The sequence below is a fragment of the Meriones unguiculatus genome, chromosome 9 (assembly GCF_030254825.1).
Source record: "Meriones unguiculatus strain TT.TT164.6M chromosome 9, Bangor_MerUng_6.1, whole genome shotgun sequence".
Classification (NCBI taxonomy): domain Eukaryota; kingdom Metazoa; phylum Chordata; class Mammalia; order Rodentia; family Muridae; genus Meriones; species Meriones unguiculatus.
This window is the reverse complement of record NC_083357.1, coordinates 41,441,552-42,018,267: the sequence shown is the minus strand read 5'-3', so window position 1 is coordinate 42,018,267 and position 576,716 is coordinate 41,441,552. Positions and strand designations below refer to the sequence as shown.

The 576,716-nt window shown below is 44.2% G+C and overlaps 4 protein-coding genes across 14 annotated transcripts; 3 read left to right on the top strand and 1 right to left on the bottom strand.

Annotated features, from left to right (window-relative positions):
• The first annotated feature begins 175,814 nt into the window (after positions 1–175,814).
• Spata13 (spermatogenesis associated 13) lies at positions 175,815–308,715 on the top strand. Of its 5 annotated transcripts, XM_021650133.2 has the most exons (14): positions 175,896–175,976; positions 181,530–181,566; positions 232,480–234,183; positions 249,672–250,034; positions 252,612–252,756; positions 290,627–290,763; positions 292,641–292,820; positions 293,735–293,920; positions 296,110–296,289; positions 297,702–297,934; positions 299,309–299,438; positions 301,456–301,828; positions 304,197–304,271; positions 305,164–308,715. In XM_021650133.2, exons 3-14 carry the CDS (start codon positions 232,621–232,623, stop codon positions 305,337–305,339), a joined length of 3,741 nt encoding a protein of 1,246 aa, XP_021505808.2. In that variant the 5' UTR covers positions 175,896–175,976; positions 181,530–181,566; positions 232,480–232,620; the 3' UTR covers positions 305,340–308,715. The 5 variants fall into 5 exon arrangements, with proteins under 5 accessions (XP_021505807.2, XP_021505808.2, XP_060247068.1 ...); XM_021650132.2 differs by lacking the exon at positions 181,530–181,566 and having other exon boundaries at positions 175,815–175,976; XM_060391085.1 differs by lacking the exons at positions 175,896–175,976; positions 181,530–181,566; positions 249,672–250,034 and having other exon boundaries at positions 232,486–234,183.
• A 4,235-nt stretch (positions 308,716–312,950) lies between these two features.
• LOC110556382 (complement C1q and tumor necrosis factor-related protein 9) lies at positions 312,951–326,633 on the top strand. Of its 2 annotated transcripts, XM_021650140.2 has the most exons (4): positions 312,951–313,263; positions 317,433–317,619; positions 322,134–322,196; positions 325,664–326,633. In XM_021650140.2, exons 2-4 carry the CDS (start codon positions 317,454–317,456, stop codon positions 326,431–326,433), a joined length of 999 nt encoding a protein of 332 aa, XP_021505815.1. In that variant the 5' UTR covers positions 312,951–313,263; positions 317,433–317,453; the 3' UTR covers positions 326,434–326,633. The 2 variants fall into 2 exon arrangements, with proteins under 2 accessions (XP_021505815.1, XP_060247067.1); XM_060391084.1 differs by lacking the exon at positions 312,951–313,263 and having other exon boundaries at positions 316,097–317,619.
• A 3,339-nt stretch (positions 326,634–329,972) lies between these two features.
• Mipep (mitochondrial intermediate peptidase) lies at positions 329,973–458,806 on the top strand. Of its 3 annotated transcripts, XM_021650135.2 has the most exons (19): positions 329,974–330,280; positions 332,584–332,757; positions 335,081–335,169; positions 338,278–338,364; positions 340,458–340,521; positions 347,870–348,052; positions 348,547–348,703; positions 355,083–355,131; positions 357,168–357,228; positions 358,886–358,938; positions 367,733–367,886; positions 369,292–369,369; positions 371,134–371,338; positions 372,754–372,863; positions 392,047–392,121; positions 395,092–395,211; positions 424,014–424,135; positions 427,012–427,085; positions 458,568–458,806. In XM_021650135.2, the coding sequence occupies exons 1-19, from the start codon at positions 330,098–330,100 to the stop codon at positions 458,663–458,665; spliced, it is 2,136 nt and encodes a 711-aa protein (XP_021505810.1). In that variant the 5' UTR covers positions 329,974–330,097; the 3' UTR covers positions 458,666–458,806. The 3 variants fall into 3 exon arrangements, with proteins under 3 accessions (XP_060247066.1, XP_021505810.1, XP_021505812.1); XM_060391083.1 differs by lacking the exon at positions 427,012–427,085 and having other exon boundaries at positions 329,973–330,280; XM_021650137.2 differs by lacking the exon at positions 332,584–332,757.
• Positions 458,807–486,604: 27,798 nt separating this feature from the next.
• Tnfrsf19 (TNF receptor superfamily member 19) lies at positions 486,605–572,766 on the bottom strand. Of its 4 annotated transcripts, none has more exons than XM_021650141.2 (10): positions 572,321–572,764; positions 556,840–556,932; positions 555,028–555,138; positions 528,907–529,085; positions 520,109–520,194; positions 496,954–497,118; positions 495,829–495,954; positions 494,307–494,409; positions 492,965–493,361; positions 486,605–489,197 (listed from the first exon to the last, which is right to left on the bottom strand). In XM_021650141.2, the coding sequence occupies exons 2-10, from the start codon at positions 556,915–556,917 to the stop codon at positions 489,189–489,191; spliced, it is 1,254 nt and encodes a 417-aa protein (XP_021505816.1). In that variant the 5' UTR covers positions 556,918–556,932; positions 572,321–572,764; the 3' UTR covers positions 486,605–489,188. The 4 variants fall into 4 exon arrangements, with proteins under 4 accessions (XP_021505816.1, XP_060247063.1, XP_060247065.1 ...); XM_060391080.1 differs by lacking the exon at positions 486,605–489,197 and adding an exon at positions 489,204–491,981 and having other exon boundaries at positions 572,321–572,766; XM_060391082.1 differs by lacking the exons at positions 486,605–489,197; positions 572,321–572,764 and adding exons at positions 489,204–491,981; positions 572,110–572,314.
• Positions 572,767–576,716: the final 3,950 nt, after the last annotated feature.

Here is a 576,716-nt window from a genome sequence, read left to right as displayed (position 1 = left end):
TGGATTTTTTTGTTTTGTTTTATTTTGTTTGTTTTTACCTCCTGGGCTGGCAACTGAGCTAGTGATCCTTTTGGCTTTTTTCCATCCAGACCTGAGCTGAGAAGGAAGGTTAGCTGGTTACTGTCTCTGCCTCTCTGAGCTAGCACATTTTCACCCCAGCATCTGGCTCCTGAGTCTTTATTGGTAAATTATAACAAATGTGATTTCCTTCATTTAAACAACATTTCCAGGTGCATCTTTTCCTCTCAGACAGACATTTTTTAACTTAGAGAGAATTACCTTTACGTGTGCTTTTACTTTAGAGATGCCAAGTGGTGGCTCTTTCTTCAGAAGTTCAGGAAATGACCCTAATTTGTGTTTGAGGACTTTGTTAAGTCCAACACTTTGCTGGAATTGCTTGTCTGTTTTCATAGGAGGACATGCTGAATGTGGAGAAGTGTATCCTGTATCACATTTCTTCTTCCCCTTCTGTTCCTGAGATGTTTTTTGTAGATGATCAGGTAGAAGCTTTGTTTTCCTGGCTTGAGATGTTTTTTTTTTTTTTTTGTCTTGGAGGACTGGTTTTGAAAGCAACTTCATCCTTACAAGTTGTTGGGGGCAGGGTAGACACAGACCAGATAGAAATGAATTCATAGCACAATTATCTTCTTCATGTATGTTTAGCCACTCACAACCCACTGGCCTGTCATTAAGAACAGGGCTGCATAGTTCAGTGGTGCAGCCCTTTCCTCAGAGGTTCCTAGTATCAGAAAATAATTTTAAAAACAAGGGAAAATAATTTATCATGACCTAGATGAGAAGAAAACCATCAGATAATAAATTTAGCTTTGTCAATGTTATTTGGAATAAACATTTCACTATGTGCTAAATTTAAGAAGTATTTTTTTTACAGAGTCTCACTCTTCAGACTTGGCTATCCTCAAACTCAGAAATCTGTCTGCTTTTGCCTCCCAAGGATGGGATTAAAACTATGGTCCCCTACACACAAGTAAATTAGATGATCTTTTTGATATATCAAAAGAAGTCAAACGTAGTGGTACATGCCTTTAATCCAAGCACTGGGAGGCAGAGGTAGACAGATCTCTGTGAGTTTGAGGACATCCTGGTTTCCACTGTGACATCATGTTTGAGGACAGCCAGAACTACATATACTCTGTCTCAAAATTGGGAGAAGATCTTCACCAACCTTATATCCAACAAAGGGCTAATATCTAAAATATGTAAAGAACTCAACAAATTAAACACCTGCAAAACAAATAATCTAATTTTAAAATGGAGTACTGAGCTAAACAGAGAATTATCAACAGAGGAATCTCAGATGCCGAGAAGCATGTATGAAATAGTGTCCTTAGTAATCAGGGTAATAGAAATCAAAACAACACTGAGATTCCATCTTATACCCATCAGAATGGTTGAGATCAAACACTCAAGTGACAGCACATGCTGGTGAGGATGTGGAGAAAGAGGAACACTCCTTCATTTATATTAGGGGTGATAACTTGTACACCATTTTGAAAAATCAATATGGCACTTTCTCAGAAAATAGGAAATGGTTCTACCTCAAGACCCAGCTATACCACTCCTGGGCCTATACCCAAAAAGATGCTTCACCATACAACATGCACATTTGCTCAGCTATGTCATAGCAGCTTTATGCGTAATAGCCAGAAACTAGAAAGAACCTAGATGGCCTTCAACTGAAGAATGGATACAGAAACATGATACATTCACACAATGGAATATTTTTTAACTATTAAAACCAAGGACATCATGAAATTTGACGGCAAAATGGGTAGGAGAAGGAGTGCGGAGAAAATGAGGGTGGAGAACAGACCTGGGGAGAACGGAGGGAGGTCAGAGGGCTTGCTGAGAGAAAAGAAACTATGATTGAGAGTATCTCTGTGACAAGCTGGAGAACTAAGAGAGGGTATGCTACCGGGAGGATATAGGGGTAACTCTGAAACTCCTGGTAGCAGGGGTCATGGAGACTGAAGAGGCTATCTTCTGACTAGAAAGAACTCCTAGTGGAGGTAGGGGAACACCAAGCCAACCATCTGTACCCAAAATTTACCCTGCCTACAAGGTGTGCCGGGACAAAAATAAAGCATAGGTGGAGAAAATGTCCAACCAATGTCTGGCCCAACCTGAGACCCGCCCCATGGCTGAGAGCCAACCCCTGACAGTATTAACAATGCTCTGCTATGCTTGCAGAGAGGAGCCTAGCATAGCTGTCCTCTGAGAGGCTTCACCCAGCAACGAATCAAAATAGATGCTGAAACTCACAGCCAAATATTAGGCAGAGTGCAGGCAGTATTGTGGAAAAGGAGGGAGGGTAGATAGAAAGACACAGGGGGGAGAGGAGCACCATAAAAAAGACCAACAGAGCCAACTAACTGGGGTCCATGGCCGGGCTTGGGAGGGAACTTTCAGAGACAGAAGCACCAGCCAATATTAAATTGCTCACAATTCCAACCAGTTAATAATACAGTTCAACTTAGGTCATGCCTTTATCACATAAACAAGAGCATGAAAACTAAACAGTGTCTAGAAAGGTGGTTCAGTGCTTAAGAAATTAACTAGTTTTTTAATATTTTGAATGGGAGATTAAGAGATGGCTCAGTGGTTAAGAGCACTTGCTACTCTTCCATAAGACCCAAGTTTGGTTCCAAGCACCCAAATGGTCAGGCTCACAGACATCTGTGACTCCAAGAGATACAACACTTATTTCTGGCTTCCACAGGCACCAGGTACACACACTATAAAATGCTGAAATTTCCATGTCTTCAATGTTAGCCTAATACTTCCCTAGATTTAGTGAAGCTCTCTCTCTCTCTCTCTCTCTCTCTCTCTCTCTCTCTCTCTCTCTGTGTGTGTGTGTGTGTGTGTGTGTGTGTGTGTTTGTGTGTGTCTAGGCTTATGTAGCCTTGGCTGTCTTGAATTAACTTTGTAGACCAGGCTGGCATTGAACTCACAGAGATCCCCTTCTTTTTCCTTCTAAGTGCTGGGATTACAGCCACACCCAGCTTAGAAAAGCTATATGCTAGTAAAGTAAGGGTTTCCAAGGAAGATATGCCCATGCTCTTCTGTGAATCTTAAGGAACCATGAGATTTCAAGATAATAACTGGTACTTTGGAACTTACTTATTTACATTTGAGTATTACCAAAATCACATTTGTTAATATAAAGATCATAATGTATATAGCGAAGTAAATAAAGCTCTTTCCATGAACTGTGAACATTAATGTTCAGATCCCAGGACCCACTGAAAAGCCAGGCAGGAATGGTGGCCCATCTATAACCCCCATCCTGTGGAGTTAAGGAGACCCAGAGCAAGCTGGTTAGTCAAACCAACCAAATCCAGTAAGCTCCATGTTCAATGAGAGCTGCTGCATTAAAAATTGAAGTGGCCCAGAATAGAGGAAGGCACCCAAGATCAGCCATGAGCTTCTACACCCATGTGCACACATGTGTACATACATCACACACACACATGTGAGCACACATACATATACACCACACACAAACACATGAAAAAGAAAATAAATCACTCATATATAGATTTAACCAAATAATCCCTGCTTGCTGTTTGTTTGTTTGTTTGTTTGTTTGTTTGTTTGTTTTGAGACACAGTCTCTCTATGTAGTGCTGGCTGTTCTAGAACTCACTATGTACACAAGGCTGGCTTAGAACCCAGCGAGATCTGCCTGCTGAGTGCTGAGATTAGAGATGCACACCATCACACCTGGGTCTGGCCTTTTTTTTTTTTCATTGTTTTTATTTATTTTTTATGTGTATGAATGATTTGCCTACATGTAATTCTATGCTCCATGTGCATGCCAGGTACCCACAGAAGTGTAAGGAAGTCTTGGGATCCCCAACAACTGGAGTTACTCATGGTTGTGAGACACCTGTGTGTGCTAGAAAAGATCCTGGTCCTCAGCAAGAGCAGCCAGTTCTTCTAACCATTGAACCATCTCTCCATCTCAGTCTACCACTACATCCAAAGTATTTCAATAGTCATTTGGAATTTATGAAAGTAAAAAAAAAAAAATTAGTCATAGCTCTACAAAATGTTTCTTTTCCAAACCAACTCTCCATAAGAACTAATGCTAGGAAGGCAAACGTGGACTTTAGAGAACACAAATACCGAATTCACAGCAAGAATATTAATCTCACAAATGAGCCTATTACCTTAGTATCAACATTACTATCATCTTCTGTTGTTCGACTGGGGCCATCAGAACCAGATTTACAGGAAAACCTTCGGAGTAAAGACACAATAATGAGTGAGTTGGATATTTTAACAAAATCTGGGGAACGGTCAGTAATTTGTATATTATACAATATTTCATGATTTGCATAATTGGAAATTGACATTTGTACATTTTTAATTAGCACTTTCTGTCTTCAGTTATCACAAATATATAACACATGATTAAATGAAGACTCAAGCATAAATCCATGTAAAAGAACAAAAGCCAATATTGGCAAAGCCTGAAATAATTTACATGTACAAACTGCCTGCCCTGAAGACTAAACTGAAATACTCTTTAATGACTATATAATGACTATTTGCTACCTGAACAGAAGCAAAGCCATAGTGGGCTGGAGTAGTAGCCCCACAGTTAAAAGAACTTGCTGCTCTTCCAGGGAATCCAATTTTAGTTCCCAGCACCCAGTTTCCAGCACCCACATCACATAGCTCACAACCACCTAAAACCCAGCTCCAGAGAATTCGATGCTTCTGGCTTCAGGTATCTGTAGACACCTGCACCCATGTGTATATACCCAAATACAGTCACAAACACATTATACAAAATTAAAAATTATAAAAATAGATTTTAAAAATTATTAAAACAAGACAGAAGAAACACTGTTCCCACTCTCTATCTCTCAGTAAAGACTATGCAGTTCATGGAATTTCCATTGTCCATGTCTAATCAAACTCTCAGTAATTAAGATGGAAGTAGGTGATACCACAAGCCTACCTTCTATAAAGATCCTTGCAAAGTACTCAAGTTATTTTAAGATTGTCTAACAAAAAGCTCAGAGTTCTTTTAGTTCTCTAACTATACTACGAAAAAGAATAAGCAGCAATATTTTTTGAGTGCCTGGTTTGGTATGCCTTCAGAATTCCTTCAATATACTTTATTTTGATTTTTAATATTATCTTTGTCAATCTTGTAAATTACAATACTTTTTAAGAATTTTCTAAAACCGAGATTGCTACCAAAATGTTACTCCTCTTCAAATTCCATCTATCACCTTTGCTTCATTCCTATCCTTTACTATGACGCTAACTTGCTTATTCCACTCTTTATTAATACTCTGTGTGTGTGTGTGTGTGTGTGTGTATGCACCTGTGGAAGTCAGAGGACAACTTGGAGGAGCTTGGTTCTCTTCTTCCTCTGTATGAGATCCAGGGATCAAATTCAAGTTGTCAGCCTTGACAGCAAAAACCTTTATCCACAGATGACATGCTAATTCCAGTCTTAGCTTTAGTAGGCTTCACTGCACAGACTTACCCACTATATTATTAAAATATTCACCTACATGTGGATAAATAAAAAGATTACTGGCCTTAAAATTTAGAACTGAGTCCAAGTTTCATTTCTGCCTCTGAGTGCATTTTCACGTTACTTTACTTTGCATTTCAGATTCTCCAAGAGAACAACCATTTGGGAAGAATGTGAAACATGAGTTAATGTACTACAAAGTATCTGGCCTGGTTTCTACAACTCCTTAAAATTCTGAACTTCTAAGCCATGTATGATGATGCATGTCTTTAATCCCCATACTCTGGAAGCAGAGGCAGGTGGATCTCTGAATTTGAGGCTACTGTGGTCTACAAAGCAAGTTCCAAGAAAATCAGAGCTATATAAAGAAAGCCTGTCTGGAAAAAATCTTGAACTTCTAGATGCTTGAAATCTGTCTACAAAAGAAACAGAATAGTTAACAGTCAGAAATCAAGGTGGAGGAGAAGGAAGAACAAGAACAAGAAGAAGAGGAACAATAAAAAGAAGGAGAAAATTGAAAACTAGCCAGGCATGGTATCACAAGCCTTTAATAATGCCAATACTCTGAAGGCACAATGATCTCTGTGAGTTCACAGCCAACCTAGTCTACATAACAAGGTCCAAATAGCCAGGACTACATACAGAGACCTGGTCTAATAGGTTAAAAAAAAAAAAAGGATCTGGGCGGAGCCAAGATGGTGACTAGCACACAATTTCTGAGCAGTGAAATACCTAAACTTCTGAGTTGGTGAATGGAAGGACCTCTAACCCAGGAAAACAATGGTGAGGCTTTCTAAACAACAGGGAACATCGCAGGAGGTGAAAACTTTGGTCTCAGGCCACCTGGGGACTTGTTTGGGGAAGGACAGAAATGATCCTTTGATCTTGCAGCACTCCCCTCCCCCAGACCTCCCTCCTCCTCGTTACAGCTGGCTGGTCTTTCTCAGTGCAGAACTAACTGCCTGGGGTATACAGCCGCTGAGGCGGAGCTCTAAGCCCTTTAGCGGCAGGCAAAGGCCAGCAGTACGTGTCCTGGAGTCCCAGATTCGTGCGGTGGCTGCACCATCCTCCCAGGTCCCAAGTCTCCTAGACACCATACTAGCTCCACAGGATCGCCATCACTGATGGTATGGCCCTCCCAATCCCACAGTGACAGAGAATATGCTATATACTCACCAAAACCAGGCAGAAACATCATACAACCTAGACACACCAGGCACTGGGCCTCCCAATCTTGGAGAACACAGTGAAGAGGCCCCAGGACTTCCCAGAAAGTATCACCCTGCACAAAACTAAAGTCAAAATGGATCAAGGATCTCAACATAAAACCAAATACTCTAAATCAGTTGGGAAAAAAAGTGGGGAACAGCCTATAACTCATTGGCACAGGAGACAACTTCCTGAACAAAACACCAACAGCACAGGCTCTAAGAGCAACAATCAATAAATGGGACCTCATGAAACTGAAAAGATTCTGTAAAGCAAAGGACACTGTCATCAAAACAAAACGACAGCCTACAGATTGGGAAAGAATCTTCACCAACCCTTTATCTGACAGAGGGCTAATATCCAGTATATATAAAGAACTAAAGAAGCAGAAAAGCAACAAACCAAGTAATCCCATTAAAAATTGGGGAACGGAGCTAAACAGAGAATTCTCGAAAGAGGAACATCGAATGGCAGAGAAACACTTAAAGAAATGTTCAACCTCATTAGCCATTTGGGAAATGCAAATCAAAATGACCCTGAGATTTTACCTTATACCCATCAGAATGGCCAAGATGAAACACTCAAGTGATAACACATACTCGAGAGGTTGTGGAGAAAGGGGAACCCTCCTCCATTGCTGGTGGGAATGTAAACTGGTACAACCACTTGGGAAGTCAATCTGGTGCTTTCTCAGACAATTAGGAGTAGTGCTACCTCAAGACCCAGCTATACCACTTCTAGGTATATACCCAAAATTTGCTCAAGTACACAACAAGGACATTTGTTCAACCATGTTTGTAGCAGCTTTATTTGTAATAGCCAGAACTTGGAAACAACCCAGATGTCCATCAATGGAGGAATGGATACAGAAAATGTGGTATTTTTACACAATGGAATACTACTAAGCAATCAAAAAGGAGGAAATCATGAAATTTGCAGGCAAGTGGTGCGATCTAGAAAAGATCATTCTGAGTGAAGTATTTCAGAAGGAGAAAGACAAACATGGTATATACTCGCTTATATAGACCTACAAGATATGATAAACATAATGAAATCTGCACACCTAAAGAAGATAATCAAGAAAGTGGACAGGGGCGAAGATGATCAATCCTCATTTAGAAAGACAAATGGGATGTGCATTTAAGGTATGACAGGAATCTACCACAAAAGGCATTTGAAAGACTCTACCTAGCAGTGTTTCAAAGCAAACACTAAGACTCATAACCAAATCCTCGGCAGAGTGCAGGGAATCTTATGAAAAAAGGGGAGTTAGTATGATATGGAAAGGATAGGAGCTCTACAAGGACCAAATATATCCGGCACAGGGTTTTTTCTGAGACTGACACTCATCCAAGGACCATCTATGAATATAACCTAGAACTTCTGCTTGGATGTGGCCCGTGGTAGCTCAGTAACCAAATAGTTTTCCAAAGCAAGGGGAACAAGGACTATTTCTAACAGGATCTCAAGGTCAGGCTCCTTGACCCCCCCCAGGGGAGGAGCAGTCCTGTTAGGTCACAGAGGAGGACTCTACAGCCAGCCCTGAAGATACCTGATAAAACAGGGTCAAATGGAAGGGGAGGAGGTCCTTCCCTATCAGTGGACTTGGAAAGGGGTAGGGAGGAGACCATGGAGGGAGTATGGGGTTGGGGAGGAAATGAGAGAGCGGGATACAGTGGGGACACAGAGTTAACAAAATGTAACTAAAAAGAAAAATTAAATTAAAAAAAATAAGAATGGCATATAGTCTTTGAAAAAAAAATTAAGGCAACTGACTTCCAAGTAAAAATTGGAATCAATAAAGAAAACACAAGCAGAGAAAGCCCTGGAGCTAAAGAACAACTCAGAGAAAAGATCAGGAACCACAAAGTGAAGCATCACCAATAGAATTAAAGAGATGGAAGAGAGAATCTCAGGTGCTGAAGATACACTTGCAGAAATTGATTCTTCTCTCAAAGAAAAAGTAAAATCTGAAAAGTTATGAACACAGAACATCCAAGAAATCAAGGACACCATGAAAAGACAAAATCTAAGAATAATAGGAATAGATAAAAAAGAACATTCCAGGCTCCAAGGTCCAGAAAATATTTTCAAGAAAATCATAGAAAATTTTCCCAGCTTAAAGAAAGAGATGTCCATAAACATACAAGAGGCCTACAGATTAACAAATAGAGTAGACCAAAAAAGAAACTCCTCACATTATATCATAGTCAAAACACTAAATCTACAGAACAAAGGAAAAAATATTAAAGGCAGTAAGGGAAAAAGGCCAAGAAGCATATAAAAGTAGAACTATCAGAATCATACCAGACTTCTCAGCAGAAACTCTGAAAGCCAGAAGAGCCTAGGAAGATGTCATGCAGACTTTAAGGGACCACAGATGCCAACCCAGACTACTATACCCAACAAAGCTTTCAATCAACATATAGAGAGAAAACAAAATATTCCATGACAATATCTTAAAACTTAAACAAAACTTAAACATTATCTACACAGCAACCCAGACCTACAGAAAATACTAGAAGGAAAACTCCAATCCAATGAAAACAACTACACCCAAGAAAACATAGGATACAAATAAATTCACAACAAAAAAAAAATTAAGAAAACAAACAATGAAACACAGTAACACCACCAAATCCACAAAAAAAGAAATTAACATTCATTGGTCACTATTATCTATCAACATCAACTGACTCAACTCTCCAATAAAAAGACACAGATTAAGAGAATGGATGCAGAAACAGGATTCAACATTCTGCTGCATCCAAGAAACACACCTCGGCAACAAAGATGAACACTACCTCAGAGTAAAGGGATGAAAAAATGCTTTTCAAGCAAATGGACCAAGAAAACAAGCTGGGGTAGCTATCCTAATATCTAATAAAATAGACTTTAAACCAAAATTAATCAAAAAAGATGAAGAGGGGTACTTCATTCTCATCAAAGAAAAAATCCACCAGGAAGACATCACAATTCTGTACATCTATGCCCCAAATACAAGAACATCTGCATTTGTAAATGAAACACTATTAACGCTTAAATTGCACACTGATTGCAACACCTTAATAGTGGGAGACTTCAACACTCCACTCTCACCAAGGCATAGACCATCTAGACAAAAGCTAAATAGGGAAATAAAGACACAGAGGTCCTAAATCAAATGAACCTAATAAAGGTTTACAGAACTTTTCCCCCAAATTCAAAAGGGAAAAAAGAGCTGGACCTTTGAGAAAATAAACAATATAGACAAACCCTTAGGCAAACTAACTAAAAGGCAAAGAGAAACTATCCAAATCAGCAAAATCAGAAATGAAAAGGGGGACATATCTACAGACACTGAGGAAATCCAAATAATCATTAGGACTTACTTCAAAAGTCTGTATGCCACAAAATTTGAAAATCTAAATAAAATGGACAATTTTCTTGATCAATTTGACTTACCAAAGCAGAATCAGGACCAGGTAAATCAATTAAATAGTCCTATATTCCACAAGGAAATAGAAGCAGTCATCAAAAGTCTCCCATCCACAAAAAGCCCAGAACGAGATGGTTTCATTGCAGAATTCTACTAGACCTTCCAAGAAGAGCTAACTCCAGTTCTCTTCAGACTATTCCACAAAATAGAAACAGAAGGAACACTACCAAACTCATTCTATGAAGCCACAGTCACCTTGGTACCTAAACCTCACAAAGACCCAACGAAGAAAGAGAATTTCAGGCCAATCTCCCTTATGAACATTGATGCAAAAATACTCAACAAAATACTTGCAAACCAAATACAAGAACACATCAAAGATATCATCAACTCTGACCAAATAGACTTCATCCCAGGTATGCAAGGATGGTTCAAATATGGAAATCCATCAATGTGATCCACCATATTAACAAAATGAAAAAAAAAAACACACATGATAATCTCTTTAGATGCTGAAAAAGCATTTGACAAAATCCAACATCCAAGCATGTTTAAAGTATTGGAGAGATCAGGGATACAAGGCACATATCAAAACATAGTAAAGGCAATATATAGCAAGCCTATAGCCAACATCAAATTAAATGAAGAGAAACTTAAAGCAATTCCACTGAAATAAGGAACAAGGCAAGGCTGCCCATTCTCTCCATATCTCTTCAACATAGTTCCAGAAGTCCTTGCTAGAGCAATAAGACAGGTGAAGGAGATCAAGGGAATACAAATTGGAAAGGAAGAAGTCAAATTATCACATTTTGCAGATGATATGATAGTATACCTGAGTGACGCCAAAAATTCTACCAGATAACTCCTACAGCTGATAAACACCTTCAGCAAAGTGGCTGGATACAAAATTGACTCCAAAAAAATCAGTAGCCCTCCTGTATACAAAAGACAAAAGGGCTGAGAAAGAAATTAGGGAAACAACACCCTTCACAATAGCCACACATGACATAAAGTACCTTGTTGTAACCCTAAACAAGCAAGTCAAAGACTTATATGAAAAAAATTTCAAGTCTCTGAAGAAAGAATTAGAAGATATCAGAAGAGGGAAAGATCTCCCATGCTCATGGCTTGGCAGGATTAACATAGGAAAAATGGCCATCTTACCAAAAGCAATCTACAGATTCAACGCAATACCCATCAAATTACCAACACAGTTATTTACAGAACTCGAAAGGAAAATTCTCAACTTCATATGGAATAACAAGAAACCCAGAATTGTTAAAACAATCCTCTACAATAGAAGAACTTCTGGAGGTATCTCCATCCCTGATCTTAAGCTATACAATAGAGCAAATGTAATAAACACTGCATGGTATTGGCTTGGAAACGAAATGGGGGAGCAATGGAACTGAATAGAAGACCCATAAATAAACCCTCAAACTTATGGACACCTGATCTTTGACAAAGATGCCAAAACCATACAATGGAAAACAAGATAGCATTTTCAACAAATGGTGCTGATCTAACTGGATGTCTACATGTAGAAAAATAGAAATAGATCCATACTTATCACATGACACAAAACTAAAGTCCAAGTGGATCAAATACCTCAACATAAAACCGGACACATTAAATCGGTTAGAAGAAAAAGTGGGGAAGACCCTTGAACTCATTGGTACAGGAGAAAACTTCCTGAACAGAACACCACAGCACAGGCTCTAAGAGCAACAATCAATAAATGGGACCTCATGAAACTGAAAAGATTCTGTAAAGCAAAGGACACTGTCATCAAAACAAAACGATTGCCTATAGATTGGGAAAGAATCTTCACCAACCCTTTATCTGAGAGAGGGCTAATATCCAATATATATAAAGAACTAAAGAAGCTGAAATGCAGCAAACCAAGTAATCCAATTAAAAACTGGGGAATGGAGCTAAAGAGAGAATTCTCTGTAGAGTAATATCCAATGGCAGAGAAACACTTAAAGAAATGTTCAACCTCATTAGCCATTAGGGAAATGCAAATCAAAATGACCCTGAGATTTCATGTTACACCCATCAGAATAGCCAAGATCAAAAACTCAAGGGACAACACATGCTGGAGAGGCTGTGGAGAAAGGGGAACCCTCCTTCACTGCTGGTGGGAATGTAAACTTGTACAACCACTCTGGAAAGAAATCTGGCACTTTGTCAGACAACTAGGAATAGCGCTTCCTCAAGACCCAGCCATACCACGCCTAGGTATATATCCAAAATAGGTTTAAGTATACAATAAGGATATTTGCTCAACCATGTTAGTAGCAGCTTTGTTTGTAATAGCCAGAAGCTGGAAACAACCCAGATGCCCCTCAACTGAAGAATGGATGCAGAAACTGTGGTACATCTACACAATGGAATATTACTCAGCAATGAAAAATATGGAAATGATGAAATTTGCAGGTAAATGGTGGGAACTGGAAAGGATCATCCTGAGTGAGCTGTCCCAGAAGCAGAAATACACACACACTATATACTCACTCATATAGACGTATAATATAGGATAAACCTACTAAAATCTGTACATCTAAAGAAACTAATCAAGAGGAAGGATCCTGACTAAAATGCTCAATCCCCGTCCTGAAAGGCAAAGAGGATGGACATCAGAAGAAGAAAAGAGGAAGAAAGTTAGGAACCTGCCACAGAGGGCCTCTGAAAGGCTCTGCCCTGCAGACTATCAAAGTATATGCTGAGACTTAGGGCCAACTGTTGGGCAGTGTTCATGGAATCTTATGAAAGAAGTGAGAAATAGTAAGAGCTGTAGAGGACAGGAACTCCACAAGGAGAGTAACAGAACCAGAAACTTTGAACACAGGGGTCTTTCCAGAGACTCATACTCCAACCAAGTGCTATACATGGAGATAACTTAGGCTACATCCCTGCATAGATGTAGCCCATGGCAGTTCAGTGTCCAGGTGTTTTAAATAGTAATGGGAAGAGGGACTGCCTCTGACATAAACTGATTTGATCACCTCCCCCTGAGGTGGGAACAGCCTTACCAGGCCACAAGCGATGACAGTGCAGCTATGCTTGATGATATCTGATAGACTAATATCAGAAGGAAGGAGAGGGGGACCTCCCCTATCAGTGGATTTGGGGAGGGGCATGCGTGAAGAAGGGGGAGGGAAGGTGGGATTGGGAGGGGAGGAGGGAGAGGTTTATGGGGGGATACAAAGTAAATAAAGTGTAATTAATAAAAGTTAAAAAAAAAGAAACGAGGTCAGAACAACAGACTCTGAGCGAAATCCAAATAATCATTAGGTCTTACTACAAAAGCCTATATGCCACAAAATTTGAAAATATAAATTAAATGGACAATTTTCTTGATAGATTCCATTTACCAAATTTAAATCAATATCATGTAAAAAGATTGAATAGTCCTATATCCCCCAAGGAAATAGAAGCAGTCATCAGAAGTCTCCCTTCAAAAAAAAAAAAAAAAGCCCAAAGCCCAGGGTAAGATAGTTTCATCAGAAAATTCTACCATACCTACAAAGAGCTAACTCCAATTCCTTTCAAACTATTCCACAAAATAGAAACAGAAGGAACATTACCAGACTCATTCTATGAAGCCAGTCACCTTGATACCTAAACCAAAGACCCAACGAAAAAAGAGAACTGCAGAACTATCTCTCTTATGAACATTGATGCAAAAATACTCAATAAAATATTTGTGAACTGAATCCAAGAACATATAAAAGACACCATCCATCATGACCAAATAGGCTTCATCCCAGGCATGCAGGGTTGGTTCAATACACAGAAATCCATCAATGTAATCCACCATATAAACAAAATGAAGGAGAAAATCCACATGATCATCTCCTTAGATGCCAAAAAACCATTTGACAAAATCCAACATCCATAAAATGTTTAAAGCCTTGGAGAGTTCAGGAACACAAGACACATACCTAAACATATTAAAGACAATATACATCAAGACTATAGCCAACATCAAACTAAACACACAGAAATTTAAAGCAATCCCACTGAAATCAGGGACAAGGCAAGGCTGCCCACTCTCTCCATATCTCTTCACCATAGTACTTGAAGACCTAGCTAGAGCAGTAAGACAACTAAAGGAGATAAAGGGGATACAAATTGGAAAGGAAGAAGTCAAAGTATCACTATTTGCAGATGATATGATAGTATACGTGAGCAACCCCAAAAATTCTACCAGGGAACTCCTACAGTTGACAAACACCTTCAGCAAAATGGCTGGATTCAACATTAACTCAAAAGAAACAAAAGCCCTCCCGTATACCCAACAGAAAAGGGCCGAGAAAGAAATTAGGGAAAAAAAAACAGCCACTAATAACATAAAGTACTTTGGTGTGACTCTAACCAAGAAAGTGAAAGACTTGTTTAAAACAAAATTGAAGTCTCTAAAGAAAGAAATTCATGAAGATATCAAAAGATTGAAAGATCTCCCGTGCTCATGGATTGGTAGGATTAACATATGGAAATTGGTCTTCCTGCCAAAAGAAATCTACAGATTCATGTAATTACCATCAAAATTCCAACACAATTCTTTACAGACCTTGAAAGAAAATTTCTCAATTACATATGGAATAACAAGAAACCCAGAATTGCCAAAACGATCCCATACAACAACAGACCAGCTGGCAGTATCTCCATCCCTGATCTCCTGCTGTGCTACAGAGCAATAGTAATAAAAAATGCAAGGTACTGGCATAGACACAGAATGGTGGATCAATAGAATCGAACAGAAGACACAGAAGTAAACCCACACACCTACGGATACTTGATTTTTGAAAAAGATGCCAAACCCTACAATGGAAAAAAAAGGCAGCATCTTCAACAAATGGTGTTGGTCTAACTAGATGTCTATATGTAGAAAAATGAAAATAGATTCATACTTATCACCCTGAAGAAAACTGAAGTCCAAGTATATCAAACACCTCAACATAAAACCAGACACACTAAATTGCTTAGAGGAAAAAGTGGGGAAGACCCTAGAACTCATTGGCACAGGAGACAACTTCCTGAACAGAACACCAACAGCACAGGCTCTAAGATCAACAAGTAATAAATGGGACCTCATGAAACTGAAAACTTCTGTAAAGCCAAGGACATTGTCATCAGAACAAAAGGACAGCCTATAGACTGGGAAAGGATCTTCATTAACACAATATCTGACAGAAGTCTAATATCCAGAATATATAAAGAACTAAAGAAGTTAAAAGGCAACAAATCAAGTAATCCAATTAAAAAATGAAGGACAGAGCTGAACAAAGAATTTGCTGTAGAGGAATATATAATGGAAGTGAAACACTTAAAGAAATGTTCAGCGTCCTTAGTCATCAGGGAATCCAAATCAAAACAATGCTGAGATTTCACCTAACACACATTACAATGGCTAAGATCAAAAACTCAAATGACAGTGCATGCTGAAGAGGATGGCACCCTCCTCCATTGCTGGTGGGAATGTAAACTTGTACAACCACCTTGGGAATAAATATGGTACTTTCTCGGACAATTAGGAATAGCACTTCCTCAAGATCTAGCTAAACCACTCCTAGGCATATATTCAAAATATGTTTAAGTATACAACAGGGATATTTGTTCAACCATGTTCATAGCAGCTTTATTAATTATAGCCAGAACCTGGAAACAACAAAAATTCCCCTCAACAGAGAAATGGATACAGAAATGGTGGTACATTTACACAATGGAATACTACTCAGCAATTACAAACAAGGAAATTATTAAATGTGCAGGCAAATGGTGGGAACTAGAAAAGATCATCCTGAATGAGGTACCCCAGAAGAAGACGGACACACATGGTATATACTCACTTATAAGAGAAACAAATAAGAATTCAAGAAGTCTACAGAACACCCAATAAATTAGACCAGAGAAGAAAATCCTCCCACCATATAATAATCAAAACAGTAACTATACAGAACAAAGAAAAGATACTAAAAGCTGCAAGGGAAAAAGGCCAAGTAACATAAAATGCCAAACCCATTAGAATCACACCTGACTTCTCAACAGAGACTATGAAAGACAGAAGGGCCTGAACATGCAGACCCTAAGAGAACACAGATGTCAGCCCAGGCTACTATACCCAGCAAAACTCTCAGTCCTCATAGACGGAGAAAAACAAGATATTCAATAACAAAAATAAATTTCAACAATACCTACACACAAATCCAACATTACAGAAGACATTAAAAGTGAAAATACAACCCAAGAAAACTAGCTACTTTCAAGAAAACACAGGAAATAATTAACCTCATTAAAGTAAAACAAAAAGCAACCAAACACACAATCTTATGACCACAGGCAACATAAAAAAAAAAAAAAAAAAAGGATCTAACAGCCACTGGGCATTAATCTCTCTCAACATCAATGGACTCAATTCTCAAATAAAAAGACACCGACTAACAGAATGGATACATAAACAAAACCCAGCAATCTGTTGCATACAAAAAACTCACCTAAGTCACAAACATAGATATTACCTGAGGGTAAAGGGTTGGAAGACGGCTTTCCAAGCAAATGGAGCCAATAAGCAAACAGGAGTAGACATTCTAATAGCTGATAAAATAGACTTTCAACCAAAATTAATCAAAAGAGATGGGGAAGGACACTTCATACTCATCAAGGGAAAACTCCAACAAGAAGACATCACAATCCTGAACATCTATGCCCCAAATACAAGGGCATCCACATTTGTAAAAGAGACATTGATAACATTTGAACCACAGATAGATCCCCACACATTAATAGTAGGAGACTTCATCACCCCACTCTCAACAAAGGACAGGTCAACAAAACAGAAATTAAACAAAGAAACAATGTCTCTAACAGAGGTCATGAATCAAATGTACCGGACAGACATTTACAGAACCTTATTCCCAAACACAAAAGAATTTACCTTCTTCTCAGCACCGCATGGAACCTTCTCCAAAATAGACCATATAATTGGTCACAAAGTGAGCCTCAACAGATACAAGAAGATTGAAATAATCCCCTGTATGCTGTCTGATCACCATGGAATAAAGCTGGACCTCAACAAAAACAGAAATAGCAAAAAGCCTACACACACACATGGAAACTGAACAACTTGCTTCTAAATTACAGCTGGGTCAGGGAAGAAATAAAGAAAGAAATTAAAGTCTTCCTAGAACTCAATGATAATGAAGACACAACATACCCAAACTTGTGGGACACAATGAAAGCAGTGCTAAGAGGAAAGTTCATAGCACTAAGTGCCTTCAAGAAGAAATTCCAGACAGCACATTCAAGCAACTTAATGACTCACCTAAAAACCTTAGAAATAGAAGAAGCAGACACACGAAAAAGGAGTAGACGGCTGGAAATAATCAAACTCAGGGCTGAAATCAACCAATTAGAAACAAATAAAACAATTCAAAGAATCAATAAAACCAAAAGTTGGTTCTTTGAGAAAATCAACAAGATTGACAAACCATTAGCCAAACTAACTAAAAGGCAGAAAGACACGATCCAAATCAACAAAATCAGAAATGAAAAGGGGGACATAACTACAGACACTGAGGAAATCCAAATAATCATTAGGACTTACTTCAAAAGTCTATATGCCACAAAATACGAAAACCTAAATGAAATGGACAATTTTCTTGATCAATTTGACTTACCAAAGCTGAATTAGGACCAGGTAAATCAATTAAATAGTCCTATATTCCCCAAGGAAATAGAAGCAGTAATCGAAAGTCTCCCATCCAAAAAAAGCCCAGGACCAGATGGTTTCAGTGCAGAATTCTACCAGACTTTCAAAGAAGAGCTAAATCCAGTTTTCTTCAAAGTATTCCACAAAATAGAAACAGAAGGAACACTACCAAACTCATTCTATGAAGCCACAGTCACGTTGGTACCTACACCACACAAAGACCCAACAAAGAAAGAGAATTTCCGGCCAATCTCCCTTATGAACATTGATGCAAAAATGCTCAACAAAATACTTGCAAAGCGAATACAAGAATACATCAAAGATATCATCCACTATGACCAAGTAGGCTTCATCCCAGGTATGCAGGGGTGGTTCAATATACGAAAATCCATCAATGTGATCCACCATATTAGCAAACTGAAAGAAAAAAAACCACAGGATTTGACAAAATGCAACATCAATTCATGTTTAAAGTATTGGAGAGATCAGGGATACAAGGCACATATCTAAACATAGTAAATGTGATATACAGCAAGCCTATAGCCAACATCAAACTCAATGGAGAGAAACTTAAAGCAATCCCACTGAAATCAGGGACAAGACAAGGCTGCCCATTCTCTCCATATCTGTTCAACATAGTTCTGGAAGTCCTGGCTAGAGCAATAAGACAATTGAAGGAGATCAAGGGGATACAAATTGGAAAGGAAGAAGTCAAATTATCACTCTTTGCAGGTCATATGATAGTATACCTGAGTGATGCCAAAAATTCTACCAGATAACTCCTACAGCTGATAAACACCTTCAGCAAAGTGGCTGGATACAAAATTGACTCCAAAAGAATCAGTAGACCTTCTGTATACAAAAGACAAAAGGGAGTAGAAAGAAATTAGGGAAACAACACCCTTCACAATAACCACAAATGACATAAAGTACCTTGGTGTAACCCTAACCAAGCAAGTCAAAGACTTATATGAAAAAAATTTCAAGTCTCTGAAGAAAGAATTAGAAGGAGATATCAGAAGAGGGAAAGATCTCCCATGCTCATGGCTTGGCAGAATTAACATGGTATAAATGGCCATCTTACCAAAAGCAATCTCCAGATTCAATGCCATTCCCAGCAAATTACCAACACAATTCTTTACAGTCCTGGAAAGAAAAATTTTCAACTTCATAAGGAATAACAAGAAACCCAGAATTGTTAAAACAATCCTCTACAGTAAAAGATCTTCCAGAGGTATCTCCATTGCTGATCTTAAGCTATACAATAGAGCAAATGTAGTAAAAACTGCATGGTATTGGCTTAGAAACAGAATGGGGGATTAACGGAACTAATAGAAGACCCATAAATAAACCCACAAACTTATGGACACCTGATCTTTGACAAAGATGCGAAAACTATACAATGGAAAAAAAAAGATAGAATATTCAACAAATGGTGCTGGTCCAATTGGATGACTACATGTAGAAAAATGAAAATAGATCCATATTTATCACCCTGCAAAAACTAAAGTCCTCATGGATCAAAGAACTCAACATAAAACCAGACACATTAAATTGGTTAGAAAAAAGTGGGGAAGACCCTTGAACTCATTGGCACAGGAGACAACTTCCTGAACAGAACACCAACAGCACGGGCTCTAAGAGCAACAATCAATAAATAGGACTTCATGAAGCTGAAAAGCTTCTGTAAATCAAAGGATACTGTCATCAAAACAAAACGACTGCCTACAGATTGGAAAAGAATCTTCACCAACCCTGTATCTGATAAAGGACCAATATCCAGTATATATAAAGAACTAAAGAAGCTGAAAAGCAGCAAACCAAGTAATCCAATTACAAAATGGGGAACAGAGCTAAACAGAGAATTCTCTGTAGAGGAATATCGAATGGCAGAGAAACACTTAAAGAAATGCTCAATGTCTTAGGCATTAGAGAAATGAAAATCAAAACAACCCTGAGATTTCACGTTACACCCATCAGAATGGCCAAGATGAAAAACTCAAGTGACAACACATGCTGGAGAGGTTGTGGAGAAAGGGGAACCCTTCTCCACTGCTAGTGGGAATGTAAACTTGTACAACCACTCTGGAAAGCAATCTGATGCTTCCTCAGACAACTAGGAATAGCGCTTCCTCAAGGACCAGCTATACCACTCCTAGGCATATATCCAAAAGAGGCTCAAGTACACAATAAGGATATTTGCTCAACCATGTTTGCAGCAGCTTTATTTGTAATAGCCAGAAGCTGGAAACAGCCCAGATGCCCCTCAACTGAAGAATGGATGCAGAAATTGTGGTACATCTACACAATGGAGTATTACTCAGCAATGAAAAATAAGGAAATTATGAAATATGTAGGTAAATGGTGGGAACTGGGAAGGATCATCCTGAGTGACCTGTCCCAGAAGCAGAAGGACACATGGTATATTCTCACTCATATAGACATAACATAGTATACACCTACTAAAAACTGTACATCTAAAGAAACTAAGCAAGAGAGAGGACCCTGACTAAAATGCTCAATCCCCATCCTGAAAGTCAAAGAGGCTGGACATCAGAAGATGAAGAAAACAGGAAACAACCTAAGAACCTGCCACAGAGGGCCTCTGAAAGGCTCTGCCCTGCAGACTATCAAAGCAGATTCTGAGACTTATGGCCAACTCTTGGGCAGAGTGCATGGAATCTTATGTAAGAAGTGGGAAATAATAAGAGCTGGAGAGGACGGGAACCACACGAGGAGAGCAACAGAACCAGAAAACTTGAACACAGGGAACTTCCCAGAGACTCATGTTCCAACCAAGGACTATTCATGGAGATAACCTAGAACCCCTGCACAGATGTAGCACATGATAGTTCAGTGTCCAAGTGGGTTACATAGTAATGGGAAGAGGAGCTGCCTCTGACATAATCTGATTGGCCTGCTCTTTGATTACCTCCCCCTGAGGGGGAAGCAGACTTACCATGCCACAGAAGATGACAATGCAGCCACTCCTGGGGTGATCTGATAGACTAAGATCAGAAGAAAGGAAAAGAGGACCTCCCCTATCAGTGGACTTGGGGAGGGGCATGCATCAGAAAGGGGTCGGCCGGGGAGAAGGGAGGGGCTTATGGGGGAATACAAAATAAAGTGTAACTAACAGTAAAAAAATTTTAAAAATTAAAATAAAATAAAAAATAAAAAGTGTAAAGCCACAGAATAAAAAAAGAGAAAGAAATGTAGGAATAACTTTTTATTTGTTCCTCAACATACACAGGTGTGTACAAACACACACACACACACACACACACACACACACACACGAGCATGGAAGGAGAAGTTTGTTCTTTTTTGGGGGCGTATTTTCTTATTTTTTGTTTTTTATATTAATATTTTTTATTTTTAAATATTTCATACATTCACTTGTATCCCAGCTGTAGCCCACTCCCTCTTTCCTTCCCAACCTCCCCTCCCTCCCTCATCTCCTCCCTGGCCCCTTCCGAGTCCACTGAGAGGGGGTGTCCTCCTCTCCTTCTGTCTGGCCCTAGCTTATGAGTTATCTTCAGGATGGTTGCAATGCCCTTATCTGTGGCCTGGCAAGGCTACTCCTCCCTCAGGGGGAAGGGGAAACTCATGAGTTCATGTCAGAAACAATTCCTGTCCCCCTTACTAAGGAACCCACTTGGATACTGAGCTACCATGGGCTAAGTCTGAGCAGGGGTTGTAGGTTATATCCATGCATGGTTCTTGATTGGATAAACAGTCTCATAGAAGACCCCTGTGCTCAGATATATTTGAACCTTGTGGGGATCCCTGTCCCCTCTAGGATATAATAATTCCTCCTTCCTTCATATGATTCCCTACACTCTGCCAAAGGCTTGGTTATGGGTCTCAGCATCTGCTTTGATACACTGCTAGGTAGGGTCTTTCAGGTGCCTTCTGTGGTAGGCTACTGTCCTGTTACTTGTTTTCTCCTATTTCCAATGTTCATCCCCTTTCTCTTTCTAGATGAGGATTGATCATCTTACCCCTGGACCTCTTTCTTGTTTATCTTCTTTAGGTGTACATATTTAATATGTTTATGCTATCTTATAGGTCTATATAAGTGAGTATATACCATGTGTGTCTTTCTGCTTTGGGGATACCTCACTCAGGATGATTTTTTCTAGTTCCTACCATTTGCCTGCAAAATTCATGATTTCCTTGTTTTTAATTGCTGAGTAGTATTCCATTGTGTAAAAGTACCACAATTTCTGTATCCATTCCTCCGTTGATGGGCATCTGGATGGAAAAGTTTGTTCTTGCAAATGTTTTGTATGGATGGCTGCAGTAACTGTGGCTTTTGTATTTGTGTGCTCATGAAGTTATTCCTGTCTTATTCATCAGCTGGTGTCACTAGGGTACATAGTACAACCCTATCTCTGTCATGACACTTTGGAGGCATTTTATTGAGTGTGATGCTATCTATAAAGAGGATGGGTCCACAAATCATGAACTCAATACCTGCTTCTAAGCATCCATAAAAAGCTACCATAAAAATCTAAAATGTTATGCTCAGGATGCGAGGCTAAGCACTGCACTCAGGGTCAGCCGCTTTCGACCCAGAGAAGAGCAAGTCTGATTGCATGCGCGTTGATGCCCCAGGTCCCACCTCTGAGAAAAAGGTATCAGACGGGTCTGATGGTCTTTGGGTGGATGACACCTAAATGAACATCGGTACAAAGTCCCAATTTATTTCTAATATCAGAGATCAGACCTCTACTGTTGCCTGATGCGTCTAAAACAAAAAGGGGGAACTGTAGAGAGCTGCGGAATGCTGCACCTTAAATATGGAGCTGGTTCCCGCCTTCCACCTTCCCGATGGTAAGTGCTCTCTGTCACAAACAACTCCACATTTGGCTAAGGCTGAGGATCTGGCTTGCTTCCATGTATGTGGACCTATCTGCATTGCTCACGTGGCACACTGGGGTTGGCTACCCAGAGTCTATTTAAGCTGTGGGCTGGCTTTCCCCAGGGTCAGATGATTGTTCAAGGTTCCTGAATAAACTGCATTGAAAAAAAAAATCAAAAACCACAAAAAATAAAATATATATCCTTTGGAAGAATAAAAAAAAAAAAAAAAGAATGAACCAATGAACCATACCTGCCCCGGGGAAACACTGTGTTTATATTTGCACCCTTCTCTATCAAAAGTTCTGCAATCAGATCATCAGATCTTTGTTTTGCTGAAGAGCAAGTGAAAGTGGTGTGAAACCATCCTGAGAAGTAAACACAATTAAAAGAACATTAAACGAGGTATCTCTCAACTGAATGAAAAAATCTTTTGAATGTTATGAACATAAATTACACAGAGAGATGAACAGGTTCCTCCCCCTTGGCTCCCAGCTGCTCTTCCCCAGAGGCTGCTCCACCCCTATGAAACTCCAGTTCTCTCCAAAACTCCTCTACTCAGTGGTGCCAATAATCTTCACTTCACATGAGGGTGGGACAGGTGGGGAGAAGAGGCAGGGGCTGGGACTGGGCTGCAAAGTGATTAAATAAATAAAATTATACATATATGATGAACTTCAATTTAAACAACAAAAAGAGTCTTCACTTCAATATGTGGTTTTTCTCAACTAAAACAAGAGAATCTTGCTTCTAACCTATTGGAAGCCAGACCAGCTCCCTGAAAATCAGAATGTGCTGTGACTGGATCTTAGCATAACCATCATCAGAGAGACATCATCCAGCAATTGATAAAAAGCAGATACAGAATCACACAGCAGAATATAAGGTGGAGTTCAGGGAGTCCTAGGAGGACTAGGAAGGATTGGAGGATCTAGAGGGATCAGGGACACCACAAGAACATGCCCCACAGAATCACCTGGCTGACTGGGCTCCCAGAGAACAGGGTGCCTGTGTGGGTCTGACCTGGGTCCTCTGCATACATGTTATGGCTGTGTAGCTCGGTGTTCTTGTGGGACTCCTAAAAGAGGGGACAGGGCTGTCTCTGACTCTTTTGCCTCCTTTTGGGACCCTTCACCTCCCACTAGGTTGCCTCATCCAGCCTTGATATTGGACTATATGACTGGTCTTATTGTAGCTTGTTATGTTGATGTCCCCAGAAAGCCTGCTTTTTTCTGGGGGAAGAGATAGGAACAGACAAGGGGGAAAGGGGACATGGTGTAGGGAGACTGGGGAGAGGGGAAAGAAACAGCAATCAGGATGTAGTGTGTGTTTTATAAATAAATTAAATTATATAAATACAAAATAAATAAATAAAACGAAGAGCTTCTTGAGGACACCAATGTTATCTTTCCCTTCCATTGCCCCACCCCTAGGACATGATAGCAATAGCAAAGGTTTTATGTTTGCTGGGTAAAGGAGCTAAACAGTACTCTCCAGAACAAAGTCACTCAATCTGTATTTCACAGAATGTTTATTTTTCTAGAAGCGCCACAGAGACTGAAACATCCCATTATTACAGAACTATGATTACAGGTCCAGTATGAAAAAGACCCCTTGACTTACACCCATACTTGACAGCACTTTTGTGGGGAACATTCACATTTGAGGATGGGCTTCAGAGATGTGGTGCTCACAGTTTTCCAGTATGTTCGCACCAGGCTGGGGTGAAGGTCATCCTCTTTAGGGTGGCAGGAACAAGATACCATTGTCAGGTACTCCTGCTCCAAATGGGCCCCTCAGGAAATTGCTCTGAATTAAAGTTTAATTGTCATTGCTTATTGCTGTAAGAGGCAAGATCTGTATCTTTGCAGTTAAAAACCTCAGTAGATAATTTTATTCTTTTTTTTTTAAAGATTTGTTTGTTTATTATGTATACAGTGGTTTGCCTGCAGGACAGAAGAGGGTACCAGATCCTGCTATAGGTGGTTATGAGCCACTATGTAGTTGCTGGGGATTGAACTCAGGACCTCTGAAAGAGCAGTCAGGGTGTTTAATATCTGAGCCATCTCCCCAGCCCCCAAACTTTATTCTTATGTATAGTAATGATCCAATAACAACATGAAAGACTACATTTTAGTAACTAAATTTCTTTTTTTTTATTCTAGACAAAATATAAGCCAGCAATAAATATATAACAGTTAATTAATAAAAACTCTAATACTGACCTCTGACCTCTGAGTGGTCAGGTTAGCTGCAAAAGAGCAACAGGGAACATAACTTAGAAGATAGTAGGGTCCCCAGTTAACCTTTGGGGTTTTCTTTTATGGGGGTCACTAAAGGGCTATAATAAGAGTGGTCATCTGTTTTGATTAGTGAGCAAAGTCATCTCTAGACTAGTTTGTAACTCAATTTTTTTAATCAAACTAAGAGTTCTGTCTCCCCAACTAAAGAGCATTTTTATCTGCTCATATAAACTTGGGAAAATTAAACAATGTTTTCTTTGTATTTCCCTTCCGTATCAGGTTTCCAAATTTGCCTTCTAATTACTACTCCATTCTCATTCTCCCTATTTCAGCCTCACCCCTGAGAGACAAACCATGTTGGTGGAATTTGTTGACAGTAACACAATCTCTATTTATTATAAAAGCTTCTTTTTAGTCATAAAACCCAACTTTAAGAAACTTGTTGTTTTCTTCTGTGGTTTTATATTAATTCCAAAAAAAAGAGAGGCTTTGATTAAAAAAAAAGATATGCAAAATATCTGTACCTTTTAACAAATTCAATGTTCCTAAAAGTATTTGCTATGCATTCATAGAAGAAATCTATAGCTTTTTAACAAATTCAATGTTCCTAAAAGTATTTGCTATGCATTCATAGAAGAAATCTATAGCCTCTAAAAAATTTTGAAAGTGCCAATACTTTTAATCCATTATGAGTCGATTGAGTCCATGCGATTACCGAGTTCTGCATGAGAAGTTCTTCGTTAGATCATGAACAAGAAAAGAACATCCTCCAGTTCCAGTCTAATACCAAAGGGTTTAATCAAGACTTACTTGAAACTTCCTCTGCTCAGTCAGGGCACGGGTATGGGTGGAGGGTAGTGTGTGAGCACCTTGGTGACGCCTGAGGTGGGAGGAGAAACTCTGAACCCGAGTTTATATCAACCACAGTGTCTTCCCCACCCTATCCCATCTCACTGATTTCTTCAGACACAAATCTTCCCCAGTTCTTTCCCGCTGCATAGGAGACCCTGGAGGATCCTGAAGACATGAGCAGTAACCACACCTTCTTATGAATATTCAACAGTAAGGCAGGGCGGGAAACGTGGAAGAAAAACCCTGGGGGAAACTCTCATGAGTCCAGGCAGCGGGCAACCGCTGTACCCTGGGCTGGTTCCCAGAAGACTGGACACTTGACCCAGGTCTGCATGAGCCTCGGGTAGCCGCAGCAGACCCTCTGTGTAGCCCATCTGAACTCCGGCCACAAGTTACAGCTACAAAGATGCAAGAGCTGCTCGGATGAAACGCTTAGGGACCAAGTGGTCAGGCGGGTCCGCCGTGTGGCGCAGAGGAGGACGCGCGCTCGGGAAGAAGTTTGTGCCATCTTCTGCTGGTGGCTTTACCGACTCCCGGCTCTGCGCGCGATGGTTCCCTGCTAACGTGGAGAAATGCCGAGAAAGGTAAGCGTGCTCCCTGCCGGCTGCCGGCTGCCCCGCCGCGTGTGGAAATCCTGGGTCACGTTTTATTTTCTGAAAGGAGGAGGACAGTAGTGCTATTTGGCGGCTCCACAGTCCCTGCCGTGGAGATTTGAAAAGTTTCGTCGGGCACAGCAGGTGCGAGGCGCCAAGGCGGAACAGCACAGCACAAAGCTTGCCGCCAGGCAGGTTGCCATGGCAACGGGAGCGGGGCGTGGAGCCGCGGCGTGCCTGCGTTGCTGGGAGACCCAGGGCATTTGGCCCCTCTGGCCGCTGTGGGCCTCAGGACGAGCCCCCCTGTGAGGCTCTTTGGCAAGTGTGTCTGTATTCACTCACATTGTTTGTATGTGGCGCCTCGTCCTGTGGTTAGGACATTAGGCTTCTAGGCTATCACCTGCTGAGCCATTACCTTAGCTCTGCTTTTGAAATAAGCTTGGATTGTGATCTGGTGAATATACGAAAAAGTTAGGTAGCCCTTTCTAAAGTGTAAGAAGTTCGGGGGGCGGGGCTGGATAGATGCTCAGAAGTTAAGAACTGCTCCTACAGAGGGCTACAGTTCATTTCCTTGCACCCACATGAGTACACAGTCATGTGACTCACAACCACCTGTACCACCAGCTCCCTAGCGCCCTCCTCTGGGCTCCTCCAGAACCTGCACTCATGGGCGCACAGACACGCACAGTCTAATAATCTACGCTTCAAAAGAACGGTTTGTTCGCAATTAAACGCTGATGTTTCCTGAAGTCTGATTCCTTCTCCATAAAGTCAGAGAAGTAGGGTTCTTTCAGATTAAGGACTCTGAAAAATTGTTCACATTCAGGCTTTCAAAATCAGAAGCAAGTTGGCAATCATCTCAGATCTGTCGTGAGAAGACAGTGAGGTGAGGGGACATAGATGCCTTTCAAGAGCACACGGGTGAGCTCATTCGAGCCATTCTCACACAAAGGAGATTGTAGAATATCAGAAACCCAAGTCCAGGGCCAGACTTTATGTGTTTACTGCAAATCCGATCATAGGAAGGACTTCTTAGTCTCACTCAGGGTCAGTGGGCAGCTGGCCTTTCGTGCTACTGTGACTCTCATTCAGAATGTTTTGGGTTTGGGACCATTCCAGGTTTCAGATGTTTGGATTAGGAATGCTTGTTCTAGTTTACCCTCTACTGCTGTGATAAACAGCTTGAGCAAAGCAACCTGGGGAGGAAAGGGTTTCACCCTACAGCTTACAGTCACCATTGAGGACAGTCACCGCAGGAGCTCAAGGCAGGAACTGAAGCAGAGGCCCTGACGTGCTGCTTACTGGCTTTTTTGCAAGCAGAGCCACCTTCCCAGGAATGCCACTGCCTACAGTGGACTGGACCCTTCCACATCAGTCAAGACCTGCCTAAGGCCAATCTTATTGCAGCATTTTTTCAATTGAGGTTCTATGCTTTACAATAACTCCAGCTGTGTCAAGGTGATAAAAAATTAAACAGCACATATGTGAGCATGCACACAGACACACATAAAAATAATGAAAATAAAAAATAAAAGAGAGATTTTGCCTTCTTGTTTTCAAGGTTGTCCATTCCTTAAGTATTACTTAAAAATAACAAATAACAGCTTCTATCATGACAATATTTTTGTCTTCCTGAATTTCACAAAGTCTTTTCAAAAGAGAATCACAGGCATCAGATAGCTTGCTGTATTTGAAAAATCAGAATCCTGCTGTTGCATTACAGTGTTTCAGACGTAGAGCATGGGAGAGGTTTCGTTTTATTTCACTAAGAATGTTTTCACGTGTGCAGTGCCAGATTGTTTTTGGCTTATTAGCCTATTGACTTTGTAGCCATACCACACAAAGCAAAGATGGAGTTTAAACTGTTCGAACCACCGCAGCCTGATTGGTGGCTATAGCTGTACTTTCTTACTACCTTCTCCAGAGCCTGGTGAGTTGACTACATTTTTGCCTTCTTTTTCCTTCTTATCCTCATGCTTAAAGACATCTTTTATTGTTCTTAATTTGCTTTTTCAGAGTTTAATCGTACTTGCCAAACATGCTGCTACACTCTCAGCCGTTTTTAAGTATTTCCCCTACTGTATTTGACTGCCTCTTCTGCCTGATTTTTTTAATCAATGCACTATTCACATTGTCAGTTTTTCAAATGTTCTTTGAAGCTATCTTAAGTGCACAGTGCTAGGCTTGTGAGATGTGGCATTAGTGGTGACGGCAGAGTAAAAAGTTCAATTAGGAAAATTCAGTTTGTGGACAGGGAAAGGAAAATGAATGGACAATCTTTTTCTGAATGCTATTTAAAGTCATAGAGTTTCTGCTTATTTTTATTAATTATCATCTTTTATTATTTCATATCATAAAATACTAGGTTAAAAAATCTAGTTTCTGTGACTATGATACAAAATATTTAATAATTTGTTATCTTGGAATCGTTTGAGACAGGATCTTATATAGCCCAAGCTGGTCTCAAATCTGCCTATAGCATAGGTTAACCTTGAACTTGTGATCCTCCTGCCTCTACTTCCTGAGTGATGGGATTATAAGTGTACCCAGGGCTGTGTGGGCTAGGCAAATACTTAATTGCATCTACAGAAATCATACAAGAATTTATATTGCCATATAAATATGTCTGAAAAAACAAGCTCAGAAATACCGAGTGAGCAGCCAAGGTTGTCCAGAGAGGGAGAGGCACATTAACAATGCACTGTGACAACCCCTGGAAACCAGATGTGCTCCTGAGGTTTAGGAGACAGGCCTGCCTCTCACCACACCTGAATGGGAAGGATGCAAGTGTCCTCACCTTTCCAAGGCTCCATCTCTGTCTGGGAAGATGGGGAGAGAAGCTCCTTAGAAAGAGGAGAGAGAAAGGGGCAGAGCAAAAGAGAAGTTTGGGAGGAGCTCAAAGAAGTAAAAGAGAAAGGGAGCAGGATGGAGGAAGGGAAGTCAATAAAGGACCCAAGGATCACAACCTGGGAACAAGGAGAATGGGAAGCGGGTAAAACAGTGAGTGGAATCTATGCCTATTGGTCAGCTTTGGCCACTAAAGCGAACAACCACAGGCCAGGACCCTGCACATCCACAGGTGCTGCCTGAACTCCCAACTCTGGGGGCTGGAAGCTGAGAGGACTACTCCTCAGGTGGTCTCTTCTGTGTCCTCTCTCATTGGCTGCCTTCACTACCATGTCCTCACATGACGGTCCTTTAGCTTGTGCTAGCTGTACCCTAGAAGGACACCAGTTCTATTGCATTTGAGCCTACCCTAATGACCTCCTTTTACCTCAGCGACCTCTTCAGTGGGCCTTCTCCAAACACAGCCACATTCTGAAGCACCGAGGACTAAAGCTCCATCCCAAGGACTTTAAGGACAAGGAAGTTGATATTGGCCCATCAGCAGGAAGACTAAACCAGCCACCTTGCTTATCATTCCTTCCCATTAGTGTTCTCTCTGGTGCACATAGTTTAGCAACTTGTGGTCATCTTTGTATACCAGTATATTCCACAGGCTGTCTTTTTTAAAGAAAAGACACCCAAGAGACAGAGATTCTGCATTCCAGGTTTGCTGCTTTGCTTTCCATTCTCAGCTCTGCAGGATGGCTTCCAGCCTTGGAAAGCTTTGACAAGGGCAGATGAAGCTGAAAGATCCCTTGGTTTCCAGTTAGGCATGACCCATCTGCCTACCTTTTGTGAGCAGCGGAGTGATGTCATTGGCTGCTCGGCATGGCATGTCTGATAAGACTGGCATTAAGTCAACGGCAGTGCCATGGGGACTGGAAAGAACAGAAGTGACAGGAGACAGAGCCATGAATCAGGACCACCTCTACCTACCAGATCCCACACTTCTTTCTGATGAAATCTATCAGCATCCTGCTTCAGAGTGCTGGGAAGGTGGCCAGGGAACCTTGAGGGGTTCGAATAACTGAACAAGGCTGTAATTGAGATGTGTTCTGAAGACTTCAAATTGTTGAAATATGGTCATAAAATAATAGGAGCCAAGAACAGCCTGCAAGTCTTGGGCCAGATTTTTGCTCTTGGCTGGGTCACACAGAACTTTCTTTGTAAAAGGAGGAACTGATACTAGACATCAAGATAGCCAATGAAGGTTCCAGAAATTTCCACAACAAGGGTTTCACTATTCAATCACCAGAGTCAAAGTACTTGTGTTTTCCTCCCTAGCATCCTTCGGTTCTCTGTGTTCCACCTTCCCTGAAGGTGGAATGTTGCCTATCCTGCATTTTTTAGAAGTTTTTGTAGGTAGCTCCTTGGCCCTTCTTTACAAGTTGCATGGAAACTCTGTCCACAGGTTTGGAAATATTTCTTTGACAGAATTCATCCTTCACCTCTTGATTTGTGGAGTTGTAACATATATATGGCCTTTTCCTGAGTCATCCCTTTTTGAGCACCATCCTACTTCCTTTTGAGTGTGATCCCCTAAACCAATGGTTCTCAACTTTCCTAATGCTGCAACCCCTTCATACATTTTCTCATGGTGTGGCTGACCCTCAACCATAAAGTTATTTTATTGTTACTTCACAACTGTAACTTTGCTACTTTTATGAATCATAATATAAATATCTGTGTTTTCTTAGGTGACCCCTGTGAAAGGGTCATTTGACAGCCCCCCCCCCAAGGGACCGTAACCCATAGCTTGAGAATCACTGCCCTAAACTATCCTGGACTGTCTCTAGAGAAAAATTCTACTCTGTGAACTTGGTGAGACCTTGTCAAAGAGCACTTTCCAAATGTGCTCTTTGGATGCAGTCCAGAAGCCTGGATGGGTGGCTTTAGAAGCACTCACTTATGTGGACAGCTATTGTTATATAGCCAAAGGAGAATGCCTGTTTCTCAATGCAGCACATACTTCATTAGTATGGGGACCAGTGCCATGAACTGGAGTTGGAGGAGTCAGGTTGGACAGGTGAGATAAGTCCTGAGGGACAGAACAAGCCAGCTCTCTTGCTCTGGGACAGAAGTTTGCCTAGTTGGTCACTGCATGTAACAAGTGACAATTTCAGGAGGTTGATAGGGGACTCTGTTGCTTCTTGTAGCACCTTATTACTCTGATGATGGCAATGGAGAACCAAATGTGGGGGGATAAAAGCAGCTGTTCCTGGTGTGGCTGGTGTTCTCAGATTTGGGCAGAACGAGCTACCCTTCCCTGCCCTGTGCTTCTGAATAAGACAGTGCTATGGCTTGGAGGTTTCCAAGCACGTCAGTCACTCAGTATGCACTGTGTTGACAGGGCATGACACACAAGGCCATCGACTTTCTCTTCCACTGGTTTACAGTGTGGCTCATAGTAAAGGGACATGAGCACACAGAAGAACAATGACAGGCTGTGTGTCTTAGTTACGTACAATGACTCACGAGCTCATACCTCCCATTTTTAAAATGATGTTTTGCTATATAGTCTATGCTGGCCCTGAACTCATAATCCTCCTGCCTCAGCTTCTTGAATGTTAGGTTCCTAGATGTGCACCCTCATATCTGGATCTGGAGTTTCTTCCAGAATGTCTGGTTTTTGGAATTTTTTTCTTACCCAATACCCAATATTTGTGTGTGTGTGTTTGTGTGTGTGTTGGTTATCAAAATATATTACATATACACACATACATATACAATCAAATGCAGGGTATCAAACCCACTGTTGCTGAGCTACAGTCTCAGCACTTTCTTTTCAGCCTGGATTCTACTCCAAACGAGAGAAGTCCTACCTGAGGGTGAAACTGAGGAAGCTGTGCTCACTCAGACCTTCAAGCTTCTGTGTCCCCACAGTATCAGAACCTTCTGACCTGTAATAGATGTGCAAGCACGTCATCAGTTTTATTTCACTGAGTACCCTTGGTCTCACTTGGAGCCATGGCTATGGTCACAAACTGTCACTCCATTATTCCAGGCACTTCAACTTAGAATGATAAAATCCTGCCCAGGCAACCGAGAGAAGAAGAGGGAAGGGCCTCTGATCAGTATGTAAAGTGAATAATAAAATTTGAAAAAAATTTTAAAAATCTGCCTAAGCTGTGAGGTTTACGAGGTTTTGTGTATCTGTTTAATTTTGTTTCTTTTACTTAGTACAGTGGTTCTCAATCTTCCTAATGCTGCAGCCCCTTAATACAGTTCCTCATGTTGTGGTGACCCCCAACCATAAACTTATTTTCATTGCTATTTCATAACTATAATTTTGCTACTGTTATGAATCATAATGTAAATATCTGTGGTGTTCTATGGTCTGAAGTGCATCCTGTAAAATGGTCGTTTGACCCCCCAAAGAGATTGCAAACTATGTGTTGATAACTGCTGTTTTAGCATATTATATTTTCATACTCATGTGCTAGGCATCTGGGTGGGCCTGGCCTAGGGACCTGCTCATCGCATATTTTGTTTTTTCTTTCTTTGACAGGGTCTCTCATAGGCTAGACTAGATTCAAACTCTCTGTATAGCCTAGAATAACCTCGAATGTCTGCTCTTTCTTCCCCTACCTCTAGAGTGCTCAGAATCTGGGCATGCTAGGCTAAACGTTTCTGTGGCACTGGGGATCAAACCCTGGGCTTTGTACATGTCAGGCAAGCACTCTACCAATGAACTATGGCCCTTCCCCAACACCTCCTTTTTCTAAGGAAAATATGTGGTAAATTCTTAACAAGAGAGATACTTTTATGTTGAACAAATTCTTTGAAGTGTAGAAATTAAGAAAAAATGGGGACTTTATCAGATGATAATACAAACGTAGATGAGAGTAGAGTGTTCCTGAGGGCATCAGCAGCCAGGGGCAAATTCTGCCTTCACTGATGACTCGGTGAGCCAACTCCTGAGAGACAAGAATGTGTTGTCTGTAAAAGGACAGATTTGGTTAGCTTCTAGGGTCCCCATGCTCTACAACTCATCTCCAAAAACTGCCCAATATGAGTTAATTTCCCTAATTAGGAAACTTCGACAGTTGGGAAGGTCTCCACTTCATCTATTTGGTCCACACCGTTCTCAAATAGTCTCCCAGGAGAGGGAGACTGGGGTGAGAGATCTCAGCTTTGAGAGAGCTTTGGGGCCATACAGTAAACACATGGCCACAAGAAGGTCACACAGTCCCCGCAGGCTGTTGACATTGCTGTATTCCATCTCAAGTAGATTTCCAGTATGTCTCCCAGCCACCAGGCTCCTTTGATTGGAGATCAAGAGGCATCTGCTACACAGTAAACTACAAGGTATATGGGTTATAATCACCTGTCACTTTCCCTGCTGATGAAATCCCAAAGCACTGCAGATCCAGACTCATGCTTATATTGTAAATGAATGAAGGACTCAACGTAATGAAGCACTGAATTTACTAATGAAACAGAACATCCACACGTAATCAAAGTGGACCTTTGTCTTATAGGATGTCTATTCTTGGAAATTATTTGTGAGAATTCCTTTGTGTGTTGTTTGAGAAAATATTGTCATGTCTAGCCTTTAGGGTATGTCTGTCTCCTAAAGAGCCCTGGAAGATGATAACAGTTTTAGTGGGGTGGAAGATAGCTGAAATCATCTATCATGCAAAAACCAACAGCTCCCCCAATTGAGGGACTGTATTCTTTGGAGAGAGTTTAAGAACTCTTGAAGTTAAATACTGTAATCATGCCTGTTTGTTCTTGGAACATGCCCCAAAGGGTCATTCTTCAACAGTATTCTCATATCATGAAGCCAACCCAGACAGTTGGCTATTGCATTCACATTTTTATTTTCTCTATCTAAAATACGTAATTTTCCAGAAATAATTTGGTTGTGCAAGTATACGTTGACTAGTAAGAGGTAAAAGCCCTGCACTTGGAAAGTTTGGTATCTGTTGTTATCTTTAAGTAGCAGTTTAGGGAAACTGATCATGTTCACATTTACTGGGCATTCACCAACACTATCCACCTTCAGAACCGGACTAGCAAAGCCTCACCTCTGCAGCAGCCAGCACTAACTCCCGACAACAACGTGGATCTTCTGTCACCACAGACAGTTGGGACGACACAAGGGGCCTCAGGGATGTTCGCATACTCATGTCTGTCTCTTTGAATCTGGATTATCTCTCTTACCACAATGTCATTAAACTTCACCCATGTTGCAGTGTCTGTCTGAATCTCATTTCCTCTTTACAGCCAAATAACACACCATTCGGGGTATGTCCACTCTTCATTTATCCATGGACATGTGAGCTGTTGCCATCAACATGTGAGTTCTTCACACCACTTTCATTCCTGTGTGTGTGTGTGTGTGTGTGTGTGTGTGTGTGTGTGTGTGAAAAGAGAGAGATAATGTGTCAGAGGACACCTCTGGCATAGGTCTCCACACCATTTTCATTATATCTGTGTGTGTGTGTGTGTCTGTGTGTGTGTGTGTGTGTGTGTGTGTGTGTGTGTGTGTGTGTGTGAAAAGAGAGAGATAATGTGTCAGAGGACACCCCTGGCATGGGTCTCCACACCATTTTCATTATATATCTGTCTGTGTGTGTGTGTGTGTGTGTGTGTGTGTGTGTGTGTGTGTGTGTAAGTCAGAGGACAGCCCCAGGCATGGGCCGTCCATCTTGTTTGAGAAAGATTCCCTCTTGTACATCAGCGGCTGACCTGTGAGCTTCTGGGAGCTTCCCTGACTCTGACTCTCATCTAAATATGGGAGCTTGGGATGTTTAGTTCACACTCAGGCCCTCATGCTCACACGACAAGTCTCAGCTACCTCCACAGCCCCTTCTCCAATTCATTGTAAAGGCAGTGTAGAATGCTCTTCTGTAGCTCTAACACATTATATAAACTAGTCCTTGCTGACAGGATTTCAGCTTTTTACATGTTTCAGTACATAGTTAGGGAGTTAATATGTAAAAAGGACATTTGTAGATAGGTTTCTTGACCTTAAGTTACTGGGGTGAAGGTGTTTGGGGGTATTAACCTTGGAGACGCTATTAAACTGCCCTCAGTTTGCATCGAATTGCGCTCTTGCCCCTCCCCAGCAGCGTGTTCACACACCACCCAGGCTCACTTGATGGTGGGAAATGATGTCTTAATGTAGCCTGAACTCTAGCTCTCCTGAGTGATGCTGTGTATTTCCGGGCTGCTGTATTTTACTTACTGCGCCCAACTATCTGATCCCTTTCTTTGTTCATTTCTCAAGCTGTTGAGGCTTCTGTCCCACCCCCACCCCCGCTCTTGTTTATACTGGCTGTTGTTGAAAATTGTGCTTTTGTTTGGCATCTTTTGTACTGCCTATGGGAGTCTTTCAGAGCTGGGCACTGAAACAGGAGCTTTGTCTGGGAATAGTAAAACCTGCTTTTCATGACCATTGAGCAAATCCTGGCTCCGTGACAGAACATTTCACCCAGAGGTGGACCTGGTCCGTAGGAGGCTCTGCTGAAGGATGCTTCTTAGAAAGAGGATCATCTCGGTGAGAGCATTGCTCACCATGCATTGTAATATCATTTCAGATTTCTTCCACTTATCTTTTACAAGTTCAGTGTCTGAACCTAAGGTAATAAATAACAGTATAAAAGGGGAAACAGCACAACAGCTTGCCATTACATTTCCTTTTGCTAAAACCAGATAGCTACTTCCTGCACAGCTAAGCTCAGCATGCTCCTCTGAACTCATTTCTTTGACAGGCAAAGTAGCTCTTCAGTTCCTGATTTTGTTGTTTAGATTTTCCAAGGTACACACCCAGGCTCTTCTGTGTACACCATATTACTGCAGGTGCTTTGGGTGTATCTCCCCAAAATTCTTAGATTGGAATCTAGCCCCAAGATGATGGTATTAGGCTATGGGGCTCTGGGAGTTGGCTAGATCCTGCAAGCGATACACCAATGAGTGACACCAATCCTCTTATTTAAAAAAAAAATGCACCAGAGAACTTCTCCTTCATCATGAGGTCATCTGTGAACCTGGAAGAGGCCTCACCAGACACTAAATCTGCTGGTGCCTTGATGGTGGTCTTACAGCTCCCAGAGCCACCAATTCTGTATTTTTCTGTAGTGGCTGACCACCAGCCAGGTTCTGCTTATTACAGCATTCTTGTGTGTCACAGTCCTATGCCCTGTTACACCCACTCTCTCGCTACTCGTATGGATTACATCCCCAAAACAGCCCCTTTCCCTATCCAGAACTCATCCATGTTCAGCCATTCTCTGAACTGTCACCAAAATTCATTTACAAATGCAAATCAGTTCTCTGTATCTTTGTTAAACCCTCTGATGTCCTCTCACATTGCACTCAGTAGGTATGGCTCTGAGACCAGATCCCACCTACTGCCTCACTGGGTTCTCCTTCCAGTCCTCACAACCATCTCTCGATTAAGCCTTGGGCTTAATCGATTAAATCTTGCCTTAGCTAGACTGCCCTTACCTGTTCCTCTCTCCCAACTCTATCTCCAGCCACTCCTACTCAGTCTCTCTCTAGCAATTTTCCCAGCAGCCAGGTTAGTGGCATCTCCTATTGCCCTTCATGACCCTTAGCATTTGTGAGTCCCCAGTATTAAAACTACCAGCTTCCTTGTAAAGATACTTCCCCAAAAGCCAAGGGGCAGGGCCACACCTACCTTAGTTTCATGATCGCCTTGGCCTCTGCCCCCTGCTCATAAACAGCTGTTAATGACTGACTGTTGAAAGATTGCTGGAAGACGGAGGGAAATGTCTCCTAGCATAGGAGGTTGCGCTGTGTGAGTGGGCAGTAAGACGATTACACACTCAGCATCATGAGTTAAGACTCTCAGCACATCATATTCTGGCACCTGAAAAAAAGAAGACAGAGTTGACTTCTTAGTTCTTTTTTTTGTGTTATTGTGTGTTTTTTAGTCAGACGTCTCATGAGAAAGCCACTGAAGGTAAAGCATGTTGGTGGAGAGAACCAGGCAGAGGTCTTGGCAAACTTTGAGATAGGGAGGAACTTAGGAAAGTTGCTTGGGGCAGGGGTTATGTCTGGGTTGGAGAAGATGGGATTGGTTTCCATCCTGTCGATCCATAAAGAATAAAGAGTTATTTGAGTCCTGATTCTAGAGTCTGGGATGTCCAAGATCACGGTACTGTGATGGGCAGTCCATGGTAAGACTAGAGCAGGGAATAGAAGGGGAAGGAGAGAGAAGGAGAGAGCTTACGTTGTTAACAAAGCCTCCTGTGATGCCCCATGAACCCATGAGCCCTCAAAAGACCTGATCTCATCGTGGGGCAGAGCTCTCAATGCCACCCAAGTTTCAGAGGAGACAATGATAATACAAACAATACCACATTCAGTTGCAGTAGACAGACTTTAGGCTTACGTCCCTGGAGGACAGCTTGCTTCTGGGTCTTTCCTCCTTGGAAACTTGCCAGTAGTCAGCTCCTAAGAAACTTTTACTGCTCTGGGCTTTCCACCTAATGAGACTCAGCCTCCCACAGCTTGCTGCCATTGTGGCATTCCTTCCTGGCCTCCTTCCTAAAGTTGATGTGCCTGAGCGTCACAGCAATGTAACAAGAAACAAGAGTGTTGGTGAGGATGGGGTAGAAGGCATCCTCAGCATTTTATGTGCTGTCTGTGTGACCAAAAATAGTGTTCTTTGAGGAAAAAACAAAACAAAACATGTTAAAAAGGCGAATAAACTTCTCAGTCCATAATACCATGGTACTGGGACAGTGAACTTGTTAGAAAGACCAATTAAAAGGACTTTGTGAGGGGCTGGAGGGATGGTTCAGAGGTTAAGAGCACTGCTTACTCTTCCAGAGGTCCTGAATTCAATTCTGGGCAACCACATGGTGGCTCACAACCATCTATAATGAGATCTGGTGCCCTCTTCTGGCATTCAGGTGTACAGGCAGGCAGAACATTGTATACATAACATACTAAATAAATCTTAAAAAAAACAAGAAAGAAAGAAAGAAAAAGAAAACCACACTTAATAATTATAATAATAATAATAATAATAATAAAAGACTTTGTGAACAGGAAGTATGAGGGGTTGCTGTGTGTGTGTGTGTGTGTGTGTGTGTAGTGAAAAGTCTCCCTTGAATAGCAGTAATGAATGAGACTCATTATTCTTTAGTAAAGTGAAACACATGTGTACCTCTACCCAAGCAGCAGAGGGCACCGTAAGGAAAGCCACAAGTTCACGGTGACAGCTGATGCTAAAGTCACTGCATATTTACTATAAGCCACAGCTCTACTAAAAATTGTGCATGGGTTATTTAATTTAACCATTATAATCAGAACCATTAGGCCCATCTGCAGTGAGGTACCTAAAGACTATCACATACCCACAGCCCTCAGATCTGGGTCCTAATCAAAGGTGGGAAGCTGGGGTTCCACATAAGTCAGTTGATCTCTCCCCGGTGTCTGTGTGAGGTCTGGGAGGGACTCTTCGCCCTGCACTTGGCAGTGGTATTTTGCATTTAAATCTGTGTGCTTGAGAGCAGAACCCAGCATAAAAGGACTTAGTCAGCCCTGAGGACTGACTGGAGAATGAACTCCTGTTAGATCACAGCCCAGCAGAGGTGACATGGTTGGTGACAGGAGCTAGTGGTACAGATGGCTCTGCTCCATGAAGTCTAAAAGGAGATAGACTGATGAAGGCTTTGCACCTTCCATGTGTGATTTCCAGGGTCTTTCAGGGCTGTGCTTCCCACCCATGGGCCAGGGAATATTACCTGCAAGTGTGGTTCAAGTACACCAGGGAGGCCTGGGGAAAGTGGAATTCAAGGGTCACATTTTAGAAACACAGGTGGTCCCTGACTTACCACTAGTTCAGCCTGTGGTAGTTTGCCTTTACAAGGCCGTGAGCCTCTGAGCACTGCAACTTCAGTAGTTACCCTGCTTTGAGTTTGAGTCTGGATCTTTTCTTGGACTAACATGACATGGTCAGAGCCTCTGTTGTGGTCCTGTGCATCAGCAGCTGCAGCTGCTTTAGCCAACCTGCAAGATGAGAGAGACTGCAGACTCTCCGCAAAACTCCATGGAGTGCTGTGTTGCAGTCACTTGGGGCTCAGATGTTTAATAAATTTTGTGAAATAGCTAAAGCTGTCTTATGCAATAGGCCTTTTGATGTTTTGGTCCAACTAAGGACAGTGCTCTGAACATGTTTTAGTTAACCAAGCTAAGCCGGGGTGTTTAGTAAGTTAGATGTACTCAATGTGGTTTTGACTTCTAACATTTCTACTAATGGGGAAAATATATCAAAGAAGAACATCTCCGTGGCCTTCTCTGGGAAGCCCACACCAGCTCCAGGATGTGTAATGCAGCCTCTTATTCCCTCTCCTCTCCTTATTCTCTGTTAAGATCTTTTCTTAATAGTCTAGGACCCAGAAAACAACAACAAAAAGACCATCTTTCAGGGTTGCCTATGACTCTATTGCTATTGAAATAATCCACAAAAGATACAGGTCAATTAAGAGTATAAGATTCCTCTAATTTTGGGCTGGCAACCAAGAGCAGGCTAATGCTTCAGAAAGTCTCTGGGTGCCAAAGCTCAGTGATACATTTTGAAAGGTAAAAACCACAATTACATCAATATTAGAGGAGTATCAGAGTAACTCTACAACATTAGTTTAGGTAGTTATTTAGTTATTTAGGTAGCTATTTCAGCTACAATATAACAATTAATTTTGATTTATACCTTTTTCAGTTATTTTAGTTTATATTTACTTTGTTTAAATTTTTATTTTGGTTACTACATCTAGATCATGGTCTTGGAAATCTCAAATGTGTTACCAAGGCAGATGGAGTCAGGACAAGACTTTGGTCACTTCACTATGGCCCCTCTTGGGGCTTTGAGAGAGCTTTTGGGGACAGGGGAGCTCTGTTGTTTGAGACTCCAGAGCATCATAGCAAACACATATTCTACTGGCTGATCTTGGCCAGGCCACACTTGGCTACAGATCTCATCTGACTTAGAAGACCATTGTCTTTGGGGGATTCATGTAGGCTTAGATTTTTTAACAAACCTACTTTATTTAGGGTTCTTAAACACTTCTATCTCCCTTCCGACCTTCTGACCAGAGGCAGGAGAGAAAGAAGGTTATTAGGGAAAAGGGGATTGTAGACATTTTCCTTGGGGCAAGTCTACTCTTCATTGTCTGGATACCAGCAGATCAGTCCAAAGACGAACACCAAACAGCAACAGGAATCAGCACAATTCAGCAGAAACTGCAAGACTCCACTGAATCAGAATGAGTCAGAAAAGGCCCTAAGACTCAATCAGACTGCTCTGAGAAGTTCTCTAGAATGTTTCTCTCTGCGAAGCGAAGTGTTGAAGAATGAAGACCAGCAAAGCAATGTCAAGCCAAAGAGCCTTCTCTCACTGTCTGTGGGCTTCTATATAGCTCCTCTCTTCAAAGTCCACCCACAGATTCAGCTGGCCAAAGTCACACCTGTCACACAAGACAGCTTCCAGCAAAACATCACATGACACAACTGAGTCTTCAAAGAAACCAGAAACTTCCACTTCAGCCATGTACATACATAGTGATCTCAACAGGGTCCAGCAAGCAGCTTGTAGCTGCTATCACCTAGGGTAGAAGGCTGCCTGAGTGTTTCTTCCAACGCCATGACTCAAGAAAGAGACGAAGAAAGACAACAATGCAGACGACACATAAATCAGATCACCCTACATAGAGACAGCTTAACAAACCAAAGAGGGACAGATAGTTCATCAGAACGGCAGACTGGAAAACCTTGATGATGAAATAGACTGTTGCTGAAGGACAGATGACCAGGACTGAGATTACAGAGGATCATTACATCAGTGGCTGAATGGATCTTCATAAGGACATTCAGACCATTACATTTGTGGGTTTGATAATTGTTTCTATTTAAACTATGTACAATTTTTAGCTTACACAGAAAGGGGAAGTTGCAGGGAAATTTTAATTCGGAACATGACTGCTCTGGCTAGAGATCATATCCAAAGATATTTTAGGTCTATGTGATCCAGCTGGAATACAAACATGCCTTTAATCCAGGAGACAGAGGTAAGCAGATCTGAGTTCAAGGCCAGCCTGGTATAGAGTTTTAGGTAAATAAAAGCTTAGATTCAGGTATGGAGGTACATACCTTTAATCCCAAACAATGAAGATAAAGTTAGTTTGTAGAAAGAAGCACACATGTTTAAAAGTGATATTTAATTGGATGGCAGAAATGGTGAGATGAATCAGAGAAAGATTTGAAAGACTAGGATATGCCCAGCTTTCACAAGAAGAGAGAGGAAGGGGAAGCTACTTAAAGGGCAATGCAGAGAGAGAGAGAGGAGGCAGTTTTACCTAGAGAGTTTTACAGAGAGAGGTTGAGAGAACATGCTAGTCACAGGTAAAGACAGAATGAGCCAGAGAATGAGAAGGTGCCAGAAGATTAGAAAAGATTGCTAGAGTTAGTTTGCAGGTAAACAAAGCAATTCAGAGGCCAATGAAAAGCCAGATTGAATAAGTCAGCTGGGAGAGGATTTTGGGTCAGAACAGCTGAATTGAACCAGTCAGTTTTGAGTTCAGAAAGAACAAGAAAGTTTGAGCTTATTAAGCAGCAAGTCTCAGAGGCTGAAAATGTTCTAGGCCTAGGTTAGACTGTATGGAGGCTAGAAGCTTCAAAGGACTAGGCCTAGTTTAGCAGATAGAGGCAGTAAGCCTCCAAGACAACAACTGAAGCAGGTGAGTAAAAGTTCCTTTTACAGCACAGCCTTTTACAGCCAGCCTTTTACAGCACAGTTCCTTTTACAGTGACAGGTGTGCTTCACGCCTTTGGAGCTTTCGTTATCTGTAAGAAGCAAATAGCATGCAACAGCCCTTCTCAGTCATGAAGAGACTGCCATGCTGTGGGAGTCAGCGCATCCTGGTAGACTGAGCATGTTCTTATTACTCTTGCAGACTAGGGGTAAAGGAGATATCTTTCCAGGACTCTAAATTCTAACTTGAAAAAGGTTTCAAGTGGAAAAACTGTTCCTATGGCAACCAATGTCTATGGCGGGGGAGAGTCATAGTATTGGGTGCTAAGAGTTTGAACTGAATCTTGAAATGGTCCAAATGGAAGGGCAAATCGTAAAGAGACCCACTGTAAACAGTGGATTTTGTAGATCCTGTCTGAATCCTAAGAACACACTGAGAGTAGGAGCTAGGGATGACATCACCTTCCTGAAGCAAAGCCACAGTTCCATTATGACAAAGACAAAAACTGAAAGCCGAGACTCCAGGCATCTTTTGGCTCTGACCTCCATGATGCCCTGCACTGATTCTCCTCTGTAGTTAGGAGCCTAGCCTCAGCCATTGCAGATGGAAATGGTGGCATTTGCTATTCTTCAATGAATAAGGATAAAATTAATATTTTTTCTCTTATTCTTTTTCTCCTCCTCCTTCTTTACTACCTTGCAAAATCAGTGTCTGAGTACAAAAGAATAAATTACACTAATTATTAGAAATAGAATAGTAAGATTTTAATAGTCAGTGGCAATAGCTTTTCTCCTTCTACAGCTCCTTGGAGATCTTGAGAAAATACTTTGTAGCAAAGACTTAGATTTTAGGCTAAAAGGTACATTAAGAGTCACAGCAAATTACTGCTACAAACATTTGTTTTAATCCTTTTAAATTAAGTGAGTTTGTTTAAGTCAGTGTTCCTATGGAGGTGATTCTGTCTCTGAGAAGACATTTGTAAGTTTATGGGCTTGTCATGATTATATGTTAGAGGATGTTACTGGTACTTGAAAGTAGAAGCAGGGGTTACTACTAAACATCCCATAATGCACCAAACAGCCCTTAAGTAAAGAATTATGTTGTGTAAAATAACAATAAGGACAATGGTATCCTGTTAAATGTCAAGTCAGGTCTGGGGAAAAAATGGCCAACCCTAAAAACCTGAGTTCAAATCCCAGAAACCCAAGGAGTTTTTGTTTATTTGTTTAATTAAAAAAAAATGAAGAGGTGGCTTTGCAATTGGAATGCTCTTGTAGAGGGCCTGAGTTCGGTTCCCAAAAACCACAAGAGGTGGCTCACAACCATTTTTAATTAAGTTCCTATTACAGTGATTAAAAACAAACCTAGCTGCTGGGCAGCGGTGATGCACACGTTTAGTTCCAGTGCTCAGGAGGCAAAGATAGACTGAGCTATGAGTTTAAGGCTAGCCTCGTCTACAGAACAAATTCCTGGACAGCCAGAGCTATACCGAGAAAGCCTGTCTTGAAAACAAATAAACTAACAAGCAAACAAGAAAAAAAAAAAAACAAAAAACAAAACAAAACCCACCATGAGCAAAAGCAACCTAGAGAGTGTGGTAGTTAAATAAGTGTGGCCCTCATAGGCTCATATATTTGAAAACTTGGTTCCCTGTTGCTAGAAATGTTTGGGAAGGTTTGAGAAGTGGAGCCATGTTGGAGAAGGCGTGTCACTGGGAGCAGGCGTCATTCCCAGTTAATTCTCTCTCTCTCTCTCTCTCTCTCTCTCTCTCTCTCTCTCTCTCTCTCTCTCTCTCTCTCTTCTCTCTCTCTCTCTCTCTTTCTTTCTCTCTCCCTCCCACTCTGCCTCATGCTTATGGATTAATATGTAAGCTCTCAGCTACAGCTTCACCACTGTAGAGGCCTGCTTGCTGTCATGTTCCCACCATGATGGTCATAAACTCATCCTTTGAAACTGTAAACCCCAATAAGTTGCCTTGGTTATGGTATCTTATCATACTGCAGTAGAACGGTAACTGACAGGGAGAGGAAAGGGTTTATTTCACCTTCCAGCTTGCGATCCATCAGCCATGGAAGTCAGGAAGGAAGCTGAAGGCAGAAACTGAAGTAGAGGTCTAGACTGCTTCGCCTAGGAACATCTTCTCAAGGGTGGGGTTATCCGCTGTGGGGTGGGCCCCCCTTTAGCAATCATTATACGATACTCCATAGACTTGTCTTATGAAGGTATTTCCTCAATTCTAGCTTGCTCTTCATAGATAACCCTAGCTTATGTCAAGCTGGCATAAAACTACCACAACTGACTCCGTGACGGCCTAACACACAAACACCACTATCCAGCTAGAACCTTTCCTTTTTGTCCCCAAGACCTCACATTAACATCCTCCTTCATTGCACATGTCTATCTGGCCCTCCTCTCTTCCTCTTTGCTGTATTAAAGGCTCTTTTAACATGCAGGGCTCACTTAGATGATCTCATAGATGGGTACTGTCACCCCCACTTTATAGGTGGAAAATTGTGTCACAGAGCACCTTGCTGCTCTTAAGAATATTCGTGCACAGAAACCCCACAGTCATGTGTTTCCAGCCACTCTGTAAGAACCAGTCATGATCCCTCCACCAAAATCAGGCTTTGACAATGATGGGGATTTTTCCCTGCTAAACAATCATCAAAACTAAATAAACATTTTGAGAGCAGAAATGGTGCCTATTTTTAATTTACCTTTGCTTTTCTTTGTTGATACAATAGCTATCCATAGTCAAAGTGCAGTATGAAATTTTAATGTATGTTTCTGAGCTGGAGATATGGCTTAGAGGTTAAGAGCACTGACCTTCTCCCAAAGGTCCTGAGTCCAATCCCAGCAACCACATGGTGGCTCACAAACATCTATAATGAGATCTGGTGCCCTCTTCTGGCATGCAGGCCAAAAACTGTATAAATAATAAAAAATTAAAAAATTTATGTTTCTACCCAAAAAATGAACATCTTAGCCAAGAGAATGACCTTACCCATCAGTACTAAAAAGAGAGTGTGCTGATGCCCTGTGTCCTTCCCTTGGCAAACATTGACTTCTTTCCCAACACCATACATCAGTGTATTTTCTAGGAGAATACAGAAGGAGAATCACACAAGATGAACTCTGCTCTCTTTCCTTTTTGTCTGACTTCTTATTCTTTGAGATATATTCATGCTGTGCCTTGTCTCACTCATTCAAGCCTCTTTGTTGCTTAGTAGTTTTCCATCACTTACCTCGTGCACATAGCTCTCATTTTCCTTGTCTGCTACCTCCTTACAGAATGGTTGGACATGTCCCATTTTTTAAGAGGCTGCTAAACTAATTTTCAGAGACTTTAATGTCACCTCACTTTCTACTAACAGTGACTGTCCCAGTGATCTTACATTCTTTGTGTTTGTGTGTGTTTCTTGATTTGCTGTATCCTGTAATTTGTAATTTTTATTAAATTTCATACATGACTACTGACTGCACATCACTCACAACCTTCTCTCTTTCCTGTCTAACTTCTCCCATGTCCTACTTCTCCTTTCCAAACTAAAAAAATCAAGACTGTTAACTCTTAACCTATGATTGTTATTTTATTATATTTATGTTATTATGATATAATGATAATATAATAAAATAACAATAATGGTTATGTTTGCTATTAATTAAATAATTATAAGCATTAAATAATTATATAATAACTAATTAAATATTCATAATAACATAAGTAATGTGTCAGTTGATGTCATTGTTTGGGTATTGCTGAGATTTTGTGTGACCATTTTCTCTGCCAAGCCTAGTAGCAGGTGTCCTAGCTAGTTTTATGTCAACACAAGCTAGAATCATCCAACAGAAGGAAACCTCATTTGAGAAAATGCATCCATAAGATCTAGCTATAAGGCATTGTTTAAGTTAGTGACTGATGGGGGAGGACCCAGCTCATATTAGATGGTGCCATGCCTGGGCTGGTGGTCCTGGGCTCTATATAAGAAAACAGGTTGAGCAAGCCATGAGGAACGCCAGTAAGCAGCACCCTTCCGTGGCCTCTGCATCAGCTCCTGCCTCCAGGTTCCTGCCTTGTTTGAGTTCCTGTCCTGACTTCCTTAATAATCAACTGTGATGTGGAAGTATAAGCCAAATAAACCCTTTCCTCCCCAACTTGCTTTTCGGTCATGGTGTTTCATTACAGCGGCAGTAAGCCTGACTAAGACAGAGGGTCTCCTGATCCTCTGACTCTTAAAATCCTTCCACCTCTTTTTTGTGATTTTTTTTTCCCTGAGCGTTAGGTGCTAGAGTTATGTTGCAGGTATACGTTGGTTGGGGTTGGGCACCCCTTGGCTATTTATTCTCTCTGCCTTTTGACCAGCTCTGGGTCTCTGTAAACATCATCTTTTGTTGCAAAAAGATGCTTTTTTGATGAAGAGTGAGGGCCACACTTAGGTATCAGTATAGGGACTTATCCACAGAGATTATATTAGTTCATGAAAACAGCAGTGGTAGGTTCTCTGGGATCTACAATCTTAATCACATTTGGTATCAATAGATCTTTTAAAAAACAGTCATTTGCACCTCTTTGATGGCCAGTGGGGTTGAGCGTTCTTTGTGTACTCATTTTTATATCTGTCTATCTGTCTGTCTGTCTGTATGTATAATTTCCTTTAATAAAATGTCTCTCCGAATATTTTGTCTGTTTTTTATCTAATTGTTTTCATGTTGTTATAACAGAGTCACTTTTAAGCCATTGTTTCATACATTTGAATTGGTTTTAGGTTTGTTTTTTGAAGTGAGAGCGTAAATCAAATACATGTTTATTTCTTTGTTAGTTGGTTTGAGACAGGGTCTCATTGGTTAGATCGGTTGGTCTTGAACTCATTGAAATCTGCTTGTATCTGCCTCCTGAGGGCTAAGAATAAATGCATAGCCTAGCTTTCTGTCATTAGCTTAATATTTTTTTATTAGAAACACAAAAAGATACTTCACACTCCCTGAAATGCATAAGATCTACTATAGAGCTGTTCTCCACAGAGCAGACATAACTCAGTTGGGAGGAGGCCTATGGGGAGCATTTAATGGCTTTTGTAGGGAAATTTTGTAGCTTGGGAAAATGCAAAATGTCTACACAACTTGAGGTGTTGACAGATGAGGCCCTTGTACTGCTGTTTGGGATACCCTCATCCCTCCATTTAGCTAATGAGACTATAAGGATGGGAAGTGGCAAAAGGCATCCCCTGTAGACTCAGGGGTCTCTCTGAAGGAAGACCGTCCCCATGTCTTCTCTGGCTCTAGAGAATGTGGAGCACTGTAGGCTTAGATTGTTCACAAAACCTACTTTACTTAGGGTTCTTAAACACCTCTACCTCCCTTCCAACCCCTCCCCCACCTTAGATAGGAGATTAGTAGGGAAAAGGACTGTAGACCTCTTCTATCTACTTCCTGCTGATTAGAGTTGATGGGTCTTTAGGAGATTACCAAACTCAGTTGTCAGGATACCAGCAGTCCAGTCCAAAACCAACACCAAGCAGCAACACGAATCAGCAGGACAAGTCAGCAAAAGCCACATGACTTGGTTGGATTGCCCTAGAAGCTCTCTGGACTGTTTCTCTCTGCAAAGTCAAGCGTCGAAGCATGAAGATCAGCACAGCAATGTCGATCCAAAAAGTGAAGGCTCACTGTGCACGGGGCTCTCTAGATCTCCTCTTCTCAAAGTCCACCCACGGATGTTCTCAGCTGACCAAAGTCGTACCCCTTGCACTAGAGAGCTCACAGCCAGCCTCTAGTAAAACATCACATGACAAAGCTGAGTCTTCAAAGAAACAAGAAACTTCTACTTCAGAGCACGCTGGACCATACTTCAGGTCCTGTTTTGGTGCTGATGGAAATGCGATGTCCTTTGGTGTGTTGTGAGCTATCCACCAAAGAAGACCACTCAGACATGGGTTCAAGCCAATAGAAAGTCTTCATTAACTGGCCCACAACTACACTAGGTGTTTGGGACCCAAGTACAGTCCTATGCCTTTCTCAGAGTGAACTTTTAAGCACAAAGACCACATCCTAAGTTGACAGACCTCAATTAGCAAGAACAGTGAGCCAGAAGCAGAACTGCAGAAGCTAAAAAGCACGGCTAGTACATCTAGGGACTTTCCCAGAACTATGGACTTTGATGGATTATGTCTTTGTTCTGGTCTTGGCAGGTGTTGCTGCCTAAGTACTGGGTTCCAAGTCCTGAATAATATGTCCGTAATGGCTGTGCCATTAGCTTTGCTAAGGTCTGGAGGCCTACTGAGGTATGGGGACCTATTACAATTGCTGTTCAGCTGTTCTGTATGCCTTATTGCACTAGCACCCTGCTTATCTCCCAATAAATACCTAGGCTACAGACAGTGATGCACTGACACCCACACTAGGAGTGAGACTCCGTGTTAGTCAACTTTGTCTTTCTCATGATTTATACCTGTCAGATTGTTCTGTGTAGAACATTCTCTCCCACAATTGTTTATACATACAACTGTGTGATAGTGATGGTGGTGGTGTGTGTGAGTACATGTGCGTGCATGCTTGTGTCCATGTCTGTAGTGTGTGTGTGTGTGTGTGTGTATGTGTACCATATCAAGGGAAGGCTATATTAACTTATCTTGATGTCTCAGTGATGGAAACCTTGAAGGCAGCTTCTTTGAAGCCAGAAACAGCTTTATTTCTGGGCCTCAAGATATTCAAGTTTGTAAAGGAAGATGGCTGGATAAATAAGACTTTTAAGAAGATTGACTATTCAAATAGTAAGTGGAGTGCACACAAGGAAGGTGCTGTGATCAGCTTTGAAACCTGGCCTAAGTACCCTGCAAGGATCGTATTTTGTTCTTGGGAAGGATGAAGAGCCTCTGATGACAACAGCAAGCATCTGAGAAAACCCAGGATTTAAGAAAGCTGGAGCGAGGTTGGCTTCTTCCTTAGCGCCAGCTCCTCACACATTCCGTGGGCAGCTTCCAACACGGGGCTAATTGCAAGCGACGCACGCCCAGCGGATTTTATGAGGCAGCTCATTAGTGGTGCGGCTGTACAAAGTCGGGTGTCTTTTGGTGAATGCAAAGTATTTGCTCTTACATTATACATCAACCATTGTTCATTGCAGGTTGAACACCTGAGATGGTTGGTTTTTTGTTTGTTTGTGTTTTAATCAACTTGACACAAGTTAGAGTCACTGGGAAAGACAATATCAACTGAAACATTCCTTCCTCGGATTGGCCTAAAGGCATGTCTGTGGGTGGGTTTGTTGTTGCTGTTTTCGATTAATGACTGATGTGGGAGGGTCCAGCCCACTGTGGGCAGTAGCATTTCAGGGCACAGTAGTCATGGTTATATAAAAAAGCAAGCTAAAAGAGCCATGACAGAAGCCAGCAAGAGATACTCCTCCACAGCCCCTTCTTCAGTTCCTGCCTTGAGCTCCTGCAGTGACTGTCCTCAATGGTGACTGTAAACTGTAGGGTGAAACAAACCCTTTCCTCCCCAGGTTGCTTTGCTCAAGCTGTTTATCACAGCAGTAGAGGGTAAACTAGAACAAGCATTCCTAATCCAAACATCTGAAACCTGGAATGGTCCCAAACCCAAAACATTCTGAATGAGAGTCACAGTAGCACGAAAGGCCAGCTGCCCACTGACCCTGAGTGAGACTAAGAAGTCCTTCCTATGATCGGATTTGCAGTAAACACATAAAGTCTGGCCCTGGACTTGGGTTTCTGATAGTCTACAATCTCCTCTGTGTGAGAATGGCTCGAATGAGCTCACCCGTGTGCTCTTGAAAGGCATCTATGTCCCCTCACCTCATTGTCTTCTCACAACAGATCTGAGATGATTGCCAACTTCTTCTGATTTTGAAAGCTTGAATGTGAACAATTTTTCAGAGTCCTTAATCTGAAAGAACCCTCCTTCTCTGACTTTACAGGGAAGGAAACAGACAGCAGGAAATAGCATCCGGGTTTTTATCAAAAACTACCTTTTTTCTTTGGGAACCTGATATAAGACTCACATTTCGAAATTATCTTAATTCTCATAATGCTTGATATATGTATAAATTGATTCGCAGATGGATGTAATCATGTTTACAAAAGATACACATAGGCTTGGAGGCAAGAATGAGGGATCTGCAATGCACTGGAGAATCGTCTTGTATCTTTATCATAGACTAACATACCAAAGACATACCATAGACTTAGCGTTCAGTTGGCGCCTGCCTGGATGTCTACAGAGCAAGAGCTCATATTTAAGTATAAGACATGGAATGTGTTTGCAGATATCAAACAAACACAGTAGCTGTGTGTGAAGGCACACACCTGCTATTCTAGTATATGGAAGGTAGAAGCAGAAGGATCAGGAGTTCCAGGTCATCCTCTGCTCCATTGTGAGTTTGAGGCCAGCCTGGGCTACATGAGCTTCTCCATCCAAATAAAAAGAAAATAATTTTGAGGGTGTTTAGGGGAATATACATTAGGGTGACAGTTGTGACCACGTGACTATCTGACAAAGGAATGAATTCATGCATTTCAGCCACTTGAGATTGGGGATGGGGTGTGGGAGAGGCAAGGAAAAGACATTTTGCTCACAAGACTTCAGAAAATCAGAATGAGAACAGCTGAAAAGTATCTTTTTAATGGCTAGCAGGCCACTCAAAACAGAGAGGGTCATTTCCCAGGCAATGCACATTCTTTCCAGTTTGCAAGCTAGCTTTAAAAATTTGGATCTGGGGCTGAGCAAGTGGCAGTTGGGACATTTTTGACAATGGAGGAGTGGATTCCTGCTCTCACACATAACAGCATAGCTGACATTTTTCCTTCCTTAGGACTTCCACCCTCAGGACCTTTACAGCCGACCTTCTGACAGACACTGTGCTGACTCTTACACATTTATCACCTGTTTGGCTATATGATGACTGGCTGGAAGTCACTTCCCTGAGAATCCCCGGAAAGGAGCTGTCGGGCTGGAAGCGACCAGCGGTGCCACTGACGTTTCTTCAGCTTCCAGTGTGAACTCCAGAGAACAGCCGCAGTTTTGTGAGTAGCCGTGATTCTATTGTCAGGTGACAGATTGGAATGTGCCTGTCACTTCTCAGCCTGTGCTAAGATCTACAGTAGAACTGCTTCCCATCAGTGTAATCAGGGGCATGTGGAAGTGCACGGGGGCTGGAGAGGGGGCCGGGTATGGAAGGCAAGTCTAACTGGCAGTGCTCATTAGGAGTTATTTTCTTGAAAAAAAACTTTTTCAGACTTGGCATAGTGGTGTATGCTTGTGGTCCCAGCTACTGTGAAGGCTGAGGCAGGGGATTCACTGGAGTCTAGGAGTTTAAGACTAGCCATGCCAACAGAGCAAAACCAGATTCCCTGTCCCCCTTGCCCCAAAGAAAGAACTTTTTCCTAGTCCTAGGACACATGGATGTTGTTACACTTGAATTCTTGTAGGAACATGGAATCACTAATTCACACGCAGATAAATAAGCATACAGGACCTTCACAGACCCTTTGGCATCTGAGACCATTGCAAAGACGATAGAGAATGTGAGAGAGGGAAGCTGCACACGCTCGTGTTTTAAATGCTTGTTTCCAAGCTAGTGGCACTATTCTGAGACGCTGTAAAGACTTAAAAAGATAGAGGAAATAGGTGACAAGGGATGGGCCCTTCGGGGTTACAGTCTGACCCCTGGTTCCTGGGTACTTTCTGCTACCTATTCCACCATAGCATGGCTTCTGCCTTATATTTCTGCTGCCATAAACTCACCATGGCTTCCCCCATGATGACAGGCGAAACCTTTCGATAACAGGAGCCAAAATAGATCTTTCCCTCCTTAGGCTGCTTCTGTTAGATGTTTTCCTCACAACACAAGTAACTAATCTGTATTCCCAGCATGCTCCCATTTTGTGTACTGCATATGAGGGGAGATAAGGAAGGCGGGATGAGCTCAGTCGATTGTAAGAGCTGGCAGGGAGCGACATGGAGCAGAAAGGCCAAGCAGCAGCAGACCAGGTGGCTCTGTCGCCCACACCAGATGACACTGAGCAAAATACACTATGCAGAATCAACTTTAGCTTACTGTCCAGCCTGTAAGGCAAAGGCAAAGAACAGGCTGTGCTGCCCACTCACATGCCTGTTGTCAGTACCTGTCTGGGTGATAGTTAACCAGTGGAGATGTGGAGGTCTCTGCAGTGGTTAGCATCTGGGGCCCTGGGTGGTGACGAACTGTTGGGATCAGAGACCTGCCCAGTAGTGCCGCACTGTGTGACTCCAGGCAAAGACTCTAGAGCTGAAGGGTTTTAAATATTTTAATGTAGGAAGAAAGGAATGCTGGGACACAGCTCAGTAGCCCTGGCCTACTGAGCACATTCATGGTTTTGCTCCTGTCACACATAAACACAAACACTTAGGAGGTGGGGGTGGCTCAAACACTGAAGAATGAGCAGGAACATCTTTTTTTTTTTTTTTTCATTTTTAAAATACTATTTTAATACAGTTTTTTTAATTAATTACACTTTATTCACTTTGTATCCTCCCATAAGCCCCACCCTCCTCCCCTCCTGATCCCACCCTCCCATCCCCTTCTTCACACATGCCCCTCCCCAAGTCCACTGATAGGGGAGGTCCTCCTCTCCTTCCTTCTGATCTTAGTCTATCAGATCTCATCAGGAGTGGCTGCAATGTCATCTTCTGTGGCCTGGTAAGGCTGTTCCTCCCTCAGGGGGAGATCTATCAAAGAGCAGGCCAATCAGATTATGTCAGAGGCAGTCCCTCTTCCCATTACTATGTAACCCACTTGGACACTAAACTGCCATGGGCTACATCTGTGCAAGGGTTCTAGGTTATCTCCATGCCTGGTACTTGGTTGGAGTATGAGTCTCTGGGAAGACCCCTGTGTTCAAATTTCTGGTTCCATTGCTCTCCTTGTGGAGTTCCTGTACTCTCCAGATCTTACTATTTCCCACTTCTTACATAAGATTCCATGCACTCTGCCCAACAGTTGGTCATAAGTCTCAGCATCTGCTTTGATAGTCTGCAGAGAGAGCCTTTCAGAGGCCCTCCATGGTGGGTTTCTAACTTGTTTCCTGTTTTCTTCTTCTTCTGATGTCCTTCCTCTTTGCCTTTCGGGATGGGGATTGAGCATTTTAGTCAGGGTCCTCTCTCTTGATTAGTAAACTTGTACAACCACTCTGGAAATCAATCTGGCACTTTCTCAGACAACTAGGAATAGTGCTTCCTCAAGATCCAGCCATACCACTCCTAGGCATATATCCAAAAGAGGCTCAAGTACACAATAAGGACATTTGCTTAACTATGTTTGTAGCAGCTTTATTTGTAATAGCTAGAAGCTGGAAACAGCCCAGATGCCCCTCAACTGAAGAATGGATACAGAAATTGTGGTACATCTACACAATGGAGTACTATTCAGCAATGAAAAATAAGGAAATCATGAAATTTGCAGGTAAATGGTGGGACCTGGAAAGGATCATCCTGACTGAGCTGTCCCAAAAGCAGAAAGACACACATGGTATATACTCACTCATACAGACATGTAATATGGGAGCAGGAACATCTTATGTGGCAGCAAAGAGGGCTCCCTGCAGGCCTAAGCAGCAGAGCCGGGGGAAAGACCTGGGAGCAGCAGAAACAAGCCACTGCCTGATCCTGTGGCTTGTCGCCATGGGTTGTCCTCTGTCCAGATTAGTATAAGGAGAGCAGATTCTGGCTCAGAGCTCACCCTCCTAACCTCATCTTCACTAATTACCTCTTCGGCATCCCTGAATGAAGTCACCCCCTCAGTTATTGGGGTTTGCTACTGTTGTGTAGCAGATACAGCTTAACCTGCAGCAGCTGAGGAGGCCTCACAGACCCATCCCCTAGAAGGCCATCTGCAGGACAGAAAAAAGAGGAATCTTTGCCTTATCAGCCAGGGGTGTCCATTACCTCTCCATTGCAGTGAGAAATCATCAGTGACTTGGAAGATTTCTTTTGGATTGTGATCCACGGTCACTCTGCCCTATCTCTTTGGGCCTCTGGTTAAGGGAAACATCATGGTATGAGCAAGTGGTACAGAAAGGTCTTTCACCTTCTAGCAGCCAGGAAGGTGAGGGTGAGTGTGAGGAAGAGAGGGGACACACATACAGAGGGTTGGGGAGTGGCAGAGACATACAGAAGGACAGAGACACAGAAAGAAACAGAGCAAGAGAAACAGAGAGAGACACACACATACACACATGATACACTATGCAGAAGGGGAACAGACAGACTAGAGCTTATAATAGTCACTGTAGCCAGGCTTTAGCTACTTTGTGGGTTCTTTTTCTTTTTTTTTTTTTTTTCTACCACATCCCACCCTTTCAACTCCCAACACTAGGCAGGAGAGAAAAAAAAGATAGGGGGAAAGGAGGCAACGTTATCGCTAGACTACTTCCTGCTGATTAGGGGCATCAAGTTCCCTGAAGCGAGTTTGATCTTCACCATCAGGACACCTAATTTCTTCTTCTTGGTTCTTCTTTGTGCATTGATTACTTAACAAACTGCAACAGACAGCAGCCAACCAACAATCCACCCCGCTTTGGGGCCCAGCATTTACACACCCTCTGAAAAGTCCCCAGAATTTCAAATGCCACACAACTGCAGAAACTATTTGCAGCCGGCAAAATCATGACCCTGCTAGAGCAACGAGGCAAATCGTAGCCAGCTGCTGTGCGCCATCTGAAGCTGCCCCACATCGCCCACCTAGAATTAAAATGAAAATTTATTCTCATAATATTTTATGGGCTTTTTTTCAAATAAAGAAAAATTCTCACTACAACCCATTTCAAGGGAATTCTTAACTTTTCACTGTCCCCACCTCTTGAAGAGTCCATCACCTGCCCACAGTGCCACAAGCTCATAACCAAGTTTTCAATTCACGGGCTTTGGGGATCCAAACCATGGTGCCTGAAGAGATCTCTCAGAGGTTAAGGACAGTAGCCGCATTTCCAGAGGAGCCAGGTTTGATTTCTAGCACCCGTGGCAGCTAGCGATTGTCTGTAACCCTGGGTCCAGGAGCTCTGATAGTCTCTTCTGGCCTCTGGCACTGGGCACACACCTGGTGCACAGACATACCACCAGGCTGAACACCCAAACACATAAAAATAACCAAGTTAATGATGATGATGATGATCCATACTGTGGCTAGCCACGATGTGGTGGGGCAAGCCACGATCCCCCAGGTTTACAGAACACATCCATGCTTGATCCAGTCCTTGGCAAGCAGAGGTGGGTGGATCACTGTGACCTTGAAGTGAGCAAGTTCCAGGCCAGCAATGCTACAGTGACATAGTGAGACTCTGTGGAAAGAAAGACAGAGAGAGAGAGAGAAAGAAAAAAGACAGATAGGTAGGTAGATAGATAGATAGATAGATAGATAGATAGATAGATAGATAGATAAATAGATAGATAGATTTTTATCCTGATCCCAACCTTAACAGGTCATAACTCAAACACACATTATTTGAGTTTCATATAACTTCCCTTTCCAGTTAAACAGTCTCTAGAACCTCTGTTGCTCTAACTGAGGTTTCATCCTGGGCTCTGGATGTTCACGGCTATAGCCAAGTTTTCTTCTGTAGATGAAGGCATTTCATTAGACAGATGTAAATGACAAATTCTGCAAGACAGACCCTGGGAGAAAATCTATCCATCCATCCATCCATTCACCCACTCATCCATCTAACCGCCCACCCACTCATCCAATCACCCACCCAACCGTCTATCTACCCTTCTATCCATCTACCTACCCAACCATCTACCCACTCACCCATCTATCCACCTACCTACTCATCCATCCACCCACCCATCTACACATCCATCCACCCATCCACCCATCCATCCATCCACCCACCTACCCATCCATCCACCCACCCATCTACACATCCATCCACCCACCCACCCATCTTCATATCCATCTACCCACACACCCATCCATCTATCCATCCACCCGCCCATCCATCTTGGTAAGGTGCAAGCTTCTTCTAAAATAGACATATTTTGAGCTGGAATATATATTTCAGGAATGTTTTCTTCAGCATAGACATCAATGCCAAAAGCAATTTAGGGATAACTCTGCTACTGAGCTAGTTTCCCTTCTTGAAGACTTGATTGGCAGGCACTTTATGAAAGCACAGGGATGAGCATGCCACCCTGGCCAGGCTGTGAGGATGGGTTCTAAGCTCATCAGCAAGCCATACAGTGACTGTATCCTCTTAGCTTCATTCTTGTCGTTCCTTGCAGGCCAGGTCTCTTCTCTGGTTGCAGTGAGTTCATTCTCAGTGGTTTTCCCCAGCTTCCCCTTAAATGAGCAGACTCCCAGCCCATCTTTCCCACCTGTACTCTGTAGTTTTACCCTTCTGTCCCTCAGGCTCATCCAGGCTCCAGTCCCAGCATCATTCCCTGGTACCACCTCCTCTTTGAAGACAGTCCCAGCACCCTCCCCACTGTGAGTCTCATCTCTAAAACATCTCTCCAGTCCCCATCATGACAAACTTAAATAACTAAAACCAAAATGACGGACTAGCCAATTAACTCCAGGAAACCTCCTGTCTCATCTCCCTGGCTCTGGCATTACAAGTTGCCATATCTGGCATTTGCAGCTTTTACATGCTGTCCCAGGGATCTGAACAGGCCTCATGGTTATACAGCAAGTATTTTACCAACTGCCATCTCCCCAGTCCCTTGCTGGCACATTTTACCAAATAATTTAATCTCTGTATTTGTGGGGGGAAAACATTATGGCATTTAGGTACAAAATTTTGTATATAATGTGCACTGGTAATGGGTAAGTTATCTGTTTACCAAACTGCTCGATGGATGGACATTCAGATGAAAAGAGATGATGACAAAGTACAAAAATTTGATGGTTTGCTTTAAAGCACTTATATAATTTAGGATGGAAAAGATTTCAGTACCTTTGTCCAGGTGGATTTCGGTATCATTAGACCTTGGACAATTCAGAAGAGTTACTATGTTTCTAAAGAAGGTGCCTCTATGTTACATATTTATTTCGTTTGAAATGTATTACATTTGTGGGTACATATTTGTGCTTCTGTGTATTTGTGTGTGTGTGTATGTGTGTGTGTGCGCGTGTGCGCGCACTACAGCATGGGTATGGAGAGCAGAGGACAACTTGGGGGAGTTAATTCTCTCCTTCCATCATATGGCCCCCAGGATTTGAACTCAGGTTGCCAGGCTTCATGGTAAGCTGCTTACTTTCTGAGCCATCTTGATGGCCCCTGAGGGAACATCCATGTTTTCATGCAGACTCTAAGAACTGCAAATGGAACCAGTTACAACTTGTTCATGCTCTCTGTGATTTGTTTGTTTGTTTGTGTGCTTGCTTTCTTTTTTGGAAATTCATTTCTAAGAGCCGTAGCTGTATGTTTAATCTGTTGTTGCTTTTGTTTTTGAGTCAGGGTCTCAATTTATAGCCTTGGCTGGCCTGGAACTCCCTAAGTAGACCAGGCTGGGCTCTAAATCATAGCGATCTATCTGTCTCTGCTTGAATGAGGGGATGAAAGGCATAAGCCACCACACCTATCTCCATTATAAAATAGCGGCAAATGTCATAAGGAGCATGGTTATTAACTTTTCTTTAAAGGAAAATCACAAAATGTAGTCTCTCTTGTTTTCTCCGATACACACTTCCTAATTAAAATGCGTATCATTAAAGAAGGTACTTTAATCTGAAGTCAGATTTTATTTAAAAAAAAAAAAAAAACTGTACTGGAAAAGCCTTGTAGAGTGGGACTGAAATGTTCTGTTGTTTGGAGAGGGTTTCTAAAATTCTCAGCAGATTCAAGGTTCCTTACAGCAAAGGAAACCAGAGGGTGGAAGCTCCCTGTGTGGTAGGCAGAGCAACTCCCTGTGTGGTAGGCAGAGCAACTCCCTGTGACAGTCACCTCCATGCTGGGGGAGGGGAGAGCTGGAGGGGTGGGCCTGGTGGAAGCAGGCCCACCACTTTCCTCTTCAGTGCTTCTCTGAAGTTTTCTGGCCAGGTGGAGACAAAGTTCAGACACGTCTTTCTTCGCTGTGAGATGTGTGGATTCCAGCTTGCTTTGTGGGAAGCCCACATGAGGGTACTGAGGCTCACCAACAGCCAGCCCTGACCTGCTCAGACGGCTAATCCCTCTCAACATGAAACCCACCTACCTCGGAGTGTTTGGCTCTCTGTCTATAATGCTAGGACTTTTAACTCATTCATCACTGACACCGTTCATTTAAAATCTACCAGTGCTGTGCATTGCCAGGGGGTTCCTGAATCTGCTCTGTCCCATGTGCTGGGAAGGTATAGGACACTTTAACCTAATAAAACATTTCATAATTCTTAAGTAATATGTTAGTATTTATAAGCACATTTAAAATGGGGAGCTCGGGTGGTGGCACATGCCTTTAATCCCAGCACTCAGGAGGCAGAAGAAAGTGGATCTCTGTGAGTTTGAGGACAGCCTGATCTGCAGAGTGAGTCCAGGACAGCCAGGGCTCTGTTACATAGAGAAACCCTGTCTTGAAAAACAAAACAAAACAAGGTATGAGATGGAAAGTGTTAATCCAAGTGTTAATCTAAATATTGAAACAACTTATATTTATTCTCAGCATGAAAATAACATCTTTATCTTAAATAAAACTCCCCACCAGTGGTAACTGATCTAAAATATCAAAACTGAAGTTGCTTAAAAACCACTTCAAATCAGGAGCAGTGGCACATGCCTGTAATCTCAGCACTCAGGAGGCAGAAGCAGCACACATCTGTGAGTTCAAGGTCAGCCTGCTCTACAAAGCAAGTCCAGGACAGCCAAGGCTACACAGAGAAACTCTGTGTGGGGGTGGGGGAAAGAACCACTTCAAAATAAAAATAATGAATGAATGAATGAATGAATGAATGAATGAATGAATGAATGAATGAATGAATGAATAATAAATACTCGATGAAAAGTAAAAAAAAAAGAGAGAGAGAGAACCACTTCAAACTTAAGTTCTGAAAATAAATTCAAAGTTTGGCTTCTCAGCTCTCCAAACCCGCAAACCTAATTTCCCTCAGCAGCCACAAGAGGGAGCTGCCTAACCTTAAACGAAATGCATACGCTTTGAGTACTTAAATCTTGGGGGTAAATTACAACCTGGCCTAGAAAATTTAAGAACTATTGAAATAAACAAAACATACGATGTGTCTAAAGAGAGAAGCAAGGAGATGGAAGAAAGGAGTGGTGGGCAGTGTTCAAGAAGATGCGCATGGCTGTGACCCGTCCCTGGGGAGTCTGCAATCTTGGACCTCCAGGCTTGCAGGACCCTTGGCTGATTTAGAAAACCCCGTTCTGTAAGCGGGAGCAGTGTCATCAGCTGGTCCCGCATCTCCGGGTTGTCCTTCAGGTCCGAGGGCGTTCCTTCCCCCTGTTTACAGCTCACGTCTCCCTGCAGCGGAGCTACAGTCTGGGGGTCACTATTGCCTCCAGCCCACGGGCAGGACTGTGTTCACACCGCTGTGCTCAGAGTCCACATGGAGCTGTTTCCTAACAAGCCACGCACAGGTTAGCCAGGACTGGGTGCTTTGGTCTAGAGCTTCACGTGTCTAGGAGGAGCGGAGAGAGTAATTTTTGGTTGGGGCGGGAGCTGCCGTTTTATTCACAGGGTGACGAGTGAGAGGAAATGTTTTCCTCACGCCTTTTTATAGCAGCACAGAACTAGAAGCTCCTTGGTTGGAAGTCAGGCGGACATATAGTCCGCGTTTAGCAAGGCCAGGGTCCCGTCAGCAGCACCACAAAACCGCAAAAACTAAAGCATTAGAAACTTAGAGCCTGTGAAATCCAGGAGCAGAAAAACTGCAAAATAACGGCCTCACTGTTTGACACCACCAAACGGAATGAAACTGCTTAGAATATAGACTCACTAAAATCTAATTTAAAAAAAAAAAGGCCAAAAGCAGTGAAAATAACAAAGGAAGGAAGGAAGGAAGGAAGGAAGGAAGGAAGGAAGGAAGGAAGGAAGGAAGGAAGGAAGCCAAGCAGAGAGGTGTGTAGCAGCCTGCTTCTCTGAATTGCTGTTGTGTTGAGGACACCAGAGCTGGCCACAGCCTTCCCACGTCACAGAAACTTCCTTTCCACTAAGGAGTATGCTTGGGGGGAATATAAATGTCAACAGTCATGTGCCAAAAGTACATTCATGACCAAAGTGTTCACTTCTTGGCTAAACCAGCAGCTCCAGCTGTGACCAAGGAACAGTGGGCAGAATGACAGGCACTGCTAACGGCCACAAGGGTACGTGAGTCTTTGAGGCTCTCGACACAACGTGATGTAAAAAACACAAGCACTGATAGGGGAGGTTCTCCTCCGCTTCCATCTGACCCTAGCTTATCAGGTATCTTCAGGACTGGCTGCAATGTCCTCCTCTGTGGTCTAGCAAAGCTGCTCCTCCCTTGGGGGGGGGGCAGGGGAGGAGGCAGGGAGGTCAAAGAGCCAGCCACTGAGTTCATGTCAGAGAGAGTCCCTGTTCCCCTTACTAGGGTACCCACTTGGATACTGAGCTGCCATGCGCTCCATCCAGCAGGGGTTCTAGGCTATCTCCATGAATGGTCCTTGATTGGAGAATCAGTCTCAGAAAAGACCTCTGTGCCCAGATATTTTTGGTCCTTATAAAATTTAATTTAAAAAAAAAAAGAATGAAAAACAGCAGCACCACACACACACACACACACACACACACACACACACAGTAGATTGGGTCCCACACCAAAGAAAGAGGACAAAAGAATGGGAAAATGATTCAGCAACGGGATCTTAGTGACTAGGAGCCATTGCCCAGGGACCCCTGGCTGTTTTGGAAAGGGGGGGGGAGGAGCCTCTGTTTGGCAAGGACTAGATCTAATCATTCCAGCATTATTTATTGTAACCAGGAGGGTTTATAAGTTCTTTTTAATTCCTTTGCAAAAAAACCAAAAAACAAAACAGTAATCCCATTATACAGCTTACATGCTTTTCTAAAAATAAAAATAGCTACATTTTCCAGAGCCAAAGGTATTGCATAAGAGGGACACTGTTTTGGAATTCCAAAGATCATTTCATTATTGGCTGTAATGGAAGGCAGCTGAGTCTCCTATCTGCTCTACGCTTAATTGGAATCCGTCGAAATATGTTGTCGTGGGTGAAGCTGATGAAGAAAATCTGGCCTCACCCAGTTATGGAAGTAGAAAAGGAGGAACAATTAAGTAGTTTCTTAGATAATGATAGCTTCGTTTGAGACCCTGCATACGTCGAGTCTCTAAGTTCTTTGACGGGGCATGAGAGAGCTGATTCAGCAGCTTAGAACACTGGCTGCTCTTGTAGAGGAACTGAGTTGGGTTCCCAGACCCAAATGGTGGCTCACAACTGCTTCTAACTCTGTCCCCCATCTGACCGGCGCCCTCTTCTGGTTTCCTCGGGCACCCGGAGGCACATGCACACACATAGACATAAATGCATGTGCATGTTTTTAAAAAGTTGATTGCAATGTGAAATTTTATGATACCAGGATGTTAGCTTGGTGGTGATTGTTCATTTTAGGCATGCTCTGAGTCTGCCCTGCTTTAGGCTCACGTGGTGTTCTGCCCAGTTCACAAACCCCAAAAGACCAGGAATAAACAGACTCCGCTGTAAATACATGAGGTTCTTTTTATTGTAAATAAAAAGCTGCAGTTTGGGCCCACACACCCCACCGCCGAAGCGGTGGGAGCCGAGAGCGCCGTGCCCAGGTTAGTTGGATGATTTAAAGATTCTGGTCCATCCCAGCATGCCCAAGGCAGGGGCAATTCCTGCCTGGCAAGCATCTATTGGTCAAAATGCTACATTTTGAATTGATTGGCTATGGGAAGGTTCCCAGGCCATTAATGACCTGGTGTCCCTCCCTAGGGGGATGGGCCAGTTTCCTAGCAACTATCTCTAGTGGGTGGGGAAAGAATGCAGTGAAGTGGCTTTACTCCCCTCAGGGCATTACTGTACTCCTTTACCTACCTACTTCAGGCCTTAACAATAGCTGCTAATTTATCTTTAGGTCTCTCATTGGGAACTCTACACTGAGACACAGGGACCTTCAAAGCCTAGCCACACCCACCCTGCCCTGAGTCTGAATGCTTGGTGTCCAGGAACAGGCAAATCCCACTTCTGTGAAGGTTTCCCTTGCCTCCTTAAGCCTCAGGAGTAGCTTTGCTTTCTCACATCCAGCAATGCGGCTGTCAACAGTTTACTTAGCACTGAGCAATAGATCCTGTCAATTTTAGGTTAAGAAAGTAATTATTTTGGATCATCAAAGAGTCTCTTAAATAAGTTTTTGATTGTTTTTCCCACAGGAAGTGATGTGTGTGTGTGTGTGTGTGTGTGTGTGTGTGTGTGTGCATGTTTCCCAATCTGGAGTTCATGAGTAAGTCTATCAGGATGCATGCACACCCAGAAACTGTAAATAAAATTGTGGCTATCTGCACCGATGGTATTTTTCCTCTGTTATTAATTCTCTCATTCCCTCTCTCAGAGCTAAAAACAATGAGGCCACATTCCTGGCAGCTATATTCATACTGGTCTTAGGAGGACTGTAAAGCAGGTTTGCTAGCTATGACCAGAAAGGCCACCAGACTGATGTTCCAGCTCTCTGTAGTCTAAGAGCCTCTATCCTTCCTCAGTTGTACCAGTGGGCTCTCACTTCCCTCTGCTTTGTGTTCAAGTGGAATTCCAATGATTTGTTTGCTTCAGCAAGAGGAAGTCTGCTTGGAAGAGAAGCTTTCATCTAGTCTGTCCTGTGCAAACACTTGACTAGTATTCCATAAGGGAAGCTGGACAAATGTCGTACAGACGGTACCCAACGTACGATGAGACAGCTCTTCCGTCTGCAGGAGCAGCACCTACTTACCGCTACAGTAGAAACTGCAGTCAGAATTTTGAATCAGGATCTTGCCTGGGTTAGACATGTACAGTCTAATCCCCTCTCATCATGCCAGTCCACATGGCACCAGTAGCTCCAGGCAGCACCATGATCCTGAAAGCACGTGGCTTATAACCTCCAGTGGGCCGTGTGTGCTTCTGATATGTACTGTACAACAGGCCATTCCATATATACTCAGCCTAGTGGCAGTGTCCACCGAGCCCCTGGCAGGAGCTTACCAGCTTCTCACTCCATTCATAATAAGGATGCATGAATTCTGACTTTGGAATCAAGGAGCAAAGCACTGATAAGGTGGGTAAAACCCCAGCTCTGCCTTTCACCTACAACCACAACCCTTTTCTAAGGAGTGAGCACTCAAATTCAGAGACTGTAGCGCCTGTAGGTTGTTCCAGTAATACTAGAAGAAAAATGGGGTGACCTTCATGGTCACTGCCCCAGTTCCCACACACCCTTTACCAGGGACAATAATAAATATTATTGTCTACACCACATGACAAGGAGAAGACACGGCAACTCTACTCTGATCTGTAGTTAGGGGCCATTTCTTCCTCTGTCCCCTGAAGACAATGACTAAAAGGTTAACCGGTTTGTGACGTCACCAGAATTCTCAAAACAGCCTCTTGATAGTTCACCTTAAACTCTAATACTGCACTGGCAGGGACCAGAGCTGACAGCCATCCCCACCCTCACACCATTGCCAGCTATTAGTACCAAACTAATGTTGACAGCTGCCCCAGCCTGTTCCTGGTGGGAATAGATGATGGGGATAGAGACTGAGAGATGTGATTCCTGAGAATGGGAACTGACTCAACTCCAAACCAGAGTCATCAGAAACAGAACAGCCTGAGACTGGCCAACCTGCACATCGTATCTGAAATGTAACCTGGAGCTTGTCTTGCTCAGTTCTTCTTTATCATCCACTTTTATCAAAGAGCCCTTAACATGCACTCACAGTAGGAGGCCTTGGACCCCAAACAATCCCATCTGTCTTTGCTTTGTACCTCCTTCTTTCCTCCCTCAGTATTTCATTAACTATAGAGAGCTATCTCCTCTTTTTGCCTTCTCTAAACTGTCATTTGCTGTCTTGATCTTGCCTAAGATGGAGACTAGGAGGAAATCCTAGAGTTGGCCTGGGTCCTGAGCTCTGTGCTCAAGAACTTAGCATTAGGGCAACCATGAATGTGCAGCTTTCTGAGAAAAGCAGCCTTCTAGTCACCATCATGATCCTCACCAAGAGAAGAAGGAAGAAACAGGGAGGCTGAGGACATGTCTGTCCTCCCAGACAGACTTGAGGTGCTGTCACTAGATGGCAGGTGCCGGTACCTGTAGCTAACAGCCGAGCTGCAGCCTGGCTCTGATCCCGGAGAGGCACCTGAGGAAAGGACACAGTGTTGCTGCTCACCACACATCAGGCTCCAAGCAAGTGCTGTGGTGTGATGCACTTGTGTTCATTGCTGAAAGCTTGATCTCTTGTGTGGCCTGTTGAGTTCTGCGAGGTAGAGTCTACAGTAAGGTCATTGGTGCTGCCATTCTCAGAGAGATGGGCACAGTTCTCATGGCATGGCCCCAGCGGGTTCCCACAGGTGTGAGCTGTTATAAGAGAACAGGCACTCCCATGGTGGCATCCAGCATGATGTCATCCCCATAACTGAGCAGTCTTGGCTTTTGGCCCTCATGACTACAAACAAAATGAACCATTTTTCTTGCTGGGCATGGCTTTAATCCACACAGGAGGCAGAGGCAGGAGGATCTCTGCGCCTGGTCTACATAGTGGGCTCCAGGACAGCCAGAGCTATATAGTGAGACCCTGCCAAGGAAGAAAGAAAAAGAGAAAGAATAAGAAAGAAAGAAAAAAAGGAGAGAGAGAAAGAAAGGAAAAAAGGAAGGAAGAAGGGGAGGAGGGAAAGAAAGAAGAGGAAAAAAGGAGGAAGAAATGCAGAAAGAAAAAAGTCCTCTTTATGAAATGCATAGCTCTTAATATTTTGTTTCAGCAACAACAAAAATGGACTTATAAATAAGAAATTGTACATACCACAAACTTTATTTTCAAGTCAGAAAAGTTGAACTTCTGAGAATGTAGAATGTAAGTTGTTGTAGGCGGCAATTAATATTTACTATTGATATTCTTTTAGTATCGCTGCTGTTAATCCTAAACAGCTGTATAACCAAATCACCACACAGAGACTGGGATTTATTTAATTAACCTAGCTCACAATGCTGGGCAATAGTTACTTCATCCTAAACCTCCAAGTCATCATAGTTTCCCACATTATACTTGCTTTTTGTGAAATCTTAGGTCCGGTTCATTCTCTGTCTTGGTAGATGATTAACACGGAAGGGCCCAGTCTGTTATGGGTAGCACCAAACTTAGGCAGGCGGTCTCGGCTGTATGAGAAAGCTGGCCGACAGTGAACTAGTAAACAGTGTTCCTCTGTGGCTTCTGCTTGAGTTCCTGCTTGAGTTCCTGCCTTGACTTCCTCAGTGATGGACTGTGACTTGCAAGAGTAAACTAAATCAATGAATCTTTCCAAGACCTCTCCTCCAGCCTCGCTCTCCCAGCTCTCTCCTGCCCTTCTCTCCTCCTCTGCCTTCTACACCTTCCTGTCCTCTGGCTCCTCCCTCTCTTCCTGCTTCCTTTCCATTGCTCAACACTGTGGCTAGTTGCTTTATTTTGGCATGTTTACACAAAGTTGAGACAGGTAATGCTTAGAATAAGCATCACAATGCAGTGTCTGGATTGAAACCAGAGAGTGGGGGAGAGAACTCAGCATTTGAATGAACAAGGGTAAAGTGTATACATTCCAAAAGAACATTATACCAACAGTAAGTCCTGAAAGTGGCAGTGGGCTGAGCCAAGACTTAGAAGCAAGTCGGAGTCTGAATCACAGCATATTGAGTAGCAATTAGAGTACTAGATAGAGAAACTGAGCTCACTACCCAGAGGCCAAGTGTAACCCCACCTCTGTGTTCTAAGGCCCAGTGAGAGTTGGAGAAGCAGATAACATCGCTGGCATCTGGCCTGATGAGGGACAGGAAACTAAAACAGAGCCAGGCAAGCACCCAGCTCATAAAGTCCCTTCTTGGTGAGGAAGAAGGTTGGAGGAATTTCAGCTACAGTTTCCACACTGTGGATACAAGCTGTACCAAGTAAGAGAAAGGAGCTTCCCGGCTTTTGAACTTTAAACCCTGCAGGAGTTTACATTGTTTCTGTCTGGATTTGGGTAATTCTTCCTGTCCTGGTAAGTTTTTATTTTTCTCACCTGGGTAAGAATGAACCTAGTTGGGGAACTGCCCAGATCAGACTGGCCCATAGCCATGTCTGTGGGAGACTGTCTTGGTAGATGATTAACACGGAAGGGCCCAGTCTGTTATGGGTAGCACCAAACTTAGGCAGGCGGTCTCGGCTGTATGAGAAAGCTGGCCGACAGTGAACTAGTAAACAGTGTTCCTCTGTGGCTTCTGCTTGAGTTCCTGCTTGAGTTCCTGCCTTGACTTCCTCAGTGATGGACTGTGACTTGCAAGAGTAAACTAAATCAAGCCTCCCCAAGTCTTTTGGTCAGTGTTTTATCACAACAGGAGAAGGGTGCACAAGAACAGCTCTTATGAAATGTTTCCCTATTTTCAAGGTTAGGCTGTAGTTGGCCAATACATGCAACCCTCAGATGAAAATACAGAATAATGAAGACACTGTAGTGTGATCCACCAGGATGCCCTGAGACAGTCCTGTAAGGAAAGATGGTGACTGGACTTTGGTGAATCCTGGGAAGCCACTGTAGACATAACCAAATATACAAAAATATACCCCAACCCTGAGCCTGTGCTCTGTTCTGAAGTGGCTGAAGTCTGTTCACTTAGCCTAATTCAAGCCCCAAACCATACCACAAAATTCCTCAAGTCATACTACAGGTTCTGAAAAGGTTGTTTATTATAATAAAAGCAGCACACTCCCTTTGTACACCCTCATGGCAAGTCAAGATTATATGTGTTACAAGTTACTACCATTGCTCTTTTAGACAGGATTTTTGACCTGAACTTTGGAGATAGAGTCTGTGTGAGTGTGTGTGTGTGTGTGTGTGTGTGTGTGTGTGTGTGTATGTGTGTGTGTGTGCGCACACACGTCTGGTCTGTGGCTCTGTGGCTGGTTGGCTGACCCCAGTTGACTCTCCTTCCCAGTTGACTGATGTAACGTATGGCAACACTGTGTAACATACTATGCCTACATCTAAGGCCAGTGCCTCAGCTTCAGAATCTCACATGCAAACAGCCTTGGTTTAAGAAGTGTGATGTAACACTAAACCAACAAGCCAATGGCAGCTTCATCAAAAAACTGTAGGTCAGGGGGTCAAGGTTGTTGGAAGTGCTGGCAAACTGATTTGTATTAGGAAACATAGTGGCGGTAAGAAAATACTCCATCCTTACTCTTTCTGTTCTCCCTGTCCCCACAGCTCCTATCTTCATGCTTCCAATTTGGGTAGAAGAATGTACATCAGAGCAGAAAAGGAGGGTGAGGGAAGAGCACAAGGCAGGTTAGGGTGTAAGGTTCGTTCTCATTCCATCAAAGAGAAGGTCACATCACAGTGTGCCTCAAAGGGACAGGTTCCCCGGGCCTGTTCCTGGCTGAGAAGAGGGTGGAGAAATCTGTAACCAGGGACTGCCTGACAAGGCCTGTCTGCATCAGGAGTGAAAGGTCAGGCTTGGTGCCCTCCGCTCACAGCCAGAGCCCTTCACAGTCCTGTCAGGAAAAGCTGCTTTACAAAGCCTTTTTCTGAGACTATAGTGGAGATGCCCTTGCTCCTGGAACACAGGGACAGACTCTGTCACATAGGAGGTAGATGACTGACTCTAGGAACAGAGGTCTTTCCCTGGGCACAGTTGCTGAAGTTCACGGCATAGCCTGTGCACGTTAGGGCGAATATCAGCTGTAGAACATGGTATAGACAAGACAGTGCAGCTTCCAGAGGATACCAGCGATCTGCCTCCTCTGTCATTCCTACGTCTCAGCGGGGTGGCGTTTGTCCCAGAGGTTCATGGCTGAGTGCTCTTGGTGTCAACGGAAATTTCCACCTCTGGATTTCACCGACCTGATGAATGAGAGGTGAAGGGGGAGTAATGTAAACTTAAAAAGCATCAACAGGAAGGGCTGTGGTGAAGGGGGTAGTCCCTCTAGCTGCCTTCTAGAGGCGTGTTTGCTGGCGTGTCCATTTTCACAGCAAAGCAGCTTGCCGGATGAAGCTGGAGGCCCCCAGAGAGCTTTGACCAGAGACACACGCGGTTCTGCACAGGTCCCTAACTTGCCATCTCTCTGAATGGGTTAACTGCAGAGACAGAAACCTTTAAATGTACTGTGCATGTAATTTGTATGATTACATGTAGATGTGATTTGAGGAGCTTGATGAAAATTTAAATCCCCTGGACAGCCTGCCTCAAGGTGGCTGAAAATAAGCCTTCTTCACTGTTCAGTTTACCTGGTCTGAGAACCAGGCATAGAGAAACACAGCCTTAAACATATATATATACCATATCATACAATATATCATATATATTATATTATATATATCATATATATCATATATATATATATTCCCAGCCCCAAGAGCATGACCATTTCAAAGACAGGGTCCTCCTTGAACTTGTTCTCAAGTCCTGTACCTCTTATAACTCTAGTTGGGGTAGTGTACATCCTTTCAAAATAGAGAAAGGACAATACACCGCACAACTGAAACTCATAGTGAAAGGTCACATTTCTTGCCAGATTTGAGGACCGTATGCAGAACAGTGAAATACCGTCCAGACCAGGACAGCTGGGAAGACGGTGGTTGACATTTGACTGCCCCTCTACCCTGGGGACACGGAAGCTTGAACTTTTGTTTTTTCTGTTTGGATGGCAGCACAGATAGATTGTCACTGTGCATCTTGCTTTAAGGGGGAGCTGGAGAGCTGGGGCCTGTCCGCTCTCCACGGTAGGAACACAGAGAGGAGGGCTTGCCTGAGCCCCGAGGCTAGGGGGACTTGAGCCACAGCAGCGGCGGGGATTGATCTGCTCTCTGCTCACACTGCCTGGTCCTCTCTTGTAATCCCAAGTTTCTCTTCCCTCCATTACTCCTTTGAATTTTTTTCCTCTTTAAAGTTATTTTCTAAAAATAAAACTCGAAGGCTATTGAGTCTGTGGGCGTCTCCTGTCGGTGTATTTCCGGCTTCACAGCACTCACGGGGCCACCCCCTCAGAGGGCTTTCTTAACATATCCTCTGGGGATCTGCATCTGAAAAAATTGTTTCCTTTTAATAACTGACCTATTTCCTGTTACCAAAGGAGATTTATAACTCTCTTCCAGGAAGCCGAGAGCTGAATTTAACATTCAGCCACGGCCTTTGGATCACCCTCATTACGTTTTCCTCGTTCCATGATGAGGCTCTAAACTGTACATTTCAGCTTTATTCTATTCTGAGCCAAAGCTTTTTGGAAACATGGTTCTTTGGATAAATGTTTTATTAATTAATTTTTAAAGTTAGTATACAAAGTAATGGGTTTTGCTAGGACATTTTGTGGATACATATCACTGTCCTTTGGTCTAAGCACCCCATCCCCACCCCTCTGCCTCTTACTCTCTCATTCTCCTTCCCCTTTCCCAGGACTCCCTGCCCCAAACAAAGCCATAAGATTACTAAATTGAAAGCTGAGTATGGTAATCCCAGCACTCCGGAGGCTGAGGCAGGGAGGTTGTCCTGACTTTAAGGTCACTCTGGGATACAGAATAAAACCTTGTCTCAAATACACAAATACACACACACACACACACACACACACACAATTAAACCATACAAGTTATTGCTGTAGTTATAAGTACCATGCTTCAGAGCAAGTGCTCTTAAGGAAGAAATGTGACCATGATATGACAGGGTAGCAGCACCAGGCTTATGACTCGGAGCAGTGAAATTAAACCAAGGAACACGGAAAGCACACAGTCTGACTTAATGTGAGTGTCGAAGTCTCTCTAAGCAATTCATGTAAAATGTCCTGGAAGATGATCTTCTTTGCACTTCGCAAGGAAAGATTAAAAAGCCGAGCCTCGGAGTTCCTGTGACTTGGAACTCCAGGCTTCGCTCCTACTGGCCAGCGGGAAAGCATGGACCCTGGTCCTGGGGCGGCCTACAAGCTGTTGCGCACACTGCTGACTCTGCCAGACAGACTACAGCCAGCAGGTGCATAGGCAGGTGGGCTCCAGGCTGGGTTCATTTTCTTTTGATAAAAAAAAAAGAAAAAAGATTTTTTTTTTATTGATTTTATGTGTATGGACATTTTGTCTGCCTGTATGTCTGTTTTGCATTTGCATGCCTGGTGTGTACAGAGGCCAGAGAACCTGTTGAATCCCTGGGACTGGAGTTACAGATGGGGTTGGGAGTCGCCATGTCGGCACTGGGAATCAAAGCCAGGTCCTCTGGAAGAGCAGCCAGTGCTCTGAACCACTGAGACATCTCTCTAGCCCTTGAGTTTCATTTTCTTACTCTATAAAATGGGGTCATAGTCCTTCATTCTTCCCTGAGCAGTGCAGAGAAGGAAGATACATGATTTGCCATCAGAGAAACAAGCAAAGCGCCTGAAGTTTCTCCTGAAGTTTGAATGTACCTTGTAAAAAGACCAAGCATAGCAACTTCTGTCTCAAAGTGAATCCTGTGCAGAGCCCTATCTTTGATTTTAAACAATGATAAAAAAAACAAAAAACAAAAAAGCAGCTGTAGGGGAGCACTTATGCAGGCATTCACACCTCCATTTCCCCCACAGAACCCGGTTCCAGAAGCCTCATTCTATTCTTCCCTGCTCCCTACGCAACACTAGAGGGCACCCGTTATCCCAGATCCACTACCTAACACCCTATGTATGGGCTGTGCCTTTAATTCACACCGTTGGAGGCACACGGACAGTACCGTTCTGTGCTTGGCCTCTTTCCCTCTCATTTGCCAGACATGCCATGGCATTGCAGAACAATAGCTTGCTTGTTCTTTTGGCTCTGTAGATGCCCCTCAGCTCCTCGTTCCGAAATTGATGGGATTCGCATTTGCAGAGTGAGGACCTGTAACCATGCCACTGTGAAATGCTTGCGTGTGCCTTCGCCCGTTGAACATGGACTGCTGGCTGGAAGGCATGAATGTCCATCGGCTCCAGTCAGTCCTGACGATTTTCCGAAGCAGGTGCTCCTAGTTATGCTTGGTGGTGTGAGGTGACACTCCTCCTCCTCAGCACCTAGTATGGCCGTCTCTTTCCTTTGGGCAGGAGTCTCCAGAGGAACAGAACCAACAGGATATCCACATACAGTTTGTGCATTTCTGCATCGACATACAGAAAAAGACTCATTTTGAGAGATTGGCTGGTACCGTTGTGAAAGCTGTGAGGTCCAGCGATGCCGTCTGTAAGCTAGAGAACCAGGAGAACTGGTGATGTGCTCAGTCTACACCCAAAGGTCTAAGAACAGGGAAGCCAGCACCCTCGGTACTGTCCATCGTCCACAGGGCCAAGAACTAGAAGTGCCACCCCTAAGGGTAGGCACAGAATGGCCCAGATGCCTGTTGTTGTTTTGTCTTCACCAAAGTCACTCTGCCTGGTGCCCTTGTGTCCTGTGCTGGCCCTTGTTTGATCGGATGGCAGTTACTCACACCAGGGAGAGAGGCCCTCCGTTGCTCAGTCCATTTTCAAACACCAGTCCCTCCTGGAAGCACCCTCACAGACTTACCCAGGAAGAACATTCTACCTGCTCCCCGGGCATCCCTTGGCCTAACAGGTTGATACATAAATTCCCTCTCATACATCATGTGCCTAATTATGCACTTCATTTGCAATTTCCAGGTGACTGACAGACCTGCTGCACTTTCAACATTACATCAGGTCATTTAGATAAATTAAAACACTTTCGTACACCAACAATACAGGCCCAAACATACGGGGTCAACAGCAGAAATGTAAACAAAACTTGACAAAACACAGATCTAATGAATGCTTTAAATGCTCTTATTGCAGAAGTCAAATTAATTAACCTCAAATAATCAGAGACAATAGAATATTAAAGCATTCTTAGCTCCTGCAAAAATACATAGGAAATTTGAGGTAGAAAATAAACGTGGCTAAAAATGTTTATTATCAAAGGCCTATAATTATCACGGTGGTTATTATTAACCCAATATTAAACAATAAAAGACACAGATACCTGATAGATTTTGGATAAGCCTTATTTGCCTGGGGCTGGGCAGATATTAACCCCTTAAATTACCTCGTCACTTCCCAGCTCTACATTTCATGCCATTGGTTTTCATCATTCCTATCTGGGCTACTTCCCATCCGCTTGTCTCCATAAATACTTGCCCATGCTTTCCTTCTGGGCCGATTCTCGCCACGCCATTCTCAGAGTTCACTCCTCCCAACCCACATGGTCCTCTACCTATCCCATGGTAGCGCCCCTTCTTTCTCCCCGACCTGTCTCCCCATCTCTCCAGCGAGCCTTCTCTTCTCCAAGCCTTCGAACTTTGGCACGCCTACTTCTTTTCTGCCCTGCCCCGGTGTGTAGGTATTTTTTCAGCCAATCAGGGATAATTTGGAGGCAGGGATTACAAATGTTATTTTGGGGTGTGTGAGTGTCTGCTCCTAAAATACAGAAAGCAAGCAGACCTCAGAGGGCAAAATAATTAGCAATCAAATATGAAGCACCAGACCATACTGGCACAGAAAACTGCATCACAAAGTTGAAAATACATAACTTTTCCGTGTGTGTGTGTGTGTGTGTGTGTGTTTGTCTTTCAAAGAAAAATTTTATAGCATTTGTAAATAGCTATAGCATTCAGCGAGAAACCTGACAATGAAGGGCATTTCAAATAGTTTAAGAAAGTAGATTTTAGAATCATCAGTCTCTTACCACTCCCCTTTAAAACATGAATCATATAAAGGCCCAAATTTCTATATTTAGAAAACAAGGTATATTCATTAAATGTTCCTGAGCAAAATAGGAAGTTGCAGCTGAAAGTGTGTTATTGAGCAAAGAAGCAAAACCAAGAGATGGGCTAGAAAAATGGCTCAGAGGTTAAGAGTGCCTCCTGCTCTTGAAAAAACCAGAGTTTGGTTCCCAGCACCCACACAGTGGCTCCAGGGCATCCAATGCCCTCTCCTCACCTCTGTGGACAGTCTCACACACACACACACACACACACACACACACAAAGAGACCTCATAGAAGACCTACAGCATGCACAAAAGATGTGTTTAGAAGTAGCTTTAAATTCTGTCTTTTTATGGTAAGGAAATTTTAAATATAAGTTAGAATTCATCTTAGGGAACTAGAAGACAAAAAAAAAAAAAAAACGGAAGAAAAACCCTGAAAGGACTTAAGACAAGGAAAATAACTAAGATCAGAGCTGCCAACAGTGAAGCAGACACAGGGTCTAAGTCCTTGGCTGTGTAAATTTACGATTAAGGCTAGGAAATGTCTCAGTTCTAACCCTGCACATGGTGAGGAGCCTAAAACTCCTGGTTCTCTGGTTGTTAATTTCCTTTGCTGTAAAATCTCAATAGCAGCAGTAATACCAATGACCATGAGGGACCCTGTAAGTGGCCATGATGGACACTAAAAACGAGCATACCGATAGTTCAGATTAGGCGATGCTTCCCACCATATAAGGAGTCTCCCTGGAGCGTCTAATGTATACACGTGTATGCAGTTGCTGGCAGGGCTCTCTCACACACAACCTAGAGACTGTGAAATGTCCCTCAGGTGAAATGGTGTCATGGTGAATAGACCCCGCACACATCCTCTTGTACTTTATATCTTCTCTGGGTAACTTATAATTGTAACACAATGTTAACGCTGTGTTAATGGCTATTAGACTACAGTGGTCAAGGAGTAATGACGGGAGTTGGTGGACATGTTTCAGAACAAACATCATTTTTAAAAATATTTTCAATGTGTGGTTGGTTGAATTCAAAGCTGCAGAATCCATGGCCAGCAAGAACCAATTGTACTGCATATTTGCCAAATTCAGAATATTAGCAACCCAAGTGTGTGCACTGTTACAGAGAGGGTAGAGAACCTATTTGTCACGGAGGCCTTTAACCCCGTGTGTAAATCCTTTGGAGTCCCTTTACAGTGCTGCCAGCACATGGTACCTTCAGGAGCTTATATGAGCCAGCAGGAACAAATCAACTGACCCGTTTGCAGAGATTCCCAGCCTTTCTGCTACTGGTAGAAATTCAAGGATTGCTATAACCCTTGTGTGTTCAAGGAACTGTTTGAAGTAAGCCTGTGAAATGTGACTAAGTAATAGGTGGCCCGAAGTTGTTACAGAAAACAAGTTCTCCAGTTCGGAATACTCTGGTTCTCTGAAATCTGATAACGCTGATGGCTCACTTCCCCAGAGGTGCTGCCTGGCCAGTTTTCCAAAAAGAAAAGAAAAAAACCAAGAAAAGGAAAAATCCCTACTAAAAGAGGTAATGCCAAAATAAGACAAAACAAATAAAAGGAGGCAGCGTACTTGGTGCCTTCTGCTGTGTAGGCTCGGAGGATGGCTCAGACCCAGAAGTGATCACTCAGGGGCCACTGTCCCCGAGTGAGGCCAGCAGCCAGGACAGAAGGAAAGAGCCCAGCTGGTGTCCCGCCAGAACAGCACCAGGGCACAGGGTGGCAGCTGCCAGGGCTCAGCCTTGGGCAAGGAGCCAGAAGAGATGAAGTCATTTTCTGACCCGTGTCCCAGCAAGGAGTTTGAATGCAACAAGGGTATCTGTGAACTTTCTGAATGTCATCTGTGGAGTGTGGGCAACAGCTCCCGGGATGCCACAGGCACCTGCCTTATAGACAGCTGCTGCCATTGGCACAGCAGCCAGTTTGTTAAAACAAGGACAAGCATGGACTATTTTCTTTATCCTAGGAAGCCCACCTTCATCTCCAAAACGGGCTATTTGCTGACATTTGTGCTAAAGCTAATGTAGATTTGTGTTGCCAGAAGGTTTTTTTCCCTTTATAACATTCTTAGCTGAGAATGTGAGCTAAGCCGGCTTCTAGACCCGCCTGGCCATTAATCTCCTCTCCAGCCTTTCCCAGTTGTGTGGAGAGGGCAAGGTTGATGAACACGCAGGGAAGCTTCTGGGAGCCCCCCTGAGACTTCAGACACCTGGCCTCTTTTCTCAACTGGGTGCAGAGTCCACTTGGTCTGCCAAGAAGATGTGAACTGAACAAATTTGTTTCCCATCACATCAGACTGGTGGCACCCACAGCCACCAGGATGGTGTTGCAGCGAGCATGTTCTAAATCCTTTATCCTCACACCTGTCTTGTTCCAGCCACCTTGACTTACCTGCTTCAATAACTGCCCCTCCTGGGGATGCCCCTCCTAAGGATGTTTCCCCTTACCTCCGGTTTGGGGGTTCTGGCTTGACAGCCAGGATGGCACCCCAGGGGAAGGCCCTTGAGTGCATACATACATAATCTGGATTTAGGGATGAGGTCATTCCCCGTGGGAAGTGAGGCTTGGTAGAAGAAAATGGCTTTGTTTACAATTCCTCCTGTCTCCTCACTGGCCCAGGGCAGGACAGTTGTCTAGAGAATGTTCCTCATTGACAGCCAGGAGTGGAGCTCAGGAGATTCCTTAGATGAGGTTATAGGAGAGAATTGGTAGAGGTGGGTTTGGAGAGAGGGCAGGGAAATGTGGGCAGAAATTAAAGATAGCCCCATCAAGAGCTGAAGTGGAAGAAGCTCCTGGGACCTAGAAGAGAAAGTGGGGGTGCTGAGGGGACAGAGGAGACAGAGGTGCACTGGTCTGGGGGTCCACGGGAGCTCCCTGACTTTTTCTCTCTTCTCCTTGGCTCTGGCCCACTGCTCTGACCACCCAGCTTTCCTGTGCTCTTCCTCAGCCCTTCTGCCCTTCATGGGAGGGAGGAGTCGGTTGGGATCTGCTTTTTCTATCCACTTACCCACCATGGGCCTCTGGGGACCCTCAGGGATCTGCTGTTAACGTAGTGGAAAATGGATGAACTAGAGACAAAGCCTGGTTCTGAAGACTAGCAGGGGTTCACACTGCTCTTACAATAGTTACTTCTCAATATTTAAATTCTGAATGACCAACACTTACATCCAAAGTCCTTACTATTGAAACAGAGCGATATGTATGCAAATATGCATTGTTGTATACGTATTTATGCACACTTTCTATCCTTTCAGTCCATCAAAGGAGACACCCTGTTACGGTCATTTGTTTGGACTCCACTAGAGCATCTCTCTCTGCCTCCTCATTTCTCAGTGAACACCAGTCTCTATGGACACTGACCTGAATAAAAAGACAAGGGAATGCAAAGGGGGGTTACTTTAAGAGCAATCTGGGCACAGTAAAATGCACTAACCTTCGGTGTAAAGGCTGTTTGCTAGGCAGCACCTGGATATTCCATACCTTGTCATTGCAACAGATGGTGTCTTTTTCCGGTCAGGGAGGTCCATCCTCCATCCAGCCTCCTCTCTTCCGCTATGGTGCCTTGTCTCCTCACAGCTCTGCACAACTCATTATTTATAAGACACATCCCCTGTTTTCCACAGAAGATTGTTCTACGGCATTTCCTGTAGGGGTTTTGGGACTAAGCACTTTGGCTTTTGTTATTTCCCCTCGCCTTGCATGAGGCTCTAGTTGCTGGTTCTCTTTAGATCTCCTCTCTCCTGCTGCTCCCAGGGTCTGGTCTGTCAGCATTACACCGTGTAAGACCTGTCTGTATCTCCAGAACACTTATGACCTCTGGGACATTGCTCCTTTAGATATAAAGCACCAATAGTTTTGGTAGCAACAATGTTTCTGTTTTCTTCCATACTGTGATCACAAAATTCAGACAAGGTCTTAAAAGAAATTCATTTGCCTGAGGTTTCAAAGCCATAGTGTTGAGGTACACCATTACTTCAGATCAGAACACCTCGTGAATGTAGTCCACTGAGACTGTCTCTCCACTACTGAAACTGTCACTCATCCTTGGGTCCTTAGCCTAGCCTCCCTGCATGTCAATATCTAGAGAGAAGTGGCCTATGGGATTTAAGAGTCAGCATCACCTAGTAGGGGCATGAAATCTGGCAAGCCATTATTTCTTTTTTCCAATACGGGGTTCCTCTGTGTAGCCTTGGCTGTCCTGAACTCACTTTGTAGACCAGGTTGGCCCCTAACTCACAGCGATCCTCCTACCTTCGCCTCTCAGAGTGCTGGAGTGCTGGGATTACTAGTGTTCGCCACTGCGCCTGGCCTGGCAAGGTATTCTCATCCAAGATTGCATCAAGAAAAGAGGGTGATGAGCCAGGTAGGTAGCTCACAGCCTTTTATGCTCGCTCACCTTGCTACAGGTAGGATGCGGAAGCCAGAGCTGGTGTTGTTCTGGAGTGCATTTCTTGCTATGGCCACTAGATGGCGGAGAAGAGAGCGTCTGCAGGGTTGATTGAGCGCCAAGGCGGAGGGTAGGGGATGTGGGGTGGTGCCTGTCTTCCTTGTAGGAGGGAGAGGGTGCGTTGGTTAGCCGCGTTTATACAGAGGCTGTTGGCTCGGCCTGTGATTCAGATTAGAATTTTAAGAAATTAAAAAAAAAAAAAAAGGGAGTTCCTTAATTGTTCTGTTGTCTGTTTGAAACCTGACTGTGAAACCATTTCCAATCTCAGGAATTGATTTTTGTGTGCTCTGGATAGAAATTTGTGAGACAGAGGAAGAACTGTTATCCGCTAGGTTCTTGAGCTACAGGTTTAAAACTGTAACAACAGACAACAGACAGGCTGTAACAGTGATGAACGACTGTAACAGTAAACAAGCCTGTGTCTACCGTGGGATGCAGGCATAGCTTTGCCCTTGCAGGAAAACGAGGTAAATGCTGCCTAAGGATGTTTCCCCCTTGCCTCCGGTTTGTGGTTTGTGGGTTCTGGCTTGACAGCCAGGATGGCACCCCAGGGGAAGGCCCTTGAGTGCATACATACATACTCTGGATTTAGGGATGAGGTCATTCCCCGTGGGAGGCTCAGGTTAGATGGCAATTTCAGTGCATAGTTGGGCTTGTTGCTTTGGATCCATGGTGGTAGCAGTGTGTGGTAGAACAAACATGCTCACCTCATGGCCACACGAGAAAAGGAAAACGAGGAAGAGACTGGGATCTTGCCATCCTGCTGGACATGCCTTTGAAACAGGGTTTCTCTGTGTAGCCTTGGCTGCCCTGGACTCACTTTGTAGACTAGGCGCTGGCCTTGAACTCACAGAGATCCACTGGCCTCTGCTTCCCTGAGAGCTGGGATTGTACCCCACTTCCTAACCAGGTGCTACCACCTTCAGTAGTGCCAAGCTACCAACCAAGCTCTAAAACATGAGCTTCTGGGAGATGTTCCAGATACAAACTATAGCCAGGAGTCACTTTGAGATGCCCAACTGGTAAAGTCGTTTGCCGCAAAAACCTGACATCAGTTTGATTCCTGGACCCACAGTGAAACGAGGTGGCTCCTGACACCGATCCTTGACCTCCATATGCCTTCATGGAATGAATGAATTCGAGCACACACACAGACAATAATACTTTTTTTTTTTTTAATTCCTGATACAAAGAGAAGCAAAGTGTATATTTAAAAAGAAAAATAAAAAACACCATGAAGGAACTTCATTCTGTCCCTATGCCAGAGAAGCTCCATTCTTGTTCTACTGAAGAGCACACACCGGGGACCCTGTGTCTAATCCCACAGGTCCAGACCATCAGCCAGGGAGAAAAACTATTTATGATGGGATCTCAAAGGTCCCCAAATGCACTTTGCAGTCACCTTGAATAGACACATGTCAAGTTTAACAGAACGAGCTCTGTCCAAAAGAGCTTTTAAATTGGAGATTTCCTGGGAATAATTAATTGCTAAGATGCTCTCAGAGGTAGCAATGTGAGACATTAAAATCGCAGCCTGCCAGAAGAGGCCTTCCCAGGTCAGTGGCAGGAGACGTGCAGGCGTGCGAGGATCAGATGCTGACAAGAACACGCCGTGCTCCTGCTAATCCCCCGGATATTATGGCCTCCAACACTTAAAAATTAGCAAATTTAGCTAAGCCCCTTCAGAGGGGAGTTGTTATGACTGTGCATTCACATTCATCAAAATGTTTGTGAAGAAAACAATGCTGGCTAAGAACGGAAGTGCTAGCCCTGTCTTATTTCACGCAGCCTTTGAGGATTAGGTTGTGTAAACGACAGTGTCCATCAGCCCCAAGGCTGCGTGGTGTATGGTAGAACCCGGGTTTCTTCTCATGCTGCAATGTGTGTCTGCTACAAAGCGCCAGCTTGTGACTCCACGCACACATACAGTTCACATATTTTCACTGTTAGGGTTCCCAAGTGGTCTCAGATCCCTCCTGTTTCTTCAGCATTGAACACACTGTGTATTCTACCTTTCTCTATCAGAACAACACTGTGCAGATGACAGGTGTGTTTAGGCCAGCACCTGAATTCAAGTCCCTTTTCTACTTCTGTTATCCAAGGCCAGCAACCTCTCTTACCTTAGTAGGTGGAGGCTAATAGTACTTACCTCACTGGACTGTTAGGGGAGAAAACGTGCTAGCGCCGAGGCCTTGAACTGTGTTAGCACACTGTCAGCAATCATTTGCTCATTTCAGTGTTCTGTGTTGTGTGTGGTGTGTGCCTCTGTGTGCCAGGCATGGTAGCAAGCTTTCTATGATGGTCACAGAAAAGTGCTGGAGTTTCTGGCCCCTCCCAGTCCTCATGGGCTGTTAAGCATTACCAGTGTGATACCTTTGGCCAATTCACTCAACCTCCTCCAACTCTCCTAAAGGGTGAAAGGAACAGACTATCTCTAAATTACCTCCAACCTTAAATGTTCTGGAATGTTCTAATTTTAAGTCAAATGCTTTCTGTTGAGTACCATCCCAGCTGGCATAGTTCTGATACCCAATGCACCAAGCAGAATAAACTGGTATGTTAGACAAATGATCTTTGCAAGGTTGAGCTTTAGTGTGGAAAGCTATTGTTAGATGTTTGATATACGAGGAGCTGTAAAGATATCCCACATTAACATCATCAGGCTGAACAATTTGGAAAGTGTCCTAAGAAGAGATTTTCCTGAGGGAAGAGGCCAGCACGTTTTTCCATGAAAAGCCCCTAAGACACCATGGCTGCTTTGCAGTATGTTGACAGAGCATCTTCAGCATGTCATGGATAGCGAATCAAATAAAAGGAATCAGTTGCTTTTTGGTCAGAAGGAGAGGGAAAGATAAACATAGGGACGATGAAACTAAGTGCCTGGAGTGGCTGTGAGGTAGCATCCACTCGTGTGAGCTTTAGGACGCCTTTTGTGCTAGTTCTAAATAAACTTGGCCTTGGGTTTGTTACTCTATATCCATTGAAGTCAGAAATCTTCTCTACAGACACTACGCACTCTAGTTCTGTCCTTGGTGTCATGTGATTTACTCGTTCTGCTCTTCCTTTGCCTCTGTAAGTTGAGCTCTGGGTCATCTGAACTTTTGTGCCCCGGGCCTGCACATAGGAGAGAATATGCAGACACGTGACAATCTTGCACAATGCGGAGGAGTGGTTTGACGTTTGTAGTAGTTTGGGTTTCTGTTGATAGGATAAAACGCCATGACCAAAATTAACTTGGGGAGGAAAGGGTTTATTTCACTTCCACATCACAGTCCATCGTCAAAGGAAATCAGAGCCAGACCCTGGAGGCAGGAATTGAAGCAGAGGTCACTGAGGAGTATGGCTCCCTGCCTTGCTCTTCAAGGCTTGCTCAGCCTGCTTTCTTGTACAGCCCAGGACACAACCGGTCACAGCTGACATATCAATCATTAATCAAGACAAAGCCCAAAGGCTTGCTATAGGCCAATCCTGTGGAGGCATTTTCTCAATCAAGTTTCTCTCTTCCCAAACATGTCTAGGTTTGTGTCAAGTTGACAAAGACCAACCAGCACCATACTTAAACTTGACTTTGTGATTTCTGTGTTCTAAAGGCTTTGCCTAGAGAGAACAGTGACAGGACAATGACAAAATTGCTGTTTGTTCCTGGCAACCCCAGCTGGGCTGGACAAGTTCTTGAAGTAACAAGGGAGTGGCTCTCTGTATCTACTGCTGAGACTTCCAGCATCCTTGGGATGCTCCGTCATATAGGGGTAGAGGTACTTCTTATCTAGCCATTTTCTTGGTCTTCGGCACCTTGTCATCTCTTTGTAGCTATTGGTCCTTCTGTGGAAATCTTCAATTTTCTATTGCTGTCTACAATGGTGTCTCTTTGCTTTATTTTTCTGCTGTGCTCAAATGCGTCAGTAAATACAGCATTGACTGGGTCACTCTATGTGACCCTGTCCCTGTCAGACTACTGCTTGGAAGCATTCTCCAAACTGATATGTCTGATAATCTAGGGCACAGAAAGTTCTGGTCCAGAGCATGGCAGTTGATTTTTCTTGTTGGAGCATAAACTCTACAACCCTAGTCCCCTGCTATAACTTCAGATGTGACTTGCTGAAGGCTGGCATACCTGCCTTTTTTAAATTAACCCACCATAAGCATGTGTCCATACTCTTTCCCCTCCTCTGATACCAGGACTCTAAACCAGGCCAGCAAGTCATGGGAGTGGGAATGGGGTTCTTAGCCAGAGGATCCCCTTAGAAGATCAGGGAGGATAAACATGGATGGAGAATAAGACTAAGGTCAACAGCAAATACCACCTTCTCTGTGGTTGCTCTGGATCTCGGCACACAGTGTAGCCCCCAGACTCCATTGCTAAATTTTCACTTCATAGACCCTATGTCAAAAAGCTACAGAAATGAAAAGAGAGATGTTCAAAGTCAAAATGAAACTTGGCAAGCTGCTTCCAGCACAGTAATGTTCATCCAGCAGAATGAGCTCCAGCCCACCCCCACCCCCCACTCCACCTCGCTCCCCTCAGAGCTCCCAACTCCCCTGCTATGGCTCCTGGCCCTCCTGCTGTGGCTCACTCTCCTGCGTTGGTTCCCTGTCCAGTGCTCCTTGGGAGGCTCTCTTTCTGATTATTTCTTTGTGCATGATTACAGTGATGCTTGGGTTTACTGATAGCTTCCTTAGGACTGTCAATTTTAAGGCTGTCAATTTTAAGGGAACGCAGGGTGCCAGGATGGGAAATAGGATAGGGCACCTGCTGTTGCCCTGTGGGTATCAAACCAAAACAACGTGGTCACAGAAACTCCTCTCAACTCCAGGACTGTGCCAACTTAATGGCAGGTAGTCTCCAGCCTAACATGGTTCCCTTTTCTCATTTTTATTTTATTTGTTTTGTTTTTTTCGAGACAGGGTATCCCTGTGTATCCATGACTGTCCTAGAACTCCCTCTGTAGCCCAGGTTGGCCTTGAACTCACAGAGATCCTCCTGCCCTTTGACAAACCTTTGTCAAAGAATATACAGTATTAAGTAAATTACATAAGATAGCCAACATTTTAGTTTAAAAGTAGGCTTTGGTTTACATAATTTGACTGTGGAATAATAGTAGTGTTCTGAGCACATTTGAGCAGCCAGGCTCAGCTGGGATTCTCAGCAGGTTAGGTGTGCTAACATGTAATATTTGCACCAACCTATGTATTGGGTTTATCAGGACATGACCCCGTTATAATAGAAGGAGCAACTCTCATTCCTTTGACAGGGTATTTCTGATATCCCTACTTTACAGTTGAGGGAACAGAGGCAAAATAGAAGGGATCTAAGCCCCTTACCATGTGTCCTGTTGTACACAGGATGAAAGAAAGATTTAGACTTACCTCTACTTCTGAGGATTGCATATTAACATGTAATTATTGACATAGAGATTCTAGCAAGGGAAATTGTCAACTTGGAATCTCTTTTGGCTCAAAACTCCTAGCTTGCAAAAATGCCTACACTATTACAAAAGGTAAATTACTTATTGTTGGGTTATTTTTAAGTTTAGTAAAACATGGCACACCAGTGAAGAACAGCTAATTTTGGGAGAAGTGGCTTGTTCTTTTTATGATGTATGTTGCTGAGCACAGTGGCTCACACCTATAAACCTAGCCCTTGGGGCACCGAAGCAGGAGACCATTATAAGTCTGAAGCCAGCCTGAGCACATAGTTACTTACAGGCCAGCCTGAATTAGAGAGTGAGACCTTGTATCAAAAACCTGATGATGATGATGATGATGATGATATATCTTGTATGTTATCACTGGTTAACTTACAGTATAGCACACTTCTTTTTAAACCTTCCCAGACCATCCTTAATCTCACACATTCGCTTAGTTATTGTTCTACTGCTTTGAAGAGACATTACAAAGGCTACTTTTTTTGCTTTGTTCTTTTTTTTTTTTTTAAGACAATGTTTGTGTAGCCCTGGCTTCCCTGGAATTCACTATGTAGACCAGGCTGGCCTGCAACTCATAGAGCTCCACCTGCCGATGCCTCCCCAGTGCTAGGATTAAAGGCACACACCAGCATGGCCTGACTAAATTTTTTTTTCTTATTTGAGATTTGCTTATACTTTCAGAGAGTTAGTTCATAGCCATCACGGTGGGCAGTGTGGTGCTAGAGCAGTAATTGATAACTTATATCCCCATTTGCAAGCAAAAGGCAGAGGCAGAGAAAGGTTGAGACTGGGCCTGAAGTGGACTTTTGAAACCTCAAAGCCCACCCCCAGTGACATACCCTTTCCAACAAGGCCACACCTCCCAATCCTTCTCAAACAGTTCCACCAAGGAGAGATCAAGTACTCAAACATATAAGCCCATTGGGGCCATTCAAACCACTACACAATCTTTAAAGTGTCCCTCAGTCAACGCTATATTTATTTGAACTGTAATGTCTGAGAATGATGTCCAAATAAGGGAAACAGAAAGCACTTTTAAGGCTGTTCTGTGGGAGGCTAGGCACTTTGATCATCACATTTGCCCGTCCTATCAGTTTTGGGCATTGATTAGCAATTTCCCTTTGCAGCTGTGACTGGTAACTCACTCTCCCACAATCATACAGCTAGCCAGTCTCAGCCAGAACCAAGACTGAACTTGGGAATCTTTGACTCAAGGGCTATTTCAAGGGCTAGGGGTGTACTTAGTGTAAAACACACTCAGTGTGCACCAGACCCTGGAGTCAATAGCCAGCACCAGAAAATTAAAAATAAATCTAGAAGAGTTCCAGAGATGTCATGAGCAAGAAAATGTCACCAAGTGAGGGGTGTTGGTGGTGAGCACACTCATTTATGTGGTAATCTTGTGGACTGCTTGATGGTGATCTTCTGATTGGCATGGCTTCTTGTTTGTTTATTTAATCATTCATTTGTTTGTGTTTCTGAGACAGGATCTCAATAGCTAGCCGAGGCTAACCTCAAACCAAGGATCCTCCCACCGGTGCTGTTCAAAGGGCCGGGGTTCTGGGCATGCAGCGCTGTGCCCAAACAGCACAATTACTGCTTCTTGCGTTTTCGGTGGTGAGCCTAGCCTTTATCAGCTGAGCCATCTCTCCAGCCCAGCAATCACCGCCTCTTAATGTGGACGTCGTCGTTCTGTAAGGAGTCTGGAGACTCAGCCCCGGCTAAGAATGCCATGTTCACCGAACGGGAACTCAAAAGGTGAAGGCCTAGAGGCTGGGTGAGGAAAGGTGAACAGCTGGGGTTTGTGTGGGGTAGAGGAAATCGAAGGGCAGGGAATTGGGACTGATTTCTTCTGATGAATCTGGGTGCCAGGAGCCTGGGTACCCAGATGGATGCTGTCATCCAGCCAGCCCGGCTACTCCCGGAGGTCTGGAGCCTTGTCACCTTTCCTTTCAGGGGCTTGCTTTTCTCATTGGCTAAGCTGTGTAACAAAAGAGCCCCTAGTCGGCACGAGCAGTCCACATCCTTTGAAACATTAGGACCCCTCCGCGGCCCACAGCAGGGAACAAGGGACCTGCTTAGTGGCTTTTATGACCATCTGTGCTATTTACCCAACAGAGGTAACTTGAGAGAGGAAGAATTTGTTTTTTCTTTTTCCATCTTCATAGGTGGATGCATGTGTGTGTCACACATGCATGCGTATGTTTGTGTGTGCATGTGTCTGTGTGTGTTTGCACGTATGAGGAACATGTGTATGTGGGTGCATGTGCCTGAACACACACGTGAAGCTTGAGGGTGAGGTCAGGAATCATCCTTGATTGTTCTTCCATCTTGCGCATTGATGTAGATTTCTTCATCATCCCACAGAGTCTGCTCACAGAGATGGCTAGTCTCACTCGCTCTGGGGAGCTCACCTCCTTCTTTGCACGCTGAAGACACCTGAGTAGGCTGATGTGCCTACTCAAGCTTTCTATGTGGCTTCTAAGGCTCTGAACTTTGGTCCTCGTCCTTGCATTCCCCAGCCCAGGAAGAACTGACTTGAGTCTGCAGTTTCACAGTGGGGGAGGGGTGGTACGTTGAGGGTGGGGGTGGGAGTGGCACCACAGACCATTAGTTATCTTGTTTACATCTCAGCAGCTCAACAGGAAGCAGAGAATGCTCAGACAGAATGTGGCAAATTGAAATGCAGCCACCACAGCCCCACCTTGGCTAGCTAGGCTCCATGTCCAAACTGTTTGTCCATGCCTCAGCTGGGGATGGAGCGTTCACACGCGTGAGCCTGCTGGAGATGGTTCACCTTCAAACCCTAACGTACTCACACTCCCAGAGGGTGCAGGTTTGTGTGGGCATGCGTGTGTGGGAGTGCCCTGGCTTCACGCCTGCATCTGTCATCGCCCTTTCCTCACGGTTCCTTTTCAGGATTAAGTAACAGAACAGTCAGAATGTCTAAACTTTGATTGGCTGGGCCAAGAAGTCAGTCTGAAAACTGCTACTGACTGTGAGTGTCTGGACTCGCCATCAGCAGTGCCTGGCCCTCCTGACTACCTCTTGTCCCTGGACCTTGCAGACCTGGATGGAGCCTAGGACCAAGCAAAGGGTGAGGGACACTCTTTCCACCCCTTCCTTGGCAGTCTACACAATCAGTGATTCCTGCCTTAGAAAAACTACTGACCTTGATCCAACATTGACTCTGAGAGACCTGGGAACTTGTGTCTCCCTGGATACCAGTGGACCGAACGCTGCGGAGAGCCTCAGGCTGCCCGAGCGCACCACTTGTAAGTCTGCCAAGGGAAGTCCGACCTTAAAGCTACCCTCAGGAAGACATTGGCCTTGTGCCATGCTCAGGATGAAGGCCAGAGGCCAAGCCAGAGCTTCTGCTCCTTCATGCCTTCCTCCTTCCTCCTGCTTCATGCATGGCAGTCCAGCACCTCAACCCTGATTGACAGGAGGGCTGCCACCCCCGCCCCAAACTGATCCATTTTTGGGTTAAGCCTCTTGAACCATTCTCCTTAACATAGTAGCACAGGGCCACTTCCTTCCCTTCCCTGCCTGATTCTCTCAGCACTTACTCCCCAGCGGGTCTCCTGAGCCCTCTTCATACTGCATTCTCCTTGCCTGACCCCCTGTAGCCCAGGGAAAGTACTCAAAGTGTTCCTGGGAGAAATGAGTGAATCAAATGGCAATTCTCCTTTTAACTAGCACATAAAATCGCAAATATTTATCATGTACAGTCTAATGTTTTTGAAATGACCAGATAAAGCTAATTAACACATACATTTCTTCACATTCGTATTAAGTCACTCTTACTATTTGTTTTGCATGCATGCGTATGTGTGCTCTGTGTTTGCATGTGTAGGTACAACAGTTGGAATGAGAATGCCCCCCATAGGCTCATCTGTTTGAATACTTGATATCCAGTTGGAGGAACTGTTTGGGAAAGATTCAGAGGTGTGGCCTTGTTGGAGGAGGTAGGCTTTGAAGTTTCAAAAGGTCACACCATTCCTAGTTAACTCTCTCTTGTGTATCCAGATGTAAGCTCTCATCTACTGTTCCAGCATCATGCCTGCCTGCTGCCATGTTCCCTACCATGGTGGTCATGGGCTCTGATTCTCTGAAATTGTAAGTCCCAAATAAGCTCTTTCTTCTATAAATTGCCTTGGTCACAGCAAGTAACTAAGCAGTGGGTGTGCACACGTCTATGTGGACATGTGCGTGTGGAGACCTGAAGCTGACATCTTTGTCTTCCGCAGTCACTTTTCACTGTATTTATTAAGGCAAGGCCTTTCACTGAACCTGGGGAGCTCACCAAATTCAGTGTAGCTAACCACCTTGCCCTGGGGTTGTTGGGGTTATAGCTAGTATCACAACTGTCCAGTCTTACTCACTGTAACTGCTCATCTATGACCAGATGAAAGCTCTCCAGCCAATCAGCTTTCTCTTCTGAAGGCTTCCTCTCTCCTGTCCCTCATGCCCCAGCTGTCCGCCCTCCCAGACACATCCAGAGCTCCCTGGAACCCTTTGCAGGAAAAACAGGCATTCCTACAGCTCCACCCAGCATGTCACTCCTTCCCCGCACTGAGCCCTGGCTATCACTCAAATACACTGCTTGTGCAACGCCTGCCTCAGTGCCCAGGCCTCCTCCCATGTCCTCTGTAGGATGAGGGGTCAGCCCTCTTCTTTCTCTTGCATCGCCTTTTAAAACAAAGCAAAACAACAGGGACGATCACCCAGAAAGTGGCTCCTCATCAGATACCACATCTGCTCAGACCTCCAGAACACTGAGTCATCGTTTTCTGGAGGCCGTAAACCACCAATCCATGAGGCTTTGTAGCAGCAGTCCATACACAGTGGGCGCCATCATACCCACTGATGAGAATTAACTCTACTGTTGACATTGTGAGGCTCCAGTGGACCCCAGCACCACAGGACCACTTCACCTTTGGGATATCCTTTCCTGAGCCAATTATGAGAAGGCCAGCCCCTTCCCAATGTCTGAAATTCTGTGGAATGCTCAACCAGCACTTCCCCCTAGACTGTCCTGAAAAGCATCTGCCACATCTAACCAGTTGGGAGGTTCAGTTGATAGCAGGAGAAGCCTGGTTTCAAAGCTGGTTTCAAATGCTACACAGGAATGAAGGTGTTAACCACAGGGAACCCGCAAGAGACAAACAGAAGCTCTCCCTGCTGCGTTCAGGTCTACAGCCCCTCTACACAAAACATGTATTTAAAAACAAAGCCCCAGGTTACTCCAAACTCTCTACCGCTGTGCCCAGCCTTTCTCTGAAGACACTGGCTGTTCAGTTTCATCTGCCGCAGATCCCTCCATCTCTACTGTGGTTTAAACACAGTGAGTAAGTCAGCCCATCAGGGAAGAACAGCTCTAACTGCCTCTTAACCACTTCTGGTGGTATAGATTAAATTTCAACATGCGTTTCAGAGAAGACCAACCACATGTGAGGATCTGTAGAATAGCAGTGACCAGGCACTCACACATTCCCTGCCATGTGGAACTGTGTGCTTCCTGGGACCCACCAACCCAAGGACCATCACTATATCATTGCCTTGACCGTGGGTCAGAACTAGGAGCCAAAACAAGCTTTAGAAGTTATCCAGAGCTGGGTGCAGTGGCACATGTCTGTAATCCCAGCACTCCAGGTGGCAGAGGCAGCCACCTACCTCTCTGTGAGTTCGAGGCCAGCGTGGTCTACAAAGTGAGTCCAGGACAGCCAAGGTTATACAGAGCAACCCTGTCTCAAAAACAAAAAGCAAAAAAAAAAAAAAAACAAAAACAAACAAACAAAATAAGGTATACAGTTCGTGGTATTGGGTTTTATCGGTAGAAACAAACGAAGCTGCCCTTCCCTGTTTCCTTGGCGGATAAACTTCACGGTTTGCTTGCGTAGACTTGTTCCACCCTTATCTACCTGTCCTCTGCTGCCCAGCTCAGTCCCCTAAATTCTGCACCCATCCCTGTGATTCCTTCACAGCTGTGCTCCCAATGTCTCCAGTGGCCTCCTGGCCATATGTAAGATGCCTTTCTTCCTCAGCCTCAGCAGCTGCACGTGCAAAACTCCCAGAACTTCCTCTCCTGGGTCATTCCCTTGCTGGCTCTTCTGATAGTTTTTCTGTGTGCTTATTTGTTTGTGACAGGCTGTAACCCAGACTGACCTGGAATTCAAGGATCACCTTGCCTCTGCCTCTCAGGTTCTGGATGACTAGGTTTTTCCTGGCTCTTCCGATATCCATGGCTGGCTCCTTTTCCTTTACACTCCTTGAATGTTTCTGGAGTTGACTCCTGAGCAAGTACACGCTTCTGTAAACTGATGTACAACCTCTCCTGAGCTTCTGGCCTAGGTCTCCCTTGTGCGCATTTATTTTATGACGTTATGGGTTATGAGGGCTACTGTCTGGGTCTTGTGGTGCTCGTTTTCAAGTGGCACATCATAACTGGACCCTGACACACTGCCTGTGTGATCCGACCACTTCATCTCATCTCACAGCCATCATGTCCTCTCGCACTATCACTCACGGATGTGGCTTCTTTTGAAAGGCAGAGCATGTTCACATTGCTCTTTTTATAGATTATTATATTTTATTAATAGCCATTGTTGTTTGTCTCTTACTGTACTTCCTGAGCTAAACTTAGCCATGGAGGTGCGTATAGAAACAAAAATAGGTTTTGATGTTATCTGTGGCTTCCAAAGTATACTTCTCATGGGTTGTAGTCCTATGCGCTTTTCTCCTTGCTGGTTAAAAATTTCCCAGATTTATGAATCCCAGAACCCCAAGATAAAAATTCAGGAAATTCATTTTAGCATCCTTATTACTGAAGGCCCAGCCAGCTATGGTAGCGCTCTATCTGCAATTTGCCTATATAACGTGTCCACTTAAGCATCAAATATTGGGCAGTAGAACTCATCCTTTCTGTTGCAAGTGACAGCTAATTCAGGCATCTCTTGGTCTGCCCTCCTACTGGGACATGTGTGATGTCCATGGCATGGTTCTTCCAGGCGGGCCCCCACTGTGGCACACATTCTGTCTGCCCGAGGACTCTAAGGAACACAGAAGGGCACGATAGAGAGGGGTCTTAAATGAGGCCCAGGGCTCCTGTACCTATCGAGGCAAGCTGTGGACTGAGTTCCTCCTCCTACACAGATGCTGCACAACCAGAGTTACATGGGAAATCTTGGGGCGAGACGGACCCCAACCAACAAACCTCCCCTGCTCTCCCGGTCCTTATTTGCACTTAACTTTTGAAACATGTCATGGTAAAATATAGCATAAAAGTCACGGCTTTTTCTTGACCATTTGCAAGTGCACAATTCAACAACGTCTTGTGTAATCATGCTGATATCTCCAGGACTCTGGTCTAATACAACTGAAATGCTATGTCACTTAAACAACACTCCCTCTCCTAGGCCTGGCAACCTTAATTCTGCTTTCTCGTGAATCTGATAACTCTGGCTGTCCCACACAAATGGGATCAACCAGCATCTGTCTGTATGTAACTGGCTTACATCATTCAGCGTTACAGACTCAAAGTTCATCCCTGCTAGGAATGTGCTAGGTTTCCTACTTTTTGAAGGTCAAGTCATATTCCATTGTATTCCTTCAACAGCTTATCCACTGATAGTCTCTGGCATTGTTTCTATTGTTTGGCTGTTGTGAATAATGGACCGTGAACATGGCTGTTCTTAGTTAGCCCTTCTAGGTCTAATAATAATGAGTGCCCTGTGTAGTACTGAACACATGACAAGCACCAATGAAACATACTTTAACTCTCTCAAACATCACACCATCCCTGTGAGTTAGGAACTATTACCATGCATATGTCACCAATGTGGAGAGAAAAGACACAGAACACTTCCAGCTGTCGGGGGTAGAACAGGGTTCAAAGCCCCCGTCTGACCCTTGAGCCTACATGTTGTCCTGTGTGCTTTCAGCTAGCCTGCCTGTGATGTGGTTTGACACACTGTCCCTGCTGACAGGAATGGGTATTTTTCCTGTGCTCACACTTCCCTGAGCCAGCATTTGCTTAGGAGGACCATTCCTGACCACGCAGTTATCCTAGAACCTGCTCTAGCCCCAATTCTTCCTTAAATATTCCTTTGCTCCTTATTCATAACAAGTTTGCTAAAACACGAGCCCCAACATGGCACAGACTTTACACTTATTTTACGGTCATGTAACCCCACGACCAGATCTTCATGGAGCAAACAGCAAGGGCTCAGTTGATATTTGTTGGCACAATAAAATAAGAAATAAAGCAAATGTTAATGAAAGGAAAGGAATCTCTCCTGATGCTGTCTGGAGCTTCAGGAGATGTCCTGACCAGAGCATGCAGATAGGTCCAGGCAGGTCCCCTCATACCCCTCCTGTAGATCTGTCCTAGGACTAACTCTGCCCTGATCTGAGGACTGCAGAGGTGTGGCCTACAGTGCCCAGCCATACTGCTGACTTTACACTCAGGTCTGGCCATAGGGGCTTTGATTTCTTAAAGTGATATATAAATATTATGCATATTTCTTGGAAAATACATGTACACATTCTATAGATCCCAAATGAGTGTAAGCCTGTCTCCTCAAATGCTTATTATTTCTTTGTGGCAAAAACATTAAATTTCTGTCTTCGAGCTGTTTTGAAATGCACAGAACAAGCTGGGCATAGTGGCACAGGCCTCTAATCCAGCACTTGGGAGGCAGAGGCAGGTGGATCTCTGTGAGCTGAAGGGCCTACATAGTAACTTCCAGGACAGCCAGAACTACGCCATGAGACCCTAAATAAATAAATATGTAAATACAACAAAATAAAAAACAAAACACCAAAAGCCAGTAGAAAAGAAAAAGAAAATAAGAAATACACAGAATAAAATCTGGGGAGAGTAGCTCACACCCATGATTCCAGCACATGAGAGGCTGAGGCAATGGGGACCATTGTGTCTCAAAAACAACAACAACAAAAAGCATACATTATCATCATTTGTAGAGATGAATAGGAAAACCTGTTGAAGACACTCTTTTCCTCCCTTTTTCATCAAAGCACCGTTCCAAAACATACACCAGCTTAGCTGTTGGTCAGCTGGTAGGTATATTTTTAAAAGTTGATACTTGTATAGCATAGAATGTACTTACCCATAGAAAAGGAATTTTTTGCAACATGGATAGGACAAGAGATCACGATGTGAAGTGACATAAGCTGGAAACAGAGATATGACTATCACGTGATGTCACTCATAAGGGTTGCCCAAAAGTATTTGGTCTCATGATGTGCTCTTACCTCAGGTAATCCCTTTCTGGCTTCTTTTGAGTACAAAACCCTGGCAGCAGCATCTAATTCCTGATGTAGCAAGATGGAGGGAAGTTAGCCCAGGGACAAGGGTTGGGCTTTGAAAGTTAATGGGAACCCAGGCCCTCCTTTTTTCTTTTGCTTCCGGGATACCATGAAGGGAATGATTTCTCTACTACTTGTGCCCGCCATGACACTATACTGCCACTGGTCAAAAGCAACAGGGCCAACCCCCCTGGGACCAAGTGTCTCATCTGTGATATGTTAGACTGAAACAAACTGCAGATTTTCTGAGCTTCAGTTTATGGGATGGAAATCAAGGCAACAGCATTTTAATGCTGGTACAAGGAACTTTACAAATCTTAGCTCAAATAAGTTCCACAGTGAACATACTGCAATAAATGCTGTTATCACTTCATTTTACAAATGAAAACACAGATCTGGATGCTTTGGGAATCTACTAAAAAACCCACTTTTGTGCCTTGTATAGCAAGTTCCCTCCATCTTGCAGGCAAGCTCATTAAGACAAAGGATATTCTAAGGAAGTGGTTCTTGTTCTGTGCATCACAACTTCTTTGTTGTGTCAAATGACAGGGGTAGCAAAATTACACTTATAAGTAGCAACAAAATAATTTTGTGGTTGCCAGTCACCACAACACAGGAACTGTGTTAAAGGGTTGCAGCTTTAGGAAGGTTGAGAACCACTGTTCTAAGAGAAGGGAAAAGATTCCATACTTGAGGGAGGATTGTGAAACTCAGGAAGTAAACAACTCAAAAGCTTCAGGAAGTCCCTGAAACTGACAAGATTCACTATTACCCTTTCTCCTGCCCAAAGTTCTATATACAGTAAGGACTGAGTGAACAACACTCAGCCAAGCTGAGCTGTGTAGAAGACTCAGACCAACTGGTCAGAACCAGAGAACAACCCAGCTGCCTGGAAGACATTCTGTTGAGCTACCTACTGGCTGTGCAGTGTGCTCCAGGTTCCCATGGTAGAGCGAGCTTTGGTAACTCAGCTGTTTTTTGAGTCATTCCTGTTCCAGTAACCCCAGTAAAACTGGTTGGTTCACCAAACTGGACTTTGGTGGTATACTTGCTGTATGACTGCTTACGAATAGACTGGGAAAAATGCTTCTTTTCCTGCTAATTTTTTTATACTGTGTGTCAATCTGTTTTCTAAGACCATGAAAAGATGCCAAAGATAATCAATCAAAAACGAATTGGGTGCCCTCTGGAGAGATGGCTCAGTAATTAAGAGTACTTGCCCTTGCAGAGGACCTGGATTTGATTCCTAGCACCCACGTTGTGGCTCACAACCATCTGTAACTCAAGTTCTTAGGAAGTCCAACCCTCTTTTTTTTTTTTTTTTTTGGTCCTCAGAAGGTACCAGGCATGCATATAGTGCACAGACATACTTACAGGCAAAATATGTAAACATATAAAACAAATGAATCTTTAAAAACATTAAGAAAAAATGAAAGGAAGCAAGGCTGGCCAGGCTCCCAATTTCAGATGTTCAGTCCACAGATGCTAGGCACAATTGCTCAGGGCCCGTGGCAGTGCAATACAGGAGCAGGTGGTAGAGGAGATAGGTTCATTCCATAGCCACATTCTGGAGCCTACATTTTTATGGGGGCCGTTGGGACATTCAATATAAAGTACAGCACTCTGGGTGACCTCAAGTCTACACAGTTAACCTCTGTATATAATGTGTATGTAGCTCCTACACAATTCCTGGCAATTTGGGACCCTTGAAAGTCAGGTGATACCATTTGCTGTAACTATGGGGAGCCAGCTGTCACCTTAGTCAGTGATGTCACTCTCTTCAATCTGTAATCCTGAGGTCAGTTGCCCAGCCAAGTACATGCAGCTTTCCCATCTGCACCTATCATCCTGTGGTGTGGCGAGATTTCAGCTCCAGCTTGATAACTCTGTTGCCCATTGGCCCACCCAGCATCTTTCCTTACTGCTCTGGGTACTTACTGCTGACTCATCTACAAGGTGGATTCAGCTCTGCCAGAGTTTACCATTTGCTTGGTGGACTGTGAGACAGGTTATCCCTCTATGGGCAAGTCTTCTAAGGAAGGCCTGTGGTTCTTGATGACAATTGATGACTATGATCTAATCAGAGAATCAGAGAGGTGTCACTGACTTGAGAACTAGAAGATGAGGTAGAAAAAGGGCAGTGTGTTAGAGAGAGCATTGTAGGCAGTGCAAAGGCCCTGGGGTACGGAGACCATCATGCAGTCATCCACAGAAACTGATGTGTGAAATGACAGTATCCAAATAAACAAGGACCCAGGGCCCTGAAAAAAACTTCATAGTTTTTCTGCAGCTTTGAGAAAGGAGAACATTAGCCAACTTCCTCTTGAAAAGATCATTCTGCCATTCTACTACACAGCAGGAGTCAGAGAGAGGCCAGGGGTGGAGAGAAGGCAGGCTGCTGATCTGGTCTTTTCTATCTGTGAGACTCTGGTTAAGCTGCCTTGGCTGGCCTAGCTGCTGAGGGGCCCATCTGTTACTGGTCCTTACTTCTTAATTTTGTATACTTTAAGAGGTACAATACTACTGAGCAGTGGTGGCACATGCCTTTAATCCCGGTACTCAAGGGACAAAGCCAGGGGATGACTGAGTTTGAGGCCAGCCTGGTGTACAGAGCAGGACAGTCAGGGCTACACAGAGAAACTCTGTCTCAAAAAAACAAAACAAAACAAACAAACAAAAAAACCAAACAAATGGGCTGGAGAGATGGCTCAGCAGTTAAGAGCACTGGCTGCTCTTCCAGAGGTCCTAACTTAAATTCCCAGCAACCACTTGGGAGCTCACAACCATCTATAATGTAATCTAACACCCCCTTCTGGCAAACAGGCATACATGCAGTTATGACACTCATATATAAACAAACAAACCAAAACAAAACAAAAACCAGACTTATAAGCTTTATATGTGTTAGACATTGTAAATGGTATTGAGATTAAGAACATGAGAAGCTGTACATAGGTTCTCTGCAAACAAATGCCATTTTTTCTTATAAGGGACTTCAGCATTTTCTGACATTGGTACTCATGGTAAGACGGGGACTATTCTGGAGCCAATTCCCGTTAGCTACCAAGGGACAAGTATGAAGAGTTGTTTTCTCCTCCCTTCTTCTTCCACTTCTCTCTCCTACATCATAAGAAAGATCAAAAAAAAAAAAAAATCTGGTCTCTTGGGAAATTGCCAGGTATCATCTGAAGTTGCTCTCTCTGGTCTTTAGAGCACTGGCCAGCACATCCCTAGTCAAGTCATTCCATGTGCCTCCCTTCAGTCTCCCGGGACAGTGCGGCTCCAGGACATCTACACACTGTTTACAATCAATCACAGGGACCGGGCCTCTCTCCCTGATGCTCAAGTGATGATCTGTCTGTCAGCTTTTCCTGCTTAAGGACTGATCTGTAGTTTTCAAAATTCCATTATTTCAAAACAGAAATGAGAGACTTCATGTGGAAAATTCAGTTCCTCCAAACTGAAGGAGAACGAAAGGACTGAAATAATCTGGAATCCTTGGACCCTTTATCAAAAACAGGCAAATTAAAATCCTGAACCCTTTTAGCTCCAAAGTTCACCCTCACCATCTATCTCCTTCCACTGACTGAATGTCAAAACATAAGTGCTGGGATAAGACCCTTAAAGGATGTTCCAGTAAGTTTTATTGCTAGAGACAAACAAAGGGACATAGCAACAGCAAGCTAGAAAGTCCCCTGCTGTGGAAGAAAGGACTTTGGGGAGATTACATGGGTGCCAATAGCCTAGAATAAATGACTGAGGACTGAGCCTAGCTATTTGTCATTGTCACAAGCCGAGTTGCTTCAGAAAGAGTAAAATGCTCAAATGGCATGCTCTCACTCCAGAGATACCGACTTGGGCGGGATGGGAAAGTCAGGATCCGGTGGACACGTGTGATGCTGGGCTGGAGCCTGGCCATGGTGGACTCTGGAATCCATCAACCCTTGGTGTGTCACATGTCACTTTAGAAGGCAATTTCCCCTTAAATGTGCAATTAGGTCTGCAATGTGGCCTGTGACCTTGCTGCCACACAGTGTCAATTATCCTGTGTGGTACACCTCTTCCCTCCTCCCTGGAAGCCAGCGAGGGGAACTGAGCCGTCTTCACACGACGGTGCTTACTGTGCCATGCAGGGACTGGTGAGAAAGGTAGCATCATTTCAGCCTTTGCTACTCCCTAAGAATAAACCAACCATCCATGCGTGGTGGTGCACCCCTATGATCCCAGCACTCTGGGAGGCAGGGGCAGGCGGATCACTGAGTTCGAGGCCAGCCTGGTCTAAAAAGTTAGCTCAGAACAGCCAAGGCTGCACAGAGTAAACTTGTCTCAAAACAAACAAAGAAAAAACAGAAAAGACCAACCTTGGAGGCTGGAAGGCAGCTCCGCTCACCCTCCTCTCTCCTCCTTCACAGCCACAGATACCTGCACCTCCACAAAGTCCCCACGCTTCCTTCTCTCAGTCCCAAGCTCTGCCCAGCCAGCGCAGGGAGGAACATACAGTGCGGATAGCAGCATGTTCTGTTTTATTCACTCACTGACATCTACTTCCTGCCTGTTGCATGCTAAGTGCTGTGCTAAGGATCATGGTCTTAAAATGGGTTAAAACATCAGCAAGGACTGGAAGAGAATTCCAGCTTGCCTTTGCCATTGAACTGATAGATAAAATTAGACTTGTTCAAACAACAACAGCAACAAAACCCACAGCCAAGCCGCACAGTAGAAACCACTTTGTTCTTTTTACATAAAGTGAAGGATTAATTGTACAACAATCACAAATAGCCCTATAAGGACTTTACCTCGTTTTAATTTGCAGTCTTTCTCACTTCATCTTCTTACCTAATGGCCTTCTTCCTACCCCGTGATATCGCAGCCCATTTGTCACATGGCTGGCTGTGGACATCTGAACGTTTGTGGGAAAGCGGCTCTTACACATGTGAGTGGATATTTAAGCACACCTCAGGAGTCCTATGCTGCGAGTTGCCTTTTGTTTCTCACTGCTTAACACTTGCAGGCCGCACTTAAGAGGACAAGTGTCACCTGTTGAATCTCTAGTTCAGTGGTTCTCAACCTTCCTGGGGCTGCCACCCTTTAATAACAGTTCTTCATGTTGAAGTGATCCAAAACCATGAAATGGTTTCATTGCTACTTCATAAGTCTAATTTTGTTACCACTATAAATTGTAATGTAGATGTTTGATGTGGAGGGTCATGACCCACAGGTTGAGAACCACTACTCTTCCTATTCTTCTCTCTGCTCCAGCCTCCAGAATCCTCCACTTTCCTTGTCTATCTCCATGGGTTGAGCCTCACATTGCTTTTTGCTTTGCACACAGAAACACAAGACGTTTCTATAAGCCTTCTGGGCCCTGTTTCCCTGGTACTGGTGTGCTCTCAGAGACTCTCCCATTGTGGGTCATAAGTCACAGCTTACCTAGGTCGCTGACAGCTGCTATGTCGCTCTCAAATGACCGCACCACTCTCACTCTGTCCACCATTCTCAGTCCTTTCCTTCATAAGCATCAATTGAACTCTAGACTAACACAGGTCAAGCCCATGGCCACTGGTTGAGCACCTACCGTCTCCTGGCTCTGTGCTCCTAACTCCATATGTAGCATCTTCAGTAATTCCACCTTTGCAAGCAAGGTCCAGCTCACTGTCTCCTCATCAAGGAAGGGGATGGTCCTCACCCAGAGGCACACAGCTGGGCCATGGCAGAGATGTTGTTTGCGCTGCCTCCATCACAGCTCTCAGTAGAAACCAGGGTTATCTGAAAGATAGACATTAGCAACATGCCAGTTGGCATCCTAAAACCCACATATACAGCTGCGATGTGGGTAGGGCAGGTAGGTGGCGCTGGCAGAATACACTCCTGCAGATAGCCTGGACCTTTGGAGAGTTTTACCCACCATGTGGGTGCTTAGAGACCATGGAGACACCTGTATTCAACTACAGTGGACAAGGAACAGGACGGCTGCATTGTTTCCACATCAATAGAGCAAAACGTCTAAGGAGTCTCTTCACGGAAGAGTAGCTGCTCTGGAAAATATTTTTTTTCCTGCTTTTTATGTGCTGGACATTGATCCTAAATGTGCAGTGGTCAGACTCACCCATATCTTCTGTCCTCTCCTGCTTTCTGTTGCTGGAGAGTTTATTTGGCTTATGCTTCCGGGTTACAAACAGTCTGTCACCGAGGGAAGTCAGGGCAGGAACTCAAGGCAGAAACTGAAGCAGAGCACATTGGGAAATGCTATTTTCTGGCTTGTTTTCCATTGCCCACTCAGCTGCCTTTCTTGTACAGCCCAGACCCACTGGTGTAGGGGTGACACTGCCCACGTGGGCTGGGTCCTCCCACAACAATCATTAATCCAGAAAAATGCCCCCAAGAGACTTTCCTACAGGCCAACTTTATGGAACAATTTCTCAACTGATGTTCCCTCTTCCTAGATGACTTTAGCTTGTGTGGAGATGACGAAAACAAACAAACAAAAAACCTAACCAGCACTGTCCCCAAGTTAGAACAAACATCAGAGCTTCCACTTAAAGCTGAAAATGCATTTTCTTGGTGAAAAAACAGTTTTTTATTACTGTCCAAACCACCTTGACCTTCTCCCAGGCCAGAGGTGTTCATGAAAAGCACAATAAACCACAGAAACAGAGCAGGCTCTGAGCATGCCCTTTGATAAGAACAGAGACACAGTCCCTCTTACACGTCAGAATGTAATACCTGCTTAGGGCACAAAAGGCTTTGTGGGAAAAGCTGCTGGGCTCAGGGTGGCCTGTGCTTGCCTCCTCCAGCACTGTTGAGGAAGCTGGGTCCTGAAAGTCACTAGCTATCTGCTGGGGCAAAGGAGGACCCCTGCCCTGGACTACCCTCCCTGAGGCAGCCGTCCATGTTCCTCATACTTCTTGGGCCTTCATTGGCTCCGAGGACCACAATTCAGGTGTGGGGGAGCGGTTTTGTGATATTAATCAGAGCAGATTAAAACTACTTTCGTTTGATCTGCCTTGCAATAGGTACTTTGGAAAGCAAAGCGAGCCGCCTTCTGGGCAGACCGCCTGCACTGGCGGGGAAGCCAGCCCCAGCCCCAGCAGGTACAGCGCCTCTGGGCCACTTCCGAAGGGAATTTAACTGCTTCCCTAGTCGCGCTGTAGCCAGCCCCCGTGTGCAGGTATGCAACTGCTTTTCAGACATTTTCTTCAGGGGGCTGGAACCAGTTGAGTAGTGTCTGCCCACTTGAGTGGTTTGCAAGAGCCATGAGATGAAAAGTCCCTCTGCTGCCTGTCCTGAACACGGGAGGCTTTTCTCCATTATAGTTTAACAAGCATTCCCCTTCTGCTCCCAGAGAAAGAAAGGGGAGCTCCAACGAGCTGTTCGTGACTGGAATGGTAAAAAGCTCCCAAAGCTAGTCCTAATTGTCTTCTGTAACTTAGCAACACATTGGAGGAGGGGGACGACAGGAGGAGGGGGACAATTCAAATTCAATGGTAAGATGTGGGTGGAATGAGGGGAGGGCGGGAGCGGTGCCCCAGGTACAGCACAAGGAGGCGTTTTCCCTGCAGGGAAAATTCTTTTGAGCACCCAGGGAGGAGGAGGAGCGGTGCCAGGAGTGAGGCTTGTGGCAGCTCTGAAACGGGTAGGTGCCCAGGAAGGCACTGGGACCACCCACTGGCCTCTTGCAAGCGTGCAGGCGAGGCTCAGCAGGAGCAAACTGCTCAGGAAAACATTTTCTGAACATGCCCCGTTTGTACTTTCAGGAGCTGATCCAAGTGTATGTTTCATGCTTTTCTTAAAGGAAGAAAGCTACTCCGCGGTTCTTTAGCTGGGGATGAATCTGTGGCCACTGCTCAGTGCCATTGGAGAGGTCTCCCGTGAAGCACCGCAGGGCTCTGGGAGAGTGCCTGTCAGATTTTCAAGTAGCCCAAAGGACTCATCAGGGGCAGGTTTCCCATGATGTCACATGCTGGCCTGAAGTAGGTGACACAGGGAAGCATGGCTCTTATATCGAGCTGCAGCCAGTTACTGTTTAAATCTGAAGCAGCTCACAGGCTCCTGTGTGGGATACTTGGTCACCAGCTGATTGTGGGCACTCTTTGGGGGGCTCTGGGCCTCTGGAGGTGTGGCCTACATGAGGGAAGCAGGTGGCTTCAAAGCTTTTACAAGCTCCCCATTTCTCCCACCCTTTATCTGCTTCCCATTCTCCATACCTCCTCCTTCTTCTGTGCCTCCTCCATCACACGTTTCTCCCTCCATACCCCTTCTATCACACTCTCCTCCCTCCATGCTCCCCCCCATTAACCACTGCCTCCCCCAGGTTGTTCTGCACCAGCACACAGGACCAGCCCACCACAGACTAACACTGATGAAACAGTGAGCCTCTTAGGTGCACCTTCGGCTTAACTGTTTCTCAATGACTGTTTCCAGGTGCTGGTCCTAACCCTGTGTGGGTCCTTTCTCCCTCCAGACACTTCCATTCCAGTTCCTGTACTAACTCCTAACCAGGTACTACCACATCCACCGACCAAGAGGAAAGATGGCTACAGTTTTAATTCTCTTGAAGATTTCTTCATGGTAGACCCTCAGGGGAAGGCTTAGCAATGAAAGTTTTAGGAAGACTATATTCCGGAACAAAATGGGTTGGGGCTTGTGGGTTTGGTGGCCCCAAGGCAGTAGCAGTCATAGAATCAAGAGTGAGGTGATGCTAGAAGGAGAAAGAGCCGCTGGGAATGGGATAAAGCCAGGATAACTGGGGCTAGTCCTTATTGTCTGGGCTGAGATGCTGCAAAGCTGATTGACCTGTAGCCCAAAGTAACTGTCTTTTAAAGTAAAGATAGGGAATTATCTGTAGCTGCTGTCACCGGCTCCTTGCCCTAGCCACAGTGGGATGATGTGGGCATAGCCTCTACCCTACCTGAAGATCACAGTAAAAGCCTAGTGATTTATCAAGCTTCACATACATGGTAGAGGACATGGCTGCCAGGATGTGGAGGGAACAGAGGAGTCTTTCCAGCTGCAGCCTGAGTGTCTGAATGCTATTTCTAGCTTGCTCTGCCAAGTGCATAAGTCAGAGACAACTGTTGTTAGCTCATTGCCTTCCCTCCCTCAAAGGGCACACACACACACACACACACACACACACACACAGTGAATGAGCAGTGCTTTCTCTCTGGTACCCTTTGCCATGGATGGCCATCCAGCATCTTAACAACAGTTAAGCCAGCAACAACTTTGCCAAGATCCTGAAGATTTCTAGGTCCTGAACAAGTGACAGTCTTGTGAGTTTTTGCCACTCTGGCTGATATTTGGGAATAGCTCCCTTCCACTCTGTGATTTACAGGCCAAACAGAGGCATGCCAGACATGAAGATAGGGTCCTGGACCCCCATACTTGTCTGTGCCACAGAAGGAGGTGGCCCCCCAGACTAGTCCGTCCACAACTTGATACATTAGTCCTTGAGCCTGGCATTTCTGGGAGGCTACTGATCCTTTTCTCTGCAGTAAGGCTGTGACATAGCTGAGGAAGATCCTGATGAGGACCAGAGTCTGGCTGTGGGCTTTTGGGTCCTGTTCACCCTGCTTCTGACATGGAGATCATGGATCTGTTGCCTCCAAACTTTGACCTTCCTCCAGCTCCAGCTACCTTGTTCCACCCGGCTTAGCAACTATTTCATAATGTTCTACAGCCAGATTTTAGACTCTGATTTGAAATATACCAAATGCCTACAAGGTTACGACCCCAGGAACCTCACATCACTGAGCTTGTGGTGTTAATTTATGAAAGGATGACCATTGTCATGTGGGCTGAGACAAGGTCTCAGGGGACAAAAAAACTATCCTGTTAATTTCTCACACAAAACTTGACAAAAGCAACATGAAGAAGTACAGGCTTGTTCTGACTCAGTTTGAGGATATCCGTCCATCATGACGGGGAAATCATGACAGCAGGAATGTAGCATAGCTGGTCACCACTGCACCCACAGACAGAGAGCAGGGAGATGACTGCTGCTCAACTAGCTTTCCCCTCTGTGGACAGTCCAGCACCCAGCCCAGGGCCTAGGGCCACGCTCACAGTAGATTTCCTCTCAGGTAAAACTTTCTGGAAACATCCTCACACCCAGAGCTGTGTCTCCCAGGCAACCTTTCAAGTTAATAATCCACATCAGCCATCAATCCCCCAAACAACTTTACAGATCCAGCATGCTAAGGCTCAGAAGGTCCTAGAATTTACTCAGAGTCGGAATTGGGATCAGAGCTAAACTCAACTGACTTGGAGCTCTGAATTCTACTCCAGGCTCCGAGGCGACGCTCCGGTTTTCTTCTTCCTCCTGAAATGATAAGTCTATAGATTACCATCTGTCTGGATAGTCCCTGCTTCTCTCTGAGAGAAACTCAGAGCAGTGAAGCTTGAGCACTGCCCAGCAGGCAGCCGTGGTACTGATTTCGCAAATAACAAATAGGCTTACGTTTCTTGGAGTTGCTGTGTGATAATCGTACGTGGCTGTGGGATACAGAGGGATGTGCGGATGTACGAGATTTACCTCTCTAACTTTCCTGTTTCCCCTTCATACATGGACACCCAAAGCCCTGGACTCTCACTTCCATTGACAAACCGTAAAAGACCAGTGCAGACTGTAGAAGTCCAGTGCCGCTGAGGCTCTAGTCCTCACTGGGCTCTGGATCCTGGCTGTACCATCTCCCTGGGATGTAGCCAGGGGTTGCTGTCTGGGTATTTAACAAACAGAAACCCCACAGATGCTGATAAGGGTAGAACATATCTCTGCATAACTTTCGATGGTGTTACATGATACGTCCCGTGGGCCTTTTTTACAGGTATGGTAGCCCTCCTGCCTCTGTGGGTCAGGGCCATGTCCTCTTGGCCTGCCTGAAGACATTTTCCTGAGGCAGGGGTTGGGGGAGGCACTGCAGCACAAGTGCAGTGTCTCAGGCAGCTGTGGACCTCTCACGCTGTCTGTGTTCCATCTGCCTTCTGGACACTCAGGACTGATTACATCTGACAGCCCTCAGCTCCCAAACCAGCACGCTGTTTTTATAGCAGCAGTTTATTAAATGGGGAGAAGCATACTCACAGAGGCACCAGGCTCCCACATACTATTTAGGTTTATTCTCACAGCAGTTCAGTGTGCATAGAAGCCAGGGTAAATACAGTCAGTCCTGGAGATCCACAAAGCTCACTGGATCTCAGAAATCTACTCACTGGATTCCAGAAATCTACTGATACTCATGGCACTTGTATAAAATGAGTCCTATCTGCAAGACCTACTGACATCTTACCATGTACTTTAAATCTTTTCTGGATGATTTATGAAACCTAGTGCAATATGTAAAGACTCATTATATTGCGTAGAGAATGGTAATGAGAAAAATTCTGCTCCTATCCAGTACAGACATGGTAACTTTTTCTTTTTTTTTAACTTTTATTAATTACACTTTATTCACTTTATATCCCCCCATTAACTCACCCCTCCTCCCCTCCTAATCCTACCTTCCCTCCCTCTTCTTCACGCATGCCCCTCCCCAAGTCCGCTGATAGGGGAGGTCCTCCTCTTTTTCCTTCTGATCCTAGTGTATCAGTTCTCATCAGGAGTGGCTGCATTGTCATCTTCTGTGGCCTAGTAAGGCTGCTCCCCTCTCAGGCAGAGGTGATCAAAGAGCAGGCCAATCAGTTTATGTCAGAGGCAGTCCCTCTTCCCATTACTATGAGACCAGCTTAGACACTGAACTGCCATGGGCTACATCTGTGCAGGGGTTCTAGGTTATCTCATGCAAGGTACTTGGTTGGAGTATGAGTCTCTGGAAAGACTCCTGTGTTCAAATTTTTTTGGTTCTGTTGCTCTCCTTGTGGAGCTCCTGTCCTCTCCAGATCTTAACTATTTCCCACTTCTTTCATAAGATTCCATGCACTCTGCCCAACAGTTGGCCATAAGTCTCAGCATCTGCTTTGATAGTCTGCAGGGCAGAGGGTAACTTTTTCTTTTGACTATAGACAGTCTGTAGTTGGTTGGATTAATGCAGCAGTTCTCAACCCTTTCCAGCATCAAATGGCCCTTTCAGAGGGGTGGCCTAAGTATAGGAAAACACAGATATTTAAGTTACAATTCATAACAGTAGCAAAATTACAATTATGAAGTAGCAATGAAAGTAATTTTATGGTTGGCAGTCACCAGAAGATGAGGAACTGTATTAAAGGGTCACAGCATCAGAAAGGCTGAGAACTGCTGGAAAAGAGGCTGTGGAACAAAGCACAAAGGCCGCTGAGCATTTGTTTGCACCACTGTGGATTCTAAGGGCCAGAGAAGCAAAGGGTTCCTCTGTTGTCGTATATTTAGCTACTGGAAGCATCTAGGCCCAAAGAATGGTCTTCTAAATCTGGTGGGCTTTCTACCCAATAAAGATATAGACCCTGGAGTCTCCAGCAATCACTGAAGTTGGGGCTATAATGTAATGAGCACATGCAAATGTGCCTTTTATTAAATAACCACAGGTTCCAGGAAGAGAATTCTGAATGTAAGGTCAGCACGTGCAATGTTTAAAGCATAAATAAGAGTCACTCTGAATTCAGATTGGCTCCCTTCATCCATTTTGGATACTTATAACAAAATGCCACAGACCTGGGTGACTTATAAGCAGCAGAAATCCATTTTTCACAGTCCTACAGGCTGAAAATCTAAAAATCAAGGAACTGTCATGGTCAGTGTCCTTCCAAGATGGCACATGTGGCTGTGTCCTCCAGAGAGAACAGATTGCATGAAAGGAAAGAAAGAGAACATTCATTTCCCCAAGGCCTTTTACAGGGTTGCTCATCCAAGTGGCCCCCACTTCCTGACTTAATTACCTCCTCAAGTCCCTTCCCTCCATCCAGTGGCAGCACATGAAGTTTGGGAGACGCTCAGCCCACAGCATGGAACAGCCTCTTTAAATCTGGCAACTCCGATGCTTAGGATGTCTGTCCCTGGCATTTGTATCCCTCAGTGGACTTGCTTTTGGTTTCAGTTAAAACTGGGACATGGGGCTGGAGAGACAAGTCAGTGCCTGAGCATGTGTCCTACTCTGGGAGAGGACTCAGTCCACAAGGTTGGGTGCCTCAGCAGTTTCAATCCAGCTTCTGAAGTTGGGAGGGTTCTTTTTTTTTTAATTTTATTTTTATTAATTACAGCTTATTCATTTTGCATTCCAGCTACAGCCTTCTCCCTCATCCCCTCCCAAACTGACCCTCCTTCCCTCCTCCTCTCCCATGCCCCTCCCCCAGTCCAATGACAGGGTAGGTCCTCCTCCCCTTCGATTTGACCCCAGTCCATCAGGTCTCCATCAAGTCCAAGACAGCTTCTCTGTCTTCCTCTGTGGACTGGTAAGGCTGCTCCCCTCTCAGGTGGAGGTGATCAAAGAGCAGGCCATGAGTTCATGTCAGAGAAGGTCCCCGTTCCCACTACGAGGGAACCCCGTGGGCCACTTCTGTGCAGTGGTTCTAGGTTATCTCCATGCATAGTCCTTGTTTGGAGAATCAGTCTCACAAAAGACCTCTGTGCCCAGATTTTTTGGTTCTGTTGCTCTCCTTGTGGAGCTCCTGTTCCCTCCAGGTTCCTCTATCTCCCCATTTCTCCACAAGACTCCCTGAACTCTGCAAAAAGTTTGGCTATGCATCTCAGCATATGTTTTGATACCCTGCTCAGTAGAGTCTTTCAGAGGCTCTCTGTGATAGGTCCCTGTCCTGTTCCCTGTTTTCTCCCTCTTCTGATGTCCAGGTGGGAGGGTTCTTGAAGATCCACGAGTCCCTAGTCCATGATGAAAGCTTGGAAATGCGGGTGTGAAAGCAGGGAAGGGAAGGATCAGCAGGCAGATCAGATCAGCACAAGAGGTAAGGCCAGGAAAGGAGAAGGCAGATGGTCGTCCTTCTCACAGTTACTCTTTATCGGCTGCTACCAGAAGGCCCTGTCCACGATCAGGGTGAGCAAGGGGGGTCTTCCCACATCAGCCAAGGCAATCCGGACAGTTCTTCAGGTGAGGAACCCAACCCAGGTGACTTGGATTTGTGGCAGGTTGACATTAATACCAACCATAATACCAGCCTGCTTCCAAAGAGTTAGAATGTCCAGTCTACCTCGGTTTGATCAGACTATCTTAGACCCAGTCAGATAGTCAACTTAATTGATCATACCTATACATGTTCTGTCCCCACATTTCCTAGATTAAATGTTGAATGCATCTGGGTAGATCACTTGAGCTCCTTATAGTTGGACCATTTTGTTTTGATATTTATTCATATTGCCAATCTGTTTTTTTAACAAAACCACTGACTAGAGAGAATTTGCCACTGTGCTCTCTCTCTCTCTATCTCTCTGTGTGAGTTTTTTTCTATCTCTCTCTTCTTTAGGATTTATTTATTTACTTTGTGTATATGAGTGCTCTATCTGCATGTACATCTGCATGCCAGAAGAGGGCACCAGATCTCATTAGAGATGGTTGTGAGCCACCATGTGGTTGGGGGGGTGGGAACTGAACTCAGAACCTCTGGAAGAACAGACCTCTTAACCTCTGAGCCATCTCTCCAGCCGCCTATCTCATTCTTCTTGAGCATGCAATCCTCCTGCCTCTACCTCTAAGATGCTTCAGTGGTATGCACCACTTTTCTACATACTTTTCACCTTGCTACTTTACCCCCACTGCTGCTGGCTCCTTTGTGTTAACTCCTCTCTTACTTCTTAAAGACAAATAGGTTCTTAGTATTTGCCCTAGTGATTGCTATTGACATCTTAGCAAACTCCAGTTAGACTTAATAACAAGGTAATTTCAGTAGCATACAAAAACTTTGCTCTGTTGTAGCTTCATTCACCTCTCTTCTTTCATTATTGTCACACAGCCTGTATCTTTATATATTTATAGGTGCAAAACATGGGGGTTTGTTTGTTTGTTTGCAGACAGGATCTCTCTGTGTGGCCCTGGCTGTCCTGGAACTCACTTTGTAGACCAAAATGGCTTCGAGATCCATCTGCCTCTGCCTCTGCCTCCCAAGTGCTGTTATTAAAGGTGTACACCAGCACACCTGGCACTAGTTTTATAATTTTTTATACAGTCACTTTAAAAATCAAGTAGCCAGAAAAACTGGTATAAACAGAACTATGAGCCGGGCAGTGGTGACACATGCCTTTAATCCTAACACCCGGGAGGCAGAGGCAGGCAGATCTCTGTGAGTTAGAGGCCAGCCTGGTCTACAGTGTGAGCTCCAAGACAGCCAAGACTACATTGAGAAACCCTGTCTCAAAACCAAACAGAACAAAAACAAACAAAAAACAAAACAAACCCCAAAACATATTCATACTTTTAAATTTCCTTCATATTACTGTTTAATGTCTGGCATTTCACTCTGTGTAACTCCTTTTCTCCTTAGCGGACACAAGGTCTCCCAGTCTGTGCTGAGCAAGGAAGACACACCTTCCTCTGATTCTGAAGACTGGCTCTGCTGACTATGGTGTTCTTGCCTAGTGGATCCACTCCCTGACACTGCTGTAACTTCTGGCTTCTGAGCCTTCTGATAATCTTGCTAGAGATCTCTTGTATGTGACCCGCTACTTCTGCGGTTCACCTGAGATAGGCCTAGATCTCGCAGAGCCTGGTGACGTCAGGTGTGTTCATTAATGTTTCGTAAATGAAATTTCAAAACCTTAGCCATTACTTCTCTGATATTCATTTTTTCCTCTTTGTTCTTCGAGGCTCTGTTTAGTAACTTCCCTTTTGTTCATCAGAATGGAAATTTTTAGCTGATGGAGCCACAGAGTATTTAGAATAGCTTCTATCCCATTATTGACATTTAGTGAGAAATGACCTACTTTTAGTTAGATGTGGATCCTTTACTGATTTGTACATACTTGTAGTGTCTGCCTTAAAGTCCTCTTTAGAAAATTTAATTTAATCTGAATTCCTGCAAGGCCAGTTCCTGTTAGGTACATTATTTCCCTTGTCTGGTCATATTTACTGTTCTGTTTTTGTTTGTTTGTTTGTTTGTTTTTGTTTTTTTAACAGTTTCTGTTGTTAGTGAATGGTGTGTATGTGTGTGTGTGTGTGTGTGTGTGTGTGTGTGTGTGTGTGTATGTGTGTGTGTGTGTGTGTGTGTGTGTGTGTGTGGTTTCACATGCCCTGGACATGTATGGAGGTTAGAAGACAACTTTGTGGATTCAGCTATCTCCTTCCATTTTTACATGGATTCCAGGAAGAGAATCCAAGTAACCAATCTTGTAGGCAAATACCTTTACAGCAGAGCCATCATGCCGAATTTGATTTTCTATTTAGTTAAAAAGCAGAATCTTTTAAATATTAAATAAAAAAATATATTTTTCTTCTGCATCTCTCGGCCCTCTTGTGGCTGGTGTTGTTTGCTTGCTGAGAGCCTTTCCTGGATAATTCTATAAGCGCTGCATTCCTGTCATTTAGCCTCTGCTCTCTTTTTCTATCGCCTGATAACTGAAGAGGGATTTCCTTAAATGCACTGAATGAAGTCTAGCAGCCTTCCTCCGTGTCTCTTTGAAGCATACATCAGTACTCCACATCTCTGCCTCAGATTTTATTCCCTGCTTTCTCAAAGCCTTGAGGTGGTATCTTCTAAGATCTTTCTGTATATGCAGGTCTCTTTATCGGGGTCTTCTAGAGTTTCAGTGCTAGCCTCAGCTTTACAAAGGTCCATAGGAACACCTCATTCCCTATCATTTCCTTTTATGTATTTTGTTTGTTTGTTTTTTGGTCTACCTCTTGTTAATCCTAACCAGTTTTGCTACCTCACATTTCCATGGCAGACGATTGTCACTGACTGTATCTGACTCTTGTACAGCTATTTCCACACAGGTTCCCTGAGGAAGATCAGTAAGATCAAACCCTGAGAATGGAGTTTTCTGAGGGTGGCTTTTCCATTGATGCTGTCCCCTCTCGTGGCTGATGGCTTGTTTTTATACTTTCCATGGATTTTAGATTTCCAAGGTAACCTGGGGCTGGGGCTGAGGGGAAAGGGAGGAAGGAAGGGGTGACCTCTCTAAAACTCACTGTTCCTACTCATATTCAGACTTATTCTTTATAAACACTGCTTGGATTTTTGCAAGTCTTTACTAAATCACAGAGCGCAGTAGGGGGACCAGGAGAGGGGTGTTTTGCCAGTTTTCTTATTGATTTCACAGAGGAGTTTAGCGGGTATGCTAGCCTGCTCTTCTGGAAGTTCATATTTAATCTAATACCTTCAAGGTACCTTTTCTAATCTCTCCCTTGATACAGGCAGGAATCCATCAGCAGTGATGCTTCCGGGCACCCTGTTGCTCCCTGAGGTGCAGCTTTAGGAAGGGGGAGCTTCTGTCTCTGGAATCAGACCATAGCTATAAATACTTAATGTGTATACCCCTCATGCCCCTGTTCTCTGCTTTCCTCTCTTGCATACAGTTATTGGCTGGCCAAGGTGCTGCCTGGTTAATAAAGGAGAGTGATATTCTTTTTGGAAGAAGAGCAAGCAGTGAGAGGGAGTTATTCAAACAATGATGATAATGAAATAACACAGGAAGCAATTAAAAATAAGAGAATTTATGGGGAGAGTAGTAGAAACTAAGATAACTCAATCGCAATGAGTCTATCCGGGGTCTGTTAGAGATGAATGTGTATGCTGGTCGTGCGTGCTGGTTTGAACGTGCAGGTTCACGTATTTGAATGTTCAGTCAAAAGGGAATGGCTCTATTTAAAAGGATTACAAGGTGTGGTCTCATTGGAGGAAATGTGTCACTGTGGGGGACAAGCCAGGACGTGTGTCTCTTTCTTCTCTTGCTGTCTTCAGGTCTGCATGTAGAACCCTCAACTCCTTCTCCAGAACTGTGTCTGCCTATGTGCCATCATATTGATAATATACAAAACCTCTAAAACTGTAAGCAAACCCCAGTTAAATGCTTTCCTTTATAAGAGTTGCCTTGCTTACGCTGTCTCTTCACAGCAATAGAACTGTGGCTAAGACAGAAGTTGTTACCAGGAGTAGGGTATTGCTGTGACAGGCCAGACCATGCTGCTTGTTGGCAGGATATGGACTTTGGGACTTTTGGATTAGAAAAGCTGTTGAACACTTTAAGCAGGGCCTAAGGGGTCATAATAGTAGGAGCAGGGAAGACAGTGGTGCCGAGACCAATGTGGATTATGAGGGCTAAGCTCAAGAGATTTTGGAGGGGAAAAATATTATTAAGTGGCCTAGAGCTCATTCTTGTGATATTTTGGCAAAGAATGTAGCTGCTTTTTGCCCTTGTCTGAAAATGCTGTCTGAGACTAAATTGAAGAGTTTTGGGTTAATGGCTTTGGCAGAGGAGATTTCAAGACAGCCTAGTATTGACTCTGTCATGTGGTTATTAATGGATACTCTTATACGGAGTATAAGAGCAAGCTGAGAAAGAAAAAAAAATACAGTTTGAGGAGAAAAAGCACCATGAAGTATAATAGAATTTAGTCCAGTGCTCAAAGAGATAAAAAATTTAAAGAAAAGCCTGATGCTAAATAGAACAAAGGGAATGGTGACTTCAGGGAAAGAACCCTCCCAGCTAAGCTTCCAAATTGTGAAATGGAATAAAAGGAAAGCTTAAGCAGTGAAGGAAACCATTGCAAACAGACAGCTGATGCAGATTTAACTGAATGAAGAGCCATGTGATAACCCCAGCAAGCAACAGAACTTGGCAAACTTGGCCACATGGTCTGGCTTTAGAGTCAAGAATACAAGAAAGGGGTTGTGGGATATCCCTCATCAGGAAAGCCTCTGAGGCCAGGCATGTGTCAGGGTGTTCCTGCACAGAGGTCCAGAGAAGCCATTGCATGAAGCTGTGAAGGTGAAGCCTGGATTGTGTTGAGAACCCCAAGATGTTAGAGATGCCAGAGTCCTGAGATGCCTGCCAAGCAAGGCTGCTTCTTGTTCTCTCTCATAGAACAAGCCCATGAGAGAGAAGTGTGTTGTAGTCAACAAGGCTGGAAGGAGTTGGAGATCTGAAGAGCATTTGGCATCAGACCTGAAGATGCCAAGTTTGGAGTTTGCCCCCCCTGATTTTTGTTCTTGTTTTGGTCCAGTATTTCCTCACTCTGCTCCTTTTCCTTCCTTTTGGGAAGATAATGTATATTCTGTATTGGAAGTATGTGATCTTTTTTATTTTGATTTTACAGGGAGTTACAGTTAAGACATTGCCTTGAGTCTAAGAAAAGACTTTGAACTTCGGACTTTTAAGCAGTGTTGAGACTGTGATAGACTATGGGGGCTTTTGAAGTTGAACTGAATGCAATGTTGTATCATAATATGGATTCAAGCCTATGGGGGCCAGGGAGTATGATGTGGTTTGAATAAGAATGGGCCCCATAGGTTCATTTATTTGAATGCTTAGTCCATAGGGAGTGGCACCATTTAAAAGGATTAGGATGTGTAACCTTGTTGGAGGTAGTGTGTCACCAGGGGTGGCCTTTGAGGTTTTCAAACCCCCAAGCCAAGACTAGCAAGCAGTACTCTGTTTTCTCCTGCTTCTTGCAGATCTGCATATAGAACTCTCAGCTCCTTCTACAGCACCATGTCTGCTGGCATACTGCCATGTGCATGGTGATAATGCTTTCTCCTGCTTCTTGCAGATCTGCATATAGAACCCTCAGCTCCTTCTACAGCACCATGTCTGCTTGCATACTGCCATGTGCATGGTGATAATGGACTAAACCTAAAAAACTGTAAGCAAGCCCCAGTTAAATGCTTTCCTTTATATGAAAGTTGTCATGGTCATGGTGTCTCTTCGCAATAATAGGTCATGACCTACCACTAGAGTCTTTCTGCTGGCCTCTGATTCTTTAAACATATTCTTCTATTAATATACTATTGTTTTCCTTTCAAATTGCCATATTTTGGCAACTTATGTTTTTAACTTGTTACGTTTAACTTATTATGTTTTAATTTGTGGCCTATAAAAACACAGCACCTTGGATTGAACCCAGGACTTCACACATGCTACATGAAGGCTCTTCCACTGACTGACAACCTCAACCTTTTCTCTATTTTTTTATCTGGAGGCTGTATCTCATTAAGTTTTCTAGGCTGGCCTTAAATCCCTATATAGCCCAGACCAGCCTTGAACTCTCTATATAGCCCAGCCGGGATTAACATTTTTATTTGGAGATTTGCATTCCATAGTCAATATTATGTCAGTTTCCTGAAAAGGCTATCAAAACCCAAGAGACTGTTTGAGTAAGACTGGATTCCTAACACTGCATTGAGTATGTGATGCTTAGCATCTGCAACTTCATGTACAGATGGCCGTGTCTTTACAAACCGACTGAGGAAGAGGGATGATGAAGTTTACTTGCCATAGAACCCTGGTAGAGATCACAGTATAAAGGGCCTCATTTTGTCGGTGAGGCCACATTTTACATAAATTATTATCTAAATCAATAAACACTTCACTTTCCCATCTGTCCCTAATAAAGAGGCCCTCCATTTCACAGGGGTGAAAGGTCAACGGGCATGCATTCCACCTCCATGACTCAGCCTGGTCTCAAGCATGTTTTCTAAGGAGTGATGCAAATGCCTCTGGGCTACCCTAAGCTCTCCATCCCTCCTGTGTTGAAGATGCATCAGGAAACACCATCACTTGCTTGCCAGTAGCCATGGCACAAAGAGCCACTTGATAATCTCAAGAGACCTTGGTGGTACCTGATCCAGGTTTTCTTAAGGTAAAACAATTTCCTGATGTTTAGCCAGGCCTTAGGCAGAAGCCCTCAGTTAAATGGTTCCAGTGAGGACACAGACACAGTTTTCAAAACAGTTGGATACAGTCTAAAAGAGGCTATGAGGAATTGCCTAATAACCCTCTCAGAAATGTGCTCAGTCATGTCTCCACTCAAGGCAGCAGCTGTGGGGCGAGTTCACCCAGATGGGGTAAAAAGTTTCCAGCCAGTGGCTTGGGCAAAACCTACATAGACTTACTTTATCTTTCCCACATTTTACAAAGTACAAATTTTAAACTTTCAATATATTTTCTATGTGTTCGGTTTAACGTTATTTTAAGGAAGACCTAATTTCTTTATGAATTGAGGCAAGGTTCTAACAGTAAAAAATACAAGACAGGGGGTGGAGAGGTAGCTCAGAGGTTAATAGTACTGTCTGCTCTTTCTAGAAGTCCTGAGTTCGATTCCCAGCAACCACAGGTGGCTCACAACCATCTCTAATGAGACCTGATGCCCTCTTCTGGCAAACAAGCATATATGCAAGACAGAATACTGTATACATCATAAATAAATAAATCTTAAAAAAAAATACAAGACAGATCTGAGGAAGGAGCCAAGCTGTAGTCAAAAAGACACTGATGTTCAAGCCTGGGCCTTGAGACTAAAACCTTCTAGAATGTTTGTGGAAAATGAATTTGCCTGGATCTTTTCCTCCTAACCTGAAATGTAGGATTTGGGATACAACTTTTAATCATTTCTCTCCCAGTACTCCAAGCTGTCTACAGCCTGAAAGCCAGCAACTAAGGGTTTCAGGGAACTCCTGTCCTCTCAGATGCCACTTCTTATCCCATCAGCACAACTTTCGAAAATGAAGTTAGCCTCTATCACAGACCAAATAGTAAGTTGTTGCTATAGATTCCACATGCCTGGAGCATTTCCTTTGCAACAGTCTTTAATTCTCTTTCTTCAACAACAACAACAAAATGAAAACAAAAGTTAGTTTTGTAGGCATAAGGTTATTATGTAATTCAAATGCTGATTTCTGTACCACTCCCCCCTCCCCACATCTGGTTCTCTTGTTCTGAGAATCTCCTGTCTCGATGTTGTGTAAACACTGCTGCCCAATTGTCATCTGATATGCCAATAAAGCAGCTTACAGCCAGTTGCTGAGTGCTGGACTTCCTGGGAAAGAGGAGTTAGAGGAGGAAGTAGGTGATTCAGCCACAGGTCGAAGTGACACCAGTAGAGAGAAGCTGGATCAGAGAAAACTACAAAGTCCAAGTATCTCTGGGATGTACTCTGAGAGGAAGCCAAATGAGCCTAGAGGTTTAAGAATAGAGTAATAAATGCTCAGCTCTTGTGCTGTGAAGTTTGTTAAAATAATATAACACAGTCTCAATTATTTGTATGATAGCCGCATTAAGAGAGAAACTGAGAAACACACACAGCTTTATAAAAATAACGTTAACATAGTTTCTCTCTAGCATTGGTGCACTGTTTGGTTTTAATGTAAAACATGACTTCCTATTGTTCTACTCTGTGACCCAGTTGAAGGAGGTTCCAGATCCCTCAGACCCAGAGCTGTAGACAGTTGTGTCTGTTCTTAAACCCAAACTCTCTGAACGAAAAGGGTTGATTGAAACACTATGGATGCAGACTGGAAAGGAAGGCTCACCTTGGGACATTTCGGCTTCTCAGGCTTAGTGAAACTCCCTAATGAATACTGCTCAGACAGAACAGGGAGCAGTTGGGGAACTGGCCAGTGAAACAGCTGAGAACAACTTTTATAAGGAAAGTAAAGTCCAGGTGGGGAAAGACTTCTAGTCTTTCTTGGTCAAATTCCTGTTTTCATATGTTAAATCTTGATGTAATTTTCTCCAGTCTCTATTCCTTTTCAAAAACATCATTAGTCATAGGAATCAGTCAGGGACATATTAAAAATGTACATTGCTGGCCCATCATGGTGGTACATGATTGTAATCCCAGAACTCAGGAGGCCAAGGCAGGAGGATCATGAGTTCAAAGTCATCCTGGGTTGTACAATGACCTTGTCTTAGTTAAAATTTATATTGCTTTGATGAAACACCATGATCAAAAAGCAAGTTGGGGAGGAAAGGATTTATTGGGCTTACATTTCCACAGCATTGTTCATCACTGAAGGAAGTCAGGACAGGAACTCGAGCAGGGCAGGATCATGGAGGCAGGAGCTGACATAGAGGCCATGGAGGGATGCTGCTTACCAACTTGCTCCCCATAGCTTGCTCAGCCTGCTTTCTTATATATAGAATGAAGACCACCAGCCCAGGGATGGCTCTACCCATAATCGGTTGGGTTCCCCTCTATCAATCACTAATTAGGAAAATGCCCTACAACAGGGTTTTATGGAGGCATTTTTCTCAACTGAGGTTTCCTCTTTTCAGATGATACTAGTTTATGTGTTAAGCTGACATAAAACTACCCAGCACAGAAATCCAGGCCAGGCTAGCCTTAGTTCGGAAATATCCACTTCCCCCACCAAAAGGAGTATCCCCAGGCTCCAGCCCCACCAGGCTCCAGCCACAGAGCTTCTGGTCAGCAAGTCAGGAGAATTCCCTAAGAATCTGGTTTTTGTTGTTATTATCTGTTTATTTTTAAGTCAAGGTCTCAACCTGAGATTCCTATCCCAAGTGCTGAACTTACTGTGTGTGCCATATGGAACCAGGGATTTGTTTTTTTTAAATAAGCAACTATGTCAGGGAGGTGGAGGAGAACAAAAATGTTTCTCTCCACATTTATACTCCACTATAGAATGCTATAGCTCTGGTCACTCTAGTGTGGGAGGAGGATTGTCACACACATATATACGAGCACACACACAGAGACATACATGAAATTCTCTTATCTCAAGAATACTCAAGAGTCTTTTATTGCAGTGCAATTCTAACATTGTCATTCTGACTGGCTATAAATCTAGAGCTGTTGCAAAACAGCTTACCCTTTAGCCCTGTTCACCACTCTGATGCTTTAGTCTTTCCTGTGACCAGTCTCCATCCTAACTCCTTCAAGATGCCCCAGTCATATATTCAGAGAGAAGACCCCACAAGAGCCCTGGAGACTCCTACAGTTTTAGGAGCTGTTGCTAGGGAGTGAAGAGCTAAGGAAGAGAGCAATGAATCTTTCCTCCTTTAAACTATTTACATCATACATTTTGTCCTGTTGACAAAGAAAGGTAACTTATACAACCAGATGAGCAAAATGTGACACAGACCACAGATGTCAATCTTATTACTTACTACAACATGGATAAATTTCAAATACATTGTAATTCCTGGGAGAAGTCAGTCACAAAAACTCATGTGCTCTCTGACTCCGCTTGTATTTGGTTCTCAGGCTGGTAAAATTCATAAAGATAAGAATCTGAATGGTGGTTGCTACAGGCAGCTATTGTTTAGTAGCCACTGTAATTGTATGCTGAGGCATTTTGCCTGTGATCTCAGTTTGCAGTTGTGCCAGGAGCATTCTTTAGATTTGGGCGGGTTGTTTAGTCTCACCTTGTAGGTGGTATGACTCCTGTTAGACTCCTTTCCCCCTGTACTTTAGTATTTTCAGTGATATGCTAGCTGGTGATTGCCTCCTCCCCTTGGTCAGTATGGACAGTACTACAGTGGACACAGGTGAAGGTGACTCTGGGAAACTGTGCTTTCGAGTCTCTTGGATCCAGATCAAAACATGAGGTTGTATGATGGTTCTGCTTTATACAGACTATCCGCACTGTCTTCCATGGTGGCTGTGCAAAGGGCAGGCTTGATGTGAATACCTTAATGTGGGTTTGGTCTGCATTTTTCCAGTTTTTAATGGTGAGAGGTTTTGAAGAAATGCCTACCTAATTCTTTAGCCAAATAATTGAGCTGTCTTGCTGTGGGAGGGGAAGTTGGTTGGACTTTATAAGTGCTAGGCTAACCCCACTATGTCTGTGAGTGACAGACACACTATCCTCTTTGTTAGATTGCTGTTCCACATAGTTGGTTGTTTCCTTTGCTGTGGAAAAAGTTCTTCAATTTGATGTATCCCAGTCATCTGTCTTTATTTAGCTGTCTGCGCTTTTGGTATCCTACCTAAAACTTCCATTTCCAAAACCAGTGTCTTGTGTCCTTCCAGGTGTCTAGGCAGCTTCAGGTCTTGCATTTGGTCTTTATCCATCCTGAGCCGTCATTTACACCTTGTAAATTCTGGGATCGCAACTCATTCTTCTGCATGAAGAGATCCAGGTTTCCCGACACCACAGGGTGAAGAGATTGCTTACCTCAAGGCAAAACAGAAAATGCTGGATCACACATTAAAACAATTTCAGATTGTGAGACAGAATCCAAGCAGGAGACTTTTGTAAATTTCACTTTAAAAAATAAATCTGGGGCTGGAGAGATGGCTCAGAGGTTAAGAACACTCACTGTTCTTCCAGAGGTCCTGAGTTCAATTCCCAGCAACCACATGGTGGCTCAAAACCATCTATAGTAAGATCTAGTGTGAATGCAGAACATTGTATAAATAATAATAAATAAATCTTTAAAAAATAAATAAAATAAATAAATAGATAGATAAATTTGGTGGAGCTGAAGATATGACTCTGTGGCAGAACACTTGCCCTGGGTTTGATCAGCATCATGGAAACATGAAAGATATAATAGTGAAGGTGAGAAATCAGCTAGCACAGGGCATTTACTGAGTCCCCCATGGATGTCACAGCACGCAACAGTGGCTCCAGCAGTTTGTGCATTCTTGTTACCTGTATCCAGTCTTCACATACATGTTATTTGAAAATAACACACTTCTATCCCTCTTATGCAGTACAAAGCAGCTGTAGCACCATACATCAGTCAGCTGTGAAGGATTTGTGCATATAATTTTGTCTCTGGAGATAAACTTGTACACACGTGCTACAAGTAGCTGTGCTTAACTCATAAGGTTTGCTTTACTTTATGATTTTTCAATAAGCAAACAAAATTGCTTTCATGCATGTATTTTGCACACAAGAAGGAGTGAGATGAGTTTCACCTGTGAGAAGACAATGCTTGAGCCTGTGCCTGTGTTTGGTATGGGGTATTTTTTTTAACATTATTTATTTGTGTGCACACATCTGGTTGTGGTGTGAGTGCATGCCATGGCCAATGTGCAGAAACCAGAGCGCAGCTTCAGGCATCAGTTTTCTCTTTCCCCACTGTGGGCCCCTGGGATCAAACTCAGGTCACCAAACTTGGTGGCAAGTACCTTTAGCCACTGAGCCATCTCACTGGCCACTGTGCATCTCTTTACAGACAGCTCTGGAGGCGATGTTTTTCCCAGGCATGCTGCTTTTAGGCCACTCCTTCCCCTGGGTTAAGAAAGCAGGAACCAGTGAGTAGAGCTGACTAAGGCGGTTTGCAGTAATTACTTTCTTATTTCTTTTAGCTGTTCTCATTTCAATGCCCTGAAATCTTCACACTACATCTCTCTTGGCTCAGTTTTACATCAGTGTGTCCTCTCCTGTCACTGACATTTTAATTCTTGAACCAAAGAATTTCGTGCAGTCTACCTAAGTCTTTCTCTAAGGAGCTGATTGATATTTGTATGTAGGCAAAGGGTCCATCCAACACCATTTGTTGAGTACCAAACCACTTTAACACAGAATTGCGGGGGTTGGGGCACATGGGAGACTGTCACACAGTTACATGCATGTGGAGGCCACAGCAGGACATCTGGTATCCTCTGTCATATCTGACTTACTCCCACCACAGTCTCTCCATGAACCTGGAGCTTACCACTTCTCAGATCGGCTGGTGGCTAGCAAGATCCTCTTGTTTCCCACTCCACCCCCATTCCTAGTGTTGGGCCATGGTTGGCTTCTCATAGTTCTGAGGATCCAAACTCAGTCCTCATGCTTGCACTGCAAGCTCTCACCCACAGAGCCATCTTCCCATTCTTAACAAAACAATTTTAGTCTAGAGTCCATTTGGTTTTTCTATCTAGTTGAATAGGATCCAAATGTACTTCCACAGAAATTATTTCAGGTGCTGTCTTATTTTGGGTTGCTAATTGCTGTGATGAAACACCATGACCAAAAACAAGTTGGAGAGGAATGGGTTTATTTGGCTTACACTTCCATGTCATGGTCGATCACTGAAGGAAGTCAGGTCAGGAACTCAAACGGGGGAAAAACTTGAAGGCAGAAGCTGACACACAGGCCAAGGAGGAGTGCTGCTTACTGGTTTGCTCCCCATGGCTTGCTCAGCCAGCTTTCTTATAGAACCCAGGACCACCGGCCCAGGGATGATACCACCCACAGAGGGCTGTGTCCTTCCCCATCAATCACTAATTATGAAAATGTCTATAGGCTTGCCTACAGACCTATTTTATGGAAACTGTAATGGCTAGCTTTATGTCAGCTTGACACAAGCTAGACTCACCAGGGAAGAAGGAGCCTTGATTGAGAAAATACGTCTAATAAGATCTGGCTGTAATTCATAATTAGTGATCAATGGAGAAAAGCCCACGGGTGGTGTCATCCTGCACTGGGCTGGTGGGCTTACTTCTGTAAGAAATCAGGCTGAACAGGCCACGAGGAATCAAGCCAGTAAGCCACACCCCTCCTTGGCCTCTGCGTCAGCTTTCGCCTCCAGGTTTTTGCCCTGTTTGAGCTCCTGAGTGACTTCCTTCAGTGATAAACCCTTTCCTTCCCAGCTTGCTTTTGGTCTTGTGTTTTGTTGCGGCAATCTACCCTAACTAAGGCAGGGGTGTTTTCTTAATTGAGGTTCCCTTCTCTCAGATGACTTTAGCGTGTGTCAAATTGACATAAAACCATAAAACCATCCAGCACGTGTACATACTCTTTGTCAACCTATTATTCTACTTAAAGTCTGCAGAGAGTTGTAAGGTGTTAAGGAAGAAAAACATATGCAGCCCGTGGGGCGAGTGACCTGTGGGACCAGGACTACGGTCCTGGAGCAAGAGTGAGGTCAAGATGTGTCCAAACTCTGGAAAATTTCAGCCTGGGACTGGCAGGAGTAAGGACCACTCCCTCCCTCTTCTGGGCCTGCATGATCAGGTGCACATAGCCTTGTGACCCCCACCTCTGCCACCCTTGAGGGAGTCACACAGCCTGGTGGTTGGCTTTGTTGTCTTGTTGCTGTTTTGCTTTACCGTATGTCAGTTATACATTTATAAAGGGACAATTTATAAAGGGACAGAAAAGACAGGCAGATCCAAGCTGGAAAGTTTGGGAGTGGAGGAGTATCCAGAAAGGAAATGGGAGGGTAGATTCTCAAGATGGAGAAGATCCAGGTTCACCCCCTGGCTCTAATGAGTTCTCCGAGGCTGTTGGCTCTCTAAGGTAAGGCTCTCTCTCTTCAGACAAGTCTGGCTCTTGCTTGAGGTTGTTTGAGATGTCAAGGGAACAGAAAACAACTTGCTTGGCCCAGTACCTACTGTGTAGAAGGGCTCAGTAAATGCCTATTATTATTGTTGTTTTTATTAACTATAATGTACCCTTTGTTGTTTCAAATGAAAATTCAAATGAATTTGTAAGCAGCATTCTCAGTGGATGTCTTCCCTGAGGCTCATTCCTAGAAACCAGAGCCTTCTGGGGATCTGTTTGCTGTGAGAAGGCACTGTCCACTTCCCCTCTCCTTCCCCATACACCGGACTGTTGAACTTGGTGTCAACATCCAGATCTGCATACAGCGGGCTTGAGCTTCTGAAACCTCAAAGCCCACACCCAGTGACACACTTCCTCCAGCAAGGCCACACCTCCTAAGCCTTCTCAGGAAGCTCTACTCTCTGATGATTAAGCATTCAAATATATGAGCCTATGAGGGCCATTTTTATTCACACAACACAGACCCTTCCAAGAAAAGAATGAACATGAGGGATTTAACAAAGAGATCAACCTAATGTCACTGCATGTTAATTCATTTAAAGGGACCCTGATTTCCTCTGTTTGCACAGTGAAATCAGTCAGCCACTAGATTATTAAGTAGGTACTGTTTGTGAAAATTCTCAAAGCAGACTTAGGTCCACTTGACCACTGCCCCATAAATATTCATCTGTTTCTCATGCAAGAATATGCACCCTCACAGCAGCGCTGAGGAAGGCAGAGACCATGCTTCCCTAGGTAAAAATAAAAAAATATAAAAAAAGAGGATTCCTTTCCATTTGCTTACTATTACCACACAATAATGACAACTGGGATGTATGAATGCAAATAAAATGCCAGATGAAGGCCCTGACGATGAGCTGAGAATTGGGTGGACTCTTACAAAGCTAAGTAATAGCAAGATCCGTGCACTGCAGATATAGTTAAATAATAAGCAAATGATTTTTTTTTTTTTGCACAGAGTTTCAGAAATCTAGATATGGTACTTTAGCTTGTGAATATTTCAAATAGTTATCAGTCAGCTTGTTGGGGGGATCAGGATCTTCTTTCCCATCCTTCTGCAACCTCAAAGTCACCCCCATCTTCTCCCAGAAGACTCACCTCCCAGCCATGCCCTTTCCTGCTTCTAAACTTTATACCTTTTGTTTCTCTTCTGCAATGTCTTCACCATTTTCTCTGCCAGAACAACCATGGTCCCTATTTCAGGTGTCTTAACTGTTGGCCTCTCTTCTCTAACTCCCTTACCTCAGGCAGAAGGAGACATTGGTCTTCTGAACTCTCTCACACATTCACAGACATTTCGGGGATCTTACTAGGATGCTTACTGGGGAACTCAGCATTGCTTCTGCTTCTGAGCATGAGTGCTGTTAGAGGTCCTATGGAGCTCAGTAAGCCCATGTTCAATGCTGAGAAAAGAGCAGTGTATGAAACTACAGCAGAGAATGTTTTAGAAAGGCAGAAATGAAAAGGAAAGAAGTCTAAAGAACACTATGCTCAGAGCCATGGACTAAATTGTATTTCCTCGAGACTGAAATGCTGAAATTCTCAAACAGAGTCCCTTGAAATGAGGCTGTGTTTGATGCATTGTTTCTTAAAGAGGCAATTAAATTAAACTGCTCCTGGGTAGGTTCTGTCCACTCTAACTAGTGTTTATGAAATGAGATTGACGTACGGTCATAATGTACTCAGAGGGACAGCACTAAAGACACAGGAGAAGATGGCTACCAACAAGCTAAGGACCGCAGTGATGACAAAAGCAGCATTACTGATGCTTTGGTGGTAGAGTTGAGCCTTTCGGACTATGAGAAATAGATTTCTGTTGTTTAGGCTTTGATATTTGACATCACAAATTTATCCTTTAGAAGTAGTTCCCAGCGATACAAATAGAAGAAAGGAAGAAATAAAATTGTCTTTATTAGCAAATGATACGATTTTACACATTAAAGACCCTAAAAAGTCTACCAGGAAACTCTTACAACTGATAGACTTTCAGTAAAGTATCAATATACAAAATTAACACAGAAAAAAACTATGAGTCTTTCTATATACAAATGACAAATGGGCCAGGCGGTGGTGGTGCTCACCTTTAATCCCAGCACTTGGGAGGCAGAGGCAAAAGAATCTGTGAGTTTGAGGCCAGCGTGGTCTCCAGAGCAAGTCCCAGGACAGCCAAGACAGAGAAACCCTGTCTCAAAAAATAAAAACAACAGACAACAAACAAAAGTCTTAGGATAACTCTAACCAAGCAAATGAAAGGTGAAAGACTTGTATAATAAATAAATTCTTCAAGACACTGAAGAAGACACAGAAGATGGAAAGATCTGCCATGCTTGTGGATAAGTAGGATTAGTAAATTGAAAATGGCCATCCCACGAAAGCAATCTACAGATTCAATCCCAGGAAAATTCCAAAATCTAACACAATTCTTCACAGAAATTGAAAGGACAATTTTCAACTTCACATGAAAACACACACACACACACACACACACACACACATACTAGCTAAAACAATCCTGAATAATAAAAGAATTGCTGGAGGTATCACAACTTGCAACCTCAAATTGTACTACAGAGCTATAATAATTTAAACAGCATGGTATTTGCACTATATATATATATATATTGCATACTATATATATTGATATTGCACAATATATATATATATTGATCAATTAAATTGAATTGAAGACCCTTACATAAACAGACACCTAATTTTTTATTTAAATAAAAAACCAGAAATATACCTGGGGGAGGGGGAGAGAAAATGCTTTCAACAAATTGTGCTGGTCAAACTGGATGGCTGCAAATAGAAGAATGCAAATAGATTCATGTTTATCATTCTGTATAAAACTCAACTTCAAATAGCTCAAAGACCTCAGCATATGTCCAGATACCCTAAAACACTAAAGAAATGTTCTACATCTGATTCAACAGGGAAGTGCTAATCAAAACTACTTTAAAATTCCATCTCATATCAGTCAGAATAGTCAAGAGCAATAAAACAAATGACTGCTCAAGCTGAAAAAGATGTGGAGAAAAGGGAACACTTGCCTATTGCTAATTTAGAGCACAAGTTTGTACAGCCTCTATGAAAATCAGTGTGGTAGTTCCTCGGGAAACTGGGGATCAGTCTACCTCAAGATCCAGCTAACCCACTGCTGAGCACTCTGTATCCTACTCCAGAGACATTTTTTTCATCCCTGTTTATATGCTATAATCATAACAGCCAGAACTGGGAACAGATGTGTGTCAATAGATGCATGACTAGTGAAAGTGTGGTAATTTACACAGTAATATATTCAGCTGTTAAAAAACAAAATTATAAAATTTCCAGGTAAATGGATATAGCTAGAAAAAAATCTGAGTGAGGTAACTCCGACCCAAAAAGACAAATACAGTATGTAGTCCATTATATATGGATGTTGGCTTTTAAGCATTTGCTATGCATATAATCAGAGTTAGGTATAGAGTAAGGAACTGAGGGGAGAGAAGGGTCTCTCAAGGAAAGGTAAGTAGACAGATAGTTGTGGGGAGACAGGAGAGAGACTGGAATGGGAGGGAGAGGGATGAGGGATGAGAGAAGGGGGCATGGGGAAGGACAACTAACTGAGGGACATGTGGGGAATCATATAAAAACATATAGTAAGAAATTCTTAAAATTTATCCATATATGAAAGAAATGTAAATGGAATCACCAAATAACAGGAAAGACAATACCCTGATTAACATCTTTTGTCTCCAAAAGAAATTTCAGGACTAGGAATGGCTTACATCTAATTGAGTTGTTGGACAAAAGGGCACAATGAAAGTCCCCAAACAGCCCAAACTATTGCCAAAGATTTTGGTTTTTCTGCACTAACTGATGGTAAGGTTCTATTGCCGAAGATAACACCTACCTACCTCATTGAATACGGAGAAGTCACGCTTTGTGCCCAAATAGAGCCTTCACCCCTACTGACTAGTACTCACGGTACTGGGATGTATTCCACACTTTACCAGAGGGAAAAGGTAACCACCACACCACCCTGAGATCTTCAATGGTAGCCCGCCTGCATGGCACACTGATTTCATAGTGGCACAAATGATACAGGAGTAACCAATCATTATCTGATGGGATTTAAGGTTTACTCCAAGAGATGAAACCCATGCCTGACACTGCTAGAGTGGCCAAGAGACTGGTTAGGCCATGAGCCTAGGGAACACACACACACACACACACACACAGCAAAAAAATGATCCCTTATGACATTTTGTTATAGCATAGATCAGCGTCTCAGTCATCATCGGAGAAGTTCCTATCTGCCATAGCTGGGAACTAATACAGTGACCCGCAACTGGACAATGTGCAGAGAGTAAGAGTCTTTGGAAATTCTTAGTCATGAATGAGATGTTTTTACCAAACCCCTGCCCTCAGGGCTTGGAGAACTCTCTGGAAGAGGAGGCAGAATGACTGTAAGAGCCAGAGAGGATGGGTGGAAACACCCAGGGGAGCAATGCCTTCTAGACACAACAGGACTGCCGCGCACACGCATACACAGAGACAGTGCAACATGCCCAGGTCTATGCCAGATGAAGTCCCAGTGCGGAGGAGCAAGAAGCCATCTCCAACTGACAGTCATTTGCAAAGGAAAAAATTAGTTTTCTCCAACAGTCTCACTGCTTATAAAAACCACACTTAAGGGTAGGCCCGAAGCCCCGCCGTAGTGACCAACACAAAATGAACTCAGTGGTGTTTCCATCTCATTATGCTTTGTTTGGACTTTTAAAAAAAAATCGTATTGGTCTTCTGCTTGTATATCATGGTTTCTAATTTCATGGTTTTTATGGCTTTTGCTCTGTGAGCAGGTGTGTATGTGTGTGTGTGTGTGTGTATGTGTTACTTGTGTGGTTTCCTTTCTTCCTCTCTCTTTTAAATTCTGATTGGTTGTTTTCTTTGTTTTGTTTCGTCTGTTGGTTTTCTAAAGAGAAAAAGAAAAAGCGTGGAGTCAGATGGATGAGGAAATGAGGAAAATCTGGGAGTATGTGAGGGAAGGGTAACCATGATGAGACTCTATTGTATGAAAAAATTATTTTCCATAAAAAATAAAGTCTGACCCAAACAAAAAATATATAAAATAAAAAGATAAGAGAAACAAAGCTCTCACCTCAAAAGGAACGAGGTGCTGTGTTCTAGAGGGTAACCATGATGGGAACACGGGTTTAGGTGGCTCCAAGTTCTATGTTCCAACATGATACCCAGTCCATGAAGCTTTTACAGTAACAGAACAAAGAACTTCCTAATTCAAGACATTTTTCAAATATGCTGGTGGAAACATCCTGATGGTGGGTGTGCTTGCTGCCTAGGCTTCTGCCAACTTGATACAGGCTAGGGCCACCTGGGAAGAGGTACCCTCAATCGGGAAACTGGCTCCACAAGCTTTCCTGTAGTCTGTGGGGCCACTGCCTTGACTAGTGGTTCATGCAGGATTGCCCAGCTCACTGTGGGCAGGTAGTTCTGAGTGCTAAGAAGTGGGGAGTAAGCCATTGAGCACTGTTCCTCCATGGCCTCTGCTTCAGTTGCTGCCTCCAAGTTCTGCTCTGACTTCTCTTCTTAATCAACTGTAAACTGTAAGATCAAAATCCCACCCAAACGCCCACTGCCACCAAATGTAGCCCCTACCTTTCAATTCTCGTCTATTAAAGCCAAGAGTATTTCTCTTTACAGCAGACTTGTTCCTGTATGTGAAACTGTACTCGATTGTAGCAAAGGAGGGAGTCACGGCTGAGTTCTCAGCTCCTGCTCTTCCTCTCACTTCAGCCCAGGGATTGGGCTTTGGAGACTAAACCTTTTGGTTTAGCAGTAGGTTGGCAGGAGGCACGCTACAACAACTCTCACTCTGTGTTCTGAGTCGGAGTCCCAACAATCTGGTGATTGTTTCCTGTGTGGAATCTCCTGGAGCTGGGGCCACCAGGGCTGACTCTCAGACCAGGGCAAACTGAACAGTCAAGTTGAAGGTGAGGACCATGTCCCCTTCATGGAGACCCAACATTGCAATTCTGAAAGTAGAATCAGTTAAAAGAAACATAATAATTGGTCCTCTCGTAGAGAAAGAGACAAGGAAAGGAAAACTCTTTATCTTTAAATCCGCTGGAGTGGGGAACTGGAAGGGTTATAAATCTACTTCCTGTCTGAAAACTGTATTCCTGGGAACCTTCTGATTAAGTCCCACATGAAAGGATGATAAGGAAAAAAAAAAAAAAGAAAGAAAAGAAAAGGAAAGAACTTTATGCTTGCCAAAGTCATGGAGGAATAAATAAAGCTTTTTATAACTCTATCAGGGAAAGGAAATACAGAAATTAAAATAGACATATTAAAAGGGGGAAGGAGGACAATTCATGATAACTACAGAATGGGTAGGTGCTCACCCTCACCAGGAAGACCTGAAAACCACCATGGGCACAGCCAGTGTGGTACCCAGAGAAAGGCATTGTGATCAAAATCTCTACCATATAGTCCCAAGGAACAACAACAAAAAAAAAAAACAGTTGAAAGAATGAAATCAAACACATTAGCTTTTTGTTTAAATAAAATGGCTTCTTCAGGGAGTAGTAGACACAAATTATGTCGTTTCTGAGTGTAGCAAGACATCAAGATGTTCCCTTCCCTGCACTAGGTCACTCTCCCAGTATTTCTATGTTTACACTCTTATTCTGTGTGTCTTGCTATAACAAAACTCCATAGACTGAGTGACATTCCTTTTTCATAACTCTGGTGTCTGAAAGTCCCCTATCAAGTCCCCACCAGGTCTGGTGCCTGAAGAATGCCAGGATCCACTTCCAACGTGGTGCTTAAAAGTTCTTAATCCACAGTGAGGGCTCTGCCCTGGTGTGTTAAGGCCCCTGCCACTGGGAATACCACAAGAGGTGGTTAGGTCTCAGGGCTTGGATTTGGAATTTAACCCCTGCAGTTCTGAGCTGCCTGTTGCCTGGGAACTTCTCCAGTGTGGATGTGTCCTGTTTGTATTTCAGAGTGAGGCCCTGGCTAAGCATTTGGGAGATTTGCGTCTAAGGCTGCTTCCCCTCAATTCTTCCTGGAGTGCCCTCCGCACCTGTGGGCGGGAGGCACTAAAGGATAATGACTCTCCCAGGCAGGCTCCTCTTGTCTTCAGCAGAGCCCTCTCAAGTGCTAGCGGAGCCTGAGGCTGTGGCTTGCCAGGCAGCCTCCAGTTTATACCAAGCCAGCTCTTTTCCTTCTTCTCACCCTTAACTCTGTGGCCCCCAATCCCCGAGCTCCCATGAGGTTTTGCTCAGAAGCGTGTCTCTCATATTCTCCCCAGGGTCCTCTGTGGATGATCTGGGCTGCGACACTCCACACTGTTCTTGGAAGATTTTAAATCTATTACTGATGTACCATCCACTCAGTTCTCTAGGCTGTTGAGGTTTGATTTCTTCTGCTTTACTGTGACAACTTAGAGTCTTAAGGGAGAGAGGGAACAGTGGTAAAGATGGCAATGAAGATGGCAGTAATGTGGTAGCCTCAGTCAGCTTCATACGGCTTCCGTGTCCTGAATCAGTCAAAATTGAACCATACAGAATCCATGAAAACACTTCCAAAAAGGAGCCATAGGATTCATTTCAAAGCTCCTCCACCATCTCCCCACCTCTGACCCCGATTAATAGGTTGTGAAGTTCTGCCCCCTATTGTTCTTCAGACATGGCAGTGTTCTAATCTCTGGGTGGACTGTAGTTCAAGTATATAAAAATCCCCACTTCCTTTGAGCTTGCTTGGATACTCAACTCTCAGAAATAAATCTGTGCTGGAATCTCAGTCTAATCCACAAGCCTCTCTGCCCTTTGCCTGATATTCTCACCAGTGAAATAAATGCTTAGCACAGTTTTTATTTTATTTTCAGTGATGCATAAAAGCACACAAAATATGGCACATGCTGATGGGAAACCAGTACTTAATGTAGTATGTATGGGGTTGATGGGTACCAGGTAGTGCTTCATGTAGTGTGTATGGGGTTGATGGGTACCAGTATGGGGTTGATGGGGTACTAAGTAATGCTTTAAAATGTGCATGGGGTCAGGTCCAAGCTTAGCATCATTAAGGCTTTTAGCGCATGTTGTCCACACTGCTGATTGCCATTCAGGCCTAGGACTGATTTTTCTTCCAACCTCAGATGTTATGCTTTTAAACATGCAAGGCATGCCATCTTGTTTCAACTTTTGGTTGCATTTCTTGTTAGCCATGTGATCCCTGCCACAGAGTGAGTGGGTGGGTGGGGATGGGAGCACCTAATGGCATTTCCTTTACCTTTGCTGATTCCAGGTAAAGGGAATGGAGCTGTGAAGCCGAAGCCTGGAGAATCAGTGCAGCCTGGGCTCCTGGAAAGCCTGCCTCTCCCAGACCTTGGACTCTACAAGGGAAGGTGGTGGAAAAGCCTGGCTTGCAGGTAAATGGCTGTTGTTACTTATTCATCAAAATGTTATGGAATACCTACCATATGGTAGCAGGCCTGATGCTGGATCACGGGAACATTGAAATATAAGACATGTGGAGACCACACACAAGAAGGGAGAGCTTCTGCTCAGGGACCACCAACCTTGGACAAAACAAACAAAGGAAAACTCACCGTAAGACTTTTGGGCTCTTGCTTAGGACTGCTGTGGTATTTGCTGGAATATTAGAGCAGTTGGTGACACTGTTTGGAGAGGCTATGGGAGGTGCAGCCTGACTGGAGGAAGTATGTCATGGGCGAGGGGCGGGGGAGGCAAGAGGGGGACTCTGATGGTTTATGACCACACCCAGTTGGCTCTCTCTGATTTTTGTGTGTGGATGGAAATATGATCTCTCAGACTCCTGCTCCTGTTGCTTGCTACCATGCCTTGCTGCCTTTGTGACTTTCATCCCTCTGGAACCATAAATCAAAACAAAGTTTTCCTTCTACAGTGGCTTTTGGCACCATAATAAAAAGTAATTGTGTTAGTTACTGGTATATGCTTGCCTTGTCTGTGAATATGACATATTATTGAATTTCTCTTTATTAATACAAATAATAAAAGGGGAATAGGGAAAATGTTTTTAATTCTAACAAAATAAACTGTAATGTTTTCCATCTTGTTTTTATGGTAGTATCTTATCTCAGACACTGCCTTCCAACATGGATCTTGCCTGCTGAATCCATCTTCCTGTTGTGACTTTTATTGCTTCTATATTTTTTTTATGCAGTTGACTTTACTATTTTCCCCTTTATTTCCTTCTCTGGCTTCATTTTTGCCCTTTCTCCCTGGTCATAACAGCTGTATAAGATGCATTTTTGGAGTCGTTGGCTAGCATCTGATTTGAGGTGCTTCATCTCCTTGTTTATAGTCCAAACTGACTCTGAAATTCCTAGTTTGCATGGTTTCTGGTATTGAAGTTAGACTAAATCTGTATAATCAGGTGAGAACTCTGTCTCATTCTTTCCATCCTCTGGATAGTCTGAATTGTAGATGCTCCTTGATTCACGTCCTGATAAACCTATCTTACGTCTCATTTAAGCAAAAGGCCTGCCAACTATTAGCTGAGCAGACAGAGATCTGTAACCACTGCTACTCCCCAGCACTGAGTGGGAACAAGCCAAGTCCTGCTGGCTAGGGAGGGAGGGGGAGGGAAGATGCAAATTCAAAACCAGAGTGCCATTTACTGCTGAAGCACACAGCCTCACCCTATCATAGAAAAGGAATCATAGAGTGAGCATCCCAGTCTGGGAACCGTCAGCATTCACAGGAGGGGTGGAAACGAAGGGGCCTTTGGTCTCATCCTTTGTTCTTTTGCAGTAGTGTTTGCACACTTGACTACACTTTCTCTAGACTCTAGAACATCCTCTTTCTTAGTGGCCCTCCAATCTCACTGTTTCTGTGCATCCTTCTTACAGATGTGTGACCTTGTTGGTGAAGCAATGCTGCAAGGGCAGACTGCTCTGTCCCTCTGGCATCACAGCACATTTGGACCTAAACATTTTCTACCTCTAAATCCTCTCTCTGAATTGGCTAGGCCAGTGATGCTGGTGAACCAGTCAGAACAACGATGAGCACCTGTAAAACTGTGCACCCACACCCTTGCAATTCCTGTGTCTAGAAAGGACGCGACTCCATGATTGTCCCCTATTTCTTGCACCAGGTACCAAAAAGAGACAGTTATCATTTGTGGCAGAAGTGAACTAAACATTCTGATCTACTGAACACAAGCAGAATCTCCGTGTCTAATAAGCAGCTTGTACCTGTGTCTAAGCGGGGGCCGCCCCTCTCAGCCCCACTGTCTCCCCAGGTCTCCCCTGCCATCCTGTACCCCCCCCCCGACAGAGGCTGAGGACTCACCTCCCTTAGCAAGCTCCTTGGCAGCCAGCTGTTGCTGTTGTAATATTCAGTTTTTGCTGCTTCTGTTCAGATTCTCTTGTGTCATTTCCACTGTTTGGCTCCCAAGACCTGTGCTCTGTAATTCAGACACACTTGGGCATGCTTTGAGCTTTTGGTTATGGTTTCATAAAATCCCAGCTCGTTTATGCACTTGTCTAGCTCCGAACAAGCAAAACTGATATCTGCTTGGCCCTGGTGAGGATCTTGTAGCTACATCACAAAATGGTGATGACTTAAATCCCAGGATAGTGTATAAGGTAAGAGATCACATGGAGAGACAGGAAGCTGGAGATTTGAGGTGATGCCAAGCTACTTTGAAGCAAAGCATTCCAGAAACTAACCAACCTAAGGGCAGTGGCCTGGTGACCTAGACACCTTTTCTTAGACCTCAGTTCTTAGAAGTATCACCTCCTCAATGCTACCACACTGAACACTAAACTTCCAACCTGTGAATATTGGGGGGGGGGACACACCACATCCAAATTACATTAAAACCTTTGTAGAATTCTGTTGTCTTACAGTTGAGGCTCCCAGTCTTCTCTTAACAGCAGACGCTACTTACTGGCAAGGGTCACAGGCAGGAAAGCCTGGCTTCCTGGAAGCTGGGTTCACAGAAATAGCATACCCCAGGAAGTAGAGCAAATGCTGGCTCTTAGGCAAGTCCTGGCTCTCCTAACCCAGTGTTCTTGAAACACAGCTTAGAAGGATAGTTGGACCATGTCCACTTGAAAACTAAGTACGCTGTTCAGTCTGCTGTCGCGCTGTTCAGTATGGCATTTGCAAAGGAAGTAGCAAGTTTTGCATCGGTTATTTGGTATCTCTTGAATTTGCTGTTGATGAGAGTAACTTCTGACTAGTGACTACTTTCAAATAAAACACAAACGTCAAACACAGAGAATGTGCTGTGTAAATTTGCAAAGTGTTCCCTGTGGTTGTGGGTTTGGTCTTCTGTAGGATTGCTTCCTGATGGAAATGAGTTCTACAAATGCAGAACAGTAATTGAACTTCTCATTTGGGGAGTGGTTCGGCAAGTCCCTGTGTGGTGCTGATGGATGACAAAGAGTTCTGTCAGGTCTTATCATTCAGGCATGCTGCGAGGCAAAGCTTCAGCTCTGCAAAAGCAGTTTGTGAAGACACTGCCAAGTAGCTCTTGGAAGCTGTGAAAGGACGCGGGCGTGGTGGCATGTGCGTTAAGCCCTAGCATTTGGGAGACAGAGGAAGGAGGATCTCCAGTTTGAGATTGGCCTGGGCTCCCTGGGGAGGCCCTGTTTAAGCAGACAACAAAATCCTGTAAAACAGAAAATCAAAAGATCCTGCCATTCAGAGGAGATCCCTGACAACATGGAGAGCCAGACCCCAGGACTGAGTGCGCTGACCATGAAGCCAGATGCTGAACTCAGTCGCTGCTCCAGTTCTCCCTGGGAGCATCCTTGCCTCCCACCAGTGCGCTGACAAATATGTCCTAATTAAATACTTGTCTCTAATTTAGAGCATTTATAGTTGTTAAAAAATATGCAGAAGATAGGCAACTCTTGGGCATACATGCATTACGTTTTGATGTGTGCAGGCGAAGAAGAATGTGGGTTTGTTTGTTTGTTTGTTTTTTGAGACTAAGTCTCAATATATAGTCAGGCTGGCATAAACTCAAAATCCTTCTGCTTTAGCATCCTTGTGCTAGGTACAGACATGTGCCACCAATACCTCTGGAATAAGGAAAAAAAAATTCTATGCACAAAAACTCAATCCGCTAAAGCTTCGAATCATCAAGAAATACAAGTCAGATGTGTTCTGTTTTTTTCACTGGTGGTTCTCAGCTTGTACCAGCATTAGTCTACTAAAGTTAAATCACAGCTTGCCAGGCCCCAGCTGTATGGGGCGAGTCCTAAGAACTGGCATTTTCTTGTTGATATGGGTGTGTCAAGTTCTTGGTCCACTGAGAACTTCTGGGAAGGGGCTGGGACCACATGTGGTATTGGGCACCTGGCACAATGCCGGCACATAGTCTCTCATGCACAAGAATGGATTGTATTATGCACTTACTACAGCTACTCCTCAGGTTAAGAACTTTACAGGGACCACGTCCTCTAAGTCACACAGCACCCAGCACGCAGATGCTGGCCTGTTTCTATTCTACAGTGGGAAGATGGAGCTTCAGCAAGTGTGCAGTAGGCAATGGCATGTACTTTGAGGATTAGATTGAGTAATAGATTAGATACATTGATGGTTACGTACATGCATACATACATACATACATACATACATACGCAGACAGACAATAGACAAACAGGCAGACCTACTCTTGGACAGTAGTTTCTTTTGGTGTTTATTTTTTTAAGTTTTACCATTTTCTTTTTTGAGATAGGGTTTCTTTGTATAGCCTTGGCTGGCCTGGACTCACTTTGTAGACCAGGCTGGCCTTGAACTCACAGAGATCCACTTGCCTCTGCCTCCAAGAAAAAAAAAAAACTTGGGAATATTTTTTTAAAGGAAAACTCTATAAAAATTTAAGAGATGGCTTAAAATTTATATATGTATATATATGTACATATATACTGATATGTGTATATATAGCAATATATATATGAATGTATTTCTGTAAAATGCTGGGGGGTTTTGTTTGTTTGTTTGTTTTCCTAAGTAGCTACAGGACATTAGTCTTGTAGAGCCTCACATCTAGCAATCCCCTTCAGGGATGTTTATCCAGGACTTTAAGGAAGCCCTTGCCCCCAGGCTGAGGTAGCCCCTGTGTAGTGTCAGCCACTGTCACTCCAAAGGATCCGCACAGGCATCCAGTGACTCACTCAGAAAAGCAGTGGACTCTCCAGGTTTCCTCAACTATATTTTCTAAGTTAACTCAGGCTCTGGACCTGTCCTGGACAGGGCCATCCTATCTGCAGTCTTCACTGTAAACAGTTGTTCTGAGAGCTACAGTCTGCCTAAGGCTGAATGAGAGGCCGAAGCCGCCTGTAGTTCCCCTCAAGAGACACCAGCCTGAATGAAGCCAGGATGCTGTGTCCACAGACCATTCTCTGGTGCTTAGACAGTATTCCCACAAGCCTCTTAATCAGAGTTCAAATGCTCAGGTTTTCTTCAAGTAGCGATGGGTATCAGCTATGTCCCACAGACGGCGCAACAAGAAACAGTCACCAAATGGAGGGCTGGTTGATTTGTTTATTTCAGCTGTCTACAAACAGATGGATAGGCTCCAACCCTGCTGTGATGGGTGCTGGGCGTTTGAGCAGTGTGGGCTTCCTGCTTCCCTTGAGGTCTGGGAATTGACTTTCCTCCAGTGCTTGGTTTCCTATTAATGATTGCTGAGGAACTGGAGTGTGGCTGAGGAGATTCTGAAACCCCATTGCCTCTGTGAATGAGCAGTTCTGCCCCAGAGTTGTATAGGGTACTGGCTCCCTGGCGCTGTTTTGCTTGGAAGAAGATTTATGACTCTCATTGTCTTTTCCTCCCATTTGTCCCTAACAGCTTTGTACCAGCAGCAACAGCAGCAGCTTTCCCCACATTTTGTACACCAAGAGTATTTGTGGGCAGATCGCCTGGATTCAAATTCCAGCTCTGCTAGAATTCTAGCTGTGTGACTTTGCGCAAGCGTCTCTGCCGCCCCCAGCTCAGCTTGCTCCTGGAGTCCTGTGGAGATTAAGTGAGATTAAATGTTAAGGGACCAGTCAGATAGCTAGCTCAGCAGACTAAGTACCTTCCCCTGGAGGCTGTCAGCCTGAGTTTGGCCCCTTAAAGGTAGAAGGAGGTAACTCCTACACCAGGGCTCAGGTGCCCCTCCCTCACCGGGTATGCACACATGCACAATAATAATAATGAAAAGTTCAAACAGATATTTTTTTTAAACTGTGGGTTTACTTGATGTTGGGTAAATAATTCGGTCAGTAAAATGCTTTCTGTGCAAGCAAAAGAACCTGAATTCAATTCCCTGTACCCACATCAAAAACAAAACAAAACAAAAAACGGGCAAAGTGGCACATGGTTGTTATCCCAGACTAGAGAAACCTGGGGCACACAGACTACCCAGGCTAGCCCAATCTTCAAGTCCCAGGTTCCCAGAGAGAGACCCTGCCTCAAATGACAAGGTGCAAGGCTTCTGAGATTGGCTCATGCCTGACCTCTAGCCTCCAAGCACTGGAGAGAATACATTTCCAGAGCACCTGCACACACACATGCACTGTGTGTGTGTGTGTGTGTGTGTGTGTGTGTGTGTGTGTGTGTGTGCATGTGTATTTTCGTGAGCACTCTAAACATGTACAGACTTTGTCATTATTCCGAAGAACAGTCTCTTTACTTTGTGCTTTTTACAAGTTAGCTACTTAACTTGTTAGAAAGGATTTGTGTAGGTTCTGTGCAAAAAAATCCACCATTTGACAGCAAGGCTTGCTGAAGGCAAAGGAAGAAGGCACAGCTCCATAAATGCCATTGTAACATGGAAACCAAAGTAGCCTTTGAAAATAGCCTTTGGAACTGGTGAGAGCCAGAGGGCATGTTACCTCAGTGTCCTTGCAGGGTACTAGAAGAAACCAAACAGGTTTGCAGCCTTGTCTTCAGGAAGGTGACTAGAGGCAACATCAGGAGACTGATTGTGGAAGGTTTCCGGGGCTAGAGTTTCTGGGGCAGGAGGAGGCAAGATAACAATGAAGAAGAGGAAGTGGGGCTACCTCAGCCTTGCTGGCTCTTTTTCTTTTTATAATTAAAGAAAAAAGTTACAAAAGCAACATAGGTCCATTGGGAAATACACAGGAATGTTTAAAGTAGAAAATAAGTTTCTAAATGTTCCTCCACTCAGAGGTACTATTGTTAATTCCCTAACACATTTCCTGTTTCAGGCTCTTGAGATAACCTGAGCAAAACTTGCGTATGGCAAGGGAAGGTTCCAGAACGCCCAGTGTTCCAGGTAACTCTCCACAAGAGCTGGGTTGGCATGGGGCTGTGTTTCTGGAGCCCATGCATCTAAATTGTGTCCATGAAAAGAAACAACAGGATTCATCAGAAGTATGTCTAGCAGCCTTTGCCCGAGTCTGCTGAGTACCAAAGAACACGTGAATTCAACACAGAAGGTGGCTGTCTGAACCCATGCAGAAAAAGCAGCTGATGGTGCGGTGATTGGAGATTCTGTTTTATTTTTGCATATTGTAGACTGAACCCAGGGCTTCCCACTTGCTGGACTAGTTGGTGCTTCCAAAGATTTCTTATGTGTTGGGAGAGATGCCAGTTTGGTTTGGCTGTTTGATCTGTTCAGCCTACAATGGTTTGGATATAGTCTAGGTTTGTCTGACAATGTCGCTGTTGGGTGGTCTCCAATGTGGAGGGGTGGAGGTGGTAGGACCTTTAAGAGCTAGAGCTTTGAGAGAGGTGATTATGTCCTCAGAGGACAGCTCCCCTACCCCCTCCCACCTCCTCCGTCCTCCCACTCCCCCCACCCCCACTCAGAAAATTAATATGGTTCTCAAGGGCCTGCTTTCAGTTCCCTCAAGAGGGTTGGTATAGAGAGCAAGCCTCCCCAAATCTCTCAGGTGTCCTGTCTCTCATGTACACTCCCATTATGGTGCTGTCTGCAACATATGGCACAGTCCATGTTTTCTGAGCCTTAGCAGAAGAGGGGGACAGAAAGAGCCACCCAGTCCTGGACTTTTAGGCTCTAAGACTGTGAACGGAACATCTTTCCTTGTAAAGGATCCAGCCTGAGATGTTTTGCTTTAGGTCCAGAAAGAGACTAAGAAATACTGCTTTGGGACCTTTCTCTTTTTCCATCCATGAGATAAGGCATGGGATTGTGGTCTGGGGGATGTCCATGCTGTTTGTTTGCTGGAGAGCTGGTATCCCTGTGCGACCCAGTCTGGCTGCAAACCCAAATCTCCCACCTCAGTCTCCGGAGTGCTGAGATGACACACACTAAGTGTCATGCTCAGTAGACACTTACTCCCAAGGGCAGGCTGTAGAAACCATCCCAACATGATCCGAAAAAACTTAAGATGAGGTGGAGAGGAAACACTGCCCACACCTCCACATGCCATAGCCAGATGTCAGGCAAAAGCAGGACTTGAGTCCAGATATACAGCACCCACATTAAAGCAGGGTGTGGCTTGCAGGTGTCTGAGTCTGGTGCTGGGGAGGGGATTCCTGGGCCAGCCATTCTAGCAACAATAGTAAGCTCCCGCTTTAGTGAGTTACCCTGACTAAAAGCCGACATGGACAGTGACAGAGGAGGGCACCTGATATCCACTTCAGGTTCCATGTGTGTACAAATAGGTGAGTGTGCCTCAGTATTCACGTGTACATGTACTTACATACATACACACACACATGCACATACATGACTAAAGAACCAATTTGATCTATCTTTTCACCTTTCATTTCATTGTCTTGTGTTATGTAATCTCACTTTTAATGGCTGTAATGAACCAGAGGAGTGTAACTACTCCTTTTCTTCGGGGGCAGATGATGTGCTCACACAGTCTTGCTCACTTCTTTTTGTTCCTCAGACACTCACACAAACATTTGTGGTAATATCAGATGTCTATCGGGCATTGCCAGTTCTTTGGTTCCTGGGTGAGAAGGGGTAGAGATGGACAGGAAATCACTGAGAATGTGATGGCTTGCAGGGCTCTGCTGTCTCCCTGTGATGGCCCCACTGCCCCCCTTTCCTTTGCCAGCATCTCCCCTATCCTCCATCCTGAATGTTTTCTCTAAGGCTCGCCCTAATTGAAGCATATGCGCAGAAGTGGAAACGTAAGGTAAAGGTCTTGAACTGGCACCTGACAGCTGGAGCTGTCTTCTGTACTCCTCAGCATGGGAGCCTAGAGGGAGGTTGGTGAGAGATGCTTCCCCTAACAAAAGGGGAAGAAAAGAACTCCGACCTCCCATTCCAAATGAGAGTTTCCATACTGCACCAGGAGAATGTGGAGACCATCCAGGAAGACTGGAGGTGGGGAGGGGAGAAGTAAGAGGAGTGCCTGCTTGCTGCCTAGCCGGAGGGGGTGGATGGTGGAGTTGGGGACTACATTATGAAGGTCCTCTTCCACACAGCCTTTTGCCTAGACAGAGGATGCAACTCATCTCTGGAGGGGAGACACATAGACCCTTAGCTTCTTCTCACACTTTCCAAAACTCACCCCTGAGAGACCCACGGCGTTGAGTACGGAGGGTTGAGAAGAGCAGTTAGTCTACCTGGTGTAGATTAATAGCTGTGGAGTTTCTTCCTCATACTTGGCTAAGATTGAGAGTTGGAGGGTTTTGGGGGGTGGGCAGAAAGGAGGAAAGAGTTCATTTGGGAGTTAAGCAACAAGGAGAGCAGAAGCAGCAGGGAACGTTTACCTTAAGACAAGAGGGAAGAGCCTCTGAGGGGGCACACACCTGTAATCCCAGCATTCAGGGAGGCAGAGGCAGGGCATCTCTTTGAGTTCAAGGCCAGCCTGGTCTACAAAGCAAGTCCAGGACAGCCAAGGTTATACACAGAGAAACATAGGCAGGCACTTTTCATGGAGTTAATAGGTGCTCAGGAAAGTCTGACCAATTAACAGGAAGAAAAAAAAAAACTTCAGTGAGGGAGGAGGTAAGGAAGTCTACCTACTTCTAATAGATTTTTCGAAGCTTGTCTCTGCACAGTAGAGCTACAGGCTCCGGCCCAGCCCTCACACAGAGCTGAATCCAGGCACCTGGTGTCAGGCAGAGGTTTGCTCCACCCTCCTGACTAACGGAGAACTTCCTCCACCAGAGGAACTGCATGTGCTCCCTGTTCTGTGTCGCAGGGTGGCCCTGGGAGACCAGTGCTGGAGTCAGGAGTTTCTGGGGCTGGTGTTGCTAAAATGAGTGGTTGAGGCTGGGGGATAGAGGGGAGATCCAGCCTGAGCACTAGGAAGCAGTTTTGTATAACATTAGTAATAAGTTGTGTGCGTGTGTGGCGGGGGGAGTATGGAGGACATCGAATGAGGGCTTCAGTTCAAGCCGCAGATCCTGATTTTCAAAAGCTGGGTGGAGGCAGGTGGATCCCTTTGACTTGCTGGCCAGCCTAGTGAGGGAGGCCTCTATCTCAGTAGAAACTGTCACAAAAGCAAAAACAAAAACAAGCAAACAAACAAACAAAAGCCCAAGAGGGAGCATTCCTAAGGATTGATACTAGAAGCTGACATCTGGCTTCCAAAGATAGGAACCCACACATCCAGACCTGTCCAGACCTACCCACATGGGGTACCTACCCACGTACTTGCGTGCATATGTTCACACACACACACACACACACACACACACACACACACACACGGGCAGAGAGAGAGAGAGAGCGCAAAGGGCCTCCAAGTAAAATTCTCAGTCTCTAACTAGGGCCAATGGGTTGCTCCAGTTTGACAGTTAAACTTGGCTGATCTTTTCTATATTTGGGGGTGGGGAACAGCAGTCTACAATAATGCTTATATTGGTCCTGGAGTTTTCCTATGCAGAAGCAGAACAAGAAGACCAAAAATTCTTTCTATTAACATGAAGAAGTTTTTCCTTCATTCTTTCTTAAAAATATATTTATTTATTTTATATGTACGAGTGTTTTGCTCACATTTTTTTGTTTTTGTTTGCTGTTTTGCTTTGTTTTTTTCCACATGTATGCCTATATTTTATGTGCATTTTAGAATGCACATAACTGGAGTTATGGATAGTTATCAGTTGCCATATGGGTGTTGGGAATCAAATCTGGGTCCTTTGCAAGAACAAATTCTCTTAATCTCTGAGCCATCTCTCAGAGATCCTGGACATAGCCCTACAGAGTAGCCTCTTGGGGACCGAGCTGGATGGAAGGGGTGACCTGTGGGCGAGCCTAGAAGACAGAAGGTGTCCTATACACAGGGAGGGCTAAGTGGGCGAGAGGCACTTCAGGCGCATTTGACTGTTTTAGAATGCCTTGAAATGTTTACACAGCAGATTAGGCACATTCTCACAGGACAGGATCAGAGAGCATTTCCAGAGGCGGCAGCCATGTGTCATTGCCTCTCCCAAGCTGGACAGGGGCATGGGACATGTTGGCGTCCCACCCCTAAGGAGGACCTAAAGAGATAAATCTCTACCTTATATTATGATCATTGCTTATAAAAGCCACCAAACACAGAGTAGTATCTGGTATTACAATGTTTGGGAATAATGAAGTTGGGCTACATCTCTTGTAAAATGGCATTTTAGTGGCCTTACTCTTTTTAAATTTATTTTTATTTTATGTTCATTGGTGTTCTGCCCACATGTATGTCTGTGTGAGGCTGTCAGAGGCCCTGGAACTGGTGTTATAGGTGTTGTGAGCTGCCATGTGGGTGCTGGGAATTCTTCCTCTGGAAGAACAGCCAGTGCTCTTAACCACTGAGCTAAATCGCCAATCCCACTCTTTCTCTTAAAAACCTGCAAAAAGACAACTTAAAATTTTTTTTCTACCCTTTAAAACCAAACAATAGTTGTTTACAAATCCTCAGTAAAACAATTGACCTCATCTGATTGCTGCAACCATGGGACAAAGGGAACACCCAGCAAACACTGTTTTTACTTTTGTAGTCACCTCTGAAGGACTGGGTTCTAATGGGTGTTTAAAGGAGAGTGTTAAAGGGCTCCTGAAGGTTTAGACGTTAGATCTAGAGTCTGGAGACTTGGGCTGAAAGACGGATTGTCTGGAATCCAGTGCCAGGGTGCAGGTCTGCCACCCACAGTCCACACTAAAATGCCAGGGGTCAGGGGAACACTCAGAGATCAAAGAGTTAGTGGGGAATCTGTCCTGTGTGGGCGGCAGGGGTTGGGCTGGGGGAAAAGGATCCCAGCTCTAATTCTTCCATTCCCATGGTCCATCCTTATAACCCCTGAGTTTTATGATCAAAAACTGCCTCAGATGCAGACAGGGCTGGTCTGGGGACATGCTAAAGGCAGGACAGCAAGTCTGAATCAAGTTTTCATGGCCTTCACTGGGCAGGCAGGGAGGAACAACAGGTTTGGCCTTTGCTGGGGGCCTGAGGAAAACTTTATCTCTTGTATACCTGCAGGAAAATAAATGGGAGGGACCCTACATATCAAAAGGAGAGTGGTAGCTTTGATTCTTGTCATCGGGCTCTATCTTTGGGCTTGATGCCCAAAGGCTCTGTGATGGACACATATTTATTATTCAGGACTGAAGTCAAATACACTTTTGTCCTGTTGGTCAAAAGTCCTCAGTCCCAAACTTCCCACAATAATTAAGCCAAGAACCAACAGGAACCATGCCTGTCTCTCAGCTTTAAAGAAGAAGAAGGAGGAGAAGGAAGAGAGGAGGATGAGAAGAAGAAAAAAGGAAAAAAGCCAACTTGTTAAAATAAGGAAAAATTATAAGGCTGAGGGATTTTTGGTCCAGTGGTGGAGTGCTTATCTAGACAAATGAGATCCTGCAAAAGATTCCATCCTTTGCACCAAAGGAAGGAGAGAGGGAAAGAGAGAGAGGAAGGCAGAGAAGAAGGGAGTATTGGACCCTTTGGTAAGGAAAGCTTTGTGCAGGACTACAGTGAAAAGGAGAAAGACCATGTGCATAGGAGCAACTGAGACTGCAGAGCTAAGGAGCAGATGGGAATCAGAGGAGGGAACCTGCTAAGAAGAAGCACAGGGACAAGGGGGATACTGGCTAAACCCACCCAGCAGGATTCTTGCTGGAGACAGGCCCAGGTACCCAGCCATTGCCTGGGGGTATGAAGCATGAGCCACCTGGTCAGACTTAGACTTAGAAGGTGCTCAGACTTGGAGGAGGGTATTCACAGTCCAACCAACCCACAGGGTGCTTTTGTTTAAAGCAGGGCTTTTTTTTTTTTTTTTTTTTTTTTCAGATGGACACAGATGAGCCTAAAATTTTCTAGAGCCTAAGTCTGACCTGGGGAGACTCTGTATTGAACCCCAGCGGCTCTGGGTCGGAGTAAAGGTTAAAATTATGGCCTTTTATGACCCTTAGTCAGGGACTCAGAAGAATCCGGTGCTGCAGAAAGTCACCTTTCTGTAAGACCTCAGGGTTTTAGATAAGTGCAGAGGGGAAGTGAAGCCATCTGGAGGCTCCCTGCCCTTCCCTTTCCTTCGGGAAGTCTCCCTCTGCCCAGAGCTGGCTGTGAGCCTACAGGCTGATGTCACCCCAACTTAGGGCCAGTGTTTGCTGGAAGGTATGTTTGCTTTGTGTCCTGTGTGTGCCAGGTACCACGTGTAAAGGAATGGAGCCAAGAAAGTCATAATTTCCTGTGCCCAGGAGTCCACCTGGGAGACCACTGGATAATGCAATGGCTGACAACTTCAACCACAAAGGCTCATTGCAGCCAGGACTGAGAGCAAAGCTGTGACCTCCTGCAGCTAAAGTAGAAACCCTTTTGGTATCTTTTGGGTGCACATATATCTGTATGAGGGTGTCATGCCCCTGGAACAGGAGTTAAAGACAGTTGCGAGTTGCTATTTGGGTGCTAGGAATTGAACCTGGGATCTCTGGAAGAGCAGCCAGTGCTTTTAACCACTGAGCCTTCTCTCCAGCCCCGCCCCCCTTTTGATTTCTACTGTGGGTCACTGTGGATGCCTACGCACAAATGAAAAAAAAGGGATAAATTCTTTTGGGGCAAGGAACTGGTAGAGGCAGGGTAAGGCCGACAGTGCAGGATTGTTGTTGGCGGCAGAAAACAAGGGAAGACAAGTGAATGAGGTAGGGCCCTGTGACAGAGATACCAACTGCCATTCATTCCCTTTTCCTCTAAGAGATCAGAGATCAGAGTGGGGCATCTGGTACCAGCTGGATGTGGTGCTTGTTCTTTGCCCTTCTTCCTGGCACATAGATCAGGGAACCATCTTGCCATCTCTTTTATTTGAGGAAAGGTGGTTGGGAATCACACAATCAGCATGCAGCACAGTCTGGCCTCAAACTTGCAGCAATCCTCCTGCCTCAGCCTCCTGAGTACTGGCATACAGGCATGCACCATCAAGCCTGACTTACCTTGTCTTTCACCACAGATACAAAGCTGCATGTTAGCAATAAAGAAATCTAAAAAGCCCAGAACCTGACTGCACCGTGAGGAGGCTACACCTTAGAGATCATGCTGAAGTCCGGTCCTCAGTGTGCTGGAGTGCGGGGTGGGTGGTTGTTAGGATTAATCCCTTTCTCAAGGCTCTGGGTTACTTAACATGAGAACAGTTGTGACAAATGGAGGCTACCCCCATGTTTTAGCTTATCTGCATGCGTGCACATTCCCATCTAACTTTGGCTCTACGTTATGACATTTTGTAAGGCCCAAACCAGATGTAGCCTCCTTTTCTTTGACATGTAGCCTTAAGAATTATGATCTGCACTGGGCAGGGTGGTGGTACACTCCTGGAATCCCAGCACTCAGGGAGAGAGACGGCAGGGGCATCTCTGTGAGTTCGAGGCCAGCCTGGTCTAAAAAGTGAGTCCAGGACAGCCAAGGCTACACAGAGAAACCTTGTCTCAAAAAAACAAGCATAAAAGAATCATTGAAGTGGCCAAGCATGGTGGCACATGCTTCTGAATCCCAGAAATTGGGAGGCAGAGGCAGAAGGATCTCTGAGTTTGAAGCTAGCCTGGTCTACAGAGTGAGTTCCAAGACGGCCAGGGCTGCACAGAGAAACCCTGTCTCAGAAAAACAAAACAAAACAAAAACAAAGATCATGATCTGGATAAGCTTTTCTTATTTTATGAATTATCCTGCAATATATTCTGCCATAGCAACAGAATTTGTTTTGAGTCTCCTGCTTTGGCAGAACAGCACAAGTCTGTTTAGTTAAACCAACCCCTACTCCCCCCAGACCCCCACACACCATGGCTGGCAGGATGCAACCTGACTTCTGTTGCCTTGTAATAGGGCACCCTAACAGATAGCCAAAGAGCTGAGTCCAAGTCCTGGCTCTAGACCTGATTATTTAGTATATGACCTTAGGCAAATGTCCAGAACTTCTGAGCCTCATTCCTTTATCTGTGAAAGTGAAGTTGACTGGGGCACCAGCTCCTAGTCAGACAACTTGCCTAGCTTGCCTGAAGACTGTTGTTAGATCTGTTTCAGTAAATAAATAAGTTATTGCTGGATATGGTGGTATACACCTTAACTTCCTGCACTTGGGACAAGGCAGGAGGATCTCAAGTTTCAGGCCAGCCTGAGCTATATACAAATCCTATCTCATATAAAATAGCCCAAGGTAGAGGACCTCTCTGGTCTCAGCTTTCGTCTATGTTACTGTTGGGGTGCAGACATATCAGACAGTGGTTTTCCTTGTGCTGTGTGCAGGTTTTCCCATGAGCTCCTCATGATGATAGACAGAAAAAGGTTGATAATTCCTCCTGATGTACTGAGTTATATCAAAAGACAAGAGAGCTAAGGGACCCAAAGGCACTTAGCATTGGGGCAAGAAGGATGTCATGCATGGATGTCACAATTGAGGATCAAAGGGAGAATCGTGTTTCTGCTATCCCTGGTGGCAGGTGGGTTATGGGTCCAGTGTAAAGAAGGGATAAGACTGGAAGCCTGTATGAACCAGTGATAGCACAGAGGTCACCTACTCCTGGGAAACATGCCCTTGGCTTAGCCACTGCCAATCAGGAAGGGCAAGAGAACTCAGAATGTCTGAATGTTTGCCTCAGTGAGATGAAGCTAACCCGATAGAGACTCCATAACCACATCAGGTCTTCCTGTGCCTCCAAGAAGAGACAGCAATCTTAGGTTATCTGAACCAGCTTTAGGAATTAAAATTATCACCCTCCTACATCAATGGATCCTGCATCTGCATTCAGCCAGCAGTGGATTGGAAGTGTTTCAAATGGTCACATCTGTTAAATGTAAATGTTTTTTCCCCTTGCTGTCATCCCCTAAACTATCTGGTGTGACCGCTCGTGCACTTCAGACACATTGAATTAAGTACTCTGGAGCAAGGAGGCTCTGTGTGGATTCCATGCAGACACACTGTCATTTTATACAGGGGACGGAGCATCCACAGGCTTGAATGTCAACAGGTCTTGGAACTAATCCATCCCAAATGCCAAACGCACTGCATCTGTGTTTTGTGCCTTCAACATGGTATGTAGATGTCTCTGCTTTGCCCATTGCCACAGAAGGGTTAATGTCCGTTAGCACAGAGTGGACAGACAGAGCCCCACATGGAACTAGATACTCCTCCTGAGCTGGGGCGGGTGCTGGAGATGCCCAAAGGTGAGGGAAGAAAAGCTGGTCCTGCAAGTAAAGTACAATAGGCAGCGACTCAACAGGTGGTAGGTAGACCAAGGGGCGGATGAGGGTTGGTTCAGTAGCAGGTGGGTGGGTGGAGTAGCCCAGCTCTTTTGCTACAAAAATGTCAGCAGGTGGCTTATGGTGGAGCTGACAGCCCCACCCCCAGAGCTCACTGTGGGGTAGACAGCAGGGCCAGTGTCACACGGAAATATGCAAGGGAACATGGATTTAGGTCACCAGGAGCAAGGAGCAGGGCAGACAATCAAGACACACTTATAGGCATGGCCCATATCTCCAGGAAATAGCTTCTACGAGGTATGCAGCCGATAGCACATGGAACAAACAGTGTTTCACCAGACCCCACACCTCGTTCTGGATCCTACTCTGTCCTGGACAGAATGGACCCAGCACTGGATACAAGGTTGAGTGTGTCCAGGAGAGGCATATATGCAGCTGGAGAGGAGGGACAAAGGAGCAAGTAGAACAAACTGTCTGGGAGGACCCAAAGGGTGACATCAGTACAAAGATCATTAAAAGCTGCACCATGGACTGAGGCTGACAGTGGATGTCCCCCAAGTCACCCCTGGGCTTTCCTGCCTTCGCCTCCGCAGGACAGGGCAGTGGTTCCTACTTTTCTGGCAGGGATGTCTAAAAATAGATAGAGCCAATCATACTCCTTATAGAATACCAATGGCAGAGGCAGGTGGACCTCTGTGAGTTCAAAGCCAGCCTGGTCTACCAAGTGAATCCAGGACAGCCAGGGCCACACAGAGCAATCTGTCCCAAAAAGAAAAGAAAAAAGAAAAAAAAGAACAATAACTACTTATGAGTAGACATTTTTCTATAATAAAAGTTATCTAACACTTAAGGACTGCTTATCTCTGCAATCCTCTATTTCACATTTTTGGACCACAGCTGGTCTCCAGGAAGGTGAAACCTCAGTTAAGGAGAAATTACCACAAGGATAAACAGTGCTCAGTGAGTCAAGGCGCTAGTCTCTGGGGTCATAGTACCTAACAGGAGCAACTTACAACAGAAATGATTTATCTTGTCTCACAGTTTCGGAGGGTTTAAGCCCACTACAGTAAAGAACAGCTCCGTTCTTCGTGGTGCAAGAGTATGGCAGAAGCTGTTTATGTAGCTACAACAGGAACCAGGTACCAGGTATCACCTTCAAAGGCCTACCCCTAGTGACGAAGGCCCCAGATACCACCAGAGTCCCCAAGTCTTTCTCAACAGGCATCCCTTGAACCCTGCCTGCTGCAGGGTGTGGCTGGCCTACCCGGTCCTCCACCCTGAATTTCTCCTCTCCCAGAGGCCCTTCATTTTATAATCCAGACATTTTGTTTCTTCCCCTCCCCTCCCCTCTCCTTCTCTCTTCTCTCTGCCCTCCTCTCTCTCCTGTTTTCCTCTTTCTGTTTCTCTCTTTTTTTCTCTCTCCCCCTCCGCCAGTGCTACCAATAAACCTGTATTTATATAATTTCATCTAGCCATTAGCTCATTCTGTTATTTCAATCAAATAGCAGCACCATTTGCAGAATAAGATTTTCAAAACATGAGCCTATGGAGACATTTCCATTTCCATTTATTCCCTCCCACCCTAGACAGGGTCTCACTATGTAGCTCTGGCTGTCCTGAAACTCACTGTGTAAATCAGGCTGGCCTTGAACTCACAGAGATCTACTTGCCTCTGCCTCCCAAGTGCTGGGAATAAAGGTGTGTGCCATCATGCCCAGACATTTCCATTTCATAATATTTTCCAGTCTAACTGTAAGTAGATCCTGAGAGGTGTAGGTGGTGTCCCCTCCACAGTGAGGCCTTTGTGCCGGGTTGTGTCAGGTGCCGATGCACTCAGGGCTGGGTTTACCTGGCTCCGCCCCTTGCCGTGCTGGAGGCAAGAGGCATGGAAAGATGCTCAGTGACTAAAGGGATGCTAATCCCTGGACCTACAATGCCTCGTTAGCAGTTTGGGCCAGACCTGAGTCAATGAGGCCCCTCAGCCCCTGCACTGCATTCAGGAGAGAGGAACAGAGATGGTTTTAGAGAGTGAAGGACAAGAGACCATCCCTAGAGACCCCGGACATACCATCCTGTTAGACTAGAAGCTCTTACTTGTTAAGATCATCAGCCTGTAAGGGAAACCCAGCTTCCTGGAAGCGAGGCACCTGCATCTGGCTTCGTAAGAGTGGAGAGTGTGTGGAGGCTCCTTGTTAAACTGGGGGATAGCATGGCTCAGCAGCACAGGGAGTCTGAACTTCCCAGCCTCATGTTCCCATGAGCAATACAACAAAGGGAGGCCAGAGGAATGCTCAAGTTTTCAGGTTTGTGGAAGTTAGGCTGACAGTCCATTTTAGAAGAAAAACTCAGATACCGTCAGCCATTGGCACCCAGAAGTCATGGTCTCAGTCCCTAAACACAGACTATGATTCACGATTATTTTCAATCCCTTCTCAAAAAGGTGGGGGAAACTACTCTCATTAACTAGGTCTTTGCAAGGTTTAGGGCAATTCTGGGCCACATAGAAAAATTCTATCTTAAAAAAAAAAAAAAAGAAAGAAGAAAGGAAAAGAAAAATGTTTAAATGTTTTAAAGATAAAATTACACAACCTGCTTCACTTTGTGTTTCATACTCAACAGTATTTTTAGACTGAATTGCTTTTCCCCAACAATGAGCTCCCGCTAATCCTGAGAATTAGTGCCGGCTGAGTACTGCAATGAAATGCTAATGACGCTGAGAGGACCACTACAGTTTAGCACCCTCTGCAGTGATAGATTTGCCTGACCTGAGACCAGTTTATGAGTCCCACAAAAGCTGGCAAATCTACCATGATGAAGAAGAAAGAGATGGGGGTTAGGACCCTTCTTGTTAGATAGAGCTTTTGATCTCTGGAAAACAAAGTATTCACTTTCCTGAGGGGAATTCAAAGGTTCTTGGTTGGATTTGAAAAGGGGTCAACCTCAGAACTGACTCAGAACACTGAGCTTGGTGGGGCAGCTGCGGCAGACAAGTAGATTGTTTTGGTTGGTTGGATTTTTGTTTTTTTGGTTGTTGTTGGTTTTGTTTGTTTGTTTGTTTGTTTGTTTTGTTTGTGTGTGTGTGATAGCGGGACTGGTACTGAGGATGGAAACCAGCTTGGCAAATACACTCTACCACCAAGTTATGCCTCAGTGTTAAGTTGATTGTTTTTTTGTTGTTTGGTTTGGTTTTAATGTTTTCATTTGTTTATTTGTTAGATTGGTCTTGAGTTTATGTTAATCCTCTTTGCTGCAGCCCTCCTGAATACTGGGATTGTTAACGGGAAGTTATTTATCTGAACTTCTGAAGGGTTTCATTGCCAGACCAGGCCTTTTATTATTTATTTGTAACTAAGAAATAATGGACTGAAAGAAGTAGGACCCTTCCAGAAGCACTGGGTGAGCTCTGGTCCTAGACTTCCCAAAGTTAAGTTGATGAGCTCAGGATTGGGGACCACAGACATATTTAAGGAATGCCAAATGACTGAATGGATTTGAGGTGTGACCTGGTTTGCCTCTCCGTTGTTGTGATAAACACATGCCAAAAGCAACTTGTAGAGGAAAGGGCTTATTTAACTTACACATCATGGAGTACAATCCATCACTCAGGGAAACCAGGGCAAGAACTCAAGGAAGGAACCTAAGGGCAGGAGCTGATGCAGAGACCGTGGAGGATTGCTGCTTACTGGCTTGCTCAGCCTGCTTTCTTATACAACCTGACCAAGGGTGGTGAGAGAACCAGGCCTGACCCCTCACCCCGAAAAAAAGTCGCCAGTCCCAGGAACTAGGCCATCAGTCACTAATTCCAGGAACAAGACAATAAAGTTCCCTACTAAAGGAATAGCCTGGAGAAAACCCACAATAATGTGCTTTGACCACTCACCTCTGGTAATATTTATCCATCACCCCTATCCCAAGCTAGGGCTTATAAAAAAGACCCAAGTGCATTTGTATCAGAATAAGCCTCCTTGGTGGTCCTTGGGGTCCAAGAGACTTGGGTATAACAGTGGCACCACCCAGTGAACTATCCCTCTTCCCCTGCCCCCATGAGAGGTCTGCCCACAGCCTGACCTTATGGAGGCATTTTCCCAGTTGAGGTTCCTTCTTCCCAAATGGCTCTAGCTTGGATCAAATGAACAAAACTAGCCAGCACAGAGCACAACAAATCAGTGGGAAAGTCTGATCAATGTAATGTGTTCATTTTTATTGCATTTATTTATTATTTATGCCACAGCACATACATGAAGATCAGAGAACATTTCGAGGAATTAGGTTCTCTCCTTCCACCATATGGGTCCTAGAGATTAAGTTCAGGTCACCAGTCTTGGCAGTAGGCACCTCTACCACCCAGCCATCTCACCGGCCCTCTAGGCTTCTTTAGTTTTATGAACAGTGTGGTCCCATAACACTGAGACACGTACGGGCATCTGGCAATCACCATGTGGACTTGACAAAACCAGTCTCACACCTCAGACCTCACTTCCCTCACCTGTCAGTTGGTTTCTATGTCTCCAACAACTTTGGGAAGGTCAGCGTAGACTTTCCTCATGTCAAGGCAGTGTGGACAGCCACTGACCTGAGAGGAGACAACTGACCCTAGCCCTGGGCTTCTTTGGCTCAGGGGCCACGTGGTGCTGCTTAGTGTTTCTGAGCCATGGCATCATCTTCCAGAAAAGCTTACTCTCAATTTGATTTACAGCTATGTATTTTATGTTTATGAGCATTTTGCTTCCACGTGTATACGTGTACCATGTGACTACCTGGTGGCTGTGGAGGCCAGAACAGAGCATCAGATCCCCTGGAATTAGAATTTCGAATGCTTGTAAGCACCACGTGGGTGCTGAGAACAAACCCAGTCCTGTGTAAGAGCAGCCAGAGCTCTTAACCAGTGAGCCATCACTCTAGCCCACAGACTCTTGTCTCTCAGTGACTGGTTTCTGAGGTGTAAGTTCACCGTCGCTTGGCAGGGAGCATGTGGCCGAGGAAACTGCTTACTTGAAGGCAGTCAGGAAGCTGAGATAAAGCCACCCAAGTGTCAGTATCCACCTCAGTGGCATGGTCCAATGACCTAACTTCTGCCTTCTCCGCTCCATGTCCTTAAGGTCCACCATCTCCCAGTAATTTCCTAAGCTTGTGATCAAGCCTTCAATGAACACAATGGCCTTTGGCACTCCAAATAATAGCATTTGTCCCTTGTCTGGGTGAGTTCTATTAGATACAGAAATTGTATTGTGTAATAGAGAAGGGATCTTTTAGTACTGAGCTGTAGAATGCAATCCAATCAGTGGGATGTGATTTGGAGAAACTTCTCTCTGTGTTCTTTTATGATATGGTCAGCAGGTTTGCCTACAAGCACAGGGAATCAGAGAGAGCTAACTGCACTCTCTGGTGAGCATGGAGGCCTAGACATAGGAGGCTTGGCAAGCCACATGACAAAGATACCAACCAGCACAATCACAGGTGAGGTGAAGGTTTAGGCCAGGGACTTTCTTGAGGCTTTCATAGGAAAAGCAAGGTGGGGCCATGTGGATGGCTTGGGGTGGGCCAGCTTGAATAATTCCAGCAGGTTCTAAACTTGAGAGGTGGTGTTAGGCTGCCCTATACCTCCTCAGGCACAGTCAGGGGTTAGCTCTGCATTGTGAGTTTTTAATCTCTCAGAGCTGCCCCCAGGGCTCAAGGAAGGCCAGTCTCTCTATCTCCAGCTACAAAGGATTCTTTTCTTTTATTTCATTATTATTTTCTGTTTGTTGTTGTTGCTATTGTTGTTGTTGAGACAGGGTTTTTTCTGTGTGTAGCCCTGGCTGTCATGGAACTCACTCCATAGACCAGGCTGGCCTTGAACTCACAGAGATCGGCCTGCCTCTGCCTCCCAAGTGCTAGGATTAAAGGCATGCACTACCATGCCCGGCTGCCACAAAAGATTCTTAAGGTGCTGAAACATCTTTATTTACATGAGATTTTTCTAAAGGAGTACCAAGGATATCAGGACCAGGGATGTAGTCTAGTGGTAGGGCATTAACAGACAAGACAACACAACACAACACAACACAACACAGCACACTGTAGACATGTACGTACATACATTCATATGTACTCTTTCAATTCACCTGAAGTAGTATCCCAAAGTGGCATCAGAAAGTGACCCTGAGTGCTATTGGGAAACGGGGCACTCTGCTCTCAGGAGCCATCATGCTCAGAGCCTAAAATCAAAGACTCGAAGAGGAGAGACTCCAGAGCTTTGCTTTATAGAACTGGGTACGCAGAGATTATGCTGTTATTGATAAGGAATGATCTTGAGATTTTACTAAACACCATTTGCAAAGAAAACATTACAAAAACACTTCCTAATTCTTGTTACCACATGGCTTTCCCAAGGCCAAGAGGGTCTACACTTCTCCCAGTGGGAGTGTCTGTGTTGCTACTAGTTGCTGACTTGATATTGAATTAAAAAAAAAATAAAATAAAAAAAAACAAAACAAAAAACTAACCACATTGATGGCTCATTGTTTATAATTAACAAGGGTAAATAGGTTTTCCTATGGCTGTTGGATAAAGATGTTTTTCAGTGCTTAAAATATCTTTCTTATATCTTTTGCTTTCGGGGATATTGTTGGATTTTAGAATCTTATTTATTAACTTCTCTAGGGCCACTGCAGCAAATGGTCATAAAATCCGTGGCTTGCAGAGCATGCATTTATTCTCCTGCAGTTGGGGACACTGTGTGATGAAATCCAACTATCAGCCGAGCCCTGCTTTCTGAAGACTCATGCAGGGCTTCGGCGCCCTACCTTGCCTCTTCCAGCTTCTTTCTACTGGCTGTCAGGAGTTCTTCATGGCTTCAGATATCACATTCCAGCCACCACTTTGTCTCACATTGCGTTCTCCCCGTGTACCTACACCCAGACACCCCTCTTCTTGTGTGCTGAGTGTGCTCGTTCACATGCGTGTGGAGACCAGAGGCTGATACTGGCATCTCCTCAATCATTCTCCATCTTGCTTTTTGAGGCAGAGTCTCCATGAACCTGGAGCTTACTGGTTTGCTAAGGCTGGTTGGCCAGCAAGCCGGAGGGTCTCTCCCACCTGTCTCCTCTTCCACTTGCTAGGATTACAGGCATGTGCCACCAAACCTAGTTTTCATATGGGTACTGAGGATCTGAAATTGGATCCGTGTGCTTGTGTACCAAGTACCTTACCAACTAAGCCATCCCCCTCTTTCCCTCTCCTCATAAAGACACCAGTTGGATTAGAGGCCACCCTGTCCGTGTATAAACTCATCTTAACAATATCTACAAAGACCCTGCTCCTAAACAGGACTCATTCCCAGGGACCAAGGCTGCAACCTGCCCTGGGGAGCACCATACAACCTGTAATATTACTTAAAAGGAAAATAGGAGTAGGAGGCTCTCACGCAGAGAAGAACAAAACATCTGCACGTGGGTGACAAGGCAGTGAGAATGTGTGCAGGGACATCGCTGCGTGTCATAGACAGGCACTGCCAGAGTCACACTCCCTACCATTGAAGTCATCTAGCTTGGCAATATGAAAGGTAGAAAGCACATCCTCCAGGGAACTGAGTGTGTATTTGTAGAGCAATTTTTCTAATGGCTGCACCCATTCGTGTCTCTAACTCTGTGACTGTGCAGCAGGCAGCGTGTCTCAGGCTCCCTTCAGCCCCAGTCGCCAAGGAGCACACAGCAGTAAACCCGTCGGCTATAGTCTTCTCGTGCTACTTCATAAGTGTAATTTTGCTGCTGTTATGAATCAGATCTCCTGTGCAGAATTAGTTAATTAAAATAATAATAATTTTAGTCTTATACAATCATTACAAAAATAGAACTTAAGGCTCCCCTTTCTGCCTCTCAAAGTGCTCCATAATATTAGCAGGGCATCAATGTGTACGCGATGCCAGTTACTAATCTACAGGCTCATTCAGAATCCACAGGGATGACCACTCCCTGAAGCAGCAGAGACTCTTTGCCACTTGGCAGACTTCATGTTTGGATTCCCCCAGAGGAGCGCTCAGCTCCTGGCCACCATGGTGTCTGTGGGGGAACACTGATCTGATTGTACTCATGCAGGGGTCCTCTTCTCCTGGAACCCTTCTTTTCAGCCCTCTAACTTTTATAATGCTTCTCAGAACTCTGAGGCAATGACTTCAGTAACTGATACATTTAGGGGTGAGCCTAGAAATACCCAAGGGATCAGGCAAGAGAGACAAGGGCCATGAGATCTGTCTGTCTTAAATGAATGCTCTCAAGGATATCTAGTTTATGTCCTAGGGTGATCCACACTTCCAGCTGGTGTGTTCTAAAAGTAGAAAAATCCCAGGTGTCTAAGGGCAAGGACATGGACATATGGATGCACCTGCCTCCCCTTTTCTGCCTTTCCCTTCCCCATATCTTAATCTCCTCCTCCCACTCTCTGCAACATGAAAGAATCAAAACAAAGAAATTCTTAATAGGCAGGTAGGGTAGGGTAGGAGGGGAGGGAAATGCATCAAGACAGAGACCCTTGGGACTGGCAAAACGGCTCAGTGGGTAAAGGCACTGACCACCAACCCAGGTGACCCACATGGGAGGAGAAGGGGATGGACTCTCCTAGTTGTCCTCCAACTTCCACATTTATGCCTTAGATCTCATGTGGGTTTCAGCCTCCCATCCCACAGCACACAAAGGCTCTGTGTGGGTGTCGATGCTCACCGTCTTATTAACTGCCCTGAAGAATCCTGTTAATTTTTCTTTTCATCAATTGGTAGTTCTGTTTTAAAAGATGAATGAGTCAAGGCAAGAAGTTTTTCTAGGGCTCGGTCTCCAGCACTCAGTGGCAGAGGGATGGTGTTATCCCCCCAGATCTGTAAGTTTCTTTTAAGAAGCTCAACCTTGCTGAAGTCATAGGGCACGTCAGTTATTCAGTTATTGTGTGTCATCTCCCACACCGTACTCAACACCTTACACAGGGAAGCACAGAGCATCCATCTCTGGGGTTGCAGGGTGGTTATCATTTCCAGAAACTTTCTGGTTACCTCTTGCAGAGGCTTAGTCTCAGGTCTGAAATGGGCCTCCCCCAAATGAGGCATAGAGGCCTCCCCCAAATGAGGCATAGAGGTGGGGGTTCACCTTTAATGTTTTGCTTCCTGGCTGGTGGTCTTAGAAAAGTATTTACTCAAGTTTCTCATGTGTAAAATGGAATAGCACCAACTTCTATGGTTGCCCTAAAACTGATATCACATCCATTAAAAGAGCCCAGACCAAGGTCCCTAGAGGAATCCCTTCACACATCACATGTCTAAGAGGAGGGGAGGAGAACTTCGCACTGTAAACCAGTGACCCCTCCCTGCTCCATGGAAGCCAGTCTTTATTACCCTGTGAGGTCATGGCTTTTTTTTTTAACCCTTTTTGTTTATTGTTTTTAATTTTTAGAGACAGGGTTTCTCTGAGCAGCCCTGGCTGTCTTAGAACTCCGTCTGTAGACCAGACTGGCCTCACACTCAGATATCTGCCTGCCTCTGCCTCCTGAGTGCTGGGATATTAAGAGAGTGCTCAGATCTGAGTACAAGGCTAGCCTGGTATAGAGCAAGTTTCAGATAAAGAAAATCTTTAGATCCAGGCATGGTGGTAGACACCTTTAATCCCAAGCAATGAAGGTAAAGTTTGTTTGTAGAAAAAAGAACATGTTTGAAAGTGACACCAAATTGAGTGGCAGAAAAAGTGATGAATCAGAGAAATATTTGACAGAATAGGATGTGCCCAACTCTCACAGAACAGAGAGGAAAGGGAAGCTACTTAAGGGAGCAACACAGAATAAAAGAGGAGAGGAGGCAGTTTTACAAAGATAGGTTGAAGAGAACAAGCTAGACACAGGTGAAGACAGAACAAACCTGCACAAAAGGAGAAGCCCACATGGGAGGGTTGAGGAATGGATGCCTGTGAACCCTACATCCTCTGTCAGAACGAGAATGGAAGAAGAAGAGCTGTCGCCTAGCAGCCTTTGTGTACCAGATGAGCACCCTGTTATGCAAAAAAATATAGAAAGTGGGAGAGAGAGCAAGCATTTCAGTGTACAGGCCACAGATGCATTTGCTTAGTGTGCTTTGGCCCCTGTGAGTTCAGGCCTAGCTCCCCAGCACTGGGGCCTGGCTGCAGCATGGCAGACATCAAGGGTCAGACTCTCTCCTCCAGGCTCTGGGCATGGCTTAGCTGACACAGCATGATCTGGGTGCAGAGATGCTGAGATGCCAGCCCTGGGTGCTGGGGCTGCAGTGTGCCGCCAGTGTACCTGCTTAGCTGTGACTCTCCCTGCTCGAACCTTTCAGCTTCTGCCCAACCCTGTCTTGGACTTAAGGCTCTGGGCCCTTGCCAAAAAACCCTTACTTCCTCTTCAAATCTCTATGACTCTAGACCACACAGCAACAGGAAGCCACTGGGTGGAATAAGGTCACAGGAAGGGAAAAGGAGAAAAATCTGGTGAATGCATTAGGATAGAACCATTCAATGTTTCCAACGCTAGTAAATTAAGAAACCTATTCCTAAACTGTCTTCTCAAAGCTCTTCGCAGTGCCCTGGCAGTATAGCCACCACTTCAGGAAAAATAGAAAGGCACTGTCCTGGCTAGTTTTAGGTCAATTTGATGAAAACCAGAATCATCTGAAAGGAGGGGATCTCAGTTGAGAAAATGCCTCCATAAGATCCAGCAGTAAGGCATTTGATTAATCAGCGATTGATGGGGGAGAGCCCAGTCCATGGTGGGTGGTGCCACCAGTGGTCTGGTGGTCCTGCATTCTATAAGAAAGCAGGCCAAGCAAAGCCATGAGGAGCAAGTACCTCTCCACGGCCTCTGCATCAGCTCCTGCCTCTAGGTTCCAGCCCTGTTTGAGTTCCTATTCTGACTTCCTTCAATGATGGACTATGATGTAGAAGTGTAAGCCAAATAAACCCTTTCCTCTCCAACTTGTTTTTAGTTATGATGTTTCACTGTAGCAATGGTAACTTGATAAAAATGTATAAATCCTACTGCTTTCATGTACCACAGAACCCAACCAGCTGGATAAGCAGTGGAGACTCCTGCTTTTCTACTGAAAGGTATTAATTAGGCTTTTCATCCATAGCTGTTGCATTGTGATTGAGTGAGACTATTTCTGCAGAGTCTTTGAATGAAGTATAAAGCTTGACCCTTCAGGGCATGGGTTTTCAACCTGTGGGTCATGACCCCTTTGGTAAACCTCTCTCTCAAAAAATATTTGCATTACAATTCATTTTGAAAATATTTGCAAAATTACAATTATGAAGTAGCAACAAAAATAATTTTATGGTTGGGGTCACCACAACATGAGGAACTGTATTAAAGGGTGTCACCACTAGGAAGGTTGAGAACCACTGCTTTAGGGGAAGGAAATACATCCAGAGGAAGTGCCAGCCCTGCCCTTCCCATGTGTCCCTTTAACTGGGCTCATCTGAGGGATCAAAGGACACAGTGACCTGTTCAGCACGTCTAGGTAAGAAGGGACAGGGTAGGGGCCAGTGTGTGGAGAGCAGCTGTTTGAGACTATTCCTGTGGGAAATAGCCAACAGCTCACTTTTTCCTTCCCTCCCTCCCACTCTCCCTCCCTCCCTTCTTTCATTGACTCTTCTTTTTCTTTTTCTGTTACTGTGTATGTGTGATGTTTGCATGTTTGCATGCTATTGTTGTTATTGGTGGTGGTGGTGTGTACGTGTGTGTGTATGTATCTATGTATGTAATCATGCATGCATGCTCCTGCACATGTCGAGGCCAGAAATCAATGTTGTGCTGAGTGTCTTTTATATCTCTCCATGCTCACTGCCCCCAAAACTGAGAATCAAACCCAGGGCCTTGTGCTTGCTAGATAACCACTCTACCACTGAGCAAACTCTTCAGCCCCTCCACCTTATATTTTGAGTCAGGGTCTCTTACTGAACCCAGAGCACCAGTTTGCTTTGTCTGGCTGTGAACTATGGGTTATGCGTGTCTTTGCCCCTGCCCTCAGCACTGGGGGTACCGACATGGCAGCTTTTATTGGGTGGTGTGGATTTGTGCTGGAGTCTTCATGTTTGCACAGCTGGCACCTTGCACAGTGAGCCATCTCCCCAGCTCTCTTCTCCCCTCCTTCTTCACTGTGCCAGGCATTGATTCCAGACACGAGCAAACACTCTACCAAGTACTGCTCCTCTCTTTCCTGGGGGCAAGTCTACCGAGAAATTATTGGCTTCCATTTAGAGACAGAAATTGATGCTTACACTTGCTAAGGTGATAGATTAAGAACCATACAGCCTCTAGTCTGACCTACAAAGCTTTCGACAGAGAAGAAAAATGCATAGGCCTCTGTGATAATCCACATAGATAAACACAGTTTGTAAATGTTCTTATTAATGATGTCATTCTGGAAAGTTAGCAGAAATCTTTAATAATTGTCTAAAACTTTCTCATTTTTCATAAGTATTTTAAAAAACACCCACTATGTTGTGCATTTAATTAGTACATATTTTTATCCCTGGATGTTTTCCACTATGCTTGGCTGCATTCTCTATGCCCTAAAGCTTTCTACCTTCGATAGCACTTACATTTCTCACCCCTTTCTCTATCTCTCTCTCTCTCTCTCTCTCTCTCTCTCTCTCTCTCTCTCTTTCTCTCTCTCTCACACACACACGCACACACTTTAGCCAAGCTTAATATCTCCTCTCATTTTGAGCATATGCACAATTCCCAGTCTTAAAAGACCATGTCCAGACAATGAATGGTTTTGTCCTAGGAAAATGAATCATTCACATGGAGGTAAAGGAGACATTTGGGGATTTTTTTTTTTTTTTTTTTTTGAGACAGGGCTTTTCTGTGTAACCTTGGCTGGCCTGGACTCACTTTGCAGACCAGGCTGGCTTCAAACTCACAGGGAATCGCCTGTCTCTACCTCCCCAGTGCAGGGATTACAGACATGCACCACTGTACCAGGCTCCTTTTTGGGATTCTTGATTGTATCAGTGACTTCTTTCCCTAAAGGTTTCCAGACAGTCCTCACTGCTAAGCGAGACTCAGTGCACTGAGGGAGTCTGAGAAGACACATGGCAACAGGGCTGGGCTCTGAGATATGCTCAGGGCCATCACAGCTCAGCCAGCAGATTGCTCCTCAATCTCTGTCTTGGTCTCAGCCATGTCAACCCACTCCACTTAGCCCATTTTTTTTTTAAACTAGCCACTGATTTTTTTTAAATTGTAATAAATACACACAATGTAACTTATCAAGGCCATTTTAAGTGTAGAAATACATTCAGAGGGCTTTCACCTATCATTGTCTAAAAGGCTATTCCCACTAAATGCTTGTTCCCTCTTCCCTTCCATGCAGGCTCCCAGGGACCACCATTACACCCTCTGTCTCAGTGAAGTCACATAGCATGTGTCTTTTGAAAACTTATCTCCTTTAACAGAATGTCCTTAAGGTGGTCGGTAGCCTGTCAGAAGGCTCTTCTTACAGTTGAATGACATCCCAACTGTCCCTTGTTAGTCAGCTTTCTGTTACCGTAACATTCTCAAGATGACCAAGTATGAAGAGAAAAGGGGGTGTGGTGGTGCATGCCTGTAATCTCAGCACTGAGGGAGGCAGAGGCAGGCAGATTTCTGTGAGTTCGAGGTCAACCTTGTCTACAGAGTAAGTCCAGGACAGCTAAGGCTACATAGAGAAACCTTGCCTCAAAAAGACCAAAAAGCAGAAAACAAACAACAAAAAAAAGAAAGAAAGAAAAGGACTGGTGCTCTGCTGGTTGAGTGACTGCTGAGCAGGTATGAAGCCCTGAGGTCAATATTCAACACTGAAAGCTAAACAAACAGGCTTGCTGATAGCAGCACTTTGGAAACCGACCCTTTAACATAACAGGACTTTGGAAGAACTCCTCTGACGGAGCCTTTAGCGTACAAGTATTTTATTGCTGCATCTGTCTATCCATGGCTGTTTGCATCCCTTCCATCCATTAGCTATTATTAGAATGCATAGGAGGGTACAAACACTGGGTCAACACCCAGCTTTCAAATCTTTACATTTTTTTATTACATTATTTAGTGTTTGTGTGTGTGTGTGTGTGTGTGTGTGTGTGTGTGTGTGTGTGCGTGCATGTCTGTGTGTGGCATGCATGTGGAGGACAGAGGAAAAATTACAGGAACTGGTTCTGTCTTTCCACCACATAGGACCTGGGGATCCAACTCAGGTTATCAGGGTGGGAGGTTGGTGTCCCTACCTGCTAAATTCAGTTCTTTGTGGAACATACTCATAATTACTGACCATGCAGTTGTCTGCCTTTTAAAATAATAAAGCCTTATATTTGCTGTTGTAGTCCTTTGGCCAAAATGAAGCATGCTTTTTCACCGTGCTTGATTAAGATTATCACTACTGCTCAGTAAATAAACTTGTAAGGGTCTGAGGGATTTGCATCAATCTTGCCTTTCACTTCTGTGCACAGTTTTACAGAGTAAGGCTTTTTTTTCTGAACCCAGAAATGAATCTGCTATATCAGAGTACAAACTGGAAACTAAAATTAAATGGAAATCAACTGGCCATCTTAGTTTGTTTCTGTTGTTACAACAAAATACTCAAGACTGGATATATTACAAAGAAAAGATGTTTATTTGAAGACTAGATTTGTAATCTTACTTGTCCAAGATCTGGTGGCTCCCATATGCTCAGCTTTGGTGAAATTCCTGGCTGGCTGCATCTCAGCACGGTGAATGGCATCATAGTGGGAAATTTGGCTTCCTGCCCAGCCTCGGGTATTTTGTTGCAGCAACAGAAAAATAGCATAGTACCTCTAGCCCCCTTTCTCTGCACCTCTGCTTCCTTACCAAAGCTGTTTCAGCTTCTGTCCTATGCCCATCTTAACTAGATGCTGTTTTTCTTTCTTTGGTAAACCCCATCTGTAACTCTGAGCTCCTGGAAATCTTATTTATACAACACTGAGATTACGTGTTCTCATGAAGACCCAAAGCAGAACCTATTCCTATTCTGTTTCAGCACAGAATAAAAAGGCGAGGACCCAATTCCGGGCCTGACTACCCTGACAGAAGTGCCACTTACCAGGCCTTCAGGATGGCAAGGGTTAACCAAAATCCTAGCTGGCCCCTTGGGTCTCTCAGCAACTTTCTCCCCGACTGCCTCAGTCACAATCATTTCTTCCTTTGGTCCCACACAACACTGAAACCCTCATGCTGCCTCTTTGTTTGTGGATGGAGTTTACATTCCTGGAGGGCTAGTCACCAACCAAGTCAGAGTTCTCTCATGTGGCACGCTGTGCAGAGCCCTTCCTGGTAGAGATACTCATGGAAACCGTGAACAATAAACAAGGGACTCTCATGAACCAAACATCAAGGCTGATGCCCTCGCTCACTATCTTGCCCTCCCAGCCTTCCTCAAGCCTCCCAAATCTCTCTCCACAGCACTGCTAGACTGCGATTCCCTTGTTACTGTGTTCTTCCTTATCCAACTTGTTTGGTCCATGAAGCCTGCAGCCAAAATGTCATGAGCAAGATGGAATCAGCAGTTTGTAGAGATTCTTAACTCTCCAACCAACTTCCCCTCATATTTTAAGCCCCTGCTCAATCATGTTAGGAATTATGGTTATGTGTGTGTGTGTGTGTGTGTGTGTGTGTGTGTGTGTGTGTGTTTGCACCTGGTCACCTTTGTGTGCATACCAAGTATTGTGTTTCTGCTTCAGATCTGGACTCCTTCCTGAGTAGCATGACGAGGAAGAAAGCTATGGTTGGTTAACTGTTCAGCGTTAGCCAGGGCGGCTGAGTATAGCAGCACAAAGGTATACTCCAGTGCTAAAGCTTGGGTGTGGTGGTTGGTTCTGAAGAATCATGCATGGAAGACCTGCTATTCACTGTGAGGTAGCAAGACATTTAAGAACTAGGTTTAAGCTGGGCCTGGTGGTGGTGTAATCTCAGCCACTCAAGGAGGCTGAGGCAGGAAGATCACAGGTTCAAACCTGTCCTGGACTATAGAGTTCAAGGTCAGTTAAAGTAATTTAGTGAGGCACTGCCTTCATACAAAAAGTTAAAAGTGAGCCGGGCGCAGTGATGCATGCCAGTAATCCCAGCACTCTGGAAGGCAGAGGCAGGTGCATCTCTGTAAATTTGAGACTAGCCTGGTCTACAAGGTGAGTCCAGGACAGCCAAGACTACACAAAGAAACCCTGTCTCAAAACAAACAAACAAAAAAAAAAAAAAAAAAAAAAAGGGAAAGAAAGACTGGGGATAAAGCTCGGTGACGGGATAAAGCCTAACATGAGTGGAGTCCTAGTTTCAATTTTGCAAAGGACAGGAGAAGAGGAGTCTGGTAGGAGACTCATGGGCTACTGCTCTCAGAGGGGATAACAGAGCTGAGTGGATTTATATAATTTTTGTGGTTGCGGTAGTTAGAATATGCTTGGTCCCCGTTGGTGGAACGGTTTGGGAAGGATTAGGAGGTGTGGCTGTGTTGGAGGAAGGGTGTCCCTGGGGACAGGCTTTGAGCTTTGAAAGTCCATGCCATTCCCAGTTAGCTCTCTCTGTCTGCTTAATGGTTGTTGTCTCAACCTGTAAGCGGTCAGCCAGTGCTGCAGTGCCATGCCTACCTGCCAGCGACCATGCTTCCCAACATGGTAGTCACAAACTCACCCTCTGAAACTGGAAGTCCAATAAACTCTTTCTTCTATAAGTTTCCTTGGACATGGTGTCTTAGCACAGCAATAGAAAAGTAACTAAGACAATGGTACTTCAGTAAATTTTTATAAGAGGGAGTTATGAAAGGGGCAAGCCTAGAACCTTGCCTTTTTGCTCTAGAGAACTATCAAACCAGAAGAGAAATAATCCCCATTTAAGTTTTTCAGTTACATGATGATGTGTAATGTCTGTGTCATTGTGTAAGTATGATTTCCGGGAGCTTAAAGTAACAATTATGGTTTACCAGAGAAGGAAATGACAACAACCCACCTAGCAGGCAGGCACAGGACAGAAGCTAAAACCCTGGAACCCACAGAGGAAACAGAGGTGAAGAGAGAAAAGCTGCCCAGCACCATCCATCAGCACTTCATGCTGATCACTGTAGGACCTTTCCATCCCTGGGACCCATCACTTAGTGGGTCCAGAATGAAATGAAATGACACAGAATAAAGCATCTGGGTGCATCTGCTGTCAGTGGTGGTATTTTCTCTCCACCGCCCTCGACCTGTCTGTGTGCTTCTGAGGTGAAATTGCTGTGTGACTGTGGGTGTGGTCAGAAGTTTGAGAGCCTCACATTTGCCTTTTTTTTCCCTCCTCTTTTCACATCTTCCCATTAAGTCTTTGAGACTCTCCTGTCTATGATGGTTAATGTACCTTGTCTATTGGATGAGATCATGTGGGGGCTGACAAGTCCAAAATCTGTACAACAGACCCACAGGTTCTTTAACCTGTCTTCCCTCAGGTTGGGAATGCTAATTTTGCAAGCTTGACAGCCACATCCTCTAGACCTGAAGCAGAAACACATTGTCATTTGGTCAATGACAATCTTGGCTTTAAAAAAAATGAAAATAGATTCTTCTCTCATACAATAAATACATTCCAACCAGTTTCCCCTCCCTCCATTCCTCTCAGCTATCTCCACCCTCCTCTTCCCCAGATCCACCCCTTCATCTCCTCTTCAGAAAACAGCAGGCCTCCAAGAGATGACAGCCAAGTAGGATAAAACGCTATACAATAAGACAAGGCAAAAGCCCTCATATCAAGGCTGAACAAAGCAAACTCAATAAGAGGACAAGAGTCTCAGGATCAGGCAAAAGAACCAGAGATACACCTGTTCACACTGTTAGGAATCTCACAAAACACCAAGCTGACAGCCATAACAGATATTCAGAGGACCCAGCACAGACTGCTTCAGTCTCTGTGAGCCATGTGACCCATGCTTCATCAATTTGGTGGACCATGTCAACCTGGTGTCCTCCATCCACTCTGACTCCCACTGTCTTTCCTTTCCCACTTCCCAGGGGTTCCCCAGACTGAGGGGAGAGACATGATGGTGACTTCCAATTTAGGCTCTCTCTCTGCATGATGTCTGGCTGTGGGTCTCTGCATCTGCTCTCATCTGCTGCCGGAGAAAGCCTCACTGAGGGCTTCCAATCATATTTCTCAGTCTTGGCTCTTGAGGCCTTCCACTGCCTGGATGGTGTCTATTCACATTATCAAGGGATATCTACTCACTTAAAGTCTATAGACTTAAATGTTAATTACATCTTTAAAAAAAATCACTGGCAACAGTCAGACTGGTATTTAACTAAACCACTGGGCCCAGTGGCTTAACCAAGTTGACACACAAACAGCCGTTGCAAAAGTCCTGCTGAGAAGTTGGCAGATCCCCACTGAGCCTTTGCATGAGATGGAATATAAACACTCATATGGGTTAGGAGACTTGTCCCAAATCACTCGCCTTCAGAAACAAAGTCCAGGTGGTGACCAATAGGCCCCAGATGCTTCCTATAGCTGCCCTGGGAGACCTAAACTGCAAGTGGCCAGGACTCTTTTAACAGCTAGATGTCCACTCTGGGTTTGGCTGGCCTTTGAAAGCCAGGCATCTCTCTGTTGGATTATTTCTTTTCACTCTACTGAGGGTAGAACACAGGTGTCTTAGTTACTTTTCTATTGTTGTGATAAAACACCATGACCAAGGCAACTGTCATAGTCAGGGTTTCATTGCTGTGAAAGACACCTTGACCACAGCAACTCTTATCAAGGCAAACATTTAATTGGGGCTGACTTACAGTTTCAGAGGTTCTGTCCCTTGTCATCATGGTGGGAAGTGTGGCAGCGTGCAGGCAGACATGGTGCTGGAGTTATGGAGCTGAGAGTTGTACATCATGATCTGCAGGCAGCAGAAGGAGACGGTCACACTGGGAATAGCTTGAGCTTATATGACCTCAAAGCCTGGCTCCACAGTGCCACACTTCCCCCAACAAGGCCACATCTCCTAATAGTGCTAATCCCTGTGGCGAAACATTCAAAAACACATGAGTCTGGGACCCAAAACTCTTCAAACCACGACAGCAACTTATGAAACAAAGTGTTTAATTGCAGCTTACAGTTTTAGGGCATTAGAATCTGTGACGTCAGAGCACAGGTATGGCAGCAGAAGCAGCTGGGAGCCCACATCTTGATCTACAACTGTGAGGCAGAGAATGGTGGAATTCCCGAGGAGAACACTGGGAATGGTGCAAGTCTTTTGAAACCTCAAAGCCTGCCCCCAGTGACATACCTTCTCCAAAAGGCCACACCTCTGAATACTTCCCAAACATTCCAGCAACTGGGGACCAAGTATTTTTAAACATGTGAGCCTGTGGAGGCCAGTCTCATTTAAGCCACCCTGCCATGGTTTTGCACATGCTGGGCAGGCTCTACCATGATCTCAATTCCAAGCCCCAATTAGGATCCAAGCGCAGTTGTGTCAACCACATGCAGCTGCGGACCGGGAGCCATTTGTTTAACTATTCTCTGCCCCCATTTTCCTACTGCAAAAATTAATCTGACAATAAACTTTCCCTTTAGGACAGTTTGAACAAAGAGATGAAATTGCAACCTGGTAAATCACGCCCCAGACAATAGCTCTAAGCTAGCAAGACCAGTATGCAATGGCTCACACCAGTTCATTTGGAAGAAAATGAAAATAGCTGTTTTTACAGCTGATCATTTAGTCAGGCTTCAAGATGAACACTGGCCCATGAGTGTATGTACATTTATACTCATTAATCCCTGATGCCTTGTGCCTGCTACGCAAGCTCCCTACCTCTGGGCTATATCCCTACCTGTTGGCGCCTTTAAATTTTTTTTTTTTTCACAATTAGCCTTTTGTTCTGATTTTAGTTCTGCTTACATTCCGAGAAGGCAATGTCTGCTTGTGAGGCTAAGCTCAGACACATTGGTTCAGATATCAGCTGTGGCAGCTTTGCCAGGCATGGTAGCACATACATTAATCCCAGTATTGGAGAGACAGCAGTAGGCAGAGCTCTATGAGTTTGAGACCAATGCGGTCTACATAGTGAGTTTCAGGTCAGCCAGGCCTACATAGCGAGACCCTGGGTTTTTTAGTTTGTTTTTGTTTTTTGTTTTGTTTTGGTTTTGAGATGCTAGGTCCCCCACAGAGGCCTCAGTTTCTGTATCCGTGACAAGAGAATTTAGCAGGTCTGACCGAACAGGGTCAATGTGTGGGCTGAGTGAGTACAAACAAATAAAATGCTTCTAACAGAACCTGCCATGGCTGCACATATATGTGAGTGCGTGTAATCATAGCTCTCAGGAGGCTGAGACAGGAAGGGTCACAATTTCAAGGCTAATCTGAATGAGCTGCCTTCATAGCAATTTCCAGGCCAGTCAGCTACATTTTGAGACGGTGTCAAAACAAACAAATATGTTAGGCATGGTGACTTGTCTATAAGCCTAGAATTTGGGAGGTGGAAGCAATAGTTCAAAGTCATTTTCAGCTACAAGGCAAGTTTAAGGCCATTGAAGGCTATGTAAGTTACCGTGTCAAAACTGAAACAAAGAAGACTCTAGCACGTCTTAGGTATCTAACAGACCTTACCACCCATGATTAGGGGGAAGAAGAATGATGGGGGAAATGTGTTGCTGGTGAGACAAGCTTTAGTTCTTAAGGAACTCGGTTTGAAAAGCTGGCTGGGACCTCCCAGAACAGTGACCAAAGGTGACATGTGGTATCTCTGAGTCAGCTCAGGCTGCTTTCATCAAACAACTAGTCTGGGTGCTCCACACAGTTTTCGAGGCTGAGAAATCTAGCATGCACAGAGACTTAAAAACTATAAAAGCTTTAAGGCACCATAACTGAGTAGCTAACTCTCTGAGCTATTCTGCTATTTCTCAGCTATGCCCCCCAAGTTACTTGTCATAATTGTTCCTGTCTGGGCTGCTTCTGGCCCTCATGGTCCTTGCTGCTCCACAATGACTTCCTTCTCTCTGGCTTCCTCTTCTCCGGTTACATCTTCTTCTTCTCTCTTTTCCTCCTGGCCTCGAGGTCCCTCTGAGATCCCAAGCCCAGGAGCATAAGCAACTTTATTAACCAATCAACTTTAAATGAAGTAGAACAAGGTTTACACCACAAAGACCAGTGTATATGAGGATGTACTTGATTGCAACCAGATCTTGGGACCAGTAATTAGCATTAGAATACATAGCAGGAGACCAACCTCCCAATACTGTGCAATTTATAGATAACAGGAAGCCATTCTCTCATGGTTCTGGAGGCTAAATGGCTCCAGATAAAGGCTCCATCAGCTTGATATCTGGGAGATGATTGAATTGACATGTGTATCCTTGAATTACAGAAAGAGCAAATAGCCTTCCACAAGTCCTTCCATAGGGACACAGATTCTACACATGACCTCATGCATCATTAGTACCACAGTCCGCAGCATAAGCAGACCAGGCAGGGAGCTGGGGAACTCGGCTCACCTGGTAAAATACTGGTACTCGTATGTCTTTCACAATGTCTCCATCACACTGCCTCCTCCAGAAGTCATAAAAGGCAACTGAAGTAAGGAGGGGCCCACAGTCGTGTGAAGATTAAGCACATACAAAATTTGAATGGAAAAACTTACCAATGCCCTCCACACTGTCCATGAGGATCTTCATGATAAGCATCATTGCCCATAGCAACCCAACTGTCCATAACCACTAGAAAAGGGCACAGTGTGTAGACTACTTCATAGCATAAAAAGTGGTTTAGTGCTGTATAGGCACACACATCATGCTAAGAAAGGAAGTCAGATGTGAAAGAATTTATCCTGCGTGGTTCCCCCAACTCAAAGTTCAGAAACAAACCAAACAAAAGTCATTTATGGTGACAGATATCAGTCGAAAGTTTGCCCTTGGGATACTAGGAATGAGGGGTTTTCCTAAGGACCTAGAAATGTTCTGTATTTTTTTAAAGATGTATTTTTATTTATGTGGGATATATGTCTGTGTGTGTGTTCATGCAGGGCAGCAGAGGGCAATGGATCTCGCAGAACTGGAGATGCAGGCAGTTGTGAGAATCCCCTGGTGCATGAACTCAGGACCCCAGAAGAACAACCAGGGCTCTTAATCACTGAGCAATCTCTCCAGCCCTGTTCTGTATTTTGATCTCAGCGATGGTCACATTGCTTTTCTATGCTCTGGAACAAATTACACAAAACATAAAATGTGTTAAAACAACAACAACAACAACATACTTTACATGAGTGTTTACGTGGGTCAAAAGTCTGGGTTTACCTTAGCTGTATGTTTGCTCAGGCCTTACAAGGCTATAATCAAGTCATGGGCTGGGGGCTGGAAAGGTGATGCAACCTGTGACCTGAGTGTTTGCCTTCAAGCCAAGTTCTATCCCAGGATCTACCTGGTGGAAGGAAAGGATCAATTTCTCCAAAAGTGCTACGGCATGCACATACCCACACAATTAACAACAACAACAATAACAGTCTAGGCTGTGTTTTGTTCCTTTAGGGACTGTGTAATGAACCCTGCAGCTTTCTCACTTCCTCATAGCTGGAGTCTGAACACTGTCTCTAAGACCCTGGGACTGCCCATGGTTCCTGTTAAGTGGGCTTCTTTAATGAAGCCACTTCATCAAACTGGCAGTCTGCTAACTTGGGTTTTGTTGTTCTTTGTTTTATTTATTTATCTATTTAAATTTAATTATTTAGAGACAGGTTCATCTGTGGCCTAGGCTAGCCTCAAATGTGCTACATAGTAGAGCATGACCTTGAGCTTCTGAAGCCTCCAATATCCAAGTGTCATGATCATTCTGGGTTAAGATGGGGTTTTATACAACATAACATAATCGTTGCATGACGTCTTACTGGTAAGAAGTCCATGTTCAAGCCACAGAGTCTGTCTGCATTCAGGAATAAGGGATAAACACATAAACACCAGGGGCCAGACATCAGTGGAAGTCATCCAAGGGCCTAACATACACATTCAACTTCACAGGTGAGATTAGGCGCTTCACTGCTACCAAAGGAGAAAGGTAAATACCAACTAGCTACAAACCTGATCTTCAAGAGTGACCTGCCTGAAAGATACACTGTATGATAGTGGCACAAAGCTTGTGGAAGTAACCAAGCAATATCTGATTTGACTTAAGACCCACTCCATGAGAGGGAACCCATACCCAGTGCTACCAAGAACCTGAGACTAGATAGGCCAGAGCCCTAGGGGAAAACTAAATAATACTGTTCTGCTAAAGGAACATAGCAATGAAATGATTACTAAACGACATTCTCCTATACTCATTGATCAGTGCCTTGCTCAGCCATCATCATAGATGCTTCGTCCTGCAGCAGATGGGAACAAATACAGATAACAACAAGCAGACATGATGCAGAGTGAGGAACCTGGGAATACTCAGCCCTAAAGGGGATGTCTCCATCAAATCCCTCCCCTCGGGGCTCAGGGGAACTTTGTGAAAGAGGTGGAAGTAGTCTAAGAGCTAGTGGGGATGGAGGACACCAAAAAACTCAAGGCCTTCTAGACACAACAGGACTGGTGCACATATGAACTCACAGAGACCAAGGCAGCATGCACAAGGCCTGCTCATATCTACATCCAATAAGGTCCTGGAGCTGAAAGGAGACGTGGACACATGCCCCCATTCTTAACCCAGAAGCCATGTTAAATTGATAGCCACTTGCAAATTTAAAATTAATTTTCTCCAAGGGAATCTTACCGGGAAAACAAACCACTCTTAAGGGTAGGCCAGACACCCAGCAGTAGATGGTCGACACAAAACGAATTTGTGGCATCTTTGGAGGGTCTCTGTCTTAAAATGTTGAGTCCAGGCATTTTTATTCTGTTGTGTTTTCTGTCTTACAGGTCCTTTGCTTATATATTATGGCTTCTGTTTTTATGTTTTTATGGGACTTCTGAGTATGCGAGCAGGCGTGTCTGCATCTATATGCATGTCTTTTGCCTTTGCCTCCCGCCCCCTTGTTTGGCTGTTTTGTCATATTTGTTTTATTTTAATTTTTTTATTACTATTTCTTAGAGGTCCGTTTGTTTTCTAAGGAGAGAAAGAAAGAGTGTGTATCCAGATGGGAGGGTTGGGGAGGAGAAACTGGGATGAGCAGGGTTGCAGAACTGTAATCAGAATATATTGTGTGGAAAACAATCTATTTTCAATAAAAGAAGAAACAAAGCAAAAAAAAAAAAGATTTGGGTGCCTCATTATATAAGTTATACCTCAACAACAACAACAAAAATTCCTTAAGCCCCAAGACTAAGAGAGATAAAGTACCTTGTTCTAAGTCCTGCAGCTACTCAGTAGGGTTATAACTCAGCTCTGATGCCAAACCTGTGCCCCCTTTCCCAGGCTGACGGAGGCATGAAGGTGTCAAGATTAGTCTTCACTGTCATAGTGACTGGATTTAGAATCACCTAGGAGACACACTGATTGGCCTATGAGCGTGTTTCTGGAGATTAACTGACCAGCCTCCTTACACTCTGCTGTCATGCCACCCCCAATGTGATGGACTGAGTCCCTAAACAATGAATGAAAGTGAATCCTTTCTCCCTTCAGTTGCTGGGGTGCTCTTTCTCTCTGTCTCTCTGTCTGTCTGTCTGTCTTTCTCTCTCTCTCTCTCTCTCTCTCTCTCTCTCTCTCTCTCTCGTGTGTGTGTGTGTGTGTGTGTGTGTGTGTGGTGCCCTAGTTACCCTCAGGTGCCTTCCATCTTAGAAAAAAATAAAAGCTTTTGAAACAGGATCTTATGGACGCTAAAGCTCTGTCTCAGCCAGGCTGGCCTGTCAGGGGCCTTCACAGACTCACCTGTCTCTGCTTCCTCCACCCCACCCTTCCCAGGCTGGGATGACAGGCAGTCACTGCTTCACTTCTTACATGGATTTTGGAGATCCAAAATCAAATCCTTGTGTTTGTGCAGCAGGCACTTCACAGACTGAGCCACCGTTTCCCGAGGTACTCTCATCCTTAAGATACTTCTTCTCAGGCAGCTGGTCACAGCAACGAGAAAAGTAACTTGACAGCAGGTGAAATCTGCTCTGGCTCAGTACTAGTCGCCAGTTTTATTACTTGTAAACATGACCAGGGTCACTGAAAATGTGCTCAGGGAGCGGCTGGCACATCTCACTGTAGTCCTTCTAAGGTGGCAGAACCCTTGTTGAGATGTGTCACACTTCCGGGAATCTGACGGATGCTAGTCCACTTTCCATGGACCCTCCTGGAGACCCCTGATGCTTCTCATGATGAGTAGCGCATCTGTGCTATCTCTGTTTCAAGATTACCCATAATACAATCCTCTTTGTTTTGGTCCTCATTGTCCAAGGCTACTTACAAGTAAACAGTGAGTCATCTTGTTCTTTCCCATCTGCTCATCAGGGCTTTGGAAGTTGGTGGGACAAAGGAAGAATTTGCTTGGGGTTTAAAAATGGAAGATTTTGGTCAGGAGTGGAATTCAAAGTGGGTCATGTGACCTTTCCTAAGCCATAGTCATGGGCTATGGTGCTTTTTGAGTGTTTGCTCAGAATTTTGGAGTGGAGAGAAATCATTGTTTAACATGAAACATAAAAACAGCCAGAAAGAACTGGCAACCTGCCCTGACTGTTGGAGCCCCAATTTCAGAAACTGGCTCTACTTTGTACATTTTATTTATAACATTCTTCAATTAATACGCCTTAAAGCACATGCCAGTAACAAATCATGTATTATCATTGTTATTTTCATTATTTTATCGATTAGCTAGTATCTACTAAGCACCTAACTCTATGGGAGATCCCAAAGCAAATAAAGTTTAAAAAAATACTGCCTCCCCTGCCCCCGGGATACACAATCTTACTGGTGCTAAAAAAAGGGGGCGGGGGCGTATTTCAGGCTTTGTGATGTCAGCAAATATAAAGCCATGTCCTCTTAATGACACCAGGGGAAGTCAGGGAAGAGGTTTGTGAACTTGACGCAAGGCTTTAAAAATGCCCTGGGTTTCAAAGACAGAGCTGGGCCTGAGGGTGAGCTGTTGAAGCTGTTCCGGCTGCACGCTTGTGACTGGCTGATCGTAATTGCCAAGCAGCAATTTTGCGAGGGATTAACTAATGAAGGGAACCTCTGGGTTCATCTGTGATGGCATTGCCAGGGATGACTAAGTCGTATGGGTTCTGACCTAATAGATGGATTAGTCCCTGGATAGAATCATTATACAGAGGTAGAGACAAGCAGTGGTTGTCATCTCCTTGGAAGAATTGGGTTAGTGAAGAAGGTTCTCAAAGAAAAGCCCTGGAATCTTGAAAAAGATGTTTTCTATTCTGCCTTGTTCCCGCCTAGAAACCACTGCCCTTGCTGGGTGGGAGGGGGCTTTCAGTAAACTGAACAGAGCAGTGCCTCCTGAACCTTGGAGGGGTCACACTGCTCTGTCTCCTGTTTAAAAGCCGGAGCATGTGATCAAACCCTGGCTGCCTCACTTACTGGATGACCTTAGGCCACTCATTCAACCCCTCTGAACTCTATTTTCCTTAACTATGAATGACATGGTGACCGTGCCCTGAAGATTGATGCGCTGTGGCTTTTAGCAGACAACAACCGTGAAACACACAGTGTATTAAGTAAACACTCAATATATATTGGGGCAAAGAGATCCTAATTTCAGAGAAGATATGATTAGGAGCTCTAAAGTGAAAGGTGGAAGGTGGAGGCTCCTAACCCTGGACCCTCTGCATCCCAAAGCACACATGTTCTGGGGAGGGGGAGTAATTTCTGCGGGTGGCCACTGGTAGGCTGTCCCTGCTTTTGCAGTTGACCTCACACCCATACACATACAGGTAGCTCTAATGGGACCCAGTGGGTGTTATGAAAAAAGGGAAGACAAAGGTGGGAGAGAGACACGCTGAGAGGCTTCAGGGAGTGGGAAGAGGGAGTTGAAGGTCAGCACGACCATGATGCATTGAGCACATGTGTGAAATGATCCAAGAATAAAGGACTGAAAAAGAATCAGCATGATTATGAGGAAGCTTGGGTGAAGGGAGTCTGCGGCACTGGAAGATCAGTGAGAAGGAAAATGCAGGAAAGACCTTTGGGTGGCACCCACCGGTGGACAGTGCAGATGCCGGGGCTGTGGGTGGTGGGCAGCCACCGCTGCAGGAGCAGCAGCCCACGGAGACTTGGGCAGGCTTTTGTTCCATAACTTAGAACTCATGTTTTGGGGACTGGAGAGATGACTCAGCGGTTAAGAGCACTGTCTGCTCTTCCAGAGGTCCTGAGTTCAATTCCCGGCAACCACATGATGGCTCATAACTATCTATACTGGGATCTGATGCCCTCTTCTTGCATGCTGGTGTACATGCAGATAGAGCACTCATACATTAAATGAATGCATGCATATTAAAAAAGAAAAAAAAGTCATGTTTTGTAGAACATAGCTGTAGAATGGTGAAAGCAAAAGGAAGTTTTGATATCTCTGGTCCGGTCTGTCATTTAATAGACATCAGGAGCTGGAGTCACCTGGTGATTACTGACATGACAGAGAAGGTGTCTGGCCTTTCTCCAGTCTTTCTCTAACAAGTTTAAAATCTGATTTAGGAGCTTTATCTGAGGATTTTATGCAACTCCCACAGTAAAGCTGAAAATGTGTCTCACTTCAAGGACCCAAAACTCACACTGTCATGTACCCATGCATGTCAGCAAGAATGTGACACAGGCTACAGTTTTAATTTTCTGATTAATGCAGAGAGAGAAGTCCCACTGTCAAATGTACACTGAAAAAGAAGCTAACCCTGGCAGGGTAAAAGGCTTGCCTGGGTCATCCAGATGTCAGGGAGACAGAGTGGCTTTCAGTCAAGTGCATGCATCCATTTATCTGAGAGCTGGGTGAAAAAAAGCATTGCCTATAAATATTAATAGTAGTTTCTAGACAGTCAGAAGTAATTGTTTGAAGCAGATTCTTTTAAAGAAAAAAAATCTGCTCCCTATATTTGCGCTAATTCTAAAGGAATAATAAAAACATTCTGACAATGCTAAAAGATTTTGTTGAGTTTGTATAAAACAAATAAAATGTGGAATGTCTAATAGAATTAAAATGCGGTGGTGTTGCATGCCTTTAGTCTCAGCATTTGGGAGGCAGAAGCAGGTGAATTTCTGATTTCAAGGCCAGCCTGGCCTACAGAGAGAATTCCAAGACAGCTTGGAATTGCACAGAGAGACCTTATCTTGAAAAATAAAACAAAGATAGTAGTAATTATTTTATGGGTGCAGGTGCTTTGCCTGTGTATGCATGTATCACTCGTACCTGTGGAAGCCATAAGAGGGCGTCAGAGCCCTTGGAACTGGAGTTACAGGTGTTTGTAAGCCTCCATGTGGGTGCTAGAACTCAAACGCAGGTATCCTGGAAGATTAGTCGGTTTTTAATTTCTGAGCTATCTCTCTAGCCTTCTAGTTTATATTTTATAATATTTTTACTATAACTATATATGCCTGTTTTCAAAATCTGCAGGGTGATTTCAATAAATATTCAAAGGATAAAATAAAATCTTCCTTGTAGAGGAATTTTAATTCAGAACATGGCTGCTCTGGTAAGAGATCACATCCAAAGACCTTCCATGTCTGTGGGATCATGTTGGGAAACAAGCACGCCTTTAATCCAGGAGACAACGACAAGCAAATCCGTGTTCAAGGTCAGCCTGGTACGCAGCAAGTTTCAGGTAAGAAAAGCTTAGGTCCAGTTGTGGTGGTACATGCCTTTAATCCCAAACAATGAAGGCAAAGATACTTTGTATAAAGTATCACCCATGTTTGAAATTGATGTCTAATTGGGTGGCAGAGAAAGTGAAAAATTACGGAAAATTTGACAGAATAGGATATACCTAGCTCTCAGAAGAGGAAAGGGAAGGTACTTAAGTGGCAATGAAGAGAGAAAGAGGAGGTAGTTTTACTGGGAGAATTTTACAGAGAAATAAATGTTGAATGAGAGAACAAGCTAGACACAGGTGAAAACAGAATGAGCCAGAGAATGAGGAGCCAGAAGATTGCTGGAGTTAGTTGGAGGCCAAGCAGAGTAATTCAAAGGCTAAAAGAAAAGCCAAATTGCGTAAGTTAGCTGGGAGAGGAGCTTGAGCCAGAATACCTGAGTTGAACTAGCCAGCTATGAGCTCAGTAAGAACAAGAAAGGGTGAGCTTATTAAGCAGTAAGTCTTGGGACTGAAAACATGCTAGGCCTAGGTTAGATTGTATAGAGACTAGAAGCTTCCAGGACTAGGTCTTCGTTAGCAGGAGGCAGTAAGCCTCGGAGACAATAGAATCAGGCGAATAAAAGTTCCTTTTACACTTCCCATTATTTCAGAACCCAGAGATACTACCTAATATTTTTGTTGCCTGTGTTTAATTAATACAGCATTTCTCAGAGCAGTTTAGGGTTACAGAAGATGATATGGAGTGGAAGTCACAGAGTTCTGACACATTCACAGTTTCTTGTCCCATTAGCATTGTAGTACTTTATCCCTGCTCATGATCCAGTAGTGATAGACCACAAGGAAGCACACAGCCTGTAAAGGGTTTTACTTTGGCATGCATGCCATGGTTTCTTCGCAAATGCATAACAGCATAAATTCCACATTTAGAATGGTGTTTTCAATATATGAAGACATACACAAAATTAATTTAGGGCTCGTGAGATGACTCAGCAATTAAGTACAGTTCCTACTCTTCCAGAAGACCACCGCCCTGTCCCCAGCACCTACACTGGGGGCCTCACAATTGCCTGTAACTCCAGCTCCAGGGGATCTGATGCCATCTTTTGGCCTTCAGAGGCGGGCACACACAAATAGAGTACACTCACTCATAAAGACACACATGCACATAGATTGAAAGAAAACGAGTTGGGGGAGAACTGAGGGTGAATATGAACAAAATATGTAATATGAAATTCTCAAGGAAATGTATTGTATTAAAATAATCTAAAAATTGATTTAAGTCATTGGTATATACTTTTACATGCTCTTTTGTCTAAAACAGCGATTGTTCTTTATAAAGTAATTTATAGTATTTAGAATAATCATACTGGCATATTGCAACCATTCAAAGGAATCGTCTCAGCAAACCACACGTTTTAAAAGAATGTACCTGTTTAATGAATTCCCCAGAAATAACCGCGGCGCATTTTGGGAGGGTGTGTGTGTCACCAATCCTGGCATTGAGGAGCTGCCTCCCCTCTGCGGTTTCAGTTGAGTCAAGTAAGAAAAGTGGTAGTTTTTTGAGAGAGTTTATAGTCCAGGCTCTGGGAAAACGGAAGGTCAAAGCATCTTCAAGCTGAGTTTCCATGAACTCAAAATGTGAGCGGGCACAGACTACCAGACCTGAGCCTGAGTGGAGGCGTGCGCGCCAGGCGGAGGTGGCGCGGTGGGCGTCAGGCGGTCGCCCAGGCGACGCAGCTGCTCTCACCCGGGCGGGGCCGGGAGTTGGCAGGTAGGGAGCAGGAAAGGACTAGTGTGGGGTGCCGGTGTGTGAGTGGTTGAGGTGGTCCGTAGTGGGGCTGGGAGGTGTGGGACAGAGCCCCGGCCTTACCAGGGAGGAAATCTTTTGGGAAGGCGAAAGAGGAGTGGCTAGAGAGGGTCGTAGGGGTGAAGGGGCGGAGGCATGACTTGGAATGAGTGAGTGGCACGGAGGCACAACCTGGAGGTGGCAGGGGTGGTAGTAGTGGTGGAGAATGTGCCAGGGGCGTGGTGAGAGGCGGGGCAGGCTAAGTTGAGCGTGTCGTCTGAGGCCAAGGGCGTGGCCTGGCCTACGGAGTGGGAGGGTGAGAAGTGGGGTTGGGGCCACAGAGAGCAGGGTTGGGGCTTGGTGAAGGAAAACAAAAACAAAAATAAAAACAAAACAACGGGTATGGGCGTGGTCTAAGGGAAGATGAGCTGGGGGCGTGGCCCCCGGGGGAGAAGGCTGGCCGAGCTGGGCAGGCAGCGAGGACCCCGGGCGGCTTCGGGGCGTGACTTCGGGGGAGGCTGCTCGGAGGCGTGGCTTCGGGAGGGGGTGGGGGCGTGGCCCTGGGGAGGAGGCGGCTGAGCGCGGGAGGGCGGATTCAGCGCTTGCCTTTCAGTGGAGGCCACGGCGCGCAGAGCTTGGCGAGCTTGACGCGCGATCCCCGCTGGCGCCGGCCGGCGAGCTGGGTGCCTTGGATACGCTGGCTTTGGAGCTTTCGTGGAGTGGGGACCGCCGAGGTGAGGCTGCTCAGTGAGGCGCTAGGCGGTGCGGGACGCGGACTGTCGGGTGGGCATCGCGGAGGAACTGAGCGCCAAGGACGGCCTCCGTGGCTTGAGGGTGTCCGGCTGCCAGCTCCTGCTTGCGGCTCGTGGAACTGGCCCGTGCTGCTCACCTGTTGCGCCACTGTGCGCTCCGCCTGGTAGCGGTTGCTTGGAGCCCTGGGCCCGCTCGTCAGCGCCCCCCAGGGAGGCCTTGGTGTGCTGTTCCATGGTGCTTTTCCCACAGGACCCGTCAGGGATTACCCTGAAACTCTATCTACCCGCGCTGCCTGCTTGCAGGGCGGGCTGCCGGGGTTGCGCCAGGACTACGGACAAAGGTTGGGCCGCCACTGGCCCCTTGAATCCTTCCTTCCTTGGAGGGCGTGACCTGTGTGTGCATGGAGGGGATTGAGAGGTTGCGTTTAGTTGAACACTTGAGTTATAAAGCAAGTTTCTCTCCAGGTCCCTTATGGGACGCAGCCTAGAAAAAAAAAAAGATTCTGGGACTTTGTCGTCACTTGCATGGAGAATGAGTTGGCAGAGTTGGTTTGGTTCCATTTCAGTTCAGGATATGGGGAATTGCTATACTGGCCAGTCTCAGGAAGGTACGGCTGCACCAGGCGTCGGACCGGAATTCTGGTGGCTTGTGGCGGATCCTACTTTTTACGGCAAAATCACAGAGCCGGAGCAAATCTCTTCTCCGAGTGAAGCAAGCAAGCAAAAAGTCCCTACAACAAACCAAACCAAACACAAGCGAGCCAAGCTGGTATAGTTGCTACCCAGCATGGGATCATGACATTGATAAGTAGAATAGTAATTTGAATTTATTCTCCACTGGTTGGTTACCAAGGCTTCCAGGAGCCCTGTCTCTCCCTCCCCCACGATTTTTTCTGCTCCTTTGACCTCATTTCGGTTGTCTATTGCTTTCTAACTTCTCCAGACTTTGTAGTTTATTGCTTATCTTTTTTTGATCCCACTTTTAAAGCACAGAAATTTATCCCTTTTTGCCTTAAAAACAAAAACAAAGACAAAAAAAAAAAAACTTTTCTTTTTCCACCTTTCAAATGCGCCTTTTCTCTTTCTGCCCTCCTCCCCTTTCAAACTTCCTCACTGCATTGTTCTCCGGGTACCGGTTAATTATGCACCCCACCATGTGGGGCTGAACCTTGTTCTCTGCCCCTCCCCCATCCTCTAGAGCCTGTGGGGAAGTTGCTTCCCATCCAGTGTTTTAATTATTTTCTGTTCACCTCTTTGGCCTCCGGTTAGCCGTCCACCCCCACCCGTGGAGTGACTTGTGTGTGTACCCTGTATTCTGTTTCTGCCTTTTTACCTGCTTCTTCCTGACAAGTACTCCCCCAGCCATAGCCTGCCAGTGCTTTGGTGGCCTCCCCAGCTCCCTTGGTCTCACATCCCTCATGTGGTTCTTTTCACAGGCCAAGAACGCCACTAGGTTCGCTTTCCTCCTTTACAGTCAGCTCTGAGTTGCCTCGCAGACATACTGCTTTTTTCCAGAAAGTCTGCAAGTGTCTGGGAGGCTGCTGCATTTCCACAGCAGCACCTGCCTGGCTCTCAGGCCTTGCCATCGGCCACTGTCTGTGTCTTAGTAGAATTGGACGTGCAGTCCTGGAGTGGTGTCATTGTTAACATTAATGTGATGGTAACACAGCGTTTAACCAAAGACTGTGCCAAACAGTAACCTTCATTTAAAATCCTCCAGTCCCTATAAAGATCCACTAGTGCCCTCCTTTTACAGGTGGCAAAGGGTGTGCTCAGAGAAGGTAAGCAGCCACAGCCAGGGCTACAGTCAGGGTTGTCCTGGCTGTGTTGTTAGACCTCTTCTCATGGGGCCATGTGACTTCTTGAACTCAGGCTGGCATCCAGCTTTGGAAATGAGGTTGTTATTTGCCATGTTTTGTTTAATTTGCAGTGTATGCTCATTTAGAGCACAGAGTCTACTCTTGTAGGACAGTGCCTGGGGGAAAGTCAAGTGGCTGATGTCCTTCTGAAAGCTTGGGTGTCACTTCATCTGAGCCTTCAGCCTGCTTTCTGTCTTCATCATAGAACCTTGGGAGGAAAACACCATAAAAAGTATATTGCTGACTGGCTCATGTGTCAGGAATTAAGTTTGTTTCACTTTAGTAGGATGGACCATTGGGGAGTCTGAGAGCCATGCGGGTTCATGAGTATTCATTTCTGTTTCACTGTACAGTCTTAAAGCCACGATCAGATATTTCCTTGCTAGTTTTCACTTCTATGAGGGAAAGACAAGTTCACTGAAGACTGCTGGAGTTACAGACTCTAGCTGGAAGGGACCTTAGATTCCATGCAGCAGGAAACATGGCCCAGAAATAGACAAATTTGTAGGGCAGCCCTTGAACCCCAGAGCTGGTCCTAAGACCTGGGTCTTTGGATGGCTGGCCGTATAGCTTGGTGTAGAAAGCAACCTTATCTTTCTTTTTCTGAGCTAAGTAGCAGTGGATCTGCACATTTAGAGTAGAAATCATCTGTAGTTTTCTTTCCTCTTTTGGCTAACACTTTAAAGATTTAAGAAGAAAATGTTTGCTTTTGAGATATGATGACATAATTGGGATAATGTATCACAGAAGTGTATATAAGTTCAGGTGTTTTAGAGGAGTGATTGTTTCCAGAGCAGCAGGAGTGAACAGAAAAAGTACGTGGCTTTTATAGGAAGACCACATGACACATAGGAATCTTTAAATCAATAGCTGGAGTATTTTGCTTTTTCCCTTTCCTGAGGGAATCGCATCAGTACAAAGAACGCACATGATTTTCATTACCTCCCTATCGAAATGAAACAGCAGAGGAGGGGAGAGAGAGGCAGGGGCGGGGAGCTGCTGTTTTGGTACTGACTTCTGTGTACTCAAGCCCTTCTTCTCACCCCAGCCCTTTGCACTGATTCCCACACTGTTGGAGAGCTTTGAAGGCCGTGGTTTTCTCTGATGTCTGTCTTTCAGATCAGCCTTTCTTGACAGACGTGAACCCTGCTGCCCGAGGTGTTGTGTGTACTTCAAGTACACCCACATGTGCTGGGGTGGCCATTGGCTCCTTGGGAGGGAGAAGATTCCTATATGTGTCACCTATGCTCTGTGGTTCAGATGGCAGAAGCTGGGTTCCACTGCTGCATAGTGCATTCTAGAGGTCCAGGGAAGCTGCCATGCCCAGAGCCCCTCTGTCAGCGGTAAGGCAGACTTGAATCCATGACTGTCTGGCTTATTAGAGCCATGTGAATTTTTCAGTGTTGGATGTGACTGCAGCCTACAATTTGCCTAGGCAAGTATGCCAACACAGGGCGTTTTACACGGTAGGTGGTTCCTGCCTGTTGGACTGAAGAGAACACGTAGGACTGGGGAGCTTGAGGACTCCAGAAGCGTGAGAATTCGGGAATCTGCATCCTGTTTTGGCTCCGTAGAGTGATGCTTGATGCCCCTGATGAGCTATGGCCCTGGGGCAGATGTAGCAATTGGCAAGCGCATTTTCTATCTAGTTCTGGCTTTTTACCCTAGCTGAGCTTGAATACTCATGGTCACAGGTGTTTCTACTATTACTGCTGATGAACAGCATAAAGAACTTGGTTTCCTTATCAGAAAACGCAGCCACACATGGCTCAGGAGGCGCTCAGACTGCAGTTTTCTGAGACCGTGTGTTTCTCTCAGAATTTTCCCCACCTCCCTCTTGGGACTTAGCCACAGGACTGATGATGAGCTTGCAGAGAACTCTGTATATCTAACTGGGCAGAGAAGGGCTGGCCTTTCCCTTCACCCCTGTTAATGGGGTAGCAGCATGGGTCTCCTTCTCCTAAGCCACTTCCTTAGACCACCAAACCACCTGCTCCCTTTTCCTTTCTCAGCCCCTCCTAGTTACCGCTTGGAAACTTTGTGCCCTAGGGCATATGGTACCCAACTAGGAGAGAGAGCCTTTGCTCACATCTGAAGCAGATACAAGGGGAGGGTGAGACCAGGCCCCTGGGTAACAGCACACACAGTAGGGAAGCCTGCCATGAGATGGGCCCGGTACTGCAGCCCAGACCTTCTTAAAAAGTACTGTTCAGTGACAGAAATGGGGCGCTCTGTTGTGCTGGAGTGCTGACATTACAGTTCAGAGATCAGGCCCTGGTGCCCTGACAGCATACGTACTAGAGCTAGAGGGACCCTGCATCCCAGTCTACGTGTGGGTTGGAGCTTGTGTGGCAGAAGCAGAACAGCTTCTGTTTCAGATGTGTGCTTGGGTGCCACCCTTCAAGGGGTGGAGTGTGCTCCTGTAAAATCTTCCTTCTAATCCGTGAGTGGTGAAGCCATGGGGGGAGTCATTCAGACTTGTAGCTTCTGCTCTCACAGGCCTGTGCATTCATACTGTCATGCTGTTTTGCAGGGACATGTGAACTTGACATGTATTGGTTGTTGTTTATGTGCTGGCTGCTAATTCAAACAGTTTTCATGAAGAGGCTCACCATCTCACGTCGTCATTGGGAGAGGTGGGTGTGTGACATGGTGAAGAGCAGTGGAGCGTGATGGTCAGTTCATACAGGAAAACGTGGGGCTCCCAGCAGGATCGTTCTCCTGGAGATGAGGAAGCACATAATGACAAGGGCAGGGCCAAATGGGGTCTCTGGACAGCATAAACAGAGACTAGAGACGAGACTCCCAGGACCCCACAGGCTCTCTGGCCTGCCCTCCCTCCTTTCCCTCCCTCCCTTCCTTCCTTCCTTCCTTCCTTCCTTCCTTCCTTCCTTCCTTCCTTCCTTCCTCCTTTCTTTTTTTTTTTTTTATTGGTGTTTTTTTTTTTTTTTGAGACAGGGTTTCTCTGTGCAGCCTTGGCTGTCTTAGACTCTTTGTAGACCAGGCTGCCCTCAAACTCACAGATTTCTGCCTGTCTCTGCCTCCCTGAGTGCTGGGATTAAAGGCATGTGCCACCATGCCCAGCTCACAGGCTGTTTCTTAGGGCTGCAGTACCGGGCCCTGTTTGTGACTATAATCCAGGTGTGGGGACTTGTTAGAAAGTTCTAGGGCTGCACCCACACCTATTGGGTAGACATTTGGGAGTACAGGCCAGTAGCCTGGAAGCATGTTTCTTGTTTATCTTTTTCTTTTTTGTTATAGAGGGCCTGGAACCCAGGGCCTGTACATGCTCTGTATGATAACAAACTTTCCTCTGTTGTAGTAAAAAAAAAAAAGAAAAAGAAAAGCATATTTGATGCTGTGGTTTCCCTCAACTCATCAGCTGTCCATATTTCATCATGCTCTTCTTTTTCCCTATACATTTTGTAACCAAAGAAACAAATGTGGAATAGATAATAGCAAATCAGACCCCCACATTTAAACACGACATCTTCAGAGCTTTTAACCTTCAGCTGCATCTGGTAGGATTGATGGATGGCCTGCAGTCACACCACCGTGTGTTAATCCCTACACACCCAGCCAGTGTCTTTTCTTGGAGTGTTGGACCTGATTTTGCTACCTGTTTTATCCAAGTCTGTTGGGGAATACGATGGTTTTGCTTTTGTTTCTTCTCCAGGAATGGCTTGAGGCTGAAAGTCTTCAGAGAAGACAAGGTGAGTCGGGCATGTGGTACATGATTTCAGAGGAGAGGACAGTTTCTTAGCTATTCTCAGTCCTTGGCTTCCTGATTTGTCTCTGTTGTCTGTCAGCTGTGTGATCTTGTGAAGACCTTAGCCTCTCTGCTTTTTGGGTGACCTATCTGAGAGCTAGAGACAGCAGCTGTCTTAGTCCCTGTTGCTATGGCCGGTGTGTGTAGCTGACACACACTGAGAGACATGTGGAAACATCTCTCCGTTCTGGAGCTGGCAGCTGAGCATTAGGGCATAGATATTTGGTGTCTGGAGAGGGCTAAGGTATCTCACAGGGCAGAACTGGGGAAAGGGGCTGAGGGCATTCTGTCTTCCCATGGCAGTTAATGGCAAATGGAAAGCCTCCATGGCTCTCTGAAGCTCCCATCGTACATGTACTTGCTTAGACTGGAAGCCACGAAACCCTACAGATCCTCCTGTTTCCTTTCCTCAGCTCTGGGGTTACAGAGCATGCAATGCCGTGCTGTGTTTTCACAAGGGTGTTATGAATATGAACTCAGGTCCTCATACCTTCACGTCAGGCACTGGCTGAGCCTCTTCTTCAGCCCCCTTCAAGCTCCTTTTATATGGATCTTAATCTGACTCATGACTTAGTCAGTCATTCCCCCAAGCCCTCACCTCTAACTGCCATCGCTTTGGGGATTACATCTCAGAAGATGCTGTTGTGCACAGGGCCTGGTGTTGGGGAGTATTGGTGCCATAAAGGACGGACGGAAGTGTTCAATGCCTCTAGGTCTGCATCGTTCCAAACCAAGTTTCACTCCCTCCACACCCTATCTGACCTGGTCTTTCCTTGGTATCAGTCAGATCTGTCTTCTAGAATGGGAAGGCTTCTGTGTTATAAACTACCTGTTTCTAGCATCATTTGAAAGAATGTGTAATCTTTACATTGTCTATCTTCCTGTGAACATTCATTCCAACTTCAGTTGTTTTAGTCACTGGACAGCCATTGTTGAACTAGCAGGGTTTTTTGTTTGTTAAGATTCATTTATTTTATGTGTTCGGGTGTTCTGCCTGCAAGTGTATCTCTGCACTGTGTGTGTGTGTGAGTGGTACTTACACGTAGGATGTTGGATTCCCTGGAACTGGAATTACAGATGGTTATGAGCCACCAGGTAGGTGCTAGGAACTAAACCTGGCTCCACTGCAAGAGCAATAGGTATCCTTAATAACTAAGCCATCTTTCCAGACCAAGGAGTTTTTGTTTTAGGTAATGGGTTTGGAAGCTAGGGTTCAGTCACCTCTCTGCAAACCAGGCTGGCCCTAAACTCAGAGATCCACCTGTCTCTGCCTCCTCAGGACCTCCCCAGTCTGCTCCACAACCATCTTGCCACACACCAGTGATTTCTTTAGGAGTGTGCCTATATGTGTGCTCACTTCAAACGTGTGGAGGTCAGAGGACACCTTTCTGGAGTTGGTTCTCTCCTGCCACCATGTGGGTTCTGGGGAGCATACTCAGGTCATCAGGCTTAGCGTCAAGTGCCTGTACCAGCTAAGCCATTTCCCTTTAGGTTTAGACTGGCAATGGCAGCCTTCTCCATATTTGTCTTTTGTAGTAACATGCTTATTTGGCTTTTAATAATAGAACATCCAAAGGACATTTTGCATGTTGCTTTTGTGGGCTTTCTCTGAACCCTGCTGAGATTAATTAAATCAAATCCCATACAACAATTATCCTAAAATATCCTGGCAAGTTATTAAAACCAAGTTGACCTAAGACCCAAGGTTTGAGCAAGTGACCTGCGGCAAACATAGTGCCCTCAGAAGGAAGCCTGTGCTGTACTGAGTACTGCCTGCTCCCAGTTTATTTTGGTGCTAAATTAGTCCTGGCTATGTGGTGAGTGTAATTATATAAGCGAGAAGTCTGTGAACTCATATCCTGTTCATGATTTGTTCTTTCTGTGGAAAAGTTTGACGGTGGCATTAGTTTTGTTTTGCTGGGCAGTGCAGGGCTGCAAATACTGGGTGTTTACCGTTAGACTGACCTCACATACTTAAATGTGGATTGCAACTGGGAAGAATTGATTCACTGTATTTGTTCGGCTGCCCAATTACTAAGTGAGAGGGAAACTTTTGTATAGCCAGCACACAGGCCACTCAGTCTGACGGTAAAGACTAGCTGCCATTGTGTGGACTTAGCTGTATCAGTGGCCTTGCCCGCAGCCTGAATAGGGCTTAGAAATCAGGCCTTCAAAGGAATGGCAGTTGCTTAAATGTTCATGAATCCCTCTGAAATAACATCCTCTCAGTGGTCATTTGAACAATAGAGAATATACTTAGTGAACATTTAGTTATATTCAAAATGAATTTATATATTTCAAAGAGGAAAAATTAATGTTGATGCTAAAAAACAAAAAACAAAACCCACCAAAACCCACAAGAGATACAACATATGCCAGAAAGAAGGAGCATGCTGTTCTTTCAAATGCTATGTTGAGAGCTGCTCAGCTGCTTTCTATGCTTTGCCTGCCTTTACTTTCCTGAAACAAACCTGAAATCCCCAGGGCCAGTGCCCGGCCCTTCTTGTTGAAGGGCCTTCTTGTTTTACCAGGGTGAGCCCAACCCTGGTGGTGTTAGAGCCTCTGTCTGTGTCTTGGCCACAGTGGGACAGGCTTCTTTCCCTTACAATGCCTTGTTCCCAGGCTTGGCCATGGTCACTGTCTCAGGAAGGCACAGATGCGGACCATACTGGTACACCATCCAGAAAGATGGACCCTGCTGCTTGAGTGTTCGGGAGGGAGGTGCCAGCCATGCCGGCTCCCATGCAGGTGTTCTCAGGTTGTTGGCCACACCATTCTGAATAAGATGGTGGAAGCTTCTTTAGAACACTTGTTCTGCATGACAGTTCAGGGGGTGGGTGTGATGAGAACATGGAGTTCCTAATGAAAGATCAGTGCTTTGTCCTCAGGTGCTGTCATTGTTGGGCACATGTCACAGTGTACTTACACAAAGCTAGGTGGCTGTGGTCACAGGTGATAGGACTTTATGGAACCCCCATCATGTATGTGGCTCATTGTTGACCACCCTGTCCGTACATGACAGATGATGTACCAGCCAGGAGGCTTTATAGCCTGTTACTGCTCTCATGATTGCATCATTTCTCCTGAGCTTGATCTGAGTTTGAGACATTTTATTCATCATGGCCCTGAGAGATGGCAGGCTATAATACAGTATATACTATGCAGCCTAATTTTTTTGCCAGGGTACACTGTCAGCCCATGGCAACAGAGTTGACTGTTGACAAGTGTTATGTGACAACTTCCTGGGGAGACGTGAACAGATGTCTGCTCACCCTTAAATAGGGAACTAATGATAGATGCAAGTATGGATACCACTAGTTTTATTGGGGTTACTTACAGGAGAAGAAATAACTCAAAGATAGCTGTGTCACCAAAGTCCACCCTAGCATGGGTGACTGTTACAATAATGAGAAAGATGCCATAAACGGGACTGATACAAGGAGATGTATTTGAGGGGAGGGAAGAGGAGTGGAATTAGAATCTGAGTGAGCTGTGGGGTTGGGGGAAGCAGGGTGTTGGTGGGTTCTTATATCCTTCCCACCTGCCCACCTGGCGCAGATGATGACCCAGGACATTGGACATTGTCAGGACCCTAAAGGCTCCTGAGGGCAGACCAGTTGAATTGCTTGCACACCAACAGTGACAGCTCACAAAAGCTGGGCACCTGCATAGCCTGCAGGCAGATCAGTAGATTGGAGAGTGTCCTTTCCAGGTGGCTCAAGTTGTTCTGAGCCTCTTCCAGGCAACTTAGCTGGTCTCTTCAAAGGTGCTTAGCTAGCCTCTGTTTCTTCAAGGCGGCCGAGCATGTCTTGAGAGTCATATTCTTGGGGAAGGAAGGGGCCTGGTGAATCTAGTAAGTGTCAGGAACTTCCTGAAGCTTTTTTTTTTTATTATTTGTTTACTTGCTGGCTTAAGGTGCTTCTCTTCAGGATAGAGTGTTTTACCTCTCCCTAGGACATCCTGTTGTTTCACCCCAAATAAACATCCTGTCCTAAGGAGCCTGTTGTTTCACTCTCTCCTTGCACCCTGTAGTTGTTTGGGTTCTGTTGTGAAGAGACACCATGATCAGACAACTCTTGTAAAGGAAAACATTTAAATGGTGCCAGCTTACAGTTCAAAGGTTTAGGTCCATTGTCATCACAGTGGGAAGCTTGGAGGCATGCAGGCAGACATGGTGCTGGAGAGATAGCTGAGAGTTCTACAACCAGATTGGCAGGCAGCAGGAAGAGAGAGAGAGACACTGGGCTTGGCTTGAGCATTCGAAGCCTCAAAGCCCCACCCCCAGAGACTTACTTCCTCCAAAAAGACCGTACCTACTCCAATAAGGCCACATATTTAAATGGTACCACTCCCTAGGAGTCTATGGGTCCATTTTCATTCAACAACCACACACATCTAGAGAAGTTTTCTTTTAAGATGGAAGGTTTCAGTTTGGGAGGAAGTTGATACACAGCAGGCTTCATTAATGACACCTGACTGACTGTCTCACATCATTGTCCTTCCCAAACAGCACCAGCAAAAGAAGTAGTGTTGTCTGTCTGAAAGCAACCCCTTCTCCAGGGACCCTGCAGGATATCCCAGGCACCCACCCCAGGTCCCTTCAGTCCTGAAGTACCATGCTGCTGTGCTGGCCAGAGAGACACATTCCCATGATCCTTGCCTCCGAGAGTCGAGGAAAGGAGGAGCTCATCCTATACATTTCCTTCTCAGGGAAGCTGGGTTAGGAAGTGTGGGAATATGGGTGACCCAGGCAATAGAGGTGGCTCTCCTGCCTGACTGCTCTGCCTGCACATGAGCTGTGCTGCTAATTGTTGGCTCAGCATGCAGAAGAATGTTGAGTGCTTAGAGCCTGCTGGCCATCTCCCCACAGAGGTGATCTTGGAGGAGGAAGTAAGAGCTCTTTCTAATCCTTGTTTGTAATCTGACCTCTTCAAACAAAAGTGCTTGCCCTCAATGGGCTCTGACCTAGAAGCCTTCTGGTAAAACACAGAGGCAGACGAGTCTAACATTACAAGGTCATGTCATTAATTTACTATGCTGTAATATTCAAATTCTAGCAGGTGGATGGGTCAAACCTTCTATGTTTGTGGCTTTTTGTGAGTGTAGCCGAATCCCGAGATAAACAAGTTGTGAGGAGGAAAAGTTTATTTGAGGTCTGGATTTCAGAAGTTGCTCTGGCTTTGGGGCCTGTGGCAGAGCACAGCATAGTGGTGGAGGGCATGTGTGTGGGAGGGGGAGTCTCCGAGTCAGCACAGAACATACCCAGACACCAAATCCTCTGCACAAAGGAGACTCTATTACCCCGGAGGGCAAGGGGGGTGGCGGGGGCAGCTGCCTCTATGAAGGCAGCAGCAGGTGTCTCTGGTGTCTCTGCAAAACTAGTTTTTAAGGGGAAGAGGAGGAAGTCTGTGCTAGGATGAGTTGTTAAGTCCTCATTAGACAGGTTAGCCAGTGTAGCCAAATAAATTAATTTTGATTGCTAGAAGACCGTGGTATTTAGTCTCAGGAAAGAATCAGTGGCCAAATAAGGGAATAGACCTTGGGGGGCTAGTTTTAGGAATGAAATCTAATGATTTAGCAAGGGAGAGAGAGGCAAAACCTGAGAGGTGGCTCTCCTGCCTGACTGCTCTGCCTGCACATGAGCTGTGCTGCTAATTGTTGGCTTAGCATGCAGAAGAATGTTGAGTGCTTAGAGCCTGCTGGCCATCTCCCCACAGAGGAGCCATGTTTCCTGTGCTTGGGCCTGTTAGAGAGCCCCTTAGTCTGTGTGTGTGCAGAGATACTCAATTCATGGTGTCCAGGAAGGAGTTGGGGCTGGGTTTCTATCTCCCCCTCAAGGCATGCCTCCAGTGGCCTACTTCCTTTCACTAGGTCCTGCCTTCTTACTAAAGTGTCATGGGCAGAGGACTGAGCTGGGTGGGCCTTTGAGACACATCCCAGAACCAAACCACTGCAGCTTGTAATATGTGCGTCTGGCTTGGCAACGCAGTTTCTTCTATTTCCAGTTTGGCCTTAGGAGTTTTTCATGTCTTGCTAAGGTTTCTTTTTAAGCCTGCTGAGATTAATTAAATGAAACCCCATGTATCAGCTCTTCTGAAGCAGAGGGGCTTATTAAATTTCAGGATTATTAAATGACGGACCACTGAGTTGACTCACTCAAGAGGGTCATTAACAGTTTTTGTGGTTGTTGCTTTGAATGGACACTGCTGCTGGCCTCAGTTTCCCTTCCATTCTGGACAGAGGGGTCTGTCCAGGAAGGAGAAGCTGCCTCTGCCATCAGAATGGCTCCGTTTTTTAGGCTTTCTTGGAAAGTATGTAGAAGCCACTTCTCCCCTCCACACAGGGCATCTTTGTCCCCAGGTTGGGGCTTTTGAAGAAAGCTCTGTCAATGGGACACTCCTCTGAGATGAAGATGTGCAGATCAGCCTGGGATAAAGAGATCATTGTGAACCAAGGCTGAGTCAGCTGGAGAGCTCTTGGGCCCTGCTTCTCTGAACTGGGACAGTTATCTTCTCTGGGTATCCCTCTAGGTCACTGGAAAACTCCCTGGACACATTAGTACTTTTTATTTTTTCCTTCTCAAGACAGGATTTTTTTTCTTTTCATTTATTTATTACAATTTAATCCCAGCTGTAGCTGTCTCCTCCCAGTCCCACCCATCCTCCCTCTTCTCCCCCTATACTCCTTTGATCACCTCTCCATGTTGTTGCAGCCTTGCCAGGCCACAGAGGATGATGATGCAGCCAGCCCTGATGAGACCTGATAGGCTAGGGTCAGATGGAAGGGGAGGAGGACCTCCCCTATCATTGGACTAGGAGACAGAGTTTTTCTGTGTAGCCCTGGCTATCCTGGAACTCTGTAGACCAGGCTGGCCTCTAATTCAGGATCCACCTGCCTTTTCGGCCTGGGATTAAAGGTGTGCATTACCAAGCCTTGCTTACATTTTGTAACTTTTGAGAGAGAATTGAAAAGGAAACAAATTTCTAGAATGAATGTTGGTTTTCTGCTTTTTCTGAGTGGAAAAGTGCTCTGGGTTGTGCTGTGTGAGGAAGAATGGGTCTAGTGAGAGGACCCTTACCCATTTACCTCAGCAGGGAGAAATTCAGAAGCCAATGCTAACTAGATCTGCACCATGTTCCTAAGGAAATGTGTTGGTTCATGAGTAAAAGTGTGTGGAAAGCATTGCCCATGGGCTGTGTTCTGGCCTCAGCTTGAACAGTTCTCCTGAAGAGACAAGGCTTAGAGCCTTCAAGGCAGATCTGACCAGTCCTGCTGCTCCTGTGTGAAGGGTGGATGCCCAAGGATGTGTCCGAGGAAGGTTTTCAAACTTATTCATGGTACTTCCTGTTTTCATGGTCTCAGGCACTCAAAGTCAGCTTCAGTCTGAAAATAGTTGGGAGAAAGTTCTAGGCACAAATAACTCATACGCTTTAACTAACTTTTCTTTAAGTGCATTCTATTGTATCATTATTGATTGTTGTGACTCTTGTGTGTTTATCGAGTGTGTGATTTTTGATTGTTGTGTCCCCAGTGGATAAAGTAAGCTTTATTGTAGTATGTGTACATAGGAAATTCAGAGCGGCCTGCAATGTCATGGCTCCTTTGGGACTCACGAGGCATAGCTCCTGTAGATATGGCGGGACTCTGTAGGAGCCACACCTTGCTTCTCTCCCCAGCTGCCACGTAGGTGACAGGAAGGATGCTACAGGTTGTCTGGGGAATGGCTTCAAAGGAAGTGATGGAGAGGGCCAGTAACTCAGGGCTTGGTGGCTCCGGTTTGATGGTGGGTATCCTGGTGATATTTGCAGGCATTGACACATTTATCCCTGGTTTGCTCACTGAATCTGTATATTTCTGTGATGAGATCAGAATACTAAAAAACAAAACAAAACCGCAAAAAGATGCCTGGCTTTGGGTGTGGTCATGCACCTGCTGTCCAAGTCCTCAGGAGGCTGAAGCAGGAGACCCCAAATTCCAGGCTGGTCTAAGCTATTATATGAGACCTCTACTCAGCATGAAGAAAGAAAAAAAGAAGAAGAAGAAGAAGAAGAAGAAGAAGAAGAAGAAGAAGAAGAAGAAGAAGAAGAAGAAGGGAAAGAGAGAAGAGGAGGAAGAGAGAAAGACAGGCACATTGGGAATTCCTTCCTTCCTCCCTCCCTCCTTCCCTTCCTCTCTTCCTTTCTTTCTGTACTTATTTTAGACAGTTTTCACTATATGGCTGCCCTAGAACTGACCACGTAGACCAGGCTGGCCTTGAGCTGACAGAGATTCATCTACTTCTGCCTCCTGAGTACTGGGATTAAAGGCATAGGCTACTGTGATCGGCACATACTTCTCTGATCTGTCCTTGACACCGAATTCTAAGTACTATCTGCATTAGTAATGTTGAACTTAAATACAGCAGGCCTAGGGTCTATGCTGAGATTACTTCATGTCATCTTGCAAACACATCGTTAATTTGATATGTTTCACCAGGTATGGCTTTGGAAGCGCCGTTGAGACCTTGTTTTGACTTTTCATATAACAGAGCAGAAAGCTGGAAAATATGTTAGTAAATCACAGTAATGCTCTTCTCCTCATGACATCAGTTTCTTTTTAATATCTTTTTTATATCACACACACTCATGCATGCACATGTGTATCCCCCACAAAAACAAACAAACAAACAAACAAACAATCTATTATTTTCCCAGAATACCAGGTCTCTTGTTAATGGGGCCTAGCAAATCTAAGGCAGGTTAGGCACACTGGTTCCTGGCATGAGGTCTTAAAACAACCCTCAATAGTTAGTTGACTGAATTTGTTTTCTGTGAAAGTGAAGCCTGATGTTTTTGAAAGAAGGTCTACTTTTCCAAATAATAACAACACTACCATGGGCTAATAGGCCTTTAGTGATTACTAGCTGGCAGGCCTGCTGGCTGTCTGGCTGTTCTCTTCTTATCTCTTAGCTGCTTGTGAGTAGATGTCCTTGTTTATCCATGTTAGAATTCAGACATCACCATTGGTCCTCAGCTTTCTAACTCAAGTTCAAGGTTGTGGTGTTTAGCTTCAGTATTCCTTGAAGTGCAGTGTATGTGGCTGCTGCTGTCCTGAGTTCATCATTGCTTTTAATGATCAAGAGCTACAAATGCTGGGTCACACCCCTCACCTCAGCACTCTGAGGCTGAGGCAGGAAGATTTGGGGTTTCAAGGACAGCCTGGGCTACTTAGTAAGGGTTTTAGAGTCCCCTCCTCTAAAAAATGTGGATGAATATAACATTCTTTCATGAGAATACAGGCAACTGTTGGTCTGGCCAACATGATATGCCTTAGGTAAATCAGATAAGTAATGCCTTTGATTCTTCTCTGTTCTCGCAATAAAATGCATGTGGCTCATGATGTGACCTGCTGGTGCATTGCTGCCTTATCTCTTGTGAATCTGTGAGCCCCTTCAGTCTGAGAGTCATGACTTTCCATCCTTGCAGCTCTGGTTTAGACAGCCTAGTGCTTATACATACCTATTGGGGCCATACTAGTATAGGGGAGTTACTAGTTACTAGGATAGACAGAATTTGCATCATCAGAGGCCTCCACTAAAGCTCTTAGGGACACGTGGGTGGAGTGGGGTGCCATATGGTAGCCACATCCTGCTTTTCTCCCTGAGTGGCATGCAAGATGACTTTGGGGGACAGTACAAGAGTTTCAAGGGAAGTGATGTGGACAGCCAGAAACTCTGCTGTCCTGTCCACAAGGCAGTGTGGTCTAATTTTCCAAGAGAATACAGATTTTTATTGTTTGGTGGTGTTTGAAGGGAGGAAGGGAGAGTGTGTGTGTTTGTGTGTGCTGAGACACATCTATGTGTGGTACATGTGTGTGCTTCTGTGTATGGAGGTAAGAGGTCCACCTCAGATGTCATTCATCACGAGCCATCTACATAATTTTAAAGTTTATTTTATTTATTCTGGGTATGCATGCATACATGCATGATGTGTGCATGTGGGTGTGCGTTTGTCCTGGTGGTTATAATGAGGTCAGAGGACAACTTAACAGTAGTCGATTCTCAGCTGGGCGCTCTGAGAGGCAGAGACAGGCAGATCACTGTGAGTTTAAGGTCAACCTGCTCTACAAAGCAAGTCCAGGACAGCCAAGGCTCCACACAGAAACCCTGTCTCACAATACAAACAAACAACAAAAAGCACAAACATGAAATAGTTGATTCTCCTTTCAGCATGTGGCTCCTGGAGGCCAAACGCAGGTCACTAGGTGTGGTAGTAAGTGCTTTTATGTGCTGAGCTGCTTCGTTGGCCCCACCATCTACCTTTCTAGATAAGGCAGGGCCTTTCTCCAAGTAGGCTAGGCTGGCTTGCCAGAGAGCTGCCTGTCTTCGCCTCATCAGCATCTCGTTCACAAGCATGTGCCACCACAGCTGAGGTGCGTGTCTGGAGCACAAACTCAGGCCATCGTGCTTGTGTGGCAAGAACTTTACTCTTAGAGTTTCAAGTACAGTTTCTGTCTTAGGTATAGGAAATAAATTCTGTGTTTTAAAATTCCCTCAGTGGACCAGAGAGCTTGGATGATATCTCTGTCCGTCACTCAGACTGCTCTATCAGCATACCTTGTAGTGGGTGGCCTGGGCAGCATAAATGTGTTTCTCACAGCTCTGGAGGCCATGAGGTCAAAATCTAGACATGGCAGAGGTGCTGTCTGGTAAATACTGCTTCTTGATTCTCTAAAATTCTCAGAATGACAGGGAGCAAGGGATTTCTTTGAGATATATAGCACACACACAGACACACGCACGCATGCCTTCTCTTTGCTTTATTCACATAAGACAGGGTCTTTTATGGAACCTGCAACTTAACATTTTTTGCCTCTGCTGTCTTGTTGGCAAGCCCTTCTGTCTCTGTTCCTCATTATAAGCAGCTGGAGCAACAGCTGTAAATGGCCATACCTGGCTTTTGTGAGGGTCCTGGGGATCTGAACCCAGTTCCTCCTGCTTTCACGGCAAGCATTTTTGCCCTCAGAACCATCTCCACCCCTCTAAAATTTCATTTTGCACAAACCTCACCCGTTAAGTAACAGTGCCTTTGACTCCTCCCACCCCTGGTAGGCATCATAAATACTGCTGTCTCAGTATGCACAGTGCTGCCTCCTTGGTTTTGATAAGCTTTCCCGAGATGTATAGTGATGACGATATCTTTTTATATGTACTTATTGGTGATCTGCATCTGTTTCCGTGTACTCGTCTGTTCAGGTCCGTTGCCATTTTAACTGGGTGACTTATCGTTTTGTTGTTGAGATGTGTTCCTTATTTTTGCTTTTAGACTCTTATTAGACTGATGGTCTGCAGCCAACTTTCCCATTCTACAAATTTTCTTTTCACTTAGTGCTTGGTGTTGTTTGCCTGAAAGTGTGTAATTCCAAAGCCTCCAGTGAGCTGTTTTTTTCCCCCATTGTCTTGTGTATCTGTCTTAATGCCAATACCACTCACTGCCTTGATTTCTCTAGCTTTGTGGTAAGCATTGAAACTATAAGGTGTAAGATAGCTTTTCAAGGCTCTTCTAGGTCCCTTACATTTCATATGACTCATGGGATCAGCCTTCAGATTTATAAAGTATAATTAGCTTGGATTTTGATGGTCTTACATTGGATCAGTAGTTTAATTTGAGAGGCATATTTCCATTCTGAATGTGGTGAATCTGTTTAGTGAGGTCTCAAATTTCAGCACTGTTTTATAATTTTTGAGTGTAAGTTGCGTGTTTCCTTTGTTAAAGTATCCCTGAGTGTTTATTCTTTCTGGTGCTATTGTAAATGGAGTTCTTTCCACAGCTCCTGTGGGAATCGTTTATTGCAGTGATACCGAAATGGGGCTGGCACTTTTCCATTTTATCTTTAGCTATCAGCCTTGCCGAGCTCAGGTTCAATGGTTTTTTAGTGTTATCCTTAATATATTTTCTGACTAAGATTATGCATGTGGAAGGAGAAGGTTTTACTTCTTTTCCGGTCTGAACACCTTTATCTCTACTTTCTTGCTGAGCTGTGCTGGGAGAGAATGACTGGAAATGGTGGCTGCAGCACTCTGCCCTTGTCCTAAGGGAGACACTCATTCTTTCTCTGCGCAGTGTGGGTGTTTAGAGACTGATTTTGGTCAGCTTGAGGACTTTTTCTGTCTTTGTTTATTGAGTATTTCTGTCATGAATAGGAGTTTTGTTTTTTTTTTTGAGACAAGGTTTCTCTGTGTAGCCTTGGCTGTTCTGGCTCAATTTATAGACCAGGCTGGCCTTGAATTCACTGAGATCCACCTGCCTCTGTCTCCCCTTGTGCTGTATTAAAGGCATACTCCACCATGCCCAGTTGCAGGAGTTTAATTTTTAAAGTGAAATGATCATAATTTTTTTTCATTAATGGTGGTAATTGCTCCATTAAGGGATCTTTTTCTTATATGCATTTAAGTGTTGAGAATAATATCTTTATTAATTCATACAGTATATTTTGATCACATTCCTTGCCCTTTCACAATGTGAGGAATTTTTTAATATGTTCAGACACCTTCCTTTCACAAATCCCAGTCTGTCGTGTATAATCATCTTTCATGTTGATGGATTTAGCTGGCTAGTGGTTTTATGATTTATGTTTCTGTAGTCATAAGGGTAATGGCATATGGTTGTTGGGATGGCTTTTTGAGATAGGTTCTTACTACTGAAGGTTGTCACCAGGCTGAACTCGAACCCTCATGCATTAACTTTCTCAACACTGGGATCCAGTCGTGGCTTACTATGCCTGGCTGCTGTGTTTTCCACTTTCATAACATCTGTTTCTGGTTTTGTTGTTAGGGCATGCTGGCCTCATAGATTGAGTTTGGTAGAGTTCCTTTTTGTCTCATCTTATGGAAGATTTTGTGAAAAATTGGTATGGTTTCTCCTTGTTTGTTTTCAATTTTCAAAGGCCCAGCATTCTTGCCGTCGCATTCTGCCTTCTCAAGCAACAACAGACTTTCCATCTTTCTCTGTGGCCAGGTCCCACTTCCACAACACTTGCCTTATGTCTCACCTCCATGATACTTTTCCTTATGTCCCACCTCCATGACACTTTGTGCTTTGAAGCTGCTTTGGCTCCTGAACAAATTTCCTAGCCAGTGGATAAGGTCCATCGGCATCACTCTCAGTGTGCCCTGGGGCCAGGTGGCTACACCCTGCTGTTTCACTCTGATGTGACCTTGTTGGGGATGATGACTGCAGTCTCTGCTTCCCATGGTGTCCTGAAGTGCCCTGAACACTGCCACAGGAAAAGGGCAGCCTTTTATCCAGTTACACGGATTAAAGGCTCCAACACGGCTCTGGGAAGGCTTCTTAGTACCTGGGTTTCTTCAGGTCAGGTAAACTTCTAAGAAATGCCGTCATGTGGATATATATCTGTAGGTGCCTGGGGTTGGGTTGCGCATGTGCAAGTGTCCATCAGTCGTGCGTACGTGTACACATACCATGTCTGTTACTTTAAACATGGACATAAGAATAGTAGAGAATGGGACAGGAGTGTCCTGGGATCCAACATTGGCTGTTTCAAAATGAGCTGAGTGTTCTGTTCTGAGGCTTGCCTTCTTTCTCTTTTTCCTCATCTAATATAGAATTAGTTTAGGCCTGGGAATAAAAGTATAGGTTGTCTGGTATGGTACCCTATTGTAGTCGACAGCAGTACTTCCAGGGATATATCTCTTCAACTCCTTTTCACTGAATCTGATATCAGCCTTATCCTGATATCTATTTACTATCTACCATGTTCTGGCATTAATTTGAACTAATAGGTGATCATTTCGGTGAGGTCTTAATTTTGTTCGTGGCTGATTAGCTGAAATTTCTCATTCAATTCTTTGGCACTGGAGCATCCCCGACCCCCTTTTAATTCTATGGGATACCTTTGGAAGCTGTTGTGATAAAAGTTATAGTCGTTTTTCCTTGGCCATAGGAATTGTGATGAGTCTGAGGAAGTCCTCAGGAGCTGCAGTTTATGCAAGTTCCCAGGCACACTCTAGACACCATCTGCCCCACTCCTTGTCTGTCACCTGGAGATAAGTCCATGCCTCGTAGCATCCTTCTGAGAACTCAGAGGACTCGGGTGACAGGCCTTCAGCACAGCACATGGCCTGGCAGGGGCTGATAAGTAGGTGCAGTAGGTGTGCCCTTCATCCTTGCAGTCTCCAGGGCGCCAAACAGTATTTGGTGTGCAAGGAATGGTGAGAAAAACCCAGCAAGGTGGCTCAGCCGGTGACAGCACTTGCCACCAATTCTGACAACCTGAGTTTGGGCCTCAGAACCCAGGTACTCCTACAGGTTTTCATCTGACTTCCACATGTGCCTCTGTGGCACAGACATACAAATCCACAAGTGTGCATACAACAGTTATTTTTTTTAAGATTTATTTATTATTTATACAGTATTGTGCCTGCATATGTGCCTGCTCACCAGAAGATCTAGATGGTTGATGAGCTACTGTATGGTTGCTGGGAATTGAACTCAGGACCTTTGGAAGAAGAGCCAGTATTCTTAACCTCTAAGCCATTTCTTCAGCCCAAAAGTAAGTTTTTGAAAAAAAGTAATAAAAACAGAAAAACAAGAAAACAGGATGAAAGGTCTTCCCAGAGGGTGGTATTATGTTTTGGTTTTGTAGTGCTTGGAATTGAACTTAGGGCTTCCAGATTCCAGGGTGGACTCTGACACCGAGCTTTCTTAGCCCTGAGTGAAATGTTCTGTTGGCGAAGTGCTTGTCAGAAAATTTCTGTTTCTCTCTGCTTGTAGCCAGGGTTTCTGCATTTGGAAGGCAACCCCCACCTGTGTGAGATCAGCGTAGAATAGGCTGAGACTATGAGCTCCAGAATAGTGCTTTCCCAGAAGCCCCTGTTCACACACAGGAAGAAGGGGGCTCCATGCTGAGATCTCATGTGCTTGCTCAGGTTTCTAAACTGTGCCATTCCTGCTGGTTCTGCTAGGGCTAAAGCTGCTGAGCTCTGCAGATGGTCTCTGTGTTGGGAGAACTCAGTCCCTTCATTACTCGGTACAGGTAAACAGAGCTAGACCATTAAACCAGACCAGGTGAGCAAGGGCCACTTTTGCAGGGACACAGGGGCATTGGTGCCCATACTGAGTGGCACACAGGGATCCTGTTTTTTGTTTGTTTGTTTTGTCGTCTTTGAGATCAGAGTGTATGAAGCTTCCGAAGCAGACACCTAGTCATGTGTACATTCCTTACTTGTGTAGTCGGCTGGGAAGGCTGGAGAGAGACTGCTGTGAACCTGTACACCCCTCACACAGTGATTTGGGTACTATGGTCATTAATTTATTCCGTGCTTGACCTCTCACTGAGTGTAACTTTTTCACCTGAGTTGCTTTCATTTGCACATTTAGGTGCTTTTAGAAGGGCTTTGTTTTTGGAGTATAAAATCATATCAATCGAACATAGGTTTTTTTTTTTTTTTTTTTTTTTTTCATCACACGCATCAAATGTGCCGAGAACAAGATTCTTCAGGACAGTTGGCGTTCTCCCCTGAGGTAAGCGTCTCCCCACACCAGGATCGGGTGGCAGAGCTAGAGACCTTAGTCAAGGGCGTCCTCGATCCTTACGCTTTGCACACAAAAGAGCAGTGTCCTAATGTTGGAACTCTTGCTAGACAGCTTTCAAGGAGGAACCACTAAGGCCTTTACTCCCTTATAATCTTCTGTGCTGAAGCACAGGACCACCTGTGCCTCTGGGCTGAGAGAGGAAGAGATGGAGATGGCATCCTCTCTACACTCAGGTCAGAAATAAGGAAGGTGTTCATTCTCACACGGATTTGCGTTGAATTATTTTTTTAAAATAATGATCAGAAGTGTCCTGAGACATGGTGGCAGTGTTTTGTACGTAGTGTTTTTACTTTTAAACACATGCATTGATAGATCTGACATTGTTATTCCCGTGGAAACTGAGGTGTAGAGAGATTAAGCGGTGTTTAAAGAAGAGCCTGGGCTGTTCCCTATGGTGGGTGGTGTTGACTGCTGTGCTGATTTTGAATAAAAAGGGGTGTGGTGTCATAGTGCTGACTGAGATTGACTGACTTTGTGAAATCTGTTAGAGCCGTTTGGGAGTGTTCTCTGGTAACCTTTGGATCTTCTGAAAAAAGTCAGACCACTCTCCCGTGTGCTTGCAACTCCTGGCCTAAGCTCTGCTAATTGGGTACAGTTTGGACTGGGAACCATTGGCACAGGACCATCTTGTTGCCAGCAACCAACTGCACATCCATGGGAAGAGGGGAGGGCACAGAGCGGCCACCAGAGCACCTGGATTGTTGCTGGGTTTTGTTGTTTTGTTTTTTGGCAGTTAATGTCAGTTTTGGTTTCTCCAGAGTATATGTTTAACCTGTTGGTTTTTCCTCTTTCTGATGTGTGGTGGTTGTTATATATTAACTTAATGCCAGGCAGCAGCACAGACTTCCAAATCACACTGGTGGATTTTGTGTTCAGAGCAGGACAAAGTTCAGATTCCTGCTAATTTCATGGTCTGGACTCCCAGCCTGTGACTGGACCACAAGTAAGGCTGTACCTGCACCTGCATTCAGGAGGCAGAGGCAGGCGCATCTCTGTGGGTTCAAGGCCTACAAAGTGAGTCCAAGACAGCCAAGGCTACACAGAGAAACCCTGTCCTGAGAAACCACACACACGCACAAAAAAAGCTGTACCTGCTGTGGTGTGGCCCTGTAATAGCATTGTAAAGAACCTAAAATGTAACATGGACCCAGTTTGTTGCTTTTCTGTTTCGTTTTTCAAGACAGGGTTTCTCTGTGTAGCCCTGGCTGACTAGACTCACTCTGAAGACCAGGCTGGACTAAATAAAATTCTGCCTCCCTAGGACTGGCATTAAAGGTGTGCGACACCACTGCCACCGTTAATTCTAGCTTGTTGCTTTTAAATAATATTGTTCTTCAGTTATGTTCATGTTCATAAAAGTCAGATATAAGAAGGCATGTGGAGTAAGTGTCGTTCTGAGTCTAGAGTCCACTGGCAGACCTAGAAGTCTATCCCTGCTTTGCTGTTTCAGGGTCCCAGCAGAAGCCATGGTCGCTCTGCGAGTCCCGATGCCATTCAGAGCAGGACCTGGAGAAGTCTGTGGTTTCTACTTTGCTTCTTCAGGGGGCCTGCTTTGTAATTGTGTTTATTGCCAGTGTGGGCTTCCCTCACCTTGTGAGGTTTAATAGAAGCCTTTCCTAATAAGGAAGGCTGAGGCTGCACACTGAGAACCTTTGTGGTGCTGAGTAGAGGCCATTTTGTGTCACCAAAGACCTTGCAGTAAATGCTTTGTTTCTGCACAGGACAGACACCCGGGGATGTTTATTGCTTGCTTTATGGAGGGTTTTCTTCATGAAGGATTTTATTTATTAGCAAAATACTTCTGTGAGCATGATTTTTAGGGGCCCATAATTTAGATTTTACTGGTTCAAGGCTGTATTTTTTTTTTTTTCTCTAAAGCTATCTGGAGATCCATTCACTAAGAAATAAGCTTTTGCTGAAAATTAGGGATTGAGAATTGATAGAGCTGAATGAAGTTATGACTTCTATATTACCCCTGGAAATAATTGCTCCTTTAACTCAAAATCCATTAGTAGCCTGGGTATAATTTTTTTTGACATCATGCCTATTAATGTCTTTTAACAATGTCTCATTTCAGTAACCTTAAGCAAATCACTGATTTTAATGTAATAGGCATGGTGTTTAGAAGTCAAATGATGTGTTTATTGATGGTATCCAATTGCCTTGATTTAAGTTAGAATATATATATATATATATATATATATATATATCCACACACACATAAATAAGAGTTTTCTTTCATGACCCATGTTTTAGTAGTCAGAGTTCCCCAGAAAAATTAGAGTCTGTAGGTTGTATGCATGTGTGAACAGATAGTGTGTATCCTTATCTGGGATTTTTAAAATGTTGGAATATTTTCATAAACATGATGAGATACGCCATGAAGGTGGAACTCAAGAATATGTAGTTCAGTGATATTTCATACATACATTGTACATGTGGCCCCAAAGTAATTTCATCTAACCATTTTAATAATTTTGCCTGTGAAGCAAAGTTCATGGTGTGTAATCATTATCCAAGGGATGTGTTAGCGTCTTTGTTACCCCAACAAAATGACTGCGGGATTCTACTTACAAAGAAAAAAACAGTTTACTTGGTTGAGACAGTTTGAGAGGCTGGAAGTCCAGACAGCACAGAGTCTCTCGTGAGGCAGTGTAGGCAGCAGCACCTCGTGGTGAATTGCATCTAGGGAAGCCAGAGCCTGGGTGGGGCCAGGCCCAGGCTGTCAGGAGAACTTCTCTGTCAAGTATCAAGCTCCTATGAGGAATACCTCAAGCCAGCAATCTTCAACCTGTTGGTCACGGGTTGAACGACCCTTTCACAGGGATGGAATATCAGATACCCTGCATATCAGGTATTTACATTACACTCCATAACAGTAGCAAAATTACCGTTATGAAATAGCAATGAAAACCTTCAGGCTGAAGATCACCACAATATGAGGCAGGGCATTAAAGGGCTGCAGCATTAGGAAGGTTGAGAACCATTGCCTCCTGAGGGCACACTTCCTAATGGCCTTAGAAGCTTTCCTTAGTCCCCCATCCCCCAGCAGTTCCACATCACTTCTAGTCCCCCTACCCTGGGAACAAGTTTCTAGAAATGGGGGCCTGTGAAGGAGAGGCAAATATCTAAACTATGGCATGATACAATATAGATCTATGTTCAGAAAGTTTCACATTTGGGAGTTTGGGCATTTCAGATTTACACATTCTGAAAATTTAAACTGGAAACATGTCGAGAGAGAGACTGAGAAATGTTGCTCAGCTTTGAAAAGTAAGCTTGTGATTGTAGAACACCCCCCACACACACACACACGCACACACATACACACACAAGCATAGAATCAGCAGGGTGGGTCAGTAGGCTGGGATTCCAGGCTGGAATTGATGTCTGAGTCTGGACACCAAAGGTAATAGAGTAGGGTTTCTATCGCTGCAATGGAGCACCATGACCAAAAACAAGTTGGTCAGGAAAGGGTTTATTTGCTTATACATCCATATCTCTGTTCATCAGTGAAGAAAATCAGGAACTCAAGCAAGGCAGGAACCTGGAGGCAGGAGCTGATGCAGAGGCCATGGAGGGGTGCTGCTAACTGGCCTGTTCTCCATGGCTTCCTCAGCCTGGTTTCTTACAGAAGCAGGGCCACCAGCCCAGAAATGGTACCGGCCACAATGGGCTGGCCCTCCCACATCAACCACTGAAAATGCCCTCCAGCTGGATCTTATAGAGCCATTTTCATAATTAAGGTCCTCTCTTCCCACATGACTCTAGGCTTGTGTCAGGTTGACATAAAGCTAGCCAGGGCAAGTAATCCCAGGCTGAATTCCCTGTGCTGAGCACCCTGGTGGTTCCTCTTAAGGCCTTCCTCTGATTGGATGAGGCTCACTCACACCATGAAGGACAACCAGCTATACTCAGAGTCTACAGATTTAACTGCCACTCACAGTTTAACATGGCCTCATGTTAGCTGGGGACATCTAGGCTGGCATTGCACCAAACAAATGGGTACCTTGGCTTAGCCAGGCTGACCCACAGTGTTACCCTTTGCTACCAGATGAGGAAATGTAGACATTGCACTCTATGCAAGGACATGGTATGGAGGGCATTTTTCTCCATCTGCTGTGAGATGGAGTTGGGCAAAGAAGAAGCAGAGAGCAGCTGGCAGGTGTGGGAGTAGCAACAGGAGAAGTGGATGCTGTGCCAGCAAATTAAAGTTAGCCGTACTTACAGAAGTACCATAGCCTGGCAAAGACGTGAAGTAGCTCATGCCATATATCTGCTTGGGGCTGGTAAGTTGTCACATAGAGAACTATTTAGATGAGGGAACGAATGATGTCAAGGGCCTGGCAACAACAATTCCAGGAAACCTGAGATTCCAGAACTGAATGAAAACAGCAGAAGCTGGAGAGCTGGCTGAAGTAGGAAAGCTATTTCAAGGCAAGGACCTGAGTTCTGTCCCCAGAACCTATGCAGGAAGGTTGTGTGTGATGGCATATGGTTACAGCCCCAGCATTGGGGAAGCAGAGGGAGGTAGATCTCCAGGCAAGAGATCACATCCAAAGACCTTCTAGGTCTTACTGATCAGGGTGGAATACAAACACGCCTTTAATCCAAGAGACAGATCTGAATTCCAGGCCAGCCTGGAATAAAGCCGGTTTCAGGTAAAGAAAAGCTTAGGTCCAGGCATGGTGGTACACACCTTTAATCTCAAACAATGAAGGTGAAGTTAGTTTGTAGAAGGAAGCCCGCATGTTTGAAAGTGATGTCTAATTGAGTGGCAGAGAAAGTGACAAATCAGAGAAGAGTTGACAGAAAAGGTTGTGCCCAATTCCCACAAGAAGAGAGGAAATGGAAGCTAATTAAGGGGCAACGCAGAGAGAGGGGGGGAGATACTTTTACCAGGAGAGTTTTACAGAGAGAACAAGGTAGACAGAACAAGCTAGACACAGGTGAAGAGAGAACGAGCTAGAAATTGAGAAGGAGCCAGAAGATTAGAAAAGATTGCTGGAGTTAGTTTGAGGTCAAGCAGAGCAACTCAGAGGCCGAGAGAAAATCCAGATTGAGTAAGTCAGCTGGGAGGGAGTTTTAGCCAGAACAGCCCAGAGCTCAGAAAGAACAAGAAAGGGCGAGCTTATTAAGCAATAAGTCTCAGGGGCTGAAAACATGCTAGGCATAGGTTAGATTATATGGAGACTAGAAACTTCCAGGACTAGGCCTAGGTTAGCAGAAAGAGACAGTAATCCTCCCAGACAACAACTGAAGCAGGCGAATAAAAGTTCATTTTACCGAGCTGGAGCTACCGAAACCATCAACCCATTGAGAAGAAGGAAGACAAGGAAGTGCAGTGCATTTGGCTTTGGGTGTACTTGGGAAATGCTAATTGGCGAGTTTCTGGTTTCTTTCCTTACACACTTAAGTGCTGCTTAGGGCCTCAAACAAACTGAGCAACAGCTGTGAAGGGACCATCCTTCTGGGGTAGGCTGCTCCAGCTAACATTGGGCTGCATATAGTCACCCTGAAAGGACGGGTTTCTTCCAAGGCAGTGCTCCATCCATCAGTTGTTATTAGACCCTGTATGGCGCTCACACAGTCACCCCTCTTTGGTGTACAGATTATCTGCTCTGAAGTGAAGCCTGGGTCATTGCTGAAGTCCAGAGAGGTAGACCCAGCCCCTGGTTGTCAGGTACTGCCTTTTGTGAGTGGTCTTGGCTCTGTGGTTCTCGGCCCCTTTCCCTCACAGTCATCATCCGGTGTTTCTCCGTTCTTTTCTTTCTGGAAGTCCAACAGGCGCATGGGATGCAGCTGCCTCATCAGGCATGCATCTCGGAGGCCTTTGTATGCACTGTTTACCTCTTCAGAGTTGGTAAGCAATTCTGACTTACACAGTGGTCGCACTTTCTCCATTTGTATAGTTGCAACCTTTGCTTGGGACGTGGTACCTCCTCTCTGCAACCTGTGAGTCTCTGACATTGTGAGTCTCTCTACCCTTCGTCTACTCTACTCGATGGACCTGACACCTGTAGTCTTCCTCCTACTCTTCCATCTCTGGGAAACTCCCCTTAAATACAGATGTCTCCCAGGATACCAGTCCCCAAAATTTTGTCTTTTCTGAGTCAAGACTTGAAATCCTGATTGTTAGTGAGTGTTTCATGTAAAGGCCCTTGATGTTAATTTTTACGGGTCCCTCCTGTCATCATGGCCGAGGCCCCTGCAAAGGACATACATTGCCCGGCTCCAGAACATAGACATAGCCTCATCCAGTTCCCGATTATACTTGGAGTGGAAGTGTCATGGAGGCAGACCTTGAAGATCTCATAGGATTTTGAGAAGCTATGTGGCGAGAGAGAGTCTTTCGTGTGGATGAAACAGTAGTGGAAGGAGTTGGGGAACAGACACTGCTGTCATAGACCAGTTTAGGTTTTGTTTTGTTGACCAAAGCCTACAGTACTGCCCTTGTATGTGATGAGTACTCTGGAAGGCGTTTAAGAATTCCTACAGGGGCTGGAGAGATGGCTCAGTGGTTAAGAGCACTGACTGCTCTTCCAAAGGTCATGAGTTCAATTCCCGGCCACCACATGGTGGCTCACCACCATCTATAATGTGAACTGATTCCCTCTTCTGGCAGATATAAATGCAGATAGAACACTCATATACATAAAATAAATAAATCTTTAAAAAAAAAAAAGAATTCCTACAGGTAAGAGCCTGTATGCATGATGATGACCTCGAGAGCTCAGTCTTAGCCAGAGAGGGACACTGGGCACAAATCTGTGACAAGGGCCCTGCAGGAAGTCTCAGCTGATAATGTGGGCACTGGATGGGAAGAGTATATAGTTAAAGCATGGAATTAAAGTTGAGGAGAAGTGACCTAGCTCTGGGAAGAGAATGACTGAAAGACCCGAGTGTAGAGTAGATGAGAAATAGGTGACTCTAGGAGAGGAAGATGATGGCCACACAGGCATGCCTTGATTTATGGTAGCTTGTTAATGCAGGGTTATTGTTGTCTTGGGGTTTGTTTTGTGTTCATCATCATGGTCTAGTAACTGCAGTTGTTCCCTAACCTGGTGTCAGGTGGTCAGTTTTCTCTTTGGTGGGTTGCAGAAATGGTCGCTTCTCCCAGTCAGTCCCTGAATCATGAAGAAGAAACTCTGACCGCTGCAGTGTTCTGTGCTTCGGTGGGGGGTGTCTGGTAGGTTAAGTGAATGCAGAGCATTTCAGCTTGGCATTTTCAACTTTCAGTGGGTTTTTCAGGATACAACCCCATGATAAGTTGAGGATCATTTGTGTTCTCAAGGCTGTAGGTACAGGCAAAGATGGTGTGAGGTACTGTCTGTGTATTTAAGAGAAGGATTCTGATGAGTGTGGGGCTGCACCCCTTTAATTTCAGTACTTGGCTGAAACTGAAGGCAAAGACAGGTATAGATCTCTGAGTTTGAGGCTAGCCTGATCTAGAAAGCATGTTCCAGGATAGCTAGGGCTATACAGAGAAATGCTGTCTTGAGAAGACCAAACAACCATAAACAAGCAAAAAGCAACAAAAAGTTGGGGCAGGAGTGTGGGCGTCAGTCTGAATGGTTGGATTATAGTGCAAGAGCGAACCCTGATGGAGATGTTCCTGGCTCTCAGGCACCTGGAGCTGGATCTGTGATAATGGGCACTGAGGCACATGATTTCCTGCAGAAACAAATTCCTTTTGACTCTCGAATGGGCAGAGGAAACAAGATAAAGGATGGAGTAGTAGCATGCAGGTGGGAAGGCTCCATGGAGGTTGTTGTCTCTAGTGTCTAGAGAAGACTCGGTAGCTATGGCATCAGAGGTTTCAGGCAGAGTTGGCTAGATTCTCTTTAAAGAGTCCATTTGATTTGACACTTAGTGCATTGACAAAATGCACTAGGCATTCCAAGAGCGGAAGGAGGTGACACGGTAAGTTTGGTCACATAGCTCCTCAACTGCTCATCAATGATCCATGGAGTTCTGCTGTGTGCCAGGCACCGTGCTCAGGGATGAAGCAATACTTTCAAACAGAACATGTGTGGGGAGTTTCCAGGTACCGCACAGTAGGAGACGGGAGCAGCAGTGTATGAGTTGATGTTCCTTGGAGGAACAGAACCCATGGCCTCTACATATAACATAGGATTATATATTATAATGAGATTTATTGAGCAGTGGATATCTTCCTTGCTGGAGAGGTTGAGAACCTGTGGCTGCTCAGTCCAAGAAGCTGGGCTAGTTTGGCCCTGATGGCCTGGATGCTGCCTGGACAGTTGGTGTTGAGCTCACTTTGAAAAGGCAATGAAACCAGAGTCTGAGGTCAGCATGGCACAGCAGCATTGGCAGGTGCTTGGAATGGAGCTTGCTTCATGGACAGGGTATCTTCTCTCACAGGCTTCTCTCTGTCTTGGCCTCCCCAGACCATTGGATGCCATTTAGTCTTCTCTGGAAATACACTCACTGGCACACTGAGAAGTGTGCTTCAATAAAAATTTCTTAATCCAGCCATACTGACAGTCAAAACCAATACCCCCATCCTACATAGGGTACTAATACATTATGATAAGTCAAGAAGGGAGTCAGTTATAAGAACTCCCAAAACGCCAAAGAGAGGGAGGAGTTTGAAGAGTTTGTAAAAGAAACTCACCTCCTATCTTCAAGTCCCAGGTCCGCTTTCCCATCTTTGAGTCCTTTGGGTGAAAAGCATAGCCATCTCAGTTGTTTGTTCTCTCTGTGTATGAGCCCAGCAGATGCACCCAGAGACCTCGAAAGGACCAGAGATCCCAGACCCAAGAAAGACTGCAGTGTTACAATGGAATGATTTAATGACAAACTATGCAAGATATCGCTAACTGCATTTTAACACTTCTTACTAGAAATGCCCTCAACTTAACATCATTTAAATTAATTATTTGACTGAAGAAGGACCACGAGGCATTGCTCCTGCAGCTGAATTAATGGAAAACTTTTCTTTCTTGGGCCCTGTAAGAGTGGGATAGAAGCTATGGGAAAGCTCCTAGGCTCTTTTCAGTACAGGGGCACATTGTTGGACATGTGGAGGACCATTGGCAGGAAATGGCAGCTCACAGCATGAAGACAAGAAACAAAGTAGATGAATTAGGGCAGTGTTTTGTGTGTTTTCAGATGTGGTTCCATAGGAGGCTCAGACCATTCCCTAGATAAGGATTAATGATTCTCCATTCACCCTACTCCTCAGACAGAATTTTAAAAGGTGGTTTATACAAACCTGATAGTTAACTAGTAACTGCACAGTGGGCTCCCTGAGGGATCTCAGTCAGCATTTCCCCCAGGGCTGACTTGGTACCCTGCATTCAGCTGGAAAGACAAGGATCTCCTCAAACCCGTCATTTATTCTGTGGCTGAGCTGTTGCCTTAGGCAATTTCTAATCGGCTTTCTGCTGATTTCTGTGTGCCTATTCTAGACACATCATACAAATAGTATCATATAGTATGTGGCGTTTTTTAGTTAGCATCTTTTTCTTGGAATGCTGTTTTTTTTAGGTTCCTCTTTGGTATAGCATGTGTGAGCACTTCCTATTTATAGTGGAAAATACTGTTTTATGGGCAGATTCCATAATTATTTAAACACTCATCAGTGGATAATTGGTTTGTTTCTACTTTTTCATTGTGTGGATACTACTACTCTAAAACTTGACACACTTGTGTGTGTTTTAAGTTTTCACCTCTCTGGAGTCTGTCCTTTTTAGGAAGTTGCTGGGCCTCATGGTCACTATGTATTTGAGCACCTACCAGCTTTGTCCAAAGTGGCGACACCGTTTTAACATCTGTACCCACAGTGGAAGAGAGTTATAACTCCTCCCCAGCCTGGCCAATGCTTGAGGTTGATTAGAATGAGCAGTCCTGTACCAGATTCCTGCTTGGGTGTTGGTTGTCTGTAAGGTGGGTTTGCATCACTCTTTATCTGGCTCCCAAGTTACTGATTTGTTGGCTTCACTTCAATATCTCGTTTTCACTCTGCTGGAAAATGAGCCTGGAAATTCCAGAACAAGGGAGAACTCAGGCTGGTTAATGTAGGTACATATTAACACCTGCTTGCAGGCGGCTAGAGAAGCCCAGGTGGGGAAAGGCTGAATTAATGAGCTTAAGTAACGCTCTGGCTTCATGGCTGACGAGCCTGTAGGACTGTAGCTGTGTTCTTGGGGATTATGGTGATTTGTACGATTTTGTTTTTAGTAATGGATCTGCTAAAAACAAAACATAGCCAAACCACATGCCGTGGTATGTGAATGACCACTGTATGGGAAAGCGGCAAGTGCAGCTGTTAATACTGAGGTGCCAGGAATCTACCGGGACACAGCATGTTGAACAGAGTTTAAAACATCTCCAGGGGCCCACAAGGCTCCAGGCTTAACAGAAGGGGGCCTGTTGTAAGTAAAAATACTTTGAAATATCATTCTTCAGTCTTTAGAACTCGCTGATATTTATATTGTCTCATAAATTTAATATGCACATAGTAAGTAGTATTTATTTTAATATTAAAACCATAACTTTCATTAACATCAAGTGAAAATAGCTGTTTCTTTCTCTGGCGCATCACGAATGCGCCTTTCTCTCTGTGTAGGACAGATATTTAGTGTTCTTTCCACATTATTTACTCACGTAATACTTTTTACGTATTTATTGATACCTGCTCTAGGTCTATCAGGACAGGAGGGTGTTGTTTGCTCTTTTGCAGATCGTGCACGATGCACAAGGAAGCAGCCCCGAGATGTGATGTACGGAGTCAGGTGCACATGAAACAGTGTGTATACACAAGGATGCCTTGAGAGATCTGAAGGCTGCATGTGTAATTGCAAATAAATCATTGAGGGTGACAGTTTTACAGCCAGCAGTCCTGACGTTTCCTGTGTGACTTTGGCCAAGATGCTCATTTACTCTTTTTAAGCATCATTAAGGGATTGTGCCTGGTAAGAGCACACTGGAAATTACTAGAATGAGATGAGTTTTGAGAGACACTGCTGTGCGATGGGGGAAGAAGTCAGGCTTTGTTCTCCTGCCATGTGTGGCCTTGGGGCCCTCTGTGGGTGTCTAGGACTCGGTGACCTCATCTGTAGTAAAAGGTAGTCAACGGTGGTAAATGGAGTCACTGTGGACCAGAGAATGATTTGGCTGTTCCTGGTCTTTCACATCTGTGGGCATTGAGATAGGAATGGTCAAGCAAAGAGAACATACCCAAAGCTACAGAGCTGAATAGGTTCACGAGAAATACTATAATAATGTAGTAAATGGGAAAACAAAAGAGAGATGAAAAGATACAAAGGGGTTCAGAAATGGAGACAGGGAGAAAAGAGGCTTTTGAGAATTACCTCCCTGTTGGGGATGTAGCTGGGTGATAGCATGCTTGCCTGGCATGGTTAAGGCTCTGGGTTTGATTCCCAACACTGAAAAAAAAAATGTCAATCTTTTGCATTGGTTGTGATATTTTTAGAGTCCTATTAAGGTTTAAACTAATTTAATTGTTGTTGCCTTGCCTATTTATCTATGCTCAGAATGGTCTCATTCAGTGTCTGGGACTCAGTGTTCAATATGTGTTGTAGATTTTCTGAAGAAAATGTCAGATAGATTTGATTTCTCAAGTAGAAAATTGGATTGACTAGAAAAAAGCACCAATGTGAATAAAAGAGATGAGTGAAATGAGCGTTGAGCTGCCTGCTGCAGGGGAGGAGTGGTCCAGGAGTGCTGGAAAAGCAGGATTTTATTATCCACCCTAAGACTTACCTTCCTAGTCTTTAAAAACCATCCACAGCTGCTTATAATAATTGTGTGATTGGCAGGGGAAAGTACCAGTGACATAAACCGTTTGCCATCATATGGTCTCAGTTGAAATATTGTAAAGACCGAAAGTGTGAGCCAGCCAGTAGTGATTGAGCAGAGACTTAGCCTGTCAGAGTACAGAGTTCAGAATGATACTGCCTGGCTTCCCTGCAAGCATTTTGTGAACATGTGTCAGAGATTTAGTTAACTCCTTAATGTGGATCCCACAAGATGTTGGAGTTGGCTCCCAAACCATTGAAGAGATTTATATATTCTGTTCAGAAAGTCTTGAAAAATTTGCCAGGTTAGAAACAAAACTGGGAAGTGTTCTATAGGTTTTGTAGTAATCTTCTCTGAAGGTTAGAAGCTGTTGGCATCTGTAGGGTTCAAAAATAAAAATCTATAGGTTAGCTTGGAGCCTGCCTAAATCTCAGTCACTAGCAAATCAGAATAATGTATGCTCCTCTGGAGAGTGACATCTCCTTTTGGTAGACTAGTTCTACTGCTCTGGTTTCGTGTAGGAAGGTTAGGGACCCATCCATCCATCCATTACTTCTCTTGTGTGTTTTGGCCAATTTAGAAAATACATTATACATTAGTAAAATGTGGCCATTGATACCAACAGAATTACCAAGAAGTTTGGGGCTTTCCTTTGATTCTTCAGTTCTCCCCGGGTCATACAGTCTCCTGGGAGGCAGAGTTTTCTCTTGGGCTGCCACCTCTGAGAAACACACACAGTTAGCCTTCATATTCCTTGGGTTCTAGAGCCTCAGATTCAACCAGCTGCAGATTGGAACTATTTGAGAAAAGAAATATGATGAGCATTCACATGACACTGGTAATGTGTGAACAGTGATCTCAAGTGATTTAAAGGACACGGGACTGCATGTCTGGGCTATATGCAAACACTGTACTAGTTTTCATAAAGGATTTATGCATCTGTGGTTTTATGCATTCATTTCCAGGAGAGGGAGATGTTCAGAACCAGTTCTCCATAGATGGCCAGGTGGCTCAGCGTCTGCCTGGTACGCACAAGGCCAGTGTTGAGTCCCATGTACTGCAAAACAGAACCCGGCTTTGTTCTAATCCCCCAGGTTTCCCCTTTCCTCTCTGCTCACCTCCATTTCCTCTATATTTACTGGACTAAATGTCAGGTCCCTATAGCTTCTTCTTGTTCTGAAACATAGTCATAGGAAGTTGCTATTTACTTACTTGGATTCTGTTTTCTTTTTTGTTTTTTTTTTTTTTTTTTGTGGTTGTGGGCATCAAATCTGGCGTTGCACATGATTGATGAGGACTCTGTACTCCTGAGCTACATCCTCAGTCCTCTATTTTGACTTAAGATAGGGTCTTACTGTGTAGCACAGGCTATCGTCAAATTCAGAGTGCTCCAGCCTCTCTCTGCCTCCTGAGCTTTATATGTTACTTAGAAAGCTGCATCCCTGCAAAGCAGAAAGCGGGGGGTGGAGTGGGGAAGGCTTAGAGTTAGAGATTTCATGCCCAGACAACACAATCCAAAAGAGATTTTCACAGATGTCTTTTTGAGTCTCCTCGGGGTTACTATAAGGCTGGTGTTACTCTTTTCCATCTGCTGGCAGTCCATATGGCTTTTATAGGAAGTGTGGGTTAGAAATGAAAACTGGACCGATATCAGGCAAGAAGGTGAGTGTTTTATATTCTCTTGTCATTGTGCGAAACCTGTACAGTGCTGTGTGGGCCTGCTCTTCACGTTGCCATTAGGATACAGGGACTAATGAAGGCTTTGAAATTCATCAAAATTAGGTGAATCCCAGTCACAACAGGTCTCCAGTAATTACCAGAGAGCATCTGAGATACCAGCCTCCTCCTTAAAGACGGACTTGGTGACTTTCTGTTGTTGCTAAAATATTTCTATGTTTAGAGTATATGTCGTACATCCTTAGAATCATAAAACCTTACAATGAGAGAAAACCTCCCGTGGTTTGTGGCACAAGCTTAGTCCTTAAACTCAAAATCCCTCTTCCTCTGTGACTCCATTCACTGGGCCCTCCTTAAGGTGAGAAGTTGAACCCTGCTGCATAACATGTTCTGTTTGTAAGCATCATTAATTGTTAGTTTGCAGTCCCAGAATGAAACGGTCTTAACCCTGCCATTGATTTTGCCAGAGTGTTCATCAGGAAGTGCTTAGTCTCTCTTCTAGAGGAAACCGTTGTGTTGTCTTACCTAGCAGTTGTATTTCAGTGCTGGATGTCAGAGAATCTTTGGCTGCTGTGAAAGGATGTGAGTGTTAACACTGTTCAGAGCACTGTTGGGTTGGACCCTTTTGTGGTAAGCATCAGTGGCATATTTCTGTAATACCTGCACTCAGGAGGCTGAGGCAAGAGGATTCTGAGTTTAGGCCAGGCTGTGCCACCTAGTAAATTCCAAGCCAAGAATTAAAAAAAAGTGATAAATAAGTAAAATAAATTATGTTCTTGCTTGTTATTTTTTTTAAAGGCAAGGATAAACTTGGATATATCAAAGGATACATGACTCAGAGATTAGAGCCACTTATTTTAAGGTTCTAAAAATATGTATTGCTACAACATGAATGAGCTTCAAAAACACTGTACCAAAAGAACAAAGAGCACATGCTGTGTAATGCAGAAAGTACCTATCCATGGAAACAGACAGCAGCTCAGCTGTTGTCAGGGGAAGGAAGAGAAACCAGCTGAAGGGAGGAGGAGACAGGAAAACAATAGATGCAGAATTCTGAAGGAAGAGACCTGTCATTGTTGATCGTGATTCATCTCTGGCCTCATTTCTTCTTCAAGGGAAGAAATTTCCGTGAAGACACAGGATCCAGGTGCTCCCCAGAGAAGTACATAGTTCACTGTGCACCAGTTATTCTGTGAAACAGAACCCGGTAAAACTGGAACAACACATAGGCTTGCCTTGTTCAGCATTCACCAAGACTGTGGAAAGCTGTTAGGGGTAGGGCTTGAGAAGGAAGCAGGAATGTGCAGCACAGGTGAGAAACGCTTCCCTCAGAGATTTATGGGGGGGGGGGGGTTCCTTCATCATCAGGATGTCAGAAGTGAACTTGGAGTTGCCAACTATCTTCTCTGTATATTCTATCCAGAGTCATCAGGACCATTCTATGGAGGATGTGGTATACATCAGTGTCAGAATCATTAATCAAGCTGACATCCCTTTAGCTTTCTCCACAATTCAGGATTCTGCACACAGAAGTCTCAGATGTTCTAGCTGGGCTTCATAAAATCTGTTTCATGACAGATTCAAGGGTCAAGTGAAGGTCTGTTTTGTGACAGACTCAAGGTCAAGGGTCAAGTGAAGAAAAAGGACAGGAGTTCTCTGGTCCCTGTTTTCTTAAAGCTGCTATTGAAGACTTGACTTGGTGTACATGTTTTGTGTCCTTCTGGTGAGCAGTTGTGTGTGGGGTGAAGGGTGACTCAGGCCTCACTGTTACCTCATGGCCAATTCTTGAAAGCAGAACATGGGGTAGGGAGATGATGAAATGGTTCAGTAGGCAAAGGTGCTTGTTGCCAAGTCTAACAACCCAAGTTCAATTCCCTGGAACCCACATGGTGTAGGGTCATTTCTAGGGCTTAAATTCACTGTTTATCAGTGCTGGGACTGGGCTTCTTTTCTCTTAGATGGCATGGGGAAGAAGAAACTGGAAAGTAATTCTCTATATTATAAAGTACAGATGATTCACCAGTTTGTGTTTTCAGTGCTGGGAGTGGAGCCACGGGCCTTTCATGTTACTTTAGCGCTCTGTCCTTGAGCTGTACCACAGCCTGAGAATTCTGATATTTCCCCCACAGAAGAGTGACTTTACCTTGTTGGCATCTAAGGCCAGTGTTTACAGAGAGGCCCTGAAAGTTCCATAAAATATTTATTGAGCTTCTGTTTGGCGCAAACTCTGCTGTATACACATGCTGTGCCTGGGGATGATGAAGAAAGGGCCTGTCTTTGAGCTGTTTGTCTGGATGGAAATGTGCCAGTCATGCAGAGCCATAGCTCTGCTGAGGGGAGTGTGTCCCAGGAATCCCGTTACATGTCATGGTTTAATGTGGGAGTCTCAGGGCCAGCAAAGCAGCAGAGGAACTGCATTCTCACAAACTAAAGCTTATAGGTGAGTCAAGATAACCCAGGGATGCCAAGCAGGAGTCAAGGTGGAGATAGACCACAGGCTTTGTTTGTGATAACAGCCAGCAGCAGTTACAGTGAGACACTGTCAATAAATAGTACTGTTTAACCCTCATGGCAGTCCTGTGTCGCTAGCCCTGTGTGACTGATGGAGAATCTAAAGAAACAACCTTCAGAAATGTCTAAAACTAATTTGAATCCCCATGAACTCAATATAGTCTGGAATTTTAAAAAAAGTAATTTAACAGGTAAATTATTAAAAACATCATTTTGTGAATTTTATTTTGTAGCCAGATCATATTTCAGTGTGCTAAGAGCTGTTTAATGTAAAATTTACTGTTCTGAGTGTTCTCAGATGTACACAGATCCATGATAAGTCTGTTCACAACGTTCTTCATCTTCATCCAGAACTTTCTCATTTTCCCAACTGAATCTCTGTGTTTTTGAAGCAATAGCACTCTAATTCTCCTAGTCCCCCCATAGTCCGACCCTCCATTCTATTTTTGTCTCTAGCATTTTTATCCACTGGGTGCCTTATTTAACCGTACAATGTTTGCTGCTTTATGACTTGATTTTTTTCTCCAAGTATCACCCATTTATCAAAATGCCCTTACTTTCCTATGGATGAATGATATTATATTTTTTGTATGTACCATAGTATGTATGTTCATTTGTCCATCGGTCCATCCGTCTATCGGCTCTTCCATCCACCCACACATACTTGGCTCAAGTCTTTTGTTTGGTTATTACAAATTATGCTGCTGTGAACCCATGTCTACCTGTTTTAGCTCCTGCCTTCAGTTCATTTGGGAGTTTACCCAGAAGTGGATTTCTAGAACAAATAAGAATTGCGTTTAATTTTTTTTAGGACCCTTCACAGTGGTTTCCATGGTGGCTATAGCATTTTGCATTCTCACTAACAGTGCTTAAGAATTCCAGCTTTTCCATGTCTTCAACACTTGAAAAAATAGTATTCATCATGGATGTGAGGTTGAAAGCATTGGTGTGGTGTGTGTATACACATAAGTATATGCACGTATACATGCATACAGGTCGTATGAAGAGAATACATTTATGTGACTTTAAAGTGAATCTCTGGTGCTGTCAGGATTTTCTCCTTGTAGCCTGAGGCAGTGTGGCTTGGCTCATGAACCTGTCATTCAAGAGGCAGTTTCAGTGGATTAAGAGGGAACACACTGTGGTCATACTTCCTGGTACAAATGGCAATTGTGATGTGATTTCAGGACTTTTAAAATGAATATGAGGATATAATTTCTAAATCTAGTTGGATGCCTATCACTGCGTAGTACTAACCTAATGTATGCCATTGTGTATGTGTGTGTGTGTCACTTTGTATCTGTATTTGTCATTTGTGCTACATACCCCTCTGGTGAAGTTTAATTTATAACTAGGCACAGTTAGTTATTAACAGTAGTAAATGTGACAATTTGCAGTTACAGTCAGAATACTCTCTCTTAAAATATGTCAGAGTTGTCATGTTATGGCGCATTAGATGAACCATCACCGTATCTCAGTATTAGGGGTGCTGGTAATTTACAACAAAGAAAACTGTAAAGGGTTTTCTTTAACTTAGGACTTAAAAAGAGAGGCATGGACATCAAGGCTGCAAAAGCCTAGTGGTAAGAAGTGATCCTCCATTTTCCACCAGTGAAGTTAGTAAGAGGAAAAGACCTAATACTTAAGTTTGCCATCTTATTGACTACATACAGCTGAAACTGTGGTAAATGAAACATTGGGCTAAGAGGGGCCAATATAGTTGTCTCTCTCTGTCTACCTATCCATCGTCCCTCTGTCCCTCCCTTCCTCCACCTGTCTCTGACAATCGCTCTATCCATTAATGCATAAATGCCTTGTTTTTGTCAAAGCTGCCACAACTGTTTGAGTCTGAAATCTTTGTGCTCAGGCTGGAGGAAGGCAGTTGTTGTCCTGTGAAGCTCAAAGCCACTGAGTGAAGGCTCATGGATCCTCCAGGTTCCTGTTGGTTATGCACAATGTTTCCATTCTCAGTTGGCATGACTGTAGAATCAAGGTTGGAGCTAATCTCATCAGCAATCAGTACTGCTAAGAGGCCAAGTGAGCAAACACAAACAGAGCCAGTGTCTCAGAGAGCTGCTCTCCCTTCCTGTGGATAGTGCTCACGCTAGCCAGTAAGCTATGCATGGGGGGAGGATGACAATAGTGAGAGGTGCTCAGGCTTCCCACATTAAACTTCAGCTGCAGGTAGGTTTAGCCCGACTTCCTCCTCTGTGGCACCCAGTGTCTTAATGAATCTCCATGTAGGCCCTTGGCCAAAAGAAATACTTGATGGTCCCACTGTCTATGTAGCTTTAGTCACCTGCCTGGAAAAGGATATTTCTAAGTGTAGCGAGAAACGCAAAGAAAACTAGGAACAACTTAGCTTGTTCAGATACTGTTGTGCGTTTCTATTTGAAGCCACTCCTTCACTGAAGGCTGCAGAATTATACTTTTCTTTCTGAGCCCAAAAGGTTGTTGAAATACTTTCACCAAAGCACAAAGGTCCTGGGCATAAGATCATGAACTACATTTCCATTGGTATTTCTGTGTGTTTGTTTGAAATGTTCTCACATTGTAGCCCAGGCTATCCTGTGGAGACAATCTTTCTGCCATGTGAATGCTGGTCTTACTAGTGTGAACCGCTGTGTCTGGCATGTTTGTTGCCTTCTTGACAAGGTTGTCTTCTAGAGGGTATGTAAGTTGTGGCTTCTGGGGCCTTTGGCACAAACACAGCAATGGAGATCATTGTGAGGGCTGGTGTCATTTTAGGAATCAATTTGATGATCATAGTAATACCTGGGGTAGATATTTAAAGTGCCATCTTCTTGCTCTCTGAAGTGTCCTTTAGAGGTGGAGTCATCTCAGATGACCAGAAGTGTAAGGTTTTAACTTTGTTTTCCTTTTACCAAAAGGTGACTGAATTTTAATGAACCTGGATAGCCACATCCTTCACCTGGATGGTGGTGAGGCTGTGGAGGTAGAAAGACAGTTCCAGCCAAAGGTTACTTGGTAAAGAAAACCAGGGCTATCTAGCAGCTAATAACAGCACCAGCAGGATATCCTGGGGGCCTCTTGCACCCCTGAATCCTGGCATGTTGGTTTGTACTGGGGCCTTTCTGTGTCCCTACAGAGGTGGTTCTAGGACCATGGCACCTGTCTGCTCCTTCTGGTGATGGTTGCTGTCCAGATGACAGAGCAACTTGGGTCTCATTTTTAGGTTTCTGTTCAATGTCAGATCCAGGGCACAAACATGGACAACTCTCCTTACAAGTTGTGAAAACAGTTCATCTGTCAATCCACTTATATAAATGCATACCTAGATATGGAGGCATGAGCTTTTTAAGGGAACAAATCTACTGAAAGCTAGAGAGCTTGCTGGTAGAGTACTTGTTGGTATGCGTGGCACAGCAAGAAGCAAACACCTGAAAACCTCTTGTCTTTTGACCAAGGCCTCCCCAGTTCCCTCAAACCTCCAGCCCTGGTGCTCACCATTCTACTTCCTGCTTTAAACTGAACGTGTGCACGAGGACTTGTAGGACTTGTTTTTTTCTCTGACATAGCTCCATCCATACTCCCCCACCTGTGGGCACTTTGGTTGGTCTTCACATCTTGGCTGTTTCAAGAAAGCAATGAGCTTGAGGATGAAGATGTCTCTTTAAACAGCACACTGATTGCAGATCTTTTTGGACATGCTTAGTGGTGGGGAGGACAATGATACAGTCGGTCTCCTGATTTTTTTTGAGGAACCGCCATACTCTTCTATAATAGCTACACTAACTTACCCTACCAACTAAGGTTCCTTTTCTTTACATCCTTCCTAAGGTTTTCTGTCTCTTTCATTTTGATGATAGACTCTGTAAGCAGTGTGAAGTGTGGCTTGTTGTAGTTTTGATTGCTGATACTGAAAACATTTTTTAGAGCTATCTTGGCCATAATTTTTATTTTTATTTATTTTTTATTAATTACAGGTTATTTACATTGTTTCCCAGCTATAGCCCCCTTCCTCATTCCCTTCCAATCCTACCCTCCCTCATTTCCTCCCTGCCCCTCTCTTAAGTCCAATGATAGGGGAGGTCCTCCCCTTCCATCTTACCCTAGTTTATCAGGTCTCATCAGGACTGGCTGCAATGTCCTCCTCTGTGGCCTGGCAAGGCTACTCCTCCCTCAGGGTGTGTGTGGGGGTGTAAAAGAGCCAGTCACTGAGTTCATGTCAGAGAGTCTCTGTTCTCCTTACTAGGAAAATCCACTTAGACACTGAGCTGCCATGGGCTACATCTGAGCAGGGGTTCTAGGTTATCTCCATGCATGGTCCTTGGTTGGAGAATCAGTCTCAGAAAAGACCCCGGTGCCCAGATATATTTGGTTCCTGTGGTGCTCCTGGAGAGGTTGTGGAGAAAGGGGAACCCTCATCTGTTGCTGGTGGAAATGTAAACTTGTACAACTACTTTGGAAATCAATCTGGCGCTTTCTCAGACAATTAGGAATAGTGCTACCTCAAGATCCAGCTATACCACTCCTAGGCATATATCCAAAATATGCTCAAGTACACAACAAGGACATTTGTTCAACCATGTTTGTAGCAGCTTTATTTGTAATAGCCAGAACCTGGAAACAACCCAGATGTCCCTCAACGGAGGAATGGATACAGAAACTGTAGTACATTTACACAATGGAATACTACTCAGCAATTAAAAACAAGGAAATCATGAAATCTGCAGGCAAATGGTGGGAACTAGAAAAGATCATCCTGAGTGAGATATCCCAGAAGCAGAAAGACACACATGGTATATACTCACTTATAAGTGAATACTAGACCTCTAAGATAGGACAAACATACTAACACCTGTCCACCTAAAGTAGCTAAACAAGAAGAGGTTCTTGGGTAAGATGATCAATCCTCACTCAGAAAGACAAATGAGATACACATTGGAAGTAGGAAAAAAACAAGAAACAAGACAGGAGCCTACCACAGAGGGCCTCTGAAAGACTCTACCTAGCAGTGTATCAAAGCTGATGGTGAGACTCAGAACCAAACCTTGGGCAGAGTGCAGGGAATCTTTATGAAAGAAGGAGGAGTTAGTAAGACCTGGAGAGGACAGGAGCGCCACAAAGACCATCTGTATGTCTTTTAAAAAATGCTTTTATTCAAGTTTCTTTAGTGTCGTATGTGTGTGTGTTTGTGTGTGTGTGTGCTTGCACATAGGTACCATGGCACGCAAATGGAGGACAGGGGACAGCTTTCCAGAGTTAGTTGTCTTCTTCCACTGTACATGTCCTGGAAATTGAACCCAGGCTAGCAGTCTTGACTGAGGGCACATTTATACACTGACCCATGTTTATATGTGCTTTAGAGAGCTGTGAGTCTGGTGTGGTGATGTCCACCCTTATCCCAGCACTGGTAAAAATTGAGTGAGTTCAAGGCCAGCCTAGCCATATATAGTGAAGCCTTGTCTCAGGAGAACACCATCAACAAAAAGCATAAAAAAGGAAAAGAAAGCTGTCTGCTCAGGTGTTTCCTCACTCTGAACTGCATGAACTCGGTGGTCATTGTTGCCATGAGTTGAGCTCCATGTGAATATTCTTCTTCCTTTCTCTTTTCCGAAGCAGAGCCTCACCCTGTGTTCTGTGTATTCAGGATCCTCCCGTACCATCTTCCAGATGCTGGGGTTATGGTTGTGCACTACACCTGACTGTGATTCCAGTTTTAGGCTAAAGTTCTCTTTTTTCAGACAGGGTATCACTGTATATAGCCCTGGTTGTCCTGGAATTTGCAATGTAGACCAGGCTGGCCCTGAACTCTCAGATACCTACCTGCGTCTGCTTCCAAGTGCTGGGATCAAGGCATGCATCACCATGCCCAGCCCTTAAGTTGAAGCGTGTAATGGATCTTGAGATGAGTTCTGTAGGGTCCAATTTCATTGTTTGGTGTGCAGTGTGCAGTTTTTCGACACCATTTTAATACATGGTACTGTCTATTCCCCATTTTTTTGGTACCTTGTCAAGTGTGAGTGGATCATACTTAAGTATATACGCATGGCTGGTTTAGTTTCTTCGTGCTGGTTGATGGCTAGCATTCATTGTCAACTTGACAGCATTTAGAGTCACCTGGAAGCTGGGCCTGTAAGTACACCTGTGGAGATTGTCTTGATTGCATTACTCGATGTGGGATAAACTGTCCTAACTGTAGGTGAGCTTGTTCCCTGGCTGGAACCTGGATTGTGTATGTGCAGAAAGGGAACTGAACGGGCTTGCATTTGTCTCTCTGTTTCCTGATTGCGGATGCGATGTGACTAGCTGCTCTAAGTTCTTGCCGTGGCTTTTCCCCCATGATGGTCTGTACCTTGAACTGTGAGCTAAAATAAACCTTTTCTACCATAGGTTGTTAACGATTAGAACATTTTCTCATAGCTCCCTACCCTGTCATGTTGCTCTCAGTATCCATTCTTATGTCATTATGTTTTAATTGTGATAGTTGTATAATATAACTTGAAGTCACTTAGTATGACTCAAAATTAGCTTTGCCAATTTGGGTCCTTTTATGTTTGCATATGAATGTTCAGATTTTCCCCCTGTTCCTGTTGTTGAGATCTATATGTGTGAGTAATACAAACATTTTAGCTGTATTAGGTTTTACACTAATAATCTGTTTAATCTGTGTTCAATTCCTTGGTTAAATTTATTTTTCACTTTTAAAAACTGCTGTTGCCACTAGGATTGTTTTCTTGATTTTTTTCGTTGTCTGAAAGACTTGGTTTTCATGTGGTGATACTGTGCACTGCTACCTCACAATGGTCTTTATTCATTCTAACAGCTTTGGCTGAGGAGTTTTCTCTGTGTGACATTCTGCATGCTGGGACAGTACAACTTCTTTTGTGCTCCTTCTTTTTTTTTTTTTTTTTTTGGAGACAGGTTCTCATATGACCTAGGTTGGTTTTGAACTCACTATGTATCCAAGAATGACCTTGAACTCCTGATCATCTTGCTTCTACACGCCCCCCCCCAGCCAGTGTTGACAGTATAGATATGTAATGCCACACCTGACTGGGTCCTTAATTCTTGTTACCCGCCTAACTGTTTTAGGTTGGACTTGATTAGTATGGTGGCATTGTGGAACATAGACACCCTTGCCTTGTTCCTGGTCTCAGAGGGGTAGCTTGTAACTGTTAACTATTGACTTCATGGCTTGTTACACATGGCCTTCAAAATGTTAGCAATTGATGTCCTTGAAGATCAGTTGACTTTCACCAGAGGCCTTCTCTGCATCTGTAGAGATGATTGGATGAATGTAAGACTCTCCTTCGTGTTGCTGAGGATCCATACTTTCTTTCTTCCAAGATCCATACTTTCTTCCAAGTCGGTATATTTAAGACTGGACTCCCTACACACCCCACCTGTCCTCACTCGTTTCCCATCTTCTGCCTGATGCTAGATTCATTCCTGTCTCCTGCCAAGCTCCCTTACACGCACACAATTCAACACCAGGCCATGCTGATTGCATTATGACCGCTGTGACAGCTGTGCTGGTGCCTTTTTGAGGGAGGCTGTTCAGGACCTAGCACTGCCCACACTGTCTGAATCACATGCCTTTCCCCAGATACTCTGCAGTGGCTAGGATGGCTTTGCTGACTGTTTCCTCCCCCAGTGTGTTTGCTGTAACATCACTTCAGGCAGGAAGAACCTAGCAGATATTCAGCGTGTGACTGAGCTAGGAAATAAGCAACTCCTGTCTTATTTGGAGTTTGTTGTCACTAAAGGATTAAGAAAACAAGCAAGCCAGAGGAGCCTTACTTTGACAGAGAAGGCCGTGTTTACTCCTAAGCCGTTTGCTGGAATGGTGGCAGGCTTGGCTGTCTTTGAATGTGTTCTTACTGCCTATGGCTCTGAGCTGCTTGCTGTCTGCTGACTGCCAGGGGCAACTGAGATGGTGATTGCTGCCATATCTCTAGAGTCCCTTGCATCAGGACTGTTCGTCTAAGAGGGACCATAGGGTCTTAGAGAATGGCTTCCATGTCATTGTAGTTGAACAGTGTTTGGAAAAGAAATGAGCCCACCAACTTTTGACAGGTTGGTGGGTGGTGTAGACGATGCCAGGTTTTGTTTGTTTTAATAAAATTTAAATATAAATCTGAGTCTCACTCTAGGACATGTATGCCTGTCTAGTTTGCCAGATATTGAACCAGTGAAAAGGCTGGCTTTGTCTGTTGGCTGGGCCAGTAGAGGCTTAGGAAGTTGCTACCAATAATCATTGTACTTGCAGGATGCCTTCTGTCCTTCAGTCACAAAGTTGCTGCTGTTAGGCCAGTCCAGTTGGAGACAGCATGCACAGAAGGGCTGGGGCATCAGGCTAGAGGAGCTGACACCGCCGCAGTCTGGCTTCTTCAAGTTCACCTCTGTGTGTGGGCCTGTGAGGCTTTGCATCTGTCTGCAACACAGGATAGATTCCTGGCCTGAGAAACTGGGGAAGGTTGCCACGTGTAATAAGAAACCTCATGAGGGTCTGAGAGTCATTAGAGGGGAAGCCAGAGAATGCCAGGGACAAAGATACTGCTTTAGTTAGGGTGTCTATTGCTGTGAGAGACAGCATGACCATGGCAACTCTTAGAAAGGAAAACAAAATTTATTTATTTGTTATTTATACAGTGTTCTGTCTGCACACCAGAAGAGGGACATATCTTACTGTAGATGGTTATAAGCCACCATGTGATTACTGGGAATTGAACTCAGGACCTTTGGAAGAACAGTCAGTATTCTTAACCTCTGAGCCATCTCTCCAGCCCAAAGGAGAACATTTAATTGGGGCTACAGGCTCAAAGTTTTAGTCCCTTCTCATCATGGTGGAAAGCATGGTTATATTCAGCCAGACATGGTGCTGAAGAAGGAGTCAGCAGGCAGTAGGAACAGAGTCAGAGAGACATGGAGAGATACAGACTGACTGACTGACTCTGGGCTTGGCTTGAGCATTTGAAACCCCAAAGGCTATCCCCAGTGACACAGTTCCTCTAAGGCCACACATCCAGTATGGCCATACCTCCTAATGCCACTCCCTAAGCATTCAAATAAGAGTCTCTGGGGCCAATCTTATTCAAGCCACCACAGATGCCATCTTTTCAAAAGACTGCAAAGGATCTCTGTTGCACTGGTCACCTCTGGGTCCTCTTTTTATAGAACTGCGGCCATTCACTTACTCTGGTATATTAATAGTGACAATTACCAGTAGATTACCCTGTTTTAGGTCTTAGTTTCTTCTGTGTGGCTCTGATAAAATACCCTGACAAAAGCAACTTAATGGAGAAAGGGCTTATTTTGGCGCTAAGTCTGTTATGGCAGGGGAATCCTGATGGGGAGGGGCATGAGGCAGCTGATCACATTGCATGCACAGTCAGGAATTAGGCAAAGTGATGGGTGTTGATGCTGAGCCAGCTCTCTCCTTTTTATGCAGTCTAGGACAGCAGCCCAAGGACTTTTGCCACCTATAACTGGGGTGTGTGTGTCTTCTCACCTAATTAACATAATCACAGGTGTGTTTGTTATCACTCATTTCATAGGTGATTCTATAGCCTGTCAAGTTTAAAGTCAGTATTAACTACCATGATTATTAAGTAGTTTGTTTACATTGTGAATTAAATTCAGTTGGGGTGATAATATGAGCACTTTGTGGTAAGAGGTATTTTAAAGTCTGGTGTTTTGAATTTTTGTATCTCACAGTCAAGTGCTGGGGTATCCATGTATAGCTCTCGCTGAGCATGTGTAAACTTTGGGTTTATTCTAACCCAGGACACCCCTCCCCCAAACACACCCCATCATATCTCACGGTCAGGTGCAGGAGACCGTGTCCCCTTTGTTAGCTGATTGGAGCAAAGCTGGGTTTAATATGATATTTAATAAAGATAGTTTAGTCTAGGCTTAAGCATAAGGATAAAGGGAAAGGGAGGCCCTCAGGAAAGTAAGACACACCTGAGAGCAGGGCCGTGGGATTTCCAAGGAAGCATCACAGAGAGCAAGGCCACTGAGATGGCTCAGTGGGCAAAGGCAGTGGCTTCCAGGTCTCATGACTACAGTTTGTTTCCCGGAACTCAGGTGGTGGAAGGAGAGTTCTGGCTGATGCAGGTTGTTCTCTGTCTTCTGCTACATGTTCATTCTCTCTCTCTCTCTCTCTCTCTCTCTCTCACACACACACACACACACACACACACACACACACACAATTAATTGATTAAATTTTACAAAAGAAATTAGTGCTTCCTTTTCTGAAGGAAAGTAAGCAAGACATAACAGAAGTGTGGATATGGGTCCCTCAAGGGAGAGTCTTCCAGATGAATACATTTGCAAACTTTTGATTTTTTTTTTTTTTTAATTTTCTGGCTGTCTTATGTGGGATTGGAATTGCTCACCTCCAAACAGAATGTAGCAGTCTTCACCTCCTGTTTTGTTTCGTTTTGTTTGTTTGTTTTCTTTACCATGGTACAGAAATGACACATACAATAGAAATGTGACAACTTCACATTTGGACTAGCCCTGTAAAATTTCCTCTCACAATGCTGGGCAGTGGCAGCAAGCACAGCTTCCAGTCATCTCCATGATCACGAAGGGGGTGTAGGCGACACTCCTGTGTCAGAGGATCCTGTCAGTGGGATGCCAGACTGTAGCTGAGTCAGGAACAAGCATACCCTGTTTTATTAGGTGTCCATCAGAAGGGTCCTAGCTGGCGGGAGCCAGCTCTGTCCCATCTAGTAAATTTGGGGAAGGATGGTGTGGTCCCCATGCTCTCTGGGTGTCTTTCACAGGGCACAGATGGGAGGTGTGGGTAAGGCAGTGCAGGTGGAAGCTCTCAGATTAACAATGTCAGGGTGATGGGGAGGAAATGAGAAGCAGACAAGGAGGCATGGGAAACACACCCATGCCGTGTTTATTAGAAGGTGCTGAGACTGAGGAATGTGCTTTGGCAGGGTTTGGCTCCTCCTACTCACTGTTCATTCATAGGTCATACAGGAAAGAGCAGATGTCCACTCTTAACAGCATACCACAGGCTGGGAAGTTACAAATGCTAAAAGTATATCCACCTCGGTCCCAGGGCTTGGCAGGCCAAACCAGAGGAGCAACACTAGACTCTCATTTCTATAGAATGGAGGTCCGAGTCAGGGGCTGTTATGCTGCATCATAACATGGCAGGAGGCAGAAAGATGGAAGAAATCAAGAGAAAGCCAATCTTGCAGGCTCAGTAGTGAACTTCCACAATTAGGGTATTAGTCCTTTTATGAGAGTGGAGCCCTCAGTGTGCGATCAGTTTTCAAAGGCTTGGATTCTTCTTTTATCAGTTAAGCTGCAGTGTGAGGTTGGAAGGGGTTCTATATTAGCTACTTCTCCTGTCACTGTGACAGAAACCTGACAGGTGCACTATAGGGAGGAAGGATTCATTCTGGTTCACAGTTTCAAGGGATGTAAGTCCACCATGGCAAGGAAGCCATGATGTTAGGACTGATTGTTGTCTCAGGGGTAGAAGCATGAGGCAGCTAATCACAACACAAGAGATAGAGAAGAAGCAGAGAGGTTGGATCACAATAAGAAGCAGGAATCACCTTGAGGGCCTACCCCCTACAACCCATCTCTGTTAGTGTGACCATAGTCCCCAAAGCGCCACAGTTTCTCAACACAGTGCCAGCGTCTGGGGAGTAAGCATCCGAACACATTGAGCCTGATGGGGACAGTTCACAGTCAGACCCTAACAGGGACATTGAAACCACAGGGGCCCATGTCACTGATGTCTTGGATCCTTTGCAGGGAGGTCTCTGCTGCCCAAGTACCTGGAATGGTGCCGGTACGCTGATCAGCCAAACTCACCAGTGGGATGTGCTGACCGCACAGGGGCCCTCATGAAAGCTACTGGCTGTGCATCTGTGTGGAGACAAAGAATTGTGTTGCCTGTGAGTCCTTTTTTGCAGCATAGCTCTGCTGAGAGAAATGGTTGCTAAAGTGAGCCCTGCAGGTTCTGTGGGCCCTGCACATTTTTTTCCAAATGTAACTTTCTCCTAATGGAGTTTTGCTCCAGTTCCCTCTTTCTCAGTTTTCTCTGTGGTTGGGCCCCGTTCACTCTTTGAATCAAGAGAGTGAGAATGTGGCTTACTGATGGCTGCCAGAAGCATTTACATTTGAGCACTATTGGTGCTGTTGCACGCTATCGTCAAGTGACTCTTTTTTAGTAAGGTCTGTGCCAAGAGTTGTGAAGGGCTCTGCAAGAAGACATGGTCCACCTTGTCAGTTCCCGGAGAGGAAGGCAGAAAAGTATTTCGGCTAGAGTGTGGTGTTGATACAGTGATCTGAGCTGCCTGACTGCACTGGGCGGAGAAGGGTCCCTTTCTGGACTCTTTTACGGTAGCAGAACACTCTGCTGTTACCTTCCCTGAACCACAGGTGGATGACTTCCTTGACTCTTGGATGGAAACCAAGCAGAAAGTTGATCTGGCGAGCCAGAGACACAGAGACACTTTTAATACAAAAAGCAAAAGCAAACTAAAACCCCTCTGAAATGTAGAAGTGCTGGGGAAACGCAGTGAAAGGTACATGCTCCTATTAGCAGTCATTAGTATATCTGGTTGAACTCTGGCTATGCACACTGTCCTGTCCTGTCCCTCTTGGGCGCTTCTGTGTCAGTGGCACCATCAGCCTGAGCCTGTGAGCCCACTGGCACATAGCCCCAGAGTCTGGCCCAGTCTGCCTTCAGCAAGCAGAGGCGCATTGCTTTTGGTCCAGTGACCTTCCAAGTGCCTCCAAGAAAAGGCCACCCATCTGGAAATGCTTTCATTGCTCTGAATGACGAGTGCAAGAGGCTCCACCGTGACTTCTGTCTTGGCATTGGTACAGGCCTTAGGTGGCCTTGGCTGGTGGATGCTTCAGTTTTTTTCTGCTCTTAGAGAGGCAAGTGGGGCATGGGGTGAACTGTGGGTAATATAGACAAGCCACTGGACAACGTTAAGTGACAGTTTTTCAAGACTCTTTGAGCCCCTGAGTCATGTGAGGTGAAGGAAGGAGGGGATACAGCCTGTACCTGTTCTGAGCCTTAGTGGGTATTACTTGCCTGCTTCTGTATCTCACGCCACACCTACCTGAACCCCTGCTTCAGAGACATCAGGAGGCTTTTTGTTAGGTTTAAAGCCTACCTTTGAAACCCCTCATTTTTTTCCCATTCTCTCCACAGGAATGTAGTTTAGTTAGCCCCCATAACCTAGATAAGGAAAGCCTGGGACCGTGGCATGTTTGCATGAAATTGATATGTTTTCGAATACACAATTATTTTCTTTTCCAGTTACCCACAGCTTCACTTCTCATGTATGAACATTTAACTTCAGTCATTGAATGTGTAAATAAAGCCATAGCACATGGCTTCAGAAACCACCCTCTCCTTACATGGGAGAATGCTGAGTCCCTGATACTCAGCTGAGAGGAGTTTCCTCCTCTTCCCTGAGGTGCTTATACCAAGTAAGGCTGATATAAGGAGTTTTGTGAGTCTGAGGAATTAGAAACCAAGTAAGGCTGGTATAAGGAGTTGGTATACCAAGTAAGGCTGGTATAAGGAGTTTTGTGAGTCTGAGGAATTAGAAACTCAAATGCATGTGATTATAGAAATGTAAATTGTGATAAAGTGAAAGGGTAGCTATATAGATAAAATTTTAATGAAATTGGATGGAGTGGCCTAAACTATAATAATAAAAAGAAATTTTTAAAAAGATACTCCTCCCATATGTAGGCTGTTTTTTTTGTGTTTTTTTTTTTTTACAGAATCTATTTTCAAATTGATTTACTTATTTGGGATAAAACCAGGTCTCAAAATGCGGGATGATAGAATTTTGGCTTCTGGCCCCTGACTTTACCAGTGCCCTGGAAAATGTTGAAATGATGGGAAGGTAACAGCTCCACCATTGGGGAGGCATATGGGCTTACCTAGCATGAGGAAAACATCACCATGGGCTTTTACTTCTGTGGATCCCAAACTGAAATGGATCGCATGTGTTTGGGGTGAAGGAGCATACTTGATGTTGTGAGATATTTAGAATTTTAGTACTTATCTGAATGCATTTTGGCTGCACATTTCTACTTTTTCCCACAGCCATCACAGCCTGATGACAAAAGCTTAGTAATTTGAGCATATCACACAAGATGGGTATCTACACTGTTTGGCAAGAAATGGAAACCTTGAAAAACCAAAATATGATGCATTTGCACTCAGTTTCCTGAAGCAAGCAAGGAGCCAGAAGGTATTAGCCTGCTGCCTTCATTTTACATTTCACCAAGTATGCTTTGAAATACAAAGAAATTAATTGCTAGGTCCACTCAGACACACATTTGCAAAATGAGCATACAAATCACTAAGCTTTGATCAATAAATTGATTACTAGTTAAAATGAGATATCTTTACTGATAATTAAAAAGTGGCTAAATAAGGCGTGGGTATAGTGGCCCATATCTGTAATCCCAGTACTTGGGAGGCTGAGGCATAAGGATTCTTGTGAGTTTGAAGCCAGCCTAAACTATGTAGTGAGTTTAAAGGCAGTGTGTGATGCATAGTTAAACCTTGTCTGTAAAATAAGTGACTGAATATTGTTATTAGCTTAATACTTAACAGCATTTTAAAGGTCATTTGTTGAACAACCTAATATTGCTGCCACAACATAAACAGAACATTTATAGCATAATTAAAAACATATTTAGGACTACCAAACAATGTAATCGTCAGTTTTATGGTTGAAAATAAATTTCAGTAATTTCAAGTATTTATGCTCTGAAACAGTTTTTATAGCATTCCTCTATCTATCTATCTATCTATCCATCCTATCTTTCTATTTGTCTTTGTCTATATCTATCATCTATTAATTATCTATCTATCTATCTATCTATCTATCATCTCATCTCTCTATCTTGGTGTTTTTGAGGTAGCATCTCAGCATATAGCCCAGGCTGGTCTAGAACTTGCTATATAACTCAGACTGGCCTCAAACTCAAGATCCTCCTGCATCAGCTTCTTAAGTTCTGGGATTACCCTGAGCTGCCACACCTGATGCAGTTTTTCTTGTTCCCAGTAATGCTGGTAGCCACCACTATCATGAAACATCATAGGGGATGAAAGATAGTTCCCACAGAAAAATTATGTGGCCTCAGATTGTTATATCTGATGTATGGAGAAGGGTGTTTCCCTCATCTTCAGTCTGCCAGTCATTCACCTGATGGATGATGAGGACAGCAAAATAGGTTGTGATCTCTGCCCTTAAAGAACTTTTCAAACTCTTCAGAGATCACTGGAGAAACTGGAGGAGGAGCAGAGTGCCAGAGCAGAATGCTGGAGCAGGGTGGTGAGCAGCAGAACCAATTGAACTACACACAAGGGAGGAAGAGTTACTTGAGAGGCTAGTTACTTGAGTTAATAAAGGCAAGGCAGAGTGCATGCCTGTTGCACAGGTAAAGAGAACTGCCTCTCGGTGTTTCAAACAGAGAGACTCCCACAGGATTGTGTATATTTAGTTGGGACAGTGACAGGTGTGCAACTGACCCCTCGGCTGGAGGGGAGAAGGGACAGTCACTTGAACCCAGGAACTGCCTCTGACAGGATCGGTGACATGATGAGGAAGAGCCAAAGTGAAGACAGATGCCACCCACAGAGGTACTGGAGCCTTCCTTTTTCTCTCAGATATCCCACAACTGGTTCTCACTGACCAAATCTATCAGACGCCGTTATTCATGGTACTAGGAATTGCGATCCTCTGCAATGGAGACACCCCCCACAGGAGAGAGTCCAAGATGAGAAGATGATCTACAGTGGCGTGTGAGCCTGTGGGCAGAGGTGTGATGCAGAGGTGGGGGGCTTGCCGAGCTTGCACAGGCCCTCAGTTTTTCTAGTTAGCTCCAGACCCTAAACAAAATGGAGCCTGGCTGGAGTGAGGTCTGGTGTGCTGCAGCCAGTGCCATGGCTTTCAGTGACGGCTCCATTTGCAGATCAGGAAGTGCACTGGTGACAGTGAAGGGTGGGTGGGAGTGAGCTGGACTGCAGGAGGGAGGCAGCCAGGAAGAAGGCGTCTCAGGCTAGAGGTAAGGTAGTGTGCTCCACACTCCTGGGGGACCCGTGAGACAGGCAATGATGGTCTCAGACTTGGTGGCCACAGAGACCAGGGGAAGAAGTGGCGAGATTGTCTCTAGGTTCTGGCCACTAGAAGACAGTGCTGGACTAGATTCCATGCCCACCTACTGTGCTTTTATTCACTACCAGCCTTCCCCCCCCCCACCCCTTTCTAATAGCCAAGAAGCCTGGTGAGTGACTGATACCTCAGATACAGCTGGCCCTAAAATGTGCAGTGTTTTGTGTTGACACACATACCTATGAGAAGTGTCATCTTTTCAGGTCAAGGAAGTGCTTTCATTAGCATGTTTGAATTGCCAGCACCTCTCCTTTTGTGCTTTGGGGGGTATTATTAAATAAGCAAGGGTTATTTGAACTCAGCACTGCAGTGCCACAGTGCCTCTCCTCCTCTGAGGAGGCTACCGAATGACCAGCGGGAGGTAAGGCAGCATATGTGGCATGGATAACAGAGATGACTTGGTACCCTGGGCAGGACTGAGGATGGTCCTATGGCTTGCCTTCTTTTGGAATATTCCTTTTAATGATTTTGGTATCACACTCGCCTGAACATAACTGGAGACCTGGAAATGGATGGGGTGGGAATGGGATTACACAGTAGTGCTCAGCCTCATGGGCTTTCCTGTGGCGTTAGCTGTGCTCTCGGGCAGCACCCTAGCCCAGTGAAGTTGCTCGGCACGTCTTCTGCTTCCACATTTCTGCTTTCAGTGCATTGTCTACATTTTCTGAAATTTACATTTCATCAGTAGGTTTTAGGTATATGTCACTGATTTTCAATTTTAAGCTCTAATTTAAATTTGTTGGTTAGAGCTGTTTTTAGAGATGTCCCATTACAAGTTGGGGGGGTGTGGATATTCCACTGTAAAGTTCATTCACCCCATAGTCCAGCTTGTGGGCAACTGGATTTCACAATATTCCCATCTCAAATTCTTTCTTGTAGATCTCTGGCAGTACTCCCATGATTTATAAGGCTTGCCATAAAGCCAGTAATTGAATTGCGGGCTTTGTTAGTTAATGGGGGTCAAAGCATCAATTCCAAATAATGCAACTTGGTGTGTTACTCAGAGATTCCAGGAAAGCTTTTATTTTTTTTTCCTGTGATTTTTCACTTTCCACTTTAAAGCGGTAAACAGCAATGGCCTTGTTCTGCTCATGAGCAAACAGTAAATCATTGGTTTTCTAAATCTGTTGCCCAGGTTGTCTCCAAGTTTGTTCTGGAGTCTGAATCCAAATTTAAATAGGTTTTTAAAGTAAATAGGTTTTTAAGTAGGTTTAGTAAAGTAGGTTTACTTACTAGTGTTATAAAAATGTAAGAATCTTCAACCTAGAAAAACACTGGTAAACAGTTCCTGATGATGGCCCTTGGGTGGTCGAGGCAGAAGGATTGCTGTTCAAAGACAAACTTAGTGAGACCAGGTCTCAAAAGTTAAAGAGTAGTAAAACCAACAAATAAAAGAGTTACCACGTAAAAAGGAGGGCAGTGATAGCCTCTAAATTTAATCACCAGTTAAAGGTACAGTAGTATGTCATGATATAGCTGGGAACACGAATACAGTTTCATGTCGAGACCACCCTGAATAAGCTTAAGTTTGCAGTCACGTGGTTTTCATACCCCAAAGGCCGTAGGTTTGTTTGTATTACCAAAGTATCTTCATGCTTTGGTAATGCATGTGGTGAGGCTCACAGGGGCTCTTACTTTAGTGGTACCAGAAGGTATACCTAGAGAAACTACCCTGCACTTGTTCTTGAAGAATGATGTTTAACACCGAGAGCGTGAAGACGTCTAGCCCTACTTCCCATGATGCTCAGTACTCAGTGCATTGGGGCACCCCGCCAGCGGCACTGTTCCTCTTGCCAGTTCCTTGAGGGCTTTAGCTTTTGCCTGGAAGTCAGGACTGTTCACCTTCATTCACTGCCTCCCGTGCATAGTGTGTTCCCAGCTGCCCTTTGACAACTTCCTCTCACCATCTTGAATTCTTATGGGGCCTGGCCTGTCGCTTGTACCCTGGGGAGGATCAGGACATAATGAGTTGGTGGATAGTTGCCTCTTATTTCATAGACGGCGTAAAGCATGGGTTGTTGAGATGGCTTACGCAGAGTGTGTGGCAGATGTAGGTTTAGCATGTAGGCCTAAGCTCCATGTCTTCCAAGGAGCATTTTCAAACTACCCAACACGCTTCTCTGTCCTTTCATCCTTTGAGCCCCGAGGGTCCCCTTAACCAAAGGTTTATCCTGGGCTAAAAAGGTCTTGTGGTGCCCTCTGCTGGTGTGTGCTTGGCTGTGAACTGGACTTGGATACTTCTTTGTGACTTTAGGATTCCAAGGTACGGAAATAGTCACACCCCACGTTGCTGAGGACGGACAGTTAGAGTTTCACCCTCAGGCAGAGAATTCAACATTCTGCTCGTGTGGCTAATTCAAATGCATCCCACAGCCCCCTCCCTATGCCTCTCGCACACTGTCTTCTCCATTAGAATTGTGCGCCACAGAGGGCACAGTACACCATCAATCTTCCTATTATTAGCAAAGTGCTGACAGGGTAAGTCAGCAGAGACTCCCTCATTCCGGGTGGCATGGATTCTTTATCTGTTTTCCCCTGGCACTCCTGATAAACCTTCCCCAACTGGGCATGACACAAGAGCCAAGGGGAAGAGAAAGTGGTATGCGAGAGCAGGTAATACAGACTGCACTTCCCATAAGATAAAATTCAGCTTGAAAATGGTAAGCTAAATAAAATTGAGCCTTGAGTTCTCTCTACAGTCTCCTCCTGGTGCCTTGACTATCTCTTGGAGGTAATGGCATTGACTAGTATCTGAAAACAGCTGGGGTTTGGTTTCTCTGGGTCAGGAGAGGATGGAAATGGAGTCAGGTGCCCAGGGTGCAGATCCCAGCTGGGCCTCTCTCTCTCTATGCATTAGTTTAATGCACAATTCAGAGAGGGCTTTGGGTAGTGCCGCGGGAAGGCGTGGGTAAAGGCAGGGGGAATGGACAAGGCCAGGGGGAGTGGGCACAGGTATGTATAGGGGTTAGGATAGAAGAGAAGAGGGAAGAAGGTATATTCAGATGCCTGTGTCCTGGAGCACTCCCTTTCTTCTTTCTATTAGCAGTTGGTAGGTTGACAGATCAGTCTGCTGAGGCGCCTCCTTGGGGACAATGGTTAAATAAATGCCTGCTTTGTTTTGTGCTGCAGGCAGTAGCTGTGACTACGGATCTAGATGTACACAGCAGATGTGAAAACCAGGCTGTCGTCCTTGGAGATGAAGGTCTGGAGCTGGGACCCCTGGTTATAGGCGTGAATGGGGGTCTGAACCAGGCTGACCATCCCAAGAACATGACAACAGCCCAGGACAGCCATGGGCAAGGTGCCACGGCCACTTGTTCAACCTCCAACCTCAAGGCCCCCAAAATGGTGACATCATCAGCATGTCAAAATGGAGGCTGCAAAGGCAGCCCCAGCAGTGACCCTGAAGTCCCAGAAGCCAGGCTCAGCCCTTCCAAGCTGGTTCGTCTCTTCTCTGGTAATCGGAAGAGGATGAGTTCACACTCTGAGAGGCCTCGCTCGGTGGTCCTTGTGGGGAATTCCTCCACGTGGAATGCCCTGGCCTCCTTCCGTAAAATGGGATCTTTTAAAAGATTGAAATCTTCTGTCCTTCAAGGAATTCAGAACCGGGAGGGGGCAGAAATTTCCAAGGAAGAGCCAGCAGGAGACCCCACAAGGGCTGCTCCCAATGGCACCATTGCTATCCTGGGAAAGGGCCTGGGCAGATGCCCATCCTTGGGGCCTGCCGGGGATGGGGCTGGGTCCGACTGCTCAGATCCTGAGGACACGGAGGACGCCTTCCAGAGGAACACTCACCGTTCACGCAGCATCCGCAGGGCCTATGGCCTGGGCCGCATCAGCCTGTTGGACCTGGGGCGCCAGCCAACACCGGAGCACGCCCTGTGCGAGATCCACGTGCGCGACCCAGAGCCCAGCAGTGCTGTGCCGCTACCGCGCAGAAGCAAGAGCATCGACAGCTTGAGCGTGCTGAAGAGCTCCTTCAAGCGCAAGTCAGCATCCAACCTCACAGAGCTGCCAGGCGACAGGCAGATTCCCCCTAGGACCTTCAGTAGCTTATCCACCGACTCGGAGAAGCCGGGTGGCTCCGAGAGAAGAACCAGACGCTGGAGGAGCCCCATCCGGGCCAAGGACTTCGACAGAGTCCTGAGACTGGTGAGCAATGTCAAGGATGCGGCCTGGAAGAGGGAGGCCTCCAGGAGCGCAGCCCCCAACCCTGGTCCCAGCCTGGGGGACGCGAACCCACCAGTGGGGCCGAGGAGCAGGCTGCATGACGACTACTCGCGCCGCACCAGCAGCAGCGTGGAGCCAGATGCCAGGCGTGGTGGCCCTTTGTCCTCACCCTGTATCTCTGTACCGTGCCCTGCTTCAGCCAGCTCAGCTCCAGAACCCCACCTGGATGTGGACACTGCAGTATTCCCCCTGGAAACCAAAAGTGCTCAGCCACTGGGAAATGATGGACCTTGTGCCAGAAGCCCCTCACCGGTTCCCACAGGCCCAGAAGGGCTTAGCCAAGCCTCCAGTGAGTCGGATACTGGTAGCCAGCGTCCCTATGAGCCCATGCAGCTTCCCACCCCCCTGAGGCCCACCACACCCAAGCCCCAAAGCCCCCAGAGCCCAGGAAGTACTAAATGTCCCAGTAGTCTAAGCGTGCTATCACTCAGTTCGGCGGACAGTGAAGAAAGGACAGAGGACGCCACCCAGAGGCAGCCAGGGCCCGTGTCCCTCCAGGATGCTGTCTGCTCCGGAGCTGGTGATGAGGGAAGAGAAAGCAGTGATGGCTGTTTTCCTGCCAATCGCAGTGGAGCTGCCAATCCAGAAGAGAGGAAGGAAGAGGTAAGGGTCCAGGTGGAGTCCCTCCGGTGGGTGACAGTGTCAGGAGGGGGGCTTGTCTAGTATTGCTCATTCACCCAGAGATTTCCAAAGACTGCTGATTCCGTCTGTGCCAGCTACAGTTTAGCAGAGATGGAAGTTACTGGGTTTGCCTGTCTAGTTCTGGTGTGCTTTCTGAATGTGCCTCAGTAGTAGTTCTTACTTGGCATGTGAAAGGTCCGAAGTTTGATCCCCAGCACCACACCTCCCCATAAGGTAATTTTTATCTCACTTAAATTGAAATGCTAATAAATATGATTCCTTGATGTGGTGTTTACCACCTCATTCATGGAAAATATATTTATTGAGTCTCTCACTTGCTGCTAGGTTTTGGGAATGAATGTGCCCACGAGGGTTTCTCAAGGTTTTCCCATTTTGGGAGTTTTATTACCCTGTATCATCTGTGTATTTTAAGTTGTTGCTGTTATTCTTCCCAACAGCGTCCTTGCAAATGCAGTTCTTTGTGTTAGAACATTATACCTCTTAGGTGTTTTTATTTCCTAGGAATGAATTAGAAATGTGCAGCTCAGTACCTGTCAAACTCGGGGCGATGCTTCTTCAAAGAGGTGGAAATGATGGCCGTTGTGCTTACTTTTAGGGTAGAGCTCCAAGCAGCTCGTGGGTCGAATCAGTGAATAGCTGTCAGAGCATTTGTCAGAGCAGTGTTCTTTTCTCATCACATCAAACACCCCGCCAGATTTTCTCACTTTGTGGGAACATTCAGTAATACCACCTCACGTAGCTAACAGACAGGAGTGTATCCACGCACACATCCTGCAAACTGTTCTTTGCATATCCTTTCTAGACTGTTATGACTGCTCCCACCAAGTCCTAGAGCAGGCCAGCAGACAAACGATTGCACAGTTGGGTTTCTAAACAGAAGCCAGGGCAGCCTATGGACTAGCTGTTAGAAATGTCCTGAGATGAGAGCTTGAATTGTAGTCCAGGCTGGCCTCAAAGTCACAGTCCGGAGTGCTGGGATCATTGGTGTGTACCATACTTCCATGGCTGGCAAAGATCTGTCCTTGACCATTGCTATCCAGAGACCTCTAGGTCATAGGGCCTCTGGAAAGGATCTGGAGTGTAGAATTACTACAGAGTGCTTTGGGGAGATCCAGATCAGCTCTAATAATACTCAGTCACCAGACCTGCAACTACTTTTACTCTAGGCCTGAGGGCCAGGCTACCTGTCAGAGCTTTCCAGTATGGAAGATGATTTGCTAATTGGCATACTTCATAAGGAAGGGTGATCCCTTGCAGGGCACAGGAAGCCCTGGGGAAGGAATTCCAACTCCGCTGACTCAGTTTTTTTTGTTTTTTTTTAAATTGGCCAGATTTTTTTATTGGTCAGTCCTGAGCATGTTCCACCTGTTTTGCGTCTGTACACAAAATGCCCAGGCCACTGGATGTGTGTGGTCACACATGTGTAAGATGTGCTGCTTACACATGTGTAAGCTCAGTGTCTGGGAGATGGAGGCAGGAGGACTGTGGATTCCACACCATTTCCGAGTTTTATTCTGTTGATGGCTGTATTGGTTCATACCAAAGACTGGGCAGTCCAGTTGGTTTGGCCCTCTGACAAAAGTAGCTTATGGCAGGAATCCGTGTCAGAGTGACTGATCACGTCTCAAGATTGGAGGCAGAAAGAGAGGGGTTGGTAAGGTCACACGGTCCCCATCAAGGACATTCTCCAGGTGACCTAAGAACCTCCCCCTGGGCTCTCTCTAAGAGGTCCACGGCACCTTCTAATGCTTTCACCCCAGAGACTGAACTCTTTGAGGACATTGAACATCCACACTAGCCACGATGAGACGTTCACTCCAGCAGACATCCAGCTGGCCTCCATGTTTGGCACCCCATTATTCTAGTAAAGGATTTTCATAAGTCTCGCAGGTTCTGTATGTTAAAGGTAGGACCTGTGCCTGAGGGAGAGTGATTCCCTCCCACGCTGAGTGTGATCTCCAGGACTGTATAAACCCTGTGAGTATAAGCCTCATCTCAAGGGCTAGAGACAGGAAGATGAGAAGTTTGAGGTAATGGTCAGCTACATGTTTGCCTGCATGGAACCCTGTATCAAAGCAAAACAATAATTTTGGGGAAATTTTTAACAGTTTAACCAGGTAACTAAGAAAAGGAGCTGGGGTCAAAAAAAATGCTGCTGTAATTAATTTGCAAAACATGGCCTCATGCTACCACCTGGTGGTGATTCTTGGTAAAGAATAGTGCTGGGTTGGACAGAACCCCCAAAATTGTTCCTCTTCCCCTTAAAAATGTTATTCAGAAGCTGAGTGTGCTGGCACAGATCTGTAACCCCAGCACTCCAGATGCAGAGGCAGGAGAATTCAGAGTTCAAGGCCATCCTGAGCTACATAGTCCGTTCTGTTTCAAAAAGGCACGTGCACACACACACTCTGTGGCAGAGTTCTTGCTTACCACTTTCCAGGTTATGAGTTCTATCCTTGTACTGGGGAATAAATGCCACTTGGCATTTATTTGTCAAAAATGTTCCCCATTTCCTAGAAAGGTGCAGGAATCGTAGTTTAGAGTATTAATATGGAATTTCCAAACAGGGTATTTTCTCTCTACCTGTGTGCAGTGTAGTCGTTGGCTGTAAGCAGTGAGCACCAGCTGTGAGCCTCTCCCAGGCGCTGGTGAATCCTTGGCACATGCTTCCAGTTTGGTTGGACTCTGGCACTGCTGCAGACACCAGTTAGGTATCTTGGCAAACTAGGAAGTCTCGAACTTCTGGATCTTGGTGGTCCCTAGGGTAGAGTATGGAGTAACCATTAGTCCTATAGGGTGGATGGAGCTTGGTAGTCACTTAATGTTAGATGTTCCCCAGCATCTTAACATTTTCAAAATTACTATTTTAAGTATGTGTTTTTCCTGCATGTATGTTTGTGTACCTGCTGTCCAAGGAGGCCGGAAGAGAATGTTGGATCCCCTGGAGCCGGAGTTATAGATGATTGTGAATTGCTACATGGGTGCTAGGAATCTAAATGGGGTCCTCTGAAGCAAAGAGCCACCTCTCCAGCTTCTGTCCTTCAAATCTTTTTGTATAGAACACTCCATTATAGTTTTACAAGAAGTTGAGAAATTCGTCAAATAATTAGACTGGTCTCACACTCACTTTATTATATGAGAGAAGCTTCATAACACCTTGAACTTCTGACTCTCGTCCCTCTACATCCCAAGTACTGGGATGATAGCTGTGAACCACTGCACCTGTTATGTAGTACAGTGATCAAACCAATGGCTTTATTCATAAAAGATAAGCACTCCTACTGCCTCCCCCCCCCCCATTCTTTTTAAGAGCTCAGCTATCGTAATACCCAGGATATACCAACAGTGGTGTGTGCAATTTAAGGATGGCATCAAGCCCAGTATGTTTTGAATCTACCAGGTACAAGAGACTGAAATCAGGTAAAGCCCAGTAAAGGCATGCAAGTAATGCGGAGATGGATGTGAGAATTGCCTAGCATGGAATTAATCCCACAAAAGACATAAAGAAGGGATGTAGAAGAGTCATGGTTCTTGCCCACTTGTACATGTGCTGTATGTTAAAGGTAGGATTCTGGGCCCGAGGGAGTGTGTTTCCCTTCCATGGCTGAGTGTGATCTCTGGTACTATATAAACCCAGGGTAGTGTTAGGGGCCCTGTAGTTTCACCCCTCTCTACCAGGGGTAGAGTCAGGAGGATCAGAAGCTTAAGGTAATCCTTAGTTTACCTTTAAGTAGTTGCAGACTTGATAAGGAGCAGGGTTCTGAAGGTGTAGTAGCCTGGACAGGTTGTGTAAATCTCTCTTACTGCAAAGAACAGGGAGTACTGTCACTTGGTTTGATGTAGAAAAACCAGGTTAAGACTCGGTCATTATGGTTCAGGTCACCCACACCCTTGGCCTCTGTGCGGAGAGTCTGCATTACCTGGTGAACCCTGAGGAGCCAGGAATGTGTGTGAGCAGAGAGACAAGCCTGCCTCAGCACTCTGAAGAAGAGACTTAGAAGGCAAGGGACCAGAAGGAAAGTTGCCAGTTTATATCAAGAAGCCTGAAGGTGGTAAGGTGAGAGGACAGTGGACAGGAACTAAAGACAGCCTCAGGGAATAAAACTCCAGAAGAGCACGTAAGAGCTGGTCACGTACCCTGGCTATGAATACCTACTGTGTACCAGATACGGGGGACTGGGGGGGGGGGAGGAAAGAGGTTTCATTGTTTGTTTACTTACAAAGCCATCACTGTCCTCAAAATGAGGATGCAGTGCTGGCTGTCTGTTGTGGCAGTACTTGGGAGACTAAGCTAGAAGGATCGCTGAGTCTGAGGTCAGCTTGGGCTACATAGTGAGTTCCGGGCTTTCCTGGGCTACAGGGTGAGGCCCTGTCTTCAGAGAATTAAAAAAAAAAAAAGGTAGTAGTAATGAGTGCTCCTCATGAGAGGGTGCAGAGCACCCCAAAGTTAGAACTAGTAAGTGGGGTCCTGGCATGTTGAAGGCCTACTTACTGGAGAGTACTAGGCATTCTGGGCTGACTGGGAGAACAGGCAGGTGAATTACCTGAACTCCAGCCCTGCCTCTAACCTGGGAGTGACCAGTTTCTTCACACAGGCTGCTGCAAGGTTAGCCCTGGCTGACCAGTCCCTCCACACAGGTTGCTATGAAGGGAAGCAAAGTAACACACGTTTTGCACACCTGCTTTGCCGTTGCTTGCACGTACTGATACCAGGTGACTAAACTGTAGTGCTGGAGGAACTGCAGATTGGCCAGCTAACTTCTGTGTAGGTGTTTGGGTGGAAAAGCAGAAGATAAGGTTGGTCAGGAGGTCTGGATATGATTAGCAAGGACCTGGCTTGGGACTGTGGACTTGGACTTGACCATGTAGGCACTGAGGAGCCGGGGAGAATGTGAGCAGGGGCTGCAGGGCACACGTGGAGTCAGAGTTGTAGACCAGCCTTGTAGAGGAGTTGTAGCCCTTCTGAGTCTGTTTCACAGGTCCTGAGGCCTGCACTTAGGGGAGGAGGGCATGGACTGCAAAGTCATTTAGCAGTTTCTTTGTGTAGTGAGTCTCTGTGAATGTTTAGGGGACAGAGGATCGGTGGTGCTTGGTGCTGCGTGGGAAGCACCTTTCGTTTGGATGGCACCCATCACACAAGCCACAAACTTAGTGGACCGGGAAGTAAAGGGAAGGACTTATTCGACACTGCAAGTACCCTGTTGTCCTTTTTGCTTAGAACAATAAAACTCTCCATTAGGGAAACACATTTAAATTTGGACCAATTTTTAGCTTGAATAAATGACTCTGGGGGCTTCTGATACAGCTGCTTCTGTGTGGTTTAATGGAGGTAGAGAAGAACCTCACACAATTTGGGTGCCTGGCAAGTCCTGAGGTGTTGCTTCTGGGAGATTTTGATGGCTCAGAAGTTAATGCCACACAGCCATTCCTACTACCAGGAAGATTGTGTTTTGTCTTCAGAAATAAATCTAGTGGGGCATGCATGAAACTCTGGGTTCAGTCCCCAGCACTCATAAACCTAGAGGCGCGTGCCTGTAATTCCACCTCATGGGGGGGTGATCTGTTGCTACATACCGAGTTCAAGACCAGCCTGGACTGTGTAAGACCCACTAAAAAGAAAGAAGGAAGGCTAGTGAGCTGGCTCAGCAGCTATAGGCACATCTAGCCTAGCCTGACAGCCTGTGTTCAACTCACAGAACCATCATGGTGGAAGGAGAGAACCAATTTCCACTAGTTGTCCTCTGACCTACACACTTGGGCCATAGGACTCGTTTACATATATATATTTATATATATATATACACACAATTAATAAATAATGTTTTTAAAAAACCATGTTTAAAAAGAAAAAGGGGGCTGGATCCCAGAAAAGTCTGCTCAAGGTGAACTTAGCCGCGTTATTGAGGCAGAGTAGGAAGCTTATAGCTTGGTGGCATATAGGAACTGGACAGGTGCTGTAACTGTGCAGTTAGGATTTTTCCCTCCCCCACATTTCCCCAGGCTTGTTTAGAGTCAGTGTGGAGAGTCTGTGCAGCCCAGAAGAGTCAACTGCTGATTGAATTTGTGTCTCTATGCCTGTCTAGTCCAGTGCCTTAGCCACTGGGACATCATAGCTTTGGTTTTTCTTTGTGTTTTTGTTTTTGTTTTCAGTCAGGATCTCACTGTATAGCTTGGGCTGGCTAAAACTTGATATGTAAATCAGGCTGGCCCCTAACTCCCAGAGATCCACCTGCCTCTGCCTTCAAAGTGCTGAGATTAAAGGCATGCACCACCATGCCCTGCTGTGCTTTTTCTTAACTGAACATTTGGTGATTTTGTAAATTTGTGGACTAAGGGAGCAATCATGTGATATCTTTTCTGAAAGCAGTGTTTTTCGACAGCACATCATGCTCAGCGTTGACATGCTTCAAAGCAGCTTTCATGTTTAAGTTCTTTATTCTTTTCTAGCCAAAGTAGGTAGATCACATCTTGTTTTTCCAGTTCTGGTCATACAAATACCAGCACGAGTGAGACAGAGGCAAGAGGATTCCTGTAAGTTCAAGGCCAGCCTGGGATGTGTATTCAGACTTTTAGACAGAACAAACAAAAGTACTTCTTGGAGGGATGCAGAACCAGCAGGGATACGAGAGAGGAGTGCTATGGAACGAACAGGGATACGGAAGAGGAGTGCCGTGGAACGGCTGCTTCAAGGATGGAGGCAGAGTCTCACCATCTGCTGTGGTGTGATGGAGACCCAGCAAGCTACTAACATGTTTCAGTCCAAGTTTGAAGGCCTGAGAGCAGAGCAGCACTGTGAAATGTCAGTCCTGGAGTTGATGAGTCAGACTCCAACGTAAGATATGATATCCATAACCCCACTGGGAGAGGAGGGCCCATTCCTTGGGCCCTCAGTGGGATACATGTAGTCTCCCTTTATCTAGTTGTGAGGATGGATCTTTTTACCTGACCCATTGACTCCAGTCCTAACTGGAAACACCCTCACAGAAGCACCCAGAATTAATGCTTTATTGGCTCTCTGGGCACCCCCACCCCAGTCAAAGGGACATACACTGTTAACCACTGCACATGAATTGCAGATAATTGTTCTCAGTCTGTCCTGTCTCATATTTTTAATCGTGCCTTCTGAAGTATTAAATTTCCAAGGTTCTTTTCTCCCAGTTCTGGGCATTGAACACAGGCTTCTGAAAATGCCAAGCAAGCACTCTCATTGAGCTATCCCCATAGCCAAACTTTTTAGGGTTGCTGTGTTTTATTTTCTGAGATAGTCCCACTGTGTAACCCAGGCCAGCCACAAACTCACAGGCCTCCTGCCTTAGCTTGCTGAGTGCTGGCCGGGTTACTGGTATCACGTCTACCTTGGATGTGCTGTCTTTTTTAAAAGGGTGTTTATATTTGTTTATTGTATGCCACAGCATGCATGTGGTGCTCAGAGGAGGGAGCATCAGTGGGAGGAGTCATTCCCCCCTTCCACTATGTAGGTCCCACTCGGGTGGTCAGACGCAGCAGCAGGCTCCCTGTGCAAGCATGTATTTATTCTCTCCTCCTAAAAGGCTTTCAGCTATGCTCCCCCTCTTTATTTCTTCTTTGGAAGGGGGAAAAATCTGAAGTGAAAAGGGAACTGAACGTGGTAGTACGTGCCTATAACCCCAGCACTTGAGGCTGAGGCAGGAGGCTTGCCATAAATTTTAGAACAGACTGTAACTATGGAGACTCTTCTCTCCACACCCCACCCTCCACAAAAAAAAAAGAAAGAAAAAAAGAAAGAAAGAAAGAAAAAGAAAACAAGAAGAGGGTTGTTTGGAGAAACATGAAATTAGTGGTTCTTGAGAAATAGCCCTTTATTTGTTTGATTGAGCTGTTTTGCTACTTGGCCTTCTGAGAAGATCTATGCTTGTTAATCCACACAGATGCTCTTTTTATGGTGACAGGTTTCACAAACTTCTGATGGACCCTTAGTATGGGACAGGCCAGAATGCCATGAACTTCCCAACACTTATAGGAATGATGGCAAGGCCAGAGACTCAAGGGAGGCCAACCTGGGCTACATAGTTCCAGGCCAGCCTGGGCTACATTGCGAGACCCTGTCTCGAGGTGGGATTATTTCTAAAAGCTGAAACCTGAAGAAATGCTGCTGTGCACATGGTCGTCAGGCTTCCTGGGGCTTATCTCTAGACTAGTTTGTGTCTGGTGAGATGTCACCAAAGAGATTTGCCCCTTCAAAACTCCAGGGGCGAGGCCTGTGGTGTGTACCTGTAGTCCCTGAACTTGGGAAGACGAGGCAGGAGGATCATTTGAGCACAGGATCATTTGAGTCCCAGGCCAACTGGGAAGCATAGGGGAGACCCCATATCCAGAAGAACCTGGGGTGGGGGAAACGGCAGGGAGAGGGATCAGAATCCCAGCCACTTTCTCATGCCACCTCTTAAAGTGAGCAGGGCACTTGTTTACCATGTAAATGTTTTAATTTGGTGAGTGAGTGCTCATTGCCATTGCCCTTCCCCTTTTTAGTTACTTTTCTTGTATTATTTGGTTAATTATTTGGGACAGGACCCGTGAACTCTTGATCGCCGGCACACCTGTTTTTGGAGGAGAGGGGAAGAGTATTTGGCTCTGTCTCTCAGTCTGGCAGCAAGCTTTTGATTCAGATGCTTCTCCTGCCCCAGCTGACTAACTGAGGCTGCTGTTGACTACTCCAGGCCCAGGCCACTGGACCCAGCTGAAAAAGAACTTTTAATCATTGAGTGAAGTTACTTTTTTCCCCTCCCTAAATGCGATTACTCTGCCTCGTCCCTACCCCAGCATATCATATTAATGTTATGAGTAGCTGTAATAAACTTTCTAGCAACTATTATTAATAAACAGTTAAACACTCTAACATTTCTGAGAAGCTGGGCTGAAGTGTAGCTCAGTACCTGTACATGCCGCATCCTCGGCACTGAAAAGAGTAAATATAAGATAATCACATTAATGTGAACCATTGTCATAGTATTTTGATAGTTTTCTCTCAATTAGTGGCTTGTTCAATTTGGGGCTAGAAAAGGCATACGTACCCTTAACTGAAATCCTAAAATAAGAAAAGTAAATTTCAGTAATCTTTTCTGGGAAAAATTCTAGCTACTGACTTTTTTAAAAAAAAAAAAGTTTTTGTATATATGTTTTTGTTGCCAATTTTCTCTTTCTAAGCTTTACTGTGATAAGATCAGAATAGAAATTTCTTCCTGGCTGGCAGGGTGATGAGCGTGCCATCTGCGTCCGTCTCCTGTGGTTATCAAACCATATCAGACGGTTTATTTGATAGAGGGAAACGAGGGCACTGAAGCAGAGGCTGCGGAGGAATGCTGCTTGCTAGTTTACTCCTCATGGCTTGCTCAGTGTGCCTTCTTACGCACCCCAGGATTACCTGTTCAGGACTGGCACTGCCCCCGGTGTGCTGGGCCCTCCCACACCAGTCATTCATTAATCAATAAAATTACCTACAGACTTGGCTTACAGCTGAGGTCCTTCTTCCCAGATAACTCTAGCCTGTATCAAATTGCAAAAAAGAAAAACCTAACTCGTGAAATCTCTATTTACATGCAAATACTCTAATCTTGTGTAAATTGAGGACATGGCTGCTCCAAGGCATGGTTGAGGAGAAGGTTTTAATTGTAGATATGAGAGTGAGTACAGCCAGAGATATCTGGAAGAGCCCGGAGTAGGGAGGGAAAGTAGATTGAACATGGCCAGTAGACTGGACCAGGCCAGGAGAGGGGAAAGAGAGAACTGGGAAGAGCAAGAGAAGAGAAAAGGACAACCAAGAGAGGGGATCAGAGAGGAAGGCAGAAGTATAATGGCAGGTTTGTAAGAGAATGAGAAGATGGAGGAAGTATGAGTTGGAGAAATTCAGGGGAGAGTAGTCAGGTAGTCAGGTGAGAAGAGCCAAGCTAAGCCACAGGTGCTGAATGAGCTTGGAGGCCAGCTTGTACTTTGGTGTGCTCATAGGCCCCACAGATGGCCATTTTCCAAGTTTCTTTTGAACCTGACAAATCTGAACTGCTCTGATCCCTAGCATTTGGATAAAGGTATTCAATTAATAAATCAAGATTTGGGTTTGTGTAGAGTGGTGCTTCCTTCCCCTCAGCTTCATCTTGCTCGAGTGGAGCTCTGGATTGATGTCAAGCTCCTGGGCTTTTAGCTTTTATTTTTTTTATTTAATTTTATTTCATGTGCATTGGTGTTTTGCCTGCATGTATGCCTATGTGAGGGTGTCTGATCCTCTGGAACTGGAGTTGCAGACAGTTGTGAGCTGCCATGTGGTGCTGGGAATTGAACCTGGGTCACTCTGAAAGAGCAGACAGTGCTTTAACCGTTGAGCCATCTCTCCAGCATGCTCCTGGGCTTTTTGAGGTAGTATCTCCCTAGTGCTTTCCTCAGGGATGGTCTAGAAGATTAAATATGGAAGCACGTGTTTGGGCATTCAGGCAGGAAAGCTTGGTGCCCTCTGCGTGCATCACTGCAAAGTATCTTTCCTGTCTCTTCCATCTCCTTGGGCATAGATGAAGTCCTAACGGAGTCCAGGCATGTGGTACCCTAGGAAGATTCTGGGAAGTAAGCTTATTACAATATGCATTTCAAAATCCTATAGTTCCATCACAGTAGGTTTTGGGGTTTTTTGGTTTTTTTTGGGGGGGGGTTGGTTGTTGTTGTTTGTTTTGTTTGTTTGTTTGTTTTGTTTTGTTTCTTGAGATAGGGTTTTTCTTTGTGTAGCCCTGGCTGTTCTGGAACTCACTCTGCAGACCAGGCTATTGTCAAACTCTGCCTCCCAAGTGCTGGGATTAAAGGAGTACACCACCACTACCTGGCAAGTATCGTTAATTTCATTGCCTGTAATATTTCCTTTTTGAATTCCCCTGCTGTCTTAGTTAGCCAGACTTGCCTAACAAGAGCTACACAGTGGATGGCTGGTCCAGAAAACACAAGTTTAATGTCATACTATGTCAGATTCCTATCTCTGCAAGGCCCCACCTTTTCCAGCTTCTGGTGATAGTGACAATCATCAGCTTGTAAATGTGTCACTTCTTGGCTGGGGATAGAGCCCAGTTGTTAGAAGGCCTGACCAGCAGGCTGTAATCCCCGTGGGCAGTGGAGGCAGAAATATCAGAAGTTCAAGGTCATCCTCAGCTACAGGTCAAGACTGAAGCTGACTTGGGCTACGTCACCCTGGGCTTCCAGACAGATAAATCAACATCAGTCTCTCTTCAGTTCTCAGTCCTTGAATAGCTTGCTTCCTTTGTATTTGTATCCAAATTTTCCTTAGCACATAAAGGCAACAGCCATTGGTTTAGAACCCACCTAATCCAGAGTGAGGCCATTCAGTGTGACCACACTGCAAAGCACACTCACAGAAACCAAGTGGTCAGGATCCCATCTGTCTTGGGGCCACCTGCCAGCTAACCCTGTGGTACTCGCTGCAGGTCTGGCTTCTGTAAGGTGCTATCACGTCAGGTTCTTGTAAGCATTTTACCCCCTCTTTATCTCCAGTTAATAATTTCCTTTCACAGAAAAGTTTCAAGAGAAGCAGTTTATATTAGTTTGTATAGTCTTTCATTTTTGTAGTGGGGGGGGGTTCCTGTATAGGAATTAAATACAGATCGCTGACTAGGAAAGGCACTTTAGAAGTGTTCAGAAAAGCAGGAGTTAAAAGGGCAGTCCTCAGAGTGCAAGGTCTGTTTACAAAGCTCTATGACTTGGGTGTGACTTGGTTCAAGCGTCAGAGACTTGGAGACACTGGAGTTGAGCCTGCCAGAGTGGACCAGGCAGAGCTGTGCATGGCCTTGGAGGGCCCTGATCACAGCTTTTATAAAAGACTGGAATCAACTCTGGAAACCATGGATATGGTCAACTGTCTGTTCCTCCAGTGTTTGTGTGGGCCCCCTATGCCCCCGGGTAAATCTCAGGTAGGTTCTCAGTCTGCAGACAAAAATGCTTGCTGGACTGTGTTTAAAGTCTTAAGGGTGGGCCAGGCCAGGTGGTGCACGCCTGTAATCCCAGCACTCAGGGAGGCAGAGGCAGGTGGATCGCTGTGAGTGAGGCCAGCCTAGTCAACAAATCGAGTCCAGGACAGCCAAGGCTACACAAAGAAACCCTGTCTCAAAAAACTAGAAGAAGAAAAAAAAAAAAGTTCTAAGAATGGGCCCATTAATCTACACTCTTTATGGTGAGCCTGAACAGTGTTCCAGAAGCATAAAAATTTTTGCTTAAAATAAAAGATGTAGTTTAGAATCAGTGCACCTGTGAACAGAGTCCTTGCCTGGCATGCATCAGGCGCGGGTTCATCCGAATATTGCCAAGTCCATGTTGGCTTGGGAAAAGACCTGTCTCATATTGGCTGAGGAGCAGATTTGAATGTGAGCTCCAACTCAGGCTTCTCTGCTGTGTCTCCTAAAATGGACGTTTCAACTTCATGTGATATTCTGTAACTAGATTTCGGGATCCCTAGGTCATTTTGGTGCCATTTAGAGGGTGACTTCTCTTGAATCTTCTGCGGAGCTGTGTAAACACTGAGGTTGTGGTACAGTTGTATTTCATTTTTGCTGCCTGTATTCAGATAGTAGTTGGCACAGAGGTGTGGCAGGAATATTTGCAGGGCTGCTTTGCCTATTGCCTGCCTTGCTTAGCCCCAGTCACTTCCTGGTATATTTCTTTAATTTTGGCATCAGGAAGAAAATACAGGTTGCATGTTGCATAAGCACAGAGCAGAGGCATTAAAACAACAGCAGTGTTCTTTAATGTTCATGAGTAGTTAGAGTACTCCACGTCTCTGGTTTTGTTCTGTGCACTTCTGTTTTTCTAGCGGCTTAAGTTCTAACCCTTTTTAAATGACATCATATAAATGAATTTATTCTTACTGTGTATTTGAGTTGCCTGTGTCATTTGAGTTAGTAATTTGTTTCAGTCCCCCATAATAAACTGATTTTCATAGGATTCAGAAAATGATGTTAACCTTATGATTTCTCTATTTTTCCTGTGGTAACGTTAGGAAGGATAAAAACATATATGTCTCCTCGTGGGTGTGTGTGAGTTCACAAAAAAAAAAAAAATTTCTCTAGTACGTGGTGGGGATTTGAAATAGGAAGGGAAGGAAGTTAGTGGGTGTGGGTATCTTTTAGGAGAAGTAAGTAAGCCAGTAGAAGAGTAAATGAGAAAAACCAGGGTTGTGTTTCTCCCTGTTGTGTAAGAAAATGGGGTTGGGGAGGGTTTTTAGGGCCACTGAATTTTGGGAGGGGACTGTTACAGACAGGTAACAGAGTTGCGGGCACCTTTTCTCAAATTTCTTTCTCTCGCATAACATGTGGAGCTTGGTGTCTTGAAGGTCCAGGCCAGCAGCGTAGATAGAGATTGTGGAACGGAAGTTCAGAGGTCACCTGGGTGGCAGTGTGGCCCTGGCAAACCACTACACTCCTTTCTCTTCCAGTGTTGAAGAGAGGTTGGTGTAGAGCGTCTGCACATTCCAGCTTCTGCGTTAGCACAGGTTTCATGGTTGAAGAATTGTATTTATTTATGAGGTCCACTATTCAAATTTGATACACGTATGCTATATCGTTTTTATTTTTTGAGTTGGGAGTCTCACTGTGCTACCCAGGATGGCCTTGAACACTGGTATAATCTTAGTGAACACGTAAACATGTCAGCCTGGAGATTAAACAAGTGTTCATTTTAGGACTCTTGTTATTGCCTCAAGGTTTCTCTTCTTGGGCCTCCACCATTTAACTTTCTTCTGGCCCAGACTGTCTCATGGACAGGGTGAGGCCAGGCTACATCCCATTGCTTTGTCATCCCTTGGCCACCTGCCTTTGATGGACCCTGCTGCCGTCCCTGCCTGCCTTCCTTTGTAGGCTTTTCTGCCTGCTCTGCATAACTCGGCACCTGCTCCCCCAACCTGTAGCTTCATAGCCTATTTGGTTTGTGTTTCGTTTTGTTTTGTTTTGTTTTTAAGTAATAGTGACAATCCAGATGTGTAGTACTGGCTTGCAATCTCCAAACTTCGTGAGTCTGAGGCAGGAAGATAACCTCAGACACACGCACATGCGCAGAGCATTGGTCTGGGTATTTGAAGACATCTAGGCTTGGCTCAAAGTAGCTGCCATGCCTACAACTGACAACTACTGCCAGTTTCTGGACCAGCCCAGTCCTTCCTGCATCCAGACTTTGGGGGATCTGCCAAGTAGACTGGTACCTATTTCCAGGCAGGGCAAGCCCCGGGGATGGCTATTCTGTGGCCATCTTTGTAGAGTAACAGCCAACTCTACCCTATAAGGCATATCCTGCCAGGATTGCATTTCAGTCACTTGCTCAGCCAGCCTCTAGCCCCGACAGGGATGATATGGAAGTCTGCCCTATTCCAAACCGAGTTTTCCTGATTGCTTTTGAAAAAGTGCATGAGACTGAGTGGGCCTGGTGCTACATAACTGCTTATTCAGGAATGGTGGGGAAAATCCTATCCTTCTGCTCCTCCCCCCGTCCAGGGATGGAAAACTTATCTGAAGTGGTAGTCATTTAGCTTGGTAGTAACACTCAGGGTTGTGCTTGCTCAGTACTCACAAGTTCTAGGTTTGATCCCAGGACTGCTAGCAGGAAAGCGTTGCCGCTTTTGTCTTTGTTTTGTTTTGAAAACCCTTCTTTAGGTAGCTCAGGCTGGCTTGAGTCTTTGCCCTCTTGCCTCTGGCTCCCAAGCATTAAGATTACTGCACGGACGACCATGCTCAGCCGAGGGTCGTAGAATGTGCGATTGTGAGATTTAGCCTGTCTGAGAGCCAAGGTTAGCCTTCACTTGTCCAAGCCTGCACAGCTGTTTGCAGTCTGGTAGTTCTTGGAACCCTACCTAGTTCAGTCCACTCCCATCATACTGTGGTTGGGGCTAGGTTCCTCAAGTGCTGGTCTTCCCATACTGTGGTTGGGGCTAGGTTCCTCAAGTGCTGGTCTTCCCAGCTCTGGATGTAATCTCCTTATAGCGCCTTCTATTTGTCAGTAGTATCTGCACTGAAGGAAGGGACTTCAGGGCAGTTCTGGACCCTGTTACACACTTCCTTGTTTTCCTTGTTATACACGCACTTCTGGCTGCCGTGGCGAACCTCCTACTGTTAAGCGTATTTGAGAAACACCCTCCTTGGCTTTATACTTTTATTGTTATTATTATTACTATTATTGTAGATCTACTGGCATTCTTAATGTCTCACTGTAGCTCACCACTTTTCTCCCAAATATCTCATAAGCTACAGATTTAATTCAGCCTGGAATCAGATTCAGCGTATTTAATCCACAGTTAGTTGTGTTCTCGTTGTCTGGGGCACGGTAACTTTAGGGAAAGAGAGTCTGTGGCTCTGCAGACTGGGAAGGGGACAGCAGGCATCTGTCCCGTTGTTCACACCTGCCTGCATCTCTGAGCTCACTCAGCCTGTTCATTTGCAAAGGTGGTGACTGAGGATGACTGGCGGCAGGGGTCAGCCCAGGAGGAAGAGCAGAGCGAGGCGCCCCGCATCTCCAGGAGGAGATGGAGCTCAGGGAAGCGCAGCCGGCCACGCCCACTGTCTGACTATGGCCAGTTGGCCAGCAGAAGCCTGTCCATTCCTGAAGATGCCATTGCTGCAGACCCTCCAGATGAAGACCACATGGACAGGACGCATCCAGCAAGTGTGACCACCACCAGCCAGGATGCATGTGCCCCCTCAGTCTGTTCCAGGGGAGGCCGGAGAAGGCGACCTATATCTGTGATTGGAGGGGTCAGCTTCTATGGCAACGCCCAGGCAGAGGACGTGGAGAACCTCCTGGTCCAAGTAAGACCTGATGTCTTCAGCCATGGCCAGCAGGGACACCCGGTTTCCTGCCTCTGTCCCCCTGCAGGCTAAACTGGACACTGCTTTTCCTTCTGGCAGACATACTTCTTCATCCCCTTTCCTCCTGACTTTGACACCTGCTTGGATTCACACTAACAGCCTGCTCTCTCACAGTCTGCTTGCTAATCACCTCCTTTCCTGGAGCCTCAGCTCACAGCACAGCCTTGCTACTTGTCTGAAAGACTGAGAACTGAGCCAGGGGACCATCGCCTGACTTTATCTAGTTCACTTCCTGTGGGAGTGATTGTTGAAAGACAGAGTGGTCCATTGTTAGAATGCAACCGTAGGAACAAAATGAAGATGAAATAGAAGGGGCTGGGGGTAGACGTAGCTCAGTGATGGAGCATTTGTCTTCATGCACAGAGCCCTGTGTTCTTTTCATCCATCCCCCAAACAAAGCAGCAGCCCATGCAAGGAGAAAAAGTAATTTCTTTATCTTCTAAAATAGTACCTCTCTCCCTAGTAATCCATCTCCCACCATTCTTGGGGTGGCCCCAGGCTTGGAACACGATAGTCAAGCTCTCTGCCTTGGAGAAACATCACCATTCTTTATTCTGCTTTGGAGCGGCAGGCTTGCTGCAGGCTTGACACCATTGGTCCCCCCAGCACAGTTGGCAAATATTTCTAAAGTGCATAGTGAGCACTTTAAAGTTATAGTTATAGGAACACAAAGTTGAATAAGCCATGCACCTTTTTCTGAAGGACAAGTAGTAACTCAAAGACAGTGGGACTGAGTCAGTAAATGTATCTTTTGATTGTGCACTGAGGTTATAGGAGTACATGAGAGAAACGCTTAAATGGACCTTAGCAGCTAAGAGGACTTGCCTTAGAAATGCCTCTTAAGACATGATGCAGGCTGTGCAATCAGCCTTGGGACAAAAGCCAACTCAAGACAAAGTTATAGAACACTCAAGCCTGTCTTGAAGAAATTCACACTTTGATTATTTGGCCCAACTAATACTGCGATCAGGCTCATAAAGTCACAGAACAGTTTATAAAATAATTTATGTGCTCAATTTCGTGTTTGAAAACCTTGCTGGGTACTTTCTTAAATTACCTGCAAGATTCTCTGAAAAAAGAAAAAACAAAAACAACAACAACAAAAAAAAAAAACGAAAGCAAGAAACTCTATATTAGGCTTGGGCTGTGTGTTAAAGTTAGTCCTGCCAAGCTCAGCACAATGTCTTACTTGTAGCAAACACTCAAAAACTCTTACTTACTTAATTCAGTTGAGTTGAAATCTTCAAATAAAATTAAAAGCCCAGTGTGGTGGTGCACAGCTGGGATCCCTGCTCTTGGGAAAGGGAAGTGGGGGGAGATGAGGAGCTCAAGGTCATTGAGCTACAGGCTACCATCATGGACTGTGAGCCCTTGTCTCAAAAACAAACAAAATAATGCAAACAAAAGTGAAGCTGAAGATACTACGGGGTCTTTAAGATCCTTTTGTTTTAAGGTGTTCCACTGCTTGGGGAAATATTTCTAAACTAAAGCAAATTGTAATTGATTTAAAAGCAAGACACTTTGAGGGGTAATCAGAGACATTGAGTATATATATACAAAAGTATATTTACTTTTATTTCTGAACATCAGCGTAGTATTATTTCCAGAGATGGTGCTGGAGCCTGTAATGCTGGAACTCAAGAGGCTAAGGCAGAGGAATTGTGGGATTGAGGCCAGCCTAGACACCAGAGTGAGACCCTGATATACAAACTGAAGCACAGCAGGAGAGACAGCTCAGTGGTTAGTGTTCTTCTCTTCTAGAGCACCTATGTGGGACAGTTCACATCCGCCTGCAACTCCAGTACCAGGAGTTCAGACACCCTCTTTGGGCCTTTGTGGGTGCCCATACATAGGTGCCATACACACATATTATATAAAAGAAAATCCTTTAAATGATTTATTTATTTTTACTTTATGTACATTGGTGTTTGCACCAATGGTGCAACTAATGGTGTATGTCTGTGTGAGGGCGTGTCAGATCCCCTAGGACTGGTCCACATGGAGCTGCCATGTGGGTGGTAGGAATTGAACCCGGGTTCTCAAGTACAACAGCCAATGCTCTTAACAGCTGAGCCATGTCTCCAGCTGCCCAGAATTTTTTTTTTTTTTTAAGCAAAGCAACACTGAAGATCTGTGACCATGCCTGGGTGCTGTGTCCGGGCCTTGCTTCCTCAGATGCTATTCTGGGTAGCGTACCTTCCTAACTGTAGCTTACACAGCACTGTTGCTGTCTTGGCTTCCTCTCCCTCAGAGACCCCCCCCCCCCCTCTGTTTCCCTCCGGCATGCTGCTCACAAGCGGGATGAAATGTGACGGAGCCAGCCTTGAGGCTGCCTGTGGAAACTTTAGAGCAGCCTGTTGCCACTAAGCTTGGTGCAGCCTGCAGCTGCTGGCGGGCTTTGAAGAAGCCACTCCACATCTGCCAGTGGCTTCGGGGTGAGAACGCAAAAATGGTTTGCGGCTCACAGAAGCTGAGACTTCCTGGCACCTTCTCACAGCTTTGCACTTCCTTTCACAGCCAGCAGCCAGGCCTCCCGTGCCTGCACACCAGGTTCCACCCTACAAAGCTGTGTCTGCCCGCCTTCGGCCCTTCACCTTTTCCCAGAGCACTCCCATCGGGCTGGACCGCGTGGGCCGCCGCCGGCAGATGAAAGCATCCAATGGTGAGTCTTGGGGCTTCCTCTGGTTGTCTGGTTGTCTGGTGCCATGGAGCCTGAGGCGGCCAGGTAGATTCTGCACTTTTCCCAACTTGCAGCCAGGGCAGTGCTGCAGTTGTCATCTGGGTTACCCTGGATTTCGTACAGAAACTCCACACCTAAGTTGCTGCAGAGCCATCCTAGGCTAGAGACCTAAGGTTCTAGCATGGAGGGTGTTTTTTGTTTGTTGTGGTTTTGAGGCTCCCTGGCTGGCCCGAGCACACTTCATGGCATCCTCCCTGCTGCAAACATATATACCCACATTTCCCTCTTGTGTAAGGACTCCAGTCTCACTAAAGTGGGTCACCTCCTCCTAATGCCCTCATCTTAACTTGCCATGTACAGAGACTGTGTTTTCATCTAGGTCACAATTAGGAGTCTGTGGCGAGGATGTCTTCATCAATTGGGGGAGGGGTGTGTTCAGATCAATTGAAAGGGCTTCAGGGATAGCGCCAGTGTCTATCATGCCTGCATGTGCTCAGGTACCAACACAGACCAGGAAAGCACAAAAGATGATCGGCCATTAGGAGCAGAGAGGGTTTCTTCTCATCCCCCATATAGAGCCAAGTAGCCTATTTCATGATTTATGTAATGCTTTTTAAAGAATTTAAAAACAGAAAACAAGACCTTAGGGTTCTTTGGTTGGAAACAGTAAAACTAACTGATAAGTTTAGGAAGGGAAGGGGCCCCACATGACTAAGGATGTCATTCATTTGGTAGAGTGCTTACCCAGCAGTCACAAATCCTTGAACTCAGTCCCCAATACTATGTTAAAGGTGCATAGTGGCACATGCCAGTAATCTCAGCTTGGGAGATGGAAGCAGGAGAATCAGAAGTTCAAGGTCCTTCTTATCTATGTAGTGAGGCTGAGGCAAACCTGAGCTCCATGAGACACTAAATTAGAGAGAGAGAGAGAGAGAGAGAGAGAGAGAGAGAGAGAGAGAGAGAGAGAAAGGAGACTAGGTGTGGTAGTGCCTGCCTCTTGAGTTTGTGGCCAGCCTCGTCTGTGAAGCTAGCTCCAGGACAGCCAGGGATACACAGAGAGACACTCTCTAGAACAACATCCCCCCACCCCCCAAAAAAAAGAGGGATGAAAAAAAGGAAAAATGAATTAGGAGGGTGTTGGATGCTCCCATGATGGCTGGGGAACTAGATGGAACATTTATGTTGTCAGGGTGGCTCCCAGCAGTCATGGAATCCCAAGACGCAGTGTCACAGAAGGCTGGGCATGGTGCCACCAGGGGAAAGGAAAGGCCAGCCTGCCTTGCCCTCTTGACATACTTGTAAGAGTCGTGCTCCCAGGATGGAGGCCCTGGCTGTTCGAGCTCAGTGGTCTGTTCGTGGTGTAGTTGGTAGAAGGGACAAGGGTTGTAATCCAGCCCCCCTTGCCTCTGCATTTGTGTGGTGTTTAGTCCCCTGTCATCAGTGTGACTACAGGAGAAGGGTAGGCAGGCTTTGCTCCCAGAACAGCACCCAGGTGGTGTCAGGAACAGATTGGTCCTGAAAAAGTCCTCCCTTGGCTTGGGTCCACTTACTCTCTCCCTCTGCAGTGAGCATGTACTATGTGTCAGAGAGCAGTGACCAGGACAGAGCCCCTCCCATCCCTTGAAACTCTGTGAGGGGGATGATCCACAGGGAGCTATTCAACAGGACAAGGGGAAGACAGCAAGGTGGGGGTGCTTGTGTCCAGACCGTGTCACACCACAGTGCTGTACCTACCCCTGACACTATGGAAAATCTCCTCCTTCCCCGGAGATGATGCACCAGCTAGTCACCACATCAGACATCGCTAAGCCCAAGTCCACTCTGGGAGGTCACTCTTGCATTCTCCAATGCAGAGGGGGAGCTTTCCTGGTGCTTCTCACCCAAGCAGCACAGCGTCAGAGTGGAAAGTGGGCAAGGGAAGGACACAGGATTTGTGAACTGGTGCACATGCATTTGTATTTTCATAAAAGGAACTTCTCCCTTCTGCCTCCTCAGGAGCCAGGCCATAGGTGGCACATTTTCACTTTGCACTCCTTCCTCCAATTGTCTGCTGCCTGCCTTCGTCTTCCAGCCTCACTCACCTTGAAGGGGTCTGTGTCGACCAAAGTGGTCCTACTTTATTAGCTGTCATGTTCTTCTCTTTTCACCCAAAGTCAGTTAACCTGTATGCTAATGTATGGAGCCTCAACTGTGAGCTGGGGGCAGTGACTTCTGTATCCTTGGGTCTCATGTTCTCAGAGTTAATCCACCACAGACTAGAAATATTGAGAAGACTCATATCTTTACTGAACATGCCCAGGCCCTTCGTCCCTTGTCTGTGAACCCAGGGCCTCACATATGCTGCAAACTCCAGCCTGAACCTTATCATGAGCTGTTCACTAGGCAGCTGAACAAATATCCACATGGTATTTACACTATACTAGCACCATCAATCATCTAGAGATGATTCCAACTATACAGTTGGGTGTGTGGATATTAGGTGCTACGGTCATGCCATTTCAAGTAAAGGGGCTTGGGTATCCCCAGAGGAGCTTGGCATCCAAAAGGCCCTAGGATATAGAGGGTTACTATACATTCCAGCCTTTGAATAGATTCCTGGTGGGATTCCTGAAATCACTAGTAGTGCTTGTGAGAAAATGAGAAGGGCGATGGAGAATAGGAAGGGGCAGGAGTGACATGGAGTGGCCACCTGGGCAACAAGGAAGAGGTAATGAGGTGGTGAGGTCCAGCTGAGGCTAGAGTGACTGAGCTCAGGAACATGGACGGAAGAGGGCGCTGTGTTAGAGGAAGTGGCTCAACACAAGGCATCTCATGCCCTGCGGACCTGGGGTTCTGAGTGTGACAGGGAGCAGTGTGTCACTGCCAGCAGGAAAACGGTGGGTTCTGGTTTGTGCTTCAGTTAAAAACAGCTGAGCTGGGCGTGGTGGTGTACCCCTTCAGTCTCAGCACTTAGGAGGCAGACAGGTGGATCTCTTGAGTTTGAGGCCACCCTGGACTCTAATAGGACAGCCAGGATTGCACAGAGTAACCCTGTTTTGAAAAACAGCAAAACCTTTCTGCATGTGTGTGCACACACATACACGTGTGTACATGTGTGTGTGCTCGTTGAGTATCTGTGGGCACAGAGGTGCCACAGGGTGTAGATGGAGATCAGAGGACACCTGCTCACCATCTGAGTCTTCAGGATCACACTTAAGTCATCAGGCTTGGTGGTCGGTACCTTGCCCCTCAGAGCCATCTTACTTGCTCCTGGTTTGTGAGTCAGAAGGGCAGTGTGGCCAAGTCTATGTGGCGGTGTATATCAGCAGTCCCTGGAAGTTAGCCAATTTAGCCTGGGCTGCACTGTGACTTCTAGGCCAACCTGAGCTGTATGGCAACAGAGAAATAAAACTTAAAAGAGAATAAAATAAAAATAAAAGTAAAGATAAAAAAGAATAAAAATTAAACATTGAAACCAGAGCGAGCAGAGGAGAAAAGCACATGTCCAGTGGTTTGGAGTAAGGCAAATGGAGAGAAGAACACACAGGCTGCTCTGAGTCCTGAGTATCCACAGTGGCAGTGACCACAAAGCCACCCATAATTCCCATGGGTGTTCCTTTCCCTGAAGCAAGAGGAGGCTGAAATGAGTAGCTCAGGCTCTTGTCTGATTCTGGGCTAGAGCTGGGATGCAGTTTCAATGGATGGAGCAGTGCTAACTGGGAGGAAACCATTTTGCAAGTGTTCGATGGAATGAGAGAGTAGCTGCTTCTGTGTTTACCATGGTTTCCGGCGGTGGCTTGGCATCCCCCAGTGACAGGAGTCACAGGTTCTCCACATGTGCCCCTGCAGGGTATCATGCAGCGGCAGGGTGCGTCCCTAAACTTCCTAGACAATTGAGTTACACTGAGGTGGTGTTGGCTGTGACCCAATCACTGGGAGGTTCTAGGTGGTATCTGGGAGATGACATGACTGTCTCTGAGCTTTTGGTGAGGCCAGTGAAGAGGCAGGGTTAATCTTTGTCCAGCACAAGTGGCTTTTCCAGTGAGGACAAACTATCATCACCTCCTTTTATAAAATGTCCATTGTAATCAGCTTTCCACAAGTAGCTATCTGGTCCTTATAGAGAACCATATCATTAACCCTGGTGAGGGCAGGCCCTGTGGTCTAGCTCAGGCTGGGCACCCTTTTTGCAACTATGGCCTGGTGGGTGTTTTGTTTCTTTGTGCGTCCACTGAGCCACCCATCAAGATGAGAAGATTAACCCATGTCGGCATCGTGAGCATCGTATGTCAGTTGACCCAAGGCATAGATACCCCCCATTCTTTCCTCCTTCCTGCAGTTATTCAGTCAAGCCTTTGACTCTCAAGCACATACGTGTGCAAGCTTGCTCTATCTGAAGAATTAAGACGTGCTGCTTCTTCCGAAGGTTACTTTGTCCTCAGTGCATAACAGTGCATAACAGATAAAGAATGGAAACCTGAGGACTGGAACGTGACTCACTTGGTGTAGAATACCTACCCAAAGATGACCTGCTATTCGGGGATCCCCAGATACAGAGCCCTGGCTGACCCGCAGATTTCATGCCTCATTACCCAAGTGGCACATTAATGAAGGTCCTTTTGAGTTTTGTTCCTGGGATCCCCAAGATCAGGGAGGCACAACCGGAGATTACATGGATCAGATCATGGTCCTCCTACCTGGAACAGCATCTACCCACTAACCCACAACAGGTGTTTGCTTCACTTGCATAGATGTTCAAGTCTCCATGGCAACTAAGGCAACCCTGACCTAGATGCCCAATCAGTGTGTAGCTTATAGGAGTTGCCACCATGCCCACTCACTGGCTTGTGGCTCCTGTTGAACCACTTCCTGCCTCTCTGTTTACTGAGTTAGGGATCCTCTCTTTCTAGATGCCAAGAGGTTCTGTTAGTTACCTTTCTGGTGCCATGATAAAATAAACAATGCATAAAAGTTTTATTATTGATTACTGTTCCACAGTGATAAGAGTCCAGCCTGACAGATGTGGGAGATGAGGGATTGGGATAAGTGTGGCAGCAGGCATCGGGCATGGCAGCAGGCACGGGAAGCTGACAGCTCACATCTTCAAACACAAAGGAGAGCAAATTGAATCCGGGGCAAGGCAGTTAACTCTCAACAGTTCCCCCATGATGTACTTCCTCTAGCAAGGTTACACCACCTTCCCAAAGCATGCCACCAGGGGGGACCAAGTCTTCAAATCCAGGAGCGTGGGGAGGACATTGCCCATTCTAACCACCACACTCCACTCTCTGGCCTCTGTCTGAGTTGCTGTTAAGGTCCGTGCTGCTCGATGGAACCGCTTGAGCCTTTTGAACCCCGGTTCTTTATAATCACCCCGCTCTTGGTACCAGCTTCTGTTTTAGTTACTCTTCTGTAAAATACTGTGACCACAGCAATTTACAGAAGAGAGCATTTTATTTTTGCCATGGTTCCATCATGGCAGGAAGAGGAGGGGCGTGGCAACGAGCAGTAGGCATGGCAGAGGAGCATACCTTCAGTAGCAAGCATGACACAGAGAGTGTGAACAGGGACTGTTAGAAAGGCTAATGAATTTTGTGCTTCCTCCAGCAAGGCTGTACCACCTCTACAAACAGTACCACCTTCTGGGGACCAACTGTTCAAATATCTGAGCCTACTGGGGATGCTTCTCATTCTAACCATCACAGAGGTGTTTGGCATATATACCAGCAAAGTTGTGAAATGATCCATAGCTTCATGAGCCTGTGGATTGAATAGAGGTACTACTCAAATAATCAAAGTTATATTCATTAATAGACTGTGTGAACATTGCATGGGTCCTGATAGCAACAAACCAGTTAATTGAGATCATTTTGAGGCTAAGCATGACAGCAGACATCTGTAATTCCAGCACAGAAGAGGCAGAGGCAAGGACATAGTGAGTTCAATATCAGCCCAAGCTACACAGTGAGATAGTGAGATCTAGCTCCAGCAGCCCAAAACAAATTTTAAAAAAATTAGAGTGGCGCTGGAGAGGTGGCTTGATGGATAAGAACACGCATTGCCCTTCCGAAGGGTATGAGTTCCATCCCCAGCACCAGGTGATGGCTCAGAACTGTCTGTAACTCCAGTCCCAGGGAGATCCAGTGCCCTCTTCTGGCCTCCACAGGCACTGCATACACATAGTGCAGAGACATACATGAAATAAAGATTATATTAAAGCAAAATTTTCTAAAGATCCTTTTAAGAGCCAGTTGGGAAGTTTTCAGTTTTGTTAGGTGGGGCACTGACTGTATCAGCTCTTGTGGGAGGGCTGGAGCAGCTAAGTGCTTTCTAAGGAAGAGCTGGCAGTTAACATCTAGGCAAGGCTTCTCTTTAGCGGAAGAGTTAGAGAAGACAAGGGAGTGTGAAGGGCAAAAGGTACTCAGGAAGCTTGTTTACAGTCCTGCAGTTATTTCAGGTTGTGTGTGTGAGTGTGCATGTGCTGTGTGTGTGCAAGAGCTCAAGAGTCATTAATCAGGGACCTCCTGCCTTGATTTTGTTGGTTTTGTTTTTGAGATAGTTCAGAAAGTAGTATAACCTTGCTGGCCAGCCAGCCTCAGGGACCTGCTGTGTCCGCCTCTCTCAGTCCTGACTTTACAGCCATGTGGCTCTGTGCTTAGCTATTGTTTCCATGGGTTCTGGGGATCTGACTCAGGTCCTCAGGCTTCCAAGTTAAGTACTTACAGACTAAGCTGTCTACCCAGCGGTGTTGTTTTAAAAAATGAAAATCCCAGTCATTCTATTTTACCAATAAAGACTCAGGAGCCAGATGCTGGGGTGAAAACCTAGCTCAGAGAGGCAGAGAAAGCACCCAGCTGACCTTTCTTCTCAGCTCACATCCAAATGGAAAAAGCCCAAAAGGCTCACTAGGTCGGCTGACAGCTCAGGAGGAAAAGACCAAGAAACTCAAGGCCCAAGACTTGCTCACTCAAAGCCCAAAAAGCCAGAGAGCTACAGCTCAGGCTCTAGAGAGCTAAAAGCCCCTTCTCATTAATACCCCTTAAATACCCCTCAACTCAAAGTCCTTCCTACTCCTTAATCCCTGTCAGCTGGTTTCTTGCTCTGTCTCTTCACGTTGGTTGAACTTTATTAAATCCTGTGTACGGAAAGCTCTAGGATTAAAGGTGTATGTTAGGGCTGGCTGAACCACACCATAATCACCTGTTTACAATAAATAAAAAGCTTTTGGATTAAAGGTGTGTGATAGGGCTCAACCACACCAAACAAGAAAGAGGATTTTACAGTTCACAATTTTGGGGTTTACAATGTGATCAAATATCCTGTAACACAGCAGCCTCTATTTTAAACTACTTTTATGCATACATACTGAAACATTTTCTGTGTAAAAATAAATAAAACATTTGTTTTCAGAGAATCCAAAAGGTGTTGGAGAGATGGCTCAGTGGTTAAGAACACTATCTGCTCTTCCAAAGGTCCCGAGTTCAATTCCCAGCAACCATATTGTGGCTCACAACCATCTATAATGAGATATGGTACCCTCTTATGGCATGCCTGCATACATGTAGGCAGAGAACTGTATAACTAAATAAATCTTAAAAAAAAAAAAAAAAGGACAGACTCTAGAAAAGTTGACAAGAAATAGTTGAGATAAAATTCAAGAAATACTGGTAATCACTCAGTCTCTGTGAGTGCTTAAAAGCTTATTTCTTCCTCCCTGGTTGGGTGTTGTGAAAATCTGCTGCAGAGCCATCCATGCTCAGTGGTGCACATGCTTAGTGTGTGGGAATCTCTAGGTTTTATCCCATTCACCAAAGAAAAGAGAAAACGGTATCATTGATAGGTATTCTTCTGCTGACCAAATGAACCAATTCAAGCCAAATTAAAGTATAAAGTCACATTTATTGGGGGCAACTCTTGGGTAGGTTCACCTGTGCCAAGGAATAGGGCCAGGGAAGTCACCAGGCAGACTGGGAGACAGAGAAGATGGGGAGAAAGAAAGAAAGATTGTGCGTATATATAGAGAGGGAGGGAGAGTAGAGAAGGAGCCAACCAAAATGTCTGGACTAGATAGTGAAGAGCCTCTGGTTCAGAGGAAGCCCAGCCCCTGGGCTGGAAAGTTCAGGTAGGGATGCTGGGAGTACCTGGAGGCTAGGTCCATTTTGGTATGTTAAATAGGCACCTCAGCAGCTTGTCCCTGGTCTGAATCCCAACAGTTACTCCACTTTTCTGTTTTCTATTCTTGCTCTTGTTGTGAGATCTGGTTTTGCTTGAACAGCTGATCTCAAACTCAAAATCCTTCTGTTTTTGCCTCTTAAGGGCAGGGATTATAATTGTGTATGACCATACCCAGCTAGCTCCTTTCCCTTTCCCCTTTCCCCTTTTTCCCCCTTTTTCCCTTTTTCCTTTTTCTCCCTTTCCCCCTTCTTTCCCCCTTCCCCCTTCTCCCTTCCCCTTCCCCTTTCCTTTCCCTTTCCTATCCTTACTGAAATGTTTTCTCTTATACATTTGCCATTGTGTGCTGTGTTCTCTCCAGCTCTGGGCACTACCCTCTTGCTCTGTTTAAAAACTAATCTTATCTCTCAGAAGCCCACACTATGTGTGAAGGAAGGCCATGCGAGCAGTCCTGAGAGAACATGGGTGTGGTGTTGGTGATAACGGAGTAAGGGTGATGAATCACAGTGGCATGAGTGTCTTTATAAAGTAAAAATGCTGAGAGGTTTACTGGGTGTGGTCGTGCCTGTAATTGCAGCACTCAGGAGGCTAAGGCAGAAAGTTTAAGGAGTTTTAAGGTCAACATAGGTCAAATAGTGAAACTACTTTATCTAGGGTTCTGGGGATGGGTCCCAAGGCCTTGAGCATGCTAGTTGGGCCAATACTCTGCCATTGACCTAAATTCCCAAGTGGTTTTTATTATTATTTATTTTAATTTGAGTGTCTTCTTAAGTTTTCTAGGCTAGCCTTGAACTCACTCTGTATGTTGGACAGGCCTTAAATTTAACATCATCTTGCCTCAGAGTCATAATTGCTAAGATTACAGACATGAGCTAGCATGCCTGTCCTTCACAGTCCTCCTACTTTCAACACACACGCACACATACACACACACCCCAGAGAAAATGTTGTATTTCTGAGTCTGCCTAGTCTATATAGATTATTTAAAGTCATATTTGATAATTTAAAACATTTTTATTTTACTCTGCTTGTAAGATAACCATGATTATCGGCTGATTTCAGAAATGAAGACTGTCTAGTTTCCTGAGCATTTAAACTCTTGTGGAATGTTTATGGATCATAAGCAATAATGCATGCCCATGCATTGATGTCAGCAGGTGTAGGTTGTATCTCGGGACTAGGGATGCCCAGTTAGTAAAGTGTTTGCCACACTAGTCTGAGGACCTGAATTTGGATTCCCAGCAACCATGAAAAATCAATTCCAGACAGTTTATGCCTATAACTGAAGTGTAGGGAGGCAGAGACAAAAAGACGCCTGAGGCTCGTTGACTAGCCAGTCTGGTTTAATGGAGAGGCTCTGTCTCACAAAACAATGTATATGGTTCCAGAGGAATAACACCCAGGCTCACACACAGACATATACAACACATACCTTATATACATAAAATCATATCTGGCCTGGGCATGGTGAAGCACACTTGTGATCTCAGCACTTACAAGACTGAGATAGGAGGACTGAGAATTTAAAGCCAAGATTGTGCTTTATCTGTATATCCCAACCCTTATTTAAAAATAAAAAAGATTTTATTCTTAATTGCGTGTGTCCAGGTATATGGGAAGGAGGTACATGTGAGTGTAGTTTCTGAGTTGGCCAGGGCTTTTTCCTGAATTACAGGCATTTGTGAGCTACTGATGTGAGTGCTGAGAACTAAATCTTCTGAAAGAGCATTACGTGCTTTTAACTGCTGGACTATAACCTCAGGCCTACTATATTTTTAAAAAGCACTTTAGTGTAATTCAGCAGGACACTTGTGGATTCTGTCCCCAGCATCACTTTAAAAAGTAAGTTGAAAACTTCAGTTAATGAGTAGGAGTGTGTTAAGCAATTAGTAATAATAACAGAACAATGAGGATAATTAGGTACAATAATAGCAACTAGAGAAAAAAAAGCCTCTCCTGGAGGTGAGTTAACTTTCCTTTTAGTTGTTTTGTTTTGCTTCCAGTGTTTTGAGAGAGGGTGTCCCGTCCTCCAGCTGCTTTTGCTGCTGCTGTTCCCAAGCATGGGGGTTCTAAGCACATGCCATCATGTTTGGCTTGCTTTTCTGATCAAAATTACTTACCTACTTACAAGTGTTCATATGCATGGGGAGGCCAAAAGACAATTTGTAAGAGGCTGTTTCTTCCCTTGTCTGTGTACCTGTTGAGTCATATCAGTAACCTTCTTTTTTTTTTTTTTAGATAGGACTCTCTCTGTAGCCCAGGCTGCCTCAAATTATATAGCTCACACTGGCCTCAAATTGACAACAATCCTCCTTTAACCTCCCAAGTGCTGGAAGTACAAGTGTGAACCACACACCCAGTGTGTGTTGACTTTTTATGGCTATAAAAAAATCCTTCCAGCTTACTCCAATAACCACGCAATTTAATTACTCTTTTCTACATTGTGCGTGTGAGTGTTTGTGTGTGACTACTATCATTCCAAGTTAGCAGAGAGAGTTAATGAACCCAGTCTAGATTCCTAGTGTCTCAGGCTGAGTCTGTCAGATTTCCTGAGAACACGGAGCATTTCTAACAACATTGTTGTCACCATACAAGTCGGAGTCATCACCATACACATGGAAGCAACCGAAATCTTATTCTTCCCCTGCTCCACCCCGTGCCCGGGATCCAGCCCAGTGCTCTGCCACTGAGTCATGCCCTGGCCTTCCAACTCCAGCCCTTTAAAGGCATGATGCAGATAAAGAATAACTTTACAAAGGACACCTGGGTAAGATCACACTTGTCCTTCCTTATCTGTGTGATCCACACCTACTTACAGAACAAACCTCAGATAAACATATGTGGAAGAAAGATTGTGGGCAGATTGACTGTAAACATTTTCCTCTTCGTTATTCTGCACGAAACCCGGTGTAACATCCTTTTGCACCATGTTTGCATTGTTTTGGATGTTGTAAGTCAGCTAGATTAAATGACTAAAATGATTAAAATCTGGGAAGGGATGTGTATAGATTCCGACTTGGGGATTTGAGCATTCCGGGTGGCTGGAAAATCAGTCCAAGGCAGACATAGAGGAAGCTGGCCAGCTGTCTGTGCCATACACCAGCATAGCCAATGCCTGGTGGGAAGGTTGGAACTTTTGAAAACCTGCTCTGAAGGCTTAAAACTGCCTTGTTCGGCTGTTAGGAAGACATGAAGTCAAGTTGGGTACAGTAACCACACAGGTATACAGACATGGCACGCATGTGCATGCACACACACAAACACACACCACTCACATAGGTATGTAGTTCCAGCATTGGGAAGACCACAGCTAAGAAAGCAGGAGTTTGAGATGAGCCTGAGTTACTTGGGGGCCCATTTCAAACAAACTATGAAAGTATTACAGGTGGACTGAAATTGATCACTCTTTATAGTGGTCTGCAAAAACAATACAAAGCCAGAACTAAGCAGCGGGGGAGTAAGATTTACATTTTCAAAATAAATTTCTTTTTTCTATTGTTTTTTGTTTGGTTTAGATTTTTGAGGCAGCACCTCACTCTGGAGTCCAGCTGGCCCGGGACTTACTATGTAGGCCAGGCTGGCCGGCCTGGGACTCAAGGCAGCCACCTCGATTCTCCCTTCTGAGTGCTGCAATAATTTAAAAATAGAACTTCGGCCTATGACACACTACCTTTTGCCTTAAGAACATGAGAACTGTTTTTAAATTTCTTTTTTTCACAATTTTCATTTTGTGCAGGTGTGTGTAGCCAGCGTTAGTTACTTTTTTCTTCCACTCTTCTCCACCCCTTTTCCTTCCACCCTTTCAGCCCCCTAACCCTAGACACGATAGAAAAATTATAGAGAGGAAAGGAAAGAGATCCCTGAATAAAGTCAGGGGCAAGAAAGGGGGTAGGAGATGTTATAATTGGACTACCTCCTGCTGATTAGGAGCGTTGAGCTACTTGGGACAAGTTTGATCTTTTCCTGTCAGGATATCTAATGTCTTTTTCCTTGTTTTTTCTTTGCACATGACTACTTAAACAACCACGACCAATAACTCACCCCACACCTAGCATTTGTATACCCTCTGAAAAGTCCCCAGAATTCCGAATGTCACACAATCGCAGAAACTGTCTGCAGCTGGCAGAATCATACCCCTGCCAGAGCATGAGGCAAATCATAGTCAGCTGCCCAAAGTGGCCCCATATCCCACACCTGAGATTAGAACAAAAACATATTCTTACAGTATTTCTATGTTGTTGTTTTTAAAGAAACCAAAACTCCAGAATTCTCACTACAGGTATGTATGGTATTTATACGTACATGATTGCAGATACCTGAGGAAGCCAAAGGCATTATGTCCTCCTAGAACTGGAGTTGCAGACTAACGGTTTTAAGCATCAGAACATAGGTGCTGAGCATGGAATTCCAGTCCTCTGCAAGAGCAGTACATGCTCCTAACCACCAGCCTTTGAGGACTGTTTTAAAGAAACTTTCTGACCTAAAAAAGAAATGGCAGGTGCCTTCTACCACAGAAGAACTTGCTGCTTCTCATACAATTGACACAGCGGTTTCCCTGGTATTACCTACTTGGAAAAACAAGCCAGGAGCATTTGCCTGGGCCAGGAGGGTTTGCCAGGGCCAGGAGGATGGCCAGAAGAGGTGATAGGGGAGCTCCCGTGCATCTTCCTGTGTGGACGGGTCCTTAGTCACCAACATCTGCAGACTGGTCCTGGGAGTGGCTTCTGTCAAGCGACTTAAATCTGGCTTGGTGTTCCTTCCAAGCTACAGGAAGCAGAAACTTTGGGGTGCCCAGCAGGGATGTGTAGGCTTAGCCTTGTAGGAGCCTGGGGCTTGGGGGGCTGTTGAAAGTTACCCAACTAGTGGGCAATTAGGGGATCTGAATCCTTTTGGGGATTCTGCTGGGGCCTGATCCAGCCTGCTGCTGCCTCTCTGTCCTGCCTCTCCGGGTCCCCCATCCCACCCATCTGGCTCTACCTCCATGTGGGCTGCTAGGCAACGGCCCAGTGCCTCCCTTGCTTGCATCATCTGCTGAACATTTACTACAAAGATTTAAGCTGGGTTTATGCAAATAAGAAAATTAGGGCAGAAGTGGTGGCACATGCCTTTGGTCCCAGCACTCAGGGAAGCAGAGTCAGGCACAGATCTCAAGGCCAGTTTGGGCTATGAAGGAGTCCAGGACAGCGAAGACTACACAGAGAAACCCTATCTCAAAAAAGGAGAGAGACAGAGACAGAAAGAAAGAAAAAAAAAATGTATCAGGCCTTTTCCGGTTTTTAAGGGCCAATAGTTTCAAATTTCAATTGTGTAGGCACAGGAACACTTCCATATTTTATTTTATACTGAAATGTGCTGGAGCCCTCCAGCAGAGTCGAACGGTTCTTGAATTGGGAGTGAGGATTAAAGTTAATAAACTAACACACAACACACATGGGACTTTTCCGAGAGGCTCCAGACTCAACCAGCCAACAGCAGCCTGACTTTATTGCAGAGAGTTTTGAAGCCAGAGTAAAAACATCTCAAAACAATGGGTTAAATTTACAAGGAGGTGAAGCAAGAGGTGCGATCTTCACAAGCCATCCCACCTGCTGTCACAAACTAAAGGAGATGGACTTGGCAATTCTTTCCTGACTTCAGTGAAGGCCTGGTAAAAGCAGTCTTTCTGCTAAGATTTAAATATCAAAGCAGCTGCCAGAGCAATGGCTCGCCCGAAAGCTCGCCCGAAAGAAATGCACACCTAAATCGAAGTCCAAACATTTATGAATATGTTATTTTCTTTTCCCTAATTAGGAGCTGGTGTAAGAACACCTTTATATTGGTCCAGTGTTTGGCTTGTGTGTGGTGTTTTTCCAGAGAGGGTCTGTGTAGCCGTAACTGGCCTGGAACTGACAGAGATGTACCTGGCCTCATGCAGCATGGAGCCTGGCATTGGTTCTGGGTTTTGTTGTTGTTTTGTTTTATGATCAGTTGATAAGTTTGAGACTTTCAGGAAGTGCTTTCTGACCTGTGGGAGGGCCTTGTTGGTGTCATTCCTGGAAGAACCCTGGCTACTTCAAGCCTCCTTCTGAGTTGGACTGATTTATTCTATTTTGTGGTGCTACCGTTTTCTCCTTCCTGTAGCTGGGAGGAACACCAAGCCTTACTCAAGGGGCCTGGGGTGGAGGCCAGAACTAGGCTGGAGCCTTTAATTTTGTTTGTTTGTTTTTTTTTCATCTGTTTTATTTAGGTTTCATTTTCTTCCCTTGGCTTTTGTTTGTTTATAAATTAGATTTTAAATGTGCTGTGGCATCAAAGAAACTTTTTTTTTAAGGGGGGGGGGCATGATGGTACACACCTGTACTAGCTCTTGGGAAGTAGATCCAGGGAGATCAGGAATTCAGGGCTCCGCTTGGCTCAGGTATAACAAATAAGGAAGATACATTGTATACATGTATGACATTTTCAGAGAATAGTAAAATATTAGTTAGCTAAACAGATAAATAAAAAGCAGGCATGATGGCATCTACCTATCATCTCAGCACTTGGGAGATTATATCTGTGATTACAGCACTAGAGAAAGGAATATTATAAAAAGTTCAATTGATCTGGGCTACAAGGTGAGTTCCAGGCAGCTGCAGTGACGGTGTAAGACTTTGAGGGGGGGAGGGGGGGGAGAAGAATCCTGAGGAGATGGCTAGGTGGGTAAAGTGCTTGCTGAGGAAATACAAGGACTGGAGTTCGGATTCCAAGAACTAGTATAACGCTTGAGGGTAGAAGCTTCTACAGGAAAGTGGTAGTACTTCCTAAGAGGGGCAGGAAGTGGGGCAGGAGAGTCCCTGGAAGCTTATGGGTCAGCTGATCTGGCCTATACAGAGGGAAAACAAGAGCACCTGTCACAAAACAGGGTAAAGACCTCTGTCCACATTGGTACTTTGCCATGCACACTGTGTGCGTGTGCCCATGTGAGAGCTAGAGAGGCAGTCAGGCAGAGACATTGGCACTTTTAAAAGTTACAGGAACTTCTTGTTTTGGGCTTATTCATCAGAGTACTTTGTCCTTTCTATAAGTGAGACCCTTCGCCTAAGTACTGTTCTAGCTTGCCTTTTATTGTCGTCATACAGACCACCAAAAGCCACTTGGGGAGGAAAGGGATTTACTTGGCTTAGTGTTCCTGATCAGAAATCAGAATGTTTAGGTTTTGTTTGAAAAAGGACACAAGGTTGGGTGTGTAGGGAAAAGGGGTGGATCTGGGAGGAGTTGGGAGATGGAGTGAATATGATCAAAACGCAGTGTAGGAAATTCTCAAAGAACTACTATAAAAATGAGACGAGGAAGAAGAAAATCAAGGAATCTGTACTTGAGTTGCCTCACCAGTGTCTCTGGGTTTCACTGCTCTACTAAGAAACCAGAACTGGAAATCAAAGCTGATGCATCATAGTATGAATTGGGCAAGAAAGCCTGTGCACGGGAGGAGCCCAGCCCGTTGTCATCATTGTGAGGAAGGTGAACAGCTGAACCTCTTATGGCACAAATCTGTGTGGGTCAGCTTCTGACTTGCTCCTGAGAGGTGGGAGCGCAAATGGTTTAAATGACTCCTGCTAGGAGGATCGACCTGAGTTTAAATAGCTCTGAGGCTTTGGTGAGGGAGGGCCTTAGAGGCCTGGGTAAACCTGAGATTCAGGGACAAAAAGGAAGGAGGGACTGGGCAGCCCTGGAACCGCTCTGGGTTTCAAGCTGGCTTAAGGGGATCAGATTTGCATCTCAGAGTCTTCCTAGGCTAGATTGTGGATGGGGAGTGTCTCTTGCCTAACTAGGTTGCCATGTAGCTGAGAGGTGGTGGGGAGGGGAGGGAAGCTGGCAGTAGTACTGGGGAAGTAAAGAGATTGGAGTTCTAGAGGATTGACTAGATGCTGTGAGCAAGGGAGGAGTCCTTAATGACACCGATGCGAGGGATGCGAGGGTTACTGGCTCTGTGGGAACCCTCAGCTCAGTCTTTATTAGGCCTCAGATCACAGGGCTCTCTTGAAGGGGAGATGGAACCTGGCTAAAGGTAAGGACTTCCTAAACCAGAGATGGGTGGGGAGGTTTGAAGGGGGCCAGTAAAAGAAATTTACAAAGATAGAAAATAGTAAGGATAGAGGCCCCGGAGCTTGGTGGAGCTCCTTGGAGCAGATGAGCTTGAGCAGAGGCCCCAGTGGTTTGTACCAGATGCTGGAAAGACAGGCAGGAAGGTTGCTGCAACCCCGGAATTGAAGACCATCCTGCACACCACAGGGAAACTGCATTTCAAGAAAAAGGTCTAATGCGACAAACTGGTCAGAATGAATAAGTGCAGTTATGTGACTCTGGGCCTGGAGGAGCTTGGTGACCTTGATAAAAAGAGCCGTTGGCTGCCTTCTGCACTTGCTAGGACTCTACCGTTTCAGTAGTTGATATACTTTGCTGAACCCTTGTGGTGCTTTCCGTATCTTACAGCTGAAAGTATCCTGTAAGTGCCAAGAATCAATTTGTAATGATTAAAAAAACAAACAAACAAAAACACAACTCTAGCCTCCAAGGGACAGCATCTGAAAGCTCATTAACACACATGAGCTGATGTTCATCCATGCTAAATGGTTTTGGTGCAAGTAACAAGTGCATGTCAGGAAGTTCAGTTCCTGTGGCTCGGCTGAGGAGACTCAGCATGCCCACCGTCCTAGGTTTTGTTCCTGGCACTACAAAATAGTGAGGGACATTCCTTGGTTTAGGATTATGATATAATCTCTGATGTATGAGACTTCATCTCCCTAGTCGGTATTTCTGTATTGATTGGCCATCTGGGAGCTATGTCCACTCAACAGTTTTGCCCAGTTTTTATTTTGCCTATTTGGTATTTTTGTTGTTGTTATTGAATTGTGTGAATTTAAAAAGTAATATACTCTGGCTATTAACCCAGCTCCCCCTCTTCCCCTAAAAGTGAAGGAACTTATTCATAGGTACTTGTTGCTTTTGTTGTATTTTATTTGATTTTTCAGTTAAATCAGTTGAAATATGAGAAGGTACAAAAACACAATTCTTTGCAAAGTCTTGTGCGTGTCTGTGTGCGTGCGTGCAATGCTGGGAATGAAACATTGGCTTCTGGGCTTGCTAGGCAAAGCACTCCCCTGCTGTGCTACATACCATTTTGCAGAGTCCTTTAGCACTGATGTTATTATTTTCGAAATGATGTGCGCAACAGATATTATATGAAAGAGGTTTATTGGATGGAGATGGAGAGAGACATGATAGGGGGAGGGGTGCCCTGATGGAGAAAGGGGATAGAGTAGGAGAGAGCAGTAAGAGGCAGGGGTCCTTTTATCCCAGGCCCCTGTGGGCTTCAACCAATGGTGACATCATAGTCAGGAGGCTGAAGCAGGAGGACCAGGCATTCAAGGCCAGCTTGGGCTACCTAGCAAGACTTTGTAAAACACAGAGTTAAATTTAGTAAAAGTCTTTGGAATTGTTTTTATTACTGGGTTTCTTTATTTTGTGTGCATGTGCCACAGCAGCCACATGGAGGTCAGAGCACAATGTGCAGGAGCTGGTTCTCACTGTGTGGGTCCAAGGAATCAGACTAAGGCCTCCAGGCTTGGTAGCAAGCAACTCTCACAGGCCCAAAGCAGTGATCCTTTTCCCCACCTTTGCCTTAGGGGTGTGCAGTGTGTGTGTGGGGTAGGTTGTTCAAAATTCTGTTTCTAATATTTTGCACGTAACAGATTTACATATTGATAGTTTGCTTTAAAGGTGTTTCTGTTTTTCTTTGGTTACAGTTAACAGAATAAAATAATGCAATCATGGAGGAGGGGAGAGTTGTGCAGCTAATGTAACATCATTCTGAGCTAACTGCTAGTGGATGATTTTCTGGTAAACAGACTTTTGGGAGAAAAGCTAACGTAGGATCCCATTCCTCCATTGAGACCAGCTGACCAGGCAAGTTACCTAACTCAGAGTCTTAAAATCATCAGTAAAGAGGGAATTGAATTAATCTCTGACTCAGAGCTGAAAAATGGCCCAGTACAGTGTAACTACTGTTGGTTAATTAGGGGTCATCTCACGAGGGCATGAGCAGTGAGCTCTTCAGTCACTTCTTTGACCACACCTGCCAGTGGCCCATTCTGGACAAGCCACCCTGTCCACTGAGTGACTTAGAGCTCTGTGTAAGACACTCAGATACAGCTTAAGCTAACCTATACTGAATCCATTGATTCTTGTGACCCCAAACTTGAATCACCACATAATTGCCTATGGATTACCTAAAGATTTATTGCCCTGCTACTACACTCAGCATTTTATTAGAAGAAGGGGGGGGGCAGAGTCCAGTGCTCAGGAGTGTGGGCCTCATATGTGGGTAGGTTCAGGTGTGTGTGGGACCCTTGGTGACTCCTTCAAGTATAATACTTGACAGGGTGCAGGACTGTAATCTCAGTGTGCCAGAGTTTGTGAGTTTGAGACCGGCCTGGGCTGGAAAAATCCTTGCCTGGCATGGCTTCCACTCACCCAGCCCCTGAAGATGCTTTTAGTTTGGTCTTTATTATTATTATTATTCAGGGTATGTCTGCTTTTGTTTGTTGTTTCTTTAAATTTTACGTTTTATAAAGCAAGTATTCCCTCTAGTGATGCAGCATTTATATGGAGATAAAAGGAGAATCGTGGGACTTGGGTCTCTTCTATCCTGTGAGTCCCGGGGTTGTCAAGCCCTGTGGTAGGAGACTTAAACGTGATGAGCCATCTTGCCAGCCTCGTTTACTATTTCTGAGACAGTCTCACTGTGTATAGCCCAGGGTGGCCTTGATGTTGCCCTCCTGTCTCCCATTTCCCAAGCCCTGGGGTTAAAGCATTCCCCTGTAAGCCCACCCTGCTGGTGTAATGGCATATCCTGCTGTGCCCAGTCTGCTCCTGCGTTTTCTTTATACTGTTTTTCAAAAGTTTTCTTTGAATGAAGAGTCCAAGCCAGACAACGTGGTTTATACCTATATAATCCCACACCTTAGAACCATGAAACAGGAGAGCTGCCAAAAATTAAAAACTAGCCCAGGCTACAGAGTGAAACCATTTTCACAAGAGGGATAAAACAGAGAAATAATGATATCCAGTCCCAGTTGCTCAGCACCCACAGAGGTGACAGTCACTGGGCTGTAAGGATTGTTGGTTAAGGCTGCAGTGATCCCAGCTTTGTCAGGTGTATAGTCATCTGTTCTATCCCATCGTCCCTTTCCTCGTTAGCCCTGTACTGCATACCAAAGGATTATGGTATTGGCTGTGCTTATTTGTAAAACAGGGTGAATCCATTTATTTATCTGTAAGCAAATCCTTGCTGCTCCGTGTTTTGCTGACTGCTAAGACGGGGTGGTGGAATGCTGTCCCCAGCCCTGCTGTGAGATAGTGTGGATTCCACAGAGTCGGAGGAATCCAGAAATTGTGCTCCCTTTCAAAGGAGGGATTAGGAACAGTCCCTACTGCCTACAGCCCACTGCCTCTAGGCTGAGATTACAGGAGCTTCAGTAGCCACTCTCCAGCTGGTATTTCGTGGCTTATTGTTGCCTGTAATCAAAGGTTTTTAAAAGGAACAGTACATTCTGTCTCTGCCTCAAAAAAACATGATAAAGAATTTAACTCTTTGTCATTTTATTTTTACAATGTACAGGGTCTTGCTGTGTGTGTAACCCACACTGGCCTTGGTCTCTCAATCCTCCTGCATCAGCCTCTCCAGTGCTGGGATTACAAGCAGCCACCACCATGTCTAGCCCAGAATATGCACTTTCAGCCAGTGCATAGCTTTCCATCTTCCAGCAGTTAAAGCAGTCTTTGTTTTATGACTTGTGTTTGTTCCAGTCTGTTGTTGTAAATTTAAAAAAAAAAATGTGTTCGGCTATATATTGTTTATTACTAACCCTAAGATTATCACAGTGATATTATTTAACCTACTATCATAAATAATAAGACACAGGCACCTGTTAGATTTTATAATTGCCTTATTTACCTTGGGCTGGGCAGATATTTTACGTATGCTGGCTCAATATTCAGCCCCCATCCAATGACATCCACCTTAATCCTCCTCATCTGGTCTATTTTCCATCCCATAGTACTTGCTTATATTTTTCATCTGGGGTTTTTCACACCATTATTGGAGTCCTTCCTCTCTGCCACATGGTTTTTTTCACTAAACTAACCTATCGTGGCATCTTTTTTCCTCCTCTCTTTCCATCCGTCTGTCTCCCGTGATTCTCCTGTCCTCTCCAAATCTGAGAACCTTAGCCACGCCCACCCCTTTCTGCCCTGCCCAGGTATAGGCCATCTAATTAGCCCATCAGGTAGTTTACGCAGCAAGGATAGGTGTACCCAGATCTTGAGGGCTAGTAACATGCATCAGACCAACCTCCAGCACAGTCTTGGTAAAGTAGAATCAGAAAGGAAAGCCTTCTTAGAATACCATGTGTCTAATTTCCAAGTTTCAGAAAATGGCTTTTAAAGAAGAGAGATATTAACTCCATAGGAGGAGGGCAAGAGATTAAACACCTGCTGTGTGTCACATATGTGTGCAAACACACACATACACACATGTGCCAGCCCTTGGTCCCTGTGACTATATTGATCTTACAGAGAAGGAACTTAAGGTTTGATTATGCTCTGAGGCTTTGCCCAGCCCAGCTGTCCCACTGAAGAAGTCAGGAGTAACGCTGGAACTCAAGCCAGATCACATAGGGATGGTGTTTTAACTTGATGGAGAGAGAACTGAAATGAAGATGAAAGAGGTGAAGTGGATCTTGTGCCTCTAACTTCCCTAGGGCTGGGATTACAGGTGAGAGCTACCTTAAGACAGCACACTTTCTAAAATTTTAGTTTCATTTATTTATTTTGGATGTATATTGTGGGTGTGAAAAACCCACAGGAGGTGTGCGAACATCAGAGGACAACTTGGAAGAGTCAGTTCCCTCCTGAGTTCTAATGATTTAGGTCAGGTCATCTGGCTTGGCAACAAGTACGCTTATCTGCCGAACAATCTTGCTACCCAGGTCCTGTTTTTGAAGATGGCATTTTTTCATTTGTGTGTGCCCACACGTTTATCTACCAGCAAGTCACAGTCTGCATGGAAGTCAGTGAACAGTCTGTGACAGTTTTCTTTCACTGTATGAGTCTCAAAAACTCAGACTTGATGGGATGGTAAACTATCTCCCTATCCAAGATAGCATCTTTGAAAACAGTTCTATGTTATAGAAAAATAAAAGGGCTATTAATATTTACTATTAATCCATAGGTTATTATGGATAGTATATGGTATATTTAACCCACTATCATATCAATAAAAGACACAGACACCTGATAGCCTTATTTCACCTGGAGCTGGGCAGATATTAGTCCCTAAACTTCCTCATTATCTCCCAGTCTCACATCCCATGCCATTTTTCTCTAATCATCCCTGTCTGGGCTACTTCTCATACAAAATAATATAAATACTTGCACATGCTTTTTTATCTGGGCTGCTTCTATCCAGTTGTACCAATCCTCAGAGTAAATTCTCCCAGTGACATGTTTTTTCATTTATGCTAATCCATGGTGGTCTCTGCTTCCTCCTTCTCCTCTCATACCTATGTCTCCCCTTCCAATGATCCTTCTGTCTTCCAAGCCTGCAAACCTTGCCCCCCTCCCCACCACCACCACCTTACTTCTGCCCTGCCCTGATGTAGGCATTTATTCAGCCAGTCAGGGATGATTTGGAGGCAAAGTCACATGGTGTCATTTTGGGTGCATGATAGTCTGCTCATAAAAGACAGCAAGCAGACCTTGGGGAGCAAGATAATTAACAATCAGATACAAAAGCACCAGACCATGACATTTCAGTTCTGTGTTTCTGCACCAGTCTGAGTTCTAGTTGGCTCCTGTGAAGAATGTCTTGGAGCAAGTTTAGAAGGATGTAGAATATGAAAGACAAAGAAGTGGTGCCTTCATTTTAGTCACACAGAACAAATTTTCTTTGACATGATGTGTTCAAGTCCACATGGCCCTGACAAGCCTCAGTGGCTACAAAGGCACAGAACAGTACTTCTCATTTTAAGGCTATCCATAAAGGAACCCTTGGTTCTCAACCGTTGGCTCTTACAGACTGAAATGACTGACCTCCCCTTGTTTGGTACAAGATCAAAAAGCGAATTACATACTAAACCATGAGACTGTTCAGTGGCCTTACTGGTCAATTCTGAGCCATAGAACTTTACACATCCTAGGTGAGCACTCTACCAATGAACTGCCATCCCCCAGATTTAGGAGTTTACTTAGGCTGACTGTTCCAGAGGGGTAAGAACCCATCAAGGGAGGGAGGCATAGCAGCAAGCAGCAGGCATGGAGACAAGAGCAGGAAGCCAAGAGACTGCACCTGCAAGCACAAACCTGAAGCAGAGTGACCTAGGAATAGGTGAGACTATATATTATCAAGGCTCTCTACCCAGTGATATATTAATCCAGCCAGGCTGTACCATTTAAACCCCTCTAAACAGCACCACCAACTGGGAACCAAGTGTGCAAATGCCTGAGCCTGTAGGAGCCATTTCTTACTCTAACCACCATATTCCTCACCCTCACCCCCATGATCACATAATACAAAAATGCTTTCAGTCCTACTTCAAAATCCCTTATGGTCTTTCACAACCTCAGGCTATTTAAAAGTCCAGAGTCTCTTCTGAGACTGAAGCCATCTCTTAAATATACCCTCCAGTAAGATCAAAGAGCAAATTACATACTAAAACATATAATGAATGCCATAGAATGCCACAGAATCCAAAAATGGGCAAAGAGCAAACCATAGCAAGACTGAAATCCAGCAGAGCAAATAGCAAATCCTGTAGCACCATGTCCAATGTCAAAGGAGATAGCTCTACCTCTCTAGCTTTGCTACCTACAACTTCAATCTCTCTACCTCTCTCTCTCTGGTTCACTCCTTGTGTGCAGCTCTCCCCTGCAAATGTTTCACTTTTCTGGCATCTCTAACCTCTGGAGTCTCCACTGAAAACCAGGCTTCATTTTTACAGCTTCATACAACAGCCCCTCACAGCTTCCTGTCCTCTCATACAGAAGCTTGTCTTAAGAGCTCTCCAAAACTGTGCAGGAAGAATCAATGCCCTTCCCTCTAAATCATGCCTCTAAAGCCAACACCTTGTGGACAACACTGCCAAGTTTGGCTGCCAGCTTAGAACTGACCCTGTCCCACTTGAACCACGTTAGCAGTGACTTTTTTACACCTTTGCTTTCTAGGAGCAGACAAAGCCTTAGGCTCTCTTTCAGAACTTGAAAATTTAATTAGGTGGAGTCTTGCCCTGAGGGCACCTTTTCCTCTTTCCATTGAGGAACCTGAGGCTTCTTAATGGTGTCAATCTCAGTAAAATTGCAACCTGAAGCTTCTGAGGTGGTCTTTGTCTCTCCAAACTTTGCACAGTGTATTCCTTTCTGGTCCTAAGCATTGTACAAAATAACCATACCGCAGATTCAATATTATACAGGCTTGAAACGTCCTTCACCAGAGAAATTAGTCCATTACTTTTTAATTTGGCTCCAGGAAAGTTCTCAGGTCATAGGTAAAAGGCAGCCAGATTCTTTACCAGATATGATCTGAATAGCTGGATGCTGTGATCTCTCAGGGAACTGGGGTTTACTAGGGTCCCCGAGTACTTACAAGCTGCAGTGTGGCTCTGGACAGATAACCTTTATCAGTACCCAGTGAGGTGGCCCAGATGCTCCAGACACTTGGTCAGATCTTTCAAACAGCCAGGGGAGGGTCACAGGTATGCCAGGTGCCCCTCCACTACAGGTGAGGGGGCCCCCGAAGCCTGGTGCAGTGAAGAAAGAGCAGCAGGGAGTTGGCTCCCTCGGGTTTGGAACACAAGCCCACCACTGCATTTTACCAATTGCCTTCTCGTCACTTTTTAACCCACATGTTGAAGATGACTGTGCAACCACTGTTTTGCATATATTAGCTCATTGTTGTAAAGTTTAAAAAGGCAGTGACTTTCTGTCCAGAAGAGATGAAGGAAGCACACTGTTGACAGCTGTGTTGAAATGTAAAAGAAGAACCTGCTAATAGCCAGTCATTTGAGGAATACAGAAAAACATGGAGTAATTAAAAAAACAAAAAACAAAAAGCCCTCAAACTGTTATTTAATGGAACCTCCTTTAGAACAAAGCCCATAATATACACAGTAGCAGTACAAGTATTACTTTCATAGAGCAAAGCATACACATACTTATTATGTATCTACATTTGTCTTTTTACATTTTTTACACATTTTTTAAACAAAAGTCCCTTTTTTAGTGATTCCATAAATTATACTTAGTATTATGTAGCATCATAACTCAGATTTTTGGCATTCCATGCTGTGAAATCCTAACTCCATTTTCAAGCCCAGTGACCTCTGTTGCTTTTTCTCTCTGAAACAAACAACTCTGGGAAAGTGATCTGCAAGGAAAGGCTAGAGCAGCCCTGGGGGTTGGAGTTAAAAGCAGCACTTTTCGATCACCGGGCGCGAGCCACTCGGTGGATTTGCGTTCGGTTAGAATTTCCTCCCAAAAGTCAGCGCGTGGTGATGTCTCTGGAGCGACGAAGCCTGAGTCACGGGCAGCAGCTGTTAGTTTCTGGGCAGCTCGCGCCAGGAGAGCACACAGCACCCAAGAGTTCCTGTAGCTGCTAACCCGACCAGGCGCCCTCCACCGTGATCCGAGGGCTGCCTTCCTGGGTCACACTGTCCACCTGCTGTGTGTGTTTAAACAGAAGGATGGTAGCCAGAGGAGAAATAGCAAGATTTTGGAGTCTGGAAAGCCTTCACATGGGTATGTGTGCGGTTCTCCTGTGGGAAGTGCTGCTGACTCTACTCTCTTTCTGAGCTCCCATTCCTCTTCCCCCTCTCCTTCCCCACTCCTCTCTAATCTGGTGTGAGTATACCTAAGAGGGTCCACCAGAGAAATTGATCTTGGGTATGGCAGAGCAGTCAGAAAAAAAAAAAAAAAAGTGGTGTGGAGCAAGTGTGGACTACCTCTTAGTGGTGGGGTCTGGTGTTTGCTGCTGTGGCTGTTACAGGGTTTTGTTTATGTGTCCTGAAATCCCTTTCTTTTCAAAGGAGATACTTGAGTGTCTGTACTTAGAGATATATAAGCACCCCCTCTTGTGCTAGGAGGAGGGGTAAGGTCTAAAGCCGAGAACTGGTTTTGAATATTTACTGTTTTGAAAGTAACCTGGCCTGGTTCACTTTGTGCATTATGCTCATCTCATTTTGATAATTTTTCTTTTTATCAGCAGCTGGATGAGATTCTAAATGTGAAAGAGATGTTGTAGGAAGTTAGAAATTGTAATCCATGCATTCCTAAGGAAGAGGGGGAGGGGAACTTCACAGGAAGAAGTCTCTCTGGTCTGCAGATGCTCTAAAAACAGATCTTGTCTTTGGTCTTGCCTTAAATAGATGCCAGAAACGTGTGGGGAGATGAATGGGAATTGTAGTTGACAGCTTGAAGGCAGGCCCAGCCGCCACAGAGGCTGTTTGTAGTTGGTGTTTTCTTCCCTGTTTGGGTAGCTTTCTTTGCCAGCCGAGACAGGGCAGAGATGTGGTTACCGCTTCTGTCTTTGGCAGATTATCCAGCAAGACCAGTGTGTGTGAGTGACAGGCTCAATCACGCCGCCTTCAGACACCAGCAGAGGAAAGCCAGGAGAGAGGGGTTGGGAGACTAAGAGGGATGAGGATCCTGCCTTCCTGCAGCCTCCTTCTCCTTGGGCTGCCTGACAGGAGGAATGTTCTCCCCGTGTTACCAGAGATGCGTAGTACTCCAGACTCTTCCACGGAGGCTTGTACTTTGGGGAGTGAATGGATGGGTACTCATCCTCTGAGACCAGCTTAGCTGTTGGTTCTCCTGTGCTGCTCCGCCATGGAGGGGCCACTCTGTGATTTCCCTCAAGCCATGAGCTTCCAAGAACCGTCTCAGAATCTTGCCATTCTGTGCACGAGCACAAGTGAAGCCATGGCAGGTAGTGCTGTCCCTTGTAATAATAATTGTCCAAAATGACGGAAGCCCCCACTGGTGGGTTGCTGCTGCACAGGAATGAAGTCCAGGGTCAGCTGGTGGATGCTTCTGCCACTTGGGAGCAGTAGATGTGACCCCCATTTTCTAGTTTGCAGGTGTTTTTGTTTTGTCTTTTAAGGGGCAGGGAATCTTAGTTCAAGTGGAGCCTCTAAGTCCAGTCAGTCTGGTCCTGAACTCGGGGTCCCCCCCAACCCTCCTGACAGCTGGGCTATAGACATGGCACACAACTAATGGACCTTGAGCCACAGCCTCCTCTAGATAAATGAGTGGTGCTGGTGATAATTTGGGACATTGTTAGTACACCTGACCAGCTTGGCTTTCCTGATAGATCCTCCAGCTGGCAAAGTGGCCATCAGACCTGGTCAGTGGTAGAGGGAATGCAGGAAGGACATCCCCCAGTGTTAGTCAGCCACCATCAAAGCAAGGGACCCGCAGAGGTGGAACAGCTGGCCAAGGAGACAACAGACACTCCAAGGCATGTCTTAGGTAAAGCTGGGGCTTGTTACAGGGCACAGAGAGGACAAGTTCCTCTTGGCTGCTGGCCCAGAGACAGGCACCCTGGGGTGCCAGCTGCCCAGGCCTCCCATCCCATCCCACCCCATCTCATCTTGTCACTTTACAGATGAGCACAGTGATGCAGAGAGCAGATGGCAGAACTCCAGGCGAACTGCCTGCACTGGGGGTAAATGCTCACTGGTGGCTTTGATGAAATCAAAGACTTACCAAGCCATCTGTAGAAAAATGAATCCATTTCTAGAAGTTTGGAATGGTTAGGCTCAGTCATGAGGTGTCTCCCTTCCGTTAGCTTTGGACAGCCAGAAACACGTCCTGTGCATTTGGGTGAGAACTGATCCGGGACAATTGTTTTTTAAAAGGGTAATCGGCCATAGTGACTCTTTCTAGGGTCTCTTTGGATATTATTGTTGGTCTGTGCGCTCCAGAGATGCAAAGATAGCTCTTTTTTTGAAGAATGGATTTCAGGGTAGCAGCACATGATAGTAATAGTTTATGTTTGAATGGGAAAGGTGTCTCATGCCTAGTTCAGCCTGTAGCACACAGCAGCGCACAGTGAGTTCCTGTCCTTAAGGTCCGCAGGGTATGGTCATGGACAAAGCTAACTGACATGGAATAATGATACAGGATGGCAAATAAAGCACAAGGGAGGTATTTTGAAAGAGATTAAGCCCGTGCTTGTGCTTGCGGAATGGGTCAGAGATAGTTATTGCAGAGGGAATCAAAGCTAGAAAAACAGGGAACCCTTATTAAAAAGAGACAGTTGGGCTTTAAACATGGAGCTGCCCAGGGAGGAAAGGAACAAAACAGTCTCTCCCATCAGAGCATGAGCAAGGGAGCGTTCCGCAGTGCTTGCTTCTCTGCAACCTGTGGTATAGTGTGGTGGGAGCAGGTCCATGGCTGTGCTGTGGTAGGAACTTAACCTGAAGGCCCACTGCCTCTCAGTTTTACCAGGCATCAAAGCCATTCAAAGGGCTTTTGGAAACGGCTCCTGCCTTAGTCCTGGCTCAGTGACCAGATAATAAGGTGGGATTTTTCTTTTTTTTTTGAGCATCCTCCAATGAGGCAGGGAGCCATGTCCCTTGCGTGTTGGGGAACCCCTGAAGAAGAGTGGTGCATGTATGTCTGCAGCTGTGTGGGCATTGTTGGTTTTTCTCTGTGATTTAAGGAGGTGGCCTGAGGGTGGCTCTCTGGGTTGAGGGGATGGACCCACCATCAGCTATAACCACAGCTGCCTGCCTGCCTATGAGGCCATTTCCGCTTTTGAGGGGGGAAGCTGGAATAGCTTATCTCAGCCTGGAGGAAGTGGAGTGAGCAGCAGGAGGTTTTCTGAAATGTATGTTTTCAACAGACTATTCTAAGCATGGGAATTTCCCCCAAACAAAGCCGTGGGGAAATCCCCACCGGGAGCTGGCTGGCCGGGAAAGGGCACTGTGCATTAGCAAGTCCGTGGGTGACAGCCTGCCTCTTCCCAGCTGTGCCACCTCCTGGCCCAGCCCTGAGCACTAGCTGAAAGGCTGGGTACTTCTCACTTTGCTCCACATCCGCCTCGCCTCAGACAGTGTGGGTCAAGGGTGTTTTTCTCAGTTACACATGAGAAAGCAGAGGCTCAGAGATCATGGCTTTCCCAAGGTGGCCTCACTGGGACCTAGACCAAGCTCTTGGGACTCTGCACTTCAGTGCTTTTAAGCCCTGTCACTTTGTGTAACAATAAGCCAGCAAGAAAGAGATCTGTTTGTTTGGAAAAGAAAGCCACTTCAGGCCCCAGGAGTGTGGGAGTGTGTGGTGGGTAGGGGGAGTGAATGGGAAGGGATAGAGGGCTTGTTTTCCAGAGACTAGCCAGGAAAGGGACACAAAACATGGTTTCACTGCTGATGTTGTGTGACGTCATTTCCTGTTGTTAAAATTCACCTGTAGAATCAGATCCTCCTTCAGAAGTCTGAAGTCCCAGTTCAGATGACCTGCTGATTTCACAAGGAACGTAGGCTGCTTTTCATTGTCTGCTTTTGTAAAACTCATATCCTTTCTGATTATGTGCTTTTTATTGGTTTTGTTTTGTTTTGTTTTGTTTCAAGATGGAGTTTCTCTGTGTAGCCTGTCCTGGACTCATTTTGTAGACCAGGCTGGCCTGGAACTCACAGCGATCCACCTGCCTTGACCTCCCTGAGTGCTGGGATTAAAGGTGTGAGCCACCGTGCCTGGCTCTGATTATGCTTTAACAGTCCTATTAGCCCTTGTGAGCCTAGGCATTGGCCTATTCCCTGTAGGCAGCACTCAACCCTCTGCACCTATTCCTGGAGTCCTGTCTGGCTGGGGGCTTCTCAGATGTCTGTAGAGAGTTGTTCCCTCATCATCTAACTTCTAACAGACTTGGAAGTTAGAACATGTCTTCCAGAACAAACTTCTAGAGGCCATCGTGTAAGGACATGCAGATGGCACCCAGGAACATTTTCCTAAGGGTGGTCGCTTCCCATGGTGGTCCAGCCAGAGTGTGGTGAGCCTACTGTGTTGTGTGTCTGGAACTGGTGGGCTCTTGAAAAGTGTTCTTCCAGAGTGGCCTCCAGTCTGAGGTGTGTGCTGGGTCAGCACACAGGTCTGGTAGAAGCTGAGAGTAGGAACTCTCTTGGTTAGTATACTCAAGCTCCCGAGTTCAGTCCCCAGCAATGAAACAAATTGAAAGAAGACGATAAAGGGAGGGTGCAGACACTGCCTAAAGCTTTAGTTAGCAGCTACTTAGAAGTAGAAGCAGAAGTCAGCCTTTGTGGTGGGTGAGACCTAAAAGTCTGCAGATCTTAATGTGACTTTGGTTTTGAGCAGTGCTGTCTCCATGTTTACAGGATTACTTAACTGAGAGGGAAAAGGGAAAATTAGCCTTTCCCAGGGATGAGCTTCGAAAAGTTACACAATACCAAGTTGTCAGCCCATAATCAGTACACAGAGCAATACTAAAAGAGACTCAGCAGGCTGTGTTTATGTAGTTATTCGTGTGTGTGTGTGTGTGTGTGTGTGTGTGTGTAAAAGTAAAGACTAAGACCATGAATTTGAAGGGAAGTTGGGAAGCATGGGAACAGCTAGAGGAAGTGGAAAGTGATGTTTTTAATTAACCAAAAAGAAAGTCACAAGGAGAACATACTCATATTTCAACAAAGGAAATAACATAGATATCTGTGCCCTTGTGAGTTGGCGTTGGAGATGTAAAATATTGTGGCCACCTTGGAAAACAACAGAGAAGCTCCCAAAATCTTCCATCAGAATGAGCAACATCAACACTGTCCTGGTTGAGTTCAGAACCCACAGAACTGAAAGCAGGCCTTCCAGAGCATGGCAGGTGCACTCATGCAGATGGCCGCGCTGTTCATAGAGGCCGAGAGGTGTAAGCGCCCAGTGTGCTCACCCGCATGAAAACAGACATGCAAAACACACAGCCTTAAGCCAGAAGGGAATTCTGATGTGGGCAGCATGAAAGGACCGTGAGTGTCTTGTGCTGAGTGAAACACAGCAAGGCTGATACCACATGGAACTATCTGAAGTATAGAAACAGGAAATAGGTGGCTGGCAAGGAGTAGGCAGTGGGGAGAGAGGGAAAGGAAGTTACTGTTTGTACAGGGTTTCGGTTTTGCAAGATAAAAGAGTTCTGGAGGTCCATGAACCACAGTGAAACACAACCTAACTGCTTCTCAACTGCTTTAAAGGGGTTAAGTTGGAGTTTTAAAAAATAATACTAAAAAGGAAAAAATATTTTTAGTTGTTTGTGGAGATATATGCATATGCTCCCAGCATGGAGAGAGAGAGGTAGATAAGAGGGGTTAGACTGGGTTACATAGTGAGATTGTCTTGAAACACCTAGCCAAAACAAGCAATTCTTTATTTGTATATTTCTCTTAGTTTTGCGGGCGTACATATTGAGAAATTATATTAGCTATTTATTACTCACAATTACTGTAGATTAACAAGTTACCTTTGCTAACTGCCATCGATAGCAGAGGAACTCGAAGGCTTTGGGGGGCTTGTAGGAAATGACTGCAGAGGGACAGGGTCCCAGGGAAAAGGTCATGCACAGAGGTGGGTATAGGATTTGGCATCCATCAGGCACATACCGGGAGTTTCAGTTGCTCTTTCCCCATTAGCAGTGTTCAGCTCAGCTGAAAGTCATTTACTGCAAGTGTTTGGCACCAGGCGTAGCACTGAAGCAGAATGAAGTCAGTCCAAGGAGGCCTTGGATGCTGCTGGGGGTGGGGGGTGGGGGGACAAAACACCAATGAGCTTTTTATGAAAACCCGATTTTGAGTAACACAGAAGCAGCATCGAGCAAGGTTGGGGAGTGAGATGGAAGGCATGAAGACCACCTGCAGAATTTTCTAGCCATAATCTGAGGTGGGTGCTGGGGTGCAAGCCAAGGAGACCTGGTGTCCATCCTCGCCTGGCCTGGCACAGTGTTTTTCAGTTATGCAACTTCTTGGAAACTTGCTTCCCCATTGGCAGTTTGCAGCCCGTTTGGAAGGCACTGAGAGTCTACTCTGCTGCAGGTGTTTATGTGGGATGCTGAGAAACAAGCCATCTCTCTCGGCAGGAGGAACTTCCATTTAGGAGGAATTTATAATCACAGTTATCATTAAGGTCCCGGAGGACAAAGAATGAAGACACAGTGAGGACAGCATTAAGCCTCGCTGGGATCCAGGAGCCACACTTAAAAGGGACGGGGGCTCAGCAGTTCCTGCTCCTCCCGGTACAGTGTGGAAATATTGAAGTTTTGACACCAGCCTGTGTTTACTGTCGATCACACAGATTTCCTGACTCATTACCTGTTACAGGCATCACAGAGGTGGCCTGTGGGAGAGACATGTGCCTTTGAGGTCCCACCATGCAGCACCCAGTAAAAGAATATTATTCATGTCTGTACAGTTTTTTTTCAAAGCATTTTATTTGTTGTTTATGCATGTGCATCTGGAGGTCAGGGGACAGCTAGTTGGGAGTCAGTTCTCGGTTTCCACCTTGTGAGTTGTGGGGTTAGAACTCAAGTCCTGGCTGTGGTGGTCTTTACTGCTGAGCCACCCTGCCAGCCCTTAGTTTTATTTTAAAATGCATTTAGCTATTTATACTGATTGATTGATTAATTGAGACAGTGTCTCCACACTTAGTCCTGATTGGCCTTGAACTCATGGCAATCCTTCTGCCCCTCCCTAGAGGTGGTTTTTAAATGGAATGGTCAAGAGGTATGAGTCTTGTCTGAGAAGGGGTGTCATATAGGGATATCAGGATGCCATCAGAACCAGGGTGACATGGTGTGTGTCTATAGTGGACCTCGGGGCTTTGAATCTCCCCTGCGGCTGATGAGCAGAGACATAGTTGGAATTACGAGGGATTTAATAGCTGCCTTGGTATAAGCCATAGGCAGTGGGTGGGGTGAGGTAGGGAGACCAGCCAAGGGGTGGCCAGCTGAATGAGCCTGTTAGGGTGACCCAGGGTAAAGGGTTGAGAAACAGGTGGTGGTTAGCTGGGTTCTTGTCCCCTTTGGAAGGGAAAGTAGAGTCCAGGCAGGATATGAAAGGCCGGAGAGAAAGAATGGCCTTTGAGTATATAAAACATGAAAACATGCTCCCATTACAGTTGGTAGGACTGAACTTGAAAGGGGCCAAGTGCTTTTGCCCAGGGCTTCTCAGCCAGAAAGTGAAGCCAGCATGCAGCCTGGCAAGTATTGGCATAGACTCATACCTGTCTCACAGGTTGCACTTGTGTGCCTGTGTAGTGATGGATGCAGAGATGTTGGTGTGATCTTGTGTCTAACATTTGTCATCGTGCCCTTAGGCTAGGCACCCTTCCCTATTCACTGCATGTCCTCTGTCTCTAGATACCCCAGTTGGCTGGTAGACACCTTGCTTCTGTGATACTCAGCAAGAGTTCACTGTGGGGTTGAGGCTGTCCCATGACATGCTTCATTCTTGTAAGCATTTATGGCAGCAGCTCAGGTCATTTGTCCTTGTCACTTTGCACCCCTGTCTCTTGTGAAGTCTAGCACTTTCCCCAGTGAATTCTTTATATTAGACTTCTGTAAATTATGGATTGTAAATGATAGATAGCTACTGGCTTAAAAAAAAAACCAAAACAACAACAATCAAAAACAAAACAAAACAAAAAAACTGATTTCCCCTCCCACACCCCAGCAACAGGCAGATCAGGTGGCAGAGTTCTCAGTGGGCCAACATTGTTCAGTGTTTCTTTGAGGGAGAAAGTCTCATTTTCAGGGCTTTGCTCTAACTGAGAGGCCCTAATGCCTTTCTTTTATTTTTTAATTTTATCTGGCTCAGCCGTAGCTGAAATGTGATGAGGAGAAATGCCGGTGGTGTTGGGCAGTGCCAGGTCATTGCTGGCTGCCATCCAAAGATTCCTAAGGCTCTGGGCCCCAGCCAGACCAGGGTTTGTCTATTCTCTACTCACCAGCAATCATTAGAACCTTTTAGCTGTAAACCCAGGCAAGCCACCAGGCCTCACTACAGGCTGCTGTCTCCACTGCAGTGTGCCCCATCCCCCAGGCTCACAAAGGCTTTTATCTTTAATGCTTTCCCTGGTGCCTGAGATTGCTGACTTATGCATGGAAAAAAAAAAAAAAAAAAAAAAACAAACAAACCAAACTACTCTTGCTTTCTGCTTCCTCAGCATTTCATGCCCATACCCCAGGAATGTGTAATGGACTAGGTAATAAGGAACTTTCAATTCTGTGCCTTCAAGGCCTGTGACCATGGAAGGTAATGGAAGTTAAGAGGGCGCTAGAGAGATGGTTCAGAAGTTAAGAGCACCAGCTATTCTTCCAGAAGACCCGGGTTCAATTCCTTGCACCTACATGGCAGCTCACAACTTACAACTATCTGTAACTCCTGTTCTAGGGGATCCAACACCCTTACACAAACATATGTGCAGTTAAAACACCAATTTGCATAAAATAAAAATAAGTAAATAAAAAAGATTTAAAAGGAACACACATTGTGCCATGATTCTCAGACTCCTGAGGTCTGACTTCCTCAAGACCTCACACCAGCAGCCCTGCATCCCTGAGAAGAGGGGAAGCTTGCATATGCTGAGCACTCATATCACACATTACACATGAATGGCTACCCGTGCCCACCTGCCTGCCCTTTCCTTGGGGAGTCAGAAAGATACCAGCTTCAGGACAGCATTAGGAGCTCCTGAGAGTATTCCTGTGTTATCTTGGCTTTGGGTTCAAGTTCAGGAACATCTTGACCTTCCAAGGCTGCTTACTATACTGTAGGTAGAGCTTGCTTAATTGTAGTCAGAGATGGGAACTGAGGCTTGGGGCGGGAGAGGGGACTAAACACTGTAGGCAGGTAGCAGCCACTGTGAGCCAGAGCTCCAGCTCGCCTCTGCCATCTCAGCTCGTCCAGGGCTCATGGACTCATCAGTCTCCAGAGCTGTGACAGCAGGTGGACTGAGGGGCATGGGTGGACAGCCTCTGGATTAACAGGATAACTCTGAAAGTGGGGTCACTACAGCAACACTGTGGGGATTGCAGGTGGCAGGGTACCCCCAGCCTCGGGGAATGAGAGAAGAAAGCATGGGCTTATGAGCATACCCAGCCAGGTCAGATGCTGCTAGAGGAAGCTGAGTGGAGCTTAGGCTCATGGGATAGGACACCCCAGGGTGGGGGGCTGCAGCAGAGCTGTCTCCTTCTCACCACACTGCTTCTTCATGTGACGGCTGTTGTTGTAAATTAAAGGATTTGGGGGCTGTGTAATGTTATTTATTATTAACTCTATAATTATTGTGGCGTTATTATTTAACCCACTATCACAGTAAGACACAGACACCTGTTACATTTAATAATTGCCTTGGGTTGGGCAGATGATTCCTTCTATGCTAGTTCAATAACCTCACCATCCACCTCCCAGCCTCCATCTAATGCCGTCCTCCTTAACCATTCTCATCTGGACCATCTTCCATCCATAATCTTAAAAATACTTGCTTGTATTCTTCACCTGGGCCTCTCCATGCCATTACTGGAGTCCTTCCTCCCAGCCCACATGGTTTCTTCTCCAGGCTAACCCATTGTGGGGTCCTCCTTCCTGCTCTCTTCCCATCCATCTCTGTTTCCCATGATTCTCTTGAACCCAAAGCCTGGGAACCTTAGCCATGGCTACCCCATTCTGCCCTGCCCAGGTTTTAGGCCTTTAATCAGCCAATTAGGTATAATGTCTTAGGCAGGTTTACATAACAAGGGTAGGTTTATGCAGGCAGTAACCAGATCTTGGGGGCCAGTAATTAGCATCAAAATACAAGCATTAGACCAACCCCCAACAGATGGCCCTTTTACCAGTCCTTCCAGAACCTTGTTGAGCTCATCTTCTCTTGCTCCCAGCCTGGGGATGATGGACACCCCCTCCACTCCCGTTCTACTCGGCTTTTTCCAGGGTGTCACCTTGGTGCCCACTGCAGTAGCTTCCTGTCTCCCCAGCCCCACTACTTTCCTTCCTCTTGTAGTAGACTCACTCAGTCCTGCCCTTGTCACACGGTGCCCTAAGGTAGAAGTGGACCCTGGAAACTCATTATCGCAATTCAAAACTCAGAAGCCAATTGGTATCACGTTTCTGTGACCCAGCCCTTTAGCCAAGGTGGGAGGAAATGAATTCTAAACTAGTCTGGGCTACACAGTGAGACCAGTCATAAAAGCTACACACTGATAGGACACTCCTGGGTTTCTTGGAACCTGGGAGTCTCCTGCCTCAGTCTCCCCATTCTCTCCTTTCACTCCATGCTCAGAAGGCCCCTGGCCACAGGGGATTCATGGATATGTGAAACTTAAGGTTAAACCTTCATATACTATGCTTTTTCTACTTGTGCATACCTCTGATAAATTTATAAAGTCCATACAAGGTTCAGATGAACAACAATAATAAAATAAAACACTAACAACAAACATATGCCGTAGACATCAAGGATGCTTTCCTGGCATGCATAAAGCCCTGGGTCTGTCTGTAGCACCCTAAATACAAGCCAGCAAGCATAGGGATGTTTATTTCTGGCAATTTCCTTTTATTTTTTTTTTTTCCAACCATGCTTGGAAGTAATGGAAACCTTTGGAAGTGAAGCATTGGATTAAAGTGGTCTTTGGTCATGGAGTCACATATGATGTACGCTTCAGATTGTGCTACCATTTCCTCTTGGTCAAGGGCTGTCTCAGTGTCATGACTGAGGTGGCATGTCTCTCTCCTCTGAAGAGCCTTTCTTGGTGGCAGGCTTTTCTCTTTAAAACCTCCCTACCACCTTTTGTGAGCCAGTGTCTGGCTTGAGTGTTAAGCACTGAGCGCCCTTTGCTCTCCTCAAAGCTCCAACTCACCAGCTACTGGTCTTGGCTCCTTGTGGTAGATGAGCTTTGTCCCATTTTCCTCAGCATCCAATGGACCTCCTGCTGGAGAAAATGGTGATGGAAATGTCACTGCTCCTGTGCCAGAGGGAGGCTAAACCAGTATTTCTCAAGCATTCAGCAATGGTGAGGGGACCATTATTCTGAAAGAACATCTGCGTAGCCATGGTAGTCTTAACAGAATGCCTCCCCTCTTTTTTTTATTAATTAGTTTTGAAAAGTGTTTTAGTTTTTGATGTGACACAGTTACGTCCTTCCCCTTCCCTTTCCTTTTTCCAAGCACTCCCATGTACCCCCTTTTACTCTCTGTCAGATTCATGACTTTTCATTAATTGTTACATGTGTACATGTATATGTATATTCCTAAACACATAATGTTCAGTCTGTATGATGACACTTGTATGTATGTTTTGAGGTCTGACCATTTGGTATTGGATAATTGGGGAAGATTGTTTCCTCCCGAACTCAGTATTCCTTAGTTGCCTTCAGTTTTTTGTTTGTTTGTTTGTTTGTTTTGTATGGCTGAGACCTCATGGATAAAAGGGGAAAGGTTTCCCCTTCTATCCATGTTGACATATCTGTTGTTTTTGTCCTTTCCTGCTCATGTTTGGGCAGTCATGTTAGTGGGACTTCATGTATAGTTGGTTATTACTAGAAGACACAGTGTCACAGCAGACTCCCAGATCCTCTGGCTCCTACACCCCTCTTCCAAAATGTTCCTGAGCCTTAGGAGTGTTTTATAGATTGAGTTGTAGATGACTCTGTTTCTTTTGGTTGCGATTTTTGTAATGGTGTCTGTCTGTTGCAAAGAAAAGTTTCCTTGATGAGGGCTGAGGACTACACTTATCTACGGGTATAGACCAATGTTTAGGATATAGTTAGGAATCATGCTGGTTTAGTAAAGTGCAAGTTGAGGTTCACCTCCAAGACTCATGACCTCGCTAGCCCTGGGCAGTGTCCTCATCTTTGAAATTCCTTTCTGTTTTGGTAAAGATGTTCACAGTTTCCTGTTGATACTGAGCACTGTTCTTGTGGCTGGGTGGACCATGTGGACACCTTCTGACACTGGTTATAATACTCCCTCACAGACTGCAGAAGAACATGCCTCAAAGGTGATGAAATTCTCGAGCTCGTTACTTCCTCAGAATAGCAACACATTTCTGGAAAACGTTACTATGTTTCTTCTCCTTTTAAATAAGTTCTCAGTAAATGAGGTTGGCCTCTAAACCATGGAGATTATCCTATCCTGCCTCAGCTCAGGTTCAGGGCTCTGAACCCCCATACTTGGCTGTTTTCTGTATTCTTTATATCTGCTCTGGAGTGGATTTCCTACTGAATCATGAATAATTCCCTCTCCCTTGACTCACAAAATAGCCCTGTTAGCAATATCTGAAATGGCTCTGCTGCAGAGCTGCTGGGCTACTGGAGTCCAGATGCTCTTGGCACCAGATGCCACTCAAGAGTTAAAGGGTCAGTGGAGATGTCCTAACACTGTCCTACTCTGGATAGGATAAAATGGCCATTTTTCTTGAGGAGCATTACCAGTGGCCTCTTGTTTTGCTGTATAAATTGGTTGTTGTTGATACTTGTGTCTTGCTCTACAACACTGGCTGGTCTGGAACTCATTGTGTATGTAGCTCAGGCTGGCCTCAGATTTGCTGTGACCCTCCTTACCTCTGCCGCTTGAGTGCTGAGATTACAGGTGTGAGCCCACATGCCCGTGTCTTTTAAAACATGCCTTCTCTGGCTCTTCCCCTGCAGTCTCTTCAGATGGAGGTACAGACTCTTCAGTGTTAGTGGATGACAATGGTAGCGAGGAAGACTTCAGCTATGAAGAGCTCTGCCAGGCCAACCCTCGGTACCTGCAGCCAGGCGGGGAACAGCTGGCCATCAATGAGGTACTGGAATCCCACCCGTGCATATACTTGGTTCTCAAGGCTGTGGCTATCTGATTAGTTCTTCCTGGGCATATCCTGAAGCCTGGGGCTCTGGCTATCTGGTTTCTGTTACGGTCCGGGAACTCGTTTATATCTGAGTTTTGCAGGTTCCTGACGGTCATCCCTGTAAGCACTAAGGTAAGCAGGTACTGCCTGGTCTTCGCTTTTTAAATGTGTTCATTAGCTGGGCAGCAGTGGTGTGCACCTTTAACAATACTCAGGAGGCAGAGGCAGGCTGATCTCTGAGTTTGAGGTCACCCTGATCTACAGAATGAGTTCCAGGACAACCAGGGCTACATACACAGAGAAACCCTGTCTGAGAAAACCAAAATTGGAAAAAAAGTGTTCAGGTGTCTCAGGTGATTCTCACAGCTGCTGTCTCAGGTAAATGAAAACACTGTTCTATGTTTTAGTGAATACCCTGAAGTGTTTGCTAAATGAAATTACACTGAGTGGGCTGTATGCCATCTACTCTGAAAGCTATGATAGGAAGCTAAAATTTTCAAGGCCTCCCTGAGCAGTTTATGGAGATCCTATCTTAAATAAGGACAAGGTAGTTCAGTCACAGAGTACACAGGCTCTGGGTTGTATCCCCAACATTGTAGGTGTGTGTGTGTGTGAAATGATTTGCTAGCAAATAGCAGAGGTGAAATTAACCATGTGTTTCATTTTGTCAGTCAGGTTCTGTTTTGTTTTCATTACACTGAATTAGCACTTATCCTGCCTTCTGTTGGCCTTCTCTTCCTCCCTGTTCCTATCCCCACTAGACAGGGTTTTTCTGTGTAGCCCCGGCTGTCCTGGAAATCTCTGTCTGTAGATCAGGCTGGCCTCAAATTTAGAGATCCACATGCCTCTGCCTCCTGAGTGCTGGGGTTGACTGTGTGTACCGTGGTGCTAAGCCACTACATGATCCCCTTTTCTTTGACACTTTCTGGAAGGCTTCCCCAGATTTTGACATTCTTAAGTGGAACACAGGGAGCCATGGCTTCTTCACTAAGGTGTCCACTTATTCCTGGGTAGCTTTGGCATCTAATGTGGTGGCTCAGACGACCTCTGTGGAGCAAAGACTCCAGACGCTGAGTTTGCTAGGTAACTAGTCTCCAGCTTCCTCCCTTGCTCAAGATGTCTGACTTTTCCATGGCAGGAAAGCTGTATGCCTGTGTTCAGTAGAGTCAATAGATACTTCAGATCTGGAGTTTTCTTCTTTTTTGGGTATAGAACAACCCTTCTCTTCTCTCTTCCCTTCAGTATGGTGCACAGTGACTTAGGTGATACTCAGCCCTTTATTATGTGATGCGCTTCCTGTTAGATGGGCACGTAGGAGTGTTCTGGGCTATGCTAGAGAAGGCTAAGTGCGTACTTATGTACGGTGACTAGGTGTAGTAAGCGCATACTCAATTTATGATGGTTTTGACTTCGATGACTTACTATGATGTAACTCCATATGTGAGTCAAGAGGTTCTGTACATCTTTGTTTTTGTTTGTTAGTTTGTTTTTTTGAGATAGTCTTGTTCCATAACCCACCCTAGCCTTGAACTTGTAATCCCCCTGCCCCAAACCCCTACATGGTAGGATTATGATATGTGTCACCATACCCAGCGTGTATATGCACCTTTTTAAAGTTGACTCAAGTTTCCCTTTAAGGGCAGGTCACAGACTTCTCCCGAGACTGTCTTCCTTCAGTTGATTTCATATGATCAGCACACCTGGACAGCATGAATCCTTTTAGGCAGAGTAGAAGGTGTCAGGTCATCGTGAGAAAGCACACCCAGCGTGTGGCACACTTCCGTCTGCCCACCTTGCTAGATGCCAAGCATGTTCTCCTGTTCCCATTCCAGCTCATCAGCGATGGCAGCGTGGTCTGTGCGGAAGCACTTTGGGACCATGTGACCATGGACGACCAGGAGCTGGGCTTTAAGGCTGGGGATGTCATCCAGGTCCTGGAAGCCTCTAACAAGGACTGGTGGTGGGGCCGGAATGAAGATAAGGAGGCCTGGTTCCCTGCAAGCTTTGTTAGGGTGAGTGTGGCCCTCTGTTTTCCAGGGGTGTTCGTGGGCAGGGGATTGCAGAAGAGTTTCAGCAGATATCAGTTTTCACCCAGGCCCAGTTCTTCAAGTCATTGTGTTTAATGCCACACACAAGCCAGAGGAAATAGGCTGGTTGGAGTGAAAATCTTTTAATTTTTATTTTTTTAATATTTTTAAAAACTTTTTATTGATTCTTTGTGAATTTCACATCATGCACCCCATTCTTACTCATCTCCTCATCTCTCCTTATTATCTGCCCTCTAACCTTGCAACCTCTTCCCCAAAAGAAAACAAAAAATAAAAATTAATACAATTTTTAAAAAAGAAAGAAAAGACATCTCACCATGGATTCTGTGGTATATTCCATAGTATACCCTTTTGTCCAAACAGCTTTACTTGCAAATATTCATTGTAGTGGGTCATTGGTCTGGTTCCAGGCCTCTGGCTTCTGCTACACTATCAATAGTGGAACCTCACCCTAAATGCTCCCAGATACCCTGTCATTGCCCTGTGCAGCTTTGGTTCTGTAGGACCAGCCTCTTCATATGCTCTAGTACTCATAGATGGGGTAGATGTTGAGGTGGCTTAACTCATAGCCCTGGATCTAGGCCTGGGTTTTGGCCCGGGTGTTCAGCCCAACAGCTCTCCTGTGCCAGTGCTACCAGGGCCAGCTCTCCTGCTTTGCCCAGTCATGGGGTGAGACTAGCTCTACTGGGCTGTTCTCCCGAGTGCTTCTTCATGGAAGCAAGCCAACTACTTGGCATTGCTACTGCCCATGGACACTTTTCGAGGGCACCATGACTTGATAACTCGGCATAGAGAGCAGAGGCCTGGGAGTTCCTCGCCCCGCTCCTGCTACCACTCTCTCTTCCCTAAGCCATCTGCCTCCCGTGTGTGGCCTGCAGCTTCGAGTCAACCAGGAGGAACTGCCAGAGAGCAGTAGCAGCTCCCACGGGGAAGAGCAGGGTGAGGACACCAGCAAGGCCCGCCACAAGCACCCCGAGAGCCAGCAGCAGATGCGCACCAATGTCATCCGGGAGATCATGAACACGGAGCGAGTGTACATCAAACACCTCAAGGACATCTGTGAGGTAAGTGCCGGACAGAGGTTGCCACCTCCTCCAACCCTACACAGCTCATCCAATTCTCAGGCAAAGAGGCCGAGTTGTTTCTGCACAGGTGAAAATGTGGTCCTACTTGGTGGTGTTGCCATGGTGATAACCGGACATCTCCTTTTAGTGGAGAGTCAGGGGGAGACAGTGTGCGACTCTGTAGCAACTGCTGGGGTTAAGGACAGCGGCCACTGTGTCCAGCTGTTATTCAATAGTCTCGTCCTGGTTTCAGAGAACTGATCTTTAGTGGATGTGAGGCTGGAAGGCTGCTTCCTCCCAGGCTGGTTCTCATTCTGTGGATCAAATGAGCTGTGTAGCTCTGGATGCTGATGGCAGCACTGCTCATTCAGCTGTGATCACTCAGTGCTAGAGATGAGCTTAATTCTGGACAGCCTGTTCTGGTGTGGATGCACATAGCCTGTCACTGTTCACCTCTCTGCTGCGTGGATGTATGCGGGAAGAAGTGTCTTTAGAGTGGTGCTTCGGGAAAGTCACAGTTTCCGGCTAAGCGCGCTGGAGCACCTACCACGACTGCCCCATCCCCCTGCTCAGCTCAGCAACTCACAGCATTCTCATTGGGCACACGTCGTCTTGGTTGCCTGTTGCAGATGAGGAAATGGAGACCTTGACATTAGGAAGCAGGGTTGGCAGACAGTGTGTGTTCTCTTAAATAGAGGGATTTAGGGGCTGGGGTGCAGTGCTTGCTGCATATGCATGATTTCGTATCCCTGGCATCCACATAAAAGCTGGTATGGCAGCATGTGTCTCTAACCCCAGCACTGGCAGGCAGGGATGAAGAGCTCCCATAGCCTCTGGCCATCCAGTATAGCCAAAACGGTGAGTCTCAGATTTATTGTGAGGTCCTGTCACCAAAAAAAAAAAAAAAAAAAAAAAAAAAAAGTGCCTGATTGGACAGGCCTATCACACACCCATGCACACTACGTTCATGTATGCACATTATACTACACACATGAAGAAGGTAGTGGTTTATATTTTACTGAGTGGTCTGTTGAAGCATGCAGTGCCACTTTGGAGGTAACTTAAGTGTTATGTGGCCTTTCCTTCCTGTGCCATGAGCTCTCCAGAGCCTGAGACAGCCCTGATAACGTGCATAGGGAAGCAGTAGCTAGCCCTCTTAGTAAGCATAGGCCTCCACTTAAAGATGCACAGGCTCAGGCTGCATAACGAAAGCAGGTGACAACAGAGTCCTTGGGTCGGATATTCTTGGATTTTTGCTGTGATTTAACAGACACAAACCACACTGTCTCAGGTTCTCAGGCTTGATAGCAACCCTTCCCATACTGACCTCTTCCATCTCCCTGGCCTAGAAAGTTGGAATCTAGAAAGTGTGGCTGCTCAGGAAATTTAAATTCTAGACAGCGTGGCAATATGAACATGGCAGACACGGCACACATCTGTAATACCAGCACTGGGTAGATACAGACAGGTGAATCCCTGGGGCTCTTTGATTAGCCAGCCCCATCTGCTTGGAGAGTTCCTGGCCAGAAAGGACTCTGTCAAACAAAAAGGACAGTGGCTGATGAAGGACACTCAGGGTTGTCCTTTGACCTTTATACAACTATGATTGGTTATGTATACACAATACACACCACGGCAATGTGAATTTTTAAACCCTGTTCACTTCTGGAAACTTGAAATACAGCCACATGAAACTTTAATTTTTGTCTTCAAAAATATTTATGGTGAGCCAGGCTTGTTGGTGTATGGCTATAATCCCACACTCGGGGAGGCAGAAGAGGCGGATCTCTGTGAGTTCGAGGCCAGCCTGCCCTACAAAGTGAGTCCAGGACAGCCAAACCCTGTCTAAAAAAGCAAAACAAAACAAAAAAATTATAGTGAATTGTAGGTATATGATTGTCTCGTCAGGGCCCCACAGAGATAAAAATAATTTTCTCTAATTAAAATTTACCCCAACTTGGGAATGGTGTCACACACTGTCGTCCCGACACACAGGAGTCTTCGTCAGGAGGATTGCAAGTTTGAGACCAGCTTACCAGCTTAAGCCACATAGTGAGACCCTATCCTAAAAAGAAAATAAAATTCAGCTCAAGACCTTGACATTGGTCCAAAACACAGACAGAAACAACAACAAACTGTATTGTTCAACTGTCTCTAAACAAAAAACCATTTGCTTTTGTGCTTTGCAGGGCTATATCCGACAGTGTCGTAAGCACACGGGAATGTTCACTGTTGCGCAGCTAGCCACTATTTTTGGAAACATTGAAGACATTTACAAATTCCAAAGAAAGTTTCTGAAAGACCTTGAGAAACAGTACAACAAAGAGGAACCTCACTTGAGTGAAATAGGATCCTGCTTTCTTCAGCACGTATGTTCCTTTATGAATCACATCCTGTCAGACAATAGCATAGAAAGGTAGCCCTCCACAAAATATTCCACAGGTTTCTTCGGTTGGCTCATGTACTGCTGTTAGGTAGATAGGATGGTTTCTGCCTCAGGGAGTGAGTGACCCAAGGTCACATGCTCATAGGCAAGTGACAGCTCAACCTCAGGGTATCTCTGGTGGTGGCACTGTCTATTTAGATTGCCTATAACTGACAATAAAAGATTTCTGGAGATTTTATTTCTGTTCTTAGAGAACAGTTCTGGCATTGCCGGCCATGGCAACAATGTCTCCTCACTTCCTGGGTGCTAAACCTAGTGGTTTTCTAGAGGCAGAGGCCCTAGAGCTGGAGGTATGACTAGACTTTAAATAACTTAGCATGGTGGTTTTACAGGAAAACAGGCAGGAATGGACCTCTAGGTGCCCAGGCCTCTTCTAGTCACTGAGAAGTTCTCTGTGGCTAGAGTAGCCTGATCCTGTGGATGAACAGCTAGGGAGAAGCTTTGGAGGTGAGCAAAGGTAGGGTCAGAGGGGACAGATGGGTGGGTGGCCTCAAATACAGGAGAGTCTTAACTGCTCTCACTGCCGTGTCAGCCCTGTCAGGTGATGGTCCAAGAAAAGGAGACTTGGCAAACTCAAGGGAGGTCTGGCAAGCCTGGTTGTTCCAACAACAACAACAACAACGAAGCAGTGGTCTCTAGCACCTGCATCATACAGTTAGCAGGTGGGGTGGGAAATGGCATGCTAGGGAACGGAGGACTTGGCGGGAGACTTGCTGCATTTAAGCTCAGCCTGCATGGTGGGGCAGGGGAAGCAGGAAGGAAGGGCAGATGTGAGTGTGTGGGTCCGTGGCTGAAGCTGGAAGAAAGCTGGTGGCCAGGGATGTAGAACAGCACCCAGTGACAGGGCTTTTAAAGTGATAGCCACCTAGTCTTGAGTGAAAGAATGACGGGCAGAGGAGAGCTAGTAGCTCCAAGCTCAGGAGAACGGGCAACATGAGAAGAGCAGCAGTGGGGCTGCACCTCAGAACGACACATTTGCGGGAAGGGAAGTGGGAGCCTTTGACTTGGATAACATAAAGGTTAGGCAGTGTATCAGCAGCTCATGGTACCTCCACACCAGAGTTTAAGGGGACCAGGATGGAGAGACAGGCCTCAGAGCATTGCTTTGTCCTTCTGCTGTACCAGCTGCAGGCTAGGAGCAGAGTGGGCAGTTAAAAGAGAATCCAGTTACCCACTACCCCCGGACCACAAAGCAGATCCACTGAGCAGCCATGAAAGCCACTGCCAAGCCCACATTGCTTTGGGGTCTTGGTCTATTCCCCACCCTGATTTCTCCAGGAGTGTCCTCACAGATGGCTCAGAGACACTGTCTGATGTGTCTACCTTCCCTTCCAGCAAGAGGGCTTTGCCATCTACTCTGAGTACTGCAACAACCACCCAGGTGCCTGTGTGGAGCTGTCCAACCTCATGAAGCAGAGCAAGTACCGGCACTTCTTTGAGGCCTGCCGCCTGCTCCAGCAGATGATTGACATCGCCCTGGATGGCTTTCTCCTCACACCTGTGCAGAAGATCTGTAAATACCCACTGCAGCTGGCTGAGCTGCTCAAGTACACCACACAGGAGCACAGGTAAGGCGAGCCTGACTGGGGACCACGAAACTGAGCACCAGCCTGGTGCTTCTGGAATGTCAGGGACAGGCGGTGGTGGTGGTGGTGGTGGTGGTGGTGGCGGTGGCGGTGGCGGCAGCTGCAGCAGCATTGCCACTAAGTTTTGCGGAAGACGGTCTTAGGTGTATATAGTGTTGATCACTGTAACAAGGTATGTGAAGATACTCAGTGACTTCCAGAAATACAAAAACAAAAGAATTCTTTTTGATTGTTTGGTTGGTTGGTTTGGTTTTGGTTTTTCAAGACGGGGCTTCTCTGTGTATCCCTGGCTGTCCTGGAACTTGATCTTTAGACCAAGCTGGCCTCAAACTCAAGAAATCCCCCCTGCCTCTGCCTCCAATGTGCTGGGATTAAAGGCGTTTACCATCACCACTGGTTTTGTTTGTTTTTGTTTTTTTTTTAAGTAAAACAGAAAAGATCTACATTGAAAAGCAATAATAACGCACCCCCCTCCCCCGCAGGTCCCCCCTCTTTGGGGGCTTTTAGCAAAAACATTGTCCCTTTTCTCTGGGGGCTTCTTCTTGGGCAGTTCCACTTTGTTTGTTCTGCCTCGAGAATAGGCCTGGCAGCTGCGTGGACAATCCTGGAGATGTCCCAGGGTGTTTGGTTCATAGCTTCTGTTCTCAAGGCTGTTTGAGGGCTCTGACTCAGTCCACCAGGGCCCCTGCTATGTCATCATATGAGTTCAAGCGGTCCAGCCTTGACTGAACTACTGGTTTACACATCCCTAAATTACTTCTGCTGAACAGAGCCTGAACGCCACATTTTCTTACACTAGAGTCACTGTGTCTCACCTCTGTTAAATTAGGATTTCTGATTTTAGGGTTTTTAGAACTTAATAATTTTAGAGGCATGGACAGCAGGGCTGCTGAAAAACCATTGGGCTGTATTGTTCATGGCCTCTCATGTCCCTTGCTGAACAAGTGAAAGAAGAAATTTGATGCAGATAATTACCTTCAAAATGGCTAGTGGTTTTTAAGCAGCTTTAAATAGAACTGGTTATGTTGAAGTCAAAGCAGAAAGGAGATAGTTCTCTGTACTGTGGAAATAATTCAAAGTTGCTGTGACTAACACTTGGTTTCTGTGGCATTTACTCTCATTGATGGTGGTTTCTGGGAAATGAATGGCAACATTCTTATTCCAAAAGAACTGGGAGTCTGTTCCCGCTGCTCAGTTAACCTGTGCAGACTGTGGTCTATTCATTGCAAACAATGGCTCTTACTCAATGCCTCGTCTAGACTATTAGTGGACAAATCACGGACAGAGCACACTATTTGTCAGTCCTCATTTGTGATTTGCACGTCTTGCAATTAAAATGAGCTTCCTGTCTTGCAGTGATTACAACAATATAAAAGCGGCCTACGAAGCCATGAAGAATGTGGCCTGCTTGATCAATGAGCGCAAGCGCAAGCTGGAGAGCATCGACAAGATTGCCCGTTGGCAGGTGTCCATCGTAGGCTGGGAGGTGAGTGGCACTCACACAGGCACAGTGAGCTCACTGCTCCTGCACCTTGGACCCAGTGACAACGTGCTTTAGTATCTTCTGCACGTTCTGGCTTTAGTGGACTATGTACTGACAACGATCTGTGCATTTGGAGGGATTTTGATGAGTCTAAAAGTCAACTACCTTATTTCTCTACAGTGCCTTCAAGGAAATAAAGTCTGAGTAGGGGAAGTAGCTCAGAGGGTAAACATGCCAAACCTAAAGACAGGATTTGACCCCAGGACCCACGTGGTAAACGGAAGGAAGAAAACCCTGCAGTTGTCCTCTGACCACCTGAGCAAGTAGACACCCATGCCCATACACATACACTGATTTCTGCATATGCAATAAATAAGTAAAAAGACAACTAAAATTTTATGTATTCATTCATTCATTTGGTTTTTCGAGACAGGGTTTCTCTCTGTAGCCTTGGCTGTCCTGGACTCACTTTGTAGGCCAGGCTGGCCTCGAACTCACAGAGATCTGCCTGCCTCTGCCTTTTGAGTGTTGGGATTAAAAGTGTGTGCCACCACACCCAGCCAAAAAATAATTTTTAAAAGGAACAAAGTCATTAATATATTGCTTAGCATTGGTTGCCCCGACATGGAGAGCCAGCTCTCACCCAGTCAGGGAACACAGTGCTAGGATTTGGCTTGTTGTGACATATTTGGATCCTATATGATCCAAGCAAATTATCTTTTATTGTCTTTATGTTGAGGGGGGAAATGTTACTTCTTAGGCTACATGATAGTACTGGCTCAGTGGGTATACTTACTTTTATTTGTATATGCATATACCTGGGCACAGAGACACGGGTGCACACATAGTGTGCAGTGCCCCTACCGTGTTCACGGCTAATGCCATTTATGAGCTCAGTGAGTCTTCTCAATACTCCATAGAAGAAGGTACCACCCATGGGGTAAGGGGAAGGCCCTAAAAAGTATAAGAACCTTGTCCAGGGCTGCTTAGTTGGGGAGTGGCAGAGCTGGATTCTCCCCGCCCCCCTTCCCCGAGGAATCTGTACTGGTCGCCTCTGCCGAGCCGGAGCTAAGGACCAGCTGGTGCGGAACCAGATACGGTTCACTGCATCTTCCAAGTGGTCAGAACTGGCTTTCACGGACTGAGATGTGGGGTGAAAGGCAGAAATTCAGCTGAAGTTAATGAGATCAGGGACAGCTGAAGGGAAACATTCTTTCTCAGGAGCCCTGAGCATCCCTTCGACATGGCTGTCTGATCCCTTGCTTTTTAAGTGAAGAATCTGGGTCACAGAATTGCTCTAGGAAAGGAAATAGAAGAAATAGTTTGGAGTCAGGCACTTTTGCCTCCAAAACATGCTGTTGACTATTGGGACTAAAGAAAAATGAAAATTTTGTAAATGAAGGCCAGCTTCATACCGCCTTTGTTAGGGTGATGTTGGTGTTGTCCGTCTACACTGGATACGGTGTTTTCTTTCCAGCCTTAGATCCTAACATTCAGGGGATCATTTCTTTAGAATTCACCAACTTCTTACTGACAGTCTGCCTTCTGGCTCTAGGACCCTAAGCTAGCTGGTTCAGGAAGTGGGTAAACACTTGACTGGGAGCTGTAAGACTCAGAAATACCATGCCCCTGTGCAGTGAAACCCCTGCTTCCCCTGTCTTCTGATGAACTCGGTCTTTATTAGCTCCCACTCCAGATACTGTCTGGATTCCATTACTTTAACATGGTGGGGGTTTTTTTGTTTTGTTTTTTTTTTTTTTGTTTGTTTGTTTTTGTTTTGTTTTGTTTTGTTTTAAGATCAGGACAACACTTTGAGTAACCATAGAGACAGGAAATAAGGAGCTGAAAAGATATATTTAATGTCGAGGAACCCAGGAAGTCAAGGTCTGAATGGCCTTTGAGGCCTGTATCTTAGGGAACTGGAATGTTCTAGAACAACTGTACCAGAGGCCCCTGTGTGTCCCTGTTGTTGGGAACCATCTGGTTTAGAAAAACTCACAGTGTCATTGCATCCTCTCAGGGCCTGGACATTCTAGACCGGAGCTCCGAGTTGATTCACTCCGGAGAGCTGACCAAAATCACCAGGCAGGGCAAGAGCCAGCAGCGGATCTTCTTCCTCTTCGACCACCAGCTGGTGTCCTGCAAGAAGGACCTGCTGCGCAGGGACATGCTGTACTACAAGGGACGCATGGACATGGACGAGGTGGAGCTCGTGGACGTGGAGGATGGGCGGGACAAAGACTGGAACCTCAGCATGCGTAATGCCTTCAAGCTGGTCAGCAGAACCACGGAGGAGGTCCATCTATTTTGTGCCAGGAAGCAAGAAGACAAGGCCAGGTGGCTGCAGGCCTATGCAGATGAGAGGCGGCGGGTACAGGAGGATCAGCAGATGGGTGAGTGCTAGCCGCCGTCTCCACTGGCCCATTCTGCCCCGTTGCTCCCTCAAGAGTGAATCTGCGGATGGCGCTGCAGGTGCCTGCTCTGTGGAGCATTAGCAGAAATGGCCCGTAAAGCCTAGGGTGGGCTTACTACCCTGATCCACACCCTGCAGATGAGACGTTCTTCCAGGATGGCCCAGCTTGGTGTGGTCCCAGGGCCCACATGGTTCTAGAACTCGTACACACACCCTCACCAACCAGTGGAAATACCAGATGATTCTCTTTACTTCTTCAATTGTGTATTTATTTATGCTGCATGTGAGCTTATGTGGGGGGGCGGTATATTTGCCCTCTGTGGAGGTCAGAGGAGGACATCTAGTGACCTACCTGCCTTAACACTCTCTGCCCTTTTCACTTGCCATGGTTCTCACAGAATATGGAGCTAGGCTGGCAGCCAGTGAGCCTCCGCAGTCCTCCAGTCACATTGGGGATTTGAACTCAGGACTTTGTGCCCTTACAGCACATATTCTTCTCCACTCCTGAGCAATCATCTTCCTAGCCCAGAAATATCAAATGATCATCAAAGGCTGCCCCTTCTAGCAGCCCTGTTGCAAAACATTAAATCCCCCTCACTGTCCGGGTCAGCTCAGACCCATTTCCACCTTTGTTCCCCCTCCCCCCCCCATGGCATCCACAGAACCTGTACCACATACCAGAGCAAGCTCATGATTCTGATGTTGAGTAGTGTACTCATACAGACTGAGCATCTAAAATCTCTGAGCGCCAGTGTGGAAAATTCCACACCTGACATCATTCAAGCAAGCCAGTCAAAATGCAGATGCCCAGAAAGTACAGTTTAGAACTACTTTCAGGCTGTGTACAAGGTGTCTACGAAACATAACTAAATAATCCTGTGTTTAGACTTTGGTCTCATAAGATACCTTACATTTGTATGTGTGGAAACATTACAGAATCTGAAGCGCGGCATGCTCTGGTGCCACACATTTCAGATAAGGGGAAATTAGCTCGTTCTGCGGTGTGTCACCCTATTTCTGCTGGCCTTTTTATTGCATGATCTTGAGAAAAGGAACCTGCCCCGCGCCACTAACAGTGCAGCACTCACTTTCTATGCGCACATGCTAGAACCACCCACACAGATTGGGAACGTGAGCCTTGGTGCCCAGAGACAAAGGGTGCACAGGTGTAAGACGGGTTGAGCGATGGCTGTGTCACCCAGCTCTCAGGGATCATGTGTCTGAGCAAGTATCACCTGCTTCTACAGACCAAGGGGCATTAAGGGTGGTCCCTATGTCCCAAGCCACCAGCTTCAGATTTGACCCTAGATTCTGCTGTTGGCCATAAAAGTGTCCTGGGGACCTGTGTCAAGAGCACTTAGAAATCCATCAGGCCATCTTACCGTGAAAAGTAAGAACTTCTTCAAGGATCGTCAGAGCTCAGAACAGTATGAGGACATGCGGCGCCCAGCCTCACAGGTGGACTCTGCTAATCTGTGTGGCTGTCCTTTAGACCAAACCGAGGAAATCGGAACCCTGGCCACTGCCGTGCATTGGCTGCTGACTGGCAGGCCCTGTTGCAGTAAGGCTTGTCATGAAATCCTTCTCAGAAGTGTGCAGGTGGTTACCAAAACTTGAAATGACAAAGTCGCCAGCTCCGGCCGAGTTTACTGAGTCGTTCTGCACTGTCAGGTGCGGCTAGAAGCACCTGAGGTGGCATGCTTGCACTCCTTTCCCTGAGGGTTTGTGAAGATCACAGAAGCACCCTAAACACTTCCGGCTCTGTGCTTGGGCTACTGTGTGTCCTTTGCTTCGTGGGCTCCCGTGGCTGGGGACCAGTGAGGTCCTCATGCTCTGCCTGGAGCAGAACACCGATCTCTGTGTCTGGGTATGGGGTGGGAAGGACATCCTGCCAGCCAGTCTGACAGCATTGAGTATGTGACGGCATAAAGCAGGGGAGCAGAGCCAGCCAAGCTAGAGTGTGCTCAGCTCTGCCACAGAGGAGCATGGCTTCTCACCTCCTCCTGAGACTCACCTCTCACTTTGGGAGAAGCAGCCACCAGCCACAGCTGCTGCTCCCCTGCTGTTTGGTCTCTTACTGCGGCTGGGCTGTCCTCTTCCCAGGTCAGCTCTTTCTTCACCCAGTTGGCCCACCACATGCAGACAGCATCTCTGTCCACACTGCAGGGCCAAGGTGCAGAGCCCCAGTCTGAGTCTTCCGCCACTTAGAATCTCAACCCACAGCATTCTGGGCACCTGTGAACAGCAGCCTTGGGACTCTTGCCTTGGGCTCTCATCCCAGAGCATCATGCCTATTTTGAAAGTTTCCCTGGGTTCTAAATATAGACCACATCTGTTTCCACATCCAGGAATGGAAATCCCAGAAAATCAAAAGAAACTTGCCATGTTGAACGCTCAGAAGGCAGGACACGGGAAATCTAAAGGTAAGGTTGGCGAAGTCTTCATCCCCTTCCTGTGGCTATCGTGATAATATGGAGTTAGTGCCCACACAGAGCCTTTTCTCAGCCCTGGGTGGACAGGAAAGGCTGGGGACCTAAAGGGAACAGACCCAAATTGACAGGCAGATGGGGCATCTATGGCCGGTTTGGAGACAGGTGCATTAAACACCTCAGCAATGAAGGCCTTCAATCTACTAGCCCTGCCAGTGCCCTCTGTTCCTCATACCAAGAGGATGGTCTTGGTATCCACTGGGCCACCGTCAAAGTGCTTGCCAGCTATAGGTTTCTGTACCATACTGAGGTAAGGTGAGGTGAGGTCCCAGCAACAGGGGACCGTGCTGCATTCCAGCTAGGTGAAGTGAGTTCCCAGCTATAGGTTTCTGCACCATAGTGAGGTGAGGTAAGGTGAGGTGAGGTCCCAGCTAGAGGGACTGCACCAAGTTCCAGTGAAGTTAGGTCTCAACGTTCATCAACGTGCATCAGTGGATAAGAAGACGTCGCTTCTTCTCGAGTACTTCCCCACTCCTATACACGCTGTTTCACAACCAGGCCACATTAGGCTCCCAGTGCTCACACTCATCGTCCCCCCAGGGTATATAGTGCCAATGAATGTTACCTCATGTATTCTTACAACACCCTGGCACTGTCATGCCCATTTTAGAGACTAGGGAATCCAGACACAGAGAGATCAAAGAATTCCACTCCCAATACTCATGGACAGTAAAGTGTGGAGTAGCTTTTGTGCCAAGGGACTGCTGGCTCCAGGCCTGGGGTTAGAAAGTGCCTCCCATCACACCAGGAGCCTGGTTCTTCATTGACCTCCGTCCCAGTGTGGCTTTCCAGTGACTAGTCTATTCTTTTGTCCTTCCTGTGTTAGGCTACAGCAGCTGCCCTGCGGCCCCACCCCACCAGAGCCTGCCCCCTCTTCACCAGCGTCACATCACTGTGCCCACCAGCATCCCACAGCAGCAGGTCTTCGCCCTGGCTGAACCCAAGAGGAAGCCCTCACTATTCTGGCACACCTTCCACAAACTCACCCCCTTCCGGAAGTGAGCCTTATCTAGAGCGCAACTGAGGTACCATGGGCAGGAAGACCAGTTTTGTCTCTTCAGTGTGCTGTCCAGGCCCGGCGTCTTGCTCAGTGCTGAACTCTTCTTTTGGGGATCAGTGAAAGGGTGAAGGAGTTAGATTCATCTCTATCTTGAGAGACCCCGGTGCCCCCATGAAAGGAAGAAGGCCATGAAGCACTGCTCTGTCCCACACTGGAAGCCAAGGCGCACTCTCAGGTGGCCAGGATATAGGGACATGGGGCTGCCGACTCAGTGGCCTTGTGAGTTTGCCACTAACAGTCAACACTCCTGCTGAAATTCCATACAGTACGAGGAGCCTTTCAGTCCCTCAGGAGCAACTGCATTAAGAAAGCCTTCTGTGCTTCATCAGGGGTGACTGGAAGGAGTTGGCAGCTGTGGGACGATCTGGTTCAGGTCAGGCCTGGAGAAGACAATGAAGCAGCTAGAGCCGGTGCCCACAGTTTTCCAAGGTGTAGCAGGTGCCAAGCAAGAGTGTAGGCCTCATCTTGCTGGCAGTGTGGGGATAATCACGTCCTCCTGATTTGTCCCTCTTGCCTCTTAAAGCAGAGGTCATGTCTTGCTCACTCATCACAGCCTAGGAAACTGCCATTCACAGAAGTGATGGTGGGAAAATTCTGTGCACGTGGGCGTCTTCAGCAGCCATTTGCAGTGCCTTCCCCATTGAGACAGTCAAGTCCCAGACATCCATAGAGAAAACTAGGGGCAAAAAACATCCTGCTTCTTGGGGAAATGGAGCCATGTCTGTCACATGAGCCCGAAACAGTAGTGCATGGCTGTGCCAACTGGAGAGTCTCATTTTGATGACTCCTTAGCTCTGAGAGAGCTGTCTCTTAACAGAGGCCACACGGGCTGACACCTGCAGAGTAACCTTTCTCTGCTGACATTGTGGAGTTTGATGAAAATGCCTTTTAATTTGAAAGGAAGACTGGTTCTGCATTTTAATCTACACAGGGGGCTGGCCAGGAGTCCTGCTTCACAGCATGTGCTTTGCTTTGGACAAGCTCGCTCTCGTGTCCTGTTCTTACAAGGTTCTCCCCTCTTGTCAGCTCTTGCTTGACAAACAAGTCTCCAGAGTGAGCGATGAAGGTGTGGGTCCGCCAGCATAGTTCCTCCACCCCGTCCCCATAGCTATGCCTGAAACAGGTGGCCTCACAACCGATGACCTTGATCCTGGACCTGGGATTAGCTTTAACCCTGCTGGGCGTCCTTGGCATGGTCACTTAGAGGCAGCACTGCTGGGGATTGGGGTCAGTGGCCCATGGTTGTTTTTGTGTGCTATGAAGTCATTCAGTGCACAGAGCATGCAGAGTGTGTGTGTGTTTGTGTGTGTTTGTGTGTGTTTGTGTGTGTGTGTGTGTGTGTGTGTATGAGGGGGAAAGGGGGGCTCAACTTCAGCTGCATTTATATAACTGAGGTTTTGGTTGGGTTTTGGTTGGTAGTTTGTTTTTCCTATAAAGTGGAATATATTTTGGAAACCATTCTTAGTGTACTTTGCCCCAGTGTATATGTACAGCAGTTTCAACAGTTGTGTTGTTAACATGAGAGTTGCTTTAAGGAAGTGAAGAATCTTTTGGTCCTGTTTATTTTCACTGAGGATTCAACTTGGGTCAGTCTCATTGTAGACTTCATTTGCTGTTACAGGTAATGACAGTGAAGAAATAATACATTAAGTATGTGACTAGTCAATTTATTTCCCAGCTGCCCTAACTTCCGGTTCCCACCTACCTCCACTGACTTCCTAACAATTATGGACATAAGGATGTGTTTATATCAAGTCATTTTCAAGACCTGGGCTGGCCCTAGGCAATTTTATACAGCCTGAGAAGTGTTTGATCAAATGTCTGTCTGGGTGAATCTCACTTGGAATTTCTGGGTGGTTTTGAAAACTAACGTGTTTTTAAAAGATATGATGACTTTGTAAATATCTGTATGTCTGTATACATTTTATTACCAAATTCCTGAGTTGTAAAGAAAGTGGAAGATGTTTAGTACTTTATTTTCAGCTCTCCAAACTTCCTTCTTGATTTAAGGCTTCTTCTCTACTTTGAAAGAGGAGAAGCAACAAAGAGCCTCCTGCCTGAATTCTGTCTGATGCTTGCAAACAAACCTCCCCCCGCCCCCAGTGGGCCCAAAAAATATTGGTTATGTAGGTTGTTGATGGCTTTCATTTGTTCTGTTTTTGGTGTTTAATTTGCCGGCTCTGTTGCCATGGCTGAGGCAGCCTCGTGGTTCAGTGTATACTGTAGTGTATAGTCACCACGTGGTAGGTGGAACGTGATCACAGACAATACTTGAATGTCTGGAAAAAGAGAGGACATTCCAGGCTCTGTCCCCAAAAGTAAAGTAGGGTGACAGACAGCTAGTTGGGGCTCTCGTGAACCTTAGCTGCCGTCGTCATGTGTTCTGGTTGTTGTCTCCACATGGTAGATCTGCTTCTGCAAGTGAGAATCGCCACTGCTAGGGAATGCCATTTCTGAATACTGTGCCTTTTGCTGTCCAATCCATTGAACGCTGGTTCCACGCCCTGAGTTGCTGCTGTTACATAGAAAACAAGAGTGTATTTAATTCAAAATTCAGTTCACAGCGCAAGTCCCTGATAAGTGCCAGCGACACAGCATGTGGAAATCTGTGCCTGGATTACTGATATTTCTCAGCACAGGTCAGTCCTGTTTTCCAGCCAGAGTTTCCTGGAGCCAGAGCATGGCTTCCACATTAAGGCTTCATCACAAACAGGAAAAACAGAAGTGTCTTCAGGCCAAGAAATCTAAGTCAATGCCTTTCAGCAGCTGATAGCCAGGGTACTGGGCACAGAGGTGCCCGCTAATACAGTCTCTTCTCAGGATCCAGGGAAAGGGGAGTTTGAAAGATTTAGGACAAACATAAGTAGAAGCTTCTAGTTAGTTTTGGAGGGGGGTGGGCAGCTTGTATAATGAATGTAAATGTGCTTAGCCATCCCGTGTACTTTATTTTGTAGCCTTTACTGTTCTCCTAGGCATTGCCAATTATATTTAGGAAGTACTTTGAGCCGCTTCTATAATTTAATAAATTGGTTCCTTTTGGAGGTATGTATTGGTGCCCACTGTGTGTGACTTGCCGGTCTTCTTGGCTATGCTTCTGATGATAACTAATCCACATTGGGGTGCTGTCACCTGTGTAAGCCAAGGGCTGCTCCTGGACTGCTGGGTTAGCTTCAACCCTGAAATAGGACCTATGTACAAGACGTGCATTTTTGCTGAATGAAGGGTTTTTGTTGTTTTTAAAATACTGTTACTCGATTTCTTGTAAATGCTGTGAATCTCTTGTCATTTTGTATCTGTATATTAAAATTAATTTGCCAAGTTGGTTCTAGTGATGTGTCTCCATAGTAAAGTAAGGTAGAAACATTACACAGAAAGAGGCAGGGCTGGGGTGTGCACAGAGCCCTGGGTTTGATTCTCAGGACTGAGTAAAACTGGGTGTGATAGCACTTGGGAGGTGGAGGTTTTCTCTGGAACAATAAAGAGTTCCAGATCAACCCAAGCTATCTGAGACTGTCCCAAGAAGCCCAAGAAAAATTTTCTTAAAGGCAGCAGATGCTGGAACTTAACAGGTTCTTTCTTGCCCTAAAGATTCATTCCTGATGGGTGGGAGGAAATCGCTGGACAAGCGTTGGAGAAAAGCTCTAGGTGGGGAGAGGGATCATGACAGTGTGGGTGTTTTTTGTTACCCCTTTGTGGGTTTGGAGATGTACCAGGAACTGCCCCACCCCCCACTCCCAAGGTCAAGCAGGCCCTTTACCACTAAGTAACAGCCCAGCCCAGGAAGGCCAAATCTGTTGTAGTGATGGAATATGGGTAGCCAGGTCTCTCTGCCTCTGGGTCATCAGAGCTGCTGGCAAGACCCCTCACTGGGAGGTGAACCTGCAGCCTTTGCCTCCCTCACCCAGGGTGTGGAGTGAATAAGAGTTTCCTTCTCTCCTTAGTAAGCTCAGAAAATCCCAGTAAACAACCCATTGTTTGCTGTGACTAACCAGAAAAGGGTTGCCAAAGCTGCCTCTTGCTTTCTGTTTGCTCCTAGCGTTGTCTTTCCCTTTATATCCTCACTCCTCCATGGGCTTCACTGGGTGAAAGAGTGACAGTGACAACACAGGGTATAAAGGGTGGCTCAGGGTGGCACCATGCACAGAAGGGCATAGAAGGCTTCAGTACTTTGTTCTAGAAAAGCAGGAGGGAAAGTTAGGAGAAAATATTACTGTGATATTTTATATATATGTATGAAATTGTTGGGGCTAGAGAGATGTCTCAGCAATTAAGAGCATTTGCTGCTCTTGCAGAAGACCTAAGTCCTATTCTAAGAACTCACAGTCACTTGCAACCATCTGTAAATCCAGCTTCAGGGCATCTTATACACTCTTCTGGCCTCTTCGGGCACCAAACACAAGAATGGAGTATGCAAAGAAACTCATGTAGGCACACACACATAAAATAATAAAGAAACCTTTTAAAACGGACTTTATATACACGTATGAAATTTTCAAAGACCAAGATTCAAAAGAAAGAGAGGTAAGGAATAAAGAATGAAGAAAAGAAGGAAGGAAGGAAGTTGTCTGAGGTATGCACAGAAGAGAGGAACGAGGCCGGGAGAGCCATAAAGAAATAGGATGAGGCTCAGCTGGCATCAGTAGCACTGGAGATGTGAGATAGGGACAGGGCTCCGTCCTAGGACCTGAAGAGCACGTAACAAACATGCAGGCCTGGACCCACCTCCTAAGAGTTCTGTGGGTAAGCACACAGGGATCAGCTAAAGCAGTGAGCTGCATGTGGTCCCTGTGGAAGTGGATTTTAAAAAATGACCAGAACCCTGTGTCCCTGATGGCATGTGATACTCCCTTATGTAGCTAAAGAGCTCATGACCACCTCTGTGTACAGTATTGACTACATAGGTTGCAGTGAAGAGAAACTCCAAATCCACGGCAGAGAGGTGCCCAGGGAGACAGCCTAGCAGGCTCTACAGTGATCCCGGCAGGCCTTGGGGAAGGGGAGGGAGGTTCCTGCTAACTTGGAAGAGAGGATGGGGCTAGGAATACAGCTGGAGAGGATTCCACCTGCCAGGGTTACCAGGGGACCAGAGGGACCTGTGGCAGTCTGAAGCTGAGTGGCCACAGAAGTCCCTCTAAGGACTGGCTGGACTACCCACCCATGATGGGACTTGGCCTAAAGAAGCCAGACCTCACTCATTGGATGCCATCTAGCTTAATGGATGCTGACAAGTCCCAAAGTTCAATCCCATCTCCTGCTGAGTATGGTTGTTGGGGCTGCCAGCTGGCCAGAGAAGGGCACATGGGGTGTGGTTAGCTTGCTAAGGTGAGCCTTCCCAGTACCTGCACACCCCATCCCCAGGCCACTAATATCAAACAAGATAGTATTTTTTTTTTTTATGCTCTTGAAACTGTTGGGCTTTTGCATCAATGTTTTGACATTTCTCAGAAGCCGAAGAGGAATCAGACCCACGACAGAGCTGCAGAGCACTTCTTGGAGGGCTGGCGGTGGGGGAAGGGCTCTGTGCCTGGTTTAAACTACACAGATGTTTGAAGGATTTGGGGCGGGGTAACTTATAACATCCAGAACACCAAATGCTGAAACATGAAAGTTCCTGGAAGAGAAGAGCAATTGTCAAGTTCAAAGGAAACTCAATTTCTCCCCTCCCCCCAAAGTAGCCGATAGTCCCAAAACTGTGTTTGCTCAGCTCAGGCTGAGCTGTAGAAGGGGCAGCACTCCTCAGGAACCCGTAAAAGGGGTTTCCTGCCTGCTGGGAGGGCTGCTTCCCATAGCATATATCTGTGCTTACAGGTCCGTCAGTCCCTAACCACTTGTACCTTTTACACACTTCAAAGCACACACTGGCCTCCTTGCCTTCTCACCCCCTCCTCTACTCTAAACTCCCAAGCTGTTCCAGGCCACAGGTTTCCCTCCCCTAAGCTACTTGTCCTTATAACCCAGCATAGTTTTTCCACTCCTGCTTCTCTAGGCCTGGCCGTGGCCCATCGGCCTCTTTTTCTTTCTTTAGACTCTTGCACATGCTTCTGTGGGTTCTCTCTTACACACCTCTAATCTCAGTGGTTTAATCACTGTGTCCACACATCAATGACCATGAGCAGAAATTCAAACAAACTTCCTGGGTTCCTTTTATGGAGAAAAGAATTGTTTTTTTCTGGTTTTTCCAGAAAGCCTCTCGGTATAACCCTGGCTGTCCTGGAACAAGCCCTGTAGATCAAGGTAGCCTCAAATTCACAGAGATCCACCTGCCCCTACCTCCTGAGTGCTGGGATTAAAGCTCTCTATGCCTCTGTGCCTCGGCAGGGCACAGTAGCACACACCTTTAAGCCCAGCTCTCAGGGAGGCTGAGGCAGGTGGATCGATGTGAGTTCGAGGCCAGCCTGGTCTACATAATGTGAGTCCAGGACAGCCAAGGCTACACAGAGAAACCGTGGGGGAGGAAAAGTGTGTGCCAGCTGTCCCTAACTTTTTTTTTTTAAGCTGAGGACTGAACCCAGGGCCTGTGCTTGCTAGTCAAGCGCTCTACCACTGAGCTAAACTGGAGAAAATAAGTTTATTTGACAGTTTGGTATGCTTAAAGGACAGAGCAATGTCACTAAGAGTGCCAGCTCTTTATGTAGAGCTTTAAAAGTTGCAAGTGCAGGGCCTGGAGAGATGGCTCAGAGATCAAGAGCACTTGGTGTTCTTCCCAAGGTCCTAAGTTCAATTGCCAGCAACTACACAGCCACCTGTGGCTCCTAGCCATCTATATAATGAGATCTGGCACTCTCTTCTGGCCTGCAGGCATACAGGCAGGCAGAACACTGTATCACTCATGAACACACTACCCCCAAAAGCACACATGAGGAACTTTTTCTTCTGGCTAGCAAGAATGCCCTACAAGTCAGGCATGGTAGCACATGCCTTTAATCCCAGCACTCACATAGGCAGAGGCAGGCAGACCACAGAGTTTGAGGCCAGACTGGTCTACAAAAGTGAGTTCTAAGACAGCCAAGGCTACACAGAGAAACCTTGTCTCGAAAAAAAAAAAGTGTCTTGCAGGATTCTGCAGAGACCTGGATGGGAACAAGTGGCTGAATCCCTTGAATTTAATTTTGTCCTTCATGAAAGGTACAGACAACAGTAACTGTAATCATTTGAAAGTTCTAAGTAAACGAAGGTGATCCTAATGGTCTGTAATGCAAAGCCCACCCAGTTACTGTCACATTGGCCCATCCATCCATCCATCTATCTATGTATCTATCTATGTATGTATCTATATCTATCTATCTATCTATCTATCTATCTATCTATCTATCTATCTCTATCTAATGTAGAGTGCTCTATCTGCATGTACACCTACATGCCAGAAGAGGGCATCAGATCCCTTATAGATGGTTGTGAGCCACCATGTGTTTGCTGGAAATTGAACTCAGGACCTCTGGAAGAGCGGTGTTCTTAACCTCTGAGCCATCTCTCCAGCCCATATTGTCATTTTTATACCTGTTGCCCAACAAATGGACTCAGTGCCAATGAGGAAAGTTCGCTTTAAGGAAAGAGACTTGCAGTGAGGATCTCTTCTTCCACATTCTACCTGCTGGAACTTCTGGAGTCCTCTCAAAGGACAGAGAAGGAACAAAGTTTTCCACACCCAAGGTGTGCTCTGAAGAGATGTTACCCAACCCCAGTGCAGCTGTGAGTTTTGAAGTGTGTCCAAGACGTCTTTTGCCTCCCTCCGTCCCCTCCCCTTCCTGCTATTTTGCAGCCATATCCACTTGGGAGTCCTGTGGCAGGAAGGCATGATTTTATTTACAGTGTGTGGGTTCCCTATTCACACAGTGCCTGTATCCAGACTGCAACTCCAGGGATCAGGTAAGTGCACTAAAGGATTTTTTTCACATTCAGCTGAAGGCACCTGGGTTCTGAGGTAGCCAGGTGTGGTGTATATAAAGCTCTAGGTAAGGGTGGAGGTAATCTGCTTCTGATTTTTTTTTTCCTGAAGAACAAACCAAGTGTGGTAGTTCATACTTAATATGTCCCACTGGAGAGGCCGACACAGCAGGCTTGGGCTACAGAGTAAATTCCAGGCCAGACAGCCTGGCCCACACCATGAGACTGTGTCACACACACACACACACACACGTGCTGGAGAGAGGCTAGGCAAGAGAGAAAAGCAAAGTATTTTATTTGCCAGAATTCTGCAATACTGGCTGTGAGAAGGCGTAAAAAACAGGATAAAGCACAAGAATAACAGACCTTTCTAGAGAAACGTATAGGTTATCAGCTACACATTTTAATGAGTGTTTTAATAGTTACGGCTGTGCTAATCCATACAGTCTATAAAAAACAATATACGTTGAAGAAAAGATGCATACTTTGACACTGTATCAAATACATAGGGGAAATAAATACTTCCATACTTAGTGTGGAAGGATGTCATCCCTCGTGAGCCTCCGAAAAGACTGCTCCCAAGCTCCGCTCGCCTGGTGCAGTGCAGCCGCCATCCCGGTGCCCCGAATGCTGGGGCAGAAGGACAGCAAGTTCTAAGCTGCATAGAAAAACCCAGTCTGGAAAAAGTAAGATTCCGGTTCCTCTAGTTTCTGTTAAATGTCAGTGTTTGGGAGCTGAGTAAGGGTTCTGAAGTGTTTGGGGGGACGTAAGGAACCGGAGATGTTGGTAATAGTCTTACCCTTGACTGCGAACAGGAGAACATTAATCAGAAGAGGCATCAAAAGTGGCTTAAAGATAAAAGCGCAAGTGTGTGGGAGCCAGGAGAGGGCGTCACATCATCTGCAACTCCAGTTACAGACGGTTGTGAGCAGCCGAGGGGGTACTGGGGGCTTAACACAGGTCCTGTTGAAGATGAGGCTCTTGATCATTGAGCCCCCTGACCCCCAACTGGCTTTTCCTGGGAGGGAGGGAAATGAGGGGGTCATTGGTAAAGCACAGAAGGATCGACCTAGAATCTACCAGTAGCTCCCGAGTGCAGCAGCAGAATCGCTGTGGAGAACTCATGGATTTGGCTCTAAGAAAACTCAACTTCCTCAAGTGGACTGAGCTTCTGACTGAGAGGGAAACACCTGGTTTCCTCTTCTAGAAACAACTGTCCCCACCCCCACCCCCCAAAAAAACAGGGTTTCTCTGTGTAGCCTTGGCTATCCTGGACTCACTTTGTACACCAGGCTAGCCTCAAACTCACATAGATCGCCTGCCTCTGCCTCCTCTGTTGGAATGAAAGGCGTATGTCAGCACTTTCTGTAGCCCATTACACTCAGCAGCTTCCACCAGAGAGCAGCACAGTCTTTTGGATGGCAGTGTCTAGCTACAAAGGTGGCAGGCGAGCTGGCCCGGAGGCTAAGAGCATGAGGAGAAGAATTCAGTTCTCAACACACACACAATTAAAAATAATAATTAAAAAATAGCTACAACTGTGTAACTAGCACTACAAAAACATTCCCTCTTGCCCACAGGAAAGCCTCTTGCCAACTCACCATTTTATACATTAACATGTTTGATTATTTCTGGTTTTTTTAAATAATATACATACATTAATGTCTTCATAGTGTGCCTAATATTTTTGTCTTTCTAAACGTCATTTTAAATTTCTTTAAACCTTTATTCTTGTTGTATGAGTGCATGGATGTGACTGTTGTGTGGATTACCTCGGAGGCCAAAAAGGGGGCCAAAAAGGGGGCCCACATCCAAGTTATAGGCAGCTGTGAGCTCTCCACTGTGGGTACAGAGAGCTGAACTCTAGACCTCTGCAAGAGCATCGAGTGAACGAACCTATCTGCTGAGCCATCCCTCCAGCCCTCATTTTACTCCTTTTTGTTTGGCTGGGTCTTTTGAGACAGGGTCTCATCTGTACCCGTGCTGATCTTGAACTCAGCATCCTTCTGCTTTCATGTGTCTTTTACATACTTCACTGACCATCATAAGCTTTTCAGCCCTGAGGTGCCATTCCACTCCCTAAGTCTATTCTTAGGCATTACATTTTGTGCCCTTTTCCACCTTAACAGATAATGCTGCAGTTACCTTTGGCACACCAATCTTTGCTTTATTATGAATAGTCTTAGAGATGGCACAACTGGGTTCAAGGGACTTTTGCCTCTGCAAAAGCTTATGGTCATCCACATTGCTGCCCATAGTACATAAGATCTGGGGTCTGGTGGCTTGCATTAATGTACGTGTTCTTCTTTGGTTGCAGGGGTGGAGATTTTGTTCTTTAAATCTTAAAAGAGCGGCCACCACATAGTCCAGGCATTGAACCATCATGGCTCGGTCTGCTGCTTCATATTCAATCATGGGGACTGGGGGATGTAATGCTGAAAATTCAGTCCAGTGAGCATTTGGGTCCTAAGACCTTGTACCGGATGCAGAACGCCTGGTAGGCAGGCCCTGGGGGAGAGATGCTGTGGCACTTGGCACACTCACGTGGATCCTCAGCCTGATCTGGAATCCCACTCATCCATATCTCACAGGCTCAAACCCTGCAGGGGCTCGCACGCCCATCCTGTTGTGAGGTAGTTTGCAGACAAATCTCACCTTGTCTCAACCTGTTCTGTGCTCAGGAATAAGCCACAAAAACAAGCTCAATTTGGTTTTTTGTTTTGTTTGTTTGTTTCATGGCACTGGGGGTTAAAGCCAAGGATTCTTTGAGACCCAAGTGCTCCAGTGTTGAGCCGTAGCCACAGTCCAAATGTAGATGTTTGGTTCATGGCTGCTAATGCCACATCATTTTTGGTATGTATGTACGGTGCTGGTACGGAGCTCAGGTCCTCATAACTTGATGATAAAGTGGACCAGGGCCCAAGATCCAACAGTGTGAGGCAGTGTTTCTACAACAGACTCACATCCTCCTCTTTAACACTTTCTTATTTTTATTGTGATAAAATAGATAGAGAAATTCATACTTAGTGGCTGAGCCATTTTAACTGTAAGACTGAGTAGCAATCAATACATTCCCATCATCTGCAACCATCATCGGCTGCAGAAGTTTCATCTTTCATTTAAAAGCAGCAATGCCTCCCCACCTTCAGCTCCTTGCTCCTGCCATATTGCTTTCTCCATGGGCTGGATCACTTTGCATACATCAGATAAGCAGTCCCAGCAGATTTTTTTCTTCAGTCCCAGATTGTCACCACCTAATGTCCCCAAGGTTCACCCATGTTGTAACATGGACCAGTATTCTCTGCCTTTCTGGGGCCAAATGATATTCCACTGTATTTATGTACTAGAAATCCTATAAGCATTCATCCACTGATGGCCATGTGGGCTGCCCCCGTCATGGCCTGTGTGGACATTGCTGCCAGGAACACGGAGCTTGTTCAGGCCCCTCCTTTCAGTTTTTGTTGCTGTTTGTTTGTTTGTTTGCTTGCTTGTTTTGTTGTTGTTTTTGTTCTATTCCAGGAATAGAATTGCTGACTCGGTTGGTAATTCTGTGTGGGCCTTATTATTTTTAGTGCGCCTTTTCAGGTAGATTGTGTTCACATTTGGTCTTTGCATTAGCTCCATGGGATAAGAAAACTTTTTACTCTGGCTCAAAAAAAAAAAGTGGCTTGTTCAAATTGAAGCAATGAATGGAAGAGTCCTCTGACCTCAGAACTTGGCTACTACATTTACTGACCATTCAAAGCAGACCCAATCATGTATTACCACCTAAGGACAATGCCCCCCCCCCCTTCTTTTCTTGACTCTCTTTTTTCTTTTTCTTTCACAACAATAGTGTTGTATAACTGTGTACTGTACTGACCTGGAACTTGTGATTTCTTTTTTAGCTGGGATTACAGGCATGTGCCACTGTGCCAGGCTTTATGACAAGGTCCTTCTACGCCAGCTCTGTCGGCTACCTGGTTTCTGCCCTGACCATCCGACACAGTGAGATCCAGTGCAGGCCTTGTCAGTGCAGAGAGAAGAGGCCATGCCACTCCCCAGAGACCATGGGCTGTCCCATTGTTGAGATGAGAGGTCACACCCATGCCCAGCAACTATTCCTACACCCGGCAAATTGAAATCTTTCAATTTCTGTCTCCCTCTTTCAGTCTAGACGCTATTGTCTGACCATGAGGATTTGGTGGCTTCTGCTGGTTATGGGTGCATGCGCAAGGAGTGTAAACTCCCAGGACACCTGCCGGCAAGGGCACTCTGGTATCCCTGGGAATCCGGGTCACAATGGCCTGCCTGGAAGAGATGGACGAGATGGCGCCAAGGGTGACAAAGGAGACACAGGTATTCAACACTTCCAGCCTCTTACTGCCTTCTTTTTACCCCCTTCATCCACTCACTTGGCGCTGGGGTATTGTTCCACCTGCCCACTGAGCCCTCACCTGCTAGGGTTCCCTGCAGGCACTTTTTGAAGACCTGCTCTATGCTACATGCTATTACTCTAGGTGCTGAATGGAGGGAAGGCCAAGGCCAAGAATACCCGGCCCTTGCAGGTTTCTCCTCCACTAGAGATGACTGTCAGCAAGTGTTTCTGCAGCCATGGGACATTTGAGTGGGATACTGTGAGTGTGATGCCTCATTTATATTATGAGGCCAGAGGAGCAATCTGATGCATAAGCACAGTATAACTCCCATCCACAGAGAAAAGGCGCACATCCATACAGATGCCTACAACCATAGAAAGCACAGAACCCCACCCATACACACATAACCTATGATAAAAGCTTAATTTCTAAACTAGGTAAGGAACAGATGATCATTAATAATAAAAACGGGTTAAGTATTATACTTTATTATAATAAAGTATCATGCATCAGTGCTCTTACAGTTTGAGAAATGTGTTAAGTAAAGTTAAGGGTATGTGGCCATAAGCACTGTGAGTATGCAATGGCCAGTCTAATAACTGTGAGAACAAAGTGACTGCTGAGGGGGTAGCATATGGCTTCCCAAGCTTTGTGACCACAGGCATATACCACCATATCTGGCTCTGTGTTTATTTGTGAATACATTGCGTTTTAATGTTTCTTATCAAATATTTTGTACACATGAAGAGGAGAGATGATTACTAGATAAATCAAGAGCAGTCTCACATATATAATGCCAAATTTGTTTACCTCTCCCTTTGCAAATTGTCCTCCATCTTTCTTGGTTGTTATACCCCCTTTTTTTAAAAAAAAAAAAAACCTTTTTCAATTTTAGACATTTGAATTTTTTATTTTATGTGTATGGATGTTTTGTCTGCATTCATGTTTAGGTACTACATGTGTGTAGTGCCTGAGGAGGCCAGAGAGGGCATTGAATCATCTAGTACTGAGCTACCAATGGTCGGGAGCTGCCATGTGGGATCTGGGGTCAAAGCTGGGTCCTCTGAAGAGTATTAAGTGCTCTTAACTGCTTACTCATCTCTCCAACCTAACCTTCCCTCTCTCTTCCACTTTCTTCTCCTCCTCCTTTGTCTTCCTCCTTTCTTTTTCCTTCTTCCTCCTCTCTCCTCCTCCACCTTCTTTTTCTTCCTCCTTGTCCTCTTCCTTCTTTCTTTCTCTTCCTCATTCCTTCTTCTCTGTCTCCTTTCTCCTTCTCCTCTTCCTCCTCCTCTTCTTCACAGTGTCTCATATATTCCAGGCTGTCCTCAAACTTGCTGTGACCCAAGGTTGAACTTGAACTCTTCATCCTCCTGCTTCTATTTCCTCTTGAGTACTAAGATTACTAGGCATATATCACTATGCCTGGCTCAAAATCAATATCTATATGTCTGTCTATCTATCTATCTATTATCTCTGTTTCCCTGTCTCTCTCCCTTCTTCTCTCCCTCTTTCTGGTGTGTGTGCATGCACATGTGTGAATGTGTGCATCATCTTCAGGTATATTCCTCTGTTCTGCTCAGCTTTACAGAGGGCAGGGTCTTTTGCAGAACCTGAAGCTTGCCATGTTGACAAAGCTGGCTGGCTGGCAAATCCCCAGGCTCCCCCTGTTCTTACCCCACAAGTACCTCCACTCCTCCTTACAGGCTTGGACAGCTATGCTTGGCTTTTTACATGGATGCTGGGGACTCAAATTCAGATCATCATTCTTCCTCTTTGTCGTTGAGCTACCTCCCTAGCTCTTTCAAAACAGATTTCTCAAAAGCATGTGTTTTCTGGGCCAGGTATAGTGGCACACACCTGGAATCCCAGCACTCAGGAGGCAGAAGCAAGTGGATCTCTGTGAGTTCAAGGTCAGCCTGGTCTATATAGGGAGTTCCAGATCTGGCTAGATCTACATAATAGACAGACCCTGTCTCAAAAACAAAACAAAACAAAAAAATCAAACAACAAAAATCCCAAAAGCATTTGTTTCTGTATTTTTCCATGATGTATATTCTACTATATATTCTAATATATATGCATATATATTCAAAGTGCTGTTTCTTGGGAGAGCGATGTAACCATGTTGCTTGGCAGGAAAATCTACTGTTTATTTTCCTGCTTCAGCACATCCTCTGAAGATGTGCTGTGTGCTTCATACACTCAACATACAGTCCAGTGTTTGTGACACACATCTATAGTTATTTAGGTAGATGGTCATGCTCTGGCCTGTATGATCATAAAAGCTTTGAGAACATGCTATGGAATGAGAACTGGGAACTAAGACTGGGAAAAGAGAAGTTGGGGTAGGAAGGCTCAGGTTTTGGGGTAGTGCAGAGGAGAGGAGGCTAGTTTTAGCAGTGGGACCTGGAGATGCTTGGAAGCTTCCATAATGCCAGGCATTCTGATGGATGCAAATCAGTCTGTTTCCCTCTCCAATTCAGAGAGCTGAAGGCTGTCCCAGATGCTTGTCAACCCCCAACTAGAATGGTAGGGTTGAAATCTTGGGGTCCTGGCTGATTAGGGTGAGACAAAACCTGTGGCCTAGTGAGCTCTTCTGTCACCATAGTCTTGTCATTTCACCTTGCTTACACCACGTGAAGGTGGGACATGGCGACCTCTCCCAGCTTTAGGACTAGTGTATGGCTAGCAGAACCTCAGTGTCCCATCACAGCTTGTCCAGTGGCATTCACCCTCAGCCTATGGTGCTTTTCCTTCCCCAACAGTCATACCATGGAGTTCCCTGATGTTTCATGGAATCTGGTGTGCCTTCCGTTCCACTCTTTGAATGAGTGGTGGAAAGGGAACAGAATGAGAGATACATCTAGCACTGTAGAGCAACTTTAATTTAGAGCATGGCTGCTCTAGCAAGAGATTATATCCAAAGACTGTCTATGGTCCAGCTGGAATACAAACATGTCTTTAATCCAAGAAACAGAGGCAAGCAGACCTGAGTCCAGAGCCAGCCTGTAGAGAGCACATTTCAGGTCAAGAAAAGCTTGGGTTCAGGCATGGTGGTACATGCCTTTAATCCCAAACAATGCAGGTAAGTTAGTTTGTGGGGGGGGAGCACCCATGTTTGAAAGTGTTGTTTAGTTGAGTGGCAGAAAAAGTGATGAATCAGAGAAGATTTGACAGAATAGGATGTGCCCAACTCTCACAAAACGAGAGAGAAAAGGGAAACTGCTTAAGGGGCAACACAGAGAGATGAGGCAGTTTACCAGGAGAGTTTTACAGAGAGAGAGGTTGGAGGTGGAATGAGGCAGAGAATGAGAAGGAGCCAAAAGTTTAGAAAAGATTGCTGGAATTAGTTTGAAGCAAAGCAGAGCAATTCAGAGGCCGAGAGAAAAGCCATATTGAATTGGTCAGCTGGGAGAGGAGTTTGAGCCAAAACAGCTGAATTGAACCAGCCAGCCCAGAGCTCAGTAAGAACAAGAAAGGGTGAGCTTGTTAAACAGTAAGTCTCAGAGGCTAAAAACATTCTAGGCTAGGTTAGATTGTATGGAGGCTAGAAGCTCCCAGGACTATGCCTAGGCTGGCAGACAGATGCAGTAAGTCTTCAAGACAATTGAAACAGGTGAATAAAAGTTCCTTTTACATAGCACTTCCCATCTTTAGCTCACTTCCAAATCCTCATCCTGAGGCAAAGTTACAGCATGGCCCTCAGTGCCTTAGTTTGCCTTACCTCATGCTCCGGGGTGCTCAGGATGTCAGTTACCAACTCATTTTAGAACCTGCTCATCCTACATGATTCAACACCCTGGCAGCTAACAGTTGTTACTGTCAGGGTTCAGGAATAACTGTGCATTTGAACACTAGACTCAGATTGATGGAAGTTTATTGAAGGCTCAGCAAAGTCCGACTAATTGGGGACACAGTCTGGATTTGGGAACCAAGACTGTGACCCTGTGCTGTTCTCAGAGTGAGATTTTAAAGCATAAGCAAGCAGGAAGAATCAATTCTATTTCAGGTACATTGTGCCTAGGTAGCTGGCCAAAACATTTTAAGCTGATTGGCTGGGATTTAGAGTAGGGGATCTTTAAGACTTTCCAGTTCAGGAACATAGCTGGGTATTGTGGTTTTGTTTAAGTAGAACATACATTTATCAACAATTCAAGCAGAACATTCAATAAGTACTGAATTGTAAGTAAAAGGCTATTTTTATATCAGGCATGCAGAGCCTGAGAACTTGAACTCAGTTTCACCTTATGATCAAAATGGAACCCAAAGACAAAATGGCTTCAGTTATGCTAAAGATGAAAGTAGGTCTCAACAGAGGGGCTATAGTTATGCAAAAAGTTAACACAGGCCTCAACACCACCTTTACCGCAGGGTGGAAAAAGAAGTGGGCTTGGGCACCCCAAGACTTCCTGTATCAATCATCCCTGGAGATTTATAGCCAGGACATTGGAATTGGAATCTCAATTCTTGTCTGCTTTCTTCCCTTTCACCTAGGAGAACCAGGATATCCCGGTGGCCCAGGGAAGGATGGAATTCCTGGAGAGAAAGGAGAACCAGGTCAGCAGTGGCTTTGCATTCAGCCATACACAGCGCTCTAATACGATGCTGAGTTAACATCAGATAGATGTTCAGTGGTACTGTGGACTGACCTGTCTGGTACTCCCAGGATGAGCCACTATTTTAGTCTGGGTTCTCTAAAGGAACAGAATTGGTAGAATGAATGTATATAAATATACACGGGGGTGGGGAGAGGGAGACAGACAGACACACAGACATACAGACACATAGTGAGACAGAGAGAGACAGAAGATTACAACCTGTGTTCTGGGTAGTCCAACAATGGCTGTCCAACCCAAAGGCAAAGAATCTGTCATTCAATCCATGAGCCTAGACATCTCAACAGCCCCAATCTGGTTCTAGAGTCTGGAGGAATTCCTAAAAAGTTGCTGATCTTCAGTCTTTGTTGGAATTATAAGAAGTAGATTCTAACACCAGCAAAGGAATGCCAGCAACAGGATAGATGAATTTGAAGACAAGCAGGCAAAAAGCAAAAGCTCCCTTCTTCCACCCCCTTTCACAATGGGCTGATGACAGAAGGTGTGGCCCGAACTTAGGGTGGGTCTTTACACCTCAAATGATCCAGTCAAGAAAATCCCTCACAGGTGTGGCCAGCTGTTTGGGTTTTAGTTGGTTCCAGATGTGGTCAAGTTGATTAAGTTCAGCTGCCACAGCCACCAATAGGTTCTCTCTCTGTGAGAGCTACACATTTGCGCAGGGATCAGCACACTTGTTCTAGAAGGGTCTAAGTGGGAATTAGTCTCAGCTTTGTGGGCTGTGAGATTCGTCTATATGCCCCGGCCCTCAGGGCTTCAACGGGGTTCCTAAAGTAGGAGAATGGAAGGAATGGGGGGAGGGGGAGGGACAAGAGACGCAGGAATGAAAGCCAAGTCTGTTTGTCTGATCAAGGCTTCTGTTTATTAGAAATTTTTACCCAACTTATATAGGGAGAAGGCAGGAAAGGGGGAAGGGTAATCTACTGCTGCAGGAAATAGGAAAAGTGCTTCCATGGGTTAAATATTGCACCTGCAAGATACCATAAGGATGGTTTCTAAAGATATTTTACGGATGCTCTAACAAACCATCACCCATGATTTAGGGTCTTAGATAACTCTTTCACTACATAGCTTTAGGTCTCCACTAAATGACCTTTGCTCTCTACTTGGCTTTGGCTTCAGTAACTACCTTTGTTTCCACTAGATAGCTTTGACTTTGGCTTCCATAGATGCCTTGGCTTACTAATTGACTTTAGCTTCCGTAGATACCTTTGTCTTCACTAGATAGCTTTGGCTTCCGTAGATAGCTTTGGCTCCTGGCATCTGTGCACCAACAGGCAGCTACAGATGCCATACAAACAAGTTCTGGGGGAGTTGTGGCTGAAAGATTGTGTTTTACATGCTCTTTGCATAGTGTGGAGTTTTTGTTTTCTAGTTCTAGGGATTAAACCTAGAACTTCATGCATGCTAAGCAAATTCTATGCCACAGCTTTCTTTAAAAAACACTTATTAACATATATTAATAGACAACAATGGAGTTCACTATGATATTTTCACACTTGTACATAATGTTTCAGTCACATTCATTGCATTACCCTCTCTTGGCCAGTCCCATTGCTGCTGCTTGTCCTCTCATATCTTTTCTGTTTTCTTGTGTGTGTAAACTGATGAGTTCCATTAGAGTATTCATAGGTGCCTGGGTGAGGGTGTGTTTACAGGAGCACACTCTTATGGCGATCTTACCGACAGCTAACTACTGAAGAGAATGTGTCCCCCACCACAGCAAATGCTGACTGCATGTCCATCCACGGGAAGTGTGGGGTCCCATGCACTCCTTTCTTTTCCATGGCAGAGTGTGGAGGGGGCCAGTCTTGTACAGGTGATCACAGCTGCTGGGAGTTCAAGAGTACAACAGTCATATCATGACAGAAAGTCAGTGTGCTACAACATTCCTCACTCCTCTCTCTGGCTTTTCCATTCTTTCCATGCCCATGTTTTCCGAGTCTTGAAGGGGATGGTGTAGATGTCCCATTTTTGGCTAAGTGTCCAGTTTACTTCCTCTCAGTGTCTCTCTTTTTGAACTTCTTAGTTTGAGACAGAGTGTAATCAAGTTGCTGAGGCTGGCCTGGGGCTCACTCTGTAGATCCGGAAAGCTATGAACTTGCTGTCCTCTTTGTCAGCCTCCTGAGTGGCTAAGACGATGGGTCTGTGGCCACCAGACCATGTTGGGATGTTATTTTTGCCCATCTACACATGTAAAATAGTCTTACTTTATGGATCGTACAAGATCAGGTGGGAGGGCAGATTTGGGCAGCAGGCCCCTGGATGCTGACCTCTGACTCAGTGAATGAGCACCAAGGAGGAAGGCTCTACTTTGTTCAGTGCATCTGGCCCTACTTCAGGGAGAAAGTGTCACTTGAGTGGGGCCCCGGGCTGGTGTTATAGCTCAGTGACCAGTACCTTCCCAGAATGAACTGCAACCTGAAGGGTAGGGAGTAACTGACAGGGAAAGAGATGACTGAAATGTCGGACATGTATATGAAAATACAGGAGTTCTATAAATTAGATTGCTAATGCCCTAGCTCTATAGATGCAAAAAAAAGTGATGGAGGCTCGTAATTTGCTTGTACAATATGTCCACATGTGCCAGAGTTGGAGAAAGAGTAGTATTTTAGCATGTAAGCCAGGCTTTGTGTTCATAAGCGCTGTTACCTCCCAACACAGGTGGAGGAAGTGAGCCGTGGGGGGTGTTTGTGTAGACTGAGGAAAAGCAGGTGGAAGGGCAGGTTAGGCTGGATAGCTGACAGGCGTGTGGGCCACAATGGACACCGACTTTGGGTCCACTCCCCAAGGCGCTGTCACTTCGCTGGGACTGAGGTCCTGTTGTTTAGCTCTTGACACAGAGGACTCCGTGCACACCTCATAGAGGGAGCTGATCGATCTGCTCCTTCTCTTATGTGAGCTTCCTCCAAGGGTGGTCTTGTTTCTGGGTTGACCTGGGTCACTCTGGTGGTACAGTTGTCATTGCTCATAGGAGCCCTGGCACTGACTGAGGAATACTTTTGGAGTCTGGGGTTGTGGCTTAGTTGTTAGAGTGTTTGCTTAGCATGAATGAATCCCTGGGTTCTATTCCCAGCACTGCATAAAAGGGGAGTGGTCAAATACAGCTACAGTCCCAGAACTCAGGAAGCATGGGGGGTGGGGTGATTCAAGATCATCCAGTCATTCTTGGCTATCATGATTTTTGAGGCCATCTTGGGCTACATGAGACCCTGTCTCCAAAGTTAAAAAAAAGGTTGTATATGCGTGTTTGCATGTGCATATTCCTGCATGGAATTTGGGAGTTTGTGAATGTTCAGACTCTCAGTAGATCTCAAACCTATGCACTACTTTGCTTAATGACAGAAATCCCAGCATTGCTCAGGAGGGAGTATTTCCTCAACCACTTCTTCATTTCCTTCCTCTATTCAGGAGCAGATGGAAGAGTTGAAGCAAAAGGCATCAAAGGTGACCCAGGCTCCAGAGGATCCCCAGGAAAACATGGCCCAAAGGGATCCATTGGCCCTATAGGAGAGCAAGGACTGCCAGGGGAGATTGGCCCTCAGGGGCAGAAGGGAGATAAAGGCGATGTGGGCCCCACTGGTCCAGAAGGACTAAAGGGCAGTACTGGACTTTTGGGTCCCAAGGGCTTACCTGGCCCAGTGGGTCCCATTGGCAAACCAGGTCCCAAGGGAGAAGCTGGACCTGTGGGTCCCCAGGGGGAGCCAGGAGTCCGAGGAATAAGAGGCTGGAAAGGTGATCGAGGAGAGAAAGGGAAAGTTGGTGAGGCTCCCATTGTGCCTAAGAGTGCTTTCACCGTGGGGCTCACAGTGATCAGTAAGTTCCCTCCCCCTGATGCACCCATTAAATTTGATAAGATCCTATACAATGAACTGAACCATTACAACGTGGCGACAGGGAAATTCACTTGCCACGTGGCTGGCATCTATTACTTCACCTACCACATCACAGTTTTCTCCAGAAATGTGCAGGTATCTTTGGTCAAAAATGGGGCAAAAGTCCTGCATACTAAGGATGGTTACATGAGCTCTGAGGACCAGGCCTCTGGTGGCATTGTGCTGGAGCTGAAGCTCGGGGATGAAGTGTGGATGCAAGTGACAGGAGGAGAGAGGTTTAATGGCTTGTTTGCAGACGAGGATGATGACACCACGTTCACCGGCTTCCTTCTGTTCAGCTCTTGACACAGAGGACTCGGTGCACACCTCATAGAGGGCTCTGCTGGTGATGGGGTGGAGCCCACAGATCTAGCCTGGAGAGTGGGATGCAACTGTATCCATTCCTCTAATTACTGTGTCAGTCCTAAAATGTGGAAGTGGGAAGTTAAGCCTACAAATCCAGGCATTTGGACATGTTAACAATAAACTAAGAGCCACCAGCCACACACCTGTGTTCCATTAAGGCAAGCAATCAAAGCACTTCCTCTTGGTGTCACTTGACCAGGGGTGAGTCCAGATTTAAATTGTCTAGTTTTGTGCTCCCTGTGTCTTCTGTCTTCCCTCCCTGTCTGTTGTATGAGTTGGACTCAGTGTCTTCCTGAAGGCAGTCTTATGAATCCCTGTCCCCAACAAAGGGCTTTGCCCTCTATTTTATTGAATAGCACAAAAAATCATCTTATGGAGGAATGAGGGATACTTTATAGAAGCAGGCAGAGGGAGAGACAGAGAGAGAGATTGGACCTGGCATGGGCTTTTGAAACTTCAAAGTCCACTTGGCAGTGACACATCTCTTCCAACAAGGACTTTCCTAACCGAGGTGGATGGCTTACAACATCAGAATGCACACCTCCTAATCCTTCCCCAACAGTTTTACTAACTGGAGACCAAGCTTTCAAACATGGGAGTCTATGGGACCATCTTCACCATCCTCATTTAAACCACCACAATAATGTAAGGGATATATATATATTCATGGTTGTATGTAACTAGGGATCTCTTAAAGATAAAAAACAAACAAACAAACAAACAAAAAAAAAACCCACACAACCCAAACAGGTGCCCTGTTTGTTGTAATTAAACTCCCTGCTGGAGATGGAACCCAGGGTTTGTGCGTGCTAGGCATGTGCTCTGCTACACAGCTATGTCCTCAGCCTACTTATTACAATGCATCTAACACATCACCATTCCCTTACTCAGGGCATCCTTTGAATGTGTGTTTATGGTGGGAAGAGGAAAGATCTGGCATAATTTTCTTCCTCTAAGGGCCGTGTTATGATTTCTGATATTAGGAGAACGGAAAGGAAAATGAGCTGGGGTTATGGCTGAGTGTGGCATTTGTACGGCATGCTTGGGTTCCATTCTCAGCACTCCAAAATATATTTACTCCACTTAATAACTAACAGCTTTAAGCTGGTGTCAGGGAGACACCCGAGAAGGCTACAGATACTTCATTTCTAAAATTCAGGTATCTGTGCCACTCAATTCAGTGAATAGTTGGACTGAATCCATATTACCTTTCTAGGGCTTTAATGGCTTAAAACATCAGAATGAACCCTGTCACATTTCTGGAAGCAGAAGGTCAATGTCCACATGTCAGCAAGACTGAGACTAAGTCCCCAAAGAAAGGTCCGTCCCTGCCACTTCCAACTTCTAGTTGTCCCTGGTGTCCCTTGGCTCTAAGCACATCTCTTCAGGGGTCTCTGCCTGTAACTCTGTGAAGGTTTCCCTCTGTCACTGCACATGTATAAATCTTCTCTTCTAAGGAGGAGGATACCAGTCATAGTGGATTCAGGCCCATCTCAATCTGATTGTATCTGTAAAGACCCTAACAAATACCATTGGATTTGCAGGTGCCAGAGACTAGTACTTTAACATGTCTTGAACGGAGATACAATTCTACCTGCAATAGCCTGCTCTCTAGACTCACCTCCAAGTTGATGTCCTTTCTATGTTCTATGGGTCAATAGATCCACCCTAACATACTCAGTTTCATCATTATCATTTATATAAAAAAATGTCATCGTTTAAAAGTCATTTAAATCAGCAATAGGAGAGACTATTGTATGTTATATCCTGGGTAGAATCTAGCCAGGTGGAAAACTTCAATCAGACATGTTATTTGCTTCCAAAGTACAATGGTAGGATAGGCACACAATGACCATTAAAGGGAGAAAGGGGAAGGCACAAAGGGCTCATAAGTGTAAAGCCAGTCTGAAAGCCAGCAGGGAAAATCCTAGTGATTCTCCTAACTCTACCTCCCAAAGGCTGGGGTACCCACACTCCCTTTTTGGTCCATGGACTCCCCATCTCTACCCACAGCAATCTCTCAAGGAAAAAAATCGAGTTCTTGATATTGAAATCCTTTCTGGGTATGATGGCACCTGCCTGGAATTCCATCACTCAGGATGTTGAGGCAGAACTTCAGCTGGTGGGTTCCAGGCCAGCCTGGGATACAAAGTGAGATCCTGTCTACAAACCAGTCAACTACACACAAAAACAAAATGTTCAAAATTTTCATTTCTTCCCTATTGGGGCCTATAAAGCAGACAGGATTGCCACCACAGAGGTCACCTTCTGCAGGATAGATGACTGCACCTTTGAAAGAAAGCTCTGGTCCTGGCAAGACCCGGCACACTGACCCACAGTGGTACAGTCGTACTTCTTCTGGAGAAGGCTAGGGCTGTCAAAAGACTCCCCTAAACCTCCCCGAGTCTGCACCATCGTTTCTACTCAATTACAATTTTCATTTAATGCCTTCCCTCCCAACCTCTACCCTTCTTTCATTTCTGGAGTCGAATTGACATTTGGGGAGGTCCCCGTCTGTACTCATTTAGATTTAGGGCTTTATGGAGAGAGACTTTCTAGTTAAATAGAGGGGCCACGGCTAGGTAATGATGGTGGCAAATCTCCAAGGCGACCAGCTTCTTCCTCAACCTCCAGCTTTTGTCTCCCACCACCTCCTCATGGACCGGCTCAAGGGACTCAAGATGGGGTCAGGACATATCACACCACAGTTCAGGGCCAACCGACCACCTAAATTTCTTCAAACTGCACAACCCTAAATTAAAGGAGGAAAGCTCTCCAGAGGGTTAAAAAACAAAAACAAACAAACAAACAACAACAACAAAACCGGCCCTCGAGATGAGAAGAGACTGGATTTTTTTTCTTTCCAAGGCCCGCCTCTGCTTTGCAGAGGGTTTTTTCCTCTGTGTGTCTGTTTCCTCAAGTCCAATAAATGCCTTCAACTGCTGATTCTGTCCGCCGCGCTTGAGACGTCACTGCTGTATGTTGAGCTTCAGATTTTTCCTGCCTTTTTTAGCCCTTTGACTGGCAGAGACAATGAATCCGATCAAGACCCCTAGACGGTATCAATAGTTTCGAAAGTCAAAAGAGTTGACGATACTCTGACAGTTAATTCACGTGGTTACACACGACTATGGCTGACACAGCTGACGTGCGTGCAAAAGTGGGTGTGACTTCAGAACTCTTTTGGAGCAGATAGGTGCCTTGGATTTCGACTGCATGTGGCTTCTCCTGGATCCTTCCATGCGCCGTCACTGGGCCTCCTCTGAAAAGCCATGGAGAACTCCTTTTGAGTTCTCACGTCCGTTCTGGCACCTGTAAAAGTCCGGATAGATGCCTGACTTCTCCCTGCGCCACAGTTAACACTGTGAGGGAGAGGCAAACCCAGGACGTTTCTTCCTCCAAACACACGAGGGCGCTAGGGAACTTCGGTTGCACAGAAGGCGTCGCGGCGACGCTCTTGCTAACAAGAGTCAATACGCTCAAGTCCCAGCCTGCGCCGGACGCCCACAGGGCAACGCGAGTGTCACGTGCCGCGGCGTGGGCCGCTGTCTTGGCAACGCCGGGCGCGAGGTTCCTGAGAGTGGGAGAACTAGGGCCCGGGAGGATGCTGCTGGCGGCCGGAATGCGGTACGCCCGCAGGCTGTGTGGCCTGGGAGCCGCAGCGGCCTTGCGGGGACCCGCAGGCCGGGGCCACGTCCGGAGGGTCAGCACCAGCTGGTCTCCTGTGGGCGCCGCCTTCAACGTCAAGCCCCAAAGCCGCCAGTGGGACCTGTTCGAGGAGCGCCAGGTGAGCGTGCTGCCCCGTGGGTCTGGACAGCGCGGGCTCCGCCTCTCGCGGAAAGAGGACTATGCCAGGACAAGTGATCACCTGGGCTGCGGTCCCACGGGCTTCCCATTCAGCCCTTCCCCTGCTCAAGTTCGCTTTATTTCCCCCCCTTCTGGCTTCAGAATTCACATTTGCCTTTGGCTTTGTAATGACACTCTTCCTCTTAAAACTCCACCACACCTTACTTGTCCATTTCAGGCTGCTTTGAAACTACCTGTTAAACCAGGCACGGTGGCTCCTGCTTGTGGGACTCTTGATAGGTAGAGGCAAGAGCATCCAAAGGGCAGTCCTTTTGGCTCCAAACCGAGTTTGAGACTAGCCTGAGATATAAGAACCGGCGTTAAAACAGAAAGCAACAACCACAACCCTATTGAGGAAAATCAGACTTCTTTGGAGTTGAATGCTTAGCCTACGAAGTCACCAAACAGTTGCTTGGCTATTTCCGCTCTGCCTGTGGTGGTGTCGGACACTTATAATGAATGATGGCAGGGAAGATTGAGAAGGGTTTGGCCAATGGATCCCTTTACTTTTGCATTTGCAGATTTTGTTGTAAGGGTTAAGGGTTAGTTTGGTTTTTTAGCTTTATTTTTTGGGGGAGGGGCAGCTTTCTAAATCCCAGATGAGTCTGGGATATAGTTGCATTGCACTTCATGCTGTGAGTATCTCTGTGTTTGGCTTTGTCTGTGTGAAAGTTCTTTCTATATAAAAATATCTCCAAAACCCATAAGGGTAGATGATGCTGGTATTGATGGAATATGTGTTAGAAGTGCCTATCAGTACTGAGCAGAGAGCTGTGAAAGATAAGCTTGGTTTTGAGTGGATGAAATATAACTGATTTCAGCTATATTTTAAGCAGTTATTTATTGTCTGTGTGCTGTAGGTGCAGGCCAGAGTATAACTTTTAGGGGTCTGTTGTCTTCTACCTTGTGAAGGTATGGTCTCTCCTGTTTTTGCTACTGGACTGCATACTCAGGTTATCTTACAAGCTTCTGTCTGATCTTTGAACTTCTGGGCTGTTTTCTTATTTCTCTCTTGGAGTAGGAGTTACAGTTGCATGCTGTCAAATTAAAAAAGGAAGCTTTTTTTAAAAAAAAAAATGTTATGTATTTTACCTAAGTGTATGTATATGCACCACGTGTGTGCAGTGCCCATTGAGGCAAGAAGAGGGTGTCGATCCCCTGCCACTAAAGTTACAAACAGGTTGTAAACTGCCAGGTGGATGCTGGGACTAGAACCCAGGTCCTCTGCAAGAGCAGCAGTACTTCTTAGCCACCTAGCCATCTCTCCAGCCACTCCTCCCATATTGTGTTTTAATTATGTTTTTGTTTGTCTGTGTATTTAGGTGTCTGTATATATGTATGCCTGGACATTTAGCACTGGGTGTGTTTAGACAGGAGGATCTGCCATTCCAGGATACTGTCACAGTGAACAAAAGGAGTTTAAACATGTTTCTATACCTATAAAAGGAGAATGTACTTCCTGTAACAGAACTGTGTGATTTAGAGGAGAGAACCTGTGTAAAGTACATGGCACACACACATTACATTGAACATAGGCTTTCTCAGGACTCTAGGATTCATGCTTGAACTGCTAAAAAGATTGTCATTCCTATTAGATTAGTGCTTTTTTTCTTTATTAAAATACCTAAATGCCTTAGTTTCAGCCAGAGACTGTGTTTGGTATGTTAAGTCTGCTTTTGAGTCAGCTGTCCTAAGTTTTATAGTGGTGGACTGGTTGGTATTATGTATGGGGACCTTGCTCTGTGATAGGCACAATCCTCTGCACTTCACACCTGCTTTCTGCCATATATAGTATGTTTCCACGATGTCAGATATGTACACCTGGTGAGAAGACTCAAGCCTGGGAGGAATGATCCTGTGACCAAGGTTGTAAACTAATTATGGTTACCATTCAGTGCTGTCTTCATACCAGGCACTGTTATATATTTTGTTAAGCCTTTGAATCTTCATTTAATCTTCCCAGCCATTTTCTCCTGGAGTCAGAGTACTGATACCTGAACCTACACCAGTTCTTTCTTTTTGAAAAGGAAGGAAGGCTTGAAGAAAACATACAATTTCAAAACTGTTTTCATGTAGTTTCATGCAATGTGGCAGAGAAAGAGAGACACTATTTCCATGAGCACAGATAAACGTAGTTTAGATAGAGCAACCAAAAGCAGGGCTTCGTGCAAAGAGAATTCTAGAAATAAAACAAACAAACTATTCTTCTGGCTATAAATACGAAATGTTGTTTTGGACTTATAGGGTCTCTTTGGAGTTCCTGAGCTCAGCACCCCTGAAGGATTCCAAGTTGCCCAGGAGGAAGCCTTGAGGAAGACAGAATGGCTGGTGGAGCAAGCATGTTCCACGCCCCCGGGGCCACAGACAGTCCTCATTTTTGATGAGCTCTCGGATTGCCTGTGCAGAGTGGCTGACTTGGTGAGACTCAGAAGCGAGAACAAGGGTGTGTGTGAGTGCAGCGCACGCTCACCATAGATGTGTGTGTATTTGTGTATGTGAAGGTCAGAGGAAAACTCAGGAGTCCGACCGTCCTTGTAGGATGGGAGGGTGAAACTGAGGTCACCAGACCTGCAATCAGACCTTCTACCTGCTGAGCCATCTTGCCAGAAGAGGGCCCAAACTTGATTACTTGTATCAGTGAAAGTGATTAGTGGCACATGGAATCCAAAATAGTGATTGTTCACAAAAGCACTATCCTAGGCACCAGGATGAGTGAAAAAATACCAGCTCTGCCTACGTTAGGTAATATTCTGGAGTTCACTGGTTTTCAGATGAGTTGGGCTGTGCCAGATGGCATCCTCATCTGGGTTAAGTGATTTAATCCTCTCTGCCTATCTTCATCTATCTCAGTTTGGCAACTACTAACCAATCAATCAGTCTCTCTGTCCCTTGCTCTGTGTGTGTGTGTGTGTGTTTGTGTATAGGGTCTCACTGTGTAACCTAGGCTGTCCTAGAACTCATTCTGTGGTCCAAGTTGGCCTTAACTCATTCAGTCCCTGTAGCTCCCAAGTGCTGGGACTGTAGTGCCTGGCCTAGTCCACAATCTGCATTGACAGTCACTCTCAGTTCTATCTTTCCTAGAATGTCCAGGACATGCATGCATTTGAGACCAGCTTCTTTCATTCGGCCAAATAGTCCCCATTTTTGTTCATTTTCATTTTCTAGAACATTTTCTTTTTCTCCTGCCCTTGAGCTGAGCATGATAAGATGAGAATACAGTCACTCTGCTACACCTAGATTTTAAAGGAAAAGGGTTGAACTGTTTTGTTGTAAAGGGTTTTCCCCAGGCCTGATGTTTGGGGCCTTAATCTTTCTTCTGTCCATGGGACTGTCTTCCTCAGTGACTGAGACATCATAGACATGCCTTGCCCAGCAGGTCCTGTGCTTTGCCATCTTTCTTTGTCATTAGTGGGCATCAGAAAAGGCAAATCTGCAGAGTGCTCATCTTTCACACAGTCCGCTGTGGCAGTGACTTTCAGTCCTGGAGACCACCTGATTTGTTGTCTTAGTTTGTGTCATCATCAAGCAGTGGGCTAGAATTTCCTCTTACATTTATTATTTTGCTCTCCATGTCCTGTGTTTTGACCTTTAAAACTATGAAGTGTAACAAAGTTTCATTTAAAAACCATTTTACACATCCACTTGGGAAGCTGAGGCGGGAGGATCAAAAGTTTGAGGTCAGCCTGGGCCACATAGTGAGATACTGTCTCACAACAACAAAACTATAAAAGAAACCAAAACAAATTATAGTACAATTTATATGTATAATTCTCTGGGTAAATAATTCAAAGAATGTGTTTTCTTTTTTAATTTTCAAGCTACTTCCTGCTTTTAAGGCAAAAATTTCATTAACTGTCAGGAAATGGACATTTTATTTTCTTTTTCTCATAATTTTTGTGAAACAGAACTGTTTTCTTCATTATTATTATGCTAATGGGGCTGCATTGATGGCGCAGCTAGGGTAAAGTGTTTGCTCCACAAATGTGAGGACCTGATTTGCTCCCCAGCACTCAAGTAAGGAGCCAGTGTGATGACCACATCTGTAGCCCCATGTAAGGACCCAATGTGGTAATCACACGTGTAGTCCAGAGCTAGGGAGGTAGAGACAGGAGGATTGCTCCAGGCTCAGTGAGAGGCCTATCTTTAAAGTGATTTTCTACTTAAAAAAAAAAAAAATCCTTGCTTAAATTATCCTGGCTGGCATAGCAGAAACAGTGTGGCTATCTACTGTTCTACATGGGGATCAGTAATTCATATTTCCATCTTATACGAGGCCACAGAGAGACTGTGCCTTCCTCGCCCCCCCCCCAGAACTTAGGGTGTCAAATTGGTTTTGAAATTATATTAGGTGTCATTTTAAAAGTACATCCCTGAGTGAGCTGGGTCAGCATGGGAGTGCCACAGTGCAGTTTGAATTCCAAAGGTTTAGAATGTTCAAGGCCAGGGTCTGCTCACTGGAATCACAGGATAGGAAGGATTTGCTGGCTATTCATTTGAAGGCAAAAATCTCATAAAATTAAGTTGATGAAAGGATCTGCCTTAGAATGAAACAGACTTGGTTCCAAGGGATTAGAGTTCTAAACTTCTAGAAAGAATCATCACAAGAATCTGCTTTGCCTCAGTAGCAACAAATTCGGTCAGAAAATGTGTGGCACATCCTAAATCTGGCTTCATTTGCACCCTTGCCCTTAGAATCAAGTGTTCCATCAAAGTCCTTTGGTTTTGTTTTCCCGTTTGTTAGGCGGACTTTGTAAAAATCGGACACCCTGAGCCTGCATTCAGAGAGGCTGCGGAAGAGGCCTGCAGATGTATTGGCACCATGGTGGAAAAGTATGTCTCCTCCTCTCCATGTGGCTTTGTGTATAGTGCTTGCCATCTCCCAGGCGGGTGGGAGGAGGTGCTACGCTAGCAGCCCAGGAAGGGGGCGGGAGGGCTGGGCCAGGTCCCCTCTCAGCACAGCAGCCTGTCCTCTCTCTCTCTTTGTCTTTAATTGGATAATCAACTTTCAGGGTTGCCGTGTGAAAATGAAATGAGGCAAAGGTGAGGCGTCTAAATGGCACACAGGGCATCTGGTAATATTTGTCATCATTATTGTTGATGATAAGTGTGCTGGTTGGTTTTCGTAGTGAACCTCCATTGAGGAACTTCGTCCATCAGATTGGCCAGTAGACAAGTCTGTCAGGCGTTCTCTTGATTAATGGTTGATGTTGGAGGGCCCAGCTCTCTGTGAGCAGTGCCCCACCCCTAAGCAGGTGGTCCTAGGCTGTATAAGGAAACAGGCTGTGTTCACTAGGGGTGTGAGCAACCCTCCTCCTTGGCTTCTGCTTCAGTCTCCTGCCTTGGCATCCCTCAATGGATTATGACATGGGATATGGAAGCCAAACAGGCCCTTTCCTCCCCAAGTTGCTCTTGATTATGCTCTTTTCACAGCAATGGAAAGCAGACTAGGACAGTAAGTAAAGTCTTTTTTTCTTTTTTTTTTTTTTGTTTTGTTTTGTTTTTTTGAGACCGAGTTTTTCTGTGTAGCCTTGGCTGTCCTGGACTCATTTTGTAGACCAAGCTGGCCTCAAACTCACAGCGATCTGCCTGCCTCTGCCTCCTTGAGTGCTGGGACTAAAGGTGAGCACCACCACAACCAGCTGTAAGTAAAGCCTTTGGAGTATCTTTCTGGGTATTCAGAGTTCCTAGATTCCAGCATGAGTCAATTGTTGTTGCGTACATGGCTGTGGATCATAGGATCGAAAGCCAAAATATATATTTACACAAAGTACCCTTATAGACTTAGTTGAGTTGTGATTAGGAATATCTTAACACCCTCTGAGAGAGTCAAGGAAGACTGTAGGTGGAAGCTATCAGGAAACAAATTAATCTAAAGTGGTTTGGGGGTAATCCGAAGTGTTTTAAAGCCATTCATGAATACTCCAAAGAGAGTGTTAAAGTCACCGTGGCCAGCACTATGTTCTGAAGCACAGGTGTGTAACACCAAGCCAGATAGTGATTGAGGCTGGGCATAGTGTCAAGGCTCCCCTAGCCTGGGTTTATGAAGGTGAAATAGCAGCCAGGCAATACCATGAGGCAGTTTTAGAGACCAGAGGTTGGAGAGGAGTTGGCTTCACTAGCTGGACAGAGTTCCCAGAAGACCTCATATCTTAGGAGGTATGTCTGTCCCCTGTCTCCCATTGAGCAGTGTTGTCCCAGTCGGGCACGGGAAATGTGACATTATCAGCATCAGTGTGTGCTACATGGATAAAGACAGTTTCTGCCACATTTGGGCACTTGACCCTGTGCTGCAAGAAGGACTGAAACCATGGATTCCATGGAGAATGACCCCTTCCTATTAGTACTCAGGAAAGGAGTCAGCACGGCCAGGTCACCTGTCTGGGATGCCATGAAGGTTGTGTCCTGCTTATTTTAGATACAACCTGTTGTAAGCACAAGCACCCTTAGTTTTGCGGGAGAACAGTGGAGAACCACACTGAAGTGGTATAGTGTTTGACTGGAAGCTTCACCTCTCCATGGAGAGTGGTCTAGTCTGTTGAAAGTAAGATCCTAAAATAGTCTTTATCACCTTGCTCTGAGTTTTGCTTCCTACCTTCCTCAAGTACTCACTATGATTCATTTTCCTCTTTCGTTTAACTGGAACACAGCTAACTTCTTCAGCTGGTCAAGGCACATTGGGGAACTGACCCAGTTTCTGGGAGTGAAGAAAGAGTTGAGAGTTAATGACAAATATAAAGTATAGACTTCATCTCGGTCTTCTAACATTAAACTGTGGGAGAGCTGTGCTTCCACTTCAGCAGGGCCATGGTACAGGCACTTCTGAACTGCTGTCCTGTTCATGGAAGGAGGCCAGCAGGACAGAGGTGCCAGCTTTCCCCCTGATACCTGGGAGCTGTGTGAGGCAGTTGGTGGTGACATGCATGTTCCTGCCGAGCATCTTTTGATTGACAGTAACTGCCTTTGGCCCCATTAACATTTGGGAGGATTCATGATAGTGGTGGCAAAAGAAACCCATTTTGCAAGATACTTCAGTTCTTTGTGAATGGCCTGTGGAACTAGCTCATCCTTGAGTTCCTGGATAAGATTTGTAGACTGGGGATGGACGGTGTGAGGAATATTGTTTCTCCATCAGAATCTAGTAGGTGGGAGTGGCTTCTAGTCTAGGACTGGTCCCAAGGCTGGCCCTGAGGACGACAGGACCTTGCGACCTATGGAGAGAACAGTGGTGGTGAAGATTGGGTTGATACTGCTACCTGAGTTATGGCTTTTTGCTCCCAGTTTTGGCCTAGAGCAGGCAGCTGCGCTGGTTTGTTACGTGAAGAATGTATGTACCTATGGTCTCATTCAGTCCTCATGGCAGCCTAAGATTATAGGGCCACAGTTGATCAACTGCATGAGCCTGCCTGCACACTATCCTGAGCTGTCTTGTCCAGGATGGCCCTGCTTCTCTCACCCATATGAGCACAGCTAGCTGAGTTCTAGCTGAGGTCTTAAGGAAACCTTCATATTGGCTCAGCCTTTCTTCCCTCCTTAGGAAACCTTCATATTGGCTCAGCCTTTCTTCCCTCCTTACCTCTTTCTACTTATTAAAACCAGAGAAGCTGCCTGCACATTGCTAATGGGAAATGGTGTCCATGACCAAGGCCATCTTCCTTCCCATCTGTTCTTCCTGTTCCAGCTGCCTACTCAGCTTTAGTTTACCTCTACCAGGACACTTTGGACCTCTGACATTCTGCTTAACTGACTACCTGTCTCTTTACTGAACAGTTTCTAACTATGGCTATTATTCCTGGTTCAAAAGAAGATACAGAAAACTTCTCCCTAGTTTTGGGCTCTGGGTATCTGTATGTGACTATTTAATGTCATTCTCTTGATGTAGAGTAAAAAAAATTAAAAATGGATTAGAAAATCACATGTTCCCATTCATGATCTTTCTAGGTTGAATACGAATGTGGAATTGTATCAGAGTCTGCGGAAATTACTAGATGATAAGAAGCTTATGGAGTCCCTTGATGCAGAAACCAGGTACTCATCCATTCATTCCTGTTCCTCTGACTGACTGCAGGCCAGGCTGTACAGCCCTTGGGCCGTCTGGGCTGGAATGTTCCTCTGTCAGTATCCCTTGGCTCCTGCACTATATCTTCACTTTACACCATGTCTATCTGGATCCTTGGTCTATCTCTTACCCATGGTCACCACCAGTATCTTCTTATTTGTTGCCTTGGTAATTTGTTTCCATCTCTCTGCCTTACTGGCTGAGCTCTACAAGGCTGCTTATCAGTTTCTTTTGTTCATTGCTGCAAGATGAAAGACCAGCGATAACCTCCTGTTAAATCACTGATAATCATACTGTGCTTCTAGTTCCATAATAGCACCTTTGGGAGACATCAGCAAATTGATTTCTTTGCCAGATGGTTCTCAAGAACTTTAGAATGATTAGCTCTGGTTCATTAGATTGTAATTATTCATTTGTCATAAGAGGCTTGGTACTTGATATATGACCTAAAAAAATTAAGCAAACCTTATTTCTTTGCTTAATTTTTTTATAAGATAAATATAGGATCAATGAAATGGCTCAGTAGGTAAAAGAGTCTGCTCATAAGCTCACTGATCTGAGTTCAGTCCCTGGGACCCATGTGGTGGAAGAAAAACTGACTCCTGGAAGTTGTTCTCTGATCTCCTTATTCATGTCATGGCAGGTGTGTACATGTACACACACACAAGCACATGAGCATACGAGCACACACATACACACACGCATGCATGTAAAATAAATAAATGAAATTTAATTATTTTCTTTACCTATTAATCCTCTTTTTGTTTATGGAACAGTTATTTCTTTTGATTACCTAATTTCCCTTTTGCTTCTTCCATCTCCTTGTGTGTCTCTAAATGTGGCTTTCAGTTCAGTTGTGAGTTCCAGGCCATGAGAGCACTGTGGGGATGAATGCTGGGGACTTATCTCACCCACCAGCAGGTGTGCAGGACCCTAGTCTTTGTCCTCATTGCTGAAGCTCAGGTGTCATCTGGTGTGTTGTTTGAGTGTAACCAAGGTGGGGGAGGGAGAAAGCATACAAACAACTCCATTGTTAATGGGACCTATTTATTTATTTATTTATTTATTTTGAGACAGGCTCTAGAACTCCGCATTATTTGAGGATGGCTCAAACTTGTAATCTTCCTGTATCTACCTTTTCTGAGTGTTGCAACTACAGGCTTCCCAGTTGCCCAGCAAGGTTCCTGAAGTCTTAGACTTTTAGCAGACTTTGGTCTAAGTACAATTCACTGTTAAAGAACTTGCCTAGTCTTTGAGAGGCCCAGGGCGTGATCCCAGCATGTAGGGATACCACGTGGGAAGAAGCTTAGAATAATGTTAATTCTGTTCATTCAAGGTGTATTTGAGCCAGATGTGGTGGTGCTCAGATATAATCCCAGCACTCAGGAGGTTGAGGCAGGAGCTTCACAAGTTTGAAGCTAGCTTGAGCTGTATAGCAATATCATATCTCATAAAGCAAAAACAATACAATTATAAGTAGAATTATAAGATAGAACAACAGGAAGATAAATATATCCATTTTGAAAAGTCAAAGCCATAAGAATATATCAAATATTCCATTAGTCCACCACCAGAAACAGCAGCTATTTTAAAAAATAGTATTGTCAGGAAATTTTTAATTGGCTTTAAGCCGAAGGCAGAATAAAAAAAGAACAAAGCTCTCCATAGTCAAGATACCCACTCCTGGCACAGCATCAGAGAGCTGGCTGTCCCGCTGCACTAGTTGGAAGAAACACTGAAAAATCCATGCAGGGGCCTTTGAGAAGCTGTCCAAATGTGAACTGATCAGGATGTTAGCTTTCCCAGCTTCACAAGGGAGTAAACTCTTATGTGACAAGCTGGTAGGGACTCTCTGATTCTAAGCCTGTTTCAGACAAATAAACTTTCTGAAATATTAAGCTCCTTATTTCAGACAAGCAAACAAATTTCGTATATTCTTATCTGTGTGTGTTGAAATGGGTTTTTTTAATAGTAGATTTCAGAAATCCTGACTTAAACATAAAAGACCTATTTTTGTTTGTAATTTTAATGAACTCCTGTAACTGTGCTCACTTTATTTTAGGCGAGTGGCTGAACTATTTATGTTTGATTTTGAAATCAGTGGAATCCATCTAGATGAAGAAAAGGTAAATCTTTTTATTTTTTTAAATATGTTTTTAAATTTATTTCTCTTGCATATGAGTTGGTCTGAATGTATGTATATGCACCATATGCATGACCTTAGAGGTAAGAAAAGGGTTGCAGAGTCCCTGGGACTGAAGTTACATATGGTTTTGAACCACAGTGTGGGTTTTGGGAACCAATCTTTGATCTTCTGCAAGAGCAATAGATGTTCTTATCCTTTGAACCACCCCTATTGTTGTTATAAACAAAAATTAAAATCCCAACCATTCTATTTTACCAATAAAGACTCAGGAGCCAGATGCTAGGGTGAAAACTGGCTAGCTCAGAGAGGCAGAGAAAGCACCCAGCTGACCTTCCTTCTTAGCTCAGGTCTGGATGGAAAAAGACCAGGAGGCTCACTAGCTCAGTTGACAGTCCAGGAGGAAAAAGCCAAAAAAAAAAAAAAAAAAAAAAAAAAAACCCAAAACAAAACAAAAAATCCAACAACAGCAACAAAACCCCAAGGCCCAAGGCTTGCTAGCTCAAATCTCAAAAAACTCCAAAAGCCAGAGAGCTTCTACACTCTTGTCTTAAATGTTCCTCAAATCAAAGTCCCTCCTACTTCTTTAATCTCTGTCAGCTGGTTTCTTGCTCTGCCTCTTGACCTAGGGTTAACTTTATTAAATCCTGTGTACTGAAAGCTCTTGGATTGAAGGTATGTGCTAGGGCTGGCTGAACCTCACCATAATTACTGGTTTACAATAAGCAGAAAGTTCTTGGATTAAAGGTGTGTGATAGGGCTCAACCACACAAAAGAAACAGGATTTTACAGTTCACAGTTTGGGGGTTCACAATATCAAATATCCTTTTCTTTCTTGAGACAGGGTTTATGTAGCTCTAGCTGGTCTGGAACTTTTTTTGTAGATTAGGCTGGCTTCAAACTCACTATTCTGAGTACTGGGATTAAAGGTGACTGATACCGCATGGGACACTTTTATTTGTTTGTTATTTATATTGAGATAGGGTCTTTTGTAGCTCAGTCAGTTTTGATCTTGCTCTGTAGTTGAGGATGAACTTCAACATATTTATTTATTTATTTAATATGATTTTTATTTTTATTTTTATTTTTTTCAATGCAGTTTATTCAGGAACCTTGAACAATCATCTGACCCTGGGGAAAGCCAGCCCACAGCTTAAATAGCCTCTGGGTAGCCAACCCCAGCGTGCCACATGGGCAATGCAGATAGGTCCACATACATGGAAGCAAGCCAGATCCTCAGCCTTAGCCAAATGTGGAATTGTTCGTGACAGAGAACACTCACCATCGGGAAGGTGGAAGGTGGAAACCAGCTCCATCTTTAAGGCACAGCATTCCGCAGCTCTCTACACAGTTCCCCCTTTTTGTTTTAGACACATCAGGCAAGAGTAGAGGTCTGATCTCTGATATTAGAAATAAATTGGGACTTTGTACCGATGTTCATTTAGGTGTCATCCACCCAAAGAGCATCAGACCCGTCTGATACCTTTTTCTCAGAAGCGGGACCTGGGGCATCAACCCGCATGCAATCAGACATGCTCTTCTCTGGGTCAAAAGCGGCTGACCCTGAGTGCAGTGCTTAGCCTCGCATCCTGAGCGTAACATTTTAGCTTTTTATGGTAGCCAACCATGCTTGGGGAGACTGTCCTGCTTCAATGGCTGTAAAGGCCTGAATGGTCATGGCTGCATTACGTTGTTGTGAGACTCTAATCTTGCATATATACCACAGGCAAACCAAGGAGACCAACACCAGAAGGCCTGCTAACGCTCCCATGCCCGCCCATTCCTTCAGATGATTCATGGCTGCAGCAATCCATGATGATAATCCTGTGGCTAGTCCTGCGTCCACTCTGGTAGAATTTACTGTGACAATGGCCACTCTCAGCTGCTCCATCGTAGTATCGAATTCTCCAGTCCAATTACCTAAAATATAGCTCGACAATTGTTTAGACAGATTTGCAGCACAGGAAAAATTCTCATGTTATATGCTAGTGACTCAAAGTCCAGCATATTTTCATTGACAGCCAAGTTGAGCGATTTGCCATAGGGTATCAATTTGCTCCTGTACGAGGTCAATCCTCTGATTGAACACCATCAAGCTTCCTTTTAGTTGAGCATTAATTCCCTTTTGTACAACTAAGGCATGAGCTACATTGGCTAAATGATTATTCAGGGTCTGAGCAGTCTGCCCAGTATGACTCATGGCTAATGTATTTAATATGATTTTTAATTTATTATAATTTATTCACTTTGTATCCCAGCTGTAGCCCCACCCTTGTCCTCCCCCAACCCCATGCAACCTCCCTCCCTCATTTCCTCCCATACCCCTTCCCCAGTCCACTGATAGTGGAGGGGACCTCCTTCCCTTCCATCTGACTCCAGCCTATCAGGTCTCATCAGTACTGTCTTTCATAGTCTTCCTCTGTGGCCTGATCAAGCTGCTCTCACCTCAGGGGTAGGTGGTCAAAGAGCTAGCCACTGAGTTCATGTTAGGGACAGCTCCTGCTCCCCTTCAACTTTTGATCTTTGGCCAGGCTCAGGGCTGTTGGTTTAACTCTGCACCCAGGGACTGGTTCATGCTAGGGCAAGTGTTCTACCAGCTGAACTCCATCCTCAGTTTTTTCTTCTTCTTTTTTTTTTTTTTTTCTGAAGACAGGGTTACATGTTGACCAAGTTGGCCTTGAACTTGCTGTATAGCAGAGGCTGTCCTTGAACCCCGGACCCTCCTGCCTTTACCTCCTACTAGGAGTACAGACATGTACCACCATACCAGGCTTCCAGCTGTTTTTGACCAGTGTTGATACTAATCATTAGTTGTTAGAGCCCTTGTGTTACTTGACCCAGTATTAGTAAAGTCTTAGGACTTTTTTCACTTGTCGTAAAATTCTTCTGTAGGTGGTATCTAAATGTATTGCTCTGTGGGAGCTGGCCCATTACCCCTGATAATCGAGAATGAAGTGACATCACAGCTAGAGTGTTGTAGGTGTCATGGAATGAGGTTGAGATGGAGAAAGGGGGAGTGGTAACAGATGTCTGTTCACACTATGTATGTCTTGTGGGTTCACACACTTGTATGGCAGCAGGAGGTGTTGGTGTGACCTACAGTGTTCCATACTGGATAGAGGACCTGGCACATTGTCTGAGCCTCTTGTTTTATAGGAATAGAAACAAAATAACTTGCTTAGGCTCTCTGCTTTGGTGCCAGGACTTCTCACACTGGCTGATGCTGGCCTAAGAATCTGATGCTCTTCCACACTGAGTTCCTTTGTTTGGGTAGAACAGTGACTGGCCACTACTAAGAATCTCTGTGGCCTCCTCTGCTTGCCCACAATCCATTTATTATTATTTTAAAGATAGCTACATCCATCCTAATAAATATAGTCAATTCAAAGCCATTCATCCAGGAACAAAAGTTAGGTTATCATAATGTCTTGGGTGTGTGCAGCCAGACCTCCATCCCTAAGACTTCTCCATCTGGATCAAACAACTGCAGATGGAAAATATTCAGAAAAATGTGTCTGCACTGAGCCAAGAACAGACTTTTCTAAACAATACCTTTTTTGCTCTTACCTGGCCTTTACATTGTATTATGGTTCCTAAGTGATTGAGATATGTTTTAAAGTTGATGGAAGGAGGAGGATAGTTCCATGTGTGGATACCGATGTCCAACCTAAGTGGGGTGTCACCATTAGTCAATACCAATTGTATGCCATGTCCGATAAATAGAAGGTCTCTTGCCTTTCTGTCTCCCTCTTAATTTTGTTTTTGTATGTGTTTTGTTTTGAGATACTATATTTACTTTGTTGCCTAGGCTGGCCTTGAACTTGTGGTGATCCTCCTGCCTCAGCCTCCTGAGTGCTGGGATCACTTGTGTAAGCCATTGCTCCTAGCTAATAAACCATAATGGGTCCATTTACTCACCTGTCAGGGCTCAGTATGTAACTCTTGGTTTGCCTTTAAGTCTGGGATGTCTTTCCATCAGCACCCTTATGCAGGGTCGTTGCTATATTCAGTTGCCTGAAGCACACACATTTGCCCCTGCAGTTCTTTTCTTTGGTGGCATATACTACTTGTTTTTGAGTTATCCCAGAAAGTGTGGAGTAACTGTACATTTCTCCTTCATTGTAGTTCATATCATCCTTAGTAACTGGGTCTTTAGATGGCGCCTTAGATCCTTAGCTCTGATGGCCTGGCTGTCTGAGGTGTTTGTCTTCTCAGCGATGACAGTGAACATCCGTCTCCTGAGCATTTGCCATAGTAAAGTGTGCTTCTCCTTACATCTGCCTAGTGCCGTTGAGAGTGTTTTGGGATGAAAAGCTGGTGAGGCTAGAGGAGGCAGTGAGAAGTGATCTGTAAGCGACAGGCTTTTAGTAGGTTTGTTCTTTGAGACATCTCTATAGCCTACGCTGACCTAGAACTATCAGATGCTAGGATTGCATGCTTGAGCCACCATACCTGGCTCCTTTAAATTTCTTCAGAAGGTCTCACTATAGCTCAGGATGGCCTCAAACTCATGCTTGTTCTGCTTCAGCCTCCCTATTGTTGGGGTTAATAGGCACATGGGGATCATACTTGGGGAGTGTGTGCTGGGGAATGAATTTAGGGCCTCATGCTTGCTAGGCAGGTGCTCTGCCACTGAGCTGTATCGCCAGCAGATCATGTTTTTTAATGTATACCAGTTTGGGATTCAGTAAAATACCTAATGCATTTAAGATGAATCTTGAAATGCTTGTCATCATTAACTGAGTTTGATGTCTTTTATTTATTTGTGGATGATGGGGTCTCATCTAGCCTTGAACTTTCTGTGTAGCCAAGAATGACCTTGAACTTGTGCTCTTTCTGCTTCCATCTCCCAAATGCTGGTGATACAGACCTTCTCCGTCATACCTGCTTTATGAGGTGCTAGGATCAAGCCCAGAGCAACAAATTGAATAAAGTCTCATCCAGATCCTACTTTAATAACTTTGGAGGTAACATTGCTGGGGTAGAAATGGGTGTGCAGAGCTTTAATATTTTTCAGAACACTTGTTAAAGCTGTGTTTGAAACTCTGCTGAACAGTGCTTATGTTCAGCTCTACCAGCACAGACACAGCTGCTCTTACCCAGCACATATGTCCTGACAGCATACCGGATCTTCCCCAGCACATGACTCCCAAGGGCCGTTAGCATTAAAGATGCAGGAAAGTAAATGGGGCATAGTCTTCTCTGCCCTATGACAGCTCTCACAGGTGCTCCCTGGGACAGGTTTGCTTTGGTTTATTTTGAGATGGGGTGTTGTTGTGTCCCCAGGCTGGCTTTGAACTCCTGAGCTCAGGCATTTCTGTCTTAATCTCCCTGGAGTAACTAGCTATGGGTGTGGGCCCTCGTGCTTGCCAGTCTTTCTTCTAAGGTCTCATGAGTCTGACTCAGGAGTTTAGAGTTAACAGTTTATTTTCAGGAGTGTTTGTAGTAGTTTCCCAGCGTGTGTAGGTGAGCTCCTGCATGTTGGACTGTTCTGTAATGTAAGTCCAGAAGCTCACTGGAGTCAGCCAGGGAAGGAGATTTTATTCTTCTGGAGGTTTGAACAATTGGTAAAATTTTGGAGATGAAATTTTTTTGGGGGGAAAATCTTTTGACTGTCATTTGTAAATGCCATCTGTTGTTTTTTGTTTTAATTCCACTGATTACCTCTAGGTGGCAATACATGACTGCAAGAGAAGTTTGGATTTAAAAGACATTGGAGGCACTGGAAACCAACTTTTTCCAGCAAAGTTTGGATTCCATACATTGAAAACTTTAGATTGTTATTCTACATTTACTTTTTTTTTTTTTTTTTTTTTAATACTGGAGTCTTGTTATATAACCCAGACTGGCATTAAGCTCTCTATGTGGACCAGGCTGACTTTGAATATTTAAAATGCCTGCCTCAACATTCCTCAGTGCTGGAATTATATATGTGTACCACTATAATTGGTTTATTATTTCCCTTTGTTTATTTATTTATTTATTTATTTATTTATTTATTTACTTATTTATTTATTTTGAGGCAAGGTCTCATTCAGCCTAGTGTGGTGTGGAATCACTATGTTGCTGAGGTTGACCTTGAACTTCTGATCTTCCTGCTTCCATTTCCTGTGTGCTGGGATATTGCACACATCCAATTTGTGCAGTGCTAAGGACCATGGTAGGAAGGCTTTGTGCATGGTAGGTATGCATTCAGCTGAGCTACACCACCCTAGTGCTCAGCTTTTTGGCACGTGCACATTTAACGTCTTATGTATTTGTCTGGAAAAAAAAAAGGTGTTATTTAATACTTTTTAAAAGGCAGGTCACATGACTCACCTGAAGCATATCCAGCCTGACTTGTTTCTTCCTGATGAGTAACTGACAGTGCATACCTAGTTCTCTAATAGGCCTCAGAGAGTACTCGGGTACAGTTTATATTTCATCCTAAAATATCTATGGTGTATGTTGGAAACGAGGCTCAGTGGCTAGAGTGCTTGCTTAGCACGCATGAGGCCTTGGGTTCAGTCCTTAGCACTGCATAAACAAGTATGATGGTTTAAGATTGTTGTCCCTTCGTTCAGTGGGGCTGGGGCCTGGGGAGAGAGGGAGGCAGGAGGATCAGAAGTTTACGGTCATCCTCAGCTGTACAGCCAGCCTGGGTTGCATTAGACTGTCTCAAAAAAAAATTTTTTTTTTTTGAGGTGACCATGGAACTCAGAAACTCCTTCTCCCCAGAGAAGTGTGACTGCAAGCTAAAACTTAGATGACTGTGCCAGCATCAGCCTCATCACACTTGACTGTGAGGACCTGGCCCATGTACCACACACCTGGGTCATAGTGTAGAGGGTGCAGCTCTGCCCTTCACACCTCTCTTTGCTTCTCTTTCTTTCTCATTTCAGTTTTGAGGCAGGGTTTGAGTGACCCTGAGCCAGGGGTCCTTCTGCTATAGCGAGTGGATTGCCCTGTGCCCTGCATGAGTCTGCTGTTAAGGGCTTTGTTGCTGTTGCTCCATAGCATCCGTGTGTGCCAATCAAAACCTCTGAACTGAACCTGTCAGGGGCTCACTCCTGTTCTGTGCAGAACTGTGTTTCTCGTTTCCCTTCCCTCTTTGCCCTCTTTGTCTTATGAAATTTTCTAATCTGCTCTTCATATACTTAATTTTTTAAAGTGCCACTGAACAGGTGTTACCAGCCTGCTTGTTGACTTAATGAAGGTTTTTGGGGATAGAGAATTACACTTAAAGTGTTCTGTATCAGCGGTTCAGATGGGGATTTCCTTACCGCTGTACATTGTCTGTTTGTGAAATGCCAACTTACATTGCTTTTAAATACGTTTTCTCCCACATGTAGCGCAGAAGAGCAGTGGACCTCAATGTTAAGATCCTGGATTTGAGCAGTGCTTTTCTCATGGGAACCAACTTTCCCAACAAGATACAGAAACATCTCTTACCAGAGCACGTTCGGCACCACTTTGCTCGTGATGGGGATTATGTAGTCATTGATGGTCTACATGCAGAAGCCTCAGATGACTTGGTAGGAGCCTTCCCATCTGAACACCAGTGGCTGTGCATTACTACTGTTTTACTCCTAAATTCATTAGTAACATAATGTTGTGGCCTTAAAGATCTTGTTGCATTATTGAGCTCTGAAATTTTAATTTGTGACACAGCTAATTCCACAAATGCTTTGAGTAATGAAAATACCTAAAATTCATGTCTCTCAAGGAATTGATCTTTGCTGTACAGTCAATAACTAGTGTGGTTACTTCTAATTTGTGAAGTCAGCGTATCCCCTGGATTAGGTGCTTTCTGGCATAGAGACAAAAAGATTGGCAAATTGACCTTACAGATCCTGCCCCATGTGCAGTTGGGTTCCATCAAAACACTTTAGGTCTGGTGAAGGCTGGCCTTTTACTTTGGAAGCTATGGCTAGCTATGGGTAACATGGGGAGCATTGGCCTGAGTGGGCATTGAGTAGGATTTTGAGCCATGATCTTTGACTTTCTCTTCTTTTACTCTTAACTACAGGTTCGTGAGGTTGCTTATAAAATTTTCCTTTATCCTAATGCTGGTCAATTGAAATGTTTAGAAGAATTGCTGAGCAGCAGAGATCTTCTGGCAAACTTAGTAGGTTATTCTACATTTTCCCACAGGGCCCTCCAGGGAACCATAGCACAGACTCCAGGTAAGCCTGTTTATTCAGCTTCTAAGAACAAGCTGGACTTTGAGGAAACAGGGGTGGGTGGATGGATAGATTGACAGTGCTGGAGAGCCACCCCAGAGATCTATGCTTCCAACCTAGAACTTATGGTTTTAAGTATCTATAAAGGAATCAAAAAAAAAAGCAGGAGTAGGGCAAAACCTTCAAAAGACTTGTAATTGTTGATCTGCTTCCACAAGGCAGGCTCTTATTTCTTTATTTTTCAAATAAGCTGAATAAATAACCATAAATGGAAAAAAACAAACAAAAAAAGACATTTGCCATATAGCCCAGTCTGTCTCTGAGCTCACAGTCTTCTTGCCTGAGCTTCTTGGATGCTCTTGTAGAAAGAGGGAACATTGGGAAGGACTCTGTGTAAAGGAGTTCCAGCCTTCCTTTTGTCTTTTTTGCTTCCTTGTGTATCCACACCCTCCCACCCCTTTTTACAACATGCTCCTTTGTTCCTCAAAGTTCCTTTACATCTTTCTCACTCTTCCTTAAACAACCACTTCCCTCTACCTATTATACTGTCTCAGTTAGGGTTTTATTGTTGTGAAGAAACAACATGAGTAGGCACCTCTTCTAAATGAAAACATTTAATTGGGGCTGGCTTACAGTTCAGAGGTGTAGTCCATTATTGTCATGACAGGAAGCGTAGTGGCATGCAGGCAGACAGGGTGATGGAGAAGTAGCTTAGAGTTTTACATCTTGATCCACACGCAGCAGGAAGAGAGAGAGAGCTACCAGGCCTGGCTTGAGCTTCTGAGACTTCAAAGCCAGCCCCCAGTGACACATTTTCTCCAACAAGGCCACACCTTGTTGGACTAATAAGCCCAACCTCCTAATAGTGCCCACACTATTAATAAGCCCACACCTCCTGATAGTGCCCCTTCCTATGAGGTTATGGGGTGATTTTCATTCAAACTATAACAAACTGCTTCTAGCCTGGGTGCCCTTGCTTGACTTTGCTGAGCCCCAAAACTACCTCTTCCATGATAAACTTCCAGAATTGCTGTGCTGTTTCTGTTTTCATTCAGCTTTGCTCTTGAACCTTTAAAGCATGTAGTTTTTGTATTTATTTATTTATGCCCAGTATGGAACATGGGGCCTTACGCATGCGGGGCATCTTCTCTCTCAGCAAGCTCCATCTCAGGCCAGCTTTCAGACTTGGTTTTATATAATTCCTAAATTGATATTATATGAATTATATATTATAAACATTACATATATGTTTATTTTATATTTGTTTCCTGTTCTTTTGGTTTTTTTTTTTATTCTTTATTAATTACACTTTACTCACTTTGTATCCCCCCTGTGGTTCCCTCCCAATCCCTCCCTTCCTCCACCCTCTGCATGCATGCCCCTCCCCAAGTCCACTGATAGGGGAGGTCTTCTTTTCCTTTCTTCTGATCCTAGTCAATTAGATCTCATCAGGAGTGGCTGCATTGTCTTCTTTTGTGGCCTGGTAATGCTGCTTCCCCCTCAGCGGGAGGTAATTAAAGAGCAGGCCAATCAGTTCATGTCAGAGACAGTCCCTGTTCCTATTACAATGGAACCCACTTGGATACTGAACTACCATGGGCTACATCTGTGCAGGGGTCTTAGGTTATCTCCATGCATAGTCCTTGGTCAGAATATCAGTCTCAGGAAAGACCCCTGTGCTCAGAATTTTTGGTTCTGTCGCTCTTCTTGTGGAGTTCCTGTCCTCTCCAGATCTTACTGTTTCCCACTTCTTTCCTAAGATTCCCTGCACTCTGCCCAAAAGTTGCCCATAAGTCTCAGCATCTGCATTGATAGTCTGCAGGGCAAAGCCTTTCAGAGGTCCTCTGTGTCAGGCTCCTGACTTGTTCCCTCTTTTTTCCTTCTGATGTCCATCTTCTTTGCCTTTCTGGATAGGAATTGAGCATTTTAGCAAGAGTCCTCCCTCTTGAGTAGTTTCTTTAGGTGTACAGATTTTAGTAGGTTTATCTTATATTTTATGTCTATATGAGTGAGTATATATTGTTTGCGTCTTTCTGCTTTTGTTTCCTGTTTTTGAGACTCATGTATTTCAAGCTTTTGATGATGACCTTGAACTCTTGATTATCCTGCCTCCACTTCCTTAGTACCAGATTGCAGGAGTGTCCTACAACACTCATTTAAGTTACTGTTAACATCAGCACAGTTAAAGTTTTTTACTTTTATACTATATGAAATATTATTAGACTATTACTCAGAGCTGCTGGATCATGTTATTTAACCCCTCACCAGCTCTGTGGAGTAGCGATTGGTTTATGTCACAGAACAAATATAAGGCTAGGGTTATTATTAAAACATGGCACAGCAAAGATCTACACATACCTGGTGAAGCTCCTTGATTTTCATACCTGGAGCCAGCAAGTCTTTCTGAGCTGCTATTTTATCAGGTACTCACCTGGGCCCTAGAGAAAAGTCATTGTGTCGGGGAGAAGAAAGTGGCTTCTTCATGCAGTTGAAATTACTGTGAAGAGATGGAGCAGGGATTATACGGAGCATTCAGTGTGGTGGTGCTGCTTTAGCTAGGAAGGCTTGTGTAGAAATGTGGTGGTGCATGCAGGATGTGGCACCCTTCAGGGTGGGCCTGGTAGTTTGCCAGAATGACTGTCCCTTGGGGAGAAGGTGTAACCATGTACCAAAGTCTCAAGGCAGAGGTGTGCCACACACATCTCAGGAAATGTCAGAGTGGGTGCTTATTGAAAAGAGCTATGTTGAGGGGCTCCATGAAGGAAGACCTGTCCTGGGAGAGATGAGGGCTTTGCAGGGTTTGGGCAGAAAGGAAAACTGACTTATACCATGATGACAAGGTAGTGCTGGTAGCAAGCCTAGACTGCAGTAGGATGCAGTAAGGAGGGAGCATGTAGAAGCTGTTGAGTGATACTCATGAGGAGAAGCAATGGCAGCAAGACCAGGATGCTTGTACAGTTTGTCCGTGGGCACCAGCTTCTAGATACATGATGTTTTGAAGGGAGTTCTTTATCCTGAGCAGCTAGAAAGACAGTAGGTCACTACAGTGGGGGCCAGGAGCCTGTTTGGCTCAAGATAAGGTCAAGATGCTATTGTCTTGAAAGTGATCACTGTGGGTACATGGCTGTAGGCTGAGGGTTCTGAGATGGAAATGTAAGTTGAAATATTTGCTCAAAGGTATGGGAATGTATGGGGTCACCAAGGGAGTATACTGGAAGGAACAGAAGGCCGAGGACTCGCTCTGGGATACTCTGAGATGAGGCTGTGAGGAGGAACCACAAGTGCTTTCGGGAGTGGTGGGACAGAGAAGAAGAAAAGGAAGCAGTGAGTGTCCTGCAGGAAGCCACCAAGAGAGGCCTAAGGAAAGCAGGGGACACCCTGACTTGGATACTATGGCAGATCAGTGTAGAGAGGATTGTGGAACCAGCCTTTGACCCAGCTGGGCTAATTAGAGTTCACGATACTCACAGTAGCTTAATCGGATCCCATCAGTGGCAAGCAAGTTGCTTGCCTACCAAATCGTTGGTATAGTGACATTTTGGAGGAGAGTGTTGTACCCAGTCACATGAGATATGGCCTTCTTCCTTGAAGATTTAAAGCTTACTGCAAACAAGCAGTAATTTGTACAGACAACAGTGCTATGAAATTTTAGCTGGTGGGTATTTGTCAACAGATTGGATGGCTTGTGAGTTTCAGGAAGGTGATGACATTGAAGAAATGCTGAATTTTCACAGGAAGCAGGGTAGAAGGAGAATTGGGGTTACAGTGGCCATCCATTTGGTGGGTGAACTAGAGCATTGGGTTTATTTTTAGGGAGTCTCGCATTCAATGGGGTGTGTGTGTACACATGTTCATGTGGAGGCCTGAGGTGGATGGTGGAACATTCCTCAGTTGCTTTCCACCTTTTTTTCTGAGACATGACCTTACCAAGTGGGCTGGACTGTCTGGCCAGTAAGCCCCAGGGGGCCTCATGCCTCCACCTTCCCATTGTTGGGTATAGGTGAGTACTGCTACACCTGTTAGTTTTTTTCCTTATGTGTTCTGGAGGCAGAAACTCAGGTCCTCATGCGCACAGGGCTGCTGTGCTGCCTATATCATCTCCTAGTCAGTCTTTTTAATACACTGTTTCTAAACTCTTTACATACCACTAGCTAAACAAAATGGGTGACTAAATCAGACATGGCTGTGTAGGAATCAAATGCAAACGGAGATGTTTGTTTGGAATAAACATCTGTGGTAGCAGGGATGATGGGAAAAACTTCAAATGCAGGCTTTTGTCTCCCTTCAGTTTCTGACGCAGTTAACTTGGCACACGAGAGTGAGTATGAGACTTTCTGGAGATGATAGGGGCAAGAAACTGTGGCTGTGGTTTAGGCTAACCCCATTCCCTGCTTAGCCTTTCATTTACTCAGAAAGGAGATAGCTTAAAGAGAGGGCAAGAAATTAAACCCATAGAAAAGATCATCTGGAAAATATAAAGGCTGTGTTTGTGGCTGACTGAGACACACATGAAAGCATTGCACGGAGTTCGGGGGTAGAAGGCAGCATGGGATACTTTCCATGGGAACAAAGGAGCTCTGCTGCTTGTCCTCACAGGTCCTTGCTGCTGCTGGCTGGCTGAGAACTGCAGGGAGCACTGAAGACCAGTTGTGCTTGGTGTTGATACAGACAACTGTAAATAACATAAGTGAGCCAGAGAAACTTGGCTTTTTTAAAGTTGAGGTTTGGGGGAATCATTTTTCTAAACTGTACTGATATCATTTATATTTTTATATAAGGTGATGGGCTTCAGAGGCTCATTTTTGTTTAAATATGTCATGAACTTTGACCCTATTCACTCCCCATTATACTGTCCTGTTCCTTTACCCTAATGTGAGTCCCATTACTCTTCTCAGATAGTACACTTCTGTTTTCATGTGTGTGCAGTTACTTTTGCTTAATAACATGATCTGAGGATTTGACATTTTGGGGGTTGGGAGGACCTACGAGGAGTTGGAGTGGAGAGTAGAGTTTAGCTATAATCAAAGTACATTGTATATATGTGTGAAGTTCTCAATGAATAAGTTAAAATTTTTAAATGACTATCTCCAGTTCCATCCAGTTTCCTGAAAATTACGTAATTTAATTCTTTATGTCTGAGTAAAGCTTCATCTTTATCTTTTTCTCTCTCTTTCTCTGTCTTCTTTTCTCTCTTTCGCAGAGACACACAAACACATGCTCACACTTGCTCTCACTCACACCTGCACTCATGTTTCTTTATTGTTTCATCTGTTGGACATCAAGACAGTTTCTAATTCGGCTGTTGTGAATGGATGCCCAGAATTGCTATGGTGCACTGAGTCCTTTGGGTAGCACACAAGACTGATGTGGCTGGCCCTTACCATGGTTCTGTTAGGTTTTGAGGTCCCTCCACAGGTGATTTCTGTAGTAGCTGCACCAGTTTACATTACTACCAGCTGTGAATGAGGATCCCTCCCTTCCCATTCTTGCCAGAATCTGGTTTTTGTTTTTTTTCCCCCAGTAACAGCCATTCTTATTAGGGTGGCATTTCAGTGTAGATTTGCATTTCCCCGATGGTTAGGGGTGTTGAGCCGTTTTGAGACATTGTCACCTGTAGTTGGGTGCACGTTTTTCATCCTGGCCCCAAGCTCCCAGAATAATGACTCATGAGACTCAAAATATTTTTACAAATATCTAGGCCATATAGCCAGGCTCGTCTCTGACCAGCTCATAACTTAAAAATAACTTGTTTATACTGCCACATGGCTGGTTACCTCTGCTCAGATACCATGCTTTTGTCCTCACATCTTTTTGGGTGAATCTTCTGCGCCTGGCACTATCCCAGAATCCTTTCTGCCTACGCTCTATTGTAGCCTTTCCTATAGGCCATAGGTTTTTATTGATGGGTGTTGCACTCATACAGTACATAAGATATTCTCTCTATAGTCTTTTTTTGGAGCTGGGCTGGCCTGGGCTAGCCTTGACTCCTGTTGGAGTGTCCCATGTGCCAAGATTACTGGCATGCACTGATTTTTAGAATCAAGTCAGCATCTAGCCATCTTGAAACTTAGTAATAATTAGACATGTCTGAGACACTTCTTTTTTCATACAACTGGGCAGGAATTTTGGATTATTTTCTTTTTGCTCTCCATTAATGCTCTTAACTTAGTGCTCTGTAAGTTTAATATGTTTTTCATAGGAGATAATCAGTGTTTAGAAATAATAATCAGATTCAGTCATATGGAGACAACTCTGCCTACCTTTGAAAATCATCACTTTAGGGGAGACTACATGTGTGACGACCCTCACATTACAATTTTAACAAGTATGTCCGTGTTATTTTATGTAATCAAAGATATTTTCTTTTGGATTTTATTTTTAGAAACTGTCATGCAGTTCCTTGAGAAACTATCTAAAAAACTCTCCGAAAGGTTAGTTTACATTCTGTTTAATACTTCAGTTATGCAGTCAGCTAATGTGTGTGTGGTGTATGTTTTTTTGTATGTGTGTATATATGCAGATCGAAGTGTATGTGGGGGTACATGTGCACACAGGTGCATGTGGGCTTGAAGTTGGTGGCAAGGGCCTTCCTCTCTCACTCTCTACACATCGAGACAGGCTCTCTCATCTGCACCCATGCCAGTTCAGGTAATCCAGCTAGCCAGCTTGCTCTGGGCGGGGGGGGCTTATCTCCTTTTCCTAAATTCCTATCTGGCATGCATGCACTTCAGTCCTGGGGATCCAAAGTCTGCTTCTCAACTTTGGAACTTTCTTAGATGTCTCCCCAGATTTCTACAGTTAAATCTCTTAAATTTACTAGGAATGCAACTTTAACTGTGAGTCAGATCTGTTGGCAAGAGATTGTTGAAAGCAATCTCGCTAAGGTACCAGTCTTAACGACTTAGCTAGTTCTCCTTATTGACCCATTTTCTTTAACAAGCCCTTATTTGTGTCCATTAACCAAATGTTCTTTTTTTTTTCTTTCTTTCCTTTTTTTTTTTCTTCAAGACAACTTTTATCTGTTTAACATCTCTGATTGTCCTGGAACTCGATCTGTACACCAGGCTGGCCTTGAACTCAAAGGGATCTTCCTGCCTCTGTTTCCTGACTGCTGGGAGTAAAGGCATGTGCCACTACCTCCCAGCCCATAATGTTCTTGAAACCATTTATTTTAAATTGTATCACTAATTATAACAAACTCATAAAGTAGCATGTTTCTTTTGGGGGGTCTATGCAGGAGAACTTGGATGCAGTAGGTCTTTTGGATTTGGAATTTTTGTTTTAAGGATTCTCTGCTTCCATGTTTGTAATGCCAAGCTACAAACCCGTTTCTGTTCCCACACCTTAGTGATGGTCTCCTTTGTATTTTGTTGCTGTCCCTGCCCTGCTGCCCAGTCCCTTTCCTCAGTGGGATCTCTCCCAACACTTGGCGAAGGGTTGGCCACCTTGCCGTAATATAGCCAGGGTTCCAGGAAGAGGTGTGCCATGGTTTGGGAACCTAGGCCTGTGGCCTCTTGTCTGTGTCATAAAGCTGGTAGTCTCCTTTGCTATTTTTTGACCATAGAAACACATTGGTTATTAGCTCAGATTTCTGCTCTGAACTTCTTTAAAGACTTATTGTATATGTTGAGTGTTATATCTGCATGTATGTGTGTGTACTGTGTGCTTGCCTGATGTCTGTGGAAGTCAGAAGCTAGCATCAGATCTCCTGGGACTAGAGTACAGTTGTGAGCGGCTGTTGGGTGTTGGGAACTAAGTCCAAGTCCTTTGAAAGAGCTGTAAGTACTCTTAACCACCAGGCAATCTCCCCAGTTGCATCTGTTTTGGATTTTAAACTTATGCTTTTCAGTTTTTTGTTTTTTTTTTTCTGATTTAGCTTATATTTGTACTTTGACAATCTTTTAATGCCAGTGAGCCACCTGTCTCTGTTACAATGAAGAGGGAATGCTGATTAAGAAGTTTCTTAGTTTACTCACTTTTACTTGAAGGGTACTTTGGTTATGTATAGCCATACATTGTATTTTCAGCAAATGTGCCTTCTAGTTGTCTAGTTGTACGTATGTCTGTATGCACGTATATACGTTAGTTCTAAAAGACACTGTCTATTGGCCGCAGTTTTTCTGTAGGGAAAAGCAATGGATAGCAATTATAAATACAATTCATAAGGGTGTTTTACAGAGAGGAACTTGTTAGTTTCTTGCATTTGGTGTGCTGATTTAGAGTGTACTGGTAAATCTCTACTTGTTTCTGCTTTTCCAAACTTTACTGTGCATAAGGTGGCATTTGTAACAACTTGATGATCTATGCAGTTTCATATAATACTTTAGTAAAAGTTGGATTAATCACAGTTTGCTTTTGTAGTAAAAGACATATCTAATTTTATCATGACTTTTGGAAAGCTTATAAAGCTTATTTTTACTGCACTTACTATTTTTTCTTAATAAATAATGATGGACTTGTTTTGCAGAACTAAAAAAGATTTTGAGATGATGCAAGGAATGAAAATGAAACTAAATCCTCAAAATTCTGTAAGTTAGAAATGTTGGATTTTTTCAAATAATATAAACATTATTTCAACTGAAAGCAATGTCTGTTGATTCTAGAACTTTGTTCTAATTTTAAGTTTGTTCTTTACAGTTTCATACATAGGTATAGAATAATTTGATCATATTTCCCTCCCCCATTGGTCTCTTATTCCTTCCCACCAAACTTCTTCTTTTTTTCCCATCTAGACCCGCTCATGGCTTTTGTGTGTGTGTGTGTGTGTGTGTGTGTGTGTGTGTGTTTCTCTGCATTTGACTAGGGTACCTGAATGACCGTGGGTAGTAGGTTATTTATTTACTTGAGCAAGGGCAACATACTAGTGGAATATGACTCCTCCCCTCCCCCAGCAACCAGTAATTACTTGTAGCTTTTTAGGGAGAGGTGGGGCCTTATTAGCCCCTCATCAATATGAAGGAATATCAATAGGTGCAGTCTTGGGCAGGGCCTGTGCAGGAAGCCACTGTTGCTCTGAGTTCATGGCTGCAACAACCAGTCATGTCCAGAAGACAGAGTATTACAGCACTCCTTCCCGTATTCCAGCTCTTACATTCTTTCCAACCAGCCCTCTTCCACAAGGTTACAAGCCGGGGTGATTTTTGTAAGTGTCCCATTTGGGGCTGAATATTCAACAGTCACTTTGCCCTCCTCCACCATTGGCTCCACTAAGGCTGATGTCTGCTTTCGTCTGTGGTGGGAGCCCTACTCTGCCGTCTGCAGATGGTGCCTAGTCATCAGCTAGAAGAGCTGGGAACTGACATCCAGAAGGGGGAGGTTGAGGGATACCATCCCTGCCTTTCAGGTGCTCATGGAGAAAGAACATGAATCTCCCCTCTTACATTGCCACACACGATGTGCCCAAAGTGCCATGGTGCCATTTGGGAAGGAGCACCTGCTTTCTCAGGGTGCTAGGCTGGAACTCAGAAAGGTGAGGGTCACAGGACAGCTGGCATGCTGAGTCATTACTCAGGTGTGCCAGTGTGGGAGGTGCTGTTGACATAACAGCAGGTATCAGTGAGTGACTGTCATGTGCAGCCTGGTGTTTGACCTCTGATAGGTAAAACCATCCATTCAGGTCCTCAGGCTTGCCTTCAGCACGCTTCACTGGCTCTCACACAGCTCTGATGCTTCTGTTACTTTTGGGGTTGGGATTGTAAGCCTGAGCTACCATGCTCTGCTCTTGTAGTAACTCCATCAGACATACTTCCTTTGCTGAGACTGGACTTGATGTTGCATCTGTTACAGTTTAAACTATTGTTTTAATTTTGGGGCTGTACCCTAACTTTCTTGCTTAGTTTTTCAAAGAATGCTCATCTCATTTTACTACCTGCAGTGTATTTTATGACTTTGTATATGGGTTATGCTTTGAAAAAACTTATTCTGGCTGATTTAACTCATTAATATTGACTTTTGTTGATTACAGTTTAGAATGTCATTTACCTTGGCCCCAGATTCTAGGGGCCTTATTTATGCCTTATTTATACCTCTATGCATTGGTTACAGAGAAGTCAAATTGTTTGCCATGGTTTTAAAATAATTTTTATAGATATATATTTAAAATAACTGGCTTATACTTTGTAAACTGGCCAGATTTCTGATAAAAATAGTCAATATCTTTGCTGACGGTAAACCATTCCCTTTCAGAAACTAATGCCTTGGGACCCTCCCTACTACAGTGGTGTGATTCGTGCAGAGAGGTAAGCTAATCCAGAAAGGCCTTGTGAGAGGAACATGGGTGTTACATGCACTGAGCACTTTGCTCAGGTGCCCTCATCACACACTGGCTTCCCTCAGACACTTCTCTCTTGAGGCAGAGCTGTAGTCTCAGTTGCAGTGTCTTGGTTTGATCCTCCCCGGGTCCATCCTTGGAACTTAATTCACAGGGCACTGCTGTCTCATGAGTGTAATTGTTTCTTGCTGATTCCATTAAAACACACACACATATCTGTTTATCTGTCTGTATGTCTATCTGCCTGTTTGTCGATCTATTCACCCATTTACATATATGTGTGTGAGCAAGGGTATACAACCACAGCACACTTGTGGCTCCCGGAGGATAACTTGTAGGAGTCGTTTCTTTTCACCATGTGGGTCCTGGGGATTGAACTTGAGACATCGCACCTGGCAACAGGTACCTTCACTCACTGAGTCATCATGCTGGCCTACTATCCCTACTTTAAAGATCACTCACACTGAGTTTTCAGGAAGCATGTAGTGCTTGTTAGCTATTTAAGCCCATATTGATACCAAATAAAAGTAACCATACAGTGGAAATTTGGGAAAGACAATGTTATAATACTTTGAATGGCATTCAAAGAGGTTCTAAAAATTTTTAATTAATTATTTTGAGACCGGGTTTCCTTATGTAGCCCTGGCTGTCCTGGAACTCACTCTGTAAACCACACTGGCCTTGATTTCAGAGATCCTCCTGCTTCTGCCTCCCAAGTGCTGGGATTAAAGGTGTGGGCCCCCCACCCCCCACCCCAGAATTCAGTGTGCCCTTCAGGAATTTGGGCTATACACGTTTGACCAGTTTTCCAGCCCAGCTCTGCTGGGAACAGCGTTACCTGCCTAAGAACCATGAGGAGCTTTGGCTTGTTTGTTGACTGATAACTCGGAAAAAAAAAATGCGGAGGAAGGATGCAGAGATTCTCGGAAATATTTAAGGGGTGTCATCAGCCCTCATGTCACTTGTTTAAAGTAGTTTACAGGGTTGAGCTTGGGCTGAAGTCTCAACAGTCTGGGTAAGGAAAGTAGGCACAGAGGTACAGGTGATGAGAAAGGAATGGACTGTGTGGTTTCATTTGACATGAGGAGAATGGGACAAATTGAAGAGGCCTTGTTAAAGTTGTCTGCTTTCACGTGAAAACTTAGGTGTGTGGTTTACATGGGATAGAAAGCAGAAGTGACTTTCTTGCAGTCCACTTTTCTTTAAGCTAACCGTGAGCCTGGTTTGCTTTATGTTAAGTAACTCAGATGCATTTCAGGTTTCTTATTTAGCTGCCTTAAGAAGAAAAACAACCTGTGTCGAAGTAGGAAGAGAATGATCATGTGTTAGGACTGCCCAGGAGTGATGTGGGATCAGAGGGATGAGGACCTGTGGCTTAATCTCAAGAGCAGCAGCTGTTTGCTTTTTCAAGTAGGTTCTTCAGAGAAATTGAGGCTTTCAAATATACAAAAGATACATGAACTATATGAAGAGATAAGAAGCATGTCTGAAATGGTTTTATTTGAAATTAAAATGTATTTTTGAATAGGCAGCACATTTATATATGTGGATTAAAACATTAAAACAATGGTAAAAAGAGGTTCATTAAGAAGCATTGGCCCTATCCCTGCCCTGACCCTCATGGGTCATTTTCTAGAATTGTTTAATCTGCCCTATCATAGTTTGGGTTTCTTCGTGCTTTGGCAGGCATTGCGTCTTGTCCTGCCAGCAGTGAGCTTTAGTGACCTGGATATGTGCTGGTTGGTGCATTGCATTAAAATGTCTTCAGAAAGGGTGGTTTTCAATTATCCACTCCATGCTAAGCCTCAAAAATTTCAAAAGCAGTCACATAATAAAATAAGTGTGTTTTACATAAAATCACTCAGAAAACATTGGATTGTCACAGAAGGACTTCTGTTTAGCATGTGAAATCTTTTTTTTTTTTTTTTTTTTTTGTAGCAGCTTTATTTATTTATTTTTTTTCAATGCAGTTTATTCAGGAACCTTGAACAATCCTCGGACCCTGGGGAAAGCCAGCCCACAGCTTAAATAGCCTCTGGGTAGCCAACCCAGGCGTGCCACGTGGGCAATGCAGATAGGTCCACATACATGGAAGCAAGCCAGATCCTCAGCCTTAGCCAAATGTGGAATTGTTCGTGACAGAGAGCACTCACCATCGGGAAGGTGGAAGGCAGAAACCAGCTCCATCTTTAAGGCATAGCATTCCGCAGCTCTCTACAGTTCCCCCTTTTTGTTTTAGACGCATCAGGCAAGAGTAGAGGTCTGATCTCTGATATTAGAAATAAATTGGGACTTTGTACCGATGTTCATTTAGGTGTCATCCACCCAAAGAGCATCAGACCCGTCTGATACCTTTTTCTCAGAGGCGGGACCTGGGGCATCAACCCGCATGCAACCAGACATGCTCTTCTCTGGGTCCAAAGCGGCTGACCCTGAGTGCAGTGCTTAGCCTCGCATCCTGAGCGTAACATTTTAGCTTTTTATGGTATCCAACCATGCTTGGGGAGAATGTCCTGCTTCAATGGCTGTAAAGGCCTGAATGATCATGGCTGCATCACACTGTTGTAGCATGTGAAATCTTAGCTTTGATGGTAGAGACACAGTGACCTTGGTAGTCTAAAATTTTAAAAAATGAAACTTTATTATGAAATTATATTTAAAATTTCAAAATAAACAGAAAAGAATAATGTAAGTAGCTGCCGATAGCTACCTCTTTTTTTCAGTGAACATCAAGTTGTAATGGGCTTGTTTCCTCTGCTCTCTTTTAATTTCTATTTGCTGTTTTTGTCCGCTCACATGCATGTATCTCTGAAGAACATGGACATCTTAGGGAAGTTCATCATCATTGCCTAATGTTAATTTCTTATCGAACACCTAGTCCACAGTAGTGTTTCCTGATGGTGTGTGTATTCAGCTTCCTATCATTTTAACAGCATATGGGAGACATTCGACTTCTAAGGAGGAACGTTTGGTTTTTCTCCCAGCTTTAGAGGCTTTAGTATGTGGTTTACAGGCCTCCTTGATTTGGGGCCTGCAGCCAGGCAGCGCAGCACGGTGCAGGGTACACAGAGGAAGGGCTGCTCGCTTCATAGCAGTTGGGAGGCAGGTAGAGTAGGAGGGGTGAGGGTATTCTATTCAGTGGCATACCCCCAGGGACTTAGCTTCCTTCGATTGGCCCCACTTCTTAAATATTTCACTGTTTCCAAATAGCACCAAAGTCTGAGAACCCAAGCTTCAGCACATGGGCCTCTGGTGGCATTTAGGGTCTGCATTGTATTAGTTCGGATTTTATTGCTGTGAAGAGACATCATGACCATTGCAACTGTTATAAAGGAAAATATTTAATTGGGGCTGCTTACAGTTTCTGAGGTTTAGTTCATTATTGTCATACCAAGAAGCATGATGGGAAGCAGGCAGACATGGTGCTGGAGAAGTTGCTGAGAGTTCTACATCTTGAACTGCAGGCAGCAGGGAGAGACTGTGAATCACACTGAGCATAGCTTGAGCATAGGAGATCTCAAAGCCCATCTCCACAGTGACATATTTCCTCTAACAAGGCCATGCTACTCCAACAAAGCCATACCTACCCCAATAAGCCACACCTCCTAACAGTGCCACTCCCTGTGGGCCAGCATTCAAACACATGGGTCTGTTGGACTATTTCTGTCCAAACCACCGCATTTGGTGACAGTACCAAATCTGCTTTTTGGCTGTTAGCTTGTTGGAACCATGATTCAGGCAAAACCTGCACATTCTAGTTGTTTTGTTTTGTTTCTCCCTGTTGGCTTAGATTTACTCAAGGGTGATGGTTCTCCTTATGTTTCTCCTCCCATCGCATCAAGAGAAGTTGTAGAGAGCATGCTGTTTGTCTTGCACATGGATTTATCTGGCTTTTTCATTATGTATTTCACTGGTCCCTCTCTTGAGGTCATTCCTGCAAGCTACGCACTGTTTCTAAAGACTTGGTGTTAAACACTTCCACTTGGGCAGGAATCTCACCGTTGATTCTGCAGAGTGTCATGTCACAGCAGAGGACACTTGTTGGCTGTTTCCCCTTTCCACTGGTCTTCTTGAGAAGGAGCCTATGTAGAGTGTGCCCACTGGGCAGGGTCAGGGTCTCTCTTGTTTGGAAAGCATGTGACCTACTGGTGCTGGAAGCCTGGGAACAGCTGCTTCCCATGAAGTTCACATGGCTTCACCCCCTTTGATGGTCCATGTGAAACAGTTTTTTTTTTTGTTTGTTTGTTTGTTTTTTTCCCTTCAGTTACCAGTCTTCAAAATAAGGATTTAATAGTTTCCTATGTCATGACCAATGAGTATTTTTTTTGCTCTCTTATAAATTCAGGGATTCTGTTGATTCAATGTGTTTCTGTTTATTATAGTCATTGTTGGGAGAATGCCACATTGGCCAGCTGCACTGAAAAGTTCTAATACTTTGAATTTAACTCAGGCTTTCAGCAGCTTGCTTAGGGAGACCCAGTGACGAAGGAATTGTGTTTCATTTCAAGGCAGCAATTTCTCCACTTGTGAGCCATTAGCTTCCGTCACCTAGCAATGATGGAAGGATGGACTAGACTATTCTCAGAAGCTTGGCATTTGCTTGTATCATGTTTACAGTTTCAGGGGGTTAGTCCATGATCATCATAGTGGGGAGCATGGTGACAGGAAAGCACGCTGCTGGGGCAGTAACTGAGAGCTCACATCTGATCTGTAGATCGGGTTGGTGGGAGACTGGGCTTGGAGTAGGCTTTAAAATTTCAGAGTCTACCTCCAGTGACACTTCTCTTCCAACAAGGCCATGCCTCCTCATACTCCTCAAAAAATTCTGCCAACTAGGGACCAAGTGTTTCCTAGTTGTAAAGACCATTCTCATTCACACCAACACAAGCTTGACATTAGAACACTATTTCCTTCTGGTTGTGTGCTTTGGGCTTCTGGGGCTTGACCTTCACAGCAGAAAAATGGAAAATACTTCCCAGGCTCCAATGCAAGTAAAGAATAGCTCCTGGGGGAAAGCCAGGACTGGTACACTATTACCATTATCACTGCCACAGCCAAGAAAGCCATGGGAAGCCCAGTGCTTCTTTCTCCTCTTTAGTGCTTGCCAACTGTAAGAAGAAATGCAACATGGTCAAAGAACTTGAGTCATAAAAGATATTGCACATTGCTAATAGTAAACACTCATTCATGCACTGTGTCTCAGAAAGTGAGGCTGTAGCTCTAATGATTGGGCCAGGTGCTAAGGGGCACATGGGCATTGTGAAAGTACTCTGGCATAGAGACAGTGGCTGCTGCTAGTTCCACCTCTCAGCCTGAAAGGGAATGAAGGAGATCAGAGAAAACCATCAAGAGGAGGAACATCTGAGCAGCCCAGAAAGCGGCTCCTGGTGAAGGAAGCATTACCTCCAAGGGCTGGAAGGCTGCAGAGGGTGGATGGAAGCAAGGTGGGGTACGGTGCAGGAGAGGTCGGATACCCTTGACCATGCTTAGCTACCTCCTCAACACTCTCTGGACTCATGCCAAGGGAAAGTGAGTGAGACTAGAGGACCTTCAGAAAGCAAAGCTTTGTGTTCTTTACAGTACTAGAGGGATCTGAGAGATATCAGGGAACCATCTTTTATACAGGCCAGGCGGTAGCCAAAAGAACACCACGGCACCCAGTTTACACTGGTACTACAGTGTGATGTGCTGATCATTGTATGTCACTGGTCTCCTTGCCCCGAGGGTACTAGGCCTATGGTCAGTCAGGCCAGGCTCTGGGTATGACCTCTATGCCTGCCTTAATGGGACATTGCTTGTTAACACTTATCTATAATGCCTCTGTTCACAACTTCCGTACTTCCCATACATACTACATGGAGGAATCTTCTTTACCACAGAGACTTGTAGGGTCAACATGTGACTTCCAGCATACTGGAACCTTAGCAGTGCAAACAGTACCTCAATGTGCTGAGGCTCTGCTGTGATGCTCCAGATAGCACTGCAAATTCTAGCAAAGTTCACCTTCCCTTTGTCCTTCCCGCCCATCCCCTTCCCTCCTGTGCCCTCTTGTCCTCACCTTCTAGTGCTAGGACATGTCTGTTTTCATTTGGAAACCTGACAGCCATTGTGATGAGCATTTTCTTCTTTCACTTTTTTCTCCTATTCTCATTATTTATACGTGACAACTTTGTATTTATCCTGAATATTTTGGATAGTCTCATCTATTTTTCACCCCCCTCCCCCATCTATCCCCCTAAATTAGAGTCTCACTGTATAGCTCAGGGTTGCCTCTCACAATTTGTACTCTGCCAGACTCTCCTTCCAGAATGTACCTCCATGTCCTGGCATTTATTTCAGTTTTGAAAGTTTGTATTGACATTGCTTCCAGCTCAGTGATTCTCTCCTTAATGATTCTAAGTTTGTGAGCCCTTTAAAGGCTTTCTTTGTGTCTGTCACAGTGTTTTTGGTTTCTAGTATATTCTTTTGATTCTGAAATTCCTTCTTTCTGCATACATCACCCATTTGTTCTTGTGACAATCTCTTTTTCTTTTAGAGACCTTAAAATGTTAATTCCAATACTTTCACAGCCTTGTCTGTTCACGTCTCCATTCCTGCTGTATCTGAGACAGACTCTAATATGCTTTGTCTCTTCTCACCACTGTTGGAAATACACAATAACAAATATAAGAGGCTCATTGAAAATGAAGCCATTTAAAATTTTCCACTTTGCAGAAAGGGGCACCAGCATAGGGAGAACTCAAAAGTGGCTGATGTGATGATGGTATTTAAAGCCCCTTCGTGAGGGTGATTCCCACCCTCTCCTTCTAAAGGCAGGGCTTGTCTTTTCCAGATTGCCCACTTTATTCGGTTAGGGCAAAATGCCCATCTGATGAATGCTTGGTCACATGGCAGAATCTCCTGCTCTGAGCACATCTGAGACAAGCAGGCACCAGCCTTAGCTGGGATGCCTCCTGCTTATCTGCTACTCAGATGAACTCCAAACACACCTCATACTGCAAATGGGACTTAACACTTTATCTCTTTACTTCAGAAACAAACCATCCAGGCCGTATCTCAGCAGGTTCTAGCCCTAGATTGGGCACTCTTGCTTTGGCCGCTGGTGAGGGTGTTGAGTGAAAGTGCCTGAGCTTGTCTATGAGTGACATGTGCCCTTGAGGTGATCTCCACAATGTTTTTCAGCCCCTCTCTTCTTGCTGGGGTGAGTCTGGAGGGTGAATGATGTTTGGTTTGGGCATTTCTACATCATTTTAACCCACCAACTCCCTGGCCTTTCAGTTAGGTTTTGGCTTAGTAGTTTCTTTTGAGGGCAGGCTATAGTAAGAACAGAATGTTCTGGCAATATTTCAGAATGGTTCCTTTTCTTCTCCTACTACTGGCAGGAGTGATTTTTCTCCATCCTAACTTGGCAAACTGTAGAGCTCCTTCAAGTAAACTCTCATGCAAGTGTGCGGTACTGTAGAAGATGAGGGAGTTGTGGCTCTGCCTGTCACTCCAACTTTAAGGGAAGTGGTTTACTGTACAGTTTGAATGTTGCTGGATTCTGTTGCTGTCCCGTGTGTTCATTCAGTTCTTGCTGTTACAAGGAGTGATGGCTTTTGGGTTCTTTGAGTGTCTGACCAGAAGCCTGGAGCTTCTTTTTCTTCCTTTAACCATATATTCTAGTCTTATGATGTTCCGCTCTAAGTGGCAGTAGCTCTGTCTGTGGTTCCTCCTTCCACCCATTCCTCCACAAGTCCTGGGATCTACCCTTGATCAGATGGTAACCATTTGGCCCATCCTCTGCAGAGCCCTTCTCACACAGCTGTAGCAACACTACCTTGTTGGTCCGGAAGGTTTAAGCTTTCGTGGCTGCTTTGAAGTTGTGCCTTCAAATTGTATGTTTCTGTCCTCCCACAGTCAAACCTTTCTTCTCTAGCATCCATGGCAAACTAGACTCTGCCTTAGTGCACAGTTATGAGTACCCTAGACAGTCTGGTTTTCATTCCTTTCCACTTCCTGTCTCTCTTATAATACCTAATTCACTGGTCATTGTTCTCAGTTGTTTATGGCATAAGGAGAAAAGAGAATAACAACAAAAAATAGTCCTTACATGTAGGAAATGAGTGAAATTCTGAGTGAATGTGTGTGGTTTGATATGGCATGGCCATGTCAAGGACCAGTGCCCCAGGGTGAGGCCCAGAGGGATGTCAGCAGTGTGTGCAGAAAATTCCACCAGAGCTTTCTCCCCCAGGGTTGTCTATGGCCTGAAGACTGCTCCCTTACAGAGACTGCTCCTACTGAGATTAGCTAAACCTGTCTCCTTGTTCAGCTGTATATAATAAGTGTTTGTCTGTATGTCACAACCCACCTCCTTGTTCAGCTGTGTGCAATAACCCCGCCTTCCTGTAAACACAACTTTCAAGGAACTATGGCTTCGCCATCAAAGTGCCCAGAGCACCCAACCATAGCTCTTCTGTATATGTGTCTGTCCTTCCTTCATTCCCTCACTGTTCCAGTCACTATTCCAATATCCAAACACAAGTTCAAAAAACCAGTTCATACAGCAGACATATCTCCACTCCCCACCTACCCAAGTTTTCTGCCGCAGTTGTTTGGCTTGCTGGATGCAGAATCAGAGACTACAGACTGCCAACTTATCCTCCTTCTGTGATTTTTTTTTTTTTTTGCAACTCTGATCCTAAGTATAGATGAACAGTTAACTGAATTCACCTTCTGCAAGTAAATACAAGTATCACTGTTTCCCTTTTCTTCCTTCTCAGGTATAATATTGAGCCCAGTTTATATTGCCCATTTTTCTCCCTTGGAGCTTGCATGGAAGGCCTGAATGTTTTATTTAACACACTGTTGGGCATCACCTTATATGCAGAGCAGCCTGCAAAAGGAGAGGTGTGGTGTGATGATGTCCGGAAGCTGGTAAGCCTCCCCCAGCTGTGCTGGCACCCAGGGCCCTTGGCCATGTCAGAGAGTCCCCAGCAGTTTCTCTTTAGAGTTAATTGTATTCTGAGAGGTGTCCCAGCTGATTTCTCTTTCATACAAAGTTGAAGCATCACTCTGATTTAGCACAAAGGACCTGACTGTGGAACAACAGAGTTCTCCCAAACAAGTATTGTCAAGAAAGCCTGATAAAATGCTGATTTTCATTTCTATACTTTGAAGTGGTTGTGAATTCTAGTTGTAAAAAAGTCCATTGTTCTTCATTATATAATGGCAGTGACCTATCCCTTTGTAGTTCCTACTGCATTGCTCCCCTTACTTTTAGGCTATTTTATGTGTTTGCAGTGGTCTTTGCATCAGACATTAATTTTATCCTGTGTCTGATTTATTTGACTTTGATGACAATTTCAAGCCTGGAGTTTTGCCTTTCTCCTATTAAGACCCACTTTACTTGGGATGTGAATATTTTAAATTTTTCCTCAGAAGGTTTTGTGACTTTCTTGGCCCTATATTAATTTATCCCCAAGGCTTCATGGGGAAATGCCAGTTATTTCTTGCTTGCTTGCATGCTTGCTGGGCTATACTTACTTCAGTGTGTGCCTGATCATGTCAGCTGCCTTGTTGCTCTTTGGCCATGCTTTGAGCATGGGATAGCTAAGAAGCAGGTCAGTCTAGTAGAGCATTCTTATTATCTCTGTTGTTGTCCACAAAATATCCCATCATGTTACTAACTTCCTGAATGGTAGAGATTAGGGGGAAGTCGGGATGCAATAAAAAGAAAAGCCAGTGACAGGCTGGAGGACAGATGCAGGTGGCACTATGGGCCTTCTGGAAAATATTTTGACACCCAGGAGGTGCTTTGTAGGTGCTTGCCAAGTGAATGAGTGAGTAAATATACTTGCTTGAAACAGCAAATTGTAATCACCAAGCTCAGAAAAACAAGGCAAGAAAAAGCTGAGTGACCGCATAAGGAGGAGAACTATATTTTATCAGTTCTAGATTCAAGGGCATGTATCAATTGCATAAGATAGGGAAGGAAAATAATTTTGCCCCTGAGATTGTCAAGCCAGCCTTTCTTCCCAAAGCGTTTGGGTTATTCTGAGAGGAGCCTTCTGTGAAGAGCTGTGGTTGGTGTAGTTAGTGTAGAGGAAGGGTAAATAGGACACAGGACCTCAGGGGAATGTCTTCTCCTGAACACAGGATCCTCAAGTCAGATGCTTCAGAAGTGTAGCAAAATAGGTGACTATCTTTGGAAACTTGGGATGAAAAAGGTAACTAAAATGGCTATGGCTATGGCTGTTGCTATTTAATAGATAGGTCTTGTGTTCTGTTTTTGGAGGTTTTGATGGGGTCATTGACCATGAAATTTGAACTTGTATTCTAGGCTGTTGTTCATGAATCTGAAGGATTGCTGGGGTACATTTACTGTGACTTTTTCCAGCGAGCAAACAAGCCACATCAGGTAAGCCTTCCTTTACAAGCTGGCTTGTCTAGAAGTGGCCAGCAGTTTATCAGTATGAATGTGACCCTTACATGTCATTTTTATAGTTCCATCATATTTAAAAGCGCCAAAGATTTTCAAAGTATGTAAATGTGAAAAATAGGAGAGAATTTGAAAGTAGTAAAGATCATGAGAAGAACTGCATGGATCTGTATTAACTACTTGAATTTGGAATGTGATATCAACTAAAATAGTAATGATTGGTAACATTTTACAAGCTCTTGTTTTTGAAAACCAGCACATGAACCCTTTATATACTTACAACTTTTAATGTTCACCCAGCCTTTTGAACTAGGCTTTAACACTTGATGCTAGTGAGATGATGTACTTGCTCAGGACACAGATAGAGGTCTTAGGTCTTGACCCTAGACATTCTGTCCCAGAATGTCCCAGCTCTCAACCCCTTTCCATGATAGACAGTTGTCCTACTTAGCACTGTCTGCTTGACACAGCCTAGAATTATCTCAATTGAGTAATTGTCTTCTTCACCTGGTTCATTTGTAGCATGTCTGTGAGGGATTGTCTTGATTGCTAATTTATGAGTGGGCTTAGCCCATTGTGGGAGGTATTGTTCCTAGCAAGGTAGTCCTGGGGTATGTAATAAAGCATGTAAACTAGCAAGTAGTGTTACTCCATGGGTTTTCTGCTTGAATGCCTGTCCTGACTTCCCTCAATGGTAGACTATGACCTGGAAGTGTAAGTCAGGTAAATCCTTCCCTTCCCCAAGTTGCTGGGTCTGTAGAAGCTGTTCTGCTGCCCGTTAGCTCATGGCATGGAAAATACACAGATTTGCTTCTTTCCTTTTGCGGCACCCTAGATTTGCACACTTTAGCATTTTCATGCCACTCAGTGGGAAATGGTATGACTTCAGGTTAGCTATTATAAAAGAAAAAGAAATGGTTTCTTGCATTTCATAGTGATCCAGAGACAGTTTCTAAAGCATTTGAACAAAGGTGAGCCTAGGAGATGTTCTCAGTCTGGGATTTGACAGGTAGCATTCTACAATCTGCAGATCAGGTTTATGGAGGCCAATTGCTTTCTTGGTGATTTGGCTAGCAGGAATCAAAATGAGGACTGGAGGACAGGTCAACAGCTCTGTGTTCTGCCTTTTTCCTCTTTCCTTAGTTGGTGGTAGTTTAAGGATTCTCAGCCCTGGCCCCTGGGTTCAGATCTGAGAGGCAATATCTCCAGCTTGGCTGCAGCACTTGACCTTTTCAAGGTTTAGTTTCAGTTGACTTTTCTGAACTGAGATGTCTGATGTCTGAACTGAGAGACATCTGTGACCTTATGTCATTGTGAAGGAGGGACAGTATGTCTGCTCCAGACTCTGCTTAGAAAGTTCCAGCCTTGGCTACCCAGAAATGAGGATGGCAGAGTGACAGCCTTAAGGATATCAGTGTCTTCTCACTCACAGGTAACTCTTAGAGTGTGAGTCTTAGCTCCTCAGTGCCTCTCTTTCTATCACTGGACACATCAGGCCATTGCATGTTTTTTAAGTAACTGTATAAAATTCATAAATACCTTTTAGTGGTTTAAAAATTAAAATTTTAGAAAAAAAAAACGGAGTAAATATACAGGATAAAAATAGAGTAATTTAGACAGCTGACCTATATATCTATAGCATTTTATTTCTAGACTGAACTCACATATATCTATAGCATTTTATTTTTAGACTTATTCTTTAGATTGTCTAACACCTTTGTCTGTATATTTTTCTTCTCAAAGGATTGCCACTTCACCATTCGAGGGGGCAGATTAAAGGAAGATGGAAGCTATCAGCTCCCAGTCGTGGTTCTCATGCTGAATCTTCCTCATTCCTCCAGGGATTCCCCCACCTTATTAACTCCTGGGATGATGGAAAATCTCTTCCATGAAATGGGACATGCCATGCATTCAATGCTTGGACGGACTCGGTACCAACATGTCACTGGTGAGGAAGGCTTGTGCTGGAAGTCTGGTCATTTATAGGGATGACCATTGCTTTCAAGATCTTTCATCTCGGATTTCCTCATCTTGTTACTGCTGCTCACAAGGCCCTTTCTGCAGTTCTCTCTCGGTGGGAGGAAGTCTCAGTTGTCAATCTTGAATTTGTGCCCACTTATATTTTATGATGTCACAGAGAACCTATAGTTGAATGTGTAAGAGAGAATAGATGCGTGTCTCCTCAGTCCCTAGCACAGTTACTCAGTGAAATGTTTCTTTTTTCTTCATTAAAATAAAACTTCATGTAGTTTGTTACAAAACAAAGTATTTAAGAGTATGTTAAAATATTTTTACTTGTACTACTCCTTACAACATTTTAATTATGCTTTATGAATATTTAATGATGCCTCATTACATTCAAGATTTTATTCTTAGCTTTCTTGTCTCTAAGGTGTTTTTTTTTTAATTTTAATTTAATTTTATTTTTTTATTGAGACAAGGTCTCTAGTAAGCCAGGCTGGCCTTGAACTAGCAGTATAACTCAGGCTGGCCTTGAACTCACTGTATAGCTCAGGCTGACCTTGAATTCTCTGTATAACCCAAGCTGGCCTTGAACTCATTGCATAACTCAGGCTGGCCTTGGACTCGCTGTATAACTCAAGCTGGCCTTGAATTCCTCATATTTTTGCCTCCACCTTCCAGGCACTGGGATTATAGGTGTACACCACAATACCTGGCTGTCCTTAATCTGAAGTCCCAAACTCACTACCATGAGTGATCAACGTTTGATCACCTCCTTGTATGGTGTTGGTATCCATTGCTCGTTAACTGACTGGGAACACACAGAGCTTGGCAAAGAAAGATGTTTGAAAAGCGTGTGGGTGGGTTGACTGGGACAGTGCAGTGTCACCCGAAGGTTCTTAGGGATTTGTTCCCTTAAGGAACTTTGAATTTGAAACACTGATTTTCCTTACTGAGGATTGACTTTGTTACAAAATGTATGTAACTTAACTAAAGTCCTTTGATAACAAATGAAGGCTAAAAGCATTTGGTAATGGAATTCCATGAATTAAATACAATGCCTTATTGGTTATAAGAGGGTTTTAATTTGTATTTCATGTCAAGCCAACATAGCAGAAGACAAGCTATGTGCAGAGGGTGTGAGCTGTCGCTTTGTAAGGTGTTTCAGCAGCTGTGTAAATATTTTGTTTTACTTCTGATATAAAGAAATATATAGGATTATAATAAACTTTTCTGCAAATATGTATGGTACAATAATTTTATAGAAGTAAAATATTGATTCAGTGAATTAAAGCTTATCATAGTTCATCAGAAGTACAAATAGAAGTTTTAAAACTGCACATAATACGAAAGACAAACATGTTGACTTAACTCATACCTATTTTTTTCTTCCCATTTTAGGGACCAGGTGCCCCACTGACTTTGCTGAAGTTCCGTCTATTCTGATGGAGTACTTTTCAAATGATTACCGAGTAGTCAACCAGTTTGCCAGGCATTATCAGACTGGTCAGGTAAGAATAACTAATAGAGGCTAATCATCCCTAAACTTTAAATACTGACATGGTGCCTCAGCTAGAAAATTTACAGACCTGACTTCATGCAATAGGTCATAGTCAAAACATAACAGAAGAACAAAATGCCACAACAAGTGGTCCCCAGTGTTATGTGTAAGTAGCATGTCTGTGAAACAGTGAATTCCTACTAAGAGTTGGGTCTTATTCCTAAGCTGTTAGCTGTGTATGTGCAAATATCTCCAAACCTGGAAAAATGAAAAATCTTAGCTAGTCCTGGTTCATAGGCATTTTGGGTAAGGGATTCTCACCCGTGCTACTGTGCTGTGCATTGGGTTTTATGGCTTACTGAATAATGTTGAACATTTGTGTTTATATCTTCTATTTTCTCAAACACCACCCCGTGAGCTGTCACATCATATTCTCAGCACATGGTCATATGCAGAAAAGTAGCTGCCTCTTATCTGATGTCAAACAATCTACTCTTTTGTCTTCGTGTTTATCCCATAGAGAAAACACTGTGTCTCTCCTTTTCCCCTGCTGTGCAGTGGGTCAGGCGGTCAGGCTAGTCTCACTGCAAAGAGCTTTGCTTCTGGACATTTGTTCTCTTTGCTTAAATTGTTTTCTTAGCCACCTATCTAAATGTATGAAGTCTCAAAATTCCTCAGTTCAGGTTTTTTTTTGTATGTATGTGTGTGATACATTATAATTTTAAACACTTCAAAATTAATATGAGAGTTATAGTTCAGTAATTCTCTGTGAGTATAACTAATGGTATGTTGCCATTTAATGACCCAAATGTGTTGTTTTTGTTGTTGTTCTGTGGTGCTGGGGATCTATCCCACAGCCTTGCATTGCATATGCTAGCCATGTTCTGCCACTGAGTGACATCCCTACCCAGCTGTCCTATGTTCATTGGAAAATGAACTCTTGCCTTTGGGTATGTTTCTGCATCATAGTGTATCTTGCTTTACATTGCTGTTTGCATCTCTGGGCCCTAGACATTTGCCTAGAACAGGATGGGGTTGAAGAGTAAAACTTAAAGATGTTAAGTGGAGGGATTAATAAAATTAGGAGAAAACAAAAGACTGAACCCCATCTTTATTTCCATCTTTCTGACTATCTCTAGCTTTTAATGGGGCCTGGTTGTCTTTTGGGAGCTTGATTCTATTTTTATTAACTCTAGAATGGTAGATGGGTTTCTAGGTAGCCAATCTGAGTCTTCATTTCAGTTTTTAAAATTGCAAAGTTAAAGTAACTATTGGGAAGAGTTGTTTTGGGAATTGTGTAAGCATAGTCAATGGTGTGGCTGCACATACACCTGCAAAAAGTCATGCAGCTATTCATAGTTTCATGTCAGGGTTTGGGAGTGATAGGAGTTTTGTAATTGCTTCCCATGTGAGGCCTATGGAGTAGAGCCAGGTGACCCATACCCAAGATATCAGGACAGCTCAGGCTCCCTAAGGTACAGGGAGTGGCTGAAGAGGGTAGTGAATACATGAGGTCTTGGCAAAGGCTGTAGAAAGGGGCTCTCAGTCAGTCTTTTCCATCTTGTTAACATATACTAGCACTTATTAAGGCCATCTTAAGGATGTGAAGCCCTCAGGCAGAGAGTTCTTATTGAGTTTATGCTTCATGCCAATCTCCAGCAAAAGGCAGGCATTGTCCCAAGGCTCTTGCTTTCAGTTCTTGAGGACAAGATAAGATAGGCCATTTTGGCTAGAAGGAAAAGTCTCTAAAAGGCCTGGAAAGTCCTCGAAAAGGCTTATAGAGGACATTGCAGGTAGCAGAAGTGGCCAGAGAATAGGGGAGAAGGACGAGAGAGGAACTAGTCAGGGCGAGGGCTGTGGTGAAAGGCTCAGGTAAGCAGGAGTAACCTAGTGAGGGAGGAAATAATAAAAGTAAGCAGGAGAATGATGTCATTTAATCGTCACTTTTCAGTGTCCCTGGCGTCAAGAGGCAACAGGTGGGAATAATTGGACAGGAGTCTGAAGGCAGCAGTTGGCTCAGTGAATCAACTTGCAGAGTTCTGAGGAACAGGCTGGGACCATTGCACATCTGAGGGCATTTTTTATGAGCAGCAGCACCTTCTGGCCTACCCATGCTTGTCTGAAAGCTGCTTCTGTTTGTGCATTCTCTTCTCCACACATACCTCCCCAGCGCAGCCCCTGTAGAGAGTTTGTATTAGACTTTGCTGCTCTAATTCCTGGGTACCTGCTGCTTCTGGCCACTGATTCCCACATAGCTCTGCTCCACTTGCCACCTTTGAAGTGTGACCTGGTTCAGCCCTCAGCAGTGAGGGATGGAAGGTCTGCAGGCAGGCAGTGAGGGCGAGCGGGACCACTGCTTGCTGGCTGTAGGGTTGGATTTACTAGAAGGAAAAGCCCCAAAAGGTCTGGAAAGTCTTAACAAGGGCTTGTGGGAGTATCAGAAATAGCCAGAGAATGGAGAAGAAGCGGGAGAAAGGAGCTAGTCAGGGAGACAGCTTGAGATAATGGGGGTGGGGTAAAGGTAAACATTCTATGTTACAGAATTCTTAAGGCTCAAGTCTGAAAGAGAACTTGTCAGGTTCTTACTTGGATTTATTTGTGTGTTTGTGTGTGTGTGTGTGTGTGTGTGTGTGTGTGTGTGTGAAAAGGGGGGGAGATCTTGGCCTAAATTCATCATTGATATTAATGCCAATTTTAAAAGATGACCAGCCATGTAAAGAACAGGCAAAGGAATGGAGAGGGGACAGAGCCACTGCATGGAGGGCAGTAAAGGAGTTTCCTCAGCAACAAAAGCCCTTTGAAGAGCTAAGTAAGGTATAATTCCAGCACTTGGGAGGTAGAGTCAGGGGTATTAGGCATTCAAGGCCAGCTGAGAGACTCTATCTTAAAAAAAAAAAAGTTGAAAACAAAACAAACCCCAACAACAATAGGACCCAAGTGCACTTTAAGACATGCTTCAGAGAAGCATTAAGCTGCTTTGAATTAATTTCACACCCAAACTCAAAAGTCATGTCCAGTGCCCTTCAGGACTTGCAGACACAGTCTGAGGAATTTGAAATAATTTTCGTGATTTCATGGAGAACACAAAGCATGCCCACAGGCAAGAGACAAATAAATGCTCTAAGATTTTCAGAGGACTCGCCTCTTCTTGTTCTAATTAAGACACCCAGTGGCTTGATCTCTCCCTGCTCCCTTCAATTTAAGGATAGTTCTAGCCTTAGGAATATGGAGTTAATTACTAAAATCTAAGTCTTTATAAATAAATGACAGGTAGGCCCAGGGCAGTGTCTTCATGTTTAATTTCCTGTCCAGTTGCTTTCAGGGAAGGATTTATCCTCCTACCTTGAGGCATATTCTAGAAAGCTTACAGAGTCCATGACAGTCTGTCAGGATTTACTAACACTGGCTAGAGCAGAGTGCAGCCAGTGACTTTATTAGGTTGGAAAAATTAGAAGTTGGCTTTTATGATTCACATGTATACAGGTCAAGTTACAGTGTCCCCTCAAACTCATCACCTCTTGGGCCACATTTGGGGACCTGTGGTACTGAGGGCCTATCTGTCATCTTGACCCTCTCTTCTCTGCTTATTGGTTCCAGCCTGAGTGAGTATAGATTCACCTATAGGCAGCTCATGCTTCTGGAGACATGTTCTTTACCTGTTCTAAACCTTTCTAAAATACAGCATTTCTTGCTCTAAAATTACAGCCTTTGTTGTTTACCCATTTGTACTTAATAGCAGATTGTGTCTCCTCTATCCCCAAATCTCTCATAAAAACTTCAGGCAGTCTTTATAATTACTGGGTTCTTAGGATCAAGAAGATAGTCTTAGCCTCTACTCCCAGCATTAAAAATGTTAAGCATCTCTAGGCTTGATAGCTGACCTTTGACCTGCTCCCAAAATATCTCCCTAGAAAGTGAGGTATGCCCAGATTTTCCTCTTTTTTTCTCTTTCACTGCCCTTGTTTACTGATTCCTAAATGGCAGAATCACTCTTTTTTTTTTCTCTCTCTCACTGCCCTTAGTTACTGATTCCTACATGGCAGAATCATGCTGTTCCAGCTCAAGGATTGTGATCTTTTCATATCAGGCTTTAGGTAAAAATTTTAAAATGAGCCCAAAAATAGGGTAATGGGTAGGGTTAAAGTTAGGGTTTCCTTTGTTCTAAGGTTCTGTCCCTCCTCCACTTTTTCAGAAAAGATTTGTAACCAGATTTTTAATAGATTTTTAACTCTGAGTTGAGGTAGCCAAGCTCCTAGTTAGACCAGATAGCTTCTGTACACTGCCCATGTCCAGCAGTATCCTCCTCTGTCTCCAGTTCTTTTAGTTTGTAGCTTATACTAGCATTGGCATTCAGGCAGCCATACTTGGAGCAGGGTGTTTCCCCTTCCTCTGGTGACCTGTCACCTAAGGGACAGTCAGTGCAGTGTGCTCTGTCTTATCTTTAATTGTCATGGTCCCAGTACAGCATGGTCTCTGCTACTGTGGTTTTATGATAAGCTTCATATCAGAGGACTAGTCCTCCTTAATTTGCTTCTCAAAAATGTTGTCGATTCTTGGGCCCTTGTGTGCTTTCCTGGGCATTGTAGAATCAAGTTACCTACTTTTTAGAAAAGTATAAGAATTCAGCATTGCCATGTGTACACCAGCGTATCTGTGTGTATGTTGTATCTGTACCATGTACCAGTGTCAGGATTGAGGCTTCAGATTCAGGACTACGACATAGTTCTCCATTTAGCAGTTTTCTTAAAAGTCTTGGAATAAAGTTTTAATGTTTTCTTCCTAAGGCCTTAATCAGCTTTTGTCAGACCTAGTTGCAAAAGCTTCACCTTTCATGCTGCTATACTCTCAGAGACCTTGCACAAGTCACTGTTTGTGTAGACTGTGAAAGGCCTCTTCATCAGTTATTCCTGCTGAGAGTGTGTTTTCTCTTTCTAGCCCACATATCTTTTGTTTCTTTTTCTCGTGTCATTCTTCTTTTTGAGTAGAAGCTGTATATGAATATGACTTGCCTTGAACCTGATTGTTGCTTTTGTTTGCTTGTTTTTGTTCATCCTAGATTTAAAATGAATGTTTCTTCTATTTTATTATGAAGGAAGTTGCTATTATGGGTTTGGTAGAGATGCCAGGAAAAGCAAATTTCTTCCTAATTTTAGCTTATAGAGTTTTTGTTTATTATTATTATTATTATTATTTAATCATTGCCATGTTCTAGCATTTTTTCCCCCATATCTTTTGAGGAATTGGTTAGTGAGTGTGTGTTAAGAATGAGCAGTAAGACGCCTTTAAGTTCTAGGATTAAACAACCTTGGTCCTGGATTGTTCTTGTCGTTGTTGTTTTTATTTTAAATATAGAGCTGACTTGCTGCTACTTTGTAAGTAGAGGAAATTTGGGTCTGTGAGAGAGATCTGCTAATGACTTTTGCTCGCTGGTATTGAGTAGAGGCCTGCTGGAGTATTTGTGTACACTACTTTATTTGGGTTCTTACATCTACCACTCTTCTCCAGCCCAATCCGTTCCAACACTCCAACACCAGGTAGGAGAGACAAAGGGTTAGTGGGGAGAGGGAGCATTGAGATCTTTTTAGATTACTTGCTCCTGATTAGGGGTGTTAAGTTCCTTGGGCAAGTCCAATCCTTGTCTTGTCCGGATATCTGCAATTTCTTCTTCTTGTCTCTTCTTTTCTCGACCGTTTGACAAACCAGCAACAGTAGCAGCAGCAGCAGGAGGCACCACCAGGAAAAACAGCCACATCTTCTTCAGAGTGGCCCTCTCTGGACCGTTTATTTTATCTCCAGAGCCCCCAGAATTAAATTCCCCTCAGTTGGCTAAACGCCCCTGCTAGTGCAGGAAACAATCATAGTTAAGGTCGGTGGACAAACTTCAGCAGTCCCATATCTCATACCTGGGCTCAAACTAAAAACATTCACATAGCATAACTGGGTTTTTTAAAGAAACCAAACCTCTCACTACAGAAGCCATTTTATAAAATGAACATGAGTTATCATGTTCCTTCTTTTTCTGTTCTTTACAACTTTTTTAAAAAATAAAACTATAATTATCTGTTTCATAAAGCTTTGTCAAAGTTCATTTCTAAAGCCATTTATGACTTCTCTCTGTGGGAAGATTTTTAGTGAGTGGTTCTTTAGTAGTCATTGGGCTCCTTCAACTGGACTTTTTTTCTTAATAAGCTTTGCTAAGTTGTAATTTTCTAGAAATTTAACCCAAGTTCTTAAGTTTATTGGCATAGTTATTTAAGTATTCTTTTATCTTTCATTTTAAGCTTCACCTGTAATTATATTTCTTTCCACTCAGTATTGTTTTTCTCGGTTTTTCCTTTACTAATCTTGGCAAGTGTTTGTTTTATTAGTATTTTCAGAAAGCAAATGCTGAGTCTTCTGTTTGGTTTGGCTTCACTGATATTTTTTACTTTGTTATTATTCATTTCTTCCTTTCTTGTTTCATGAACTTCCCTGATTTCTTCATTTTCTTTCTATCTATCCATCCATCCACCTATCAATCTGTCTATCTATCTATCTATCTATCTATCTATCTATCTATCTATCTAAAACAGGGTCTCATTACATAGCTTTCATTGCTCTTTGAACTCACTATGTAGGCCAGTCTGGCTGTGAATTCATTGAGATCTATCTCCCTCTGTCTCCTAAGTGCTGAGAATAAAGGCATGTGCATCATGCTCAGCTTCCCTGATATTTTGAAGTGACATTTAGCTAATTGTTTAAACTTATATAATATACACATTTAGATTTGAGTGTCATCTGCTAAAAATTTCATGATACATTGTCTCAACTAGATTCTATAGATGTAGTATAAAATAGTTATGATGTTAATTTCCTTTGTGATTTTGCTTTTGACCCAGGGCCTTTTAGTAATGTACATAAATTTTGCTTTGTTTTCTTTTGTTTGTTTGTTTGAGGCACAGTTTCCTGGAAGTCAACATTTAGTCCAAGGTAGCTTTGAACTCATGGCTCTTCTCCTGCCAGCCTTGTGGATGTTAACATACACTATTGTGGGTGTGCACCACCAGGCCTAGCAGTCTAAAACTCACAAGAAGTTCTTCTCGTTTTGCTCTTCTTAGCTGATTTCATGGGCTGCCTGGTATTGATTCTTTGTAGTTTATTTGGATTCACTTTTGCTAATAGGCCATCTGTGCAGGAGAAGATTGTGTGTTTTGTAAGTGTTGTATCTGGGATATTGTCTCTGTTGAGTTTTAATTCTATTGTTTAGATCTTTGATGGACAGCTAACTTCTTTCCTAACAAAAATTGAAGTGTAAGTCTTGCATGGGGATTTGGGAGAGTTGTGTGCCCTGGGTTTTCTGTACTTTTGCCGCCTATATTTGAATACTGTTTTATTAATGTATTAAAGCACCATTCATCAGATTTGTCATACTTAACTTTTTAAAATAAACATTTAGAAATTGAAAATTAATGCTTCTAAACCTTCAAATATTGTTCTAGTCAAATTTAATAATGTATGTACACTGTAAATCATGGTGACAAAAATAGATTACATTTTAGAAAAATATAAAGGATCTTGTTACATATGAAAATATGTATGTGTATTATTATTTACTATTTCTAGGTAGGGAGGTATGGAGCAGGATCAGGTCTTTCCTCAGATGCTGTCATGCCATGGTCTTTACTTTCTTTTGGCTTCATAAAGTTGGATAATTATCATCCTTATAATTCATATTAGACTAAAGCTTTAGTCCATTAACATCACAGCAGGGAACATGGCATCATACAGGCAGACATGGTTCTGGAGAAGGAGCTGAGAGTTCTACACTTTGATCCATCCACAGATAGCTAAAGGAAACCGAGTGCCACACTGGACATAGCTTGAGCATAGAAGCCCTCAAAACCTGCTCCCACAGTGACACACTTCCTCCAACTAAACCACACATACTCCAACTCCTCCATACCTCCTAATAGGGCCACTCCCCATGGGCCAAACATTCAAACACATGAGTCTATGGGAGTCATTCCTGCTCAAACCACCACAAATACTCTTGGAGAATAGTTATAGGCCTGTAGCAAGTCTTTGCTCCTGAAGCCAGGGTGTCTGGGAATCTCTAGCAAAGGGAAAAGAGTGAATCTACTGATGAACTGAACCTGCTCTGGCTGCCATTTCTTCCACCCTGGAAGGAATGGCCACTCAGAGTCCTGAAAGTGAGTGAGTGAGCACCAGGTCAAGGCCAGGACCAGGAACAGAGCTCCCTGGATTCTACCACCATGCAGGTGAAAGGTTAGATCACATGTAGCAACCTAACCTACTTAAAATATTTTTATTTTGTTGAAAGTTTTATACATGCATGCAATGGATTTTGGTCATATTCATATGCCCTTCTCTCCCAACTCCTCTCTCGGGTCCACCATCTACTATCTAACACTCTTTCCCAAACAACACAAGTCATTTTGGAGGGTGGAATGATACACTGTCTATGAAACATTTAGAATTGAAAACTTTATTATATTGTTAAGATTTGGTGTGTGCATGAGTATGTGCTTGTGCAGAGGTTGGAGGACAGCCTGCAGGAGTCAGTTCTCTCCTTCCACTGTGCTCCCAGGGATCAAGTTCAGGTTATCAGATTTGGCAGCAGGTCCTTTTATCTGCATAGCCATCTTGCTGGCCCCTAGAATTTAACTTTTTACTAATTTTTGTCTTTTCTTTTGGCTTTCTGAAAGAAGTGGATAAGATACTCCTTATCTCAGATAAAATATGTGCCATGTAAAAATTTATGGTTGTTGATCTGGAATGTTGGAATTACATGTTTTGAAGATCAGAATTTTCTGGGCGGTTAGAAATTAAAATGCTTTAAATACTGTAGATTTTTACTTTTAAAACAAACTTACAGAGTTCTGGCCAGCTGCACTTTAGTTAAGCACATTCCTATTTCTGCACGTTCATGAAGTATACTGAATTTTCTAAGAAGATAAACCACTTCACAGCTTGTACTCTATGTAGGCCAAGTTTTGCTGTCATACCTGTTCGTCTGTCCTGATGAGGAGCCTTTAGACCTTGCTGGAGTCTTCCAGGAGGGCATCTGGTCATCTTATGGTGCTCTGGGAGATTCCCACTTTCTTACCTAATGGGTTGCTTAGAGACAAGTTTATTCTAAAAAAGTGTAGAATTAGGAGAAATTTTATGTTTTTATGTGCCTACATACCTTCAATTCTGACCTCATTTTCCTACTGACATTTTTCCATACTTTTCCCTTGCCAACCATTAATTATATGCTAATTGTGTACTTGAATACATACTGGTAATCAGTGTGTTTTATATCTCCACTACTCACACTTTTGGGGAGAACTTGTTGGGACATTAATTAAAAACAAAACAAAACTTTGTATGTGAATGGCTTTGTCACTGGATAGCAGGATGTTTTGATTGTGGGTTGTATTTTGAAATGGCATAGCTATCACCTGCTCCATATCTTCACCCTCATGTGATACTGTTAGCTGGATTATGATATTTGAGGGTAGAAGATGATATTTTATCTGATATTATAAAGAAAAAAAGAACACTCCTTTAAAAAGACCCATCAAGGATTGGAGAGATGGCTCAGAGGTTAAGAGCACTGGCTGTTCTTCCAAAGGTCCTGAGTTCAATTCCCAGCAACTACATGGTGGGTCACAACCATCTATAACGAGTACTGGTGCCCTCCTCTGGCATGCAGGTGTACATGCAAACAACATTGTATACGTAATAAATAAATAAATCATTAAAAATCCATCAAGGCAACCTTTCTTCAGAGGGTCCAACTGTAGTGGAATTTTATAGGAGGAGAAGATTCTGTTTATATCATCTCCAAATACAGGAGGACATGGGCTTGTAAATGGCAGAGGGCCAGTAGATAAACTATTTTTTAGTAGGAAATGTTAAGGAATATTCTAGTTAATTAGATTTACAGAATGTTGGGTGAAGATGGTCAGACACTTGGGGAATGGTGCTGATGAGAGGGTATTGAGGATCCAGTTTTGAGAATGGAGGAATTTGGCTAAATTGTCTGCTGTGACTTAGAAATGGATTGTATCCCAAATGTTTGTTTGCTGGAAGTTTGGTCCCCAGTATAGCAGTGTTGGGGTGATGGAACCTTCTTACTACCACCCTAGAAGAAATGACTGTGGTTCTGAGAGACTCTCATTAATTCCTGTGTCAGACTGTTATAAGAAGTCAGGCCTTTGCCTTGACTCTTCATGTGCCCTCTTCTGCCTGTCTCTCCATGTGCTCTCCATGTGCTCTCTTCTGACCTTCACTCCATGTGCTCTCTTCTGCCCTTCACTCCTTGTGCTCTCTTCTGCCCTTCACTCCATGTGCTCTCTTCTGACCTTCACTCCATGTGCTCTCTTCTGACCTTCACTCCATGTGCTCTCTTCTGTCCTTCACTCCATGTGCTCTCTTCTGTCCTTCACTCCATGTGCTCTCTTCTGTCCTTCACTCCATGTGCTCTCTTCTGTCCTTCACTCCATGTGCTCTCTTCTGTCCTTCACTCCATGTGCTCTCTTCTGTCCTTCACTCCATGTGATCTCTTCTGCCCTTCACTCCTTGTGATCTCCTCTGCCCTTCACTCCTTGTGATCTCCTCTGCCCATCTCTCCATGAGCTCTCTTCTGCCAATCTCTCTCCATGTGATTTCCATGTGATCGCTTCTGCCTGTCTCTCATGTGATCTCTTCTGCTCTTCACTCCTTGTGATCTCTTCTGCACATGTTCCCACCATCTGTCAGTGTCTACTAGGAGGCTGTCACTATTAGGACCACCTAGTCTTGAACTGCTACTTTATAAAAGTTTGATCCTAACAAATTGACATAATGCCCATGCATTTATTGAGCAGTGGCATTAATCAAACTAATGTGCAGAAGTTAATAAATGAGCTTAAAGGGATGAAGTTTGCATGTGAGTATTGCTGTGGTTAGTACAGTTGAGTACTTAGGGCCAGATGCTTACATTCTACAGGAAATTGGGGTTAAACCCTGTACTTAATCCTTGAGCCTAAGGGAACTGTAATAATAAAAACTGTCTGTTTAGTTTTTCAGTAGCTATTTTTTTTTAATACCAAGATGGGCTAAAGTGTAAGTTCCCAGAGAGCTGAGATTTCTCTCTGTTTTCTTCTGACTGACTACTGTACCAGTCAGAGGAAGGGCAGGCTGTCAGCAGATAGTTGTATAGTGAACTATCCCTTAGCTAAAACTGTGGAGTCTGGCCTGTGGTACTGATGGGCACTGTCTTGTCATATATGCTGAAGCATTGCAGGAGTCTTCATGCATGCCTTTAATAATTTGAACCCCTGATCCTTTCTCAAGCTTTGTTGCCTTCCTGTCAGCAATGCATTACTTTTCAAACACCCTCTAACTATGTAGGAAGCTTGGCTAGTATCACTGCAGGAAGAGCTCACTAACTTTCCAGCTCTTTCTGAGCCCCAGAACTTTATAGAGTCCAGCAGACCAGCCCTCCATGGCAGAGTACAAGTGACAGTGTTGACTGCTACATCAGACAAGAGAGGCCAAATAACATTCTAGCTGAGGAAAGCCAGCTGTAACATAGCTGTCAGAATTGACTCTGTGTGTGTGCATGCAGGCATTTCATGAGCCAGGTTTTATTGGCCTCTGCCAGTAACCATAATACCATAGGGAGCAGTAAATGATGGTTGCCACCCCTTTCTCAGCACCTCTGTGCTAAAGCTGACTACATATTTCTTGTAAAGGGCTTTTGCTTGTCTGGTTTGGTTTATTTTAGGCTTGTATGAAGCTATTGTAAAAGGGGTATTTTCCTCTGCTTTCATTCAGAGCAAGTTCATTACTGATACATAGAAAACCTGCTGCCCCCCCTCCCCGTGTATGCATGTGTCCCATTTCCCTGCTTGGTATGTGTATGTAACATCCCTTTCTTCCTCTGGTTGTGTGTGCGTCTTTCTGTGCATATGCACGTGTGAATGTGCATATGTGTGTGGAGGACAGAGGTTGTTGTGTGGTGTGTTCCATTGTTGTCTATCTTAGTTTTTTAAATCGGTCTTTTCACTGATTGGCCAAACTGGGATTATAGGTATGTGCTAGCAAACCCAGCTTATTACATGGCTGTTGGAGATCTAAACTCAGATTGTTATGTTTATGTGGCAAGCAATGTACCCTCTCAGCCATGTAACCAGTACAAAAGCTGCTTGTTCTGTCTATATTGCTACATGGCTAAAAGTGTTTATCAAGTCTAAGAATTTTTGTCCTTTGAAAATAGGGATGATTTTACTTTTTTTTTTTTCCTGGTTCTTTCTCTTCTTATATGTTCTAGTTAAGACTTAGATAATTATTTTGAGTGAGCACTGAGAGTGAACACCCTGTTTCCTGGTTTTAGAGCCAATGCTTTTCAGTTCCCCCTGTTTTGTATGTTTGCTACAGATAGAGGTTTGTTGCTTCTATTCCTAGGTTTTTCAGGACTTTTATCATAAAGGGATGTAACATTTTGTCAATGGCATTTTCTGCATCTGTTTGGATGATCATGTGATTTTTGTGTTTATATGTGATTTGCACATGTTGAACCAGCCTTACATCTATGGAATGAAACAAACTTGACCATGGTGTATGATCTTCCTAATGTACTCTTAAATTCAATTTTCAGGAATCTACTGGGAATTTTTATGTCTGTGTTCATTGGGAGAATTGGTCTATGTATTGTCCTTTTAGTCTCCATGTCTCTAATTTCTTATCTTCATGATTTTATGCTACCCATTGCTTTTGAGTTTCGCTTGCTCTTCCTGTTTTCTAAGACCTGACGTACGCATGATTAGGGTATTTGAAATCTTTTTTTTTTTTTTTTTTTAAGTTCTCACAGCTAAGAACTTTCCTTTCAGAAATGACTTAGTTGATCCCAAAGGCTCTGGTAAGTTGTGCTTTCATTTTAATTTGATGGTAGGAACTGTTTAATTTCTTCAGTAACAGTGATCATTTAAGAGTATGCAGTTCTGACTCAGGTACTTTTATGTTTTTTTTTTTCTTTCTTTTTTTAACTATTGATTTCTGGTTTTATTCTACTATGCTATGAAAAGATGCACAAAATTATTTAATTCTTTTATATTACTAAGACTTGCTTTCTGACCTAGAAAGGGATTTTTTTTAGGAGGAGTTTGGTGTGCTGCTGAGAATTGCATTTTTATCTGTTGAGTGGACTATTCTGTAGGTAACCATGGACTCTATTTGTCTCCACTACTTCCATGTTAACCTTTCAGTTGCATGGCCTTGCTGAAGATTAGGGTGGGTCTTGAATTCACCTACAGTTACAGTATCAGAGACCCTCTGGCATTTAATCTTTGCTGTTGTTTGTTTTATGAAATGAGGAGCCCCAACATTCAGTGCATGATATTTATAACTGCTAGAGCTTCTTGATGAATTATTCTACTAATTAATTTGTAGTTACCTTTATCTTTTCTAGTTTTAGTGTGCATTCGACTTTGTTAGATACAAGAATAGCCATGCCAGCTTGTTTCTGCCTTCTGTTTTCGACATTTGACTCTCAGTCTGTGGGTGTTTTTGCTTTTGAGGTATATTTCTTAAAGACAGAACCACTTGGATCTTGTCTTCCTCTCCTTTATATAATATTCCTTTAAATATTCTACAGTGTTAGCTTCTTTGTTTACCATGAGTTGCCTTCATTTTTGCTTGTTTTGAAATGTCCTTTCTCTCTCTTCTTCCTTCCTTCCTTCCTTTCTCTCTCTCTTTTGATTTATTTATTATGTATACAATGTTCTGTCTGCATGTATACCTGCAAGCCAGAAGAGGGCACCAGATCTCATTTTAGATGGTTGTGAGCCACTATGTGGTTGCTGGGAATAGAACTCAAGACCTCTACAAGAGCAACCAGCTCTTAACCGCTGAGCCATCTCTCCATCCCTCTCTATTTTCTTTTTTTTTAATTTTTACTTTTTTCTTCACAATTTATTCATTATATATACTGATTGAAGCCCCCTCCCTCAACTTTCCCAGTTTTACCCTCCCTCTCTCTTCCCCTCATCTCCTTCCCTTAGTCCACGGAAATGGGGAGTTCTCCACTATTGCCATTTGCCCATAGCTTGTCAAGTCTCATCAGGACTGCTTGGATCCTCTTCCTCTGTGGCCTGGCAAGGCTACATCATCAGAGGTGAGAGATCAAAGAGCAGTTAACTGAGTTCATGATAGAGGCAGCCCCTGATCCCCTCCCTCAAAGACCAACATGGAAACTGAGCTGCCGATCAGCCATATCTGAGGAGGGGGTCTAGGTCCTCTCCATGCATGGTCCTTCATTGGTGCATCAGTCTCTGCAGGACACGCTGGGCTCAGACTTAGGGGAAGGGGATGAGAGGAAAAGGGAGGGTGGGTGGGACTGGGGGAGTTGAGGGAAGAGGCTTCAAACAGAATATATAATGAATAAATTTTGAAGAAAAAATAATAATAAATAATTTTTTTTTCAAAAAAAGAAAAAAAAAAGAACCACTGTGTCATTGGAAAGTCGAGCATTATTTGAATGGACCTGTCATTATATGTTACTTGGTCTTTTTTCCTTGTAACTTTTGCTATTATTTCTTTGTTCCATGTTTTGATTAGTGTTTTGATTAGTATGCATCCTGGGGGAAGGAGTTCTTTTCTGGTGTTCCCATTTGGTGTTCTATATGCTTCTTGTACAAAGAGAACAATTAAAAGAATCAATGAAACCAAGAAAGAGCTGGTTCTTTGAGAAAATCAACAAGCTAGATAAACCCTTAGCCAAACTAACTAGAGGGTAGGGAGACACCATCTGAATCAACAAAATCAGAAATGAAAAGGTAGACATAACAACAGACACTGAGGAAATCCAAAGAATAATTAGGTCTTACTTCAAAAGTCTATATGCCACAAAATTTGAAAATCTAAGTGAAATGGACAGTTTTCTTGATAGATTCCGCTTATCAAAGTTGAATCAAGATCAAGTAAACAAATTAAATAGGTCACTATCTCCTAAGGAAATATAAGTAGTCATCAGACGCCTCCCATCCAAAAAAAATCTAGGTCCAGATGGTTTCAGCACAGAATTCTACCAAACCTTCGAAGAAGAGCTAACACTAGTACTCATCAAACTATTCCCAAAACAGAAACAGAAGGAATATTACCAAACTCATTCTATGAAGCCACAGTCACCTTGATACCTAAATCTCACAAAGACCCAATAAAGAAAGAGAATTTCGGGCCACTATCTTGGTATAACTCTATAACCAAGCAAGTCAAAGACTTATATGAAAAAAAGCTTAAAAATCTCTGAAGAAAGAAATTGAAGAAGATATCAGAAGATAGAATGATTTCCCATGCTCATGGCTCAGAAGGATTAACATAGTAAAAATGGCCATTTTACCAATAGCAATCTACAGATTCAATGCAATTCCCATCAAATTACCAACACAATTCTTTACAGATATTGAAAGAAAACTTCTCAACTTCATATGGAATAACAAGAAACCCAGAATAGCTAAAACAGTCCTGTACAATAAAAGGTCTTCTGGAGGTATCTCCATCCGTGATCTCAAGCTATACTATAGAACAACAGTAATAAAATCTGCATGGTGCTGGCATGGAAACAGACTTTTTGGATCCATGGGATCCAGAAATAAACCCACACAGCTATGGACATCTGATTTTTTACAAAGATACCAAAACCATACAATAGGAAAAAAAAAAAGATATCATCTTCAATAAATGGTGCTGGTCTAACTGGAAGTCCACATGTAGAAAAATGCAAATAGACCCATATCTATCACCAAGTGTATCAAATACCTCAACATAAAACCAGACACACTAAATCTGTTGGAAGAAGAAACAGGGAAGAACCTCAAACTTATTGGCACAGGAGACAGTTTCCTGAACAGAACACCAACAGCTCAGGCTCTAAGATCTACAATTAATAAATGGGACCTCGTGAAACTGAAAAGCTTCTGTAAAGCAAAAAACACTGTCAATAGAACAAATTGACAGCCTACAGACTGGGAAAAGTTCTTCACCAACCTTATATAAAGAACTCAAGAAATTAGACACCAACAAACCAAATAATCCAATTAAAAAATGGAGTACAGAGCTGAACAGAATTCTCAACAGAGGAATATCAAATGGCAGAGAAACACTTAAAGAAATGCTTAATATTCTTACTCATCAGGGAGATGCAAATCAAAACAACTCTGAGATTCTATCTTACACCTATCAGAATGACTAAGAACAAAAACTCAAGGAACAACACATGCTGGAGAGGATGTGGAGAAAGGGGAACCCTCCTGCGTTGCTGGTGGGAGTACAAACTTGTACAACCACTTTGGAAATCAATCTGGTGCTCTCTCAGAAAATTGGGAATAACACTACCTCAGGATCCAGTTATACCACTCCTGAGCACATCCCAAAAGATGCTCCACCATTCAATAAGGACATTTGCTCAACTATGTTCCTAGCAGCTTTATGTGTAATAGCCAGAATCTGGAAACAACCTTGATGTCCCTCAGTGGAGGAATGGATACTGAAATTGTGGTACATTTACACAATTCATCTATAAAAAAACAAGGAAATCATGAAATTTACAGGCAAATGGATGGAAGTAGAAGAGATCATCCTGAGTGAGATAACCCAGAAATAGAAAGACAGGCATGGTATGCAGTCACTAATAAGCAGATACTAGCTGCACAGTGTATGACCGCGATCTTTTTCTATTTTCAAAGGGAACTTTGCTAGATGCTGCAGTTTCAGCTGGCAGCAGCCTGCTCAGTGTTTGCATTATGTCTTCTCATGCTTTCCTGGACTTTAAGAGTGCTGCTGTGAAAGCTCATGCTATTCTGATGAGTTTGCTTTGTGGGTGAGTCAGTACTTTTCCCTTACAACATTCAATGCTGTTCCTTTTCACATTTGACACTTTGGCTGTACTGTGTTGTGGAGAAGTTCTTCTCTGTTATGTCTGTTTAGGGTTTAAATTCCTCTTGTGTGAGCTTTCTGCTACCATCTTATTCAATAGGCATTGTGTGCCTTTATATCTCGCGGCCTCCATCCTACGTATTCTTATTCTTGGGTGCTCTCTTAATCATATTCCAAAGGCCTAGGATGTTCCTGTCACGCTTGCTCTTTGTTTTCCCCACTCACACTTTATTTTATTTAAGTGGAGTGTTTTCTTGACCTTGTCCTCTACTTCTGATACTTCTTCTGTTTAGTTGAGTCTATGGCAATACTTTCTGCTATTACTTATTTGATTCTTTTCTTTCTTTCTTTTTTATTTCTGAGGGGTTTTGTTTATTTGATATTTTTCCTTTAAAATCTGTTTCCTTGTTGAATATTTCTTTGTTTCCAACTTTTTCATCCATAATACTGATTCTATCATGCATTTGATTTTTTTTTTTTTTTTTTGTCTATATTGCTGACTTGAATTTAATTCATATGTTTGCTTGGATCCTTTTTCAGGTCATTGTTGATTTTTACTTAGGAACTTTTGAAATCTCCACCTAGCACTTAACCTCCCGAGTATCTTATTTTTGAATAGAGTCACTGAGGCGTTTGGCTATTCTAAAGCAGTTAATGGAGACTTGCTTCTGTCATGTTTCTTGTATTCCTGTGTTGTGCTTTTGTACATCTGATGGTTTGACTGTCTTCAGTTTTATTTGGGGATCTTATTGACTAGTCAACTCAAAAGGGCAGAGTCCCCAGGACCATTCAGACAGGGGAGAACAGCCACAGCAGAGGTATCTGCATGGGCAGAAGGCTTGTCTTTGTACTTATTCACCCTGCTGGATGTTGGCACCTGAAAGTGACCCACTGGATAGCTGACCGAAGGCTGAAGGGCTGTTAAACTCAGTGTTAGTCTCAGTTATGAGTGTGAGTTCCTTATTTACTTTCCTGTCACTTAAGGGGAATAGGACTTATTTTGGCCTGAGTCCCAACATCATGGCGGGGATGACACAGCAGCAGAGCAGGAAGCTGGTTGGTCACATTACCTCTGCACTCAGGAAGCAGAAAATGATGAACAGCAAGAGGGGCTGGGATCTAAAGGCTCAGGCTTGCCAGCAGTGATCCACTGAGGCTCCACCCACCTTCTGAAAGCTTCCCAGACAGTGGTACCAGCTAGAGGAATGAGGGACTTTCACATTCTGTATCGCCTGACTTTCTCTACCACGGTCTTTATGAATTCCCAGAGCTCTCTCTTTTTTTCGTTATGGTTGTAGTCAATTCTTCCTTACCCTGGATCTTCTCCTTAACCATTTTGCAGGAAAGGCAGCTCTACCCAGAAGTCTGTTTGGCTTCTCTAATGGGGAAGTGGAAAGAGAAGAAAAGGCTGAATGTTTGTGTCTGAGTTGTTTGTGCTATAGTTCACTGAATCACTAGGGCTATTTGTTCCATCAGCAGAACCTTTCAGAGTCTTATGTGGCAGGTTCTGCTCTGTGGATGTGGATAGTAGCAGCTATGAATGAGCCCACACTGCAATAGTTAAACTGCCCACTCATCTGCCTCTGGCTTCTTAGATGAAGTGTTTCTCTATAGAAGGGATTTTAGCTTTCTTCAGTAAATATCATAATTATTTTAAAGGCTGAGCAAAGTACTCACTTCAGGCACATTATTCCGGTTTCTCCCCAAGAGTGTAAGTGTCATAGGATCTGGCCTAATTAGTATCATAGAGAACGCCTTAAGTAAAACCATGCCCAGGTTCTCTGATTCCTCCAAGTTGGGGAAATAAGAACAGAGGTTCATCCTCACACTGATTTTGGGGGTATCCATCCATCTTTAACACTGGCTGGCAGTGCGGATTAGTGCTTATCTCGACATTTTAATCTTCTAGGCTCCTTGTCAGTTATGTGCACTTGAAAGTTAAGAGAGCACTTGAACACACTTGCTGGAAACAAAGGAGCAGAAGTATTCCCTTTGGGGTTTAAATAGATTTGAAAGATCAGTGCCAATACCGTCACTCCCTCTAATCCTGTTTTCTCTTGTACAAACTCTTATTTGACAGTTAGTCCTTCTTAAAATTTAACTGGAATGTCTTCAGCCATGTTGCCTTGTCAACTAAAATATTCAAAGGTTATTTTTATACTCTATAATGAGATCTGTCATTCATTTTTCCCCACTTGCTGTTATTTTTAAATTCCCTGGCTCTGAAGTGTACTTGTTGTAGTGTCTTATTATACAGTCTATTGACGTGTATATTGTTTTGTTTTATGCAGCCACTGCCAAAAGCTATGGTGTCTCGTCTCTGTGAATCTAAGAAGGTTTGTGCGGCCGCAGAAATGCAGCTTCAGGTATGTGTGCATGCCTCATGCTAGCGTTTTCCAGTCCTTATCCCATGTACACACACAATTTTAAATTCTTGCCAGTGCTACACATTTATTACAATAATTAAGCATCTGAACACCTTTCATCTCAGTTCAAAGAACTTGGCCAAAATTGATTCATGACATTCTCACACTGTCTGTATGAGGTGCATGTGAAATATGAATTATGGTCATTTCCCATTTTTATGAAGGAAATCAAAGGCTAGCAGGATTACAAAACCAAGTTAGGGCTCAGACCCAGCCATATGTATTGTTACTCATTTTCTGTCTTTCAAAAAGAAATTGTGGCCCTACCTGTGAAGTTTAAACAGTAATTACCATTAGTTTTAGGATAATATTTGTAGACAATTTCCTGGGTTACCAGATGAAGACAAGGACAATTTTATGAGCCATCTGGATGCCAGGTCTGCTACCAGATGTTCAGATATTTGTAATTACTGAGATTGTTTGTGGCAGTGTCCTGTCCGTATGTCTTAATAGTAATCAGCAGCACCTGCACACTCGCCTTTCATCCCAGCAGCGCCATGTAATGACCCAATTAACCCTTTCAGAGAGTAACTGTTCGCTAGTTGCTTTTAGTTTCAAAAAAATTCCCTATTACCCAAACCTCCCCTCCCCCCCCCCCCCAAAAAAAAATCCAGTCCCTAGAAAGCAGTAAATAAGCTCTGTTTTTGTTGCATCTTGGTTTGTTTTCCAGCTAGGGGTGTAGTGTAGTGCCAGAGCATGCACAGGTTCTGGCTCCAATCCCATACTTTTTCAATGAGGAGGATCGCTATATAGACACAGCCATGGATTTTCACTCGGTTTACCATATTCCGTGGCATGTGAATACAATTAAAAATGAATGTTAATTTTTTTTAAAATAGCATTACCTGGGGAAAGTCCTTTTATAACTTTGTTTTGATTTTGATAGTCTTAGTAAATGGCCAGGCTAGCCTTGAATGTGATCCTTCTGCCTTTCTGTGCTGAGATCACAGCATGTGCACCCCTGGCACTGAAGCCTTTGGATTTGCTCTTAGATATCTCTTGGAGCTTTCTCTTTGAACATCTGTTCCAGTGAATTTATTTTAAACCAGGAACCAACTGTTCCTTCCTGCCCATGCAAAAGAATAAACCTGAGAGGGGGAGCCATTCCTGGTGATGCAGCTGCTATACCCTGCATCACTGGTGTGATGCAGACCAGCAAGTAGAAAGGAAGGGAATTGTTTTGTGTTCTGAGGTGGTGTAGACAGTATTGTAGAAATTGTGACACTCCTTTTTTCATGCACTGCTTAACAGGGCTGAGCACTTCTATGTGGTGCTAAGGTTTTTGGCTTCCAGAATGCAACTGCTGGCTGAACAGTGTGTACTATTTGTTCTTCTCTTGCTGTGATAAACACCATGATCAAAAGCAAGTAAGGAAGAAAGGGTTTGTTTTGGCTTACAGTTGCAGTGAAAAGAGCAGAAGCACAGCAGCGAGGAGCAGGAAGCTGGGAGCAAAAAGCAGAAAAAAGGAACTAGAAATGACACAGCGTCTTTACATTCTCAAAGCCTGCTTCCAGTGACATATGTCTTCCAACAGGGCCACACCTAAATCTCCCTAAACAGTGCCGCCAAACTGGGACCAAGTGTTTAGGCAAGTCCACATTTACATTGTTTAAGAGACAACCAAAGGCACAGAGCTCTTGAATTCCAGCTTGTTCGTACAGAGGGACAAAAGGTGTGCCTCCTCATTCAGGTTAGAATGAATCTTCAGTCTGTAGTCACAGCCGGCTTTAGCTTCTTTGATTATTGTTATCCATTGCTACTCAAGACAGAACTGAGAGAGCTCTATTTAGCTTTATGTTTAGATTCCTAGCTAGAGGAACATAATGTTTATATTCATAAAATGTCCGTGTTTTTCCAGGGAAGGCTTAGCTTTGCTTTATGATTCACAAGCATAATATTATATGTAGGTGAAGCCAGTGGCCAGAGGTCATTTACATATTTTCTTTTATCCAGACTAATCTAACTTCTTTTAAGTCAGCAGCTGCACATTCTCTGCAGATTCCATTTCTAAGCCAGAAAGATGCACCTCAGCAGTGTAAGTGCATGTCAGATTGTCTCCTTAAGTAAAGCACTTCAACTTTCTTGTGAGGTAAATTCACGCTGTGTAACTCTCAAGCACTCAGGTCAGATGTGTTGGTGAAAACCTCCTTCTCTCTTCTTTAGATTTCTATATAAAGTTTAGTTCTCTGGACTCTCTAAACTGTAGATTTTGTGTTCAAATTTCCTTTGGTGCTTTACTCTATTGCGTTTTCATGGCTGTTTTCCTCTGCTCAGGGGTGCGGGGTGGTCCCCCCTGGTCCCCACTGCTGCATCTGCTTCCTTTTGTTCTTCCCAACATAGATATGAGGTCTGCTGTGGCTCCACACCCTGCAACAGCTGCATCAGGGTTTGTTTCTTCTGTACTCAACACATGCACTAGAATGCTTTTTACATCCTTTGCTACTCAACTGTATCTACTTAGTGTTTCTTTCACCTCTAGTTACAAAGCTAGGATTCTGGCCACTTCACACCTCTCATTTACGATCTACCAGAATCCTGGAAGAAATCAAACAACATTTGTTAGATACAGAGGACCATAAACTATAATTGTGATTTATTTTTATTTATTTATTTATTTTTGTGTATTTTAACTGTATAATTCCAGTTTTGTGGCCACAAGTTTAATGACAGATAAGGTTCAAAACTGAACAACAAGCTGTATTATGGAAAGGTTGAGAGTAGCCCTTTAAGCACTTGCCTGGTTATATATGTGGTACAGAGAATGTCTCAAATAACATGTATTTATGTTTTTCAGTCTTTTTGGCTGTGGTTCATAATTGCCATTCTGGTGCACTTACGATATCTTTGACTGACCACATCTTAAATACAGGATGGACTACCAAAGCTAAACAGAGGTTTCTGTCTGCTTAGGTCTTTTATGCCGCCCTGGATCAAATCTACCATGGCCAGCATCCCCTGAAGAAATCAACCACAGACATCCTCGTGGAAACACAAGAGCAGTTTTATGGCTTGCCCTATGTTCCTGACACTGTGAGTCCGCATCTGCTTATTTCTCTAGGTCGCCATCAGTATCTCCTGGAGGACTTGAGATCACTGCATTTGTGTTGAGGTTTTATGTGGGCTCCTGGTTCATCTAATGTTCTGTGTGTTGTTTTCTTTCTCCTCTCAGTGCTTACCAGATTCCTAGGGAAGTGGGTGTTAGTCAATATTCTTTTTAGGTTGTTTTTAATTACATATATATATATATATATATATACATATATATAATACATAAATTTGTACAATGCTATGTCTTTATATTCATGTTGAGATTCCGATAGTGTTCATTGCAAACATAACTAACATTTGAGATTTGAGTACCTTACATTGTGCCAGGGTTTGTATTGTATTCTTTTTTTTAAATTTACTTTTATTTTATGTACATTGGTGTTTGACTGCACATATGTCTGTGTAAGGGGTTACAGACAGGTGTGAGCTGTCATGTGAGTACTGGGAATTGAACCCGGGCCCTCCGGAAGAACAGTCAGTGCTCTTAACCACTGAGCCATCTCTCTAGCCCCTTGTACTATAATCTTTATAGCCTGTCATATTTTGCACCCTGTTGAGCTAGAGGGTAGGAATCTTGTTGTCATTTCCAAGTTCTAGGTGTTTACCTTCACCTCACTGCTTTAGAAGAATTCTGAGTCTTAAACCAGCTTAGTCTTTTAAGTACTGTCCTCTCGTCGGGGCTCATATTGAGGTCCTCTCTAGGATTAGATAGTGATGTGTTGGGACTGAAAGCCACTTCTGACTTTCTCTGCTTATTCCCAGGTTCCTGCAGAAAGAGGCTCAACTAATTTGTAGTGTGGATTCAGATTCTCGGGGCTGTCCAGTTGTAGGTGATAAAAACTCAGTGAAGTTGGTTTAAGCAGAAAGAGTATTTGTTGAGTCTCATAACTAGAAAGGTGCAGGTTCTTCTGGTTCTAACTAAACTGATCTAGGTCTTCTATACCATCAATGGAAATGTGCCTCTTCTCTGCTCTCATCTCTGTTGTTCTCTGGGTCCATTTCCCCCGGCCAGGAGGTAAGGTGGCTACAATTGGGTTGAGATTGTATCTTTCTAACCTAGTCATCCCAATAAGGAGCTAATGTTAAGAGAATTCCATGAACTGTGGGAAGACAACGTCAGTGCCAAGTTAAAGGTTTGGATATCATCTTCAAGAGATTAAGATAAGCATTAAACTGTAATTAGCTACAGATCACTGCCTCTTCATTAGTGAATATGTTCAGAAATAATTTATATGCCCCATGAGGGGGCCTTTGACCTTTACAGTGCCCCATGTCATTAGTTTCTTATTGTCTTAAAGCATAATGTTCTAAAGGATACAGATTGCTGATCACACTAGGTCCTTCCTACCCCACTCCCTTGTGTGTGGGGGGGGGTTGGGGTTTTTGTGTGTGTGTGTGCTCACCAAATATTCCACTTAGCTTTTAAAACAATAATAATAATGCAAGTTTGGGACTGGAGAGGTGGGTTAGTGGTTAAGAGCACTTGCTGCTCTTTCAGAGTACCCAGGTTCAAGTTTCAATGCCCACATAGAGGCTTACAGACATCTGTAACTCCAATTTCAGGGACTCTAATGTTCTAATGTCCACACTCCACAGGCAGTAGGCTGGCACACACATATACACACATGCACACACACATACAAACACACACAGAGAAGCAAAACTGTCACAAAATAAAAAAATCTTTTTAAAAAATGCAAGTTCGTCTCCATGTAGATACAACATAAATAAATAAACCTAGACTGGGAAAGGACCAGATGCTTTCCAAAGCTGCAGAACGTCAGTGTGGCTGAGAAAACACTCAGCTCTCTTTGCTGCCTTTCCTTATTTCATGTCTTAGTCACTTTCCTATTGCTGTGATAAAACAGCATGGCCAAGTAACTTATAAAACATTTAATTGAGCTTACAGTTTCAGAGGGTTAGAGTCCATGATGACAGAGTAAAGGAACAGCTGAAGGCTCACATCTGATCCACAGCCACAAGGCAGAGAGAGAGAGAGAGAGAGATAGCTGAATGAATGACGTAATTTTTTTTTTTAACCCGAAAGCCAACCCGTAATGACACACTTCCTCCAAAAAGTCCACACCTCCTAATACTTTCCAAACTGTTTCCCAACTGTGGGCCAAGCAGTCAAATATATGAGCCCGTGGAGTCCATTCTTATTCAAACCACCATGTTCTACTCCATAGACTTGTGGCCCTGTCAAAATGTAACATACATTTAGCCCATCTTCAAAAGCCCTCATAGTCTTTCACAGATTCAACATTCTCTTCTAAGACTCAAGGAAATCCGTTAATTGTAATCCCTGAAAAAAGAAAAAGCAATTTATATACTTCCAACATACAGTGGCATGGAGTAAATACCATATCAAAGTTAGGAAAGGGCATAGTGAGGAAATACTGGACCAAATTAAAACTGAGACTCAGTAGGACAAACTCTGAACCCTTTAGCTCCATGTCTGATGTTAAAAGGCTTAGATGGCTCTGCCCTTCCAGCTTTGCTGACTGCAGCACACCTCTGTCTCAGGCTGGTTTCACTCTTTGTATGCATCTCTTCTTGGCATTTATCAAGCCCTGATACTTATAACATCTTGGAGGCTCCTGTGCAATCCAGACTTCACGTTCTAGTTTCATGCAATGACCTCTCAGGGTCTACATTGCAGAGTCTGCGGCCATATACCTGGACTTATTGGCTCTCCTTCATCACAGAGGAAGATTCCACAATCCCTTTACTCATATATCCTTCATGACTCTAAAGCCAGAACCACATGCATGACACATCCAAGTTTGACTACCAACTTAGGGTGAGCCCTGGCATCCTTGACTCACATATCAGCTGTGATTTGTTGTTGCCTCTTAGGGGCAGAAAATTTCTAAGGCTTTCCTTACGAATTGGGAGTTTAGCTGTGTGGCGTTATTACCCTGAGGGCACCACTCTCTTTACTCCATTTCTGATCAGGCCTCACCTTTGTGTCCTCATGTCTTCTAGCACAGCCTTGGCCCCAACATTAAATTTTCTAGTGCTCTTTTAAACTGTCTATTTTGCATATTTATTTTACCCCACTTGTACTTTTTCATTGTAGACCCACATAAGAGTGATTATTAACCACCATGCTACAGAGGCAGTATTCGGCTTCTTGAAATTGCCACCAAATAAATTAGCCCATTACTTTTCAGTTTACCCTCAAGGAGATTATGAGGACAAGGGTAAAGAGCAGTCACATTCTTTGTCACAGATACCGTGAGAGTAGTCTCTAGCCTAGTTGCTAACATTCCTTTCTGGGACAGCTTAAGCCTGGCCTCCATAGTCCATGCTGCTCTTTGCACAGTACTCTTCCACTCCTACCAGGATGGCCCATCAAGTCCTACTCACAGTGTTCAACTACTTTCCTAGTCAAGTCCCAAATACGCCATAGCAAAGGCAGGCCCGCCATAGCAATAGCTCCTCCCGGTACCAACTTCTGTCTGAGAACTTCTACTCTGTTACCTACAAGGTATGATAAAACACCGTGACAAAGGCAAGTTATAAAGAAAGTGTTTAATTGGATTTACAGTTTCAGAGGTTTACAGTCCATGATGGTGGGGTGAAGGGACAATCAAGAGTAAAAGGTTGGGTGTTGCAGAGACACATGCTGGGGATGGTGTGAGGCCTTTGAAACCTCAAAACTCAGTCCCCACTGACACACCTTCAATCAGACCATACCTCCTAATCTTTCTCAAATAGTCCACCAACTGGATCAAATACTCAAATATATTTAGTCTGTGAGGACCATTCTCATTCAGGTCACAGCTCTTTTTTTTTTTTTTTTTTTTTTTTTTTTTTATGTCTTTTAAAACATCATAAAATATTTTTAAAACAGAAAACATGAAAAGATTGTGCTGCCTATGCTTGTTATGAGTGTTCAGATTTCTCCCTATCAGGTTTTTCCTGTGTGTGGTTGTTTAATGTGCATGGAATCAAACAGCAAATCGGCAATCCGTCTGAAAGCTCGTCTCTTTCTGGGTTACCTCCCACATTCATGGCAGTCACCATCTGCACTGCAGATTGAACCCAGGGCTTTGCTTGTGGGAGGCAGGTGCCAGCCATGGCAGAGTATGCTCCGTCTCTTTTTTACCTTGTTTCTTGAGCCAGGGCGCCCAGGCAGAACCTGAATTCATCCTGTAACCCAGGCAGGCCATGATCTTGGAATTGTCCTGTCTCTACCTCTTGAGCAGCTAGAATGTCCAGCTAAGGCTTGTCTTTTATTTTTATTGTTAAAGTCTGGGGGCTTACTTGGATTTGGATAAGTACTATGCTTTTCCTACTTAGAAACATATATTTCTTCATTTGCCTGTCAGTTTATTCATTAAGCCTATAAAAACACTTTCATGAAAGCAAAGAATAAGGAAGGCCAAGACATCCCTTGCAGTTCCTACATATAGCACCCACTAGAGAACAGTGCTGAGAAGGAAGAAACAGGACTCACTATTTGTAGATGATTGACTTGCTGCAGTTAAAAATATATCCATAAACATGTTGTTAAAATAAGAGGGATAAACAATATTTTTACACATAAGATGTTAAGATTAATTCCATCTCTAGTTATAACTAACTGAAAACAATTTTAACTGTTCATTGAATAGCAAAAAATATAAAATATCTATTAAAGACATTTTTATTGCCTGTGTTATCTTTCTAAAGCAAATGATAAAAGCTTATTTGTAGGATTTAACTTGTAAGCTGACTTTCCTACATAAGGTTTACTATCAACAAGATGTCACATTTTCTCCACATTATCTAAATGTCTCATGTGATATCATTATAAGATAATTCTACATGCTTGAATACTTCAGTCTAACAATCTAATTATACACATTTTTTAAAAGAATGAGTAATAGTCCAGGAATTGTCAGGAAGTTCAATTTTTAAACATACATTTATTTATTGTATGTGTTCGAATGTTATGCATGTGTGTGCACATGTGTGCCATGGTGTGCATATGGTAGTCAGAGGGCAGCTTGCAGAAGTCAGTTGTCCTCTTCACCATGTAGATTGTCAGCAAACACCTTTATCTGCTGAGCCACCTCACCAGCTACAAATTGGTGGACTTGCCCACTCAGGATTCAGTTGTAGCTCCAGGGCAGGAGGTGTAGTTGAATGGTAGAACACTGTTTATTCTGCATGTGGTGCTGGCTGTGATCCCCAGTACCACAGAGCAAAGAACAAAAAATAGTTGTGAGAATTCAGACACTGGTTGGGAGGAACCCAACAGAAACCTTAAAATGAACTCAACATACCTGGACTCTGGTCAGTGTATGTTGAAGCTCTGGTAAGTTTATGGTTTGTAAAACAACACCCATACCACATATGAAAGTTCCAAAAAGACCTCACACATAAAACATAAGGCAAGTTGTTGCCTAAATGTGGGAAGTAGTGAATGCAAAAACATGTTGTTCTCATAGGCATTAAGTGTAAAACAGAAGACTGACAAATCTAACTACATTTAAATTGAAAAATAAAATAGTAAGTTTAATATAATATAAGCCAGTCTACGGCAAGAAAAAATGGAAAAGTAAGATGTAGAAGTAGATAGTTTTATGTACCCATTTCTGTTTTCCTTTCCTTTTTCTTTGTTTTTTTTTTAAATTGTGGTAAAAAACATAAAATGTCACATGCTTGAAAACATGTATTTTTAAAACATTTTGAAACATAAGATACAGGCATGTAGTAAGCCTCATGAAACAACCTCTATATTGACCAAGTAATGCTGATTAAAACCATATCCTGTTACCATTTTAGTCTTGTCAGTTTGGCAAAAAGTATGCCTGTTGAGAATACCAAGTTGGGAAGGCTGTGACGCTGTAGGCAGGAGTGCATAGTGGTCCCCTATTCTGAAGAGAGTTAGCATTATCCACTAATATTGGACGTGGGTACTCCTGTGGCCAACATTCATCTCCATTCAGTGTAAAGAACATTATGTGTTTTACCTGCTAGGTGTACCATCAGTTCCAGGGACTAAAAATTGGGAGGTTTATAACAGGTTGTAAATGTTTTTGAAGAGGAGTTGAATGGGGAAGATTCTATGATAAGCCCAGGTTATTGTCAGCAGGGGAATGAAAAGCACTATACAGAAGGAGAGACTAAGGGACAGAGTTACTGAACCCAGCAGGCATAAGCTGCAGTCAAATAAGTGAGTTTCTTAAGAATCAAACCAAGTAGAACTTTCATACAAAGTTTACACTGTGTAAAATTGAGCATCACGGTTAAGTACATACGCTGGAAGACTGTAAAGGAAAGTGTCTTAGTTACGGTTTCTGTTGCTATGAAGAGGTACCATGACCACAGCAACTCTTATTTAATTGGATCAGGCTTAACAGTTTCGGACGCTAAACCTGTTATCATCATGGCGAGAAGCATGGTGGCATGCAGGCAGGCATGGTACTGGAGAAGGAGCTGAGAGTTCTACATCTTGATCAACAGGCAGCAGAAGGAGATTATAAGCCACACTAGGCATAATTTGAGTATATGAGACCTCAAAGCCCACCTCCACAGTGACACACTTCCTGCAACAAGTCTTAAATTTGTGGGTGACTGTGTGGCTGGTGTTTTGGTCATTCCACTTTATTAATCAAAATGTATTCTTGCTGTTCAGAAAATCTAAAAAATTAGTGAAAGGTGACTTTGGTTCTACTGTAGGGGGTAAAAGTAAAGAGTTTTAAAAGACCCATTCTGGGGTGTTCTGTGCGATAGCAAAACTGATAGTGGCATGAACCAGGAAAGTGATTGGTATGTGCAGAAGCAGAAGGATGGTGCAGAAGCAGAGGTGAGCTCTACGGCTGGATCACATGTGCAGGTCTGAGCTGAGCAAAAGCAAAGGATAGTGACTTCACAGTGTTCCCCATCAGCTTATTTCTAGGAATTGTTTGTTTCAGGTAGTTTCATTCCATGAAATGAAATAGTAAGAAAAGAAGAATAACGATTGAATGATAACCTAGAAAGTATTTGTAGGGCTTATAGAATCTATACAAAATATCTGGATGTTTACAGTAAGGTCTCTGCCTTTAGGCAATGATTACAGATGTGTTAGGAGCATTTCATTTTATTCTTGAGAATAAAATGTCTCAGACATCTTTGGGAGATGCTGTGTGGGATCACCAACTTCAAAGCCCATCTCTCTCCCACGAGACCCTCTAGAAGCTGCAGTGCACAGAAGAACAGCATCCACTAGCCAGGGAGATCTTCACAGATCATCGTGTAGCTAGCTAGCCCTTGGTATCATGTGCTATGGAAAACTGAATTCATGGCACTGTAGCCATTTACATTACTGTAACTGTCTTTGTTTCCTGTGAAATATGGATGCCGACTCTGTGAGTGAGTAAGCTTTATTGTGCCAGCATTTCATTAATATCATGTGAGTACTAAACCACTATGTAAAACAGAGAAAGTTAATTTGCACTTGACTTGTTTTTCCATGTAGCAGTAGGTTGATGCTGGGAATCAAAGTCTTGTTCAACTGGTTATAGGGTGATTTTTACATCATAGTCCTACAGGCTGGTTTTCTGTTGTATCCATCTCTTAATGGATGGTGTTTTGTTGCTGTTTTCATTTTAAAAGCATGGTTGGATACCATAAAAAGCTAAAATGTTACGCTCAGGATGCGAGGCTAAGCACTGCACTCAGGGTCAGCCGCTTTGGACCCAGAGAAGAGTATGTCTGGTTGCATGCGGGTTGATGCCCCAGGTCCTGCCTCTGAGAAAAAGGTATCAGACGGGTCTGATGCTCTTTGGGTGGATGACACCTAAATGAACATCGGTACAAAGTCCCAATTTATTTCTAATATCAGAGATCAGACCTCTACTCTTGCCTGATGCGTCTAAAACAAAAAGGGGGAACTGTAGAGAGCTGCGGAATGCTATGCCTTAAAGATGGAGCTGGTTTCTGCCTTCCACCTTCCCGATGGTGAGTGCTCTCTGTCACGAACAATTCCACATTTGGCTAAGGCTGAGGATCTGGCTTGCTTCCATGTATGTGGACCTATCTGCATTGCCCATGTGGCATGCCTGGGTTGGCTACCCAGAGGCTATTTAAGCTGTGGGCTGGCTTTCCCCAGGGTCAGATGATTGTTCAAGGTTTCTGAATAAAGTGCATTGAAAAAAATATACATATATTTTTTTTATTTTCAAATTGTATGTATATGTGTATGTGTAATGGTGTACATGTAAGTGTAGGTGCCCTCAGAGTCTGGAAGAGCGTTTCAGATCCCCTGGAGCTGGAGTAAGGAGTAGATGTCACAACACTCAGAGGGTGCTGGGAGCAGAACTCCAGTAGCCCTCCATAAGGGCAGTGCAGGCTCCAGACCCCTCAAGGCCTGTTGCTTATTTTGATGACTGTGTCCTCTCCTCAGTCTTTTATTTCAAAGCTATTGTACCTTTCTTTCATTTTAACCCAGATTATGTACTGTGTTATAATTTCGCTGCCCTAGTATTCTAGCTTTGCCTCTTTGTTGCTGTTGGGTTTTGAGACAGGGTCTCTGTATAGCCCAGACTGTCCTGGATCTCAGCCACCAAAGCAGTAAGACTACAGTAGTGTGTCGGCCACCACACTGACTAGGTTTGTGTTTCTGTCTTCCTGCGTGCTCTAAAGTTGATGAGGGGTATCAGGTCTAGGAAGATTGGGAGCATGCCTGTACCCTATGTTTCTCTCAGTCAGCCAAATGAGTATTGTCTGGTACAGACCCATGAACAAATGACTTCCATGTGAAAAGGTATGTTGGTGTTACCGTTGTTTTCTTTAAAGTGCTTGTCAAACTGTGGGTGGTGAAGCAGTGTTTCTGGCACAGCTCTTCTTGGACCAGCAGTGTCAAAAAAGAGGTGCTTTCTGGTTTGCAGGAGGTGCCTGCAGGCTTCCACATCCTTGTCTAAGCAAGAGTGGCCTGGACTCTCCCTGCTGTGCCAGCAGATGCCACTGAGGCCAGCATTCCCTCAGTAAAACTCAAGTGTGAAGTGAAATAACAGGAAAAAGAAGGCTTGTAGAATAGGGGAGTGTCCTGCCGGCCCAGCTCAGCTCTCACCAGCCTGGGGGATTGGTGGGAATATCCTGGGAGGTAGTGATGAAAGTTGAAATAGAGCTGTTCTAGCACCCTGAGCCATCAACCAGGAGACATGGAGTCCACGAGGAATGAATACTTTGTAGAGAATAGAAATGTGATACATTTGATGCCACATGACTGTCTAGATGTTGGGTCACCATATGTGGCTCCCAGGATGTAGGTCAAGACATGTGCTCCATAAATTGGGGAGTTACTGCCTAGAGATCTACAAGAATCTGTGCGTGATTGTGCTGGGGCGCTGAGTGTAGACGATAGAGTGAGGACACCTCTGCTGTGCAGGAGTGTCCATCAGAGGAACACTAGCCCAGCCAGCATGATTGGACATGACCTTCTCATGGAGACAGCCATTTCTCAGTATCAGCAAAACCCCCAATTTTAAACGTACTATTTTCCTTTCTACTTCTACTCCTACAATCCCAACAATATAATGTTCTGTGCTTTATTATCTTAGGGTTACAATGGCGAGATGGTGGCTTGAATATTGTTTATAGAGGGCTTTCTTTGAATGTGGTCTCTAATTCCCAAGGAGAACATAATAAATGAAGGCTCACTATACAGTTTTGTGTGATCTCAAGGCTTCCCACATTGGAATTGCTTGATTTGGGAAGCAAATTCCTAAACTGACATTTCTGTGGCCACGCTTGTGTGTTAAAGGGGAAGTAGCCACTCCATTTCCAGAGGTGATGTGCCGAAGTGCTGCTGTGCAGATTCCACTTGTGTGTGCCCCAGAATCTCTTCCCTCAGCCTTCCTGATCCTAGGGCCAGCAGGAGTGTGAAGGGCTGTGAGATGCTTTTGCTCTACAGCCCAACCCTCACAGTCCTGCCGCAGCTTCGCAAGTGTGGGGCTTAACAGACAATCACCACCATAACCCACTATGAAATTTTTTTGCTGTTCACTTGATAGCTTTTAAGAACTTTTTGTTGAATTATTTGTGTAAAGTATGGGAATAATATACCTTGATATAGACTATAGAGAGAACTACATGCAAATGGAATTTGCATATTAAAATTGTCTTCAATTTTTATTTCTAAATATATAAAGCTTTTCACAGGCAATTTCACAAGTGAATGAAATAATTTAATGGTGCTGAGGATGGAATGCAGGGCATCCATGAGCCCCACCCCAGCCTTGATGTCACTGTTCAGTTCCAGTGTTAACAGGAACTGTCATCACTGTTTATATATCAGGCAACAATGAGCTTTTTTAAAACTATGGATGAAACACGACTAAAACGAATAGTTAATTAAGTAATTTCTGTGACCTAGATTAAAAGGGTTCTTGAGTATTTTTTATGTTAATGATTTTTAAAATAGGGCTGGTAAAAGAAACCATAGCCACACAAGGTCTTTATGTAGACGCCTGAAGCCTACTTTCCACCTTTGCTGCTTTCATCTCACACGTGCTCGGAGACTGTTAACGAAGAACTTACTGGGACTCTTTATGCGTGTAAAATAGATTGCCAGCTGGACATGGTGGCAGCCATCACACCTTTAATTCCTAGTACTTGGACTGCTGAGGCAGGAGCATTGTTGGGAGTCTGAGGTCAGCTTTCGGTCAGATTTACTCTCTTTCTCCTTCTGTGTGTCTCTCTCTCTGTGTATATGTATGTGCATGTATGTATATGAACACATACATATATGTACACAGACATATATGTATATCTGTGAATATACTTATGTATGTGATGTATACATACGTGTGTGTATGTGTGTGTGTCCCTAGAGAAGTTACATATTTACTCTTCTCTTGGGAATAGTCAATTTAAACTCTTGTGGGATGTTTTCTTGGGACAGTTCAGTTTCCTCCCATTCCAGCTCCCTGCAAATTGCAGATCGCAGTGGTGAAGGCCTTGCTTGGGTACAACTACCTTTGAATATTTAATGTTGCTAAGCAAATGTTAGATTAAAGAAAACCATGCTCACTTATCTTTGCTTCCCTTTATCTTCAGTTCAGAGCCATCTGCTGTATATCTAGAGACACCTAAGTGGTTAATGGTGTGTTAAATTCCTTTCCTCTTTGGCTACATAAACAACTGAGAACTTGTTTACCTTGCCTGACATGCTAGATTTACTACGGCTTTATAACTAAAACACACACGTGTTGTAAACTGGAACACTAATCTCGGGATTGACTCATTTTCTAAAAACCTCTATGGCTTCAGCTTGTGGGAGAACTGAGCTCTAGATCTTGCCGTTTAAAACACGCAATTGTCTAGGTTGTTTTTATAATAGTATTTTGAGCCAAGTCACCAGCATTCATTTTAGTCTTGGTTTCTGTGAGTAGTGTTGTTCTCCTTTTGGCCTGTAATTTGCTGCAGCTTGGATATAATGAACTGTCCTCCAGAATATTAGAAGCTTTGTACTTTGAGTGATGCTCATGTGTTTCTATTTCCGGCAGCCTTTATCCTGGTGACTCCAAGGTCAATCACAGTATCAACCACAGGGGATATGCACAGAGCAGGACCTCTATTGCTCATGGAGAGATAGGCATGCAGAGGGGCTCCTACAAATGCCTGAGGACCTCTGGACCTTCCTTGAGGCCTCTTTCTTAGCTGCCTACCTGACATTTTAAGGGTTCCTACTGAGTACACTAAGTGGACATTTTAATAGCAGTTTTGGAAGGTAAGCTATGCACTTAAGAGTTCATAAGCTGTGAAAAGCCCCATAGCATGAAGTCTCTCTTCTGATCCTTAGTTCTCCCCTGGGAGCAGCTGGGGGAGGCAAAAGAGTGGCACAGTTGCAAATGTCAAATGCAGAGTCTTCAGGTCTGCAGCTCTTAGTGACTCCTTCCCACTCTGTTTGCCTCCCAGGCAAGCAGCAGTACACTGGCTGCCCCAGTGAGCAGGTGCACACACAGCAGAAGGGACACCTCCCCTTATAGCCTGCATGCTCCTCTTAAGTTGGAGTTTCTGCATGCTCTTCTCACCAAGGCTTTATGCAGCAGGACACAATAGCCTTAATGAGATATTCGGATGTCTATAGGATAATCTTCTAGAATGTGGCATTGTCAGAAATGGTGTATGATAGAGCAATGAACAGGTTCTTATGAGTAATTTCTTATGTCTTATGGTGAGTATAGTAAACATTTGTTTCTGTTAGCTGTTGGCCAACACTGTTACAAAGTGATTATCCTGAGTTCCTTGCCTGCAGTAATGCTGAGATGTGCATTTGTTCTGCATCCTTCCCAGTACTTGATATTGCCAGCTCTTCTGATTCCAGTTTTTCAAGAGGCTGAGCATGGTCTCACTCTGGCTTTCATTTGATAGTTCTTTGAATGTTTGCAGGCCACATCATTGGCTGTCATCTGGATGACAGATTCTGATAGAAGACTAGTGAGCTGAGTGGGGACATGAAAGAAAGGGGCCACTTGAGAGTAGCGATGAGGGATGAAAGGTTGTGTTGAGGTAGAGAGGACTCTGGGAGCACTAGGAACATAGGTTCATGGGAGATCAAGGGTCAGGGTTGCTGATACCGAGCTATGATACTTGTTGACAGGAGTAATGTCAGTGCAGGTCATTCCTGTCCACTATTGGGGAAGTGAGAGCTGGGGGTTCCAGGGAGCATAGCAGGGTAGTCTAGAACGCAAAGGCCATTCCTTCAGACCTGTGGCCAGTAGGGTTTGGAAGAAAGAAGCCATCATTAGAAAAGCTGTCATAGTTTTAGTGGATTCAGGTGAAGGAAACAGTCAAAGATGGCCACTGAAGGCACATGTGGTTTTGCCAGTGACTGGATTTTAGAGAGCTCAGCAGAAAGCAAAGTAAAGGGAGAAGAGGTCAGACATTGTTAGAAACTGGCCCAGTGAATGGTTTATCTTGGTGGCACTGAGAGAAGTGACTCAGGAAGATGGGATGGTGGGTGGCCCCTGTAGAGTGCCTACCTGACTTTGCATCAGAGGCTGGTGGAGAGGTAGGATCAGAATGTATGGAGTAGGGTGAGCCTGGCCTAGGACTCCCATTCTGTAGACACTGGCCATCAGAGAAGGGGCAGAGAAATGGGTAGTTTTCATAGTTTGCAGAGGGCAGTTTCAGAAGCCAAACATGTGTTAAATGTCCCAAAACTGAAGCTGTGTTACAGGGACCCACAAAATGAGGATTGAATAGCTAGCCTGAGGCATCACAGACAGTTTCACAAATATGCATTAGCACTGGAGTTCTCTGATTTGTACTAGTTTACTTCCCTGAAACAATGAAAATAGAACTAAAACATCTCCCATAAGATAGTGGATAAAGCATAGGCCAGTAATGAAAGACAGATATGTTATCATTTTTATTATTAGGTTACTTGTTTATATTTTGTACATAATATACAGATTATATTTAAACAGATTATACAGTTTATGCTATTGGGTCCTGACATAGCCATATGATGAAATGAGATGCCACTGTCAGTACTCATAGACAGTTCTTAAGTCTAGTGAAAATAGTACTGTATAGTTGTGCTTTTATAGTTTGAAAAAAGACTAAGAAAAAAAAACCATTAAAATAGTAATACATGTTTATCACCCATTGTGGACTAAGAATGAGTTTTGTTCTTCGTGTGTGTGTGTGCGTGTATGTGTGTGTGTGTCAATCCACATGTGTGCATGTGGAGGCCAAAGGTTAACTTCAGTTTCTTCCTTTGCCACTCTCTATATCATTGTATGTTATGTTAAACATGTGTGTAGTGTATGCATGCATAAGTGTGCAGGTGTACACACCAATTCATATAGGTGGGCACCAGGGGAATTTTGGGTGTCCTGCTCTGTAGGCGCTAGTTTTTCAAACACTACTTTATTTGGGCATTCCTTCCAACCCCGAGCCCCAGGTAGGGGAAAAGAAGGTTGAAAGGGAAAGGGGGCATAGCCCTCTGTACTTCTTCCTGCTGTAGGATAGTAGGATTCTTTGGGGGGCAATAGCAGCCTCAGTAGGCAGATTATTCAGAAGTCCAGATAACCAGCAAACCAGCAAGCGCAGCAAGCAATACTCTGATTCCACCTCACCTTCTTGCTCTGGGCTATCCTCTTTATACCCCTCAAAGTTCACAGAACCCAGCTAACTCCAGCTGGCAAAGAGCATGCCCTGCACTAAGCATACTCAGCTATGAACAAGCTAAAATCCCACACTTGGGGTTATAACATGTTGACATAACAACTGAGTTTTTAAAGAAGCCAAAACTTCCGTTACACTGCTCTACATTATTCCTTTGAGACAGGCTCTCTCACTGACCTAGACTGGCAGTGCCCTCCTCCCCACAGTGTTGGGATTACACCCATGCCTGGCTTTTAATGTGTTGCAGGTTTGAACTCAGATCTTTATGCTCTTACAGCACATACTCCTAACTTCTGAGCCACCTCCTCAGCCCATCGCCACCTTATTCTTTAAGACAGGCTCTCTTACTGAACCCCTCCTGTGTTCAACAGTCACCTAAACTGGCTGTCTGACAAGCCCCAGGGATCCTCCTTTCTCTGCCTCCTTGGTACTGGGTATATAGGCACATACTGCTGCAACTGGCTGTTTCCCTGGGAACTGAGGGTCTGCATTTAGGTCCTCATGTCTGCATAGTAAGCCCTTTATTGACTGAGCCATCTCTTCAGCCCTTTGCTTTTTTTTTTTAACTGTAATATCCCATTTTTTTTCACTAGTAAACTCATTCATTGTTTTCCTCATAAACTCAGAAAGTCAAGAATACCTTCCTCAGTTGCTTCCTGTTTCCTGTGGCATTAGAGGGGAACAGTCTTTGAAGTGACATTTGCTTGATTCTGCTTGTTTTAGTTCTAGATATGGCATGCAGAGCCCTGGAATTAGGATTAAACACTTTTCCCCTTCCTAAAAGAGGTTGGAAGTTATGCTGCAGAAAAGCCTTCTCCTGCACATCAGTGTTCTCTGTGGCAAGAAGCACACATTGTCAGCTACTGCACAGAAGTGTTCTGGTAGAGGAGGCATTAAAGATAGGTGTTTGGTTTGGATAAAACAGACATAAATTTACAGATGAGAATGATTGAAGCCCTGGCCACAGTAGGATTGAGAAGTGTGACCTTGGGGGTTTGCTCCTTAAGACATGAGCTGGAGTGCTTTTGAAGGCCTGAGTGTCTTAGAAATAGTTGAGCTTCCTGTCATCATCTGCATTTGCTATGTGAAGACAATCATCCATTAACTAGGTGTAGGTCTTCATGTATACCTGCAAATATCTGAGCCTTTCTCTCCTGGCTCCCAGATAGCAGTGCCTAATGGTGCTGGCTTCCCAGTTTGGGACATGTGTTAAATGTCCCAAAACTGAAGCTGTGTTACAGAGACCCACAAAATGAGGATTGAATAGCTAGCCTGAGGCATCACAGACAGTTTCACAAATATGCATTAGCACTGGAGTTCTCTGATTTGTACTAGTTTACTTCCCTGAAACAATGAAAATAGAACTAAAACCCACAGCACATGTCAGTTTGCTGCAACAGCGAGGCAGCTAAGACATGAGGTTCAGATCAGTCTTTCACATGGATCTGAGAAACAAACATCAGACTATGTGTCAGGCCCACTGTGTTCCTGTTTCCTGTGGAATAGAGTGACAGGTTGGTCTTAACCTGCTCACCACGGACCTTCTCTTACCCACTGCGGTTTCCCAGGCCCCACTTTTCTGTGGGGTCAGTGCTCTACTTCAGCCCAAACCCTGCCCCAGAACTCCATTCTCTTGGCTCTAAGCTTTGTTCCAGGCTTGGACTCACTTTTCTAGAACACCTACAGGTGATCCTATGGCACAAATGTCTTTGTGTATGTGACTACTAAAGTAGTTTTACTTTATTATATTTTGTAATACTCATAAGAACAGGGTAAGGGTACACATAGCTTGTATTCCACATTGCACAGTTCTGTGCAAGGGTTTTCCTTGATGGCCCTGATTACTGACTTTAATTTTTGACTGTACTGTAATTTACAACTTGTTGCTTGCTGCCTTTTATTACTAGTAAAAGTTAAATCTTTTGATGGCCTATCTGTTCTCGGTTTTCTGTGTTTACATTGATCATCTTGTTACTGATGGTTTTTATAGGAACATTAATATCTTACCCTTTTTATAAATGTTTTTCACATTATTGACTCAGCTTCTTTCATAATTCCCTTAATATTTAAGAAGCTTTATTTTTGTTAGATTGATTTTTTTTTTTTTTTCTGTCTTGTTAGCTCTAAGTGATATCAGAGTTTTCATATGGTTCTCTATGATGCTTAAAAACTACTTCTTGGCATTGCACAACTGTCAGGAAAACAAAAATTAAGACTTCTTTTTTGGGTTACTATTACTGGTGTGTGTGTGTGTGTGTGTTGTCTGTGAGTGTAGTGCTTACAAAAGCCAGAAAGAGGATGATGGATGCATTCCCTGGAGCTAGAGTTATAACCAGTTGTAAGCAGCCTAAAGTGGATGCTGAGAGCCAAGCTTGGTCCTCTGGAAGTACAGTATGTGGTCTTAACTGCAGAGCCACCTGTCAGCCCAAAAACTTCTTAGTGCAAACTATTTGTCCATATTTCCTTCTGATTCTACCTGTTTATTCTGCAATCTTGGTTTGAATAGCTTTTGGTGTGAGGTATGAGATTTAGGACCAGCTCTAGTTTCTGGTTTGTTAATATCTCATCTGTCCCATATGCAAAGGTCTTCTTTGTCAGAACGTGGCGGAGTTTTTGTGACACTTCTGGTGTCATCCAGAGCACCCACCGCACATGTAGAGGGCACTCTTCTGAGCCTGAGTTGAATCACACATGATGTAATGCAGGAGTCACGTGAAGTGGAGAATGTTAGAGTCTCACCTTCTGGGTCAAGTCTCGTATATCATATCTTCATCTGTATGCAAGGATTGTATGTTTGTTGTTGGTATTGTCAGTGTGGTAGGACCTACGAGATAAACCTTTGGGCTTATCCGTGAGGGAGTTTCTAGACTGGGTTAATTTAGGGGGATAGAGCCAGCCCCTCTTGTGGGCTGAGGTCCCTGAACACTGTTCATCGCCCTCAGGTCCCTGACTTCATGTTCCTGCTGCCAGGCCTTCCGCACCATGCCTGACTACACCCTCACTGTGAGTCAGCTTTCTTAAGTTGTTTTTGTAGGGTATTTTCTTGCAGCTGCTACAACATGAAATCATTGTGATGGCGACACGGTCTAAACAGTACAGATTGTTGGTCGTAGAATATTGAGGTACAGCTTGAGAGTAGAATTTAAAACATAAAATGGTATGTGTGTATGTGTGGGAATAGATTAATCCATTGCTCATAGAATGGTCACAACAGGAAATTACAGTAGACCTACTCCAGTGAGGATCTCATTGTGTGTTTAGCCTGTTGTCCTTAGGGATTTGATAGTCATCTCTGCTGTTTAAAAATAGCCACTTGCCAGGCCACTAAAGGTCCTAATTGCAATGCCCAGCTAGTTGTTTAAGTGGCTATATGGCAGGTCTGTGTCCTTCTAATGGCCTTATATGACCATGTGTTAAAGTAATTTACCTCCTACACACCTCCACTTATAATGTGTGTGGTGATTAATTAGAAAATTAAAAATTAGCAGCTTTCTTTAACAGTCTTCAGATCCTGACTTAGCACTGATGCAATCTTTCTTTTCATATGTGTATGTTTTTCTGTGTCTCCAGGAAGCTTTGAAATAATCTCTGATTTATGGGGAGTGAAAAATGAACTGAACTTTCTCAGATCATGTAGAAAAACTCAGACACTTAAAAGCCAGAAAGAAATAGCATTTGAAATGATTTATACAATCGCAGCAGAAACTTTTTTCCACTTACCCAAAGTACAGTCTAAATACTTTCACAGCACCGAGTCCTTTAAATGGAAGCAAGGGCTGTCTATAAATCATGTGTAGTTTACATTCTCAGACCCACTTCTATAGCTCATTTTCCCCTTTGAAACTCAGTATATCCTCTAAACACTTGGACCAGTCATGTATGGAATTAAAGTGAAGATAAAAACAGAGAGGGTTGTGGAGAACAAAATACAGCTCCAGCTGTAGTTCAGAGGATCACGGCGTTGAAAGCAAGTGGATGGTACTGGATGCTGGAAAAGCTGCTCATGTGCAGCGAGGTCATTCAGCCAAGAGCTGAACGGCAGCCATTGGAGCTCAGTGATCTCAAAGTAGCCTTTCTACAGGGCTGCAGAGTCCTAATGCTTGATCCAGACTATTTTGTAGTAACTTCTCACTTAGAATAACTTACTATCACCATTTTCCTCTCACCCAACTTCCCCACAGTGATACTCCCCATAGGCATAGTGCATTCTCAGAGGAAGACAACTAGCCTTGCTGTAATAGTGCTAACTCAGTAGTCTAAATTAGTACAGCAAGACAACTTATGAAATGTTCTGTTCTTGTTTCTAGGATGGTATAGCTTGAGTGTGCTTTGATAAAACTAGCTTAAAAAGTGAATAATATTTTGTTCTGTTCAGGTGAGAGTCAAATTGCATGCAGTTAGGAGCAGTGGAGGGAAGGATAAGTAGGGATTTGGATTGCCATGGGACATCTGCATCCCATTGGGGTGTTAGGGAAGCATGGCTGCTTCACAGTGCTGGCTTCAGAGAGCCACGGAGGGCCTTTCTGTTTGTGCTTCTTTCTGATGGGTGAAATGGCATGTGCTGTGAGGTCACCCATTCTAAGTTTTTGGTTTCCTGATGATTTTTTTTTTGTTTGTTTTGTTTTTTGTTTTTGTCTTCTTTCTCCTCTCTTCTTTGGTAGTCTTGCTTTTGTGACTTAAGCATTTTGGCCTAATGCTGAAACAAAGTGTCACAGACCAAATATTGCCCAGACTCTGTAGTCAGCTATTTTCCTTTTTTTTTTTTTTTTTTTTCAAAGCTAGGCATGACCTCCTGTATTGTTTCCATAAACCACTAATATATAATGACCCATGGTTTGAAAAGTTGTATGTTAACTGTCTTGGCCCATGATTTTTTTTTCTCGAGTAGGTCATAAAACATTTTTTCAGACAGACCAATTTTATTATAAATTATTTAGAAAAACCTAAACATAGCTTAGTCTTAGTCTCATGTGTTACTATTCCCCTCATGTGTTTTATGTCCCTTGACAGACCCAGGACACATGACTGGAAACACGAGGTGTATGGAAATGGTAGAAAGTGGTGTTGAGAACTCTAGCATGGTCGGGAAGTGTTTGTACTCATGGAGTCAGAAATGACATAGCATCTGAGCAGAGTTATTTCTGACTTGCACTGGTGCACAGGTTATGTCTGCAGAGAGGTCTGTACAGTCCTGGAGGTCACGGGGCCCTTAGAAGGTTTGAGGTTGGTGAACAGAGTCCTCACAGCAGCAGGGATGAGCTATGGGGAGAAAACTATAGTTCAACATGAAGGAACGGCGAGAGGTGTGTGTGTGTCTAGGTAGGTGTGTTGCTCTCTGGAAATAAATCTGAGACTCCAGAAGTAAACCCATTCATTTGTGGTCAGTTTATTGATTAAGATTGCCAAAACAACTCATTGGGAAAATAATTGTCTTTTAAAAGATTGGTGATGGGTCAACAGAATGCCCACCATGTAAAGGTGAAATTGAACTCCTGCATATTATTTTTTAAAAAGACTTACTCAAAAGAGAGTAGGGAGTTCAACTTAGGAGCTAAAACTAAATGTTGTTTGTGCTAGAAGAAGAAAGATATGGATTCTCATAGTCTTTACCTTGGATTAGACAAGAGTTTCTAGATTTGATACCAGCAAACAAACAGAGACCACAGATAATTAGGACTCAATGATATTTTAGAAAGTTTACTCAAAAGGCATTGCCATGAAGGTGAGCTGATAACACAGAGTGGGTGGAATATATGTCTGATGAGCATTTAACTGCCAGAATATACGAGGAACTCTGACAACAAACAACCTGCTTTTTAAAATGAACAAAGGATTTCAAGAGCTGCTTCTCCAGGGAAGATAATAGCAGGCCAATAAATACATACGCTCAAGGTCATTAGTTAAGAAAATTCAAATCAAAGACCCAACAAGGAGAGGGAACATGTTCCCTTTCTGTGTCCATTAGTTAGTTTGTAAGTTAGTTGTTACTGGAATATCTGACAAAAACATTTTAAAAAGAAAGAAAGGTTTGCTTTACCTCAATGTTTCAGACAACCTCTGTCTGTGGCTGGCTGGCTTCTTTGTTTCTGTACTGTAGGAGGCTGAACATTATGGTATAGAAGGTACACAGAACAAAGCAACTTACTTCATGGCAGAGATATGTTGGAGACAAGGTACATCTCTCGAGGGTACACTGCCAATGACCTACCTTCTCCAGCCTGGCCCCACATCCTGCACTCCCAGTAATGCCATCCTATTCTGAGCCCATCAGTGGCTTAATTCGTGGATTAGGTTAGAATCGTCAGGAACCAATCACCTCCCTGGCATCCATCGGGTGACATCCAGGATGTGAACCTGTGAGAAGCATTTCATATTCAAACCATCTAAGATGGAAGTAGTGGAGGGAGGGAAAGGGGAAGTGTTGATGTGGAGCAGGAGAAATTAGAGCTCTCCTTCCTGCCCCTGGGAGTGTAGATGGTGTAGTAGCTTTGGCATACAGTCTGTCAGTTCCTCAAAAAGTAAAGGCTAGATGACCCGGCAATTCCATTCCTAGGTGGAGTGATGTTTGTTTGTTTGCTTGCAAGAGAAAAAAAAAATTTGTCACCCCAAATTTTATATGTCATCATAACAACCTTATCCATAGTGTCCAAAAGCTGGAAACAATCCAGAGATCCATCAGTATGTGCATGGGTATGTGTGTCTGCATAGTGAAATATTAGCCTATCATGAAAATAATGAAGTATTGATGCACATCACAACATGGGAAATCCTTGACATCACTGTGCAATAAGAGGACCCAAGCACAAAAGACCAGTTATTATTAATTTTTAGGAAAAGTCTAGAATAAGTTAATCTTCTTGAGTTCAGTGATTGACAAAGGCTAGGAGAGGAAGACTGGAGACGATTGGTCACTACTGGATGCAGGGTCTCTCAGCGACACACTTTGCAACTAGAGAGTAAGGGTATGACTAGACTAAGAATCACGGGATTACACACTCTGAGTTACAGTGTATGTAACTCAGACTTTCATCTCAATTAAAAGTTAGTATTGATGGACAGTGTACACAGTGCGGGAGACCTTGGAACACTCAGTCCTAAATGGGATGTTACCATCATCAGGGTTCAGGGAACTATGCTGAAGAAGAGATGGAAAGAACCTGATCCCAACAGCCAGAGGTGATGGATGACATCAAAGAAACAACAGGACTTTGTTTCTGAACACAACAGGACTGACGCGGGCACATGTGAACAGAGATTTCGGCAGCAAGCACAGGGCCTACACAGGCCCAAGACAGATGGCATCCCAGCATGGAGGGGGTAAAGTAGACACAAGTCCCCATCTCTAACCCAGAAGCTATCTACAACTGATAACTACCCAGAAAGGAAAAATGAGTTTTTGTTTTCTGTGAGGAGTACACACTTAAGGATGGGCTTTGTGCCCAGGAACAGATAGCAAAATTCACTCCATGGTGTTTTTGAAAGGTTCCTTTTTCCCTCTCACGTGCTTTGTCTGCGTATTTTTTTTTTAACCTTTCAGATCTTTTACTTATATATTGTGGTTTCTGATTTTATTTTATGGATTTTCTGTGTGCAAATGTGTGTGTCTCAGTTGCTCTGTTTCTTGTGCTTTTTCTTTGGTACTTTTTTTTCCTGTTTGCTTGTTTTTATTTTATCTTACTATTTTAAATATCTGTTTATAGTTTAATGAGAGAAAGAAAAGGTATGGATTTGTGTGGGTTGGGAAGTGGGGAGGAGGTGGGGGACAGGAACCATAATCAGAATATATTACATAAAAGTGTCTATTTTCAATTAAAAAATCATGGTCATCAAGTAGGTATGGATCATATTTGAAACCAGGTGGTCTTTCTGTGTTTCTAATGCTTTAATACACTACTTTGACTGTGCCCATATAGAAATAGGAAGTTGCAGAACTACATCGAAGGAATAAATAACTTGATGATAAAGTGGACCAGGGCCCAAGTTCCAACTGTGCCACTTATGATCTCATTTTGTGTTCTTAACCTCTACAATGATCTATTTTTCCTCATCTACAAAAAGCAGACAATCAAAAGTGTGTGTGGGGGGTCGATATTGACATAATACTCAGAGCAGGGAGAACTCTCAAGGGTCATGCTTGATGGCCTTAATTTGCTCCCACGACTAATGACACCAAATTGCTGTAGAAGTCAGTGATAACTTGCTTCCAAGGCGGGGGGGGTTCTTAGTGTTATATAGAATGAGTTTTGAAGGAAATGTAATGCCATTCATGGCATGCCATCTCACTTGCTTACCCTTTGGGAGATTATATATGGAACTTCTGAATTTAAGCATATGAGAAAATACCCCAATATTCTCAGATAGCTCATATGGAGCAGAGATTACAACATTGTAACACTGCTACTATTATTATGCCTGTGGCTTTATGTGGGTATTGTTCTAACTAACGGTATTGGGCTCCTCATCTTACTCTTTAAAATTCCAGGAACGTGCTGTTCGGTATTAGTCAGGTGCTCCTTATGCACAATTATAACAGTTTCTCCTGTGGTGGGGAAGGGGTTGGACAAGCCATTACTTAAGGAATTTTGGACATTCTTCAGAGGAGACAGTCGGGGAGGATTGATGACATGATGATAGAAAGCAGGCGACCCTGGCAATTTCAGTGATCAGTCTCGCGTTTCTTTTCTGGCAGCCCTACCATCGGGATGCAGGTAGTAACAGGATCTACAGAGGACAGACTCTCACCGCCCTGGGCAATACTTGAGAATGCGCAGTTAATAAACTTCTGGAATGCCTTCTGGGGATGACAGGTGGGTGGGAGGGTGGAACTATACAGTTCTAGGGCTGAGGGTATTTTTTTCATCCAGGGAACTCGGTTTCATTGTCAGGGCACATGGTTCTCAGAGAACTGTGCTTCTGCTTACATGTGGCTAGCTTGGTCCTCGTTAGTAATGGTTGCTTACATTCAGGTGAATTGGAGGATCTGTCACCAGGATATTTAGAAAGTCTAGAGAACTCTGAGTCCCCCAGCTGGGGAACTATGTGCAGCATTTAGAGCTATTAGATGAAGAAGATTAAGAGACAAGTATGGGAACGTGAAGACATGTCTGGAGACTTTGGGCCTTAGAATGAGGCTGTGTGACTCTCCTGCACCCTTCAGAACCACAAGTGTACCTCAGCCTGGTCCCTGAGAATGTCAAAAAAGTTGCTAATGGCATTGTCCTCATTCTGATTTGACACTTCATTCAGAGGTGGGGTGTGGGGTTTGTGGTAGGTTACTTTATTTATTTCCTGGTACCCTGCAATTTTAGTGATTGTGGAAACTTAATACAGGAGTTGGACTGACACTTGTAAATCATGCTTGAAAAGCAGGTATTTGTGTCTGATCTGCATGGCATTTGCCATCCGCTGTGTGGATACTTACTGCAGAAAGTGCCAATCACAAGACACTAAGAAGTGTCGCTGTGCCGCCTGCGTGCAGCGGACTTGTAGTTGATAGCACCCTGTGAATGTCTTTCTTTCCTGTGAGTCACAGAACAGCCCCCTGAGGAAGTGCAAGGGAAGATTTAGGACATCCAGGTAACAGTCATCACTGTGACATCAGCACTATTGCCATATCCTGTGGGCTGGAACAAGGAATAAATTTCTGTTTACAAAGGGTTGGCAGGATAGACACAACCAGTTATGATTTTACCCAGTGTGGCTGCTTTATTTATTTACTGCATATTGCAATGTGCAATTCTTCAGTGTGGGCACAATCGTGTCATGGATTTTGGTAAAATGTCAGAAAATCGTTTTTGTTATTTTTTAATATAGTGTGTGTGTGTTTGTATAGGTACTTGTGTGCCACAGCACACATACAGAGGTCAGAGGACACCTTGCAGGAGTCAGTTCTTTCCACCATGGGGCTCCTATAGATTGAAAATCAGGTTGTCAGACTTGATATCAAGCACCTTTACTCACTGAACCATCTTGGCAGCCCCAATTTTATTTTACATCTAACAAATAACATAGTCAGAGAAGTATTTTCAAGAGACCAAATAGCCTAAGATCCAAATTTCTTTTTGCACCATAGCATCCTCTTGTCTGTAATGGGTATTTAATAATTCCAGGGCTGCTCGTCTGGGTCAGAGTCCACTCTTGCATAACATTGACTGTCACTGTAGAAGTCCAGAGTGTCTAGGCAGCCACCATCAAATTCCTGTTGTGTTCCTGCACAGCATAGTGTGAGTCCAGACCTGGGCCAGCAAGTGCTCCCAGTTGAGTGGCACACACAAGAAGAAAAGAACACCACACTCTCCAGTCTGTGATGCTCCAGTGTTAAGTTGTTTTATGGTGCATTTTAGGTAACACATTCATACATATCACTAGAAATGAAATGATGTGTGCCATATTTGACAGTAAAATTAAAAGGAATGACGAGTTTCCTTATTCAACATTCATCACATGGTCAATGCACACGTCCTGAATACACACGTGTCTCATTCAAGTTCAAAGGGGACAATAGTAAATAACTATGCTGTCCCCTTTGTTTCTAGAAATCTGTAGACCCAGCAAAGGACAATAAGAGTCCTGCAGCCTCCACTCTTAAGTTCTGCTGCAGGCCACAGTGTCCATGCTTCCACCCAGGGCACTGCTTCCCCAGCAGGTGTGGTCCTGGGCATCTGACCCACAACAAGAGGCAGAGTCATCCTGGGCCAGTATGGGCAGTCACAAGTCTGTACCACTGGCTCTGCAATACTGTTCATGCTGTGCGTTTTGAAAACATTGAGGGAAGGTGAGAACTATGCTTTTTGACAAATACCTTTTAAGAAGAAGATTTAAAGGAGAAATGACCCCTCATTCCAGAAAGAATGTTTTTCATTTTTTCAGATGAAAGAGTGAAATGGAAACAAGAACTTAATATTAGGTTGAATTAGCAGGAATCTAGTAATTGTGTTCAAACAACAGTGAAATTGTAGGTCTTAGCTACAAGCTTATGGAGCTCAGATGAAAGGTGTGAGGTAGGCATAATGTCTTAGTGTGTCTTGAGGTAAAAGAAGGGCTTAGAGCCAAGCTCAAGGCTGTAATTAGAGGGAGGCAGCAGTGAGGCTGCCCTCCACAGCACCGGCTCCCCCCATGCTCCTGATGGCTTTCCTGTTCTGAAAGGTCCCATTTGTATTGTTTATACAGGGCTCACCTGTGAGTTAAAACGAAGAACCTAGGCATTCCTTAGCTCCGTCAGGTTGCTGCTAAAGTGTGTTTGCTCTGGAGCTAGAACAAAACAGTCCTTAGCAGGGACCTACACTGTGCACTTGTCCTGTCATGGCAGGGAAGCTAGTTCTGCAGGTCACCAGGAAGGCAGAAGACAAAGTCCCTTGGCCCCTGTGCTGCTTATTCTGTGAGATATTGGCATCAATGTCCCATTGAAGTGTCAATGCTGAAGCAGCAAGCCGTGTTCTGCCAAAAGTCTCATCACACCATAGCCAAATTGCTCTCTGAGAAAATCCCAGGTGTAGATTAAGATTCCAGCATTCCATAAAAGCATGCAACTCCCACCTCACCCCCAAATAAGGCAGACTATGCAGAACACTGTGTATGCTTTAAATGAATTCCAGAGGGACCACCCTTTGGGCTAAAAGTACAGCTAGTCAGAATTAGCTGTACTGGAATTTGACTGCAGGTGGTCCTGGGTTACTTGGCTCTGCTTTAAAAACCACTGTGGGAGGCCAGGAAGATGGCATACTCAGGAAAGTACTTGCTGCATGAGTACGAGGACTCAGACCCACATAAGAAGCTTGCTTGGCATACAAGTCTATTACCCAGTGATGGAGAGACAGGAAAATCCAGTAGTCTAGCTACTTGGCAAGCTCTAGGCCAGTTGAGATACCTTTTCTCAAAAATTAAGGTGCTGAGCAGCTGCAAAAGACACCTGATGTTGACTTCTAGATTCTACCTACATGGGTACAAGCATGTACACACACATACACATATACACACACACACACACACACACACACACACATGTATGCACTCACGCATGCACACATGCACATACACACACACACCACTTTGTCTAAACAAGGCCTGTAGTCAGGCTTCCCCCATCTGCCTCCCTGGCACAAGGGGCTTAGATGGCAGGAGGCTGAGAGGATGAGCTTCTAGTGTTCTTCCTAGCAGTAGTGTGGCCGGCCATCAGCCTCTGGCATCTTCGCTTCACACTGGTTGTTTCTGTTGCATACTATTGCAAGGACTACATCTGTGCCCGGGGAAGAAGTGCCTTGTGCTAGGAAGAAAGCAGGCCTGGCCACTGGGACAGTGACCCAGGATGACAGCAGGTGCACTCATGTAGTCAGAGTGGTGACCAGGAAGCATCAGAGCCCTTGTTCCGACGGGCAGTGTGCCTGACTGGTCGGGGTGTTGCTGTCACAGATGGTTCTACAGGACACTCTGCCAGGGAGACACTACACAAGGCCCTGTCCTTCAGGGCACAGCCCACACCATGTCTGCCTTATTTCTAATCATGTCTTTTTGTAGAAAGAGAGTAGCCATTAAGGATTATTGCACATCTTTGCCTTGCTGTCCCAAGCTGGCTGGTATACCTCTGCATACCTGGTCTATTCCAGGCAGAGTAATTACCTCAAAAGATGTGTTCAATAGTGTAACTAGCGTATGACCTTGGCTTTAAAGTTTTCAGCGAGGCATGGTTTTCAGAGTATAATGAAGGGACCATCTTTTCAGACAGCTTGGTTTCTTTACGTATTAATTAGGACTTGCTTATCTAGTTCATAGCAAACTACAAAGTTCTAAGAATTACAGTCCACTTATATTTTATTTCCCAGGAAATATAAGACTTGTTGATTATTCTACAAGGGGGAAAAAAAGGCTTCATGTTAAAAATTATTTAAGGTCAGATAAAATATGTGCTTGAAGAAAATTGTGTCAGAAAGCTAGGCAGTGGTGGTGCATGCCTTTAATCCTGGCTCTCAGGAGGCAGAGGCAGGTGACTCTCTTGAGTTCAAGGCCAGCCTGGTTAGTCTACAGAGCAAGTTCCAGGATAGCCAGGGCTACACAGAGAAAACTGTTTAAAGAAAACAAAAAGTGTGTCAGAAAACTGAAGCCCCAAGTGTTTTCTGGGAAAATACTCACATCTACTTCTGTTGGTCAGAAGTCCTGACCAGGGAGTTTTGGTGCCTGCCTTTGCACTGTCTCCCCAGTGGGTGTGCTGCCCATGGTTTTGGTAGGAAATGAAGTGTCCAGCGGACTAGTCGTTTTCCATAAAGACCACAAAGTCTTTCTTAAAATACCTATCTTCAGAGCAGATGCCCCCACAAAAATTCCCTTTTCATGTGCCCATGACTTGGCTGGCCCTGCTCCTCTCTTGACTCTTCTGCTGCTCCCACCAGGTTGTCTTCTCTGTCCTTCTTCTGTATACACCCCACAGTGACAAACTGCCTGCAGAATAACTAGCTGTCTACTTCTTCCTGTTCAGGATTAGCAGATAAGATGGGTTCAAGAAGTTAGGACTCAAAGCTTTCTCTGCATTCTGAGGCTGCAGCGCCATAGCTACCTTGGATTCTTAATGCATGTCTTTTCTAAAAGTACTACACTCTCCAATTCCCTTAATCTCTTTATTCTGTCCCCCTTTCTCATCCTACTCTTTGGCTTTTGGCTTTGTGATAAAATGACGTAGAATATCATAAAGTGACATAACAAAAATATGGGCACTTTCTGCTTTAGGAAAACCGACAATTGAAATGAGTTCAGACAGCAAATAGTGGCTGCAGAGTTGGATAATCAAGAATAAGTCAACTCATGACATTGTCTTCTTTCTAGGTCATTATATAAAATAAAATGTAATAAGTAATTAAACTCAATGAAAAGAAGTTGACCAAATATTTATAGTAAAACGTAGTTTTGTATGTCTGAAGGTTGTATTCTCCTGAGGTGAAGTTGTTTTCAAGTGTGCATTCATCTGCTTAGGCTGTCAGAACAAAGGCTTCCAGACTGGGCCATCTAAACAGCTGAAGTATATAATAGTGCCAGACTCCTTGGGGCTGAAGGTCAGGGTATCAGCTTGTCTTCTTCTGAGGCCATGTTCTTGTACCACAAATGGAACCTTCTCTGTCCTCATGATCTTTCATCTCTAGGGTCTTTGTCCAAAGGTCCTCTTCTGAGGACACCAGATTGATTTTTAACTTCTTCACCTCTTTAAGGGACCAGTCTCCAAATACAGCAACTTTTTGGCCTGGAGAAGGTGGCTCAGTGGTTAAGAGAACATATTTTTGCAGAGAATCTGGGTTTGATTCCCAGCACCTACATGGTGGCTCACAACAATCTATAACTCTAGTTCCAGGGGATCCAACACCCTCTTCTAACTTACATGGGTGCCAGGCATAACTGTGGTAGGCATACATAAGGGTAAAATACTCATACATAAAGTTAAATAAATCTAAAAAAATTCAGATATAGCCACATTCATTGTGTCCCAGACACAACTGAGAGAGACACAAAGTGAGCCCATAATAGTCTACAGTATTGAAATAAATAGTCTATGACAGTATTGAAATTATGGGTGACATAGCCCTTTGGGGTGGGATTTAAATTGGGATATTTGAGCTTTGTGTGTATGCCGCATTGTGTCCTCTCCAGATACTGTTCTCAGCTTCTGTGCTATGTTTCTCTTTTTGTAGGCCTGGCAGCTGAGGTTCAGCCACCTTGTGGGATATGGTGCCAAATATTACTCATACCTGATGTCTAGGGCTGTGGCGTCCATGGTGTGGAAGGAGTGTTTCCTACAGGATCCTTTTAACAGGTAACAAGGATAGGGTGGGAAGAATTCACGAACCATCCTCTCCTCAACCCACAAGGTGCAAAACACACACATATACACACTAACTGCATCCAATGTCAGTTGCTTAGAACTTTGCGGTCCTGGCAGTGGGCAAGAGCCCACTCTTGCCCACTCAATCTCTTATTAGGCCTCTCCCTCCAGTGAGCCCTTCTGCCTCCTGACATGACCATGAACCTTCCCTGACTGTGCAGCTCTGAGGGACAAGTCTTCTGAGGGACTTGCCTGCTCTCCTCAGGTGTAGAGGGGCTCTGCTCCCAGCATCTACAGAGAGCAGTCCTGCACTGCTTTCCACAAAGCCACTATGATTCCTGGTACTTCCTCAAGGCTTTCTTGCCAAAGCCTAGGTAACTGGAGTTTCAGGCCTAAGGACAGCCTTACTAATTCCTCTCTCCTTTCCACCACAGGACTTGTTTTTGATTGTTTGTCTGTTTTGTTTTGTTTTTCGTTGCCTGGAACAGCATTGGTGTATTGCCATTAACACTCGGGTTGTTTCTGGAAGTGGAACTTCTTCCTGCTTTGAGTGTCTTCTCTCTCTGGGGAAATGATCACTACAGAAAATGGGCAGTCCCGAGGAGGGAGGCTGCTCTCCTGTTCACCTTTATTCAAGGACTCATGTCCCTTGAGCAGCACAGCTGGCTGCAGTATACCACCCCACATCACTCCCTGCTGTCTGGCCTCGAAGGGCCCCTGGGAAGCCTTGCCCCATGTGTCCTTGAGTACGATGACCAGTGGTTTAGACTAGCATTGACCCGTTTTGATATAGTATTGAAGACATGACTTTCTGGGCCACTCTCGAAAGCCATAGTATCAGTGGATTAGCGGCAGATGTGCCCCTAGTAGTGACTGTGCAGAAATGGAAGGCACATCAAGTCCACTCCCTCCCTGAACACAGCCAGACCTAGCGGTAGAACAGGCAGGTGAGGGCTGGTGGCCTGATTTCCAACCACAGGTCTCTGCTTCAGTTCCTCCTGGTGTCCTCACAGGCCCTTGTAACAACAGGAGCTCAAAGGCCCTGTGGCTGTAAACCTATCCCCCACCCCCACCACATACCTTAGAAGGAGTTGCCTTTGAAAGCAAACTAGTAATTACAGCCTGATGTCACAGTGGCTTAGAGCACTTTGTCTCCTCACCAACCAAGTGAGATATCTCTAACACTTCTCAGGCACTTCCAAGAGATGGTTATCTGCCCTGCAGCTTTGCTTTTAACACAGCCTCTCAGCCACAGCTAGCCTTCCAGCAACTGGGCAGAACTGGCTTTCCAGACAAGTACTCTAAGGCTCAGGTGGGGGTGGGGGCTGACAGCACATGGACTAAGATCCTGTGGATCTCCCATCCTACCCCCTTCCCCTGCACACTCCCTCTACACACTTGCCTCTGCACAATCCCTGCTTTTCCTATAGTTTCACAGATTCAGGTAATCTCAGAAGTTAATAATCACATTCAGTTGCAGGATCTTTCGAATTTTGATCTGACATCATAGAACTTTTTACTTTTTTTTTTTTTTATAGCTTGGTACCCACATTTTGTCTCCTTTTCATATTGCAGACTTGGTCTGTTTTACAAACTAATAATTTCCAAAGGGTCTATAGCCAAACTTGACTACAGTAAATAGCTTCGAGGCTGGCAGCTTTTTACTAAAGATGTCTATAAAATGGACAAAATATCATCTTGTTTGAAGAAACTACACTTTCTCTGAAAACCACATGCTAATAAAAACATATCTTTAAATATTTCTGTTTTGGACATATGTGAATTCTTGTCTAGACACATAGCTGCTGTACTTTTATGATCATGTAAATATTAGCTTATAAAAGTACTCTCTGGACTAGGAAATTTCTAACCACTGTCAGAGGTTTGTTGTTGTTGTTTGTTTGTCGTTTGTTTTTTGAGACAGTTAGTACAGGCTGCCCTGGAACTCATGACTCTTTCTCCTCAGCCTACAGAGTTAGGCTTACAGGTCTGCACTAAAGGATGCTTCAGACTGTGAGGTTCCATGGGGCTCTGGACACCAGAACAGAGGCTTGTCACGGCACACTGCTTCCTCTCCACCACACCCAAGACAGAAGGCTGGCCAAAGCCTTTTCACGCCTTGCTCTGAGAATGCCCTGCCATGTGTTTCCTGCTTTACCTTAGTGTTCATGATGCTTGGGAGGCAGAGCCAGGTGGATCTCTGTAAGTTCCAGTCCAGCCTGGTCTACAGAGTGAGTTTGGGGGCAGCCAGGGCTACACAGAGAAACCCTGTCTCAAAAACCAAAACAAAATGAAAAAAGATATAATCCTATCTAGAAGTCCAGGTCCCCAGCACCCAGGTGAAAAGCCAGCTACAGCAACATAGGCCTGACGTCCCAGCACCAGGAAGGTATATAGGCGCATCCTTAGAGCTCACTGGCCATCCAGCCTAGCCGAATCAGGGCACACGAGAGTCAGTGAGACACTGCGGGAAATAAGGTGAAGAGCAGTTGGGGAAGTCACCTGATGTTGACTTCTGACCTCTACATGCAAACACACACTTGCACATGACACGTACATGTACTCATGAACACACACGTACAAGTCCAGTTAGAGGCAGAATTACCTATCTAACAAAAAAAAAAAAAAATCAAGTTAGTAAAATGAAAATAATACCACAATTTATTTAACTCAGGATTGGGTGTATAGCTTAGTGGTAGAATACTCACCTAGTGTGTTCAGCCAGAGCCCTGGGTTCAGTTGCCAGCACCATACCAAAAACAGTACCTAAATACCTTGTTTTTAAGTATGAGATGTCCACAGGGTTCACAGCACATGGATGGTGTCAGACTGTATGAGCCATGTGGATAACAGATTCTCTTCTCCAGGGCTGCCGGGGAGCGCTACCGCAGAGAGATGTTAGCCCACGGTGGGGGTAAGAAACCCATGCTCATGGTTCAAGGTAAAGCACAGCCCATGCTGCCATCTTCTCTGGGAGTGGAGGGTTTGTTTCCAATCTTGATGGGTTGTGTGATACCGCATCAGCTTTCAGAATGTTGATAATACTCTAATAGAGCGTAGTTGACTTGCCACAAGTCCCAGGAAATGTGCCTTTAGCCATTAACAGCTCACAGTGGAGGGTTCAGTTTTGTTTGGGTTTTGCTCTTGTTGTTTTATTCTAAAGAATTCATACATTTTTCTCTGTCTGTCTCTCTTTTTCCTTTTTTTTTCCCTGAGAAATCCAAAGCTTAAGGTTAGAGATTTGGTCTGTTGAAAAATTAGAACCTAATTAAAGCATCTTTTTATAATATCAATTTTTTTCCTATAAAATTGACATGTTAATTTATGGAAATTTTAATTATAGATGGCAGTGACCATCATGAATTTTCATGGAATGTTCTCACAAATATTTATAGCAAGATGTACTTCTTAATGGATACTCTCAATACATTGATAATTACAATTATAGCTAAGCCGTTTGACTATTTAATGAAATTGCCCTAGGAAATGATTCCCAGTATTGGGCATGTTCTGTTTCATTGTTGTCATTGAGTAGGTCCTGGTAGTAACTGTTTAAAGGGTCTTCTTTCCTCCTTCTGTTGAATGTGAGGCCAGATCTTGCCTTTGATTCTTCCCATGCTCTTCAAGTGTGTGAGTAGTAATGTGTGCCAGGCCTGCTTGCAAGCCCCAGGGGTAGAGGACTGAAAGATGCTAAGGCAGACCCTGCTCATGTGAGCCTTCATTCATTTAAACAGCCTGGCTGGCTTGGTTAGGGACTTGAGGTACTCGTCTGGCCTCCTCTGTTCGATGCCTGGTGATACTGTGTTCTCGTGCATCAGCAAACAACTCCAGATTGCCTGTTTTTAATGAAGAGCATGTGCTGATCTTGCCTCAGTGTCCTCCTTGCTTCCCTTGGCCCTTCTTGGTCTTTGCTACATCTAGAAATGTTCCTGTGTGACTTTTTCCTTGCGATAGGGTCTGCCTACATTACCCTAACTAGTCCCCCTCCTTCAGCCTGCTGAGTAGCTGGTACTGTAGGCATGCACTACCCCATGCCTGGCTAGAACTGTTTTAAAGGGTTCTCACATGGTAGTTAATTTAATCTCCTTACTAGTCTTTTGAAAAAGGAACTGTCATTATCTGCATTTTATAGGTGATGAAGCAGGCCTAGTCCCCTGCTCCTTTTTGGAGCAGTGAAAAGAAGAGCCAGAATTCAAACCTCGTACTTCAGCAAAGACCAAGCTTTTCGTAAAGGAGCCTGAGAAACAGGCTCCAGGCAGAAGGGAAATGGATTGCATACTGGTAGTGTATGTGCAGTCCTGTGCAGACAGCTCAGGTCAGTGGAGAGACTGTTCATGTAGTAGATTCTGTTGCTTATAATGGGTGTGCTTGTCTGGGTTTTAAATGCTGTCCTCATGTGAACAATAGTGTCTACGCTGTTCAAAACAAGTCAGAACTGTGTTCTCCTCATGCTTCTCTTGACTGCTTTGACTCTCCACTCTGCCTCTAAGTATGGTACATTGTCCTTGTACAAATTCTGTGCTTTATCTGAAACATCTTTGGGCTAAAATCAATTTATTTTGCACTCAAGTTCCCATTCTCACGAGAGAAAAAAGTGGTGGGGACTACAGCTGCAGCATTTAGATTCTAGTTAGAACCTCCAATAGACCTATTTTGCTTGTACACTATTTAAATATTTCTTTTCCTGTTTTTCCATCTGATACTACCATTGATTCTTAAGATTTATTGCATAAATGGTGGATCTGCAGGGAAGTCACACATCTGTTGTCACTCAAGAGTTCGATTTATGAGACAAGACCCACAAGGACTTTTTACTTTCCTGAATGCTCCTGGTCTGCACCCAAGACCAGGATGTCATTTAGCTTTGACTTCAGGGCACTCCTGGCCTTAACTGGGAGGGTTGCTGAGCTTTGTAATATACAAGTGAAGCACTTGGTGGACACCATCTTCTTTCTTCCACGTGGCTCTTGTCCCACCTTTCTCTAAGAATGCAATGGGCAGTTAGGCAGAGTACAAATGAGAGGTGCTTTGATATCAATTTGGGATTGAGAGACAAGCTTTGCATAGGACAAGACAATTTAAAACAGATAACCAGGTGGGGTTTAAGTGAAACTGTTTTGAACTCTTAGTGTCCGGGTTATAATAGCCAAGATAAGCTCTGAGAAGTGCCAAAGCTCATAAGCTTTTTGGGGTAGGTTGGAGGTTTCTGGGTACCAGCAAAGAGCGATCCTTTGCAGAGTCACTGCCTGGGGGTCAGGGGTGCTACTGTTTATTTGTTTTGCCTCAGATGCAGCTGCACTAAGGGTTATCAGTAATTGAGCCTGCTGTATGTGGTTCCTTTACCTTCCAGCCATAACAAAGTTAGGGACCACCTTATCTCCCAAGGCATATCTGATCTAGTTGACTTTACTCACCAATGAAAAGTTCCATTTTCATGGGTATTTTATGTATTTAGCTGATTTTTTTGTTCTTGTTTTGTTTTTTGGGTTTTGGTTGTTGTTGTTTTCAAGACAGGGTTTCTCTGTGTAGCCTTGGCTGTCCTGGATTCACTTTGTAGACCAAGCTGGCCTCAAAATCACAGAGATCCACCTGCCTCTGTGGATCTCCCAGAGTGCTGGGATAACAGGTGTGCACCACCGTGCCTGGCTTTAACTGCTTTTAAATATGAAGAATTAGATAGCAGACAACAAATAGCAAACATGTCTCCAGACTTCATACTTCTGACCAAGCCTGGCCTTTACATTTCTCAGGGGCCTCATGCCTCTACATGGTGCTCAGAGAGAGATTTAAGAGTACTTCAGAGAACTCAGAGAGGAGAGGGTCTTGAACCCTCAGTAGTAAACCCTGCTCTTAAAAAGCAGGTGCACTTGAGATCCTTACTTTCTCACACATCCGCTTATCCACTCAATCCCCCAGCATTTGCAGTCCCTGGAAACAGACAAGCCTCAGTGGCCATCACCCACCTAAGGGAGCCCCAGAGAGTCCACAGTGCTGCCTTTTTTATGTGTCATTTGCCGCAGCTGCCAGGCATTGGCATATCACCTAGTAGTTCTCACGGGAGATGCCAGACTATTTGGGGACTGGGCCTTCTCCCTTCAATCATGCTGCACCACAGTGAAAACAGTGTTCCCTCATTGTTGAAGAAAGCATAGCACAAGAGAATTGGGTTTTTACTTCCTAGCTCTGCCACTGTTTCTTGGCAAAGTCAGTTTCCCTCACTAAGACAAAATTAAATTTGACTTGAAAAGACCTTCCCTTCTGCTGTCTTGTGGAGTGGGTGTGCATGGCACACATGCACGTGGTAATGAGTCAGCACTTCCCAGACAGCTGAGCCTTGTGAATTGTTAAATGCATTCATAGATCATATAGAGAAACATTTTTAAAGCACTGTATTTAATCACGAAGCCCGGAAATGAACTTGGTTTGGCAAAGCCTGGCTGAAGTCTGGTCACCATTCTAGGTAAAGCCATGTCTGTGTAGTGTGAGGGAAGGTTCTGGCTGTGCGTCCTAAATCATGTGGAGTTTCTGGGCTTCCATTAAGTGTCACCTTTCTGAGTACCTTTGCCTAAGATAAGACATGAAGATAAGGCATTTTCATTCACGTTGATGTTCTCTCAGCTCCATACTGGAATGTTTTTGTTAAGTTGTCCTGTGGTGAGCATGAACCAGACTCCAGTTTTCTTACTATGGTTTTAGACTATGTATTGTTTTCTAAAAAGATCAAGAGCCTTGAGCTGGTAAGTATCCGGCCAGGGATATTCTGTCCTTCCTGGGAAACTCAACTGTCTTTCCAGCAGCAAGAAGAGTGGTCATGAGTATTGGAGATAGGGACTGTGTAAGCAGTTGGTGAGTGACCAGGAGCCCTCATGCTGGCTCACAGCTGTCCTCCTTTAAGAGTTTGTCCTATGCATGTGTTCTCCACGCACTTGCTGAGTTTGGGGTTTAGATTTTACTTGCTTTTCCATAGTGTTTACTAATTGCTAAACAGTCATCATGCCAGGTGCTTGCTGCTGTGTCACCTCCCTTAGTTCCCTAGAACAAGGGTCTCTGTTTCTATAAATAAGGAAATGTAGCCAAGGTCCATGCTCTTCCACTGCTGCCTCCCTTGCAGGAATTCTGACCCAAGATTGATGTGTAGATCATGGGGTGTGACATGAGCCTTGAGGGCTCCTGTTTCCTCAAGTCTGTGTTGTCTGCTTTTTTATCATGTTGCAACCCAACTGTTCCCATTCAAAATCCCATCTGGCCCTCCTGCTGGCTACCTCTGAGCACCTTCCACTCTGTGCCAGATTCTCCCACTTCCTTACCATGTAGCAGCAGTGACTGTGACTAACCACAGTGACCCTAGAGGAAAGGCCTCCGCCCAAAGCTCTGGGTCCCTACAAACCCCTGTGCTCTGGCTGCAGCCCCTTCTCCAAACAAGCTCAGTTGGTTTCTATGACCAAGAACAGTTTGCAGAATGATAACTGACAAGAGTTCTAAAGATCAGGTAAGAGGGAAAATAGGAGATAAATGAGTCAGTTCTCAGAAAACTGAAACTCCTTTCCAAGTGACTCACAGAACTAATGTCTCGAAGCTCGCAAGGCCTGACCTTAAGCTGATTAAAATCATTTGCTACTTAGCATCTCTGCAAATCATTATTGGGGCAAAAATGCATTCACTTTGCCATAATCATTCTGAATCATCTCTTCTAGTTCATTAGGTATTATTTATGTTCACAAAAATAAATCAAAGGATTATGGGTTGCATTCCCAAAGGTCACCTCAGAGAGATTTTAAAAAAGCAATCAACTCAGATATTTGCTCTTCTTTAAAAGCCTTCTTAGTACCAGGCATAGAAGACTCCAGCACCCAGATACTGGTTCAGGTCATCCACCCAGACACGAGGTCACAGCATCTACCCAGACGTTGGTTCACACCATCCACACACGTTCATACTATCCTCCCAGACACTAGGTCCCACCATCCACCCAGAGACAGGTTTCTGGCATCCACACAGACACAGGTTTACACCATCCTCCCTGAAATAGAACCAGGCCTCTTTGAGGAAATGTCTGATTCTAGGCCCAGAACAGGGAAAACTTTGGAAATGATCCAGGAGCATCTTTTGGTGCCACAAAATGAATGTGCCCAAAAGCATACTCATGAGTATCAAGTGTGACAGTGAGCCTGCTAACAGAGCTCCCATTGGCGAAAACCAGGAATCTGAGCATCTAGATCAATAGCGCCATGCTGAAATAAGACCAGAAGCTCCAAATATGGATCTGTGTGTTCACACTGACACCAACAATGGAAGGAGTTTACAGAGCAGACAGATTTTCCATGGAGAGGAATTTTCATCAACTATGTAGCTTCTTTCTCAGAAAATGCTACCTACCCACCCCTCCCCCAAGTTTGGTGAACCCATTCATGCCCCACCAAAATATTGTGGAAGAGAAACAGGTGGAACCTTTCTTACGAGTTTGGCAGATGGTGTCTCATCCAGATAGTAAGGAACGGCTGGCAGTGACAAGTTGTGAGGATACTGTGTCCCTGATGAGGAGAGGTCTGCTGCCCCCGTGATCTTCTGTCCCCAGATTTCATTCTTAATTTGACCGTGAGCAGATCAGATAACTCAAATTGTGAAATCATTGTACCTCATGCCTAAGCAGCATTTAGCAAAACTGTTAAGGTTATAGATAAGGAGGGACATAGGAGCCTGCAGAGACAAGACCACTGTAGGGTGCCCAGGTTGGGGCTTGGGACTGGATTAAAAACTGAGGTGATGAGAATAAGGCTAACATCCCATCAGTCATCCTCTTTGTTGGCCTTTTAGCTGTAACGAATATTCCATCACAGGATAAGGTGCGGGCCACCAGAGAACCGGGCAGCCCTGGAGCATCTGGGGGCTCTGTGCATCACTAGATTTGAGTAAATACTGATTGTCTACTTGTGGTTAGACTGAGGCTGTGATATGACAGCCACTTTTTTTTTCCTTCCTGGCAGCCATTCCTGCTGTGGCAGGTTCCAGGTAAAGGCACATAGGTGAGATTAATGTAATGCAAACATAGCTGGGAAGAGGAGAAGTCAGGTGGTGCAGGGCTCTGCAGATGCTGCAGAGACTTTGGCCTTTGTTTGAGGACTCTGAGGTACCACAGACAGTGCTAAGGCAGACTTACTTCTAATAGGTTCCCTTGCTGTCAGGGACAGATGCCTAAGCAGTGGTAAAGGTCAAGTTAAATTAACCCCTGGCTATTGTCAGACCTATAGGTGCCCAAGGCCAATAGAATGGGCGTTTGGAGGGAATGAAATAAACTAAAAAATAGTCATGAAATAGACTCAGCATTGGGGTGAGATGCCATGGTGATTTTTTAAAGCTCTAGGCTTTAAGCCTGGAGAGATCATCATATTGTTATTGCAACTGAGAACTGTGGGATGCAGTGGGCAGCAGAGTGTAAACTGTTGATGCCACTCTGGGGACAAAGGAGCCAGAGCCAGGTCTGATGTGCTATGGTTCAGTCACAGAGTGGACTCAGAGCAAGAAGAGCTAAGCCAGAGGATTCAACCCCTGTGTTGCTAAAGGAACCCAGGTGGAATTGGCACAGAAGCCCTTCTGCCCAAACAGTGCTGGCAGTGGGAAACTGTTTTTGTTGTTGCTTTTTCCAGTTATACAGTGCCTGTTGACATTTACTCACATTGGTGCAAAATGTTTAGTCTACCTTAAAAGTCTGATGTCTTAACAATGCTTCATCCAGGTATTGAACATTGGTGCCGGTGTTTTTTTGTACTGTTTTGTTTTTGTAAAAGTTGCTAGCCTAATAACATAACCAGATGTGCTTACTGTGTGGCTTTGCTGCTGGTGTAGTTTGTGCAAGACGAACATGATGGCAGTCAAGGAGCTGTAAGCCCTGTCTGTCAGCAGAAGTACAGCTGATGTCTAAGTCAGAAAGCCAAATAAACACTCCCTATTCAACACCAGCTTGATTGATTTGCCCTGTTGTCAAAATGTGTATGTGGCTATTTAAGAAAGGCATTTTACGTATTCTTTAGCACTGAAAATTAGTAGTTACTATTTCCAGTTTTTAAAACATGCAGTTAACTTTTAATCATGCAGCCTGATTAATCCCCAAATACTGCATTGTGGCAGGAAGCTGGCATGCTCAGGAGGCACAAGCTGCCTTTGGATGGTTAGTGTTTATTTTTTAATGTCTGTTTGCTTTTTAATTTTTTAATCAGTGGAATTTTCAAGAAGAGATAAGCATTAGCATATGACAAGTTCTGCCTGTCTGAGCCAGCATCTGTGCCCCTGGGGATAGAGGCCCAACTTCAGCAGATGCCAGAACATGCTCAGAGGCCCTCTGCTTGGGCTCCTGAATGCCTGCCCTGGAGTGTACTTAGGAAACCCCCTTGCACAGAGAGATTAAACATGAAGGGGTAAGATGGTGTTAGTGATAGTGGTTTTTGTTTCTTACTGAGGTCTGTTTTTGTTGTTGTTTTGTGGTGGTTTTTGTTTTGTTTTTGAGGCAGTGTTTCTTTGTGTAACCCTGGCTGTCCTGGACTCACTTTGTAGATCAGGCTGGGCTCAATCTCATAGAGATCCACCTGCCTCTACCTTTCTAGTGCTAAGATTGTGTGCCACCATGCACGGCTTTTACCAAGGTCTTAAGATGCGGTCTAAGTTGGCCTGGAAGTAGTCTCCTGCCTACTGAGTGCTGGGGATGTAAGTGCCTGTTGCATGCCTGGCCAGGACAGGGTGCTTTTTGACACTGTCATGTCAAGCAAAGCTGATACTGCAAGTAAATCTTTCTGGTGACATGTGGTAGGTTGTTCAGAGGTTTATGAAGACTCTCTGTACTTCTTCCTGTAGTGAGAGAAGCCTCTCCTATCTCTGAACTTCCTTACCCTGTTTATTCTGACATAATGTTAATGTATATCAGTTTTCCAACTTTACTGTGGTTTATCACGGTCTCTGCCCTCAGTAAAGTCTGAGCTCTATGAGCCCTAAACTGACATCATGTTCCTAAGCATGTCTACAGCCCTATCATAGGGCTTCATGAGATCATAGCCTCCAGGAGAGAGCTATTAAATGTATGACTGTAAGATTTGAGTATGAAATGTCCCCCACAGGCTTCTGTTTGCATGTGTGGTCCCTGATTGGTGGTGCTGTTTGGGAAGCTACAGGAAGCAGGTCACAGAGAGTGGTTCCTTGGGAGGATAACATGGACACTGGCTTGGCATTTCCTGTTTTCTGGCACCACGTAATAAACAGCTCTCCTCCACCACTCACTCTTGCCATTGCGATGTGCTCAGGCTAAGCAATCACAAACTGAACCTTGGAAGCTGTCACTGACAAAGGGGGAACCATCTCTCCCTGGCACACTGGGCACTATTACAGTGTTAAAATTTGATCAAAAGTCGCCGTTAGTGATAACAAAAGGTTCTTGCCATTTGTATTGTAAGTGCCCCTTCTGATGGTCATAAGAAAAATATGTCAGGGAATTGGGCAGTTTGACTCTAAGCAGCAGGTGTTAGACTCTCATATCCTGCCCTGCTGCCTAGAGTAAAAGAACTATGAGTCAAACTGTCAACTGGACTACCCTGCCAGGAGCACCAGCCATGAACAGTCCACAGACACCTCGAGAGGACTTCATAGAGGATCACAGCCAGAGTCCAAGCTTCTGAAGACAGCCTCAACCAGGCTGTTTTGAAGGTTTGCACTAACTATTTTGTCATCACAAACCCAGATGGAATCTAGATAACCCTGCAATCATTTCCACCTAGGCTAGAGGAGGAGCTCTTTTCTTGATGGTTAAGGAAAGAAGAATGATGATGGTGCTGAGAGGCAACACTTGAGTTTGGTCCAAAACGAAATGCCTGTGGTTGGTCCATACTTCCCATGGTATGTAAGCAGCCTGTGGAACGCAATACCTGGGTCAGCTGGGAGCACTCTCTCATGCTCAGGCTCGCCTGTTCTCTGCCTTCCTCTGTGAGGCACCATCCTGGCCTTGACCTCCTTCCATCTGCTCAGTCCCTTCTGCCCACACACCATGTCAGGATCTCTATTGCCCCTTTTCTGTGCCCTGTACCTTTTTGATCAGAGTCATATCAAAAAGTAGAGATCTTAAATAGATGTTACCATCTGGTTCTCAGAGATAGTGTGTATTCTTTCCTTTGTAGATCTCAGCACCTAAATGACACATATGTTTATTATGTTGTACATAGACAGTGTTTTATAAGGCATAGTAGAATTGATCAGTCTTTCCTTTTCTAATTCTTTTAATGGAAGACCACCAAGTCCTTCTAGTATGTTAGTAGAGCTAATTTAAGAAATGAACATTATAGTATTAATAGAAAATACTACAGGAGCCCAGATAGTTTTGCTGCATGATCTAAGCAGCAAGGAATAATCTGTACATGTTAGTAGTGTAAGAGCTTAATTAAAACCAAGTCAACAGAAAGCATGATCCTAATGTGGCTTAAGTTGTCCTGAAGCCTCTGGCCTTCAGCTCCTCCTCTCTGTGTTTCCTAGTTTTTGTTTGTTTTGCTTCCAGAAGTACTCACCACCATCCCAGGAGCCTGAGGCTGGAACAGCAGTCCAGTATTTATTAAACTGTGTCACTTTCGGGCCTGCAAATAGCTCAGCATATAGAGATATTTGTCACCAAGCTTGATAACCTGTTTCAATCCCTGGAACCCACATGGTATAAAGGAGAGAATCAACTCCAACAAATTATGCTCTGACCTGTATGTGCGCATGTGTTTGTGCACTCTTGCACACACACATAATAAATACAATAAAGAATTTAACTGTAATACTTTCATAGATCCCAACTAGTAATCTTATGTAGTGAAAAACCCTGATATTTCCTTTGTTTCCACTTAGTGTATATTATTAGTGTATATTATTGAATACTTACTACTAGCCAACTGCTTGTTGGAAGGGATGGGACACAAAATTAAGAATAACCTGTGTAAGGGGTCCAATGAAAACTATACAAGAGTCCATGGTAAACTTTAAAGATGTGTCTACTCAGCCAGTTGGCTCCAGAGGGAGTCCTGGGTCTCATCCCCACCTGACCCCCTTATGGAGCTACCTTTGCTCTGTGATAATTGGACAGTTAGATAAAGCAGCACAGAAGGGTGAGAGGCCGAGGATACCTTCCCTGGGAGCCAACTTAGAGAGCCTGTAGCTTGCTTTGGCCAGGTGGTATGGTTAAGGACCAAACACACCCACTATTGAAATAGCTCCTCATGTAGGCTTTCCTTACATTTAGGAAGGGAAAAGTGAGACGATGAACTCACACGATTTGAGATGCAAAGTTGGAAAGTTAAAAGAGTTGATATTTCAAAGATTCAGATACACAAAAACATGTAGCCCTTCTAAGTGAAAGGTCCTCACAGGAAGTGATTGGGGTTTTAGTTTTTGAGTCTCTAAATCATTGCTACTGGAGCACCAAGAATAAGAAATGCCTGTGGTTATTAGAGTTTTAGTGCTTAATCAACCTCCTGAGCAAACTATCTTTGTGTTCTATGCTGACTACACAACCAGATGAAGCAGCCTGGGAGTGAGCACCTGTGTTACCCCAGCAGAAACTGTTGAGTGCTCTTTGTAGGCTTGACTGTGTAGGAGAAGAGAAGCCCTGTGGCTAAAGCCACCTTTCTCCAGAGTTTCTAACATGAACATTAGCCAGAGCCTGTCCTTGATATCTTTCCCCCTCTTGATCCTATTTTTGGTTTTGTTGTGGTGGGTTTTGGAGGTTGTGGTGAGAGATGCTGGTTATTATTGTTATTGTTATTATTATTATTATTATTATTATTATTTGTTATCTTGAAGCTATCATTATAGTCACCTGGGAAGAGGGAACCTCAGTTGAGTAATTGCCTCCATTGGACTGGCCTGTGGAGGGGGGAGCATTTTCTTGATTAATAATTGGTGTGGGTAGGCAGAGCCCACTCTGGGAAGTGCCCCCTCTGTACAGGGTGATTCTGAGTTGTATAAGAAACCAAGCTAAGCAAGCATGGGAATCAGGCCAGTAAGTAGCATTGCCCCATTGTCGCTGCTTTGGTTCCTGCCTTTGGGTTCCTGCCTGGATCCTTTACCCTGTCTTCCCTCTATGATGGAATGTAATCTATAATCTGAAGTAAACCCTTTCCTCCCCGGGTTGCTTTTGGTTAGTGTTTTAGTAACAACAGTAGAAAAACAACTAAACACAGAAGTTGGTTAGTTAATTGATTTTTTTAATTTAATTTAATTTCATATATCTTGATCATATTCTTTCTCCTCTCAAATCTTGCCTGCCTCCATATCCACCCAACTTCATGTTCTTACTCTGTTTCTCTCTCATACACACAAAAGATCAAAACTGACAATTTTTTTAAACCAATAAGACAAAAAACAACAAAATGAAGCAGAAAGTGCACAAAAAACACAGATTCCACTTTGTGTTTGTCAACTATTCCTGGGTGTGAGAACTGTCCTGGAGTATAGTTCATATACCCAGTGACACTTCATTGGAGAAAACTGATTTTTCCCTTCCCATCATGTATCAATTACAAATAGATTCTTAGATAGGGATGGGACTCTTTGTCTACTTCCCTTTCTCAGTGCTGGGATTTTGTCTGGTTTGAACCAGAATAGGCCTTTGCCATGCTGTCACAGTCCCTGTGAGGTCATATGTATATCAGTCCTGCTGTGTCTGGAAGATGCTGTTTTCCCTGGAGTAATCTACCACCCCTGGATTTTACAGTCTTTCCACCTCCTCTTCCACATAGATCCCTGAGTCTTTAGCGAAGGAGTTTGTTGACGATATTTAGGCTTTAGTACTCCAAAGTCTCTTAGTCGCCACACATTGTCCCACTTGTGGATCTCTTTGATAATCACCACCTACTGCAAGAAGCAGCTTCATTGATAAGGCTTGAGTGATGCTCTAATCTATGTATATAGAAATATATCAGTAGAAGTAATTTTATTGTCATGTTCCTTGAGCAGAATAATAATACTAGGTGGTTCCCCTTGGCCCATAACCTATCTAGTCTTAGGATTTGGCCACTTCAGCAATATCAGGAATGGGTTTCATCTTGTGAAGTGGGCCTTAAATCTAATCAGAAAGTGGTTGGTAACATAACATAACAACATAACATAACATAACATTTATGCCATTATTGCATCAGTTTATCTTGCAGTCAGGTCTCTCTTGTAGGTCACAAGGCTTGTAGCTGGATGGTATTGATATTATTTTTCTCTTCCAGTGGTGTAAAAAGTACTTTCTGGCATCATGAATACTAGTCTGTAGGGGTGAAGCTTCTAATAGGTCACCAGCTTAATTTCTCCATGTTTGATGACCTAAAGAAGCTATGTCTTCAGTAATAGGCCATACTATCAAGTTATAGAGAGTAACCAATAGCCTTGGCAATAGTCTGTGATATTTGGTGGGAAGGTTTGTGGGACCCTTTTGACCAATGACTCAGGAATATGTAACCCACCCATTCCTGGCACAGGAGGTTTTCATTGATGGCATAAGATATCTAGTTGGGAAGACTTGAGATTGTCTCCCCCATTATATGGTGACTCCATTTAAATTTCTTTCATATATATCTATATTTTAGGAGCGTCTATGGTAGTTGGTTTCCATTTTGCTTTTCAAAAGACTTTTGGTGTTAGTTGTCCCTCCCCATAGGCCCCTTTTACCCTGACCTTCCATCCCCCTCCCCATTTAATCTTCCTGTATTAGGTTCTCCTTTTTTCTCTTTATAAAACTGTACTTTTAATTCTCTTTTCATGGAAAGTCCTGTCCTCCCCACTGGTTCCTTAGCAGGTACCTAACTGCTTTGGTTATTCGACTGTCGCACACATATCCAAAACTTGAAAGCTAATATCCACATATAAGACAAAACATGTGATATTTGCCTTTTTGAGCCTTGGTTACCTCAGGATGATTGTTTTTATATGTGCGCAGGTTTCATAATTTCATTTATCTTAACACATAAATGTTATTATATTGTGCAAAATAGATACATTTTCTGTATCTATTTTTCAGTTGTTGATTATCGAGACTATTTCAAATTCTAGCTATTATGAATACAGCAACAACAAATATGGATAAGTCAGTATCCTTATGGTATCCTTTGGGTATATGCCTAAAAATAGTATAGCTAGATCTTGTGGTAGATCGATTCTCAACCTTTTGAGGAACCTCCACACTGATTTCCATAGGGACCGTACCAGTTTGCAATTCCATCACCAACCAGCACGTGTTCCCCTTTCCTCACATTCCCCCTCCAGTAGCTGCTGTCATATGTGTTATTGACTGTGGCCACTGTGATAGGATGCAATGCCCTTCCTTTTTCCCTTCCTTCCTTCCTTCCTTCCTTCCTTCCTTCCTTCCTTCCTTTCCTTTCCTTCCTTCCTTTCTTTCTTCCCTTCCTTTTCTTCCTTCCTTCCTTTTTTTCTTTTTTCTTTTTTCCTTTTAATATCTGTTGGAAATTGCTTTGTGTCCTAATATATGGTCAATTTCAGAAAAAGTTCCAGAGGCCACTGAGAAGAAAGCATATTCTTTAGTTTTGGGGTAGAATATGTTAGGCTCATTAAACTCATGACGTTATTTAGCTCCAGCATTTCTCTGTTTAGTTTTTGTCTGGATGACCTGTCTGTTGGTGAGAGTGGGAAACTGAAGTCACTATCAGTTTGTGAGGGTCAGTCAGTGATTTTAGCTATACTAATGTTTCTTTTATAAACTCAGGTACCCTATGTTTAGTGCATAAATGTTTAGAATTTAGAAATCTCTTGGTAGATTTTTATGGGAAAGTGTCCAGGAACCACAACTCTGAAGCCTGAAAACCACACAGCTCTGAGGTGGGGCAGTGTCCCAAGGGAATGGTATGTTAAAACATGGGAGCCCAGAAACCACACAGCTCTGAGAGGCCTCCTTAGCAAAGGCATTGCAGCTCCCAGGGGAGGGCATCCCCAGCTGAGCTGAGGAGCTGAGGATCCTCAGCCCTGTTCCTTCTTCACATCTTTTCTGGGCTTCTTGGCTTCTTTCGATGAGAGAGTCAAACCAGGCAGCGAGTCTCTTAAGAGATTTATTGGAGGGACGAATCCAGGAGAGGAGGAACAAATGCAGGAGTGGCTGCCTCTGTTCCCAGGAGAACACAGCAGGGAACTAAGCAGACACAGCCTTTATATAGATTTTTTTTAGGGGGTGAAGCTTTCTAGGTTGGAGATTTCCAGGGTGAGGATTGGTGGGATTTCAAGTCCTGAGCTTGGGAGAGCTTAGGGATTGGTGGGTTTTCCTGCTTGGGGATTGGTGATTTCTCCAGACATCTGATCTCAGGTCCCAGGGCTGTGAAGATTTAGCCTCAATCACTCTGGAGTCCTGAGGTGTTGCTGTCCAGAGGTGTAGGGAGGCCAGTAGCACAGCCTGAAGATCCAAGCACCCCATTCAGGGACCACAGGAGATAGAAGCTAGAGTAGCTTGAAGAAGGGCCACCCAGGAAAAGTAGGGGAGCCCAGATGCAAAGCTTGAAGCAACCCAGCCTGGCTGCTGAAGCTCCTCAGGTCAGGTCCTGGACACGTTCCTACAAAGTTTACAGAGGGAGTCTATGGCAAGGAAGGCTTTCCCTGTAGCTTGAGTTGGCCTGAATAGCCAACAATAAGTATATAGTTTCCTTTCCTTTCTCTTCTAATTAGTTTTGGTTTGAAGTCTATTATGTCCGCTATTTAAATAGCTATACCTACCTGCTTCTTGGGTCTATTTGCTTAAAATACCTTTTCTAATCTTTTACCCTGAGGTGATAGCTATCCTTGATGATGAGGAGTGTATCTCAGATACAGCAGAAAAATGGATCTGTGTCTTTTTATTAGGTAATTGAGATCATTAATATTGATAATTACCAATGAGCAATGGTATTGATTTCTGTTATTTTGTTCATGTTTATTAGTCTCCCTCTCTTGACTAACTGTCCTGGAATTATTTGTGTCTTCTTAAATATGATTAATCTTTTCTTCAGACTGAAGTTTTCCTTCTAATGTCTTCTATAGAACTGGATTAATAGATAGAAATTGCCTAAATTTGGATTTATTGTGGAATATTTCTTTGTCTATTGTAATGATAGTTTTGCTGGGCATAGTAGCCTAAGCTGTTATCTGTGGTCTCTTAGAGTTTGTAGAACATCTTTCCAGGTCCTTCTGGCTTTCAATGTCTTCATTGGTGAGTTTCAACCTTCCTAATGCTACAACCCTTTAATATAGTTACTCATGTTGTAGTGAGCCCCAACTATAAAATTATTTTTGTTGCTACTCCATAACTGTAATTTTGCTACTGTTATGAACTGTAATGTAAACATCTGTGTTTCCAGTGCTCTTAGGTGATCCCTTTAAAGGGTCATTTGAAACCCTGCAAGGGGGTTCCAACCCAGAGATTAAGAACCACTGTTTCATTGGAAAGTCGAGCATTATTTGAATGGACCTGTCATTATATGTTACTTGGTCTTTTTTCCTTGTAACTTTTGCTATTATTTCTTTGTTTCGTGTTTTGATTAGTGTTTTGATTAGTATGCATCCTGGGGGAAGGAGTTCTTTTCTGGTGTTCCCATTTGGTGTTCTATATGCTTCTTGTACAAAGAGAACAATTAAAAGAATCAGTGAAACCAAGAAAGAGCTGGTTCTTTGAGAAAATCAACAAGCTAGATAAACCCTTAGCCAAAGTAACTAAATGATAGAGAGATCAACAAAATCAGAAATGAAAAGGTAGATATAACAACAGATACTGAGGAAATCTAAAGAATAATTAGGTCTTACTTCAAAAGTCTATATGCCACAAAATTTGAAAATCTAAGTGAAATAGAAAATTTTCTTGATAGATTCCACTTACCAAAGTTTAATCAAGATCAAGTAAATGAATTAAATAGTTCTGTACCCCCTAAGGAAATATAAAAGCATCCCATCCCAAAAAAAAGCTCAGGGTCAAATGGTTTCAGGACAGACCTTCGAAGAAGAGCTAACACCAATACTCTTCAAACTATTCCCAAAACAGAAATAGAAGGAACATTACCAAACTCATTCTATGAAGCCATAGTCACCTTGATACCTAAACCTCGCAAAGACCCAACAAAGAAAGAGAATTTCAGGCCAAATTATGAATATTGATGCAAAAATACTCAGCAAAAATACTTGCAAATCAAATCCAAGAGCACAACAAAGATATTATCCACTATGACCAAGTAGGCTTCACCCCAGATATACAGGGGTGGTTCAATATATGGAAATCCATCAATGCAATCCACCATATAAACAAACCAAAAGGAAAAAACAAAAACAAAAAGCAAAAAACAACATGATCATCTCCTTAGATGCTGAAAAAGCATTTGATAAAATCCAACACTCGTTCATGTTTAAAGTCCTGGAGAGATCAGGGATACAAGGCACTTACTTAAACATAGTAAAGGCAATATACAGTAAGTCTATAGCCAACATCAAACTAAACAGAGATAAACTTAAATCAGTCCCACTGAAATCAGGGACAAGACAAGGCTGCCCATTCTCTCCATATCTCTTCAGCATAGTTCTTGACGTCCTTGCTAGAGCAATAAGACAATTAAAGGAGATCAAGGGGATTCAAATTGGAAAGGAAGAAGTGAAAGTATCACTATTTGCAGAGGATATAATACTATGCATAAGTTTACCCCAAAAATTCTATCAGGCAACCCCTACAGCTGGTAAACACCTTCAGCAAAGTTGCTGGATACAAAATTAACTCAAAAAAACCAGTAGCCCTCCTATATACAAAAGACAAATGAGCTGAGAAAGAAATTAGGCAAACAACACCCTTCACAATAGCCACAAAAGGCATAAAGTATCTTGGTATAACTGTATAACCAAGTAAGTCAAAGACTTCTATGAAAAAAAGCTTAAAAATCTCTGAAGAAAGAAATTGAAGAAGATATCAGAAGATGGAAAGATCTCCCATGCTCATGGCTCAGAAGAATTAACATAGTAAAAATGGCCATTTTATCAAAAGCAATCTACAGATTCAATGCAATTCCCATCAAATTACCAACACAATTCTTTACAGACGTTGAAAGAAAACTTCTCAACTTGATGTGGAATAACAAGAAACCCATAATAGCTAAAACAGTCCTGTACAATAAGAGATCTTTTGGAGGTATTTCCATTCCTGACCTCAAGTTGTACTATAGATCAACTGTAATAAAACCTGCATGGTACTGGCATAGAAACAGACTGGTGAATCAATGGAATCAAATAGAAGACCCAGAAATAAACCCACACAGCTATGGACATCTGATTTTTTTTTTTTTAATGCAGTTTATTCAGGAACCTTCAACAATCATCTGACCCTGGGGAAAGCCAGCCCACAGCTTAAATAGCCTCTGGGTAGCCAACCCAGGCGTGCCACGTGGGCAATGCAGATAGGTCCACATACATGGAAGCAAGCCAGATCCTCAGCCTTAGCCAAATGTGGAATTGTTCGTGACAGAGAGCACTCACCATCGGGAAGGTGGAAGGCGGAAACCAGCTCCATCTTTAAGGCACAGCATTCCGCAGCTCTCTACAGTTCCCCCTTTTTGTTTTAGACGCATCAGGCAAGAGTAGAGGTCTGATCTCTGATATTAGAAATAAATTGGGACTTTGTACCGATGTTCATTTAGGTGTCATCCACCCAAAGAGCATCAGACCCGTCTGATACCTTTTTCTCAGAGGCGGGACCTGGGGTATCAACCCGCATGCAATCAGACATGCTCTTCTCTGGGTCCAAAGCGGCTGACCCTGAGTGCAGTGCTTAGCCTCGCATCCTGAGCGTAACATTTTAGCTTTTTATGGTATTCAACCATGCTTGGGGCGAATGGACATCTGATTTTTTACAAAGATGCCAAAACTGTACAATGGAAAAAAGATATCATCTTCAACAAATGGTGCTGGAAGTCCACATGTAGAAAAATGCAAATATACCCATATCTATCACCCTGCACAAAATTAAAATCCAAGTGGATCAAATACCTCAACATAAAACTAGACACACTAAATCTGTTGGAAGAAAAAGTGGGGAAGAGCCTTGAACTCATTGGCACAAGAAACAGTTTCCTGAACAGAACACCAACAGCTCAGGCTCTAAGATCTACAGTTAATAAATGGAAACTGAAAAGCTTCTGTAAAGCAAAGAACACTGTCAACAGAACAAATTGACAGCCTACAGTCTAGGAAAAGTTCTTCACCAACCCTACATCCAATAGAGGGCTAATATCTAGAATGAATAAAGAACTCAAGAAATTAGACACCAGCAAACCAAATAATCCAATTAAAAAGTGGGATGCAGAGCTACACAGAATTCTTCTCCACAGAGGAATATAGAATGCCAGAGAAACACTTAAAGAAATGTTCAACATCCTTACTCATCAGGGAAATGCAAATCAGAGCAACTCTGGGATTCCATCTAACACCTACCAGAGTGGCTAAGATCAAAAACTCAAGGAACAACACATGCTAGAGAGGATGTAGAGAAAGGGGAACCCTCCTGCGTTGCTGGTGGGAGTACAAACTTGTACAACCACTTTGGAAATCAATCTGGCACTTTCTCAGAAAATTGGGAATAGCACTACCTTAAGACCCAGCTATACCACTCCTGGGCATATACCCAAAAGATGCCCCACCATTCAATAAGGACATTTGTTCAACTATGTTCCTAGCAGCTTTATGTGTAATAGCCAGAATCTGGAAACAACCTTGATGTCCCTCAATGGAGGAATGGATACTGAAATTGTGGTACATCTCCTCAATGGAATACTTAACTATTCAGCTATTAAAAACAACAAAATTATGAAACTTACAGGCAAATGGATAGAAGTAGAAGAGATCATCCTGAGATAACCCAGTAACAGAAAGACATGATATATACTCATTTATAAGTGGATATTAGCCATAAAATATAGGATAGCCATCTACAGACCTGAAGAAGTTAAACCCTAAGGAGCACCCTAAGGAGGACACTTAAATCTCATTCAGAATGGCAAAAAGGATAGACACCAGAAGGGGTGGAAGAAAGGAAACCAGATGGGAGTCTACTACAGATTGTCCTCTGAAATGATCCACCCAACAAGAGATCAAAGCATATGCTGAGACTCACAGCCATTCTTTGGGCAGCACACAGGGAGTCTTATGGAGGAAGAAAGGGGTGGGGAATAGAGGGATATGGAGGGGACTGGAATCCCACAAGGAGACCAACAAAACTAAAGATCTGAGCCCAAGGGGTCCTGCAGAGACTTATGCACCAATGGAGGACTATGCATGGATAGTACCTAGACCCTCTGCTCAGATGTGGCCGGTTGGCAGCTCAGTCTCCATGTGGATCTCTGAGGGAGGGGATTAGGGCCTGCCTCTATCATGAACTCAGTTGACTCTTTCTGAACACTTGCTCCTGATGATGCAGACTTGCCAGACCTTGGAGCAAGAGTATCCAGGCAGTCCTGATGAAACTTGACAAGCTAATGGGCAAATGGCAATAGTGGAGAACTCCTTTCAGTGGACTAGGGGAGAAGAAGGAGGGAGGGAGAGACTGGAGGGAGTTGAGGGAGGGGTCTCCAGGCAGGATATGTAATGAATAAATTGTGAAGAAAAAAAAAAAGAAAAAGAAAAAAATAAGTCTAAACCAAAATAAGTCCAGGTCCAGATGGTTTCAGTGCAGAATTTTACCAGACCTTCAAAGAAGAGCTAATACCATGCTCTTCAAACTATTCCACAAAATAGAACCAGAAGGAATATTACCAAACTCATTCTGTGAGGTCACAGTCACCTTGATACTAAACCACACAAAGATGCAACAAAGAGAACTTCAGACCAATCTCTTTTATGTACATTGACACCAAAATACTCAATAAAATACTCAACCCAAATCCAAGAACACATCAAAGATACCATCCACCATGACCAAGTAGGCTTTATCCCAGGCATTCAGGGGTGGTTCAATATATGAAAATCCACCAATGTAATCTACCATATAAACAAACAAAGGAAAAAAAAACCCATAATCATCTTCTTAGATGCTGAAAAAGCACTTGACAAAACCCAACACATTCGTGTTTAAAGTCTTGGAGAGATTGGGGATACAAAGCACCTATCTAAACACAGTATAGGCAATATACAGCAAGCCAATAGCCAACATCAAACTAAATGGAGAGAAACTTAAATCACTGAAATTGGGGACAAGACAAGGCTGCCCACTCTCTCCATATCTCTTCAATATAGTAATGGAAGTCTTAGCGAGAACAGTAAGACAACTAAAGGAGATGTAGGGGATACAAAATGGAAAGGAAAAAGTCAACGTATGAAGATATGCCTTGGTAGGCATCTCCATTAGATTAGAGAATTTTTTTCTTTGATTTTGTTAAAAAATATTTTCTTTTGTTTTCTTCATAGTGTCCCAGATTTTCTGGATATTTTGTGATGGGATATTTTTAGGGATTATATATATATTTTTTTTTCAAAATAACACATAGATAATATATTTCTGTGCTTTGATTACTTAATGGGAACATCATAAAACATTAACAACAGTTTTCACATATGATGTTCTGTGTGTTTATGTATGTATACATGTTTGTGAGTGTCTGAAAGTGTGTGAGAATATGCATGGGAGGGGGCTTGCCAGAGGGCATTGTCACATTGCTTCATCACATTTCCACCTTACCGTTTTGAGATAGGGCTTTTCACTAAACCAGCTAAAGTGGCTGGCTGCCAAGCTCCCGGAATCCTCTGGTGCCCATCTGTCCAGTGCTGGAGTTATAAGCCCATGGCACTATACCAGGTTCTGCATGATGCTGGGAAATAATCTCACACCTTCATGTTTCTGTGGCAAACATTTTACCAACTAGGGCATCATTCTAGCCTTCAGATGGTATTGTTTTTGGGGTTGAGGTTTGAAACAGGGACTCTCTCTCTTTCTCTCTCTCAGAGATCCTCTTGACTCTACCTCCTGAGTATTGGGATTTAAGGTGTTTATCACTGTGCCCAGCTCCACGAGTCATTTTTAACATGAGGTTGGGACTATGTCATAACCCATTAGAGAAGCAGGGGTCCTCTGCCTGGAGCTCTGATTGGAGTCCCCATTTTCTTGAGCAGTACTCTGGAGACCTTGGGCTTCTGTATGGACTGGTTCTGGGGATACACCGACAGAACACTTGGAATATTCAGCTGCAATAAAGTACTCATCAGTCAGAGTAGATTGTAGCCAAAAATATGAAACTGGGTATCTGGAAAGATGGCTCAGCAGCTCTTGCAGAGAACCTAAATTTGATTTCCAGCACTCATGTCAGGTGGCTCACACTGCCTATAACTCCAGCTCAGGGAATCTTAACACCTCTGACCTCCTGGGCACCTGAAGTCATGTATACATACACGTAGATCCACACACATACACATAATTTAAAATAAAGTAATTAAAAAAAATGAAGCTGACATTTTCTGGCCATGTCCTGTTGGAAATGTTGCCAGCGAGCATCAGAGTAGGAAAATGACCTTCAACAATCATCACAGGCTATCTGCTAGTGTATGACCTTTTCAAGTATCTAAAAGCAAACTTTTCTCAGGATGATGTAACATTAATTATAATGAATTTAGATTGTGTAATTGGCATCATGCACACACGTTCACACTAATGTGAGATTTCCATTAAAATAATAAATACTCTTGTATATTGATTTTCCAAGCATTAGTGCTTTCCATTGGATCTTAGAAAATGGCCTGACTTTATGTTTTTAGAGTTTAATGTGGAGGAGAAAGTGTAAAAGTAGCAATATCTACAGCTAAAAGCTTGTGTTCAGGGTCTTAGATGTGCCAAATGCTGTATGCGTTGCATGTGTGCTTAGTAATTTACTTGCCTGAGGCCACCCGGTAGTTAAGGACAGAGCTTGAATTTCAACTGGGGCACTGACTCACCTTGCGTGGGCTTGTAATCCCTTCAGCGTCTTTGTCAGGTTATACCAGGCAGTCCTGGCTTGGAAGTAGTTGCCTACATGTTCTGTTGTGTTTTTTCCCTCGTTCCTTTGTAGTTTTTTGGTCATTGAATTGCATCATCAGAAATATACTAAAGCTGAAGAAGATGCTGTTGAGCTCTCTGAGTAAGATATGATAGAAAGGAGTCTGCAAAAACGATACAGCGAGAAACAGTACAGCTCTTGCCTTATCTACGGGAAATGACCTTACAATAAAATCAGACCTGCCAAGTGTGAATGTAGGATGTGGTTCTTGAAGCATGTTCATTGGCAGGAACCTCCTTTTCTTGAACAACATTTAACTAGGAGTAAGTGAAGACACGTGTCACCACACTGGATCTAGAGTTGGGAACACTAGGATTATGACATAGTTTGAGTAATAAAGGCAGCCTAGTATAATAAGCAAGTAAATAGAATCCTTTATTTTTGCTTATTCAAATATTCACCCAGCATAGCCTCAGAAATAGCTAAGGGCTCTGTGGGAGGAAGAAATGAAAGAGAGCACCTGCGTTCTCAAGGCTGAGGCCTCGATTTTGTCACGGGTGCTGAGTTTTTTAAGAGGGTGTGGTATGTCTTTATTTAATGTGTGGGCATGTTGGCCCTGGGAAGACATTGAGCTTCCAAAGGCAAAATGTTTTGTAACCCAGAAATACAATTGTGAGTAGAATTATTTTGTCTGATAATGAACTGAGAGCCAGTTAGTGTGCCTGTAGTGCACTTGTGAAGCTGTACTGGCTGGCCCTGCTTCTCCTGAGAGAAGGTCCAAGGCTCCATGTAAATGCAGCCCAGCCACAACTGCATGGCGCAGCCTGTTTGGACAGCCACAGAGCTAAGGCAGCTTAGGGAGCAGGCCAGCTCATGAGTCCTAAGGAAGAGAGTAGCTTGGCTTTCTGGCAGCTTGCTTGCTGGTGAAGGTCTGGCTTCCTCAGGAGCTGATGGCAGATAGTGGGTATCTGCCTTCAGCCAAAGGTGTGGGTTGCCACCGCCTTGTAGCAAGGAAGAACTTCAAAGTGGGGAAGGTGAGCCACACAGTTGCCCCGGGCTTGGGAGAGACAGACTTGGAACGGGAATTCCAATCTCATAAAAGGCACTAAACATCTTTCAGGCGTCAGGCAGCCTTTGTAGCTGTAGTTCCCAATTGGTCTGAACTGAGTTTGGCACATATAATTATTTTGGCATTAAAAAAAATAGCCATTAACTATTACAGAGGATTTTTAGAATTCGTCTTGGTGTTGAGGATGGCTGTTCAGACCTCCTCATGAATTCCTGGGTGTTCTTTGTAGATGTTGGGTTAGCATTTCAACCCAGACCACAACATCGGATGAGCCACGCACTGCACTATAACCAAAAGGGTCAAAAGATGTCTTCTGTTTCAACTGTGATCAAGCATTCATAATATAGAATCTGCTGTGTGTGTTTATGGGTTGGGATGCACACATGAGCAGGCCAGAGGTCAATATTAGGTAGCTTCCTCAGTCACTATCCTGAACTAACCTGAAACTCAGTAATTCAGAAAGGCTGGCAAACCAATGAGCGCCAGGGTCCACTCGACTCTGCACCAGGCTTTTGTGTGTATGCTGAGATCTGAGCTTATGTCCTCATGCTTGTACCACCTGAGCCATCTGCCTAGCCCCAAACTTGCCATTTTAACCATTTCAGTATACTGTTCAAAAGCACTTGTGTTTACAAGAGTGTATATTTGTCTCCAGTGTCCATTTCCATAGTTTCCCATTACCCCAGTGATGTGTTCTTAAGAAACCTTATTATAGCTGGATTGTGTCAGCAATTGGGATGGTTTTAGTAGCATCTTTGTTTGTTTGTTGGCTTTATTAAGCAGATTTAAAAAAAAAAGCGAAAGGCAAGAGGCAGAAGAAGTAAAGCAATGATTCATGAGCTGGATAATTATCTTGTGGTTTTAAGTTTGTGGCAATAACCTAAATAGTTAATAACAGAGCAATGTCCTGGAATTCATCCTGTGCAAAAAAATAATAAGCATCAGCTCTTGAACTGGGAAGTAGTTTTTAGACCCCGAGGCTGAGGGTTCCTGGTACCACTTACAAAGTATTTTTCTACATTAAACACAAGCTTCTTTAATCTGTGTAACAGTCTAATAAAGTAGGTGACCTTAAGCCAATTTCATAAACTTTAAGGCTTTTAAGGCATTTTTGCTTTTCCTTGGATTACTATTAGCAGGATGGAGGCTTAGGGGCATTAGGTGCCTGGTCCAGAGATCCTTATCCAGTTGATTATCCAAGGCTTACTCGAGGTTTGCTCCACTTCCAGAATACATTACTTTGTTTAGAGATCTCCAAAGTATATTAGAAAAGGTAGAAATTTTTCTCTGCTTCTCTTCCCTATACTTCAAAAGAAAATACCCACATAAGTCAGAAGAGGACAAGTTACAAAATGCCATGTGATGCTACCAGATAATGTCCTATTCAGTTCCACATTCAAACCAGCATAGCACCTCCATACTTACATGGTAGTTCCTGTATGATTTTCATAACTAGCCTGCTGGCCTGGGAGGGGGACAGGTCATTTCCTTTCAAAGCTTGAGGCTCCTATCAGTTCCCCAGACTGTTCCTAAGTAAGTGACAACTTAGGCAGGAACTGGTCTAATGGAATTTAATCAGCTGAAGTGGAAGTGCTTCATCAGTCGTTAGTTGTAAAGGTCCAGTGGACTCTTTGTCCTGGTGGGCTTGGCCTCTGAGCGCTGGCTCTCCTGATTACTATCTGCCTGTCTTACAGACACAAAGCTCCAGGGCTTTCTGTCTCCTGGAAATGCACATCCAAGCCCCAGACACTCCTGCATCTGCAAAGGCCACAAACTGAAAAAGCCCTTGCCTAGATTTATAAGCAAAGAACCAGTTGCAGGAGAACCCACAGTCCATGAAAACAGCCCCACCCCAAGTCTTCCTGGACTAAGCGTGTCCCTGCAGAGGGCTAGAGAATAGAGATTAGCCTTCAGAACTGCTTACCTGTGACCGGGACCTGCCCATTCATAGAAAGACAGCACCATTTGAAAGGAAAACTGTCCTCCTCTCCATGCAGACCATGGATCTGAACAGTTATCCATCTAGACCTCATCAGCTCTTACAAATAGTTTGTGAACTGACCTTTCTTTATTAGCTGGGGAGCTTTGTGAAAGAGGCAACTGTGACTTTCTAAGGAAAAATAGGTGTTTGGAGAACCATGCAGAAGAAGCTTTAGAAGCAAGGGGAGAAGTGAAAACAGACCTGAGAAAGAGCAGCAGAGGACCCGGAGTGCTCTCAAAGATGCCCCAGGACAGCCCAGGTGGGTTAGCTCTGGGCATCCTCAGTTTTTGTTTTTTGTTTTGTTTGTTTGTTTTTGTTGTTGTTGTTTTTCACAGCTCAGGCTCCTTCTGGAAGCCTATAGGAAGGGGATGGGTATAAGGAGCTTGGTTTTTTGGCAGAAAGAGAACCCAATTCCGGAGGTACTGGCTCCTATGCAGTGGCCACCAACACTCAACTGAGCATCACTAATGAAGACCATGGCGCCGCAACATGCCTGCGCTCACCAGCAGGTCATTTCCACAAGGCAGTGACTCCCTCTGGCTTCTGATGGACTGAGGTTAGCTTGTGCTTCTCAAGCACAGAATAAGCAGGTGGAGACAGGAAAGAACCACCCAACAAGGTTTCTGAGCTTCCTTGAGTCATCTGAGCGTTGCTCTCTAGCATGCTCATCGCACTAGCTCCTGCTTCTGTGTCTTTCTAAATAAGAACACTGTTAGAGCCTCACACAGAACCAGTGTCTACATGGCCTATAGCTTTCCTAGTGTTCTCTGGCCTGCTTTTCCTAACCTCTGCAGATTTTCAGACATTTTCACAGAAATCCATTTGGCCATTTTAGGTACATTTCAGCTACCTTGCTTGTCCTTGCTATGGGAACTTGGCATTTGATGTCCCAAACAATTCTACTTTTTTCTGATTATGATTATTATTGGCCAACTGTTTCATGGTTTCAATAGATGATGCACATTTTTTATGCCACCTGAAGACAGGTTTAATGTCCTCTTCTGGTCCCTGGGCTAGTCATTCTGTACTTTAGCAAGCTGCAGTCTTGGGATACCTTAGCTTTGATGCAGGGTCTGGGGGCCCAGGATTGAGCTCTTGTGATTCTTGAGCTAGGCATGTAGCCCATGTAAGCCTAGTATGCCAGGGTTCTGGATTCAACTCATCCAGCACTACAAAAACAAAGGTAATAATGAATTACAATTTTAACAGGTTCCCAGATTGACTCTAGTGAGATTGGTCTCAACTTTTTAAGCCCACTATTTCTGTAAGATGGATAAGATGGAGCCTCTTCCTAATAAATAATAGGTAATTTATTTGTTAGTCTTTAGTTCACATTGGGTTCTCGGGCATAAATATCAAAAATAAATGAACATGTAATGGATGGAAAACCCCTTACAAAAACTCTCTTTATAGTTTCTTCATTGATCCTCCTTTGCCTTTCAGAAAACTTTTGTCAAAAACAACCACACATTTATTTTATTGGATATCTTTTGTGTTGAACAATCTCTGAACTAGATTCAAAGGGGAGATGTAACTCTTTAACTTCTCTTTCAAGGCTTAAACAAATTCTAATGTTTTTAATTGCCGGTAATCCCCTGCATTCTCTAACCCATACACAAACCATTTCGCCCCAGGCACTTAGTAAAGGAGCCAGAACAAGGTTCTGTCTCTGCAGGGCTGCTGCTTTAGAAGTACACACATGCCAACTGCCAGGCAGCGGCTTTCAGCCATGTTTGCAAATAAGCAGCATTAGCTGTGCACCCAGGAAGGCATTCAGGGGTCTAAAGAGTACAGGCACAACTGTGTTGCTGTTTTAAAAGTCTGACTATAGGCACATTTTCAGTACTGTACAGTCACTGGGCATGCGCTCATGCTTGGATGTGTTCTATTTACCTTGTCCTGGAGCGAATAAGAACTTTTCTTGGGGAGGTATGACACATGTGTAAGTAGCATTCCCCCAAGCATATAAGGACTTGTCACAGAAAATACCCAGAAGCTCAGAACAGTTTCCTCCCTGACAGTCCTAGCCACAAACTAGCATTCAACATGTGCCCTGCTGGGCTGAGGCCTTGGGTCATGGACTGAATGTCTATCCTAGATTCCTGAGTGTTCCAGTCACACACTGGCTAGGCAGAACTACTGTGGCCATTACCGGACTGCTGCTCTGCCAGCACAAACTAGGTTTTTTGTCTCTGTCTCCTGAGGTAGCCACGGTTGACTGTTCCTGGTGGGCTGCTGGAGCAGCAGTGGGGTTGCCCAGACCTAATGGGCATTCTGGCTGGGAACCGTGGGTTTGCCGGTAGGTAGGGTCATGTGCAAGATCAAGGAGCTGTGAGGGTCCAGGATTTCTCCACACATTTAGGTTTCATCACATAAAGTATGCTGGTAATCTAAACATGGCCCTCTTAGGATGGATATTGTCTCACAGAATCAGAGAACATGAAAACATGCATAAAGAACATAGGCTATGCAATTAAACTCCCTGGGTTCAAGAAAACCAGCAACAATCATGGGAATCGGATGGCCCTTTCTCTGCCTGAGAGATCTGTCTCTGGTGGGTAGTCAGCCTGGAAACCATATATACACCATAAAATTAGACCCAGCAGGTTCTCTTACTGTGTATTTGTGCATACAGACATGCATGTATGTGTATAACAAATATAATCAAAGAAAAAGATGCTAATGTAAGAGTTGGGGAGGGAGACCTGGAAGGGGCTTAAAGGAAGGAAGGTGGAAGGAGCTAGAGAGAGGAAATGGGGGAGCGATGCAATTCTGTTTCAATTAAAAATAAGCGGGGCATGATGGTACACCCCTGTCATCCTAGCACTCAGAGAAGAAACAGGTGGATCATTGTGAGTTCAAGGCCAGCCTGCTTTACAAAGGAGTCCAGGACACCAAGGCTACACAGAGAAATCTATCTTAAAAAACCAAACCAAACAAACAAAAAAACATTAAAAATAAAATACTTTAAAAAAAAAAAAAAAGAGCCAGGAGTTTAATGCTCTTAATTCCATGCCTGGCAATCAGTACACACTCCATTTTGTTCCCTAGCAGCCCCATTCTATACCATCTGGGTCTGTAGCCCTGTGAGCCATCTCTGCCTCCACCCTTTCCAGCCCAGTGTCAGCAGTCTCTTAGAGGGTGGCACAGGGTGCACTTTGGAAAGCTGCCTCCTTCCACCATCAGTTCTGGGGTCCATTTAATGCTATAAATTATTTAGATAGGCCCAGAATAATTGCCCTGAGTTTTAGGGTGCTAGAAGTAGGCCATTGAGGATGCAGGTGTTCTGGCCTATACTGTCTTTTGTTGGCCAATTTGCCTCACAGGTAAAATGAGGAAAAATGAATCGAACCATTCCTACTTAATAGTTCACTGGCTCCTGCTTGACCCTCGAAGTTGGGCAGGTGAATGAGACTCAATGCCCCAGTTTCCTTTTATGAATGGACAGGTACACTGTTGGAACTCACTTTTGACCTTATTTTCTTGCCATTGATATTTTCTCTCTTCACTTGTAAACACAGTCCTTATTTGTTTGGATCCCGTATCCCCATGGTTATTTCCACAGAGAACTTTGTTGGGTCTCTTAAGAAATTACAGAGCTACTGGCACCCTTTCCAAATAAAGAAGACGAAGGGAACTTTTTTTGGCAAGTTTTTTTTTTTTTTCAAACTTAAGTGCTCTTGGAGATTTTTAGGTAGGAAGGTAAATAGGTGCTGCTTTAGTTGGCTAAATGTTGCTGTGATGAAGGAGTGAAAAACAACAACACGAGGAAGAAAGTTTATCTCCCCTTTAGCTTGAAGTGCTTCATGAAGGGCAGTCCAGGCAGGAAGCCAGAAGCAGGATCTGAAGCAGAGACCATAGAAGAACAGTGCTTACTGATTTGCCTCTCTGGTTCACCTTCATCTACCTTTCTTATACCTCCCAGGGGTGGTCAAGAAAATGCCCCCACAGACTTACCTACAGGCCAGTCTGATGGTGGCATTTTTTTTTTCCAGTTAAAGTTTCCTCTTCCAAGATGGCTCTTGCTTGTGTTGAGTTGACTGAAAACTAACCAGGACAGATAGATAGAATGGCCAACTTTAGTTTTTATTTGTGAAGTTGTCTGAAACATGTGCTAGTCTTTAATTCTCTATGTAGAATCAGATCTTGTAAAACACTTCAGTGTTCGATTTGGTCCTTGATTTGAGCTGCTGCATACCCAGCAGCTACTTTTCCTGATCCTTCAAGTCCCAGGTTCTTCCTTCCTGCAATTTCATCTTCAACAATCACATTACAAACAAACCAAACATTTTGCTTTCATAAGATTTTTTTGAGAAAACCAAGATGTTTATACTTCCTTCCTGTTACCAAAGTCACCATTTGAGGCACAGGAATGCTATGGGATGGGCAATTGGCACAGGGTTGTACTGAGTATCTTTGTTCCAAGAATGAGGCCAGGTCATATTCATGCTGACAGGTTGTTGAGTTGAAGTGAACCACTTGAAAGACACGGGATGGTCACACTTAGCCAGGTAGGTTGGCCCTGAATAAATGGCTTTACCCTCTGACAGTTAGTTTTAGTTAAAAACAAGCAGTCATGTAATTGTTTCATATATTAAATGTTTCATATATTAAAAGGAAATTGAATTACAATTGATTAATTGAAAGCCATGTTTAAGGATTTTCCTACAAATGGGCTTTGCATCAAGAAAGCTGGCACCAGGGAAGGCACGAGCCTTGCTGTCCAATCAGGTGGAATCTTATAGCATGGCCTGCCTCTGGAAGGTGCAGTGCAGAACGTGCTACCTCGGTGGCAATCAGAGACCCAGGATGCCTGCACTAAAGCACAGCTGGACAAGCAGAGTGCCTGCTTTTACCCATGCAGGTTATTTTACTGTAAAGAAAATGGTGCTTTGAATTTCAGCTGTACAGCTAAAGGCATCGCCGTGTACTTTTCTGTCCGCGTTTCCTCAAGATGGGGCTATTCAAATCTGAATTGGGAAGAGAGTAGAAACACTGTAAGCTGTAGCTCAGAATGAAAATACTGCTGTTGTTCTCAGATGCACCAGCCTAATTAGCAAATTCTTTGTATTTGGGAGCTAGTTTTACTCACCTGTGTCTCATGCATGGTAGAGTGACTGAGTTCCTGACTGTAGACCTCAACCATTCCTGTGATCCAAGGTCTCCAGACTTCCCCACGTCTCTGCTCCTCATATTGGCCTGTGGTTGTCCCCATATTGGTGTGGTTGTCCACGCTGTCTTGTTCCTCCTTTGCCCAACTTGGTTCCCCTTCTGGTCCCCTCCCACTCTGCTTCAGAAGCTCAGACTGTCCTTCTAAGTCCTCTTCCTGCCTCACCGTGCACCTTCGACAAGTTCCTGGACAACAGACACTTTTGTAGGTTCCCACTATTGTACCTCTCCCCAAAAAGGCACAAGTTTGGAATTAAGTCTTCTTTTTGTGTTGGTATTTTTTAATTATTTCTTTTTGCTTATTGAGATTATAATATAATAACATCATTTCCCTTTCCTCCCTCCAAACCCACCCATATACTTTCCTTGCTCTGTTTCAAATCTATGGCTTTTTTTGTTGCATACATATAAGTATATACATATGTTTTTAGATATAACCTGTTCAGTTTGTATAATGTTACTTGTATGTATGTTTTCAAGGCCAGCTATTTAGTACTGGATAATGGTAAAAAAAAAAAAAAAAAAAAAAAAAAAAAAAAAAAAAAGATGGCCATCTCCATTGTTCTATTCAATTAATTTAACTCGTGTACAGTAGTATAACTTGGATTAGTATCCAGATAGAGAACAGAACCAACCATCACTGTAGAATGTTCCCTCGTGCCCCCTACTGCTAAGGCCACTGTACCACTCTGTTTTTCTCCAGACCCATTCTGAACTTCACATACACAGTATGTCTTCTGTGTAAGGCATCAGAGTAGGTTCTTGAGACCATCAGAGTTTTTGCATATCTGAGTTTTGCTTTGCTGATGAGAGAAATCTGGAGGAGCTCAGATGTAAGATTTCTGCAAAAGATTAACACCTCATTGGGTCTGAAGTGTATAGAATATGCTTCAAACTCAACCACTAACTGAACTTATCTAAATTCTAAATTATCCTGGTCAATGATAATGCAAAAATTCAGTCTGGTAACATCATTCCAAGTGGACAGTAATATCCACAGAAACAGACTTTTTTGGGAAATGCATTGGGCCTAAGTCTCTAAGCCAGGTGTTGCTTAAAAAATAAAATATTTTAAAGTCTTGAACAGTTTCAGGCTACGTTCTGCCTGTGGCTGTATGAAATGTCCTCTCGTGGTGTGGCTATAGAGCTTTAGAAGCCACAGTGGCCCCAGTGAAGGTTTGGCCCTTTGTCCTGCCCCTGTCTCTGGGTGCTTACATAAGGCTCTTGTTTCTTTGGTTGCAGGCATGCTGCAGAAATGTCCTTCCATCGATGACTTTGTGGATGCCCTTGTTTCTGACTTGAATCTGGACTTTGAAACTTTCTTCATGGATTCTAAATAGCAGGCGCATGGCTCACGTGGATAAGAACCTTGTCACCAGATCCTACAGCTATGAAGCTCGCTCTGATTTCAGTGTTCACTGAGGAAATATTTTCTGACAAGCCTTAAATTGAAAAACTTGGAATAAATAATGTTTGAATTACTCTGTGTCTTACCTGCTCTGCAGTTTTAAGCATTTTTAGGCTATCTCTGAACCACAAGAGTTTCTAATGATAGGGTACCAGGATTCCCCGCGAGGCGGCTGTGTCCACACTGCAGCCTTTCTGTTGATCTCTAATTGAATGCATTAGAAACTCTGTGGAATGCTAATTTGATGCAAGTTAGGACAAAAAGCTCACACCTGTTTTTTAAAGGAAGGCTATCATTTCTTAAGACTTGTCTCCCAGTGTCTTGGATAGTTAGCTACAGCAATCAAGAAGCGCCAAACCCAAGTGTTGATACTGACATGCATGGTCTTTCCGGGGTGTTTAGGTTGTACACAGATGGGCTCAGGACAGGGAGGAGTTGAACTCAGGCTTTGCTGTCTTGACTGTCAAGATAACACTAACGAGACATATGAAGGCCAAGCAGTGAGTACATAATGAGTTCAATCCACGGCTTTCTTTTGGCACCTACCCAGCTGCTGCATGTTAGTATGAGGAAAGAAATCATTTCATGAACTTATGATGTGCTCCCCATCATTAAATTCAAGAATTATAGCTTCTCACTCTAAAGTGGTATCTGGGAGCACCCTCTTCCTGCTTCTCACTAAGTGACCAGTGACAAAGCAGAAGGGAGAGTCTCCTAATGTGGGACACATTCCCAGATGCTAGGAGGTTCCTGCAAGCTCATCAGACTCGGAGATGTCCTCAGTGACCTGCTGTGCTGGGCCCCTGCGTGAAATGCTGACCTTCTCGCCTGCCCACGTGTACACATCCAGAGCTGGATCGTGGGAAAGAGAGTCGCTGGCCCAGTGAGGCTGGCTTCAGCCAGGATGATGTAGGATTGTCTCCCTCCACACCAACCCTGCGAAGCAGCTGGGAGCCTGTACAGAGTCTGCCAAGAGCAATCAAAGCAGGAGGACAGGTTGGGTGTTGCTGGTGACAGAATGGGCTCCGGTGCCAATGCCTGGCAGAAAAGGAGTCACATCCCACCCTACTTCTTCTCCTTATCTGATTGAAGGATGGAAGATCCAATCCTTGTAGACTTGCATTTATACATGCCAGCTCTGTTCTGGGAAATGTCCTGGGAGTCGTCAAGCTGCCAGTTAGCTGCAGGGCCAGCCGAAGAGGGGCTGTAACAGGCTCTGTGCTTTCCCTCAGAGCACCAAGGTCTTGTGTCTTTATCTGTTTAAGTTTTACCAGAAATGTGTAGGATGGGCCCCTTTAAGAGGGTTGTTTCTGGATCACTTTGCAACTGCCACAGCTGCTAACTAACCCCAGGAAGAAAGCCTGCCCAAGGGAGGATACTGGGAGGACCAGTCAGAGGGAAAGGATTTAAGAAAGGGGTGGAGAACCTTGGATCCTATAAAATGTCTCCCTGAGCCGACTTGGTTCTCTGAGCCTATCATTTTACTTTCTTAGTGCTTTGGTTTTTTTTCTAGATACACAATTCAGTGTCCATCTCACAGAACAAACATGGGTACCCCCAGACACTTATCCCTCACCACACGATCCCCACAGCTATGGGGGCTCAAGTGGGATCCAAAGACTCACCGAAGGTTGATAAAAAGACTGAAAATTGTGATGGGGAAGTTAATTTGACAGAGTTAATTAAGAGACTTGGTGTATGCCTGCTGTATATCATAAGCCCTGGCAAAGAAGGTTGCACTGGCAAAGCTGTACTGATGCTCAAGACGCAGAGATGGCCCTGGTATGTTGTGTTGTAGCACATTACATCAGATAGTGAAACCAAAACTAAAGATGGCCGCTATGGTAGACAGTGCTCTATCCACTGGTTGATGGATCTGAGACATGTATGTGAAGAACATGGGAGACGTAGACAGTCTTACAGGAGACCCTCAGGTTCTCACAGAAGATTGTATTCTAGAACTGAAGAGGGACACGGAAGAAGGAAGAGAGTTTGATTGTATGATTGATGATTTGACAGCTGTTCCCATCTCTACGTCTCCAGACGAAGATGCCACATAGGAGTTTCTCAGACTAATTCATGACTTGTCATCAAAAGTTCTGAAATAGGATGGGAGATACTTCACACAAAAGAGATGTGTCGATTTGATGGAAGCCCTGTTGCTCTATGAAGAACAGCTGGGGTATCAGAATTGTCCTGTTGACATCTCTGAGATGTCTGTGTCCGTTCATACCTGGAATTGCATTTTACTCTGTTTAGAAGAAAACTTTGCATCCCCTGATGATGAGCCCTGGTGATGGGGCTGGTGAAGGTGACCTTCCTGACCTCCAAGTGTCGTGTATGCCATCAAATGAGTCAGGCAACTGACTTAATTCCTTTCGAGTGAGTGAGTGAGTGTGTGTGTGTGTGTGTGTTCTAATTACTTTTTATTTAAAAAAAAAAAAAAAGCCAATGGGGGAAAATATATTTTAATGCCCTTAGAGTTAATTTTTTAGGGTCACATGATGAAGGCTAGGAAATAACCTAGAATATGACTTTATTATTCTATTTCTCTGTGTGGGGGTGTTTAATGTAGTTTTTGGGTTTCACCTTCAGGTTGGATATGTGGAGGAATGAACATCACTCTTCTGTTGTGGAGGGAAGTTTCTGATGGTGTTTCCCCCATACAGACCCCAAACTGACTTAGATATTAAAATTTGGTGCTTTTAAGAGTTTAAAAAAATGAATTAGCAGTGATTCAATTAAAATTAGAAAGACAACAAAAATGTCAGAGGCTTGTCTCTTGGTGGCTCTAGGTCCTGTTAAGCTGAAAGGGCATAGTAACGCTGGGGCCTGTTTCTCTCAAGGTAGATGGACTGTGAGAGAGCCACTCCAGGGCAGAGCACCTAGAGGTGGAGATCACGTGGTTCCCATTCCCGTTTGCAGCCGGTGTGGTATGCCATTGTCACCTAGGCTTCACTAATGGAGGATCATCCTGCCTGACAGAGCTCTCTTCTGGCATTTTTCTTCCTCACTCTGTAAGGCACACTTTTCCTCTCCTTCTCAGGGTGGCAGGCTTCAAAAGGTGATGTCTGGTGGCAGGTGGTATTTTAGTATGCTTGTCCAATTGATGAAACATTTTTTGCAACTGGCTCAGACCCACAGTATCTGCTGGTATCAAAAGCAGATTGGTTGCCTACTGTCTAGTTTGAGAAAGGACAGCATTATAGAATCCCACGGTCAGTTTCAAAATCACATTTGAAGCATCATGAAGTTGAACCATCTTAAGATGAGGTGGGGCCAGCACACTTAAATCTTGACTTAGCTCTGCCTCACTGGAGAGGAAAGTAAAGAAGAATCTCTTCTGAGTATTCATTTCTTCTCAGCTGCTTCAAAGTATGGGAAAATGAGCCAGTAGGGGTACAGAAGACCCTGTGAGACATGCCTGGCCTTTGCAAGGTCTCCCTCGCCCTCTGAGAATGAATCAGAAGGGAGCCCTCAGAGCCTGCAGTCTTTGGCTTCCTATCGGCAAACTCATGGTCACCAGCAGAAGCTTCAGCTCAGAGCCAATGGGATTTTCTCCAAGGGGATGAATAGGTAGGATGATGAAGAGGGCAGGGCAGGAAGCGAAGCTGGAGGGAGGAGCCTCTGAGCCACATTATTAAGAGACATATGGTAGGTTCAGTGTCCCACTTCTGAATACCACTGAATGTTCATCCAGAACACAACCCAGAGCAGAGACTGGGTCCATCACTAAGCTCAGAATGGACCAAAAGTCTTCAAGTGGAGATCAAACTCCAAAGTTTCCAAATGTGGTAAGGCCTGGGTATCATTGCAAAGCACCATATGGTTCATGCCAATTATGTCATATGTCATGCCAATTATGTCATTCTTCCTGGTCCCATCCAATTTGTCACATGTTATCACTTTCAAAATGTCGCTATTAGGTTATTTCTGGGTCCCATCTAATGTTGACCTCTTTAGTTTTTAAGTAGAAAACTGCTTATACACAACAGAGGGGCAACTTTCACAATTGAAGGTCTGCAGCAGAAATGGTCTTCACCCTTTGGAGCCAAACTCTAGCAGAGGGACTGACAATGGCCCTGAGCAGCCAGGAGGATGGGGGAGAAGGGAAAGCAGGATTGGCCTTAAGGTCCTTCCTGCCTAAACTCTCTGAAACTTGACTTCCCAGTTACATGACAGGCATTTCTGGAACTCTTGACTCTGAAATATTTGAATTCCCCGAACAATACAGTCTCCATAGGTCACTGGTTGGTGGCATTCAGTTGCTGTCAAATCTAAGACATAAGTGAAGCCAGACCCCAACCTAAACTTGTAACTTGAGGCTCCAGCACAGCCTCTTCAAGTCTCACTGCTTCTACCTAAGTGTTCCTCAGGTGACTTTCCTCCATACAGGGCCATTCAAAGCCCAGCCCTCCCAGCCCCCATGTTCTCAGTCCCACACTGATATACAGATGCTCCTGGACTCATTATAGGAATAGATCCCAACAACATTACTGTAAACTAAAATAGCTTCATGTAAAATGCATTTAATATACATAGCCTGCTGAGCATCTCTGCTTTCCCCAATCCACCTTGAATGCTCTCGGGATACTTCATTAGCCTACAATTATGAGGCTAACCATCTAACACAAAATCTGTTTTATAAGGCCTTGAATGCCTCATGTAGTTTATTGATTACAACGCTGAAAGTGAAAACTGATGGTTGCCCTTTTCACTCCACAAAGAGTTGAACTATATAGTTGAACACTATAGTGAGTCAAACCATAGTTGGAGAATAATGTTCCCATGTTGTCACTCATCCTAAGAGCCAGAGTCATTTTCTCTATGACACTCAAGGGTATCAACAATAAACTATTTGTCAGTCTAGGAGATGATCTTGCCTCACCTGCAGCAGAATCCAGTTGTGTTTGTTAACGTTAAGGTCATAGAAGAATTTACCAAAGATGTCCATGTGCTAGCCCTCAGCTCCCCTAAGCCCACAGCAAGCATGCTTTCTCGAAGCAACAAGGTGGGGAACAACTGTGGGGAGGTGGCCCAGCAATCCCAGATGGTCAGTGAGAAGGTGTAGGCATGGGGAATGCTGCTGTTGAAATCCTGGGTGGAACTTCCTGACCCCACATCTCTTATTAGCTCTTTCTAGGGGGAGATGGAGCCTTCTCCCTTTCCCACCTCCTGTAAGGGCCTATAGATTGTTCCTGGGAAATTGCCATTCTGATAATCGGTTCTTCCAAGACCCCTTCCCCTGCCAGGAACAGTCTATAGACCTGTCCTTACAGGAGGCATTCCTGCCTTTCTCCTGAACAGCGCTTGACACAGCAGTTTCTCTTTGGCGAAGACTTCGTGGAATTAGGAGCAGTAACAGGAGATGGCTGAGGAAAATCATATGACAAGTGTCTTGAAAGAGACCAAGAGACTGGGAGTTGACCCCACTTCCTCATGAACCTAGAACTCATGGGTGTGGGTCAAGAGATAGTGTGGCTCCCAGAGGCTGCAGCTCACCAGGCCTTGACAGCATCCACTGGAGACCAAAGCTCATGCCACTCTGCTCATCCAGAGTGGCAGCAGCTAAGCTTCTAGGTTGCGGAGCACCCTGGAAGTGTCCTTGGACTTGAGGGGTGGGGAGGGCCGCACAGAGGTTTCTGGGGTTTTTTTGAAATATAGTTGATTCTTTGAGCCAGCCCCTAATAAGAAGTAAAACATGGCCATGGTGGTCCCATTCTATGGACATTTCTATGTCCTTCTGTCATTGTCAATGATGGAGGAGTGCTGCCCAGGGCTGCAGGGATGAGCTGTCATCAAGGTCCCAGGGCATCTGGCCTGCAGGTTTTGATGGTACAAGAGGCTATTATGGCCAGAAGCACATGTACACCCAGATCCTGCCCGAACTCAGAAGTCTCCATCTAGAGGGTCCAGAGGGGTACTTCCCACCCCCAGCTACTGTGACATTGTTATTTTCTGTGCTATAACATGCCCTGCAGCCAGGTGGAAGCATGCAGCTGGAGCCGAGCCTGAAGGGAGGGCCTCGTTTTGAAGTTCTCCCCTTAATCTTCTGCCAGCTGGATAGAAGTGAGAAGAGAGCTTTTATGATGGAGTGCTGAGAGAGAGCCTGCCAGGTCCCCTGGGAGTCACCACTGGGACGATGAAGACACTTGGGGATATGAAGAAGAGATCTTGACAAATTCCAGCTGATGGCCTGTCTCTAAGTGGCTGCATCCCCCTCCTCAGGGAACAAGGACACTTTTGGTCTTTATACCCTTAGTTAAACAATGTACAGCTTTTAGGAATGGAGAACACACACACACACTCACATGCTCACAGACACTCACACGTACATATATGTGAGGTTTTTTGAGACAGTATTCTAGTCCGCTTTCTGTTGCTGTGATATGACCAAACACACGTGAGGGTACGGGCGTTTCATCTTACAGTTTCCAGGTCACAATCTAACTCTGAGGGAATCCAGGGCAAGAAATCAAGGCAGGAGCCTGGAGGTGGAAACTATGGAGGAATGCCATTTGCTAGTTCACTCACTGGCTTGTCCCAACTAGCCCACCTACTGTGGGATAGTACCACTCAGTGGACCAGGCCCTCCTAAATCAAACATCAATCAAGACAATGCTCTTGGAGAAGGCCATGGGCCAATCTGATCCAGGCAGTTTTCGGTTCCCTTGTGTCAAGATGTCAATAAAGCCTTACCAGCACAAATGGTCCCATGTTTCCCAGGCTGATGTCACACTCCCTAGGTAGCCAAGGGAACCTTGAACTTCTAATGCTCCTGACTCCACTCCTGAGTGCTGGGATTTCAGGCATGAGCCACCACATCTGTTTTTATGTGCCGCTGGGGGTCACACCCGGGGCTTCATGCACATTAGTCAAGCACCTTTATCAACTGCACCGTGCCCCAGCAGAGTTTTGCATGTTTTTAAGAAGCACTAGGGAACGTATACACTAAACTAAAAGCAGTAGCTTCCAGTTTCTTTTTTTCCCCCTTTCCTTTATTTATTTAATAACTTTATAGCCTGATTCCAGTCCCCCCCCCCTCAATCCCTCCTTCATGCCCCCATTATCCCCTCTCCTTCTCAAAGAAGGGGTGGTCCCTAAGGGCTATTTACCCACCCTGGCACCTCAAGTTGCAGCAGGACTAAACACATCCTCTCCCATTGGGGCCAGACAAAGCAGCCCAGCTAGGGGAAAATGATCCAGAGGCAGGCCGTAGGGTCAGAGACAGCCCTGACTCCCATTGTGAGGGCACCCACATGATGACCAAGCTGCACATCTGCTACATATGTGTATGGGGCCTAGGTCCAGCCCATGTGTGCTTTCTGGTTGGTGGTTCAGTCTCTGTGAGCCCCCGTGGGTCCAGGTTAGTTTACTCTGTAGGTCTTCTTGTGGTGTCCTTGACACCTCCGGCTCCCTCAAACCTTCCCTCCACTCTTCCACAAGACTCCCGAGCTCCACTTATTGTTTGGCTGTGGGTCTCTGCATCTGTCTCCATCAGCTTCTGGATGGAACCTCTCAGAAGACAGTAAGGCTAGGCTCCTGTCTGCAAGCATAGCAGAGTGTCATTAATAGGTTTCTTATTCAATGGTCCTGGGCTTGGCTTTAAAAGGAGAGCCTTAGAAGTAGACAGTGCTGATGGCCTTAAATTAGGTAAGTGTTTAGCAACCCTGAGTTGTCCACATGACACTGGGTAAGGCTTTGCTATGTACACTCTACTGAAAAAACAAAAACAAAACAAAACAAAAAACAACAAATTAATGGGCTGGAAGTGTAGCTTAGTGGTAGAGCACTCAATAGACACACTAGGCCCTGGATTCTCCCCACCCACCCCAAAAAGGAAGTTAGTGGTTAGGTTCCTTCTTTATGGAAGAGATCTGCTGTGGCCATAGTGTAGAGATGGCATTCCTGAACCCTGCTTGTCTTGTCTGAAGGACAGGAGCCTAAAATACGTCTGGAGTCTTAGGGCATTAAGTTCAGTGAAGGGCTTCATGAGTCTTCCTGTGTCAGCTGTAGGTGACCAGGGTGTGAGTTAGGGACAGCTGCGCAGGGCTGGGCTCCCTCCCTAGTACCACAAACAATAAAGCATCCATTTTCTTTGCTTTGATGGCTAATTTTACCATCTTGTGGTGACATTTTTTTTTAGAACTCATCTGTTTTTTGCCCTCAGCTGTCATAGTATTGTGCACTTTGTGAGCCAAATAATTAAACTGACATTTGTTTTTTGTTTGTTCTTTTGGCCACAAATAAACACATGCTTAAGCAATAGCTTCCTTCTGCTGTTGAATTATGCAACCTAAAAATAACAGTGGGCTTTAATTTTAGTTTTACAGACTATGTAATTGCAAAATACTTTCACATACAATGAAGAAAAGCAATGGAATTTTAAGTGAGAAAATAAGATGCAGAGAAGTGTTTCTCATTCCTCTCTCCTTGTGTCCTCAGCTGGCCTCCTGCCTCCTGGTCCCACTTAAATCAAGGGGAATTCCTTTAGGTGCTCTACACACACACAGGACAGAAATGACAGCTGACCCTGGAGGTGAAGGAGTACGGTTCGCTGTGGACATCATGGGAAACAAGTGCACTCGCAGGTACTTGAGGTCCTCTTATAAAACGGAGCAGGGTTTGCCTGGAAGCTATGCAGAGCCCCCTGTATGTGCAGACAATACCCCACATGACACAAATGAGATGCAAACCCTCACTGTGCTCTGATGTGCAGCCTTTCAGTGCAGAAACAGGTCTTCATGAATATTTCCTATCGTCAGTTGGCTGTGCACGAAACTCATGCACAGAGAGATTGGACCTTTTGAGCTGTGCCAGGTTAACACATGCTTCATAACCACCCTGGGAGGTAGGTACTGCTTTGAGGGATGTTTTGTTTTTATTCATATGGGTGTTTTGCCTGTATGTATGTGTGCACACCATGTGCATGCAATGCCCACACAGACCAGAGAAGGGTATCAGATCACTTGGAGCTGAATTTACAGGTGGTTGTGAACCACCACATGAGTGCTGGTAACCAAACCTGGGTCCTCTGGAAGAGTAACTAGTGCTCTTAACCTCTGAGCCTTCTCTCCAGCCCTAGTGCTTTTAACTCTATTTTCCCGTTAAAGAAGCTGAGGCTCAGAGAAGTCAGGGAGCTTTTAAGGGAAGAGTGGCACGCAGTTTCCAAATCTATGTGAACCCATTTCCTGTGGGTTTTATCTAGAAATGTGGCCTTCACCTTGGGGGTCCTTCTCGGACCTGCACAGCCTGAGTGGCTTGAGCAATCTGGTCCTTCCTTCTCACCAGGGTGGCTGTACTTCTTGTTTCCTTCTGAGATCAGAGACCTGGAAATCAGTTCCCATCCCCATCAGTGCCCCTGTGGCCTTTGCTAAGTTAGATGCTCAGGGTAGGTGCTTACACAGAGGGATCCCATCGGGACCAACCTGACGCTGATGGCCATCTACTGCCTTCTGTCTCAGATGGTGAGAGCTTTCCAAGTGGCCCAGCTTCTGCTTGCTGAGGTGGAAGAACTGAGATGTATGACTCAGGGCCAGTCAGACTTGTTTTTGTTTTTGTTTTTGTTTTTGTTTTCTCTTCAAGCCACTTGGGGCTGACCTCAGCACACCTGGCTTCAGCCTGTCTCCTAGTGGGTGACCTTGGAGACTGACTGGCAGGATCTACTGGCTTCTCTCCCCATCCCATTGGGCCCACCTGTGCCACTCTGCTCTCTGACCCTCTGGCTTGCCCTTCTGCCTTCTGTCGCATTCTACTCTGGTCCTCCACTGTTTGTGGAGCCCTAGGCAGGAGATACATCTCAGGAAGTCACGGGAATATCAGGTGAATCCAAGAGTGTTTACTGGAGAAATGGCCCTGGTCACGAAGTGTCTCCCAGAGGCAGGATCTTGGTGAATGAAGCTGGGAAGAGAACTGGGGCCTTTGCATCCCCAGATAGTGCCATAACAGTGACAGACTTGCTCTTTTCTCATGGAGCACACGCTGGGTTCTCAGAGGCCATTATCACCCATTGCGGAGGAGCTACCACAGGCACCTAAGGCTTCCCAGGTGTCCCCTGTGGCTGAGCTGCCTTTTTGTCCAGACCTGCAGGCCTCATTATTGTCATGTTCTTCTTTGACCAAGCTCTGTGTCCCAGCCACCACTCACCAGGCTTTGTCAGTTATGTCTGGAGTCAGGTCTGTCCAGGACAGGAGCCCACCCCTGTCCCTCTGCGGTCACTCTCACCAGTTCCCTCCACCCCATCTGTGTTCTGCTCTTTCTGAGAGCCATGGCTGGGGTCCCAGGGGGAATCACAGGGAGCCCTAAGTTCCCCCACCTCCCAGTGCTGAAGTTAGGTTTCTAGAATGTGGACCTTCTGGAGAGAAAAGCACAGAAAATCCATGGTAGAGGTTACACTGAGATCTCAGAAAAAGCCCCCTAACAGTTAATGGGGTGTGGCACCAAGATGAGGGAAAGTTTCTTGACGTTCAAGATGGGAGTGGGGGAGGACCTCATTAAGAGAATTAAAAAATAAAGCAGAGGTAAGTATATCCAGAAGTATGCAAGTCCTCTTTGAGAAACTTGGTGCTCAATAGTCAGCCTTCAAGCTCACCTGGCTTTTGTCCTTGCCCAGAAGCCGTTGCCTACTGATGTATAGTAGCCATTTATCTCAAGATCTTGAGCTATGTTGGTTCAGGGGCAGATGGGCCTCAGCAGGCTTGTAGCATTCATTTCTGGTTCAGGAGCAGCCTTTGATCTCCAAGCAGCTCATCTCTGACTTTGAAGGTGGTTTCCAAGTGTGTCTATCTGATCTCATTTCCCAGCAGACTGGCTTCAGTACCAGTGCTTCACCACAGCACAGGCACTCCAGGGAGACAGCACTTCTACAGCACAGTTGGGCCTGAGCCACGACAGTGATGGCAGCTCCTAGCTACACCCACAGCCCTGCCTCTGTGATGAGTCTTCAGAAAGTAAGTCACAGGGTCAATGAACACCTAGTAGCTTGTGGTGATGACCGTATGAAAATGGTTGTTTCTTTTCTAAGTCTCAGTCTTTATATATGTTTATATTCAATAATTAGTTATGATCCTTTCTAAACTAGATTTATGCTGTAAGTCTAAAATAGTGGCATGGGATACTGATTCATCTTTCCTCAGAATTTGGTGGATTTTCAAAGATTTCTCAAATTGGATGCATTTTGAGCCTTCCTAACCTGGAAAACAAATTTTTCAAAAGCTCCAAAACTTTTTGAATTCTGCCACGATATCCTTAATAGAAACTCCAGGTCTCACTTCAATTCATACCCACACATTTTACAAACATTGCGTAAAATTACCACCTGGCAGAGGTGTGTGGCATGACAGCCAAATTCATTTTTAAAGATTTATTTTATTTTAAAGTACATGTATATATGTGTTTGTGTGTACCCATAGAAACATGAATACATAAAATTCAGAAGAGGGTCTTGGATCCTCTGGAGTTTCAAGGAATTAGGGGGTACTTGATTTGGGTGTAGGGAACTGAACTGGGATCTTCTGTAAGAGTGGTAAGGGTTCTTAATTGCTGAGCCATCTCCAGTCCCCTGTACCCTAATAATTTCACAGAAACCTTGTGGACCAGTCCTATCTCCAGATCTAATCCAGTCTTAAGAGAACTAATCCAGTCTCATGAGAAAAGCATACATCCACTAACTGGGGCAGATCCTTCATGATCTGAAATGCTTCCCAGAGGTCTCACTGTCAGAATCCCACTTCCCTGGAAGAATCGAGTCTCAACATGAGTTGTAGAGGGCAAAAATCAATATTGGAAAAACTGTAAACACACACATATACACAAATCAACAACAAAGACAAACAAACCAACAAAAACAAACAGTCGCAGTCACCTTTTATCAGTGAGTTTTCTGAGGGGAATTAGACTTGCACTCATTCAGGGTTCCAGTGGAAATGGCCATAGTTTTGTGTCATATAGGGAAATGTTGACAAGGTCTGGCCACGGGCAGCCTGTACCCCGATCCCACTATTAAAGGAGCATTAACAGGACTATGGGTGGTTTGAATGGGAATGGCCCTCATAGGCTCAACAGGATTAGGAATTGTGGTGGCCTTGATGAGGCTTCATATGACTCATGCCATTTCCAGTGTGCTCCCTCTGCCTCATGGTTCTGAATCAAGATGAGGTTCTCAGCTGTTCCTTTGCTTTTCTGTCATGGTCTCTAACCCTCTGAAACCATAAGCCAAGTTAAACAATTTCTTTTATAAGTTACCTTGGTTATGCTATCTCTTCACAGCAATAAAACACTAAGACACAAGTTGGTACCAGGGAATAGACTACTGTGATAACTAAACTAACCTTGTGATTTTTTTTAAGAGGGATATGGCAGACTTTAGGATGTTGGATGAGGAAAGCAATTGAGCACTGTAAGAAGAGCTTAATGGACCATCCTAACAGGAACCTGAAAGATAGTCATGGTGAGTGCTACAAGGAGTATAGAGATTTCAGAGGGGGAAATATTAACAACTGGTCTACAGACCATTCTTGTGATATTTTGGCAAATAATGTGATGACTGCCTGTTGTCTTTGTCTTAAGACTTTTCCCAAGGCAAAATTGAAAAGTAATGGACTAATCTCCTTAGTAGAGGAGATTTCAAGACAGCCTAATACTGACTCTATTGTTGTTATTAGTAATGACTCTTTGTATAAGAGTAATCCACATAAACCTACATGGTCCACAGTAAAGAAAAGAACAAGTGGGCAAAATAAGTATACCAGGTATACAGCTTGAAAAGAGAAAGAGTACCAAAAAATTTAACGTTTGAGGCAAGACTTGTGCTGAAAGAGATGAGAATGCTAAACATGAGTCTGCTCAAAGATGGAATAGGATTGGGACCCAAGGGGACCAAGTCGGTAAACTTGACAGTATCAACCTAGTGGTTCTGGATTTAGAGTCATGAAGGACACACAAGTAAAAGGGTTGTGGAATCTTCCTTTTTAGTTAGGGAGAACCACTGAGGCTGAGCATGTGGCCGAGGAGTCCCTTTATTAAGGCCCTAAGAAACCATTGTATGAAGCTGTGAAAGGGCAGCCTGGATTGCATTGGAGACCCCAAGACATTAGAGGTGCCAGAGCCATGGATGTCTACCAGGAAGAGCTGCATATAAGGACTGGGACTAACCCAAGACCGAAGTGTGTTGCCGTCAGCAAAACTGGAAAGTCAGAGCCATTTGACACCAGACATGGAACTACGGGATTGGAGTTTTGTCCTGCTGGGTTTCAGGCTTACTTTCAGCCAATATTTCTTGCCTATGTCCTCTTTCTTCCCTTTTGGAATGGCAATGTATATTCTGTACATTCTATATTGGATACATGTAATTTGCCTTTTTATTTTCCAGGGGACTTACAGTTAAGATATGTCATTAGTCTCAAAAAGGACTTTGGACTTCGAGAGGATGTAGAGAACATAAAGACTATGGGAGCTTTGAAATTTGAGTAAACGAATTTTGCATTATGATATGGCTGTGAGCCTGTGGGGCCAGGGAACAGAATGTGGTGGTTTGAATGGGAATAACCCTGTAGGCTCATATACTTGAATGTTTGGTTCTCAATTGGTGAAATTGTTTGGGAAAAATTAGGAGGTGTAGCCTTATTAGAGGAAGTATGTGATCAGAGTGGACTTTGAGATTTCAAAAGACTCATGCCATTCCTCAGTCTCTGTCTCTGTCTCTGTCTCTCTTCCTTTCTCCCTCCCTTCCTCTCTCTCCCTCTCCCCACACTCCACCCCCTTGTGGTGTGGATCATGATGTGAACTCTCAGCGTTTCCTTTGCTCCACCACCATGGACTCTAAGTTTCTGAAATCATAAGGCAAATAGAAGTTGCTGTGGTCATGGTGTGTTATCACAGCCAAGAAAAGAAACTAAGATAGAAGCCATGTAAGATGATGCCATGGGTCACGCTATGCAAGCCTGACAATCTAAATTCAATACCCAGAACCCACATAAAAAAAACTGACTCCACAAAGATACCTTCTGACTTCCACACATATCATATACCTTGGTAAAAAGCACTCACAGCACGTACACATCATAAACACATATGTATATGATAATAAATATTAAGGATAAATAAAAATGCCATTGGGTGTTCCATAAATCTTCTGTTGACTTCAATAATCCCCCAGATAAGGAAAATCCTGGTAGGTCTGTGCTAACTAAACTCTCCCTCAACAGAGCAAGCTGGGCACACATCTGTATTATACCAGAGAGGAAGAAGCAGGAGTACTGCCACAGGATGAAGCCCTTCCCCCAACCCATAATGAGACATCACATCTCAAAATAACAACAACAAATTTAAAAAAACAGACAAACAACAACAACAACAACAAACAAAGCCAATAGCAGCATGGGGAGTGGAGGACCCTGTCTCCATTGAAACTACTTCAGGAGACCACCCAAGGTGAAGAGGAAGGGTTGCTGCTGGAAAGTTTAAAACATTTAAGTACTTTAGCAAGGCGAGTTTGAAAGCCACCATCAATCACAAGGAATGTGATGCCAACAGAAGGTTAGGAAACTGCGGCTGTCCAGTCTGATTGAGCCTTGAAAGCAAAGTCCTGGGAGCCTCCTGTGGCTAAGATGTGACTTAATGAAGCAAACTATACTTGTAAGGCCACATGCCACAACATACTGAAATCTGGCAGGTGCGGAGACTATTCTGGAAATTCCTAGAACACTATTAAGTTTCAAATGATTGATGCGATCAACTTGAGCTTTACTCACAAACCTCACTGGGTTACAGATTAATCTAAAAGAATCAGACAGTACATACTCAAGTGAAAGTGGGACAGACAAACTGGACTGCAGAATCCTTCACCATGGTGGCAGTGAAAGCAGCCCTCTGTTAGTCTCTGTGAACACGCCAGCTGTCCTGTGGGAGCTGCATTTTCCCTGAGTTCTTTTTCTCAAAGAGCTAATGGATTTATGGTTTCCTCAGAAGCCAACCCAGTCTCCACCATTCTGAGAAAGCCTAGATGAGCTGCAGGCTTAGGTGTTAGGGATGGACCCCATTGTCCTCCCCCACAGAATTTAGTGCCACTTTCAACCAGAGGCACCTAACAATGCATGCTGCCCCTAAAAATAAATCCAGGAAATGTAAGAGTCTATTTCAAAATCTAGTAATGATCCAAGAGGGGGAAAGAAGAGATTCAGAAAGAAGAGCCAGGTGGTGGTGGCCCATGCCTTTAATCCCAGCACTCTGAGGTAGAGGCAGGTGGACCTCTGAATTTCAGGCCAGCCTGTTCTACGAAGTGAGTTTCACAGAGGAACCCTGTTTCAAAAAACAAACAGAGAAGCAAACAGAAAACAAATGAAAGGAAAAAAGGAAAGAAGGAAGAAAGAAACAAAGATCTTCACAGTGATGCAGTGTGGTGTTCACAATGGCTTATTGTATTGCTCCAACAGTTTTATGTGCTGTCACAGTCACTATATGTGACACTCACAGTGAGCTATTTCCCTCCAAATGACTACACCGTCTACAGAGTCCTAATGACTCTCTGTGTCCCTCATAATGACACTGTGTGACCTCTCAGTGAGTTTGTGTGCCCTCTCAATGACGTCGTGTTCTATCATGGTGACACGTGGGTGCCTTCCATGTGCCACGTGTTCACATTGTGTGAACCTTACAATGATTTTTTTTTTTTTGTCTTCACAATGACTAGTGAACATTTAAATGACTCTGTGTGCTAAAGTCCTTAATTCAAAACTCTCCAATTTAGCCTCAGACTGATTTTTTTTTTTTTTGGACAAGGGCAGAAAGCAGCCACATTCTTTGCTGAGCAAAAACGGTCTGTAGGCCACTCACTAACATTCTCTTCTGAAACCTCTTGAGGTGGGCCATCACAGTAGCATTGCAGAGCAATGTAGCATTGCTCTGAGCCACTGTCTCCCCTGCTCCTACTAAAATGGCCCCCTCAGCCCCGCTTAGAGTGTTCAACTGTTTTCCTAATCCAAAGTTCCAAAGTCCACATTCTGCTAACAAGCAGCATGGTCAGGCCTGTCACAGCAATTTCTCAATCCCTAGTATCAACTTCTGTCTTTGTCCCTGTTCAACTTCTGTGAAGACACAGCATAACTCTTATAAAAAGAAAGCATTTAATTGACGATTCACTTACAGTCATAGGTTTACGCCATTATCATCGTGGCACTGGAACGGCAGATGATGAGAATAATTACATCATTCTGGTCTGCAGGAGGAAGAGGGAGATAGGAGGAGGGAAGGAGGGAGTATGGGCTTTTGAAACCTCAGTTTACCCCCATGGGCACATTTCCTCCTAGCAGGCCACACTTCCTAATCCTTGTAATTCTTTCAAATGATTACACCCCCTAGTGACTCAGTGAGCCTGTGGGGGTCATTCTCATGCAAGCCAACATAGCCACTCACTGTGTGAGCGTCAATATGGGATTTTAACGGTATTTGTGGGGTTTTTTTAGGAAGTTGGATGCCCCTATGTTTCATGCATAAATGTTTAGAATTTCAATATATTCTTAGGGAAGTTTTCCATAAATGAGTATGTTAATTCTTTCCTATCTTTTCCGATTAGTTTTGTTTTGAAATCTGCTGTGTTGGATATTAAAATAGCTACGCCTTCTTTATTCTTGAGTCCACTGGCTTGGAATATTTTTTTCTATCCTTTTACACTAGGTGATGTCAATACTTGATGAAATATGCTTCTTGGATGCAGTAGAAAGATGGATCGTTGTATTGGGAAACTGAGGCTATTAATATTGAGAGTTATCAATGAGCAGTTGTTGCCGATTCCTGCTCTCTTATTACTGGTGTGCCCCATGTCTGCTTGATTCACTGGTCTTAGATTATTCCTTGTGTTTTCTTAGGTAGGTTAACCTCTTTAGAATGAACTTTTTTCCTTCTAGTACCTTCTAGATAGCTGGAATATATAGCTATATACTGCTTAAATCTGGTTTTATTGTTGAATGTTCTTTCTCTGGTTATCTTTTTTCTTTTTTGCCTAGATGTAGTAGTCTGAGCTGACATCTGTGGTCACCTAGAGTTTGTAGGACATCTGTCCAGGTACTGCTGGCTATCAGAGTCTCCATTGAGAAGTCAGGTGTTTTTCTAACGAGTCTGCCTTTATTTTACTACTTGGTCTTTTCCCCTCCTGCTTTTGTTATTCTCTCCGTTCTGCATGTTTAGTGTTTTAGTTATTACATAGTCCTATCTATTTGGTGTTCTGCATGCTTCTTGTACTTTGACTGGCACCAAGTTATTTTGTTGGAAAAATTTTCCGTGATTTTGTTCAAAATATTTCCTGTGCTGTTAACCTCATTTCTTCTCCTTCCTCAATTCCTGCTATTTGTAGATTTGGTCTTCTCATAGTGTCTCAGATTTTCTGGGTGGTTTGGGCCTGGATACATAATATTTAACATTTTCTTTGATTGGCATATCTATTTCTTCTTCCTTGCCTTCAAGACCTGAAATCCTCTGTCCTATTCCTTTTAGTATGTTAGGAAGACTTATCTCTGAGGTTTTTATTTGATGTCTTAAAATTTTAATTTCCAGTTTTATGTCATTTTAGATTTTCTTTAGTAATTCTACTTCTTCTTTCATGTCTTAATGTTTTTATTATTTCATTCCACTGTTTGTTTTCACAGATTTCATTAAGGGCTTTATTGATATTCTCTTTAAGGTCCTTGAGCATGTTCATTAAAGGGTGCTTTGAAGTCCTTGTCTTGTGCTTCAGCTATATCGCATTTCTCTGGCCTACTGTAGTAGGATTATTGAGTTCTGGTGGAAGTATATTGTTTTGCCTGCTCATGATTGAGTTTGGGGCTGGTGTCTCGGCATCTGAAGTTATGGTGATGAAGTGATTCTAGGTACTGATATCTGGTCTTTTCTGTGTTGGCTGGTGTTCCATTCCTTGGTTTCTGTTGCCCTCTTTGCATCTGAGGAAATTGTGATGTCTGTGGTTTACCTGGTGGAGAGTGCACCTGCAGGTCTGTGGGTGGTAGACAGGACTAGAGTAGGCTAGGAGAAAAGGCTGAGGAGAGCTTCACAAAAGAGTAAGAGGACCCTTCCACAACCAGAGGTGGGGTCCTCTGGGACAAGTGAGCCGTGAGACTGGAGAAACTGGCCTGGAGCAAGAGTGAGGCGGGACTCAAAGACTGACAGGAGTAAACATCGCTCCCTCCCTGTTCTGGACCTGCATGCCCCTGTGCAGGTAGCCTTGCTACCTCTACCTCTGCCACCCTTGAGGCAGTCACATAGCCTGGTGGCCATGTTTCAGATATGAGCACCTGGAATTCCCTCCATTCAAATAAAGCATTCCCAGAACCTCAGCCCTAATCAATAATGTACACTCACCTGAAAACCCCTGCCCACTGTCCCTAGTATGCCATCATATTGACTATATGTTTTCATCATGACTGTATGTTCTCATAATGAATATGTATGCCCTAATACTGACTATGAATGATGTGGCATGAGTATGTATGTCCTCATAATGAATGGTTGCTCTCATAATGACTATTTATGCATTCATGATGACTATGTATGTCAACAGAATGACTGTCTGGCCTGATAATGACAGTATGCCCTCATAATGACTATGAGTGATATAACAATGACTATGTATGCCCTCAGAAAGACTGAAAGCCCTCATAATGACTATGTATGATGTAAAACTAAGTATGTAAGTACTCATAATCACTGACTATGACCTCATTATGACTGTATCCCTCATAATGAGTATGTCTTCATAATGACTTGTTATGATGTAATGATGAGTTTCAATGTCCTCATGACTGTTTGCACTCATACTGACAATGACTCGATGCCCTCCAAATGACTATGGATGCCCTTGTAATGAATATGTATAACATCACAATGATAAAATATGTCCTCATAATGAATATTTGCCCTCATAATGACTATGAATAACCTCATAAGGGCTATATATGCCATCAAAAAGACTATGCCCCAATAAAGACTGTATACCTACATATGTATGTAAATTCTCATAATGACAGTATGTCCTAAATATGTTTAGGTAAGCATTCACAATGACTATGTATGTCCTCAAAATGACTATGTATGACCTCATAATGACTATGCCTACATAAGGACTATATGCCTTCAAAATGAATATGTATGCCATCCTAATGACAGTATGTCATCGTAATGACTGTATGCCCTCATAATGAGTGTATGACCAGATAATGACAATGTATGACCTCACAATGACTATGTATGTCTTCATAATGACAGTGTATGACCTCACAATGACTATGTATGTCATTATAATGATTGTATGCCATCATAATGACTATATGCCCTCATAATTACTGTATGCCCTCATAATGACTATGACCTTATAATGACTGTATGACCTCATGATTACTATGTATGCCCTCATAATGACTACTTATGATCACACAATATTTATTTATGTCTTCATTATGAACATTTGGCCTCAAAATGACTGTGTATGCCCTAAAAATGACTAGGATTGATGTTTGCCCTCATAATGACTGTATGCCATCCTAATGACTATGTCTGATGTAACAATAAGTATATAGGTACTTATAAAGACATTTTGCCCTCATAATGACTATGTGCCCTCACAATGACTCTGTATGACCTCATAATGACTGTGTATGATGTAACAATGAGTATGTAAGTACTCATAATGACAATATGCCCTCATAATGAGTGTATGTCTAGATAATGATAATATATGACCTCATAATGACTACATATGTCTTCATAATGATTGTGTATGATCTCATAATGACTGCATGCCATTATAATGACTGTATGCCCTCATAATGAATATATGTCCTCATAATGACTATGTGTGCCCTAGTAATGACTATGTTTGGCCTCATAATGATTATGTATGTCCTCACCATGACTATGTGTCCCCTCACAATGACTATGTATTTCCCTCATAATGACTATGTATGTCCTCAGAATGACTATATATACTCTCATAACTATATATGCTCTCATAACGACTAACTGTCCTCATAATGACTGCATATCTTCATATTGATTATGCATGCCTTCACAACGACTGTATGCATTCATCATGACTTTATGTCCTCATAATGACTATGTATGCCCTCATAAATATGTTACCCTGATAATGACAATATGTCCTCATAATGACTATGTATGATGTAACAATGAGTATGTAAGTACTCATAATGACAATATGCCCTCATAATGAGTACATGTGACCAAACAATGATTTTGTATGTCCTCATAATAACAGCCTGCACTTATAATGGACATGTATGCACTCAAGATGACACAGTGCCCTCTAAGTGACTATGGATGCAGTCATAATGAATATGTATGACATCACAGTGACAACAAATGCACTCATAAGGAATATTTGCCCCCATAATGACTGTGTGTATACTCATAACGACTATGCATGCCACCATAAAGACTGTATGCCCCAATAACAACTGTTTGTGCTCACAATGTCTATGTATGTCCTCATTATGACTACATGCCCTCCTAATGACTGTATGTCCTCATAATGACTATGTATGCCCTCACAATGAATATGTATGTCATCATAATATCTATGTATGACACCACATTGAGCATGCTTATCTTCATAATGACTGTATGCCCTCATAATGAGTATATGTGCCCGCATAACGACTATATATGACCCCACAATGGTTATGTATGTCCTCATTATGACTATTTGCCCTAATAATGACTATGTATGCCCTAATAATGACTGGGAATGATATAACACTGAGCATGTATGTCCTCACAATGACTGTTTGCCCTCATAATAACTATTTATGCACTTATAATTTCTATGTATGCCATCATAAAGATGTTATGCCCTGATAATGGCAGTATGTCCTCATAATGGATATATTTCCTTGCAATGACTATGTATGATGTAATATTGAGCATGTAAGTATGCATAATGATGGTATGTCCTCATAATGACTGTGTGTGCCATCACAATGACTATGTATGTCCTCACAATGACTGTATGCCCTCATAGTGACGATGTATGTGCTCATAATCACTAAGTATGACATAACAATGAGTTTCTATGTCTTTGTAATGACTGTTTGCATTCATAATGACAATATATGCACTCTCCAAATGACTATGGATGCCCTCATAATAAATATGTATGACATCACAATGACAAAATATGTCCTCATAATTTATATTTGCCTTCATAATGACAGTATAACCTCATAATGACTATGTATGCCATCATAAAGACTGTATGGCCCAATAATTACTGAATGTGCTCACATTGACTATGTATGCCCTTAAAAGGACTATGTATGCCCCCACGATGACTATGTATTACCTCACAATGAATAATGTATTTAATCATAATTAATGTATACCTCATGAGTATGTATACCTCATAATGACCATATTCTCTTCTAATGACTATGTATACACTCAAAACTGACTATGTATGACCTCACAATGACCTTACGACCTCATAATGACTGTATGCCCTCATAATGATTGTCAGCCCTCATAACTGTGTATGTCTTTATATGACTACGTATGAAATAACAATGTATATGTACATCCTCATAATGACTGTTTGCACACATAATGACAATGTATGCACTCACAATGATTGTATGTCCTCATACATAATGACTATGTATGCCCTCACAGTTACTATGTATGTCCTCATACAGAGTATGTATGACCTTACAGTGTGACTATGTATGCCCTTATAAAGACTGTCTATCACCTCACAGTGACTATGTATGGCATCATAATGACTGTATACCTTCATAATAACTATATGCCCTCATAATTACTGTATGTTCTCATAATGACTATGCATGGCCTCATAATGGCTGTATGCCCTCATAATTAACTGTATGCCCTCATAAGGACTATTTATGACCCCACAATGGTTATGTATGTCCTCATTATGACTATTTGCCTTCAAAAGAACTATGTATGCTCTCCTAATGATTTATGTTTTCATAATGACTATATGCCCTCATAATTCCCAAGTATGCCTCATAATGTCTATGTATGACCTCATAATTACTTTATTTCCTCACAGCGACTATGTATGCTCTCATAATGACTATATTCTTTCCTAATGGCACCGTTTGACCTTCATCATCAGTTATTGTTATCTTTACAATAATTGTAAGAGCCCTCATAATGACTATATGTGACCTGGTACGAGTGTGAGACCTCACTTTGACACTGTGTGATTTTCTCTGTGACTCAGTTTGACACTTACAATGATCTTATAAGCCCTAACAACAATTCAGTGTGACCCTTGACAAGGAGACTGGGTGCCCTCACAATGAGGCTGTGTACATTTCTTAACTGGAGACCTTCATAATGACTGTATGCCTGTTACATGGACTCATTGTGACCCTCACAATGAATAATGTGCCCTCAAAATGACTCCAGGAGATCTTCACAATGACTACAGTGACTATCATAATGACGTGTGTTCTCACAATGATTGTGTGGACACTCACAATGACTTTGTAGGCTCCTAACATTGACTTGTTTGCCCTTACAACTTTGTCTTCATTCAAAATGGCTCTTTACGTCCTTCACAATCATTCTTTGAGACCCATAGAATAACCTTGTGTGCCCTCACAATGATGATTTGTGTTCTTCACAATGACTCGATGTGATGTTTACAATGACTTCTGTGCCTTTGTAATGACTCAGTGCCTACGTGATCACTCTGTATGACTTCACAATGACTCTGTCTGACCTACATTGACTTCATATACTCTTGTAATGACTGGCCCATGTTCATAATGACTGCGTGTGAGCCCAAAAATTTTGTATTGCTCAAAATGTTTTTTATGTGCCCACACAATGGCTATATCTGACCTCATATGAATGTGTGTGCCCTTGTAATGACTTTGTGTGACCCTTGCCCTGACTTGGTGTGACCTTCACAATGACTCTGCATGACCTTCACAATAACTAGTTCTTCATCACAATGACTATGTGACCTTCAGTATGGGTCTATAGCCTTCCAAATGAAATTTTGAGACCTTTACAATAAGTCTATCATCCTCATAATGACTTTGTGTGTCTTTACTAAAACTCTGTGTTCCACAGGAATGACTCTGTGTGACCTTCACAAGGTCTCTTTTTGACACTTAAAATAATTTGTATTCCTCCACAGTGACTATGTGTGATCTTCATAATAATTTTTGTGCTTCACAATGACTTTGTTTCATGATGAATGTGTATTCCCTTTACAATTATAACTGTATGCCTTCACTATGACTCCACGTGACCGTCACAATGATTTTTATGCCCTCACAATGACTCTGTGTGCCCTCAAATTCTCAGTGTGAGCTTCACATGACTCCATATCCCCAATGACTGTGTGTGTCCTAAAATGATTATGAGTGCCCTTGAAATAAGTTGTGTACTCTCATAATGACCGTGTATGCCTTCACAATGACTGTGTGCCATCAAAATGACTGCCTGTGCCTTTGTCAAGGACTCACTGTGATTTTGTCTGTCTTTCACAATGTGTTTGATCCCTGATAGTGACTTAGTGTGACATTTACAATGATTCTTTGTCCCCTTCAGAAGAAATGTGGACTTTTTCAATAACTTGCAGCCCTTATGTAGGCTCTCAAAAGCACTATCCATCCTTCACAATAATTTTGTGTGTTATCACAAGGGCTCTGTATGTCTCTCACACTGATTTTGTGTTGTGTCACAATTATTCTATATTCTCTCACAATGACATTGTGCTCTCAGAATGACTGGTGTGCCTTCATAATGACTGTAGGTCATCACAATGACGTATGAACTCACAATGACTTTGTGTCACCTTCACATGATTTTTTGAGCCACCAGAATGATTCTGTGATCATCACAATAAGCCTGTGTGATCATCACAATGACTTTGTGTGACTTTCACATTGACTCATGTGTCATGATAACGATCCTATATGAGATTCACAGTGGCTTTATGACATGCTAATGGCTCTGTGTTACCTTCATAATGACTCTAGGTGATCATCGCAATTAATTTGTGAGCCCCCAGAATATCTTTTGTGACCATAACAATAACTGGCTATGACCTTCACAATTACTTGTCTGCCTTCACAATGACTTTGTCTAACTTCCACAATGATTCTTTGTAACCATTGCAATGACTGTGTGGTCTTCACAGTGACTCTGTGTGACCATCACAATTAATCTGTGAGCCCCACAAAATGACCATAACAATGAATGGCTGTGACCTTCATAACTACTTGTGTGGCATTAAATAAGATCTTGTGACCTCACAAATGACATTCCTTCAAAATGATTGTGTGGTGACTTTCACAATGACACTTTGTAATCCTCCCAATGACTTGTGTGCCCTAACAATGACTGTGTGTGACCTTCATAGTGATTATTATATATCCTCACAATAAATTTGTCACCTTCACATTTTCTTTTGTGCCCTCTTATTTACTTTTTGTGCCCTTACCACCCTCGCTGTACCCTTCACAATAGCTTTGTATTATTACGACTCTGTGCCCTCACAAGGACTATGCATGCCCTCAGAATAACTTGCATGCCCTCCTATTTTTCCTCTGAGCCTTCACAATGACTACGTCTTCTCACTAGGACTCTACTTGACTTTCACAATTACTCTGTGTCTCTTGCTATGACTTGTGTGTCCTTGTGGTCACTGTGGTGATTTTACAGTGACTCTGTGTGCCCTCATGGTGATAGTTTTTTTGTGAATCTGTGTTCTCCCCATAACGACTCTGTGTGCTTCCACAAAGACTGTGGACTGTGACCTCAACAATGGCTTTGTGTCTGCTCATAAAGACTTGGTGTTCCTTCACAGTGATGCTGTGTGACCTTCACACTGGCACTTTGTGATTGTCACAATGACTTAGTGTGATCTTCACAATGACTTCTTGTGTCCTTGTAATAACTTCTGTGCCATCATAATGAGTCTGTGTGCCCACACAATGGTTTTGTGTATTCTCACAGAGACACAGGGTGACCTTCACAATGACACTTTATGACGCTCACAATGACTTTGTGTGTCTCCACGATAACTTTGTGTTCCTTCATAAAGGCTGTGTGGTCTTCTGAATGACTCCTGTGACTCTCACCATGACTAGTGTACCCTCCTACTGAGCCTTTGTAACATATACATTGATTCTTTGTGGCACAACAATGGCTCTGTGACATCATAGCGATGCATGGTGATGCTCACAGTGATGTTACATGCTTTCAGAATGATTTATGCAACCTCAGAATGAGTACGTTTAGCCTCACAGTGAAGCTGTGTGACCTTCCCAATGAGTATAGTGGCCTTCATGAATACTATTTATAACCCTTAAAATGTCATTGTGTTCCCTCACAATGAATCACTGTGACCTTCACAAAAACATTGTGTGTCCTCACGATGAGAGACCAAAAGATTAAAAATCAGCTATTAATTAAGGACTGAACTAGGTGGGTGGAGAAGTCCAGTAATGCCCTGAGGGGAAGGACTGCCTTACTGCATTCTTTCCCCACTCACTAAAGATACAGTTGCTAGGAAACTGGCCTATCCCCCTAGGGAGGGACACCAGGTCATTATGGTCTGGGGACCTTCCTATAGCCAATCAATTCAAAATGTAGCATTTTGACCAACAGATGCTTGCCAGGCAGGAATCGCCTCTGCCTTGGGCATGCTGGGATGGACCAGAATCTTTAAATCACCCAACTAACCTGGGCGCGGGGCTCTCGGCTCCCACCACTTCAGCAGTGGGGGGTGTGGGCCCAAGCTGCAGCTTGTAATTTACAATAAAAAGAACCTCATGTATTTACAGCGGAGTCTGTTTATTCCTGGATTTGGGGTTCGTGAACTGTGCAGAACAACGATGACTTTGTGTGGCACTCGCAGTGACTCTGGGCAACTCGCATTGTTTTTGGGCCCTCATGTTTCTGTATGAACTCACAATGAATTTGTATGGCCTCACAGTGACTCTTTGTACCCTCACAATGAAATCAATAAAATATGAGGCCTTATAATGACTATGTTTGACCCTCACAATGACAGTGACGTGTGCTGTCACAGAGTTTGGGTGCTCTCACCATGATTTTGTCTGCCCTTCACAGTGACTATATGTAACCATCACATAACTCTCTGCGACTGTAACGACACTCTGTCCTCACAAAGACATTGTATGCTTTCACAATGATCATGAGACCCTCATAATGACTTTGTGCTATCACAAAGTTTGCGTGACCTTCACAATGACATCATGTACCCTCACAGTGACTTATGTGCTCTCATAATGACTCTCACAAGGACTATGTGTGGTCTCACAGTAACTCTGCATAACCTTAATGACACTGTTATTCTCTCACAAGGGGCTGTGTCATCATAGTGTCTTGTGCAACAGCTTTGTGTGAGGTGCACAATGACTGTGATGCTCACAAAGATTTTATGTACCTTCACAATGGCTATGTGTGACTTCAGATGAGTGTGTGCATCCTTACAATGACATTTTGTGTTCTTTCATAAAGACTGTTATCTTTTCAACTTTGTTTACCATCACAATGACACTGTGTGACCTTCACAAAGAATTTTTGTGATCTCACAATGAGTTGTGGGCCCTCAAAAATTACATGAGACTGTGTAGCCTCATAATGAATCTGTGCTCTCACAATGACTCTGTGAATTTCATCATGATGTTGTATACCGTTGTAACTTATAAAATACCTTAATTACATATATAATTATATGACTTATATATTTTACAGTGACTGTGTGACCCTGACAATGACTCTGGCTACACAGGGACTGTGTGACTTCACAATGCTCTCATGTGCAGGGACTGTGTGACTTCACAATGCTCTCGTGTGCCCTCGTAATGAGTTCACGTGCCCTTCCGGTGATTATATCTGACTTTTGCAATGACTGTTTAATTATTCCAACATCTCTGTATGACCTTGACAATGGCTCTGTGTACCTTCAAATGAATCTTTGTGTTCTCACAATGGTGTGACCTTCACAATGACTGCATGACCTCTACAATGACTCTGTGACCTTCACAATGACTCGGTATGATCCAAGCAGTGACTTTGTGTGCCTTCACAATGACTTTGTGTAATCTTTACAATGACTCTGTGTTCTCTCACCATGATTCTGTGTGACCTAATAAGGGCTCTATGAACTCACAATCACTTGTATGTCCTCACAAATGACTTTGTGTGCCATCACAATGACTCCATATGACCTTCAAAATGATGTGTGAACTTCAGGACATTGAATATCCTCTCAATGACTTTTGAACCTTCACAATGACTATGTGTGATGTCATTTGTATACACTCAAAATTATATATGACTCAATTATTAATAACTTCACAATTACCATGTCAATAACTTTTCGTGCCCTCACAGTGCCTGTGTGTCCTTCACAATAGTTTTGCATATCCTCACAATGACTTGGGATGTGACTTTCAGAATGACTTTTTATGGCCTCTCAATGATTTTTGTGTGTCCTCACCATCATTTGTTTCCCCTCCAAATGACTATGTGGCCTCATAGGACTAGGTAACCTTCACAATGACTTTGTGTGCCCTCAAAATGACTCTGTGTGACCTTCATCATGATGCTGGGTACCCTTACAAAGACTTCTGTGGACTCTTTGCCTTCACAATCACTGTGTGTGGCCTTTACAATGATTCAGCCTTCACAATGACTTCTGTGACCATCACAGTGATCTCTGTGCCCTCACAATGACTCTGTGTCCCCCACAATAGTTCTGTGTGCTGTCACAGTGACTTGTGTGCCACTCTCCATCATTTATGACACACACATGAATTGTTGAAGCAAGTGAAATAGAACCACAACTACAAAACCATTTTGACTTGACATGTAACTAAAAATAAGGAGTATCAATTTTATTCACAAGTTTTAAAAAGCATTAAAAAGGGTTCACATCGGAAAATGATAACTTACAATTTATAAGTTCTAGTATGTAAAACAGTCATGATGAAATCTAAGCTGATACAAACTATCTTAAAAGCGGTGATTGTTTCTCTTTCCTTTTCTGTTTTCTTCTAACACAAACAGCAGTGCCTATACTAAGAAACAGCAGCAGTAACTCTTTAAAGTAGAAAACCCCAAAATTCAAAATATATTCCGTATTATTCAAAATAGAAAACACATGACTTGACCTAACTGATTCAAAACTCCTTGCCTTCATCTTGTCCTGGCTTCTGCCATGTGGAAGGGGAGGTCGATGGCCCTATGTCAAGATGCCTCTCTGTACAAGTGTCTGACATCAGCATGCCAGCTCCTATGTAAACAGCCTTGTAAGATGCTCCAATAATGTGAAGTGCAGGTTGCGTTTTCCCCTCTTGTTTACAGTGAGCATAAAATGTAAAAACACTGTTGCATGTTTCTAGAGTGGCTGGTGCGAGCATATCTCCTTTTTGATGATGATCCAGAATCTTCTAAGTGCTGTATCAAATGAAATCAATTTTTAACCCTCAGCATTTCTCTTCTGATTGAAAGTGATATTTTGGGATTTGGGGCCAAAGTCTCTCTTCCATCAGTCTGGCTTTCCCCAGCTGTGTCTTTGAAGTCCATCAGGGCTTGGCATGTGGAAAATATATTCAGGTTACACAAAGGAACACAACCCTGCTGGCTTTGATCATCCCTCTGTCATAACAGAGATGATTAGGTTGCAAACAATGGCACACACATGTGCATTATGAGGAGGCCATTCAGGGGAGCTCAGCTTGCATCCTCATGGAAATCTGCTGGTTAAATCCTAAATGTTTATGATTTTCCTAAAGCCAATTCTCATAAGGGCTGGGGACACAGAAACAAAAATGTCAATCAGTTATGACTGGGCACCGTGGACATGAAAGCAGATGTGAGCTACCATGGGACACTATGGTAGTGTTCTTCCTATCGCTGGTAAAAGAGCAGACATCATGAGAAGCAACAGATACAGACAAGCCAGAAGATACACATCAAAAGCTATAATTATGGCTAGAAAGAGGCCACAGGGAGAGGGCTCATTAAATCTATCCATGTCTTACAAAGAGAGAAAACCATGGGCAGAAACAGAAGATAAAAAACATCTAGGAAGACAGTATCTCAATCTTTGGTTTTAGTGTCAGGGAAGAGAGCCCAATTTAAGCAGGGCAGCTTCCGGTGAATTCAATCACACTTATGTCACAGGTCTAGATATTTTTTAGAGTGTAAATGTAACAGAGCAACAACAAAGGGTCAAAAGGCAGAGGTCAAATCTGATTATGTAAATTCAAACCGGAAACCAAGTAAGTCCTGTCTAATGAAGCCACAGGGCAAACAATAAAGAGAAAATGAGCCCTCATTCTTCCTTAGCCTTAGCGACTGTTCTGGTAGGTAGATGCCCTCATGGGAGAAGATGGGCTACCTTACATAACACCCCTACATCAGAATGCTGTACTGCAAAGCCTTGGTTAGACTATATGGCACCAGGAAGCCTGTTCTCCCAAACTGTCTGCCAACCATGCTTTTCCACATCTGCTTCTAATATGCACTAGCTTCTCACTTAAGGCCCCTTCAGTAGCACACTCTGAAGCATTTTGTATAAATTCAGGTGCAGATCACAGATTACTATGTTTTTAAGTACCTCCTTCCTATATAAGAACTGGGGGCATTGTGAGCCCAGCACGGGGAGGGGGTGGGCATACCGAACACGTGCTTCCACTGTCACGGTCCTAACACACAGTCAGGCTTCAGGATGTGCATAGTAGTTGGTTATGATAGTAAAGTGATGCCCTCTTCCCTTCTATCCCCTTATTGCCACATCCCATAACCCAGGCTTCCTGTCCTGTCAACGCTGTTGCACATTCATGGGGAAAAGACCAAAAGTTGCTCATAATGAATAGGCTAGTTGACTTCACCAAACCACGATTGAGGCAGGGCTACGGAGCCCCTTCAGCCCACTGCTGTATACCAACCTGCTGATGGGAGAGTGACTTTCTTCAACAGAACCCCCAGAGCTCTGCTTAAAGTCCAAGGAAGGGCTCCCCCAAGGCTTGTCATAGGATAAGGGATTACTTCGGAAAGAGAATGCCTATGAAAGTCTATACTCTGGGTCTTGTGAAACCACATTCACCATGGATGTAAGAAGGGGCCAGGCTAGGTACTCCTGTGCCCACAATCTTTCAGGCAGCATATTCCACCCATTGGTCCTTCAAATTGCCCTCAGATAAGGTTCCTGTTTAGGGGAGAAGCACAGGTCCCCAGGCCGCCAGCAGTCTTGTTGAGGTTTCGGCTTACAGCTGGTCAGGCTCAGAAGCAACTGGTTGAAAGGCTGGAAATGCTGCCAGTTTGGTTCAGATTTATTTTTGCTTCCAGAAACCACAGACAGTCAAGAGTACTCAGTCTGTAAGCCCCAACAGAGGTGTGTCCAGACCCACACCTCCACTTCAGGAAGGTGGTCTTCAGGCATCCTAAAACAGCAACAGAGGGAAAGCTTGGAAAATTGTGTCTTCTAAGTTAAAGCTGTGACATGGTCATCCTAAAACTGACTGCACACAGCTACTAAGAGTAGTATCCATATTCAAGCATCCCATACCATGTCTTCCGAGAAGCAATGAAAGATTTGTAACAGCACAATTACCAGTATGGGCTGACTAACTGAAAGATGACAACATAACCCATAATAATCACGATGACTTAAAAAAACAAAACAAAACAACCAATTCTTTTGTTCATCACCCTCATTGGAACATTTGAAGGCACTGCTTCAGTGTGGGGCTTCCTAAAGCATTCTTAGGGAAGTCATTCAGGGCCTCCAGAAATGAAGGTGGACAGCGAACACCACCGCTCTGTCTGGCACCTCCATCACAGAACCTTGCTCTTCCACTCCTGGCAGAGGTCTGCAAAGAGTGAGGGAGCAGGATGGCTCTTTATGGTCTCCCTTGAATAGGCACAGTCTTCTTGAGATAATTATCCTCAGCAAGGTGCTGTATCACAGGAAGTATGGCCTCGCTTCAAAACGGGACCGGACATCAGCTAACTGAATGCTGTTGGGAGGGACTAGAACCTTGCTTTCATGCACAAGCCCCTGGCAATGTGGTCATCACTAATTTGCATTGGTAACTATGGTAAACATCTCTAGGTAAAGACATTCTCTAGAAATCAGAGGTTCTGAAGTCTGTCTGAACACTGGGAAATAATTTTTACCAAATATGGTGACTACCTGTTGCTAGGGTAACAAATATTTTGAACTCTACTGCAGGAAGCCAACTCTCTCACTTGATCATATGCAAAGAGCAGATCGGTAGATTGGAAAGCTGGGCGGTCCTCTCAGAGCTTTGCTAACCCTCTGCTCCTTCCTCTTGAGGTATGTATTTGTTTCCTTGTTTACTGTTTTGAGTGGGGAGTGTGGAATGCTTGTGCCATCGGTGCATGTGAAGAGCAGAGAACAACTGGCAGGTGTCGGCTCTCTCCTTCCGCTATGATGACTCCAAAGGATCAAACTCAGGTCATCAGGCGTGGCAGCCATCACCTTTTTTTTTTACCAGCTGAGCCATCTAACTGACATAGAAATCACTGTTGACATTAAATGATGTTTAAAAAAAAAATAACACCAAGGGGACCTGCAACGTAGCTCATGGGTAAGCACTGGTTGTGAATGGAGCTGGATCCCTGAAACCCAGCAAAAGTAGAGATCCCTGCAAAGTGTCTCCTGACACCTACATGTGCCTTCCTGTTCCAATGACAAAATAACATAAAATAAAATAAAGCTGCAAAACCACCAAGAAAGCTTTTCCTATAAGGAAGCAGGCTAGCTTCCTTCTCTCAACTATCTCAGCAACGGACACCCCACATCCCTCAGCTCTCTCTGTTCCCTTCTGCACAGATGGGCACAGGGAAAATGAGATTTGAACAGACTCATGGTGGCTAAAGGCGGCTCTCACACCTATGTATTCATCCTGAATTGGGAACATTGCCATCAGATCCTGGATGGTCTTAAAGCACCCACAAAAACACTAGAGTGTAAAAATACCGATCCAGGAAAAAGATTTACCATGCTTTGGAAATCACAGCCTTACACCAGGTGGGGCTGGGGCTGCTTCCCAGTTCCTTCCCGAATTCCAAATGAGCCCATGGTATGGAGCAAGCTACTGAGTCATGAACCTAAGGAATTGTTTTCTAACAGTAAGCTACCGAAATCAACGTCCTTTTTGTTTGATTTTATTGGATTATAAACAAACAAACAAACAGAGTCTTGCTATGTAGCCTACCATAGTGCCCAAATAAATATATACCCTAGGCTGATCTTGAACTCATGGTGATCCTCCTGAGTGATGAATTTTCCGTGTGTGCTACCTCCTTTGGTAGTATCAAATTCTTTATGAGAATGCATTGTCTACCTTGAAAAATGGGCCTGGTAAAAGGAAACATGAATTGCTTTTTAGAATGCACTGGTCAGAAAACAGCAAAATTAGCTGAGCTAAAGACCTGGCTGCCGCAAGCCTGTGAGGGGTCCTGCATGTGCAGAGACTTGGGTCTTACAGATTCAGTAAGTGTGCCTAAAGGGAACGTGCTTTTCAGAATCTAGAAGAGAGATGGGTACTTGTACGCCTGTAATCCCAGAACTCTGGGAGGCAGAGGCAGGCAGAGCTCTGTGAGTTTTAGGCCAGCCTGGACTACAAAGTGAGTCCAGAACAGCCAAGGCTACACAGAGAAACCCTATCCTGAAAACAAAAACAAAAGAACAGAATCTAGAAGGAAGTCTCTTAAAAGGAGCTCAAAATGTTAATTTTGTTTCTATTGGGGGGTGGTGACACGTAAATGGTTTACACTGTATCGATTCTTTTACTGAATTTAGAATACCTAAATTACCTATGAATTGTAAAATAGTGTATGTGAGATTTCACTATTAAGTTTTGTTGTGCAATCTGAAAGTCACATTTTCTTTCTGGATTTACTTTATGTATAATTATGACCTTCTTATAATTATTTGAGTTGAAAGTTTATCTTTATGTAGATGGTGATAATTATCTGAGCTGTCTTTCCTTATTGCCATTTGTGCTGGCTAGTTTGATCTCAACCTAACACAAGCTAGAGCCATTTAGGAAGACGGAACCTCAACTGTGAATCTCCACTGCCCCTCCCCCAACTCGACCTTCCTGTAGGTAAGCCTGTAGTGCAATTTCTTAGTTAATGATGTAAGAGGGTCCAGATAAGTATGGGCTATGCCATCTCCAGGCTGGTGGTCCTGGGCTCTATAAAAAAGCAGGCAGAGGAAACCATGAGTGTGAGAGCCAGAAAACAGCATTCCTACAAGGACCCTGCATCAGCTCCTGCCTCTAGGTCCCTGCCCTATTTGAGCTCCTGCTCTGATTGAGGAAAATCAATGGAGTGTGACCTGAGAGTTGTAAGACTAAATAAACTCTTTCCTCCCCAAGCTAATTTTGAAGATGGTGGGTCTGGCTTTCTCGTCACTTCTCCCCACTTCTCTCTCTCTGTGATAATTACAACATCTCTTGCTTCCATTTCCTCCCTCCAAAACTACTCATATTCCCTCTGTACCTCCTTCAAATTCATGGCCTCTTTTTTCTGTTATCACATTCACATATGTATTTGTATATAATCATAAACATAACCTGTTGAATCCATATCATGTTACTTGTATGTATGCTTTCAGGGCTGACTATTTGGCACTGGACAATTGGTGTGCTCTGCCCTAAGGAAGACCAGCTCTCCTGCCCCCAGCTTTCCTCAGTGGCCTATACCTCTCTGTGCAGGGTTGAGGCCCCATGGTTTAAAATCTTCCTGCCCCTCCTTGGCAATGTTCTCTAAGCCAGAGGTGTAGGAGTGTTTTGTAGATAGTTCTATATCACAGCAAGAGAAACCCTAAGACACCATTTTATATTAGAAACTAAGGAATGCTTGCAAACATGTTTTCTTGAGAGAGGGTCTTTGTCAGGAAGCTTTCCACACTAAGCAGTCAGATTTAAGAAGACAAGGCAGAGTGTCATGCCCTTTGTCCTCCCATAAAATGGTTTTGTTTGTTTAAAAAAAAAAACACTTGAAACTTATTTTAAAACATCTTCTGGTTTTTGTACATGAAATAATATATGAGGAATAATAAAATACAATTACCCTCATCTACCTCTCCAGATTTCAAAGTGGGAACAGGGTTTGGATCCCTCTAGTCTAGCATAGGCCACTGCCAAGCTCCCACTGAAACCCATCACTGTCTTACCTGGAAGGATGTGGGCGTGGCTAGGTCCAAGGTGTCACTGCCTTCCCAGCCTCCTTGTCTTGGAGTCCTTTGAGCATCCTTAGCTAGGGTCTGCTCCCAGACTATATCACCATTTCTAGGTGAGTCAATAGTTCCTGAGAAATTTCCAGAAGAATCTGGAACAGCTGCCCCAGATCCATCCTGACCACCAATGGAATCCAAAGATGCTGAGCTTTCATTTTCTGGATTGATGGAATTGACATCTTCTCCAGTGAGTTCAGGATAGGAGTCACAAAAGGAGCTGTCACCACGCAGAGGGCTCTGCATCAGAGGCCAGGCATCCGAAAACTCACCGCAGATGGAACGGGAAACAGAGCCGAAGAAAGCTGGCATTGTGTTCCCCAGTGAAGCTGCATTTCTGAACACACACCCAAAGGTTTGTAAGTACTATACAGTGACAAAACCACTACTACAGAAAAGCATTTCAGCTATAACTTTAATATGGCTGTAATACCAACATACTAGGAATTCCAGTGCTAACTGTTGTTTTAAAGTTGCCTCAGGGTGGCAACTGAAGCTACGCTGTTGACCTTAAAACTGTTTTTGTTTGTTTGTTTTTCATGAGACAGGGTTTCTCTCTCTGTAGCCTTGGTTGTCCTGGACTCACTTGGTGGACCAGACTGGCCTCAAACTCAGAGAGATCTGCCTGCCTCTGCCTCTCCGAGTGCTGGGATCACAGGTGTGCACCACTATACCCAGCCCTTAAAACTGGTTTTTACAACTATTTCTAATTACTATAACCATATCCAACCTCTACACTGCATTCTCTTAGTTCTTAACTGAGTTTTCTTGACTGTTGTTCTAGGCAGTGTGCCAGCAGTATGTGACAAGTGAGACATTACCCTTGAGATTGCAGAAACATCAGGAATAGAGGCTGGAGAGGCGGTTCAGCAGTTAAGTGCATACGCACACTGCTCTTACACACACTGAGCTCGGCTTCCAGCACCCACACTGGGAGACTCACAGCCACCTGTAACTCTAGTTCCAGGGGGTAGCTGACGCTTTTGGCTTCTGGGGGCACCTGTACTTGTATGCTCGTCCTTACACACAGAAACTCACACATACACCTTAACATCTTATAAAAATAGAGACATGTCACGAATGTAATACAAAAGTGAAGTGGGTTGGGAGGAGAGCACCAGAAGGCGGTATCAGGTATCAGGGGCCTCTCTCCTCTCAGGTTCCCAAAAGTCTTTGATGACGCTTACGCAGCAGGTCTCTCCAGGGTAACACAAAGCTGCTACATCAGGAGGCCACATATTTGCAAATGGCAATCTGACATTGTGGACTGGAAGGCAGTTACCTCTCCTGAAGGGCAGCTGTAGAATGCAGCCCACAGCCAAGTGCAGTGCGGGCAGAGCTGCGGGCCTCCTCACAGCACAAAGACGGAATCAGGTGAATGGGCCCTGAGGAAGGCAGAAAAGTGTGAGGCACGGGGCTTTTGTTCCTCTTGAACTTTCTCATTCACACCAGCTAAGCTTTGTTCCCTTTGGAAAGGTACTTTACTAGGTGGATATTTAGCAGAAGAAGGAATGCAAATGTCCAAAAGTCACACAAGTGCACATCGGTGTCAAGACTGAAGCAGGAGGATGGAGGACTTAGGTCAGCCTGGGCTGTATAATGAGACCTGTCAGGAAGGAGGAAAGGACCTGGGGACAAGAGTGAGACATTCTCATTCATTTTGTGACATGTGGGACTGAGATGGTCCATTTTGAAACATTCCCGAGAGACACTGGGTGATCCCAAGAGGCTGGTCTAAACAACCTGGAATATGAGTTACTTGAAGCAGTAGTGCCTAATAGATGACTCTGTACTCTCATAGGCATTACATGCAGATGAAACAGAAACTCAGGCCAACAGAGAGGGCTACTCAGCCAGACTGCCACCAGTTACTGCCAGCCACATGGGATTTATGTGCAGGAGGTCAGCTGGAATAGGTTAGAAAGTAGAAACTTCAAGTTGATGCTGAAGAGCTAGGGGCAGAGAAAGCCATGTCACCTTTGCTGTCTGGGTCAGAGGCACATCTCCACCAGCATCAAGTCTCCTTAATGGCTATTTCCAGCAACAAGCCAAGAGGCAGGCATGGCTGGACCCTGATAAGGACCTCCTTCTTCCGTCCTCCCAATGAAGTCATTGAAATCAGACACATTATTATTCAGTTTAAACTGGCCAGGTAACCAAGGTATGTTGGTTAGCTCTATGTTGATTTGACACAGGTAGAGTACTTTAAGAGGAAGGAGCCCCAGTTGTTAAAAAAAAAATGCCTCCATAAGCTGGGGCTGTGGGCAAGCCTGTGGGGCATTTCTTAATGCCCAGCCCATTGTGGGTAGTTCCATCCCTGGAGTGGTGGTCCTGGGTTCTATAAGAAAGCAGACAGAGCAAGCCATGAAGAGTACGCCAGTAGGCAGCACCTTTCCATGGCCTCTGCATCAGCTCCTGTCTCCAGGTTCTTTGAGTTTCTGTCTTGGCTTCCCTTGATGACTATGGAAGCCAAATAAACCCTTTCTTCCTGATCTGCTTTTGGTTGTGGTGTTTTGTCCCAGCAATAGCAACTCTGACTCGTGTACAAGGATGCTAGCCCCACCTCTACACATAGAACACAGTTCTATGGATCTTCCTGTTTTCTTAATACTGAAGAGATCTGAAGCACCCAAACCAAAGTGGTCAGAGGGGAGTAGTTGAGACAGGTCAGGCTATGACTGGAAAATCAGCCTGTGACCTGTTGTCACCCATTCCGAAGAATACGAGCTGTACTTGGCAATGCCTTGCTTTGCAGTCCCATTCTGCATGCCATGTGTACATCGGTTCTTCACAGCTCAACTCACCATAGGTCTGGGCTGAGTCCCGGTGACACTGACAACATGCTCTATGGGCACAGTGGCGGAGCCGAGGCTGGTCAAAACATGACAGCTCAGAGCCATTGTACTGAATGTCCTGTGACCTCAGGGACCCTAGAGGAGAGGAGAGAACCCCAGTCAACACTTCTCCATAAGAAGGGCACCACTCTTGCATTTGTATTCTTGAAGAGACAACAGCATTATCCAATATAACTCTTCTGTTTACCCCAAGACACTCACTGTAAACTGAAGACACGCAGTATGACAATCTTCCAAACATTAGTGCTTGGTCTAGAATAACTTAACCTGGACCATAATACTTCTGCTGGCCTACAGTGGGCAAACTCATCAATCAATACAAAGCCTATGTCATTACATACCCATACCCACACATATACATACACACACAAAACATTATTATTTATGTGTAAGGGTATTTTGCCTGCATGTATACCACATCCATGCCTGATGCTCATGAAGGTCAGAAAAGGGCATCAGTTTCCCTGGGGCTGGACTTGCAGATACTGTAAGCTGCTGTGTGGTGCTGGAAACTGAATCTTCCTGTAGAAGAGCAGCCAGGTCTCTTAACCACCAAGGCACCTCTCCAGCTTCCAACCCCCACAGTTCTGTGTGTGCTGGGAATTAAAGCGCAGGGCCTTGCACATGTTAGGCAAGTGCTCTACCACTGAGCTACAGCCCAGCCTTCATCTACGCAATTTCTTGCATATGGGCTAAAGGTGAGATGGCTTTAGCCAGATAACAGAAGTTTAACAGATAAACTTCCGGACCACCATGGCATTGAAAAGTTAAGCTGAATGATGGCAAGCTAGGGACTGTCTATTCTTATACAGAGGCACACAGCATTTAAAATAATTTGTGAAGAATGTAGGGTATAGATGATTTTTATTTTTGCAGCCTTGAGACTTCACAGCTGGGTCAGCATCCTTCTGAGGCCCTGAAACCCCTGAAAAAACCTGTCCTCCTGAGCCTTGTATCCTAAGTCGCTGGTGACGCTTGCCTTAGCCAGGCCTCTCTTGGACTTGTGCGACAATGCTAACACGCTCACGTCACAGTAAGCCGGGGGTGGGGGTGGGGTGGGGGTGAGAGGCTTACAGCTGGGCTTCTTCTCCATGAACTGCCTCTTGCAGTAGATGACACACAGGATGAGCAGGGCCAGCAGCACGGTGGCCAGAGCACTGCAGATGACGGCAGCCAGGGCCGTATCCCGAGGGCTGGAGGCCGTGGACGAGATCTTCACGAGGTTCACCTTACTGGTACCTGAACAGCAACAGGAACAGGTCAGGACAGTCTCCGCAAGCCAGGACTCGAAATGCTTCCAGGCATATCCAACCTTATCTTACTGTGACACACTGTTGTCACCCCTCAAGTTCACATTCCAGAACTGTGTAATCCAATTACTACACAAGTTTATGGTTTTTTGTTTTGTTTTGTTTTTTGTTGGACTGCATTCATAGCTATTCTCGGCTGTGCCCGGCATGTGGGTTGCAAGTGGACACACCAGGCTCATAGGGCCCTAGGGCCCATGGTTACTAGCTATCTCCATGGCTGTGAGGTACCTTGGAGCTCAAACAGGGCCAGACTGGCTCCTCATTGCAACTGTTCCCACCTCTCCTAAAAGAAAAGCCAATTCTCCGATTCAAGGGCTAATCTGGACTATCAACTTGGCTGAATTTAGAAACACCTAGGGCATTAGTGAGTTACACCCTGGGTTTGCCTGTGGGGTGTCTGCAGAAACTGAGGAAGACCCATCCCAACTGCAAGCAATACCATCCCACGTTCTGGGGTCTAGGCGAAAGCTGGTTGGGCAGCAGCATCCCTTTCTCGTCCCGATTCACTGAAATGTGAACAAGCAGCCTCACGCTGCCACTGGGTAGGTGGGAAGGGCTGGTCCCACTGCCATGCCCTTCATACCCTGATGGACAGTAACCCTGCCATGAACCCAAATATGCACTTCTTCCCTTAAGCTGCTTCTTGTCAGGCACTGGGCCACAGCAATGAGTAGTGGTTACTGAGTCTCCCAAATCTTCCCTACCTGTCAGTTGTGTCTGCCTGTTCTTCCCATAGTGCCACGCAGACTCCTCCCTCAGCTGTCATTTGCTGGGTCAATGCTGTTCGCCAAACTCAAGTTGCAATAGCAATACCCAGGGTTTCACCCCCTACCCCTGCTTTCTTTTCCTCCATGACACAACTGTCACCCAACGTTTGGATCATGATTGTGCTCCTGACTGCAGTTGGGCTGGCTTGGCAAGAGGCTACACTTCCAGCCTCCTTTGCAGCTAGGCGTGACAGTGTCTAGGGTCAAGTTACTGGGGAGGTGGACAGTTGGAGATACGTGGATCATCTCAATTCATGGACAAATCATTTCTCCAGGCCTCCCCTCTACTGTGACATGTGAACTGTAAGTAGCAAAGCGAGAGACCCAACAGGGTGAGGCTTATCAGCAAGGCTGGCCCAGTACCAGGGTGGGAAGTTGTCCTGCAAATTCACCCAGGAGGGTGCTCCCCAGGTACAACTGGATGGGCGGTCACAAAACTTCTGTTTTACTTTGGCAGAAATAGTTTTTTGAATCTTCTCATTACAGCAGGTTGGTTCTTCCCCTAGCTAGTTACATCCCTTACACAGGGCAATGTGTCCTGTTAAGCCTGTTTACTCTTTATTTATAATAGCTCCAAGGGATTCGGGCACACAGTTGCTTCTTGATAAACAGTGGGGTAAAGGAGTGTTTGCAGAAAAAACTCCAGACGCTAAGTACTCCACAGCATTGGTTCAATGGGAATTTGTCAGTCCATTGACTGACTGAGGACTTTACTGAGAACCTCCTGTCCTGCCCTTGGCTGCATGGCTGATGGCAGTGCAGACGGAAACATCTTGGGTAAAGAGCAGCTTTGTTTACAGCCACTGCTGTGTGCAGTCTTGCTGAGACTAGGGAGAGAGAGAGCATAGGACTCCTTGGCTTGGTCAGTATGCAAACCCTGAAGATCATGTTCTCATCCTCAGAACGAACACCCAACAAATGATCAACCTTTCCTTGTAACAACTCATGAAGCCATCCCAGGGGCATGCCAAATTTGATCCTAACTAATAACACACAGAAAATGACAGCTGATACACAACAAATGTCCAGAAGTCATGCCCTCCATCTAATCAAAGCTAATCTTGTGCCAAGATGGTTGTTAAGGGACCCAATAAGCACTCGCACCATCCTATTCAAAAGAGACATGTTAATGTCTACTAATCCCTATCCTACCATACTAGGTGTGTGGGGGGAGGGGAGGAATAAAAGACAAGATCAACTACAGAGCTGCTAACAAGAGCCCATGTTCACCTTCTGCAAAGCATTACCCAAGTTATCATCAAGGCCATTATAGCTAGCAACACCTGTTTAACATCCTGGGCTAGGCCTCTCTATTTCCAAGTGTAATCATAATAATTCACAGTATGGGTTCTAAACTTAAGGAATCCATATGTATTTACATACATTTTTCCATGTAAATAGGCAGTAAGGTGTTGTGTATTTAATTCTAGGTTTGTCAGATACTTAAGCTTTTCCCCCTTTTCATGTGTATGTGGTGTGCATGCATGGGTTTTGTGCATGTCTGTGTATATATGTTCATACATTTGTGGGAACACTTACATGTCCATGTGTGTGTGCGAGCGTGCACACATGTGCATACATGTGCGTCCTGAGGGAGTCTTCCTGGGTTGCTCTCCAAGTTGTTCACAAAGAACTCCGGTCTTTCAGTTGAAGCCAGAGCTCACCCGCACAGCTGGTCTAGCCAGCCAGCTTGTTCCAGGGATCCTTTCTCACCTTTCCAGCATGGAACTGCAGGGGGCTGCAAAGTCCACCCAGCGTTTACATGGTTCTGGGGATCTGAACTCTGAGCCTCAAGCTTGCTGCTCTTTTGTAGACAGCATTTTAACTGCTGCTCCGTCTTCCCAGGCCCAACTTATGGGGACGTTTTTTACATCTTGTTAAATTCTTTGCAACCACTTAAAACAGATATGTAAACTGCAGTGTAAGGAATTATTGGCTCAAGTTTTGTACAAGAAGATAAATCTAGTTAATCAGTTAACATACATTATTGTTTGACCTAATAGCAAACACAAATAGGGCTTCTCAAGTTCAACTCACTTTATTCCTAGGAACAAAGAGGCTACTGAATTTTACTACAATGAGGAACAACACACAGCTTCTAGTATCGGTCCTAAAATGCTACTTTTAAAGTACGTGTTGCACGGTTAGGTTAGCGTTGACAGTACAGCGGGGAAGAACAAGTGACAGCTGAACTAATGATAGCTTTGGGACTGGGCTATCATTTTAGGCTCTCACTAATGATTTGTCTGTTCTCCAGGGAGTTAGGACATGAAGGTACTAAGCTGAGTTTGAACCGTGAGACAGTCCCCCTGGACCCTGAGCTCAATCAGAAGACATAGACAACTCAATTCATAGTTCTGGAATGTCAGTACCATTCAGACATCTTACAACATTTCTCGATATAGTATTTTGTCTGTTTTACTTTTAGGCTTGTTTGGAGTAAGCCACAATTCATTCCACTCCTTTTTGTGATTTTCCACCACTACTAACAACCAAAATCCAAACCAAATAAAAGCCTGATGATGAATTACTTCTAGCTGTGATCTTTAAGAATAATAAAAGCTGCCAGCAAACAGCCCCTTGCAGTTTCAGTAAGACAAGAGCAGCGCTCCAGAGCAAAGACTTTATCTTGTTCATCTAAACTTCAAAAAAAAAAAATTCACAATAACGTTCAGCACATGAAAACCAGATGTGCCACAGTTTGCCAGTGAGAAAAAGAGCTGGTTTTTTCATCCACTTCATACCATGCATTCTGACAACGAGGAATATATGCCTAAGTCACTCACATTTTCCTCATTCTAGACTTTGATCTTTATTTTTTAATAACTGATAGAAATATCATTTCAAAATAAGATTTTTGTGTTTCTTTTCTATCTATAGCTATATCTGTATTTTAGAAATTGATTTTTTTTCTGAAGGAAAGGGAAGGGTGATATAATTCTATTTTAATTAAAGCTGTGTAAAGATTTATTTTCTTTGCTTTAAATTTTTTCACCGCTACCTTCTTTCTCTTGTGTGTATGTGTCTGAACATGCATGCCATCATGCACACAGAGGTCAGAGGATAACTTTTGGGTAGAAGAGAACTACCTTCTCTTCTACCCTGTGGGCTCTTGAGAGGAGACTCAGAACTCCGCTCTCTAGGCACCGTCCCCCCCCCCCCCCGAGCCATCCCATTAGCCTTAGTTTTCTCATTGTAACAACATATGCACAACGCTGCAGCAGAGACACTGAGTGCATTCACCATGCTCTGTGGTGATCATGGCTAATTCCGGAGCATGCTCATTGCCTGCAGACCTCTGAACCAACCCCCCTCCTCAAGCAACCACTTCCTCACCCAGGTCTTGACAGGCTTTAAGCTGCTTCTGTAGCTGTGAAATTGACCACTCCATACGTTTCCACAGAAATGCAACTGTACAATGTTAGGTGGCAGTTGGGCCTGGCTTCTGTTACCTAATATTTTCAAGGCTCATTCACGGGGCAGATACATCAGAATTCCACTTCTTTTTAATGGCTGAATAATATTTCATTGAACTCGTATACCATATTTGGTCAATCCACTTATACGGTGATCTTTGTTTTAGCTACCTATTTTAAGGAATGCTGTTCTGAACACTCATATACAAGCTTTTTCAAAGTATTTTTAAACTTCCCATAAACATACATTGTAATTATTCCCCATCATCTCAAAACATTCATTACTGAAATTGTAATAATTAAGCTTATATGAATAAGCCAGTCAAAAACATTTCCTGAACATGAATGACAACAGGGGTTGTCAAAGCTGCTAGGGTAGAGTTAGCTCACGTAGGAATGTAATAATTTCTGTGGGGAATCTAGGTTCTAAAAAAAGAAGAATAGAAAGTACTTGACAATACTGGAATCAATAGTCTCCAGCAAGTATGGGGCAGTCACAAAGAAGGTGTCAACAAATCTGAAATGTCTGAAATCATGCAAAATATCTTCTAAACACAGTGAAATAAAATTAGAGATCACAGAAGAAAGAAAATAGGAAAATTCACAAATATTTGGTATGTTAACAACTATGTCTAAATAATCAACAAGTCATAAAAGAAATGGCAAGGAATTTAGAAAATAATTTGAGACAAATAAAAACACAATGTACCAAAATTTGTAGGATATGGCAAAAGTGGTAATAGTTATAGAAAGAAATGACTAAGGCTTAAAAATAAAAGATCTAAAATTTATAATCTAATCTTCTAGTCTAATATTTTGGAAATAAAGTAAGAACTAGAGCCAAGAGCAATGAAATAAATAGGCAGGGGGAAAAAGAAATCATTATCAACAACAACCAAAAACTAGTAGTTCTTTAAAAATATCTTCAAAATCAACAAACTTGAGATTGTCTGAGGAAAAGAGAGAACAAGTTAAAATTATTAAGATCAGAAAATGAAACCAAAAATGTTTACAAGAACAGCTGACATCAATGTGGGGAGGAAGCAGCCAAGGGTGTCTACTCTTACCATTTCTACCCAGCACAGTCTCTGGAGTTCCTGGCCAGAGGGATCAGCCATGAAAAATAAAACTAAGTAACTATCATCCAAACTGCAAGGAAAAATTAAAACCATCTGTTTCTAAATGATATGATCATATATGTAGAAAACCATAAGCATTAGTAAAAATGATTGGAAAGAACAAAAGAATTCAACAGGTTTGCAAGATACAAATAAATATGTAAAGTCAGTTATGCTTTAATGTTAGCAATGAATCAAAAAAGAAAATGAAGGCCAAGTCTTGGGGTGCTTGTCTTTAATCCCAGCACTTGGGACTAAGGGGCAGGTAGATCTCTGTGCTTTCGAGACCAGCCTGTTTGAAATAGAATGCTCCTGTTTAAAAACAAAACAAAACAAACAAATGGAAAGGAAGGAAGAGAGGAAGGAAGGGAAAAATGGAAAAGAAAGAAAAGGAAGAAAACAATTCTGTTTACGAAGTCATCAGAGAGACTGAAGCACTTAGAAACTCACAATCGCACTGCTCTCCTCACCAGCCCTTTAATGCTTTAGACACCAGACACCTGAAGCAGAGTCCCAATAGCCCCCGTATTTGTATGTTTATGAAAACCATAAAATACCATTAAAAAAACACAAAATAGGAAGACATTGGAAGACAGCCAACATTTGGAGATCGGGGAACTCGCTTCTGCTCAGGTGACCAGGTCACTCAGTACTACCAGATGTAACTGAAACCTGTTGCAGGAAGCTGCTGGGGGACGGGTGACTTGGTGCATCTGAACACAGGGGACAAAAATGGCATTTGGAAACATGTCAGAAAACTGATGTGGAAGTGTGTAATAAATAGTTATCACCATTCTGTATCCATAGGCAAAGGGTAAAAAAGAGCAGCTGTTTTTGTTAGAGCTAATGCATCAAGCACCACCAATGGCTTTTTAGATAAATTAGTATAGAAACAGCAAATGAATGAGCAAGTCGGATGGAGCAAACACTTCCTGAAAACTCATCTTAAATTTAGGTTCCTAGTACCTGGCTTTACTAACAAGGACAACTAGCAAATGTGTTAACCCCAAAAGATATGATGTCTGCAAGGCTCTGGGGGGCAGGGTGTGAAAATGCGGAGCACTGCTTTTTAATCAAGCTAAACATTTGCTTCTGAGGAAAGAGACAGAATTTTCTATCCTATTTAGAAGCTCCAACAGACACAAGCCAAAGTATCACGGCACCTCACAAACACGTATGGCAGTTATAAATTGGACAACGGCTAAAGAGATTTATCTGGAAGCTTCCCACATGTGGTATCAGCTGACCTTTCCTCCTTTAACCTTCCCACTTTCTGTGCCTTTAAATTTTCCTGGACTGTGCTGAATGCTTTAATTTGTTAAGGGCTTTGTAGCCACGTCTATGTTCAAACCTAATGTCTTTTTCTAGCTGTGTCGTCACCGGGAAATGATAACCTTGTGCCTCAATTTCCTTATCAATGAGTATCACTGGTTAGTAAGATTTTTTTGGCCCTGGAGGAACATTGCTCTTGGAGGATCACCATGTTTCCTGACACATAGCAACTCTCCATCAGGTCCACCATGCAGGCTCCTTAGTATTTAGAAATGACATTGTAGTTATTATGTCATTGGGGGTCTGAATCCCTTCAAACTCAACTGAAAGTACCCACATAGGCACTCACAGCTCACGCAAAGATGACATTATTTGAAGCAGAGCTATCCATTACAGCCTGGAGCTGATGGAATGGGCTACAGAGAATTGTTTACTCGTGGGTCCTCACATCCCCAAAGCACTGGAAAATTAAGAATCGAAACTAATAGCAGAAACAAAGCAACAGCGTCTCCTCTGAAGGTTGAATCTCCTTTCCTGTAAAGTACAGACACTAACACCAAAAACTTTACCAAAGTTATCCAGTGACATTAAGAAATACTTTGTAACAATTAGCAAAAATAATCAATCCTTAAAGGTTATCTGAATGGAAATGATAAAGCCACGGCTAATGAAGTCCTTCCAGAAGAAGTTCTTTGACAGGCAAACAAGAGCATTTGAACTTGTCTGTCAGTTACAGAGCTAGTTCAGACAAGCTCACTGAGGGCCACCTGCCAAATCTTTAAGGGAACTCTGATGGTGAACATTCTCATTCGAGGAAGGCAAGCTACAGACTCTACTGTGAAGGCTAATCTTCACTGTTGGCTTGACATGACGGAGAGTTACATGGGGCATTTACTTTCTTGGAATGTCTACGGAGAGGTTAAACTGAGGTAGAACAGCCCACCCTGAATATAGCCGTGCCATTCCACAGGCTGAGGTCTTGGATTTAACAAAAAGAGGAAGAAGAATTCATCTGTCTGTTTCCTAGGGCAGAAACAATGTAACCAGCGTCTTATGCCTTCTCCACTGATGGATGCTGGCTTGCTATCATCATGCTTTCCCTACTGATGGATGTGGGCTTTTCCATTTTAGTTACTTTTGCCAGGTATTTTGCTGTAGCAGCAAGAAAGCGATTGACATACTTACTTTTCCTGAAACACATACATCTTCAGAGAATCTGGTGTGAATGATAACAATACATGCGGGCACAATTTCTGTTTGAGATTCCTGACCTTTCCCAAACTATAAAGATGTATAATAAACAGAACAAACTGGAAGAGACTTTCCTCCCCTCGTTTCACTGAAGCCATGACCTGTACAGTTTACCCTAATGTTGTCCCTGTTACAGTGAACTACAACTTGATGTGTAAAAGGCTGCAACCTACTCTTGCATCAAGTGCTGAGTCTCAGCCAATCACAGAGGATTAGAGGTTTTGACAAGGGCTCGAACAAGACAGATAGAAGCTGGCACCCAGCAGACTGTCTCTATCTACACTTGTTAAAAATTTGTCTTTTAATGATTTAGACTGATTAACTACAAATGAATAGAAATATAAACATTAAGCAAAGACAGAAAGATTTAAATCACATGCAGAAATGCGATGAAAAGAAAAGGGATCCGGGTTGATGGGCATGAGCCTGAAAAAAAGGTGATGGAAAAAAAATCAGTGTCTCTCAATCAAGTGTCTATCCAGGTCTACTTCACTGTTCAAATGTGCAAAGGTAAGGCAGTAGAAAGGAGTGCATGATAGTTCTCTTTGTGGGCAAGTTAATTAGGTCATGAATGGGGACTGATGGAAAACACATAGAGAAAAGGTCTTGTTCAATCGCCTAGCCCACACAAGCATGTATGACTACAAAGATGGCTAACATATGAGGATCACAGCCAGCAGTGAGGGCAGTTTACTCAAGGCCTTCCTTCCTCCTCGACTTCTATTTCTAGCTGGAGAGAATCAGGCTGTCAGTCTAGGCTGACATTTTGGCAATCAAGAAGTTTGGTGAGAATAAGTTCAGAGGGGCGCAAGTCTCCTTGAGGGCATCAGGCCTGGGTTATGCAAGTCTCCTTGAGGGCGTCAGGCCTGGGTTATGCACTGTGAGGTTCTGCTGAGAGGGTCACCACATGAGGCTTTACGGTTACTCCCTGTGATGCATCTCTTTTCAAATGACTGAAGCTTTTATGACCAGATCACCCGGTCATTTGATAGGAGAGCTGACCCTTCTCCAGTGTCCAGTGGCCCTGACTGCGGAGCTGTCAATCACACAGCCACGTCTTTGACTCTCGGTAACTAGACAATAGTTGAATGCTTCCTGGATGCTTTGAGGAAACTGTACTAGCTCCAGAAACCACTGCAGCTGTGGCTGCTGCTGAAGCCATACCACAGCCCGGGAGGCCTTGTTCCATTCATGGCTGCTCTAGATACCCTATTAGAGCTACAGGAAGACTTCACATTAGCCAAGATAAGCCTCAATGACCTCATTCATCTTTTTGCGAATCTCAGGTCCAGGGCAAGGACTTCCCAGATGGCGCAGCCAAAAGCTGACTAGAAGCACATCCGAGGCTCACGATTGCTGGAATCAGAGAGCTGTGCACCAGGGCACTGTGCTGCTTCTGTCTGTACATTGATTTTCAAAAACCAAGTCTCTGCTTGGTGAGTGTAGGCATGGGTGTGCTTCTCTCCCCAGCCAAGACCACTGTTTTCCAAGCGGACCCCCTTTAGCTACAGGGCAGGCCTCCTTGGCAAGTATGAACACTCCTTTTTGAGACCACAGCACCTTGACCACTACTCACCTCTGCTCAGCAGCACATAAGTGGATTCACTGAGCGTAAAACACCAGCTACACCAACAAGTCATCTGACAGGATTTACCAGCCTCAACACAAAGCACTGTGCTCTGATCAATGCAGTTTTAGCCTTTTTTTTTTCTGAGCCCACCCCTCAAAAAAAATGAGAGTGTCATCATTTATTATGACTGCAGTGGTAAGTAGTTTACCTCTTAATTGCTGGAGGAACAAAAGTTTTTGTTGTTGTTATTGTTTTGTTTTTAGTATACTGCAAATCAAATCACTAAACCTCAGGAGTCTCCTTCATGCCCTCCTGCCATGGCCTTGGTTCCTGCTTTACCCTCTCCTCTCTCAAGTACATGCTCATAAACTCCTGCCTGACTAGACCCAGCACAGTCAGGAATCTGCTTCCTCAGCGAAGGCAGCTATGGGAGCCCGTCTGGTTCATACTAAATTTTACTGGCTTGGAAGCCACTTGGGAAATAGGCAGAAAGTGTGGCTTTTGAGGTCCACAATCTTTACGTTCTGCTCCTCACAATGGTGGCCCAGGTAGCAATTCAGAAGGGGGGAAGAGAAGAAGCTGTGATGTGAGTGTCCTTCCCCATGAGACCCGTGGTCGCTCACTCGAGAGCATCCGGCCCAGGATATCTGCTTACAAATCACCCTTGGCTCCACTGTCAGCAGCTAGCTTGACTTCGGATGTATTAGCACAAAACGTGATGGTTTCTACCTAGGAAACAGACACTCAGTACACTTCTAAGGGTCTGAGCTGTGGGGTTCTTGCTTCTTCTCAAGCGGACAAAAGAAAGTTCTAGATGGACAAGATAAAAGCCATCCTCTCTATTCTTCAGCATGCCTGCATCATATAGTCCACGTGTAGAGATGTTAGTGAGAGAACGCTAGAGGGAAACCAGTAGCCATGGGGGGAGGGGGAGAGCCAGACAGGGCAAGCATGATGACCAGAGGTCAGCATTTTTTTCATAGGGACTGAGGTGACGCAAAAGGCTTCGGCTCTCAGTGTCCAGGAAGGCTTGGCAGGTACTGTGAGAGATGAGATTCACAAGTGTAAGCAGGAGACGAGGACAGCACAGCAGAGGCCCAAGGCAGGGATGATGCTACTGGAAGACTGAAGCTTGGGAGAGTACAGACTTGACTCACTCTACACATTCTCTTTGCTTACAGATCATTTGGCTGAGGGGTATATTTCCCACAGGATTAGACTGATCAAATATTATCATACTTGTCTTTGAGGAGAAAGGAAAGAATAAAAGGAAGTCAGCAAGAGCTAAAGGCTGCAGGGGAGTGGCTGGCAGGGCAGGGAGGTTTTGAGGCCCCAAGTGATGACTGCATCCACTGGGGAGGTCTGAGGAGACTGTCCTGTGTCTTCAGAGAAAGTCCGGTCCTAACGATAGCGCTTTCTTTTAAATCCCATTTTAGCACTTGGTGGATGCCATTTGGTACTTTAATTAGCATAAATACTATAATTAACACTGAAAAATTATAAGCCACCAAACAGGGGGTTGATCGTCTGCAGCATTTCTTTTGCAAACACAATAAAGTTAAAAGATTTTTTTTTCCTGCTTTCAAGGATGTTTTGTTCTTTTTATTACCCCACCCACCTAAAAGTCTCCCAGTGTTTATTTGCCTGGAGAAACAATGAGGCCTTTAAACTCTGCACCTAGAAATAGAAAAGACACCATAAAAGAGAAACATATTATGATGGCTTTGAACATCTGTGGTGAGGGACAGGAAGCTCAAATAGGACCTCAAAGGGACAGAAGCAGGACTGCCATCTGGGAACTAAAACAAGGGAAACCGGGGCCATGCCCTCCCAGCTCTAAGTGTGCACGCTCTCCTTAACCCCTGGAGTGCCACACGCCACCACAGCATTGGAAAAGGCCATGAGGAAGCAGACACAGACAAACACACCGAAGCCCAAGCAATCCTCCTGGGTTCCTGAATTAATGAGGTGGGCAGGAAGAAAGAAGTAAACTGTGGAAATGTTCACATTTGATGACTCTTAAATTATTTATTTCCATAAGGAAAATAAGTGTTCGCCCATAATTTAAACTCTTTGACTGGGTCTCGAGGGGACAAAGAAATCTGGATTTACAGCGTCTCCTGCCGCTTCCCAATCCAGCAGAGCTGCTCCTGTCCTTACCTCATCTACATTTTAATACCCACAGGACTCAGGGGAAAGAGCAAAGGTGTTGGCATTAAGTTGGAAAGAGAGCCCTTCTCTTGAGTCCTAGGACTTGAAATGAACTTGAAAATTCAACCCACGTTTCATTATTGCTTGTGGCTTTTTGATCTCCACCTGGTACATACATGACAAAGTCGGGGAGCAAAAATTAAATCGTCTATCAGGAGTTAGGGCCAAGGCTCAAAATCAAGACTTCTTCAGAATGAGCATGGAATGCACTCATCTGAAAAGACATCACACAGGCACAGTTCTGCACCAGCCTTGGGACAAGCGAATGATGTAGGTATGTGAAAAGACAGGCTGCAGCAGAGATGAGAAAAGACTTCCCCTAGCTGTGTTTTTAGGCATTTACCTGCATCCTTAGAGCATAAAGCACAGAAAGCATTGACGGTGATGCTAGGTTACAGTATGGATGTAAAACCTCCTTAGCCCATCTGTGGTTTTTCCTGAGTATGGTGCTCAGCTTTAATTGTCAACCTGGCGAAGTCCAAAATCACCTGGGAAGGAAGTCTCACTGAGAACTGTCTCAATCAGGTTGGCCTGCGGCAGGCTCGTGAGGGCTTTCCTTAACTGGGTTGGAAGAGGTGAGGAGACTCAGACGGAAGGAAGCCTATTTCACAGGCTGGCTAGGCTGAACGAAAAAGAGAGATGCAGTGAGCATGGGCAAGCCTTCACCCATCGTTCTCTGCTCCTGGCTGTGGATGTAATAAGATGACTAGCTGTCTCAATTACCTGTCACTGTGACTCTCCAGGGTGATGGACTGAGTCCCAGAATTGTGAGCCAAATGAATCCTTCCTCCCTTGCTTTGGTCAAGGCATTTTTATCACAGCACCGCTGTACTAGCCACTTTTCTGTTGCTGGGATAAAACACCATGGCCAACGCAAGTTATAGTTTTGGCTTACAGTACCAGAGGGACAGAGGTCCATGATGGGGAAGCAGCAGGAGCAGGAAGTTGGGGCGTCACACCTCAACCACAAGCAGGAGGCAGAGAGGGCAAACCAGAAGTAGCTGAGGCTTTTGACTCTCGAAGCCTGCCCTCAGTGACATACTTCTTTTGGTAAGGTCCTACTACCTAACCCTCCCTAGACAGCACCATCAACTGAAAAACAAGTGCTGAATGCCTGAGACTATGGGGAACATTTCTCATTCAAGCCACCATGCCTAGGAAATAAAACACTGAATTTAGAAAAAAAAAAAGAAGTGTATCAGTCAAATATTGTTCTTGGTCATTTCCATTTGTGTGTGTGTGTGTGTGTGTGTCTCCCTTAGTGTCCTTGGGGGATCTGCTTCAGGACATATTTTGTCTTCTGGATTCCAAAATCCATGCTGTTCAAGTCTCTTCCTACAAAACAGGTAACATTTCATAGAACCACACACACCCTCCTGGAACATAAACCATACTCTATACGACCTGTAATGCCCAACACAGTGTAAAGGGTGGATAGTTATACGGTGCCATGACAGAAAGAAAATGTCTGTACAGAAACATAGAGGGATTTTTGTTGTTGTTGTTGTTTGTTTGTTTCACCAATTGGTTGAATCTGCAAATGTGAAATCCATAGATATGGAGGGCTGGCTATATAACTAAGATTATCATGTCCTTAGACTAAAACCAGTAATTAAATTAGCCAGATGACATTTGTTTAAGTTAAATTAATTAAGTTGCATTAATTAAATTATCAGTTCTTAAGAAATGAGCGGAAATCCTGTTCCTCAAACTGCATGCATTTACTGTACCAGCTGGACACGGTCTGCTTAATTAGGATACTAGGTCCCTGCTTCCTTGCTCGCTCCCCAGAAGGCTATCCCTGCCACTGCTATAGCTACAACTGCCAGCTCACAGCCAGCTCCAAATCACATGCCCCTCCACCTGCCACGCAAATCAGGATCCAGACTCTGCCGAGCAGGTTCTGCCTGCTGCAGGAAGGTCTCTGTCCTCAGGTCTCCTCATGTGGGCCTTCCTCCACACTTCACTGTCTCTATAAACCACTTTACATCCCCGTGTTCAAAAGGCAGCCCTTAAAGTGCACCCTGGGGTAAGCAGCCGCCCCTATCCATTTTAAAGAGCAGTCGGCCTTAAAGAGAAACCTGAGTCCTGGCAAGCTGTTTGGGAGCTATTACTTTTGTGTTCCTGTGCTGTGTGGGTGATGCTGTCTACCTCTTTTCGTTTGTTTTTCTTTTTGAGACAAGGCCTGCCTGTCTTTCTCCCAACACCAGGATGACAAGAGCATGCCACCAACCCAAGGTATTTCTACATGGGTTCTAGGGTTAGATTTGGGCCCTCCAGTTTGCAAGGCAAGTGCTTTACTAACTGAGCTATCTTTCTACCTCAGGATTTTTTTTGTCAGTAGTGGAGACATTGCAGGAAATACTCTGACTAAAACTTCATGCCAACACCTTTTAGGCATCAGGCTGAAAACGAGCCGTAACGGAATGTGGGAATAGATGCTTGTGCAAATTTTAAAAGAGCAAACAAAGAAAAAGATGTGGAGGCTGCTCAAAAATGGGGGTCGTGAGGCTCAGTCTCCTAGGGGACAGGGGACAGAAAGGCTCTGTACCTGGCCTAGGAGGTGGCTGTAGCTATGTGTGCATAGCTGTCAAAGCTACTGAGTGATGCATTTCAATAGGCAATCTTCTCATAAGATATTATGTCTCAGGAAAATTGAAAATCTATGGCTGACAGTTACAAATTTACTCTTCTTTAAAATTATACTTGAGTATCAAGGAGAGGTGATTTTTGAATATTTAAGAAAGTGGCTATGTGAACCACAGTATGGCTAAAACCCTCTTGGGAGTTCTTAAGATACTTTCTCTGAGATGATCAAAATAAACAGAGCAGTTCAGACAATATTTTAAAGACTCAGAGGGAGACAGCTTTAAACTAAATTAATTTCTATTCGAAATTCAACTTCAATCTTCTACTTTCGAAGGGGAGGGGCTGAGTCCCCTGAGCACTGCGCTCATAGGCAGGTGCAGCCAGGCCTGGGCCAGCTCTAGTGCTAACACCCTTTTCGGCCTGGCGGGTATTTGGGCCTAGTATTTTTTGGTAGTGACTCAATTACACTGTTGACTATTCTCTTTATGTTAATTACAGAATCCAAAGTGCTACTGCATCTGTGCTGAACATGTACAGGCTTCTCCTTGACATTATCTCCACAATAGCACCGTGGAGCCATGCAGGTTGATTCAAATCTGGAGTTGATTTAAATTAGATGGAGGATGTACCTAGGTCTTATATGAATGCTGAACTGTTTGGTACAACAGACTTGGAGCATCCAAGGGCATCATCGGCATTGGAGCCTCACCCAGAACCAATCTCCTAGGGACACCAAAGCACGATTGTGCATTTATTTTTACAGTGCTGGGAACATAGCCTGGGCCTCACACATGATAGGTGAGCACTGCACTGCTAACTCACAATCGAAACCACATTCCCAGTCACAGTACGGCTTACAACTTCTTTTTTTTTTAATAATTTATTTAATTTTATTTTATGTGTATCAGTGCAAAGGTGTCAGATCCCTTGAATTGGAGTTACAGACAGTTCTGAGCTTCCATGTGGGTGCTGGGAATTGAACCTCGGTCCTTTCGGAAGAGCAAACAGTGCTCTTAACCACTGAGCCATCGCTCCAGCCCCAACTTCTTAATCTTGGCATCTGGAAGTTCACTTGAAAAGCAGTTTTGAGGTTGGTAGTTCTGCATTGTCAGACAGACCCCGGCTGAAAACCACCAGGAAGGATTCTGGCACCTTCTTGAATTCAAGAGGGATTTGCTGTGTTGCACTGTTCTGGTACTTCCTTCATTAGATTCTCAAAATAAAGTTGCTTAGATTAAACCCCCTCCTCAGGGAGCCAACCTGGAAGAAGGTGACCGACAAGTGAAAAGGCCCCCTAACCTGGTCCCCACTAGAAGGTCAGTGGTCCCCAGCACATACCAACAACTTCCTGAGAATAAACACTCTCTGTATGAAAGGCTGACTCTGAGTCTCAACTATATGGCCCCTTGAATCTGTGGCTGCCCTGGATTCTCCAGGTGATGGCTTCACCTCTTCATCCCCTCCCACTCATTTCTTTCCAGTGTTTCCTGGGCCTTCACAGATCACAGATACATTCGTGTAAAAAAACTCCACAGCTTACTGAAATAGGCCTGATAGATCTCATTTACTATTTTCAAAATAAGCTGTGTTTAATCTAAAATTCACTCAATCTAGTGATGTTCTCTGTCCAGACACAGCCTATTTTTCCGTGAGTAAATGTTTAAATGAGCCTATAGGCTTTAAATGTCAAGGAGTGACTGAGGATAAAAGCTGAGAAGGAAACTGTGTTGGGAACTGGTTAAGAACTGACACCCCATTTCTCAGAAGGTGGCTGCCTTCTCCAGATGTAGGCAGACGAGAACCCACAAAAGCAGCTCCAGGCTCAGGGGATGGTGAGATCCAATCAAAACACCTATTTTTCTGCTCTTTCTTCCACTGGTATAGAAGTGGTGGCTTGTATTTAGAAATTTCTATCGAGTAAAAAGAACACGTGAGTTGAGAATACTCCTAGAAGATTTCTGATTCTTCTAGCAGATAAAGCCACGGCCAAGGAGCCATTTGGGGGCATGAGTCTAAACAGGTGGACAAGCATGCAGAACAATTGCATGGCAGTTCTCTAAAGAGGCCAGGCTATGTGGACAGAACTGCAACAGTCCCTGGCTTCCCTGGAAGTTACTATATAGTGAGGGCTGTCGATCACCTAGCATGACCAAGACCAAAAAGCAGCAAGCAAAGAGGAAGGCATAAAGACCCGGCATTGGGGTGGCTGGTGATGGGCCAGCATGACTTCTAGGACAGTCTAGGCTAGAACAAGATTCTCTCAAAAAACAAAACAAACAAACAAAAACAAAAACAACTAAATAAAACAGAAGGAAGAAAAAGACTCCCACCAAGTATCATTTGATCACCTCCTAACCTTTTGGAACATCTAGAAAAAACAAGAACTCTTAATTATCATACTCAATGCTATTAGATGACCTCAGGGGTCAGTCACTCAGGACGACTAGATCTGAAGGATTACAGTGTGCCCTGGGTTCCTGTGGTTGCTTTGGGATCAAGATCCCTGCTTGATGATGGCCTGAGGATGGTCTGCCCCTGCCTTCTAGCGGCTCTAGCTCTCTGCCTCCTGAGCTTCCTCTCCCACAGTCTGGCAATTATTACAGCAAAAGACGAGGATGTAGCCATGTGGACGTAGCCATTCATATTACAGGGCTGTAATCTCAGTGCTCTAGAGCCAAAGGCGGCAGGATGTCAAGTCCAAAGCCAGCTTGGGACATATTAGGAGACCCTGTCTCAAAACACTAAGGCTTGGGAACACAGCTCAGTGGTAGGGCACTTGCCTGCCATGTGTAAGGCCCTGGGTTCACTCCCTAGCATGGGATAAAAAGTAGATTTCAAGGGAGGCCTTCAAAAGGTGTCCTCTGCAGAGAAGGGGACTGATGCAGGGTAGGGGAGGACTGTGCAGCTTTTTGTTTGTTTTTGAGTGTTTCCAACTAAGCAACCTTTGAGATGAGAACTGCTTTTAGTCATTTCTCAGTAAAATAATGGGGTCACATAATATCTACAGAGAGAAAGAGTTAAACTAGAGCAGAGGATCTCGCAGACCATAACCCAACCAGTGAAGACAGAGACATGGGGAGTCCCTGCTTAGATCAGGAGAGGGGCTGACTTTCCAAGCGGTTTCTGCTGTCCTCTGTCCATCTTATCATCTCCATTTTCCCTACCCTGCAGGTCCTGTTTAGCAGGAGAGAGCTAGATCCAGACATCTCTATAAGCAGCCTTCTCTCTGGGTTACTGACTGTATCAGCTGAAAGCACACAGTCACACCCTACCACAGCGAGGCTTCACAGATGGCCTTCTTTTCAGCAGTGACCTGGCTAGACACCAGCGAGTCTTGGTCTGGGGACCAGAGACAACTTCACAACCCGAGTAAGCTGAGCCCTTCATTAGTGCATACTGGCTTTGTGGATCATAATGCAGGGGTTCTAGTAAGCATCCTGAAAAATATGGCCTCCGAGCATTAGCAAGCTCATCAAAAAACTACTACAGAAACGACAACAAAAGGCCCACATGTACACATAGCAAGGGTGGAGGACCCTGCATCGGCAAACTGCACTCTCCCTCCTCCGTCCACACACTGCTTTAGCGTGGAGGACCCTACACTCTCTCTCCTGCACCTGCACACGGCCATTTCTCTTTGATAGGACAGGTATATGTTCAGTCACACTTGGGCGTGTCTATGTGTGCTGAAGGCCAGAAGTCGACACTTGGTGTCCCCTCTGTCACTCTCCATCTCATTTTTTGAGACAAGGTTTTTCACTGACACTGGTGTTGGAGTCCATTGAATCTACGCTGGTGGCATCTACCCCACCCTCATGGCCTCCAGATAGGTTTACAGTTACATCACCACACCCAGGATTTCCTTGGGTGCTGTGGATCTGTGAACTTAGCACCCTTCTCTAACTGCTTAGAGAACTGCTGCCTTACAGAAAACCAGGGACTTTGCAAGCAGTGTGGTGTTCAGTGCAGGCAGGAGTTCCAAGAACGCCAGGGAAATGAATTAGTGTGGCCTCTGACTGGGTTTGTGCTGGAGGCCCACATCATGAGGCTCAGTGCCATCACTGCAAAATAAGTTAACAAATAGATGATGTCTAAAGAGACATTCTTTTCTTTCCAGGGTAACCCTGTGCTCTGCAGATGGAAGTGCCTGGTGCTTTTTTCTGTTCCTGTGATAAACACCCTGATAAAAGCAACCTAAAGAAGGGGTTATTTCATTCCACAGTTGGAGGGCACAGTCCACCATGGTGGGAAAGTCAAGGTGGCATGAGCCAGGGGCAGCAGGTTCACGCTCCACACATAGGTGAGCGCTGGTGCTCAGCTGTATATTCCCACCTCAATTAGCCAGATCAAGATCCCTCACAGGTGGCTCCAGAGGCTATCCTCATGAGAATAAGCCCTCTTGAGTGTGCCTCTCTCAACCTGTGGGTCCCCACTTTTGGAAAACACATATTCCCAATAGTCTCAGGAACTAAGACACCACTCAGTAGCGAAATTAGTTATGAAGTAGGCAATGAAAATAAATGTATGATTGGGGGAGGTTGCTAAGGCCACTGGTAATATAAAACACTAACATCACACCCATTTTTTTCTGTTAAGTCTTAAGAAGTTTGAAACACCTGTTGTGATTGATAGTGTAGGGTAGACGCCAGCAGTGACCTTTTGGCAGAGTTTTGTCCTTGTGCTGACAATGTCACCTGGGCAGTCACTCTCCTTGGACAAAAGGAATAATAATAACACCCAGGTAATAGGTAATAACTAAGTTAGCTGGTGTGTGCACTTAGTATGCTCAGGATGGTGCCATAAACCCCAGATACAACTCAGGACCTCCAGCTCTGTGCTGGTCTGCACACCTCCCTTCTGACCCGTTAGGGACCCCCGCCCTGAGTGTGCATTTAGGAAACAGTATAGTCCAGAAGTTGGCTCCTCCCAGGACAGTACCTGGACACGCCTCTCTCTGATACAGGTGTTCAGCAAAGACAGTACAGAGGGGCAGTCCACGATGCTGAGGGCTGAGGAGCCCTGCTTCAGCTAGTCTTTTCCTTTCCCATCCCCAGCCCCCACTAGATGCACACTGAGAACCCCCATAACAGTGTGTTGTGTGAGCATGAGGCTTCTGTCCACCCACAGCCCCTTGGCTAGGTTGCTGATTGCATTAACTGGTGACAGTGACTGGCTGATCTTGGACCACAGGGCTGCCAATGGCATTGTAGACAAAGGCACTCTATGTAAAATTCCCAGCTGCAGGCTTTGTTCTGACTGTATCAAATGCGCACCCACTTGGGACGCTAAGGAGAAAGGAAAAGTACCCAAGACAATTTAAGACTTAATCCTGCCTTGGGTCTGATGAAAAATGCAGAATTTGTGGGATTTCTTGAGTAATGTTTATTCGATCTGGAATGCTGCTGTGGCTGGGGAAAGTGGCTTAGAAATGACTCAAAGCGGCTTTCACCAGAGTAAACGGTGTTTAAAATGTGTTCAACCTAGATGTTTGCTTTGTTCTCGAGGGCTCCGTACAATAAGCCACGTGATTCGAGAGTCATAGCCAGACAAATGCCTGCCTGTGGGAGAAAAAAAAGCAGGAGCAGCAAGGACCTACAGGGCTGGCTGGGGTGCATGGTCCAGCACTCAAGAAATAGTTCCCAGCTCCTCTTATCGACACGTAATAAGCCACGTTGTTAAACAGTGATTATTTTCTAATCACTTAAGAGAACTTAAAAGGCCTTCTTCTATAAATGAATTAAAGCCATTTCAAAATTAACTTTGAAAGAAAATTAGAACCTATTAAAGATCTTTGTTTGCTTAAGGGGGAAGAAAATAGAGGGGAACACCGGTAGGCCCCTGAAGGAGACATTTCTGGCACTGTGGCTTTATACAATTCAGCAGGCAAAACACAGCACTTATGTTCTTCCCAGTCTATTTCCTATCTGGATGGGTTTTTCCAAAGATAGCTGCAGGGCCTGGAGGAGCTGGGAGAAGAGCTGGAGCTCCTGAGAAGCCTTGAGTTCTGTTCCCATTGGGTTGGATGACAGCACTGTACAGACCCTTCCCCGCTTCAGATAACGGCTTTTCCTGCATGTTATTCATAAGATTTAATGAGCTGTGTGTTGTACAAGTACTTGGCCAGAGGCTGTCTCTGCTAGCCATGCTGCTGTGAGCCAGCACGGGCGAGCTGGAGGCCTTACCGTCACGGAGACTGACATACCCAGCCTGCGTGTCCAAAGTTAGGAGGACTTATTTGTTTTTTCTTGGTTTGTTTAGGTAAGGTATTACTCTATTTCCCAGGCTTGCCTAAACTCCAGGCCCTCCTCCTGCCTCTGCCTCCTGAGTGCTGAAAACTCAGCAAGCCTGAGTGGATACTAAGACTTTCATCTCTCTACATGCAGTCTAAGTGGTGGGGAAAACACTCTTTTAAAGAAAACAAAAACAAATTTGAAAAGGAAATGAACTGGCAAATCTTTGAAAACCAAAAGCAGCATGAGTCTGGGTTTTGTTTTGTTTTGTTTTAAAGAAGAAGGGAAGAAAAGGCTGAGGGCATTCCTCAACTCTAGTACCCTGGACCCTTGGGACCACAACTTACTTATCTGATCCTAGAAGCATCAGCTGAGCCTGTTCCCACGTGCACCTTGAAATAAACCCCACTGACTGAGGCAGCCTGAAGGAGCCTACTTCCCACAGCCTTGGGAGGCTCAAGGGCATAGGAACCCCTCGGGGGGCCTGAAGAAGAAGCTCTTTGTGGATACACTGAAAAGCCCGGAGGAGAAATGAAAACACAAGGCGCCATGCATAATTTCCCCCAAAGACTTCCAGATCTCCTTTGAGGGGATTAGTTAAGCTCTGGACTGCTTCCTGAGGAGGGTGCCAAAGACAGCAAAGCTCTCTGACAGAGATGAAGCACACCCAGACCCCAGGCTCTCTCCATCTGTGATGTGAAAGCCCTCATCTGGGCCCACTGTACTTTGGACTTCACATCCGTTTTTCTTTACTTTCTAGAAAGTTTGACACGTAGAGAAGTGTGTATCTCTACATGCCAAACTAATTCATCGCCGTTTCCAAATTGTAAGACTGAAAGCTTCATAACACATGAGGCAGATGAGTCCCTGTGCTCAAAGGCCCTTTCATGCTATCTAAGTTGAGCTAGAACCCTAAAGGCAAAACATTCCAAAGCCTCAGACTTTTGATTATATGAAACCAAACCCAGCACATTAAGTGTGTTGGTGGGGGGAGGACCCTAGTACTTTCCAGCTCTAACCCGGGCTGCACTGAGGCTGTTTGTGACAGATGAGCTTGCCACCTGAAAGCAACTGGTGGAGCAGGACCAGGTCCGTGAGTTTTAACTGGCAAGTGACCTGTCATGTGTAGATGCATGGAGAAGGTCCATCAATATCTCCTATATGGTAGGTTTGTAGAGTTTGGTGAAATGATGCACCGACTAGGAAAAGGCCGCCAGATCAGACAGTGCAGCTTTGTGTAAGGAGACAGTGAAGTGTGGTTCAAGCATGCTGCCAGAAAGGTGTGGGCTGGGCTACCGTCTGCGCCCTTCACCAACTGTGGAGACAGTTTTTGTTGTCTGTGGACACAGATAGCATTCTCACTGCCAAATCTGGGCTAACCCCAGCACTGAGGATCGCACACCAAGTAACTTGCTCTGCTGTGACCGCTTCATGGCACCCAAACTTCAGCTGGTGAGTGATTTGGTGAATGTTCGGATGTTATAAATGAGCCTCGGGACACTTTTCCATGGTCCTGTTTCGTTGTCCTTTGTTTGCTTTGCATTTCTGTCACTTCAAATGAATAATGCAATGTAACGTATTTTCGTGAAGGAAGTGGGAATATGGACCACAAAAATTTCATAGCCCTCCTGGAACCTTATCAAATGATGGGGCCACTTGCAATTCCTTTGGAAGGAAGTTATGTTACAGAAAGAAACAAGAGGGCAGATACCATGGATCGGAAAGCTTGTCCAACAGTGATCCCCAGCAAGCTCGTGCCAACAGATGCCAGAGGGAACGTGCACCTGCCTGGGCGCTGAAGCCCAACTGCAAGCCTTGCTGGGCCTCGCCCATGGCTGGCTGATCCCATCCCTTGCCTATAGTGTTTGCTGGCCAGCTTTGCCAAGCATTAAGACAGTGAGCAACTACCATGCAGACCGACAACACAATAAATGCCCTTGTTTCCAAGGAGTGGGAGGAAGTAATGGTCAAAAAGACTAATGTTAACACAAAGACTCAAGTGTCTCTGGTACTGCTGCCCCAGCCCTGATGAAGGCAATGAATTCTCTCTCTTCACTGATTTGATAGGTGAGAAAAACAAAAGGAATGAGCAAGGGAATGCAGCGAATGTATTATGGAGGGCAAGGGAGCCCCAGAAGGAATGTCAGAAAGGGAGATACCCCGTGTGATCCTATCAAGGACAGAGAAAAGGAATCTTCAGAGTGTGCGGGCATTAATACATGGACAACCCAGGGAACCTGGTCTCCTGCACTGAGCATCTAAGATGAAGGATGCAAATGATGTGGCACAACCATGCAAAGTTTGTTTCCCCTGGGTACACAAAATCAAAGGTCACTGTTGACTGAGGCTCAATTCTATTAGAGTCTGGATAAGAGTGCACACTAGAAGTCCCATGGTAAAGACAGGTTTTTTTTTTTTGTTTTTTGTTTTGTTTTGTGTGTGTGTGTGTGTGTGTGTGTGTGTTAAGGTCTGCTGTCACTTGGCGCATCACTCACAGTGTGGTTCGTAGGGAGGAGGTGGGTCTCCACAGGGCACACACTCCATGTCTTGAAAACCAACAAGTTTGGTCTTTCGATAAAATCTGGAAGAGAAAGGAGAGTCCTGGTTAGTGGCGTCATCAAAGCTCACTGCTGCAGCCAAGTGTGACATCATGGGTTACCAGCAGCCCCTAGAACCGAGCTTTTGGAGGAGTAAGAAGCAGCCACAGGCTGAGCACATGGTAAACAGCGCACGGTCTCAATTCCCTACGGAAAGCCTCCCCATTCATCCCTGTCCACTTTTTCTGGACTACGGTGGGATGCTAGACAGGGAATACGAAGCCATGAGCTCTGGCATTCTGCTGCACTCTAAGTCACAACACCTCTTAAATGAACTGCTAGATTTAGCATTTGAAATCTAGGAGCCCAAATGTAGCATATATATTTTTATTAGAAATGTTTATAGGGATGATGCATGCTAATACTAATTATGGTTATTTCTAGATGGTAGGAATTCACGTCATTCAAGACTTTATATATATACACACATATACATAGACACACACACACACATACACACATATATTGTTGTAAGGGAAACCATAAAACAATATTGCTAATGAGAAGCTCCAAATAAAAAATTATTATGATTACACTACTGCTTGTAAATAAATAAACCAACAAGGACAAACTTAAAATTATTACTGTGAAAGTGAAGCCACAACTGGATAAAAAAGGCAAAACATTCATTCTCCGAAGAGCATTATTCATAATTAAACCAAAGTTTCCACTGGTTTTAGATGCTTAAACTCCTACATAATCAAATGAATGCAAATTAACGTGGAAATATATCATTTTTACTTGGAAAGTAAGGGAAAGGATAGTGTATGCACACAAATAAACACAGGGTGGGAGGGTATGGGGTTCGGGGAGTCGAGGACAGGCAGACAAGAGACTCTGAAACCATCCCTACAATAAAATAAAAGTAAAAATGCTAAAGATAGAGAAGAAAACAAGTTTTAAGGTCTACTAAAGTGCGTTCACTTACTCACATCTCAAAACTGAATCTTCATCTTCCTCTCTGGGGGAGGTGCTTTTCACAACCAATGCCTTCTGTCATTACCACCTGACTGGTAATTTAGTGATTATCCTGTGCAATAGAGTCTGACCTTAGGTTTACTGTGCACGGTGAGCAGGCTGGTAATTCTAGAAGCCTCATAGTAGTTTGGAAAAAGTTTTAGCTGAGTGTGCTGTGTGCTGGCATGCCTGTAAACCCAGGAGGACTGAGGCCAGCCGGAGCTACACAGGGAGACCCCTTGAGACAAAACAGGGCCCAGAACTCTTACATTTTTTCTGTGTAGCAGTGGGTCTACGGACCAGCGCTGGCGGCTCCTGCGTCCCTTCCTGTGAACTGCGCCTGCGCAGCCCCTTTCTGCCTGGTCCTTCTCAGTATTTAGTGATCATTCAGACGCACCAGAGGCTCCTTTACCGGCAGCCTCACAAATACGCTGCTCTTTGGTAAGAGTCCTTCTATTGCTCCCATGTAAATATCCCATTTCCTTAATTCTATTTCCAGGGAAGCCGTTCTTTACGCACTTTCTAATCTTGGCACCACTGTCAAAAAGCACCAACCGTATAGGCAAGGGCTGATTTCTAGGCTCCGTTTTGTATTCTTTTGGCTTGTTTATCTGTCTTTGCACCATGGTATCAGATATTAGCTGAGCACATTTTCATAGTCAAATAAAGTAGATTGACTAGTCACTGAATGTATCTGGGATTTGATCTAATTTATCAGTTTTAGATTCATTCCCATAGGAGTGGCACAGCTTCCTACTGCGTTATTCATTATTCTGCTGAGATCAAAGGTCAATCTCCAGTGTTGCTCCTTCCACCTTGTGTTTTTTGGGGCAGTTTCACTAGCCTGGAATTCATCACCTGGGCTACTCTGTGCTAGGAAGACACACACACACACACACGAGGGTTGGCTTTGACTGTGGGCTTTATGGACGAACTCTGGTCTTTGAGTCTGCATGGCCATCATCTCATGCTAATTAGGTGCATGTTCTATCACGAGCCATCTTGCTCTCTCTTTAGCTTACTGAGAGTACCACAATTTGGGACACAGAGACTTTTGCAACTGAATTTCCTATCCAAGAGAGGTAGGAAATAAATTTTTAAATGAAACAAAATGAAAGGGAACACAGACACTCATTGTACAAAGTGTCTGGTTAACCGGCTTCCGAAGCTCCATGGTAAATCTGCTCTTGGCTCTCACACACATAATATAAAAAGACAAAAGAAACCCACATGGGACTTTGCTTGTGCGCTATGTGATGAAAAGTGGCGTGTAAATACATCTTACAGATGCGAAACTCAGTGACTGTGGTTGTGAGGAGGCAGTTTTAATTGATCTCAATCCAAGTTAAACTGGTTAGCCTGTGGTAGACCTTCACACTTCCACCAGCGAGAGCACTTCCGCTGTGCAGAGCTACGGCACAGTCAGCTCCGGTTTTACAGTGCGCTGGCTTGTGCCCTGTCAGGCCCAGTCAAGCCAAGGCTTAACTCTGCCACGCACAGGATGGTCGATGGGTGCAACGATGCCTTGGTTTATTCACACTGCTTTGTTTGTGCTGACACTCCAAGCCAGCCGTTCAGCTCTCTGTGTGCCTTGCTCAGCAGTTCATAGCCATGACCCCTTGATTGAAACTGCACAAATGCCAGTGACAGGCTGAAGCATTAACCTAAGAGCCCAGGCCCCACCAACAGCGCCACTCACTGTCACCTCCTGACAGGGTAAGAATTTGGGCAATGGGAGAAGAGGACATAAAATGTGCAAGCCAGTTCAAATAGCTCTTAAGAGCTAGGGCCAGTCCATGGGGAAGCTTGAGGGTAGAATGGGCATGGGAGAAGGAATGAGTAGATGAAGTGAATCATTTTCTATGAGACGTTCCGGTTTCAGCAGGCCCAAAGCAGGAGGCTCAATACTGGGAGAATCCCTGGCCCCCTACTCACAAGTTGCTAAGGACCAGTTTCCTCCTGTGTAAGGAGCAAACAATACTTCTGGTTTAGCAGCACTGTTTGGTGACAACCCACAGAAAGTGTCTACTTTCTGTGGAAAGAGGAAATGCTTGCTAAATGGCATCGCTCCCAGGAGCACTGAAGAACTAGAAACCAGGTCACCCTTTTCAGAACAGAGTTCTAGCTCCCCGTGGAAGAGAAAGCATGGGCCACATGAGGCTCACTGTCACTCGGACACAAGCAGCCTCTTCTAGTTTCTATTGCTGTGATATACACCATGACCAGGCTGGAGAGATGGCTCAGAGGTTAAGAACACTGGCTGTTCTTCCAAAGGTCTTGAGTTCAATTCCCAGTCAACCATATGGTGGCTCACAACCATCTATAGTGAGATCTGGTGCCTTCTTCTGGTGTGTATGGCAGAGCACTTGTAAATAATAAATATATATAAACAAAACAGCCAACACACCACAACCAAAAGCCTCTTGGAGAGGATAGACTTTATTTCAGCTTACAGTTACAGTCTGTCATGGAGGGAAGCCAAGACAAAAGAAACTAAAGGCAGGAACCTGGAGAAAGCAGCTGATGCCATGGAGGGGTGGTGCATACATAATCACACACACACACACACACATGCATGCACATACACACACACACACACACACACACACACACACACACACTACCTACAGTTGCCTGGATCCACCCACATCAGTCATTAGTAAATAAAATGCCCCACAGGCTGGGTACGGTGGTGTGCTTACCTTTATCCCCAGCACTTTGGAGGCAGAGGCAGGCGGATTGCTGTGAGTTCGAGGCCATCCTGGTCTACAAAGTGAGTCCAGGACAGCCAAGGCTACAGAGAGAAACCCTGTCTCAAAAAACCAAAAAGGAAAAAATAAAATAAAATGCCCACAAGCCTGCCTACAGGCCAGTCTAAGAAAGGCGTTTTCTCAGTTAATGTCCTCTTCCCGATAACACTCTAGCTTATGTCAAACTGATATAAAACAAGCAAGCAAACAAACAAACAAAAAACAAAACACAGCCACACAAAGCCTTGCTGGCTGCAAGGCTACTGATGGGCAAGCCTGTCTGGTATCTACGCAGTGTTCATCAGGGACTAGGCCCTCTCCTAAGAACTTGTATGCTTTACATTTTCATTCCTCCAACAACTCTGCAAGGTGCTAAGATTCTCAGATGACAGCTTGTAAGCTACTGGCAGGAAGTCAATGAACATTTTGGGAAGCTAAGGAACTGGGTCTTTGTCATCCCTTAGCTTGTGGGCATCGAAGACACTGACGTACACACGCATGCACACACACACCACACACATACACACATATACCACACTCTCACAGAGCTGTGGAAAGAGGAGGTTAGGTGGGTGTGGCCTCCAGGAGCAATGAGTCTAAGGCTGAGGAGGCAAGAATGGTACCAGAGGTAACAATGATGACCTGGGCATGATCTTGAGAACACTGTCTGTCTCTAAAGCAAGAATACTTGGTTTTTGCTTTCTGCTTTAGTTTATCTATCTGCAAAATGGGTTTCAACTGTTTGTCCTCTCCACAGAAAGCTAGTCAAACTACAGGAGTACTTTTTAAATACTGTAGAATTATCATCTGCTCGTATATGAATGCTGCCTTAGAAATGGTATAATTTTAAACTAATCATATAAATGTTTTGTCACCCATCATTCAAATTTCTATTCATTGATAACTTTACAACATATAGGCATCTGCTTAAAAAATAAATTAATACTGCTGAAAGTAAAGGGATAGACTCAAGTGACAATAGGTGGGCTTACAAACAAGGAGCAGAATTAGTGGGTACCCAGGAGCCTCGAATGGTGTGTGCATGCATACATATGTGCACACGTACACAGCACACCCCAGTGGGCTTCTTGGTAAAAGCCCAGGGGGCTGCTTCGGAAAAGCAAGTCCCCAGGTCCTGCCTTCCTCACAGTCTCTCTGCTGCCACCTCCCCTTGGTCTGCACCCGGGAGCCTCAGTTTAGCCCTGTTCCCCAGATGAGACAAGGCATGCACAGACATACTTCCTTCACAGAACTGTAGATCACGGGCAATAGAGGCATGTCAGGTGTTCCAGGCATGTTCTTCAATTAAGCTTGCATAAGAGTAAAACTATTAATAGCTGGGCATGGTGGGGCATACCTGTCATCCTGTATATCTACAGAGGCAGGAGAATGCGGAGTTCAAGGTTACCCCAAGCTACACTGCAAGATCCTATCTAAAAGCAACACAAAAGAACAGTCCCTCTAGTACGGTCATAGCTACGTATACGTGTACGGTCATAACTTATGAGCTTTGTAACTATGACCCTTTTGGTTAGTTCAGTTTTTAAATGACAGATTTGTTGAGACATAATTCACATACTACACACATTACCCACCGAAAGGGTTGCACACCAGTGGTGGTGTTATAGTGTCGGAACCAGCCGTAGGTAATTTGGGACATGACGGAATGAGTGGGGATTGAGAAATTACAGTTTTAAAGAAAGAGACAGAAAACTTAGGACAGTTCCGGGAGGGCATTCAGTTCAACAGCTTCTTTTTAAAGACGAAGCAAAACAATTCACATCATTACAAGGATAGGGTTCATCGAACAGTCAGTCCTGTTCTCTAAGACCACATTCCTGTATGGCAGACATGGTCCAAAGGTCTTACAGACAAGTTAAAGAAACTTGGCAAAACCTCCTGCTTCTTTCTGTTTCAAGGTAAAGGCCAGGACAAAAATATGTTTTTTCCGAATACTAAATAACAAAGCAACTTGCCAAGCAAGCAGATGTCCCATGCACACAGCTTGAGAATGAACTTTGGCTTCCCACATAATAGTCATGGAATTAGGTATCTATCTCCATAGTTGATAGTAGAACATTTTATCACCCCCAGAAAAACTTGTAACCACTAGCATCACCCTCATCCTTCACAATGCTCCCCAGCCCTCAGCCCAGGCAGCCCAAGTGGGTTTTTCATATCTGTATATTTGTTGTTCTAGGCATGTCACTAAGTGACCATTAGATATGCAGCCTTTTATGACTGTCCTCTTTCACTGAACACAATTATTTTTTCATCTATATTAGCAGGTGTCAACACTTCCTTCCTGGAAATGCTTTATTTCCTTCCTTTATTGCTGGATAATATTTCATCATTCAAATCTACACTGTGTTGTCCATCCATTCACCAGTGGATGGATGTTTGGGTTTGTCTGAAGTCTTTCTAGAATGATAAAAGGAAATACTACAGACTAGGTTACCTTTAAAAACCAGAAATCATTTCTCATGAGTCTAGAAGCTGGGAGGCCCAGGGTCTAGGCGGCAGAGACAGAGACTGTTAGAGGCAGCCCTCTTGCTGCATCTTCATAAAGGAAGGAACACTATGTCTTAACATGGCAGAAGGTAGAAGGGCAAGAAAGGGACAAATTTTCCCTGCCAGTCTCTTTAGACAGTTCAGGAGAAAGAATCCATCAGGACCCACCTGTGGCATCACAGTGGCACCTAAATTCTGGAGAGGACCAACTCATTCCATAGCAGGGCTGCCCCAAGCTTCTGGCTGTTATGTGTAATATCACTACAAACATCAGTGTGTCAGATTTCTGTACGCATAACAGTTTTCAAATCTCTTGATTATATGCCCAAGAACAGAGGTGTTGAGACTATGAATCTCTGCATTCAACTTCTTGAGGAAATTTCAGCTTGTTTCCTAATGTGGTCACCCATTTGACATGCCCACCAGTCATATAGGAAGGTTCCCATTTCCCCATATCCTACAAACATGTGTAACTGCCCGACTTCTCATCTGTGGCTACTCTAGTGGGTGTGAGTGGCTGTGGTTCAGATCTGCAAGCACCTTTTCTGCATATTCGCCATTTGCTTGTGTTATTGGAGAAGCATCTATTCGAAGCCTTTATCCGTAGTGTAACTGATGGTCTTTTTTAATTAATTGAGTTGCAGAAATCCTTCATGTATTCTTGATGAGAATATGACGAGCCAGCTAGTCCCCTCTACAGGGACCCAGAACTGCAAAAATTGTGTTCTAAAGCCAAATACACATATGAAAAAATAGGTATGTTGTATTTCTTCAAAACTAAGAACTTTTGTACCTCAAAGACACCACCCAGAAAATGAAAAGCCAGTCACAGAGCAGGCTGAAATGTTAGTACACCCCACATCTGTCAAGAGATGTACTTAGGTAGCTAGCTACATGTGGACCTTCCAGGATGCCTGTCACTGAGTCCATGGAAGGCTCTCCTCTATCTCTTCTACTCTATCTATTCTGCTCTTTTCTCCTCCTGTGACTCCTGTGTGTGTGTAGCAGGTACTGAACCCACAGCTCTGCACACACATGGCAAGTACATTATCCCTGAGCTTCATCCTTAGCCCTCTCTCTTTTTTAAAAAAATACTGTGAGATGCTATTTTTCAAACATTTATTTGGGGGAGGGGGTGTGTCATGGCATGCAGGTGGGGATCAGAGGACAACTTGAGGAGAGTTGATTTTCTCTCTGTGAGGTGGGTCCTGGGGTTTGAACACAGGTAAGGAGGTTTAGTGGCAAGTGTTTTCACCTGCGGAGCCATTCTGTTAGTGTGCAGGTGACTCTGCTGGTCGCCCTCAGGGGCCTAGAAACGTCCTGGTCATCATCTGCCACCACCACCAGGTGTGACAGGTGTATGTGGCCCATAAAAGAACCACCCATCACTCTCTGCTCTCTCTGTTCCAGCTGTTTCTCTCTGTGTGTCCTAGATGCCCCTTTCTTTCCCTCCCTGCCCCCTCTCTCTGCCCTCATGGCTCACTCCCTGCCTCTATACCTTCTCCAAGTCCTCTTCCCCTCCCCCAATAATCTTCCCTATACCAGATTCTTCAAGGGGTACACCTTGCCATGGGCTCACCGTGGTACCCCCTCCGCGCATCATAAGACATTCTCTTGGCCCAGATTAATACTTTCAAAAGTCAGTAGAATGTAAGCACCACAAGGCCAGAAATCTCTGCTACTTTCTCCTCCAACCTATTCCAGGGACTCAGGGAATAGCTACAGCTTTTGTGGTATTTTTCAAAAATACTATCCTTTGTGAGCTGCCTGTCAATTCCTTTGTCCATCTGTCCACGTGTTTCTATTCTTCCAGTGTGACTGCTCTTCTGCCTTGTCACCAGAGCCTGACTCAGAGTAAGCTTGGAGGCTGCCAAAGGAATGAGACATGAGTTCCAGATGTTGCCATCAGATCCTGGATGAGCCCCCAAAATGTTCTGCCCAGTTCACGAACCCCAAAAGACTAGAAATAAATAGACTCCCCTGTAAATACATGAGGTTTTTTTTTTATTATAAATTACAAGCTGCAGCTTGGACCCACACCCCCCACCATCGAAGTGGTGAGAGCCGAGCATGCCATGCTCAGGTTAGTTGGGTGATTTAAAGATTCTGGTCCCTCCCAGCATGCCCAAGGCAGGGGTGATTCCTGCCTGGCAAGCATCTACTAGTCAAAATGCTACATTTTTAATTGATTGGCTATAGGAGGGTTCCCATAATGACCTGGTGTCCCTCCCTAGGGGGATGGGCCAGTTTCCTAGCAACTGTATCTCTAGTGGGTGGGAAAAGAATGCAGTAAGGCGGTTCTTCCCCTCAGGGCATTCCTGGACTTCTCCATCCAGCTAGTTCAGGCCTTAAATATTAATAGCTGCTGATTTTTAATCTTTTGGTCTCTCAGTATCACTGTGCTTTCAAGTTTAGAGGGAACAGAGAAAGGCCTTGGGAAACATTTACTAAAGTAACAGAGGAAACAGCCCAACTCACCCTGGCAAGCAGTCCCCGCAGACGGTGTCACTGGTGTGGGAACAGTTGGACCTCTGGAAGCGGTTCACCAATGCACAGTCCACACATGGCTTGCACTTCTGGAAGCCCCAGTCCTCCTTGAACCTGTGCGGCCGGCAGGGCACACACTGAGCATCCTCCCCGTAGCCGAAGCCACATTCCTGTGGGGATTAGTGGGTAAAAGACAGCTATTCAGACTCTGCAAGCTTGAAAAGGGAAAGGCTGCTGGGATAGAGACCGAGCAAGGCCCGCCTTCCCAGGTACAAAGGCAACCCTTTCAGCAAGTTCAAATGTGTCTTCCCTGGCTAATAATCTCTGCCGCCTGCCTGAGTGTCCTTAACTATCCACTTTTGAGCAGAGGTGGTGAGCATGTGCATAAGAAAAGGTCTCCCACTGGGGCACTTTCTTCTCCCCGACTTAAAGCAGCCATGTGACGGCTCAGAAGCTTATTCACTCATCAGAGCAGAAAACAAGCACATCACTATCAGCAGTGTAGCCTCAGGGGACAAAGGTGGCCCTATGTGAGAGTCCAGAAGCCTTAAAACACGGACCAGTTTAACGTTTTCTGTGACCAGAGGGTTGTTACCTATTTGTTCAAAGAGAGCTAAAGTAGTAGACAAGCTAGAGTCTGGGAAGTGGCTCAGTGGTAGTGAGCCTGCCCAGCATACAGGATGCCCCGGGCTCAGTGCTGCCAATGAAACAAAGCCCCCAAAGGTCTCAAGCCTCAGGTGTGATGTGCATGGGGAGACTGTACTGTTTTTACAGGAATGAGTGACATAAAAGAATCTTTGGGATCCAGATGTCCACAAGGTCAAGAGCAAAATAAGCCATAGCAATCATATGGTATGATTATAATGCAGCTTAAAAGCCAGATTGCAGTTGTATATTCATGAGTAGTTCAGTCCACGAGGCTGGATGTCTCAGCTGGTCTTCAGTATACATCAGGATCCTGAAGAAGTAGGCTCCAGTGACAGTGAAGGGATGGACTTGCCAGCAAGAACGAGAACAAGCAGGCAGAGTGAAAAACTTCCTTCTTTCCTGTCCTTTAGACGGCTGCTAGCCAACAATGTGGCCCAGATTAAAGGTGGATCTTCCCTTCAAAAGATTAAAAGTGGGTCTTTTCACTTAAAATGATTTAATTAAGGGGAAAAAAATCTCACAGGTGGACCTGTAAGTTGCTAAGTTTTACTTCATTCCAAATGTCATCAAGTTGACAACCAAGAATAGCCATCACAGGTTCACCCTTGTCAACCTGACACACTCTTCTCTCCTTATGCCATGCATAATTTCCCCATGAAAACAATACCAGGTCATAATTACACCCCACATGATATAACTATTCCACATATAATCGAAAACGCATTATGTATTTAACCAGGTCATAATTATACCTAATGTGATATAACTGTCCCTCATAAACCGCAAACACATAATAAATTTTGGAAAAGGTGGCAATATCCCTCGAGGGACCTTCTTTTTGCGTCTCAAAACTTAAATATAGTAACTACTGATGTTCTCTTAATTGATGTTGTATTACAGGATAGAGATATCAAGAAAAGAAAATGTATTCTTCACAAAATACGACAGAACCATTCATGTTGATTCTAATCCTTGCTTCTGCAACTGGCCATATGGCCTTAGCTGATATTTATAACTACTTTCCTCTGTGACCTGGTCTATATTTCCTCCACCCTCAACAAGTGCCTCAGCAGGTCTTGGCTCTTTTCCTGGGGGAGTGACCCATACCTTCAGTCTTGAAGGGTCTATATTCTTTGTCATCCTGCCTGGATTGGGCTGGTGTACTTTCCCATTGACTTTACTCACAGGACACGGTAGCACCAAGAGATTCCCTAAAGAACCTCTGGCACTGCAGACATCATCTTTCTTACCTCCATTATGAAGAAGCAATCCAATTTCCCCTTGGTGATCTGGCTCAACCACCCCTCCTAACACTGTTATTTCTTTCTTAGCCTGTTGGTTTAAGGGCCTCAGAAGCCCGAAGTGGCCAGAGGAAAGTCTGAGCTTCCAGTTCGATGGGATGTTTGTTGTGTCTACTGGCAGGAGGGTTCCCTCCTCTGGAACCAAAACTTCTAGGTCAGCAGAACTCAAGGTTGTGGGAACAGGAAGCAAAAGTATTCCTAGTGGGTCACTAGGGGTGATAGTGAGTGGAACCATTCCCTTTTTCTACCCCCTCGGTTCCTGGGACTGTGGGCTTTGGCTTTGGGAGAAACTGCACCATATCTTGGGTGCTGATTCAAAGCATATACTGCATTCTGGAGGAGCCCGCACCAGCCCTCCAAAGCTGCCGACACCAAATTGGTAACTTTGTCTTCAAAATGTCATTCCATCTTTCTGTCATGCCAGCTGCTTCAGGATAGTGGGGGACATGGTAAGACCTGTGGATTCCTTGATCATGGGCCCACTCTTAGACTCCTCTGGCTGTGAAATGAGTTCCTTGGTCAGAAGCAATACTGTGCAAATATCATGACAATGAATAAGGGATTCTGTAAGTCCACAGATGGTAGCATTACATGCAGGAAAGGAAAACCCATAACCAGAATAAGTAATTACTCCACTAAATATAAAGCATTGTTCTTTCCGTGGAGGAATGGTTCAACATAGTCAACCTGCCACCCAGTCTGTGGCTGCTCACCCTGGGGAATGGTATTATATCTGGGGCTCAGAGTTAGTCTCTGCTGTTGGCAGATCTGGCACTCAACAGCAGCTGTGCCAGCTCAGCCCTGGTGAGTGCAAGTCTAGGTTGTTGAGCCCATGCATAAACCCCACCTCTGCCACCTTGGCCACTTTATTCAAGGGCCTCTGAGCAATGACAGGATTGCTGAAAGAAGCTAACTACCAGAAAGGGCCATTTTATCCACTTGACTGTTGAAGTCACCTTTCAATGACATTTACAACAGAACACAAGTGTCTTCACATCCTTTGCCCATTCGGAGAGATCCATCCACATGCTTATTGCCCAGATGTCTTTCTCACCAATTTTCCAATCGCACTCTTTCCAAGTCACTGACAAGCTAGCCAATCTGACAGTTAATCAGTAAACAATCACACGTCTGCCCATTTTTCCTTCCAAACAAAATTTCATGGCCATGTGTAATGCCTAAAGTTCTGCCCACTGTGAAGATTTCCCTTTGCCACTGTCTTTCAGGGTTGTCCCTGAAAGGGGGTTGTAACGTTGCAGCTGTCCTCTTCTGTGTGGTGCCTGCAAAATGTACAGAACCATCAGTAAACCAGGCCCTAGTCTTCTCTTCCTCAGTCAGCCAATCATTGGGCTAGTGCCAAGATGCACGCTTGGAAGCTGCCAGCATTGTACAGGAATAGAAACTATAGACGTTTGGGTAACTTCTTGTGTAACTCGCTTGTGCCTTCAGGACCTGCTCAGGCCTGTCCCACACATCCCGCTTCCATGTGAGAATAGAGTGCTGCTGTGCACTTTCTACTTGATGGCCTTGTGTGTCTGATAACACCCGCCTCATGATGGGCAGCTCAGGTTGCATATTAACTTGGTGGCCCACTGTCAAATGTTCAGTTTCCACTACGGCCCAATAGCGGGACAAGAACGGTGTTTCAAAGGGAGAATAATTGTTTGAAGATGAGCCTTATCGCCAAATCCCAAATATCTCTTCTGTGACACAATAGGGGCCTGCAGATGGCATCCCTATCTGCCACTGACACCTCAAGTACCAGCGGGTCTGCTGGATTGTGTGGTTCAACTGGTAGAGCAGCCAGCACAGCAGCCTGGACCCGCTGAACAGCCATCTCCTTTTCCAGGCCCCACTCAAAGCTAGCAGCTTTCTGAGTCACTTGGTTTATGGGCTAGAGTAACACATCCAAGTGAGGAATGTGCTGTCTCTAGTATCCAAATAGGCCCTAAACATGCGCTTCTTTCTTGATGGTGGAGGGGCCAGGTGCAATAACTTATCCTACACCTTAGAAAAAAAAACCTCTGTATGCCCCTCCACTGGACTCCAAAGAATTTCACTGAGGTAGAAGGCTCTTAAATTTTAGTTGGATTTATTTCCTATCCTGATACACATATGTGCTACCAATGAGTCAAAAGTGGTTGCTATTTCCTGCTCTCTTGATCCAATAAGCATAATGTTATCAGTATAGTATATCAGTGTGGTATTTTGTGGACAAGACAGAATGATTGAGATGCCTTTGAACTAGGTTATGACACAGGACTGGAGAATGAATATATCCCTGAGGTAAAACTGGATGTATACTGTTGGCCTTGCCAACTGAAAGCAAATTGCTTCTGGTGGTCCTTCTGGACAAGTACTGAGAAAAAGGCGTTTGCTAGACCAATAGCTGCACATCAATCACGTACCAGGAGATATGTTAATTTGCTTAAAGAAGGATGCCACATCTGGTACAGCAGCTGCAACTGGAGTTACTACTTCACTGAGATTTCAATTAGTCAGCTGTCCTTCTCCATGATCCAGCTGTGCTCTGCACTGGCCAGACAGGAGAGTTAAAGTCAGACGTGATGGGAACCCCTCCCACCTCCAGGAAAGAAGCGCAGTGTTTAGTGGGTCTACTTCAATACAAGAGACCACACACCCTTCATCTTTCAAGTACTTGATGTTGGCACTAATTTCGCCAGTTCCTCCAGGGACTTGATAATGTTTTTGATTCACAATTTTTCAAGGCAGGGGCAACTCTAAAGATTTTCATTTAGCCCTTCCAACCATAACAGCCTTCACTCGACAGGTCAGGGAACCAATGTGAGAACCCTGCCAACTCCTAAGTGTATCTATCCCAGTTATTCATTCTGGGACTAGGGAAATAACCACAAGATGAGTTCGAAGACCACTGGACCTATTGGGAGTCAGATCAGCCAAAACTACGTTAATCTTAGCCAGGTACGGTGGCACACACTTTTAATCCAGAAGCGTGATTGTTTCCTTTCCCAGGTGTACAGTTATCCTTGTAAAAGGCTATAGGTTCCTCTTGGGAAGGCTGGAGAAAAGCTAGCAGTACAACTCTCACGTATTTTATCAGGTTCCTCAGGGAACCTGACCATCCCTTCAATCAAGGAGTTCTGGGTCTGCAAACTGACTCAAGTCTGGAAACTGGTTACAGGCTGAGATTCCCTTATGCCATGATGCACCATAGCCTTTCTTTCATTTATTTGAGATTCCCCATCCCATTGCTTATATAGTCCCAATATTTCATGCCAGGAATCAGCATGATTGATTAGCCAATACCAAAGGTCCACATAAGTCATACCACCATAAAAGTCACTTTGCCCATTATGAGTCAGGTTATTATAGACATTGCTTTGTCTAGTTGCCCATTATGGCAACTATGATCACCTTGCTTGACCATTCAGTGCTGTCACCTGGCTCCTGCTAAAATTAAACCTAGTGGATTTAATTCATCCAACTGAGCAGCAGCATCACCAACCCTAAGGTCTGCACACACACACACACACAGACACACACACACACACACACACACACACACACACACACAGTTGATGACACAGCTCTCCAAATGTGCTGGTGCCCCTCTCACCCTCATCCTATAGGAGTGGTGAAGGGCATGCCTTCTGGACCTTCCCATTGCGGAGGACTGGGTGTTACACTGTGCATCCACTCTCGCCTCGAAGGAGCCTTAAATCCTTCCACAACACTAATCGGCATCTCCAACTCCTTTTCAGTAGGCCATCTTTTGGATAAATGCTTTATCCAACCCTTCAAACAAACTTTTGATACCTTTTCTTTAACTGCATGAGCTTCCATATTAAATATAGAACCTCCACATCAATAAACTCCACATCAATAACCTCCACATCAATAACCTCCACATCAATAACCTCCACATCAATAACCTCAGCTTCATCCAGTTTTACGTTCTCTCCACCATATCCCTCACCCTTAAAATCCATTTTCACATATGTTCCTCAGATTTCAGCTTGAATGAGTAGCAACTCATGACCTTCTTTAGCACATCTCTTCATGGAGTATGCTTTCTAACTGAAGGCCTGCTTAGCCTTAAGTCTGGCTATATGTCTGGAGAGGACTATTGGTGGGCCCTGAGGGACATCAGTTCTGCCTTTCTTGACATCTCCTTCAGGGAAGGTCACTGTGGGTGAGCAGACCATTAAGCACTAATTTCCTCAGTCAAAGGTGGAAAACGCAATATTTTAGCGGGTGGGGTGAGGGAAGGGCGGGAGGACATCTGCTGAGGGAGGAGAGACTACTACAGCTGAGATAAACTCTTGAGAATCTGAGCCTCGGTGGAGCCCTCCCACGCATCTCCATCCCACATTACAAGATCCCATTCTTCGACAATCAGTGCCCTTTTTTAAACCACTGACACCCTCTGAAGCTGGGACTTGAAAATTCAAGTCACTGTAGATCAGCCAACCTTATAATGAGGGCTGCAGCTTGAGCTCTGTGGCTGCTGGGGAGAAGGTTCTCTTTCATGGCACACTTAGAGACCTTTAGATTGTTAATGAGCACCTGGAGCTGGTCAATTTTGTCACTCAGTTCACTGCTGTCCTTCACTGCATTCTGAGATGCTAGACGTACTGGTTCATTTTATCACTCAATTCTTTCCTTTTCTCTAGGAGCAACCAAATGGCATCATCACTTTCCCACAAGTTACCAAAAGTTTTAAAGACAGACTCACCAAATCCATTGCCTTTCACAATTGATGAGTCAGGATAATCAAATGCATTTGTCTCCTTAAGTTTGTAAAATAGTTCACATCATGAGCTTCAATTACTGTAGGTGCTGGCAAATTGGAAAGCATATTCTAGATACTTAAAAAATTTCAGCTGTATACTTCTGTCGCACTAAAACCACTTCTGAGTTTTCTAGAGGAATAGAACACACACACACACACACACACACACACACACACACACACACGGGATTTATTAGAAAGGCTTACAGGCTGTGGTCCAGCTAGTCTAACACTTGCTGTCTACCAAAAGAAGGGCCAAGAATCCAGTAGTTAGTTATTTAGTTCATAAAGCTGGATGTCTCAGCTGGTCTTCAGTATACATCAGGATCCTGAAGAAGTAGGCTCTAATGCCAGAGAAGGGATGGACCTGCCAGCAAGAGCAGGAACAAGCAGGCAGAAGGAAAACTTCCTTCTTCCGTGTCCTTTAGACGGCTGCCAACCAACAATGTGGCCCAGATTAATGGTGGCTCTTCCCACCTCAAACAATCTGGGTTAAAAGTGGGTCTTCCCACGTCAAATGATTTAATTAAGAAAACAAACAACTCTCACAGGTGGACCCAGCTTCTTGGGTTTTAGGTGTTGCCAGATGCAGTCAAGTTGACAACCAAGAATACCTTTACAGTAAGTATAGCAGAAAACTAGACCTGAGACCCCACAGGGAACACCACCAACCTGCTTGCCACATTGGTTCTTCTAGGAGAATTGCTTCCCAGAAGCTTCTACTCCTTGATCATTGCCTGACCACGTACATATATACATGCTGTAATATCATCAAAATCCAGTTTCCTAATACTTTTGTTAATTGCTGTAAAAGGCTGAAAATCAGAAGATATGGTTTTTATGGTAAGGATTGGGAGTTGGTGGACACATGTCCAGTCTGTCATCTATTTGCAACACCCTAGTCTTTGGTAATCTCTTAAGAAAATTTGCCTCTAACTTTGAAGCCACTAGAGTATGTGTTAAAAAAAAAGAATCACGATTCACGGCTTTTATATTTTCAGCACATATGTTAAGAATTGTGTCCAATCTGAAGCGTCTTTGCACAGAGTCTCAATACAGCCAATGAAATCTTAATTATGATGGGGTGTTGGAGGTTGGTCTGATGCATGTTACTAGCCCTCAAGATCTGGGTAGCCTATTTGTGTTGTGTAAACCTACCGGACTCGTTAATTAAGCGGCCTATACCTGGGCAGGGCAGAATGGGATAAGCGTGGCTAAGGTTGCTGGGCTGGGGAGGACAGGGAGAAGGGCGCTGGGAAAAGAGGAGGGAGGATGGGTTAACATAGAGAAGAAACCACGTGAGACTGAAGAAAGGACTCCATTGACGACATGGAAAGGCCTAGATAAAGAATAAAAGCAAGTACCATGGAATTATGGATGAAAGGTAGTCCAGAAGAGGATGACATTAAGGTGGATGGCATTGGATGGGGGCTGGGAGATGGATGGTGAGGATATTCAGACAGTGTAAGTGAAATATCTGCCCGGCCCAAGGTAAAAAACAGGTGTCTGTGTCTTATTATTTGTGATAGTGTGTTAAATAATACTGTCGTGATAATCTTAGGGCTGATAAACATGTAGCCCAACACTTTCTTATTTACTACAATAGGGTTAGTACCCTGGGTGCTTACTCTATGGAAATGTCATAAAGCTTAAAGCCACACTCACTCCCAGGGAGGGAAACACTGTCCTTTCATCACTGCCTGAAGGGATGGAGCTTTGGAGAAGTGTTTGACCTTGTGCAAGATGACACAAGTGATGTTAGAGCTGAGACCTGAACCTCCACGGCCCCGGTGCCAAAAGCTAGGCTGCAGAATGAAGGCTGCACCCCCAGAACACTGGCCATCAGTGTTTATGACAGGTTCACTAAACACAGAATCAGCTTAAGACCTGAGACGCCTTCCCGAGCAGTGCTTAAGAGAGGCCACAGACACAAGTGGGACGTCCCAGACCAGAGGGAAGGCAAAATCTCATAGGACTTCAGTTTCTCAACTGTATACCAGAATACTGGAATATAGGGCCCAGCTTGTGAAGAAGAAAAAAAAAAAGCCCCATTTTTCCATAAAGCTTCAGCCACCTTTTTATATAAAACCAACGAAGCTTCACTTACTGGGCAAAAAGATTAAAAACAAACGAGGCCAAGGACAGACTGCCTGTGCTAGCGGCTGGCGATGAAGGGTGGAAATCAACTGAGGATTCACTAGCTAACACCCCTGGGGTGGGTGACACCTCTAAGAACCTGTTCTCTCCGTCATTATTCTCTTTCAAACGAATTGTTTGTGTTTTGAGACAGATTTTTACCGTATTGCCCATCCTACCTTCTAACTGCCAGTCAGGCCCCTGCCTCAGCTTCCTGCAGGGAAGTGTGAACCCCTACACCCCTTAAATGAACACATCCTGCACACATTTCAGAGACAGTTAGGGAGGGGAAAAGTAGAAAGTCCACTGGTCTCTCTCTCTTCCCAGTGCTGGGAAGATCTCCAACCCCATGGTTAATTCTAAGAAAGCATCTCACGAAGCCCTCCGCGCTGCCCTTGAACTCACTGTGTCCTTGTAGTCATCTGTTACCCCTGGCTCTCTCTACCTCCTCTTCTAAGATGATCCCTGAGGCTTGAGGGGAGGGGGAAATTACCAGTGTCCCATTTAAGGCTGAGCACTCCACTATCTCTTTTTCTCTGTACATTGATCAGTTGTGGGTCTCTGTTTAACTGTCATCTACCGCACATAGAAACTTCTCTGGTGGGAGCTCAAAGATGCACTGATTTATGGGCATAGTGATAAGTTACTAGGAATTGTTTTAATACTATGTCCGCTTTGCAGAATAATAATAGTAGTTTCTCCCCTAGGGCCTGAAACCTATTTAGCTTCAGGTTCATGGCTCTGATAACAGTGCCAGGTTCTCTCTCACGTCACTGGCCTTACACCCAGTCCAAAGGCATTTGGTTGCTTCCGTAAATCTGTGCCACTGTTGCATCAGAAGGCATTTCTTTGTTATGTCTCACAGGGTAAGACCATTACTTTTCTCCTATGATAGCATGTATAGCACCTTCTGGCAATATGAAAGCTGGCCATAGGGCTGAGTCCTCCCAGCCGGTACCAGGCTGATTTCATCATGTTCTCTATTCAAATATGTGTTGTCTTCAGCAATAGGGTCTTTGTGTTGTTTCGTTTGTTTGCTTGTTTGTTTTTGAGACAAGGTTTCTCTGTGTAGCCTTGGCTGTCCTAGACTTGCCTTGTAGACCAGGCTGGCCTCAAACTCACATTGATCCGCTTGTCTCTGCCTCCTTGAGTGCTGGGACTAAAGGCATGTGCTGCCATGGCTGGCTCAGCAATAGAGTCTTATGGTCAAGTTCTGGAGGGTGATCATGAGCAATGGTAATAATCTATAATGTTTTGGGGTTTATGGGAATCAATTGGCCAACAACTCCAAAGCTTCTGGCACTAGGATTTTTATTTTCTATCATAAGGTTATCCACTGTCCCTCTTGTTATGGAATAACTCCATTTAAACTCACATATGTACATGTGTATGTAAGTAATATATATGCGTATGTATGATATTTATATGTATTTTTAGGAAGCCTTTTCAGTAATATTTTTCTATTACTTTTTCAGAAGACCTTTAGTGTTGTGTTACCTACCCATATTCCCTCCTCTTCCCTTCTTTCCCATTCCCTACCCCATTTAATCCTTGATCTGTTATTCCCCTTTCATTTTGTTGCATTTTATCTTTTTCCCTTGAAAGTTCCTCTTCCCCATTGCCTCATAAAGTCTCCTAACCTCTATGGTTGGTTTTATATAAAAGGTTTCATTTGGAATACTCTGGGTATTCCAAATGAGACAAACATCTGAAGATTCAAAGGTGTATATGAAAGAAAATATGATCTATTTGTCTTTCTGGATTCAGGATTCAGGTTACCTCCCTCGGACGACTGTTTCTAGCTCCATTCATTTACCTGCAAGTTTCTTTCTTTTCTTTTTTTTTTAAGTTGAGTATTTCATTGTGCAAATGCACCACTTTTTTTTTTTTTTTTTGAGACAGGGTTGCCTTGTTTTAGCCCTGGCTGTCCTAGAACTCACTCTGCAGATCAGGCTGGCCTCAAACACCCTGAGATCCAACTGCCTTTGCCTCCCAAGTGCTGGGATTAAAGTCGCGTGTCACCACTGTCCAGATGCAACGACATTTTCATTATCCATTCATCAGTTCATGGACATTCAGGTTGCTTCCAACTTCTGAGTATTCTGAATAGAGTGATAGTGAGCAGGATAAACAAGTGTCTTTGTAGAGGAGGAAGCAGCCTCCCAAAAGTAGTGTAGCTGGATGCTTTTTGAGAGACTTCCGCACTGAGTTCCACAACAGCTGCACAAGTTTACACACCCATCAGCAGTGAATATGCACTCCCGCTCCCCATTCAGCATGCGTTCTTATTTTGCTGTTTTTATCTGCCCATTCTAACTGGGATAAGATGAAGTCTCAGAGCAGTTTTGATTTCTACTTTTGGGGTAGCTAAGGATATCAACCACTCACTTCATCTTGAGTGCTTCACCTACAGGATGTTCTGAACCAAACACCGACAATGCAAGAACCCACTCACAATCTGAGGAGCTAGCTCACCAGGTAGAATGTCTTTAACGTTGTTAGAGAGACCATCTCCTGGCCAGCAGCGGTAGTCTGTGATGGTTTGAATTTCTTTTTATAATTCTACCATTTACAGTTCAGTGCTTGCAAAAGCGTCTGTCCCATTTGAAATCAGAACAATCATGAAGATAGACATTCAGAAGGAATGTCTTTGGGCTGAGGGGTCTTTGCGGGAAGTCATTGTTCCAGGCTTCAGCACTTTGTATGGGGCCTGTGGCTGCGCTGTGGACAGACTCAAGTTTGTGCCAAGCACTTCTGTTGCTGAGAGCACCAGGAGCTTGCAAAGGCTTTCTGTGAGCACAGAGGGGCCTCCCCGCCACACATCTCCAGGGATCAAAGCACAGAGCACGTGACACTGGGGGGAGTACATTGTTCACAGGAGAAGCTTCTAGTCAAAGGCTCCAGCCAGAGCAGAGTGCTTCAAAGTCAGGCTTTGATCCTTGCAGCCAGGACTGTCAGAGGCCCGTGTACAAGTCAGAACACAACAGAAAGGGGAGGAGAGAGGGGAGAGAGGCAGAGCAAGGGGAAAGGAGAGGAAGGAGAAAATGTGTGTTAACCTCAAGGAAATAGGGCTTACTTTTTTTTTTAAGGGCATCATTGAAATAAGAAGCAGAAAAGGATGTGATTTCCTACACCAGCTCCAAAACATCATGGCTTGGTGGGTCAACTCTGCCACTCACTGGCTAAGTCACTCTGGGAGGTCTGGAATCCTCAGTCTCATCAGTGAGAAGGGAAGAGTGATAGCTGCTCTACAGGGTTGTTTTGAAGAATAAACGGGACAACATATAAAGCCTAAATCAACCAATGTCAGCGCCCGTTAAACAAATTATACTGATGGCTATTACTATTTTGGATTTTGTACAGACTGATTAAAGTTTACTAACATTTGGATGGTGGTGGCAGGAAGGTTGTGAGTAGAGGCCAGCCTGTGCAGTATAGTGAGATGCTTTCTTGTAAAGAGCCTGACCCTTGGCTCAGACCCCAAGAATGGAAAAGGAGGGGAGGACAATGATGCTTCATTGGAAAACATGGTTAGGCTAGCTAACCTCAACTTTTTCTAGTTCACTTTGAAACATACCATTTTCCTTCTTATGGGGAAAACAGTAATCCTAAAATTCATTAGAAATTTTCTACTTAAAAAACAAAACAAACAAACAAACAAAAGCTCAACTATCCTTCAGTGCAACTGGCCTTCACTTTACTAAGTAGTCTGTGGTGCTCTTTCACAGTGTCTATGCTGGCAGCTGTGCTGGCTCCACGGCTCTGCCAGGCAGCCCACCGTCACTGCTGGTGAAGAACCAGGCAAACGATCCAATTGGACATAAAGATGAGTAAGAGAGCAACCATGAGAGTATGCGCCTGTAATCCCAGCACTCAAGAGGTTAAGGAAGAAGGACGGTCAGGGCTTCATAGTAAGACTCTTATTTCAGAATAACAAAACAACAGCAACTACAAATCGATAGGAGTTTTGAGGGTCTCACCTCTTTAAAAAAGAATAGGTATTTTAACATATGGAAGATCTTTTATACCTATTTTTTTATTACAACTGCCTAGTTTGTACCACGTAAGCAGCATTGTGACCAGTGTGTTGATGCCATGTAGTTTCCTGTGTCATTATACCCACTGTACTTTATAGAATGAGCATCTCTTGAATACACATGTGTGTACGTGTACATGCATCTGTGTATGCATGTATGTGTGTACATGCAGGTGTATGTGCATGTGTGTGCAAGTATGTGTGCATGCATGCATGCATGCATGTGAATATTCCACTGTACGTTAGGCTTAATTACACATAAAAGAGGATCCAGCCTCCGGATCTTTGCACTCCACTCTCTTTACTGGGTACCAACTTGCTGTGTTTGAACTTACAAATTTTGGTGACAGCAAGAGCCATTTTCACTGGGATGAGTTTAGGGGAGTAAAAGTCATCTACAGACATGCTGGATGTGGCACACACCTTATGTCCCAGCGTTTGGGAGGCAGAGGCCAGAGGAACTCTGCGAGTTGGAGGCCAGTCAGACTTACGGAGTGAATTACAGGACACACAGGACTACATAGAGAGTCCTGCCTCAAAAAAGAAGAAGAAGAAGAAGAAGAAGAAGAAGAAGAAGAAGAAGAAGAAGAAGAAGAAAAGAAAAGAAAGCTTACAGTCATAAAATAACATCCATGAAATATTTATGATAATAGTCTCCTGGGAACTCTGCCAACATTGCTTATTGGGGAGAATTTTATTTAAAATATATTTCCTCTAAGACTTGTTATTTTCAGAAAACAATCTTAAAAAACTAGTCTGATATTATCGTTAAATTCATTAAAAAGTTAGTCCAGCTAATTAACGGTGCTAGCTCAGTGTATAATTCTACGAAGTGAATTAAGTAGAAACTTTGAATTAGCTGGAAACCAGGGAACCCGTTTCTAAGGAGTGAGCTCAGTGTGCGCTGCGGCAGCTCTGAGTGGCCACACACCCAAAGCACATAAACACAGCACACTGTAATTACGCATAATCTGGGCTGTAAGTAAACAGCACATAAATATTAAATTACCCCAATATACACTTCCGCTTTGATGTTTTTATTTCATTCAGTGAAACCAGGTGCTTAAAATGCCTTGAAATCTCGGGTCAAGAAATAACGACTGTGTGGAAAAGAGATCAACAGCTGACTTGGCCACAGAGCCTCCCACCACATCTGGGCAGGTGGGTGACAGTACCTTTGCACACTTGTGCCCTTCCCTAGCTAGGGATTGTGTCTTTTCCTTTGTGTATTGAAACCTACTACATATAAACATCTTTAAACACTTAAACACTACACCTTCCTTCTTCTTGGGCCCCTAAAATTGCATCCCTGCCACACAGGGAGACACTGGTCATGGGTTTGGGGATGACCTCTCTGCGCACAGACTAGGCATGCTACTCTGCAGCTCTTTGCTGTTGCACACTTGGCATGTTAGGGGAGTGCTCCAGGGGCGACAAGGGCACCGAGGGTGTGGGTACAGTGGGATGTGCCTGGCTGCTATACACTCACACAGCACCCGCAGGTTGGGCACTGAAGGAATTCACATTTGGCCAGCTGCCTGTCCACTCATCAGATCGCCTCACTGTACATCTAACAGAAAAGGACGTCAAATCTTACTCCCTAGAATGCTTAGGGAATAATTTCACACAGGTAAGTAAGGGCACAGGCTATGTTTGGGTTTAACTTTTTGACAAAGATTCTTCCTAGGTCACTGGTTCTCAACCTGTGGGTCACAAGCCCCTTGGCAAACTTCTAATCTCCAAAAAGATTTGCATTATGATTCATAACAGTTAGCAAAGTTACAGTTATGGAGTAGCAACGAAAAAGGTGTTACATGAGGAACTAACTGTATTGACGGAATCTACAATCTGTGCTGCCGGATCTTACCGGGGTAGCTCCTGTTCCTCCTAGATGGTCTTACTGAGAATCCTGTTGGATCAGTTTAACCAAAATCCCCAAGTCCCTTTTCCATCCTCTGCCATACGCCTTGCACACTCTCCATTCAGTACGGACCCCTCTGGCCAACGCTCTGCTCAGCACACACGCTCCTCTTCTGTGCCGCTTTCCTCGTGAAGTCCAGTTCTGTTCTGAGGTTCTTCCCTTGCTGTGGTAGCCCTGTGTGAACTCTAGCACTCTGCTGTCTGGTTCTGCTCCATCCTCGACATTTTCCAGGGTGGGAGGTAGAAAAGAGCATGTAGGGTGAGTGAAGGGAAGAGGAGGGGAGGAGGGTGAGCCTGGACATAGAATCACATTTGTTTTCTTTCTCTCTTTCCTTTTTTTCCATCTCTCTCTCACTCTGAGTCTGGATGTAAAATTGCATTTGTTTTCCTTCCTTCCCTTCCTTCCCTTCCTTTCTTCCTTCCTTCCTTCCTTCCTTCCTTCCTTCCTTCCTTCCTTCCTTCCTTCCTTTATAATGGAGGTTCTACCTTAAATACCAAGGGTTGAAATTTATATTTTGGCTTTAAAAATAGACTACCATCTTTATTTTTTAAATTATTTTATTTTTTAAATATATATAGATAAGATAGTAATGCAGTGGGAAAGGGTTCTTACTCTTCCTCTAAAACTATACAGGAAGCAGTCCACAATTGCAACTCTCCTCAATTCTTGCACCCACCAAATCAGCACAGGAAGGTAGACGGGAATGTTTGCTGATAGACATGGATGATACTGTTCAAAGCAGTATTTCCTAAAGATTCCGTTTAGGAATTAAGTTCTCAGGCGCACAGCCTGTCATGGTGCCCTCCTCAGCCAGGAGTCTGGCAACTCTCTGCCCAAGATTCCCCAGCCACACTTGGTGGTTATCCAGTAGTGAGGTGACTCAAAACCGGCAGTCCCTAAACCCCCTTCTCTCTTTGCAAAGCCAACCAACACTTAGCAAAACACAGACTGGTGCCACCCACAGAGGAAGGCTAGTTCCCCAGACTACAGGGGGCCTCCTAGATTCTCTGTGTCCAGGAACAGCTTCCCTCTAGGGCTTCTAGGCCTAACAGCACTATTTATTTGTACAGCCAGTAAGTTATTTGCTTGGGTTCTTTGAACTTTAAAAGTTAAATGTTAGATTCCAAATTTAAATGGAATAGAAGTTATTCGTGGAGAAAACCAGGGGAACAAAAATGGAAATGTCAAATTAGATTTATATGGCTCGTGCTTGGAAATCAGATTTTTAATTTCCTTTAAGAAAATATCACCAAAGACTATGAAAACCTGTACTGGGGGGGGGGGGTTAAAGAAAAATGACAAGTGGGAACTTGTTACTATCCACTGAACGTGGAGGGCTCACTTGTACAACTAAAGAAAACAATGAGCTACTTAAAAGACAGAAATGAGTCTTTTTGAAATATATAATTGAAAATCATATTAATTTTGGTGACTTTACTCACAGGGATGAAAACCATTTTGAAAAATTACACATCTTTTGAAAGCCTGAACCTGGACGCTTGCCCTCTAGGGAAAGTGGGTTGTTTACAAGAGTTTCTCTTTTTTTACATTAACGAAAGTCATCCCAATAATTGGTTAGAAAAGCTTACTTTGAAAACCATGCCAAAAGCTTGAAGCCTGCTTCAAGTGGTTCAGGCAAAAACTAGTTTCCTGATTTACTGCTGTGAGGCGATCGTGTTAAAAGCACATTGTTGGCATTCACTCTCTGGGAGGAGGAGGGGCCAGTGCTGGCGAATTCTAGGCAGCAGGAATTAAAAACTCTAAAGGTTACTTTGTGCAAACAAAAGAATCCCCCTCTCCCTATATCTCACCAGAGTCGAAAGGATGCTGAAAACAAATGGCACTCAGGCATCCTTACAGCCCCATGTGCCCGGCAGGTACCACCAAGGCTATGTAAGCAGTGTTTAGGGTTTCCTCTGTGACATGGAAAAACATTCTCAACCATGTTAGAAGCTTTCAAAGGAGAATACAGTGTGTGTGTGTGTGTGTGTGTGTGTGTGTGTGTGTACATCTCAGCAGGCTGAAGTTGCCCAAACAGGCTCCAAATGGCTCACTTATCTATCATACTCTTTCCAAAAATATAGTTGCAGGAACTATTTGTTAAGCTAGATGATAAAAGCAACCAGAAGGAGCAGAGGGATTTAGGACTTTGAGGAGAGGAGCGTGGGAACCGAGAACTAATGAAATGAGACTGCTCAGCCCAGCGCTGGGAGCATCTTCCGGTGTGGGGAACGGACAAGGACATTTGCTTTAGAACATGGTACTCTGACTGAACTTCCAGAAGATACGTTATGATTTCTCAGCTTTACCTTACAATTCAAAAGCCAGAGTCTCAAAGGGCTTCACTTAAACTGAAATGTCTATTTTCTCAGTAGCACTAGCTAAACACATTTCAAACATTCAACAGCCATAGTGGCTAATGGTTCCCAAAGTGGGTGCTGAATGCACAGACCATTGTCACTGGAGCAGCATCCACTGGAGCAGCATCAGAATGAGAAAGGTCATAACTCCAGGTGGCTACCCCACCCCTGACCCTGGCATATGGTGGACTAGCCACAACACCAACAAGCCAATCAACCTCCAAGTGATTGTTGTTCATCCCTAAGATGGGAACAATCACAGTTCTCTGACTTAGGACATGTGGTATGAAGACTCTATTATTTAGTACCCAAAAGTCACATGCTAACATCTGCTAGTTTATGTTGGTTACATTATCTGTCATCATAACTGCAAGGTATCTCTTACAGAATAACAGATATGGGCTAGAGAGAAGGCCTAGTGGTAAGAGCACTGGCTGAAGATTCATAGGGCCCAGATTCAATTCTCAGCACGCATATGGCAGCTCACAACCATCTGTAACTCCAATCCCCTGGAATCCAACACCCTCTTCTAAATTCTGTGGGTAACAAGCACACACGATCCACAGACATACAGGCAAAAGCATAAAAAAGGAACTAAAAAACCACAAACATTAAAATAAGTAAATAAAACAACAAAGTATATATGGGAAATGGTCTCTTTTGTTAAGAGATGTCCCTAAACAGAACACAACACAACCTCAACTCTTCAGGATTTATGAGAGGTTCAGATAGCTAAGTTACAGTGGCAGAGAAGGGAGGAGTGTCAATTAAAATAGCCAACATATTATTGTCAGAGTTGGGTCTCTATGTAGACATCCTCTTATCGAATACCTGACAGGAGGTAAAAGGGGGCTGAGCCCCACTAATCCCATCCAACAGGTTCACCAGCATCTCCAGGAACACTGCTCTAGCAGCTGCCAGCAAGCCTCAACTACGTATTAAAGATGGCAGAAACCTAACCAATAACAGGGAAGCCCAGAGACCTCGAGGAAAAACAGAGCTGAAAATCTTACAAAGAAAATAATAACTAGGAGTCATAAAACCACAGATGGAAAATGTACCCATATCTGCCTCCTTTAGATTGAAAACACATATAAGATACACGCTTACAGTGGAAAGCACATTATGGCCCTGGAGTATGATGATTCAAACGGACACCGCATCTTGGAGAAAGGAGGGCTGAGGATGTGGCTCAGCAGTGGAGTGCTTGCCTAGTGTGTGCACGCACAGTACCACACATAGCAAAATGAGTAAACTAAAACTAAGGTTCCCCAGAGGCTCTTCTATCTAGGGAAAACAAACTTTATTTTACTCTTTAAATAAAATTTTAGGGTTTTTGTTATTCATTCCATTCACTGAGCAAAAACCAAGATTAAAGACTTTATAAAATAGATTACTTGTATACAAATTCATTAATATCCATATTGTTAGATGTTGAGTATCTTTAAAAAAATAAATACCCAAGGTGGATGAATTCATTGAACACCTGGACAATTGTATTGTGCTAGGGGCCAGGCAGGCTGAACAGTAAGGCAACAAAGCAAAGGAGCTGCCACGTGTTAACATATTAACGTATTAACATATGTGTGGAGCACCATGCACACCAGGGCACTGTGGGTATGGTAGCTGTTTCAACGCTTAGTGAGAACAGCTACCTAGGTGTCTTAGTCACTATTCTATTGCTGCGACAAGACAGCATGACCAAGGCGAATTATAAAGGCATTTAAGCGGACTGGGTTTCAGAGGGTTAGAGTCCATGAGGGCAGAGCAAAGACATGTCGGGAGGAACAGCTGAGAGCTCACATCTTGATGCACAACAGGAGGCAGAGAAGGCACTGGTGATGGCATCGGTCTTTTGAAACCTCAAAGCCCATCCTCAGTGAGACACCTCCTTCAAAAGGCTACACCTCCTTAATCTTTCCCAAACAGCTGCACAAAGTCGGGGACCAAGTGTTCAAACATATGAGCCTATGGGGCCATTCTCCTTCAAACCACCACACTATGGAAACAGATTCTGTAGGGATCTGAAATACAGAAACTCTTTTAATAAGAGCAGATTGAACTGAGAACCTTGTACACATACAAGCACTCTACCATTGAGAACGATTCTCCGCTCATCTGCTGCTTTATCTTTGGGGTTGTAGGATCCACATGTCAATTTTCATTGCAGGTGAAACCATCTATGTATGAATGAATGTATGCTACTGAAAGACACATCTTCTCTAATGGGGCCAAACATGCCTGTCATGAAAGGTGAAAACAAAGAGCATTGTGTATCAGTGAAGGGGCAGAAAACAGAGGTTGTAAAGGGTCCAGATTTGGGTCTGTAGTGAGGCTCATATGAGCCAGGTGGGAACGTGGTGACCAGAGTAGGGTTCCTGACTAAGAACAGGGCAGAAAGATGGGAAGGGGGTGGTGTGGGACAGTCAGAGGAACCTTGTTTCAGTATTTCAAAAATCTAAGAAAGTAGAAAAATGCTATTTGCTCTTTCACTCATTCATTGAAGCCAAATACTCCTGTCCTCCTTCATGGTGGCTGTTCAATGCAAAACATCTTACCAGATAATAGTCTCAAAAATTGATCGTTATTTATTTTATAAAGACTTCATGTTTCTCTTGTTTCTTTGTTCTTATTTGTTGCTGTTTTTAAACTGGAAATCATGATTCTCTGCCTCAGAGAGATAATTCCTGATAACTCCTGAGTATCAGGAATTATAAACATATACCGCCATGCCCAACTAAGACTTCATTATGTTAAGATTTTAAAACAATTTTGTGTACATGTTTGAAAGTGAGAAGCACACGTATGTGGAGATGCCAGAAGCCAATATGACATCTTCCTCATACACTCAGGAACTTATTTTTTGAGACAGGGTCTCAGACTAAACGTGGGCTGACCAGTTTGGCTAGATCAGAAACCAGCTGCTTCTAGGAATCCTCTTGTCTCTACAGCCTTAGTACTGGGATTATAGGTGCATGCTCCATGCCAGGAATTTCTAAATGTGGTGTCTGGGGGGGATCAAGTCTAGGGCTTGTACTCAAAGCCCTTTACCAACTAGGTCATCTCATCCTTCAAAACCAAGACCAGTGCTGGGTTTACAGTAAAATGGAGAAAGGGGGATTTTGAGACGTCAGCCGTCCCCACTTACCTTTCACCCCCACTCCCATCCCGCACCCTGTTCCCTACGTAGCCTCTCCCATGATCAGCATCTCCTGCCTGAATGGCACATTTGTTTCAGTCCACTCAGTCCCTGATTACTGTTCTATCACCGGAGGCCTCTCCTCTTAGGGGTCAGCCCCAGTGTTACACAATTTACAGGTTTGGACAACCATAGGTGGGCGCCCTGTTTCCTACCCACTCATCCCTCTCTTCCCTGACTTATGGCAAACACCAACCTCTCTGCTATCTCCAAACTGTCACCACATATGCATTTAAGGTCCTCCATGTCTTTTCATAGCTTTATCTCAGTTTTATTTTTAGGGCAGAATAATATTTCATTGACTGGATGGTTTGGTTTCTCTCCTACCAAAGGATAACTGAATCCCTCACAGGTTTTGGTAATGGTGAGTAAAGCTGCTTCTATAAACCACCCTGTCAGATTCTGCACAGATCCATGCTTTAATTCCTCTGGGTAAGTACTAACTACAGGGTTGTTCCAGAAGGCATTCTTTATCAGGTTAAGTAAATTCCCCCCTTCATTTCTGGTTTACTGAGGGTTTTCATTTTGAATGGGTATTGAATATTTTTCAAATGGTTATTGATATGACACATGTTTTTTTTCTTCCTTAATGTGTTGATGTAAAGAATTACCCTCATTGAGTTTCAAATGTTAAACCAGCCTTGCATGGCAAGAACAAATCCCACCAAGTCATGATACTACACTGCCTGGTGAGATATTGTAAGGACAAAGTGGAATATTCTTGGTATGAATTTGTTATATTTTCATGTCTATGTTCATGAGAGTTATTGTTCTGTTGTTTGTTTTGTTCAGTTTGGTTTGGTTTTTCGAAAACGGGTTTCTCTGTGTAGCCTTGGCTGTCCTGGACTCAATTTGTGTATAGACCAGACTGGCCTCCATCTCACAGAGATCCACCTGCCTCTACTTCTCTGAGTGCTGGGATCAAAGGTGTACACCACCACGCGTGGCTTGTAGCTCTCCTGTTCTGGTGATATTTTTATCTGATTTTGGTATTAGGTGCTGTTAACCTGACATTCACTGCGTGAGTCTGTGTTCTCTGCTTCCGTATTACAGGACAGACTGGGAATGTTGCTCTAATTCCTTAACTGGTGAACTCTTGGTACATTCTGTCTTGGTACTTTTCGCATGACAGTTTATTTACAATTATTGAGTGGGTCGCCTCAGTAAGTAAGGACTGTTTTCTTTTGTGTGTTTTGATAGATTGTGTCTTTCTTACACTTGGTACATTTTATGTGAGAGATTGTAGGTGTTGAATCTGCAGTAATCCTTTCTTTCATTTGTGATATTTGTGGTATGGGTCCTATTTCTTACTTCCTCACTTACCCTGGTTAGAGGGTTATCATTGCTTTTTGTTTGCTTGCTTTTTTGTTTTTATCATTGTGAAGAATCAATTTTTGCTTTTATTAGTTTTCCTTTTCGATGTCCTGTTTTCATTTTTCTTTCCCTATGTAATTTATTTTCTTCTCAGTTTGGATTTAATTTGTTCTCTAGTTTCCCAATACAGAAGCCTAGATAGTGGCTTTTGATCTTTCTTTCCTAATAAATGCAACACTTCTACACACTTATTCTAAGTACTGCTTCATTTCATCTTACACATTTTTATTTTTCCGAGACAGGGTTTCTCTGTGTAGCCTTGGCTGTCCTGGACTCACTTTGTAGAGCAGGCTGACCTACAATTCCCAGAGATCTGCCTGCCTCTGCCTCCCTCTGCCTCCCGAGTGCTGGGATTAAAGACGTGTGCCTTCATTTCACACATTTTTATAAGCCTGTTGTCATTTTTTCAGGAAAAGTAAGTTTCTTCTGTCAATGGCTCGTGGGTTACTTACTTAGCATGATGGTTTTTAAATCTCCAAGTACCTGAGAACTTTTCCAACTATCTTCCTGTTCCTGTTTTCTGCTGTGTTCTTTTGTCTTTTGGTGGACAGGTCACACCTACATTTCAAATATTCTTTTAAATGTGTTAGGAAGCACTTAACAACCTGACATGTGGTCCAGGCTGCTGAGTCTTTCACGGAAGCTTGAGAAGAACGTCTATTCTGCTGGCACTAGAAGACTCTCAGTGACATCTAGCTGGATTGATGGCAGTGCCACTGTCAGCTCTGATCTTGCTAAGAGTCTGCTTGCGGCTCTGCTGGTTTCCTAAGTCCCCACTCTCCTGGGGAATTTGCTGTTCACTCAGTCTTTTTCTCCTGGGTCACTCAAACCCCATTTCCTCTTTTCCTTCCTTTCTTCTTTTATTTTTTATTTATTTATTTATTTTTTGACTAAAAATTCACTACGTAGTGCACGATGGTTTTACATCCTGGATCCCATTGAAAGGAGGGTTGGAGTTACACACCAGGGCCACCATACCTGAATTCTCCTTCACTTTAGAAGGACAACTTCACACTGCACGGAATTCTGGAGTAGTAGGTTTTTCTCTTAACACTTTTCTCTTAACACTACTTTCTCTTTGTTCACCTGCTCCCCGAGGAGTCAGATTCAGTCCCCTCTCTGTCCTCTTGTAAATAAGGTGGTGCTTCTCCCCACTTGTCTTAAGACTGACTTCCCCCTTTAATCTTTATTCTGGTTTCTTGTTTCGGAGGTGTCCACCGGTAAGTCTTCAAGCTCCGAGAACCTCTCCTTAGTGGTATCTAGTCTACCGATGGCCTAGTAAAAGCATTCTTCATTACTTATTTACTTACTCATTATTTAAGTTCTCTCTGAAAAATTCCATCTCTCTTCTTACTCTTTGTTTACACTGCCCATCTATCTCAAATAATGCCCACTTTATCTTATACAGCACATCCCAACAGTATTTTAAACTCTTTTTTTATGATAATACCAATTCTTCCACCATGTTTCCTATACTTGCTCTGTCTCTTCAAATTGAGTTTTTGCCTTTTAGTATGCTTTTTCTTGTGCTTCATAGTTTTTTGTTACAAATCATGCCTGATGAACTGGATAAAGACCTATACAGGTCTTTAGTGTGGGAAAGCTGGGAGGGCTAGGAAGCAGGCCCTAACCTATGTCTGTCTTTCTGTGCACCTGTGTCTTTGGACTACGACCTTCAAGGTCCACATATGCGTGTGCGCCGCGCGCGCACACACAAAGGCACACAGGCTCTCTCTTTCTCTTTCTCTCTCTGACCCCCCTTTGTCCCCTTACCCTTACCCTCTCTCCCCCATTGCTTCTGAAATAGGATAAATAGAGTGAGCTGGCACTGGTCTTTCCCCTCTCCCCTGTCACTTAGGTAATAGCCCAACTAGTCACCCTCCAGTTTCTCCCAAAGGTGAGTAGTGTTCTGGCTTCCTTAAAAAGCACCCACTCCCCACTCCCCACCTTGCTGGAAGAGAACTGTTCTCTTTACTGTATATCATGAGAATCCCCTTGATACCCTGGAGGTAACGTGCAGAGCTCTGAATTCTACCTCTCTAGACCAAGGCGTTGGCAGTTTGTCAAGGACAGTTGGGCCCTGCCCCAGAGGGAGGCTGTGTGGCCACGTATTGAGATTCTTTGTATCTGCCTGACTCCCAAGGGTTCACTTCTCAGAGAGCTCAGGGCAGCTGATCCTTGAGTTTGTTCAGCTGCAGAGAAGCCCCTGGTCTGTGCAACCAGAGACTATGGAATGTTTTTGTTTTCTTTTTTTCCATTAAAAGACTTTACAGCAGGTTGAACCTTCACCTTCTGGTCTGATTCTCTAGCTATGTATTTTATATTCTCCACAGTCAAAGGATGAAGATAAGAGAATAAACTTTTAGAAAGGGTTTTCTCATCTCAGAGTGCATGACGTTACACTCATCTGTTCACAGTGTTAAGGCAAAATGCTCTCACAGGGTGGAACAGTCACCTATTTCCCTCCTGGCTGCCCAGCACTTGAATTTGTTTGCTGGCCCTGGCCCTGCTATCTACCCAATATGGCAGAACCTAAATCTGAAATAAACACTGGTACCATCAAGAGGTACTGAAACCTTTCTGGTGAGATGTAGGTGTCAGAGCGCTGGAAGCCATTTCAATACAGATGTAAAGTCGGGTCTCTGAAAGCCACCTCTGACTCAACCAGAAAAGCCCTCTCTACAGTGGGACTTATGGACCTCATAACTCTTCGTTTCCTGCTATTTGTACGTTGTGGATCAAAAACCCATGAAGGATAGGCACGATAAATAAGAGCAGTCTGCAGAGGAGAGGGCTTTCCTTTTAAAGGTCATTTTAAAGGAAAACAAAAATCCATTGTCTCTTTTCTAATGGAAAGCTCTGACACTTCATTGAGAACAAAACATTACACCAATTCTCCACAACTGGTAACATCTGCAAAAGGTCAAAGAATAAAGCAAATGAGTGTTTAGCTTAGAAGAGGCCAAGAGAGAAACTGTGAAATCTCAGCAGCTGTGAGGGGAATTTTTATTTATTTATTTATTTATTTGTATTTCATGTGCATTAGTGTTTGGACTGTATGGGGGTGTTGGACCCCCTGGAACTGGAGTCCCAGGCAACTGTGAGCTGCCATGTGTGCTGGGAACTGAACTCTGTCCTCTGAAAGAGCAGCCAGTGCTCCTAACCACTGAATCATCTCTGCAGCAGGGGAATTTCTTAATTGTTTGGATGAGCTTCCCTCACATTGAGAACGTGTATCTCTATATTTTCAATTGTTAAAGCAGTGCCTGGCAGAGAGCTAAGAGCTGGCAGGATTCTGGTATTGTAATTTCTATGGCCCATCACCGGCTTTCTATTTGTAAATGCTTCCCCTTCCTCACCTGCCGACACATGTGAGATGGACTAAAATGTTGCTTTATGTATAATAAAGAGATGGTGGCCCAGGGTTGGGGCAGAAAGTATAGCGATCAGGACTTCTAGGCAGAGAGAAGAGATGGGCAGACAGAGAGACACAGAAGAGAACAGAAAGAATAGGATGGAGCGGTAAGCAGGTAGTCAGAACCACGTGGGGAGAGGAGATGGTGGAGAAGTTAGGATAAGTTTAGATAAACTAGCTGAGAGACCGCCCCAGCAAAAGGCCAGCAGCTTTAAATTATATACAAGTCTTACTCAAACTGCAAGTGGTTTTGCAAAAGCCCTGAAATACTTAATGAGCAGGATTTAAAATGTACAATTTAAAGTGCTCTCTGGAGTGCAGACACTTAGAGCAGTAAGATTGAAACACTTGCTTCCTTCAATACCCTGGGTTTCCTCAGAACACAGTTGACTGGTAGTGATAACATTTAGTTTAAGAAAAAGAAGGCCAGGCTGGGTAGTGGTAGTGTACGCCTTTAATCCCAGCACTTGGGAGGCAAAGGTAGACAGATCTCCATGAGTTTGAGGCCAGCCTGGTCTATAGAGTGAGTTCCAGGACATCCATGGCTACACAGAGAAACCGTCTCAAAAAAAAAAAAAAAGAAAAAAAAGGAAGGCCCCCCAAAACAGTAGGTATTTTTAATTTCATTATTTCACCCTTAGTTATTTATGTTTTACTTTTAAGCTTTAAGTAAAGTACTGGTTCTTTGCGAGTAATCCCCCACACATTCCATCGCTGAAACACTAAGTTATATACATCAACGCTATTTGTAGAATTCTGGTATTAGAATCTACTTATCTCAAAAAGATGCAGGGATCAGAGAGGAATTCTATGATACCTTGCTGAAGGGCCATAATGTGCCAAGAATTCCGTCATGTCACCCAAGGTGCTGCTAACAGTCAACGAAAAGAATCTGGTTTAAAGAAATGCAATTTCAAATACAAGTACAACTGTGTACTTGATATGTACCTTGGACAACTCCATGCCAGGTCCACACTGTTTGCAGAGGACACAATTTCCAGACCGATCCTTGAATTCTTGCTGTCGGCAGTCTCCGGTTTCACAGATCACTTTACATGACTGAAACAAAACAAAACAAAATGTTTCCCCACATGTTACCTTCAGGCAAAAGAGGAAGGGCGTCTGCACCGTTACTGACATACACTGAGAGTAAAAACTGCCTTAGAGTGGCGCTCACTTAATTTTCGCTTTAAGAAGAAATAGCACTTTCTGAATGAGGCCATGGGACAAGTAAGTCTTTAACTCAAATCCTTCCTACCCCATGACGTGTTCATTCATCCCATAACCAAGACCCCTGGTCCTAGCCTGAATGGTAGTTCCCATCTGTTTCCTCTCTCATTACTCACATGATATGTGGCAAAGCAAGCCTGCAGGGACCCCAGGGCTTCTGCTACCTGAAAGTTGCTGTACTAAAACAAACCAAACTGTTAGAATTGTAAATGAATAGAAACATAATCAACTCCAACAACACAAATTCAGGGGAGATGGACTCACACCACCACAAACACTTGGGATTATACTTTAGACATTCCTGCGTTTGATTTTTAAGAAGTTGTTGTTGTTGTTCACTTATTGGATCTGAAGATGTAGTTCAGGCTGGCTTCAACCTCCTGACCCTTCCGCCTCCTCTCCCCAGGAACTGCCACCTACCTAGACAAAAAGTCTAGGTGCAGAACCTTTACAGAGAAAGCCTCCTTAAGAACTCCTATCTGGCTCACAACCTCCCAAGGATGGGGATGACAAGCTCTGAACTCTTCCAAACAGAGTGCTTCACAAACCTGAACTCACACCCCATCTGATTACTATCCAGCATTTCCTAGCACTGAACAAAGCACTTTGGCTCAGAGCACAGACTTTAGGTAGAAAAATTATTCTGAGATTAAACAAAAAAGTAATAACTAAAAATTACCCCAAATTAATTAGCTGCATTAATTTAGCGCTATCTCTCTACTAAAAACAAGTTCATGTTATTACTGTCATTCTTTAAATTTGCTTTAAAATATTTTTACATATATTTGTTTGTTTACGTAGTTTCTTATTTGTGTGTAGTGCACATGCAACAGCACTCATGTGGAAGTCAGTTCTCTCTGCCCCCAGTCATCAGACTTGATGGCAAGTGCTCTTACCTACTGAGCCACCTCGCTGGCCTTTACCTACTTATTAACAGACAACATTCTATTAAAACTATTAGTAATGGGCTGGGAACATAGCTCAATAGAGAGCTTGCCTAGTCCTGGGTTCAATCCTCAGCACTGTATAAACCCTATGCAGTGGAGGTGAATACATGAAATCCCAGCATTCAGGGGGTGGAGAGAAGAGAAAAGAAAAATGCTTTTTAAGGTTTATTTATTTACTATGCATACAATGTATATTTATTTGCATGTACATCCGCACACCAGAAGAGGGCACCAGATTTCATTTTAGATGGTTGTGAGCTACCATTTGGTTGCTGGGAATTGAACTAGACCTCTGGAAGGGCAGCCAGTGCTCTTAACCTCTGAGCCATCTCTCAAGCCTGAAAAACACTTTTTAAATAATCTCATAAACAGAATATAGTATTTATACTATTTATTTTGGGGATTTTTTGGTGTTTGTTTGACAAAAGATCTTGCTACACAGCCCAGACTGGTCTTGAATTTACAACCTTCTTGCCTCAGCCTCAAGTGATGACGTTAGGTCTGTGTCACCATACCCATAACATGGGGCCATGACCTGAATTCTTTCTCCATATTCTTGTGAAAGAAGGAAAAGTGTACTTACCAAATAGCCTAGGAAAAGCATGGTGGTGAAGAGCACCCTCCCTTGGTCAAGCAGGACCTTGAAAGCCATTGCTCTCATCAGACGTGTTTATCCCTGAAGAATGTAAGTCAAAAAGGAAGACACAGTTAACATTCAGAGACTTGGGGACCACTCTCTATCAAAGACCAGCTTTGACAGTCACCGGGACACTGAGGCAGGGCACAGATCCGGCTGCTGGCTGGTGACCCAACAGACTTTTTCTGAGGTTAACTTTCCAGGCCAGAACTGATCATTACCAGCGGTGGCTCCCACTGCTAGCAGCTAACTGAGGGTCCAGAAATTAACTATTCTTGGCTGTGGGCCAATGCTGGTAACTTCCGGGTGTGGGCCTACATCTACTACAGTTAGCAGGGGCTAAGAGTGATAGCTCCTAGGGGGTGCTTCCCGCATCTAAAAAGGAAAGGAAAGAAGGAGAGAAAAGGACATGCACACACTCTGACACTTGATGAAGACAGACTCCAGCAGGCAGGTTCCAACAAGCTTCTTTCAAGCTTCTCTTACTTTATATATATACATACACATGCACACACACACACATACATACATACACACACACATGTACATACATACGTACATACACATTCACACATCGGGTGGATGAAACGGATTCCAACCCAACCTTACACACATATATGTCTTGGTGGTTGGAACAAAGAGCATGTTCCAACCATGATTTTATTCTTTTTCCTACAGCTTATAAATCCCAGCAAAATCTTTTAAGCAGTAAAAAAAATCAAAATATGGTTACATTTTATTTTTCTTTTAAGTAAACAATTACAATGAGTATAGTAATGTGACCACCATAAGGCTCTGAATGTGACTTGTACTTTAAAAGAACCACTTTATTTTGCTTTATTTATGTGTATGGGTATTTTGCCTGTATAGATGTCTCTATACCACAGGCATGCATGGTACCCAAGGAAGCCAGAAGAGGGTGTTGGATCCTTAGGACTGAGTTACAAATACTTATGAGCTACCATGTAGGTGCTGGGAATTGAACCCAGATCCTCTGGAAGATCAGCCAGTGTCCTTGACTGCTGAGCCATCTCCCTAATCTAAGAGAACCACTTTTTAAAAAAAGACACGATAGGCCGGGAGAGATGGTTCAGTGTGTAAAATGACTTGTTACCAAGCGTGAGGACCTGAGTTCCAGCTCCAGGCCCCAAGAACCAACTTTTACAGTTGTCCTCAGACTGCACTTGTGGCACTCCCACATGTAACACACTCCCACACGGAATACATGACTATGCACTCCCATATGTAATACAATTCTGTAAAATTTGCTTACCTATGCAATACATGCAGAACTCCTACTGGCTCTGGACTCCCATCTTACACTGGGCTTTTCATTGCTACTTCATAACTGTAATTTTGCTACTGTTATGAATTATAATGTAAATATCTGTTTTCTAATGGTCTTAGGTGACCCTGTGAAAGGGTCAGTCAACCCCTGAAGGGTCAGGACCCACAGGTTGAAAACCACTGTTCCATAAGGTTGAGTACCATTCTTTAGAGATGTGGAAACCGAAGGTCAGAGAGAGCTAAGTAACCTGCTCCAGGCCCCTCTCTGTCAGAGACAGAGAGAGATGCCAGCCAAGCAGGGCAGTTCTGGGGTAATGCGGAGCCCTCTCTGAGTGCAAACCCCGCACAGATCTGAGTATCGTCGCTTCCTCCCAGGAACTAGGGCTGGGCTCAAGTGAATCCTCTGCACAACAGAGTGAGGATGGGTGACCAAGAAGAAGCTTTCATCTTAAAACTTCTAAATGTCACTCAAACAAGGGATGCAATGAGCCATCTCCCCAGCTCTCCCATCAGGTGTTTGTTTTGTATTTATTTTGAGATAAGGTTGTGCTCAATTGTTCCAGGCATGCTTTGAAGGGTTTTGAATTCGTCTCCTCTTGCCTCGGTCTCCTAAACAGTTGGGATGAGAGGTCTGCTTCAACCAAGCCCAGCTCTGGATCTTTAACCAATGATGGCTACTGTGATGGAGAGCCTCACAGAGCAGCAGTGTGAATGAGAACAAGCCCCTCAGCCTGTGGGAAGCCGTAGTTCCTGCAGGCCAAACATCCCAGCAGGACTAGGGAGTCCCCCAGCACAGTGGGAGCAGCCACTGATACAGAGAATTTCTAGAATGTAGAAACTGCTATGAAGTATTAGCAAGGGCTGTTATGCTGTTGAACATTTTTTTTAATTCTTTGAGACTTTCATGCATGCATACAATGCATTTTGATCATATTTCCACTCCATTAAGTTCACTTATGTTTTATATTCACTTTAGCCAGATAGCCTGAAGATCATTTATTCACATTTTAAGTGTGGGTTTTTTTGTTTGTTTTTGTTTGAGACAAAGTCTCATTATGTAGCCCTGGCTAGCCCCTCATGTGCAGAAACCACCTGCCTCTATTTCCCTAAAAGTGCTGGGATTCAAGATATGTGCCATCATGCCTGTCCTTAAGTGAAGTTACCTGCTGTGACACCCTATCAGATTTTGTGGAAATTTAGAGTCTAGATTTCTGGGCAAGAGATGATCAACCTCCATTAGCAACTGTCTCTAAGAAAAAAAAGCTAATATGTATCATTCTAGCCTAAACAGTAAGTAACACTTTTAACATTAAATATAAACATTAAGTTTAAACATCTATATTTAAACTAGTAAATTATAAAAGCATATGAATCTAGGAATAAGAATAATTTGCATAACCTTTTACAGAATAAGTCATTTCATTTTCTTTATTCTTCCATCTCCCTTTTTATTTCATTTTATTTTTTGAGATAAAGTGTCACTATGTGGGCCAAACTCACAGCAAACCTCCTGCCTCATTTTCTCTGTTTTGGAATTTACAGGCACAAGCCACCATACCCAACCCCTAATTTCTACCTCTTGAAAACAGCTTATTAACATATAGATAAAGCGATGGGAGAGACAGGGTTCATCTAGCAAAACTTTAACATTATGTAGTGAAGCGGCATTTGACCTATGAATTTCTTGAACATGCAATAAGATAAAGCATTAAACAAATGGGAAATTCATACGCTTACTGCTTTTTTTAAGCACCTTGGAAATAAACCCAATGTAATATTCAATTGCTTACATTGTGATAAGTGGATAAGTGGCTTAGAAATACTGCTAGTCCCACATGCTAGCAGAAGGGGAACACACAAGTTTGTGACACCATTCTCAAATAGCACAATAACCCGCAGCCTGTGGCTGTTCTTAACCTTACCCCAACTTCACTGTATTCTGAAAATCCTTATTCATGCAAGCAATGCTGGCAGCCCTGGCGGCCTAGGACGCAGGCAGAGGTGTGTAAAGGTTGAGAGGAATGTGCACACTGGAAGTGAACTCAGAGCGATTCTCTTCCAAATAACGAATGTTTGTGCCTAAAAACTCCACAAGTGTTAAGATTTTCCGATGCCAAACACAGCAAGCAGCTCAGACTCCCCAGAGTTCAAAATCAGCGGCCACTGTCCGGCTTCTAGTCCTGTTTGCTCCGGGTTAACAGAACTTAACCACCAGTAGGGTTTTCTGAGATGAATTATTTTTATTCTTTGAGTTGTAAATTCAATCATGTTTGTGCTAGGGAAATGTCAGAATTCTCAAAATTTTCACTTAACAAGTACACTGTTAATAAATCATGCATCTTTTCTGAAATTTATTAAATGTTTATCCTAAGACACAAATAAAATGATCATAGCGTCACTGAGCATGAGTGGTCAAACACAGTTGCTCTCAGGATATGCACAGCCATCCCTAAGGCACAGCTGTTTAAATTTTTATTTTGGAAGGAAGCCTGGGTAGATTCCAAAAGGTCTTTAGCCCCTTTGGAGTGTCCTTTTGTGTAGGCTGTCTCTGTCCATTCAGAATTTCCTCAGGAGACCCATCCAAGTTTTTTTTTTTTTTGAAGAGAAGCCCAATAATCGCAGTCTCATATAATTACTGATGGATGACTCTTTTCTCTTTAAAACCTGGGTTTTAATCCTATAGTTTAAAAAGTATATGCTTTGTGATGCGTGGACTAGAAGATAACCCAGCTCTGTTTAAACAGCTTACATTTAAATGTAAGCACTTCCAACAAATAAAGTATGATGAATGAACTCCACGCTCAGCCTGCAAACCAGAGGCTACTCTCTTCACACTGCCTTGTTTGTCCTTCTCTTCAGCTGGAGTTTCCTTTACAACGCCTATGGACGTCCAGCAGTCACCTGCTGCGGGACACATGCATTTAACTGTTCCGTGACCTCTCCGCCTACTCTGGCAGCTGCTGACTCACTGACTTGGAGTATACACTTATTCTAGGAGGACATTCTTAGTCAGACCAGGTTCAGCGCTGGTGGAACTTGACGGCCTTGCCTAGAATTTTAAATGCTTGATTTTAAATACTGACTTATCAGGTTTGAAAACATCCAGGATTTTGTCACTAAAGATGTGTGGAGCTTTCTGATTGTGCTGCGGTAAGTTTGGGGTGGAGCTGGTCTAGAGGACTGAGCAAAACTAAGCTTGTGTTCAGAGATTCAAATAAGTGGAAAAGGAGAAGGAGATTCCCATGAATGTCAGCAAAATTCCTCATATTTGTTTTAAAAGTCTCAAACATGCTCTGGACTCCCTATGTGCTGCAACTACTAAATTATGTTAATGTATTAAGGAGAACATGCAAAGTCACTTGCCAGTCCTAAGTCATCATTGTCCTTGTCCTCACAGTATCACTTGAATTTTGAAATGTACATTTCTGAATAATTTAATCATCTGCATTAATTTTCTGGGCTTTTTTTCTTTTTTTGAGACCATAAAAAAATTGTTTTAGGGAAAAGATGGTCCAGTGTTTAAGAGTACAGGTTGCTCTTCCAGAGGACCAGGGCTCAATTCCCAGCACCCACAGAGCAGCTCTCAATCATCTGTATCTCCAGTCTTAGGGAATCCAACACCCTCCTCTGGCCTCTGCAGATACTTCATGCACAAGTTACACAGGCATACATGTAAGCAAAGAAGCCGTACACATAAAATAAAAATAAAAAGGAGTCTGGGAGATGGCTCAGAAGGTAGCAAAGCCTGCTCTGCAAGCATGAAGTCTTAAGTGTGGACTCCTAGCACCCATATAAAGAAGCTAAGCAAGGCCCCGAGTACCTGTATCTAAGCACAGGGATAGAAGACAAGTGGACTGCATCTGTCTGGTTATTTACCTAAAAGAACAGCCTTCAGGTTTGGTGAGAGATCCTGTCTAAAGGGAATAGGCAAGAAATGATAAAGATATTCAATTGTCCTTTGGCCTCCACATGTCCACACACAGGCATGGTCATGCACACACACATACAAACACACACTATTTGCACATCTGCAATGTCCCTTATACAGTGTCTTTTACTGAGAAAGGCATTTTACACTGTAGTCACTGCCATTTGCAGTGCATAAGACTTCATGTCTGTTGGTTTCAGATGCAAAATCCATCCTGGATCCATCATTAGGTGCTCTCACCAAAAAAATAATTCTACAGTTGTCTCAGAAAATACTAGTGTAATATCTCAAAAGTGAACACCTACTACGGAAAAGAAGATTCTAAAGTCAATAAAGCCATGTGGCCCTGGTGGTAAAGTAGACATCATAAGACATTTTCATTGATTAAAAAGTAAAGAACTTACAGAGCTTATGAAAATGCTTCATGCATTATTGCCAAGGCAATATTTTCACAAGACACCTTTATTTTTTTTTCATTCTTTTCACACCAACTCAATAAAGAAACATTCTTTGTTACCCAGACCTCTGAATACTTCAGAACTGTCTTCTACATTAGTACTTAATTCTTCACCTCTCTAGATACATATCTTCCCCCACAGATAATATTCCAAGTGAATCCTGAACTAATGTAATATAATCCTCCCTGGGCATGTAAGAAGTTGATCATGAAATGACAACACGAAAATAAATTCTTCTGTTTATATAAGCCATGTCTAACAATACCCATTTCCTGGGTATATAAAAGTGTCTTGTAGTCAAAGGACATACGCTGAAGTAAAAACCACATCCTCATAAAGAAATTGAATTAAACTGTTTCACTTAGAGAAACTTTGTAGTTTTATTTACAAAGTGAGTCTTATTAATAAAACGAAAAAAAGTGACACGGATTTTTTTTTTTTTTTTTTTTTTAGAATACTAGGTATATATAGGCTTAGTGGTTAGTTTACTGTCACTAAAACTAATCATAGGTTTTGGATGCCCGCCAAACTTGAGATCCAAGAATGCATCCTGTAATCCCAGTACTGGAAGGCTGAGGCAGGAGGAAAGGACAGCCTGAGCAACCTAAGTTTGAGGCCAGCTTGAGTTATATTTATCCTCCCGGATAAACGGAATAAAATAATGAAATAACCAAACTCGCAGTTCAAGAAGTGGCAAGGGGGCACTGGGAAGCCTGTGAGAGCTGGTTCCTCTCCTCCAACCTAGGACAAGCTCGGCTCAGAATGTGCTAGCGATACTGGCATTCAAGAATCCCTTTTGCGGGGAATGAGAACGATTCTGGGCCGCAGATGGCTCTTCTAAATGTTCCCTTTTGGATCGCTCGGCTGCAGTTGGGCAGTTGGGCGTGGGCGCCAACTAGGGGCTCCGGGACAAGAGAAGGGGTAGGCGGGCTAGGCGCGATCTGCACACGCACGCACATGTGCCTCAGAAACACATCTTTCACGGACTAGACCCTAAAGCCTGTCACTCACTCAAGTCCCCCAAGCGACTTGCCGGTCCAGGGCTGTCACTCAGCCGTCCTCTCCCAGCACGTGCGCCTCGGCAGCAAGCCCTTCCCTCGGCACCGACCCCCGGCGAGCTGAAACCCTCAGCTCTGCAGTCCCGCGGCTCAGGCACCTACCTTCCCCTTGTGCTGCCCGTGGCGCCCGAGGCTGAGGTGGCGCGGTGTGAGGGCGCCGGGCGGCACCGGGATCCTCTCCCGCCGCGCACAGAGCAGCCCAGCCGCCACTCCACTCTGTAGCCGGGCAACCGCTGCTGCCGGAACCCGCCCCGCCCCTGCTCGCTGGGAGCTCCACCCTCGTATCAGGCTCTTCTCCCAGAATCTCATCACGCCCCTAGGTAGTCCTTGTGGGCTAGGAGCCCACTATAGGTACCTCAGCCCCCCCCCGCCTCTAATCTGTCATCCGCCCCTCCCCCACCTAGGCCCTGATGCCCCTTGGGTCTCACCTGTCCCACAGGTATGGCTGGGCAAGCTTTGACTCTCTCTTGCCCTGCCGTGGGCTCTACTGGGTTACCCTCAGTAGGCTTCTTAAGCCAGTGCATGCGGTATGAACAGGGGAGGACAAGGTAGAAGCAAGAAGGAGGCCTTCCTTCCTCCTTCTCGCATATTTCCTCTGAATCTCTGTGCTTTTTTCCCCTTAGCAGATCACATCCCACCCAGAGCCTATTTCTTCACAGGAGAAAGGGCCTGAGAAGAGGAGGGCCAGATGTGTGGCTGTGACTCCTCGGCTTGGGTCTCTTAAGACTGTGAGGACCCAGCTCACAGATACACTACCAACTCACTGCATGGAACTTCCAGGGACTGGGGCTGGGGTGCCAGACTGCCAATGTCTGTTCCTCATTGTTGTTCAGGACCAGCCTAGTCCAGCCACTAGGATCACCATTAACCACTGGCCATGGGGAGTGACACAGCAGAAGGCGGGCCCAGGCGCAGTGGTTTCCCTTTGTGTGTGGCAGGTAATGTTTATAATTCCCAGTTTGAGCAATTAGGAAGAGAAGCTAGCAGTACCCACTTTATATTAAAACAGATCTGTAAGCCATTCTTGCCCGGTGTGTTCAATGATTGGTTCAGTGGGTAAGGTCCTTCCAATCCAAGGAACTGGGCATGACTTTGATGGAGGGGCACATTACCGTTTCCTGGGCTGATCTGCCCTTCTCTAAGTCAACAGCACTTCTCTTGGGATGGCATTTGCTTCTTAGAACCTCAAAGGATGTCTTGTTGAGTGAACGGCCTTTATCACTCATCAAAAACACAGTTTGTGACCCCACACCATGCAAACAATATGGTGGAGTACTAGGTGCCTGTGAAGAAAATCTAAAACATTATCACTCCCAAGAGTCATCTTTAAAGGTGGAGACTCTGAATCTAACAGCCCCAGAATACAAGCCTCAGGAATGATTTATTTGTAGGTGGTTTACGGTTAAGTGCTTGAGTTTATTTGAACATCAAGGCAAGGATGCATGTCCCTGCCCTATGCACTAGCACTCTTAAGCATCTTCTTGCTAACATTCTCATTCCCTATCTGTGGTGAAGCAACCCCTATACTGTTTCTTCCCCTGACCCCACACTCACCTCCATCTCTTGAGGGCATGTGCTATTTTCTTGATAGCCCAGAGCCTCACAGAGTAGCACCCAGTTCATCTTTTGCACACATAACCTCTGCTTCCTCCTTTGCAACATCTCCAGCACTCACCCTTCTTCCTTTACCTCCTACCTAGCACCTCCTCCACAGTGCGCCGTATCCCCACCCCCAGTCCCACCCGGGGAATCTGGACCACAATGCTGCGCGCGCGCACACACACACACACACACACACACACAACCCCAGCCTGTGCTCTGCCTTCCTGAGCCTCCACTTTTGGGAGGGGGCATTTCTATACTCCATGGACTAGCATATAAAGATTTCCACATTTGGGCTCCACCCACATGTTCAGCCTTATCTTCCTCTAGACCTCTCGCTTTATATTCTGACCAAACTGGTCTGCTTGCCTGGCCTCAACTGTGTCCTGAATTTGCCCTTTCTCCACTCTGGAAGCCTCCTCAATAAGCTCATGCGTCTTGCTTACCTCCCTTGACTATTTTCTCATATTTCAGGAAGTTTTGACTCCCACGTTTTCCCCTAATCCTCAACTCGATTTCTGCCATTTCATGGTTTGTGATAGTTCAGCACTTGTCACCATCCTTATGGCAAGAGGATCTACGGACTTAGCATTCTCCCTCAAGGAGTTAAAATGCTTCCGGAGAGGGGGCATATTTTGCTTGTACCTCAGATAGCATCGACCGTTGGAACAGATGCTAGCAGCTAAATGGTTTTCGGTGGAATTTAGTCTGCAAACCAGAAACTACCTTCTCTGACTCCAGCCAAGTGTGGCTATCCTGTCCGACCTCCTTTTATACTTTGAGACAGCAACCCATTATTCAGCTCATTAGTTCTTGGATCCTTTCATGTGTTTGATTGATCTTGCCAGTTAGCCTGTTAGCTCACTGTGCAGAGAGACTCAGCTATGGACACACACAGGCCCCAGGATCAAACAATCTGGTATCCATGCCAACTTGGCAACTACGAGTTGTATGGCCTTGGAGTAGTTAACCACTGGATACTTCCCTTCTTCATCTGTATAACAAGTCACTTCACTTCACAGATAAAGAACTCCAGGCATTAAGATTCCTAGGCTAGTACTTGGCACAGAGCATATACTTAGTCAATGGCACCATTCACGGTAGGGCATTGGTCAATAAATGACAATAAATTACTGAAACAGCAGCTGACAATGAGAAAAGGGACACGGAACCCTTTTCCTACTCTGGCCCTTGCATAGAGTTAGACAATGTTTTCTCCTTTTCCCCATGATCCGGTAACAGCACTGAGTAAGAGCTCAGACCTCAGGTGAGCACCAAAGGCCCTCCCAAAAGAATTGCAAGATTTAGCTGAATGTGGGGATCATGAGGAACTGAAGCGGGAAGGGTGTAGGTTCAAACTCATCCTGGGCTACATGGTGAGACCCCGTATGTGAGAAAGAGAAAAGATTGTTAGGCTCATTCAGAATGAAACCTGCACTTTGAATCAGGGTGGAGAATGTTTTCTTCTCATTAAGCACTGGATCTTACCAATAGGTTGAGATTTTAATCGGAAAAGCCAAGTTGCTATGAGGCTCTTGAAAGAGGTACTGCTTTTTAAGACTAGCAGGTTTACAATTAGGTAGGCTTTTTTGTTATTGTTTGAGATGGGGTCCTTTTATATCATTGCGTTAGACCCAGCTGGTTTAGAATCCACCATGTAGTTTACAGTAGCTTGAGTTTGCAGCCTTTCCCAGCCCTGCCTCAGGAGTTCTGGGTCTACTAGCATATGCTGCTACAGCCGGATTCTATGATCAGTTTCTACAACTAGCTTTGGAAATGTCCAATGTCACAGAACACATCTTTAGGTGCTTTTCACCCCAAGTATAGAGTGTTGAAGTAGCATAGTTCTTGGTAGAAAGTTTCCAGAATGACCCACTCACTGGGAATGGCTGGCTCACTGGCATTGCTCATTGCTTCCGGAAAGCTGTCTGACTCCTGGGGTTTCCACTATAAAACACGACTCTATGGGAAAGTAGACTACAATGCTAGTTACAGGAAAATAGTGGATTTTTACCAGTTTAGTTCACAGCTCACAGAACACAGTAGATATTTATTAAAATATCTATATATAAATCAGTTAGATGATGAGTGGCCATCAGAAGGCTTGGCAGGTAAATGCATCTGCTACCAACCCTAACTCAAAAGAGAAGATCCTCAGGACTCACACATGGTAGGGGGAGAGAACCGACTCGAGTGTGTACACAAAATAAATAAAATGTGTTTTTAAATTATTGAATTAACTAACTTGAAAGTGAGATTCTCAGGGATAACCAAGTTTGTAAATATGAGCAATAAAATGGGGTGTGGGAAGGTTCTAAACCCAGCTATATAAGTATTTGTAAACAGACAAGGCTACCAATTAGAGTGGAGAGTTGGGAGGACTGAAGGCCAGAGGTGGAAGTCATGTTCAAAGTCACACAAAGTTAGTAATCAGGACAGGACCAAAATTCTGGGCTCCCAAATCCTAATATAATCTTCACTATACCATTAACATCGACACAAAGGGCAAAGAGGCTGTTTAATCAACCTTGTGACATTCACAGGGCAAACTGAGTCAAGTTGGAGCCCTTGGATTGATACTTGTGAGTTCATGGTGTCTAACCCCCATCCACTCACTCTGTTTCTTGCTTCTCCACACAAGAATAGATTAAAGAGCAGGCTGGCTGGGACACAGCTCATGGGTTACAGGTAAACTGGAGACAGCTAACAGGATGGAAGAAACCATACTATTGTTTGGTTTCCTAACCAAAGTTTAAGAGAAAGTTTCTTCAAGCCACTTGACCTCCTCCTGGCCTCTCCTTCTCTTCCCATCGAAGACTAAAGTCACCATAGGTGATAGAGAGCAAGCACTATCTAGGATGTGAGCCTTCAGCAAATGGACCTCACAAGGGCAGCTTTGGAAGCCAAGCTGAACGGGTTGTGACAGCACAGAAGACCCAGGAAGACCCCACTTTTCCTGTCTCCATCCTTTTTATCCATTCCTCTGATCCAGGCAATTACAAGTTAAGGATCACTCCCTTCCTTCTTTCCTTCCTTCCTTTCTTTTTTGGTTTTTAGAGATAAGGTTTCTCTGTGTAGCTTTGGCTGTTCTGGAACTCACTCTGTAGACCAGGCTAGCCTTTAATCCAGAGGTCTGCCTGCCTCTGTCTGGTATCAAAGGCCTGCACCACCACCACCCAGCCAGGAATCACTCTTTAAAGGAGCACAGAATCCTGAGTTTCCCCACAATGGCCCAGCGGCAATCACAGGGGCAGTTTCTGACCAGCCAGTGGCAATGGGTGCCTGAGTTCATCTTACTCTTAGAGGAAAAGTTTTTTGTTTTGAGGCTATTTATGACCTGAGCGTCTAGGCCAGCTGATAATTCTTACAAATATGTCGAAAGACTCCCCCCCACCCAAAAAAAAGGGACCCATTTTGTTTTATTTGTTTTGGCCAAAATTTTAGGTAGAGTGTTTGCTCACAGTACAGTTCAGCTGTCCGTAACTGGAGAAACTGCCTCGCCTGAGAACAAAGGATTTAAAGATTTGAAGTTAGATAGACGCTTGGCCTCTACTGAATTAACCCTGTGACCCTGAACTTGTAACTCAACTCCTCTCTGACTTACTTTTTCTCTGCATATGATGGAGAAATCACAATTTTATTAGTGGTTAAATTAAATGAGATAAAGTTTTTAAAAATACTATCTGTGTTACTGGAACTGGAACTCAGTATTACATCAGTAATTAGTAAATTAAATAGTGAAACAACAGATGCAAGTATCAATATGTAAAGATTTACATGAACTTTTATAAGACTGACAAAAGACAGTACAAAGGGGAATGGAGAGATGGCATAGAGGTTAAGAGCACTTTCTGTTCTTCCAGAAAACCCAAGTTCAGATCCCAGAACCTAGGTCATGTTGAGTGGCTCACAAACACCCCTAAACCCAGTTCTAGGGGATCCAGTGCCCTCTTCTGGTCTCAAAATACATGTGGTCTCTCTCTCCATACACACACACACACACATACACACACACATACATACATATATACATTCATACACACACATTAATAAAAATAAATCCTAAAAAAATAACACAAAGGACAGCTAGCTATTTGTCTTTGAAAGCAATAGACAGGTATAAAGTTTAAAGAATTAAATTAAAAGTTTTCACAACAAAAATTTTCCAAGAAAACAAAAGAATTCATGAGAATGCACATCGAGATTCTCAACACACTTAAATGGGGCAGGCTAGCCCATCATATATGAAGCTGGAGTGAATTGGCAAATAGAACTTTCATAAAATCCCATGGCAAATGTCCACTAAGGAGTAATCACTTATAATTAACCATTAAACTTTTCATTGATCCTGACACCTCCTAAGAAAATATCAGTTTTTTTAAAAAAACACTTTATATAATGCCAACTCCTATTCCTCCTCTTCTAACATACACATTTTTCCATAATCACTGATATATTCCATTTCTTTATGAGAATTATTTTAAATGTTAAAAAGACCAGGTATGGTGGCAAATGCTTGTGATCCCAGCATTTGAGAAGTGGAGGCAGAAGATCAGGAGCACAAGGCCATCCTCAAACACACTATTTGAGGAAGTTAAAAGGTAAAGGACGATGAAGGCTACAGGTCTTATATTTTGACAACTCAGAGATACTTAGAAAAACAGAAGCAGGGGAAGAGTTTGAAAGTATTCCAACAGATCCAGTTGTCGTATCTCCCAGGAACAAAAGAAAGGATTACAGTAGGAAATGGCTGTTTCTACCTTTCGAACCTGCATTGTTCCCTGGCCAGCCCCACAGCACATTTGTTTAAGCACTGGAAAGTAGACCATGTGAGCTCAGGAAGTCAGCCATGGGCTTAGGTCAGGCCAGAGAGCACTTTCCCGTCTCAGTCTCCCCAGATGTAAAAGGGCTGTAATATTCCAGCGGTGCTCATGCCAGGAAAAGAAAGCGATTCAATCCAGCCCCTCACTTCACACTCAAGGGCGCCAGCAGTGTGCAGGCTCTCTTAAGGTCACGGAGCTAATTAGTGGCAGCATCAGGACTAGAGGCAAGAGTCCTTTGAAGCCTTGGCCTTTCTGCATGAACAAAGCTGCCATTGAAGTAACAGATAAAAAATGCTTTGTAAAAAAAAAAAAGAATATTGTAAGGGAGAACTGTCATGGACATAGCTGCTAAGTCCCCTGTGGCCATTAATTAAGAAAGGCCTTTTGAAGCATCCCTGTGCCCTGTGCAAGTCTTTTCTTTACATCCAAATGTGCTAGGGTTCAGTTCCCAACAAAGACACAAGAAGTAAACAATTAACTGAATTAATTCAGGCACTGAAGTGGATTTTCAAGGACTTGACTTGCCCAAGCTAGTTTTCTACAAAGCCTAAATAAATCAGATAATTGCTAATTCTCCCCTTTGTTTTGCACTGAGGAGAGTCTGTTTGTTAAAATGAACCTAGCAGGGGAATAAACAGTCATTAGGACAACCTCAGAACTCTGCATCTGAACAGAACAGCACATTCCAAGCACACTATCTCTGCCATTACTTTTAAAATATTGCTTTTTTTTGTTTTAATTTAGAGAGAGCCTTTTAATCAAGTGTTTAAAAATCAGGCTGTTATATGCATGGCTGGTGGCACCCCCCTCCAAAAAAAAAGTCCTTTGGCATAAATGAACACAAGTTAGATCTTTGGGGCACAGTTCCCACTGATAAACTTTTAAACACAGTCACTTTGCCATGATTCTAAACAGCCTTTGCTTCATAGCTGTTAGGTTTTAAAATTAACTCAAATATGCAAAGTGCCTCCTATTACCAGGAGGAGAGTTGTGAAAGTAACTTAATTAGCTGGATCAGAAAAAAATAATCACAAATGAAAAGGTAGTCTCTAGACCTTGCATCAGAATTTCAGAAGCCAGAACAACTATTCTTATCATTTGCATTCCCTCATTGCCCAGCTAACATAAAACAGACTATTATGGCAATCATTAAGTGCTTTACCAAATAAACCCGGGACCAGAATATTAGAATAGGGCAATGTGTACAGAGCTCTGATTCCTACTGTCCTGAGTCCCTGCAGTTCAGTGTATGTATGTATGTATCTATTTGTGTGTGTCTGTGTGTGTCTTTGGTGTGTGTCTCTGTGTCTGTGTGTCTTTGCATGTGTGTCTGTGCGTATATGTTTTTGTGTGTGTCTCTCTGTGTGTCTATGTGTGTACCTGTGTGAGAGAAGTAAGTAGCTGTTAATTGGCAAGCTGAGTGCCCAGTATAATTTGGTTTTGTAGGGCACTAATTGAAGTGAAAATGTGGCTAAAATACTTCATGTAACATAATAACTGATGATTGCCAGATAGTTTTGGTAAACAGTTGGCAAACTGTTACTCACAGCAGCTGTCACTATATATTTAGAGTAAATGTTAATTTAAGAATATTAACCTAGTGAGTGTTTCTGTAAACAAAGCTTCTACTATTCTCAAAGGTTACAGAGACTGGCCTGAGTATTTTTAGCCAAATCTAGTGCAGCCTGGCCTCACTGTTCTGAGTTCTTCCGCTTTACACTTGAAAGGCTTCAATCCTAAATGCCTTCGCAGAGATTCCCTTTGGGAATGCAAATGGCAAGGACATATGTGTGATAGATGCACATCACGGAGGCCAGAGAATAAATTGATAGTGCTTTTAGCATTGCTAGAGATGAGTTTTGCTCAGGGGTGGGGTGGGGTGAAGAGAGAGATAGAGGAAGAGATAGAAGGGGAGAAAAGGGAAAAAGGAGAGAATTTTTAACAAAGTTCCACCGTTTACTAAATAAAGCAAGCCATTTTTCCAACCCAGCTTCCAAAGTCTGAAACCCTGCTTGCAACAAACCTTAGCGCAGCTTGTTTTGTCTGTTTGAACTACTCACTTCCAAGTAAGATTTGCATGACAGATCGCAAACTCTTGTGCAAACTTCGAAACAATTGCATCAAGAATCAAATTCAGTCTCACGCGCACTCAGCCTGGTGCAGGATTTGGCTTCAGGCATGCTTGCTGGGAGTTGATAGAAAGCCATTCTTTTTTCCTTTGACCACGCGAGAGAAACGCAGTGAAAGTTCCAACCACACACAAACGCCTACCTGCTACTCGCCTGGGCTCCAGACTCACGCTTTCCTCAGCTTGCTGGCACTTCCGCGCCAAACGCTTCTGCCTCCCCAAAAATGTGTGTGGGCGCAAGCCCAGACGAAACTTCAAATCCAGGAAAATGGATTACCCGCGCAGATCAAAGGCAGGCGAGCTGGGAGATGGAGCTCCTGTAATCTGATCGCCGATCAGTTGCAGCGCATCAAAAAGGCTCGGCTGGGCTTACTCACTGTGCACGCGGATCTAGAAAGATCGCTACCGGCAGGCTCTTAGCTGGGCTCCCGGGCCACACGGTCTTTTGTTAAACGTGGGCCACGTTGTTCTGCCGGCTGTGGAGGGCAGGCTTCCCCCGGCCTGGACTGAGAGGCTGCTTTCTCTCGCCGTGCCCCAGCGAGGCTGCCTAGTGCCAGCGGGCTGCGCCGCATCCCTTTCATCTCGATGAGTGGCAGCTCCCATGACATCATGCCGTGCCGTGGGGCTGGTCGGGAGAAGCGAGCCAGCCCTGATTCCAAGTCCTCTTGGTCTGTGCCTCGCCCGGGACAACCCTGCAGCGTGCCTCTGGGCTGGGAGGGAGACGTCGGGAGCCGTTTGTGCTCCTGGCCACTAAGGTCCCGGACAGGTTCGGGTTCCCGAAGACTGCTTCAGGACGCTGCCTGTGACAAAAAAGTTGAAGTCTCACCAGAGCAGGGTGTCGGAAATGCAGGAGGGCCCCCACAGCACTGTTTAATTAGGCTGTTTCTCCAAACACCTGCCTTACATCGCCAGGGTCACAGGCAAACATATTAAGTTTGTTTCCCACCGCCCTCCCTCCACACACACACACTATGACAAGTCTTTAAGAATTAGTAAAATGTCTTTTCCTGGTGAAATAAATTCTTTAGAGATGGCGCCAATCAGGTGGTGGCTTTCATTAAATAATGAGGGAGGGCAGCCTACAACTTAGGAGACCAGCGCCTGGTCACCAAACACTGGGTCAGAAGCCTCTTAATCTAAATTTGGGGTCCTAATAAAACAAACAAACAAAAATCAGATCTAAGGATGCTTCCTTCTTAGAAGTAATTAATGGACACCTTTTGAGAATTCTAAAATTCACAAAAGGGCCGCTTAGAGAAAAGCGTTTACTTGCACAGCTTCTGTCTCAGTCAAGGCACAAACCCACAGTTCGGACCCAGCTGAGAAATCGCCACCTCATTCTCCGTATTGTAAAATGAAGCTTCCTGTCCATTCTATAGAATACCCATAATGGCGGACAGAGCCCTGCTATGGGAATGCAGCTTGTTTCTAACTAAACCTGGAGCTGTTTAGACTGGGAGAAAGGAAAGATTTCCATTTTGTGATAGAATTATGTCAGTTTGCAGAAGAGCTGTGAAAAATACGTTTTACAGCACCCTACTGTCCTTAGAAGACAGTAGAATCCACGTCCTCCTCTTATCAGTTACATCTCGTTTTTCCTGGTGTGATATTTACAAATAGTTTATGGCCTGTCTATCTCCAGACGCCTTTGATTCCTGGGTAAATAATCCTGTAAGCAAAATACAGCATGTGACTATTTAAGTGTAACACCTAAATCATCTATTTCATTTCCAGTATGTGTCTCTTTTTATTCTCCAGCTGTGGTGGAGGCTGGCCCCCAGAGCCTGTTCATGCTAGGAAGGCCCTCCACTTCTGAGACTTTACTGAGATTTTTTTTTTTTTTTTTTTTTTTTTAGACAGAGTCTCCCGTGTTGTGAGCTGGCCTCAGACTTGATCTTTATTCAAAGACAGCCTTGAATTTTTGATCTTCCTTTGGGGTTACGGCATGCTCCATCCAATCTATGTGGTTATGGTTTCTGAACCTAGGCATTCCTGCACTGTAGATAAGCACTCTAGCAATGGAACACATACCCAGCCCCGTGTCCTTCAATCAGCAGGCGTGCTTCTGTAAGCCACCCCAAGACCTTTGCAGCTCCTGAGCCCTGGGGACTCATGAAAAGTGGGGCAACTATCTCCAAGAAGGCTCCTGCTGACTCTTCTCTGAGGTAACCCAAATGTTCCACAGTGCGGAGTCCATATCCACAGCTGTCACCAGGTTTTCTGTTCCCTGCCCCATATCACAGAAAATGGAAATAGCTGGATGTTCTTCCTCCAGGGTGAGCAAGTAGGTCACAGGCCTCTACAGCTTACCACCCATGGGAAATGGGCAAGGGTTGGATTCAGATGCTTGTAGTTCAAAAGCTTCCAGAAGGCAACTAGCAGCAACAGGTTCAATGAACATGCCAGTCAAACTAGCCCTCCATGAATCTCCTGAAACCACACTGGCTGTTCAGACATCTTTGCTAGTATGCCCTGTGCACTGAGTTGGTCTTTGTGAGTCAAGAACTATTCACGTGGGAAACAGTGACCTCTTGACCTGAAGCTTGTAACTGAGCGCCCTGCTCTGTGAGCTGTGGCCCAGCCCTGAAACCCTGAGTGGCAGTGTGAAGGGCTTGACTGGGAGCCCATTCCCTTTACCTCCAAGAGCCCAGAAGAGGACCAGCAAGATGCTTCAGCCAGTCAAGGAAGTTGCTACCAAGTCACATGACCTAAGTTTCAGCCCCAGGACCCATAAGTTATCCTGACCTCACATGCACACACAAAAAAAATATATTAAAAACCTGTCCATATGCTTAACAGTCATGTGTCATTTAACTATGGGAATTTGTTCTGAGAAATGTGTCATGCAAACATCAGAATGTGTTACACAACTCTAGACGGTGCTATCTACCTACCATACACTTAGGAAATCTCATACATACACACACACACACACACACTCCTAGTCTTGCATATTGTTCATGATGAACCAAGTAATATTAAATTCAAATGCAGAGAAAATGATGCTGTTGGAGGATGGAGTGGATGTGAGATGCACAAGGCTAGTGGCAGAGTAACAGGCTGTTGGGTTACAGTGCCTTTTTTTAAATAAGGAAGCATAAACTCTTGATAATGAAAAACACTTAAATATGTGAACCAGTAGCATGGTTGCCTGTTACTATTAACAAGTATTGTGTAATATCCATAATTTGATGGCTTTACTTTTATGCAGTTGGTTATACAGTTTACACCAGCATTAAAACAGACACACACACACAGGAGTAATAAATTGCTCCAACATCTCTAGGCAATTCAAAATTTTAACCTCACACTTGCCATCCCTCATTGATCCTACTGTCATTCTGGGACAACCCTGTTTTAGGAACAGTCAGTCACTGTATTTTATCATTGACTCCTGGTACTTTGTCCAGCATAAATGGCACCTCTTCCTCTCTTTACATAGTTGCACTTAAACTACTTGACTACACAATGGGAGAGAAGGCCCTCTGATCCAGTGGAGAGATGGACACAGTTCCACAGCATTGTTACTGAGGAGACAGCCACCGTCTACACCAAGGAATAGATGGCCTCTGAAGGAGCTTATCAGAGAGGGGTCTTATGTTGCCTCTCAGTTGCCACTAGTTTCCTCATCACCTGAAGAATTCTTCCTTTGTTTCTTATTCTTCTTGGTTTTTCCTCTTGTTTCTTCTCCTTCCTCATTCTTCTATTCTTTTCTTTGAGGCAGAATTTCATATGTAACTCTGTTGCACAATCCTAACAAGCACAACCTTACAAATGCTGGAATTACAGCTCTCATGCTCTGCCCCAGAGCCCAGAACAACCAGTGATCTGTACTGTTATGTAGTTTTGCTTTCTCCAGAATGCTGATAGGTGAAAGTATATGATACATTATGAGGAGCAGACAAAATCCTGAGTGTGTATTCTTGACATGAGCACCGCCATGTTAGAGGCCCCAATGCCTTAGACCCAGAGAAATGGCAAAGCCTTCCTCTGGTTTAAGTACTAGTGTTGAGGAAAGGTTGACCTTTATCTAAAACCAGTGTGTGCAAAGCCTTCCTCGGGCTACGTTCCAGTGTTGACCAGAGTGTACTGAGAATGTCAGTCCCAGCTTCCTGCTCCAGGATGTTCACAATCTGAGATGCTTCCCTGCATATACCTCCCAATGAAACCAGCTAACCCACCTCCTTGTGCTGCACATAATAAAAGGGCCAAGTTTCCCAATTGCATAGTTGGTGTCCTTCAGATGGAGAACAGCTCATCCTGTCCCAGTTTTTCTGTATTCACATCTGCTGTTTTCTTCAATCTCTGTCCTTTATTCATTCTCAAGTTGCCTGAGTTGGGTTTCCAGGACCAAGTCATACTAGACAGGGCAAAATGTGGTCCTTCTGTGCACCTATTTCACATAGCAGGGTGCATTTCAGATCTCCACAATAGATGGGAGACATGGCTCAGTAGATAAGAATGGCTGTTCCTGAAAGGACTAGAATCAGTACAAGATACCCCCAAATTAAGTTCTCAACACAAAAGAGACTTATTGGC

Bases quoted from the DNA above. Each gene is read 5' to 3' on its own strand.
- LOC110556382 (XM_021650140.2), top strand. From the start codon at position 317,454: ATGAGGATTTGGTGGCTTCTGCTGGTTATGGGTGCATGCGCAAGGAGT. The intron at 317,620-322,133 runs GTATTCAACACT...CCTTTCACCTAG, and splicing joins GGGTGACAAAGGAGACACAG to GAGAACCAGGATATCCCGGT. The intron at 322,197-325,663 runs GTCAGCAGTGGC...TCCTCTATTCAG, and splicing joins TGGAGAGAAAGGAGAACCAG to GAGCAGATGGAAGAGTTGAA.
- Tnfrsf19 (XM_060391080.1), bottom strand. From the start codon at position 556,917: ATGAGAGCAATGGCTTTCAAGGTCCTGCTTGACCAAGGGAGGGTGCTC. The intron at 520,195-528,906 runs GTGAGTTGGGCT...TTTCTCTTCCAG, and splicing joins TGCGGGGACTGCTTGCCAGG to ATTTTATCGAAAGACCAAAC. The intron at 494,410-495,828 runs GTGAGTTGAGCT...TGCCTTCCTCAG, and splicing joins GGACTCAGCCCAGACCTATG to GGCCCATTCACCTGATTCCG.
- Mipep (XM_021650135.2), top strand. From the start codon at position 330,098: ATGCTGCTGGCGGCCGGAATGCGGTACGCCCGCAGGCTGTGTGGCCTG. The intron at 332,758-335,080 runs GTGAGACTCAGA...CCCGTTTGTTAG, and splicing joins TGTGCAGAGTGGCTGACTTG to GCGGACTTTGTAAAAATCGG. The intron at 358,939-367,732 runs GTAAGCTAATCC...CTTCCTTCTCAG, and splicing joins GGTGTGATTCGTGCAGAGAG to GTATAATATTGAGCCCAGTT.
- Spata13 (XM_021650132.2), top strand. From the start codon at position 232,621: ATGACAACAGCCCAGGACAGCCATGGGCAAGGTGCCACGGCCACTTGT. The intron at 297,935-299,308 runs GTAAGGCGAGCC...CCTGTCTTGCAG, and splicing joins TACACCACACAGGAGCACAG to TGATTACAACAATATAAAAG. The intron at 299,439-301,455 runs GTGAGTGGCACT...GCATCCTCTCAG, and splicing joins TGTCCATCGTAGGCTGGGAG to GGCCTGGACATTCTAGACCG.